Source organism: Esox lucius, chromosome 14 (assembly GCF_011004845.1).
Source record: "Esox lucius isolate fEsoLuc1 chromosome 14, fEsoLuc1.pri, whole genome shotgun sequence".
Lineage (NCBI taxonomy): Eukaryota > Metazoa > Chordata > Actinopteri > Esociformes > Esocidae > Esox > Esox lucius.
Genome location: NC_047582.1, coordinates 9,413,566 through 9,980,000, shown reverse-complemented (window position 1 = coordinate 9,980,000; position 566,435 = coordinate 9,413,566). Strand labels below are relative to the sequence as shown.

The following is a 566,435-nucleotide window of genomic DNA, read 5'->3' as shown; positions in this document are numbered from 1 at the left end:
TTCCAGATTTCTCACATCATCAGAGAGATCCGTCAGTTTCAGGGGGCACCCTACAAGATAGAGCACCAGCCCAAGGTACCCCCCTTCGGTCAAATCAGTGGACTTGTTCATAGCTTCAACTTCTTTAACCACCTAGTTTACCACAGCGTGCTTTCTGTCTGTCTCTGTCTACCAGGTAACTCAGTTCCTGATGGATAAGACTCTGGTGATGGATGAAGACACTTTGTATGAACTGTCCTTGAAAATCGAACCTCGCATCCCTTCTGTCTAAACACGCCATACAGTTGGTCTCCTTCCAGCTGCGTCAGACTCTTAGTGATTAGCATTCATGTTATTATCCGCTTGGTAACCGTGGTAACCGTGGTAACCATGGAACCGATGGACGAGAGGGCCTTGGTAAAATGGGAGAGTTGCGCGCTTAAAGCCGGAATCCCTAATGGTGAAACTGCCACGGCCGTTTGCAATGTAACGACCACAAAGACATTTCTGCCAACAAGAATTTCTTCTTTCTCCCCCTCACACGCATGCTAGAAATGTTTTTCCTTGATCAACAAAACAATAAAAATACCAACATATGCTTGGCTGACAGTGGCACTGTTTCTCCCTCCTGCAGATTCCAACATTAAGGGTTCTCGTTACTTTATCAGCATTGCCAATGATTATGCGTAGGAACTCAGGTGAAGATGTGCCTTGCTTGTAAATATGTACATATCAGTGGACAGTTAAAAACTGGGTTAGCGCAGTAATCACTGTTAGAAAGGTTTTCCGCATGATCTTACATTCCAATGTTAAACCCTGATAGACTGAGGTCTGGCTGTGCCTAGGATGGAAAAGGCTATCTATAGGAATAGAAAATGATCCAGATGAATCTAGACGGAAGAAGACTAGTCAAGAAGACTTGAGGGAATTAATTTGCTAGCGATAGCAAAAACCTGAACCCCGGTCAGTGTCAGAAGAAATAAATAAAGGATAAAATGTTTCACTGGTTTTCTGTGGCTGTGGGTTTGGATGTACTGTCATGCTTGTGGTCATAGAAAGAACTGGGAATGAGAAAAGCAAAAAGAAAAGCACAATGTCTGTGATGATCTCTACCACTTACTGGCAGCTGTGAGGAGAGAGCAGTGTGAGGAGAGAGCAGTGTGAGGAGAGAACAGTGGGCGAGGCACAGTCTCACTGCATTTCCCTCTATTGGTAAACCAGTGGGTCAGCCTTATATTCAATACAGAAACCTTCCTCAGAGGGTTAGGCATTTCTACCTTTAAGATCTGTCTATTCCCCACTTCATGCGCTCTGTCTCTATCTCAGAGAGCATGAAGTGGTGAATATGTGGTTGTGAAACAGTAACCAGATTGATTCCTGCCTCGTTCCTGTTGACGCACAATGATGATGTAAGCATGGACTACATCCTTTAGCATTTTTACTAACTTATTGAGCTTCTTTCTGCTGTGCTACTCCTGTAATATTGTTCTGTTCTGTGTATAAAGGTTTTTAAACATTGTATGAAGAGGGGAACTCATGAACCAACATCTTTTTCAAACCTAAAATATTGCACAATGTAATGACGTGTAGATTAGTTTCTCCCCTCCAGAGCCAAACTTCATAGCAACTTCCCCCACAGATCCATAGTATAGAATAACAAATATGAATTGACCTTTCCCAGTCCTCACCCAAATTGCGGTTTAAAAAATATTGTCAATTTAAGGCTCTGTTTAGAGAATGATCACATTCAAATAAAGGGATTTGACCCAGAGGTTTCGCACAGCTAGAAGTACAGTCATTAAAAGTTTGTTAACATCTTTTGTCTGAATATATATCGATAGTGCTGTAGTTCTCTGCATGTGTTTATTTAATGATATTACTTTGATTTTAATCAGATTACATTTTAAACAGTGTTATTGACAAATCTGCACTATTGATTTTTAAAATATGTCAATAGATTTTTAAATTATTGGAACGTTTTGATTGTTAAAGAGGTAGAGCATGTTTCTTCTTTTTTACTGTTGTTTTTCTTGTGAAGCTGATTGGCTGAGCACTGTAGCAGAACCACCTATCAGACTGCTTCCATTTTTACAGTCTTAATTGGCAAAAAGTCTGTCTCACGCCCTGATAATATCTACATCACTGCTTTTATATATGGCCATGTATATGTTATGAAAACCTGCTCTTTTACCATTGTATTTTTCCATGCACTTCTTTAGAGAATGTACATATTTACACTCCTGGCATGTAAATAAAATAAACATTTTCAATGTCAGTTTTATAGTGAATGACGTCTCAGTCAAGAGTTGGAAGAGAGAGGGTGTGTGTGTGTGTGATTACATGTGTATGTGTGTGTGTTTGGGGGGGGTGGAGTAAAGATCAAGCAATGAACAAGGTCAAAACGGTAGCATAGCCTGCACGGTCTTGTACCAGGAATACATACGATTGGTCAGCAGCACAAATTCTTATCTTGGCATTGGTCTACAGAGTAAATGCTGAACTTTTCATTGGTCTAAGGCACAGGTCCTAATCCCACGTTAGTGGGTGGAGTGGAGGATAAGAAAGAGAGGAAGAGGATCCTGACAGAGAGATACTTTAGCAGAGGGATACCGGCAGTGAAAAAGGTAATGTACTTTCTCTCTGATTTTCTGTTTTCTCTCTAAAGCTTTATGTCACATTCAGTATGTTATTAACAATTTCAATATTAACCCTGTGAAGTCACTGCTGCAGCAGGGGGATTCAGTTCTAAATGGATTGGCTGAGACGTTCGAAAAAGTTAGAAATTTAAGTTGAATCACATTTTAAGGTGACTATTCTGGTTGAGTGACAGAACAGTGGTCTTTGTGTTGGAATGTTTGTGAAGGACAACCAGTCGTGGTCACAGGAATGGTTTGTTCTCATATGCATTATTAACTGTCACGATGAAATGCATCCTTTTCAAGAGCTTCACAAATACGTAGTCATGTGTCTTAATGCAGTCGCCATTTGTTCATACTAAATCAGTGTGGAATTGTTAACACTACTAATCATATGGTCTGTGGCATCAAGCTGCTTTCCCAACACCCATCTAAGCTCAGTTTCACGTCTCTTCCCCAGATGGTTTAGATCATTATTGGGGAAGGTTACGATGATCCTGGGTCTGTGGCCCCCAGAGCTGGTTAGGATGTAATCCTGGCTTTAATGCTTCTAACACAGAGAGACTGATGGAGGAGCTCAAACCACTTGATTACTAACCTTGACCACCATCGTTTCCTGCGTAACCTTATCACTGATCCAGTGGGGTCTCACATTAGAGCTGTCATGGTTCTCTTGCCTCTGTGTGTCTCCCCCTCTCTCCCCTCTTGTTGTGCCCCCCACCCCCCTTGACCGGTTTAGAATGTCAGAACAGAGCACGAGGCCGGCGGTGGTTTTATTACAGAGGTCTTGGCATTAGACGTGTCCGGCACCATGTCTATAAATAATCATGTGTGCAGTGCTAACAGCCTCCCTCTCTGAGCCGCATGCTGGGCAGGGATCTACTGTAATTCACCTTGGGGAAAAACAAGGCCACAGTGTGAAGGTCAAAGGGGTCGGCCTGACGAACAGGCACTAACCTTCAGGCGCGTTGGCTTCCTTCACGCGGAGTGACTGCGGACGTTCCGACGCCTGCTGAGGATCTGACGAGCAGGCCGAATTGTGCTGCGAAGATCAGTCCTGGTTTACTAAGTAAAGAAAACCCATAATGGAACTGAGTCGGCCGCCCACTGCAGTTAATCATCCAGAGTAGCTTAGCGGGCTGAGCATGGTGTTTGCAATGCCAGCGTTGGGTTTGATTCTCATGGGAGGCGAGTACAAAAGAATGGGGATACATGCGCCCGCTACCATGGAGAAGAGCGCCTACAAAATGACTGGCACATAACATGTAGGCTGATAGGTGTGTAGAATGATTGTTGAGACAGTAAGTCAATCCCTTGTGCTTCGGCTCTGACAAGGATTAGCGACTAGACTTCTACAGATCTATATAGACCTCTCTGAATTAAGCCAGCTTTCTCTGTCCTTCGCTCTCTCCGGTGAAGGACAAAGTCAGCGGCATATACCTCTGAAGCAATCAGTGGTCCTCAAACCTTTCCTGGGGACCACCATATGTTTCACAGTTTTGTTGTTTCCCTGAAGTAGCTCACCTGAATTAACAAGTCAATCTTGTTAACAATCTGATCTGTTGATACATCTCTCTCATAATACATTTAGCCTCAACAATCTACACTAAGGCAGGAAAACAAAGAATTGACTTAATATGAAACAATAAAATACAGCACTGTCAAGAAACTGGATGTGAAATATGACTCAACATTAGCATAAATTGCGGAGTCCAGAATCTATATTTTGTTGGCAGTAGTTAGTGGCTGCAAGGCTGCCAGGTTGATTACGACGTTCTGCAACGAGGTACCAGTAAAAGCATAAAGGTGCCAGTGGTCTTTTACCTCCTCTGTTTTTCTCTCTATTCCCTAGCACAAGTTAATCCTGATTTTGACCTCAGTCCAAAATGACAACCTCCTTTACCAAAATGCTGTCCGGCCGTAACACAGCCATGCTGTTGGCCAGTCTGGGAGCTGGCACCATGGCAACTGCCTACCTGATGACTGACAGCAACACTGTGTCTGCTGAGCAGAGGAGGAAGCTGTACCCACCCAGGTAGGACTACAATCAACATGGCCTCCCAGTAAAAAATGGACGACAAACATTAGCAATAACCATATACAAACAACTTGCGAAGTTCAGAGAAAGACATTTAAATACAGGTTATGAACATGGGATATCTGCACCTTTTGAATACAAATACATCGATGAGACACTGTTAGTTCAGTACTCAGCCTCTTACATTACATTACATTTGTGCTGTCTTGGTTGGCCAGTCTCCTCTTCTATTATTTCATTCTACTACTGAAGACCCACATCACATTCATGAGCTGCCCTTTGGGCCGGGACTGTGTCCATAATCACCTCGAAATGGAAGTCGCCTTGACAGCTCTCTGGTGCAAATGAAAACTACTTTTCCCATTCATCTCCAGCGCTGACTTCCCTGACTTGAGGAAGCACAACAACTGCATGGCGCACGCCCTGACACCTGCTATCTATGCCAAGCTGAGAGACAAAGTGACTCCTAACAACTGGACCCTGGACCAGTGCATCCAGACCGGAGTGGACAACCCTGGTCACCCCTTCATCAAGACCGTTGGCATGGTGGCTGGGGACGAGGAGAGCTATGAGGTGAGTGTGTGCGTGTGTGTGTTTTTACAGCTCCGGAATAAATTACGAATTTGGAAAGGAAAGAAAAAGGTGCAGTAGTCGCTTCATTTTTTCCAGAGCTGTATTTGTCCTCCATTTTGAATATTTACCTGGTAACTATCCTATTCGTGCGGTCCTCTCAAGGTGTTCGCTGATATCTTTGACCCCGTCATCAAAGACCGACACAACGGCTATGACCCCAGGACAATGAAACACCCCACTGACCTGGACGCGTCCAAGGTAACACACGCCTCCACTAACCCCACACGTGTCATTGTTCTTCAACGCATACCAGACGACCGTCCGTCTTCCTCCTCAGATCACCAACGGGGTGTTTGACGAGAAATACGTCCTGTCATCTCGCGTGCGTACAGGCCGTAGTATCCGTGGGCTGAGTCTGCCTCCGTGCTGCTCCCGCTCTGAGCGCCGTGAGGTGGAGCGGGTGGCCGTCCAGGCCCTGGCCGGTCTGAAGGGTGACCTGGCTGGACGCTACTACAGCCTGGGAGACATGACTGAGAAGGAACAGCAGCAGCTCATTGATGTGAGACACAGGACATTTGTCTGTCAGTCCTCTGTCAGGTGTCTGTCTTTCCTCTGTCTGTGTTTCCATTGGTTTCTGTATCCCATTCTATCTTTGCTTTTGTCTTTCTCCCACTACAATCGAAAACATACACAAAGTCAATTCATTAGCACAATGGAACAAAATGTTGTTACCAAGTTCATCCATTCAGCCCAGACGCACAATGACATCACATTGTGTTGAATTCTAATGCCTATGATAAAGATTAGAATTATAGAAAATACTGTATTTGGTAACTAGCTGGCTGTTGAGAGAGTTTAGAATAGTCTTGACCTTTAACCTTCAGCCTTATTGACCTGTGTCCTCTGACCCTCATGCTGTATCAGGAGCATTTCCTGTTCGACAAGCCTGTGTCTCCTCTACTGACCTCTGCCTTCATGGCCCGAGACTGGCCTGATGCCAGGGGCATCTGGTAAGACCAGAGCAGTAGAGTCCAGCCCTGTCCTCAAAACTACAATTAGAGTCATAGTACTGTCATTCTGGTAAGACCAGGGCAGTTGAGTCCAACCCTGTACCCAAAACTACAAGTAGAGTCATAGTATCAAACTGGTAAGACCAGAGTGGTGGCGAGTTCTGTAGCTTTAAAAGACCGTAGCACTATCTTTGTGTGTTGGTGTCTTTGTGACCATATCTGTAGGGCTCTCTGTGAGTAGGGTATCTTGTTAGACATGTGGAGTAGAAAGCAGACTCAGGTTCCCATAGCATTAAGAGGAGAAGATACATTCCTCCTCCCTTCCACAGAGGGTCCTGACATCTCTATCCTTGTGAACCTGTCCTTCCCTATTCCTTGAACACTACCACCTCCTCCTCCCTCTCCCCTCCTCTGCCTGTAGGACCACTTCCTGTTTGACAAGCCCGTCTCCCCCTTGTTGACGTGTGCTTTCATGGCTCGTGATTGGCCCGATGGCAGGGGCATCTGGTAGGGTCTAAATGGCTCTCATTAGAAAACCCCTCTCACCAGCATGCGTGTGCTGTGATACACCATTTACATGATGAATGTTTACATCATTGGGGCAACCAATACATTTTTCTGCGTTCCATAGAATGTTCTCTCTCTCCAGGCACAACAATGAGAAGACCTTCCTGATCTGGATCAACGAGGAAGACCACACCAGGGTCATCTCCATGGAGAAGGGAGGCAACATGAAGAGAGTCTTCGAGAGGTTCTGTAGAGGACTCCAGCAGGTACTTTCCATATTTTCCATTAACTGATTCTCTTCTACACTCTGCTTAACTGGGACGTTCCGTGTGAAACTGTGTGTTTTCGTGCAACTGACATGCATCTGTTGGATATAATTGTGACTTTAATGGGTCCTCCATCCTCTAGGTGGAGAAACTGATCAAGGAGAGGGGCTGGGAATTCATGTGGAACGAGCACCTGGGTTACATCCTGACGTGCCCCTCCAACCTGGGGACCGGACTCAGGGCGGGAGTGCACGTCAAACTGCCCAACCTCAGCAGGGTAACATAGTCACACAAAACTGTGAATCTGAAACTCAAGGCCTCTGAATGACACAGCTGTAAATTCACTACCTCATTAGCTTTGTCACAGCAAGATCAGGGTTTTGGGGTTTAGTTATTACATATGGTTGACATGTAGTGCTCTAGCAACTCTTCGTGTCTGCTTGGGCGTCTGTGAGCTCAATGAAGGTAGATGAACAGAGGGTGCGTTAGCTCCAGTGCATAAGGATTATGGTAAACACTTCCTGGTTGAGCAAGAAGGGTGATAAGAACCAGAACAGCATCAGATGTGCTTTGGAGGATTAATCTCTTGGCTTCCCCGAGGCCACTGCGAGTTGTGGCACCTTAATCACAAATTGGATATCTGGACATTTGGAACAGGATGTAAGTAAATAATGAAAACAAATATGTAAGAATGTCAGAACAATCCTTTTCCCCTAGCTCCGAAAGTTCTTAATTGTCACATGTTTCAGAAAAATATTAAAGGGTAACTTCCAGTGAATGGTTGGTAAATCAATAAACCCATTAACTTTGAGACACAGTCATGACTTGAAAGTTGCTAGCCTGAAAATTCCAATATCTAATTAAATACATAATAAGGCCTCACTCCGTCGAAAACATTCATTCCCTCAGCTTTGGGACACAAGTGGCGTAGGCGTTTGCCAATGAGCAGTGGAGGGCAGAGGGAAAGGGTGGTTATTTTCCACAGATAATGAGCCCATCTCTTCCCTAATGGTTTCACTTGGGTGGTCCCTGTTCACTGACCCACATTCTCGAGGCAGAACATTGATTAAGGTGACTAATCCTGCAGGACAATCGCTTTGGGAAGATCCTGGAAAACCTGCGTCTGCAGAAAAGAGGAACAGGTGGAGTCGACACGGCCGCAACTGGAGATACCTTCGATATCTCCAACAATGACCGTTTGGGGAAATCTGAGGTACAAATACAACCACTGTTCCATGAATGAATGACTGAATAGGATTGGAGCCTGTTTTAAATTATTAAGAGAATTTGCCCTGACCCCTGATAAATGTGTAAATTCAAACGTGTACAGGTTGAGTTGGTCCAGTTGGTGATTGATGGAGTGAACTATCTGATCGAATGTGAGAAGAAGCTGGAAAGGGGCCAAGACATCAAGGTCCCCGCCCCTATCGGCCAGTTCAGGAAGTAAAACACCTGAATCACAACCCTGACAGGAAGTGACCCGGGGTTAGAGAGGCCAAGAAGTTATGTACCAGGGATGAAGAACTATGCATGTTCTCTCCACTTTTCCCCAAACTGAGCCATTTGGAGTTAAGTAGAAGTAGAATGTCTTTCCATTGGTCCAGCAGCTGATAGTGGTTGTATCCCCTGATGGTTAAGGTTAGGAGTATCCAATTCTGGACCTAGACCTGTGGTTAGGAGTCTTCTACCTGGAACAAATGTCTTACCTGTAACAATAACCTCAATAAAGTCACTGATCTCTGATTTATCAAATATTTCACTCTGCATGATTTCTAAGCCTACATTACACCTTGTGTCTTTTTTCTTCAACTCTTCTCAGAGGAAATACCTTTTAAATAAATAACTGACTTGGACTTTACATGGCTGAAGTGAAAATGTTATACATATAGTAGGGATTATTGTCAAGTTTCTATGTTTGAAAGTTCTGATTTCCATTGCACATGCTCCTTAGATACTTATCTGATAGTTGGCTGATAGTGTTACTATCTATTGCTTGATAAATTAAGGTTATGATAAAGGTTAAGGTTGGGGTTAGTAGATAGTTCAAGTGTTACCGATAGCCTGTACAGTATCTATTAATAGACTTTTTGGACTCTCCAAATAGTGTTCTCATTTCTTATGCTTTATTGGCAGAGGAGTGTTCTTTATTTGCAGTAGGCTGCAACCTGCTACAGAGAAATATATTGTGCATGCACCGGAGGGCTACTGTCATCCAGCAGATGATCTGCAATAATAGGTTTACTGCAGTAACAGAGTTTAACGCACAGGTAAGCACTTTTAGAGGTCAGTGAGAGTGGAGAAGACAAGCATGCAGTAATCCCAATTCCACCAATGGAAAACTACCAGCAGACTTCACACAGACGTCTCTTATTTAACCTCTATTCAGCCAGGTTAAGTCTCAGTGAGATACAGATCCCAATGCTGGTGTGGATGAGGAAGAAGGCATACATACAACCTAATCAGTATTAACCTTAACCCTAACATTTTATAATCAAGAGATCGGACTCAGTGCCAAAAACATCTGACAGTCTCTGGGTCAACACTATCTCCTAGGGTCAACCCTGTCTGCCTTATAAAGTCAATTCTGTCTGTCTAGAGGATAAAAGGACTGTTTAGAGCTTAGTGACGTTTAGCTAATCAGGTAATCAGCTAATCACTCCCTGCTGGAGTGTCTGCCTGCTATATTTACACTCCTGAGAGGGTTAGTGAGTGCAGTGCCAGGGGACCACAGATCGAACATGCTTCTTCTGTGTGGGAAAGACCAGCAGAATGATCTGCTCTAGAGGTCCGGTTCCTGTGCTTTGGCCATCAGACTGTGTGTGGCTGTGTGTACAGGTGTGACCACTAATCAAATTTGGTCTGTGTATTTTTAAATGTGGCATGTACGAGTTGATCACCGGTCTTCCGTCTAATGCCAAAAAAGACAGACAGGAGAGAAGACTTTGTAGGTTTGTCTCACAGGAGTAAATGGGATTTGGTACAATTTAGACAAGCAACAGGATAGACTTTACATGCAACGTCACATACTCATCAACTCTAGGCCTTGATTTCCCTAAAGAGTTAAATAAATTATTTTAATCATATCAGAACAGCCATTTGCCCTTCGGAAAATGTGTATATTTCACTAAACACTCACTAAGATAACATCAGTAAAGACAATGTTTTGCTGTTTTTAAGGAATATACTTTTCTCCAACCACATTACGGGTCACAGAAGCCAGTTACGGTCAGCAACAGGAATGAGGAGGTACCTCACTGATCACCCTCTAAGTCACTAACCTCTGTGCTCCAGCTCCTACCAGACCTATTAGAAAGGTGTAAACAACCCTGAGAACTAAGTCATACTCACTGCAAAGCCACATCCAATGCTACATAGTTTCTAGTGAACGTGTATTAGGAAGTGGGCCTGAGCAAGGCCCTGCGCAGAACTACTGATCTCCAAATCTTCTTGGATTCCAACTATCCGCAGGCCGCTTCCGACTCGTTCTGAACAGTATCCTCCGGTCAGTCTGGGTCAATCGGAACCCAATAAATCATGCCACAAGAATCAGCAACAGGCGATCCGTCTGACAGAGACCAGTAAGACTACTCACAATATCAAGACACTTTCAAAATGCTCACTACATGGCTGTACTAAAAGTGCACTCCCACTCTGGCCAGATACTGTCATGTGAAAAGCTAAGTTCACCCACTGGAAACCAGACTCACTGAAAAAGGTTACCTTATTTACCAAATCACACACCAAAAACAATTTTAAAATACACTGCTCAAAAGAATTAAGGGAACACGTATATGTCACAGTATAACACCAAATTCAATTGAATTTCATGGGATGTCAATCTGTCCAGTTAGGAATCAAAACCAATTGTGAATCAATGTCACACATTGGGTCTCAAAGAAGGAAATATGTTAAAGGTCAAAATCTTTAATGTACATTGTGTAATTCGTTGTGAACAAAATTATGTAACAACGGTCAATGGAAAACAAAATCACCAACCGATTGAGGGCTGGATTCAAATTCACACTGAAAAAATAAAGTAAACAATTCACTGGCTGTTCCAACTCATAATGTGACTCAGTAGTGTGTATGGCCCCCACATACCTGTATGTACTCCTGACAACATCTGGGCATGCTCCTGATGAGACGGCAGATCAAAATCCAACACTACTGTTGTTCGCTCCTTTAAGGCCGGGTGTCTCTGTAAAGCACTTTGTGACAACTGCTGTTCTATAAAGGGCTTTATAAAGAAATTTGATTGATTGAAATAAATTTGATTGATGTCCTGGGGGATCTCCTCCCAGACCTGGATCAGGGCATCAGTGAGCTCCTGGACAGTCTGTGGTGCTACCTGGCGACATCGGATGCACCGATACATAACATCCCAGAGGTTCTCAATTGGATTCAGGTCTGGGGAACGTGAGGGCCAGTCAATGGCATCAATGCCTTCATCATCCTGGAACTGCCTAGACACTCTGGCCACATGAGGCCGGTTGCCAAACCGGTCATGGTGGATGATGTTGCAGGCAGCATAACGTTCACCACGGGGTCTCCAGACTCTTTCACGTCCGTCATGTGCTCAGTGTGAACATGCTCTATAAAGAGAACAGTGAGCCAATGGCGGACCTGCCAATTCTGGTGTTCTCTGGTGAATGCCAGTCGATCTGCACGGTGCTGGGCTGTGAGCACAGGTCCCACTAGAGGATGTCCCTCATGGTGTCTGTTTCTGACAATTTGGTCAGAAACATGCACACCAGTAGCCCGCTGGAGATCATTTTGTAGGACTCTGGCAGTGCTCCTCCTGTTCCTCTTTGTACAAAGGAGAAGAAACTGGTCCTGCTGCTGGATTGATGGCCATCTATGGCCCTGTCCAGCTCTTCTCTTGTAACGGCCCATCTCCTGGTATCTCCTCCATGCTCTTGAGACTGTACTGGGAGACAGCAAACCTTCTTGTGACGATATGCATGGATGTGCCATCCTGGAGGAGCTGGACTACCTGTGTAACCTGAATGGGCTGCAGTCTTTTCTAAACTCCCATGTGGGCATGTTTTGTGCAGTCTCTTTTTGACAGTTGGGTCATGCACATAGACATGTAGATCCCTCAATGTTACTCTGGGGTTCTTTGAGACTTCTAAGAGCATCTTTCGATTACCTCTTGGCCTAAATATGGAGGGACTTGTCCTACGTAGAATGCTAGTGGTCTGAATTTTTCTCCATTTGGAGATGACTCGCCTGAATGATGTACTTCATATTGCTTGGAATTGACTTTGTAACCCCTCCCAGATTCATGGGCATTAACACTATTTCCTTGGATAGGTGTGCCTAGGATAGGTGTTTTGATTTTGGCAAGTTCTACCACACAAACATGTCTCAGAGAAAACCAGACCACATTTAGAAATCTTTATGGAAGGCTGGAAAGTTATTCTGTATTGATTTTGCCATCATTTGCAATTGTTTTGGTGCACCTGATTCAAATTTTTCCCATTTTACGTGAAAGGTAGGAGTGTACTAACATTTTCTACATAAGGAAATTCAATTGCATTTCTGTTTTTTATAATTGCATCACTGGTTTTATAGGTAAAAAAAAACCCATCTTATTTGGAAATTCTGTAATATAAACAGAATCAAACTCTGGCAAAGACCCAAAACCCTTTTAGATAAGGACTTCCATTTCTTTTGTAGAGAAGTATCACCCTCTTGTGGTGCAAAAGTGACTCACATTGAAACTCATTGGTCCTGACACTTCCATAGACTGTTCTGGTACCTGCCACTTTCCTCTAACACCACGTTTCCATTGGTGCTTTGGATCTTTTTTAATTTCATTCATTTGGCAGACACTCTTACACAGAGCATTAGTTACAACATACATCTTAGAATAGCTACATGGGACAATGACACAACCCTTTACCCCAGTGTTAGTACGCAAAACAGTTGGCCCTCTGAAGTAACATGTTCATGCATTTCACACTTCTTGTTTCTAAAGTTATCCTGCATAAGGGTTTTCCATCTCCACTATTGGCCAGGTCTCTCACTGGTCCCGAAATGGTCACTGGTAAAAGTGATAACTCTTAAACATATATTTCAGTCTAATACATTTAAGATCAATATAAATGCCTCACAAGTTAGAACTTTCATAGCCCATGTCAACCGAAAAACGCAAGCATGTTCTAAATACTTATAAACAAGCCAAATGTAAGCAAAAACTGTTTAGCTGTAAAATATGGCAAAAAAACGTGTTGGCAGGCAGTCCTTGTCTATATAATTGAGTGGTTACATTTCTCCAGCCCAACCATAAGGTCTTACCAAATCAGGTTGATCAATTCCTTATGGTTTAATAACTAGTGTTAACTTACATTTACATAAATGGACCACTTAAAAGTAGTATTCACATTAGAGTGCAATGTCGTCACAACACGCCCACTGGCTGCTATTGTTCTTATACTGGAACTGGGCATTGTGGCTGAAGTGGCATGCATTTGTAAGTGACTAAACTTCTACAATCTTATTCTTAAATGACCCTAACCTTTCTATTCCAAAGAACTACTCATGTGATTAAGATGAAGTACTTTGTACAGAGGCTTGATAGAGCTGCCCCCCTCAATGCCCCTGAAAGATTTGAAGTGGAAACAATCCTTACAGTCACAAAGGAAGACTGTCTCCAGGGCAACGAAATCTTACGAAAGCTGGTTATATGAGAATTTGGCTTTTTGACAGAGGCATGCTGGCAATTCCAGTGGTACTTCCTGTACAAACATGTACAGGAAGTGCCATATATTCACTTAATCAGAGATGTTAGCCAGTGAGATGTGGCCAGTGCCCTCACTCAGATCAAACAATAAGGTTGTCTCAGGTTTGGGGTTTTTTTTTTTTTATACCGTCTCCACCAGAGTAACAAATACCCAGACTGTTCATCGGATGTTTCAAATCTGAAACGTCTCCAAATCACTTCTAACAATCGTGATGAGAGGAAACCCGGTAACACCCAGTATAAGACGAAGCGAGACTAGACACACCATGTTCCTATAACTACAATTTGTGACAAAGTGGACTGCATTTTGTAGACAAGTTCCCACCCAGAAAATGCATAATGTCAGAGTGCATAGGCAAAGTTATTGCACATACCATTTGAGAGTAGTAACTCCCTAACAGTAAAAAAAAAATACGTGCTAGAACACATTTTCACTTAGCTCTGCCCAATCAAACTCACTAGTCTCCTAAAGGCTCTGGTGTGTGTGGGGCAAATAATACAAACATTCAACAAAACTTTAAGATTATCAAAGATATTAAAAGCAAGTTAGATCGCACACACATTTTTTTCTACTTTTTATAACATCTGGAACATTGTATTGGTGACAAACTGAAATTGTATGGTGAACTTAAAAGCCAGTTCCACAGATTAAAGTGCAACTAATGCAAAAAAAAAAAAAAAAAAAGAAATATAAAAGAAATATTTCGCCATATGCCTCCTGAACCTTGATGCTTTAAGTGTTTTGTCATTTTGTTCCTTTGGGGTTTGTTGTTTTTTCAGTTACATATTTTAGTGAGAGGGAAGAATTAGAAGGAAAGGGTTAACAATCAGACCACAAGATGAGCATTAGCAAATAGGTTTCAAAACAGTTGACAATCTTTATACAGAGGTCTACACCAGCAATCAAATCACTTCTGTGAACAAATCATGAATGAGTTGAGCAAAAACAACATTTTTATCACATCTTTCTTTCAGTTGTCTTTTTTTCTTCCCTTTTGCTCTCTTGTGCCCAATTCCGGCATTTTTATAATTTAAGAAATCAGTAGAAAGTTAGTAACAGCCACAAGCTGACACCCAAGAGTGAACAACCTGCCTGATTCACAACACAGTCCTGTAGCCAGGGCAAAGTGGAGCTGAGATATACTTCCCCAGTAGGAGAGGGGGGGGGGGGCCTAGAAGGATGTGTGTACATGTTGGGGGGGGGGCATTTTTCAGGAGAGGGGGAAAGAGCAGAGGGGGGTGTACAGGAAAATTGGAAAGGGAGAAAAAGGAAGAAGGCCCTTGGGGAAGGAGGGAGTCACACTCAGGTGTTCTCAGTCCACAGGCCGTTTTTCTCCATGTTTCTTTGTAAACTCTTCTGCGTTCTTAAAGAATTTTTTACGGTCCTTAGAGTATTCCTCTGCTAGGTCTGCCCTCAGGGGATGCTCCGGCTGGGGGTCATTGACCAGGGCAATCAGGGACTGGATCACTGCAGGGAAACAAGCATGACAACACCATTGAAACCCATAACCTGGCAGAGGCCACAGGATGACAACCTTTCCAGGGAAATAAGTAGGGAGGAGTCCCGAGAAAGGGTCAGAGAATTTCAATTTAGAATTAAGAAGTGCAAAATCTACTACTTAAAATAACTGCTACCTGAAATGATAAGTCAGAGATATCTCTTCCCTTGGTGTGTAGGCCTGTCTGGCTTACCTTGGTCAGTTTTAGTGGCTGGTTTCCAGTTCTCCGCACTGATCACAGGCAGACACACCTGTCCCTTCTCGTCGATGTTGGGGTGGTAGATCTTGGTCTTGAATGTGATCTTGGGGGGCTTAAATGGGTACTCCGCTGGGAAGATTATCTCAATTCTGAATGCACCTTTATCGTACGGAGGGTTATCCTTTCACAATGGAGAAAGACATATTGAGGTTCGATTAAAAGTCCTGCTGTTGTCCTACTGAACATGCCACAGTGTCAAAAACAATGTAATGCAACAGGGGAACATTGCAGATCTCTGTGTTATTCCGGTCACGTTCATGTTGCCCAGAGAAGAGAGTATTAAGGTAGTGTATGCTACTTACTGGAACAATGAGGCCTTGCCAAGTCAAAATATTTGATTCATCCACTTGAATGTTACGGAAGTTTTTCATTCCAGACTTGCGGATTTCATCAAGTTCCTATAAAAATACAAATAAATGTAAAACAACAACAACAGAAGAGAGAATTCACCATAATCAGGTTTTCCTGTACAGGTCATTGTTAAATATGAGGCACACAGGTGTATGGCAAAGGACTAATAAAAAAGTTCCTGTGTTGGCGGAATCCTAGTAACCACCAAACAAGATCTGTCCTGAATAACAGCAGACACGCAAAAACACAGACCGGGTGAGGAAAAGTACTAGGGATTAGCTTGTCTGATACTTCAACTGGGTCTCATCCCTGTGCAGACACACCCCTTCATAACCAGGAAGTACATTCTCCTACTCACTATAAAACACTTCTCTCTGCCAAATCAAAATAATCCCCAGGTTGTTCACTAAAATCTGGTGAGACTGGGGTTAATGTTAGGCTCTATTTATAGTGACAGTTACACTACACACCCAAAACAATAAAATGGGCACACTGCTTCCTGGTTTCATTTCTTACAAACTGGAGCTTGAAACATTATTCTATGTTCATCTGGATAAGCCATACAAATGGAATGTGTGAAGTTAAAGACGTTATCCTTATTGTTGACTTGATAGGAGGCTGTTTACTATGAATGGTGCCTGACAAATGCAATGGAAAAATGAAAATGCCAGCAGTTGGTTTGAACAAATGGGTTTCAAAGCCAATGTAGGCTAATAAGTGTCACAAATAAACAAGAAGGTTTATCAGATGAAGAAACAAGGGCCATTAATAGTGCTTACTAACTTTAAGATAGTAATTCAAATCCAAGCTAATAATTATGACAGGGTCAAGTTGCTCATTGTTAGAAACATGATTGTTTACACACAGTGTTGGTCAGTAAATGTCAAATAATTTATTGTGGCCGAGTTTATGAAATGTAACTTAGTTTACGTTAATTGGCAGAGAGAATTTCGCTTTCGATTTACTCGATGACTATACCAAACAATTGAAAGCCGAGAAAGCAAATTATATAGAAGACACTGACTGGCTATCTCGGATTTTAAGTACTATGTAAGGTTAGTAGGCAATATTAATTTGACTAACCTATCAACTTCCTTGGTTCCACGTTAGTAAATTCACTAGATAGCGCAAACTCTGTTAACTAGCTAGCTGACGTTAACTGCTAAGTACATATAACTACCTAGCTTCAGTAGCTAGCACAATTAACTGCCTACTACGCTAGCTACGCAGCTAGCCAGTGTAGCTAAGTTTTCCTGAGACGATGTTCAATCATTCATGTTGAATCGCAGTCATCACCCAGCTGATGGCAATAGTGTATTCAAACTCAATGAATGTATCATGCCACGCATAACTAGTTTGTGTCCAACAAAACGTTTAATTCAAATATTGCCAAAACGTAAGCCGGTAACATACTAGCTGGCGACCAGAAAACAAACGCTTGCTGGTTAACTTAGCATGCTAACGCAACGTTTAGTTAGCTAACGCTAGCTAGCTTCATTTTCGCACACTGTACCGTACTGACTTTCGTAAGGTTTTTAATGTAACGATAAATGAAACCAGTGTTACACTACTTTTCATGTTTGACAGACATCTGTTATTCGGAATGTTTTATTTTCAGTAATCTAACAAACGAAACCCCTAATTGATTCATCAGGAAATGTACCTTGTGCAGCCTCCTGCTCGCCGCCATCGTGGAATAACTGTTCGTACCCAGAATACACAGCGATATCGAATTGGTCCACTCTCACTCCGTGTAATAGTACGCAAGTGCATGACAGAGAGCATGGATGTACCAAATCTTTGACAACACTAGGCCTGCTGAGTATTCAAACTCCGTCACTTTCTACACGTTGTTTTATAGACTTAATTTATAACTGATTTCACGTTCTTTCTCCATAAATCTTCAGACAATACCCCCATAACGACAATTCGAAAAACATTATGAAAATAAAACAGAAATATTGGATGTGTGTAGGTTTTCACACCCTTGATTCAGTACTTGGTCATAGCTGCAAGTTCTCTTGTGTGTCCCTCTACCAACTTTGCACACCTGAATTTGAGCAGTTTCTCCCTTTCTTTCTCTCCCACTCTAGATCAGGGGTACTCAACTCTCACTCTGCTAGGTCCGGAGCCTTCTGGTTTTATGTTCTCATCATTAACCCACATGGTATCCCTAATTAAGTCAATGATTAGAGGGTTGCAATGAAAAAATGGAGTGGAACTGGCTTCAAGGTCCAGAGTTAAGTTTAAGGTCTCTAGATCCTCTCGAGCGCCGTCATATTGGATCGGATGTCGGTAAACAATGATATTCAGCTCACCCCACAAATATTAATGGGGTTTCAGTTGACTACATAAAAATGGAAGACACTATTACATTTTTTCTCCCAGTTATGTCCTCTAAACCAGGGGTATTCAAATCTTACCCTATAATGGCCGGAGCCTTTGGGTTTTCTGTACTACCTCATCATTAATTGCCCCATTCTGGTGTCCCATGTTTAAATAAGTCCTTGTTTAGGGGGATTCAATGAAAGGATAGTGGAACTGGCTTTGAGAGCCAGATTTGAATACCACTGCTCTGAACCATCCCAATAATGATTTACTGCAGTATATGGTAATTTGCATTTTTCTGTAATTCACTGTAATATCCCTCCTGATGCAATCATGCTTCCTTAACCAATAGGATGTTCCACCATTACACCACTTGAAAATAGATTGTGTCTGACACAGAAGGCCCGTATCTATCTCTGTGTAGAACATTACACTTTCTGCAAGGTTTAAAAAACAAATAGATCTGTAAGAAATAACTTCATAATCACAAAAGATTAAAATATCCATTATTTGGGTGTTAGTTTGATGCTATCAAGGGTGTGCGATGTAGCCTCTGAGTACCCAAGGGTGTAGGCAAAATGGAGTACCCATGGGAGTAGGCAGAATGGAGAACCCATGGGAATAGGCAGAATGGAGAACCCATGGGAGTAGGCAGAATGGAGAACCCATGGGAATAGGCAGAATGGAGAACCCATGGGAGTAGGCAGAATGGAGAACCCATGGGAGTAGGCAGAATGGAGAACCCATGGGAATAGGCAGAATGGAGAACCCATGGGAATAGGCAGAATGGAGAACCCATGGGAATAGGCAGAATGGAGAACCCATGGGAGTAGGCAGAATGGAGAACCCATGGGAATAGGCAGAATGGAGAACCCATGGGAATAGGCAGAATGGAGAAGCCATGGGAATAGGCAGAATGGAGAACCCATGGGAGTAGGCAGAATGGAGAACCCATGGGAATAGGCAGAATGGAGAACCCATGGGAATAGGCAGAATGGAGAAGCCATGGGAATAGGCAGAATGGAGAACCCATGGGAGTAGGCAGAATGGAGAACCCATGGGAGTAGGCAAAATACTGCCTTGGGTTCTTGAGAGGAATTCATCTGTATGCCATTTGATACAGAGAGCATATAAGAAGCCTTTAAACCAGGGAGTTCACTGAGTATAAAATGAAGCCCACTTTTAAACAGCTCAAACAGATCAAAAGTATGTACACATGATAACAGACCTATACATGTTTTAATAGCAGCATTTCTCTGGCTCGCAGATCAAATGTTAGTATTTTAAAGAAAATTTTCAAGCATTTTATGCTTTATTTGGATAGAAAAGTGGTTGAAAGGAAAGAAAAAGTTGTAGAGTTTTTTTTTCTGAAAGGGCGGTAAGCTGGATTTGAGCCCGCATGTCAGCAGTATATGTGTATCAAAGTTAGCAGCTAGACCCCTGGACACACTAGGCCAAAGCAAATTAACTTTGACCAACAATTCTAAATGTTTCGAACAACTAAGATTTATAAAACAACATTGCTGCCTTCTGTTGAATCCTAAGATCTTTCTCATTCCAAACAATTGCCCATCACTCTAAAAAATACAAACACACAGTACATTACATTAGTAAAAGATTAGGTGGCACCATCTCTTTTCACATTACCTGTATGTGACCCACTGTGGAATCCACTCCAAGTTTAGTTGATCAACCTGCCTTTAAACACAGAACAGAACATTCACGTATATATTTAATCTGTTATTAGCCATTACTTAAAAATTCTATATTATTTGTATCTATTTCCGTTTATTGTCACTTAAGAGTTTAAACCATTTAACTCAAAGGTTAAATGTATTGTTTGCAGTGGCTTTAAAGGTATTTACATGCATTTCCAAGGTTTTCCATGTTTAAGTGATCCACTAGCTATTTACTGAAGTTATCTTTACAGGGCCGGCACCACGGGGCGGGGGTGGGGGGGTCATTAGGTGGTATTGCCCCCTCAGATTGAAACCCGTGCCCCCCCGGTTTTGGTTCCTCATATACACAGCTGATGGTATATGAATTATATACCATTATAGCCTATTCCTGGGAGCGCTCTGAAAGCAGTTGAAGTTGCAATACATATGTGGGTTTTGCCCAATTGGTTGAATATTCAGTATTTCAAGGCTGCAATAATAATACAAATTGGGGGGGGGGGGGGGCACATCCCCCGAATATTCAGCTATGCTCAAAATGTCCCCCGAATACTGTTGAAATAAAAAATATAAATAAAATGTGCTGCTACGTGCTAGGCAACTGTCCGAAATAATCATTATGAAATGTAATCATAATCATAAATGAACTTAAATTACCATTATTATATCTACTGGTTCTAGTATTACGGTGTACGGGAATTCTGCGTGTGGTTTGTCCAAGTGGTGACGCTGTTCCCCAGGTGCAGCCGTAGCTCAACCAATGTCAAACACTGTAATGTCTCTACGTTCAAATGTATTAAAAAGTGGAAAACTAGAATGTAATATAAGTGTTAAGTAAATTTTGATTAAATGTCAGTAACTGCATGGATTGGAAACAAGCCAGTTCTGATCTATCAACCATCACAAGTACTGTTGTGTTACCTGGAAAGTTAGTTAAATACATTCAGGCAGTGACCAACAATGGTGTTCACAGGCGTATTCAACTAATGTTAATGTGTTTATTACGTTACATTTGTCAGAAAGCCCACGTGAAGTCTGAGTAAACTGTCAATCATTTAAGTTGCGCTGCTTGTGCAATTTGTGTAGACAGTAGTATATTTTAACTATTGCATATTTGTGTACTGTATAGCTGTACTTCCTTATGATAAATAGCACTATTAGTGTTTGTTTAATTAAAGTTCTAGCAGTTTTATTACAGTCAGCTTTCATTCACATTCAGTGTCATCATGAGCAAGAGAAAGGTTGGCAGTGACATTTGTATGTTTTTTGGGCAGCCTGAGAATATAACAAAATAAGTTGAGAGCAGCTTGTAAATGAGTACCAGTCAGATTATGGAAGTATAAAGTAGTACAAGAGATGAGTAAATGTTCTTTGACAGAATAATCATTGCCATTCAGATAAAAAATGGTTAGTAATGCATTCCTGAACATTGTGGCAAGAAACACCACTTGTTTACTGATTCTAGTTCTTTTATGTTGACTCTGGTGCGTTCGGAGTACCGACAGAGCAGTGAGAGCAAGTGACATGCAGGTGAGTGAGAAAAGGAGCAAACATTGGTGGGTAACAGTTAATAGTCTAATCCTAATGTTAACGCTGGTCCTATATTCTAATCACCTCTCCAGCCCTCTCTCTTCCTGTCCTCTGGTCCTCTATTCTCCTCACTTCTCCACCCTCTCCAAGGTCCACAAATGCAAAAGAAAATGTTGAAGCTGATGGGCAATACAATCGTCAAAGAAATTGGGTCGGAAATAACATCAGTGCCAGTGGTCCAGTTCGCATATATCATTGATGGCACTCTAGATATATCAGGAGGTGAGGAGGATTCAATATGTTTGCGCTATGTAGATGCAGATCTACAACCAAAGGAAGAATTCCTGAGACTCTACAAAGTGTTATCAACGACAAGGCAAAATATGGCCTGTGATGTGATGATGCGGCTAGGTCTCCCAACTTCTGGGATGAACCTATGACAGTGCCACAAACATGGCTGGACGGTATCAAGGGGTGAAAGCCATTAAGGAAAGAACAGCCATTGTGGTCCACCCTGTGTGAACATAGTTACGCAGGCTGCCTGGTAGCCTCTCCACTAGTAAGAGATTCAATGGGTCTGGTGCATGAATTGGGAGGCTTCTTTAATCAATCTGGCAAGTTCAAAGTGATTTTCCAGGAAATCGCAAATTCAAAGCGTGGTTTCACCTCGTTGAAACCTCTGTCCCACCAGGTGGACTGTCTGCTCCCCTGCCATCCACGTAATACTCAGCCAGTATGAGTTCTGACAGCCCTTGAAGAAATGGCATCATGCAGCTCATCTGACACATCAACTAAGGCTAATGGTCTTCATGGAACATTTTTAAAAGGGAACACTGTGCAAGGCCTTGTAATGGCTGAACACTGTGTAAGGCCTTGTAATGGCTGAACACTGTGCAAGGCCTTGTAATGGCTGAACACTGTGCAAGGCCTTGTAATGGCTGAACACTGTGCAAGGCCTTGTAATGGCTGAACACTGTGCTTGGACTTGTAATGGCTAAACACTGTGCTAGGCCTTGTAATGGCTAAACACTGTGCTAGGCCTTGTAATGGCTGAACACTGTGTAAGGCCTTGTAATGGCTGAACACTGTGCTAGGCGTTGTAATGGCTGAACACTGTGCTAGGCCTTGTAATTGCTGAACACTGTGCTAGGCCTTGTAATGGCTGAACACTGTGCTAAGCGTTGTAATGGCTGAACACTGTGCTAGACCTGGTAATGGCTGAATACCTGATGGGGAGTTGGAGTGCCTGAACACCTCCCTGCAGCTTAGCAAACAGACTGTTTCAGGCATGTTGGAGGCTGCCAAAACAGGCATGCAGGTAAAAAAACTTTTGACCTACAATCTATTCAGACACCTCATATCCGCAAACCTACAAGGCGTTACACTGGTCAGGTTGCAGCCCATATCCATCCAGATTCCCAGTCTTTCTAAAGATCCCAAATCTACAACGCCTTGGACACAGTCAACACCCAATTCATAGAGAGGTTTGGTCAAGCTTAAACTGAAACAAGTTGCAACAGCTTGAAAATGTGCTGCTACCTGGGTTGGGTAAGTTACTTTTTAAATGTAATCAGTTACAGTAAAAAGTTACCTGTCCACATTTTTTATCAGTAATGTTACTTTTTGATCACTCAGTAACATAATCCGATTACTTTGAATTACTTTCAGATTACTTTAATATTAAGAGGCATTAGAAAACAAATAGGAAGAGCCTATAACCAAGTGACCACATTTTGCGGCATCAATCAATGTTAGAGTTACATAGCTGGCCAAAAACAGAATTTGCATTTTACCTTATGGGTTATATACAGTGCATTTGGAAAGGGTTTCTAAACCATTGCTTACTATTTCAATATGATTAGGCTACATCTCTGCATACGCTAAAGGTCTGTTAAATATTCGGTCATTACAATTAATCCAGTAACCCACGATCTTCCAGAATCTGGCTGTTTATCTAAACATAACCCAAAATCAAAGGATGTTAGCCTATTCTGTTTTTGTTTTATTCATGTTTTTAATTGCATCAAAACATTAACTGTCAATTTATCAAACAAGGTATTGACATTATGGTATTTATAAATTAAGATATCCATAGCTTTTCGCGCGTACACTAAATCTGCTGTAATCTGATGTTTTGCTACACAACCACCAAGTTGTCAAAACGTTGCAAAAGCCCCAGGCACGTGAATGCACGTTTGCAAACGTGAACACCCGCACACAAATACATTTTACCTGCGTAAACGTAACCTGTGATGGATTTTCAAAAACGCAAATGAAAGAAATAAACTGTGATTGTACACCTGCACTCTTAGCTTAAATTAAATGCGGTCAGCAGCCAATGTTAACCAAAGAACACCATTTTCTGAGATGCAAAGCAAAAGCAGGATCACATGGCCGACCTTGTATGGACGGAGTTGAGGTGCCTGCGGCAAATCATCATCCTTTAGCAGAGTGCTTCCCAACACCTTTTCTCCTCAAATATCTTGATCAATTCCATATAATGTGTTTTCTTGAAGGTAGCGCCACGTTACAGCTATCTTACAAATAGTTGTCTAATCTTCTAAACAATTCCTGTCTGAGTTGTTCAGTGCAACTCTTCCTGGCTTTGTTGTTCGGGTGCATTTGAAAAATAAACCTTGAAACTTGAAAAATATATAACACCAGGTAGGCATATCGCCTATCATTGAGAAAGATGCATCGAGTCGATAACTAAATCACATATATGGGTAGGCTTCTATTTTCATAGATACACTTTGTTTTTACCAATTAAAGAGAGGAGAATAGAGGACCAGAGGACAGGAAGAGAGTGTGCTGGAGAGGTGAGGAGAATATAGGACCAGAGGAGAGGGTGGAGAAGTGAGGAGAATAGAGGACCAAAGAACAGGAAGAGAGAGGGCTGGAGAGGTGAGGAGAATATAGGACCAGAGGAGAGGAAGCGCAGATGCTCCTGCTGCCCACCCAAGTGTACTTGTAAATATGTAAATTAAAACAACAATTTGCTATTCCGTTAGTTGTTTTGTTTTTGCTTGTGTTCTTTTCCGTAGCCTGTCCTTATTGTTTGTACCAGTGTCTTGTTTGTCCTTGTTAGCTCCCTATTTAGTTTGTCCTCTTCTGTTAGCCCTTTGTTAGTCATTGTGTTATTGTGTTATACATCGTTTGTCAGTCCCAGCCACCAGCCCGTTTTCCTGCGATATTCCTGTTTGTTCCTGCCCCTGTTTTCCCAATTAAAAGCAACTTTTTGTTGCACTTAGTATCAACGCTTGGATCCTGCTTCAGCGCTAATCGTGACAGGATGACTTACCTTACCTTGGACTGTTACAAACCCTGTGGCTCTAGCAGTCCAGGGTGGATGGTACAGAGACCCGTAACATAAAACTAATGCAAAGTGGTGTAGTGTACATGAACAGTGGGAACAAACGACACAGACAACCAAAGCTACCGTCAAACATAAAACATTTATTATAAACACACGGTAAAGGGGTTAGGGAAAAGGGGCTGAGCTGGACCCAAGAAATGACATAATATAGTCCAAACACGCTTAAACTGAACCTGCCTGCCTCAAGAACCGCTTGGCTGACTACTAACCAATACAAAAATACAGAGGTTGGTCCGCTCAGTTCTAATTAGTGTTTTTAGACAAAGTTTTCCTACGGGTTGTGTATGCCCAAGGGTGACTTGCTGAAAAACCCTTTTCCCAGGGACACTGGGACAAACAAAAACACACAGGTTGAACAAGGACTAAACAGCAAACAATTGACTAGACAACACCAAACAAAACGTCACAGCAATACATACTCATATGTAACAGGACAAAGTAAGATGTACAGTATCTCACAAAGTGAGTACACCCTCACACTTTTGTATATATTTGAGTATATCTTTTCATGTGACAACACTGAAGAAATTACACTTTGCTACAATGTAAAGTTGTGTGTGTACAGCAGTTGTATAACAGTGTAAATTTGCTGTCCCCTCAAAGTAACACAACACACAGACATTCATGTCTAAACCGCTAGCAACAAAAGTGAGTACACCACTGCCATTTCCCCTCCCCAGTGTCATGTGACTCGTTAGTGTTACAAGTCTCAGGTGTGAATGGGGAGCAGGTGTGTTAAATTTGGTGTCATCGCTCTCACACTCCCTCATACTGGTCACTGGAATTCAACATGGCACCTCATGGCAAAGAACTCTCTGAGGATCTGAAAAAAAGAATTGTTGCTCTATATAAAGATGGCCTAGGCTATAAGAAGATTGCCAAGACCCTGAAACTGAGCTGCAGCAGGGTGGCCAAGACCATACAGCGGTTTAACAGGACAGGTTCCACTCAGAACAGGCCTCGTTATGGTCGACCAAAGAAGTTGAGTGCATATGCTCAGTGTCATATCCAGAGGTTGCCTTTGGGAAATAGACATATGAGTGCTACCAGCATTGCTGCAGAGGTTGAAGGGGTGAGGGGTCAGCCTGTCAGTGCTCAGACCATACGCCGCACACTGCATCAAATTGGTCTGCATGGTTGTCGTCCCAGAAGGAAGCCTCTTCTAAAGATGATGCACAAGAAAGCCCGCAAACAGTTTGCTGAAGACATGCAAACTAAGAACATGGATTATTGGAACCAAGTCCTGTGGTCTGATGAAACCAAGATAAATGTATTTGGTTCAGATGGTGTCAATCGTGTGTGGCGGCAACCAGGTGAGGAATACAAAGACAAGTTTGTTTTGCCTACAGTCAAGCATGGTGGTGGGAGTGTCATTGTCTGGGGCTGCATGAGTGCTGCCAGCACTGGGGAGCTACAGTTAATTGAGGGAACCATGAATGCCAACATGTACTGTGACATACTGAAGCAGAGCATGATCCCCTCCCTTCGGAGACTGGGCCACAGGGCAGTATTCCAACATGGTAACGACCCCAAACACACCTCCAAGACAACCACTGCCTTGCAAAAGAAGCTGAGGGTAAGGTGATGGAATGGCTTAGCATGTCTCCAGACCTAAACCCTATTGAGCATCTGTGGGGCATCCTCAAATGGAAGTTGGAGGAGCGCAGGGTCTCTAACATCCACCAGCTCTGTGATGTCATGGAGGAGTGAAAGAGGACTCCAGTGGCAACCTATGAAGTTCTAGTGAACTCCATACCCAATAAGGTTAAGGCAGTGCAGGAATATTATGGTGGCCACACAAAATATTGACACTTTGGGCCCAATTTGGACATTTTCACTTAGGTGTGTACTCACTTTTGTTGCCAGCGGTTTAGACATGATGGCTGTCTGTTGTGTTATTTTGAGGGGACAGCAGATTTACACTGTTATACAAGCTGTACACTCACTACTTTCCATTGTAGCAAAGTGTCATTTCTTCAGTGTTGTCGCATGAAAAGATCTAATCAAATATTTACAAAAATGTGAGGGGTGTACTCACCTTTGTGAGATACTGTATGTGCTAAACTAAGTGATGTATGAATGAACAAAGTGTCTGTCTATCAAAAGGGTATGTATCTCAAGAGTGTCCATGTCCATGTGGGGGAAAGCAAAAGTCTCTCTATGTCCATGTGGGGGAATGCAAAACAGTCTCTCTGGGAGAACCAACTGACTGGTTTTTTAAACTAGGGATGTGTGATGTGATTGGGTAAAGGATAAAAGGAACAGGTGGTGCAATTAGGAGGAGTGTCCACTGATTGGTCCACCTCAGCAGTCAGGCGATGCATTCATGACTGCCAGGTGGGAATCATCAACGAGCACAATCAAGAACATAAAGGACACCTGGGGAAACAGCAGGAGGGGAAAAACACAAACGCACATACTGCATGCTGTTAGAAATCAGCGGCTACGTATAGTGGTGAAATAATGTAGAACCTGTATCAAATCCAGGGAGAAGTTCATTGGAAAATTGCAGCACAGATGTCATTTGGTGAACGTTCCATTATCTTCTCACTGTAAAGATAGTTGCCAGCTAGCCTATACATTAAGAGCATTTTTCAACCTAGCACAGATCATGTTTCCAGTAGTCAACCCGCATGCCAGATGGTCAATGTAAACATTCCTGTGGTTATCAGAGTGCAACCTACAGAGAGATAAACTAAACAGAAAGGTTTCTGTTGTTCTCATTATCTAGGCACATTCACTTCAAATGAAACGTACATTCACATTGTAATTGTTAATGCTCAGATTCCACACTCTATCCTATCAAAAAGAAAAACATTACATGTTTGATAAAACATTACAAGTACAATTGAATTCCTACTGAAAAGAAAAGGCCCATACACTTGTATTACAAATGACTAAGATGAAACAACAGAAGGAGTATCTGACCAATCAGGTCTCATTGTTCCTCTAATGAAAATGAATGTAAACAAGAGAATTGACACACCACACTCCGACACACAACTCAATGTATGACAGTCATCAATCCCGTCCCCACCTGAGATTATAAGGGTCGAGAAAACATTTTGACACCAACAGGCCATTATCAGTGTCTATTATCAGCAGAAAACCAGCAGAAAACATGACATCATGATGAAACGTTCCCCCAAGTCCACTGAACAATCAAACCCCCCCTTGTCCGTATCATGATCCATGCTACAATATCATACAAAAGACTTATGCATATACTGTTGCACCTGTGAAAGATTCTAACTTTAAAATATGGAAAACATGTACCTTTGACAGGAACCACCTATAATTGGGATCAATTCACTGTCCAAACATACCATGATAGCCGTCATAATGTATATCATTAAGCATCATCAAAAAATATGCAGAAGTCCAATACTGGGAGTTTCCCACCTGTCTTGCAATAAACAAATCTTCATACATATGAAATCACCATATCAGTTGATTTTGGAACATTTTAGATTGTAAGTAAAGAAGTTTCCAATCAAGTGTCCTTTAGTTCTTGTCTTCATTTTTATTTGTCTTGCAACAGTAATGAAAGTTCCAGTATCAGTTAATGCAGTCAGTGTGATGTGGACCCAGCAAATTGCCTAGTTGTCCTAACAAGTCAGTGTAGGTGTATAATGGAACAGTGAGTTTCCAACACTTCACTAATTCAAGACTAACACCACAAGAGTGTCTTCCACTGTGTTGGGACCATGTGACCTTTCCAGTCAACTGGCCCGTGGTAGTCTGACCTGTCGTATGTGGAGCCCTTTAGGACTCATGTGGATCCTCCACTAATCTTGCTAATCTCGCTGTGAAGCCAAGTGATCTGACCCTGGCATCGTTCTGCCATGTGAGTGGTCAGGAAGATTTGAAAGAGATTCAACCAGAAAAGGGGTTGTGATGTCCTGATTTGTTGAAATTATAACTGCAAAACAACGATTAATGGGTCCATCGGACTTTCATCCACTGGGTATGGTTCCGTCAACTCCCAACAATGAAGACAATAGATCATTCTTGAAATCCTGTGGATCTCAGAAGTTCCATTATCAGAGTGAAGCGTACACACTGTTCAGACAAGTTTCCAAAAAAGTCTATGTCAAAGTTCCTTTTCCATCCAGAACTGGCTTGGTTGTTGTTTGACTCCTTGTAAAATGTCCCTTTCATCATAGCTACTGCATGTTGTGAAAGTTTTTGAAGCAGTACTTTCCCAGTATTTCTCTGTGCTTTGTAAAATGGTGCAGTGCTTCCTTTTATATTTGGCAATTGTGTGCTGGATGGTGGTGCTCACCGTGAATGGGGAACTTGTAATGGTTGTGAGGTAGCTTTGGGACCCAAAGACATTCACAATTTTATTACGCTCTTACAGATACTGACATTTTTTCCAGTATTCAATTTTCTTGTGAATTATTTTACAGTGGGTTGAAATACATTGTGACCTAACCATTTCTGTAGGTTCTGTGGTTGAAACTATTTTTTTAATTGAGCTAGTGTTATATGTATCAAATCTCATCTGATTTGCTCACAGTACTGAATGATGTCATCAATACTGTAGTGTCATATTTAAAATCTAAAGGATAATGGTTGCTAAATGTTTTTTAAAGTCATGTATTTTAAAATGAACCAGTCATAAGTGTAAACATTAAATCACCTCAACTATTAAGTACAGCTGACTTACTGCTGAAGAATTTGGAATCCATCCAGCTTATTCCTGAACCACTTCCCTGCAGGGTGACACCCAGTGGAGAACTGTGGCAACTACAGAGAAAGTTCCTGAAGACACTGGAGTTCTAAGTGGGAGAACATAAAAGCTGTGACACTCCCACTGAAGAGACAGACAACAACACAACCAACACTGAACACAGCAGTGTCATCTCAGAGCAAGACTAATCAACACTCAACATTGAATGAAGGTGCTGTGCTCCCCAGGATTCCAATCTTCCATCAACCCATTGATGGACTTCTACTGTCCCGTTCACAGTCTCTGTCCGGAGGTACGACCTCTTCTCTGGCAGCAGGGTCTACTTGAGAGAAACATTAAGGAGATCAAGAGCAGTCTGGCACTGATGGAGAAACTTCAGCAGTGTATCTCTGAGGAGATGGACCATGTTCCTGCCTCTGTGGACTTCCAACCATTTTCTTACAAGCTGGAGAAAGAGGGAGAGGGCTTTGCCATGACACTGAACACTAAGGACTTCTCCCCAGAGGAGATCTGTGTCAGACAGGTGGGCAGGAAGCTAAGAGTCAGTGGGAAGACGGAGAAGAAGCAGGGTGATGGGAAAGGCTCCTACTCTTACAGATGCCAGGAGTTCAGACAAGAGATTGATCTTCCTGAAGGGTTGAACCCTGAGACAGTCACCTGCTCCATGACTCCTGACGGGAAGCTCCACATCGAGGCACCTAATACTTCATTATCTTCTGAGAGAGTGGTTTCCATCAACTGTAGTCTGGATGTGAGGACGCCGCAATCCCTCAGCTCACAGACAGAGGGCACCACTATGGACTCCCAGAAGCAACATCAGAACACGGGTTCACATGTAGAGTGATCCTTTGTATTATGAAATGTTTACTTTTGATGAATGTTTTGTTTTACATGTTTTTTCTCTGGAAATGTTATACATTGAAATGTCACATCTTAGAACAATTAATCTAAGATGCAATTTGAGTAAATTAATATAATGTAATCTATTACCTAACACTGTAGCTATGTACCCTTCAAGAAGAATAAACACAATACCTTCATTACTTGCCTATATTTGGTGTATTTTTTTCAGTGCTTACTATTTGAAACTGCAATATATAAAGCTCCAGAACAAATACTCATCATGTTTCTGAAAATCACCTATGAAAATAATTACAAAGTAGACGTCATCTGACTGGGTCGAATTCAGCATTATATGTTTGACCGTCGGATCCCGAGTGGGATCAAGGGCCACGGATCTCGGATCAGTGTGATGAGAGTAGTTTAGATTCAACTTTATTGTCATTGAACACTACGACGAAATGCAGCAAGCATATAACCAGAATGTGATAATGTGGGAAATACAGACCACATCCGAAAATATATTAAAATAACAAAATTAAAATAATAAAATAAATGTCATAACATTTTTAAATGCTATGCTTTGTAGTTGGTAAATTACAGGTTAACTGAATTTTCATCGCTCTTCTGCGCAGGGCTTCTCTGCTTTGACATTCTACTAACGTTGTAAAAAAAAAATGTAGCCTAGTGGGCTATATTCTGCGGTTCAATAGCCTCTTTTATAACGATTTGAAAGAAGATAAGCTATTAGGTAGGGTACTGTAAACTAGGAGGTTTGGTGTCAAACGGGACTGATTTTCTTTGTGAAAGGTGACGGCAGCTCTGGAGGACAATTCGTGTAGTTAAATCTTTTACAGACCTAGGCACGTGCCATGTAACGCATGTGCCCAAGCAGTCTATTAAACTACCGAAAGTGCAGAATTTAGCGGAAGGAGACATCGTATTTTGGAGAGAGATGCAAAGTGCGTTCTAACAACAGACCACTTCACTACGTTTTACATTTGAGACAACTTCCTAAAAACACAAATCTTTATAAGATGAGTAATGTATTTGACACGCTGAACTATGACAAAACCATGTGGAAAGTTTACGTTCACTGCCAGACAAATACACACAATTGGGCAGGCCTGGGTGGGAACAGCTGGCATTTTCTTCCGGATACGGCCGGCCTCGGATATAACTCGGACTGGGTTGATATAACAAATAATGTCGGTGTCAGATAAGAATTTCAATGAAACAGTTCGCTCAAAATACATTTCGGTTCCAATGAAGACCTATAAGAGCTTGAGGAGGCATACATAACGAAATTAAATGTTATTGGGGCAAGGCACTGAGACAACTGACAACTGTTAAACATTAGTGATGAAAGAGTTTTCATTCCGGCTTCACAGCAGCTTAAATCTCCATGATTTTTCTCTGGTGCAAAAGTTATTCACTTGGACGAATCCTCGAGCGGAGATTCAGTAGGAATAGCTCAATATTTTTCACGGTTACTCATAAAATATTCTGTATACAATTAAACTGTATTACTGCTTGTAGTAGTTGCCAAATATCATTTTAACCTGTCGAAATCAGAAATTGCCTACATAATATGTTTGTAGCGTGGTGTTTCTGGACAGCTGGGGGTGAAATGTATTGTTGCGTCATAATGATCGAATAGTCATCGCATACTGACACGTGCATTTAAGAACTCACGCTGGGACGCCCTTACACATATTTGAAACGTAGCCTACAGAACGTGTGAAAAGGTTAAAGAAACAATCCGCTTAATGTTGTTATCTTCAGACTGACAACATTTCTCCTGGGTTATAGAACAACGATGTATATGACAACAGTATTCTTGTGCACTTGTAAGAATCTTTGACAGTGACTGAAAACAAAGGTTAGACAGCACTGGCGCAATGGTAAGTGAATTGTTCATGTTCAGAATGGTTAGCAGTTGTATTTTGTAAGTTGTGTTAAACAGTAATGTTCTGAGTTGGTTGAGCTTGATAAGGTGGAGTTATGTCAAAAAAATTGATTAGTTCTGCTCCTACATGGATTTGTTTTTATGGTGTTCATTCATCATTCTTAATAGCTGTTATTTTGATGATTAGGATGTGTTAATAGGTGTGCTTATTGTCTATAGTATACATACATAAGTATGATGTATGATCAGTTCATCTAAATCACTGACTACCATGATCCATTATGAGCCAAAGTTATACAAATATTTTCTATTAAAATTATTTATTACCTATATTATAATCAGATAAAAATATTAGTGCATAATAGTGATGCGTGGGTTAGTTATTTTACAATTCACAGCCACCCAAATACAAAACAATGACGCTGCTACCACCTTCCCAGTCATCAAAATAATCTCAGAACATGTACTTCATTGTTAACATGCTACAAAAAGAAAAATGAAAATAAGTCAATAGGATGTCCACAGAACATGGTGGCTATCGATTCATTAAAAAATGTGTTTATGTAATGTTTTTTGCTCCTGCTAGAAATATCCCACTCTCACCTTTTATGAAATAAATATAAGAATAATGACGGCTTGGTATATTTGCACAAGATTGATTATCATTTTATTTTGGTAGAGGCTGTTTTTTTTTATTTTTACCTTCAAACAGCTAATCTCCACCTACCCAACCCGATTTGAAATATAGTACAGTATTTCCTGACCTGTGCATCAATAGAGCCCAGTCAAGGAACACATTGGAGACTAATCAAATTGTTTTCATTTATAGAATACATTCATAATGAGAAGTCATTTGGACAGGGAGAAGGTGGAGATCATGTTTTTAAAGGAGAGAGTTTGGATTGAGGAGCGAATGCATAAACTTCAGGCCCTTGTGATGACAGAACTTGATCGAAGGGTCTGTAGATTTGAAAAGCAATGGCTTAAGAAAGAGACTGGACAGACTAAAACCGAACAGAGTAACAAACAAACTCAAACAGAGGGAGATATATTCAAGGATTATGGGCGAGAGAAAGAGAGGAGAATTCCTGTGAGTCAGGAAAGAATCTTTGAAAGAAAGAGTGATTTTCCTCTGATAAAGATGAATCTAGAGACAAAGAGTAAGAACATGAATATTGGACCAAGATTGACAAAGCAGGAATTGCGTGAGTGGGAGAGAGAGATGGAAGAATACATTAAAATGATTCAAATGAAAAGAAAGATGGGAATAGACCTGAAAGGTGTTCTGGAAACGGACAAGGAAAACCTGAGGGAGAAAAGTGAGAGGATTCAAATGGAGATGCCAAGAAATGTGTTAAGTGACATTGAAGATCAGAAAGGGGAGACAAAAGTCATGGATGAAGGGACAGGATGGAGTGCAATGGAAAAGGATGAGGTACGATTTTTGAGAAAAGTGAAGGTTCAGACTGAAGTGGAGAGAGAGAGGAGGAGAAATGAACAGAACATCAGAGAAGACATCCTTGAAGAGGGACAGAGAGAGATGGAGGCAGAGAGGAGGAGAATTCAGAATGAACAGAGAAAGAGAGAAAGGTGCCTTAAAGAGAGGCAGAGTGAGATGGAGGCAGACCGGATGCAAATGGAGAGTGAACAGAAAAGCAGACAAGACAGGCTTGAAAAGAGGCAGAGAGACATGGAGGCAGAGAGAACGAAAATGGAGAGTGATCTGAGAAAGAGAGAAGAGATGCTTCAAGAAAGGCAAAGAGAGATGGAGGCAGAGAGAAGGAAAAGGGAGAATGAACAGAGAAAGACAGAAGAGATGCTTGAAGAAAGACAGAGGGAGTTGGAGGCAGAGAGGATGCAAATGGAGAGTGAACAGAAAAGCAGACAAGACAGGCTTGAAAAGTGGCAGAGAGAAATGGAGGCAGACAGGATGCAAATGGAGAGTGATCTGAGAAAGAGAGAAGACATCCTTGAAGAAAGGCAGAGAGAGGTGGAGGCAGAGAGATGGAAAAGGGAGAATGAACAGAGAAAGACAGAAGAGATGCTTGAAGAAAGGCAGAGAGAGATGGAGGCAGAGAGGATGCAAATTGAGAGTGAACTGAAAAGCGGACAAGACAGGCTTGAAAAGAGGCAGAGAGAAATGGAGGCAGTTAGAAGGAAAATAGAGAGTGATCTGAGAAAGAGAGAAGACATGCTTGAAGAAAGGCAGAATGAGATGGAGGCAGAGAGAAGGAAAAGTGAGATTAAACAGAGAAAGAAAGAACACATCAATGGTGACACTGACCATCTGAGGGAATTGAGGAGGGGGAGAGTTAAAATGGATAAAGGTCAAACGGAAATCAAAGAAGTACGTCCAAAGCAACAACATCCCAAAGATCACATTAAAAAGGAAGACCCACAAGTCAAAGAAAAGAATGACATGGACATTCAAGGGCCTGAGCTACTGGGAAGTGGAATGGATGGAGGAACGAAGAAAGAAAGAGTTGTTAAAACAAGATATAAACTCAAAGTTATGAAAGAAGGTCCCAAGGAAAACGATTCTAAAAAGCCAGACACAAGAGTGAAACCAACTGAAGTGATTGTTTTAATGCAAGACGTAGTGGGCCGGGCAACTGACACAGATGTGGAAATTAAGCAAGAGAGAGTAGATAAATTAGGCATTGTCCCAAATGAAAAAAATGCCAAAGGACATGTTGAATATGTAAAGAAACAAGTTCAAGAAGAGACTGACATGGATTTCTTTGTTGAAGAACTAGAGCAATTGGAAAATGACTTGGATGTGGGAAGAACAAACAGGACAACAAATCCCAAAAAGGAAGACAAACTGAAAGTCATGAAAAAAAGTTCAAACGTACAACATGCTACAGATAATGACAAACAAAGAAAAGTAATAAAAGGAAGTCCAAATGAACAAAATACCAATAGAGATGTTAAAATTGTAACGAAACAAGTTCAAGAAGAGATTGACATGGATTTTTTTCTTGCAGAGTTAGAGCAACTGGAAAATGACTTGGATGTGGGAATAAAGAACAGGACAACAAATCCCAAAAAGGAAGACAAACTGAAAGTCATGGAAAAAAGTTCAAACGTACAACATGCTACAGATAATGACAAACAAAGAAAAGTAATAAAAGGAAGTCCAAATGAACAAAATGCCAAAGGACATGTTAAAATTGTAAGGAAACATGTTCAAGAAGAGACTGACATGGATTTTTTTCTTGCAGAATTAGAGCAACTGGAAAATAACTTGGATGTGGGAATAAAGAACAGAACAACAAATCCCAAAAAGGAAGACAAACTGAAAGTCATGAAAAAAAGTTCAAACGTGCAAAATGCTACAGATAATGACAAACAAAGAAAAGTAATAAAAGGAAGTCCAAATGAACAAAATGCCAAAGGACATGTTAAAATTGTAAGTAAACAAGTTCAAGAAGATACTGACATGGATTTTTTTCTTGCAGAATTAGAGCAACTGGAAAATGACTTGGATGTGGGAGTAATGCACAGAACATCAAATCCAAAACATCAAATCCAAATCCAAAACGAAGACAAACTAAAATTTGTGGATGAAAGTCATAAGGAACAACATGCTACAGAGGATGACAAACAGAGCAAAGTTGTCAAAGGAAATGCAAAGCAACAACATGATATGAAGTTAGAGAAACAAGCAAAAGACGAAACCGAAGGGAATTTGTCAAGTGCCTGGGGATCAAATTCCAAAAAGGTAGACACACTTAAAGATGCAAAAGAAAGTTCCAAGGACAAACATGCTAGAGAGGATGACAAAAAAAGAAAAGAAAATGAACTAATTCAAGATGAAAAAACTGCCAAAGAACATGTGAACAATATAGGCAAACAAGTTGAAGAGACTACCATGGATTTGGTAATTGAAGACCTTGAACTGCTGGAAAGTGGGAATGATGGGGGATTGAAGCTCAAGAGATCAAATACTAAAATGGAAGACAAACTTAAAGTGACAAAAGAAAGACCAAATGAAGAACAGGCTAAAAGATTCGAGACACAAGTAAAAAAAGAAACCAAAGTGAATTTGTCTATTGAAAAGGTAGCACTAATGGAAAAAGGCACCGATGGAGGAATGAAGAACATGAGATCAAATCCCAAAAAGGAAGACAAACAAAGAAAAGCACTGAAAGAAAGACAAATAGAACAAAATGCCAAAGGAAGTAACAACGGAAAGACAAAGGACACACAAGTCATAGAAGAGACCGACGCAACCTACAAGAAAGAAATCCAAACAGAGATGCCGAAGTCAATTCTTGACAAAATACGCAATAAAATCGACCAACACAGAATCCAAAAGAAGGAAAAACAGAAACAAAAAAATCTTAAATTCCTTCAAGAAGCATTGACCACTCATGAAGTATTAGATGTGGCATTAAACATACATGCCAAAAAGAAGCCTAGAAAATGGGTCAAATGCCAGGGTGAGTACAGGAGGAATGTGGAGAGAGGGTGAGGGTACACAACTAAGAAAAACTTGAATAATTGACTGTGTAGAACTGACAGTTCCTCTGGTGCAACAATATATATATACTATGTTTACACTCAGCTGATTATAGTGGGTTAAGCTACGACTGCACAGGTATGCACATAGGTGTTGTTGAGCTAGATTTAGGGTACAAATCTTTTTTCCATTTTCAATATTTTCTCTTTCAGATTTTTCAATATTTCAGTGTAAATGAACTGCACCGTAGATTCCCTGGATGCTGAAATCAACTGAAACGTGCCATGTGGTTCTGGAACATGATTTTCTTCATTTGTATTCAAGATCAAATAAACTAGTGTGTTGTCCACAAGCATTACTACAAGGATTCAGGACTCTATTTTGTTTGAATGGTGAGCATCTTTTCATTCATTCATTACACAAGAACAAATTCAAAATCACCTTTGTTGTATTAAATTCAAATGTTTTACCTGTAATTTAATGATATTGTCACATTCCTATCGATAAAAATTAGCAATGGTAAAGTCACTGCCAGGCAGTTAGCTGTGAGACCAGGGTTGGAGTATCAAGCTCACAGATTAGCCCAGTGGTCCCACAGAGGGCGGGACAATTGACCTGCACAGTTCAGGTTTGCTGGGTTAGTAAATGAACAGGATCACCTTGTCTCATTGCGCTCTAGTGACTCCTTGTGGTGCCTTGCTTCATCTCTTGTCATGTTTTGCAGCACTTTGGTCCACATTTGGGAAGCGTGATTTAATTTTCAGTTTCTTCTTGTCTGCTCATCATTTACATCAACATTTTATTCATTTAGGAGATGCTCTTATTATTCAGAGCATCTTTCTGTCATTGAAAGATTCATTTATGACAGTTCATCTTTTAATGAGTACTTTTATGTAGACAATTCTGGGGAAAATACTTATTTTCTAGAAAAATGCCTAATCAGTTTTCAGAAGGCACCAACTAATCATAAGCAAATTGCAAAGTTGTTGCAATCTATTTCTGTTTAGCATGACTAATACTTGTTTAAATAGGAATCTAGACTTAAGAAGAACATTTGAAATTGAACTTGGGATGTGATCTGTAGGAATTCATAATTTCCATGACTACTCTTGGCAGTAGTTAAGAACAGACACCATTAGTGAATGCTTGAGAAAATGTGGGGAATTGTCTGCAAACTATTTACATATTTTTTGGTATTATATTCTTTGCAGTGAACAACAATCCACTGGATAATAAATGTAATGGCAAAAATGTTGATTTCCATCTAAATTGACATTAAGAAATAACGTCTATTCGGGTGTAATTACATCATTATGACATAACAAAATGTGGTTATGTAAGTCATGTTTTTTAATATGAACCAGTCATAAGTGTAAACATTACATCACCTCAACTATTATGTACAGCTGACTTACTGCTGAAGAATTTGGAATCCATCCAGCTTATTCCTGAACCACTTCCCTGCAGGGTGACACCCAGTGGAGAACTGTGGCAACGACAGGGAAGTTCCTGAAGACACTGGAGTTCTAAGTGGGAGAATATAATAGCAACACTGCACTGAATTTTAGCCTATTTCTCAGCATTTTCTTCCTATAATAACTCAACATAAAATCTTATTACACTTGTGAAATTTAATATAAACGGTAAGAAACCCTTTGAAAGCTTAGCCTATTAAGAAATACAACAGTTTTTACCTTTTAAGATATTTCTTTGTTTGTTATAAAAAAGAATATGCTGGGAGGGTTCTTTTCCATTGCAAATGTTGAAAACTACATTTCCCTTCTAAAATCCTGCTCTTTGTATAATCCCATCCTCTGTCTCCACAATCCTTTGCTGCCTCTCCTCTTCTATGTCCTTTTCTCCTCCTTCCCTCGGCTCCTCCCTCCACTCATCCTCCCTCCACTACTCCCCCCTCTACACATCCTCCCTACACTCCTCCACCCTCCACTCCTTCCTTTCTTCCACCTCCCTCCAGGCCTCCTCCACTCCTCCCATCCAGGAGAGTCGAAGTGAGGGGAAAGTGGGACTGACTACCCAGGGCCCCAATGGGAGGAGGGCCCACAAAAATCTTGGAATGAAAATGTGTATTTGTTTGACATTTTTTTATTTCTAAGTTATTAGTGTCATAAATACATTTACATTTGCTGAATAAATCGGTTGATTGACTGTATTTTTTATCCCAAAAATATAGTGGAGGCTCTGAGGTCACTCTCAGCCCTTACAAAAGGCTCAAATTGGTTTAGTCAACCCGGGACCAGAATAAATCTCTAAATGCAGCTAATCGAGCAGTGTCTGCTACTATTATAGACTCATGCCTTTCCGCAAGAAAAGGGAAATGGGGTACCAAAAAGAAAAGAAAGAGTGCAAACTGAGGGAAAACAACTGCTAATTAATTTCTTTGAAAAGAAAGGTGAGCACAACTGACACAGTTTAAGAATGTTTTAAGCTAATATCAGCAGTTGTTTAGATTGAAGGCAGTCAGCCAGGTATCTAGCTTGGTGCATCTTTGCATTGTTTAACATTAATCAATCAGTATTATAAATGAATCAGCATGAATACAATGTCATATGCAGGGCTGGAAATTAAGTTTGCTCTCTCTTCGCTCACCTAATGCGAGTAGTTCACATTTCGGGCGAGTAGTAAAGTCAGTTCCAATGATGTTTTGTTCACTTTAGTTATGTGCTTTCACTGTAGTTATGTGTTACAATCTAAATGTTTGCATTATACATTGCTTATTTACACTTATTCTTGGGTTACTTTCAGTTCACAAAAGAGTTGTCATTCTAGTGGATTTATAACATTGTGCACAGACTAACTTAACATGAATACTGGGAAAATATATAGAGAAAACATTTGTTTATAAATTACTTGCCCAGTTCCTCTGTAAATACAGTTGCAAAGAGGGCTGGTAACATTTTAGCCGTTCTGGTGGAAATGTTGGTATACTAGTCTGGCTCATTAGTGCCACAAATCTTTAGGATCTGTGGTAGAAATGTTGCTATTCCTTAGTACAATGAAATCATATTGCTTATTCTAAGTATAATCCAGTCATTTAGTAAGGCCTTTGTATTTGAGTGATTTCCACGACAATTTGGCGTTGAGGATGGGATCAGAGGCGTTAGAATGAGCCTGACACTTGCACACAGAAATGGAGTCTGGTAGTAGGATAGTGTCCAGTAGATTAGCAACTAACAACAGATTGTCTTACCAGATGCTGTTAAGAACCCGCGTTGGTGCCACAGAGTACCAAAGTCATGCACGACCCTAAAGGGGTGAGGGGAGAGGTAGACCGAGAGTGTTTGAGACAATCCAGTAAATGAATGAAATCAGACAAAAGCTGTGTAATTTCAGCAAAGTCTGGAAGCCAGGCTCTGTAGTAGCCGGCCATACCCAAAAGGCTCATCATTTGGGCTTTGGTTATTGGCTTGGGGAGTCCCAGCACTGCTTTAAAGCTCTGAAGCTTTGGGTTGGTCCTAATGACCTCCCTGTTCTTCCTCGCTCCTGTTACCCCTATGTTGCTAAGTTGGCACATGGCCATAACCATGTTTCCAAGGGTGGGGTTGTGAATATTGTCCATTACTTTTGGTTTACTCTAGGATTTTCCCTATATGCTGAACATTTCTCTGCAAAATATGTGATTTGTATGACTAACAATGTGGGTAGGGGCACACTGATGCCAATGTCGGCCCACCCAAGGCCTGACAGGCCATTTGAGCACTTAATGATGGACCTCATTACATTGACTCCATTCCAGGGATACAAATATTGCCTGGTAATGGTGGATGCATTCTCCAAGTGGGTAGAAGCATTTCCATGTAAACATGTCACAGCCATTGTTGCTATTGCAAAACAAAATGGATGCAGGAAATTATTCCCAGATGGGGCCTACCATCAAAATGGACATCAGACAATGGCTCTCATTTTGTAAAAAGTGTAATTGAATGCATCTCTGCTAGTCTCCACCCTTTTTAAAGAAAACATGAGTGAGCAGGCAAAACACATCATTTATTTCTTATAGGATTCACATTCAACTGTAGGTCATTACAGAACGGCATATTCATAAAACAAAACATGGCAACAAGGAAAAATGTATCCCTGTTCAAAAGTCTGCATACCCTTAGTTCTTAATATTATGTATTTCCCCCTTTAGCATCAATGAAAGCATGCAGTCTTTTGTAATAGTTGTCTATGAGGCCCTGAATTCTTGCAGGTGGTATGCTGCCCATTCATCTTGGCAAAATGCCTCCAGGTCATGCAAAGTCTTTGGTCGTCTTGCATGAACCGCACGTTTGCGATCTCCCCAGAGTGGCTCAATGATATTGAGGTCAGGAGACTGTGATGGCCACTCTAGAACCTTTACCTTTTCCTGCTGTAACCACTGGAGGGTCAACTTGGCCTTGTGCTTAGAGTCACTGTCGTGCTGGAAAGTCCAGCTTTTGTGCAAAAGAATGCAAATTGTCTGCCAGTATTTTCTGATAACATGCTGCATTCATCTTGCCATAAATTTTCACAAGATTCCCTGTGCCTTTAGAGCTCACACACCCCCAAAACATCAGTAAGCCACCACCATTGTTCACAGTGGGGATGGTATTCTGTTCACTATAGGCCTTGTTGACCCCTCTCCAAACATAGCGCTTATGTTTGTGACCAAAAAGCTCTATTTTGGTCTTGTCACTCTGAATTACAGTGTGCCAGATGCTGTGAGGCATGTCTTGGTGTTGTCCGGCATATTGTAACCGGGCTGTTTTGTGGCATTGGCGAGGTAAAGCCTTCTTTCTGGCAACTCGACAATGCAGTTCATTATTGTTCAAAAATCGTCATATTGTGCTCCTTGAAACAACCACGCAGTCTTTTTCCAGAGCAGCCTGTAATTCTCCTGAGGTTATCTGTGGGTTTTTCTTTGTATCCCGAACAATTCTTCTGGAGGTTTTGGCTGAAATTTGTCATGGACTACATGACCTTGGCTTGGTATCAAGAGATCCCTGAATTTTCCACTTCTTAATAAGTGATTGAACAGTACTGACTGGCATTTGCAAGGCTTTGAAAATCTTTTTGTATTCTTTTCCACCTTTATAAAGTTCCATTACCTTGTTACGCAGGTCATTTTACAGTTCTTTTCTGCTCCCCATGGCTCAGTCTCTAGCCTGCTAAGTGCATCCACGTGAAAGCTAACAAACTCATTGACTATTTCTACACAGACACTAACTGCAATTTAAAGGTGTGGGAAAATTCACCTTTAATTGCCATTTTCACCTGTGTGTGTCACCTTGTGTGTCTGTAAAAAGGCCAAACATTCAAGGGTATGTAAACTATTGATCAGGGCCATTTGGGTGATTTCTGTTATCATTATGATTTAAACAGGAGCCAAAAAACTATGTGATAATACATGGCTTTATATGATCACTATCCTCCAAAAAAAGATTGTCTTTTTGCATGATCAGTCATATTTTCAAAAACAATGCCAAAAACTTCACAAACCTATGAGCACAACTGTATGTGTGTAAAACTAGGCCATGGACCTAGCAGAAACCACTAGAAGTCTGTCTCCTTTTTGGGGGTATGTCTTAATAGTAGAAGGGGGGCTCCATGCTCCTTGTATTGTAAAGGTGAACAGGACTCTATTCCTTATTGGAAGAGCTGAGTTAAGTAAACCACCAATAGTAACATGCCCCAGCTGTCATGTGTGAGCTTTCGCCAAGTTGTCTGGGCAACCAAGATTCTATGATTACGTTATGTCTCCTGGATCAATGTCTCTATGCAACCTTGCATTCCCTAGGTTACATCATGGCAACAACTATTCCTTGTATGTACATTCTGCAAGTGCTGATGTCGTCACCTGTACAGTTGGGAAGGAATATACACCCATCAGCCATAACATTATGACCACTGATAGGTGAAGTGAATAATACTGATATACTCGTTATCATGGCACCTGTCAGTGGGTGGGATATATTAGGCAGCAAGTGAACATTCTGTTGTCAAAGTTGATGTGGTAGAAACAGGAAAATTGGCCAAGCGTAAGGATCTGAGCGACTCTGACTCTAGACGACTGGGTCAGAGAATCTCCAAAACTGCATCCCTCGTGGGGTGTTCCCGGTCTGCAGTGGTCAGTATCTATCAAAAGTGGTCTAAAGAAGGAAAAGCGGTGAGCTGGCGGCAGGGGAGCAAATGATGGCCCCTGTTGTCCGAATCAACAGACGTGCAACTGTAGCTCAAATTGCTGAAAAAGCTAATGCTGTAACTGATAGAAAGGTGTCAGAAAACATAGTAAATCACAGTTTTTTGCGTATGGGGCTGCGTAGCTGCAGACCAGTCAGGGTGCCCATGCTGACCCCTGTCCACTGCCGAAAGGGCCTACAATGGGAACTTGAGCATCTGAACTGGACTACGGAGCAATGGAAGAAGGTGGCTTGATGAAGGTGGCCTGATGAATCACGTTTCCTTTTACAACAAGTGGAAGGCCGGGTGCGTGTGCATCACTTACCTGAAGAATGCATGGCACAGGATGCACTATGGGAAGTAGGCAAGCCGGCAGAGGCAGTGTGACTCTTTGGGAAATGTTCTGCTGGGACACCTTGGGTCCTGCCATTCATGTGGATGTTACTTTACTGAACCACTTCCCTGCAGGGTGACACCCAGTGGAGAACTGTGGCAACGACAGGAAAGTTCCTGAAGACACTGGAGTTCTAAGTGGGAGAACATAAAAGCTGTGACACTCCCACTGAAGAGACAGACAACAACACAATCAACACTGAACACAGTAATGTCATCTCAGAGCAAGACTAATCAACACTCAACATTGAATGAAGATGCTGTGCTCCCCAGGATTCCAATCTTCCATCAACCCATTGATGGACTTCTACTGTCCCGTTCACAGTCTCTGTCCGGAGGTACGACCTCTTCTCTGGCAGCAGGGTCTACTTGAGAGAAACATTAAGGAGATCAAGAGCAGTCTGGCACTGATGGAGAAACTTCAGCAGTGTATCTCTGAGGAGATGGACCATGTTCCTGCCTCTGTGGACTTCCAACCATTTTCTTACAAGCTGGAGAAAGAGGGAGAGGGCTTTGCCATGACACTGGACACTAAGGACTTCTCCCCAGAGGAGATCTGTGTCAGACAGGTGGGCAGGAAGCTAAGAGTCAGTGGGAAGACGGAGAAGAAGCAGGGTGATGGGAAAGGCTCCTACTCTTACAGATGCCAAGAGTTCAGACAAGAGATTGGTCTTCCTGAAGGGTTGAACCCTGAGACAGTCACCTGCTCCATGACTCCTGACGGGAAGCTCCACATCGAGGCACCTAATACTTTATTATCTTCTGAGAGAGTGGTTCCCATCAACTGTAGTCTGGATGTGAGGACGCCGCAATCCCTCAGCTCACAGACAGAGGGCACCACTATGGACTCCCAGAAGCAACATCAGAACACGGGTTCACATGTAGAGTGATCCTTTGTATTATGAAATGTTTACTTTTGATGAATGTTTTGTTTTACATGTTTTTTCTCTGGAAATGTTATACATTGAAATGTCACATCTTAGAACAATTAATCTAAGATGCAATTTGAGTAAATTAATATAATGTAACCTATTACCTAACACTGTAGCTATGTACCCATCAAGAAAAATAAACACAATGCCTTCATTACTTGCCTACATTTGGTGGATCTTTTTCAGTGCTTACTATTTGTAACTGCAATATTAAAAGCTCCAGAACAAATACTCATTATTTGTTGTTTGTGAAAATCACATAATTAAAAATTAGACGTCATCTGACTGGGTCGAATTCAGCATTATATGTTTGACCGTCGGATCCCGAGTGGGATCAAGGGCCACGGATCTCGGATCGGTGTGATGAGATTAGTTTAGATTAAACGTTGTAATTGAACAGTACGACGAAATGCAGCAAGCATTTAACCAGAATGTGATAATGTGGGAAATACAGACCACATCCGAAAATAAATAAAAAGAATATTTCGTGAACATTAAAATAAATGTCATAACATAACATTGCTATGCTTTGCAGTTGGTAAAGTACTGGTTAATTGAGCTCTTCTGCACAGGGCTTCTCTGCTTTGACATTCTACTCAGAACAATATGTAGCCTAATGGGCTATATTCTGCGGTTCAATTCTCTTTTATAACGATTTGAAAGAAGATAAGCTATTAGGTAGGTTACTGTAAACTAGGAGGCTTGGTGTCAAACGGGACTGATTTTCTTTGTGAAAGGTGACCGCAGCTCTGGAGGACAATTCGTGTAATTATTATTTTACAGACCTAGGCACGTGCCATGTAACGCATGTGCCCAAGCAGTCTATTAAACTACCCGAAGTGCAGAATTTAGCGGAAGGAGACATCGCATTTTGGAGAGAGATGCAACTGACCACTTCACTACGTTTTACATTTGAGACAACTTCCTAAAAACACGAATTTTTATAAGATGAGTAATGTATTTGACACGCCGAACTATGACAAAAGCATGTGGAAAGTTTACGTTCACTGCCAGACAAATACACACAATTGGGCAGGCCTGGGTGGGAACAGAGCTGGCATTTTCTTCCGGATACGGCCTGCCTCGGATATAACTCGGACTGGGTTTATATTACAAGTACTTTCAGACCTTGTGGGTGTCAGATAAGAATTTCAATGAAACAGTTCGCTCAAAATACATTTCGGTTCTAAGGAAGACCTATAAGAGCTTGAGGAGGCATACATAACGAAATTAAATGTTATTGGGGCAAGGCACTGAGACAACTGGCAACTGTTAAACATTAGTGAGGAAAGAGTTTTCATTCCGGCTTAATTCACAGCAGCTTAAATCTCCATGATTTTTCTCTGGTGCAAAAGTTATTCACTTGGACGAATCCTCGAGCGGAGATTCAGTATACTTAGGAATAGCTCAATATTTTTCACGGTTATCATAAAATATTCTGTATACAATTAAACTGTATTACTGCTTGTAGTAGTTGCCAAATATCATTTTAACCTGTCGAAATCAGAAATTGCCTACATAATACGTTTGTAGCGTGGTGTTTCTGGACAGCTGGGGGTGAAATGCATTGTTGCGTCATAATGATCGAATTGTCATCGCATACTGACACGTGCATTTAAGAACTCACGCTGGGACGCCCTTACACATATTTGAAACGTAGCCTACAGAACGTGTGAAAAGGTTAAAGAAACAATCCGCTTAATGTTGTTATCTTCAGACTGACAACATTTCTCCTGGGTTATAGAACAACGATGTATATGACAACAGTATTCTTGTGCACTTGTAAGAATCTTTGACAGTGACTGAAAACAAAGGTTAGACAGCACTGGCGCAATGGTAAGTGAATTGTTCATGTTCAGAATGGTTAGCAGTTGTATTTTGTAAGTTGTGTTAAACAGTAATGTTCTGTGTTGGTTGAGCTTGATAAGGTGGAGTTATGTCAAGAAAATTGATTAGTTCTGCTCCTACATGGATTTATTTATTTTTATGGTGTTCATTCATCATTCTTAATAGCTGTTATTTTGATGATTAGGATGTGTTAATAGGTATGCTTATTGTCTATAGTCACATACATAAGTATGATGTATGATCAGTTCATCTAAATCACTGACTACCATAATCCATTATGAGCCAAAGTTATTAAAATATTTTCTATTAAAATTATTTATTACCTAGATTACAATCAGATAAAATTATTAGTGCATAATAGTGATGCGTGGGTTAGTTATTTTACAATTCACAGCCACCCAAATATAAAAGAATTACGCTGCTACCACCTTCCCAGTCATCAAAATAATCTCAGAACATGTACTTCATTGTTAACATGCTACAAAAAGAAAAATGAAAATAAGTCAATAGGATGTCCACAGAACATGGTGGCTATCGATTCATGAAAAATGTGTTTATGTAATGTTTTTTGCTCCTGCTAGAAATATCCCACTCTCACCTTTTATGAAATAAATATAAGAATAATGAAGGCTTGGTATATTTGCACAAGATTGATTATCGTTTTATTTGGGTAGAGGCTGTTTTTTTTAATTTTTACCTTCAAACAGCTAATCTCCACCTACCCAACCCGATTTGAAATATAGTACAGTATTTCCTGACCTGTGCATCAATAGAGCCCAGTCAATGAACACATTGGAGACTAATCAAATTGTTTTCATTTATAGAATACATTCATAATGAGAAGTCATTTGGACAGGGAGAAGGTGGAGATCATGTTTTTAAAGGAGAGAGTTTGGATTGAGGAGCGAATGCATAAACTTCAGGCCCTTGTGATGACAGAACTTGATCGAAGGGTCTGTAGATTTGAAAAGCAATGGCTCAAGAACGAGACAAGACGGACTAAAACCGAACAGAGTAACAAACAAACTCAAACAGAGGGAGATATATTCAAGGATTATGGGCGAGAGAAAGAGAGGAGAATTCCTGTGAGTCAGGAAAGAATCTTTGAAAGAAAGAGTGATTTTCCTCTGATAAAGAGGAATCTAGAGACAAAGAGTAAGAACATGGATATTGGACCAAGATTGACAAAGCAGGAATTGCGTGAGTGGGAGAGAGAGATGGAAGAATACATTAAAATGATTCAAATGAAAAGAAAGATGGGAATAGACCTGAAAGGTGTTCTGGAAACGGACAAGGAAAATCTGAAGGAGAAAAGTGATAGGATTCAAATGGAGATGCCAAGAAATGTGTTAAGTGACATTGAAGATCAGAAAGGGGAGACAAAAGTCATGGATGAAGGGATAGGATGGAGTGCAATGGAAAAGGATGAGGTACGATTTTTGAGAAAAGAGAAGGTTCAGACTGAAGTGGAGAGAGAGAAGAGGAGAAATGAACAGAACATCAGAGAAGACATCCTTGAAGAGGGACAGAGAGAGATGGAGGCAGAGAGGAGGAGAATTGAGAATGAACAGAGAAAGAGAGAAAGGTGCCTTGGAGAAAGTCAAGAATTAATGGAAGCAGACATGAGGAAAATGGATACGGACCATAGAAAGAGAGAAGAGAGCCTTAAAGAGAGGCAGAGTGAGATGGAGGCAGACCGGATGCAAATGGAGAGTGAACAGAAAAGCAGACAAGACAGGCTTGAAAAGAGGCAGAGAGACATGGAGGCAGAGAGAACGAAAATGGAGAGTGATCTGAGAAAGAGAGAAGAGATGCTTCAAGAAAGGCAAAGAGAGATGGAGGCAGAGAGAAGGAAAAGGGAGAATGAACAGAGAAAGACAGAAGAGAGGCTTGAAGAAAGACAGAGAGAGTTGGAGGCAGAGAGGATGCAAATGGAGAGTGAACAGAAAAGCAGACAAGACAGGCTTGAAAAGGGACAGAGAGAAATGGAGGCAGACAGGATGCAAATGCAGAGTGATCTGAGAAAGAGAGAAGAGATGCTTGAAGAAAGGCAGAATGAGATGGAGGCAGAGAGAAGGAAAAGGGAGAATGAACAGAGAAAGACAGAAGAGATGCTTCAAGAAAGGCAGAGAGAGGTGGAGGCAGAGAGAAGGAAAAGGGAGAATGAACAGAGAAAGACAGAAGAGATGCTTGAAGAAAGGCAGAGAGAGATGGAGGCAGAGAGGATGCAAATTGAGAGTGAACTGAAAAGCGGACAAGACAGGCTTGAAAAGAGGCAGAGAGAAATGGAGGCAGTTAGAAGGAAAATAGAGAGTGATCTGAGAAAGAAAGAAGACATGCTTGAAGAAAGGCAGAATGAGATGGAGGCAGAGAGAAGGAAAAGGGAGATTAAACAGAGAAAGAAAGAACACATCAATGGTGACACTGACCATCTGAGGGAATTGAGGAGGGGGAGAGTTAAAATGGATAAAGGTCAAACGGAAATCAAAGAAGTACGTCCAAAGCAACAACATCCCAAAGATCACATTAAAAAGGAAGACCCACAAGTCAAAGAAAAGAATGACATGGACATTCAAGGGCCTGAGCTACTGGCAAGTGGAATGGATGGAGGAATGAAGAAACAAAGAGTTGTTAAAACAAGATATAAACTCAAAGTTATGAAAGAAGGTCCCAAGGAAAACGATTCTAAAAAGCCAGACACAAGAGTGAAACCAACTGAAGTGATTGTTTTAATGCAAGACGTAGTGGGCCGGGCAACTGACACAGATGTGGAAATTAAGCAAGAGAGAGTAGGTAAATTAGGCATTGTCCCAAATGAAAAAAATGCCAAAGGACATGTTGAATATGTAAAGAAACAAGTTCAAGAAGAGACTGACATGGATTTCTTTGTTGAAGAACTAGAGCAACTGGAAAATGACTTGGATGTGGGAAGAACAAACAGGACAACAAATCCCAAAAAGGAAGACAAACTGAAAGTCATGAAAAAAAGTTCAAACGTACAACATGCTACAGATAATGACAAACAAAGAAAAGTAATAAAAGGAAGTCCAAATGAACAAAATACCAATAGACATGTTGAATATGTAAAGAAACAAGTTCAAGAAGAGACTGACATGGATTTCTTTGTTGAAGAACTAGAGCAACTGGAAAATGACTTGGATGTGGGAAGAACAAACAGGACAACAAATCCCAAAAAGGAAGACAAACTGAAAGTCATGAAAAAAAGTTCAAACGTACAACATGCTACAGATAATGACAAACAAAGAAAAGTAATAAAAGGAAGTCCAAATGAACAAAATACCAATAGACATGTTAAAATTGTAACGAAACAAGTTCAAGAAGAGACTGACATGGATTTTTTTCTTGCAGAGTTAGAGCAACTGGAAAATGACTTGGATGTGGGAATAAAGAACAGGACAACAAATCCCAAAAAGGAAGACAAACTGAAAGTCATGAAAAAAAGTTCAAACGTACAACATGCTACAGATAATGACAAACAAAGAAAAGTAATAAAAGGAAGTCCAAATGAACAAAATACCAATAGACATGTTAAAATTGTAACGAAACAAGTTCAAGAAGAGACTGACATGGATTTTTTTCTTGCAGAGTTAGAGCAACTGGAAAATGACTTGGATGTGGGAATAAAGAACAGGACAACAAATCCCAAAAAGGAAGACAAACTGAAAGTCATGAAAAAAAGTTCAAACGTACAACATGCTACAGATAATGACAAACAAAGAAAAGTAATAAAAGGAAGTCCAAATGAACAAAATGCCAAAGGACATGTTAAAATTGTAAGGAAACATGTTCAAGAAGAGACTGACATGGATTTTTTTCTTGCAGAGTTAGAGCAACTGGAAAATGACTTGGATGTGGGAGTAATGCACAGAACATCAAGTCCAAAACATCAAATCCAAATCCAAAACGAAGACAAACTAAAATTTGTGGATGAAAGTCATAAGGAACAACATGCTACAGAGGATGATAAACAGAGCAAAGTTGTCAAAGGAAATGCAAAGCAACAACATGATATGAAGTTAGAGAAACAAGCAAAAGACGAAACCGAAGGGAATTTGTCAAGTGCCTGGGGATCAAATTCCAAAAAGGTAGACACACTTAAAGATGCAAAAGAAAGTTCCAAGGACAAACATGCTAGAGAGGATGACAAAAAAAGAAAAGAAAATGAACTCATTCAAGATGAAAAAACTGCCAAAGAACATGTGAAAAATATAGGCAAACAAGTTGAAGAGACTACCATGGATTTGGTAATTGAAGACCTTGAACTGCTGGAAAGTGGGAATGATGGGGGATTGAAGCTCAAGAGATCAAATACTAAAATGGAAGACAAACTTAAAGTGACAAAAGAAAGTCCAAATGAAGAACAGGCTAAAAGATTCGAGACACAAGTAAAAAAAGAAACCAAAGTGAATTTGTCTATTGAAAAGCTAGCACTAATGGAAAAAGGCACCGATGGAGGAATGAAGAACATGAGATCAAATCCCAAAAAGGAAAACAAACAAAGAAAAGCACTGAAAGAAAGACAAATAGAACAAAATGCCAAAGGAAGTAACAACGGAAAGACAAAGGACACACAAGTCATAGAAGAGACCGACGCAACCTACAAGAAAGAAATCCAAACAGAGATGCCGAAGTCAATTCTTGACAAGATACGCAATAAAATCGACCAACACAGAATCCAAAAGAAGGAAAAACAGAAACAAAAAAATCTTAAATTCCTTCAAGAAGCATTGACCACTCATGAAGTATTAGATGTGGCATTAAACATACATGCCAAAAAGAAGCCTAGAAAATGGGTCAAATGCCAGGGTGAGTACAGGAGGAATGTGGAGAGAGGGTGAGGGTACACAACTAAGAAAAACTTGAATAATTGACTGTGTAGAACTGACAGTTCATCTGGTGCAACAATATATATATATACTATGTTTACACTCCGCTGATTATAGTGGGTTAAGCTACGACTGCACAGGTATGCACATAGGTGTTGTTGAGCTAGATTTAGGGTACAAATCTTTTTTCCATTTTCAATATTTTCTCTTTCAGATTTTTCAATATTTCAGTGTAAATGAACTGCACCGTAGATTCCCTGGATGCTGCAATCAACTGAAACGTGCCATGTGGTTCTGGAACATGATTTTCTTCATTTGTATTCAAGATCAAATAAACTAGTGTGTTGTCCACAAGCATTACTACAAGGATTCAGGACTCTATTTTGTTTGAATGGTGAGCATCTTGTCATTCATTCATTACACAAGAACAAATTCAAAACCACCTTTGTTGTATTAAATTCAAATGTTTTACCTGTAATTTAATGATATTGTCACATTCCTATCGATAAAAATTAGCAATGGTAAAGTCACTGCCAGGCAGTTAGCTGTGAGACCAGGGTTGGAGTATCAAGCTCACAGATTAGCCCAGTGGTCCCACAGAGGGCGGGACAATTGACCTGCACAGTTCAGGTTTGCTGGGTTAGTAAATGAATAGGATCACCTTGTCTCATTGCGCTCTACTGACTCCTTGTGGTGCCTTGCTTCATCTCTTGTCACGTTTTGCAGCACTTTGGTCCACATTTGGGAAGCGTGATTCAATTTTCAGTTTCTTCTTGTCTGCTCATCATTTACATCAACATTTTATTCATTTAGGAGATGCTCTTATTATTCAGAGCATCTTTCTGTCATTGAAAGATTCATTTATGACAGTTCATCTTTTAATGAGTACTTTTATGTAGACAATTCTGGGGAAAATACTTATTTTCTAGAAAAATGCCTAATCAGTTTTCAGAAGGCACCAACTAATCATAAGCAAATTGCAAAGTTGTTGCAATCTATTTCTGTTTAGCATGACTAATACTTGTTTAAATAGGAATCTAGACTTAAGAAGAACATTTGAAATTGAACTTGGGATGTGATCTGTACGAATTCATCATTTCCATGACTACTCTTGGCTGTAGTTAAGAACAGACACCATTAGTGAATGCTTGAGAAAATGTGGGGAATTGTCTGCAAACTATTTACATATTTTTTGGTATTATATTCTTTGCAGTGAACAACAATCCACTGGATAATAAATGTAATGGCAAAAATGTTGATTTCCATCTAAATTGACATTAAGAAATAACGGCGATTCGGGTGTAAATACATCATTATGACATAACAAAATGTGGTTATGTAAGTCATGTTTTTTAATATGAACCAGTCATAAGTGTAAACATTAAATCACCTCAACTATTAAGTACAGCTGACTTACTGCTGAAGAATTTGGAATCCATCCAGCTTATTCCTGAACCACTTCCCTGCAGGGTGACACCCAGTGGAGAACTGTGGCAACGACAGGAAAGTACCTGAAGACACTGGAGTTCTAAGTGGGAGAATATAATAGCAACCCAGCACTGATATTTTAGCCTATTTCTCAGCATTTTCTTCCTATAATAACTCAACATAAAATATTATTACACTTGTGAAATTTAAAATAAACGGTAAGAAACCCTTTGACAGCTTAGCCTATTAAGAAATACAACAGTTTTTACCTTTTAAGATATTTCTTTGTTTGTTATAAAAAAGAATATGCTGGGAGGGTTCTTTTCCATTGCAAATGTTGAAAACTACATTTCCCTTCTAAAATCCTGCTCTTTGTATAATCCCATCCTCTGTCTCCATAATCCTTTGCTGCCTCTCCTCTTCTATGTCCTTTTCTCCTCCTTCCCTCGGCTCCTCCCTCCACTCATCCTCCCTCCACTACTCCCCCCTCTACACATCCTCCCTACACTCCTCCACCCTCCACTCCTTCCTTTCTTCCACCTCCCTCCAGGCCTCCTCCACTCCTCCCATCCAGGAGAGTCGAAGTGAGGGGAAAGTGGGACTGACTACCCAGGGCCCCAATGGGAGGAGGGCCCACGAAAATCTTGGAATGAAAATGTGTATTTGTTTGCACATTTTTTATTTCTAAGTTATTCGTGTCATAAATACATTTACATTTGCTGAATAAATCGGTTGATTGACTGGATTGTTTATCCCAAAAATATAGTGGAGGCTCTGAGGTCACTCTCAGCCCTTACAAAAGGTTCAAATTGGTTTAGTCAACCCGGCACCAGAATAAATCTCTAAATGCAGCTAATCGAGCAGAGTGTCTGCTACTATTATAGACTCATGCCTTTCCGCAAGAAAGGGAAATGGGGTACCAAAAAGAAAAGAAAGTGCAAACTGAGGGAAAACAACTGCTAATTAATTTCTTTGTAAAGAAAGGTGAGCACAACTGACACATTTTAAGAATGTTTTAAGCTAATATCAGCAGTTGTTTAGATTGAAGGCAGTCAGCCAGGTATCTAGCTTGGTGCACATTTGCATTGTATAACATGAATCAATCAGTATCATAAATGAATCAGCATCTTAGGTACAATGTCATATGCAGGGCTGGAAATTAAGTTTGCTCCCTCTTCGCTCACCTAATGCGAGTAGTTTACATTTCGGGCGAGTAGTGAAGTCAGCTCCAATTATGTTTTGTTCACTTTAGTTATGTGTTTTTTTTTTTGCATGCACTGTTATTATATATATATATATTCTTTTTTAATAAATAAATAAATGTTTGCATTATACATTGCTTATTTACACTTATTCTTGGGTTACTTTCAGTTCACAAAAGAGTTGTCATTCTAGTGGATTTATAACATTGTGCACAGACTAACTTAACATGAATACTGGGAAAATATATAGAGAAAACATTTGTTTATAAATTACTTGCCCAGTTCCTCTGTAAATACAGTTGCAAAGAGGGCTGGTAACATTTTAGCTGTTCTGGTGGAAATGTTGGTATACTAGTCTGGCTCGTTAGTGCCACAAATCTTTAGGATCTGTGGTAGAAATGTTGCTATTCCTTAGTACAATGAAATCATATTGCTTATTCTAAGTATAATCCAGTCATTTAGTAAGGCCTTTGTATTTGAGTGATTTCCACGACAATTTGGCGTTGAGGATGGGATCAGAGGCGTTAGAATGAGCCTGACACTTGCACACAGAAATGGAGTCTGGTAGTAGGATAGTGTCCAGTAGATTAGCAACTAACAACAGATTGTCTTACCAGATGCTGTTAAGAACCCGCGTTGGTGCCACAGAGTACCAAAGTCATGCACGACCCTAAAGGGGTGAGGGGAGAGGTAGACCGAGAGTGTTTGAGACAATCCAGTAAATGAATGAAATCAGACAAAAGCTGTGTAATTTCAGCAAAGTCTGGAAGCCAGGCTCTGTAGTAGCCGGCCATACCCAAAAGGCTCATCATTTGGGCTTTGGTTATTGGCTTGGGGAGTCCCAGCACTGCTTTAAAGCTCTGAAGCTTTGGGTTGGTCCTAATGACCTCCCTGTTCTTCCTCGCTCCTGTTACCCCTATGTTGCTAAGTTGGCACATGGCCATAACCATGTTTCCAAGGGTGGGGTTGTGAATATTGTCCATTACTTTTGGTTTACTCTAGGATTTTCCCTATATGCTGAACATTTCTCTGCAAAATATGTGATTTGTATGACTAACAATGTGGGTAGGGGCACACTGATGCCAATGTCGGCCCACCCAAGGCCTGACAGGCCATTTGAGCACTTAATGATGGACCTCATTACATTGACTCCATTCCAGGGATACAAATATTGCCTGGTAATGGTGGATGCATTCTCCAAGTGGGTAGAAGCATTTCCATGTAAACATGACACAGCCATTGTTGCTATTGCAAAACAAAATGGATGCAGGAAATTATTCCCAGATGGGGCCTACCATCAAAATGGACATCAGACAATGGCTCTCATTTTGTAAAAAGTGTAATTGAATGCATCTCTGCTAGTCTCCACCCTTTTTAAAGATAACATGAGTGAGCAGGCAAAACACGTCATTTATTTCTTATGGGATTCACATTCAACTGTAGGTCATTACAGAACGGCATACTCATAAAACAAAACATAGCAAAAAGGAAAAATGGATCCCTGTTCAAAAGTCTGCATACACTTAGTTCTTAATATTATGTATTCCCCCTTTAGCATCAATGAAAGCATGCATTCTTTTGTAATAGTTGTCGATGAGGCCCTGAATTCTTGCAGGTGGTATGCTGCCCATTCATCTTGGCAAAATGCCTCCAGGTCATGCAAAGTCTTTGGTCGTCTTGCATGAACCGCACGTTTGCGATCTCCCCAGAGTGGCTCAATGATATTGAGGTCAGGAGACTGTGATGGCCACTCCAGAACCTTCACCTTTTCCTGCTGTAACCACTGGAGGGTCAACTTGGCCTTGTGCTTAGAGTCACTGTCGTGCTGGAGCTTTTGTGCAAAAGAATGCAAATTGTCTGCCAGTACTTTCTGATAACATGCTGAATTCACCTTGCCATCAATTTTCACAAGATTCCCTGTGCCTTTAGAGCTCACACCCCCCAAAACATCAGTAAGCCACCACCATTGTTCAAAGTGGGGATGGTAGTCTGTTTACTATAGGCCTTGTTGACCCCTCTCCAAACATAGCGCTTATGTTTGTGACCATAAAGCTCTATTTTGGTCTTGTCACTCTGAATTACAGTGTGCCAGATGCTGTGAGGCATGTCTTGGTGTTGTCGGGCATATTGTAACCAGGCTTTATTGTGGCATTGGCGAGGTAAAGCCTTCTTTCTGGCAACTCGACCATGCAGTTCATTATTGTTCAAGTATCGTCGTATTGTGCTCCTTGAAACAACCACGCTGTCTTTTTCCAGAGCAGCCTGTATTTCTCCTGAGGTTATCTGTAGGTTTTTCTTTGTATCCCGAACAATTCTTCTGGAGGTTTTGGCTGAAATTTGTCAAGATCTACATGACCTTGGCTTGGTATCAAGAGATCCCCAATTTTTCCGCTTCTTAATAAGTGATTGAACAGTACTGACTGGCATTTGCAAGGGTTTGAAAATCTTTTTGCATTCTTTTCCACCTTTATAAAGTTCCATTACCTTGTTACGTAGGTCATTTTACAGTTCTTTTCTGCTCCCCATGGTTCAGTCTCTAGCCTGCTAAGTGCATCCACGTGAAAGCTAACAAACTCATTGACTATTTCTACACAGACACTAACTGCAATTTAAAGGTGTGGGAAAATTCACCTTTAATTGCCATTTTCACCTGTGTGTGTCACCTTGTGTGTCTGTAAAAAGGCCAAACATTCAAGGGTATGTAAACTATTGATCAGGGCCATTTGGGTGATTTCTGTTATTATTATGATTTAAACAGGAGCCAAAAAACTATGTGATAATACATGGCTTTATGTGATCACTATCCTCCAAAAAAAGATTGTCTTTTTGCATGATCAGTCATATTTTCAAAAACAATGCCAAAAACTTCACAAACTTATGAGCACAACTGTATGTGTGGAAAACTAGGCCTTGGGCCTAGCAGAAACCACTAGAAGTCGTCTCCTTTTTGGGGGTACGTCTTAATAGCAGGAGGAGGGCTCCAGCTCCTTGTACTGTAAAGGTGAACAGGACTCTATTCCTTATTGGGAGAGCTGAGTTAGTAAACCACCAATAGTAACATGCCCCAGCTGTCATGTGTTAGCTTTCGCCAAGTTGTCTGGGCAACCAAAATTATATGATTACGTATGTCTCCTGGATCAATGTCTCTATGCAACCTTGCATTCCCTAGGTTACATCATGGCAACAACTATTCCTTGTATGTACATTCTGCAAGTGCTGATGTCGTCACCTGTACAGTTGGAAAGGAATATACACCCATCAGCCATAACATTATGACCACTGACAGGTGAATTGAATGACACTGATAATCTCGTTATCATGGCACCTGTCAGTGGGTGGGATATAATAGGCAGCAAGTGAACATTCTGTTGTCAAAGTTGATGTGGTAGAAACAGGAAAATTGGCCAAGCATAAGGATCTGAGCGACTTTGACTCTAGACGACTGGGTCAGAGAATCTCCAAAACTGCATCCCTCGTGGGGTGTTCCCGGTCTGCAGTGGTCAGTATCTATCAAAAGTGGTCTAAAGAAGGAAAAGCGGTGAGCTGGCGGCAGGGGAGCAAATGATGGTCTCTGTTGTCCGAATCAACAGACGTGCAACTGTAGCTCAAATTGCTGAAAAAGCTAATGCTGTTACTGATAGAAAGGTGTCAGAACACATAGTAAATCACAGTTTGTTGCGTATGCGGCTGCGTAGCTGCAGACCAGTCAGGGTGCCCATGCTGACCCCTGTCCACTGCCTACAATGGGAACTGTGTTGGTCTCTGTACTGGTACTTTTTTTGTCAGGATACTTGTTCCCGTATATACGATTAGGCCTGAAATAATAAACTGTAATGCTAACGACTGAAGAGTGTTTTCTTGATAAATTGCTAACATTATCCATTGTCCTCACCTAGAAAAGCTAAACATCATGAAACACATGATCCTTAGTCTCAGAAACAGTCACAGAGTGGAGCAGCATCAGGTACTTCAGTAGCTCCTGATGGTGTTACTAAAGACGTGAGACAAGGTGAGCTCATATAGCAACAACTAAAAGATATTCCAAGCAATCATTTGTAGAAGTTTCAACTGAAAGCAGCTTAGCCACATTAACATCAACTTGCCTGTTGTATTGTATGTTAGGCTATAAGCAGGTTAAATGGTTTATTTTAATTTAGGGTTGACAATACTTTATGCTTCATGCTTGCAGAGGGATCAGTCCTTGTAGCAGGGAGTGAGTGAAAATATGTGATAGAGGCTGATGAAAGGTAAAAGAGCAAAAACTATTTAATCTGTGCAGATTTAAGCACATATCACAGATAAATATGACTTGTTTGAATGAGGTGTGAATGAGGCCCGGCCCTGCTCCCACATCGAAAAAATTCTTAGCGGCGACCCTGCTCCCACCTCTCCTCTTCCCTCCCCCTCTTCCTCCTCCCTCACCCCTCTTCTCCTCCTCCCTCCCCCTCACCTATGTGATGGCAATTCCATCGATCGACACTCTTAAAGGAGTAACAAAAAGAGACGAAATTCTTTTGACACAATATTACAGTTTATTAATTATTTGCAAATAAGAGAGACGCGTCAAATTCTTACAAACATAATCGTCCGAGGAGTCTCTAACTCGATACAGGTCATTCAGCAGTATATATAACATAGAAAAGGGGTGTGGTAAGTTGTTGCCCATCTGTCTTGTGTCACATAGGTTTTACCCAAAGGGCGGGCTGTCCCCCCACCTTATCCTTCCTGCCATAATGTTTACTGTTGTGTTTACCACAAGGGGCCAACTGACCTTACTTCCCCCCAAGGACCACATTCCTGAGGAACATAAAGACTGACACCCTTCTTTGTCTAGGCAGGAGGACATGGCCCAAATACCCAATAATCCTCTGATATTATACAGACGTGTGTCACAATCAAAGTAAAGATTTACATACCAGCCAATGGAAAGACAGACATTTCTCAAATGCACTCTTGATACCATGTCAAACCTTGGTATCAAACCTTAAACAGTTCACTCATTAGGATGTAGACTGCAACCAAACAGTACTCTTAAACAACATGACCCAGTCAATATTATTACCCCAAGGATTAGAGAACGGAACCAATCTGAAATGTCTGGATCCTCCTTTACATTCTTCTAGACGATTACCTTCGTATAAACTCCAAGATCACACATTGTCATTATACAGAATCTTAACATAGTACAGCAAAACCTTTTATGTTAAAATCATCATAAACACCCATCACTGAATGCATCCTTCAATTCATCACTGTTACAAAGTCCTCTCATGCCAATTAGATGTACTTCCAAAGTCATCACAAATGTTCTGCTCCTGGACCATTCCCTGTTCTGATTCTATCCTCCTTAGTGCGACAGTCTGTCTGCACCAGAGTCATTTGTATCCTTACAATTAAGCCACCTTTTCCTATTTGCTCAGTGTAGGTTAACCTAAATAATTTGGATATGTTTATCCCCATAGGACGACGGTGGTTATTACATTCTACTATCACCATATAGACCAAATCCATGTTAGCCCCACTCTGCCGGTCAGGAATGGCTGACGGGGAATAACAGTCCTTATCTGGCAGCATCATTTGTGCTGCCACATCTTCCCAACCATGTGCCTGCCAGTCTGCTACTGAAAATGGGATAGGGGTTAACATAGGAGAACGTGAAGATGTTGGTATGTGTTGGCAAGTCCAACAATTAGTCATGTTCTTGTGTTTTGCATAGTCAACCATTATCCTAAGGGCTATGTTGTCTGGCTCTAACAGTGCTCTCCTTACCCTACCTGGTTCAGAACGACGTGGTGCAGGAGTAGGAGCTACAGTAGTACGTGCAACTGTTAAGGGACATTTCATAGCGGGTCTACCTTTAGGGAAGTCGGGTGATCTGCAAGGGGTGGTACCCTCATTGGTACTGAAACATCAGTTATCCTGGATTACTCCTAGAGGTTTGGACATGTTGACAGTACAATAAACATTATCATAACATCTCCACCTATTCACATGGTTGGGAAAATGGTGTGAGGGGAACATAGAGTTCCCTCCTGTATTCAGGTGAGTCCAATACCACTCATTATCCTTCAACACTGGGCTTGTCAGCACATAGCAATCCCCATCCGGGGGGCAGCTCATCATGTCACAAGAGATTAACATCAATCAGACCCTGTCTGTATCTGTGGTTCAGGCCTCTTCTCATGGTGTACAAATGTCTCTTTCCTTGCTTCATTAGGTGTCATATTTCCGATCTGTCCATAATCATCACAGTGCGGTTTAGAAATCCACATTATCGGTATGACGATGATAATACTTAAAAATCAGCAGGCACCCAATCAATCAATCAATCAAAATGTATTTGTATAGCGCTTTACAACAACCAGCAGGTATCCAAAGTGCTTCACATTAGGAACCAAGAATAAATCAACATATATTGCAATAAGACGTAGAAAACAGTAAAATCATAAAAGGTTACATAGAAACAGGAAGAGGAAATTGTCACACCACTACTGCATATTAAAAGCCATTCTAAACAGGTTTTGAGTTTAGACCTGAAAAGAGCAACATCTGTAGTTGTGCGAATATCAGGGGGTAACTTATTCCAGAGTCTCGGGGCAGCAACCGCAAAAGCCTGATCACCCCATCGTTTGTACCTGGACCTTGGGACTTCTAAAACCAGTTGGTTAGAAGACCGCAAAGACAGGCTGTGCTCACGCAAGGTTAAAATCTCAGATAAGTACTCTGGGGCCAGGCCATTTAGGGCCTTAAAAACAAACAATAAAATCTTAAAATCTATTCTAAAACGCACAGGGAGCCAATGTAGGGTGTAAAGAACGGGAGTGATGTGTGCACGTCTAGATGTGTTTGTTAAAAACCGAGCAGCAGCATTTTGCACAAGTTGAAGGCGTGAGATGGAGGTTTGATTCAAACCAACATAGAGAGCATTACAGTAATCCAACCTTATAAACTAATAAAAGCATGGATCGCCTTTTCTAGATCATGCCTGTTAAGGAATGGCTTAACTTTAGCTAGGAGACGGAGCTGGAAAAAGCTCATTCTAACAACATTGCTAATTTGCTTATCAAATTTCATATTGCATTCAAAAGTAACCCCCAAATTTCTGACAGCTGGCTTTAAGTATGAAGCCAGTGCTCCCAAACTCAAAGATTGACTGTTTGTCGTGGCTGAAGTACTGAAGATGATATACTCTGTTTTATCTTTGTTCAAGTTAAGAAAGTTTTGTGACAGCCACATCTTAATATCATTACTACAATTAAGCAAGGAGTGTAGTGCGACACTGTCATTTGGTTTCATAGGCAAATCAATTTGCAAATCATCAGCATAACAGTGAAAAGACAAGTTGTGCTTTCCTATAATAGCCCCTAAAGGCAACATGTATAAAGAAAACACCCAATGGTGCATCTCATTCCTCCAGACCTCCTGAAGGAGTTCCATGGTCCTTGTCTCTCTGGCTCCATGGTCACAGGATGTGTTGGAGTTGTTAGTTACTAGCACCACAACCCATGCCACCCTTAGGTAACTTCAATTTACCTATTCTTTCGCCGTATCTTCTAATCATGGAGCCTTATTACAGTGTGTGGTGTTCAGCAACTTTGACCGCAGACTGAGTGACCAGTTGAACTTGGTATGGACCCAACCAACGTGGCTTGCTCCAGTGCTTTCTCTTGCAGTCCTTGATGACTACCCAGTCTCCAGACTTGATGTCGTACAGCGGGCCTTCAATGGGAGTTGGTAGAGCAGCTTTCACACTCCTGTGGTGTGTGTTGTCGACCCCAGGTTCCTCTCTCAGCTACCTGGACAGCAGATGAGATGTTACCTTCGCCTCCATCCCCTCGGCCGGAGGTTGCCTTCTCCATCACATTGCAGAATCGTCAGGACTTGAATCAGTCCAGCTCACAGGAACCCAGCATCCTGTAGACGTGAGTAGACTCCTCTCTCAGCTGTAGGACAGTCTGTCTGTGTGTCTGTGAGATCCATGTCATCTCAGCCACCTCACAGTTGTACTTTTAAGCCAAGCTCAGTCTCTCTCTGGGCTCCAACAAGTCCTCTATTGCCGAATCGCTTTCAAGTGTCCTGTACCTGTCTGTGAATCTTGAGAAGATTAGTTGCAACTGCACAGTACATCATCACAAATATGTCCATTACGTTAGCTTGTTGCATCTTGCTGATACATTGGAATCACACACTATCAAACACTCAAACCCTATATTTCCAATGTCTTTCTTTCACCTTATCAATAAGGGACACTGTTGTTATCTTGAGAAACAACCCAGGCCAAACAATAGTGAAACAAACCTTTTTTTCTTTTCATCATTCACCTCAAAGAAACCTCTGTTAACCATTAACTTTCCAATGATTGCCTACTAGGGCAGAAATTAAATTCAGAATACCCAATTTTGATAATGTCTGTTTCTCTTCTAAGGAGTCCAAACAAGTTAAAACCCATCTCAAACTTTTTTTTTGTGTCAGTGAGTGGAGTGCTCCAAGGGGTCTGTACCTCTCAGAATTACTTTCTCAGTATCAATTAAAACATGGCAAAATTTAGCAAACATGTAAGAAATAACAAAATGTGCTCCCTGCACGTTTTTACCCACTTATTCCATAATGCATGAGATTAAAAGGATTACTTCTAATCAAATATCAAATAAACTGAACAGTAAAACTCCCATCAAATTAGTTATTTCTTATCCAAACCATTTCAAAATGGTAAGATGTATTCCACTCAACCATGATCATGTTAGATTTTGCATGAAACAAACTTTTCAAAAACCCAATTAGACAAACTAGATTATTCACGTAACTTCTTTAAGTACCTATTATGCAACCAAAATAAATTAAAATGATAAAAACATCCACAAAGGAAATCAAAAAACAATTGTACCACACTCGTGTGAAGGAACTCCCAAAGTTAGCATATCAAAATTAGCATTTCCACAGGCAACGGCCAAACTACGTTGATACCAAACAAACATCATGACTCAATTTACCTCCTAAAGTCTAGAGAATTTTCTCAATTTTAGATGGAAGTCTATGTCATTCAAAATAGTGGCGATCTGCCAAAATCATGTATATGTCATGCAAAGACATCAAATTTGTTCTAGCAATTAAATATATTGGATGACTTAAGGTCTCCACCCTTACTACAATTTGATTCAAAATCATAAATATAAACATTAAAGCTATTGAGAGGAACATGCATTTCGCCTTCACTTAATGTTTTGATCATCCCAAAACTAAACATACTAATGTAGGGGAAATTACCACGGGTGAGGACAGTCTGAACACTCAAATTGAACCCTTAGTAATAGGCTACTCTGATGTAATGGGAAAGGTTGCTACTCTGAGCACCACCCATTTATGGTATGCCATTAAAAAGGCCAAATGTTTGTTTATGGTCCTCAGACTATCCTATTAATTTAGCCAACATCCTTTGTTAACTGGAGATTTTAGATTTAGTGTCCAACCCATCTAATATTTTCGCAGTTTGTAAAAATGTGCTTATCAATATCTATACAACAACTCCACATTAGGGTGGAAATTAAGAAACTCATAAGAATGGCAATCCAGACAGAAAACAGATGTATGACGTCACTATAATTAAGGTACAATAAGTAATCCAAAGGAAACTCAATGTAGGCCTTAAACACTGTTACATCAATACCCTATTTGTTCACTAGTCAATATACCATTCCAGAATTTAAATTCCATGAACGAGTATCAGGCGTTGGTTTTAAAAACACAAGTATTATCCCAGTTATCGTTGGTAAATACATATAAGAGAAACTATATTATTTAATCAAACTCAATTTAGCATTTAAAATAGGATGTCTAATTTTACGGGTTTATTTAAACAGGGAATAAACAGGCTTTGGCTATTTGGGGAATAAACGGGCCGTAGTGATTTTACCCTCTTTTGCAGGCTATGACTACATTGGCTGAATCCAGTCTTCATTGGAAACAGCGTGTTATCTTAATACTAAAAAGTTTCGCTATGGTCTGCATCCCACTCCATACAAGGAGAGAGAAAACACTATTTTTACCCCTCATTACGAAACCAAGAGACCATACTTCACCAAATCAGAGAATCCTCATTATACCAATAACCAAGCTATCCCTCTAATTAAATTTAGGACAATATTGTCTTAAACAGGCTAACACTCAAGTTAACACTCAAGTTATCAGGCTAACACTCCCACGTGTGCCAGCCATCAGCACAACACTAGAAGGCAAATTCAATTTCACAATTCAATTTTCGGCAAAAGCCGAAAGAGTAGGCCTCCCCAAAGAACCACAAAAACGACGCAATGAATGCGTTCACCCAAATGTACACCAAACAAGACAAAACATTGCGATTACAAAACTTCCAAGTTAACACCAACCTTGGTAAACCAGATCAAATATTCTATCAAGGAATACTCAATGCAGCCAATCGGATCCCTCGTGCACAGGGAATACCAAAATGTACAAATGCATTTATTAGATGTCGACCACAACCAGACATGTTCAAAATTCAACATCCAAAACCATTATATACAGGAGCATGCTATACTCCATCACGCAGTCCAACTGCCGCAGTCCAACTGCTTATAATCCAGCACTAATCGCAACGCAATAGGTTAGCTGCACAGGAATGGGAGTCAGGACACGGAAAACAAAAACAACATGTTTTTAACTACAGTCTCTATAACTAAAATACACCAAAGACAACTTCTAGTTATCAAACTTTCTCAAATCCATCTATCAACTTCCACAAAACCATCAAATCCGACATACAAAAACCAACCACATAGTTTAGTAAAGCATATGAAAACTGTATTAAGGAATGATCTCACCGGTCGATTCTCCCCCTGGTCCGTCTCCTGTCTGACCATCCGCACCCCCCCCCCTCAGGCGGTACAGCGTTCCTGCGTGTTCCCGTGGGATCACTCACAGCGAGGTCAAAGAGAAGCCGAAACTGTCTCTATTCTTGCGGGAACAATACGTCTGTACAGCCGTTGTCTTGATTCGCACAGGCATCTTCCCAAATCCAATGTCCAGTTGAATGTCTAGTGGTAGCTTCATAACGTTTTAACGTAGCGGTTAGCACAGTCTCTTCCTCAACAACCCTGGGTCTGTAATCTTCTTTGTTCTCAGTCGCTGCAAACACCTCACTTCTAGAACCTTTCTTGACCTGCGTAGACTCAACACTTCCAAAGCAGAGCAAGCACCACCACGGTCACGACGAAAAGGTCCATAGAGCGAAACCAAACGGGGGAAATCTCGGCCTCCAGAAGGGTTGTCTACGTCAACTGTACGACTCCAACGATGCAGTGTCCCGAGCGGGCCTCCAAGGAGACCCACCGATCGGCCCAGCTGAACTCCGTGGGGTGGGGTGACGGGAGGTCAGAGGAGAACAAGCCATCTAACCTGAGCAAAAAACTACAACACAGATCAATAAACTCCACACAACTTTCCCAAAGCTTCCATCACTCCACACTTTCTACACCCCGTAGCCTACGCCTTCCAAACTACTTCGCATTATGCCTACTGCAACTTCCATACGTTACCACGTCCATCTACCTCCAATCACCCCGGCTGACCGCGCATCCATCACCGAACGAAAATGCCAGTCGCCGGAAAAACCTAATAACACTCAAAGAAGCAAAAGTTCACATGTCCAAACACCATAAACGTCAGAGATAATTTTTGCCGGTCCAGCGTAAACACGAGAGACCGGCAAAGATTTACTGTCGCACTTACCCATAATTAAACCCAGCAAACCCCAAGCGTGGCGAAAACCCCGGATCCAGAGCGAACACAATGGTGAGGTCGTCAAACCTCCACCAGTCACCCTGGTACCTCGATCAACGTGCCTAGCGTGCGTTAATAAGCTCGTCAGCCTTTTGGAGATATACCTTACACTAGTCTTTAACACAGTGGTCCAACCACCGTACTGTTAACAGTTTTTCTTTAAGCGCTGACTGTAATGTGCACGTACTTCCTGAAGACGAAATTTAAGCCCGGGTATACCTGTACTGATCAGGCACGAGTCACAGCTCCAGTCAGACACTCTTTCTCAGCCCGTCAAAGGATAAGCCTCTTCTGGACGATACTAGAGTCCCAGAGATTGTTCACTGGGCGTGTACGGTTAACCTGTTTGGAAAAGGACCCGAACCGAGCAGGATTAGGATCCCGGACGAGCCCCCAAATTGTGACGGTAATTATATCGATCAGAACTCTTTTAGAAGGAAGTACAGAGACGAAATACTCTTGGCACAAAGTAACAGTTCATTTATTATTTGCAAATAAGAGAGACGCGTCAAACGCTTACATACATAATCATCCGAGGAGTCTCTAAAGCATTGGGAAATACATTCAATACTTATAGAGAAATGGGTGGGGTTAGGAATCCACATGGTCGCACCATAAAACCACCTATGTTCCTTATCCTTCCTACCCCCTGTTGTGTATCTTCCCCTATCCTGTCCTAAAACCCATTGATCTGCATCTACCCCCGTCCTGCTGGAGCTTTATGTTTACCTCAACACCTCATACTTCCTTTCTCACAGCACAACCAACATTCCTTTTCTCATCTAAACAGTTGCTCAGTCGTTTAATCAGTTAGAATACATCAGGCTTCAGAATTTCCACAACACATCCCAGTGGATCTGCCCACCCCTCCTGAAGCTCTGAGCTTCACACATTTATGGTGAGCCAGTAAAAAGGCCAAATGTTCGTTTATGGTTCTCAGACTAAACTATCAAGGTAGCCTACATTGTTCGTTAACTGAAGATTTAGATTTAGTGTCCAACCCATCTTATATTATTGCAGTCATTATAAAAAAAATTGCATATCATTATCTACCCCATTTGTCAGTTAACCAGGCTAGAATTTATAACGGCAGTAACGAGCATTACGCGTAGGTCTAAAAAACAAGTATTATCCCAGGTATAATTGGAAAGACAAACTAAGTGAAACTACATTAATTAACCAAACCCAATTGAAAATGTAAATAGGACGTCTAATATTACGGGTTTATTTATACGGGGAACAAACTGGCTGTAGCGATTTTACCCTCTTTTGCAGGCTATGACTATATTGGCTGCAAATTCAGTCTTTATGGAAAACAGCGTGTTAACTTAATATGAAAGACTTTGGACATTCTACTCCATACAAGGAGAGAGAAAACACTATTTTAACCCCTCATTACGAAACCACGAGACCATATTTTACCAAATTAGAGAAGCATCATTATAACAATTTCCAATCTATCCCTCTAATTAAATATAGGAAATTATTGTCACATACAATCCTAAGTTAGCAGGCTAACACCTCCACGTGTGCCAGCCCCCAGCACAACACTAGAAGTCAAATTTCAATTTTGCAGATTCGGCACTAAGGCAAAAGTAGGCCTCGCCAAAGAACCACATTACCAAAGCAATGAATGCGCTCACCCAAATTTACACCAAACAAGACAAAACATTGCGATTACAAAACTTCCAAGTTAACACCAACCTCGGTAAATGAGATCAAATAGTCTATCAAGGAATACACAATGCAGCCAATCAGATCCCTCATGCTCAAGGAATATCAAAATGGACAAATGCATTTACTAGGTCGACCACAACCAGACATATTCACAATTCAACATCCAAAACCATTATATACAGGAGCACGCTATACTCCATCTCGCAGACCAACTGCTTATTATCCAGCACTAATCGCAACGCAATAAGTTAGCTGCATGGGAATGGGTGTCAGGACATGGAACAAAACAACATTCTTCTAACTACAGGCGCTATAACTAAAACACCTCAAAAATAACTTCTAGTTACCATATTTTCTCAAATCCATCTACCAACTTCCACAAAACCATCAAATCTGACATACAAAACCCAACCACATAGTTTACTAAAGCATATGAAAGCTGTATTAAGGAATGATCTCACCGGTCGATACACCCTCTGGTCCGTCTCTCCTCTGACCGTCAGCACCACCCCCAGGCGGTTCAGCGTTCCTGTATGTTCCAGTTGGATCGCCCGCGGTGAGGCCAAAGAGGCAGCCGAAACTGTCTCTATTCTTGCGGGAACAATATGTCTAAACAGCCGTTGTCTTGATTCCCACTGGTATCTTCCCAAATCCAATGTCCAGTCGAATGTCTAGTGGTAGCTTCATTAATTCAAACGTAGCAGTTAGCAAAGTCTCTTCCTCAACCCTGGGTCTGTTGCCTCCTTTGTTCTCAGTCGCTGCAAACACCGGAGATTACAGATCTGGTGTGTATTACTCCCCACTTTTGGAACTTTTCTTGACCCGCGTAGACACGCTCAACACTTCCAAAGTGGAGAAAAACGGCCTCCAGTGGGGTTGGCTACGCCGAGTGGGAAGTCAGAGCGAACGGCCCAGAGGAACTCCGCGGGAGGGTGAGGGCAGTCAGAGGGAAACGAGCCAGCTAACCTGAACGAAAAGGACTACAACACAGATCAATAAACCCCACACAAACTTTCACAAAGATTCCACCAGTAACCACTGTCTATGTACTGTAGCCTATACCTCCCAAACAACTTTAGTCATCGTCCGCAACTTCCATACGTTACCACGACCATCTTCCCAGCAGGCCACGCATCCGTCACCGAATGAAAACGCCAGTCACCTGGAAAACCTAGTAACACTCAAAGAAACATTTGTACACATGTCCAAACACCATAAACTTCAGACATAATTTTTGCCGGTCCAGCGTAAACATGAGACACCAGCAAAGATTTACTGCCGCACTTACCCATAATTAAACCCAGCAAAACCAAGAGTGGCGAAAACGCCAGATCCAGAGCAAACACAATGGTGCGGCCGTCAAGCCGCCACCAGTCACCCTGGTACCTCAGCCCTTTCGCGAGATATAACCTACACCAGTGTTTAACACAGTGGTCTAACCACTGTACTGTTAACAGTTTCCTTTAAAGCGCTGACTGTAATGTTCACGTACCTCCAGAGTTAGAAATTTAAGCCCGGGTACCTGTACAGAGGAATCCCAAAAATCATTGAAGCTGGGCGCCCTAACTCTCAGTCTTTTCGCAGCCCACGAGCGGGGGAGGAATTGGGCTCCGGGACCTAGTCAACAGCCGTGCATGGATAGCCCACCATATTTTAAGTAGGAGACCCCAGGATCAGTAACCGAGGACGAGCTCCCAAATTGTGATGGCAATTCCATCGATCGACACTCTTAAAGGAGTAAGAAACAGAGACGAAATTCTCTTGGCACAATTTAACAGTTTATTAATTATTTGCAAATAAGAGAGACGCGTCTAACGCTTACTAACATAATCATCCGAAGAGTCTCTAACTCGATACAGGTCATTCAACAGTATATATTGCATAGAAAAGGGGTGTGGTAAGTTGTTGCCCATTTGTCTTGTGTCACATGGGTTTTACCCAAAGGGCAGGCTGTCCCCCCACCTTATCCTTCCTGCCATAATGTTCAATCAATCAATCAATCAAATGTATTTATAAAGCCCTTTTTACAACAGCAGTTGTCACAAAGTGCTTTACAGAGACACCCGGCCTTAAACCCCAAGGAGCAAACAACAGTAGTGTTGAATTTCAGTGGCTAGGAAAAAAACCCTAAGAAGGCCGATTTTAGGAAGAAACCTAGAGAGGACCCAGGCTCAGAGGGGTGACCAGTCCTCTTGTGGCTGTGCTGGGTGAGATATTAAGAGTCCAATTGGAATAATTAATAAATTTTTCTGGGCTAAATCCAGAGTCTATTTGATTTTAGACTAGGTCAGAAGTATGACCAGGTGGACAAGGACAGGTACAGCAACAGGCCTCCCAAACCAGGTAATCCGCAGGTGTGGACCAGGACCTCATCTCCTCCTAAAATTTAAAACTGGAGGAAACTGAGAAAAGTTAGAAGGGCATTCCTCATATCCCCCAGCACAATAATATAGCAGCGTAACACCATGGAACTGAGACGGAGGGTCCGGCGACACTGTAGCCCTACCCAGGGGAGGCCCCGGACAGGGCCCAACAGGCAGGAAATCAATCCACCCACATTGCCAGGCATCAACCAAAGGGACACCCACCAACCGCAACCCCCCTGAATGAGGGCCGAGTATTGCCAGCAGCGTACAGCCCAATTGCACAAGTGCGCAACAGAGAGTCAACAACAAGCCAGTGACTCTTCCCCCGAAAGGCATTGGAGGGAGGGCATCCCAGTGGCAACGAGAGCCCACCAGACAAGACAGCAAGGGTGGACAGTATCAAGCCTACTGGGCACCTTCACGCCCCCGGGCCAGGCTACACCTAATTATAAACTGTGCTGTAGAGATGAGTTTTTAGTAGACACTTGAAAGTTTCCACTGAGTTGACATTTCTAACCTTAATTGGCAGATCATTCCACAGTAGTGGAGCTCTATGAGAAAAGGCCCTTTTATTTTTTTGTTCTAGTTAGGATTCTAGCAGCCGTGTGCAGCACTAATTGAAGTTTATTTATTAATTTGTCTGGATAACCAGAAAGAAGAGCATTGCAGTAATCTAGTCTAGAAGTAACGAAAGCATGGATACATTTTTCTGCATCAGTTTTTGATAGAAAGTTTCTAATTTTTGCAATGTTTCGAAGATGAAAATAAGCAACTCTTGAGACATATTTTATATGTTCTTCAAAGGAGAGGTCAGGGTCAAGGGTAACGCCAAGGTTTTTTACAGTTTTTTGGGATACGACCATGCACCCATCGAGGTTCACAGTGAGATCTGCTCTTTGTTTTTTGGGTCCTAAAACGAGCATTTCTGTTTTCCTTGAGTTTAAGAGCAAGAATATCTCTGTCTTCCACTTCCTAATATCTGAAATGCATGCTTCCAAAGTAGCTAATTTAGGGGCTTCACCATGCTTCATTGAAATATATAACTGTGTTTCATCAGCATTACAATGAAAGTTTACGTAGTGATTTCGGATTACATCGCCTAGAGGGAGCATATATAGTGAGAACAATAATGGGCCAAGAACCGAGCCTTGAGGAGCACCAAAGCATACCTTTGACTTGACACTAACAAACTGATATCTTTCAGATAAATAAGATTTAAACCAGGCTAGAACATGTCCACATAGCCCAATATGGGTTTCCAGTCTCTCTAAGAGAAGGGAGTGATCAATAGCGTCAAAAGCAGCACTAAGATCAAGAAGCAACAGGACGGATGCGGAACCTTTGTCTGAGGCCATTAGAAGGTCATTTGTTGCCTTCATGAGTGCAGTCTCAGTACTATGATGGGATCTGAAACCGGACTGGAGTATTTCATAAATGTTATTTGTATTTAGGAAGGCATTCAATTGTTGGGAAACACATTTTTCTAAGATTTTTGTGAGGATCGGGAGGTTCGATATTGGCCTATAATTGTTTAATATGTCAGGATCCAGATTAGATTTTTTTAGAAAAGGCTTAATTCCACAATTTGGTACACATCCGGAGGAAAGGGAGCAATTTATTATGTTCAGCATTGGCTGACCTAGCACAGGAAATAGCTCCTTAAGTAATTCTGTTGGAATCGGGTCTAGCTGAAAGTTTATGGGTTTAGAACTCATTACAAACGTAGTAAATGTGTTGAGCGATACGGTATCAAAAAATTCAAGTGTCCCCATTGACACCTGGTAAGGGAGGTTCAGGAAATGTTTAGGACAACTGAGATTTTGAGGACCATAACTATATAAGGAGGAGTCAGTTATTTGTTTTCTAATGGTGATGATCTTTTCATCAAAGTAGTTCATGTATTCATTACAACTAGAGTGAAGACCCACTTCACTTGCTAAGCTTAGCTTTTTTGTTAACTTTGCAACTGTCATCATGATCATCATCATCATCTTCCGCTTATCCGGGGCCAGGTCACGGGGGCAGCAGTCTAAGCAGAGATGCCCAGACTTCCCTCTCCCAAGACACTTCCTCCAGCTCTTCCGGGGGGACACCGAGGCGTTCCCAGGCCAGCCGGGAGACATAGTCCCTCCAGCGTGTCCTAGGTCTTCCCCGGGGTCTCCTCCCGGTGGGACGGGACCGGAACACCTTTCCAGGAAGGCGTTCCGGAGGCATCCCAAACAGATGCCCAAGCCACCTCAGCGGACCCCTCTCGATGTGGAGGAGCAGCGGCTCTACTCTGAGCTCCTCCCGGGTGACCGAGCTTCTCACCCTATATCTAAGGAATCGCCCAGCCACCCTGCGGAGAAAGCTCATAGGAGCTTTAGGTGAGAGTAGGAACGTAGATTGACCGGTAAATCGACCACGACAGACTTCTTCACCACTTCTTCACCACGACAGACCGATACATCGACCGCATTACTACAGAAGCTGCACCGATCCGTCTGTCAATCTCCCGTTACATCCTTCCCTCACTCGTGAACAAGACCCCTAGATACTTAAACTCCTCCACTTGAGGCAGGCACTCTCCACCAACCTGAAGTGGGCAAGCCACCCTTTTCCGATTGAGGACCATGGCCTCGGAATTGGAGGTACTGATTCTCATCCCCACTGCTTCACACTCGGCTGAAAACCGTCCCAGTGCATGCTGAAGCTCCTGGTTTGAAGGGGCCAACACGACAAAATCATCCGCAAAGAGCAGTGATTAAATTGTGTGGTCCCCAAACCTGACACCCTCCGGCCCCTGGCTGCGCCTAGAAATTCTGTCCATAAAAATTACGAACAGAACCGGCGACAAAGGGCAGCCCTGCCGGAGTCCAACATGCACTCGGAACAAGTTTGACTGCCGGCAATGCGGACCAAGCTCCTGCTTCGGTCGTACAGGGACCTGACAGCCCTTAGCAAAGGACCCAGGACCCCATATTCCCGAAGCACTCTCCACAGGATGCCGCGAGGGACACAGTCCAATGCCTTTTCCAAATCCACAAAACACATGTGGATTGGTTTTGCAAACTCCCATGAACCCGTAGAGGGTATAGAGCTGGTCCAGTGTTCCACGGCCCGGACGAAAACCACACTGTTCCTCCTGAATCCGAAGTTCTACTATCAAGCGTATTCTCCTCTCCAGAACCCTGGCATAGACTTTCCCGGGGAGGCTGAGAAGTGTGATCCCCCTATAGCTGGAACACACCCTCCTGTCTGCCATCCCAGAGGCACTGTCCCCGACCGCCACGCAATGTTGCACAGGCGTGTCAACCAAGACAGCCCCACAACATCCAGAGACTTGAGGTACTCAGGGTGGATCTCATCCTCTGCTTCCTCAATGGAAGACGTGACGGCGGGATTGAGGAGATCCTCGAAGTACTCCTTCCAACGCCCGACGACATCCCCAGTTGAGGTCAACAGCTGCCCACCTCTACTGTAAACAGCGTTGGTAGGGGACTGTTTCCCTCTCCTGAGGCGCCGGACAGTTTACCAGAATCTCTTCGAGGCCAGCCGATAGTCCTTCTCCATGGCCTCACCAAACTCCTCTCATGCCTGAGTTTTTGCCTCCACAACCACCCGTCAGCTGCCTCAGGAGTCCCACAAGCCAACCAGGCCTGATAGGAATACTTCTTCAGCTTGACGGCATCCCTTACTTCAGGTGTCCACCACCGGGTTCGGGGATTGCCGCCTCGACAGGCACCGGAGACATTACGGCCACAGCTCCGAGCGGCCGCTTCGACAATGGCGGTGGAGAACATGGTCCACTCGGACTCAATATCTCCAGCCTCCCTCGGGATCCAGTCGAAGCTCTGCCGGAGGTGGGAGTTAAAGATCTCTCTGACAGGAGACTCGGCCAGACGTTCCCAGCAGACCCTTACAGTATGCTTGGGCCTGCTGAGTCGGTCCAGCTTCCTCCCCCGCCATCGGATCCAACTCACCACCAGGTGGTGATCAGTTGACAGCTCCGCCCCTCTCTTCACCCGAGTGTCCAAGACATACGGCCGCAGGTCAGATGAAACGACCACAAAGTCGATCATCGACCTGCGGCCTAGGGTGTCCTGGTGCCACGTGCACTGATGGACACCCTTATGCTTGAACATGGTGTTCGTTATGGACAAACTGTGACTAGCACAGAAGTCCAGTAACTGAACACCGCTAGGGTTCAGATCAGGGGGGCCGTTCCTTCCAATCACGCCCCTCCAGGTGTCACTGTTGTTGCCCACGTGGGCGTTGAAGTCCCCCAATAGAACGATAGAGTCCCCAGTCGGAGCACGTTCCAGCACCCTTCCCAGAGACTCCAAGAAGCTTGGGTACTCTGCACTGCCGTTCGGCCCGTTGGCACAAACAACAGTGAGAGACCTACCCCGACCCGTTGGCGCAGGGAAACAACCCTCTCGTTCCCCGAGGTCAACTCCAACACATGGTGGCAGAGCTGGGGAGCTATAAGCAAACCCACACCAGCCCGCCGCCTCTCACCATGGGCAACTCCAGAGTGGTGAAGAGTCCATCCTCCCTCAAGGAGTGTGGTTCCAGAGCCCAAGCCATGCATAGAGGTGATCCCGACTACCTCTAGTCGGAACCTCTCAACCTCACGCACGATCTCAGGCTCCTTCCCCGCCAGCGAGGTGACGTTCCACGTCCCTAGAGCTAGTTTCCGTGTCCAGGGATTGGGTTGTCTAGGCCCCCGCCTTCGACTGCCGCCCGATCCTCTCCGCACCGGCCCCTTATGGTCCCTCCTGTGGGTGGTGAGTCCACGGGAAGGTGGCCCCGCGTCGCTCCTTCGGGCTGAGCCCGTGGGGAATTTTTCTCATCATTAAGGGGTTTTGAAGCCTCCTTAAAAAAACTCAAAACCCCCCTTTGCAACTGTATCAAAGAGACCTTTTGTATTGTTTTTGTTCACCTCAATCAAGTTGGAGAAATAAGCTGATCGAGCAGACTTGAGTGATTTTCGGTATTGTAGTGTACTGTCTATCCAGGCTAGTCTAAATACTTCCAACTTGGTGGAGTGCCACTTTCGCTCCAATTTTCTGGAGGGTTGCTTAAGTGCTCTAGTATTGTCTGTGTACCAGGGAGCGAGTTTCTTGTTGTGTATTTCTTTTGTTTTTAGTGGTGTAACTGTGTTTAATGTAGTGTAATGCAGTATTGAGTTTAGATCCTCGATTTGATAGTTTACAGATTTATTTACTCTGTCGTTAATGAGCAAACTTGTAAGAATATCAAGGAATTTAGTTGTAGTCCGAGAATTTATAGTACGGCTTTTGAAACTCATTATTTGCGGAGCAAGTGGATTTATTGTTTTAACGGTAAATGTAATAAGACAGTGATCCGATAATCCAGGATTTTGGGGGGAAATTATTAGATCTACAATATCTATTTCTCGTGACAGGACTAAATCTAAGGTGTGATTGTGGCAATATGTTGGACCTGAGACATGTTGGATGAAACCCATTGAGTCAGTTATGGCTTCAAAGGCTTTTTGAAGAGGATCATTGGACTTTTCCATATGAATATTGAAATTGCCAAAAATTTGAATACTATCTGCCATTACTACAAGGTTAGACAAGAATTCTGGAAACTCATTGAGGAACATTGTGTATGACCCAGGGGGCCTATAAATAGTAGCTATGTAAAACGATTTATTGGCCTGGTTAACTTTCATGAGTAAAACTTCAAAAGAATGAAACTCAGTGATATGTTTCAGAGTAAATTTATATTTACTGTCATAAATATTAGCAACACCCCCTCCTTTTCGGGATGCTCGAGGAATATGATCACTAGTATAACCAGGAGGAGAGGCCTCATTTAAGGCAGTGAATTCATTAGGCTTTAGCCACGTTTCACATAAACCAATAACATCTAGTTTATGATCAGAGAATAATTCATTTACTGCAACTGCCTTTGGAGCAAGGGATCTAACATTTAGGAGTCCCATTTTGAGATGCGAAGTGATACAGTCATTTTTATTTTTATTTGTGACCGAGGTGGACAAAGGCTTTATCTTAATAAGGTTGTCTTTGTTAGCACTACCTTGTTTAACTTTTCTCAACCTGGAACGAGTCACAGTGGCAATAGGTAAAGCTGTTGTGATGGAAATTCCATGCATCGACACTCGGAGTAAGGGACACAGAGACAACATTTATCTTTGCACATACTAACAGTTTTATTAACTATTATGCAAAATATGAGAGACGCGTCAAACGCTTACAGACATAATCATCCGAGGAGTCTCTAACTCCATACATGAACAATCCGTATTTATTACATAGAAAAAGGGGTGTGGTAAATTGTTGCCCATCGGTCTCAAGTCAATCAAACACATGCCCTTTGTTCTATCACATGTCCTGGGCTTAACACAAGGGACATGGTGTCTTCTCTCATGTGGTTAACATTCTCAACCCTTAAGGGAAACTTAAAGCATCTAGACAACCTCCAGGTCGGCAGATGATTAACCCCACAACCCATTGTGACCAATCAAGAATGACCCCTAAGACATATACCAGATCCCTCTCTCCTACGATCCTAAAGAACAGAAAGGACTGACACCCTTCTTTGTCTAGGCAGGAGGACATGGCCCAAATACCTAATAATCCTCTGATATTATACAGACATGTGTGTCACAATCAAAGTAAAGATTTACATACCAGCCAATGGAAAGACAGATTTTTCTCAAATGCACCTTAGTTGAACATTTCCATAACACCTACACGAAAATTGACTAAAATGCAAATTATTTCCAAAGCAATCCCACACCCCAGCAGGACCAAAAACATGCTTCTTTCACTGTTTAGTTATATTCCCACACCCTACCAGGACCAAAACGTGCTTCTTGCACTGTTTACTTCTACTCCCTCACCCCACCAGGACCAAAAACATGTGGAAATATAGCAAGAGAGAGTAGAAAAATGAGGCATTGTCCCAAATGAAGAAAATGCCAAAGGACATAAAAAATGTAAGGAAACTGTTAAATTTCATTTTTGGATAACGCTCTTATCAATACATTATGGTAATAGTGTTGGTTGCTATGTTTGAGGTATTACCTTCTCTCATACCTGTGTGTATGCAATGTATGCCCAGTGTTGCCAACTTAGCGACTTTGTTGCTAGATTTAGTGACTTTTTGTGGTGTTATTGACTTGTTCTTACTCTTCTCAACGAGCAGCGGGTGCCGCCGTGGGCCCCTCCCCCATCTGAAAGGCGGCCCAGTCCTCGCACAGCAGTTCCTCCGAGCTGCAGTCAGAGCAGGAGATGTTAACTCCTCCGCGTCCAGACTGAAAATGAATCGCGCATGCGCATGTGGGAAGCCCCCGCTGGCTTTTCCCGCCTGTAATGTAAAATGTAAATGTTCTTTGTCTAAAATAAATCACTGCACTAAAATAAATCACTGTCTGCATGATTCGACTCACACAGCCTCAGTCACTTACTCACCTCGGCTCGTCCACTGTGTGTGTGCCTCTCTGTGATAAACCTCTAGCTGGCTAGCTCATGATTGATAAATAGATAGATAGATCGATAGATAAGATAGATAAGACATAGATTAGATAGATAGGATATTGTGTGTCGCTCTAAATGCACGCATGCAGAATCACTATGTACGAAAAGGGGGGGACAAGATGGTGTCAGAAAAGTTGCTTAGGAACAAGATGGCAACCGAGACCACCTCTTCAAGACCAAGTACGTCAAAAGTGGAAGACCACCGGATAACGTGAAAATGAAAGGCATCATGGTGGACGCAGGGGCAACTTCCCACATTGTGAATGATATCAAAGTATAGAACTTCGACAGCTTGTTCCAGCCAGAGACCCACTCAGTGGAATTAGCTGATGGAAGCAAGTGCAGTGGAATGGCGCAACGGAGAGGAACGGCGGTGATACATCTTCTAGACAATGCTGGACGACAACAAACAGCCCAGATACGAGATACGCTCTACATGCCATCTTACCCACACAACATCTTCTCAGTGGCAAGAGCAACAAATGGAGGAGCAACAATCACCTTCAAAAAGGGGGAAAGTCACATGGTCACCAAGGATGGTAGCAGGTTTGACATTCATGAGAATGAAAATGTGTATTACTTGCCAACTGTTGAAACAAATGTTGATCAATGTAAAGTCATGATATGCAGACGTGGCATGAAATATTGAGTCATTGTAATTATGAAGATGTGAAAATGTTGCAAGGTGTTGTGAAGGACATGGAAATTAAAGGAGGTGTAGTAGTCCATTATGTGAGGTGTGTACACAGGAAAAGTTCACTCAGACAAGAAATAAGGAGCTAGATAGGAAGGCAAAGAAGCCTCTAGAACTAGTCCACACTGATTTAGACGGTCCCATGCCAATACCGAGCATGGAATGACACAGATATGCGCAGTCATTTACAGATGACTACTCTGGTACTATGTTTGTATACTTTCTTAAGTCCAAGAGTGATACAGTGCAGGCCACAGAAAGATTCTTAGCAGATATTGCACCTTATGGAGAAATCAAGTGTATCCGCTCAGATAACGGCACTGAGTTTACAAGTTGGGATTTCCAGGCACTGTTAACAAAAGATAGGATTAGACATGAAACATCTGCGCCTTATTCACCCCACCAAAATGGCACCGCAGAGGTTGGAGAACACTATGATATGAGCACTTGCCTACTGATAGAGAGCGGGTTACCAGATAAGCTATGGAACTACGCTATGCAGATCTCATATTATGTGAGGAAAAGGTGCTACAGCAGACGCACAAAGCAAAACGCCATACAAGTTTTTCACAGGCAAGGTACCAAACATATCCAAATTACAAAAATGTGGATCAGTGTGTTTTGCTTACAAGCAAGAGAAAGGCAAATTGGATTCTAGATGTGAGCAAGGTGTTTTCATTGGCTATGAAAAGAACAGCCCAGCCAATCTAGTTTATTATCCAGACACAGAGGGTCCAAAAACACAGGCTGGTAAAATTCACCACTAAAACAACCAAAGAAAGGGAAACACAAAGATCTGAGTCACACATAGAATACGAGGTTGTACATCCTAGGGTTGACAACAGTGAAGAGAATGTTGTTGATGAAAATGTGGAAAATTTACCAGGTCAGGGTGTTAAAAGTGATGCTACTGAGACTTTACCTGAAAAGACTGAGTACACACAGCCAGGTGAAGCCACAGAGACTGTGATCAGAAGAAACCCACAGAGAACTAAAAAGAGACCAGCTCATCTACAGGATTTTGAGACAGAGGATACGAAGGACAAACTGCACATATGCATGGACTCTTGTTACAGAGCAGTGTGTGATATTCCTCAAACTTACCAGGACGCCATTGCATCAACCAAAGCAACATAGTGGAGGAATGCCATGAAAGAGGAGATGCGATCTCTGGAGGAGAATGAGACCTTCACCCATACTCAGTTACCACCAGGCAAACAGACAGTGAGGGGCAGATGGGTTTATGCACTTAAGACAGAAATTGATGGATCTGACAAATACAAGGCGAGATTCGTAGCAAAAGGCTACAACCAGAAACCAGGGACTGATTATGAGGAGACTCTCTCACCCACAGCTGATATGACAAGTGTGAGAGTAGTCATGCAATAGGCAGTGCAGGATAACCTAGTCTTACACCAGATGGATGTTTAAACTGCTTATTTGCATGCTCCAATAGACTGTGAGATTTACATGGAGCAACCTGAGGGTCATGAGAAAAAGTCAAACACAGGAGAAAAACTAGTGTGCAAGTTACACAAATCTCTCTATGGTCTAAAACAATCAGGGAGGAATTGGAACACTATGTTGCATACATGCTTAATTGAGAATGATCTTGTACAGAACCCAGCTGATACCTGTGTGTATACAAAAGAAAAGCATAACGAGAAAGTAATCCTAATAATATGGGTTGATGATCTGATCATTGCAGTTAATAAAGAGAGTGTTATGAAAAATGTGAAGAGGATGCTTACTGAAAGGTTCAAAATGAAAGGCATGGGAAAGCTGAGACATTTCTTGGGGATAGATGTTGAACAAGCAGATGGTGTAGTCAAAATGTCTCAGGAGAGATATGTGAGAAAAATTCGAGATCGATTTGAAATGCAGGATTGCAGGTCTAGAGAAACTCCATGTGTACCAAAACTCGAATACACAGAAGATGCTGAAAAAATGAATGTTCCAAGAAAGTGCAGGGAGGCAGTAGGAAGTTTAATTTACTTGTCCACATGGACCCGACCAGACATAAGTTTTGTGGTCAGTAAACTCTCCCAGCACTTTGCTGAACCAACAGTAGAACACTGGAACACAGTAAAACATGTGTTCAGGTACCTCAAAGGTACAACAGAACAGGGGTTATTCTTCAGGAGAAATGACACAGAAAAACTAGGTCTAAGGGTCTACAGCGATGCTTAATGGGCATCAGATGCAGCAGATAGAAGTGTACATCAGGGTTTTGTGCCAGTCTAAATAGAGGAAGCTCTTTGATATCCTGGAAAACAAGAAAACAACTGACAGCAGCACTGTCAACTTGTGAGGCTGAGTACATGTCCTTAGCATCAGCCATACAGGAATGCATTTACTTAGAACAACTGCTCAGGGGTATGGACACATACCAATATGCACAAACAAAGGTGTATGAAGACAACCAAGGTGCCATAGCACTAGCCAAAAACCCAGTTCACAGACAGCGATGCAAACACATTGATATCAAATATCACTTTATTAGGGAAAATGTGAACAATGGAAAGTTTATTTTGGAATATTGCCCTACCGAGAAAATGATTGCTGATGTTCTGACAAAACCAGCTACTAAGCTGAGATTTACACGAGATATGTTTGGCACTTAGTGGTGCAAAAAGTGTTTATTGCTTTAAGATAATGAGGGAGCCTCATTCTGTTATTTTGTTTTCATGTAACCCAAGGGGATAAGAGCAAGTGGGTGTATTAAATATCATTTTTGGATAACGCTCTTATCAATACATTAAGGTAATAGTGTTGCTTGCGATATTTGAGGTATTACGTTCTCTCATACCTGTGTGTATGCAATGTATGCCAGTTCAGTTCACTTGTAATACAATGATGAGGACGGATGAACAGAGCCGTGTACATGTATGGAATAAATAACTATATAGAAAATATACTTTGTTTATACTTTCACATCAAGTTAAGCCTGCCTAAGTCAGCTAACTTAACAGAAATAATTTCAAAAGACTGACAGGGATTTTTGTCTTGAAGAATTAGAGCAACTGGAAAAGGAATTGGATGAGGGAGTGAAGCACAGAACATCAAATCCAAAAAACAAAGGCAAGCTAAAGGTTGTGAATGAAAGTCTTAAGGAACAACATACTAGAGAGGATGACAAACAAAGCAAAGATGTAGAAAAAAGTCCAAAGCAACAATATGATAAGAAGTTAGAGAAACAAGCAAAAGACCAAACCAAAGGGAATTTGTCAAGTGCCTGGGGAATGAAGCACTGGGGATCAAATTCCAAAAAGGTAGAAAGTTCCAAGGACAAACATGCTAGAGAGGATGTCAAACAAAGAAAATAAACCAATTCAAGATGAAAACACTGCCAAAGGACATGGGAATAATATAGGCAAACAAGTTGAAGAGACTACCATGGATTTGGTAATTGAAGACCTTGAACTGCTGGAAAGTGGGAATGATGGAGGATTGAAGCTCAAGAGATCCAATACTAAAATGGAAGACAAACTTAAAATGACAAAAGAAACTCCAAATGAAGAACAGGTTAAAAGATTCGAGACACAAGTAAAAAAAGAAACCAAAGTGAATTTGTTTACTGAAAAGCTAGCACTAATGGAAAAAGACACAGATGGGGGAATGAAGAACATGAGATGCAATCCCAAAAAGGAAGACAAACAAAGAAAAGCACTGAAAGAAAGAATAAAAGAACAAAATGCCAAAGGAAGTAACAACGGAAAGACAAAGGACACACAACTCATAGAAGAGACCGACGCAACCTACAATAAAGAAATCCAAACAGAGATGCCGAAGTCAATTCCTGACAAGATACGCAATAAAATCGACCAACACAGAACCCAAAAGAAGGAAAAACAGAAACAAAAAAATCTTCAATTCCTTCAAGAAGCATTGACCACTCATGAAGTATTAGATGTGGCATTAAACATACATGCCAAAAAGAAGCCTAGAAAATGGGTCAAATGCCAGGGTGAGTACAGGAGGAATGTGGAGAGAGGGTGAGGGTACACAACTAAGAAAAACTTGAATAATTGACTGTGTACAACTGAAAGTTCATCTGGTGCAACAATATATATATACTATGTTTACACTCCGCTGATTATAGTGGGTTAAGCTACGACTGCACAGGTATGCACATAGGTGTTGTTGAGCTAGATTTAGGGTACAATTCTTTTCTCCATTTTCAATCTTTTTTCTTTATTTCAGTGTAAATGAACTGCACCGTAGATTCTCTGGACGCTGATAACAACAGAAACGTGCCATGTGGTTCTGAAACAAGATTTTCTTAATTTGTGTTCAAGATCGAAGAAACTAGGGTGTTGTCCACAAGCATTAAAACAAGGATTCAGGACTCTACTTTGTTTGAAAGGTGAGCATCTTGTCATTCATTCATTACACAAGAATATATTCAAATTTAAATCTTTGTGGTATTAAATTCAAATGTTTTACCTGTAATTTAATTAAATTGTCACATCTAGATTCCTATCCATAACAATAAGCAATAGTAAAGTCACTGCCAGGCAGTTAGCTGTGAGACCAGGGTTGGAGTATCAAGCTCACAGATTAGCCAAGTGGTCCCACGGAAGGTGAGAGAATTGGCCTGCACAGTTCAGGTTTGCTGGGTTAGAAAATGAACAGGATCACCTTGTCTCATTGGGCTCTAGTGACTCCTTGTGGTGCCTTGCTTCATCTCTTGTCACGTTTTGCAGCACTTTGGTCCACATTGGGGAAGTGTGATTCAATTTTCAGCTTCTTCTTGTCTGCTCATCATTTACATTTTATTCATTTAAGAGATGCTCTTATTATTAGGAGCGTCTTTCTGTCATTGAAAGATTCATTTATGACAGTTAATCTGTGAATGAGTACTTTTTTGTAGACAATTCTGAAAAAATATCTTTATTTCTGGGTAACTCTCTGCAAACTATTGACATATTTTTTGGTATTATCTTCTTTGCAGTGAACAACAATCCACTGGATAATAAATTTAATGGCAAAAATGTTGATTTCCATCTATATTGACACAAAGAAATAACAGCTATTCAGGTGTAATTAAATCATTATGACATAACAAAACGTAGTTTCATTGGAAAGAAGACACCGGGGTGATTATGAATAAATGATCCACAGATAGACAGGAATTCCACAGTTTAGAAAACACAAGATCAAGCACACAAAATAACCAGTTATTTTGCCTTTAATAGACAAGCTATCAGTCAAATAAGCCTGATTATTGCTGGAAACACATAAGATGGCCTCCACAAATTTCAACAATATCAGAAATATAACTGGGATTGATAAACAAAAGGTGCAAATTGTCAGGTGTGGTCAAGGGACAAATATTTAATATTTATATAATAATAGTCCCTCAATCTCTACAAAGTGCCACAAGTCTGTATAAGACATTTGAAATGCCTAAATTCTATTTGCTGATGAAAATAGAAAATGTCTACCATATCAACATTTCTCAAACATTAGGTTGATGTATGGAGACATACAGGGGACATCTAGATATTGTTTCAACCTGTCCAAATTACTAGTGACATTGGTGTTTGTGGGGTCAAATCACAATAAAAAAGGAAAATTGGCTGAAATATTTAGAATGGCATTCGTGTACATTTTACATCCAAAGTGTATGTTTTTAAATTTCACTTTCATCATAGCTACTGCATGTTGTGAATGTTTTTGAAGCAGTACTTTCCCAGTATTTCTCTGTGCTTTGTAAAATGGCATGTGTGCTGGATGGTGGTGCTCACCGTGAATGGGGAACTTGTAATGGTTGTGAGGTAGCTTTAGGCCCCAAAGACATTCACAATTTTATTACGCTCTTACAGATACTGACATTTTTTCCAGCATTCATTTTTCTTGTGAATTATTTTACAGTGGGTTGAAATACATTGTGACCTAACCGTTTCTGTTGGTTCTGTGGTTGAAACTATTTTTTTAATTGAGCTAGTGTTATTGATATCAAATCTCATCTGATTTGCTCACAGTACTTAACGGCACAGTAAAATTGTTGATGATGTCATCAATACTGTAGTGTCATATTTAAAATCTAAAGGATAATGGTTGCAAAAACATTTTTAAAGTAATGTATTTTAAAATGAAGAAGTCATAAGTGTAAACATTAAATCACCTCAACTATTAAGTACAGCTGACTTACTGCTGAAGAATTTGGAATCCATCCAGCTCATTCCTGAACCACTTCCCTGCAGGGTGACACCCAGTGGAGAACTGTGGCAACGACAGGAAAGTTCCTGAAGACACTGGAGTTCTAAGTGGGAGAACATAAAAGCTGTGACACTCCCACTGAAGAGACAGTCAACAACACAACCAACACTGAACACAGTAGTGTCATCTCAGAGCAAGACTAATCAACACTCAACATTGAATGAAGATGCTGTGCTCCCCAGAATTCCAATCTTCCATCAACCCATTGATGGACTTCTACTGTCCCGTTCACAGTCTCTGTCCGGAGGTACGACCTCTTCTCTGGCAGCAGGGTCTACTTGAGAGAAACATTAAGGAGATCAAGAGCAGTCTGGCACTGATGGAGAAACTTCAGCAGTGTATCTCTGAAGAGATGGACCATGTTCCTGCCTCTGTGGACATCCAACCATTTTCTTACAAGCTGGAGAAAGAGGGAGAGGGCTTTGCCATGACACTGGACACTAAGGACTTCTCCCCAGAGGAGATCTGTGTCAGACAGGTGGGCAGGAAGCTAAGAGTCAGTGGGAAGACGGAGAAGAAGCAGGGTGATGGGAAAGGCTCCTACTCTTACAGATGCCAGGAGTTCAGACAAGAGATTGATCTTCCTGAAGGCGTGAACCCTGAGACAGTCACCTGCTCCATGACTCCTGACGGGAAGCTCCACATCGAGGCACCTAATACTTTATTATCTTCTGAGAGAGTGGTTCCCATCAACTGTAGTCTGGATGTGAGGACGCCGCAATCCCTCAGCTCACAGACAGAGGGCACCACTATGGACTCCCAGAAGCAACATCAGAACACGGGTTCACATGTAGAGTGATCCTTTGTATTATGAAATGTTTACTTTTGATGAATGTTTAGTTTTACATGTTTTTTCTCTTGAAATGTTATACATTGAAATGTCACATCTTAGAACAATTAATCTAACAATTAATCAATTTGAGTAAATTAATATAATGTAACCTATTACCTAACACTGTAGCTATGTACCCTTCAAGAAGAATAAACACAATACCTTCATTACTTGCCTATATTTGGTGTATTTTTTTCAGTGCTTACTATTTGAAACTGCAATATATAAAGCTCCAGAACAAATACTCATCATATGTTGTTTCTGAAAATCACAATAATTAAAAAGTAGACGTCATCTGACTGAATTCAGCATTATATGTTTGACCGTCGGATCCCGAGTGGGATCAAGGGCCACGGATCTCGGAACGGTGTGATGAGAGTAGTTTAGATTCAACTTTATTGTCATTGAACACTACGACGAAATGCAGCAAGCATCTAACCAGAATGTGATAGTGTGGGAAATACAGACCACATCCGAAAATATATTAAAATAACAAAATTAAAAAAATAAAATAAATGTCATGACATTTTTAATGCTATGCTTTGTAGTTGGTAAAATACAGGTTATCTGAACTTTCATCGCTCTTCTGCGCAGGGCTTCTCTGCTTTGACATTCTACTCACGTTGTAAAAAAAATGTAGCCTAGTGGGCTATATTCTGCGGTTCAATAGCCTCTTTTATAACGATTTGAAAGAAGATAAGCTATTAGGTAGGTTACTGTAAACTAGGAGGCTTGGTGTCAAACGGGACTGATTTTCTTTGTGAAAGGTGACGGCAGCTCTGGAGGACAATTCGTGTAATTATTCTTTTACAGACCTAGGCACGTGCCATGTAACGCATGTGCCCAAGCAGTCTATTAAACTACCCGAAGTGCAGAATTTAGCGGAAGGAGACATCGCGTTTTGGAGAGAGATGCAAAGTGCGTTCTAACAACAGACCACTACGTTTTACATTTGAGACAACTTCCTAAAAACACGAATCTTTATAAGATGAGTAATGTATTTGACACGCAGAACTATGACAAAAGCATGTGAAAGGTTTACGTTCACTGCCAGACAAATACACACAATTGGGCAGGCCTGGGTGGGAACAGAGCTGGCATTTTCTTCCGGATACGGCCGGCCTCGGATATAACTCGGACTGGGTTGATATTACAAATAATGTCAGATCTTGTGGGTGTCAGATAAGAATTTAACGGAAACAGTTCGCTCAAAATACATTTCACAGCAGCTTAAATCTCCATGATTTTTCTCTGGTGCAAAAGTTATTCACTTGGACGAATCCTCGAGCGGAGATTCAGTATACTTAGGAATAGCTCAATATTTTTCACGGTTGTTCATAAAATATTATGTATACAATTAAACTGTATTACTGCTTGTAGTAGTTGCCAAATGTCATTTTAACCTGTCGAAATCAGAAATTGCCTACATAATATGTTTGTAGCGTGGTTTTTCTGGACAGCTGGGGGTGAAATGTATTGTTGCGTCATAATGATCGAATAGTCATCGCATACTGACACGTGCATTTCAGCTTAAATCTCCATGATTTTTCTCTGGTGCAAAAGTTATTCACTTGGACGAATCCTCGAGCGGAGATTCAGTATACTTAGGAATAGCTCAATATTTTTCACGGTTGCTCATAAAATATTATGTATACAATTAAACTGTATTACTGCTTGTAGTAGTTGCCAAATATCATTTTAACCTGTCGAAATCAGAAATTGCCTACATAATATGTTTGTAGCGTGCTGTTTCTGGACAGCTGGGGGTGAAATGTATTGTTGCGTCATAATGATCGAATAGTCATCGCATACTGACACGTGCATTTAAGAACTCACGCTGGGACGCCCTTACACATATTTGAAACGTAGCCTACAGAACGTGTGAAAAGGTTAAAGAAACAATCCGCTTAATTTTGTTATCTTCAGACTGACAACATTTCTCCTGGGTTATAGAACAACGATGTATATGACAACAGTATTCTTGTGCACTTGTAAGAAAGATGACAGTGACTGAAAACAAAGGTTAGACAGCACTGGCGCAATGGTAAGTGAATTGTTCATGTTCAGAATGGTTAGCAGTTGTATTTTGTAAGTTGTGTTAAACAGTAATGTTCTGAGTTGGTTGAGCTTGATAAGGTGGAGTTATGTCAAAAATATGGATTAGTTCTGCTCCTACATGGATTTGTTTTTATGGTGTTCATTCATCATTCTTAATAGCTGTTATTTTGATGATTAGGATGTGTTAATAGGTGTGCTTATTGTCTATAGTATACATACATAAGTATGATGTATGATCAGTTCATCTAAATCACTGACTACCATAATCCATTATGAGCCAAAGTTATAAAAAGATTTTCTATGAAAAAAATGTATTACCTAGATTACAATCAGATAAAAATATTAGTGCATAATAGTGATGCGTGGGTTAGTTATTTTACAATTCACAGCCACCCAAATACAAAACAATGACGCTGCTACCACCTTCCCAGTCATCAAAATAATCTCAGAACATGTACTTCATTGTTAACATGCTACAAAAAGAAAAATGAAAATAAGTCAATAAGATGTCCACAGAGCGTGGTGGCTGATCGATTGATGAAAAATGTGTTTATGTAATGTTTTTTGCTCCTGCTAGAAATATCCCACTCTCACCTTTTATGAAATACATATAAGAATAATGAAGGCTTGGTATATTTGCACAAGATTGATTATCGTTTTATTTGGGTAGTGGCTGTTTTTCTTTATTTTTACCTTCAAACAGCTAATCTCCACCTACCCATCCCGATTTGAAATATAGTACAGTATTTCCTGACCTGTGCATCAATAGAGCCCAGTCAATGAACACATTGGAGACTAATCAAATTGTTTTCATTTATAGAATACATTCATAATGAGAAGTCATTTGGACAGGGAGAAGGTGGAGATCATGTTTTTAAAGGAGAGAGTTTGGATTGAGGAGCGAATGCATAAACTTCAGGCCCTTGTGATGACAGAACTTGATCGAAGGGTCTGTAGATTTGAAAAGGAATGGCTCAAGAAAGAGACTGGACGGACTAAAACCGAACAGAGTAACAAACAAACTCAAACAGAGGGAGATATATTCAAGGATTATGGGCGAGAGAAAGAGAGGAGAATTCCTGTGAGTCAGGAGAGAATCTTTGAAAGAAAGAGTGATTTTCCTCTGATAAAGATGAATCTAGAGACAAAGAGTAAGAACATGAATATTGGACCAAGACTGACAAAGCAGGAATTGCGTGAGTGGGAGAGAGAGATGGAAGAATACATTAAAATGATTCAAATGAAAAGAAAGATGGGAATAGACCTGAAAGGTATTCTGGAAACGGACAAGGAAAACCTGAGGGAGAAAAGTGAGAGGATTCAAATGGAGATGCCAAGAAATGTGTTAAGTGACATTGAAGATCAGAAAGGGGAGACAAAAGTCATGGATGAAGGGACAGGATGGAGTGCAATGGAAAAGGATGAGGTACGATTTTTGAGAAAAGAGAAGGTTCAGACTGAAGTGGAGAGAGAGAGGAGGAGAAATGAACAGAACATCAGAGAAGACATCCTTGAAGAGGGACAGAGAGAGATTGAGGCAGAGAGGAGGAGAATTCAGAATGAACAGAGAAAGAGAGAAAGGTGCCTTAAAGAGAGGCAGAGTGAGATGGAGGCAGACCGGATGCAAATGGAGAGTGAACAGAAAAGCAGACAAGACAGGCTTGAAAAGAGGCAGAGAGACATGGAGGCAGAGAGAACGAAAATGGAGAGTGACCTGAGAAAGAGAGAAGAGATGCTTCAAGAAAGGCAGAGAGAGATGGAGGCAGAGAAAAGGAAAAGGGAGAATGAGCAGAGAAAGACAGAAGAGACGCTTCAAGAAAGACAGAGAGAGGTGGAGGCAGAGAGGATGCAAATGGAGAGTGTACAGAAAAGCAGACAAGACAGGCTTGAAAAGGGACAGAGAGAAATGGAGGCAGACAGGATGCAAATGGAGAGTGATCTGAGAAAGAGAGAAGAGATGCTTGAAGAAAGGCAGAGAGAAATGGAGGCAGAGAGAAGGAAAATGGAGAGTGATCTGAGAAAGAGAGAAGAGATGCTTCAAGAAAGACAGAGAGAGGTGGAGGCAGAGAGAAGGAAAAGGGAGAATGAACAGGGAAAGACAGAAGAGATGCTTGAAGAAAGGCAGAGAGAGATGGAGGCAGAGAGGATGCAAATGGAGAGTGAACTGAAAAGCAGACAAGACAGGCTTGAAAAGAGGCAGAGAGAAATGGAGGCAGTGGGAAAGAAAATGGAGAGTGATCTGAGAAAGAGAGAAGACATGCTTGAAGAAAGGCAGAATGAGATGGAGGCAGAGAGAAGGAAAAGGGAGATTAAACGGAGAAAGAAAGAACACATCAATGGTGACACTGACCATCTGAGGGAATTGAGGAGGGGGAGAGTTAAAATGGATAAAGGTCAAACGGAAATCAAAGAAGTACGTCCAAAGCAACAACATCCCAAAGATCACATTAAAAAGGAAGACCCACAAGTCAAAGAAAAGAATGACATGGACATTCAAGGGCCTGAGCTACTGGGAAGTGGAATGGATGGAGGAATGAAGAAAGAAAGAGTTGTTAAAACAAGATGTAAACTCAAATTTATGAAAGAAGGTCCCAAGGAAAACGATTCTAAAAAGCCAGACACAAGAGTGAAACCAACTGAAGTGATTGTTTTAATGCAAGACGTAGTGTGCCGGGCAATTGACACAGATGTGGAAATGAAGCAAGAGAGAGTAGATATATTAGGCATTGTCCCAAATGAAGAAAATACCAAAGGACATGTTGAATATGTAAAGAAACAAGTTCAAGAAGAGACTGACATGGATTTCTTTGTTGAAGAACTAGATCAACTGCAAAATGACTTGGATGTGGGAATAAAGCACAGGACAACAAATCCCAAAAAGGAAGACAAACTGAAAGTCATGAAAAAAAGTTCAAACGTACAACATGCTACAGATAATGACAAACAAAGAAAAGTAATAAAAGGAAGTCCAAATGAACAAAATTCCAAAAGACATGTTAAAATTGTAAGGAAACATGTTCAAGAAGAGACTGACATGGATTTTTTTCTTGCAGAATTAGAGCAACTGGAAAATGACTTGGATGTGGGAATAAAGAACAGGACAACAAATCCCAAAAAGGAAGACAAACTGAAAGTCATGAAAAAAAGTTCAAACGTACAACATGCTACAGATAATGACAAACAAAGAAAAGTAATAAAAGGAAGTCCAAATGAACAAAATGCCAAAGGACATGTTAAAATTGTAAGGAAACATGTTCAAGAAGAGACTGACATGGATTTTTTTCTTGCAGAATTAGAGCAACTGGAAAATGACTTGGATGTGGGAATAAAGAACAGGACAACAAATCCCAAAAAGGAAGACAAACTGAAAGTCATGAAAAAAAGTTCAAACGTACAACATGCTACAGATAATGACAAACAAATAAAAGTAATAAAAGGAAGTCCAAATGAACAAAATGCCAAAGGACATGTTGTAAATGTAAAGAAACAAGTTCAAGAAGAGACTGACATGGATTTTTTTCTAGAAGAATTGGAGCAACTGGAAAAGGAATTGGATGTGGGCGTAAAGCACAGAACATCAAATCCAAAAAACGCAGACAAGCTAAGATTTATGGATGAAAGTCTTAATGAACAACATTCTACAGAGGATGACAAACAAAGCAAAGTTGTCAAAGAAAATGCAAAGCAACAACATGATATGAAGTTAGAGAAACAAGCAGAAGACGAAACCGAAGGGAATTTGTCAAGTGCCTGGGGAATGAAGCACTGGGGATCAAATTCCAAAAAGGTAGATGCACTTAAAGATGCAAAAGAAAGTTCCATGGACAAACATGCTAGAGAGGATGACAAAAAAAGAAAAGAAAATGAACTAATTCAAGATGAAAAAACTGCCAAAGAACATGTGAAAAATATAGGCAAACAAGTTGAAGAGACTACCATGGATTTGGTAATTGAAGACCTTGAACTGCTGGAAAGTGGGAATGATGGGGGATTGAAGCTCAAGAGATCAAATACTAAAATGGAAGACAAACTTAATGTGACAAAAGAAAGTCCAAATGAAGAACAGGCTAAAAGATTCGAGACACAAGTAAAAAAAGAAACCAAAGTGAATTATTCTATTGAAAAGGTAGCACTAATGGAAAAAGACACAGATGGAGGAATGAAGAACATGAGATCAAATCCCAAAAAGGAAGACAAACAAAGAAAAGCACTAAAAGAAAGACAAATTGAACAAAATGCCAAAGGAAGTAACAACGGAAAGACAAAGGACACACAAGTCATAGAAGAGACCGACGCAACCTACAAGAAAGAAATCCAAACCGAGATGCCAAAGTCAATTCTTGACAAGATACGCAATAAAATCGACCAACACAGAACCCAAAAGAAGGAAAAACAGAAACAAAAAAATCTTCAATTCCTTCAAGAAGCATTGACCACTCATGAAGTATTAGATGTGGCATTAAACATACATGCCAAAAAGAAGCCTAGAAAATGGGTCAAATGCCAGGGTGAGTACAGGAGGAATGTGGAGAGAGGGTGAGGGTACACAACTAAGAAAAAATTGAATAATTGACTGTGTAGAACTGACAGTTCATCTGTTGCAACAATATATATATACTATGTTTACACTCAGCTGATTATAGTGAGTTAAGCTACGACTGCACAGGTATGCACATAGGTGTTGTTGAGCTAGATTTAGGGTACAAATCTTATATCCATTTTCAATATTTTCTCTTTCAGATTTTTCAATATTTCAGTGTAAATGAACTGCACCGTAGATTCCCTGGATGCTGAAATCAACTGAAAGGTGCCATGTGGTTCTGGAACATGATTTTCTTAATTTGTATTCAAGATCAAATAAACTAGTGTGTTGTCCACAAGCATTACTACAAGGATTCAGGACTCTATTTTGTTTGAATGGTGAGCATGTTGTCATTCATTCATTACACAAGAACAAATTCAAAATCACCTTTGTTGTATTAAATTCAAATGTTTTACCTGTAATTTAATGATATTGTCACATTCCTATCGATAAAAATTAGCAATGGTAAAGTCACTGCCAGGCAGTTAGCTGTGAGACCAGGGTTGGAGTATCAAGCTCACAGATTAGCCCAGTGGTCCCACAGAGGGCGGGACAATTGGCCTGCACAGTTCAGGTTTGCTGGGTTAGTAAATGAATAGGATCACCTTGTCTCATTGTGCTCTAGTGACTCCTTGTGGTGCCTTGCTTCATCTCTTGTCACGTTTTGCAGCACTTTGGTCCACATTGGGGAAGCGTGATTTAATTTTCAGTTTCTTCTTGTCTGCTCATCATTTACATCAACATTTTATTCATTTAGGAGATGCTCTTATTATTCAGAGCATCTTTCTGTCATTGAAAGATTCATTTATGACAGTTCATCTTTTAATGAGTACTTTTATGTAGACAATTCTGGGAAAAATACTTATTTTTTTCTAGAAAAATGCCTAATCAGTTTTCAGATCTGTAGGAATTCATAATTTCCATGACTACTCTTGGCAGTAGTTAAGAACAGACACCATTACTGAATGCTTGAGAAAATGTGGGGAATTGTCTGGAAACTATTTACATATTTTTGGTATTATATTCTTTGCAGTGAACAACAATCCACTGGATAATAAATGTAATGGCAAAAATGTTGATTTCCATCTAAATTGACATTAAGAAACAGAGATGGGGACAAGTCACACAAGTCCAAGCAAGTCTCAAGTCTTAACCATCAAGTCTCGAGTCAAGTCTCAAGTCACAGTTCAGATAAATCAAGCAAGTCAAGTCGAGTCGAGTCCTTATAAGTTTCAAGTCAAGTCAAGTCACAGTACTAAAGAGATGAACACACACACACACTATCCTCTGTTTCTGACGTGCGCTAGGTGCGAAGCTCGATTTCAAAATCAAATATTTTTCTCCTCCGCGGAACAATTTTTTGGGGGGACGAAGCGGAGGGATATTGAATCAGCCTGAAGGTTTGTATTCGCTATAACAACCGCCTCGCTATACCTTTTTCCGCTTATTACATGGCTACCTACCAAATAAATCAATAATTTGACACAAAATATTGATTTCAAAAGGAATTTATTGATTTAAAAACGATTGTATTGCTTCCTCTAAAGAAAATAGTCCGTTCCGTCTCTGGTTAGAATCCTGCTGCGTCCATAGCAACGCGCTGTTTTTCATGGCAACGGTCTGTTATCAAGAAATAACACGCATTCTGCACTGGAATTCAGCCAATCGACGTAATAAGGGCTAATAATAACAACCTTATGAACTAATTATTGTGACTGAAAAACTGCCTATGTAATTACGCTGTAATTATTCTTGTCTGTATGAGTAAAAAAAAAACTCTTCGAAATGTTTAGGTGCTAGTAATCACATCGGCGCCTCCATGTTAGCCTTTCATGCAGTAAAGTTAACTGTTATGGTGTAAGCACAATGCTTTTTAGTTTCCACGCGCAGTCCACAAACACTTGAAAATGCGCACATTTAATACAGACATTATAGCCTACGTGTAATAATATACATGCCCGCTCATTTTAAGATGCCCATCAACATTAAAATTCAGGCTATGCCACTGTTATAGTCAAATTCCCTTACATCTATTTACCAGACGTATTCAGTTATGATAATGGTCACATTTCTAACAAGAAAAAAAAAACATAATATGCAACCAAGGCCAAATTATGACAAACAAAAGATTAATTCATTACATTAGTAACTTAATCGTTATAGATCTTAATGAAACTGAATATAAAGAGATTACTTTCTTACCTTTCCTTGTGGTTCTTAAAATGACGAATGAAATTTGACGTTGTTGCATATTTTGCATCGGGCAAATATTTTTTTTATTCACATGGTCCAGTTCAAAGTCCTTGTATCCAAACGATACTATTTGTGGAGCTCGACTAACGTTACTGTTTGCCATGTTTGGCGCGGTTTGAATTGAGCAGCGTTAAAGGAACATACGCTGATTAGTGGTGCTGATGTCACAACATATAAAATAATGTTATTGCTGTTTGTTTATTATAAGTTCAAGTCATTGTCGAGTCTTCCACTTCAAGTCAAGTCAAGTCTCAAGTAACTTGTTCTTAAGTCAAAGTCAAGTCAAGTAATTTTCATACTTTAATCAAGCAAGTCACAAGTCCTGAAAATTGTGACTCGAGTCAGACTCGAGTCAAGTCATGTGACTCGAGTCCCCCACCTCTGTTAAGAAATAACGGCTATTCGGGTGTAATTACATCATTATGACATAACAAAATGTGGTTATGTAAGTCATGTTTTTTAATATGAACCAGTCATAAGTGTAAACATTACATCACCTCAACTATTAAGTACAGATGACTTACTGCTGAAGAATTTGGAATCCATCCAGCTTATTCCTGAACCACTTCCCTGCAGGGTGACACCCAGTGGAGAACTGTGGCAACGACAGGAAAGTACCTGAAGACACTGGAGTTCTAAGTGGGAGAATATAATAGCAACACTGCACTGATATTTTAGCCTATTTTTTCAGCATTTTCTTCCTATTAAAACTCAACATAAAATCTTATTACACTTGTGAAATTTAATATAAACGGTAAGAAACCCTTTGACAGCTTAGCCTATTGAGAAATACAACAGTTTTTACCTTTTAAGATATTTCTTTGTTTGTTATAAAAAAGAATATGCTGGGAGGGTTCTTTTCCATTGCAAATGTTGAAAACTACATTTCCCTTCTAAAATCCTGCTCTTTGTATAATCCCATCCTCTGTCTCCACAATCCTTTGCTGCCTCTCCTCTTCTATGTCTTTTTCTCCTCCTTCCCTCGGCTCCTCCCTCCACTCATCCTCCCTCCACTACTCCCCCCTCTACACATCCTCCCTACACTCCTCCACCCTCCACTCCTTCCTTTCTTCCACCTCCCTCCAGGCCTCCTCCACTCCTCCCATCCAGGAGAGTCGAAGTGAGGGGAAAGTGGGACTGACTACCCAGGGCCCCAATGGGAGGAGGGCCCACGAAAATCTTGGAATGAAAATGTGTATTTGTTTGACATTTTTTTATTTCTAAGTTATTAGTGTCATAAATACATTTACATTTGCTGAATAAATCGGTTGATTGACTGTATTTTTTATCCCAAAAATATAGTGGAGGCTCTGAGGTCACTCTCAACCCGGCACCAGAATAAATCTCTAAATGCAGCTAATCGAGCAGAGTGTCTGCTACTATTATAGACTCATGCCTTTCCGCAAGAAAAGGGAAATGGGGTACCAAAAAGAAAAGAAAGAGTGCAAACTGAGGGAAAACAACTGCTAATTAATTTCTTTGAAAAGAAAGGTGAGCACAACTGACACAGTTTAAGAATGTTTTAAGCTAATATCAGCAGTTGTTTAGATTGAAGGCAGTCAGCCAGGTATCTAGCTTGGTGCATCTTTGCATTGTTTAACATTAATCAATCAGTATTATAAATGAATCAGCATGAATACAATGTCATATGCAGGGCTGGAAATTAAGTTTGCTCTCTCTTCGCTCACCTAATGCGAGTAGTTCACATTTCGGGCGAGTAGTAAAGTCAGCTCCAATGATGTTTTGTTCACTTTAGTTATGTGCTTTCACTGTAGTTATGTGTTACAATCTAAATGTTTGCATTATACATTGCCTATTTACACTTATTCTTGGGTTACTTTCAGTTCACAAAATAGTTGTCATTCTAGTGGATATATAATATTGTGATCAGACTACCTTAACATGAATACTGGGAAAATATATAGAGAAAACATTTGTTTATAAATTACTAGCCCAGTTCCTCTGTAAATACAGTTGCAAAGAGGGCTGGTAACATTTTAGCCGTTCTGGTGGAAATGTTGGTATACTAGTCTGGCTCATTAGTGCCAAAAATCTTTAGGATCTGTGGTAGAAATGTTGCTATTCCTTAGTACAATGAAATCATATTGCTTATTCTAAGTATAATCCAGTCATTTAGTAAGGCCTTTGTAGTTGAGGGATTTCCACGACAATTTGGCGTTGAGGATGGGATCAGAGGCGTTAGAATGAGCCTGACACTTGCACACAGAAATGGAGTCTGGTAGTAGGATAGTGTCCAGTAGATTAGCAACTAACAACAGATTGTCTTACCAGATGCTGTTAAGAACCTGCGTTGGTGCCAAAGAGTACCAAAGTACCCCTCTCCAAAAATAGCGCTTATGTTTTTGACCATAATGCTCTATTTTGGTTTGATCAGGGCCGTTTGGGTGATTTCTGTTATCATTATGACTTCATAAGGAACCAAAAACTGTGATAATAAATGGCTTCATATGATCACTATCCTCCAAGAAAATATTGTTTTTATTGCATGATCAGTCATTTTCAATATCAATGCCAAAATATCACAATTTCTGCCAGGGTATGCAAACTTATGAGCACAACTGTATGTGTGGAAAACTAGGCCTTGGGCCTAGCAGAAACCATTAGAAGTCGTCTCCTTTTTGGGGGTACGTCTTAATAGCAGGAGGAGGGCTCCAGCTCCTTGTACTGTAAAGGTGAACAGGACTCTATTCCTTATTGGGAGAGCTGAGTAAGTAAACCACCAATAGTAACATGCCCCAGCTGTCATGTGTGAGCTTTCGCCAAGTTGTCTGGGCAACCAAGATTCTATGCTTACGTATGTCTCCTGGATCAATGTCTCAATGCAACCTTGCATTTCCTAGGTTACATCATGGCAACAACTATTCCTTGTATGTACATTCTGCAAGTGCTGATGTCGTCACCTGTACAGTTGGAAAGGAATATACACCCATCAGCCATAACATTATGACCACTGACAGGTGAATTGAATGACACTGATAATCTCGTTATCATGGCACCTGTCAGTGGGTGGGATATATTAGGCAGCAAGTGAACATTCTGTCGTCACAGTTTGATGTGGTAGAAACAAGAAAAATGACCAAGTGTAAGGATCTGAGCGACTTTGACTCTAGACAACTGGGTCAGAGAATCTCCAAAACTGCAGCCCTTGTGGGGTGTTCCCGGTCTGCAGTGGTCAGTATCTATCAAAAGTGGTCTAAAGAAGGAAAAGTGGTGAGCCGGCGGCAGGGGAGCGAATGATGGCCCCTGTTGTCCGAATCAACAGACGTGCAACTGTAGCTCAAATTGCTGAAAAAGCTAATGCTGGTCCTGATAGAAAGGTGTCAGAACACACAGTGAATCACAGTTTTTTGCGTATGGGGCTGCGTTGCACCAGACCAGTCAGGGTGCCCATGCTGACCCCTGTACACTGCCGAAAGTGCCTACAATGGGAACTTGAGCATCTGAACTGGACTACAGAGCAATGGAAGAAGGTGGCATGATAAAGGTGGCCTGATGAATCACGTTTCCTTTTACACCGTGTGCATCGCTTACCTGAAGAACGCATGGCACAGGATGCACTATGGGAAGTAGGCAAGCCGGCGGAGGCAGTGTGACTCTTTGGGAAATGTTCTGCTGGGACACCTTGGGTCCTGCCATTCATGTGGATGTTACTTTACACGTACCACCTACCTAAGCATTGTTGCAGACCAAGTGCATCCTTTCATGGCAACGGTATTCCCTGATGGCACTGGCCTCTTTCAGCAGGACAATGCGCCCTGCCACAAAGCAAAAATGTTTCAGGAATGGTTTGAGGAACACAAATATTAGTTCAAGTGTTAAGTTGCCATCCAAATTCCCCAGATCTCAGTCCAATCGAGCATCTGTGGGATGTGCTGGACAAAAAAGTCTGATCCATGGAGGCCCCACCTTGCAACTTAAAGTATCTGCTGCTAACGTCTTGGTGCCTGATACCACAGCACACCTTCAGAGGTCTAGTGGAGTCCATGCCTCAATGGGTTTGGGCTGTTATGGCGGTAAAAGGGGGACCTACACAATATTAGGCAGGTGGTCATCATGTTGTGGCTGATCGGTTTAAAAATATTGACAAAAATGCAAATTATTTCCAAAGCAATCCCACACCCCAGCAGGACCAAAAACATGCTTCTTTAACTGTTTAGTTATATTCACACACCCTACCAGGACCACAAACGTGCTCCTTTCACTGTTTAGTTCTACTCACACACCCCACAAGGACTAAAAACATGTGGAAATGAAGCAAGAGAGAGTAGATAAATGAGGCATTGTCCCAAATGAAGAAAATGCCATAAGGACATAAAAAATGTAAGGAAACTGTTAAATCTCTTTTTTGGATAACGCTTTTATCAATACATTATGGTAATAGTGTTGGTTGCTATATTTGAGGTATTACGTTCTCTCATACCAGTGTGTATACAATGTATGCCAATTGAGTTCACTTGGATGCAATAATGAGGACAGATGATCAGAGCTGTGTACATGTATGGAATAAATAACTATATAGAAAAGTCAGCTAACTTAACAGGTTATGGGCCCAGGGTTGAAGATAAGCGAGCGTGAATAAGTTTGAGACGACGTATTACGCGGTAATTAGCTAGCAGAAGAAGAAGCTAGGAAAATCGGCGGAATGACAAGATGGCCCACCGAGCAACAGGAGTTCCAGCACCGCAGCTTTTATTCTACGGGTCTGGGGAGAAATATGACCTTTGGGAAACGCGGTTCCTAGGCTGCCTACACACTCTGAAGTTAAAGGACACTATCTAAAGAGAGCCCACTTATGCAAACGAAGATCAGCTAGCTGAAGACAGATGGAAAAATGCTGACTGCTATGCCGAGCTGGTAAGGCTAATATAAGAGCCTATCACTAATTAGACATGAATCTGCTGATGATGGCAGGAAAGCCCTGCGTAAACTTAAAGAACATTATTCGGGAAAAATCAAGCCGTACACTTCATTGACAAAGTTGCGCTTGGCAGACAACGAGACGGTTACAGACTACTTAATAAGTGCAGAGAACATCATTACAGCATTAAGAGATGCAGGAGAGAACAGTGGAATGGCACAATGGAGAGGAACAGCGGTGATACATCTTCTAGACAATGCTGGACGACAACAAACAGCGCAGCTACGAGATACGCTCTACATGCCATCTTACCCACACACATCTTCTCAGTGGCAAGAGCAACAAATGGAGGAGCAACAATCACCTTCAAAAGGGGGAAAGTCACATGGTCACCAAGGATGGTAGCAGGTTTGACATTCATGAGAATGAAAATGTGTATTACTTGCCAACTGTTGAAACAAATGTTGATCAATGTAAAGCATGTCATGATATGCAGACGTGGCATGAAATATTGAGTCATTGTAATTATGAAGATGTGAAAATGTTGCAAGGTGTTGTGAAGACATGGAAATTAAAGGAGGTGTAGTTGGGTTGGATCGATTGTGTGAGGTGTGTACACAGGAAAAGTTCACTCAGACAAGAAATAAGGAGCTAGATAGGAAGGCAAAGAAGCCTCTAGAACTAGTCCACACTGATTTAGACGGTCCCATGCCAATACCGAGCATGGAATGACACAGATATGCGCAGTCATTTACAGATGACTACTCTGGTACTATGTTTGTATACTTTCTTAAGTCCAAGAGTGATACAGTGCGGGCCACAGAAAGCTTCTTAGCAGATATAGCACCTTATGGAGAAATCAAGTGTATCCGCTCAGATAATGGCACTGAGTTTACAAGTTGGGATTTCCAGGCACTGTTAACAAAAGATAGGATTAGACATGAAACATCTTATTCACCCCACCAAAATGGCACAGCGGAGGGAGGTTGGAGAACACTATGATATGAGCAGATGCCTACTGATAGAGAGCGGGTTACCAGATAAGCTATGGAACTACGCTATGCAGATCTCATTTTATGTGAGGAAAAGGTGCTACAGCAGACGCACAAAGCAAAACGCCATACAAGTTTTTCACAGGCAAGGTACCAAACATATCCAAATTACAAAAATGTGGATCAGTGTGTTTTGCTTACAAGCAAGAGAAAGGCAAATTGGATTCTAGATGTGAGCAAGGTGTTTTCATTGGCTATGAAAATAACAGCCCAGCCAATCTAATTTATTATCCAGACACAGAGGGTCCATAAACACAGGCTGGTAAAATTCACCACTAAAACAACCAAAGAAAGGGAAACACAAAGATCTGAGTCACACATAGAATACGAGGATGTACATCCTAGGGTTGACAACAGTGAAGAGAATGTTGTTGATGAAAATGTGTAAAATTTACCAGGTCAGGGTGTTCAAAGTGATGCTACTGAGACTTTACCTGAAAAGACACACAGCCAGGTGAAGCCACAGAGACTTTGATCAGAAGAAACCCACAGAGAACTTAAAAGAGACCAGCTCATTTTGAGACAGAGGATACGAAGGACAAACTGCACATATGCATGGACTCTTGTTACAGAGCAGTGTGTGATATTCCTCAAATTTACCAGGACGCCATTGCATCAACCAAAGCAACATAGTGGAGGAATGCCATGAAAGAGGAGATGCGATCTCTGGAGGAGAATGAGACCTTCACCCTTACTCAGTTACCACCAGGCAAACAGACAGTGGGGGGCAGATGGGTTTATGCACTTAAGACAGAAATTGATGGATCTGACAAATACAAGGCGAGATTCGTAGCAAAAGGCTACAACCAGAAACCAGGCACTGATTATGAGGAGACTTTCTCACCCACAGCTGATATGACAAGTGTGAGAGTAGTCATGCAATAGGCAGTGCAGGATAACCTAGTCTTACACCAGATGGAAGTTTAAACTGCTTATTTGCATGCTCCAATAGACTGTGAGATTTACATGGAGCAACCTGAGGGTCATGAGAAAAAGTCAAACACAGGTGAAAAACTTGTGTGCAAGTTACACAAATCTCTCTATGGTCTAAAACAATCAGGGAGAAATTGGAACACTATGTTGCATACATGCTTAATTGAGAATGATTTTGTACAGAACCCAGCTGATACCTGTGTGTATACAAGAGAAAAGCATAACGAGAAAGTAATCCTAATAATATGGGTTGATGATCTGATCATTGCAGTTAATAAAGAGAGTGTTATGAAAAATGTGAAGAGGATGCTTACTGAAAGGTTCAAAATGAAAGGCATGGGAAAGCTGAGACATTTCTTGGGGATAGATGTTGAACAAGCAGATGGTGTAGTCAAAATGTCTCAGGAGAGATATGTGAGAAAAATTCTAGATCGATTTGAAATGCAGGATTGCAGGTCTAGAGAAACTCCATGTGTACCAAAACTCGAATACACAGAAGATGCTGAAAAAATGAATGTGCCAAGAAAGTGCAGGGAGGCAGTAGGAAGTTTAATTTACTTGTCCACATGGACCCGACCAGACATAAGTTTTGTGGTCAGTAAACTCTCCCAGCACTTTGCTGAACCAACAGTAGAACACTGGAACACAGTAAAACATGTGTTCAGGTACCTCAAAGGTACAACAGAACAGGGGTTATTCTTCAGGAGAAATGACACAGAAAAACTAGGTCTAAGGGTCTACAGCGATGCTAAATGGGCATCAGATGCAGCGGATAGAAGACGTACATCAGGGTTTTGTGCCAGTCTAAATAGAGGAAGCTCTTTGATATCCTGGAAAACAAGAAAACAACTGACAGCAGCACTGTCAACTTGTGAGGCTGAGTACATGTCCTAAGCATCAGCCATACAGGAATGCATTTACTTAGAACAACTGCTCAGGGGTATAGACAAATACCAATACGCACAAACAAAGGTGTATGAAGACAACCAAGGTGCCATAGCACTAGCCAAAAACCCAGTTCACAGACAGCGATGCAAACACATTGATATCAAATATCACTTTATTAGGGAAAATGTGAACAATGGAAAGTTTATTTTGGAATATTGCCCTACCAAGAAAATGATTGCTGATGTTCTGACCAGCTACTAAGCTGAGATTTGCACGAGATATGTTTGGCAAAAAGTGTTTACTGCTTTAAGATAATGAGGGAGCCTCATTCTGTTATTTTGTTTTCATGTAACCCAAGGGGATAAGAGCAAGTGGGGGTATTAAATATCATTTTTGGATAACGCTCTTATCAATACATTACGGTAATAGTGTTGGTTGTTATATTTGAGGTATTACGTTCTGTCATACCTGTGTGTATGCAATGTATGCCAGTTGAGTTCACTTGTATGCAATGATGAGGACGGATGAACAGAGCCGTGTACATGTATGGAATAAATAACTATATAGAAAATATACTTTGTTTATACTTTCACATCAAGTTAAGCCTGCCTAAGTCAGCTAACTTAACAGAAACAATTTCAAAAGACTGACAGGGATTTTTGTCTTGAAGAATTGGAGCAACTGGAAAATGAATTGGATGTGGGAGTGAAGCACAGAACATCAAATCCAAAAAACAAAGGCAAGCTAAAGGTTGTGAAGGAAAGTCTTAAAGAACAACATGCTAGAGAGGATGACAAACAACGCAAACTAAGATGTAAAAAAAAAAGTCCAAAGCAACAACTTGATAAGAAGTTAAGAGAAACAAGCAAAAGACAAAACCAAAGGGAATTTGTCAAGTGCCTTGGGAATGAAGCACTGGAGATCAAATTCCAAAAAGGTAGACACACTTAAAGTTGCAAAAGAAAGTTCCAAGGACAAACATGCTAGAGAGGATGACAAACGAAGAAAAGAAACCAATTCAAGAAGAAAATACTGCCAAAGGACATGGGAAAAATATCGGCAAACAAGTTGAAGAGACTAACATGGATTTGGTAATTGAAGACCTTGAACTGCTGGAAAGTGGGAATGATGGAGGCTTGAAGCTCAAGAGATCAAATACTAAAATGGAAGACAAACTTAAAGTGAAAAAAGAAAGTCCAAATGAAGAACAAGCTAAAAGGTTCGAGACACAAGTAAAAAAAGAAACCAAAGTGAATTTTGTCTATTGAAAAGCTAGCACTAATGGAAAAAGACACAGATGGGGGAATGAAGAACATGAGATCAAATCCCAAAAAGGAAGACAAACAAAGAAAAGCACTAAAAGAAAGACAAAAAGAACAAAATGCCAAAGGAAGTAACAACAGAAAGACAAAGGACACACAAGTCATAGAAGAGACCGCCGCAACCTACAAGAAAGAAATCCAAACAGAGATGCCGAAGTCAATTCTTGACAAGATACGCAATAAAATCGACCAACACAGAATCCAAAAGAAGGAAAAACAGAAACAAAAAAATCTTTAATTCCTTCAAGAAGCATTGACCACTCATGAGGTATTAGATGTGGCATTAAACATACATGCCAAAAAGAAGCCTACAAAACGGGTCAAATGCCAGGGTGAGTACAGGAGGAATGTGGAGAGAGGGTGAGGGTACACAACTAAGAAAAACTTGAATAATTGACTGTGTAGAATTGACAGTTCATCTGGTGCAACAATATATATATATACACTATGTTTACACTCAGCTGATTATAGTGGGTTAAGCTACGACTGCACAGGTATGCACATAGGTGTTGTTGAGCTAGATTTAGGGTTTTGGAGAGAGATGCAAAGTGCGTTCTAACAACAGACCACTTCACTACGTTTTACATTTGAGACAACTTCCTAAAAACACGAATCTTTATAAGATGAGTAATGTATTTGACACGCCGAACTATGACAAAACCATGTGGAAAGTTTACGTTCACTGCCAGACAAATACACACAATTGGGCAGGCTTGGGTGGGAACAGAGCTGGCATTTTCTTCCGGATACGGCCGGCCTCGGATATAACTCGGACTGGGTTGATATTACAAATAATGTCAGACCTTGTGGGTGTCAGATAAGAATTTCACGGAAACAGTTCGCTCAAAATACATTTCGGTTCCAATGAAGATCTCTATAAGAGCTTAAGATGAGGCATACATAGCGAAATTAAATGTTATTCAGGGGAAAGGCATTGAACAAACTGACAACTGTTAAACATTAGTGATGAAAGAGTTTTCATTCCGGCTTAATTCACAGCAGCTTAAATCTCCATGATTTTTCTCTGGTGCAAAAGTTATTCACTTGGACGAATCCTCGAGCGGAGATTCGGTATACTTAGGAATAGCTCAATATTTTTCACGGTTGCTCATAAAATATTCTGTATACAATTAAACTGTATTACTGCTTGTAGTAGTTGCCAAATATCATTTTAACCTGTCGAAATCAGAAATTGCCTACATAATACGTTTGTAGCGTGGTGTTTCTGGACAGCTGGGGGTGAAATGCATTGTTGCGTCATAATGATCGAATTGTCATCGCATACTGACACGTGCATTTAAGAACTCACGCTGGGACGCCCTTACACATATTTGAAACGTAGCCTACAGAACGTGTGAAAAGGTTAAAGAAACAATCCGCTTAATGTTGTTATCTTCAGACTGACAACATTTCTCCTGGGTAATAGAACAACGATGTATATGACAACAGTATTCTTGTAAGAATCTTTGACAGTGACTGAAAACAAAGGTTAGACAGCACTGGCGCAATGGTAAGTGAATTGTTCATGTTCAGAATGGTTAGCAGTTGTATTTTGTAAGTTGTGTTAAACAGTAATGTTCTGAGTTGGTTGAGCTTGATAAGGTGGAGTTATGTCAAAAATATGGATTAGTTCTGCTCCTACATGGATTTGTTTTTATGGGGTTCATTCATCATTCTTAATAGCTGTTATTTTGATGATTAGGATGTGTTAATAGGTGTGCTTATTGTCTATAGTATACATACATAAGTATGATGTATGATCAGTTCATCTAAATCACTGACTACCATAATCCATTATGAGCCAAAGTTATAAAAAGATTTTCTATGAAAAAAATGTATTACCTAGATTACAATCAGATAAAAATATTAGTGCATAATAGTGATGCGTGGGTTAGTTATTTTACAATTCACAGCCACCCAAATACAAAAGAATTACGCTGCTACCACCTTCCCAGTCATCAAAATAATCTCAGAACATGTACTTCATTGTTAACATGCTACAAAAAGAAAAATGAAAATAAGTCAATAAGATGTCCACAGAGCGTGGTGGCTGATCGATTGATGAAAAATGTGTTTATGTAATGTTTTTTGCTCCTGCTAGAAATATCCCACTCTCACCTTTTATGAAATACATATAAGAATAATGAAGGCTTGGTATATTTGCACAAGATTGATTATCGTTTTATTTGGGTAGTGGCTGTTTTTCTTTATTTTTACCTTCAAACAGCTAATCTCCACCTACCCATCCCGATTTGAAATATAGTACAGTATTTCCTGACCTGTGCATCAATAGAGCCCAGTCAATGAACACATTGGAGACTAATCAAATTGTTTTCATTTATAGAATACATTCATAATGAGAAGTCATTTGGACAGGGAGAAGGTGGAGATCATGTTTTTAAAGGAGAGAGTTTGGATTGAGGAGCGAATGCATAAACTTCAGGCCCTTGTGATGACAGAACTTGATCGAAGGGTCTGTAGATTTGAAAAGGAATGGCTCAAGAAAGAGACTGGACGGACTAAAACCGAACAGAGTAACAAACAAACTCAAACAGAGGGAGATATATTCAAGGATTATGGGCGAGAGAAAGAGAGGAGAATTCCTGTGAGTCAGGAAAGAATCTTTGAAAGAAAGAGTGATTTTCCTCTGATAAAGATGAATTTAGAGACAAAGAGTAAGAACATGAATATTGGACCAAGATTGACAAAGCAGGAATTGCGTGAGTGGGAGAGAGAGATGGAAGAATACATTAAAATGATTCAAATGAAAAGAAAGATGGGAATAGACCTGAAAGGTGTTCTGGAAACGGACAAGGAAAACCTGAGGGAGAAAAGTGAGAGGATTAAAATGGAGATGCCAAGAAATGTGTTAAGTGACATTGAAGATCAGAAAGGGGAGACAAAAGTCGTGGATGAAGGGACAGGATGGAGTGCAATGGAAAAGGATGAGGTACGATTTTTGAGAAAAGAGAAGGTTCAGACTGAAGTGGAGAGAGAGAAGAGGAGAAATGAACAGAACATCAGAGAAGACATCCTTGAAGAGGGACAGAGAGAGATGGAGGCAGAGATGAGGAGAATTGAGAATGAACAGAGAAAGAGAGAAAGGTGCTTTAAAGAGAGGCAGAGTGAGATGGAGGCAGACCAGATGCAAATGGAGAGTGAACAGAAAAGCAGACAAGACAGGCTTGAAAAGAGGCAGAGAGACATGGAGGCAGAGAGAACGAAAATGGAGAGTGACCTGAGAAAGAGAGAAGAGATGCTTCAAGAAAGGCAGAGAGAGATGGAGGCAGAGAAAAGGAAAAGGGAGAATGAGCAGAGAAAGACAGAAGAGACGCTTCAAGAAAGACAGAGAGAGGTGGAGGCAGAGAGGATGCAAATGGAGAGTGTACAGAAAAGCAGACAAGACAGGCTTGAAAAGGGACAGAGAGAAATGGAGGCAGACAGGATGCAAATGGAGAGTGAACAGAAAAGCAGACAAGACAGGCTTGAAAAGAGGCAGAGAGACATGGAGGCAGAGAGAACGAAAATGGAGAGTGACCTGAGAAAGAGAGAAGAGATGCTTGAAGAAAGGCAGAGAGAAATGGAGGCAGAGAGAAGGAAAATGGAGAGTGATCTGAGAAAGAGAGAAGAGATGCTTCAAGAAAGACAGAGAGAGGTGGAGGCAGAGAGAAGGAAAAGGGAGAATGAACAGGGAAAGACAGAAGAGATGCTTGAAGAAAGGCAGAGAGAGATGGAGGCAGAGAGGATGCAAATGGAGAGTGAACTGAAAAGCAGACAAGACAGGCTTGAAAAGAGGCAGAGAGAAATGGAGGCAGTGGGAAAGAAAATGGAGAGTGATCTGAGAAAGAGAGAAGACATGCTTGAAGAAAGGCAGAATGAGATGGAGGCAGAGAGAAGGAAAAGGGAGATTAAACGGAGAAAGAAAGAACACATCAATGGTGACACTGACCATCTGAGGGAATTGAGGAGGGGGAGAGTTAAAATGGATAAAGGTCAAACGGAAATCAAAGAAGTACGTCCAAAGCAACAACATCCCAAAGATCACATTAAAAAGGAAGACCCACAAGTCAAAGAAAAGAATGACATGGACATTCAAGGGCCTGAGCTACTGGGAAGTGGAATGGATGGAGGAATGAAGAAAGAAAGAGTTGTTAAAACAAGATGTAAACTCAAAGTTATGAAAGAAGGTCCCAAGGAAAACGATTCTAAAAAGCCAGACACAAGAGTGAAACCAACTGAAGTGATTGTTTTAATGCAAGACGTAGTGTGCCGGGCAATTGACACAGATGTGGAAATGAAGCAAGAGAGAGTAGATATATTAGGCATTGTCCCAAATGAAGAAAATACCAAAGGACATGTTGAATATGTAAAGAAACAAGTTCAAGAAGAGACTGACATGGATTTCTTTGTTGAAGAACTAGATCAACTGCAAAATGACTTGGATGTGGGAATAAAGCACAGGACAACAAATCCCAAAAAGGAAGACAAACTGAAAGTCATGAAAAAAAGTTCAAACGTACAACATGCTACAGATAATGACAAACAAAGAAAAGTAATAAAAGGAAGTCCAAATGAACAAAATTCCAAAAGACATGTTAAAATTGTAAGGAAACATGTTCAAGAAGAGACTGACATGGATTTTTTTCTTGCAGAATTAGAGCAACTGGAAAATGACTTGGATGTGGGAATAAAGAACAGGACAACAAATCCCAAAAAGGAAGACAAACTGAAAGTCATGAAAAAAAGTTCAAACGTACAACATGCTACAGATAATGACAAACAAATAAAAGTAATAAAAGGAAGTCCAAATGAACAAAATGCCAAAGGACATGTTAAAATTGTAAGGAAACATGTTCAAGAAGAGACTGACATGGATTTTTTTCTTGCAGAATTAGAGCAACTGGAAAATGACTTGGATGTGGGAATAAAGAACAGGACAACAAATCCCAAAAAGGAAGACAAACTGAAAGTCATGAAAAAAAGTTCAAACGTACAACATGCTACAGATAATGACAAACAAATAAAAGTAATAAAAGGAAGTCCAAATGAACAAAATGCCAAAGGACATGTTGTAAATGTAAAGAAACAAGTTCAAGAAGAGACTGACATGGATTTTTTTCTAGAAGAATTGGAGCAACTGGAAAAGGAATTGGATGTGGGCGTAAAGCACAGAACATCAAATCCAAAAAACGCAGACAAGCTAAGATTTATGGATGAAAGTCTTAATGAACAACATTCTACAGAGGATGACAAACAAAGCAAAGTTGTCAAAGAAAATGCAAAGCAACAACATGATATGAAGTTAGAGAAACAAGCAGAAGACGAAACCGAAGGGAATTTGTCAAGTGCCTGGGGAATGAAGCACTGGGGATCAAATTCCAAAAAGGTAGATGCACTTAAAGATGCAAAAGAAAGTTCCATGGACAAACATGCTAGAGAGGATGACAAAAAAAGAAAAGAAAATGAACTCATTCAAGATGAAAAAACTGCCAAAGAACATGTGAAAAATATAGGCAAACAAGTTGAAGAGACTACCATGGATTTGGTAATTGAAGACCTTGAACTGCTGGAAAGTGGGAATGATGGGGGATTGAAGCTCAAGAGATCAAATACTAAAATGGAAGACAAACTTAATGTGACAAAAGAAAGTCCAAATGAAGAACAGGCTAAAAGATTCGAGACACAAGTAAAAAAAGAAACCAAAGTGAATTATTCTATTGAAAAGGTAGCACTAATGGAAAAAGACACAGATGGAGGAATGAAGAACATGAGATCAAATCCCAAAAAGGAAGACAAACAAAGAAAAGCACTAAAAGAAAGACAAATTGAACAAAATGCCAAAGGAAGTAACAACAGAAAGACAAAGGACACACAAGTCATAGAAGAGACCGACGCAACCTACAAGAAAGAAATCCAAACCGAGATGCCAAAGTCAATTCTTGACAAGATACGCAATAAAATCGACCAACACAGAACCCAAAAGAAGGAAAAACAGAAACAAAAAAATCTTCAATTCCTTCAAGAAGCATTGACCACTCATGAAGTATTAGATGTGGCATTAAACATACATGCCAAAAAGAAGCCTAGAAAATGGGTCAAATGCCAGGGTGAGTACAGGAGGAATGTGGAGAGAGGGTGAGGGTACACAACTAAGAAAAAATTGAATAATTGACTGTGTAGAACTGACAGTTCATCTGTTGCAACAATATATATATACTATGTTTACACTCAGCTGATTATAGTGAGTTAAGCTACGACTGCACAGGTATGCACATAGGTGTTGTTGAGCTAGATTTAGGGTACAAATCTTATATCCATTTTCAATATTTTCTCTTTCAGATTTTTCAATATTTCAGTGTAAATGAACTGCACCGTAGATTCCCTGGATGCTGAAATCAACTGAAAGGTGCCATGTGGTTCTGGAACATGATTTTCTTAATTTGTATTCAAGATCAAATAAACTAGTGTGTTGTCCACAAGCATTACTACAAGGATTCAGGACTCTATTTTGTTTGAATGGTGAGCATGTTGTCATTCATTCATTACACAAGAACAAATTCAAAATCACCTTTGTTGTATCAAATTCAAATGTTTTACCTGTAATTTAATGATATTGTCACATTCCTATCGATAAAAATTAGCAATGGTAAAGTCACTGCCAGGCAGTTAGCTGTGAGACCAGGGTTGGAGTATCAAGCTCACAGATTAGCCCAGTGGTCCCACAGAGGGCGGGACAATTGGCCTGCACAGTTCAGGTTTGCTGGGTTAGTAAATGAATAGGATCACCTTGTCTCATTGTGCTCTAGTGACTCCTTGTGGTGCCTTGCTTCATCTCTTGTCACGTTTTGCAGCACTTTGGTCCACATTGGGGAAGCGTGATTTAATTTTCAGTTTCTTCTTGTCTGCTCATCATTTACATCAACATTTTATTCATTTAGGAGATGCTCTTATTATTCAGAGCATCTTTCTGTCATTGAAAGATTCATTTATGACAGTTCATCTTTTAATGAGTACTTTTATGTAGACAATTCTGGGAAAAATACTTATTTTTTTCTAGAAAAATGCCTAATCAGTTTTCAGATCTGTAGGAATTCATCATTTCCATGACTACTCTTGGCAGTAGTTAAGAACAGACACCATTACTGAATGCTTGAGAAAATGTGGGGAATTGTCTGGAAACTATTTACATATTTTTTGGTATTATATTCTTTGCAGTGAACAACAATCCACTGGATAATAAATGTAATGGCAAAAATGTTGATTTCCATCTAAATTGACATTAAGAAACAGAGATGGGGACAAGTCACACAAGTCCAAGCAAGTCTCAAGTCTTAACCATCAAGTCTCGAGTCAAGTCTCAAGTCACAGTTCAGATAAATCAAGCAAGTCAAGTCGAGTCGAGTCCTTATAAGTTTCAAGTCAAGTCAAGTCACAGTACTAAAGAGATGAACACACACACACACTATCCTCTGTTTCTGACGTGCGCTAGGTGCGAAGCTCGATTTCAAAATCAAATATTTTTCTCCTCCGCGGAACAATTTTTTGGGGGGACGAAGCGGAGGGATATTGAATCAGCCTGAAGGTTTGTATTCGCTATAACAACCGCCTCGCTATACCTTTTTCCGCTTATTACATGGCTACCTACCAAATAAATCAATAATTTGACACAAAATATTGATTTCAAAAGGAATTTATTGATTTAAAAACGATTGTATTGCTTCCTCTAAAGAAAATAGTCCGTTCCGTCTCTGGTTAGAATCCTGCTGCGTCCATAGCAACGCGCTGTTTTTCATGGCAACGGTCTGTTATCAAGAAATAACACGCATTCTGCACTGGAATTCAGCCAATCGACGTAATAAGGGCTAATAATAACAACCTTATGAACTAATTATTGTGACTGAAAAACTGCCTATGTAATTACGCTGTAATTATTCTTGTCTGTATGAGTAAAAAAAAAACTCTTCGAAATGTTTAGGTGCTAGTAATCACATCGGCGCCTCCATGTTAGCCTTTCATGCAGTAAAGTTAACTGTTATGGTGTAAGCACAATGCTTTTTAGTTTCCACGCGCAGTCCACAAACACTTGAAAATGCGCACATTTAATACAGACATTATAGCCTACGTGTAATAATATACATGCCCGCTCATTTTAAGATGCCCATCAACATTAAAATTCAGGCTATGCCACTGTTATAGTCAAATTCCCTTACATCTATTTACCAGACGTATTCAGTTATGATAATGGTCACATTTCTAACAAGAAAAAAAAAACATAATATGCAACCAAGGCCAAATTATGACAAACAAAAGATTAATTCATTACATTAGTAACTTAATCGTTATAGATCTTAATGAAACTGAATATAAAGAGATTACTTTCTTACCTTTCCTTGTGGTTCTTAAAATGACGAATGAAATTTGACGTTGTTGCATATTTTGCATCGGGCAAATATTTTTTTTATTCACATGGTCCAGTTCAAAGTCCTTGTATCCAAACGATACTATTTGTGGAGCTCGACTAACGTTACTGTTTGCCATGTTTGGCGCGGTTTGAATTGAGCAGCGTTAAAGGAACATACGCTGATTAGTGGTGCTGATGTCACAACATATAAAATAATGTTATTGCTGTTTGTTTATTATAAGTTCAAGTCATTGTCGAGTCTTCCACTTCAAGTCAAGTCAAGTCTCAAGTAACTTGTTCTTAAGTCAAAGTCAAGTCAAGTAATTTTCATACTTTAATCAAGCAAGTCACAAGTCCTGAAAATTGTGACTCGAGTCAGACTCGAGTCAAGTCATGTGACTCGAGTCCCCCACCTCTGTTAAGAAATAACGGCTATTCGGGTGTAATTACATCATTATGACATAACAAAATGTGGTTATGTAAGTCATGTTTTTTAATATGAACCAGTCATAAGTGTAAACATTACATCACCTCAACTATTAAGTACAGATGACTTACTGCTGAAGAATTTGGAATCCATCCAGCTTATTCCTGAACCACTTCCCTGCAGGGTGACACCCAGTGGAGAACTGTGGCAACGACAGGAAAGTACCTGAAGACACTGGAGTTCTAAGTGGGAGAATATAATAGCAACACTGCACTGATATTTTAGCCTATTTTTTCAGCATTTTCTTCCTATAATAACTCAACATAAAATCTTATTACACCTGTGAAATTTAATATAAACGGTAAGAAACCCTTTGACAGCTTAGCCTATTGAGAAATACAACAGTTTTTACCTTTTAAGATATTTCTTTGTTTGTTATAAAAAAGAATATGCTGGGAGGGTTCTTTTCCATTGCAAATGTTGAAAACTACATTTCCCTTCTAAAATCCTGCTCTTTGTATAATCCCATCCTCTGTCTCCACAATCCTTTGCTGCCTCTCCTCTTCTATGTCTTTTTCTCCTCCTTCCCTCGGCTCCTCCCTCCACTCATCCTCCCTCCACTACTCCCCCCTCTACACATCCTCCCTACACTCCTCCACCCTCCACTCCTTCCTTTCTTCCACCTCCCTCCAGGCCTCCTCCACTCCTCCCATCCAGGAGAGTCGAAGTGAGGGGAAAGTGGGACTGACTACCCAGGGCCCCAATGGGAGGAGGGCCCACGAAAATCTTGGAATGAAAATGTGTATTTGTTTGACATTTTTTTATTTCTAAGTTATTAGTGTCATAAATACATTTACATTTGCTGAATAAATCGGTTGATTGACTGGATTTGTTATCCCAAAAATATAGTGGAGGCTCTGAGGTCACTCTCAGCCCTTACAAAAGGCTCAAATTGGTTTAGTCAACCCGGCACCAGAATAAATCTCTAAATGCAGCTAATCGAGCAGAGTGTCTGCTACTATTATAGACTCATGCCTTTCCGCAAGAAAAGGGAAATGGGGTACCAAAAAGAAAAGAAAGAGTGCAAACTGAGGGAAAACAACTGCTAATTAATTTCTTTGAAAAGAAAGGTGAGCACAACTGACACAGTTTAAGAATGTTTTAAGCTAATATCAGCAGTTGTTTAGATTGAAGGCAGTCAGCCAGGTATCTAGCTTGGTGCATCTTTGCATTGTTTAACATTAATTAATCAGTATTATAAATGAATCAGCATGAATACAATGTCATATGCAGGGCTGGAAATTAAGTTTGCTCTCTCTTCGCTCACCTAATGCGAGTAGTTCACATTTCGGGCGAGTAGTGAAGTCAGCTCCAATGATGTTTTGTTCACTTTAGTTATGTGCTTTCACTGTAGTTATGTGTTACAATCTAAATGTTTGCATTATACATTGCCTATTTACACTTATTCTTGGGTTACTTTCAGTTCACAAAATAGTTGTCATTCTAGTGGATTTATAACATTGTGATCAGACTACCTTAACATGAATACTGGGAAAATATATAGAGAAAACATTTGTTTATGAATTACTAGCCCTGTTCCTCTGTAAATACAGTTGCAAAGAGGGCTGGCAACATTTTAGCCATTCTGGTGGAAATGTTGGTATACTAGTCTGGCTCGTTAGTGCCAAAAACCTTTAAGATCTGTTGTAGAAATGTTGCTATTCCTTAGTACAATGACATCATATTGCTTATTCTAAGTATAATCCAGTCATTTAGTAAGGCCTTTGTATGTGAGTGATTTCCACTACAATTTGGAGTCGAGGATGGGATCAGAGGCGTTAGAATGAGCCTGACACTTGCACACAGAAATGGAGTCTGGTAGTAGGATAGTGTCCAGTAGATTAGCAACTAACAACAGATTGTCTTACCAGATGCTGTTAAGAACCTGTGTTGGTGCCACAGAGTACCAAAGTACCCCTCTCCAAAAATAGCGCTTATGTTTTTGACCATAATGCTCTATTTTGGTTTGATCAGGGCCGTTTGGGTGATTTCTGTTATCATTATGACTTCATAAGGAACCAAAAACTGTGATAATAAATGGCTTCATATGATCACTATCCTCCAATAAAATATTGTTTTTGTTGCATGATCAGTCATATTTTCAATATCAATGCCAAAATGTCACAATTTCTGCCAGGGTATGAAAACTTATGAGCACAACTGTATGTGTGAAAAACTAGGCCTTGGGCCTAGCAGAAACCATTAGAAGTCGTCTCCTTTTTGGGGGTACGTCTTAATAGCAGGAGGAGAGCTCCAGCTCCTTGTACTGTAAAGGTGAACAGGACTCTATTCCTTATTGGGAGAGCTGAGTTAGTAAACCACCAATAGTAACATGCCCCAGCTGTCATGTGTTAGCTTTTGCCAAGTTGTCTGGGCAACCAAGATTCTATGATTATGTATGTCTCCTGGATCAATGTCTCTATGCAACCTTGAATTCCCTAGGTTACATCATGGCAACAACTATTCCTTGTATGTACATTCTGCAAGTGCTGATGTCGTCACCTGTACAGTTGGGAAGGAATATACACCCATCAGCCATAACATTATGACCACTGACAGGTGAAGAGAATTACACTGATAATCTCGTTATCATGGCACCTGTCAGTGGGTGGGATATATTAGGCAGCAAGTTAATATTCTGTTGTCAAAGTTGATGTGGTAGAAACAGGAAAAATGGCCAAGTGTAAGGATCTGAGCGACTTTGACTCTAGAAGACTGGGTCAGAGAATCTCCAAAACTGCATCCCTCGTGGGGTGTTCCCGGTCTGCAGTGGTCAAAAGTGGTCTGAAGAAGGAAAAGCGTTGATCCGGCGACAGGGTCATGGGCGGTCCAAGCTCACTGATGCACGGGGGAGCGAATGATGGCCTGTGTGGTCGGAATCAACAGACGAGCTACTGTAGCTCAAATTGCTGAAAAAGCTAATGCTGGTCCTGATAGAAAGATGTCAGAACACACAGTGAATCACAGTTTGTTGCGTATTGGGCAGCGTAGCCGCAGACCAGTCAGGGGTGCCCATACTGACCCCTGTCCACTGCAGAAAGTGCCTACAATAGAAACGTGACCATCAGAACTGGACCATTGAGCAATGGAAGAAGGTGGCCTGGTCTGATGAATCACGTTTCCTTTTACATCACGTGGAAGGCCGGGTGCGTGTGCATAGCTTAGCTGGAGAACACATGGCACCAGGATGCACTATGGGAAGTAGGCATGTCGGTGGAGGCAGTGTGACTCTTTGGGAAATGTTCTGCTGGGACACATTGGGTCCTGCCATTCATGTGGATGTTACTTTACACGTACCACCTACCTAAGCATTGTTGCAGACCATGTGCACACTTTCATGGCAACGGTATTCCCTGATGGCATTGGCCTCTTTAAGCAGGACAATGCGCCCTGCCACAAAGCTAAAATGTTTCAGGAATGGTTTGAGGAACTCAAAAATGAGTTAAAGTGTTGACTTGGCATCCAAATTCCCCAGATATCAGTCCAATCTGTGGGATGTGCTGGACAAAAAAGTCTGATCCATGGAGGCCCCACCTCGCAACTTACAGGACTTAAAGGATCTGCTGCTAACGCCTTGGTGCCAGACACCACAGCACACCTTCAGAGGTCTAGTGGAGTCCATGCCTCAATGGGTTAGGGCCGTTATGGTGGTAAAAGGGGGACATACACAATATTAGGCAGGTGGTCATCATGTTGTGGCAGATTGGTTTAAGTTTGAAACTTAGCCATGTAAAATGAAAACAACTGTCATGACACTACTCTGTGTTAGCCTCTGTACTGGTACTTTTTTTGTCAGGATACTTGTTCCCGTATATACGATTAGGCCTGAAATAATAAACTGTTATGCTAACGACTGAAGAGTGTTTTCTTGATAAATTGCTAACATTTTCCATTTTCCACACCTAGAAAAGCTAAACATCATGAAACACATGATCCTTAGTCTCAGAAACAGTCAGAGGGAGTGGAGCAGCATCAGGTACTTCAGTAGCTCCTGATGGTGTTACTAAAGACGTGAGACAAGGTGAGCTCATGTAGCAACAACTAAAAGTTATTCCAAGCAATCATTTGTAGAAGTTTCAACTGAAAGCAGCTTAGTAACACTAACATCAACTTGCCTGTTGTATTGTATGTTAGGCTATAAGCAGGTTAAATGGTTTATTTTAATCTACGATTGACAGTACTTTATGCTTCATGCTTGTAAAGGGTAGTGAGCGAAAAGATGTGATAGAGGCTGATGAAAGGTAAAAGAGCAAAGACAATTTCATCTGTGCAGATTTAAGCACATATCAGATAAATCTTACCTGTTTGACTGAGGTGTGAAGAGATCGTTAGTGACAACCCGGCCCTGCTCCTACCTCAAAAGAATTATTAGCGGCGACCCTGCTCCCACCTCTCCTCTTCCCTCCTCTTCTTCCTCTTCCCTCACCCCTCCTCTCTCCTCCTCCCTCCCCCTCACCTACTCAAAAATGGACTAAAATGTGAATTATTTCCAAAGCAATCCCACATCCAACCAGGACCAGAAACATGCTTCTTTCACTGTTTAGTTCTACTCCCTCACACCACCAGGACCAGAAACCTACTTATTTCACTTTTTTGTTACATTCCCAAACCCCACAAGGACCAAAAACATGCTTCTTTCCCTGTTTTTAAGTACCAGGACACTAGCAGACAGGCCTGTACCTTAGGAGAGCAACGCCAGTTTGTACTAAAGGCGTACTACAGTCATTACCTGTCCTGGTGGCCTCTGAATACAGGATGTGTTCTATACAACCCACTTAGACCACTACAAAACTTCAAGCGGTTTTAAATCACATTTAGGAGCTGCACAACAGTGAGCACACATTCACTTTCTTATCCTGTCTTAATCTAGTTCCTCTAACCATCTTGGTCCTTCTAAGATCAAGTACCAAATAAGGAACAGGAGACAATTCCTTCAAGTGAGTCAAGTCAGACAAAAAGGCAGATGAGATTGTTGGAAAATCACTGGATTTAATAAGCACATTTGTAACAGGGGTGGAAACACTACTCAAAGCAACAATCCAATTCATTAACAATACAGTAATTTAAAACCCACAATCAACTATTAATGACTTTAAAATGGTTGCATGACCTAAAAATAAAGAGCTGTATAGGATAAAAACTAAGACGGTGATGATCAGAGGGGAGGACTTCTTCATGCGGTTGAGAATCTTGGGCCCCGACTTCTCCTGTAGACACAGACAAGGAACAGTTACAGGAAGTAGTGGGACCGAGGATCAATCGGATTGGAGGAGATGCTTACGGTCCAGCTGAACTACAAATCCACAAAAACACGACGCTTCCCTTCAGCATGCCATCTCTTTCCCATTTGAATGCCACAGTTACTGCAACAGAGAACACAGCGTTATAATATGTTTGGGTGTCTAAACTGTTAGATGTGTGTGTGTGTGAGAGAGAGTGTGTACAGTGTCTCTCACCTAAATAGTTTGTGTGGCAGGCGGTCCAGCACAATGGCTTTCTGTCCACAGGGACATTTGAAGAAGTACAAAAACAGCTCACGCGTCTCCTCAACACGGCCATCAGCAGGCTTGAAGTAGGTGTACTTACACTGGAGACATGGTCAACAGCGTCCACTTAGCAACCACGTCAGAGCAACGAAAAATAGTCTGATCAAATCTGTCTACTACTGCAGCTCAGCAGTTATGGAAATGTGAACGTTGGCCCTTGAAATCCCGGGTGGTTAGACAGAGATGGGAGTCGGTGGTATGTTGACTCATGCTAATTTACAGCAAAGACAAAAGTAACTGACCCCCTTTAAAGAGGGAAATGACTGTATAAAACAGAGAAAAAAAACAGAAAAATATCTTAAGCTCAAGTGGACAGTATTTACTATTACACTAATGTATCATAGTACAATGAAAGTCAGCATAAGCACTGAACGCAATTGGGAAGACAATGTTTCCCATCTGCTTAATGGTGTCGCTAAGAAATAACATAAGCTTTAATCTCCACTCAAGACTCACTCCATCTGTAATGAACTGGTGTATTGTAAATGCCGATTTAATAAAATAATAACTCCACTCAAGAACCAGGGGGTTAACTGACCTTTTTACAGGTGACCGCTCGACACTTCTGCTCTCAGAATTTCCGCATCTTCTCCTCCATCGCCTCCTTCTTCACCAGGGGATCAAAGTAGCGCTTCTGCAAATGGTACTCCGCCAGGAATTATTCTAAAACTGGGGTAGGAGTCAGGAGGACCATTACAATGAAATGAAGAATGGTGGTCAGTTTCACTAGGCTGTCATGGTTACAACGGTGGTAGCAATAGTAATAGTAGTGGTGTTAGTAGTAGTAATAGTTGTGGTGGTAGTGGTGTTAATAGTAGTAATAGTAGTAGTAATAGTGGTGTTAGTAAAACTAATAGTAGTGGTAGTAGTGGAGTTAGTTGTAGTAGTAGTGGTGTTAGCAGTAGTAATGGTAGTGGTGTTAGTAGTAGTAATTGTAGTAGTAGCAGTGGTGTTAGTCGTAGTAGTAATAGTAGTGGTAATAGTGGTGTTAGCAGTAGTAATAGTTGTGGTGTTAGTAGTAGTAATTGTAGTGGTAGTAGTAGTCATTGTAGTGGTAGTAGTGGTGTTAGGAGGATAAATAATAGTGGGAGTAGTGGTGTTAGTAGTAGTAGTAGTAATGGTTGTGGTAGTAGTGGTGTTAGCAGTAGTAATGGTAGTGGTGTTAGTAGTAGTAATTGTAGTAGTAGCAGTGGTGTTAGTAGTAGTAGTAATAGTAGTGGTAATAGTGGTGTTAGCAGTAGTAATAGTAGTAGTGTTAGTAGTAGTAATATTAGGGGTAGTAGTGGTGTTAGTAGTAGTAATATTAAGGGTAGTAGTGGTGTTAGTAGTAATAGTAGTAATACTAGTAGTGGTGTTAGTAGTAGTAGTAGTAATAGTAGTGCTGTTAGTAGTGGTTGTAGTAATACTAGTAGTATTAGTAGTGGTGTTAGTAGTAGTAGTAATAGCAGTGGCAGTAGTGGTGTCAGTAGTAGTAATTGTAGTGGTAGTAGTGGTGTCAGTAGTAATAATTGTAGTGGTAGTAGTAGTGGTGTCAGTAGTAGTAATTGTAGTGGTAGTAGTGGTGTCAGTAGTAGTAGTAATAGTAGTGGCAGTAGTGGTGTCAGTAGTAGTAGTAATTGTAGTGGTAGTAGTGGTGTCAGTAGTAGTAATTGTAGTGGTAGTAGTGGTGTCAGTAGTAGTAGTAATAGTAGTGGCAGTAGTGGTGTCAGTAGTAGTAATTGTAGTGGTATTAGTGGTGTCAGTAGTAGTAGTAATAGTAGTGGCAGTAGTGGTGTCAGTAGTAATAATTGTAGTGGTAGTAGTAGTGGTGTCAGTAGTAGTAGTAAAAGTAGTGACAGTAGTGGTGTCAGTAGTAGTAATTGTAGTGGTAGTAGTAGTGGTGTCAGTAGTAGTAGTAATAATAGTAGTGGCAGTAGTGGTGCCAGTAGTAATAATTGTAGTGGTAGTAGTAGTGGTGTCAGTAGTAGTAGTAAAAGTAGTGACAGTAGTGGTGTCAGTAGTAGTAATTGTAGTGTTAGTAGTGGTGTCAGTAGTAGTAGTAATAGTAGTGTTAGTAGTGGTGTCAGTAGTAGTAGTAATAGTAGTGGCAGTAGTGGTGTCAGTAGTAGTAATTGTAGTGGTAGTAGTGGTGTCAGTAGTAGTAGTAGTAATTGTAGTGGCGGTAGTGGTGTCAGTAGTAGTAGTAATAGTAGTGGCAGTAGTGGTGTCAGTAGTAGTAATTGTAGTGGTAGTAGTGGTGTCAGTAGTAGTAGTAATAGTAGTGGCAGTAGTGGTGTCAGTAGTAGTAATTGTAGTGGTAGTAGTGGTGTCAGTAGTAGTAGTAGTAATAGTAGTGGCAGTAGTGGTGTCAGTAGTAATAATTGTAGTGGTAGTAGTAGTGGTGTCAGTAGTAGTAGTAAAAGTAGTGACAGTAGTGGTGTCAGTAGTAGTAATTGTAGTGGTAGTAGTAGTGGTGTCAGTAGTAGTAGTAATAGTAGTGGCAGTAGTGGTGTTAGTAGTAGTAATTGTAGTGGTAATAGTAGTAGTAGTGGTGTTAGTAGTAGTAATTGTAGTGGTAGTAGTAGTAGTATTAGTATTTTTTAGTAGACTGGTCTTACTAAGAACTCTCAGGGCGTCTGCTATGGATAATGCAAGGCTGGCTTACCACCTGAAGTCCGGCCCCATGGCGGGACTTAGCATTGAGGATCTTCTGGCACTCCTCTGATAGGACGTAGTCCATTTGTTCCCGCCTCATTTTCTGGGCGTGCGCTTCTTCCCTGACTGCAGGCTGTTCAACTGTACGCAGGCAGAGGAAAGGGTATAAGTATGGATGCTGCTTCTGGGTCTGTGTGTGTGTGTTGGTATGGGTCAGTGTGATTGGTGTGTACCATTAGATGAGGACAGAATCTTCTGCACTCTGACGATGATGGCGGAACTGTTGCTCCTCTTCCTCTTCACAGAGTTGGGGTCATCCCCGACCCCTTCCTTCTCAGCTCCTTCAGAGTAGCCAACTAAAAAGTGAGGGACAGCTTCACCTTTAACCTCTACCCTCTTGACAATACCGCATTTTAAAAGTGTGAAGTGCAACAATGATAGGATAACCACCACCTACTTTGGCGGCTGATAGGCTTAGTGCTGCTGGGGGAGAGAGAAGTGTGTCATCAAAAAACAAGATATCCTCCCCCTCGTTGAAGGCCCTCCAGTGTGGGGGTGTTGGGGGAAGCAGGGCTCTAGGTGGCCCTGGGGACCACTGAGGCGGCTTTCGGGGACAGTAGGGCTGGAGGACGGGCCCCGGGGACCCCCGCCCTAACAGAGTTCTGGAGTACTCTGCGCCTGATCTCCGCTCTACACCGACGGTTCTCCAGTAGCCGCTTCTGCTGCTGTCTCTGCCTTATCAGGAGGCCGATATAGACTGGACCCCTGCAGCGGACGAGCCTATGGAACCAGGGGGAGTAAGGGAGGGAAGACCAGGTGGAAGACAAGGTGGGAGAGAGAGAGAGACAGAGGTTAAATTAAGAGAGAAAAAGGTACAGTGTGATGACTTTCCATCTCGTTCAGACAGGCAGTTTGAGTTGTGCCCATGTCAGAGGCACAGGACAGCTGGTACAACCAGAACATGGCGGTCCCAAAAGGGTGAGAAACACTGACACCTAATCTAGACTTCCAGAGCTGTAAATGGGTATCTCCCACACCGTAGGACGGTCACAGTCGGCCAGCAACTACGGTCAACATGGTCCCAACCGACCTGCTGGTATTGGAGTCGTGGGAACTAGCAGATCCCAAACCTCAGTTCACCTCTCGTACGTTTAATCTCTCGATTTCTGAATGTACAAGGAAGCTGCCTGACGCCACCTCAGCAAATTCAGATTTTTCATCAAGAATAAAAATGTACCTCTTTGCCATTGAAGGTGATATTCATGAACTGAACTTTTTAAATCACATTCCAGTGTGTCTGGTCGGTCTTAAGGGTCTTTCTGCTGAGTGTTTGACATTGTCACACCGACCCGGTCATTCCTGGATCTGTGTAAACCAGTGTGAGTTAGTGAACCTGTTAGCTACCTGAGGGTTTGGTGAGGTGTTTCTTCAGCTGAAGGGCTCTGGGGTCGGCAAGGACAACAGGTCCTTGAAGTCTTCTGAGCAGCCAGTCACATCGTCAGACACCGAGGCTGAAACGCCAAGGAACACATTAATAGAGGAAGAGCAGTGGTGTTAACCCTCATCATCCCCTCCAAGATATCCTCCTTCCCCAGTCTTACCCAGTCTACTGGCCTGGGCCCTTCACAAACAGGTTCACAAGGGTGGTCAGGGTGGGCTTCTTGGAGCCAGATGAAGACCTAGACATGAGAGGCAGAGAATGTAAGTTAACACAACCCAGACAGCATCACACGTCTAATACACAAACACACAGGGGTTTATAAACCAACACACAGTATACGCAAACACAGACACACACACACACTCACAGTGCAGCAGTGCAGGCTGGCGAGGAGAGGCCGCCACAGTGCAAACCTGTCTGACAGAGTCGTTCATTCAGGCTGTTGGTCTTCCCCTTGACCTTCCCAGAGAAAGATAACTGCAGCTCGGCATGCTGGGAACTCATCTTCTACTGGGCCTTGACATGGTACTGGCAGTACTGGCACTTATACTGAAGAGGGTGAGAGATGGAGGGTGAGAGAGTTTGAAACAGATATTAACTGCATTTTGAATTAGAATTCACATGGCAGCGAACAGCCTTCAAGCTCGTTCAGAAGTTAAGTGTGGGTTTCAGAGTGGGTAGAGGCTGTATCAATTTAAGGTTCTGAATGTTGACCAAAACACACCAGGTGCTCTCCATTCATCTTGGTTGCCTTACATGTGCCAAAGTCCTGAGCTTCCCCAGGGAGATCTGAGAAACAAAAAAAAAAGATGTTGGAGAACGGGAGAAGAGACAGAGAGAGATGGTAAGAAGGCCTTGGTTGGTGAGAAGGACCTACACCAACTGACACACACTAGTGAAAGCAGACAGAGGCCCCTCACCCCGTCATATCCATCTTTAGGCTTCATGAGGTTGGGGTTAAGGATTCCCATCACAGTGCCAGGCTCAGTCTTCCAGTGCCCCTTATACACTTCACCAAACAGGAAGAGAGATACATATACTTCCAGGTCATGAAGGTCAGACAGCTTCCAGATGCTGAACGTCTTCCCGTACTCAATGATATTAAGGTCCGGAGCCTGTGATGGAAACTCTAGAACCTTCACCTTTTCCTGCTGTAACCACATAACTGTCAACTTGGCCTTGTACTTAGGGTCACTGGCGTGCTGGAAAGTCCAAGAGCATCCCAAGGTTGTGACCATAAAGCTCTATTTTGGTCTGGTTACTTCAAATTACAGTGTGCCACAAGATGTGAAGCGTGACAGGGTTTTGCCGGGCATATTGTAACCAGGCTACTTTGTGGTATTGGCACAGTAATAGCTTCTTTCTGACAACTCGAACATGCAGCTCATTCGTATCATCGTCGTATTGTGCTCCTTGAAACAACCACATCGTCTTTTCCAGAGCAGCCTGTATTTCGCCTGAGGTTACCTGCAGGTTTTTCTTTGTATCCCAAACAATTATTCTGGCAGTCTTGACTGAAATCTTTCTTGGTCTACATGACCTTGGCTTGGTATCAAGAGATCTCCGAATTTTCCACTTCTTAATAAGTGATTGAACAGTACTGACTGGCATTTGCAAGGCTTGGGATATCATTTTATATCCTTTCCCATCATTATAAAGTTCCATTACCTTGTTACGCAGGTCTTTCGACAGTTCTTTTTTGCTCCCCATGGCTCAGTATCTTGCTCTGTGCATCCATGTGAGAGCTAACAAACTCATTCACTATTTATACACCAACACTAATTGCAATTTAAAAAGCCAAAGGTATGGGAAATTCCACTTTGTCATTTTCACCAGTGTGTGTAACCTTCCATTTCTGTAACAAGGCCAAACAAGGGTGTGTAAACTTTTGATCAGGGTCATTTGGGTGATTCCTGTTATCATTATGACTTCAAAAGGAGCCAAACAACTGTGTGATAATAAATCACACAGTTGTTTCATATGATCACAATCCTTAAATAAAAGGATATCAGTGAATGATCAGTCATTATTTTCAAAATCAATGCAAAATGTCACAATTTCTGCCAGGGTATGCAAACATATGAGCAACTGCATATATGAAAAAAAAAAATTTAAGGATAACTGAATGGACAACAAAAAGTAAATATGGCTACATTTGTAGTGAGTAGTTTCAGATGAAGGTTAAAGAGTTTGTGCTGTTCTTACACTGCTGTTGCTCAGATGAATGGCCATGCTGACCAGCACGGTAAGGTGATCCAGTTGCTCCATTACAGCTTCTCCCTGCACAGGCGCTCAGGCAACTCAGAGCCGCATGACCCTGCGGTCGGCCATCTTACGATCCATCTCCGTGGAGGACCCCCGTGGCCGTCTGAAACAACCATCAGTACAGACCTGAGACTCAGGGAAGATGGCTCTGTGTGTATGGCTCCTGAAAGGGTGTGCAAGAGGGAAGTGAACGCATTCTGACCTCAGCCGGAGTCCAGAGTACTTCTCAATGGCGACATCTTTAGGCAGGGATGGAAGGGGGTTCACCTGTCGGAGGGCGGCTAGGCCAGCAGCGGTCTTGCTCTGGGAAGCAGGTGAGGAACGTCCAGTACCGTTGGTCTTCCTGCTGCTGGCAACTGGCAGGCATGATCTGAGTCCTAATCTCCACCAGCGGGCTTCTTTTCTCTGGGGCACCTGTAGAGCTGCAGGGTTTGACCTGGTGAGCTGCTCTTTGAACTTCGTGTTTGAACAGATCAGCGCTGCTTAGCTGGGCAGTGAAGTCGGAAGATGCCTGTAGCTTGCCAGGCCACACGTGTCTCGGCCAGCCGAAGGCTTTCCCTCTGTGGAAAACAAAAGTCAAAATGACGGCCTTAAACATCTCTCTTTGACCTTATAGACATGCATACACACACACACTTCTTACATCACATTAGGACTGACACCAGTCAACCAGTCATTGTTTGGTCCAAGTTTGTTTTAGCAGAGCAGTCAAATATGCACCTAATGTTTTTCCATGGCACAGCAGACAGTTATTTGTATCTTTTATAAATGTGGCAAAATCCAAACATGCTTCATTATAGCAAAATATCACCAAACTGTTTAAAAGAATGGGACTTCCTGTGATTTGGCAAACATCAATAAATAAATGATCGTCATTGTGGCACAGAAATAGACAACAGTTAGTTTTTAGATAGCTTGACAGGGACTCTCCCTGCCTCACACACACACCCTACTCCCTCGGCCTTAAACAGCCAACAAAAAGAGTTGATTTGAATACAGCTTAGAATTACAATGATTAGACATACTACATACACCCACCATTATTGAACATATTTCGTTGTCTGCTGAGTGATCCCTTGTCTGATCTTTCTGTTTCATCCAAATGTGAACATAGCCTACTGCACTGCATTTAACTATTATTGCAATTACTACAATTCTGTGACTTTTAGCTTAACAGGCAGTACGAATCAAATTAATTGTTGGTCATCAAATTAATTAAAAAAACTAGAAATATTGTTATTACATAAAATATGTCCGAAAGTAGCTCTAGTTCAATTTAGGGGAAGTTGTATGAAGATATGTTGTTTTTCATCTATGACATTGAAGAGTTATGCAACAGCAAATAACAAAAAGCAGTGAATATAACAGAAAAGTGAGAGTTCAACCTTTTGGACACTCCACATGGCTCATCCCATCCCTCATAAATTGACTGGAATGCAAATTATTTGCAGAGCAATCTCAGGAAATGAAGAAACGGAAAGCAGCATTCAGTGGTGTTAGATTCTGTCCAAGTTTGATCCATGAACAAAATAAATGCAACCAGAAGTCAGGGGAGAGCCTTTATTCAGCATGAGGTTTACGATGATAACCTTCCATAGTTCTTTCATTGTTCTCTCCAAATGCTTACAACGTAAACACAGTCATTTATACCAGGACACATAGGAGGTGGTCAGTGTTCATAGCCAACCATTACACAGACTATTATAAGTCCTACAAAATACCCTTGTATGGCGTATTCCAACCTATGACCCAAGGGTCTATTCAGAGAGTCCTATGACAGTCACATACACAGTTCCTAACAGGTGGTATGGACAGGGTTTTTGGGACCCATCAGTAATGGGACATCACATTTCCTACCTAGTGTCCTCCATACAGAGATAGTTAGTACTCTCATACATTGTGTCAAGCTTAATTCAATTACTTTCATGCTCAATATCTATCAGTGGTCATGTCCTCCTTTTTGTCAGCAGTGTGGCCCTTCTTCCTCTTGAAGGAGCACTGCAAACATTTCCAGAGGGAGTTTTTGGCGTGTTTGTCCTCAATATCCCAGGACAGCTCATCGATCAACTCCTGGAGGGTCTCCTCAGTGATGCTGACGAGGGCCTGTTTTGAGGCATTTGAAGCTCTAGATCGGGCCCAGATCTTTCCGGAGACTTCTCTCTCCATGACCACTTCCTGGGCTGGACAGGGGAGTACCGTGATAAGGCGGGTGCATCCTGGCCCGTCCCTGAGGGTCACGCAAGGGTTACTGGCCGCTGGGAGATCCACGATGGGGCTCTCCGGAGATGGGAGCACATCCACCTTGTTGTGCCTCTTTTTGTTTATGTAGGTCTTAAGCCTTTGGAAGAGGGACTTCTTAGTCCTCTTGGGTGCAGCATCCCCTCCCAGCTCATGATTCAGCTTTTGGAGAGATTCCACCTCTTGTATGGTCTCCTCAAGGAGGCGGGCGAGAGCCTGTGCCGAGGACCTACCGGAGGACACTGATCGGGCCAACCTGGTCCGGGGATAATCGGACTGGGTTCTCCACACCTCCAGAGATGGTACCCTCCTGTAGCGGGTAACTGGATGATCAGACCTTGGTTGAGCAGATCGCTGTCCTGCCCCTGGAAGTTGAGGTCCGGGCTGATCGGCAACGTCCGTGCATAATCTCAGTTAAATAGCAAGATAGAGTAATTGCTGGTTATCAAGGAAAGCATTGGTTGTATGGTTGAGTGATAAAAATTATAGACAAAACAGTTTTCCAGCCTTTTAACAGTCCAGCCCATTATGATGCAATAATCCATGTTTTGAACCAAGTGCTTAGTTCTACTCCCTCACCCCACCAGGACCAAAAACATGCTTCTTTCACTGTTTAGTTCTACTCCCACAGCCCCACCAGGACCAAAAACATGCTTCTTTCACAGTTTAGTTCTACTCCCACAGCCCCACCAGGACCAAAAACATGCTTCTTTCACTGTTTAGTTCTACTCCCACAGCCCAACCAGGACCAAAAACATGCTTCTTTCACTGTTTACTTCTACTCCCTCACCCCACCAGGACCAAAAACATGCTTCTTTCATTGTTTTAAAATAAGTACCAAGCTTGGAATTTCGTTATTTTAGGGGCAAGGCCATTTGGCCTTTGGTGTCACAAAATTGTTTAGGGCACAAAGCCCATATGCCAGGGCACAATGGCCATTTAGTGAAATAGCTACTGTAGGAGGATTTGGAGCTTACAAATAATCAGCTTGAACTGCTGATAAGAAAAAAAGCATGCATGACATTAAAACATACATTATTCACTTTTTTAACATCATACTTTGAATAACAACCTTTAACTATACTTATAACTCATTGTGTTTCATTTGAGAAGTTTTAGTTGAGAGCATTCACATGATGACAACAAACAGGCAAATGTACTGACAGTTAACTAACATTAAGGCTAGCTTGCCCGAAGGTTAACATTACTTCAGTTACACAAAAGTAAACCGCGAAGTAACCTTTAACATCACAATCACCTGCGCACATGAGCACGACCTTAATAAACAAATGTAGTGACTTATTTGTGTGTGAAGAAAGCAACATTCGTTTTTAAAAAGTTCACTACAAACGCTGCCATGTCTAGTGATATCAAACCTAACGTTAATTCTCTGAGCTTTCAAAAAGCAGTATTCTCTCACACAAGGTCGGAACTCCCACTTCCCATTTGCTGAAGAACGCACCTTCCAAAGCAGAGGTATGATTCAGTTAAGCACTGTCAGCTATTTATTGATCGATAACTAGCTAGCTTGCTTACCTGCATGTAGTCCGTTCTTGTGGTTGTTCTCAGTTGCGAACTACAAACTAACAAACCGACTGCTGACCGCGAGGTTTTGACAGTAGTACGTGCAAAAAAGGCCATGGTGGCCGTAGGGCGTACAATGATTTTCGGGGCATCATGGCCAGATTGAAGGGTAACGACGGCCATGAAATTCATACGGTGAAGTACATTAGTCATCCATGTTCACTTACTTACTCCCCAACATTGTAATCCCAGTTATCCCTTGCCTGTTCTTCCTGTCTGTTTCAGTGACTCTTGGTTTTACCAGGTAGCACGAATAAACCTTGCTTGTTACCAAATTAATTTAAGAGACCGGGCATGCTGTTTCATTACATGTGTGGATATACATGACAGGGACCTGGCTACATGGTGCCAGGACAACAATCTCTCTTTCAACGTCTGCAAGACTAAGCAGATGGTCATGGACTTCAGGAAGTGGCAGAGGGGGGGATCACGCCCCCATACATATCGATGGAGGTGAAGTAGAAAGAGTCTCCGACTTCAAGCTCCTCGGTGTGTTCATCAAAGATGACCTCACCTGGTCCAGGCAAGCAGACTCAGCGTAAAAGCTGCCCAAAAGTAACTATACTTCCTGAGGAGTCTCAATAAGTTTGGCATGTCTGCAAACACTCTCATCAACTTTTACAGGTGCACCACTGAGAGCATCCTTGCTTTATATATTTCTTAATGCTTACTGCGTAGGTGTTGTGTGCCATGTCACAAGAATTTCATTGTTCATAATGATGCTATGTTATTCGGTGCATTTGATAAATATAAGACTTTGACTTGACTTTAAAAGTAGCTCTAGTTCAATTCAGAGGAATGTGTATGAAGATGTGTTGTTCTTCCTTTAGGTCGTTAGGTCAGGAATTCCGCAAGAGGAAAGTGTATAAAAAAGCGTTATAAAAGCAGTGAATATCTCAGAAAAGTAAGAAGTCAATATTTTGGAACACAGCACTGATATTTAAGCCTATTTCTGAGCATTTTCCTTCTATAATAACCCAACATAAAATGTTACAACACTTGTGAAATTTAATATTAGGTTTAAGAAAACCTTTGACAGCTTAGCCTATTAGGAAATACAACAGTTTCTACCTATTAAGATATTTATTTGTTACAAAAAATAATATGCTGGGAGGGTTCCCTGCAATATGCAAATGTAGTAAACTACATTTCCCTTCTAAAATCCTTCTCTTTGTTTAATCCCATCCTCTGTCTCCACAATCCTTTGCTGTCTCTCCTCTTCTATGTCCTTTTCTCCTCCTTCCCTCGACTCCTCCCTCCACTCATCCTCCCTCCACTACTCCCCCCTCCTCCACTCCTCCCATCCAGGTGAGGGGAAAGTGGGACTGACTACCCAGGGCCCCAATGGGAGGAGGGCCCACGAAAATCTTGGAATGAAAATGTGTATTTGTTTGGCAAATTTTTTATTTCTAAGTTATTCGTGTCATAAATACATTTACATTTGCTGAATAAATCGGTTGATTGACTGGATTGTTTATCCCAAAAATATAGTGGAGGCTCTGAGGTCACTCTCAGCCCTTACAAAAGGCTCAAATTGGTTTAGTCAACCCGGCACCAGAATACATCTCTAAATGCAGCTAATCGAGCCGAGTGTCTGCTACTATGATAGACTCATGCCTTTCTGCAAGAAAAGGGAAATGGGGTACCAAAAAGAAAAGAAAGAATGCAAACTGAGGGAAAACAACTGCTAATTAATTTCTTTGAAAAGAAAGGTGAGCACAACTGACACAGTTTAAGAATGTTTTAATAACACAATATCAGCAGTTGTTTAGATTGAAGGCAGTCAGCCAGGTATCTAGCTTGGTGCATATTTGCATTGTATAACATGAATCAATCAGTATCATAAATGAATCAGCATCTTAGGTAAAATGTCATATGCAGGGCTGGAAATTAAGTTTGCTCCCTCTTCACTCACCTAATGCGAGTAGTTTACATTTCGGACGAGTAGTGAAGTCAGCTCCAATGATGTTTTGTTCACTGTAGTTATGTGTTTTCATTGTAGTTATGTGTTACAAAATAAATATTAGCATTATACATTGCCTTTTTACACTTATTCTTGGATTACTTTCAGTTCACAAAATAGTTGTCATTCTAGTGGATATATAATTTTGTGAACAGACTACATTAACATGAATACTGTGAAAATATATAGAGAAAACATTTGTTTATAAATTACTAGCCCTGTTCCTTACTCTGTAAAGGCAGTTGCAAAGAGGGCTGGTAACATTTTAGCCGTTCTGGTGGAAATGTTGATATACTAGTCTGGCTCATTAGTGCCAAAAATCTTTAAGATCTGTTGGAGAAATGTTGCTATTCCTTAGTACAATGAAATCATATTGCTTATTCTAAGTATAATCCAGTCATTTAGTAAGGCCTTTGTATTTGAGTGATTTCCACAACAATTTGGAGTCGAGGATGGGATCAGAGGCGTTAGAATGAGCCTGACACTTGCACACAGAAATGGAGTCTGGTAGTAGGATAGTGTCCAGTAGATTAGCAACTAACAACAGATTGTCTTACCAGATGCTGTTAAGAACCCGCGTTGGTGCCACAGAGTACCAAAGTCATGCACGACCCTAAAGGGGTGAGGGGAGAGGTAGACAGAGAGTGTTTGAGACAATCCAGTAAATGAATGAAATCAGACAAAAGCTGTGTAATTTCAGTAAAGTCTGGAAGCCAGGCTCTGTAGTAGCCGGCCATACCCAAAAGGCTCATCATTTGGGCTTTGGTTATTGGCTTGGGGAGTCCCAGCACTGCCTTAACGCTCTGAAGCTTTGGGTTGGTCCTAATGACCTCCCTCTTCTTCCACGCGCCTGTTACCCCTACGTTGCTAAGTTGGCCATAACCATGTTTCCAATGGGGGTGGTTGTGAATATTGTACATTACTTTTGGTTTACTCTATATGCTGAACATTTCTCTGCAAAATGTGTGATTTGTATGACTAACAATGTGGGTAGGGGCACACCAATGCCAATGTCGGCCCACCCAAGGCCTGACAGGCCATTTGAGCACTTAATGATGGACCTCATTACATTGACTCCATTCCAGGGATACAAATATTGCCTGGTAATGGTGGATGCATTCTCCAAGTGGGTAGAAGCATTTCCATGCAAACATAACACAGCCATCGCTGTTGCAAAAAATAATTGGATGCAGGAAATTATTCCCAGATGGGGCCTACCATCAAAATGGACATCAGACAATGGCTCTCATTTTGTAAAAAGTGTAATTGAGTGCATGTCCGCTAGTCTCCACCCTTTGTAAAGAGAACATGAGTGAGCAGGCAAAACATGTCTTTTATTTCTTATGGGATTAACAGTCAACTGTAGGTCATAACAGAATGACACACTCATATAACAAAACATGGCAACAAAGAAATATTTACCCCTATTCAAAAGTCTGCATGCCCTTAGGTCTTAATACTGTGTATTGCCCCCTTTAGCATCAATGACAGCATGCAGTCTTTTGTAATAGTTGTCTATGAGGCCCTGAATTCTTGCAGGTGGTATGCTGCCCATTCATCTTGGCAAAATGTCTCCAGGTCATGCAAAGTCTTTGGTCGTCTTGCATTAACAGCACGTTTGAGATCTTCCCAGAGTGGCTCAATGATATTAAGGTCAGCAGACTGTGATGGCCACTCCAGAACCTTTACCTTTTCCTGCTGTAACCACTGGAGGGTCAACTTGGCCTTGTGCTTAGAATCACTGTCATGCTGGAAAGTCCAGCTTTTGTGCAGAAGAATGCAAATTGTCTGCCAGTATTTTCTGATAACATGCTGCATTCATCTTGCCATCAGTTTTCACAAGATTCCCTGTGCCTTTAGAGCTCACACCCCCCAAAACATTAGTGAGCCACCACCATTGTTCACAGTGGGGATAGTATTCTAATACCTATAGGCCTTGTTGACCACTCTCCAAACATAGCGCTTATGTTTGTGACCATATAGCTCTATTTTGGTTTGATCAGGACCATTTGGGTGATTTCTGTAATCATAATATCATTATGACTTCATAAGGAACCAAAAACTGTGATAATAAATGGCTTCATATGATCACTATCCTCCAAGAAAATATTGTTTTTATTGCATGATCAGTCATTTTCAATATCAATGCCAAAATATCACAATTTCTGCCAGGGTATGCAAACTTATGAGCACAACTGTATGTGTGGAAAACTAGGCCTTGGGCCTAGCAGAAACCATTAGAAGTCGTCTCCTTTTTGGGGGTACGTCTTAATAGCAGGAGGAGGGCTCCAGCTCCTTGTACTGTAAAGGTGAACAGGACTCTATTCCTTATTGGGAGAGCTGAGTAAGTAAACCACCAATAGTAACATGCCCCAGCTGTCATGTGTGAGCTTTCGCCAAGTTGTCTGGGCAACCAAGATTCTATGCTTATGTATGTCTCCTGGATCAATGTCTCAATGCAACCTTGCATTTCCTAGGTTACATCATGGCAACAACTATTCCTTGTATGTACATTCTGCAAGTGCTGATGTCGTCACCTGTACAGTTGGAAAGGAATATACACCCATCAGCCATAACATTATGACCACTGACAGGTGAATTGAATGACACTGATAATCTCGTTATCATGGCACCTGTCAGTGGGTGGGATATATTAGGCAGCAAGTGAACATTCTGTCGTCACAGTTTGATGTGGTAGAAACAAGAAAAATAACCAAGTGTAAGGATCTGAGCGACTTTGACACTAGACAACTGGGTCAGAGAATCTCCAAAACTGCAGCCCTCGTGGGGTGTTCCCGGTCTGCAGTGGTCAGTATCTATCAAAAGTGGTCTAAAGAAGGAAAAGTGGTGAGCCGGCGGCAGGGGAGCGAATGATGGCCCCTGTTGTCCGAATCAACAGACGTGCAACTGTAGCTCAAATTGCTGAAAAAGCTAATGCTGGTCCTGATAGAAAGGTGTCAGAACACACAGTGAATCAGTTTTTTGCGTATGGGGCTGCGTAGCACTAGACCGGTCAGGGTGCCCATGCTGACGCCTGTACACTGCCGAAAGTGCCTACAATGGGAACTTGAGCATCTGAATTGGACTACGGAGCAATGGAAGAAGGTGGCATGATAAAGGTGGCCTGATGAATCACGTTTCCTTTTACAACAAGTGGAAGGCCGGGTGCGTGTGCATCGCTTACCTGAAGAACGCATGGCACAGGATGCACTATGGGAAGTAGGCAAGCCGGCGGAGGCAGTGTGACTCTTTGGGAAATGCTCTGCTGGGACACCTTGGGTCCTGCCATTCATGTGGATGTTACTTTACACGTACCACCTACCTAAGCATTGTTGCAGACCATGTGCATCCTTTCATGGCAACGGTATTCCCTGATGGCACTGGCCTCTTTCAGCAGGACAATGCGCCCTGCCACAAAGCAAAAATGTTTCAGGAATGGTTTGAGGAACACAAATATTAGTTCAAGTGTTAAGTTGGCATACAAATTCCCCAGATCTCAGTCCAATCGAGCATCTGTGGGATGTGCTGGACAAAGAAGTCTGATCCATGGAGGCCCCACCTTGCAACTTAAAGGATCTGCTGCTAACGTCTTGGTGCCTGATACCACAGCACACCTTCAGAGGTCTAGTGGAGTCCATGCCTCAATGGGTTTGGGCTGTTATGGCGGTAAAAGGGGGACCTACACAATATTAGGCAGGTGGTCATCATGTTGTGGCTGATCGGTTTAAAAATATCCAAAGCAATCCCACACCCCAGCAGGACCAAAAACATGCTTCTTTAACTGTTTAGTTATATTCCCACACCCTACCAGGACCACAAACGTGCTCCTTTCACTGTTTAGTTCTACTCACACACCCCACAAGGACTAAAAACATGTGGAAATGAAGCAAGAGAGAGTAGATAAATGAGGCATTGTCCCAAATGAAGAAAATGCCAAAGGACATTAAAAATGTAAGGAAACTGTTAAATCTCTTTTTTGGATAACGCTTTTATCAATACATTATGGTAATAGTGTTGGTTGCTATATTTGAGGTATTACGTTCTCTCACACCTGTGTGTATGCAATGTATGCCAGTTGAGTTCACTTGGATGCAATAATGAGGACAGATGATCAGAGCCGTGTACATGTATGGAATAAATAACTACAGGGATGGAAATTAGCACCCGCAACCAGCCAAATGCGGGTGGTTTTGTGTTGTGGCGGGTAAACTCGCTTCACCTACCGGCCACCGTGGCGGGTAAATAAAAATAGCATACTGTTTCACCCGGACACTTTTACGGAAGAGGATTAGTGCCAAGCAATAATAAAAATAATAAAACCATCTCGACATTAAAGTCATTATAATGCGAGATTAAACTCGTTAAATTTAGAGAAAAAAGTCGAAATACAATCTTGAGAATAAACTCATTAAATATCAAGAATAAAGTTGAATAAAGAATAACGAAACCTCGATGAATCGCGCGTAGGTGAAGCCAGCAATAACCTTGCATTTGTCCACTGGTTGTCAATTCATGTTGGACAAAAGCGAGTACATCACGCAAATTGGACAGATTTTTTCTTCTAAAAGGACCTAGCCGCTTGCAAATTCTCTTTTAAATTCGTATGCTAATTATAATTCTGTTATAATTAGCTAATAGTTGATAGTATTTCTTTGTTACTGAAAGAAAGTCTATAATATAGCTTGACTAATTGATCCAACTCTGCCATCAGTAGGCTATGCAATGCACACTGATCGAATGCGTTATTCTACATTTAATTTCGACTTTTATTCTCGATATTTCATGAGTTTATTCTCAAGATTGTATTTCGACTTTTTTCTCGAAATATAACGAGTTTTTTCTCGAAACACAACGACTCTTTCTCGATATTTAATGAGTTTATTCTCAAGATTGTATTTTGACTTTTTTTCTCGCATTATAATGACTTTATTGTCGAGATGGTTTTATTTTTTTTATTATTGCTTGGCACTAATCCTCTTATGTACACTTTAGAGGCGGCGCACATTAAAACAAAGTGGCGTTACATCGCAGGCGTTAAGATGTCCGCTGAGAAAACATCTCAGGAGGAGCCAGTGGACAAAGAGGCGAAAGTCAAAAAACTTTTTTTTAAAGAACGATGGAGAAAAGCAGACAATGGGGAGTCCCGCGATTGGTTAGTTTACGACGAGACAAATCTGATAATGTACTGCTCTGTATGTCGTCAACACGCTTCACGTTGTTGGTTAAAAACAAGAAAGTGGCTGGTAAAAACATTGAGTGGCTGGTAGATTTTGAAATCCACCAGCCACAGTGGCCGGTGGACAAAAAATTTAATTTCCATCCCTGTAACTATATAGAAAAGTCAGCTAACGTAACAGGTTATGGGCCCAGGGTTGAAGATAAGCGAGCGTGAATAAGTTCGAGACGACGTATTACGCGGTAGTTAGCTAGCAGAAGAAGAAGCTAGGACAATCGGCGGAATGACAAGATGGCCCACCGAGCAACAGGAGTTCCAGCACCGCAGCTTTTATTCGACGGGTCTGAGGAGAAATATGACCTTTGGGAAACGCGGTTCCTAGGCTGCCTACACACTCTGAAGTTAAAGGACACTATCTAAAGAGAGCCCACTGATGCAAATGAAGATCAGCTAGCTGAAGACAGATGGAAAAATGCTGACTGCTATGCCGAGCTGGTAAGGCTAATATAAGAGCCTATCACTAATTAGACATGAATCTGCTGATGATGGCAGGAAAGCCCTGCGTAAACTTAAAGAACATTATTCGGGGAAAATCAAGCCGTACACTTCATTGACAAAGTTGCGCTTGGCAGACAACGAGACGGTTACCGACTACTTAATAAGTGCAGAGAACATCATTACAGCATTAAGAGATGCAGGAGAGACCAGTGGAATGGCACAATGGAGAGGAACAGCGGTGATACATCTTCTAGACAATGCTGGACGACAACAAACAGCCCAGATACAAGATACGCTCTACATGCCATCTTACCCACACGACATCTTCTCAGTGGCAAGAGCAACAAATGGAGGAGCAACAATCACCTTCAAAAGGGGGAAAGTCACATGGTCACCAAGGATGGTAGCAGGTTTGACATTCATGAGAATGAAAATGTGTATTACTTGCCAACTGTTGAAACAAATGTTGATCAATGTAAAGCATGTCATGATATGCAGACGTGGCATGAAATATTGAGTCATTGTAATTATGAAGATGTGAAAATGTTGCAAGGTGTTGTGAAAGACATGGAAATTAAAGGAGGTGTAGTTGGGTTGGATCGATTGTGTGAGGTGTGTACACAGGAAAAGTTCACTCAGACAAGAAATAAGGAGCTAGATAGGAAGGCAAAGAACCCTCTAGAACTAGTCCACACTGATTTAGACGGTCCCATGCCAATACCGAGCATGGAATGACACAGATATGCGCAGTCATTTACAGATGACTACTCTGGTACTATGTTTGTATACTTTCTTAAGTCCAAGAGTGATACAGTGCGGGCCACAGAAAGATTCTTAGCAGATATTGCACCTTATGGAGAAATCAAGTGTATCCGCTCAGATAATGGCACTGAGTTTACAAGTTGGGATTTCCAGGCACCGTTAACAAAAGATAGGATTAGACATGAAACATCTTATTCACCCCACCAAAATGGCACAGCGGAGGGAGGTTGGAGAACACTATGATATGAGCAGATGCCTACTGATAGAGAGCGGGTTACCAGATAAGCTATGGAACTACGCTATGCAGATCTCATTTTATGTGAGGAAAAGGTGCTACAGCAGACGCACAAAGCAAAACGCCATACAAGTTTTTCACAGGCAAGGTACCAAACATATCCAAATTACAAAAATGTGGATCAGTGTGTTTTGCTTACAAGCAAGAGAAAGGCAAATTGGATTCTAGATGTGAGCAAGGTGTTTTCATTGGCTATGAAAAGAACAGCCCAGCCAATCTAGTTTATTATCCAGACACAGAGGGTCCAAAAACACAGGCTGGTAAAATTCACCACTAAAACAACCAAAGAAAGGGAAACACAAAGATCTGAGTCACACATAGAATACGAGGTTGTACATCCTAGGGTTGACAACAGTGAAGAGAATGTTGTTGATGAAAATGTGGAAAATTTACCAGGTCAGGGTGTTCAAAGTGATGCTACTGAGACTTTACCTGAAAAGACTGAGTACACACAGCCAGGTGAAGCCACAGAGACTGTGATCAGAAGAAACCCACAGAGAACTAAAAAGAGACCAGCTCATCTACAGGATTTTGAGACAGAGGATACGAAGGACAAACTGCACATATGCATGGACTCTTGTTACAGAGCAGTGTGTGATATTCCTCAAACTTACCAGGACACCATTGCATCAACCAAAGCAACATAGTGGAGGAATGCCATGAAAGAGGAGATGCGATCTCTGGAGGAGAATGAGACCTTCACCCATACTCAGTTACCACCAGGCAAACAGACAGTGGGGGGCAGATGGGTTTATGCACTTAAGACAGAAATTGATGGATCTGACAAATACAAGGCGAGATTCGTAGCAAAAGGCTACAACCAGAAACCAGGGACTGATTATGAGGAGACTCTCTCACCCACAGCTGATATGACAAGTGTGAGAGTAGTCATGCAATAGGCAGTGCAGGATAACCTAGTCTTACACCAGATGGATGTTTAAACTGCTTATTTGCATGCTCCAATAGACTGTGAGATTTACATGGAGCAACCTGAGGGTCATGAGAAAAAGTCAAACACTTTTTCTCATGACCCTCAGGAGAGATATGTGAGAAAAATTCTAGATCGATTTGAAATGCAGGATTGCAGGTCTAGAGAAACTCCATTTGTACCAAAACTCGAATACACAGAAGATGCTGAAAAAATGAATGTTCCAAGAAAGTGCAGGGAGGCAGTAGGAAGTTTAATTTACTTGTCCACATGGACCCGACCAGACATAAGTTTTGTGGTCAGTAAACTCTCCCAGCACTTTGCTGAACCAACAGTAGAACACTGGAACACAGTAAAACATGTGTTCAGGTACCTCAAAGGTACAACAGAACAGGGGTTATTCTTCAGGAGAAATGACACAGAAAAACTAGGTCTAAGGGTCTACAGCGATGCTAAATGGGCATCAGATGCAGCGGATAGATGACGTACATCAGGGTTTTGTGCCAGTCTAAATAGAGGAAGCTCTTTGATATCCTGGAAAACAAGAAAACAACTGACAGCAGCACTGTCAACTTGTGAGGCTGAGTACATGTCCTAAGCATCAGCCATACAGGAATGCATTTACTTAGAACAACTGCTCAGGGGTATGGACACATACCAATACGCACAAACAAAGGTGTATGAAGACAACCAAGGTGCCATAGCACTAGCCAAAAACCCAGTTCACAGACAGCGATGCAAACACATTGATATCAAATATCACTTTATTAGGGAAAATGTGAACAATGGAAAGTTTATTTTGGAATATTGCCCTACCGAGAAAATTATTGCTGATGTTCTGACCAGCTACTAAGCTGAGATTTGCACGAGATATGTTTGGCACATAGTGGTGCAAAAAGTGTTTATTGCTTTAAGATAATGAGGGAGCCTCATTCTGTTATTTTGTTTTCATGTAACTCAAGGGGATAAGAGCGAGTGGGGGTGTTAAATATCATTTCTGGATAACGCTCTTATCAATACATTACGGTAATAGTGTTGGTTGCTATATTTGAGGTATTACGTTCTCTCATACCTGTGTGTATGCAATGTATGCCAGTTGAGTTCACTTGTATGCAATGATGAGGACGGATGAACAGAGCCGTGTACATGTATGGAATAAATAACTATATAGAAAATATACTTTGTTTATACTTTCACATCAAGTTAAGCCTGCCTAAGTCAGCTAACTTAACAGAAACAATTTCAAAAGACTGACATGGATTTTTGTCTTGAAGAATTAGAGCAACTGGAAAATGAATTGGATGTGGGAGTGAAGCACAGAACATCCAATCCAAAAAACAAAGGCAAGCTAAAGGTTGTGAATGAAAGTCTTAAGGAACAACATGCTAGAGAGGATGACAAACAAAGCAAAGATGTGGAAAAAAAGTCCAAAGCAACAACTTGATAAGAAGTTAGAGAAACAAGCAAACGACAAAACCAAAGGGAATTTGTCAAGTGCCTTGGGAATGAAGCACTGGAGATCAAATTCCAAAAAGGTAGACACACTTAAAGTTGCAAAAGAAAGTTCCAAGGACAAACATGCTAGAGAGGATGTCAAACAAAGAAAATAAACCAATTCAAGAAGAAAATACTGCCAAAGGACATGGGAAAAATATCGGCAAACAAGTTGAAGAGACTAACATGGATTTGGTAATTGAAGACCTTGAACTGCTGGAAATTGGGAATGATGGAGGATTGAAGCTCAAGAGATCAAATACTAAAATGGAAAAAGTATAAAAAGAAACCAAAGTGAATTTGTCTATTGAAAAGCTAGCACTAATGGAAAAAGACACAGATGGGGGAATGAAGAACATGAGATTAAATCCCAAAAAGGAAGACAAACAAAGAAAAGCACTGACAAAAAAACTAAATGCCAAAGGAAGTAACAAGGGAAAGACAAAGGACACACAAGTCAAAGAAGAAATGGACACAACCTACAAGAAAGAAATCCAAACGGAGATGCCGAAGTCAATTCTTGACAAGATACGCAATAAAATCGACCAACACAGAACCCAAAAGAAGGAAAAACAGAAACAAAAAAATCTTAAATTCCTTCAAGAAGCATTGACCACTCATGAAGCATTAGATGTGGCATTAAACATACATGCCAAAAAGAAGCCTACAAAATGGGTCAAATGCCAGGGTGAGTACAGGAGGAATGTGGAGAGAGGGTGAGGGTACACAACTAAGAAAAACTTGAATAATTGACTGTGTAGAACTGACAGTCCATCTGTTGCAACAATAGATATATACTATGATTACACTCAGCTGATTATAGTGGGTTAAGCTACGACTGCACAGGTATGCACATAGGTGTTGTTGAGCTAGATTTAGGGTACAAATCTTTTCTCCATTTTCAATATTTTTTCAATATTTCAGTGTAAATGAACTGCACTGTAGATTCTCTGGACGCTGATAACAACTGAATCGTGCCATGTGGTTCTGGAACATGATTTTCTTAATTTGTGTTCAAGATCGAAGAAACTAGGGTGTTGTCCACAAGCATTACGACAAGGATTCAAGACTCTACTTGTTGTGGTGAGCATGTTGTCATTCATTCATTACACAAGAATATATTCAAAATTAAATCTTTGTGGTATTAAATTCAAATGTTTTACCTGTAATTTAATTAAATTGTCACATCTAGATTCCTATCCATAACAATAAGCAATAGTAAAGTCACTGCCAGGCAGTTAGCTGTGAGACCAGGGTTGGAGTATCAAGCTCACAGATTAGCCCAGTGGTCCCACGGAAGGTGAGAAAATTGGCCTGCACAGTTCAGGTTTGCTGGGTTAGTAAATGAACAGGATCACCTTGTCTCATTGGGCTCTAGTGACTTCTTGTGGTGCCTTGCTTCACCTCTTGTCACGTTTTGCAGCACTTTGGTCCACATTGGGGAGGCGTGATTACATTTTCAGCCTCTTCTTGTCTGCTCATCATTTAAATAAACATTTTATTCATTTAAGAGATGCTCTTATTATTAGGAGCGTCTTTCTGTTATTGAAAGATTCATTTATGACAGTTCATCTGTGAATGAGTACTTTTATGTAGACAATTGTGGGAAAAATATATTTATTTCTGGTTAACTGTCTGCAAACTATTTACATATTTTTTGGTATAATCTTCTTTGCAGTGAACAACAATCCACTGGATAATAAATGTAATGGCAAAAATGTTGATTTCCATCTATATTGACACGAAGAAATAACAGCTATTCAGGTGTAATTAAATCATTATGACATAACAAAACGTGGTTTCATTGGAAAGAAGACACCAGGGTGATTATGAATAAATGATCAACTGATAGACAGGAATTCCACAGTTTAGAAAACACACAATCAAGCACACAAAATAACCAGTTATTTTGCCTTTAATAGACAAGCTATCAGTCAACTAAGCCTGATTATTGCTGGAAACACATAAGATGGCCTCCACAAATTTCAACAATATCAGAAATATAACTGGGATTGATAAACAAAAGGTGCAAATTGTCAGGTGTGGTCAAGGGACAAATATATAATATTTATATAATAACAGTCCCTCAATCTCTACAAAGTGCCACAAGTCTGTATATGACATTTGAAATGTCTAAATTCTATTTGCTGAGAAAAATAGAAAATGTCTACCATATCAACCTTTCTCAAACATTAGGTTGATGTATGGAGACATACAGGGGACATCTAGATGTTGTTTCAACCTGTCCAAACTACTAGTGACATTGGTGTTTGTGGGGTCAAATCACAATAAAAAAGGAAAATTGGCTGAAATATTTAGAATGGCATTTGTGTACATTTTACATCCAAAGTGTATGTTTTTAAATTTCACTTTCATCATAGCTACTGCATGTTGTGAATGTTTTTGAAGCAGTACTTTCCCAGTATTTCTCTGTGCTTTGTAAAATGGTGCAGTACTTCCTTTTATATTTGGCATGTGTGCTGGATGGTGGTGCTCACCGTGAATGGGGAACTTGTAATGGTTGTGAGGTAGCTTTGGGACCCAAAGACATTCACAATTTTATTATGCTCTTACAGATACTGACATTTTTTCCAGCATTCAATTTTCTTGTGAATTATTTTACAGTGGGTTGGAATACATTGTGACCTAACCGTTTCTGTAGGTTCTGTGGTTGAAACTATTTCTTTAATTGAGCTAGTGTTATTGATATCAAATCTCATCTGATTTGCTCACAGTACTGAACGGCACGGTAGAGTTGCTGATGTCATCAATACTGTAGTGTCATATTTAAAATCTAACGGATATTGTTTGCAATTTTTTTTTTTAAAGTCATGTATTTTAATATGAACCAGTCGTTAGTGTAAACATTAAATCACCTCAACTATTAAGTACAGCTGACTTACTGCTGAAGAATTTGGAATCCATCCAGCTTATTCCTGAACCACTTCCCTGCAGGGTGACACCCAGTGGAGAACTGTGGCAACGACAGGAAAGTTCCTGAAGACACTGGAGTTCTAAGTGGGAGAACATAAAAGCTGTGACACTCCCACTGAAGAGACAGACAACTACACAACCAACACTGAACACAGTAGTGTCATCTCAGAGCAAGACTAATCAACACTCAACATTGAATGAAGATGCTGTGCTCCCCAGGATTCCAATCTTCCATCAACCCATTGATGGACATCTACTGTCCCGTTCACAGTCTCTGTCCGGAGGTACGACCTCTTCTCTGGCAGCAGGGTCTACTTGAGAGAAACATTAAGGAGATCAAGAGCAGTCTGGCACTGATGGAGAAACTTCAGCAGTGTATCTCTGAGGAGATGGACCATGTTCCTGCCTCTGTGGACATCCAACCATTTTCTTACAAGCTGGAGAAAGAGGGAGAGGGCTTTGCCATGACACTGAACACTAAGGACTTCTCCCCAGAGGAGATCTGTGTCAGACAGGTGGGCAGGAAGCTAAGAGTCAGTGGGAAGACGGAGAAGAAGCAGGGTGATGGGAAAGGCTCCTACTCTTACAGATGCCAGGAGTTCAGACAAGAGATTGATCTTCCTGAAGGGTTGAACCCTGAGACAGTCACCTGCTCCATGACTCCTGACGGGAAGCTCCACATCGAGGCACCTAATACTTTATTATCTTCTGAGAGAGTGGTTCCCATCAACTGTAGTCTGGATGTGAGGACGCCGCAATCCCTCAGCTCACAGACAGAGGGCACCACTATGGACTCCCAGAAGCAACATCAGAACACGGGTTCACATGTAGAGTGATCCTTTGTATTATGAAATGTTTACTTTTGATGAATGTTTTGTTTTACATGTTTTTTCTCTGGAAATGTTATACATTGAAATGTCACATCTTAGAACAATTAATCTAAGATGCAATTTGAGTAAATTAATATAATGTAACCTATTACCTAACACTGTAGCTATGTACCCATCAAGAAAAATAAACACAATGCCTTCATTACTTGCCTACATTTGGTGGATCTTTTTCAGTGCTTACTATTTGTAACTGCAATATTAAAAGCTCCAGAACAAATACTCATTATTTGTTGTTTGTGAAAATCACATAATTAAAAATTAGACGTCATCTGACTGGGTCGAATTCAGCATTATATGTTTGACCGTCGGATCCCGAGTGGGATCAAGGGCCACGGATCGGTGTGATGAGATTAGTTTAGATTAAACGTTGTAATTGAACAGTACGACGAAATGCAGCAAGCATTTAACCAGAATGTGATAATGTGGGAAATACAGACCACATCCGAAAATAAATAAAAATAATATTTCGTGAACATTAAAATAAATGTCATAACATAACATTGCTATGCTTTGCAGTTGGTAAAGTACTGGTTAATTGAGCTTTCATTGCTCTTCTGCGCAGGGCTTCTCTGCTTTGACATTCTACTCAGAACAATATGTAGCCTAATGGGCTATATTCTGCGGTTCAATTCTCTTTTATAACGATTTGAAAGAATATAAGCTATTAGGTAGGTTACTGTAAACTAGGAGGCTTGGTGTCAAACGGGACTGATTTTCTTTGTGAAAGGTGACCGCAGCTCTGGAGGACAATTCGTGTAATTATTATTTTAGAGACCTAGGCACGTGCCATGTAACGCATGTGCCCAAGCAGTCTATTAAACTACCCGAAGTGCAGAATTTAGCGGAAGGAGACATCGCATTTTGGAGAGAGATGCAAAGGCGTTCTAACAACAGACCACTACGTTTTACATTTGAGACAACTTCCTAAAAACACGAATTTTTATAAGATGAGTAATGTATTTGACACGCCGAACTATGACAAAAGCATGTGGAAAGTTTACGTTCACTGCCAGACAAATACACACAATTGGGCAGGCCTGGGTGGGAACAGAGCTGGCATTTTCTTCCGGATACGGCCTGCCTCGGATATAACTCGGACTGGGTTGATATTACAAGTACTTTCAGACCTTGTGGGTGTCAGATAAGAATTTCAATGAAACAGTTCGCTCAAAATACATTTCGGTTCTAAGGAAGACCTATAAGAGCTTGAGGAGGCATACATAACGAAATTAAACTTTATTGGGGCAAGGCACTGAGACAACTGACAACTGTTAAACATTAGTGATGAAAGAGTTTTCATTCCGGCTTAATTCACAGCAGCTTAAATCTCCATGATTTTTCTCTGGTGCAAAAGTTATTCACTTGGACGAATCCTCGAGCGGAGATTCAGTAGGAATAGCTCAATATTTTTCACGGTTACTCATAAAATATTCTGTATACAATTAAACTGTATTACTGCTTGTAGTAGTTGCCAAATATCATTTTAACCTGTCGAAATCAGAAATTGCCTACATAATATGTTTGTAGCGTGGTGTTTCTGGACAGCTGGGGGTGAAATGTATTGTTGCGTCATAATGATCGAATAGTCATCGCATACTGACACGTGCATTTAAGAACTCACGCTGGGACGCCCTTACACATATTTGAAACGTAGCCTACAGAACGTGTGAAAAGGTTAAAGAAACAATCCGCTTAATGTTGTTATCTTCAGACTGACAACATTTCTCCTGGGTTATAGAACAACGATGTATATGACAACAGTATTCTTGTGCACTTGTAAGAATCTTTGACAGTGACTGAAAACAAAGGTTAGACAGCACTGGCGCAATGGTAAGTGAATTGTTCATGTTCAGAATGGTTAGCAGTTGTATTTTGTAAGTTGTGTTAAACAGTAATGTTCTGAGTTGGTTGAGCTTGATAAGGTGGAGTTATGTCAAGAAAATGGATTAGTTCTGCTCCTACATGGATTTATTTATTTTTATGGTGTTCATTCATCATTCTTAATAGCTGTTATTTTGATGATTAGGATGTGTTAATAGGTATGCTTATTGTCTATAGTCACATACATAAGTATGATGTATGATCAGTTCATCTAAATCACTGACTACCATAATCCATTATGAGCCAAAGTTATTAAAATATTTTCTATTAAAATTATTTATAACCTAGATTACAATCAGATAAAATTATTAGTGCATAATAGTGATGCGTGGGTTAGTTATTTTACAATTCACAGCCACCCAAATACAAAAGAATTACGCTGCTACCACCTTCCCAGTCATCAAAATAATCTCAGAACATGTACTTCATTGTTAACATGCTACAAAAAGAAAAATGAAAATAAGTCAATAGGATGTCCACAGAACATGGTGGCTATCGATTCATGAAAAATGTGTTTATGTAATGTTTTTTGCTCCTGCTAGAAATATCCCACTCTCACCTTTTATGAAATAAATATAAGAATAATGAAGGCTTGGTATATTTGCACAAGATTGATTATCGTTTTATTTAGGTAGAGGCTGTTTTTTTTAATTTTTTTTATTTACCAGCTAATCTCCACCTACCCAACCCGATATGAAATACAGTACAGTATTTCCTGACCTGTGCATCAATAGAGCCCAGTCAATGAACACATTGGAGACTAATCAAATTGTTTTCATTTATAGAATACATTCATAATGAGAAGTCATTTGGACAGGGAGGAAGTGGAGATCATGTTTTTAAAGGAGAGAGTTTGGATTGAGGAGCGAATGCATAAACTTCAGGCCCTTGTGATGACAGAACTTGATCGAAGGGTCTGTAGATTTGAAAAGCAATGGCTCAAGAACGAGACAAGACGGACTAAAACCGAACAGAGTAACAAACAAACTCAAACAGAGGGAGATATATTCAAGGATTATGGGCGAGAGAAAGAGAGGAGAATTCCTGTGAGTCAGGAAAGAATCTTTGAAAGAAAGAGTGATTTTCCTCTGATAAAGAGGAATCTAGAGACAAAGAGTAAGAACATGGATATTGGACCAAGATTGACAAAGCAGGAATTGCGTGAGTGGGAGAGAGAGATGGAAGAATACATTAAAATGATTCAAATGAAAAGAAAGATGGGAATAGACCTGAAAGGTGTTCTGGAAACGGGCAAGGAAAATCTGAAGGAGAAAAGTGATAGGATTCAAATGGAGATGCCAAGAAATGTGTTAAGTGACATTGAAGATCAGAAAGGGGAGACAAAAGTCATGGATGAAGGGATAGGATGGAGTGCAATGGAAAAGGATGAGGTACGATTTTTGAGAAAAGAGAAGGTTCAGACTGAAGTGGAGAGAGAGAAGAGGAGAAATGAACAGAACATCAGAGAAGACATCCTTGAAGAGGGACAGAGAGAGATGGAGGCAGAGAGGAGGAGAATTCAGAATGAACAGAGAAAGAGAGAAAGGTGCCTTGGAGAAAGTCAAGAATTAATGGAAGCAGACATGAGGAAAATGGATACAGAACATAGAAAGAGAGAAGAGAGCCTTAAAGAGAGGCAGAGTGAGATGGAGGCAGACCGGATGCAAATGGAGAGTGAACAGAAAAGCAGACAAGACAGGCTTGAAAAGAGGCAGAGAGACATGGAGGCAGAGAGAACGAAAATGGAGAGTGATCTGAGAAAGAGAGAAGAGATGCTTCAAGAAAGGCAAAGAGAGATGGAGGCAGAGAGAAGGAAAAGGGAGAATGAACAGAGAAAGACAGAAGAGAGGCTTGAAGAAAGACAGAGAGAGTTGGAGGCAGAGAGGATGCAAATGGAGAGTGAACAGAAAAGCAGACAAGACAGGCTTGAAAAGGGACAGAGAGAAATGGAGGCAGACAGGATGCAAATGCAGAGTGATCTGAGAAAGAGAGAAGAGATGCTTGAAGAAAGGCAGAATGAGATGGAGGCAGAGAGAAGGAAAAGGGAGAATGAACAGAGAAAGACAGAAGAGATGCTTCAAGAAAGGCAGAGAGAGGTGGAGGCAGAGAGAAGGAAAAGGGAGAATGAACAGAGAAAGACAGAAGAGATGCTTGAAGAAAGGCAGAGAGAGATGGAGGCAGAGAGGATGCAAATTGAGAGTGAACTGAAAAGCGGACAAGACAGGCTTGAAAAGAGGCAGAGAGAAATGGAGGCAGTTAGAAGGAAAATAGAGAGTGATCTGAGAAAGAAAGAAGACATGCTTGAAGAAAGGCAGAATGAGATGGAGGCAGAGAGAAGGAAAAGGGAGATTAAACAGAGAAAGAAAGAACACATCAATGGTGACACTGACCATCTGAGGGAATTGAGGAGGGGGAGAGTTAAAATGGATAAAGGTCAAACGGAAATCAAAGAAGTACGTCCAAAGCAACAACATCCCAAAGATCACATTAAAAAGGAAGACCCACAAGTCAAAGAAAAGAATGACATGGACATTCAAGGGCCTGAGCTACTGGCAAGTGGAATGGATGGAGGAATGAAGAAACAAAGAGTTGTTAAAACAAGATATAAACTCAAAGTTATGAAAGAAGGTCCCAAGGAAAACGATTCTAAAAAGCCAGACACAAGAGTGAAACCAACTGAAGTGATTGTTTTAATGCAAGACGTAGTGGGCCGGGCAACTGACACAGATGTGGAAATTAAGCAAGAGAGAGTAGATAAATTAGGCATTGTCCCAAATGAAAAAAATGCCAAAGGACATGTTGAATATGTAAAGAAACAAGTTCAAGAAGAGACTGACATGGATTTCTTTGTTGAAGATCTTGAGCAACTGGAAAATGACTTGGATGTGGGAAGAACAAACAGGACAACAAATCCCAAAAAGGAAGACAAACTGAAAGTCATGAAAAAAAGTTCAAACGTACAACATGCTACAGATAATGACAAACAAAGAAAAGTAATAAAAGGATGTCCAAATGAACAAAATACCAATAGACATGTTAAAATTGTAACGAAACAAGTTCAAGAAGAGACTGAAATGGATTTTTTTCTTGCAGAGTTAGAGCAACTGGAAAATGACTTGGATGTGGGAATAAAGAACAGGACAACAAATCCCAAAAAGGAAGACAAACTGAAAGTCATGAAAAAAAGTTCAAACGTACAACATGCTACAGATAATGACAAACAAAGAAAAGTAATAAAAGGAAGTCCAAATGAACAAAATGCCAAAGGACATGTTAAAATTGTAAGGAAACATGTTCAAGAAGATACTGACATGGATTTTTTTCTTGCAGAATTAGAGCAACTGGAAAATGACTTGGATGTGGGAGTAATGCACAGAACATCAAATCCAAAACATCAAATCCAAATCCAAAACGAAGACAAACAAAAATTTGTGGATGAAAGTCATAAGGAACAACATGCTACAGAGGATGATAAACAGAGCAAAGTTGTCAAAGGAAATGCAAAGCAACAACATGATATGAAGTTAGAGAAACAAGCAAAAGACGAAACCGAAGGGAATTTGTCAAGTGCCTGGGGATCAAATTCCAAAAAGGTAGACACACTTAAAGATGCAAAAGAAAGTTCCAAGGACAAACATGCTAGAGAGGATGACAAAAAAAGAAAAGAAAATGAACTCATTCAAGATGAAAAAACTGCCAAAGAACATGTGAAAAATATAGGCAAACAAGTTGAAGAGACTACCATGGATTTGGTAATTGAAGACCTTGAACTGCTGGAAAGTGGGAATGATGGGGGATTGAAGCTCAAGAGATCAAATACTAAAATGGAAGACAAACTTAAAGTGACAAAAGAAAGTCCAAATGAAGAACAGGCTAAAAGATTCGAGACACAAGTAAAAAAAGAAACCAAAGTGAATTTGTCTATTGAAAAGCTAGCACTAATGGAAAAAGACACCGATGGAGGAATGAAGAACATGAGATCAAATCCCAAAAAGGAAAACAAACAAAGAAAAGCACTGAAAGAAAGACAAATAGAACAAAATGCCAAAGGAAGTAACAACGGAAAGACAAAGGACACACAAGTCATAGAAGAGACCGACGCAACCTACAAGAAAGAAATCCAAACAGAGATGCCGAAGTCAATTCTTGACAAGATACGCAATAAAATCGACCAACACAGAATCCAAAAGAAGGAAAAACAGAAACAAAAAAATCTTAAATTCCTTCAAGAAGCATTGACCACTCATGAAGTATTAGATGTGGCATTAAACATACATGCCAAAAAGAAGCCTAGAAAATGGGTCAAATGCCAGGGTGAGTACAGGAGGAATGTGGAGAGAGGGTGAGGGTACACAACTAAGAAAAACTTGAATAATTGACTGTGTAGAACTGACAGTTCATCTGGTGCAACAATATATATATATATACTATGTTTACACTCCGCTGATTATAGTGGGTTAAGCTACGACTGCACAGGTATGCACATAGGTGTTGTTGAGCTAGATTTAGGGTACAAATCTTTTTTCCATTTTCAATATTTTCTCTTTCAGATTTTTCAATATTTCAGTGTAAATGAACTGCACCGTAGATTCCCTGGATGCTGCAATCAACTGAAACGTGCCATGTGGTTCTGGAACATGATTTTCTTAATTTGTATTCAAGATCAAATAAACTAGTGTGTTGTCCACAAGCATTACTACAAGGATTCAGGACTCTATTTTGTTTGAATGGTGAGCATCTTTTCATTCATTCATTACACAAGAACAAATTCAAAATCACCTTTGTTGTATTAAATTCAAATGTTTTACCTGTAATTTAATGATATTGTCACATTCCTATCGATAAAAATTAGCAATGGTAAAGTCACTGCCAGGCAGTTAGCTGTGAGACCAGGGTTGGAGTATCAAGCTCACAGATTAGCCCAGTGGTCCCACAGAGGGCGGGACAATTGACCTGCACAGTTCAGGTTTGCTGGGTTTGTAAATGAACAGGATCACCTTGTCTCATTGCGCTCTAGTGACTCCTTGTGGTGCCTTGCTTCATCTCTTGTCACGTTTTGCAGCACTTTGGTCCACATTTGGGAAGCGTGATTCAATTTTCAGTTTCTTCTTGTCTGCTCATCATTTACATCAACATTTTATTCATTTAGGAGATGCTCTTATTATTCAGAGCATCTTTCTGTCATTGAAAGATTCATTTATGACAGTTCATCTTTTAATGAGTACTTTTATGTAGACAATTCTGGGGAAAATACTTATTTTCTAGAAAAATGCCTAATCAGTTTTCAGAAGGCACCAACTAATCATAAGCAAATTGCAAAGTTGTTGCAATCTATTTCTGTTTAGCATGACTAATACTTGTTTAAATAGGAATCTAGACTTAAGAAGAACATTTGAAATTGAACTTGGGATGTGATCTGTAGGAATTCATCATTTCCATGACTACTCTTGGCTGTAGTTAAGAACAGACACCATTAGTGAATGCTTGAGAAAATGTGGGGAATTGTCTGCAAACTATTTACATATTTTTTGGTATTATATTCTTTGCAGTGAACAACAATCCACTGGATAATAAATGTAATGGCAAAAATGTTGATTTCCATCTAAATTGACATTAAGAAATAACGGCGATTCGGGTGTAAATACATCATTATGACATAACAAAATGTGGTTATGTAAGACATGTTTTTTTAATATGAACCAGTCATAAGTGTAAACATTAAATCACCTCAACTATTAAGTACAGATGACTTACTGCTGAAGAATTTGGAATCCATCCAGCTTATTCCTGAACCACTTCCCTGCAGGGTGACACCCAGTGGAGAACTGTGGCAACGACAGGAAAGTTCCTGAAGACACTGGAGTTCTAAGTGGGAGAATATAATAGCAACACTGCACTGATATTTTAGCCTATTTCTCAGCATTTTCTTCCTATAATAACTCAACATAAAATATTATTACACTTGTGAAATTTAAAATAAACGGTAAGAAACCCTTTGACAGCTTAGCCTATTAAGAAATACAACAGTTTTTACCTTTTAAGATATTTCTTTGTTTGTTATAAAAAAATAATATGCTGGGAGGGTTCTTTTCCATTGCAAATGTTGAAAACTACATTTCCCTTCTAAAATCCTGCTCTTTGTATAATCCCATCCTCTGTCTCCATAATCCTTTGCTGCCTCTCCTCTTCTATGTCTTTTTCTCCTCCTTCCCTCGGCTCCTCCCTCCACTCATCCTCCCTCCACTACTCCCCCCTCTACACATCCTCCCTACACTCCTCCACCCTCCACTCCTTCCTTTCTTCCACCTCCCTCCAGGCCTCCTCCACTCCTCCCATCCAGGAGAGTCGAAGTGAGGGGAAAGTGGGACTGACTACCCAGGGCCCCAATGGGAGGAGGGCCCACGAAAATCTTGGAATGAAAATGTGTATTTGTTTGACATTTTTTTTATTTCTAAGTTATTAGTGTCATAAATACATTTACATTTGCTGAATAAATCGGTTGATTGACTGTATTTTTTATCCCAAAAATATAGTGGAGGCTCTGAGGTCACTCTCAACCCGGCACCAGAATAAATCTCTAAATGCAGCTAATCGAGCAGAGTGTCTGCTACTATTATAGACTCATGCCTTTCCGCAAGAAAAGGGAAATGGGGTACCAAAAAGAAAAGAAAGAGTGCAAACTGAGGGAAAACAACTGCTAATTAATTTCTTTGAAAAGAAAGGTGAGCACAACTGACACAGTTTAAGAATGTTTTAAGCTAATATCAGCAGTTGTTTAGATTGAAGGCAGTCAGCCAGGTATCTAGCTTGGTGCATCTTTGCATTGTTTAACATTAATCAATCAGTATTATAAATGAATCAGCATGAATACAATGTCATATGCAGGGCTGGAAATTAAGTTTGCTCTCTCTTCGCTCACCTAATGCGAGTAGTTCACATTTCGGGCGAGTAGTGAAGTCAGCTCCAATGATGTTTTGTTCACTTTAGTTATGTGCTTTCACTGTAGTTATGTGTTACAATCTAAATGTTTGCATTATACATTGCCTATTTACACTTATTCTTGGGTTACTTTCAGTTCACAAAATAGTTGTCATTCTAGTGGATATATAATATTGTGATCAGACTACCTTAACATGAATACTGGGAAAATATATAGAGAAAACATTTGTTTATGAATTACTAGCCCTGTTCCTCTGTAAATACAGTTGCAAAGAGGGCTGGCAACATTTTAGCCGTTCTGGTGGAAATGTTGGTATACTAGTCTGGCTCATTAGTGCCAAAAATCTTTAAGATCTGTTGGAGAAATGTTGCTATTCCTTAGTACAATGACATCATATTGCTTACTCTAAGTATAATCCAGTCATTTAGTAAGGCCTTTGTATTTGAGTGATTTCCACGACAATTTGGAGTCGAGGATGGGATCAGAGGCGTTAGAATGAGCCTGACACTTGCACACAGAAATGGAGTCTGGTAGTAGGATAGTGTCCAGTAGATTAGCAACTAACAACAGATTGTCTTACCAGATGCTGTTAAGAACCTGTGTTGGTGCCACAGAGTACCAAAGTACCCCTCTCCAAAAATAGCGCTTATGTTTTTGACCATAATGCTCTATTTTGGTTTGATCAGGGCCGTTTGGGTGATTTCTGTTATCATTATGACTTCATAAGGAACCAAAAACTGTGATAATAAATGGCTTCATATGATCACTATCCTCCAAGAAAATATTGTTTTTATTGCATGATCAGTCATTTTCAATATCAATGCCAAAATATCACAATTTCTGCCAGGGTATGCAAACTTATGAGCACAACTGTATGTGTGGAAAACTAGGCCTTGGGCCTAGCAGAAACCATTAGAAGTCGTCTCCTTTTTGGGGGTACGTCTTAATAGCAGGAGGAGGGCTCCAGCTCCTTGTACTGTAAAGGTGAACAGGACTCTATTCCTTATTGGGAGAGCTGAGTAAGTAAACCACCAATAGTAACATGCCCCAGCTGTCATGTGTGAGCTTTCGCCAAGTTGTCTGGGCAACCAAGATTCTATGCTTACGTATGTCTCCTGGATCAATGTCTCAATGCAACCTTGCATTTCCTAGGTTACATCATGGCAACAACTATTCCTTGTATGTACATTCTGCAAGTGCTGATGTCGTCACCTGTACAGTTGGAAAGGAATATACACCCATCAGCCATAACATTATGACCACTGACAGGTGAATTGAATGACACTGATAATCTCGTTATCATGGCACCTGTCAGTGGGTGGGATATATTAGGCAGCAAGTGAACATTCTGTCGTCACAGTTTGATGTGGTAGAAACAAGAAAAATGACCAAGTGTAAGGATCTGAGCGACTTTGACACTAGACAACTGGGTCAGAGAATCTCCAAAACTGCAGCCCTTGTGGGGTGTTCCCGGTCTGCAGTGGTCAGTATCTATCAAAAGTGGTCTAAAGAAGGAAAAGTGGTGAGCCGGCGGCAGGGGAGCGAATGATGGCCCCTGTTGTCCGAATCAACAGACGTGCAACTGTAGCTCAAATTGCTGAAAAAGCTAATGCTGGTCCTGATAGAAAGGTGTCAGAACACACAGTGAATCACAGTTTTTTGCGTATGGGGCTGCGTTGCACCAGACCAGTCAGGGTGCCCATGCTGACCCCTGTACACTGCCGAAAGTGCCTACAATGGGAACTTGAGCATCTGAACTGGACTACAGAGCAATGGAAGAAGGTGGCATGATAAAGGTGGCCTGATGAATCACGTTTCCTTTTACACCGTGTGCATCGCTTACCTGAAGAACGCATGGCACAGGATGCACTATGGGAAGTAGGCAAGCCGGCGGAGGCAGTGTGACTCTTTGGGAAATGTTCTGCTGGGACACCTTGGGTCCTGCCATTCATGTGGATGTTACTTTACACGTACCACCTACTTAAGCATTGTTGCAGACCAAGTGCATCCTTTCATGGCAACGGTATTCCCTGATGGCACTGGCCTCTTTCAGCAGGACAATGCGCCCTGCCACAAAGCAAAAATGTTTCAGGAATGGTTTGAGGAACACAAATATTAGTTCAAGTGTTAAGTTGGCATCCAAATTCCCCAGATCTCAGTCCAATCGAGCATCTGTGGGATGTGCTGGACAAAAAAGTCTGATCCATGGAGGCCCCACCTTGCAACTTAAAGTATCTGCTGCTAACGTCTTGGTGCCTGATACCACAGCACACCTTCAGAGGTCTAGTGGAGTCCATGCCTCAATGGGTTTGGGCTGTTATGGCGGTAAAAGGGGGACCTACACAATATTAGGCAGGTGGTCATCATGTTGTGGCTGATCGGTTTAAAAATATTGACAAAAATGCAAATTATTTCCAAAGCAATCCCACACCCCAGCAGGACCAAAAACATGCTTCTTTAACTGTTTAGTTATATTCACACACCCTACCAGGACCACAAACGTGCTCCTTTCACTGTTTAGTTCTACTCACACACCCCACAAGGACTAAAAACATGTGGAAATGAAGCAAGAGAGAGTAGATAAATGAGGCATTGTCCCAAATGAAGAAAATGCCATAAGGACATAAAAAATGTAAGGAAACTGTTAAATCTCTTTTTTGGATAACGCTTTTATCAATACATTATGGTAATAGTGTTGGTTGCTATATTTGAGGTATTACGTTCTCTCATACCAGTGTGTATACAATGTATGCCAATTGAGTTCACTTGGATGCAATAATGAGGACAGATGATCAGAGCTGTGTACATGTATGGAATAAATAACTATATAGAAAAGTCAGCTAACTTAACAGGTTATGGGCCCAGGGTTGAAGATAAGCGAGCGTGAATAAGTTTGAGACGACGTATTACGCGGTAATTAGCTAGCAGAAGAAGAAGCTAGGAAAATCGGCGGAATGACAAGATGGCCCACCGAGCAACAGGAGTTCCAGCACCGCAGCTTTTATTCTACGGGTCTGGGGAGAAATATGACCTTTGGGAAACGCGGTTCCTAGGCTGCCTACACACTCTGAAGTTAAAGGACACTATCTAAAGAGAGCCCACTTATGCAAACGAAGATCAGCTAGCTGAAGACAGATGGAAAAATGCTGACTGCTATGCCGAGCTGGTAAGGCTAATATAAGAGCCTATCACTAATTAGACATGAATCTGCTGATGATGGCAGGAAAGCCCTGCGTAAACTTAAAGAACATTATTCGGGAAAAATCAAGCCGTACACTTCATTGACAAAGTTGCGCTTGGCAGACAACGAGACGGTTACAGACTACTTAATAAGTGCAGAGAACATCATTACAGCATTAAGAGATGCAGGAGAGACCAGTGGAATGGCACAATGGAGAGGAACAGCGGTGATACATCTTCTAGACAATGCTGGACGACAACAAACAGCGCAGCTACGAGATACGCTCTACATGCCATCTTACCCACACACATCTTCTCAGTGGCAAGAGCAACAAATGGAGGAGCAACAATCACCTTCAAAAGGGGGAAAGTCACATGGTCACCAAGGATGGTAGCAGGTTTGACATTCATGAGAATGAAAATGTGTATTACTTGCCAACTGTTGAAACAAATGTTGATCAATGTAAAGCATGTCATGATATGCAGACGTGGCATGAAATATTGAGTCATTGTAATTATGAAGATGTGAAAATGTTGCAAGGTGTTGTGAAGACATGGAAATTAAAGGAGGTGTAGTTGGGTTGGATCGATTGTGTGAGGTGTGTACACAGGAAAAGTTCACTCAGACAAGAAATAAGGAGCTAGATAGGAAGGCAAAGAAGCCTCTAGAACTAGTCCACACTGATTTAGACGGTCCCATGCCAATACCGAGCATGGAATGACACAGATATGCGCAGTCATTTACAGATGACTACTCTGGTACTATGTTTGTATACTTTCTTAAGTCCAAGAGTGATACAGTGCGGGCCACAGAAAGATTCTTAGCAGATATAGCACCTTATGGAGAAATCAAGTGTATCCGCTCAGATAATGGCACTGAGTTTACAAGTTGGGATTTCCAGGCACTGTTAACAAAAGATAGGATTAGACATGAAACATCTTATTCACCCCACCAAAATGGCACAGCGGAGGGAGGTTGGAGAACACTATGATATGAGCAGATGCCTACTGATAGAGAGCGGGTTACCAGATAAGCTATGGAACTACGCTATGCAGATCTCATTTTATGTGAGGAAAAGGTGCTACAGCAGACGCACAAAGCAAAACGCCATACAAGTTTTTCACAGGCAAGGTACCAAACATATCCAAATTACAAAAATGTGGATCAGTGTGTTTTGCTTACAAGCAAGAGAAAGGCAAATTGGATTAAAAAAACTGTTGTAAAAGGTAAAAACTGTTGTCCATAAACACAGGCTGGTAAAATTCACCACTAAAACAACCAAAGAAAGGGAAACACAAAGATCTGAGTCACACATAGAATACGAGGTTGTACATCCTAGGGTTGACAACAGTGAAGAGAATGTTGTTGATGAAAATGTGTAAAATTTACCAGGTCAGGGTGTTCAAAGTGATGCTACTGAGACTTTACCTGAAAAGACACACAGCCAGGTGAAGCCACAGAGACTTTGATCAGAAGAAACCCACAGAGAACTTAAAAGAGACCAGCTCATTTTGAGACAGAGGATACGAAGGACAAACTGCACATATGCATGGACTCTTGTTACAGAGCAGTGTGTGATATTCCTCAAATTTACCAGGACGCCATTGCATCAACCAAAGCAACATAGTGGAGGAATGCCATGAAAGAGGAGATGCGATCTCTGGAGGAGAATGAGACCTTCACCCATACTCAGTTACCACCAGGCAAACAGACAGTGGGGGGCAGATGGGTTTATGCACTTAAGACAGAAATTGATGGATCTGACAAATACAAGGCGAGATTCGTAGCAAAAGGCTACAACCAGAAACCAGGCACTGATTATGAGGAGACTTTCTCACCCACAGCTGATATGACAAGTGTGAGAGTAGTCATGCAATAGGCAGTGCAGGATAACCTAGTCTTACACCAGATGGATGTTTAAACTGCTTATTTGCATGCTCCAATAGACTGTGAGATTTACATGGAGCAACCTGAGGGTCAGGAGAAAAAGTCAAACACAGGAGAAAAACTAGTGTGCAAGTTACACAAACCTCTCTATGGTCTAAAACAATCAGGGAGGAATTGGAACACTATGTTGCATACATGCTTAATTGAGAATGATTTTGTACAGAACCCAGCTGATACCTGTGTGTATACAAGAGAAAAGCATAACGAGAAAGTAATCCTAATAGTATGGGTTGATGATCTGATCATTGCAGTTAATAAAGAGAGTGTTATGAAAAATGTGAAGAGGATGCTTACTGAAAGGTTCAAAATGAAAGGCATGGGAAAGCTGAGACATTTCTTGGGGATAGATGTTGAACAAGCAGATGGTGTAGTCAAAATGTCTCAGGAGAGATATGTGAGAAAAATTCGAGATCGATTTGAAATGCAGGATTGCAGGTCTAGAGAAACTCCATGTGTACCAAAACTCGAATACACAGAAGATGCTGAAAAAATGAATGTGCCAAGAAAGTGCAGGGAGGCAGTAGGAAGTTTAATTTACTTGTCCACATGGACCCGACCAGACATAAGTTTTGTGGTCAGTAAACTCTCCCAGCACTTTGCTGAACCAACAGTAGAACACTGGAACACAGTAAAACATGTGTTCAGGTACCTCAAAGGTACAACAGAACAGGGGTTATTCTTCAGGAGAAATGACACAGAAAAACTAGGTCTAAGGGTCTACAGCGATGCTAAATGGGCATCAGATGCAGCGGATAGAAGACGTACATCAGGGTTTTGTGCCAGTCTAAATAGAGGAAGCTCTTTGATATCCTGGAAAACAAGAAAACAACTGACAGCAGCACTGTCAACTTGTGAGGCTGAGTACATGTCCTTAGCATCAGCCATACAGGAATGCATTTACTTAGAACAACTGCTCAGGGGTATGGACACATACCAATACGCACAAACAAAGGTGTATGAAGACAACCAAGGTGCCATAGCACTAGCCAAAAACCCAGTTCACAGACAGCGATGCAAACTCATTGATATCAAATATCACTTTATTAGGGAAAATGTGAACAATGGAAAGTTTATTTTGGAATATTGCCCTACCAAGAAAATGATTGCTGATGTTCTGACCAGCTACTAAGCTGAGATTTGCACGAGATATGTTTGGCACTTAGTGGTGCAAAAAGTGTTTACTGCTTTAAGATAATGAGGGAGCCTCATTCTGTTATTTTGTTTTCATGTAACCCAAGGGGATAAGAGCAAGTGGGGGTATTAAATATCTTTTTTGGATAACGCTCTTATCAATACATTACGGTAATAGTGTTGGTTGTTATATTTGAGGTATTACGTTCTGTCATACCTGTGTGTATGCAATGTATGCCAGTTGAGTTCACTTGTATGCAATGATGAGGACGGATGAACAGAGCTGTGTACATGTATGGAATAAATAACTATATAGAAAATATACTTTGTTTATACTTTCACATCAAGTTAAGCCTGCCTAAGTCAGCTAACTTAACAGAAACAATTTCAAAAGACTGACATGGATTTTTGTCTTGAAGAATTGGAGCAACTGGAAAATGAATTGGATGTGGGAGTGAAGCACAGAACATCAAATCCAAAAAACAAAGGCAAGCTAAAGGTTGTGAAGGAAAGTCTTAAGGAACAACATGCTAGAGAGGATGACAAACAACGCAAACAAAGATGTAAAAAAAAAAGTCCAAAGCAACAACTTGATAAGAAGTTAAGAGAAACAAGCAAAAGACAAAACCAAAGGGAATTTGTCAAGTGCCTTGGGAATGAAGCACTGGAGATCAAATTCCAAAAAGGTAGACACACTTAAAGTTGCAAAAGAAAATTCCAAGGACAAACATGCTAGAGAGGATGACAAACGAAGAAAAGAAACCAATTCAAGAAGAAAATACTGCCAAAGGACATGGGAAAAATATCGGCAAACAAGTTGAAGAGACTAACATGGATTTGGTAATTGAAGACCTTGAACTGCTGGAAAGTGGGAATGATGGAGGCTTGAAGCTCAAGAGGTCAAATACTAAAATGGAAGACAAACTTAAAGTGAAAAAAGAAAGTCCAAATGAAGAACACGCTAAAAGGTTCGAGACACAAGTAAAAAAAGAAACCAAAGTGAATTTTGTCTATTGAAAAGCTAGCACTAATGGAAAAAGACACAGATGGGGGAATGAAGAACATGAGATCAAATCCCAAAAAGGAAGACAAACAAAGAAAAGCACTAAAAGAAAGACAAAAAGAACAAAATGCCAAAGGAAGTAACAACAGAAAGACAAAGGACACACAAGTCATAGAAGAGACCGCCGCAACCTACAAGAAAGAAATCCAAACAGAGATGCCGAAGTCAATTCTTGACAAGATACGCAATAAAATCGACCAACACAGAATCCAAAAGAAGGAAAAACAGAAACAAAAAAATCTTTAATTCCTTCAAGAAGCATTGACCACTCATGAGGTATTAGATGTGGCATTAAACATACATGCCAAAAAGAAGCCTACAAAACGGGTCAGGGTACACAACTAAGAAAAACTTGAATAATTGACTGTGTAGAACTGACAGTTCATCTGGTGCAACAATATATATATATACTATGTTTACACTCCGCTGATTATAGTGGGTTAAGCTACGACTGCACAGGTATGCACATAGGTGTTGTTGAGCTAGATTTAGGGTACAAATCTTTTCTCCATTTTCAATATGTTTTCTTAATTTCAGTGTAAATGAACTGCACTGTAGATTCTCTGGACGCTGATAACAACTGAAACGTGCCATGTGCTTCTGGAACATGATTTTCTTAATTTGTGTTCAAGATTGAAGAAACTAGGGTGTTGTCCACAAGCATTACGACAAGGATTCAGGACTCTATTTTGTTTGAAAGGTGAGCATCTTGTCATTCATTCATTACACAAGAATATATTCAAATTTAAATCTTTGTGGTATTAAATTCAAATGTTTTACCTGTAATTTAATTACATTGTCACATCTAGATTCCTATCCATAACAATAAGCAATAGTAAAGTCACTGCCAGGCAGTTAGCTGTGAGACCAGGGTTGGAGTATCAAGCTCACAGATTAGCCCAGTGGTCCCACAGAGGGCGGGACAATTGGCCTGCACAGTTCAGGTTTGCTGGGTTAGAAAATGAACAGGATCACCTTGTCTCATTGGGCTCTAGTGACTCCTTGTGGTGCCTTGCTTCATCTCTTGTCACGTTTTGCAGCACTTTGGTCCACATTGGGGAAGTGTGATTACATTTTCAGCCTCTTCTTGTCTGCTCATCATTGAAATAAACATTTTATTCATTTAAGAGATGCTCTTATTATTAGGAGTGTCTTTCTGTCATTGAAAGATTCATTTATGACAGTTCATCTGTGAATGAGTACTTTTATGTAGACAATTCTGGGAAAAATATCTTTATTTCTGGGTAACTGTCTGCAAACTATTGACATATTTTTTGGTATTATCTTCTTTGCAGTGAACAACAATCCACTGGATAATAAATGTAATGGCAAAAATTTTGATTTCTATCAATATTGACACAAAGAAATAACAGCTATTCAGGTGTAATTAAATCATTATGACATAACAAAACATGGTTTCATTGGAAAGAAGACACCGGGGTGATTATGAATAAATGATCCACAGATAGACAGGAATTCCACAGTTTAGAAAACACACAATCAAGCACACAAAATAACCAGTTATTTTGCCTTTAATAGACAAGCTATCAGTCAACTAAGCCTGATTATTGCTGGAAACACATAAGATGGCCTCCACAAATTTCAACAATATCAGAAATATAACTGGGATTGATAAACAAAAGGTGCAAATTGTCAGGTGTGGTCAACGGACAAATATATGATATGTATATAACAACAGTCCCTCAATCTCTACAAAGTGCCACAAGTCTATATATGACATTTGAAATGCCTAAATTCTATTTGCTTAGAAAAATAGAAAATGTCTACCATATCAACCTTTCTCAAACATTAGGTTGATGTATGGAGACATACAGGGGACATCTAGATGTTGTTTCAACCTGTCCAAACTACTAGTGACATTGTTGTTTGTGGGGTCAAATCACAATAAAAAAGAAAAATTGGCTGAAATATTTAGAAATGGCATTCGTGTACATTTTACATCCAAAGTGTATGTCTTTTATCATAGCTACTGCATGTTGTGAATGTTTTTGAAGCAGTACTTTCCCAGTATTTCTCCGTGCTTTGTAAAATGGTGCAGTGCTTCCTTTTATATTTGGCATGTGTGCTGGATGGTGGTGCTCACCGTGAATGGGGAACTTGTAATGGTTGTGAGGTAGCTTTGGGACCCAAAGACGTTCACAATTTTATTACACTCTTAAAGATACTGAAATTTTTTCCAGCATTCAATTTTCTTGTGAATTATTTTACAGTGGGTTGAAATACATTGTGACCTAACCGTTTCTGTTGGTTCTGTGGTTGAAACTATTTTTTTAATTGAGCTAGTGTTATTGATATCAAATCTCATCTGATTTGCTCACAGTACTGAACGGCATAGTACAATTGTTGCTGATGTCATCAATACTGTAGTGTCATATTTAAAATCTAAAGGATAATGTTTGCAAAAATATTTTTAAAGTCATGCATTTTAAAATGAACCAGTCATAAGTGTAAACATTAAATCACCTCAACTATTAAGTACAGCTGACTTACTGCTGAAGAATTTGGAATCCATCCAGCTTATTCCTGAACCACTTCCCTGCAGGGTGACACCCAGTGGAGAACTGTGGCAACGACAGGAAAGTTCCTGAAGACACTGGAGTTCTAAGTGGGAGAACATAAAAGCTGTGACACTCCCACTGGAGAGACAGACAACAACACAACCAACACTGAACACATAGTGTCATCTCAGAGCAAGACTAATCAACACTCAACATTGAATGAAGATGCTGTGCTCCCCAGGATTCCAATCTTCCATCAACCCATTGATGGACATCTACTGTCCCGTTCACAGTCTCTGTCCGGAGGTACGACCTCTTCTCTGGCAGCAGGGTCTACTTGAGAGAAACATTAAGGAGATCAAGAGCAGTCTGGCACTGATGGAGAAACTTCAGCAGTGTATATCTGAGGAGATGGACCATGTTCCTGCCTCTGTGGACATCCAACCATTTTCTTACAAGCTGGAGAAAGAGGGAGAGGGCTTTGCCATGACACTGGACACTAAGGACTTCTCCCCAGAGGAGATCTGTGTCAGACAGGTGGGCAGGAAGCTAAGAGTCAGTGGGAAGACGGAGAAGAAGCAGGGTGATGGGAAAGGCTCCTACTCTTACAGATGCCAGGAGTTCAGACAAGAGATTGATCTTCCTGAAGGGTTGAACCCTGAGACAGTCACCTGCTCCATGACTCCTGACGGGAAGCTCCACATCGAGGCACCTAATACTTTATTATCTTCTGAGAGAGTGGTTCCCATCAACTGTAGTCTGGATGTGAGGACGCCGCAATCCCTCAGCTCACAGACAGAGGGCACCACTATGGACTCCCAGAAGCAACATCAGAACACGGGTTCACATGTAGAGTGATCCTTTGTATTATGAAATGTTTACTTTTGATGAATGTTTAGTTTTACATGTTTTTTCTCTTGAAATGTTATACATTGAAATGTCACATCTTAGAACAATTAATCTAACAATTAATCAATTTGAGTAAATTAATATAATGTAACCTATTACCTAACACTGTAGCTATGTACCCTTCAAGAAGAATAAACACAATACCTTCATTACTTGCCTATATTTGGTGTATTTTTTTCAGTGCTTACTATTTGAAACTGCAATATATAAAGCTCCAGAATAAATACTCATCATATGTTGTTTCTGAAAATCACTTATGAAAATAATTAAAAAGTAGACGTCATCTGACTGAATTCAGCATTATATGTTTGACCGTCGGATCCCGAGTGGGATCAAGGGCCACGGATCTCGGATCGGTGTGATGAGAGTAGTTTAGATTAGGGCTGTCAAAAATAGCGCGTTAACGACGTTAATTAGTTGTTTGTTGTTAATTACATCAATTTTTTAACGCATTTCACGCATGCGCAGTGTGACAAATTATTCAGGTCAGGAAAGTCAGGAAAGTGCCATGTACCATGTATTGTTCCAGAGACAACAAATAAAGATATAAAGAATATATGGTACTGGCGTCTTTATTCCATGTGGAACACAATGCATGTCTCCATTACAACCTCTTCCTCTAGGGAATGCACTTCATCTTATACAACACATTACTGCCACCTGCAGGCATAAATCAGTACTCATCACAATAGAACCTCATTACAGTTGGGAGCTAGAGGCGAGATGGAGCAAGGTGAGCGAAGTGGGCCTATTGACGGATTCAAATATAAAAAGAATGATGATGGTACAAGGTTATTTGCAAGATTTGTAACAAGGAGTTTCAATTTCACCGGAGCTGTTCAAGCTTGAGGTACCATGTCAACGCCAAACGTGTTTGCTGGGCCGTCAGGTTATGCAAGTCGTTTGCGTCAGACCACGCTGAATGTTCGCAGGCCATTAACAAAATCAACCTCAGATAATTTGACCAACACAATAGCAAAATGGATTGCAAAGGATTGTAGACCCATTATCATTGTAGAAGACTCAGGTTTCCTTGATGTTTTGCAAGTGGCGTCTCAAGACTCATCCTATAAGCCACCGTCAAGAGCCACAGTTATGACGAAAATCCACCAGCTCTATGAAAACGAAAAAGAAAAAAGGAAAGAGCTCAAGTCTTGGCTCAAGTAAATCATATCGCCCTGACAGGAGACCATTGGACATCAGTGAGTAACAACAATTACCTCGGAGTAACTGCACATTTCATCAGTGACACGTGGGAACTGAAGTCTTTTGCGCTGACTATATTAAAAACTGAGGAGCGTCATTTAGGCTTGTAAAGAACAGTTCCTGTCTGTTGCACGTAAGTGGGACATCGAGGGCAAGACGACAACCATTGGGACTGACAGTGCACGTAACATGGTTGCCGCAATTCGACTTACACGCTATGAACACATGAAGTGTGTCGCTCACATGGTGCAGAGAAGTGTCACAGAGAGTCTTGCTGACAGCGGTTTTGTAAATGCTTTGGCCAAGGCTTGCAAAGTTTTCGGTCATTTTAAGCACAGCCCAGCAAATGCTGCGGAGCTTCAAGCATAACAAGTCAGCCTGGGTAAGAAGCAAGAGCCATTGATCCAGGATGTTCCAACACGTTGGAATTCGACGCTGGAAATGGTCAAGCGCGTGAGCAGAAATAAAGAGGTTGTCATCGCAGCCCTGGACAATCAGGAGCACAAACTTGTTTCGCCGATCGCAGCAGAGTGGGATAAACTGCAGAGGCTGGAGACACTTCTAGAGCCATGCAGGTAAATCAGTCTGTAACTTATCAAATAACATTGCTTTGATTATTTTCTGGAATTAATTAAACCAAGTCAAATATCAATAACATGTACGTATGTAATACATTATTATTATCATTATTAATAATATGTTGATAACCACTGTTCTAATAATACACTGTCTCTGTGTGCATGTGTGTGTTTGTGTGCGTAGGTATGTAACTGAGCTCCTGGGTGGAGAGGCCCATGTCTCCTGTTCTGTGGTACTACCTTCTCTCTGCCACTTGCGTCTCAAGATGGAAGCCTGTGATGAGGACCCTGCATATGTGGTGAGATTCAAGACCAAGTTCAAGGAGGACCTAGCATCCCGTCAAGAACAGCTCAACAATGCATGGCTCCAGATTGCTACAGTTTTGGATCCTTGTTTCAAAGACTTGAAATGCCTGCCCGAGACAGACAGGGAAGAGGTGTGGACCACACTTGAAGGGATGCTGCAACAAAGAATCACCCAGAAGGTCTTCACAGACACATGATGATGGGCCACCCAGCCTTCTGCAAATGGGCTCAGATTCAGAATCAGAAGAGGAAGAGGTCCAACCTGCCATACAGAGGTACAGAGCAGAGCCCACCATTAAATTGGAGGATTGCCCCTTGAGGTGGTGGGCATCTCATTCAGGAGCCCATGAGAAGCTGGCCTCACTAGCTCACAAATATCTAGCAACTCCTGCAACCACTGTTCCCTGTGAACGACTTTTCTCAGTTGCAGGTCACATTGTGAACAAGAAAAGGTCAGCTTTACTTTCAAAAAATGTGAACAAGTTAGTTTGCCTCAGCAACTGCCTGAAAGATGATGAAGCTCAGTAGATTTGAAAGGTGACGTTCAAACAAAAAGACCAGTTTCAGTGCAACATGTTATAGTAGTTAGCAACTGGATTTTTGAGCAACTGGATTAAAGAATGGAGGAAAAGGTAAAAGATTGTTCTTTGGTTTGATTTAAAAGTTTTATTGAAAATGTTTTTTTCCACATAAAAACTCAACAGATGACTCAAATTGTGCAAAAATGTGGTAGGCCACTGTTATGATTTGACTACATTTATTGCTTTCTGTTCAATTGAATACTATAAATTGTACGTCCTGGTTAAGAGGAATGCCAAAGAGGAAGCGATGGGACATCACAAAGACAAATATTATGGTGTGTAGTATGTTTCAGCTTGATTTAAACCACCATTATTTGGCTGTGTTAATAAACAGACATAATATGAAAATTATGTATCTGTGTCCTGTTATTTATCTTTTGGTATGCATTTCAGAAAGAAAGAAATGTTAGGATTCAGGTGTAATTGCAAATAGTGATTAATCCTGATTAATCCACTGAAAATTCTGATTAATTTGAGTAAAAATTTTAATCATTTGACTGCCCTAGTTTAGATTCAACTTTATTGTCATTGAACACTACGACGAAATGCAGCAAGCATCTAACCAGAATGTGATAGTGTGGGAAATACAGACCACATCCGAAAATATATTAAAATAACAAAATTAAAATAATAAAATAAATGTCATAACATTTTTAATGCTATGCTTTGTAGTTGGTAAAATACAGGTTAACTGAACTTTCATCGCTCTTCTGCGCAGGGCTTCTCTGCTTTGACATTCTACTCACGTTGTAAAAAAAAAAAAGTAGCCTAGTGGGCTATATTCTGCGGTTCAATAGCCTCTTTTATAACGATTTGAAAGAAGATAAGCTATTAGGTAGGTTACTGTAAACTAGGAGGCTTGGTGTCAAACGGGACTGATTTTCTTTGTGAAAGGTGACGGCAGCTCTGGAGGACAATTCGTGTAATTATTCTTTTACAGACCTAGGCACGTGCCATGTAACGCATGTGCCCAAGCAGTCTATTAAACTACCGAAAGTGCAGAATTTAGCGGAAGGAGACATCGCGTTTTGGAGAGAGATGCAAAGTGCGTTCTAACAACAGACCACTACGTTTTACTTCCTAAAAACACGAATCTTTATAAGATGAGTAATGTATTTGACACGCAGAACTATGACAAAAGCATGTGAAAGGTTTACGTTCACTGCCAGACAAATACACACAATTGGGCAGGCCTGGGTGGGAACAGAGCTGGCATTTTCTTCCGGATACGGCCGGCCTCGGATATAACTCGGACTGGGTTGATATTACAAATAATGTCAGATCTTGTGGGTGTCAGATAAGAATTTAACGGAAACAGTTCGCTCAAAATACATTTCACAGCAGCTTAAATCTCCATGATTTTTCTCTGGTGCAAAAGTTATTCACTTGGACGAATCCTCGAGCGGAGATTCAGTATACTTAGGAATAGCTCAATATTTTTCACGGTTGTTCATAAAATATTATGTATACAATTAAACTGTATTACTGCTTGTAGTAGTTGCCAAATGTCATTTTAACCTGTCGAAATCAGAAATTGCCTACATAATATGTTTGTAGCGTGGTTTTTCTGGACAGCTGGGGGTGAAATGTATTGTTGCGTCATAATGATCGAATAGTCATCGCATACTGACACGTGCATTTCAGCTTAAATCTCCATGATTTTTCTCTGGTGCAAAAGTTATTCACTTGGACGAATCCTCGAGCGGAGATTCAGTATACTTAGGAATAGCTCAATATTTTTCACGGTTGCTCATAAAATATTATGTATACAATTAAACTGTATTACTGCTTGTAGTAGTTGCCAAATATCATTTTAACCTGTCGAAATCAGAAATTGCCTACATAATATGTTTGTAGCGTGCTGTTTCTGGACAGCTGGGGGTGAAATGTATTGTTGCGTCATAATGATCGAATAGTCATCGCATACTGACACGTGCATTTAAGAACTCACGCTGGGACGCCCTTACACATATTTGAAACGTAGCCTACAGAACGTGTGAAAAGGTTAAAGAAACAATCCGCTTAATTTTGTTATCTTCAGACTGACAACATTTCTCCTGGGTTATAGAACAACGATGTATATGACAACAGTATTCTTGTGCACTTGTAAGAAAGATGACAGTGACTGAAAACAAAGGTTAGACAGCACTGGCGCAATGGTAAGTGAATTGTTCATGTTCAGAATGGTTAGCAGTTGTATTTTGTAAGTTGTGTTAAACAGTAATGTTCTGAGTTGGTTGAGCTTGATAAGGTGGAGTTATGTCAAAAATATGGATTAGTTCTGCTCCTACATGGATTTGTTTTTATGGTGTTCATTCATCATTCTTAATAGCTGTTATTTTGATGATTAGGATGTGTTAATAGGTGTGCTTATTGTCTATAGTATACATACATAAGTATGATGTATGATCAGTTCATCTAAATCACTGACTACCATAATCCATTATGAGCCAAAGTTATAAAAAGATTTTCTATGAAAAAAATGTATTACCTAGATTACAATCAGATAAAAATATTAGTGCATAATAGTGATGCGTGGGTTAGTTATTTTACAATTCACAGCCACCCAAATACAAAAGAATTACGCTGCTACCACCTTCCCAGTCATCAAAATAATCTCAGAACATGTACTTCATTGTTAACATGCTACAAAAAGAAAAATGAAAATAAGTCAATAAGATGTCCACAGAGCGTGGTGGCTGATCGATTGATGAAAAATGTGTTTATGTAATGTTTTTTGCTCCTGCTAGAAATATCCCACTCTCACCTTTTATGAAATACATATAAGAATAATGAAGGCTTGGTATATTTGCACAAGATTGATTATCGTTTTATTTGGGTAGTGGCTGTTTTTCTTTATTTTTACCTTCAAACAGCTAATCTCCACCTACCCATCCCGATTTGAAATATAGTACAGTATTTCCTGACCTGTGCATCAATAGAGCCCAGTCAATGAACACATTGGAGACTAATCAAATTGTTTTCATTTATAGAATACATTCATAATGAGAAGTCATTTGGACAGGGAGAAGGTGGAGATCATGTTTTTAAAGGAGAGAGTTTGGATTGAGGAGCGAATGCATAAACTTCAGGCCCTTGTGATGACAGAACTTGATCGAAGGGTCTGTAGATTTGAAAAGGAATGGCTCAAGAAAGAGACTGGACGGACTAAAACCGAACAGAGTAACAAACAAACTCAAACAGAGGGAGATATATTCAAGGATTATGGGCGAGAGAAAGAGAGGAGAATTCCTGTGAGTCAGGAGAGAATCTTTGAAAGAAAGAGTGATTTTCCTCTGATAAAGATGAATCTAGAGACAAAGAGTAAGAACATGAATATTGGACCAAGACTGACAAAGCAGGAATTGCGTGAGTGGGAGAGAGAGATGGAAGAATACATTAAAATGATTCAAATGAAAAGAAAGATGGGAATAGACCTGAAAGGTATTCTGGAAACGGACAAGGAAAACCTGAGGGAGAAAAGTGAGAGGATTCAAATGGAGATGCCAAGAAATGTGTTAAGTGACATTGAAGATCAGAAAGGGGAGACAAAAGTCATGGATGAAGGGACAGGATGGAGTGCAATGGAAAAGGATGAGGTACGATTTTTGAGAAAAGAGAAGGTTCAGACTGAAGTGGAGAGAGAGAGGAGGAGAAATGAACAGAACATCAGAGAAGACATCCTTGAAGAGGGACAGAGAGAGATTGAGGCAGAGAGGAGGAGAATTCAGAATGAACAGAGAAAGAGAGAAAGGTGCCTTAAAGAGAGGCAGAGTGAGATGGAGGCAGACCGGATGCAAATGGAGAGTGAACAGAAAAGCAGACAAGACAGGCTTGAAAAGAGGCAGAGAGACATGGAGGCAGAGAGAACGAAAATGGAGAGTGATCTGAGAAAGAGAGAAGAGATGCTTCAAGAAAGGCAAAGAGAGATGGAGGCAGAGAGAAGGGAAAGGGAGAATGAACAGAGAAAGACAGAAGAGATGCTTGAAGAAAGACAGAGGGAGTTGGAGGCAGAGAGGATGCAAATGGAGAGTGAACAGAAAAGCAGACAAGACAGGCTTGAAAAGGGACAGAGAGAAATGGAGGCAGACAGGATGCAAATGGAGAGTGATCTGAGAAAGAGAGAAGAGATGCTTGAAGAAAGGCAGAGAGAGGTGGAGGCAGAGAGAAGGAAAAGGGAGAATGAACAGAGAAAGACAGAAGAGATGCTTGAAGAAAGGCAGAGAGAGGTGGAGGCAGAGAGAAGGAAAAGGGAGAATGAACAGAGAAAGACAGAAGAGATGCTTGAAGAAAGGCAGAGAGAGATGGAGGCAGAGAGGATGCAAATTGAGAGTGAACTGAAAAGCGGACAAGACAGGCTTGAAAAGAGGCAGAGAGAAATGGAGGCAGTTAGAAGGAAAATAGAGAGTGATCTGAGAAAGAGAGAAGACATGCTTGAAGAAAGGCAGAATGAGATGGAGGCAGAGAGAAGGAAAAGGGAGATTAAACGGAGAAAGAAAGAACACATCAATGGTGACACTGACCATCTGAGGGAATTGAGGGGTGGGAGAGTTAAAATGGATAAATATCAAACGGAAATCAAAGAAGTACGTCCAAAGCAACAACATCACATTAAAAAGGAAGACCCACAAGTCAAAGAAAAGAATGACATGGACATTCAAGGGCCTGAGCTACTGGCAAGTGGAATGGATGGAGGAATGAAGAAAGAAAGAGTTGTTAAAACAAGATGTAAACTCAAAGTTATGAAAGAAGGTCCCAAGGAAAACGATTCTAAAAAGCCAGACACAAGAGTGAAACCAACTGAAGTGATTGTTTTAATGCAAGACGTAGTGTGCCGGGCAACTGACACAGATGTGGAAATGAAGCAAGAGAGAGTAGATAAATTAGGCATTGTCCCAAATGAAGAAAATGCCAAAGGACATGTTGAATATGTAAAGAAACAAGTTCAAGAAGAGACTGACATGGATTTCTTTGTTGAAGAACTAGAGCAACTGGAAAATGACTTGGATGTGGGAAGAACAAACAGGACAACAAATCCCAAAAAGGAAGACAAACTGAAAGTCATGAAAAAAAGTTCAAACGTACAACATGCTACAGATAATGACAAACAAAGAAAAGTAATAAAGGGAAGTCCAAATGAACAAAATACCAAAAGACATGTTAAAATTGTAACGAAACAAGTTCAAGAAGAGACTGACATGGATTCTTTTCTTGCAGAGTTAGAGCAACTGGAAAATGACTTGGATGTGGGAATAAAGAACAGGACAACAAATCCCAAAAAGGAAGACAAACTGAAAGTCATGAAAAAAAGTTCAAACGTACAACATGCTACAGATAATGACAAACAAAGAAAAGTAATAAAAGGAAGTCCAAATGAACAAAATGCCAAAGGACATGTTAAAATTGTAAGGAAACATGTTCAAGAAGAGACTGACATGGATTTTTTTCTTGCAGAGTTAGAGCAACTGGAAAATGACTTGGATGTGGGAATAAAGAACAGGACAACAAATCCCAAAAAGGAAGACAAACTGAAAGTCATGAAAAAAAGTTCAAACGTACAACATGCTACAGATAATGACAAACAAAGAAAAGTAATAAAAGGAAGTCCAAATGAACAAAATGCCAAAGGACATGTTATAAATGTAAAGAAACAAGTTCAAGAAGAGACTGACATGGATTTTTTTCTTGAAGAATTGGAGCAACTAGAAAAGGAATTGGATGTGGGAGTAAAGCACAGAACATCAAATCCAAAAAACGCAGACAAGCTAAGATTTATGGATGAAAGTCTTAATGAACAACATGCTACAGAGGATGACAAACAAAGCAAAGTTGTCAAAGAAAATGCAAAGCAACAACATGATATGAAGATAGAGAAACAAGCAAAAGACGAAACCGAAGGGAATTTGTCAAGTGCTTGGGGAATGAAGCACTGGGGATCAAATTCGAAAAAGGTAGACACACTTAAAGATGCAAAAGAAAGTTCCAAGGTCAAACATGCTAGAGAGGAAGACAAACAAAGAAAAGAAAAGAAACCAATTCAAGATGAAAAAACTGCCAAAGAACATGTGAAAAATATAGGCAAACAAGTTGAAGAGACTACCATGGATTTGATAATTGAAGACCTTGAACTGCTGGAAAGTGGGAATGATGGGGGATTGAAGCTCAAGAGATCCAATAATAAAATGGAAGACAAACTTAAAGTGACAAAAGAAAGTCCAAATGATGAACAGGTTAAAAGATTCGAGACACAAGTAAAAAAAGAAACCAAAGTGAATTTGTCTATAGAAAAGGTAGCACTAATGGAAAAAGACACAGATGGAGGAATGAAGAACATGAGATCAAATCCCAAAAAGGAAGACAAACAAAGAAAAGCACTGAAAGAAAGACAAATAGAACAAAATGCCAAAGGAAGTAACAACGGAAAGACAAAGGACACACAAGTCATAGAAGAGACCGACGCAACCTACAAGAAAGAAATCCAAACAGAGATGCCGAAGTCAATTCTTGACAAAATACGCAATAAAATCGACCAACGCAGAACCCAAAAGAAGGAAAAACAGAAACAAAAAAATCTTAAATTCCTTCAAGAAGCATTGACCACTCATGAAGTATTAGATGTGGCATTAAACATACATGCCAAAAAGAAGCCTACAAAATGGGTCAAATGCCAGGGTGAGTACAGGAGGAATGTGGAGAGAGGGTGAGGGTACACAACTAAGAAAAACTTGAATAATTGACTGTGTAGAACTGACAGTTCATCTGGTGCAACAATATATATATATATACTATGTTTACACTCCGCTGATTATAGTGGGTTAAGCTACGACTGCACAGGTATGCACATAGGTGTTGTTGAGCTAGATTTAGGGTACAAATCTTTTTTCCATTTTCAATATTTTCTCTTTCAGATTTTTCAATATTTCAGTGTAAATGAACTGCACCGTAGATTCCCTGGATGCTGAAATCAACTGAAACGTGCCATGTGGTTCTGGAACATGATTTTCTTCATTTGTATTCAAGATCAAATAAACTAGTGTGTTGTCCACAAGCATTACTACAAGGATTCAGGACTCTATTTTGTTTGAATGGTGAGCATCTTGTCATTCATTCATTACACAAGAACAAATTCAAAATCACCTTTGTTGTATTAAATTCAAATGTTTTACCTGTAATTTAATGATATTGTCACATTGCTATTGATAAAAATTAGCAATGGTAAAGTCACTGCCAGGCAGTTAGCTCACAGATTAGCCCAGTGGTCCCACAGTGAACAACAATCCACTGGATAATAAATGTAATGGCAAAATGTTGATTTCCATCTAAATTGACATTAAGAAATAACGGCGATTCGGGTGTAATTACATCATTATGACATAACAAAATGTGGTTATGTAAGACATGTTTTTTAATATGAACCAGTCATAAGTGTAAACATTAAATCACCTCAACTATTAAGTACAGATGACTTACTGCTGAAGAATTTGGAATCCATCCAGCTTATTCCTGAACCACTTCCCTGCAGGGTGACACCCAGTGGAGAACTGTGGCAACGACAGGAAAGTTCCTGAAGACACTGGAGTTCTAAGTGGGAGAATATAATAGCAACACTGCACTGATATTTTAGCCTATTTCTCAGCATTTTCTTCCTATGATAAAATAAAATCTTATTACACTTGTGAAATTTAATATAAACGGTAAGAAACCCTTTGACAGCTTAGCCTATTAAGAAATACAACAGTTTTTACCTTTTAAGATATTTCTTTGTTTGTTATAAAAAAGAATATGCTGGGAGGGTTCTTTTCCATATGCAAATGTAGAAAACTACATTTCCCTTCTAAAATCCTGCTCTTTGTATAATCCCATCCTCTGTCTCCACAATCCTTTGCCGCCTCTTCTCTTCTATGTCCTTTTCTCCTCCTTCCCTCGGCTCCTCCCTCCACTCATCCTCCCTCCACTACTCCCCCCTCTACACATCCTCCCTACACTCCTCCACCCTCCACTCCTTCCTTTCTTCCACCTCCCTCCAGGCCTCCTCCACTCCTCCCATCCAGGAGAGTCGAAGTGAGGGGAAAGTGGGACTGACTACCCAGGGCCCCAATGGGAGGAGGGCCCACGAAAATCTTGGAATGAAAATGTGTATTTGTTTGACATTTTTTTATTTCTAAGTTATTAGTGTCATAAATACATTTACATTTGCTGAATAAATCGGTTGATTGACTGTATTTTTAATCCCAAAAATATAGTGGAGGCTCTGAGGTCACTCTCAGCCCTTACAAATGGCTCAAATTGGTTTAGTCAACCCGGCACCAGAATAAATCTCTAAATGCAGCTAATCGAGCCGAGTGTCTGCTACTATGATAGGCTCATGCCTTTCCGCAAGAAAGGGAAATGGGGTACCAAAAAGAAAAGAGAGTGCAAACTGAGGGAAAACAACTGCTAATTAATTTCTTTGAAAAGAAAGGTGAGCACAACTGACAGTTTAAGAATGTTTTAAGCTAATATCAGCAGTTGTTTAGATTGAAGGCAGTCAGTCAGGTATCTAGCTTGGTGCATATTTGCATTGTTTAACATGAATCCATCAGTATCATAAATGAATCAGCATCTTAGGTACAATGTCATATGCAGGGCTGGAAATTAAGTTTGCTCCCTCTTCACTCACCTAATGCGAGTAGTTTACATTTTGGGCGAGTAGTGAAGTCAGCTCCAATGATGTTTTGTTCACTGTAGTTATGTGTTTTTTTTTTTGCATGCACTGTCATTATATATATATATATATATTCTTTTTTAATAAATAAATGTTTGCATTATACATTGCCTATTTACACTTATTCTTGGGTTACTTTCAGTTCACAAAAGAGTTGTCATTCTAGTGGATATATAACATTGTGCACAGACTAACTTAACATGAATACTGTGAAAATATGTAGAGAAAACATTTGTTTATAAATTACTAGCCCTGTTCCTCTGTAAAGACAATTGCAAAGAGGGCTGGTAACATTTTAGCAGTTCTGGTGAAAATGTTGGTATACTAGTCTGGCTCGTTAGTGCCAAAAATCTTTAAGATCTGTTGGAGAAATGTTGCTATTCCTTAGTACAATGAAATCATATTGCTTACTCTAAGTATAATCCAGTCATTTAGTAAGGCCTTTGTATTTGAGTGATTTCCACGACAATTTGGCGTTGAGGATGGGATCAGAGGCGTTAGAATGAGCCTGACACTTGCACACAGAAATGGAGTCTGGTAGTAGGATAGTGTCCAGTAGATTAGCAACTAACAACAGATTGTCTTACCAGATGCTGTTAAGAACCTGTGTTGGTGCCACAGAGTACCAAAGTCATGCACGACCCTAAAGGGGTGAGGGGAGAGGTAGACAGAGAGTGTTTGAGACAATCCAGTAAATGAATGAAATCAGACAAAAGCTGTGTAATTTCATCAAAATCAGGAAGCCAGGCTCTGTAGTAGCCAGCCATACACAAAAGGCTCATCATTTGGGCTTTGGTTATTGGCTTGGGAGTCCCAGCACTGCTTTAACGCTCTGAAGCTTTGGGTTGGTCCTAATGACCTCCCTGTTCTTCCTCACTCCTGTTACCCCTATGTTGCTAAGTTGGCACATGTCCATAACCATGTTTCCAAGGGTGGGGTTGTGAATATTATACATAACTTTTGGTTTACTCCAGGATTTTCCCTATATGCTGAACATTTCTCTGCAAAATATGTGATTTGTATGACTAACAATGTGGGTAGGGGCACAATGATGCCAATGTCGGCCCACCCAAGGCCTGACAGGCCATTTGAGCACTTAATGATGGACCTCATTACATTGACTCCATTCCAGGGATACAAATATTGCCTGGTAATGGTGGATGCATTCTCCAAGTGGGTAGAAGCATTTCCATGTAAACATGACACAGCATTTCCTGCATCCAACAAAATGGATGCAGGAAATTATTCCCAGATGGGGCCTACCATCAAAATGGACATCAGACAATGGCTCTCATTTTGTAAAAAGTGTAATTGAATGCATCTCTGCTAGTCTCCACCCTTTTTAAAGAAAACATGAGTGAGCAGGCAAAACACGTCATTTATTTCTTATAGGATTCACATTCAACTGTAGGTCATTACAGAACGGCATATTCATAAAACAAAACATGGCAACAAGGAAAAATGTATCCCGGTTCAAAAGTCTGCATACCCTTAGTTCTTAATATTATGTATTTCCCCCTTTAGCATCAATGAAAGCATGCAGTCTTTTGTAATAGTTGTCTATGAGGCCCTGAATTCTTGCAGGTGGTTTAGCTGCCCATTCATCTTGGCAAAATGCCTCCAGGTCATGCAAAGTCTTTGGTCGTCTTGCATGAACCGCACGTTTGCGATCTCCCCAGAGTGGCTCAATGATATTGAGGTCAGGAGACTGTGATGGCCACTCTAGAACCTTTACCTTTTCGTGCTGTAACCACTGGAGGGTCAACTTGGCCTTGTGCTTAGAGTCACTGTCGTGCTGGAAAGTCCAGCTTTTGTGCAAAAGAATGCAAATTGTCTGCCAGTATTTTCTGATAACATGCTGCATTCATCTTGCCATCAATTTTCACAAGATTCCCTGTGCCTTTAGAGCTCACACACCCCCAAAACATCAGTAAGCCACCACCATTGTTCACAGTGGGGATGGTATTCTGTTCACTATAGGCCTTGTTGACCCCTCTCCAAACATAGCGCTTATGTTTGTGACCATAAAGCTCTATTTTGGTCTTGTCACTCTGAATTACAGTGTGCCAGATGCTGTGAGGCATGTCTTGGTGTTGTCCGGCATATTGTAACCGGGCTGTTTTGTGGCATTGGCGAGGTAAAGCCTTCTTTCTGGCAACTCGACAATGCAGTTCATTATTGTTCAAGTATCGTCATATTGTGCTCCTTGAAACAACCACGCAGTCTTTTTCCAGAGCAGCCTGTAATTCTCCTGAGGTTATCTGTGGGTTTTTCTTTGTATCCCGAACAATTCTTCTGGAGGTTTTGGCTGAAATTTGTCATGGACTACATGACCTTGGCTTGGTATCAAGAGATCCCTGAATTTTCCACTTCTTAATAAGTGATTGAACAGTACTGACTGGCATTTGCAAGGCTTTGAAAATCTTTTTGTATTCTTTTCCACCTTTATAAATGTGACGACTACGACCTCTGCTGGTTCACCTCCCCCTGCAGCGGGCGGGCCCCGGCGGTCGACGTCACCGGCTTTCTGACACCACCGTCTCATCATGCATTTCACCTGTGTCTCGTTTAGTGCATCTGTTCATCATCGCTGTTTCCCCCGGTATATATGTTCCCTCTGCTCCCCCTGTCTTTGTGTGTGATTGTTCTCTGCCACTGTCAGAAGCTGTATGCGTTTATGAAAGACGCTCGTTCTGTTTATTTTGTTCTATTCATATATAAAAACCTTCATCCGCCACGCCTTCTCCGGTTCCTCCTTGCTTCCTCAACCTAAGCCGTGACAGAATCACACACCTCTTCAAGAAAACAGCAAGGATATGGAGCCCGAAGGAGCTACAGGCGAGGTCGGTGTTGCGGAGGCGGTCCAGGTGCATTCAACAATGCTGGCCAGCCTAGGCGCCGCGATGGACAATGTTCTGAAAGCGGTACAGCGCCTAGAGCTGAGCCAGCAGCACCCCGCAACACCGGCCGTCTCTCCGCCGGCCCCAGCCTCGCCACCAGCCATGGGGCCGTTGCATCTCCCTTTGCCTAGGGATTACAACGGGGCGGCGGACCGCTGCCAGGGATTCCTATTGCAACTGGACATCGCGCTCCAGGCGATGCACCCTGCGCCGACCGAGGCACAGAAGATCACCTCGCTCGTCTCCTGCCTTTCCGGAAAAGCCCTGGAGTGGGCCACCGCCGTCTGGAACACCGAGCAGCCCACCCAGGGCAGCTACGCCGAGTTCACCCGCCGCTTCCGAGCCGTGTTTGACCACCCGCACGAAGGAAGAGAGGCGGGTGAACGGCTGTTCCACCTTCGGCAGGGGACGAGGTCGGCGCAGGAGTTCGCACTGGAGTTCCGGACCCTGGCAGCGGGATCGGGGTGGAACGAACGGGCTCTGATCGACCACTACCGCTGTAGCCTTCGCGAGGACGTCCGGAGGGAGCTAGCTTGTCGAGACGTGTCCCTCTCCCTCGACCAGCTGGTAGACATGTCCATCCGTCTCGACAACCTGCTGGCTGCCCGAGGACGTCCCGGAAGAGGCCCGTCCGTTCCACCCTACCAACCCTACCAACCCGACACCGCCGTCCCCATGGAATTGGGAGCGGCTGCACTGCCGGGCAGACGTCGGGGAGGACAGGTGCGGAGTGCCTCCAGGGGGCAACGAGGCCATATTACTGCACCACACCGCACCTCCCTCCCTGAGTCAAGAGGCGACAGGCAGGGCACTTCCGCATCACCCCAGGTAGCACATGCACATTCGCCACTAACCTCTTCCCTCTCTATGTGCACTGTCCCTGTTAGGTTCCCCGGATTTCCGCTGCTTGCCCGGTGTAAGGCGCTGGTAGACTCAGGCGCAGCCGGGAATTTCATGGATAGGTCTTTTGCCCTACGGTCACACATACCCCTCCAGGCCCTCGACACCCCCCTGCCCGTGAGAGCTCTAGACAGCCGGCCACTAGGGTCAGGGCTGGTCACTAGTTGCACTGTTCCTCTCCTCCTTGTTACCGACAACCGACACAGTGAAACCATTTCATTTCACGTGATCGACTCACCCACGTTCCCCGTCGTTTTAGGTTTCCCCTGGTTGTCCCTACATGACCCTGTCATCTCTTGGTCTAGTCGACGTCTGTCGGGGTGGTCGCGGAAGTGTCAGGGTAGGTGTTTGGGTGTTTCCGTTGGCTCGACCTCGGTGGAGAGTCCAGACAGTGCGCCTGCCGTGCCCATTCCCCCCGAATACAGGGACTTGGCTACGGTTTTCTCCAAGGCCAAGGCTGCTGTGTTGCCACCACACCGGCTGGGGGATTGTGCGATAGACCTCATTGATGGAGCCGCACTCCCGAAGGGTCACGTGTATCCACTGTCCCGCACCGAAACGGAGACTATGAACGCCTACGTTACGGAAGCGTTGGAACAGGGATACATTAGGCCCTCCAAGTCACAGGTCTCCTCAAGTTTCTTTTTTGTGAAAAAGAAGGACGGTGGTTTGCGCCCGTGCATCGATTACCGGGCGCTGAACAAAATCACCATTCCGTTCCGCTACCCTCTCCCTTTGATCTCTGCGGAGGTGGAGAGGATGCACGGGGCCCGCTTTTTCACTAAATTAGACCTCAGGAGTGCCTATAACCTGGTGCGTATCCGGGAAGGAGACGAGTGGAAAACTGCTTTTAGTACCACGTCTGGCCATTACGAGTATTTAGTGATGCCGTACGGGTTGATGAATGCTCCTTCAGTCTTCCAGTCCTTCGTTAACGACGTATTCCGGGACTTGTTGTGCGAGGGAGTGGTAGTGTATATTGATGACATCTTGATATTCACTGCCACCCGCGCTAAACATGTCTCGTTAGTGCGCAGAGTGCTGGCTCGACTGCTGGAGCATGACCTGTACGTGAAAGCCGAGAAGTGTCTGTTTTTCCAGTCGTCTGTGTCCTTCCTGGGATATCACTTTTCCAGCGCAGGTGTGGCTATGGAGGAGCCTCACATTGATGCCGTGCGTAATTGGCCGTCCCCAACCACGGTTAAGGACGTGCAACGTTTCTTAGGCTTCTCTAACTATTACAGGAGGTTTATCCGGGGCTTTAGCCAGGTCGCGGCTCCGATCACCTCCCTTCTGAAGGGGGGGGCGACCCGGTTGCGGTGGACCGTGGACGCGGAGCGGGCGTTTGTGGAACTGAAACACCGTTTCACCACCGCTCCGGTCCTGGCCCATCCCGACCCGTCGCTCCAGTTCATTGTGGAGGTGGACGCGTCCGATTGTGGGCTCGGTGCCATCCTCTCCCAACGGACGGGGTGTCGTAATAAGCTCCGTCCCTGTGCCTTCTTCTCCCAGAAGCTCAGTGCGGCGGAGCGGAACTACGACATAGGTGATCGTGAGCTGCTGGCCGTGGTTCGAGCTCTGTCGGCGTGGAGGCACTGGTTAGAGGGGGCTAAACACCCTTTCCTCGTCTGGACTGACCACCGGAACCTGGAGTACATGCGGGCAGCGAGGAGGCTGACCCCTCGCCAGGCAAGGTGGGCTATGTTCTTCACCCGGTTTGTGTTTACTCTCACCTACAGGCCGGGGAGTAAGAACGTCGGGGCTGACGCGCTGTCCCGCCAGCATGACACGGAGGAGAGGCCAGTGGATGATGCTCCCGTGCTCCCGGAGTCATGCATCGTGGCACCGGTGGTATGGGAACTGGACGCGGACATCGCCGGAGCGCAGCGCGACGAGCCCTCTCCGCCCACATGCCCTGAGGGCCGTACGTATGTGCCGGCGTCTGTCCGCGACCGCCTCATCTACTGGGCGCATACATCTCCCTCCTCCGGTCATCCTGGCATCGGGCCAACAGTGCGCGCCCTGGCCGGTAAGTACTGGTGGCCCACTTTAGCCAAGGACGTGAGGGTATACGTCTCTTCCTGCTCGGTGTGCGCCCAGAGTAAGGCACCCCGGCACCTACCTGTGGGCAAGTTGCACCCCTTGCCCATTCCACAACGACCATGGTCCCACATTTCTGTTGATTTTTTGACGGATCTCCCCCCTTCCCAGGGCCATACCACCATCCTGGTCGTTGTGGATCGGTTCTCGAAGTCCTGCCGCCTCTTGCCTCTGCCCGGCCTTCCTACTGCCCTACAGACCGCGGAGGCCCTGTTTACACACGTCTTCCGGCACTATGGGGTGCCCGAGGACATCGTGTCTGACCGGGGTCCCCAATTCACGTCTAGGGTGTGGAAAGCATTTATGCAGCACCTGGGGATCTCGGTCAGCCTGACCTCGGGCTACCATCCCCAGTCCAACGGGCAGGTGGAACGGGTAAACCAAGAAGTGGGTAGGTTCCTCCGGTCCTACTGCCAGGACCGGCCGGGGGAGTGGGCAGAGTTTCTGCCGTGGGCAGAATATGCACTGAATTCTCTGCACCACTCCTCCACGGGCGTGACGCCTTTCCAGTGCGTCCTGGGCTACCAGCCGGTCCTGGCGCCCTGGACGCCGAGCCAGACCGGTACCCCTGCGGTGGACGACTGGTTCCGGCGGGCAGCGGGCACATGGGAGGCAGTACAATCCCGTCTCCGGCTCGCTGTCCACCGCCAAAAGACCTCTGCGGACCGCCACCGCGGGGAGGCCCCGGTGTATCGGCCGGGCGACCGGGTCTGGCTCTCGTCCAGGGACCTGCCCCTCCGCCTGCCCTGCCGGAAGCTGGCCCCGCGGTTCGTGGGGCCCTTTAAAGTCCTGAGGAGAGTCAACGAGGTAACATATCGGTTACGCCTTCCCCCCGACTACCGTATTAACCCCTCGTTCCATGTGTCTCTCCTCAGGCCGGTGGTGGATGGTCCCCTTCAGGGGTGTGAGGTGCGGGAGGTTCCCCCTCCCCCTCTGGACATCGAGGGGGCCCCGGCGTACTCGGTCCGCTCCATCATCGACTCGAGGCGCCGGGCGGGGGGCCTCCAGTACCTCGTGGAGTGGGAGGGGTACGGCCCGGAGGAGCGGAGCTGGGTTCCGGTGAAGGACGTCCTGGCTCCCGTCCTTGTCCGCGAATTCCACCAGCGTCGGCCAGATCGCCCTGCTCCGCGCCCCCCGGGTCGGCCCCGAGGCCGGTGCCGTCGCGCGGCTGGGGCCGCGCGTCGGGGGGGGGTACTGTGACGACTACGACCTCTGCTGGTTCACCTCCCCCTGCAGCGGGCGGGCCCCGGCGGTCGACGTCACCGGCTTTCTGACACCACCGTCTCATCATGCATTTCACCTGTGTCTCGTTTAGTGCACCTGTTCATCATCGCTGTTTCCCCCGGTATATATGTTCCCTCTGCTCCCCCTGTCTTTGTGTGTGATTGTTCTCTGCCACTGTCAGAAGCTGTATGCGTTTATGAAAGACGCTCGTTCTGTTTATTTTGTTCTATTCATATATAAAAACCTTCATCCGCCACGCCTTCTCCGGTTCCTCCTTGCTTCCTCAACCTAAGCCGTGACAATAAAGTTCCATTACCTTGTTACGCAGGTCATTTTACAGTTCTTTTCTGCTCCCCATGGCTCAGTCTCTAGCCTGCTAAGTGCATCCACGTGAAAGCTAACAAACTCATTGACTATTTCTACACAGACACTAACTGCAATTTAAAGGTGTGGGAAAATTCACCTTTAATTGCAATTTTCACCTGTGTGTGTCACCTTGTGTGTCTGTAAAAAGGCCAAACATTCAAGGGTATGTAAACTATTGATCAGGGCCATTTGGGTGATTTCTGTTATCATTATGATTTAAACAGGAGCCAAAAAACTATGTGATAATACATGGCTTTATATGATCACTATCCTCCAAAAAAAGATTGTCTTTTTGCATGATCAGTCATATTTTCAAAAACAATGCCAAAAATGTCACAAACCTATGAGCACAACTGTATGTGTGTAAAACTAGGCCATGGACCTAGCAGAAACCACTAGAAGCTGTCTCCTTTTTGGGGGTATGTCTTAATAGTAGAAGGGGGGCTCCTGCTCCTTGTATTGTAAAGGTGAACAGGACTCTATTCCTTATTGGAAGAGCTGAGTTAATAAACCACCAATAGTAACATGCCCCAGCTGTCGTGTGAGCTTTCGCCAAGTTGTCTGGGCAACCAAGATTCTATGATTACGTTTGTCTCCTGGATCAATGTCTCTATGCAACCTTGCATTCCCTAGGTTACATCATGGCAACAACTATTCCTTGTATGTACATTCTGCAAGTGCTGATGTCGTCACCTGTACAGTTGGGAAGGAATATACACCCATCAGCCATAACATTATGACCACTGATAGGTGAAGTGAATAATACTGATATACTCGTTATCATGGCACCTGTCAGTGGGTGGGATATATTAGGCAGCAAGTGAACATTCTGTTGTCAAAGTTGATGTGGTAGAAACAGGAAAATTGGCCAAGCGTAAGGATCTGAGCGACTTTGACTCTAGACGACTGGGTCAGAGAATCTCCAAAACTGCAGCCCTTGTGGGGTGTTCCCGGTCTGCAGTGGTCAGTATCTATCAAAAGTGGTCTAAAGAAGGAAAAGCGGTGAGCTGGCGGCAGGGGAGCAAATGATGGCCCCTGTTGTCCGAATCAACAGATGTGCAACTGTAGCTCAAATTGCTGAAAAAGCTAATGCTGTTACTGATAGAAAGGTGTCAGAACACATAGTAAATCACAGTTTTTTGCGTATGGGGCTGCAGACCAGTCAGGGTGCCCATGCTGACCCCTGTCCACTGCCGAAAGGGCCTACAATGGGAACTTGAGCATCTGAACTGGACTACGGAGCAATGGAAGAAGGTGGCTTGATGAAGGTGGCCTGATGAATCACGTTTCCTTTTACAACAAGTGGAAGGCCGGGTGCGTGTGCATCACTTACCTGAAGAATGCATGGCACAGGATGCACTATGGGAAGTAGGCAAGCCGGCAGAGGCAGTGTGACTCTTTGGGAAATGTTCTGCTGGGACACCTTGGGTCCTGCCATTCATGTGGATGTTACTTTACTGAACCACTTCCCTGCAGGGTGACACCCAGTGGAGAACTGTGGCAACGACAGGAAAGTTCCTGAAGACACTGGAGTTCTAAGTGGGAGAACATAAAAGCTGTGACACTCCCACTGAAGAGACAGACAACAACACAATCAACACTGAACACAGTAGTGTCATCTCAGAGCAAGACTAATCAACACTCAACATTGAATGAAGATGCTGTGCTCCCCAGAATTCCAATCTTCCATCAACCCATTGATGGACTTCTACTGTCCCGTTCACAGTCTCTGTCCGGAGGTACGACCTCTTCTCTGGCAGCAGGGTCTACTTGAGAGAAACATTAAGGAGATCAAGAGCAGTCTGGCACTGATGGAGAAACTTCAGCAGTGTATATCTGAGGAGATGGACCATGTTCCTGCCTCTGTGGACATCCAACCATTTTCTTACAAGCTGGAGAAAGAGGGAGAGGGCTTTGCCATGACACTGGACACTAAGGACTTCTCCCCAGAGGAGATCTGTGTCAGACAGGTGGGCAGGAAGCTAAGAGTCAGTGGGAAGACGGAGAAGAAGCAGGGTGATGGGAAAGGCTCCTACTCTTACAGATGCCAGGAGTTCAGACAAGAGATTGATCTTCCTGAAGGGTTGAACCCTGAGACAGTCACCTGCTCCATGACTCCTGACGGGAAGCTCCACATCGAGGCACCTAATACTTTATTATCTTCTGAGAGAGTGGTTCCCATCAACTGTAGTCTGGATGTGAGGACGCCGCAATCCCTCAGCTCACAGACAGAGGGCACCACTATGGACTCCCAGAAGCAACATCAGAACACGGGTTCACATGTAGAGTGATCCTTTGTATTATGAAATGTTTACTTTTGATGAATGTTTTGTTTTACATGTTTTTTCTCTGGAAATGTTATAGATTGAAATGTCACATCTTAGAACAATTAATCTAACAATTAATCAATTTGAGTAAATTAATATAATGTAACCTATTACCTAACACTGTAGCTATGTACCCTTCAAGAAGAATAAACACAATACCTTCATTACTTGCCTATATTTGGTGTATTTTTTTCAGTGCTTACTATTTGAAACTGCAATATATAAAGCTCCAGAACAAATACTCATCATATGTTGTTTCTGAAAATCACTTATGAAAATAATTAAAAAGTAGACGTCATCTGACTGAATTCAGCATTATATGTTTGACCGTCGGATCCCGAGTGGGATCATGGGCCACGGATCTCGGATCGGTGTGATGAGAATAGTTTAGATTCAACTTTATTGTCATTGAACACTACGACGAAATGCAGCAAGCATCTAACCAGAATGTGATAGTGTGGGAAATACAGACCACATCCGAAAATATATTAAAATAACAAAATTAAAATAATAAAATAAATGTCATAACATTTTTAATGCTATGCTTTGTAATTGGTAAAATACAGGTTAACTGAACTTTCATCGCTCTTCTGCGCAGGGCTTCTCTGCTTTGACATTCTACTCACGTTGTAAAAAAATAATGTAGCCTAGTGGGCTATATTCTGCGGTTCAATAGCCTCTTTTATAACGATTTGAAAGAAGATAAGCTATTAGGTAGGTTACTGTAAACTAGGAGGCTTGGTGTCAAACGGGACTGATTTTCTTTGTGAAAGGTGACGGCAGCTCTGGAGGACAATTCGTGTTATTATTCTTTTACAGACCTAGGCACGTGCCATGTAACGCATGTGCCCAAGCAGTCTATTAAACTACCGAAAGTGCAGAATTTAGCGGAAGGAGACATCGCGTTTTGGAGAGAGATGCAAAGTGCGTTCTAACAACAGACCACTTCACTACGTTTTACATTTGAGACAACTTCCTAAAAACACGAATCTTTATAAGATGAGTAATGTATTTGACACGCCGAACTATGACAAAACCATGTGGAAAGTTTACGTTCACTGCCAGACAAATACACACAATTGGGCAGGCTTGGGTGGGAACAGAGCTGGCATTTTCTTCCGGATACGGCCGGCCTCGGATATAACTCGGACTGGGTTGATATTACAAATAATGTCAGACCTTGTGGGTGTCAGATAAGAATTTCACGGAAACAGTTCGCTCAAAATACATTTCGGTTCCAATGAAGATCTCTATAAGAGCTTAAGATGAGGCATACATAGCGAAATTAAATGTTATTCAGGGGAAAGGCATTGAACAAACTGACAACTGTTAAACATTAGTGATGAAATAGTTTTCATTCCGGCTTAATTCACAGCAGCTTAAATCTCCATGATTTTTCTCTGGTGCAAAAGTTATTCACTTGGACGAATCCTCGAGCGGAGATTCGGTATACTTAGGAATAGCTCAATATTTTTCACGGTTGCTCATAAAATATTCTGTATACAATTAAACAGTATTACTGCTTGTAGTAGTTGCCAAATATCATTTTAACCTGTCGAAATCAGAAATTGCCTACATAATACGTTTGTAGCGTGGTGTTTCTGGACAGCTGGGGGTGAAATGCATTGTTGCGTCATAATGATCGAATTGTCATCGCATACTGACACGTGCATTTAAGAACTCACGCTGGGACGCCCTTACACATATTTGAAACGTAGCCTACAGAACGTGTGAAAAGGTTAAAGAAACAATCCGCTTAATGTTGTTATCTTCAGACTGACAACATTTCTCCTGGGTAATAGAACAACGATGTATATGACAACAGTATTCTTGTAAGAATCTTTGACAGTGACTGAAAACAAAGGTTAGACAGCACTGGCGCAATGGTAAGTGAATTGTTCATGTTCAGAATGGTTAGCAGTTGTATTTTGTAAGTTGTGTTAAACAGTAATGTTCTGAGTTGGTTGAGCTTGATAAGGTGGAGTTATGTCAAAAATATGGATTAGTTCTGCTCCTACATGGATTTGTTTTTATGGTGTTCATTCATCATTCTTAATAGCTGTTATTTTGATGATTAGGATGTGTTAATAGGTGTGCTTATTGTCTATAGTATACATACATAAGTATGATGTATGATCAGTTCATCTAAATCACTGACTACCATAATCCATTATGAGCCAAAGTTATAAAAAGATTTTCTATGAAAAAAATGTATTACCTAGATTACAATCAGATAAAAATATTAGTGCATAATAGTGATGCGTGGGTTAGTTATTTTACAATTCACAGCCACCCAAATACAAAACAATGACGCTGCTACCACCTTCCCAGTCATCAAAATAATCTCAGAACATGTACTTCATTGTTAACATGCTACAAAAAGAAAAATGAAAATAAGTCAATAAGATGTCCACAGAGCGTGGTGGCTGATCGATTGATGAAAAATTTGTTTATGTAATGTTTTTTGCTCCTGCTAGAAATATCCCACTCTCACCTTTTATGAAATAAATATAAGAATAATGAAGGCTTGGTATATTTGCACAAGATTGATTATCGTTTTATTTGGGTAGTGGCTGTTTTTCTTTATTTTTACCTTCAAACAGCTAATCTCCACCTACCCAACCCGATTTGAAATATAGTACAGTATTTCCTGACCTGTGCATCAATAGAGCCCAGTCAATGAACACATTGGAGACTAATCAAATTGTTTTCATTTATAGAATACATTCATAATGAGAAGTCATTTGGACAGGGAGAAGGTGGAGATCATGTTTTTAAAGGAGAGAGTTTGGATTGAGGAGCGAATGCATAAACTTCAGGCCCTTGTGATGACAGAACTTGATCGAAGGGTCTGTAGATTTGAAAAGGAATGGCTCAAGAAAGAGACTGGACGGACTAAAACCGAACAGAGTAACAAACAAACTCAAACAGAGGGAGATATATTCAAGGATTATGGGCGAGAGAAAGAGAGGAGAATTCCCGTGAGTCAGGAAAGAATCTTTGAAAGAAAGAGTGATTTTCCTCTGATAAAGATGAATCTAGAGACAAAGAGTAAGAACATGAATATTGGACCAAGATTGACAAAGCAGGAATTGCGTGAGTGGGAGAGAGAGATGGAAGAATACATTAAAATGATTCAAATGAAAAGAAAGATGGGAATAGACCTGAAAGGTGTTCTGGAAACAGACAAGGAAAACCTGAGGGAGAAAAGTGAGAGGATTCAAATGGAGATGCCAAGAAATGTGTTAAGTGACATTGAAGATCAGAAAGGGGAGACAAAAGTCATGGATGAAGGGACAGGATGGAGTGCAATGGAAAAGGATGAGGTACGATTTTTGAGAAAAGAGAAGGTTCAGACTGAAGTGGAGAGAGAGAGGAGGAGAAATGAACAGAACATCAGAGAAGACATCCTTGAAGAGGGACAGAGAGAGATGGAGGCAGAGAGGAGGAGAATTCAGAATGAACAGAGAAAGAGAGAAAGGTGCCTTAAAGAGAGGCAGAGTGAGATGGAGGCAGACCGGATGCAAATGGAGAGTGAACAGAAAAGCAGACAAGACAGGCTTGAAAAGAGGCAGAGAGACATGGAGGCAGAGAGAACGAAAATGGAGAGTGATCTGAGAAAGAGAGAAGAGATGCTTCAAGAAAGGCAAAGAGAGATGGAGGCAGAGAGAAGGGAAAGGGAGAATGAACAGAGAAAGACAGAAGAGATGCTTGAAGAAAGACAGAGAGAGTTGGAGGCAGAGAGGATGCAAATGGAGATTGAACAGAAAAGCAGACAAGACAGGCTTGAAAAGGGACAGAGAGAAATGGAGGCAGACAGGATGCAAATGGAGAGTGATCTGAGAAAGAGAGAAGAGATGCTTGAAGAAAGGCAGAGAGAAATGGAGGCAGAGAGAAGGAAAATGGAGAATGAACAGAGAAAGACAGAAGAGATGCTTGAAGAAAGGCAGAGAGAGATGGAGGCAGAGAGAAGGAAAAGGGAGAATGAACAGAGAAAGACAGAAGAGATGCTTGAAGAAAGGCAGAGAGAGATGGAGGCAGAGAGAAGGAAAAGGGAGAATGAACAGAGAAAGACAGAAGAGATGCTTGAAGAAAGGCAGAGAGAGATGGAGGCAGAGAGGATGCAAATGGAGAGTGAACTGAAAAGCGGACAAGACAGGCTTGAAAAGAGGCAGAGAGAAATGGAGGCAGTGAGAAGGAAATTGGAGAGTGATCTGAGAAAGAGAGAAGACATGCTTGAAGAAAGGCAGAATGAGATGGAGGCAGAGAGAAGGAAAAGGGAGATTAAACGGAGAAAGAAAGAACACATCAATGGTGACACTGACCATCTGAGGGAATTGAGGAGGGGGAGAGTTAAAATGGATAAAGGTCAAACGGAAATCAAAGAAGTACGTCCAAAGCAACAACATCCCAAAGATCACATTAAAAAGGAAGACCCACAAGTCAAAGAAAAGAATGACATGGACATTCAAGGGCCTGAGCTACTGGCAAGTGGAATGGATGGAGGAATGAAGAAAGAAAGAGTTGTTAAAACAAGATGTAAACTCAAAGTTATGAAAGAAGGTCCCAAGGAAAACGATTCTAAAAAGCCAGACACAAGAGTGAAACCAACTGAAGTGATTGTTTTAATGCAAGACGTAGTGTGCCGGGCAACTGACACAGATGTGGAAATGAAGCAAGAGAGAGTAGATAAATTAGGCATTGTCCCAAATGAAGAAAATGCCAAAGGACATGTTGAATATGTAAAGAAACAAGTTCAAGAAGAGACTGACATGGATTTCTTTGTTGAAGAACTAGAGCAACTGGAAAATGACTTGGATGTTGGAATAATGAACAGAACAACAAATCCCAAAAAGGAAGAGAAACTGAAAGTCATGAAAAAAAGTTTGAACGTACAACATGCTACAGATAATGACAAACAAAGAAAAGTAATAAAAGGAAGTCCAAATGAACAAAATGCCAAAAGGCATGTTAAAATTGTAAGGAAACATGTTCAAGAAGAGACTGACATGGATTTTTTTTTTTCAGAATTAGAGCAACTGGAAAATGACTTGGATGTGGGAATAAAGAACAGAACAACAAATCCCAAAAAGGAAGACAAACTGAAAGACATGAAAAAAAGTTCAAACGTACAACATGCTACAGATAATGACAAACAAAGAAAAGTAATAAAAGGAAGTCCAAATGAACAAAATGCCAAAAGGCATGTTAAAATTGTAAGGAAACATGTTCAAGAAGAGACTGACATGGATTTTTTCCTTGCAGAATTAGAGCAACTGGAAAATGACTTGGATGTGGGAATAAAGAACAGAACAACAAATCCCAAAAAGGAAGACAAACTGAAAGTCATGAAAAAAAGTTCAAACGTACAACATGCTACAGATAATGACAAACAAAGAAAAGTAATAAAAGGAAGTCCAAATGAACAAAATGCCAAAAGGCATGTTAAAATTGTAAGGAAACATGTTCAAGAAGAGACTGACATGGATTTTTTTCTTGCAGAATTAGAGCAACTGGAAAATGACTTGGATGTGGGAGTAATGCACAGAACATCAAATCCAAAACATCAAATCCAAATCCAAAACGAAGACAAGCTAAAAGTTGTGGATGATAGTCATAAGGAACAACATGCTACAGAGGATGACAAACAGAGCAAAGTTGTCAAAGAAAATGCAAAGCAACAACATGATATGAAGTTAGAGAAACAAACAAAAGACGAAACCGAAGGGAATTTGTCAATTGCCTTGGGAATGAAGCACTGGGGATCAAATTCCAAAAAGGTAGACACACTTAAAGATGCAAAAGAAAGTTCCAAGGACAAACATGCTAGAGAGGATGACAAACAAAGAAACAAAACCAAACCAATTCAAGATGAAAAACCTGCCAAAGAACATGTGAAAAATATAGGCAAACAAGTTGAAGAGACTACCATGGATTTTGTAATTGAAGACCTTGAACTGCTGGAATGTGGGAATGATGGAGGCTTGAAGCTCAAGAGATCCAATACTAAAATGGAAGACAAACTTAAAGTGACTAAAGAAAGTCCAAATGAAGAACAGGCTAAAAGATTCGAGACACAAGTAAAAAAAGAAACCAAAGTGAATTTGTCTATTGAAAAGGTAGCACTAATGGAAAAAGACACAGATGGAGGAATGAAGAACATGAGATCAAATCCCAAAAAGGAAGACAAACAAAGAAAAGCACTGAAAGAAAAACAACAAAATGCCAAAGGAAGTAACAACGGAAAGACAAAGGACACACAAGTCAAAGAAGAGACCGACGCAACCTACAAGAAAGAAATCCAAACAGAGATGCCGAAGTCAATTCTTGACAAGATACGCAATAAAATCGACCAACACAGAACCCAAAAGAAGGAAAAACAGAAACAAAAAAATCTTAAATTCCTTCAAGAAGTATTGACCACTCATGAAGTATTAGATGTGGCATTAAACATACATGCCAAAAAGAAGCCTACAAAACGGGTCAAATGCCAGGGTGAGTACAGGAGGAATGTGGAGAGAGGGTGAGGGTACACAACTAAGAAAAACTTGAATAATTGACTGATTAGAACTGACAGTTCATCTGTTGCAACAATATATATATACTATGTTTACACTCCGCTGATTATAGTGGGTTAAGCTACGACTGCACAGGTATGCACATAGGTGTTGTTGAGCTAGATTTAGGGTACAATTCTTTTCTCCATTTTCAATCTTTTCTCTTTCAGATTTTTCAATATTTCAGTGTAAATGAACTGCACCGTAGATTCCCTGGATGCTGAAATCAACTGAAACGTGCCATGTGGTTCTTGAACATGATTTTCTTAATTTGTATTCAAGATCAAATAAACTAGTGTGTTGTCCACAAGCATTACTACAAGGATTCAGGACTCTATTTTGTTTGAATGGTGAGGATGTTGTCATTCATTCATTACACAAGAACAAATTCAAAATCACCTTTGTTGTATTAAATTCAAATGTTTTACCGGTAATTTAATGATATTGTCACATTCCTATCGATAAAAATTAGCAATAGTAAAGTCACTGCCAGGCAGTTAGCTGTGAGACCAGGGTTGGAGTATCAAGCTCACAGATTAGCCCAGTGGTCCCACAGAGGGCGGGACAATTGGCCTGCACAGTTCAGGTTTGCTGGGTTAGTAAATGAACAGGATCACCTTGTCTCATTGCGCTCTAGTGACTCCTTGTTGTGCCTTGCTTCATCTCTTGTCACGTTTTGCAGCACTTTGGTCCACATTGGGGAAGCGTGATTTAATGTTCAGTTTCTTCTTGTCTGCTCATCATTTACATCAACATTTTATTCATTTAGGAGATGCTCTTATTATTTGGAGCGTCTTTCTGTCATTGAAAGATTCATTCATGACAGTTCATCTGTGAATTTTTTTTTCACAGATGAACTAGAAATAATGTCTATTCGGGTGTAATTACATCATTATGACATAACAAAACGTGGTTTCATTGGAAAGAAGACACCGGGGTGATTATGAATAAATGATGAAGTGATAGACAGGAATTCCATAGTTAAAATACACAAAATCAAGCACACAAAATAACCAGTCTATAAGTCAACTATGGCTGTTTATTACAGGAAACACATCTGATGGCTTCCACAAATTTCAACAATATCAGAAAAATATCTAGGATTAATACACAGAAGGTGCATATTTTCAGGTGTGGTCATGAGACATATATAATATTTATATAATAACAGTCCCTCAATCTCTATAAAGTCGGTATATGAGATAATTCTTCTTTATACTCATTTCAAATGGCTAAATTCTATTTACTAAAATATTAAATGTCTGCTATAATATACAATATCATCAAAAAGTTGATTTATTTCAGCAATTCCATTCAAAAAGTGAAACTTGTATAATGTATACATTCATTCCACACAGACTGATATAAGTGTTTTTTTCTTTTAATTTTGATGATTATAACTGACAACTAATGAAAACCCCAAATTCAGTATCTCAGAAAATTTGAATATTGTGTAAAGGTTCAATATTGAAGACCTGGTGCCACACTCTAATCAGGTAATTAACCCAAAACACCTGCAAAGGCCTTTAAATGGTCTCTCAGTCTTGTTCTGTAGGCAACACAATCATGGGGAAGACTGCTGACTTGACATGTCCACAAGACGACCATTGACACCTTGCACAAGGAGGGCAAGATGCAAAAGGTCATGGCTAAAGAGGCTGGTTGTTCACAGAGCTCTGTGTCCAAGCACATTAATAGAGAGGCGAAGGGAAGGAAAAGATGTGGTAGAAAAAAGTGTACAAGCAATAGGGATAACCGCACCCTGGAGAGGATTGTGAAACAAAACCCATTCAAAAATGTGGGGGAGATTCACAAAGAGTGGACTGCAGCTGGAGTCAGTGCTTCAAGAACCACCACGCACAGACGTATGCAAGACATGGATTTCAACTGTCGCATTCCTTGTGTCAAGCCACTCTTGAACAAGACACAGCATCAGAAGCATCTCGCCTGGGCTAAAGACAAAAAGGACTGGACTGCTGCTGAGTTATGTTCTCTGATGAAAGTAAATTTAGCATTTCCTTTGGAAATCAAGGTCCCAGAGTCTGGAGGAAGAGAGGAGAGGCACAGAATCCACATTGCTTGAAGTTCAGTGTAAAATGTCCACACTCAGAGATGGTTTGGGGTGCCATGTCATCTGCTGGTGTTGGTCCACTGTGGGTCCAAGGTCAATGCAGCCATCTACCAGGAAGTTTTAGAGCACTTCATGCTTCCTGCTGCTGACCAACTTTATGGAGATGCAGATTTCATTTTCCAACAGGACTTGGCACCTGCACACAGTGCCAAAACTACCAGTACCTGGTTTAAGGACCATGGTATCCCTGTTCTTAATTGGCAAGCAAACTCGCCTGACCTTAACCCTATAGAAAATCTATGGGGTATTGTGAAGAGGAAGATGCGATACGCCAGACCCAACAATGCAGAAGAGCTGAAGGCCACTATCAGAGCAACCTGGGCTCTTATAACACCTGAGCAGTGCCACAGACTGATCGACTCAATGCCACACCGCATTGCTGCAGTAATTCAGGCAAAAGGAGCCCCAACTAAATATTGAGTGCTGTACATGCTCATACTTTTCATGTTCATACTTTTCAGTTGGCCAACATTTCTAAAAATCATTTTTTTGTATTGGTCTTAAGTAATATTTTAATTTTCGGAGATACTGAATTTGGGATTTTCATTAGTTGTCAGTTATAATCGTCACAATTAAAAGAAATATACATTTGAAATATATCAGACTGTGTGAAATGAATGAATATAATATACAAGTTTCACTTTTTGAATGGAATTACTGAAATAAATCAACTTTTTGATGATATTCTAATTTTATTACCAGCACCTGTAGTTTATTATCTTCTGAGAGAGTGGTTCCCATCAACTGTAGTCTGGATGTGAGGACGCCGCAATCCCTCAGCTCACAGACAGAGGGCACCACTATGGACTCCCAGAAGCAACATCAGAACACGGGTCCACATGTAGATTGATCCTTTGTATTATGAAATGTTTACTTTTGATGAATGTTTTGTTTTACATGTTTTTTCTCTGGAAATGTTATAGACTGAAATGTCACATCTTAGAACAATTAATCTAAGATGCATTGGAATAATTTGCTCAAATTGCAAGACCATAATCATAATATACATTTGTGCTCATAAGTATGCATACCCTGGCAGACAATGTGAAATTTTGGTTATCATTTTGAAAAAATGATTGATCATGCAAAAAACAGTCTTTAATTTAAGGATAGTGATCATATGAAGCCATTTATTATCACATAGTTGTTTGGCTCCATTTTTTAATCATATAGTACAGGGAAGCTAATATAATGGAAAGTGTTGGAACAACCGAAGGTGTTACGATGTCATTGACCAGAAAAGAAAGCAGGCGAGCCTAGTTCAGCCAGCCTGCAGCTGAAAGTGATGAATGTTGTTGCCCACACTGGATTTGAACCAGGGTTGCCCACATGAGAGACTAATATCTTTAGCCACTACACCACGGAACTGCAATCTAGGGTCAGTCTACTGTCTCGACATTAGATAATATGGTCACCCATTAACATTTTTACATTAACAGTTTGAGTATTTTACTAGATACCATTAAGCATTGTGTTAAACTGATTAACATTTCGTATTAGGTTTACCTCCACCACAAATAGCACCTTTGAACTGTATGGCTTTTGCCACTTGACGTTTTAACAGCTTATTAGCCATTCATGAATGACATTGATATAATAACTATCAATATAGGTTACGGAGCGCTGAGACCGAGACATTGCCTGCAGAAACTATAACAAAGATTTACCTCAGAATTCCCAAATCTTTCTATTAAAGATACTTTTGACAAAAACGTATTAAACTAAATAATGAATACCCTGGCTTACAATAAGGTGACTAGAAACAGGTTTCCAGTTTGCCGGTCAATGTATCATTAAAGTATCTGATATTATTATTTATGAAATAAAAAGGGGGACAATTGTTTCTTGTATTTAGTCTAACGGGCACATTGTGATAGACAACTATATTACAGAAACACCACAGACAATTATCAACTGTCCAATCTGAAAAACCATTCAGTGGTCCTGGTAGTCTGTGCAGAATAAGAGCACAAAAAAACATGAGCAAAATTTTCGAACCGAGACAATAGACTTTTTCTTCTACTACAATCTTTCTCCTCTTTTGTTCCCTCGTCTTTCTTCAGTTTCCTTCTCTTTACCTTTCCACTTCATTGTCTACACTCTCTTCACTTTTTACTCCCTTAATTTTTCCTTCTCACTCTCTTCTTCTTCCTCTCCAATCTTTAATAATAAATAGTACGCTCTTAGATAAAATTCTTTGGTTAACAGATTCCCACTGCTTGCCTATATTCACAGTACTTATTGTCAAATTAAAATTGTAATCTACAATATTATGCAACTAGGTTATTGTAAGGTATTTATTTTTCATTTTCCCCCTCAAAGATTTCAGTTTGTTTTCTATTGAATTGTTCACATTACAGGTCACATTAAAAGTGGGAAAAGTTCTGACATGATTTATCTTGGTCTCATTCTTTTACATCACAAAAACCTGCCATTTTAACAGGGGTGTGTAGACATTTTATATCCACTGTATATATATATATGCTTGATAATTTGTTAAAAGTCTAGTTGAGGCTCTTAGTTCAAGTTCAAAGTATATTTATCAAATGCACCGAATAGTACAGCGTCATCATGCACAATGAAATTCTTGTGATATGGCACACAACAATGTAATGTAGAACATACTGATGCGAGTTGGCAATAATAAAATAACATATGTAAATGCTATTTCAAAAGGAATCTTTAAAATATTAGCAAAAAATCGATACTTGTTATTTTGTTAAAATTCTAAGTTGAGGCTCTTAGATAATTTCATGAAGAATATAGTGATGAGATTTGAGATCAATATTTGATATTTTGAAAAAGGTAATTCAAAAGGAAACTTTAAAATATTACAAAGAAATATATGCTTGAGGCAGTTGAGGCAGTTAGGTAATATCATGTAGAATATATTGTAGTGATTTCTGATGAATAACTCCTTTTGAAAATATATTTTTCAAGTAATAAGCAGTATCATAACAAGAAACCAGGCAAGCCTAGTTCAGCAGGCCTGCAATAGAAAGTGTTGCCACCTCGAGATTCAAACCCCCGCTGCTCACGTGAAAGGCTGTGCCATTAACCACAGGTGGTGGGTGTCAGTATAGCCTCTTGTCTCTATCCTTAACAAATCGTCTTTTGGCCGTTTTAATAGTTAATTGGCCATTCGTTAATGACATTGATACAGTTAAACTGACTAACGTTTCTTACTATGCATTGCGTTTGCCCCTGGCCGTTTGAACAGCGTATTAGCCAGTAATAAGCTTTACCGGTATCTACTAACTTACTGGAATAGTCATAAGAATTGAGCAATTGCTAGGGAGTCTGCCAAAGTTATTTCATGTCATGGCATAAGAACATCTTTTTTATTTCATGGCAAAACAACATACTTTTCATTAGTGAATGACATTTATACAATAACTATCAATAAAGGCGACGATAACTAACTTTTTCATCAATTGAAAAGAAGAGAGAATCATGGAATTTACCAGAAATATTTAATGTCGTTGCTCTCAATAGATTTGAGCGTAGGTCTTCCACATGAGAGACACTGCCACGGCATCACAAGTTTCAGCAGTCGCTAGACTCCATTGAGGATTGTGTTAAATAGACTTACTAGTATCTACTAACTTCCTAGGAACAATCATAAGAATTGAACAACTTCTAGTGAGACTAAAGATGAACTATTCCATGCCAGAAACAGTTGCAATATAACCATATACTGTTTCAGCCAGCAATGTTTTCGCCAATATGTAATAATTCACAATGTGTACTTTGCTTCACCTGCGAGAAGATACGAACTCAGGACCTATAGTTTACAAGTTCACTTCTCTAACAACTACGCTATTTAACAAGGGGTAGTCACTCAGTCAGGCACTCAGTTAGTAAGTCAGTCAGTAAGAGACATTCCCTCTTCTTACCTGGCTCCGCTTACGCGGTCCGGCAAAAATACATCATTCTGAGGACTGCACTTTTACCCCAGTCCCTAATTTGGCCATTCACTGGCACATAATAGATATAAAATTCTCTGGGACTGTGTACTCAGTGGTGGGTAGACCAAAGACAGTTTTATCCGGACTTGGTTGTAGACAAATGTGTGAATCTGATATTATCTTTCCTGCAGTGCTGAACCGTAGCCCAAGTGGTTGGCACAACTCTAATACTCACACCCAGGGCCGGCTCCATAAGCAACATAAGCGGTTGCTTAGGGGCCCCGACCGCTAAGGGGCCTCCAACTTCTAGGGAGCTCCCGACTCATAGGGGAGACTGGGCCCCAACTGAAATTTTGCTTAGGGATCCCAAAAGTCTAGAGCCGGCACTGCTCACACCACACCACTGAGTTACGACTTCTAAATGCCTTTAATATCAATGTAAAAAACCGTATTGCATTGTAGGTCCTAATGCAGTTGCTCTTTTTCCTATGATAAACTAAATGCACTGGTCTTGGGTGGTTCATAAAAGCTTCAGGTCGACCTCAGGTATGCTTTCAATTTACTTAACTGTATTTGCACGGGATGAATGCTAATTGATTGGGTAGCCTTGTATCTATTTTTATATGTAAAATCGTTTTTGAAAATCGATTTCTAATATTTTAAAGTTATCGTTCACTTGATAGCTTCTACTTATTCGTTGTCACGAATGACCATAACCAGTAGCTACTTGCTACGTTTTTGAAATGTCTACGCTACAAAACCATAGGCACGTGACATCCATGAACCAGTTTTTGAGAAACGAGGGGGCGTGCTCGTAGCAACTCGATAAGCCTGTGTCCACAGAGTTCTGCTGCTGTCATTGGGCAATTAAGTATATTTCAAGATGTAGATATGGAATGCCATTAGATATCATCTATTAAATTAAATAAATAATTAGAAGTCTAATATTGGGCTGGGATAGTCTATTTCATGGGCTCCCCGGGTTCGATAATATTTGTACCAGAATGCCAGCGTGCGGGGGGTACATATTGGATACATTTGTGGATACTGGGGTGTAGTTTTTTTAGTCAGTCACAAAAATCCAAAACGTTTTAGTTCGAAGACGTTTCGTTCGACAGAACCAAACGGGGAGGGTTCTACCTGCATTTGTCCAATAGTAACTCTTGCAAAACGTTTTGTTTGATCGAATGAAGACACCCTAAGGTAAACTGATCTGGCTTGTATCTCATGTTGAACTGAGCCAACTTATTCCCACGGGCATTTCTTTTCCGCGGCACGTCTGGCAAGGCTCCTACTCCTCTCCCCTTTCAGTTTGATTTTATTTAAATTTGGGTCAGGGGTTAGGGTTCCTAGCGTCATATGGGCAAGATGGCGAACCGACAATTGTGAGGTGGGAGAGAGGATGCCAAATGTAAACTGTATTCATCGATGAATTAAGGTAAATGTTTATCATTTTCTCAGATCTTCGCATGTTTTTTAGTCAGTTATCGTGTATAGTTGTTTTTAGGAGTTTGCACTCTCCGTCATTTGAATAAATGTTAGAAGCACCTTACGTTTGGCACATTTCCCAAGCCCAGAGGGGTCTCCCCGTGCGTAGCCTAATGCCAGACTAGTATTACCAGCTTGGCAACCACCTCTAGTCATACCTGCGCTCATTTTAATCCACATTTCTTGCTTCGGATTTCCCCCTCCACAGCTTTCGAATTAGATGGATAACTTTTTACAAATTAAAATTAAGAAATGTAATGTATGAGTGGTTTGCGCTGCGATGTAAGCTAAATTAGTAAAATGCATTGGTGGACTGGACCCCTTCACACCACCCACCCTTAGTGCTAGGGCATTATCTCCTTTGTGGTAGACGAGTTTCGCCCATTTTATGTTTTTTCCTCAAAATAATAAAAACCACAAACTGCTAATCGTAAATCAATCTATTTTAAATCATAGGAGACAAATACTGTTTTCGAATCGCTTGACCAATCGAATCAACCGAATATGTGGGAAACATCTATGAAACATTGTAACCAGTAGGTTTAATGATTGGGCGTTTCGATGCGTAGAATAGACAAACATCCAGCAAAAAAAAAGGTCCGGACAATTTTGTAAATGCGACGATTACAGACTTTATTGAAGAAAATGTATACTGCCTGAATGTTCAGGTATCCATATACCCTTGTTTACGTCCAGAAGTCTTCATTAACATTTCATAACGATAAATAATACTGTGAGTGGTTAATCAAGCTCCGTGAGCCATTTCTAAAACCCCATGAAATACGTCTAAAAAGCCTACTATGAGACAAAATATATGCAGTTACTACTTAAACGTTTAAAATCAAGTCTGTACATAATTTAGACCTTCGTGGGATATTATGATAGTTTTGCACATTAAAACGTATTTTTCTGGATTTAAAAAACTTATCTATTTCTGTATTTTAGTCTTATGCTTACTTTTTCTTTGTAAGTGTTCTGTTCTAGAGGTAGCCAAATGTTGATATTGACATACATGTGTAGTCCCTTGAAGGGACATGTTTTGTCCCTTTCCATGAAATGACCCAAAAATCTGGGTTATGTCATAATTTTAAGATAGCTGTTACCCTGCTGTTCAACTCTAGTTAGATCTAACCAAATTAATTTATACCAGCCATTGATTATTGAGGAATATATCAGAAAAGGATAATGAAATGATTGCATCATCTTGTTTACATTAACCGGTCATTAAAAAATAATTAGAGATTTCTTACACTGATGTTTGTTTTAGGGCCATTTCAGTGTTGGAACAAATCCTGTGTGGCAGTATTTATGAAGCTGTGGAGGTCAAAACAGTCACTGCTTTCTATTAGCTTTTTATACGAGTTCTAGAGTCAGCATTTCATCAGCCACAGCCCTATGTCAGTTGGAAAGCTGCGGTTTGTTTAACAAACTCATGATTGTGGCATTTTTGGTAAACATTAGTAAACACAAACCTGTCATCAATTTTAAAACAAGTTGTCTTTTGTCTAAAAGTAGTAAGAGCCAGACAAATCTTGAGTCTTGGCCTGTGTATGCTAATTCTGTTAGCTAGTTAGAAGTAATCATAATGTTTAAGCAGAACTTGAGGGAACTTTCCGGAACACCTTGCTTGAACCAGGCTCAGTAAGAGTCACAATGGGGACAGCTTTGAGCCAGGTTAATAACTCCTGCTAACAGTGTTCTCCTCTAATCTGTGACCTGATCTGCTCTGCTCCAAGTCCACTCTCCTCCTCTGAATACATTTTGAGTCATCATGAATGCATCTGAATCTTTGACAGTAAGACGCTAGTCATGTTGAGAAAATTTGAAGAATGTAATGCCCTAAATGTCTTTCTCAATTCATCAAATAAAGGCACATTTTCTGATTTAGAAGTGTGTGGAGTATTCCACCCCAGCACCCATTTTCTTTTGACCTCACTATCTTGGACAAAGTCTCTCTGCCTTAGACTTCATCTCAATAAAACTAACCTGAATAAAGTGAAGTTTAAGCGATGGGATAGGTACTGGATTGGGATTGGGCCCCTGTAACCTGTAGGAGCAACGTGGATGACCTCCGGTTTAAATTAATCTTGTTTAGGTAACAGTTCATTTGAGTTAGAGCCTTAAGTAGAGTATAAAGTGGACTGGCTCAGATTATCAGTATTTTTCAGGTCTTACCACAGGATCAAACTGCTTGATGTAGCAGGCCTAATGCCTAATGCCCAGGTAGATTACCAGTTCATGTGAATTACTGCTAGTGATCTCTACCTGGACTGAATTCAAACTAGGCCCTTGTACTGCCGCAACATGGCTTTAATTCTGCCTACTAATATTGAAGCACTCGCTCTCCACATTCTTTCTCACTTTATCAATAAAAAATGGCAAATATTAATTTTAACCAAGAAATGCTGGACTTAAAACATTTAACCAAATACAGAATAAGACACTCGGTCTAGAAGGGGACTGAGTAAGACAGAATACTGGTTAAATACATGTAGAGGATGGAACAGAAACGGTTAACCCAAACTGAAATGTGACCGTCTACGAACAGGAGTGTTTATCAGTACCATGCAGGGCTAACTCATTGATCCTGTTAGCCAGACCAGACCACCTGGTCATATGGCCTTCTCTCTGTTCTGTCCTCCCTCCAGACACCCTGGTTAGGGCCTGTCTATAATAAGTCTGTAATTCTCTCGCCTGATGTGAGTCGGTTGTTTTTGAGCCGGCATTGGCGAAGGAAGGGCATGTTAGCGCTTAAGTTGCGCACACCTATCTTTATTTTGTGTTTTGCAGAGTTTTGTCAGATTACTCTAATGCCTTTTTGTTTGTGTGTGTGTGTGTGTGTGTGTGTTTTTCGTGGGTTGTTTAAAGAGGCAGTAGCAAGGCTGGTGGGATTCTTTGTTATCAGCAGTAGTATTTTTAACTTTTAATTCTGTGGTGCAAATGCTGGCTGCCATGTCTTGGTAGTTGTGCTTGGTAAAAAGGATTACTATATTTATTTTAAATCAAGTTATGAACATTTATTTTATGCTGTTTTAATACTAATGCTATGATATTAGTTGTAGGCGTATGTTCACACAGTAGGCAGAAGCTTAGTGTAGCTGCTGCTGTTGGCAGTAGCCAAATGTGATTGTAAGAAGTAAAATACATTGAAAATAGCTTAGTGGCAGATTAGCTCTAATCACGGAGTTAAGTTCTGACAAGTCATCATTTTGGCATGTTTCTTCCCCCTTTCTGTGTAACTTTCCTCTCAGAATGATATTTTTCCAGCTCCTTCACAACCTTTCTACACTGTCTATAAGTGGTTTCTTATTTTCTCAATGTTTTAAAATGTTACTAAACCATAGAGCAATCTTACCTGGTTGGGTTCTTTTTTTGCACTATTTCAATTTTGTACTTTTGCCATTTTGTTCTGTTTCTTAGCTTTTGTATTTCCTAGCTTTTTTTTTTAATTGTTATTTTTTAGAGTTATATAGAGAAAGGGTTAGGGTTGCACATGGTAGGAGTGTAGCTGTTCTTCAAAAGTATATACATCTATCTATAGCTGTTCAGTTTCATTCAGACCACTCAAGACGCCAGACTGTGACCACATTTGACTTAGCGCTGCAAATTAAAAAATCAAATGGCAGATTAGGATTCAAACCCAATCTTGGAGCTGTTGGTGTGGCCGTGACTTTACCGCTGTGTCATTCAGGGCCCCCTACAAACAGCATAATTCTGCTTAGAATTTTCTGGTCACTAATAAGGACGGGTGCTATCAACCAACCAGCTTTCCCCGACTCACATGTTTACATGCTTTCAGTAGCTCCTACTCCCCTCCATACTGCTGGACTGAATGTACTGTTAATCTTGGATGACTGGACTGTTATTGAGCTTCCTCAGGGAATGTGTGGACGCTGCACTGTGAGTGTTTTCGAGATAACGGCCACTGCCTCTTATCTCATTGGTTCTTTATGGGGTAATGTCCACACCACAGGGTCCTGTGTCTGGTCGCATGGAGGTGCCCTGGTCCTTCAGCCAGTCTGAGGATCCCATTGGCCCCTTGCAACTAGGTCAGCCCAACCCGCAGTGAAAGGCTGGATGTGGTGGCCAACTGTCCTTACTTTGGGTATAACCAACAACGATTCAATCTCTCAGGAGCTAGGACACAGGCACCCATATGACTCTCACTTAAACAGCGTTTCTCCTGGCTCCTGTGAACACCTTAACGCCCCCGCTTATAAGCATTGAGATCGATGGCTGAGGAAGTGGGTGCGTCCCGGAAGCCAAACCTTTTGAACCAACTGTGCTTTCCTCTAAGCACATTAACTACGTGGTAGCAATGGGGGCAAACCTTCCTCCATCTGGCGAGGAGGGGAAAACGTGCTTTCCCCGTGTCACATATTATGAGAGCAGCTCATATGGGTAGCGAAGCCCTCTCGTTGGCAAGTCAGTGAACTCACGCCTTGAGGTGATAACCCTGGAAAGGGTTTCTGCGTCTGACGTGCCGGACGCGTGGACCTTGTCATGTATGTTGGCCAGGCACTCCAGTCAGAGTTGGGAGCCCTGTTCCACAGTGCTTCACCAGTTCTCTGCAGCATACCAACGTCAGCCACAGTAAAGAGTCACTTATCATGAAACGCATTCCAAGTTCCAGTATGTAAATGGCTATGGATATGAGACAGAAGAATGACTGTATTGCAGGCATACCGGTTGAGAAAAGTAGATTTTGTTAAGGGTTAAGTTGTTTATAGATTGAAACATACATTGGTAAACACACTGATGCTGTGCATAATTCATCTTTCAGTGGTCATAGTTTACAGTTGGGAGGATGGATGAGATGTTGTGGATAATTGCAGCAAGTCTGTTTGAATGTAAAAATGAATAAAACAAATTAAGTGAATGATAAATGTCATGTTAGTAGGCTTGGATAAGCCTTTGTTTATTTAAACATGCATTGGATTGATCCTAAGACGGGCGCAAATCCGACAGATGTCATTTGCACCATGGAGGAAAAAGTGTATATATAAAAAAAAATCGAATCAGGGTCCAACTAAATGAGGTCAGACGTAACTTTTGTAAAACAAATTGTCATAATTTGACTTGCTTTTTTGTTGAAGTAAATGGCCATATTAAGCTATATTTGACTTCTCGCTCACTGTAGATTAAAAAGGACCCATAAATATTTCACTGTTATTCTACTCTTGTTGAAAACCGAGCTCTTCCTGCATACAGAACCCTTTTGGTCAAATCTTCACAATGCTTTTGTTCTGCACTTACGGACTGCCCTGTTCATTGGAATTCTAGTCCAGAGACTAAGAGGTCACCATGAGTTCAATTGTTGTCATGGGAGAAACCTCAGGATGGACCAACCACATTCTGGTGACTCTACAATATGTGAATAACAGAGTGAATAAAAGAACACAAATATACAAAATGCATATATTACAAAACCCACAACTTACACAGCACGTCGCTGAGAAACTGCCTCTATTTCAATGCATGGTGTTCGCTGCATTACAGTATGGGTATGCTAGACATCATTTCTTTTTTTCTTTTCTTTAAAATGTTGTGCTAGGTGTTTACAAATACATTTACAGATCTATTTCAGTCACACTTTGTTTTGCAAGAAAATGATGAAAACCTCTAACCGAGGTAAATTCCTCTGAAATCCACTGTCTTTGTCCCTGTTGTTTGGGCCTACAGTGTGAAGCAACCAGTGGGATGGTTACTGGGAGGTGGGGTGTTTTGGCCATAATTGATCCTGGGCGTTTAAAGAATTTCAGGAGCATGTTGAGGCCTGTTTTAAATGAGTCTATGAACATTAGCGGTGGGTTCCGTTAGCCTTCCCAGAACTGACCTCTCCGTCCCCTCCCAGGTGTGTTAACCAAAGCCTGTGTGAGAAATGGAGCAACAGAACCATTCCAAGCAGCTGCTGCTGCAGCTCAACCAGCAGCGATCCAAGGGGTACCTGTGTGACGTCATCATCGTGGTGGAGAACGCACTGTTCCGCGCCCACAAGAACGTCCTGGCGGCCAGCAGCGTCTACTTCAAGTCGCTGGTCCCCCACGACAACCTGATCAACCTGGACACGGACATGGTCAGTCCCTCCGTCTTCAGACAGGTGGGTCACCTGACAGGCAGCGCCTCACTGACGGGAGTCCTGTTTTCCATTGGACTCTGTCGCTCAGGGATTTAAGTCGACGTGAAAGGTTCTTTATGTTGACGCTGTTTTATATGACCAATATTTCCCTCTGTTCTGTAGGTATTGGACTTCATCTATACCGGCCGCCTATCCAGCTTTGACCCCGTCAACGACCACAGTGTCTCATCCCTTTTGACCGCGGCGTGCTATCTCCAGCTGACCGAACTGGCCGCTCTCTGCCGCAGGAAGCTCAAACGCAATGACCACACCCCCTCCAGCTCCAACAAGCTGACCCCTGTCTCGTCCACTTCCCCGACCCCCAATGCACACCCCTCTGGCCCCCTCCGCCTTTCCTCCACCCACCTCAGAGCCGTCCACCAAAATCGCAACAACCACTCTGGGTCCAGGGGAGCCAACCAGAGAGCGGGCCAGGAGGAGAAGTTGAGAGAGGACCTCTCCGAGGAAGAGGTGTTTACGTCTGGGACGCGATGTGCCTCCCTCAGCCCGTCCGGAGGCGGTAGGGTCAACGGGCTGGGTCTAGGACTGGACCTGTCCAAGAGGAGTCCATCAGGTAGCACCACCACAGATGAGGTCTCCCCCAGTAGTCTCACGCAGAGCTCCTCCCCCCACTCGTCCTCTCACTCTCCCACTCTCCCCACCACGGCTATCGCCAAGCCAGAGCCCAGGGAGAACCAGGGACAACCTGCAAACCCTTCCACAGACACTCAGCCCAGGACCCCTTGCAAGAGGCCCCGACCCCACAGGGAGGCATTCAACCTGGGGGCCGTGAGAAAAGAGCTGCCCAACGGCTTGGCGAAGGGACAAGGGGAGCCGGGGGGAGACAAGCTGGTCCGAGACAACAGTGTGACCCCAAAGCTGGAGGACGGGGAGGTGGACGGGGAAGAGTTTGGCCTGGACCAGAGCGAAGACAGCAGTCACAGTGGCAGTGAGGGAGGAGGGCGAGGAGGAAAAGGAAGGAGAAACGGCAACGCCAACTACATCTACCGCCAGCCCCAGCCGGGCTTCGAACCCGGCGTTGGGGACAACCTATATGTCTGCATCCCCTGTGGCAAAGGCTTCCCCAGCTCAGAGCAACTCAACGCCCATGTCGACACTCACGCCCAGGATGAAGTCCACCCCGACGACGAGGAGGAAGACGAAGAGGCCGGCATATACCCGAAAGAGGAGGACCTCGACCCGGACGACCCCGCCGACGAACCTCAGCATCTCTGCACGGCCTGTGGTAAGAGCTGCCGGGACGCGGCGGCGCTGCGGCAGCATGAGAAGAGCCACTGGCTGAACCGGACGTTCCCCTGTAACATCTGCGGCAAGCCGTTCACCCAGCGGGGCACCATGACGCGCCATATGAGGAGCCACCTGGGCCTGAAGCCCTTCGCCTGCGAGGAGTGCGGCATGCGTTTCACTCGCCAGTACCGGCTCGTGGAGCACATGCGCGTCCACTCGGGTGAGAAGCCGTACGCGTGCCAGCTGTGCGGCGTCAAGTTCACCCAGCAGCGCAACCTTCTCAGCCACCTGAAGATGCACGCGTCACCCTCGTAGAGGTGGCCGAACACGCCTGGGTTCCACCTCCATGCTGGGACACCCGCGTCGGAATGAACAACGTCTGGCGCTGCTCGTCTTTTGGAAATTTCACCCGTCGTTCGACCTTTTTTCTCCACCATCCCAAATGCCCCCTCCATTATCAGGGCAGCTGATGCCAATTACCGTTTTGTCAGAACCAGTCGTCCACATGAAGCCAGCCAGCTCAGGGTAAGCACACGCCAGTCCATCTGACTAAACCAAAGACTCCTTCCTCACCTTCCTAGGTGGCTCAAACTTATGATGATGATAACAAAGATGACGAGAATGATGTTACCTTTCAGCATCCAACCAAACCAGTCTTGTGCTGTTGTTGCTTTAGGCTGTTGTAGCCGTCCTGCTGGTCAATGCCTCTCCTACCTCATTCAAAGACACCCAGGGCCTGAGACTTGATATTCTCCAGCTAGATGGAACATATTAGTGGGCTTTGCCACTGTGCAGTAACTTATCACCTCCACAAACACTGCCTGTTGGCATTTTAAAGAAACTGGTCTTGGGGGTTTTCAAGGGGGTGTAAACACTTATTTACTCATAGATCAGACTTTGTAGTTTCTTATCTGAAGTCTTATGAAAAAGCCAATCTTGGGGGGGGGGGTCGTCTTTTTTTTTTTATTTTAAGTAACGTATTGTTACAATTGTGAATGTTTAAACTGGGAATTTCTACATGAAGGGGGTTTGGATCAGGGAGGGGTTGTACTCTGTTGGACTTTGGCAGAGTTTACCCTAAAAACAGTAACCTGAGGGTTCATTTCGGGTTTTGTCCAGCTACCACTTACCGACATGAAAGTTCCTCGCCCAAAGCATTCCAAAGTTAAAGCTAATCTTTTTGGGGTGGAAAAAAAGGACCCTTTTAAGGTTAACCTGGTTTACTGAAACTAGATCTGTTCTGTTACACTGCTACCTCGTTCCTCTAGAGAACCATCCCACACTCGTTTTTCAGTCTGGTGTGCTTTGTTTTCAACAAGTTCCAGACATTTCCTAATGCTATGGGCTGAGGAGGGTAGTCTCCTGGATAAGTTTAGTTCCATTATTACTAATGTATTGCAGAGCTGAAACTGCTAGTAGATTCTGTGGTGGAATCCAAAGAAAGGAGGAATGCAAACCATCAAAAAATAACAACCAGTTAAATAACAAGTTGTTCATTGTCCAGGTGAGGTTTTACCAATGTAATGATCTAACTGTTAAGTCCTCAACTATCCTGGTTTCCAGGCTGTTTAGCTAACATTCCACTCCTTGATCTGTGTCATGTGCCAAAACGTCAGGGTCTAACATTCATGTAGTACATCTCAGCACTTGGTTGTTTGGTTACAGGCATTAAGAATGTCTACAGATAAACAAAGGGCGAGAGAATCTGTTCCATTCATCTCCTATACCTTCAGGGATGGTTCCTCGCATTTCCATTGAAGACCCCTAAGCTGTGTTATCAAACTGTTGGAAAAAATGTCTATGCTGAAAGCAGAAACACTAGTTTCCTACATAAGAGTTTTATTAGAGGGGAAAGGATGTGATTTTATAACCTCTTGTTTAAAAAAAAATTCAATATAGATTTTACTATTTTAGTTCTTAAATGTTATATCAGCATGCATTGAATAATAGATACAAGCTCATTCCAAATTAATGTACTATTTTCTAAACCAAAGCACATAGGCGACTGACTGTGTGCGTGTGTGTGTGTATGCGTGTTACTATGCGCGCGTGTGTGTGTGTGTGTGTGTGTGTGCGCGCGCGCGCGTGCACGCGTGTGTGCGCGAATGTCATTGTTTACATAAACCTAACAGCCAGACCTCAGGCAAGGAGTATATTTCCACTTCAAAAACAAAGGAAAGAACAGGATTGTTCAATTGCATGTATTAAACCTGTAAAGTATCTGCATGTTATATGTTTTGTAATGAATGTCTTGTTTGTGGTCAGCCAATAATGTACAAAGGATAGAAACGAGATGTATTCAGGGGGTAGCCAAGCTGGAATGTAATCACTCATTATTTTCAAGTATAGGAAAAGGTACACATCTGGGCTTTAGTCACAAACCCATACCAGTTAGCTTTTCTCTGTTGCTGTCTGTGTTATTTAGAAAGTTGTTGCAGACACTGTTGATTGTCTATTGACAAATGTTTTTCCCTGGTTTTAAACCAGTCTTTCTTACAACTTTGTGGATAAGAGATGGGCTTTGTTGCTGCTCATACAAAACCAAGACACTAAATAGTCGCACCTTCAACTTTTATTCTGCTGAGCATGAGCACATTCCTCAGCATGGAAACACGCGTTGCAGGGGCCTGGCTGATTCGGGGGCGTTGCAGGGGCCCGGCTGATTGATTCGGGGCATTGCAGTACTGTCCACTAATACTGTCCTTAAAATCAAGCAATTTTAGACTTAATTAGTCTGCCTATGTTAATTATTCAGTTCTTGACCTGTCCCCTTGATAGCAGCAGTAAGCTTAGTGGGGTACTGAAGGTATTAGAACCTAGTGTCAGTTGACTAATGGAAGAACGATGGATTCAGTCGGGGATGGAGATGTGAAAAACACAGACCTATTTCAGTTGTTTCACCATTATTCCAGATACACAAAACTAGGTGTAGCTTATGATTTTATTAGTGGAAATGTATTAAAATCTGTCCAAGACACTTAAGGCCTAGAGGTATTTCACAAATGCTAGATGTTCCAACTTCCATGGGGTCACCTCTCCCCTACCTGATCCTGGGCCTGGTTCAGCTGTCACAACGTTTTAGGGAGAACCGGATTGTCCATTGAAATTATTTCTAGTTCCTGAAGAGGAGCAATAGATTTCCGACACATCCCTTGGTGCCATGAAATAATCCTAAAGCACAGGTCTCTTTGAAAAGCCACCTCCCGTTAAAACAAAGTAGCCATAAACCGCGTGAAGCTCCCAGCCCAGCACACTGGAGACAGCGGGAATGTAAAGGAGTGTCCTTCTGGCAGTTTGATGTTGTGTACCAGTTTTACCCTTAAGTGTGTAGAAAACAAATAGGTTATTGTCTTTGCTGTGCTGTGTTGTTTCATGTGGGGTTATTGTTTTCTGAGAATGTGAAATGTTTTCTGGGATACTACGTGCTGTCTCATCCATTGCCATGGGACTCTTGCCTTTGGGTAAAGATACAGTGTGCATGGAATCATATGGAATGCAAACATTGACTCTTACAGAGATTCTTTTCAAATCTTTATCAGAAAACCAAAGGTGTCCATCACAGCATCCATTTTTCCATAGACTCACATGCTACTAATCCACACCAAGACACTAAAGAACCAAACAGACAGCAGGTGGTCTTCTATAATTCCTAAGATGACTGGTTGTTAAGCCGTGTCTCGTCTCCATCTGTTTTTATACACAAACTTTCTCTGTGTTACCAAATGGTTGAAATTTGCTTTTGTTCATGCTTACTGACCAACCCAAAGTGTTTCAGTCCCTCAGAGTTTGTGATCTGATATTTCAGTCTCCGGCATGAGTTCACACAATGATGCATAGAGATGCAGAGTCCTCGGCCCCTTGGTCAGTCTACAGTCTTAATGTACAGAAATGAGAATGTCATCTTATAATGGTCTTTTATTAAACTTGATTGTAAAGAAAATTGTGGTGTTTTTTCTTCTTTGGTCATTGGTGGTTAATGGTGTGCTGTGGGGGGTTAGACTGGGGCCCTGGTTTCAGTTAGGCATGGTTGGGGGAGGGGGGCTGGGGGCAACATCTATGTGCATGATGGTCTTTTGTGCCCAAGTCAAATAGGCTTTCCTTCTGGCCTCTGTCTCTCCGATTGCTTGCCTTTTGGCCATTGCTTGCTTGGTTTGTGTTTCTGTGTATACCCTATGCATTAACTCCCTGACACAAACCCCCTTGCCCCTGTGAAAGCAGAGTGGTGGAAAGTGTGAGGCCCATGTTAAGGCCCCCTCCCCACCCCTCCTGGTGTCACATGCCAGTTGACCCTTGAAAGGGTCAAGGTTCAACACAATAGGCTGCATTTTAAGTCCAGCCCCTCCCTTCCAGTCCCTACGGCACGCCTGGGTTTAGCAGCCGGCAGGGATACGTCATCAGATGCATTTCAGTCTTGACGGGCGACCTGATGGGAGGGGCATGCTGCAGGTCGGAGGAGGTTTGGCGAATCAGAGGTTTGGCGAATAACTGCCTGAGCTGGTTTTCTGTTTTAGTTTTTTTCCTTTTTGGGGTGGTTGGGATCTTGCTGGTTGAAACTGTTGAACTACTTAGAGTATACGATTTATTTTGGTTTATGCAGACGTGACGACAGCTCAAGTCATAGTGGGCACGAAAATAATGTGTTGGGGGGAGGGTCTCTTAGCTTCACAGCTGGCCGTGGACTGAAAGGGGCCCTCTGCTCCCAGCCACCCCTCACCTCGGCACCCAGACCCACCACCACCGGCAGGACAAAGAGGGGCATCTGGAGTTGGGGTGGGTGGAGGGCCCGGGTGGGCAACAAAAGGATGGAGAGAGCGGGCGATGGAAACTCATAACATCTGCTGCTTTCTTTCTCTGTATGCAAATGGTTCGGTGGTGGTTGAGGTGTAGACAAAGTCAAGCCCGTTGAGAGGATTGTGTTAATGCCTCAGATATGCCCTGGTTACCCTGTTCTGGCTGAAGGTAGTCTGTTCAAAGTAAAAGTAGGTTGAGCATGTGTTGAGGTGATCAGTAGTTTTTACATGGAATTTTGATAAACAGGCTTTTATCTGCAATTTTAGTGAAAATGTGTTTGATTCTAAGGAAAACAAGTATGTACTGTTCCGGGCCTAAACGTTTGTCTCCTTCCTGAAAGAAAATGCGATTGTACCCTTACACTCAATGACAGCAGTTGAACGTTTCCTGATGTAATTGGACAGGTCTCCCTTGAATCTGCGCTCCAGTAACGACTTTAGGTAGGTTGGTGCCTTCTAGTTCAAATGTGGTTGTTGACCAGGGAATGCGTTTACCTCCAGCACGTGTGGCACCTTAAATAGACATTTTGGGTAAGCGTTGTTGCATAAGGACCTGGACAACTTGGAACCATACATTCTACTATGTATCAGAGAATAGTCAAATAACTCAAATATTCCTGTGAGTTGACTCTGAAGTACACCTGGGTCTTTCAGCAAGCCAACAATCCAGAACACACAAATTAACAGAATAAGTGAAAAGGAATACATTAATATATAGAAAATGCCTAGTCAATGATCATATCTAAATCTGGTTGAGATGTTTTGGCAGGACTGTCACGGTCAATTGTCTGATCACTCAGGATTTGCTTGAAGAGGGGAAAACATAGGCACAAAAATATGCACAAACCTTTTTTTACAAAAAGAAATGTACATGTATATCGCTCTGGATGAGTAATGACATGCGTCCTAGCATTGAGGGCTCCTCTCATGCACATCACAGGCCATATACCAGTGCACTGTGGCTCTATTTAACCCAACATCTTCAATGTCAACAAAATGCCTTTGATTGCCTTCGCTCTACGGACTTCATCTGTCGAACACATGACTCTGAATTAAAGAATTAACAAGAAATCTGATTAGCTGACAGGCAATGAGAGGTCAGAGCCTTAAAGTTAGATCCTGCCCCGGGTTGGGTCTCACCAGGACTGGGTTGTACCAACACACCTCCCCACCTGGCTCAGATCAAGACAAGCCGACTGGCAGCAAGATTATAGGTTTGTTTTGAGGCATGAGGTCCTGACCTTCTGTTTCCTAGAGCCAGGCCTGTATGTCTGGGTGACATACAGTAAGTTTTCCTCCGATCGCTGTCAGAAACACCATTTCCTCAAGTAAGCCCACAATCCCCGCGCCCCCAGCCATACCATGCACAGTTGTGATCAAAAGTCCCCTGTGGTGAGTCGCAGATGCCTGCAGTATGAAAATTATCTGAGGTCAGATACAAGATTGTAGTTAAACATGAACCATCTCAAGGCTACACATCCATCTACAGAGACCTTAATGTACCTGTTTCCACAGTGTGTAATGTTATCAAGGCCCAAGCCACATTAACCAACCTCTCTGGACATGGCTGCCAGAGAAAACCTGAAGGAAGATCGCAGCAAAGGATTGGTCAAATGGTGGAGGAAGTACCTAAATTGTCTGCCACACAGATTCAACCTGATTCAACTTAAAATGGGGATGTATGGTAGGAGACTGTGCTGAGTGATAGGTGCAAGAAAGCCTGAAGGCAATTTGCCAAAACATACTTGGACATGCCGCAATCCTTCTGGGATAATATCCGGTGGACAGATGAGACCAACTTGTTTACAGAAAAAAAGGGAAGCCTTCAAAGAAATGAACACCTTCCCCTCAGTCAAGCATGGAGAAGGTTTAGTGATGTTTTGGGGTTGCTTTGCTGCCTCTGGTACTGGTTGCCTTGAAGGTGTGTATGACATCCTGCAATCAGGAGAATACCAAGGCATTTTGAAACGCAATGTGAAACCCAGTGCAAGACAGACTGTTTTCAGAAAGAATTGAGTAAAATATTGAGTCTGGGTATCAATAATTTATTATATATGCATTTGATTAAAATGCATTTTTTAGGTTCTGAATCAAAAATTAAGGTTTTATAATGTTAACAGTGTAATAAATAATTTTGGAGAGATTGTGAGTTATTTGAAGAAAGCGCAAGGGTGCCAACACCTTTCCGGAAATAGCACACCTGACCCATTGCACCTAAATGAACCTTTGCATACGTTACTGGCTGTTTATACCCAGTCGCTAAACCACCATCTTCTTCCTTGTTTATACAAATCTCGTGTTCCATTAAAATATAATTTTTATACTGTGAATATAACACACTATATAATATTTATAATAATTATACTTTATCTTAAGAGTAATCCCTTCTATCTCAAATGGATACATCACACAAAATATTATAGTAGTTCATTTTTCCACTAACAAAAAGGTCAACGAAATATGTGCATGTCAACTGTCAAGTTGTCAAGATAGTGTTTCAGTAAATTTTTTTATGACACAGTATGACACATCACGATTACCTTTCTCCCTGTAACAAAAAGGGTTTTACATTTGAACTTTGACTAATTACAATCAGAATACTAAACAAATTGTTTTAAGTATCCATTTAAGGATATAATTATGATCCTGGATTTTGTTAAGACATTTCAGGACCAGACTTTTACAGAGCAGATTATTAGTTCTTTCATTTTTTCTTGTCCAGCAATTTGTTTATAGGGCTTTCATTGCTTTGAAACTGTCTTGTGACCAGAGTTTGACAGTATGAGAAATGGGTTACAAATAATGGGGGGACAGACATGTGAGTCAATAATTATTGTTATATGTTTTTAATAGGACAGTACCTGGATCCCATGTCCCTTTGGTCTGAGAAAACCCCTCTTATTGGAAGAGGCTCAACCCAGCAAAAGGGTACATCCAAAGGACTTCTAGTGGGTGAAGACACAAGCTCCTGGCTTTCCGGAAACATGCTAGTATCTGTTATCGGAGCAGACTGATTGGGCCTTAGCCTTGCTCTACCCTGTCTCAGGTTTAAGACGCTTGTGGCACTAATCCGGTGGATCTGAGACCAACTGATTCCTCAAAGGGCATAGACCATTGTAATCCAATTCACCCACCTTATTTGACACAGCATGGGGGGCAAAAGGGCATAATCTAGAGCCAAATATATAAGGTACTATAAGGTAGCATGCCTTATATATACACTACAAGACAGACGGGAGAGCTCTATCGGAGCTAGTGACCAGCCATCTTTGCACTTCTCCAGTTACAAATATGTTTCATATTAAAAACGTACTGTCTTGGTTTGTTTCATCCAAGGTAGACTCAATGTAATGTTGTTGCCATTAGCAGCACTGCAGACATTGAGAAGAGTGAGATGATATTCAGTGAGTGAGACTTCTCATAGTGTGGTCCACAGGACCAAAGAGTCCATGTTGTGGAGGCCTCAGATCAACGCTCTTAAATCAGTGGATTTTAAACCTCTCCTGTTGACCTCCAGCCAGTGGCGTCGTTAGCCCAGGGCGTCCGAGGCTAGAGCCCCGGATTTCAAATTGCCCCCCAAAAAAAAACTATAATAAAAAAATAGCTCTGACAACTCTGATCGCACATTATGAGATTGTAGTCGTGTAGGTCGCTAGCGTGTACATCGAAATTTTCCGCATGTACATTCAAAACCCTGTAATTTCTGTCCCGGGCGGGGCGGGATAAGCCCCGACTGTATTGTGATCCTAGCGACGCCTCTGCCAAGTGTTACTGTCCCCACCACAACAAAAAATATATAGGTATGTCATTTTGGCCTTGAATCTCCATTCCTATTGGAGGGAGTCCCAGTGGCTTCAAAGCCTCAAAAAGTATCAGCCATCCAGGGTTTCATATTCACCTCCAAAATGACTGGTACTGAGGTATCTAAAGATGATTAAACTTTTTATGACTTTCCAACATTTGGAACATATAGTAATGTATTATGATTAAAAGGAATTAACCAAAATTACACATTTACTAAAATGTGTTTCCCAAACAAATTAATAATATACACAGCATATGGTGTATTAGAGTGGAAAACACATTAGAAGGGATTTAATTTACCATTCTTTGACAAAAGTTCTGTTCTTTTTTAAATTGTATTTATGTATTTTCTCCACAATTTGGTGATTAAGGCCCAGCCTCATGGCAGACACTCTCAGCAGACTGAGGACAGTTGATTTCAATGTGTCATTTGGACTGCCCTCTGCTGGACACCTGGGTTAATCCACTAGCACTGTTCTGAACCTCCTGCAATGCCACATGACTTCAAGGCAGTGACATTTCCATGCCATCCTAAAACGTATTAGAGGGGATGGGGATCCACAAATAACGGACAAGGGCGCAGATGTTTTTAGAAAACAATATTTGTTAAACGTGTAATTTTGTTTGATCCTCTTTGATCATTAATGAACTACCAAATATTCCACATTTGATAATTGAAAATGATCTTTAAGCCTACTGCCAGCATTTCTTTTAAACAGCCTCTCATGCCTACCTTTGTTAAGGGTGCCAATCAGTCTGGAAGTGACACTAGACTTAACCACTATTCTAAAATAGGTGAACGATTTTCAGGACAGGCTCTATTTATAACACTACAGGACAAGCTAGCTTAACATGTCGTGTGGCTGTCTCACAGAGATATTCTAAGACAGGACTGCCCAACCCTGTTCCTGGAGATCTACTGTCCTGTAGGTTCTCTCCAACTCGTATTTAGCACACCAGATTCTAATAATTAGCAAGATGAAAAGCTAAAACATGTTAGTCACAAATGGGGTTGGAGAGAAAACCCCCAGGACAGTAGATCTCCTGGAACAGCGTTGGGCGGCCCTGTTCTAAGATGAATGAACTCAAATTAAGTGATTAAAACGTGAATGACATGAATTCAAAAAAGTTACATATGCCAGCAGATTCTTAGGAAAACAAGAGACGATGCCTGAAAATTGTTCGGGCAAATGCACATTTTGTGTATGTGTCCTGGCAAGCATAATCCCTTAGGTGTGTGTTAATGAGGACACTTTGAACCAGATGACAAACAGAAACACACATCAGGTGTTTGTGGCTGCATCAGAGGTTTATGTTTCAGCATGTTATCACAATTTCACATCAGGAGCCTGGTAACACACAAACACGTGCAGGCGCACACACACACACACACACACACACACACACACAATTGATTTTATATTGTAGGGACCTGATGGCCACAAAGGTGCAGAAAGTGTCTGACTACAGTGACGGTATAAAACAGACATTAAATCAAACAGTCAAATTTAAATACTAAGGCTTGTACAACCAAACTTCAAAATGTAACAGTTGTTTCTCCTCTTCTGTTGTGAAATACATGTCTTTATTAGCCAATATCAATCTACAGTACATACTGTACTTTAATATTCTATATATTAAAACAGTAATACATAGGGTATTTCTTATAATACATAATTGATAACAACATATCCACCCACAACAAAAATAACACATTAAATGGTAGACAGATGCAATATTCTGTAAGACTCTTAAATAACACATCTTCATAAAGTCCAAAATGGTGTGGGTGTATATATACCGTCGATAGAGTATGACGACAGTGGGGTAGTTAAAGGGTTGATGAGAGCATATGCTGACACATTAAGACGGTAACATCTTGCATAACATCAGGAGTGTAGTTGTCTTGTGACACCGCACTACTGTTTGTGCCAATGTGTAAAGAAATGGCTTTTTGGGTCTTCCTAGTCATCATCGTCATCCCAAACATCGCAACGCGGAACCCAAATCCTGGAGATTCAAGTACTGGGTTGATGTTGGTTTTTTTGTGCAGAAAGAGGAATGTCTCCAGATAGAAATCACACACACCTGCATGCGCACACACGCACACACACAAACACACCTAAGACTGCTTTAAAATCCATAAGACATTAATACGAGTAAATGTCTAGTGTTGAGACATGCAGTGTTAGTGGGTTAGTCAGTACACAAACACTGGCTCATCCTGGACAGGACCCAACCACCTAGAGCTGATACAGACATGCACACTCACACAAACACTATTAACTCTGGACAGATATAGTCACTGGCACCACCATTAGAAATGTCCCCCGAGAGAAGATCCACTCATCGCTTATGACTAGTAAAGACTTGTGGACACACACACACACACACACACACACACACACACACACACACACACAGACACAGACACAGACACAGACACAGACACAGACACAGACACAGACACACACACAGACACACACACACACACACACACACACACACACACACACACACACACAGACACACACAGACACACACAGACACACACACACACACACACACACAATTAGAATGTAACTGATTGAAGACACCCTTGACTGATGTATGGCTTTGCTGATTGCAAATGGAGTTCAGCAATAGCTCACATGACTGAAGGAATCAACTGGTTGGTTGATAGGCTAGGCCATATCAAGTTGATCTACTGTGGAAAAAATGCCCCTCTTGCTATTTCTCACAAAATTAAATGACAAAAAGCAGCCAAAAGAATATTATCAAAGACTTCTTTAGTTCTCCTTTGGAAACAAGCTGTGCCTCAGACCGATCAGGACAGATGTTCTTAACAATGCTATCCCACTTCAAACCCCAATGAGGCCTTGAAGAGGATACTAGCTGTTGAACTAAGGCTGAAATAGTATTTTTACAAGCCTGTCCAATGCATTGTTGGTTTTTTGCTTGCTTGCCTAACTTAAAAATAAATAATCATCATCATTTCATCCAGTTAGTATGCCGATTTCTCTTGTCGTGTGTAACAGCTCTTGATCAGGGTCCAATCAGGCGGGTAAAATACAATGATCTATAAAGTGCACAAGATGCTTGACGCTAGCTAGCAAGCGGAGGACAACCTCTGACCTTCTGACAGGATAAAACTGAGGACACTGCCTACAGAGGGAATAAGGTGTTGAATCAGACAGGATAAAGCAGGCGCTCAGTACGGGCTAATATTGCAGGTCTTCAGTATGGGATCTGGTTCTGGTAATACTGTAGCATATCATAGGTCTTGCTCCTGAACGAAGACAGAGAAACAGATAGCACCTTGAGTTTGTGTAACAGTGTAGTACAGTGTATACAGACAGGTAGCATGTGTAGATTGGCACCATGACACATGGTGGGGGCGCTGTAGGTGGGGGCGCTCTAGGTGGGGGCGCTGTAGGTGGGGGTGCTCTAGGTGGGGGCGCTCTAGGTGGGGGCGCTCTAGGCGCTCAAGGGGTGATGAAGGGAGCTAGAGCAGAGCCAGCAACCCCTTGAAGGCATTTATTTATATATTTAATGTTTTACTTTTGTTTTAACGTTTGGTCGTTTATCACCACATCCCTCCTGTTGAGGACTTTATTCTCCCTGAAGCCCCCAGCCAGCCACTGTGTCCAGTTCTCTGTAACCTCAACCTTAGATTTAATGCTATCTGTAGTACTGAATAACACATAGCGGCGCTATTTCATTGAAAAAGGGAAATCATCTTAAATGGAATTTTAAAGGCTTTCTACTTTTATTTTAGTTTTATAAAGAAGTCTGACCTCTGAATTAGGCCAACTGCTGAGCTAGCTGAAAGGGGATTGGGCTATGCAGTAAGGAAAGGAGCTAGGTGCTGAAATGGAACGGGGCCAATGGCATTACCTGCTGCTGAGGAAGCAGCTCTGGATCACTTTGATGATGAAAGCAGCCGCCTCCTTCTCACTCATACTGGGGTTGAACCGCTGCCTGTAGACGCACACGCACACACAGGTTCAGAAACAGTCAAGAGGCTCTCTGCTAGATGTAATGTGCAGGTTTATTGATGTACTGACTTGAGCAGCTTGATGGTCTGTCCTCTGAAACATGGCAGTCCGGTATCCAGCATCAGAGTGACCAGAGACACCACCGCATCCATGTATGGCCTTGGCAGGGACAGGAGAAACAAAGATCAGTAAAACCCATAGAAAGACAGTTCATTGTGGATATCTTAAAATTTTGTATTGTGCATGTCTTAAATCATGTTCCTGTGTGAATTAAACTATTCAATTAATAATTCAATTTAAAAAATATTATAGGTTCTATAGTAATACATTACATTTGTAAAGGACTTTTGTTCATTAAATAAAAATAATCTTTAAATCAAGTCATTAGAGGATTTTGACAAGCCAAATTCATTCCATTGCTCTGGTAAACTGTCTCAGTTTAAAGTGAGTTACATGTTTAAACTCTCCGAAAGATTTGTATTCCCCATTTATAACCTTTTTCTGAATCACCATATTGAGAGATCAATTGGGAGAATATATCATGGAAATGTCTTTGACAGGACACTAATTATTAGTAATATCCACCCACATTTATAACAAAAATACAGATAGATTTATAATAACATGGATGAATACAGTCAAGCTCTAGGACAGAAACACTCCGACAGATACATTCATACCTGACAGCCAGGTATCCCCTAACGCACATCTCCATGAACCATTTGAAAGGCGTGGCCTCCATCTTGCCTCCCATAATCATCACCATCTCATCAGTCAGCTTGATATCTGGCTCCCAGCCCAGGTTACCACCAGGGGAACTCTCAAACATGAAGCCAAAGTCTGAAAGTAGAGGCTTTTTAGAACACTCATACAGATGAAATGTAGAACTTGACTGAACCAAAAGAGAAATAAAAGGCAGTTCCACACCAACTGATCAAATTAATACAAAATGGGGACGTATTCATTCAGTAGGTCTTCACACCCCAGAGTAATTAATACATTCAATGCATTCACATACATTCAATTCATCATGAGTATAATTTTTGATTTTGCTTATACATCACCTTCCATTGTCGCCAGACCTTTATAACAAAATATTTACTGTGCTGTCATAGTGTAGAGTTTAAGGCTTGATTTGTTTGGGATGATGTTGTACCTAAGCAGATGAGGTGACCCTTGATATATTAATACGTGGATGACGATTTGGATGATGTTGCACCTATGTGAAAGAGATGACCCTTGCTGTATTAAGTGAACGCATGGATGATGCTGTACCTATGTGGATAAGGTGTCCCTTGCTGTCCAGCATGATGTTCCCATTGTGTCGATCTTTGATCTGCAGCAGGAAGAGCAGCAAGCTGTATGCTGCCATGCTACGGATGAAGTTGTACCTCGCCTAGAAAGTGTGGGAGATGGAGATAGAGAACACAATGTCAGTGAGATTTACAGTCCATGGTACCTGTATTAAAGGCAACGGAGTCTATTGATCTGAACGTATGACGGGCAAGGAAAAGTAGCACAGACGAGTCTCGGGTCAGGAATCGGCCGGGGGGTCGTAGGAACGCCTGTTCATCTCACCTTCTGGAAGGCCAGAGTGGACTCGTCTCCGTACTGGTTCCTGAAGTAGTCGTACATCCCAAAGTCCGTCTGTCTGCCCAGCTGGTCACGGGACTTGCAGTCAGGGATGCACTCGATCACGCCACACTGAATCCAGACAGAGGGGAGGAGTTACTGGCCTGACCCGCTGCCCCCCTGCCTCGCTCACTGTCCCGCTGCCCTGCTGCCTCACTGCCCTGCTGCCTCACAGCCCTGCTGCCCCCCTGCCTCGCTCACTGTCCTGCTGCCACACTGCCCTGCTGCCTCGCTCACTGTCCTGCTGCCTCACTGCCCTGCTCACTGCCCTGCTGCCTCACTGCCCTGCTGCCCCCTTGCCTCGCTCACTGTCCTGCTGCCTCGCTCACTGTCCTGCTGCCTCGCTGCCTCGCTCACTGCCCTGCTGCCTCACTGCCCTGCTGCCTCACTGCCCTGCTGCCTCACTGCCCTGCTGCCTCAAGGGGATGGAGGCTCTACTTACCCCGGGGGCTGTAGCCACCACTCTGTAGGGAAACACAAACAGGTCCAGTCCCACCAGCTGGAAGATGTTCTTAAACAGACCGATTATCTGTAGAGCCAGCATGTCCTGAAGATGGAGAGGGAAAAAAGAAATGGAGAGAATAATTTAAAACAAAGAATTACTAATCATTTTTTAAGTGCTGGGTTTGTACAATATACTTGTGTGTGTTGATTTATCCACCTCACCTGTCTACAGTCATCTCCGACTTTAAAGATGGCTGCTTGCCAGACGATGCGGCGGGCAACATCTTCGCTGTCCTCTCCGTCCTGAGAGTCTGAGTGACAACGCAGGCCCTCCTTCTCCAGCTCGCTGACTCCACAGCGCTTCACCTTGAACTTGGCCAGGTAGGGGGCCTTGGCGGCGCTGGGGGAGACAGGCGGAAATTACACATCCTGATTCCATCCGGAAACAGCATAAGAACGGCCAGATATCCACACCCCACTGAATGCTTCCGTATATTCCACGGCCTAATATCTTCTGGAGGGTCTGTGTGAGGTATGAACAGTGACGGCTCTAGCCCTTTGGTGGCCCTAAATGACATTTTATTCGGGGCCCCCTCCTCGCTGAAGGTTGGTGGCCATAGTGTTTGGGGGCCACCTGGTGGTCGGTGGCCCTAAGCGACCGCTTATGTCGCTTATGCCTGGAACCAGCCCTGGGTATGAAAAACATCACTGAATATCAATAGATAACACAACGTGTACCTTTGCATGGGTGTTCCAGACTTGTAGTCGATGTCTAGTACGATGGCCTCTGGGTTACTGGGCAGGTAGCAGCCTGCATGTTAACCACCAGGGGGAGGCAGAGATACAGTTAAATAAAACCCACACACACCTGCTTCCACTTAGCACAGCCACTGATATATTACTGATTAAAGAGACCAAAACCCCAGGGACACAACCACTCCCATGTTTAGTAAAAGCTCACTGCAACCAGACAAGCACGCACAGACAAAACAGACTCAGTCTTCTACAAAAGGTTACCTGGCTGGACTTTGATGTCGGACAGGGCTTTAAGACACGCCCTCTTTCTCTCGTCACCCTTGGGGGTTGGTCTGAAAAACAGCAACACTTCAGGGATCCACCATCTCATTGGTTAACAGTAGCGGACTAGGGAGCAGGATGTGAGGTCATCAGGTTAGATTTGCCCCAGTGGATGTTAGCCTTACTTGATGATGGCGGAAACGTTAGTGATTTTGTCAAAGAAGTCAAACTCTCTCTGGAAAAAGTCTTTAGCTGCACCGGACTGAGAGCCGATTATCTCCTCAACCATCTCCTCCAACAGGTCTCCGATGTCAGCTAGAGAGAGAGAGACAATGAGAGTGTGTGTGTGCGCGTCTCTCTTCAAAATTGTCATTTGCTTTAGATGTGGGCATCTGCTAAATGACTAAAATGTCAAGGTAAAAGTGTGTGTTTCCAAGTACAGTGTGTGCAGGTGAGTATGTACATGTGTTTGTATTTACAGTATATGAGGGATAAAGTACTGTTGGATCCCTATAGTGCAGAGAATTGCTGATAAGCTTCAGGACTTCCATAAATTCAGGGAAAACCCACACTAACACAGTTATAAACAGCTCTATATAGCCTCATTTAAGCCAGCTAATCGCGTAATCACTGATCAAGGAACACGATAGACTAAACGTTCAAATCCTGTTGCTGCAGGATTCAATTGGGTATGGCAATATCAACCTAATCCATATCCTGTGTGTGTGTGTGTGTGTGTGTGTGTGTGTGTTTCTCTCTCTCTTACGGTCTTTGTGGTGTCCCTCCTCATCCAGGTAGATGTTAGTCTTCATGTTCCAGATGAACTGGTGGGCCAACAGCTGAGACTTCTGGGCCGCCCAGAGTATGTACTCCCTCACATAGCCCATCTGTGCAACACACACACAGTATGCAATCTCTCTCACACCGACACACAGCAAAAACATGGCAGCAAGTTTGACGTAGTGCGACTTTACCTTGTCATAGCGAAGGGCCTGAACGATCTGAGGGATATAAAACAGGATGGCATCCTAGAGGAACAAATCGGTTCGTAGAGATTAGTGACACTACAACATGTCTGTCAGTCTGCGTGCGAGTTGGTGTGTTTGGGTTTCGTACCGGAGGAAACGAGCGCAGTACTTTAACCCCGTACTGAGCAGTCAGGGGGTGTGGGGGGTACATGGATGAGAAGTACGACAGGCCGGTCGGGGGGTCGGCCGGAGCCCAACACAGGATGTGGCTCAGCTCGGGGGAGTCGGCATCGATGGTGTGCCAAGTCACCAGGAACTGGAGAAACACACACACACACACACACACACACACAAAACCCAGGACTAAATAAAACCTGTCTGGACAAGCCTCTACGAGGTGTGGTAAGAGCTGGTCAGTCCTGCGTAGCCAATGAGCAGTGGCTCACCTTGACGGCCTCGGGGACGTCGCTGACCGCTCCGGGGTCGAGTCTCACCAGCCGGGTCACCTCGGCCACTATCGAATCGTTCTTAAACCTGAACACACGGTGGGCGTGTCACAGCACAGTTCAAAGTTCACACGCAGAAAAGCTCATATGTAACCCAGACAGGCATGCTTGTTGGATTGTGAAAGCAGGTGTGGGCTGGCTGAGCTACTCCCCTGCATTCTTGGGCACTGAGAGATTGTGTTCATAAGTTACAGTCGCATTATTCTTAAACCCGAAAGACATACAAGAATGAAGACTTACAATGGAATCTCGCAGATGTGTGTGTGTGTGTGTGTGTGTACCTGGCAGGTAGCTGCATGGCCAGGTAAGGCGCTATACTCCAGGCCAGGTTGACATTGTCTTTCCACTGTTTCTCACTCAGGCTGATGTACTTGGACCTCCAGTTGGCGATGCTGGTCTCCACTGACTGCTCTGTGGCGATGGCCAGCTCCTGTGTGCACAGGGGGTTGTACCACGTAGTCAACCGCTCAATCTCACTGGCCTAGAGAGAGGAAGACCGGGACCAATTGACAGGAGAGACAGACACAGAGACAGACACAGAGACAGACACAGAGACAGACACAGAGACAGACACAGAGACAGACACAGAGACAGACACAGAGACAGACACAGAGTGAGGGGGTGTCGGCAGGTAAACAGTAATTCAAATGAAATGAGTGACAGTCACAGGAAGTGTCTGTGTCCTGGTTTTCACCGAGTGTGAAGTCCTCTCCAGACAGGGCTTACCAGTAGGGCCAGCAGAAGTGTCCGGCGCTTCATGTAGTACTTATGGAGCTGGGTCCCCCTGTTACTCTTCTTAGACAGGCCTGGGGACAGTAGAGACATGATCACATTCATCTGGAGTCAACTATGGTGACCCCATTTAGACAGATGGCTCAGTAACATGATTCCATACGTGTTATTGCATAGTTTTGATGTCTTCACTATCATTCTACAATGTAGAAAAACTTTAAACTAAAGAAATACCCTTAAATGAGTAGGTGAGTCCGAACGTTTGACTGGTACTGTACGTGTGTGTGTTACCTGACTTCTTGGATGCTGTGGACATGCCAGAAGACAAGGGGTAGGTGTTGATCCAGCCACTCTGACCACTCTGCTGGGAGCGGGAGCTGGAGTCATGGGATGCTGTTGACCTGGGGTCCTGGGCTGTCATCACCGACAGACTGTTCAACGAGGGGTCCTGGTTGTCTACACACACACACACACAGACACACACACGGACACACACACGGACACACACACACACACACACGGACACACACACGGACACACACACGGACCCTCAGAAGACTGACCAACGCAGACACTTTTCTATCCCTTATGCAAACTTACCCGTTGGTGTGTTTTTCAGATCTCTTCACAAACTCAACTGTCTCCTGTCTCTTCCTGGATTGTTCCCTGTCCATTAAACTCCTTCAGCTTTTCCTCTCCCTCTCTAGCTTTTCCTTAATCTCCATCCGTCAGTGTATATTTGTATAGAATAACATGCATCCATGATATCGTTTCCCTCCCTCATCCATTATTTATCAACACAGCCACACACCATCACCAATATGAACCGAACATTGTGAGCCACAGGGAAATACCATATAGATGAGATAGTAAGCATTATACCAGCATTCAATGGGGAGGAAGGTGTTTACCAAGCGCGGTATGATGAGTTGTACAGTGATAGACCTGTTTTGAATGAGATGGCCATGCGTGGATTCCACAGGCGGTGGTAAAATATAGCGCTAACCACTGACTGGTCAGAAGTTATTTTATCCACCTAACCACAAAGGGTTAGGGCTAGCCTTCTGATCCCAGAACCCAGGTCAGTTAGGGTTCTGATCCCAGAACCCAGGTCAGTTAGTTCTAGCCTCCTGATCCCAGAACCCAGGTCAGATAGGCTTCTGATCCCAGAACCCAGGTCAGTTAGGGCTAGGCTTCTGATCCAAGAACCCCAGTTAGGGATCTGATTCCAGAACCCAGGTCAGTTAGGGTTCTGATCCCAGAACCCACATCAGTTAGGGTTCTGATCCCAGAACCCAGGTCAGTTAGGGCTAGATTAAACTTGGAGACATATCTGATGTGTTATGACTGAGGTCAGGTTTCTCTCAGGGTCGCTGGGGAAAGGGAGGAGCAGTGTGGGTGGTGGAGAAGAAAAACAACCTCTCAAATTTCTCAATTTGTTTTGTTTTTGTGTTTGACAAATTGACAAATCGAGCAGAGGGGCGGATCGGCATGATATGTACAGAATAGCAATAATAATAGAGAATCATGCATTTTATCACAGGTGGCAAATCTGTGCCTGACTTCACAGAAGATAAATAGACAGATAGGTACAGTACGAGACGGAAGGAGAGACCAAGGAGATCGATACCGAGAAGAGAAATATAAAGTTGTACAGAGAGAAAGAGAGACCTATGAACAAAGAAAGAAAGACAGAGGAAGCGAAAGGAGACTGACAGAGAAGAAGAGGAGAGATCGAAAAGAAATACAGGCAGAGCGATAGCGAGGCAAAAAGGTCTGGCCAACGTTTTTACGAAGAGATGTTACCAGCTGCACAGACCAGGCGCCAGATTTGACCTGTGTAAAACATGCTCCAGTTGTCTTGCCGTGCTGCTGTAAATCAGCCGGGGTCCCCACCGCTGTAGGCTTACTTAGCATCGATATTGGAGTAGTGCTGGACACGATTAGCGATCCAAATATCCCGGCAGAGAGGGTGCTGGGGGTGGGCACGGCGCCTAGCTCACCAGGAGGGACCAGCTGGCACGCTGCCAGGTACTTCTTGTCCGACAGGATGCTGGCGTAGAAGCGGATCATGAAGCTGATGTCCTCGCGCAGGCGCTTGTCGCCCTGGGTGGGGAACTTAGGAGGGGCGCTGGAAGGGGTGGAGAGTGGGAGGCGGGGAGAGACGATTCAGATATTGACCGATGCTGATTGTAAAGAGAAACGTATTTCTTATGTCCGTAGTGAGTCAGGTGTACTGAAGGGCTGTCTTACTGTGTGTGTGTGTGTGTGTTTACCTGAAGTAGTCGAAAGCGGTGGAGTAGATCTTCTCTCGAAGGACATTTCTGATGGTGGCGTTGGTGACTACATCGGAATGGAGTAATGCTAGACCCAGAGTTAGGAGCCTAAACACACACACACACACACACACACAAACAGCCAAACACACACACACACACACACACACAAACACAGTCATTGCATCAAAGAGTTGTGTTAATCATGATAATGAAAAAGCTGGATCTCGTGTACGTTTGAGTGTTTATAGTGATGTATTTGTGTGTTTATAGCATACATGTGTGTTTATAGTATATATAATATATATATGTATGTGTGTGTGTTTATTGTATATGTTAGTGTGTTATATGTATGTTAGTTAGTGTGTTATATGTAGTATATATATATATGTTACTGTGTGGACCTGAAGCGGGGTCCGATTGCAGCTACGTGGCGGTTGAGGCTGCCATTGGCCCCGCCCACGTTGAGGGAGAGTGAACGTTGTAATAGGCAGCCGAAAATCTCCACCTGGTCTTCACTGGAATACTTAGCTATCTCAAACCTCTGGACCAGGAACTGGAGAGAGACGGAAAATAAAAACATCTGGACGCAACAGCACCCATAGGACAGCTCAATACTGCCGTGTATTAACCAAGCAGACACCCACCTCTATCCAGATGCAGTGAGGGGTGACGTCGGGGGGACACGGGGCAGGCTGGCTCTCCTCTGAGGCAGCCAGGGGGTCCGCCTCCACTTGAGCATCAGAGAACAAGCCCATCTTCAGCTCCACGGTCATCTGCCAAGCCCCGGCCATCTCACGCATGAACTACAGGGTGAGACGGAGACAGATGTTAAATGTGAATGCTGCTTCATACATTCACACACGACGGTCCTTGAGCAGCAGGTCCGTTCGGACGCTCACCGGGACCTCCACTCCGGTCCGAGCAGCCAGCAGCCACTCCCAGCAGGCGATGGCCGTCTCCATGCCGTGCTCCGTGAACATCTTCAGAGGAGACCAACACAGGTGGTGAAGAAGCTGAGGATCACAATCTAAAGACGGGGAGAGACACAGGCAGAGAGAGTGAGGGAGAGACAAAGCGAGAGAATGAAAAAGAGACAGACAGAGGGGAGCATTATAAACAGGTTTTGATTGAATTTGCCCGTCTGGCTCTAAGGACCACATCAATTCAAAGATGCCTCCCGGTGGACTGTTTGGAAAATGTCTGGTAACTTGTCAGCCCACCTTTAGTGCTGATGAGCAGTGCAGCCAGTTTGAACATGTGTTCAGTGAAGGCCCCGTGGTTCTGGTTGTCCAGAGCTTCGGTCATCTGTCTAACCATCAGCCTGGGCAGATCTGACTGGCTACGCACCGCCTCACTGAAATGGATCATACCTGCCACCTGGTGTTAGGAACAGACACACGCACCATGTCAGTGACAGTGACTGACTGAAAAGAAGGAAGCTGGTTAGAACTCCCTGTTTGTCGCTCGGTACCTCTCCAGCATAGCGGTTCCTCAGGTTGAGTGAAGCCATGAAGTTGGAGTAGTCTTTCTTCACACAGGCTGGTCTCTCTGTCAGCTGGGTGATCTGGGGGAGAGGAAGGGACTGAGTGACTCCGAAACCTAACCCTTAATGCTAAACCTAACCCTTAATGCTAAACCTAACCCTTAATGCTAAACCTAACCCTTAATGCTAAACCTAACCCTTAATGCTAAACCTAACCCTTAATGCTAAACCTAACCCTTAATGCTAAACCTAACCCTTAATGCTAAACCTAACCCTTAATGCTAAACCTTAACCCTCAACCTGATTAGAACCCTAACTTTAACCCCATGCCTAAAAGGGCATTTAATAAATGTGAGGACTGTCAAAATGTCTTCATTTGTCATATTTGCCATTGGTTACTATACTATTGAGGACATCTGGCCCTTACAGGCACAATAACACTCATGCACGTGTACCACGAGCATACACACAGGGTAGGATTTAGATTTTTTTTGGGTGGGCAGTTTTGTGTTGAATGAGCAAACAGGATTGTTAATAGAAATATTTTGGTTACAAACCCAAGTATAGCAAAACAAGTCAGTGTGTGTGTGTGTGTGTGTGACTCACCTATGGTGTGGTGTATGTGTATCTCTCACCCCCAGCGTAGTGTGTGTGTGTGTGTGTGTGTGTCTCTCACCCCCAGCGTAGAGTGTGTGTGTGTGTGTGTCTCTCACCCCCAGCGTAGTGTGTGTGTGTGTGTGTGTCTCTCACCCCCAGCGTAGTGTGTGTGTGTGTGTGTGTCTCTCACCCCCAGCGTAGAGTGTGTGTGTGTGTGTGTATCTCTCACCCCCAGCGTAGTGTGTGTGTGTGTGTGTCTCTCACCCCCAGCGTAGAGTGTGTGTGTGTGTGTGTATCTCTCACCCCCAGCGTAGTGTGTGTGTGTGTGTGTGTGTCTCTCACCCCCAGCGTAGAGTGTGTGTGTGTGTGTCTCTCACCCCCAGCGTAGAGTGTGTGTGTGTGTGTGTGTGTGTCTCTCATCCCCAGCGTAGAGTGTGTGTGTGTGTGTGTGTCTCTCACCCCCAGCGTAGAGTGTGTGTGAGTGTGTCTCTCACCCCCAGCGTAGAGTGTGTGTGTGTGTCTCTCACCCCCAGCGTAGAGTGTGTGTGTGTGTCTCTCACCCCCAGCGTAGAGTGTGTGTGTGTGTGTGTGTCTCTCACCCCCAGCGTAGAGTGTGTGTGTGTGTGTGTGTGTCTCTCACCCCCAGCGTAGAGAGTGTGTGTGTGTGTGTGTCTCTCACCCCCAGCGTAGAGTGTGTGTGTGTGTGTGTCTCTCACCCCCAGCGTAGAGTGTGTGTGTGTGTGTGTCTCTCACCCCCAGCGTAGAGTGTGTGTGAGTGTGTCTCTCACCCCCAGCGTAGTGTGTGTGTGTGTGTCTCTCACCCCCAGCGTAGAGTGTGTGTGTGTGTGTCTCTCACCCCCAGCGTAGAGTGTGTGTGTGTGTCTCTCACCCCCAGCGTAGAGTGTGTGTGTGTGTGTGTCTCTCACCCCCAGCGTAGAGTGTGTGTGTGTGTGTCTCTCACCCCCAGCGTAGAGTGTGTGTGTGTGTGTGTCTCACCCCCAGCGTAGAGTGTGTGTGTGTGTCTCACCCCCAGCGTGGAGTGTGTCTCACCCCCAGCGTGGAGTGTGTCTCACCCCCAGCGTGGAGTGTGTCTCACCCCCAGCGTGGAGTGTGTGTGTGTGTCACCCCCAGCGTAGTGTGTGTGTCTCACCCCCAGCGTAGTGTGTGTGTGTGTCTCTCACCCCCAATGTAGTGCTCTGTCTGTTGTAGCCAGCGAAGTGCAGTATGCTCTCTGTAGCCATGGCCAGGCCGGTGTGTTGGGACAGACCAGACACCCAGTTCTGGTGCTTGTTCAGGTACTCCTGGAGTTCAGGGAGAACACAGCAAAAACACAGAATAAGATAAGACTCATCGGAAACCCGAGAAAAGGGAACCTTGGGAAACTGTCCCTTACAAAGCCATACAGAAGCTCTTGATAGCAGCTTTCTTTAATAATAATAATGTTTCCATTTGCTTAGCCTTTATACATTTGTGTCTCTCACCTGCAGATGTGACTTGGTAACAGAAGGGGCCCACTTCATGGCTTCTTTAAGGATCTCCCCACAGCGAGCAGCAAAGTCCTTCACTATGCTCTATCATCAGAGAGACATGACATCAAAGCATTTATTGATGGGGAAGAACATTAATATTTTCACATTTACATTAATTTATTATTGATCTTGTTAGTATTAGCAAGCGCTAGTCGGCCGCACCAAAACCTGAGTGTTTTTTTATCATATAGCTTGTTGTCTTTTTAAATAGTGAGATAACTTATCATAAGGACTTTTATTTCCATAATGATTAAAACCCGTTCTCATGTCCTCTTTATGGCAGACACACTGAGCGAGATGTTTGGAACATCAACATAAAATCATGACTGAATCCCAATACAGAATCATACATTACTGCTAATATCTTGTAGTGATGTCCAAGCCAATCCCCAGGCCTAGCATCATTCGTGACACCCACACGTGCCTACCTCTCTGGCCTCGTAGGTGTCTGGAACGGTGATCCTGTAGGGGGTGTCGGGGATGTCGTAGTACGGCTGGTCCTTATGGATGTCCTGCCAACGACAACACAATCCAACGATGAAGCACAGGAAACAAAACTGACCCTGGGTCAGAGGGTGCGTTTCCGTACCGCGCTGAGGGAGAGCGACAGGGTCTGCAGGATGTCCAGCATGGTCTTCAGAACCCGGCCACTCCAGAGAAGATGGGGGAAGGTCTCAGCCAGACCGGACAGGTATTTGTCGGCCACCCTGCGAATTCTCTTGTGGATGTGGTTGAAGTTGACCAATAGGAACTGAGCGTGTCGCTCTAGCTCTTCCTCATGAGCTTTAGTCTTCGGCTGGGGAGAAATAGGCAGAGAGCGAAGTTGAATGGTTAGACGCAATATTGTAACGATCCTCAAATGTTCACTATGATTTGTTAGCTGGTGTTCATTGTTACACATTCACTGTTACGCATTAAGCATACCCCATTAAGTGTTACACGTTCAGTGTTTCCTGATGATCTTACCTTCTCAGCCATCATCTGTAGGAACACTTCGAACACCTTGTCACCCACTGCGATCACACACTGCATCATACCTGGACGGAGAACGACACACTCATCATCTGTCTAAAGGTATTCACTTGCAAGAGAGTACACTGAAAAAAGAAACAACATATGCAAAACAGAAAAGGAACAAATAAACATTATAACTATTAAAATTACTGTAAATACAGAGAGACACCTATAGGTGTAGAGCAGTGTTTACCAATCCGGTCCTCGGGACCCAAAGGGGTGCACATTTATGTTTTTGCCCTCACACACCTGATTCACTGTCTAACGCGTGTGTACTGACTGTCTAACGCGTGTGTACTGACTGTCTAACGCGTGTGTACTGACTGTCTAACGCGTGTGTACTGACTGTCTAACGCGTGTGTACTGACTGTCTAACGCGTGTGTACTGACTGTCTAACGCGTGTGTACTGACTGTCTAACGCGTGTGTACTGACTGTCTAACGCGTGTGTACTGACTGTCTAACGCGTGTGTACTGACTGTCTAACGCGTGTGTACTGACTGTCTAACGCGTGTGTACTGACTGTCTAACGCGTGTGTACTGACTGTCTAACGCGTGTGTACTGACTGTCTAACGCGTGTGTACTGACTGTCTAACGCGTGTGTACTGACTGTCTAACGCGTGTGTACTGACTGTCTAACGCGTGTGTACTGACTGTCTAACCCGTGTGTACTGACTGTCTAACGCGTGTGTACTGACTGTCTAACGCGTGTGTACTGACTGTCTAACGCGTGTGTACTGACTGTCTAACGCGTGTGTACTGACTGTCTAACGCGTGTGTACTGACTGTCTAACACGTGTGTACTAGGGCTGCACGATATACCGTTTCAGCATTGACATTGCGATGTACGCATCCGCAATAGTCACATTGCAGAACGTGCGATTTAGTAAGGGAAACATATCAGTCTACAATATATAGTTTTTTCAAAACCAGCATTATATCTGTCTGATATAAGGTCATTTACTCTGATTTATGGGTTACTGAATACACAGTTTATTATTATTTTAAACACGGTTCGTTGCTGCGGCATACTGAGTGTCTAACACACATACTGAGTGTCTAACACACATACTGAGTGTCTAACACACATATTGACTGTCTAACACACATATTGACTGTCTAACACACATATTGACTGTGAAATACATGTGTATCTGTCTAATACATGTTTAATGCTGCTCACCAGATTTGTCCTTTTGAATGGCTCGGTCCTCAAAATAGCGGAACATCACCTGGAAACGGTCAGAGTCCAGGGAGCGCAGCATCCTAGTGAGAGGGGAGAAATGGATTGGAAAGTAGGCTAGGTTTTTCTTCGTACCTACCACACAAAAACCAGCTATAAGCGCCTTGCTATTCCTTCCTCACCTCATGTATTCCAGCCTGTAGACTGACAGTAGATAGGTAGACATGGCAAAGTCAAGTTTGTTGATGAGAGCAGCCACCTCAGGAGGAGGATCCAGCAGGTTTATAATGGTACTCCTCAGGTCATTAAGCTCCGCCTGAAACACACACAGATACAGAATGTGTACAGGCATAAACACACGTCCTACTGAAGCTGATGTTCCCTGTGTGTGTGTGTGTGTGTGTTTTAGGTCTAACTATACTCATGGGGACCAAATTTCCCCATGAGTATAGTAAAACCAAAAAAAATTGACTCATGGGGACCTTTTGCCGGTCTCCTTCAGGCAAAAATCAATTTCCGGCTGAGGGTTTAGGTTTATGGTCAAACTTACAATTCATTTTTGAGTTAGAATTGGGGTTTCTTTAAGGTCCAGGCATTGTTGGTTAAGTTTAGGGTTAAGGTTAGCCATCACATCTAGGTACATTTTAGGCATAAATGTTACTTTATTGAGGTTAAGGTAAGGTTTAAATTAGGGTTAGGTTAAGGTAAGAGTTAGGTTTAGGGTTAAGATTAGGGCAAGGGAGCATGCAATTTCTATTTTACAAACTTACATACAAACTTTGTATGTGTGTGTGTGTGCACGTTTGGTGGTGTGTGTGTGTGGTGATGTGTGTGTGGTGGTGATGTGTGTGTGTGTGGTGATGTGTGTGTGTGTGGTGACGTGTATGTGAGTGTGGTGAAGTGTGTGTGTGTGTGTGTGGTGACGTGTATGTGAGTGTGGTGAAGTGTGTGTGTGCACATGTGGTGATGTGCACGTTTGGTGGTGTGTGTGTGTGTGGTGATGTGTGTGGTGGTGGTGTGACATGTGGTGACGTGTGTTGACATGTGTGTGGTGATGTGTGGTGGTGTGACAGGTGTGTGTGTGTGTGTGTGGTGAAGTGTGTGTGTGTGTGTGTGGTGAAGTGTATGTGTGTGTGGTGAAGTGTGTGTGTGTGTGTGTGGTGACGTATATGTGAGTGTGGTGAAGTGTGTGTTGAAGTGTGTGTGTTTGTGTGTTTGTGTGGTGAAGTGTGTGTGTGTGTGTGTAGTGACGTGTATGTGTGTGTGGTGAAGTGTGTGTGTGTGTGTAGTGACGTGTATGTGGTGAAGTGTGTGTGTGTGTGTGTGTGTGTAGTGACGTGTATATGTGTGTGTGTGTGTGTAGTGACGTGTATGTGTGTGTGGTGAAGTGTGTGTGTGTGTGGTGACGTGTATGTGGTGACGTGTGTGTGTGTGATGGTGTGACGTGTGTGTGTGTGATGGTGTGACGTGTGTGTGTGTCTGTGTGGTGGTGTGACGTGTGTATGTGTGGTGATGTGTGTGTGTGTGTGTGGTGATGTGTGTGTGTGTGTGGTGAAGTGTGGTGGTGTGACGTGTGTGTGTGTGTGTGTTGACGTGTGTGTGGTGGTGTGATGTTTGTGTGGTGGTGTGATGTGTGTACCGCTGTGACAGTGTCATTCTTCAGGGCGGAATTGTACTGCAGTTCTGAGCGTAGCGGTTCTCCGCTGGGGAAGGTGAGGAGAGGAGACTTGGTGGCGATCTCACACACTCCTTCATACCACTCTTCTGGCCACAGCCCTACAAAACACACAACGCTCATAATGGTAAACCTACGGGTACTGAAACAGTATGAAGACACAAAGACCTTCCTCTGTAGTCAGTCATACTGTGGGATTGGTATAAGGCCAACATTATAACAATGTTTATTTGTTATAATGTTAGAACTATTTAAAGTAAACCAATCTAGTTGGTACAGTTGGTTTCAACTCTGGATGCTAACTACCATGGTATATCAGATACAGAATGTATGAGAGTAAAAATACTTAAAGTTTAAAGGTAACCTTTGTGTGTATGCGAACGATTGTGCAATTGTGCACCAAAGGGGAGTTATATGGCCAATATAGCACAGCTAACATGCTTAATCAGGCTACTCTGCTTCAGGTATACTGGCCATATACCACATTCCCCTTTGGTGCTTAATTGCTTTTATAAAGACGTTACCAAAACCATTACCAAAAACCACCTAAATGATTTAAAACAAAGAAATTGTCAGGTATTCTCATACACGTGTTATCTGATCTCCAATCAGCAATTAGGGTTGGAACCACCAAGTTAATAATGCTCTATTTTTTATTTTAAATCTCAACACTGACCTGATATCTCAACAGTATGTTATTATAAACCCCAACACTGACCTGATCCCTCAACAGTATGTTATAAACCCCAGCACTGACCTGATCCCTCAACAGTATTTTATTATAAACCTCAATACTCACCTGATCCCTCAACAGTATTTTATTATAAACCTCAATACTCACCTGATCCCTCAACAGTATGTTATTATAAACCTCAATACTCACCTGATCCCTCAACAGTATTTTATTATAAACCTCAATACTCACCTGATCCCTCAACAGTATTTTATTATAAACCTCAATACTCACCTGATCCCGCAACAGTATGTTATTATAAACCTCAATACTCACCTGATCCCTCAACAGTATTTTATTATAAACCTCAATACTCACCTGATCCCTCAACAGTATTTTATTATAAACCTCAATACTCACCTGATCCCTCAACAGTATTTTATTATAAACCTCAATACTCACCTGATCCCTCAACAGTATTTTATTATAAACCCCAACACTGACATGATCCCTCAACAGTATGTTATTATAAACCTCAATACTCACCTGATCCCTCTACAGTATGTTATTATAAACCTCAATACTCACCTGATCCCTCAACAGTATGTTATTATAAACCTCAATACTCACCTGATCCCTCTACAGTGTGTTATTATAAACCTCAATACTCACCTGATCCCTCTACAGTATGTTATTATAAACCTCAATACTCACCTGATCCCTCAACAGTATGTTATTATAAACCTCAATACTCACCTGATCCCTCTACAGTGTGTTATTATAAACCTCAATACTCACCTGATCCCTCTACAGTATGTTATTATAAACCTCAACACTGACCTGATCCCTCAACAGCAAATCCCATCACAACAGAATAAAGCCAGAAGTCTCTGAACAGCTTCTGCAGACGTGGCTTCGCTTCCTTGATGGGCGGCAGACGCTTTGTCAGCTACACAGAAAAGACGACACCTCATCAATAACAATATGACCATACCGTTATGTAAGTACCGCAAAGACGCTCTGTGCTTTGAGTCAATACTGGGAGAAGTGTTAAAAAAGATATACCACATACCACAGCAATGACAGGAATGAGCACCCCAAGGTTGCCAGCACTGCTTGACGCCTGTTGAAGAACAAAAATGAGACCATCTCTAACATAAGCTTGTTTTCCCTGAACCCGGTGGTCACGGCTAGTGTTAAAGCGGCGGCATACCTTCAGGGCAGGGCCCTTGTCTGGAGCCCTCTCGCTGGCCCTCTTGCCCTCAAGTCCCAACTGGACAAAGAGCTCCAGTAGATTGACCAGCAGCTCATCTACCATCTGCTCTGCCGCCAGGTTAGCTGCAATGTTCGCTAGGGCGTTGATCACTGCCAGGGAACAGTGTCTGAAACACACAGCAGACGAACATAGTCTTTAGGGGAGTGGGTCATCAAGTTGCCTCTGTGTTGAGAGGAGGGATTAGAGGGCGGGAAAGGAGCTACAATTTGAGGGGCCAAAGACACCTGTATCCATGGTCTTTGTAGTCCTTAGTAGAGTAAACCATCGACGACGCCTTCACACTGATCTGCTGGAACAGGTTCCACACCTCCTGGTAGATGTATAGCTGTGGAGAAAGACAAGGACACGTTTACTGAGAGACCAGAGGGAGAGAGGAGGAATTACTTTAAAAGACTTCAAAGTCCTTTAAGACTTAAACAAAGCTACATGTATTGATGTGTTGAAGGGCTTTGTGTGTGGTCTTTAGGTCCCTGGGTTAAACGAGCACAACTGCTATATACTGAACAGTGTACATTTTGTTATGACAAAACACACATATCTGTAGGAAAAATTGCGTAACTATTTCAAAACTAGATGTCTGATGTACATAATCCACCAGAGTGGTATGTCACGGATGCTCTGATTGTACATGACTTGTATGTCAACCTCGAGAGTACTACATGATTTGTATTTTCAGAGGTATTACATGTATTTGTGAGATATATATAGTGGATATAAAAAGTCAACACACCACTCTTAAAATGACAGGTTCTTGTGATGTAAAAGAATGAAAGAAAAATAAATCATGTCAGAACTTTTGCCACCTTTAATGTGACCTATAACGTGAACAATTAAATTGAAAAACAAACTGAAATCATTGAGGGAAAAAAAAAAAAAAAACTCATAAGGGTGCACACCCTTAAACTAATACTTTGTTTGAAGAACCTTTTGATTTTATTACAGCACTCAGTCTTTTTGGGTAGGAATCTATATAAGCATGGCACATCTTGACATGGCAATATTTGCCCACTCTTCTTTGCAAAAGCGCTCCAAATCTGTCAGATTGTGAGGACATCTCCTGTGCCCAGCCCTCTTCAGATCACCCCACAGATGTTCAATTGAATTCAGGTCTGGGCTCTGGCTGGGCCATTCCAAAATGTTAATCTTCTTCTGGTGAAGCCATGCTTTTGTAGATTTGGATGTGTACTTTGGGTCATTGTCGTGCTGAAAGGTGAACTTCCTCTTCATCTTCAGCTTTCTAACAGATGCCTGAAGGTTTTGTGCTAAAAACTGTTCATAATTCCCTCCACCCTGACTAAGGCCCCGGTTCCAGCTGAAGATAAACAGCCCCAAAGCATGATGCTGCCACCACCATGCTTCACTGTGGGTATGGTGTTCTTTGGGTGATATGCAGTGTTGTTTCTGCGCCAAACAAACATTGGAATTATGGCCAAGAAGTTCAACCTTGGTTTGATCAGACCATAACACATTTTCCCACAAGCTTTTGGGAGACTTGATGTTTGTTTTTGCAAACTTCAGCCTGGCTTGGATATTTTTCTTTGTAAGAAAAGGCTTCAGTCTTGCCACCCTACCCCATAGCCCATTCATATGAAGAATACGGGAGATTGTTGTCACATGTAGCACACAGCCAGTAATTGCCAGAAATTGGCAATTACTCTTCCAAGAGGCTGTAGGCCTCTTGGAAGCCTCCCTGACCAGTTCTCTTCTCGTCTTTTCATCAGTATTGGAGGGATATCCAGTTCTTGGTAATGTCTCTGTTGTGCCATATTTTCTTCACAGTGTTCCATGGTTTATCTATTGCATTGGAAATTCTTTTGTACCCTTCTCCTGACTGATATCTTTCAACAATGGGTTCCCTCTGATGCTTTGGAAGCACTCTGCGGACCATGGCTTTTGCTCTGAGATGCAACTAAGAAAATGTCAGTAAAATCCTACTAGAACAGCTGAACTTTATTTGTGATTAATCAGAGTCACTTTAAATGATGGCAGGTGTGTAATGACTTCTATTTAACATGAGTTTGAATGTGATTGGTTAATTCTGAACACAGCCACATCCCCAGTTATAAGAGGGTGTGTACACTTATGCAACCAGGTTATTGTAAGGTTTTAATTTTTAATTTTTCCCCCTCAAAGATTTCAGTTTGTTATTCAAATGACTTGTTAAAGGTCACATTAAAAGTGGAAAAAGTTCTGACATGTGTTGTGGAAATTATTGAACTGATGTATACTTGGTCCTATACATGTATGAATGGGTTACTAGTTAAAAGTACTGAGTCCCCATGTTTGGATAAGAAAAGGAATGTAGGAGAGAGGGATCTGGTGTTTAGGGTCATTATTGACTGGTATCAGCAGATTATAGGGTTACTCGTAAATCGGTAAATCTGTATAACCCATCAGTGTCTATCTGTTGTTTGTCCAGATGCTGTAAATGTCTTCTCCTAGAGTTGAAGAGGTTACCCATGTGGGGGAGGATAGCTTGCCCCTTGTGTGAAGCCTAGGTAGTAATAGAACAAAGGGAATGTGTTCTGTTGAGTTAAGACAGCTTCTTACCACACCCCTTTTTCCTCTATAAATACAAACTGTTCATGTATTAAGTTAGAGAATCCTCGGATGATTATGTTTGTAAGCATTTGATGCGTCTCTCTATTTGCAAATAAACTATTAAATTGTGCAAGAGAATTTTGTCTCTGTCCTTACTCCTTTAAAAGTTCTGATCGATGAAATTGCCATCACACATGATTTATCTTTGTCTCATTCTTTTACATAAAGAAATCTGGCATTTTAACAGGGGTGTGTAGATTTTTATATCCACTGTGTGTGTGTGTGTGTATATATATATATATATATACTGTATGTGTCAACATGTATACACAGGCCCCAGCGGTAAAAGAGACCTTGGTCTCAGTCTGTGTTCCTTGTTGAAATAAAGGTTTAATAATAAAAAAAACTGATGGGACTCACATTCCCAGTGATGACCATGCATCCCAGCTGATCTATAATGAGTACATCTAGCTGCGATGGCGGCTGGCAGAACTTCTGCTGTAGGATCTGTAGGATGGGCTCCATGACGCGGGGCGTGTCCCTCAGAGCCACCGCAATGTGACCCAGCGCTCTGATGGTGTGGTCAGGGATCAGGTGGGCCTCTCTGGGGGAGGGACAGAGACACACGGTTTGTCAATGGTGTAGTCAGTCACAGCTTGTGACATGGGGATTGGTAAGAGCTGCTGTCAATTGTTCTAGCCAATAGGATCACTTGAAGTTTCATAAGCTAACAGTGACAGTAATTTCAAGTGATTCAGTCGGTTAATAAAAACAGCGAAAGCTAATGTTGGAAGGGTCAGATATGAGACTTACTTGTCATTCTCCTGGGAAATATAGAGACGATTGGACAGGCTGGCAAGGAAAGCTTCCACTATAACACTGTCCATAGTCAGACCTGCCTTCAGACACCTTAGAAAGAAGAGAAAGAGAGAGAGAGAAGAAGGAAGGAGGGACGAGATGAGGAAGAGTGATGTCCTGTTTTTACACAGGAAGTTACATCCAACACCCTTGTATGTTCTCACCTGCAGATGTTATCTATGGAGATGTCCCGGAGCTGTTCGTACATGGACGGCTGGCTTTTCTTATTGGCGTGAGCGCTGAATGTGGACTGGGAATGCTCATTGGTCACATGGATCTTGATCTCACCCGTCCCGGTGGCCGACTGGCTGTGGTACTTGTAGAGCTTCACCAGGACAGGAGATGGCACCACCAGGAAGTCTCGGAGGGACATGGTGACCGAGTGGGCCACCACTGGGAACCGCTCGCACAGACGACCCAGACCCTAAAACCACACGGACACGTCGCGCATTACGGCGTCTTTATCAACCCGGTAGAAGACGGAGAGAGGCGTCAAGACGGAGGACGTGAACAGACAATTCAGTTCCTACCTGCAGACAGCAGATGAGCAGAGGCATGTGAGCGATGATCACTTTACTGGAAGTCTTGGACTGCAGCTTCTCTGACAACTTGGTGCAGAGGTTCTCAGCTCCTGGTCAAAACGTCAATGCCAGTTGGGATTTAGTCTAATCGAAATCCATAACCTGGGCAATTATTTCAATAAATGCCCACATGCATGGACACGTAAACACACAAGTCTGAACAAACACAAACACACACACACACACACACACACTCTCTCTCTCTCTCACCCTGCTCCTCAGTGACAGCCCAGACCATGAGGTCCACGCAGGCGGCGTTGGCCTGGCAGCGGAGCTTCAGAGGACTCAGTTCACTGTGCAGGTACTCCACATCGTGGAGGATCCTCTGCAGCTCTGACTGGCTGCTGCTGAACTGCTCCAGAACAAAGTCATGCACCTCCTTCACGTAGCCCGTCTGCAGGTCTGGGAACAGGAGCATACCCACGTTCAAAACACGCCAGCAGGACAGTAAGCAGCAACGTGGAATGAACGGTCCGCAGAAGTGCTTCAGAGCGAACAGCGAGCAGGTCATATCGGAGGATTTCGGTATATTAGACATGGTACGAGTGAGGGTCAAGTTTAGGGTGAGGGTCAAGTTTAGGGTGAGGGTCAAGTTTAGGGTGAGAGGTCAAGTTTAGGGTGAGAGGTCAAGTTTAGGGTGAGAGGTCATTGTTAGGGACCCAGCGGGTTTTGTTACCTTTCAAGTTGTACAGCGTGTCCCTCAGCATTTTAAAGATGGCAACATACAGCGGATCACTGAAAGTCTTGTAGTACAGGTGCACACCTGGGTTTAACTAGAGGGGGAACACAGCAAACCTGGAAACATGTCGAGGACTAAACTGGAACAGTGCTTGGATTGAAATTCATTCAAATGCACCTACCTCTAGAAACTCCTGCAGTGTGTCATCCAGTTTTTTCAGAAAGGACTCTGAGACAAACTGCTCAACCTACAAAAAGGCATATGGGACACTCAGAAAATAATTCTGAAAAACTTTGAGCTGTTTTCATTGTACAGTTTTATAGCAGCCACCCACCATACTGAGGAGCTGGCGCAGAATATCCAGAGGAACGTCAAACTCTCCCTGGGCACTGCCCGTAAACAGAGGAGACACAGAGAAACTAGAACTGATAGTGGAGAAGTAATAGTCTGGGTCCACAGCACTACCGTCAGGGAGATACGAGCCTGGACGAAGGGGGGACACTCAGTAAGCTATCTGCCAAAAAGTGACACACAAATGCCTGAATAGCTAACTGAAATATCCAAGAAATGCATCTCTGCCTGTCTGTGTGCTTACCCTCAAAGTACTGTGCTGAAGGGTCAGCTGGGGACCTGGGGGTCAGTCCTGCTCTCTCTGGACTGGCCTAATGACAACACATCGGTTCACAAATTTCAATACGAGGGCAATGTATTAGTAATACAAGGTAAATGTAGTATTTATACGAGGTAACTGTAGTAGAAATACAAGGTAAATGTGTTAGTAATTTAAGGTAAATGTGTTGGTAATTTAAGGTAAATGTGTTGGTAATTTAAGGTAAATGTGTTAGTAATTTAAGGTAAATGTGTTAGTAATTTAAGGTAAATGTGTTAGTAATTTAAGGTAAATTTGTTAGTAATTTAAGGTAAATGTGTTAGTAATTTAAGGTAAATGCATTAGTAATATAAGGTAAATGTGTTAGTTATATAAGGTAAATGTGTTAGTTATATAAGATAAATGTGTTTGTTATATAAGGTAAATGCAGTAGAAATATTGTGAAGCTTAAATGTAGTAATGTTATTGACACACTGAAGCAGTAGTAGCAGAGGTAGTAGTAACACTGTACTAGTAGGAATGGTACAGTACTGTAACAGTACCTGTTGTGACACACTGGAAACAGAGCTTCCTTTACGCTTGACCGTGTTTCCATGACAGACAGTAAGCAGGGAGGTTGGCATGATGGAGCGGAAATCGTTGAAAGAACATCGTCGCGACGGGTCGGCGTCCTCTGTGCCGGGCACGGGCGGGGCTGCTGCCCGCGGAAAAAGCTTGGACAGCAGGGGCTCCTCAGTGTTGCTATAGCGACCAAAGGCCCGGGCCACGCCCAACAGACAAGGCACAGTGTACCGGCACAGGTATTCTAAAGAAGAAGAGGAGGAGAAATAAATAAATTTTATAGTCCCTCTAGTCGTTTCACCACACTACTAAATTTAACTAAACAGGACCCATCCTTAATTCTAGAATGAAGTGCATGCTGGGACCTTGATCATGGCCCTCTGGCTTCAGGCAGATGTCCAGCAGGACCTGCATTAGGTCCATGATGGCCTCCAGGATGCGTCCTCGTGAGGTGCCATCGCGCTGCGCCACGTCGGCAAGCAGAGTGACCAGACAGAAGCAGAAGTTCTCTGCTACAGGTAGGATGTCTGTAGGACAAGAACATACATAACCATTCAGCTGGAAGCTAAGCTTGACCTCATATTGACCTGTGTGAGACGGACAAATGCCGTGGTCTCCTTTACCTCGTCCTTTGCTTCCACAGCTGTCTTCAATCCATTGCACTTTGGGAAGTCCCTTCAGCAGGCCCAGCAGATAGGGGACGATGGCGTCTTTGTGCTGCAATGAGAACACGATTCACAAACCGTTACAGCAAAAAAAAAAAAAAGCCCCTGAACAGATTTGGGGAGGCAGGCCCAGGTTGCAGTAGATAGGAGGTGGTTAGTGGCTGGAGAAGGTCAGGGATTCGGGGAACATCTGTCACATTATTTAAATGCAACGTTTAATCAATCAATCAAACGTATTTATAAAGCCCTTTTTACAACAGCAGTTGTCACAAAGTGCTTTACAGAGACACCCGGCCTTAAACCCCAAGGAGCAAACAACAGTAGCGTTGGAACTCCCTAAGAAGGCCGAATTTTAGGAAGAAACCTAGAGAGGACCCAGGCTCAGAGGGGTGACCAGTCCTCTTCTGGCTGTGCCAGGTGAGATATTAAGAGTCCAATTAGAATAATAAATACATTTCTCTGGGCTAAATCCAGAGTCTATTTGATTCTAGACTAGGTCAAAAGTATGACCAGGTGGACAAGGACAGGGACAGCAATGGGCCCCCCAAACCAGGTACTCCACAGGTGTGGACCAGGACCTCATCTCCTCCTAAAATGTTAAACTGGAGGAAACTGAGGAAAGTTAGAAGGGCATTCCTCATATTCCCCAGCACAATAATATAGCAGCGTAACACCATGGAACTGAGACGGGGGGGTCCGGCGACAGGGTGGCCCCAACCGGGGGAGGCCCCGCACAGGGCCCAACATGCAGGAAATCAATCCACCCACATTGCCAGGCATCAACCAAAGGGACACCCACCAACCGCAACCCCCCTGAATGAGGGCCGAGTATTGCCAGCAGCGTACAGCCCAATTGCACAAGTGCGCAACAGAGAGACAACAACAAGCCAGTGACTCTTCCCCCGAAAGGCATTGGAGGGAGGGCATCCCAGTGGCGACAAGAGCCCACCTGGCAAGACAGCAAGGGTGGACAGTATCAAGACTACTGGTCACCTTCATGCCCCTGGGCCAGGCTACACCTAATTATAAAGCGTGCTGTAGAGATGAGTTTTTAGTAGACACTTGAAAGTTTGCACTGAGTTTGCATTTCTAACCTTAATTGGCAGATCATTCCACAGTAGTGGAGCTCCATGAGAAAAGGCCCTGCCGCCAGCTGTTTGTTTAGAAATTCTAGGTACCATTAAAAGGCCTGCATCTTGCGATCATAGGTTACTGGGTAAGTATGTATGGCTGGATCATTTCAGCAAGGTAAGTAGGAGCAAGTCCATGTATTGATTTAAAGGTTAAGAGTAAAACCTTAAAATCAGCCCTAACCCTAACAGGCAGCCAGTGTAAGGTTGCTAGGACAGGAGTAATGTGTTCAAATTTTTCTGTTCTAGTTAGGATTCTAGCAGCTGTGTGCAGCACTAATTGAAGTTTATTTATTAATTTGTCTGGATAACCAGAGAGAAGAGCATTGCAGTAATCTAGTCTAGAAGTAACGAAAGCATGGATGAATTTTTCTGCATCAGTTTGACAGAAAGTTTCTTTTTTTTTTTTTCTAATTTTTGCAATGTTTCGAAGATGAAAATAAGCAACTCTTGAGACATATTATTTTATATGTTCTTCAAAGGAGAGGTCAGGGTCAAGGGTAACTGTAACTGTTAATGCTGTCGGAGATTAGGCCCAGCGGTTCCAGTTCAACATACCTGTAGATCAGATTCAACCAGGAAGATGCCCAGAGCTATGACCGCATCTCTCCTCCTCTCATCCAGCTGGAACACCCCTCTGAAATCTACTGGACACATGCACTGCAGCTTCTGGACCTGAAACAGAAAACCAACAGCAAACTAGTGACTTGCATTTTGCGTTTGACTAATCAGACCATTAACCTAGCCTTCACCATTAGGGGAATTAACTGAGGATCTGGATCTATAGGAGCAGTACAAATTCTATAGACTGAGTCGCTTGGCTCTGTCATATCCTTACAAGGTCCTTCCTGTGATTGTTACGGAAGACACTACATTTTCATCTTTGCCACCCTCTGACTCGCAGTGTGAGAGGTTGACATTTCGGCATTTTCAGCACACCACCTCAAGATCAATCTTGGTATGACCCTGGATGACACACTGTCGATCTCCGCAAACGTCAAGTTGGTGACACAGTTGCCTATTGGGAACCAATGCTTGCCATTTTCATTCATATTGTGTAAAGCATCGTCACTATCACTGGGTAGTGTGGAAGCTCCATCCAGCTGTTATGACATGAATGCTCTAACTGTATGTTGCTCTGGATATGGGTTTTTCAAGAATTACTAAACAATTTATATTTAGAAATGTTACCGAAAGCACCCAGAAAATGTCCTTGTGGCAAAAGAATGAGCTGCTACTGAACATAGAACATACTTTGTCAAAGAGGAGAACAACAGTTCTTAACAACTAAGGAAAAGTAGCCTTTTAAATATATAATGTTCTCTCCAACTCATGGCATAATTGGCTGCATTTGTTTAAGAGGAAACTATGAACTTCCCTTTTATTCTGTGGTATTGTTAGCATGACTGCGTTCCAGGCACAGAGCCAAGCAACAGAGGACCCCATCATTAATTACTTAACGGGGATCAGCATTTAAGCTCAGTGGGTGGGATTACAGGCAACTGTCTACTCACCACTCACCGAGAGCAGAAGTCAGAGAGATAATCCATGTGCAAAACAAAAAATCACACAGTCATACACAGAGCAGTGCTGCATGTAAATATCAAATCTTCTATCAAGAGGTTTGGATCACCATGACCCAGGAGTGTCAAGCTAAGAGTGCACTTCCCCTGGGCGCAATAGCAAGGTTGTTTTGTAATGCAATACAGTGCAAACAACTTTCATGCTTTAACACAATTTAAAACGACACTAGTTTGGCCAACAACTTCTCTCACCCACTGAATCAACACCAAAACCACAGGTGTCACAACCCCACAGTCATGTTGTTGGTTTTATAGAACTGTGATACAATATAATGTGATATTATTCAAAACTAAACTGTGTTTAAATCACAGAAGATTGTATGACAATGAAGAGAATACAGCACATTCAAGTTAACAATGAATCATCCAATGATAAATGTTGACACATGAATGGGGGCGTTCCCTTGTTATAATAATAATTTGTATGCTAACTAACTTCCTCATTCTCTGACGGAATGAAAACCCACCATCGTAGAAAGACAGCTACATGCGTAGTTAACAAGTGATTATCTACAATTAATAAACTAGCCAGCTATGTTGTAAACATGTACAAAACAGTCTTTTAGCATGGTCGTGTTCTGCATTTTGTGAGACTGAAGCCAAAGTCAAGGGCCTGCGCTACTTGATTTAGAATGAATGACTAGCGGTCTGGGCTATATCGTTACTGGGCTAGCAGTTTTCCGGCAACAACAGCTGTCTTGCAAAACTATTAACGAGCTAGTCTCGCTAGCATAAACAAATAATACCACTGTATAATCTAGCAAAATAGCGATAACATAGGCTTGTTTACATAATTCCTCGTATTACTAAGGTAATTGCCAATTTAAATAGCATTAGCTCACATCCGAGGCATTGCAAATAATCCTCACCTTTTCTATCGGCGCTGGTCGGTGTGCAGCCAACGAGCGCGCCAGGGACAAGACAGTATTAAAATAAAATCCTCTCGTTCCTGCAACTTTCACAGACATCATTGTAATTCAAAACAAACACTTAGTAAAAACATTTTACAGCACAAATTGCTGTGAAGGGGACAAGCTAGCTAGCTAGCAAATATTAGCGATGGTCGTCTCCTAGCGGAGACAACAACTACGGTGAGCACTAGAGTTCATGCAGCGCAGTACAAGGTCATCAGAAAAATGCGTTGTTAGTTTTACTTAATGTAGCAGTGATTAGGGTTTAAACTAAATATGTGACTGAATAATGAATAATGTCTGTTGAGAATAAGACATTTAATAATTATAAAGTAATACATTGTGTTGTCCTATTTTAGAGGCTATTAGAGATTCATTGTGCGATTGTTGGCCATTGGTTGTAAAAGTGTCAGCAAAAGGGGGTTCCCGAAAAAAATGAATGAAGTCTCGTATGTGCCAGTTAGTGCCACGTCAAAATGTCTCACTTGGAAACTTGGAATTGCATGATTAACTAAAGTGTGATTGTGATTCTTCTTATAGATTATGCACATATAAACGTATTACACATCCAGTCCACACCAAAATGGTAGGTCCTTTTTTGTTATGAACAAAAATAGTTTAAGACCGATGTTTCAAACAAAATATAAAATGGAAGACAAATCTAGAATTACTGGTAGAACAACACTGTCAGAACCTACGGCACACCTCAGTTATATGGTACAAACACACTTTTAACCTTTTACAAATACATGTACATACAATACCTCTAACAAAAACATCCGTTACAAATAATTACACATATTTTTATGAACCTGGTGCTTTGAATCCTGAATGCTAATCTAGTAACAGCTGAAGGCACAAAGGCTATGATGTATGGCCAAAATACTACATCTAAGAGCTGTTTTTATGCTAAATACATCTTTTATTTCTTATGGGATTCACATTCAACTGTAGGTTATAACAGAATGGCACAATCATAAAACAAAACATGGCAACAAAGAAAAAAAATTACTGGCCCCTGTTCAAATGTCTGCATACCCTTAGTTCTTAATACTGTGTATTGTCCCCTTTAGCATCAATGACAGTGTGCAGGCTTTTGTAATAGTTGTCTATGAGGCCCCAAATTCTTGCAGGTGGTATAGCTGCCCATTCATCTTGGCAAAATGCCTCCAGGTCATGCAAAGTCTTTGGTCGTCTTGCATGAACCGCACGTTTGAGATCTCCCCAGAGCAGCTCGATGATATTAAGGTCAGGAGACTGTGATGGCCGCTCCAGAACTTTTACCTTTTTCTGCTGTAACCACTGGAGGTTCTACTTGGCCTTGTGCTTAGGGTCATTGTCGTGCTGGAAAGTCCAAGAGAGTCCCATGCACAGCTTTCATGCAGAAAAATACAAATTGTCTGCCAGTTTTTTTTGATAACGTGTTGCATTCATTTTGCCATCAATTTTCACAAGATTCCCTGTGCCTTTAAAGCTCACACACCACCAAAACATCAGCGAGCCACCACCATGCTTCACTATGGGGATGGTATTCTGTTCACTATAGGCCTTGTTGACCGCTCTCCAAACATAGCAGTTATGGGTGTGACCATAAAGCTGTATTTTGGTCTCATCAATCCAAATTACAGTGTGCCAGAAGTTGTGAGGCGTGTCAAGGTGTTGTTCGGCATATTGTAACCAGGATTTTTTGTGGCATTGGTGCAGTATAGTCTTCTTTCTAGCAACTCGACCATGCAGTTCATTTTGGTTCAAGTATCGTCGTATTGTGCTCCTTGAAACAACCACACTGTCTTTTTCCAGAGCAGCCTATATTTCTGCTGAGGTTACTTGTAGGTTTTTCTTGGTATCCCGATTAATTCTTCTGCCAGTTTTGGCTGAAATTCACCTTTAATTGCCATTTTCACCTGTGTTTGTCTGTAATAAGGCCCAACATTCAAGGGTATTTACATTTTTGATCAGGGCCATTTGGGTGATTTCTGTTATCATTATGATTTAAAAAGGAGCCAAACAACTATGTGATAATAAATGGCTTCATATGATCACTATCCTTAAATATATATATTTTTTTTTTGCATGATCAGTCATATTTTCTAAATAAATGTCAAATATTCACTACAAACTCAGAATTGTATTTGGTATAATGGTGCTGCTGGTGGTATACAACATATAGGAGCAGAATACACTAAACCAATGTCAATAAACTAAACCTATGTAAATAAAGTTGACATACAATATACAATAGGTGGTACGCATAAAAGATCATAACTTAAATTTTTTTAAATAAAGCAGGTGCAGATATACTTTACAAATGATGCATAAATCCACACCAGAATAGACAAATGGAATCATTTTTTGTGGAAAATCTCCCAGTGTCATCTTGGTGATCACTGTGATGTTCTCATCTGAGATTGTGGGATGATGGCGCTTGGAATTGGGATGATTCAATTGAACTAAGAGCTGAGCTCTCAATCTCAAAGGGGACAGGTGTGGGGGTTCCTAAATTAATTTTTTTTGTCTGTTAAGTTCTTGGTTAATTTGACTGAACATGGCCACCAGCTAGTCAACTTCATGGACTTACTGCCATCAGTAATGAGGTCAACCAGTGGTTTCATCTCTACAAACGTGACTTATATCATATTTTTTAAATGAACTGGGTGTGTTTTTCTAAATTAAATAAAATTGCTCTCCCCAAAAATTGCTCTCCTCAAAAAAAAAACCCAGCCCTGAATCTCCTGAACAAAGTGCAGGAAGTAAATTACTCAAAACCTACTGACATTGAAAAAAGTGTCATTGCATGGACAATTCATTAGGGTCCTAAATACTGAAATTGTCCTAACATATACCAGTGATGGCAAGAGGAAAGTGTTGAGAGAAAAAATGGCATACCACCATTTGGTAGCATCTGAACGGACAAGATGTTTCTGTACACAGCAGTGACGTAATCAACAAAGACAAGTGGGACAGTTCCAAAATGTAACAGCATCCTGTGATATAAAAAGGGCTTTATAAATACATTTGATTGATTGATTACGTCACTGCTGTGTACAGAAACATCTTGTCCATTCAGATGCCACCAAATGCTTGTCAACTCATTTGAGGGCACTTCATAAATCAGGAAAATGAACCTTTACACACTGATATAGGTACTAAGCAGTTCCAAAATGTAGAAACATCTTGACTGGCAATTCAATTGCCCTGAGGAAGACTGAAAGGAAAAAGACAAACAGACACTTAAAATTAAAACTATGCAGTTACACAAAACAATTTGTTTAGTGGCATATTTTTTTTGGTACTATATATGTAGTAAAAGGACTGTCATATGAGGCAACACACACAATGTACATACTTGTGTATACTCTTTAATGCACACATGGCATATTTAAAATTCCAAGGGCAAATTTTACAAATGTGTCTCTTCAGCAGTACAACCTGCAATGGATGTACTGTGTGCATGTTTCTATAAAACATGTTTACATAAGATATTGTCTAATGGCCAGGCCAAAACAGTGCAAAACATCCATAAGGCTTTGCAAAACAGAAATGTACAAAGTAGAAATCATCCCCACAACTACCAAGAAAATATGTACTCATAAATTGTACATCAATGGCATGTATAGATATTCTATAGCAACCATGGAACCTTACCAGGCAACACCTCATCACATTAAATTAAATAAGGCTGCATTAGAATAGTATTTGGTAAGCTATACTGCCAACAAGTAAGATTAGGTCCCTCTTATATTGGCCAATAAAAACATCTCGGCAAGGCCTCAATGCTCTGTTACATTCTATATATAAAATGCTCCCCTTAAAACCAGTGATTAAGTATCATTGTATGGTACTGTATGTCATCAAGGAATAATTAACCCAGCATGATATACAACATTAAACATTGTTGTTTCATACCATATTTCTAAAACAATCATAAAATAAATGTGCAGTCACTTTGAAACATTCAAAGTACATAATCGTTATGTAAATAGATTGATGGACGTATACAGAAATCTATCTTAATCTCAATCTTGGTCAATGTTTTCTTGGAATCAACTTAAAGATAGTTGGTGCATTCTGCAGAAGATTTTAGTATATTGTCTCTGAACGACACCAACACTAGGGTCAGCACCAAACAATTAAAATCACAAGTAATTACTGACTGAATTGTAATTCTATGGTCACAAAAATCATAATTAGATTTGTACATTTTAGCCATTTAGCACACAATCTTAAAACTCTTGCAGATGCGACATGAGTAATTAGGGTTTAGATCACAGATTGACAGATTTTCCTCTTAACTGCATAAGGATTTGACACAGAAGCCTCTGCTTACTACATATTATACTGTAGTTCTCTACCATAAAGATAGCATGGAATATAATTATTTATAAGGCATTGTGTTATAATTGCACTCAGGTTTGTAAAACAGCGAGAACATTTCAGAACTACATTAAACCTTGAAAATAACACCCATATGACAAATGAATGAGCAAATATGTCTGTTGTACTGCTATCAAGGGTAAAACCAATGGGCAGAATGACTTCACCAGACCCATTTTACTTGTTCACCTGTTATATATAGAATCAGGCGTTCAAAGCCCCTGTCATCCTCTCATTTCAAGTATTTCCTGATGATCTACATCACATTATATTGGGTTTCAGAATATTATTTTTTTCATCTTGGATTATGTCAAGTAAGTTAACACAGAAAATAACATGTTAATAATAGCCATTAGTGAACTGAAGCACCGTTGGTCTAAGACACTTCTCTGGAATGACACAGTGTTCCCTTAGTTCCCTCCCCCCACCCCGTTCCACCACTAGAACCCCTGTGTGGATGTGAAGAACACAGTAAGTATACACAATACGTCCACAACCGGACCCCATTGAATCCTGGGCCAAGTGCACTGAACACCCCATATCATTTACATTTATCATGGCTGAATTTCATTCCAACTACCAAAGTAAACTAAGACAGGGGACAGAACAACTGTGTGGAATGAAATGCACCCAGTCATGCAGGAGGTAGCTGGTCATGGAGAACCTACAGATTGGGCAGAAGTCTCCGTGCCTTGGTTGTGAATCCAGAGAGCCAGCCCTACCATCCTGACTGCCCTCTGTTCCCCACCGGTCGTCAAGCAACCTCTGTCTCAGTCCGTCTTCCAGAATTTGTTGAGGACCTTCACCACCTCCTCATAGATGATGAAGACGATGGCTACGTCCATACACACCCTGCCCAGCCGGGGGACTGTACCCTTATAAAACCTGGGGGTCGAAAGGCAAGCACAGGGTCAATGCTACGATCTGCCTATTAAAAACAGAGGCAAATGAGATGTGGGGGACAGAAACACTTACGCTTTAGGTCCCTCATACTTCATGATCTTCACAGCACAGTCCAGAGTACTTTTATACTTCTGAGCTTCCAGACCCTGACAGTGAATACGGACACGGTAATTAAAAATACGATACAATGCACACACACATACACACACACATATACATACATACACACACACACACACACAATGCACACACACACACTCACACACACACACACACACACACACATACATACATACACACACACACACACACACACACACACACGTGTACATACACACCATACACGTCAAACAGACACTCAGTGAATGCCACCAGGTCATTAATCACAGCGGTGTGTACCTGCATCCTGGTTTTGATGACATCGAGAGGAGTGTTACCAAACACACTGACAGCTCCAGCAATAGCTCCGAATGCACCAGTGACCAAAGGGTTGATAGACTTGTTTGGGTTATCACCTAAAGAGCGGACAGAGTCAGACTCCATCTACACACACACACAGGCGAACAACACAGATACAGTATGTCAGGTGCCCAGACACACACACACATAGACGAACAACACAGATACAGTATGTCAGGTGCCCACACACACACACACAGGCAAACAACACATACACAGTATGTCAGGTGCCCACACACACACACACAGGCAAACAACACATACACAGTATGTCAGGTGCCCACACACACACACACAGGCAAACAACACATACACAGTAAGTCAGGTGCCCAGACACACAGACCGGTCAGATGGTCACACAAACCTTTATACCAGTTCCGGAGGGAGGTCATGACGTAAAAGCGGATGGCCTGGTTGGATCCCTGTTTCAGTACCGTGGCTGTCAGACCTTGGTAAGTCCCCCTCAGGCCTGCAGGAGACAATGCCATAACACACTGACACACAGCCAATAACAACCGCAAAAAATCCTCTATCGTACCCTCCAATTACCAGAATATAACTGATTCAACAGTTACAGAGACCATGACTGTCCAGCAGATGGCAGTAACTACACTCTGTAGACTTCCTCTGCTCTTCTCTTCCTGTGTCTCTACAACACTCCCCTCTTCCTGTCTCTACAACGCTCTCCTCTTCCTGTGTCTCTACAACACTCTCCTCTTCCTGTGTCTCTACAACACTCTCCTCTTCCTGTGTCTCTACAACGCTCTTCTCTTCCTGAGTCTCTAAACAAGTCTCCTTTTTCTGAGTCTCTAAATAAATCTCCTCTTCCTGAGTCTCTAAATAAATTTCCTCTTCCTGAGTCTCTAAATAAATCTCCTCTTCCTGAGTCTCTAAACAAATCTCCTCTTCCTGAGTCTCTAAACCCTTTCCTCTTCCTGCAGTTGAAGTGTGGAAAACACACAGTGTCAATCAGTCCCCTTCTTACCTTCGGTTCTAACAATCTCCCTAACCCCGTGAAAGAATCCCCGATACTTCGGCTTTGCCGACGACTGGTCGTGGATGAACTTCACCTGAAATGACACGGATTCAAATGAAGTCATGGTGCCGATGGAAACGGCTTGAGGACCAACGACACCAACACATTAAATGGCTTAAGATCTGCTAACGCATTTTAAGAGAAAGCTACCTTGACCGTCTCCATTGGGCAGACCACCACCACAGCCTCAGCCACCCCGGCCCCGAGGCCACAGAGCAGGCCTCGCGTACCGTCCAGCCTCCCACTCTCATCGCGCATCTTATTACTCAGGAACTCAAACACACCAAACCTGATGGAGGGAAAGAGAGAGGTCATCAGGAACGCTCTAAAAACGGACAGAGACCAATAGACGGCGTGGTGCGTGCGTACCTGACCGCTGCTTTGGGTATGGAGCCGTACAGCAGCGAGCTGAGTCCTCTGTAAAGGCCCCTGACCCCATGACCGTCCACGGTCTGCTTCACACAGTCCACTACAGGGACGAGAGACAATCAGGTGGACAGGCGACACCAACGTCACAGTCAAGGGCAGATATTTCAAGCCACTTCAGGGTGTTTTCTAAAAACATATTTTCTGGTGTTTTCACTTTTAGTCAGACAATGAAAAACAAAGGGGGAGACAGCCATGGGGAGGAGCAGTAAGAAGGGGACTGAATCCCAGTTCAATCCTGGGGGAGGTGGTGGCGACACATGGGAATGTTGGCATTGCACTGGTGGTATTTTAACCAAAAAAGCTGTGCATTTCTCACAATCTGCTACAGATAAATGGGATCTATCGAAAATGTATAGCAAACACAAACAGAGTCACATGAGGTTAGATGACTGGATGTAATTCTGGTACAATGACTTGAGTGGGATGGATTCAACAAATGCCAAAAAATCATGGTACTGACATTATCTAAGCCATATTCCAATTGTCTATAAGTGGCTTTGTTGAGTTTCACAATGAGTCCTAGATACTTTTGGATGATTTGGACATGATACAGGAGAAGTGCACGTACTAGGAAAAAGATGTGATCGGTGCCTCAAATGGACATCATTCAGAAATGGTGCCAGGGAAATAAAATCAAAGAATGGACTGCTGTCATGCATACTTACAGAATAAAGACACCAATGTGTTATTTCATAATGTTGTTTGAACTATCCCTTTAACAGTCCATGAGCGTGAAATACGGCCTGACAAACATGTTGTTTCAGAGAGACTCCAGGCCAAAGTCTACAGACTCTGACAGCAGATAACAATGCTAGGCTGAACACACACACACACAGGAAGGTCTGTAATTCTCCATTAATCAGCCACAGGCCATCTTGGTTGCAATGAATGGGCTGTTACAGATATGACTGGTAACAATGCAGCAATTAATGTCAAGTAAATCCCCCATGTTTTGGAGCCACTGCTGAAACAATTACCCACCAATGCCTTTATATCTGGGAGGGTTGGCCTTCTCATCCAGTTGTAGCTGAGTCTTCACATACTCTGTAGGAAATGTAATACAGATCTCTATTCCTCCAGCAATACCACCTAGAGACAGACAGAGAGAGAGAGAGAGAGAGAGTTCTGGTTAGACTGATCTCTATAGGCTAGGCTGTCTGACTCTCGATTTGGTAGTTTTCAGTACATGGGTCTTTTCTGCTGGTCGAATGGATGTCATAATTTTATGTTTATTAATTCCACAGATAAATACGGTGACAAAAAATAATTTGAAAAAAGCTAAAAGGTATCATTGAGGTGTCAATTACTGAAAAACTTTGAAATATCAACATGTAAGAGGGTCTGTAGTAACCTCCTGGTTCCACCTTAACAAGGCCAAGCTACACATCTGCAGTTGAACAGCAAACAGAAAGAATGGATCTGATTGGCTGAGCAGAATCCGATTCTGCCCATAGAATACTCCCCTGGGTGGGACTCCACTAACACAGAAAAAAAGAGGTACAAGCTTGCACACACGCACACACACACCCACACACACACACACACACACAGAGCTATAGCTAAACAAATTTACACACACTCATTGACTGACTTACTGACATCATTAAAAACATACAGATTATTCCAAGTAACAAACAAGAACTTAGAATCAAGGGGCAACTGCATAAAACATTCTCCCAAATTCACACAAAATCACAGATCTAAACTAGTTCTAAATGACCACTCTCCATGGATAAAACTGTTAGAATTGGAAAAACTGACCCTAAACCTTTGTGGGGAACGTCCTTTTTGAACTATGCTGTTCTGAAAGAGACATTTGTTGAGTCTGGACTCCAGCATGCCTTTCACCTCAACCCACAGTCCAGACAGGAATGGACATGGAATGCAACACTTTCATTGAGTTTTGGATTTGACATTTATACTGTTTGCAATCTTTTACAAAAAAAGGATTAAACATTAATGAATATTATGGTATGATCATTAGAAATAATGAATTAAACTTTTTTGGTCTCATCACAAATCAACAAATCCAGACAGCCTGTTTTTCAGAAATAATAAGCCACATCAATATAAATATTTTTCATCACAAATCAGCAAATCACCAAAATACATACAGTCTGTTAACATCCATATACATTAGTATTTTTTGGAGATGAAGTGAAGCATATTTTTATCAAGTAACAAGTGACGGTTAGGATGAGGGATAATATGCACCTCTAAGGTACAAAACATTTTGTGGCCCCTGGAAAATTGTGTGGAGTGTCTAGAGACAAGCCCACCAGGCCATGTCTGAATCCCTGACCATCCTGTAATATGACACCCTCATGACAGAGCTGAACCTAAAACAGTGGCTGACCAATCTGATGGTATTCAGAAACTGCATGTTGCACTCATGTAGGAATTCAAGATGGCTATTGCTGGACCAAATGCTAAAATATAAACCGTCACCACTATGTCTACCTAGCATTGCCAGCAAATCACAGACTTCAAAGTGATGTAGTAATCTCCAGTGAATCCCAGTCTTGTATCCCAATTATACTCTAATTGGTCATTTGGTTAAGTATCTTCTCAGGGTGTAGAATACATTTGAATCGGACAATTTTAATAATCCCATAAAAATAAACAAATGAAGGGTCATTTGGACCCTAAGCCAATGTAATTCCTGCTCTAACTAGCGAGTAACCCCTCCTCCATCCCCTCTAACCATGATAACTTTGACTGCAGGGCCTGGGGATGTACAAACACTACACCTATGTTTGACGGGTGCCTCAAAGTGCCCCACCAAAAGCCAATGTATATTTTATCTGTATCCACAACAGAACCCATCAATGGAAAATGTGAGGCAGAACTAAGCAGTGAAATGTCCATAGCAGATTGGGGGGATAGTTTGGAGGAAATTCATACCAGTTTAATCAACTGATATAGTTTATTCAAGCCCATCTAATCTAAAAAGGGTAAAGATCAAGAAAAAGGAAGGCAGTTATTTTATAATCACATATTTCCTGTAGTACGGTTCTTCTTATCAAAGATCAAAATAATTTGGTCAATATTCTTCATGATCTTACAGTCAAGGTAAAGAGATAAAACAGCATATCCTCTGCTTTTGCAAGTATTATTCTCCCTTTTACAGAGAAATCTCTTTTTAGCAGCTGATTAAGTTGTCTTTGTCTTTTCAATGATAGGGTTAAAGTTCACAAAACATCTACAGTACATTGTGGGTCTTTTGCAATATCAACCCCTAGATTAGTCACTTGCTCTTTATCAGGAATACCACAAATGAAAGGCATCCAAAAGTATCAGAGTCTGTCACTGTAACCAGAACCTAGTCACTGCTACCAAGGCTCAAGTTTTCAACATTACCACACAACGGTAGTCTCTATAGTTCACTATCTTGTAATTACATGGTGCCTGGTTCCTGTCATTCAGCAAGATGTATAATGATGACTGGCCAGTTAGGAGGAAATAATTAGACACCTAGTGTCACAAGCCAGTCATTCTTTCTTTAATTTACTATCCTAACCAGGAATCAGTGAAAGATGAAGATGTTAGCAGAACTATAAAAGTAATGTCATGTGAACACTGAATGGAAAAAAATATAGTCACTTCTGTTTCCTCACACACACCAACAACAGATCTGTTTGTTAAGGCCTCACAAAAAACGGTCTTAAGGGAAACAATTCAGTTTTACTGCATTTAACATAAAATATACAACAAAAAAACAGGTCACTTAGGAATGCTCCATTAAATTTGATCAGATAAGTATGTTAAGAACCAATTACAGCAACAACCTGGGAGCCGTTAACGTCAACTGTCCTGCTCAGCAAGAGAACTACAAGGTTTTTCACCTTCTCGGCTCTGGGATTAGTACTAGTGACTTGACCACTAGGTTACATTACCACCACAGGTCCTATTCTTTGGTCTGTGGTCAACGTCTCAAACAGATGATATGAGAAAGGCTAACCTCTGCGAAAAGAGACTTATGGGTGAAAAAGACAAGCAGTTGGTCTAGTCTGACTACAGACACGTTAATCTTCTTTGGGCTGCCTGCTTTGCTGACCTGTCACCGATAAGCCATCTTGAATATGAGTTGACTTCTGAAATGACCTATAACTCTTGTATGTTGATAAAGAAGGGCCTGCAGATACAGATAAGGAAGAAGCCTTTAAGTACAATTTGATCTGGGTAGATGAGGGCGTGCCATAATAATGCTCTAACGAGATATTGCCAGGTTCACTGGGTCTAAGAGTGCTTTGCGTTCTATAGAGCAATCAGGGGAAAAGGTGCCATGAAAAGTGAACATTTAAGAAAGCTGCCTTCTGAATGTGTCCCTGGTCTGGTCTGGTCTAAACTGGTCTGGTGAAAAGGCATGGTAGTCCTGCTGCACACGTGCTGTGTGTGAAACTGTGCAGGAGGGCAAGCGTACAGCGTGTGCAGAGTGTTTGAGCAGAGGGAGTGTGCTCTCTGAACTGCAGAAGTGTGTGGACTTTCTGCCGTGTCATCATGGCTCATGGATTCAGACACGCGGCACTCTGCTTTGCCGCATTCACTGCAGGCTCCAGCCCCAAGTCAAGCCTTCTCACTGTTGAGAAAATCTTGCTGGTTTTGTAGAGACTTCTCCCTATCATCTCCTTTCCTTTGTCTGGTTTGATTGCAAAAGCACTTCCTGGTAGTTAGTCATATTCCTCTCATCTGTGGTGTGACTTAAAAAGAGTGGGCTCCAACAATTCACTGTTTACTGTCGTTGAATTGCAATGATGGACCGATAAACCTGAAAAACAGGCTTGAAAATGCACCAGAGACCTGAGAGACAGACCGTTTTTTATTATTTTTATCACCTGAAGATAGTGCTGGTGATTTTTTGTGATAAACATCAGTGTTCCCTAGGTACTCCGGCAAGAAACCACTAACAGAAGCACTTTAAGCACACACACAAATATGCTGATTGATGAAGTAGCATATTGTCCTAAACAGCCAAACTAGTGGTACAACTGCATTCAGGGGTTCCTTTCTTTAGGCAGAGGCACGTCTACAGCAATGTTTTCATCCAATTATCTTCCTCATCAAGTGGCATGCGACACTGACGGGCTTACTATGACTACAAACGAATAAACATAGGCCACAGCCAGGGTTATCCTGAGATAGAGATGGATCAGCCAGCCATGTTTTTACAAAATGTTCCATAACATACCCATTATTACTGATTCTGTAGCTCTAACCCAACTTACGCTGTGCCCCACTTAGCCCCTGTCCTGTGGGAAGAGTCAGCCAAACTCCCTGAAACCCTGCATGTGTAACACCCATTCATAAGCCATGTTAACCCCGCTCTGCTGGTTAACATGGGGTCAGTGGTTATCACTGAAAAGGACCATGACACATATTTCATTTAACTCCATACACCCTGGAACCGATGACCAGAGCAGAGAATGTTTCCTTCATTAAAACAGACTGTTGCTTAGTCCTACTCACACACACAAAAAGACATGAGCGTGAATGCACATACACACACAGACAGTCTTTGAAGCCAAGGCTTGAAGAGCAAATTGCCAGTAGTTCATGGTGAAAAGTGCACTTCAAATGTTATTAGGTACAGTTGGAATACAGTAGCTTTAGCGATGCCACTAAAGCTATTTGTTTCCCAAACTTTTTTAATATGGTCTTGTATTCTTAAAGTCGACTACAATAATAATTTTGCCACTCACACACCAGGCAGGAAGGAAAGTGATGCCAAACATCAAGTTCCACAGTGCATTAATACAGGACATTGCCCTTGAGCTCGGTGTGACTAGTTACTTATTTGTGACCACATTCCCCACCCCACCCCCATCCTCCCTCACATGTCAGTCACAAAAACAAAGTGGTAGGATGATATACAACATTTTATTTCAAACCGTTTTAGAGGCAGATTTAACACCCTGTCAAAAACAGAGATGGGCAATATTTATGTTAAATGTATTTGAAATATGTATTAAATACTTTTTGGAATATTTTGTAATTTGTATAACTCCAACCGGAAATGTAATCCAATGCATTTTGCATTAATATATTTTAGAGGGATTTATCATGTATTTAAACAAGAAACCAGGCAAGCCTAGTTCAGCTGGCCCGCAATGGAAATGTTTGCTACCTCACGATTCGAACCCGGGTCGCCCACGTGAATGTCGTTAAACCACTAAAACATGGCAGAAATGGTCTCAGCAGTGGTCTAAATCAAGGCCTCACAGTACAGCTGCACCCATGAGTTTAATTCTTTGTTGCGGCAAACCGACAGCGCCCACTCTTTGTGATGTTAGTCGCCTGCAAGCTCAATTGAAGAGAATGCGTCTCTCCTCCATGCGTGTATGTACTGGCGGAAACTTCCCGGCAATGGGATTAGAATTTAAAAAGCTTTGTGAGATGTAGCCTATAGGACATGAGGAAACTACCAAAATCATTCAGAGAGTTGAATTAAGCAAGGCCAAAATCGCAAAATAAACATCATAAAATTGGCAAATGGAAAAAATATATGACCTAATTTGAGGAGTGAGCTCAGTAAAATAATGATACCCAGAATTAATTAGTCATAATGTTTTAAACATAGAACAGTAGCTTTTTGGTCATTCGCTGTCCAGTGACTTTGTCATTCGCTGTCCAGTGACTAAATCAATGCCTGATTTAGTCAGATTTAGGCTGACTAAATCAGCCTATATCTGAATGAATCAATGAACTCTCAACTCACTACATTAGAAAGCTTACGTTATCCCACCAATTGCAAGCACAGGTGTGCTAAAATATTTTGATCCCAATATAACAGACTGACAATACAAAAGTAACATGTATTCTTCATTGTTAATGACAATAATGAAAAGTTTTACAAATTAACAAGGCCCTAGAATGAACACGATCTGAATTGTGACACAATGCATCAGCAGCCTCCTTAACGAAAGATGACTTGAATGTATGCTTACCTGCCAGAATAGCCTTGCCAGGGTGGGTTAGTTTAGCTTTTCCTGCTGGTGCAGCGGCTGCCAGGCAGTGGGGTCTGTGGAATGGACTTACAAATGTGGGATTCCCGGACATTTTGGCAATAATTATACGAACCAAAACAATGTAAAACTTGTTCAGTTCTACGAACGCAGGTTATCACTCCGGATCGTCAACCTCCTTACACCCCAGCGCTTTGTGCACGAACAGATGTGCGAACACGTTCAAGCGCGGTGTTGATCATTGGACTCAGTTCAGCTTATGTTGCATCTGTACTTTTGACAGGCGAAGTTTCCTCACTCAACCGTCCATAGTGTATCGGCCCATAGTGGGCCGTGTTTTCCGGGCGGGGCGCGGGGTTTTCATTCTTCCACGTAAAAGCGCCATATTTTTTTTACAAACTAAGTACTTTTAAGGTGGAACGGGAAATCAAATCACCAAATTCACACTTGAATGACTAATTCATATCAATCAGCCAGACAGAATAAAATACTCCGAGAAAGAACTGTAGTGTCTTAAACTTAAACTGCAGTACTGTACTCAGCTGTTAAACGGTGCAATATACCTGCAGTATTAAATATCGATTTTCTTTTTCAACAGCACAGGAACAAAAAAGGAATAGTCAAATACAAGAAACCATACGAACATTTTACAAAGCCAGATGTCTTATACAAACATCATATTGATTAATATTAATACTACAAGCTTGTATTGCATTTTGTTTATCATTTCAGTCAACGTAATGCCGTATTATTATAGTCATTCATTAAATTGAGAACATTTGGTTTTGAATCAGACTATTTACATTTATGAATATGGCATTTACCTAAAAGTATTAAAAATGTAATTATGTATATTACATCTTTGTCCATATAATAATTTGTAAAATAAATCATTACATCAAACCCAATCAGGTGCACCAGATATCCTGTTTTCTTTGTGGGAAAGTTCCATAGAATTCTACTCCAAATGCAGGAAAATTAGTCAAATATAGCTTCCTTCTCCATTCCACAGAAATCACACATGTAGTCAAAATGTAGCTTGAATCTTTCAAAAACTTTTTTGATTGTCATGTAAATATACACTACCATTTAAATGTTTGGGGTCACTTAGAAGTGTCCCTGTTCTTGAAAGAAAAGCAAATCTTTTGTCTATTAAAATAACATCAAATTGATCAGAAGTACTGTGTAGACACTGTTAATCTTGTAAATGACTATTGTACCTGGAAATGGCTGATCTACGTGTGTACAAAGGCCCATTATCAACAACCATCAGTATTGTGTTCCAATGGCACATTGTGTTTGCTAATCCAAGTTTAATATTTTAAACTGGTTAAATTATCATTAGAAAACCCTTTTGCAATTACGTTAGTACAGCTGAAAAGTAAAGAAGCAATAAAACTTGCCTTTAGACTAGTTCTGTATCCGGTTTTGATTACAGGCTCAAAATGGTGAGAAACAAAGAACTAATCCGTTAATCTTATGAGAAATAAAAGCTATCCCATTCAAGAAATTGCCAAGCGACTGAAGATCTCGTACAATGCTGTGTACTACTCCCTTCACAGAACATCGCAAACCAGAATAGAAAGAGGAGTGGGAGGCCCTGGTGCACAACTGAGCAAGAGGACAAATATATTAGTGTCTAGTTTGAGAAATAGACAGGTCCTCAACTGGCAACTTCATTAAATAGTTCCCACAAAACACCAGTATCAACAGTGAAGAGGCAACTCCTGGATGCTGGCTTTCTGGGTTGAAAGAAAGAGAAAAGGAAAAGCCATATTTCAGATTGGCCACTAAAAAGAAAAGATTAAGATGGGCAAAAGAACATAGACACTAGACAGAGAAAGATTGGGAAAAATGTGTTATGGACAGAAAGTTTGGATTGCAAAGAAGAACATTTGTCAGATGCAGACCAAATGAAAAGATGCTGTTGGAGTGCTTGATGCTATCTGTCCAGCATGGTGGAGGCAATGTGATGGTTGGGGGTGATTTGGTCGTGGTAAAGTGGAGAATTGTGGGTAAAATATCTTGGAGAAGGAAGTCTATCATTCCATATTGCAACACCATGCCATACCCTGTGGATGGTTCTTGATTGGAGCTAATTTCCTCCCACAACAGGACAATATCCTAAAGCACAGCTCCAAACAATGAAAGAACTACACTGCTCAAAGACTATAACAAAGTACAACACCAAGTCAATTAGGGATTATCAATCTGTCCGGATAAAAAGCATAAGCGATTGTTAATCAATGTCACCTGTTTTGGTGCAAATGAAAGTGAAAAAAGGTGCACTGGAGAGGCAACAGCAAGACAACCCCAAAAAAGGGAATGATTTTGCAGGTGGTGGCCACAGACAATTGCTCTCTCCTTATCCTTTCTGACTGATTCTTCTCTAGTTTTGTGTTTTTCCCTTGTCATTACTGATAGCATGAGGCGGTACCTGCAGCCAATTCAGGTTGCACAGGCAGTCCTGCTCCTCCAGGATGGCACATCCATATGTGCCGTCGCATGGAGGTTTGTTGTGTCTCCTAGTACAGTCTCAAGAGCATGGAGGAGATTACCAGGAGACGGGCCGTTACACGAGGAGAGCTGGACAGGGCCATAAAAGGGCATCAACCCAGCAGCAGGACCAGTATTCTTTATGCGAGGAGGAGCACTGCCAGAGCCTGTTTCTGACCAAACTGTCAGAAACAGATTTCATGAGGATGGCCCGACGTCCTCTAGTGGGACCTGTGCACACAGCCCAGCACTGTGCAGCTTGACCCACCACCAAACCTGTCATGGTGGATGATGTTGCAGGCAGCATAACATTCACCACAGTGTCTCCAGACTCTTTCACGTCTATCACGTGCTCAGTGTGAACCTGCTCTCATCTGTGAAGAGAACCTGGGCACCAATGGTGGACCTGCCAATTCTAGTGTTCTCCAATATATCACATATTGACTGCGGTTAATGCTCTTTTACTCCAGTGTAAAACTGTCCTTTTTGTAAAGGCTTTGGTCAGTTGCCCTATTCTTAACCCCAACCACCAAACACTTTGTACTTTGCACAAACTGGCAGCATTGTTGGACTTGGCAGAAAGCTTGAGGTACTTCGACAGACATGTCCTGGAAAAGCATGCATCATTTTCTTACTTTCTTATCCTGTAATTTGTGAATTGAAATTCATTTTTATTCGAACTACTGAAACTCACTATCACACTCTGACCCATATTAATGCGCACATTTAAATCACGATGCACTGCGAACAATGTGATCTCTGGTCACTTCTTTTCATCATTAATTACTTAGTATTTTGAACAGTGCTTGTCTGATACGCGAAGAATACAATTTGGATAATCGATTATACAGTTGTTATCAACTCTTTATGTTGTTAGAACTGAGGCCTTCTGTATTTAGAAGATTGCTTAGGAGCGTTACACAAGCATTGCTTCACCCTTATCTGAACTGAAGCCATTCAACAATTGCGGAATAGTCGTCTGGCTCTAGAGAGACTAATAGCTACGATTGATACTAAGCTGTATGAATACAACAGTTAAACTAAAATTGCATTTCTGCTTTACATTATATTAAAACCAAAGAGCCAACCCAAGCCTGCTGCATTTAAAGATTCAGTTGGACTTAAAAATTGAACTGGATCACAATGATTTATAGAAAAACACGTTCATCTGCATTCCATTCATGGCCTCGCCCTATTCAATTGCGCATGCTCCTTGCGTATCCTTCAATGTGCCCTATCTTGACAGCAGACGTTAGCTTGTGGTTTGAGAGCGCTAACCCATGATAGCTTTGACGGGGTGAAGAAACTAGAACAGTGCCCAGATCGTATACACCGCTTTCCTCGCTTCACGGCATAAAATTGGTATGAACAATCTCCTGCTGATGTAGTTAGTATAAATCGTGCATGTTTATTTCATATAATTCTGTTACTTCATTGATAAATCGTACAATTGTCATTTCATTAACAAGCGCGTTTGGCCAAGGTTAGTTACTACACCAGATGGGCAGTTAGCTTATGCTCGCTAACCCGCTACATGGGCCTATTACACTCCATCTCCGTTGAAGCCAACAATACAATAGCTAGCAAGCTAACGAACGTTAGTTATCTGGCAGTTCTGCCTGGCTGGATGTCACTGGCTATCAGTTATGTAGTATCCGTGGTTGTCAAACGTCTCATTGCTGACCCTGAGCGTCTCGCAGTTTTGTTGTAGTCCTGAACTAGTTCACCTAAATCGACCAGTCAAGGCAAGGGTTTAATAATTAGTAGATAATTTGATTAAGATGTGCTACTACTAGCTTAGTTTAGGATACATGGGACTCGGCTGGGGGGGTGGGGTCCCCTGCTCAGGAGAGGATTGAAACTCCCCACAAATGTTACATAATGTAGTCGTACTGTCTAATCCCAAGTATATGTTTGATTGCAACTCACAAAATAAACAATTTTACATTATAATGGTTTAATTTAATAATTTAAAAAACATTACAGCACTGAGACACTCCAGTAATAGGGTTGTGTGTGCGTGTAAATTTTTCTTGACAACTAACGTTAGCCACGGCTAGTTTACTTAGCCGGCAAGTATATTGGGTGAAGCTAACTAACTAGTCAATTTACTGCTTAATGTATGCGATGTCGTGGGATTACGAATATTTGCTGTCTCCTGTTAGAAATATTTTCACTTACGTTTTAGCAAGTTAGTTAACTTAACCGTACTGATATCAACCCACCCAACGCATCCTATAGTTGTAACGACGTCGTTAGCTATATCAGCTATTAACGCTAGCTAGCTAACTAGTCAACTGTCCTAGCTAGTAACGTCCATAAAATAATCAGGGGGCTAATCCCTCTTCCAGAATGAAAAGTAACAATGTACCCGGTCTTTCAAGCTGTGCACAAAAGTGCAAGACTATAAAGATATTACTTTGTGTCCTATGTCGCTTTCAACTTCAATATTGAATACAGTACTTTGGGGTTAGATACGTTGGCGAGTTTGCTAGTACAGAGTAATTAACATATATTTTCCGTATTTAATTAAGTTACTAAGGTGGTAAATAAATGTAACAAATGAAAGTGGCAAGGTTGGCTCATAATCTGTTTTGTGATTTCTAAAATACAATGTGTGTTTTACAAGGCCTAGTTTACAAATACTGCATCCAGTTCATGAAGCTGCTGAGCTTGTCCCCAGTCAGGAAAATGCACATCAAATTTGACGTCAGTTTATTAATGAGATGACAGGTGTCTAGAATGGGATGTGAAGCATCCCTATGCTTCTAGGTCAAACAAAGCAAACTAATTCAGAGCTCCAGCTTTGTGTACAAGGAGGTGTCCTGTGGCCTGCTTTGAGTGTGATAGTGTTGTAGGCCCAGTTAGCAGCCCAGCTAGCATCCTGGCCAAGGAGAAACAATCTGTTCTCTAGCTTAGCTCACTCACTGGGATAATAGTCACATGACCTATCTACCTAGCCTACCAGCATGCCGGTTGCCATACATGAAGGTGCATCACTAGGGAAAAAGTGGCTACCTATTGCAGGAAAGACGCTGGCACATCACAGTCATGCCGGAATCCTGTCAGCTGTTTGCAATATTCTGCAAAATCACACTCTTAAAAAGCATCTGATCTTTATTAATTATACAAATCAAGCATTGCAATGGAGAACAGGTCTGCATATGTTTACCGGCTTGTCTTCGCTGATCCTCCAGGTGTGATGTCTGTCCCTCCGTCATACTCAGACCTAGGCAAGGCTGCCAAAGACATCTTCAGCAAGGGTTATGGTAAGTTAATTAACTTTATGGACACCTGAACTGTTATGCTGTGTTGGAGAAGCCAAGGTGTCACTTTACAAACGAGCCAGGGGAGTTTGCTGGAGCAGGAAAGAACAGATCAAGTTATGGTGTGAACACCTGGAGATCTGCCAGTGGGATTTGTTAATTGCACTCATCTGACTGTTATGGGTTGTTAGAGAAAAAAATGTGTACATTAAGGCGTCATAAACCAATTGTCATTCTTTCTAACAAGTCTTAAACTATCACTACCATGTATGTTTTATGCCTGCGAGTCTCCCTCCAGGCTTCGGTGTTGTAAAGCTGGACCTGAAGACCAAGTCCCAGAGTGGAGTGGTGAGTCTGCTTTTTCTGTCCTTTCACCCCTCTATCTCCCTCTCACCTCTGTCCCACTTACTCTGGCTTCGTGGCTCATATTTCTCACGCTCACTCTCTGTCTTCCAGGCTGTGGTTCTGCAATTACTTTTTTGTCTGTAATTCTGAGCTCTTAGTGATCACAGGTTGCTAGGTGATGCCGCTGGCTTTGCTTGGCTCTATGCTTCAGGATAGAGGTGTATGACAGGCCGGTGTGTGTGCCACCACGTGTGTATGACTGCGTGTGGGGGCCTGTCTGTCTCTATCTCCCTGTCCTAACCCCTGATCTGTCCCACTGCCTTCCTGCCGCCTCATGGACTGCTTCCTATGGTAGATGGTAAGACTCTTTATCCCACGATGCACTGGTGTCTGTTTGTGCAGCATGATATGTGATGTGTGCTGGAAGATGAGGAGACCCTGGTGTTTTCCCCACAGTACTGGTGGCCAGTTTGTCTTGTTGCTGCCTAGTGATTATGACTGACTAGATGTCTCTGGACCAACCATTTTCAGTTCATTTCACATCCGTTTCTTTGTCCAACTGGATTCAGCGTTGGGTGTCAGTGATCTACATTTTGTTAGTTTTTCCCTTGTTAAGTGTCTTGAACTAATTTCATTTTGTCCTCCATTTCTTTGTTTGGGACCATACTGCCAGTGTTTCTGTCCACCTGTTTATACATATAATTTCAGTCTCGCTGCCATTAATTCAGTCCTCCTCGCTTTGTTGACCTTTGTGTTCATCCTCTCATTTTCTTTTTTCCACAGTTCCTTCATCATTCATCTACTGCAGTCGCAGCAAAACTGCCTTTTCAATACAAATTGTCTCATCCAGATGTGTATCTCTTTTCCCTTCTCTCACTCCATCCATTCTATGCAAACTCCTTGACCCCCTAACTCTCCCTCTCCCACACCATCATCCCTAGCCTGCCTTTCTCTGAATCTCATTTGTTCCTCTTCCCCCTCAGGAGTTCAACACTTCAGGTTCTAGTAACACTGACACGGGGAAGGCGTCTGGTAACCTGGAGACCAAGTACAAGATGAAGGAGCTGGGCTTGAGCTTCAACCAGAAGTGGAACACCGACAACACCCTGTCTACTGAGGTCACTGTGGAGGACCAGCTGGCTCAGGGCCTGAAAGTTGCTCTGGACACATCCTTCGTACCAAACACAGGGTGAGACGGTCATTACATTTGGTTCATTCATTTATAAGCAGACACTCTTGTTCAGGCTGCTTAAAGTAGTGAATGCATACCGTTTCATCCTTTCATATTTTTTCTTTTCACATTGCTGACTTGATCTGGAAATATTTCTGTTACTACAGATTCTTTAAACACTAGGCTGTATTCTGCCCTAATCTGGTTTCTATCGGTGTAAATAGCCTGCCTCCTCTCAATTTGTTTTTGTCAGCAAGAAGAGTGGCAAGCTGAAGACTGGCTACAAGTGTGATTTCCTCAACGTGGGCTGTGACGTTGATTTTGAGGGACCCATCATCCACGCATCAGCCGTGGTGGGCTATGAGGGTTGGCTGGCCGGGTACCAGATGGCGTTCGATACAGCCAAGTCTAAACTGGCCCAGAATAACTTTGCCCTGGGCTACAAGGCTGGAGACTTCCAGCTCCACACCAATGTGTGAGTATCTCGATACAGTGAGTCATGGCTGGAAAACAATTGACCACTTCCCTATGAACCTCACCTGTGGAATGAACTTGGCATTTTGATCTATCCTAGAGCATAATTTCAGTAATGCATCTGCGTCATTGTTCAAGTCCACTGTGCTCTAACAGTTAGATTTGCATCATGAGAAGGTAATTTGTATAATTTTACTAAAGGCAAATGTATCATTGTACTACACTCTCTGTCGTACAAACAGGGCATGGCTTTATGTTCCATAGGCTTGTCTTCACAATGCAGGAATCCACATCTCAGCACTAAACTGTTGAAAAGTCAAATATATTACTGTAACAACTTAATTTCATTTCTATCTCAGGTTTGCAGGACACTTAGTGATACACACATTAATAATCATTAGGAAGAAAACCAAATGAAATGAACTTCAATTACTCTATAATAAAAGGAAGATTAGTTAAGTCTGCATCAAGTGATGAGTTACAATCTTTAGTAATGGGGGCTAATTTTTTGTGACTCATTTATCATCCTTTCCATCAGTGTGTCGTGGTCAAGAAAAAAAGTTGAGAACGTCAGAAGTAAAGGGTTGATTTGAGCTTGTTTGTCACTGTTGATCTCTCTGCTGTCATAGTAACGATGGGACGGAGTTTGGGGGTTCTATCTACCAGAAGGTGGATGACCAGCTGGAGACGGCGGTCACCCTGGCCTGGACAGCCGGCAGCAACAACACACGTTTCGGAATCGCAGCCAAATACGCTCTAGACAAAGACGCTTCCTTGTCTGTGAGTAACGCACACAAACACGCTGCCCTGGGTCAATACAAGAATTTAGGTTACGGGTTTATTGTCAACACAGCCTCTTCTCATAGATCCTTCTCATAGCCCTCTAAAATGAGTTTAGATAGACGCACCTACACACATTTTGTCTCTCTCTCCCTGCAGGCCAAAGTGAACAACGCCAGCCATGATTGGAGTGGGGTACACCCAGAGCCTCAGACCAGGTGGGAAATGTTTCCATCAGTCATCTAATGATTGATTAGACTTCACCATGTTCTTGGAGGCTGGTTCTCTGAGCACAACCGTTGTTAGGTCCCGCTAGTGTTTTGGTGATGCTCATCTCTTTCTCTCTCTGTAGGTGTGAAGGTGACACTGTCAGCACTGATCGATGGGAAGAACTTCAATACTGGAGGGCATAAAGTGGGGCTGGGCTTTGAACTGGAGGCATAGAGTGGCACTAAGACCCACCAACAAAGAAAACAGCCCAGAGCCCACCAAATGTGTCCTCTTCCCAACCACACACCTCCACACACCCCACCCATAGTCCTTACCTGACAACATAATCATGTCTCCTCTCCTTCACCCCCATCCCCTTACACCAACAGTGTTTTGGCAGTAATAGTCAAATCTGTGGTAGCTGTGTCCATCTTGACTAAAGTGGCTAAATTACCTGAACAAATAAGGGGAGGGAGAGAGAAACGAGAGGGGGCAATCTTTTGTCTTGGCTGGTTAATGCTAGTTCTTCGGTTTAGGTAGATAGCACTTTTTGTCATCTAGTTTTAAAGGCAGCGTTTCAGAGTGGGTATGGTCGGGCACTAAACATACCTCCCTTAAATGACTGTACGGAAACGCTCTGACTAGGTTTTATATTCTGATTACTGAAGCGGCACTATTGGTTTCCCGGCCGGAGGGGTTTGGCTGAGGTAATCAGTAAATGAGTAGCTCATGTATGTTTCCGTATGAGTGTATAGATTCCCGTTGGTCTTTAACTATTAACCATATCTGAATGACTATCTGGTGTAGCGCACAAGTAGGATGGAAGCTAGACATTTTTATACCTAGCATTCTCTTAGTTTAAAAAAACAAGGTAGTCTGTTTGTGTATTGATTTAAGTATGAAATGTTGATCTAGTTTTGCTCTTGCTGTGGTTGGCCACATAAGCGGCAGGTTGGAGAAAGTTAAGCTATACATATTGCCATCCTAGTAAAGCTAATTTAATTTGCAACTGAATTGAGCCCAACCTTCTGAAAGAACCATTTCACCACCTCTATGTCGCTGCTATTGAATAAGAGTCTAAATAATGTCTAATTGACAATGTGGAAGATGCCACATTCTGCTCTAGAACGTGAAGGACCAGAGGGGAGTATTGTTGACTTAATCCAGTTATATATTCTAGGATTTAAAACTCAAATGTCTTCCTCTCTGTCTCATTTTCTCTGTGGCCATTAATTAGGATTGTCGGTAGGTGAAAACAATATGGTGGAATCTTCTGTAGTTTAGCATTGGTGGCATTTCCACAGTATTGTTTTAATCTATCTAGTCTAATTATGATTAGTGATTGCATGATGAATAAGGACATGATGAGGATTTTAAGTGACTATAGAGTTTTAATTTCTGTTTGGGCATCCTGTAAGTCTATTCTACAATATTCTAGATGCTCAAACAGAAATGAAACATTCTAGAATGCTTGTGCTCACCCTGCTTTGGACCCACACCTGTTACAGGTTGTCATTGGTCCAGTCAGGAGCCAATCAACACTCCCAAGTCAGTCCAATCTGTACATAGTATACACATTTATTGTCTTGAGTTTCAAACTTGTATGGTCAGAACACTAAGGGACCACGTCAGAGGCTGTTGTGAAGGCTCTGTCCCTCCTCCTTATCTCAAGTCATTACCAAGCATACATTTTCTTTTTTCATTTGTTGTCATAATTACGTATCTTTGATTTTGTGTGTTCAGACATTGTACCTCTTCTTTTTTCCCCCCCAAACAATTAAATTCTAATAAAGTGAAACCACACTTTATTTTGGTGTTGTGTGTTATTATGGATATCGTCACTGTCAAGATAAATCCGTAATTCTCGTTTATGTCGAGGGCAGTGCCACTGTTTCCCACTATTACTCTACCTGTAACACTGAAGTGAGAATAGTGAAATTCATACCATGGGAAGGATAGTGGGAGAATCTGACAGTGAGCCAAGGTGTGGGCCTAGTCGGAGACATTTCCATATGGATTTTGAATTTCAAATTCCTTCTGAAGAAGTTGGTTCTGTAGCCAGTTGATCTGAAACCCTGGTCCTTAAGAAAGCATGATACAGTTTAGTCAATACATTATTTTTACTGTCAACAGTATACAATACATCAAATACTGCCTGGCAATGTACTGCCTAACTTAGGGTGACCACAATCTTTATTGTGCGGGACATTTGACATTTGGTGTATTTTCCTGTGTTCCTCAATGAAACTATATCCCCCTGCATTTTATCAACACATTTAATAAACACCAATATTTTACAAAGATTTTCTTCAGTCCAACTAGTATGTGCTGTCATGTTGCACTTAATGACAGCCCATACAGTACAAATAATGGTACTGGAGATGTTTAAGGGAGCATATGTCAAATGTATGTATTGTTTCCATAATATCCATAATTTATCCGTAGTGATAGAGGGAGCTGCACTCTCTCCATCAGCCAATATGAATAGTGGCCGACAGGAAACCAAACCCCTAGACAATTTCCTGGTTTTTATTTTTTATTTCCTGGTTTTTAAAATTCTACACAGTTCACAACATTTCTGTTCAAGTGAGTAAACATGCCCTGAATAGTGTAGTGATCACTGTGCCATCTAATTCATTGTCATTATTTATTTTTCACACTGACCAAATGTGAAAGTAACTTTCCAGCGTTAGTGCGCTGCAGTTGGTTTGAATCGGTTTGACTGCCAACTATTATTGCTGTAATTCAGCAATATTCCGCAAGAAGGGAGAAAATTAAGGATATGTCCTTCACGTGCTGAAAACGGATTCCTCGCCCAAGATCAAACGTAGGCCAATATTGGTAATTTCAAGGTATACGTACATTTTTGACCGCCTAATTTGTAAGATATGTGACGCTTGGTTAGGGCACAGTCTCTGCTAGGGGAAGCTGTGAGCTCATGTAGTCAGGATAGCTTTTTGGAAGTGTTGTGGTCAAGGATGGTGAGTAGACAGAAACATCTCCAACCATATCAGTGGCTGCAAATTCAAATCCATGGACATTTTATTAATCTTAAACCCTTTACTGTGATACCTTAACCCTAATTAGTAGCGTATTGGAATGTAGGCGACCCTAACAATGTAAATGTCATGCAAATTTAAGAACACTAATTACATATTCCGCTGAGATCAAGTTGGTCATGTCATATTGTCAATTACAAAAACATTTGAATTATCATTTAGGATGAATTCCAGCTGTACATGGAAAAGGAGGCAAATCTAAATATCAGTAACATATACTATGTGGTTTCTCGTTTCGACATCACAAAAAGTTGCACAAGGCAGAGGGAGTTATGTGCGATTCAATTAGCTCCTTCAGTGTAGGAGTGTTTGTGTGTGTATTCACGTCATTATACTTGTGAGAACCTGAAGTCCTCTCAAACATGGTAATCCATGGTAAATCAGGCTAAGTAAATACATATTGCCAGACTTAACATGGCAGTTTCTCACTGGTATGCTTGATTTACGGTTAGAATTCAGGTTTGTGGTTTGGTTTAGGATTAAGTAAGAAAGGGTTTTTAAAAGGTCCCTTCAAAGGACTTACAAGTATAATCCGTTTTTTCTATATATATTGGGACCTAAATGTTCCAAACTATAGTTAAAGCAGAAACATGACCAATGGGGACTTTACTTCCACATCAGGATGATTGAAATGTGGTCACCCTAGTGTTATCCCTACTCCTGCAGTTGTCATTGTCACAACCAGACTGTCTTGGTCTAATCCCTAATCTGTCCCCCTGTGCATCACTGTCAGTCAACATTTGATTAACAGCGTAGTGGTAGAATGGGCACAGCGGTATTACACCATTACAACAACTCAGAATTATAAGCCTTCATCATGGAGATACTCCTCAATCCCAGTTTACAACAATGTTTTTCCCATCCCCCAAGGTGGGCTGTGACTGGGAACGTTGGAATTGTTTGCATGGTGGTGGTGGATCACAAGAAACACTAAAAATACTTTAGGCTCCGAAATGTTGTGGGCCAAACCAGTTTTTTGAGCACCACAGAAACTGACCAATTTTTTTTTCTGAAACGTAACTCTCCATACGTATCATCCCACAGTGGGTTTCATAGCAGGTTGACTCTAGCCACTACTTGTTTACATCCTGTCACAGCATACTCCAGCTCCCCTACCGCTGGGTAGTACTCTATCTCCCCCGCCAGCCTTTCAATGTTGGTATGGTCTGGGTAGAACCCCTCCCTCGTCATCTCGTCCAGGAAGCACTCCACCACGTGGCTTTTCTCCAGGAGGGTCAGGGGTAAAAGTTCAGCTTCTGCCCACAGCGGGTGGACATTCTCCAGAGTGTTTCGCAACAGCGGGGTCAGCTCCTTGACCAGATTGCCGTAGGTCCCTGACGCGGACATCATGAAGTTACTGGATGAGTTGTAGAGCAGGTGCTTTGTTATGTGGGTGTGCCCGTGGTTGCTAAGGAACAGGTAGACAGCATTCATGTATTCGCTGGAGCGTTTGGAGTGCACCAGGTCCCTCAGCACATCAAGAAGTTCTGGGTAAAGATGCTCTGACTCGTCAAAGATGAACACCGGAATCTTCTCCTCCTCCTCCGCTTGCAGCACCATCTCCGACACTAAGATCGACAGTGCTCGGGAACAGCGCCACACGTCCTCCTCCAGGGGGCAGTGGTGCAACACATAATACTGGAGAACCAGGGCCTCCCCCACCACAGAACGGAAGTGTCCAGCCAGGAGTCGCCCTAAGTGACTCTTCCCCACGCCACTGGGCCCGTGTAAGGAAAGGACTAGCGGCTTACTGTGAACATAGGTAGAGAGGTAGTCTCTAAGCTGGGCTAACAGAGCATCCATCGCCCCCTGCTGCCCAAAGACCTCCCTACGCAGGGTCTTCTCTAATCCCTCGAGGTCGTACTTCAGGACGTGGTCATCGAGGTTCTCTATGGCATTATACACCTGGGTAGAGAGTGGAGGGAAAGAACACGATGACACATACTGACAGATGACGTGACAAAGTTGAACTTCTGTCAAACAAACCCACACATTAACTCCTTACCTGGAGGAAGAGGATGGTGCAGAGGAAGAAGAGGCAGTGCCTGGCTCGGCTGTGTTCCTTTATGACAGGGGCCCTGTACCCCCCTCCACTGGGAAACATGACCCGCCGTGACCTCTTCTTCTTTTTTTGCATGAGTGAGGAGGAGAAGGCCAAGGAGGAACTGGATGGGGTCAGACCCTCAAAGGTGAAGATTTTGGGGCTTGTACGAACAGGAGCCCCTGTTAGGGAACCAGCCCCAAACCCCAGTCCTCCTACTTCCAGTCCGGCCAATTCCAGCCGCCGTTTCTTCATGGCCTGGTACTTCTGTCTAATGCGATGCACAGCGCGCAAAGAAGTCGAAAACTGGGAGAAACTCTGAGCACATGACCCAGACGCCCTGGGTTCAACCTCTCCTTCACTTTTTTCTTCTTTCTCTTCTACCGTCTCCCCATCCGCCTGGGACCCCAAGAGTCTGTCATAAACATCCTGGTCCTCCATCTGAGGAACAGATTATTCATTCAATTCAGGATTGTTTTTTTCTTTTTGTTGAAAGAAAAATATATTCTGCCAAGATGAACTAGCAAGAATAAATGTTAATGATTGACTAGCTTCTCTTAGATTCTTTGTTAAGATGCATTCAATATGCTTTCAATGGATGCTAATGTTTTACGTTATGGTTGTAGATACACTGTCGTTGTAAAATTAGATGGGGAAAATCAGGGGTGCAACTTCCTTCTTTGACATTATCTCAAAAACCAACTGTCTCTCCTTGAGCATATAATATCCAATCCTGCACATTGTCAGATATCTTCCTGTATGGAAGTACATAATACCATGGGAATGTATAGTAATTGTGTAAATATCTTTGGATAATATTGTTTTCCAAAGATCAGAGATTGCAGTTAGCTGTGTAATAATTTCAGGCGGCAAACAGACGTATCTTGGTGGGTGTATGTGTTTGCTACCATTGAGCCATTTCCTCTAGTCAGATTGGGTCAGATTGACAGATAAAGATTAGAGGAATTAGATATGTTTATAAACTTTGCAGTTGAGGCATGCATTGTGACTTTGTAGTGGTATTAAATGTTTTGTCACAATTTATTAATGAATATGAACAAATAACAAATTATAATGTTTTTGTAGTTTCTCAAAGACACTAAACAACCTTTTGCACGACATGTTATTTTTCAGTTTAGGCTTAAATATTCACCCTCAGCTCTGTAGCAAACGGTTAGTCTATGACTCAAAATTAGTCATCATTAGTCTGTTTTGACATTTTTTAAGTATGTTGTGATGTTAGACAAACAGAGCTTAAGAGAGAGAGCAAGAAGGAGGTCATTCAACTAATTGGCTCACCGACAGTAATGAAGTAACTGCGTCTTTCTGACACTTGTTTCTTCAGAAGATTATACTGCGTATATTCAAATATCTTTCCCAGGTGAGACTGAGTGGAAATGTATTGCAATTACAATCTGGCCTTTCCCAGGTGAAGCTTTGCTATCAACAGCCTGTTATCAACATGTTAAGACTCTACTCCATCAAACATATTGTTGACAGTTATGGACGGCTTGGGTCACGTTCTAAAAATAGGTCTAACACCACTACATTACCAATATCGATAACTGATAAAAATGTAACTCATTACTGCACATGAAGTGGACGCACAGTTTGTGTGACACGTCAGTTGGTTGTGGTGAACTTAATGTAGTAAATCATGTGAGCTAACTGTGCAGTCACAATACATTGTGTGTGTGTAATAGGGTACGTGTGTTTCGTCACCTAACCATCTGAATTATTTGCAGCATTGCTAGCAGCCAGAGGAAACGTCTGGTTACATAGTTTTGTCTCAACATTTTCTGTATCTGATAACTTCAAGAGCCTAGCTGGAGATAGGGTTAATGGATCACTAACGATCTGATCAAAATGACGAGAACATTTCAGACTCTTTATCGCTCAGCAATGGAACTCCACAGATTAGAACTCTCACGCCCACCCCTTCTCTACTCACCCTACACTAATGACTATATCTATTCCTCATTTGTAGATTTGCCCGATGAATTGACTTGGGCACAATTTCTCTGTTCCTCAAATCATAGTGTTGTGGCGGCCTTTGTGGTTGTCTTGACCAATCAGAGTACTGGATATTTCAGGACGGGCATAAGGCACACAGATCAAGCAGGGCTTTCCCCTTTCCTCCAGTAGAATAAGTAATGTGATGGTAACAACTCAAACACGACATGCCCAAGCAAAACATACAATGTAGCAGTCAGCCTTCTGTACACCTGAACACTAGCAATCTGAAATGCTGCATTGGATGGAAAACATTTGGTTCTTCAGACTGATTCTCTTGGCTACTACAGCAGCTTCAGCAATGGGTCTGGGAGAAAATGTGAATGGGATGAAATTTGTTTATTCAAACTTGGGATCTGGATAACATTGTATGCTTAATGATCACCATGTAAATGTAAAAACAAATACCCGAAAAGCAAGCTGGGTATCTTTCCAGTGAAATCCACCCCATGTCAGACTGGACCAATTTTGACCAAAAATAAGGGTCTTCATTTGGGCCAAATGTAGGCTGATCCAAACCGGACAATGGTGGATGTTCCCAAAAAGGTTGAAACAAGGGGTAGAAAAATATGAACCACAGAAAAATTATTTCCTAAAATACCCAGTCTTTTTACATTTTGTTATATCTACTCTTCAGGCTTGAGCTAATTGTAGTATCAAACTATACTTGAAAACAGAAATATTATTTCCAGCCTGTTGGGCCCTGTCTGGGGCCTTTCCTGGATAGGGCCACAGTGTCACTGGACCCCCCTGTCTCAGACCCAAGGTTTTACGCTGCTATATTAATGTGCCGGAGTAGGGTCAGTTCTCCTTCTCCACAGTAAATCCTTGTAAACCTAAGGAATGCACTCTCTAAATGTTCTTGTCTCCTGCTCTGTTCCAACCTAGGAGGACATCAGGTCTTGGCCCACAGCTCCCGAGTACCAGGCACCAAAGACTCGTTGCTGCCACTGTCCAAAGTTCTCCTGGCTGTGTTGCAGATCAAGACGATACCTGATGATTCCAGCTGCCAGTTTGTTAACCTTTTTTTTTAAAGCTATCTTAATGAACTGAAAAGCAAGTTGTTGGAGTCAATTGGAGTGAAACAAATCTAGCCGGCTAACTGACTGATCTCGCTTTGTAGTATACCCTTCAGTGCTTTCCCACTAAAGACAGCAAATCAAACATGAACGTATTAACCCATTTCCCGATAAACATCCCTAGCCTGACCTATGCCGGGAACTGTTGGTGAGAATAGTGACTGTACGTAGGCCTCGGGAACAATGGAATTACACACATTAGACATCCCACAGGAGCTGGACCATATGCAAATAAAACAATTAACCACAGTCTGCTACCAAAAGTCTCCACCAAGTATAACTAATCCGGCCAGGTAATTTACGTCAGAACTACCTCAGAACCTATTTTGAATAACTTCACTTCAGTGTGCCCTGCAGCTAAATGAGGTGATATAATCTTAACTTCACAAGTAGTGGCCTGAGAGAGCCACACATTCCACACATTCTAGAGCCTTTTTAATAATTTTTTCCCTGGTTGCTTTCTGTACGTCTTCTATTCCACTCTCTCAGACCGCAGCTTTCTACTGACATTTCCTTACGGGAAGGGTCCTGGCTGCTGTGTGCTAGATACACATGTGTGCACTTGTGCTGCGTGCATGAGCGCGCGCACGCGCGCGCACAGAAATATAAACCCGTTGAATATTTTCTCTAACTTGGGTAACGCAACAACAGAACTGAAGTTTGAGGCACGTATCTCAAACATACTAGATCTCCCTTCACATACCCTGCTTCCATTGTTATACACATCTACAATACCTTGCACTGTTGAAGTATTGAGTGTTTTCCAAACTTTTCTAACTGAGTGAAAGAATTAAGCGATAGTGTGAATTTGGCCAAACACCCAGAGACAGCTGCAAATACCTCCTCAGAAAACTGTAAGTAATGAAAGGAGAAAGAGTAGAGGGAGAGGAAGGACAAAGTATTCATAAAAGTTAAATGAAGAATACACATAAACTGTGCTTACCTTGAACGTATAGGTAATATTAAGCCTCCTACAGACTGATATTTTTTACCAGGCTCGCTCCATGAGTTCTACGGTTCAGAGCAATTGAGTAATAAGAACTCAAATACTGGATAGTGACTTCTAAAACTAGTTTTCTCTCTAACCCTACCCATCTCCAATTTTGTCCTTTGTTGACTCCTCCCCCTCCTTCCTCTTTACAAATTCTTTCCCCTCTTCCGGTTTTACATATCCTTTTATGTTGTTGAGATAAGAGTGAAAATCAGGAGAATAAGAGTGAAAGGAGAGGCCATGAGGAATGTTTTATAAGTCACGCACATAACTCTTGGCCTGTAGTCATGGATTACTTTGTTTAATTCATCTTTTTGTTGCTAGAGGACTTCTACTAGGCAGTGTGATAAATGTTTGCATATTTTGTCATTTGACTCACAGCAAATATGAGAGGAAACCCACAGTGGTGAAACTGATAAGGTTCTTTCACATAAGAACTATGTGAAGGTAATTATAGGGGCCTTTTTAACACAAGAGGTATTGGGTCTGAATGTGACGAGTGAGCCTTTCTAATTTTACATACATGTTAACATAAAGATTAAGGCATTTTGAAACAAGATCCGTGTGAACATGATGATTGGTAGTCAGGAAAAAACTACAAACATGATGAATTATATGAACTAGACAGCAGAAGCGGAGAGATGGAGAGAAGTTGGACATTTTACCTGTTGTTGTTTTGCATTTTTAAACCATGAGTATCAGTGGGTTTTTGTGAACTGCATTCACTATTGTTTACAAGGACAACATTTAACACATTTTGGTCTCTCCCTTCAGGTTTTTTCCACAACTGTTATTCAATGAGATGTAAAAGAATACAATAACTAAACATAATTTTACTTTCCTTATCCTGTAATTGTATTAATATTGCACTAGCTCCAGGTAACCCACCAGGATGTGGGTTACCAGGATGTGACTGTTTATGATTAACATTGACAAGTAAGACAATTTATGTCATGAATGAGTTATGTGTTTTTTTCTATTAATGAGTTTAGGCTTGGAGGGGACTTCTTGAAACAGGAAGAGGGTCAGTGTGTTGCGTCAATATTTCTGATATTGCACATCATTGTTGCAAGTAACCACTGAGCTAACATTTCTCATACTTTCATTTTCAGCAGTATTAATCGTAAGGATGAGACGTTATCTTCCCCTCTATCTTCTAAGCAAGTTGTATTTCTACTGTATCATTGTTCTCTTACAAACTTCCTATGACATACGGTACCAAAGGTCAAAGGTTTGGATGCAAATACCAATTCAAGTGAACTGATGTGGCCAGAGTCTTGACTGGTATTATACATAGACAAATAATGCTAACATAATATTTTTCTGCATTTCATAGTTATAGTAACTTACTAATCAACATGTGAAATTAGTAGAAGAAATCTGTTGAGACATAAATAAAAATAAATACAACCCATTCTGTTGTTATATAAGTGCAGACCTTGACAAACTAAATCACCAGTTCACATTTTCTTAAAATAGAAGTGTGGGTGATATAAATGTCACTTTAGAAGAGGCATTTCTAGTAAGTTTCCATTTTGACTATCAACAACACTATCCCTGAGTACAAATGGTAACAATTTATTTAGTGCTTTAACCAACAAGAAACTTAAAGTATTGCATTGCAAAAAACAGGCAGACACATGGTTGAACTTTCAGATGTGTACTGTATAGAGGGAAGGCCCTGGGGGTTGTTCTTCCCATGCACAAACTGGTATGTGGATGGAAACAGCAGTGAAACTCGGATTTGGAAAATGATAGTATGCTTAAATAACAATGGGCATGAATAAAACCCATACTGCAGCAGTACATGTGCACCAGAGACAGCAGCTTTGACAAGTACACCACCCTAAAAAAAAACACAAGTTTTTTTTAAACTAGTCTTCACACAGAAGTGTTGGAGAAAAAAAGGCGTGGGTGATAAAGTGTCGTTTTCAAAGAGGACTTTTTTTTAATACAAAGAATTCCAGTATGGAACACACTTAACTTGGCCGACTATACATAATGAGGTCAAACCTGAAAATTTAGTTTAAGGCTCTCTGAAATAATTAGCAGTTCAGTTGTTCTCATTTTAATGATAAAATATAATCAGGCTCAACTCGCTAAACAGCAAAATCCCAAACATAACGTTGATGCCAATCTCTGGTATTCCATTTTTTTTTGTATTGGTGGACCTCTCATCCAAAACATCAGCCAAAGAACCACGTTCAATTAGGTAACCGTACAGCTCTGATTCTGGTCAGTTTGAAATGAAACCTTTTAAGAACTTGACTTAAGTGATCTTCAGATGTCTGCGACATGTTAAATGATAATATAGGAAATGCAGAAACCAGATGATCACTGAGAATGACCGTTTTGACATTTGTGGTAAACTGATCAGACGTTTAATAAAACAGAGATGACTGAATGCTGGGAAACCAGCTCTAAGGTACCTCACAACGATCAAACATTGGCTTCATAACCACCATTTACCACAGTACATACACCGTACATACAAAAAGTAACTTATTTGAATTAGGAAATACCAGCAAATTTAAACAGGAGAGGTCTTTTTTTCCTTTTTGTGTTTAACTTGACCAACCAGTATGCTGCCCAGCCCCTCAATTTCTTGTTTCAATGAATCTCTCCTTTCAAGAAGTAAACAAGCAGGTTAACAAAAAGAAAGACTCTGGAGATTATCCATTTCATAGGAAATGGATAACATCTCTTCATTACTCAACAAAGAGGGGGCCCTGCATCTAAAGGACAAGAAGTTACTTTGCAAAGCACTAACACAGGCAGACATTCAATATTCACACGCACTCCAACACACACGCGCTTCAATAATGTCATTTTGGTGGGTCATTTCCGCCGGCATCCAACTTTACGTTCTGTCCTCACTTGCCCCTTTTCGAGCGGCCCCTACGCCCTCGGCCTGTGGTGGCGGAAGGCCCTGGGGCTGCTGCGCCGATGTTGATTTGACCTTCCTGTATCTCAGTCCTGGTCTCCGGAGGAAGACCTTCGATCTGCTGCTGGGTCTCTAAATAAAACATGACATCTCTCAGCTGTTCCTGGAGCTCCGCAATCACACCATCCTTCCGCTCGCCTGGAAGAGATAAGGCTTTCCACCGTCAAGGACATACAACAGGAGAATCTCACTTGTATCTTTAATGATTTGTTACAGGAGGCTCCTTTTTTTTATTGCTAAATGGTGAAATGTAAAGTGCACTTAACTCCCAAATAGAGGAAATACACTCACCTAAAGGATTATTAGGAACACCATACTAATACTGTGTTTGACCCCCTTTTGCCTTCAGAACTGCCTTAATTCTACGTGGCATTGATTCAACAAGGAGCTGAAAGCATTCTTTAGAAATGTTGGCCCATATTGATAGGATAGCATCTTGCAGTTGATGGAGATGTGTGGGATGCACATCCAGGGCACGAAGCTCCCGTTCCACCACATCCCAAAGATGCTCTATTGGGTTGAGATCTGGTGACTGTGGGGGCCATTTCAGTACAGGGAACTCATTGTCATGTTCAAGAAACCAATTTGAAATGATTCGAGCTTTGTGACATGGTGCATTATCCTGCTGGAAGTAGCCATCAGAGGATGGGTACATGGTGGTCATAAAGGGACGGACATAGTCAGAAACAATGCTCAGGTAGGCCGTGGCATTTAAACAATGCCCAATTGGCACTAAGGGGCATAAAGTGTGCCAAGAAAACATCCCCCACACCATTACACCACCACCACTAGCTTCCACAGTGGTAACAAGGCATGATGGATCCATGTTCTCATTCTGTTTACGCCAAATTCTGACTCTACCATCTGAATGTCTCAACAGATATCGAGACACATCAGACCAGGCAACATTCTTCGTCTTCAACTGTCCAATTTTGGGGAGCTTGTGCAAATTGTAGCCTCTTTTTCCGATTTGTAGTGGAGATGAGTGGTACCCGGTGGGGTCTTCTGCTGTTGTAGCCCATCCGCCTCAAGGTTGTGCGTGTTGTGGCTTCACAAATGCTTTGCTGCATACCTAGGTTGTAACGAGTGGTTATTTCAGTCAAAGTTGCTCTTCTATCAGCTTGAATCAGTCGGCCCATTCTCCTCTGACCTCTAGCATCAACAAGGCATTTTCGCCCACAGGACTGCCGCATACTGGATGTTTTTCCCTTTTCACACCATTCTTTGTAAACGCTAGAAATGGTTGTGCGTGAGAATCCCAGTAACTGAGCAGATTGTGAAATACTCAGACCGGCCCGTCTGGCACCAACAACCATGCCACGCTCAAAATTGCTTAAATCACCTTTCTTTCCCATTCATTCAATTTGGAGTTCAGGAGATTGTCTTGACCAGGACCACACCCCTAAATGCATTGAAGCAACTACCATGTGATTGGTTGATTAGATAATTGCATTAATGAGAAATTGAACAGGTGTTCCTAATAATCCTTTAGGTGAGTGTATGTTTCTGAATCCTCGTCTCACCTAAATATGGGTTTGAGTCCCTTTCTCCAACTTACCCATATCTCTCGCCTTACGCTCCTCTTCGGCCAGCTGGGCCTGTAGCTGAACCTGATTGGCTCTCAGGCAGCGGTTCATTTCCTGTTCCTCTTTCAGCTCCTGACCTAGTTTCATCACACGGGTGGACAACTGACCACACCTGCCGGGGGGGACAGGCACAGAGAAAAATATGAATGTAAACACATTACTACACCCACAGACAGATGGTGCCACGGACACACAGGCCCTCAATGACCAATATCCACCCCTCTCCCTCTTGATCCAGCAGATTCAACACACTCCACCGTGTCAGGCCGAGAGCAGTGCAAGAAGCTCCACTCACTTCTTGTCCGTGCTCTGTTTGTCCTTGGCCAGCTCTCCTAGCCGACGCTCCAGGTTATCACACCGCTCGATGGTCTCCTTAAACTTGGCTTTCATGTTGTTGATCTGAAGCACACAGAGCATGAGTGTACACACACCAAACGGATGTAAATGAGACAGTTGATGATAGACATATGATATTTCTATGGCAACTACAGACTCCTTTTCGAAAAAGGTGGGATGCTGTGTAAAATATGATAGAAAAACAGAATGAAACGATATGCAAATCATTTAAACCCTATATTCAATAGAAAATAATACAAAGGAAACATATCAAATGTTGAAACTGAGAAATGTTATTGTTTCTTTAAAAATATATGCCCACTTTGAATTTGATGCCAGCAACACATTTCAAAAAATTATCAGAAGCAACAAAAGACTGGAAAAGTAGTGTAATGCTAAAACAAAAACATCTCACACCTAATTAGGTTAATTGGCAACAGGTCAGTAACATGATTGGGTATTAAAAGAGCTTCCCAGTGAGGATGAGTCTTTCAGGTGTAAAGATGGGGTTCATCACTCTGAAAACTGTGCAGGCAAATAGTGCAACGATTTAAGAATCACGTTTCACAATGTAAAATTGCAAATACTTTGGGGATCTCATCATCTACAGTACATAATATCATTAAAAGATTCAGAGACTTCAGAGAAATCTCTGTATGTAAGGGACAAGGCCGAAAACCAATATTGGATGGCCGTGATCTTTGGACCCCAAGGCGACACTGCATTGAAAACAGACACGATTCTGTAGTGGAAATCACTGCATGGTCTCAGGAACACTTTAGAAAACCATTGTCTATGAACACAGTATGGCGCTGCATCCACAAATGCAAGTTAAATCTCTACCATGCAAAGAAGAAACAATACATAAACAAGATGCAGAAATGCAGCTGCCTTCTCTGGGCCCAAGCTCATTTAGACAGACTGAGGTGAAAACTGTCCTGTGGTCTGACAAATCAAAATCAGAAATTCTGTTTGTGAATCATGGACGCTGCTTCCTCTGGGCTCAAAAGGAGAGGGACCATCGTGCTTGTTATCAGCACACAGTTCAAAAGCCAGCATCTGTGATGGTATTGGGGGTACATTAGTGCACATGGCATGGGTGACTTGCACATCTGTGAAGGCACCATTAATGCTGAACAATATATACAGGTTTTGGAGCAACATATGCTGCCATCCAGACAACAATCTTTTTCAGGGAAAGTCTTGCTCATTACAGCAAGACAAGGCCAAACCACATTCTGCACATACTACAACAGCATGGCTCTGTAGTAAGAGTCCAGGTGCTAAACTGGCCTGCCTGCAGTCCGGACCTGTCACCATTGAAAACATTTGGTGCATTATGAAAGGAAAAATACGACAAAGACCCCAAACTGTTTAGCAGTTGAAATCCTATATCAAGCAACAATGGTAAATTATTTCACTTTCAGAACTACAGCAATTGGTCTCCTCAGTTCCCAAACGCTCACAGAGTATTGTTAAAAGAGGTGATGCAACACAGTTCCGTTTTTATTTGATTTTACGCAGCGTCCCAACTTTTTTAAAATGGGGTTATAGTTTTTTGTCATGAGATTTACCTGTGTAGCAAATCGAATTACTTTAATTCAAATGAAGTGGTCTTGCAAAGCTAGTATCTACTGATACAGCGCCACCATCTGGTCAATCTGACTAGTTAGGTAAATTACAGATCTAATTTAAATGGAAGTCATTTAGCGGACACTTATCCTTACAAACTTGCTGTAGTAACTGCAAAAGTTTTTATGTTGTTTCGCACTGGATCTCTATGAAAGACATGTAATTCACCCAAATTTCTTCTAAGTATTAATCCACCCCAAACCATACCTTGTGGTGTTGCAATCTGGATTAAAAATGTATTAAATGTACTAACACCACATGCCCAGCTGTTGAAGGTGCTAAACCTTTATTTTCAAATGTAGTAACACAAGGTTTATTCTATATCGGTAATTAATTGTTGAGATATTCTTTTTCTAACATCAGTGTTGTAATACATTTTGTTGGTCAGCGACTGAAAATCCCAATTAGATCTATTTTAGTTCCAGACAGACCTAGGAGGGTAGAAAAAAGCTACTTTGTTGAAAAGGCTAGACTTCCTGTTATCTTGCTTCTGTTTGCTCTTAATGTCCTTAATGTCCAAGCAGCTACCAAGTCACTGAGTCAGTGGTGCTGGGCAGCAGCTCAGAGACTCTGAAGGGAAAGGTGCTGGTATCATTAGCTACAAAAATGTGAGATTCCAGAAAATATACACTGCACAATTTTACGTGTCTTCTGGTCTATCAATGATTTATTTGTCATGCTTTCTGTGGACCTCAGGAAGAATAACTGCTGCTTCAGGAAAAAACGAATGTAGATTCAAATACACATAATAAATGCATATCAGTCTTTTTTGCGTAATAGACAATAGACAAGCGGTTCCTAGATTCCTAGCCTCTACCTCCTCAGCAGTGTCCTTCTCCAGGTGAACTATCTTGTTCTCCCAGTAAATGCGCTGGGACTCCAGTTGGCTTGTTAGCAGGTAAGAGTACTGAAAGAACAGAAAATGAATAATTAATAATGTCATCGTTCTTAGTGAGACAAATGTTGTTACATCTCTACATGCCCCACAAAGGAAAACGCTGTTAAAATTATTTGGTTTGTAGTAATTGCCAGGTATATTATCTGAATAACGTGGTATTTAGTTTCCTAACACATTCACAAGCCAGTTTATCAGAATATATCATGGAGTATCAGAATGGGCTGTCCGCTATTTTCATTATTTACATAGATTTGCTTTTGTAAGGCAGACCTATTCAACATAAGGTGTCACATCTTTCAACTTATTATAACACTTTAAACGTTAAGGTCAAATTATTACATTGGAATTAAAAACACACCAAACCAAACACATGGAGGTTAGGTTAGGACAGGGTGGAGCTTAGTGTTCAACAAGGAAATCATTCTAACATCTAATTTTAATTGTAAAATGGTTAAGGTTAGGGTAAAGGACAAGCACTAACCATGGTCAAATAGAACCTCCTCTGTTGACTCACCCAATCGTATGAATTCCTGCCTTCAGGGCAGAACTGCCTCCAAGACAAAGCCTGAGGAAGATAACTCCAATGTGTCACCCACACATACCTCTAGTTGCAGAGCATCTATCTTCTCCTCATGGCAGGTTTCTCCTTCACATCCATACTGCACCATCTTTCCATCAGTCTTACTGGCGACCAGCCTATGGACATAGTTATCTGTGGCAAAAACACACACACAAAAATCAGCCAAGCATCTTTGCAGATTTACACACAGGACTTTCTACAGTTCATATATACAGTCATGTAAAAAAGTACACTTCTTGTAAAGTTGTCATACACACACATATAGATACACACACACATATAGATACACACACACACACCTACTCATTCAAAGGTATTTATTTATTTTTTCCACAATGTAGAATAATAGTGAACATAAAAACTATGAAATAACACATGGAATCATCTAGGAACCAAAAAAGTGACAATACTACCAATGGTCAAGCATGGAGGTGACTGCATTTTGGGTTGTGGTTGTTTTGTTGCAACAGGGTTAACTTAGCCATCATTGAGTCAACAGTGAATTTCATATTTAACCAGAACATTACTGTGGACAATGTGAGCCCATCTGTCAGAAAGCTGAAACGAACATGCATCTTGTAACTGGATAATGATCCAAAAACAAACAAGCAAAGCTACAACAGAATGGCTCAAAAAGTAGAAATGGAGCATTATGGAATGACTGAGTCAAAGACCTAGTTTTATCAAAATGCTTTGTGGGGACTTGAAGAGGGCCATATATGCAAGAAAGCCCTTGAACATTACCCTGTTGAAACAGTACCATAAAGTAGAGTGGGAACAAATGTCTCCCAGTCGTGTGTAAGAGAATGATAGACAGTTACAGGAAACGGCTAACTGAAGTTATTTTAGCCAATTTAATCTAGGGATGTACTTTTTTCAAGCATAATGAAAATGCATGTCTGTTGATTTTCGATAAATAAATGATTGCATTTCTTAAAATTAGTTTACCTTTATCTGTCAGTTGTACTGAAATAAAGATTTCACATCCATACGTCCAAAGACCTACCTCCAGCATAGTCCCAGACACGATGGTTGGTCAGCTGCATGGCGTATGTGTGTTGGGTCTCTTCAAAGTGTTTGTAGGCATGCCGGCTGACATAGCGCCCACAGCCGATATGACCACAGATCAAACAGATCCACAGGTTCTGAGGGGAGACATTATGACCATTGTTATTAATGACAGCTGTACCTGTAGCTATGTTCGCATGTACGACGGTTTTGTTGTGCAAGTGATGGGGTTTACCTCCTGTACTCCGCATTCAAAGCACTTGTTCTCCTCAACGGGTTCTGGCGTCTGACAGTAGCGGCACACAGGACATCTGAGACAGAAGGATCAATACACTCTAGTCAACACGGTCACGCACGCATGCACGCAAACCCCGACCCTACCTACTGTCCCAGAACAATTGTTCAAATGTGTCACAAAAGGAAGAAAGAGTGGCATGTGATGGTCATTCACTGGTCAGGGAGAGGAAGGATAGAGAAAGAGACATGTGGTCTAGTTGTCCAATCAGGTACGAAGTGTTTTGGGTTTCAGAATTCCCATTTGGAAAATGCGGTCATTCGGCCGGCAGGATTTTCATTCAACGGACATTTCAGAATCGAACTCCGCGTTCATACACATCGGGGCGTGTGGGCGATTAGGGAGTCCACCAGTGGTGCTCAGAACGATAGCCCACATTTTAATTCTAAAAGACCTACTGAGCAGAAATAGAGCAGACCTGTGATGTAGTGATACAATGAAGAACTATGTTCACCACTGTGTCTCCTCTGGCTCCATCCGCTGACTCACACCACTAATGTCACTGTCGTGCAGAGAAATAGGTCGACGGGGAAGGATGTTGGGCCACAGCATACGAAACTTCTGCCGACTTCACCAAACATTTCCTTGACACATCCCCGTTGCACCATTTAATGTAAACAGATGACAACAGTATTTACATTTACCAACTGCCAGCTAATGGAACCCCTGTTACTGAGCGTGTGTGTGCTGGGGTATACTCACGAGGCGTCCTCCCAGCGCTGCAGACATAGGCTGTGGAAGCTGTGGTTACAAAGTGTAGTAAGAACGCCGTTGACTGACTCATCCATCCTCTCCAGACACACGGTACACTTAGGAAGCTCCGTCAGCTCCATCACAGGGAGACTGGCGCCCTGGGGTTGGGGGAGGGGATCTGTTAAATGTTAATGCCTTTCCCAGAATGCCTGTGTCCCGAACCCTCTCCCTGGGCATACCAAACATGTAGGCTTTAACCCTAACCTGACACACCTGATTCAATTCATTGAAGGTTTGATGATAACTTGACTTATCCAATCAGGTGGGCTAGTGTGGGGTTGCAATTAAAATATGTGACGCCTGTAGGAGCCCGATGAGAGGTTATGGAAACTGCGGCCTGCTGCGGCTCAGACAGCTATTAGAGATACTGCAGGATTACAGCCTGTACACACCTGCTCAGACTTGATGACCTCGGCTCTTTCCACATAGACCAGCTGACAGACCGCATCCTCTATGGAGTTGAAAGTACGTCCGTTACACGCTGTATAGAAACTATCAGCATCAGCCTGGAGAAAAAAAGAAGAAAGGGAGAACAATAAAGGGAGAGAGAAAGAACGTGAGGTAGAACGAGAGATCCTGCCAATAATGTAGCAGCGGGCCTCTTACTCATCTTACCTGGCTGCTGAACTTGATAAGCACCATGTACTGGTTAGGGGTTGAGTCGCGTATGATCTTCATGTGCTCCATGACATCATAAAAAGGGGCCACAAACTTCATGAGGTCATGGCTGGTCATGGTGGAGGGAACGGTCAGGATGCACAACATGGCGCTACGACGCACATCCTCCGTCAATGATGTCATCTTGCTGCGACAGGGACAGCCAGGGAAAACCAAGTTGCCTCATTATGCCAGAGATATACCCACGTCTAGCCCTATGACTGAAACATCACCTAATGAAGAAGCCTGTGGGGTTCAGGCTCAGTGTTGCGCAAGGAAGTGGACACTCACTTGGTCTTGTACAGGTGCATGATTCCATGGACGATCTCCACTGAGGGGTTACCACTGAAGAAGGAGATCTGGTCTGGAAGCTGCTTGGAGGGCGAGTCCGGAGCCGTCTCTGTGCCTTCGGCGACGCCCACTGTACCGCACTCCTTAGCAGGCCCCTCATTGTTAGTGTCTTCAGTAGAGCTCCTCCTGCCTGGCTGACCCTCTGAAGGCTGGGCTCCTCCACCTTCCACCCCCTCCGCCCCCATCTGCTCAGCCTCTCCGTCTACGGGTGACAGGCACATCTTTGACTAGACGTTTCGATCCCTACAGTCTGACACCGATTCTATTTTCTTTAGTCAGTCATTAACGAATCTCAGTGGAATATGTAATAACAGGGGGCGGACTGATCCATAGGGATTGGGCGGTGCGGATGCGCGGTGACAGACTCCAGCGATTGAGTGTCAAGGTCAAATGTAATAAAACATTGGTTTTGACATTGTAATATCCTTCCGGTCATTGAGGGCTGCCAACCATTGTTTGCAGATGACGGTAATGTCCTATGTCTCACTCTCTTTTGCTAAGTGTGGTGTTGCAGATCTATGCTTCCGTAATAAACTAAAACAGTTGTGTGCTCTTAAATTGGTCACAAGCTGCCGCAACCTATAGTGATAGACAAACATAGCGACACAAAACTCACAGGGTCTCTATCTATACACCCTACACAACGCAATTCTTACCAAGGTGGTGTGTCTGTCTACACACCCTATATCTTACCAGGGTTGGGTGTCAAGGTCTCAATGACCATGTCTCCCATTGCTCTGCTTCCGATGTGCTGGTGTAGGACTGCTGCTCTCTCCAGCTCTGTCTTTCCTGTTAAAGAGAGCCTGGCAAAGCCCAGAGCTTTTTCCTGCAAGTCCTCTTCTGACATATTCTCAGCTACCACACAGAATGAAAGAAAAAGGTAGAGTGAGAGAGAAAGAGGGAGAATAGGCCAACACAATGTATCAACTTATGGACCAAAACAATACCTATAACCAACATCAGCCCCCTGTGAATGTGTGCTTATTATTCGCCTTCAATGCTGAGTCACTGAAGTTAGTTCCAGCAATCACCTGAGCAGGTCTCAGCTGCCCAGAGATGGTAGTGACATGCACTGATGTTGAAACTCAGGGAATAAGATTTTTTCTAGGCTTGCTGGCTGTCTATGTTATTATACGGTACTCCCGTGATGGGTGCGCAAACAGATAACACGTTACTCTTGACTAGTTTACTATTATCGTAACGTCTGACGTTCCGTAACTGCTGCTAGCAGAAGTAGCTAGTCAACTAGCAAGTTAATAACCCTGTAGTAATACAGAAATAAATACTCACCGGCCGTGTATTGGAAATCCCGTGGAGAGAGAGAGTGGTCTGCGAGCTCCAGACGGATAACTACCAGTGATACACTCATGTGTTATGAAAGAATGAAGATTCTTCTCGTCGAGAAAACAAAACAAAGACGGGTTGACAGCTTGATGATAGCAAACAAGCTGCTACTAACGTTAGCATTCACTGGAACTAGCTAAGTGCATGCAGAGGGACAAATGATGACGTTGAACGAAAAACAAAAATAAAGACATTCTAACTACTCCACACATGCAACATTTTTATATCACAACACCACATATCCATATGTCCATCAACTTATATAGAGTTGTTTCCAGAGTTCACCAGTTATCGATCAAACCCTTTGCAAATCTCTTCCGGGTTGCTAACGCTGACGTCATGGTGGAAAAATAAATGTGCCTAGGTCAGCTCGTAGCTTCATAAATTTGTATTTTTAAACAAAAACCTCGTTTTCTTATTTTCCAATTTAACTTTTTTTTTTTTGAAAAATCAAATACTCAACCAACAAAGAAGCACTTAAGATCATGAATATGTGTTTGTCCCTTAAGGTGTCAGTGTGTCAATGTATAGTCTACCAATTACGTATACTGTAATTGAAGTCTACTGTTGTACAGTGTTATATGTATTTTGCTAAAATTATATTTTTTACTTGTGCCTTTTATATCGCAATGCTATGTTACCTTTCTCAATAAATGAGAAATTATAGGAAAGACTTTTCTATTTTTCTTTATTTTCTCACTGTCCATTCAATTAGTCGTTCTCACCTAGCGCTGGCAGCTGTTATATGTTGTATGTCCCACTCAATTCTCACCTTGACGTTGACGGAAGAGGATTTATAAAAGGTATATTTAAAGTGGTCTGGCATAGATGGTCCAGACATCATAAACTCTAGAGGAATAATTATATTGTGATTATTTTTACATGGGCCATTTAAAATTCTAAACATATTAAAATTCCTGAAACATGTGTGAAACAGTTGAGTCAGAAGCTTGTGTGTAAGACGGTGCCTGACCCCTAAGCTAGTTTTACCGATAAACACAAATCGGGTTTCATAATTAATATCCGTATTTAAGAATCCACGATCCGTGGACCACACAATCTGTGATCATTTTAACATACCTATATAGGTAATTTGCATTGCCATACTGAATTTAGACTTTTAAAATATGTATTTAGGTTATAATGTTTTAATCTTGTGAGTTGATAAAAAATTCATAATCCTACTCAAGTCCGAGGGAAATCCTACTGCCCCTTTTAATTCCTGCCGGTTTGACGCGACTGCGCTTGCTCAGACATATACCTGGAAACCTCCAACATGGCGGCGAGAGGCCATGTGCAAGATCCTAATGACCGAAGACTCAGACCCATTTACGGTAACAATTAGCAGGGAAACAGCACATCTGTGCCTGATTAAATGTGTTTTAAATGTGTATCAATGTATCGGAGCGGTCGTCTGTCCAGTACATTGTGTCCGTGTCTCTGTGTGGGTAGTACCGCGGCCCCCGACTTTCCAGCCCAGGCTTGACTAGTATAATATTCGCCTGCAGCGCCGAATGACAGTGCACCTTGAGTGATTGTCAGCACAATTTTGACAACACACAGCTCTATACATTGCCCATTGTTTTAAATATTTACTGAGACCATTTTGCTTTAAAGGAACCCGAAAAAGAGCTTCAGCAATCAGTGTTTTTCACTCACAAAGTTCAGGTCTCTTTTTATTTGACAGCTAACGCTAGCTAGCTAATCGTAGCCGTGTTACCAGCAAGCTAACAGTAGTTAGCATTAACTGTGGTCGATCTGAGTTGTGTATAATACAGTAAATGAAATATTAGTAGTTTCGGTACATGGAACTAACTTACCGGTTACTCGGATGTATCTGGCAGGTTATAGTTATCATTACATTATGTAACTATTTACTGCACACTGAACGGATACATTTTACCTGGCTGCAGCTGTCTAGCGAAGTTGTCTGCTCTACTGTACCTAGCTAAGTTCGCTAGGTCACTAGAATGTGATTGTTTGGTTGGCTAGCTAAATCACGTTGACGTTACAGAGTCAAAACAGTGTTAATGTAGCCATTGATCGAGCATTCAATTGATGTTAGGCGATGAACTGTGAGCTAGTTTATTACTGTACAGTAGTTGGGTAGTTTTCTTAGTAGGGGTGTTTTTTATATCACGTATCTCTGAATCTTATGTCAAGTATGTTATCTGATTTGATTTAAAGTATAGAAATCAGTGATCATAGTTAACTAGCAAGCTTTCGCGTTATGTTTTCGGAGATGTGGATGGCCATAAGGATTAAGACAGGTTGGCAAGCTAGCTAGCTTAATGTCTGGTTGTGTTGATGCTTTACGCGTTAGCCTTTCGTTTTTGGCCATTCGTTTACATTCTGGTCATTTGTTGTATACTAATAGTTAAATCCATTTCGATTTTTAATGACTGCTCGAAACGTAAACCCTTGTTGATACTTACTTATTGTCTCAGCATTTTCTCATTTCATCTAGTCAAAACTAATCTATGTTGATTGTGATCACGTGACCGATCAAATCAACGAGTGGCTGTGGACACAATTCACATTTTAACCCTGCTTTTGTAAGTCAGAGAACTAGCTGCTGTATGGGTTAATTTGTTTGTTTGTGTTTCCTTATTAGATTTTGATACACATGCTGTCCATTTGGCACTATTGTAGAAGCATGTGGTTTATTAAGAGTGGGGAAACCATTCCGACACCATTATGTAGGCCTAGCTGTCATTTGTGCTGCTGACTTAGTGTAGGGCACTGTCTGTCTGTCTGGATGAGTTAATTTTGGCAGCCAGCTGTCCTGGAGCCTAAACCCCAAGCTTGCCTTGGGAAACAGACTGTATTTTGTTTTCAGCAGTCGTGAACCACACAAGAATGGCAGAGGTCAAAGGCACAACACACTCATAAGTTCAGTCGATCGGTTGTCGGTCACACTCAAACCCCCTCTCAAGACGAGACACACTCCATGTTGTGTATACATGTTTAGTCAGTTAGGTGGTAGCAGAATGCATTAGTCTCAGCTGGTGGGCGGACCTCTCGCTTGGTTTTGTCTTCACTTGTGAATATCCGGGCCAGGACATACACTTACTGTGCATCATGTTATCTTATGCCCTTCATACTGTGAAAGTGTCATTGTGGAAACAGCTGTTAGCGTATGAGAATTTGGATGTTTAAATTATTGAAATCTTTGTGCTGGTCTTAAGAAAACAGTTTGCTTGTTCGCTACTTTGCCTTATTACTCAATGAATTGTTTTTGTACAGAAAAAGACAAGCTCTCGTCTGTCCGTTATATCTGAAGCTGTTTGGTGTAGCTTATTTGATTCTGTGTTGTCATCTCCTCTCAGACTACCTGGACAATGGCAACAACAAGATGGCAATCCAGCAGGCTGACAAACTGCTGAAGAAACACAAGGACCTGCACTGTGCCAAGGTGGGCGGACCTCTCACTGTATGCAGGGCCCCGGGTGGGCGGACCTCTCACTGTATGCAGGGCCCCGGGTGGGCGGACCTCTCACTGTATGCAGGGCCCCGGGTGGGCGGACCTCTCACTGTATGCAGGGCCCCGGGTGGGCGGACCTCTCACTGTATGCAGGGCCCCGGGTGGGCGGACCTCTCACTGTATGCAGGGCCCCGGGTGGGCGGACCTCTCACTGTATTCAGGGCCCAAGGTGGTCAATTTTACTTGTCCAGTCTTATGGTCGGGAAGAACTTCCTAGCTGACGAGATTAGCACTTATTGCCCAGTTCTGACCCCGTAGTCTCTGATGCCCTCCCCCAACGAGGACGATGGTGATGGTGGTATGTTACTTACTTACTTAAACCTACTTGTCCTTAGGTGTTGAAGGCGATAGGTATGCAGCGAACAGGGAAGCAAGATGAGGCGTTTAACCTGGCCCAGGAGGTGGCCACCCTGGAGCCTACTGATGACAACTCTCTACAGGCTCTAACTATTCTGTACCGAGAGATGCACCGCCGTGAGTACACACACACACACACACACACACACTTTCAGTAGGATGGTGTCGATGCTTTGACACTGTTGACACCCCCCTCTTTCCCCTGAAGCTGAGTTGGTGACTAAGCTGTATGAAGCTGCCGTCAGGAAGGTTCCTCTCAGTGAGGAGTATCACTCTCATCTGTTCATGGCCTACGCCCGTGTTGGAGATTACAAGAAGATGCAGCAGGTCAGAAGACACGGTGTATTAACATGTCTACAGATGAGGTGTCGTGTGTGTTGTGCTAACCCAAGTCTCTGTCTCCAGGCAGGGATGGCGTTGTATAAGATCGTTCCTAAAAACCCCTACTACTTCTGGTCTGTCATGAGTCTGGTCATGCAGGTAGGGATGCATTCTTACTAGACGGGTCTGACTGCAGTCTGTCTTTGTATCCGTCTGTCTCTATAGGAAGTCTGTCTCGTGTCTGTCTGACTGCAACGGTGTCTGTCTGTGTATCGGTCTGTCTTGTGTCTGACCGCCACGGTCTCTGTCCGTCCGACCGCCACGGCCTCTGTCCGTCCGTCCGACCGCCACGGCCTCTGTCCGTCCGACCGACCGCCACGGCCTCTGTCCGTCCGACCGACCGCCACGGCCTCTGTCCGTCCGACCGACCGCCACGGCCTCTGTCCGTCCGACCGACCGCCACGGCCTCTGTCCGTCCGACCGACCGCCACGGCCTCTGTCCGTCCGACCGACCGCCACGGCCTCTGTCCGTCCGTCCGACCGCCACGGCCTCTGTCCGTCCGTCCGACCGCCACGGCCTCTGTCCGTCCGTCCGACCGCCACGGCCTCTGTCCGTCCGTCCGACCGCCACGGCCTCTGTCCGTCCGTCTGTCTGTCTGACTGACTGCCACGGCCTCTGTCTGTTTCAGGCCATCTCGGCACAGGATGAGAAGCTTGCCCAGACCATGTTCCTGCCCCTGGCTGAACGCATGGTGGAAAAGATGGTCAAGGAGGAGAAAATTGAGGCGGAGGCTGAGGTGCAGCTGTATTTTATGATCCTGGAAAGACTGGGGAAGTGTGTTGAGGCTCTCAACATGGTCCGTGGTCCTCTGGGAGGTAAAAGTGGTGTGTGTGTGTGTAATGCATATACACATTATGTAGACTGTGTTGGTTTGAGAGACTAAAGATGTGTGTGTGTGTGTGTGTGTGCTCCCATAGAGAAGTTGACCAGTGAGTTGCAGAGCAGGGAGAACAAGTGTATGATGATGTACCAACGATTACAGCTATGGCCTGAATGCAACGCTCTGTCTTACAAGCTTCTGCTCAAAAAGTGAGTGCACAGTATTCATGTACTTCACGTTTACCGTCATAGAGCTGTGGCCAAAAGTTTTGGCCCCCTTGCACTTTATTCAAATAACTCAGTTTCTGAAAAATTCTTTGAAGCTGCCATAAGTGTTTGACTTCCACAATTCTTTATTTCATTCTTCAGCCTTAAAGCTTCTATTCATCATTGCAGTGAAGCCTGAATGTTGATGTCGGTCCTGGAAAAAAATTCAAAAAATGTCCAAAGTTTGGAATCATTTCCTCCTAAAAGCTCCAACTTAGTTGTCTGCCAAGACTGCAAGAGGCATCAGACTAGTGATGGCTAAACGAGACTTCAATACCGTTATTTTAGCAGCAGGATATTATGTGGGCAGCACTCAGATATTCTTAATCACAATAAAAGCCATAATTGAAATTTATAAGACAATATAGTTAACCCTTGTGCACCCCTCAAATTGACTACCCTTTGGACACATTCGTGGACAAAAATGTACACGTAAAATAAACTGACAAAATATTTATTTCTTTCAGCTTTTTTTTCCATAAATCTCTTAAACAACTTAACCTGCTCAAAACAACCAAACATTCAATAGTTTTCTGGATTTTAACCCTTTAAATGCCAGCTTGGTTGTTTGAATTACCTCATTATTTATTACAAAGAATCATTACAAAAATTATATTTTCCATATAATAAATAGTAGAGGCATGGGGCTTTGGTGGTGATTAGAGTCTTGGATATGTCAAAGATAAGCAACAAAATTTATTTGATTGCATTAGTATATTTTATGTAGTGCCAGATACTCCCTCTGGACACCTTCGTGGAAAAAGATGTCCCACTGACTTCCATTAAAAACAATTTTTTTAATAAAATACAAGAATTTCATCCATTGGCCTTCAATGGGAAAATGGTTGAATCTGGTAGAAGAGTTTTTGCGCGTGTGTGTGCGTGTGGTGGAATACAGTAAAAATGTCAAATATCACTACTTTTCTGCAAAATGAAATGCTTACATTACAGAATGCATGGTTTTATACTCTAATAGCAGTGAGATAAAAACATATTTTTTTTAATGGAAGTCAATGAAAGACATTGGATTTAAAAAATTTACCAAAAAATAAGTTCTGCCAAAAAAAATCATGCCCCTAGCTGCAACACAGACAAAATGATCCCCAAATATTTATTTTTTTTGAAAAATTTACAAAAATGCATTAGGGTTAAGTCTTTAAAAAAGAACAGACAAGAACAACATTGGATTGGACATTAAACATAAAATTCCAGACTAGATTGTTAGCTATGTTGCCATACAGTCTACAGATCCGGGAAAATGGAAGGTTTTGAGTGAGGAACAGAAGGATTAAAATTAAGAGACCTCTGTAAATTCAACGCTCCTGCCTTCTCAACTTTTTGGAAAGGAAAGAAAAAGGTGCAGTGGTCTCAATTTTTTCCGGAGCTTTATATTTCAATGATGACTTTTATTTTGAAAAAGAAAATCTGCCTTAGGGCTGCTAGCATAATTTCCTGCTGCTAGAAGAACTGTATGGCCATTACTATGGCAAGGTGAGGTTTCGGTTGATGTCAGCCATGCGAGTTTAGCCGCCTTGGTGATGCATTCTCCCTTCAGAAAGGACAAGGGTATGTAACTTCAGCTCATGGAGGACTATATAACAACAGATTTTATTTATTACATTTTGTGAATAATGGTCAATGTTTTTATTGGGAAAAAATGTCTGCATCTAGTATCTATAAAAGATGCAATTAAGTTTTAAAACAACATTGCCTGACCTGGATAGGTGACTCGCACACTCATAATCTACAAATGCCCTCACTTCAGCATTGAGGGTCCTATTTAATACCAAGGAGCAGTGTTCTTAGCTAAATATTAAAAGAATAAACTGAAATGTATTCAATTATTTTATATTGCATAAGAAGTGTAGACTTAAAAAATTTTTTTTAATGAAGGTATGTAACATAATGAAAGTAAATATCTTTACAGTAAGGTAACTGATGCAATGTAAATTGAATGTTTGTTTTTGTGATGATGATTCAGGTTTTTAATCATGGTAGTAACAGATCATGAGATGAGTGTAATGCAGTTCATCTATAGAGCTGAGCCATGTTGACCTCAGCAAGCACAGATTCAGGTTCAAAAGATAATTGGGTGTTTATTTTGGAAAAAAAATTGGTTTGCATATCAGTTTCAGGTAAAGTACTTGGGTACCAATACTTTTGGCCTCAGCTGTATTATGGAACACATTAGCATTTCTCTTAAGGAGTGGGCCTTCACTCTTTTAAACCCCCAGCCCTCCTCTCGCTCTCGCTCTCTGCCTCTAATCTCTTCTCTCTCCCCATCTCTCCCTCTAGTCCTGATGATTGGCAGTTCTATCTTTCCTATTTTGACTCTCTCTTCCATCTGATGGACATGTCCTGGAGCCCATCAGAGGAAGGACAGCAGTGAGTACTCCGTGTCTGAGGGAGAGCAGCTGATAACGGCTTACTATGAACAGATTATTCCCCTTTTGTTGGTCTGCTCTTAGAAGGTAGATGTTTTAACTCCTGTAACAGCAGACCAGGTGGGTGAATCCCTCTGCTCCACTCTCTAGCTGTGTGGAGGGTCATGTGACAACCACAGTGGCGGAGGCGGTGAAGTTTGTAGTGGACAGGATGGCGGAGGAGGACAAGAAGGACTCTCGTCCGCTTAGAGGACCGTACATGGCTTGTCTAGAACTCATCCACAGACTCCGACAGAGAGGCTGCCCTGATGACAAAGAGCTAGGTACTCTCTCGCGCACGCACGCCCGCACTCAGCCAGTTTCCTTCACTGTTGAATATGTTAACTGTTTATATTGGTTGATGTCTTCAGGTGATCCATTGGAACTGATGGTTCAGTTCTTCGGGAAGTTCGGTGACAAACCGTGTTGCATTACTGACCTGAAGATATATCTACACCTGTTGCCCCCTGAGCAACACACACAGGTACACACACAACCTCCCTACTGGCTCTCACACACACACAACCTCCCTACTGACTAACACACACACACACACACAACCTCCCTACTGACTAACACACACACACACACACACACACACACAACCTCCCTACTGACTAACACACACACACACACACACACACACACAACCTCCCTACTGACTAACACACACACACACACACACACACACACACAACCTCCCTACTGACTAACACACACACACACACACACACACACACACAACCTCCCTACTGACTAACACACACACACACACACACACACACACACAACCTCCCTACTGACTAACACACACACACACACACACACACACACAACCTCCCTACTGACTAACACACACACACACACACACACACACAACCTCCCTACTGACTAACACACACACACACACACACACACACACACAACCTCCCTACTGACTAACACACACACACACACACACACACACAACCTCCCTACTGACTAACACACACACACACACACACACACACACACAACCTCCCTACTGACTAACACACACACACACACACACACACACACAACCTCCCTACTGACTAACACACACACACACACACACACACACACACAACCTCCCTACTGACTAACACACACACACACACACAACCTCCCTACTGACTAACACACACACACACACACAACCTCCCTACTGACTAACACACACACACACACACAACCTCCCTACTGACTAACACACACACACACACACAACCTCCCTACTGACTAACACACACACACACACACAACCTCCCTACTGACTAACACACACACACACACACACAACCTCCCTACTGACTAACACACACACACACACACACAACCTCCCTACTGACTAACACACACACACACACACACAACCTCCCTACTGACTAACACACACACACACACACACACACAACCTCCCTACTGACTAACACACACACACACACACACACACAACCTCCCTACTGACTAACACACACACACACACACACAACCTCCCTACTGACTAACACACACACACACACACACAACCTCCCTACTGACTAACACACACACACACACACACACAACCTCCCTACTGACTAACACACACACACACACACACAACCTCCCTACTGACTAACACACACACACACACACACACACACACAACCTCCCTACTGACTAACACACACACACACACACACACACACACAACCTCCCTACTGACTAACACACACACACACACACACACACACACACAACCTCCCTACTGACTAACACACACACACACACACACACACACACAACCTCCCTACTGACTAACACACACACACACACACACACACACAACCTCCCTACTGACTAACACACACACACACACACACACACACAACCTCCCTACTGACTAACACACACACACACACACACACACACACAACCTCCCTACTGACTAACACACACACACACACACACACACACACACAACCTCCCTACTGACTAACACACACACACACACACACAACCTCCCTACTGACTAACACACACACACACACACACACAACCTCCCTACTGACTAACGCACACACACGCACACACACAACCTCCCTACTGACTAACGCACACACACACACACACAACCTCCCTACTGACTAACACACACGGCTGCAGAACACTATCAGCTGTATGAGTGGATCACCAACCAAGCCCTTGAGTTAGATATGTCTGTTTAGCTCCTGTTTTCCATGTCTCATGTCACGGCAGTTCAGAAACCGTCTCGAGGAGTTGGTTCCGTTGGGGGAAGCGGGGGAGGACGGCTTCCGGTTTCCCGGGGACACCAAGGCATTGCAGAGACACCTGTGTGTGTGTCAGCTGAGCCGGGCACTGGGGCTGCAGCACGCCCTGGACACCGAAGGCAAACTGAGCCTCATCGCCCAACTCAAAGCCCACTACCACCACGGACTGCGCTTTCGTAAGGACACCTGCACCCTCGCCACATCCACCCTTCTATGTCTCAGAAGCACTTCCACTGGCACATTCACACCGCCACGACAGCGCTGTCAGCGAACAGCTGGTCGGTAGGCAGCGTTTGTCCGGTTGGCGCACGGGCTGTGCTCCATGGCGTTATGATACCCTAGCTAGCACAGCACCCAACCGGAAAATAACAACAGTCCTCTGCTGTCACAGCCCTAGTGTGACGTGTTTGTTTGTGTGTGTAACAGGAAAGTCGTGTCTAAAAACAGAGCTCCAGTTCTCTGATATGTACTGTCTCATGGCTGCTCACGTCTACATTGACCTCTGGACGGAAAATGGTGAGTCATTTTCTTCAGCTTCCATCTCTTCTCTTTTTCTTCTGTTTTGTTTTTCTTTCACTCCTCAATTTCAAATCTGTTCAAAAGGCTGTGTGTGTGTGTGTGTGTGTGTGTGGTAGGTGATGAGAACATGCTCTGGCAGTGTCTAGGATTATTAGAGGAGGGTTTGTCCTTCAGTCCCTCCAACGCCCAGTTCAAACTGCTCCTGCTGCTGCTCTTCTGCCGCCTGGGAGCCTTCCAGCCTGTGGTGGACCTGTACTCCAGCCTGGATGCCAAGCATGTCCAGCACGACACCATTGGGTGGGTGTGTCCGCCTGTGTCAATGTTTCTGGTCATCAGTTAGTTATGTGTACGTATTTGAAAAAAAAGTCTCACCAGAATCATTGATTTGGTTCGTCTTGGTTACCATATCACCAACTGAATTTCGTTCTGCCCCAGTACCCCTGCATTTGATCCTAAGCCCATTCCCATTAGTCTTCTCCAGTTCCCCCTGTAGATTGCAAGCTACCTGCAGGGGTCCTAGTTCCCCTGTCTGGTAATCAGCGTGTTGATCCTGGTGTTGTCCTCCCAGGTATCTGTTAACTCGTTACGCCGGCTCGTTGGGCCAGTTTGCTGCAGCCTCCCAGTCCTGCAACTTCTCCCTCAGGTTTTTCCACTCCAACCAGAAAGATGTGAGTTCCTCTTTAAATATGTTATAAATGTCTTCTATCCCTTGTGGTTTGAATCCTGAATGCTGAATGGCTGACAGCGGTGGTCAGGATCAATATGGTGTCTGATGGGTGTGTGTATTTGGGTAATGTATCATGGTGTAGTGCTGTGTCCCCTGTTGAGGAAATTCTTGAACTGAGGTATACTTGGTCCTATACATGTATGAATGGGATACTAGTTAAAAGTACTGAGTCCCCATGTTTGGATAAGATAGGGAATGTAGGAGAGGGGGATCTGGTGTTTAGGATCATTATTGACTGGTATCAGCAGATTATATGGTTACTCGTAAATCGATAAATCTGTATAACCCATCAGTGTCTATCTGTTGTTTGTCCAGATGCTGTGAGTCTTCTAGAGTTGAAGAGGTTACCCATGTGGGGGAGGGTAGCTTGCCCCTTGTGTGAAGCCTAGGTAGTAATAGAACAAAGGGAATATGTTCTGTTGAGTTAGGACAGCATTTTACCACACCCCTTTTTCCTCTAAATAATTCGAACTGTTCATTTATTTCAATTAGAGACTCCTCGGATGATTATATTTGTAAGCGTTTGACGTGTCTCTCTATTTGCAAATAAACTATTAAATTGTGCAAGAGAATTTTGTCTCTGTACTTCCTCCTTTAAGAGTTCTGATTGATGAAATTGCCATCACACCCCTTGTGCCTTATTGGTCTTGATATTTTCTTGATGATGTTCCCCTTTCTCACCTCTGATGTGTTTTCTCTCCAGACCTCAGAGTACATCATCCAGGCCTATAAGTATGGTGCTTTTGAGAAGATCCCAGAATTCATAGCGTTTAGGACCCGGCTTAACCAGTCGCTGCACTTTGCTCAGGTCCGCACAGAAAGGATGTTACTGGACCTGTACACCGAAGCTGACATGTTAGTACACACACACACACACACACACACACACACACAATGTATTCATTTGAGTGAACATATGTTTTAAAAAGGATTTAACATTGAGGAGGTCTCTGTAGGCCAGTACACATGGGACAAATGGCATCACCTCTTCCACAAACATGTAGCCTAGCCTTAAAGGGGCTGTATGTGTACACTATCAGTCAAAGGGTATTTCTTTATTTTCATGATTTTCAACATTGTAGAATAATAACAAAGATATCAATATGTCAAATAACACACATGGAATTATGTCCAAACATTTATGAAAACAAAATACATTTATAGCTGATGAGGCTGGTTGAGAGAATGCAGAGAGCGTGCATAGCTGTCATCAAGGTAAAGGCTAGCTTTGAAGAATCTACAAAGTGAAATCTGTTTTGATCTATATGATTCCATATGTGTTACTCAATAGTTTGGATGTCTTCTCTATTCTACAGCATAGAAAATTGTAAATATAAAGAAATACCCTTGAAAGGGTTGGTGTCCAAACATTTGACAGGTACTGTATATATGCATATAAGATGTTTACTGTACCACTAAAATTAATGCAAGCGCAATTGACCAGACATTTGCAGTTATTGTTTGAAGATAATGTTTCAAAAAAACCTACAAAATTGTAATGAAGTGCCTGGGATATTCACCTGTTCAACTTTCTCACTCATCGATCACATTGTATTGATGTGAGTCTCCTCAGACTGGCTTTAAACACTCGCAGTACTATCGCCCCATCCTAAACCACTCTGGACTAGCTAATACTTTTCCGGTCTCATTTGGTAATGGAAGCAGAGGAGGAGATGTCATGGTATTGTTTAAATGCAGTCTTGTAAAAAATGAGCAGTCGTCTGGCACATGGAATGAGAGAGACTGTGTTCAGCATAGTCTGGAGTTGAGACTTACAACATAAGCCTGAGACCACCTGATACCAAAGAGTCTTGGAGGACCTGTTCCAACAAGACTGGTATCTCCCTGTTGAACTTTCCACCTCTGTAATTCCAGTAAGAGGGAGGTTCTGGCCAACCACTAACCTCTCCAAGAAGATAACGCCACCTATGTTTAAGGTTTGCCACTTTGTAGCCATTAGGTTTTGTCATTCATTTCCCTCAGAGCCCTTTAGTGTGGATATGCACCTTGCCAAACAGGTTGAATCGTTTCTTGACTACTGGCTGAGTGGGCTCAGTCGTATCGAGGTGTCATTCTGATCTTAGGCCTCTTCAAAAATATTCTGGGTTCATCAGTTGTAGACTTGCACTAGTGTGCTTCACTTTCGTCTTGCATGAAGAACTGCATTGTTTGTGTTTCTCACTTCTGGTGCAGACCGTTTCAAAAAGCAGTCTGGGAGACAGCATGTTTGGATGATGAGCTCCTCCTTCTGGAAGACATCTGAATGTCATCTCCAAACGCCTGTTCTTCTTTTGACCTTACATGGGTTGTGGTGCACAGGCTTTGTCCAACATGGGCTAATAGCGCTTGATGTTAATTGACTACACTCCAGGGATACCCTGCTTTTATATTAACCCTGAGCCCGTAGTATCTTAAGTCCTAATACTTTGTAAACTCATTCCTAGTCCTCAATTCTGTTTTTATGGGAAAAAATATATCCTAGCTGCACTTTGATCCATTTCGCTGTTGGCTCTGTAATCCTCGTGTATAGGGCACTTACTGTGCCGCGTGGATTTATCATGGGAGTGAGGATTCAATGTGTTTGTGTTGAGGATAACTTTGTGCAGCTTGTTTCAGTAGTGGGCCGTCAAATAATTCCCCCTCCTAAAGTTTTGCTGAAATGACACGTTTTCTGGAAAGCTCCAGAATAAGTCACTCGTCCATTTCTCTGCATCTAAAACTTTCTCTGTGAGTAGTTTAGTGTCTTAAACATGGAATCGTTTCCATTCACATTTTGACGGATAACGTTCCAACTCTAAATCTGACTAACCGTCCCCGGTCCTTCAGCTGAACTGGGTCCATGTCATGTGCTCTGTGGACTCTGTCGCAGCAAGATGTATATCTGTCCAAAACATAATCAGACCATAACTTAAGGTTGTCAGTTACAACAGGCCTGTAAGCCCACACACACCCCAGCTTGTAACATGCTACTGTGTTGTTCCAGTACATTGAGCCTGGAGGAGAGTGTGAAGGCCATGGGTGTGTGTGCTGAGGAGGAGGACATTCCCTGGGACAACATGAGGGATAACCGAGACCTGACTGTCCTCGTCAGCTGGGACCCCAAGGATAGGTACACACACACACACACACACACATTCCCACACCTTGGTCATGACAGTCTGTAAAAAAGCGTGTGTGTTTGTTCCAGGGAGCTGACGGAGGAGCATCGTCGCCTATCTCTAGAAGAAGAGTCGGTCTGGTTGAAGGTTCGATCTCTGACGCTCCGCCTCCTCGCTTCATTGGCTCTGCTCGGACACGCTCCCTCACCACGAAACTCAGATAAGACCAATGAGAATGGTGTGACGACCAAAAGCTCCACCCTCCAGAACCTCCTGTCCCAGCTAGACCAAACGCTACAGACGGCAGCCCGGATTACAGAGAAACAGACAAAGGTACCCACACAGCCTACACAGTAATATGTCCTGTTATATTTACCATATAGAAGCTTATCTATTTACATTCTTCATCCATTTGCACTCATCCATGTGTTTTCATACGGCGGTCCCGGGGCATCAAATCAGCGACCCTGAGTCGCGCACGACCACTAACTGTTGCTGTGTTGTTTCAGTACCCGTTCCTGGGCCCTCCCTCGTCCCGCCTGGCCTCCGCTCTGTCTAGTGGCAGCTGTCACTGTCAGGCCTCTGCTCTGCGTCTGTCACTGACTCTACAAGAACTAGAGACCGCTGGACTGGGTAAGACGGGATCACCGGAGGAGGAGGAGGGAGGGATGCTGGGGTCCCCTGCCGTTGGCCTCCAAGCGTCTGTCCATCAACAGGAGCAGCAGGACTGGGAATGAGCGGGAGGGAGGGAGGAGAAGGTTCGGGGACAAAGGACATGCTTGTCATTTGTCGTTTTTTGGTTTTCCTCTCCAGATGACTCGTCGGAACTCCAAAGCCAGATCTGTAACACCTTTAAATCCATAGTAGTACAACTGCAGGGTAAGACACGTCTTCCAGATAACATCTGATGGCTGCCCTGGATGATTCCTGACGCCTGTCCTCTCCCTCCCCATCCAGAGATGCTGTCTCGATGTAAAGGGGAAGTGTTGGAGATGAAAGACAGGCGACTGAAGACCCAACCCTCCTTACTAGAAACGCTAGTCTTTTTCCTTGAGGTCTGTTTGTACTTTTCTGGTGGTCAATGATACATCATCACCATGGAAACGATAGACCAGAAAATATTTGAAGCTGTGCGTGCGTAATACTGTGTGTGTGTGTGTGTATAATACTGTGTTTCTCCTGATCAGACGGTGTGTGTGGTACTCTGGGTGGCCAGTTACTCAGCCAACGTCTTGCGGCCACTCAAGTCCAGCCTACAGAAGAAGAAGAAAAAGAAGAAAGACACCTGCACGGCTATGGTACCTCCTCTCCTCCCTTCTCACCGCCACACCACCCTGGGCTGTGTTCATTATGGCTTTATTGTTACAAATCATGTCGTCTTTACAGTGTGCGCTCTGAGTTCATTTTTAAATGCCCTGCAAACAGGCCTTTACCAGCCATTTACCAAAGTAGGACACAATAAAATGTGTGCCGCCGAGGACATGGAAGTAATCACTATATTTTGTAACTGAAATGTCATTTAACAATATTCAGTAAGTAGCCAATGCATGCCTGGTAGAATGAGATTTCCATGTCTATGGTTATTTATTTAGTGCTGCCATTACGTTCAGTACAGCCACACCATTAGGCACAGATATTAAACCAGTTTTCTAGGGCATCACTTAAGTCAGACTTTGTCATCAGTTTTCTTGGCAATTCAAGTTGTTTGGCCATTTACTTGTTTTTTTTTTCAATGTGAGTTTTAGTTGCAACTGCTTGTAAAGTGAAGAGAGACCTTTTAAAGAAGCAGTAGATTTGTCTCCTCTATATATATAGTATCTCACAAAAGTGAGTACACCCCTAACATTTTAGCGCAAATTTGATTATATCTTTTCATGTGACAACACGTCAGAAATGACACTTTGCTACAATGTAAAGTACTGAGTGTACAGCTTGTATAACAGTGTACATTTGCTGTCCCCTCAAAATAACTCCACACAGCCATAAATATCTAAACCGCTGGCAACAAAAGTGAGTACACCACTAAGTGAAGATGTCCAAATTGGGCCCAATTAGCCATTTCCTCTCCCCAGTGTCATGTGACTCGTTAGTGTTACAAGGTCTCAGGTGTGAATGGGGAGCAGGTGTGTTAAATTTGGTGTTATCGCTCTCAAACTTCCTCATACTGGTCACTGGAAGTTCAATATGGCACCTCATGGCAAAGAGCTCTCTGGGAAAATTTTTTTTCTCTACATAACGATGGCCTAGACTATAAGAAGATTTCCAAGATCCTGAAACTGAGCTGTAGCACGGTGGCCAAGACCATACAGCAGTTTAACAAGACAGGTTCCACTCAACAGGCCTTGCCATGGTCAACCAATTAATTTGAGTGCACAGGTTGAGTGCTCAGCGTCATATCCAGAGGTTGTCTTTGGGAAATAGACGTATGAGTGCTGCCAGCATTGTTGCAGAGTTTGAAGGGGTGCTCAAGAAAGCCTGCAAACAGTTTGCTGAAGACAAGCAGACTTAGGACATGGATTACTGGAACCATGTCCTGTGGATAAATGTATTTGGTTCAGATGGTGTCAAACGTGTGTGGCGGCAACCAGGTGAGGAGTACAAAGACAAGTGTGTCTTGCCTACAGTCAAGAATGGTAGTGGGAGTGTCATGGTCTGGGGCTGCATGAGTGCTTCCGGCAGTGGGGAGCTACAGTTTATTGAGGGAACCATGAATGCCAACATGTACTGTCACATACTGAAGCAGAGCATGATCCCCTCCCTTCGGAGACTGGGCTGCAGGGCAGTCTTCCAACATGATAACGACCCCAAACACATCTCCAAGACGACCACTGCCTTGCTAAAGAAGCTGAGGTTAAACATGATGGACTGGCCAAGCATATATCCAGACCTAAACCCTATTGAGCATCTGTGGGGCATCCTCAAATGGAAGGTGGAGGAGCGCAAGTTCTCTAACACCCACCAGCTCTGTGATGTCGTCATGGAGGAATGGAAGAGGACTCCAGTGGCAACCTGTGAAGCTATGGTGAACTCCATGCCCAAGAGGGTGAAAGCAGTGCTGGAAAATAATGGTGGCCACACAAAATATTGACACTTTTGGACATTTTCACATAGGGGTGTACTCACTTTAGTTGTGAGTGGTTTAGACATTAATGGCTGTGTGTTGTTATTTTGAGGGGACAGCAAATGTACACTTATACAAGCTGTACACTCACTACTTTACATTGTAGCAAAGTGTCATTTCTTTAGTGTTGTCACATAAAAAGATATAATCAAATATTTACAAAAATATGAGGGGTGTACTAAATTTTGAGATACTGTATATATTTTATATTTACATAAATACTTAGTTGCATACAGTGGATTGAAAAAGGTCTACACACACCTGTTAACATGCCAGGTTCTTGTGACGTAAAAGAATTAGACAAAGACAAATAATGTCAGACTTTTTTCCATCTTTAATGTGACCTATAACGTGGACAAATCAATTGAAAAACAAACTGAAATCTTTGAGGGGGTAACATTTGAAATAATAAACTCACAATATTATGTTTACCTAAGTGTGCACACCCTTAAACTAATAATTTTTTGAAGCACCTTTTGCTTTTATTACAGCACTCAGTCTTTTTGGGTAGGAGTCTATTAGCATGACGTGGCAATATTTGCCCACTCTTCTATGCAAAAGCGCTCCTGTAGACAGCCCTCTTCAGATCACCCCATATATGTTCAATTGGATTCAGGTCAGGGCTCTGGCTGGGCCATTCCAAAATGTTAATCTTCTTCTGGTGAAGCCATGCTTTTGTGGATTTGTATGTGTGCTTTGGGTCATTGTCGTGCTGAAATGTGAACTTTATCTTCAGCTTTCTAACGGACTCTTGAAGGTTTTGTGCCAAAATTGCCTGGTATTTGGAACTGTTCATAATTCCCTCCACCCTGACTAAGGCCCCGGTTCCAGCTGAAGATAAACAGCCCCAACGCATGATGCTGCCACCAACATGCTTCACTCTGGGTATGGGGTTCTTTGGGTGGTTTGCAGTGTTCTTTTCGCACCAAACATACTGTTTGGAATTATGGCCAAAAAGTTCAACCTTGGTTTCATCAGACCATAACACATTTTCCCACGTAGTTTTGGGGGACTTGATGTTTGTTTTTCCAAATTTCAGCCTGGCTTGGATGTTTTTCTTTGTAAGAAAAGGCTTCCGTCTTGCCACCCTACCCCATAGCCCATTCATATGAAGAATACGGGAGAGTTGTTACATTTAGCACACAGCCATTACTTGCCAGAAATTCCTGCAGTTCCTTTATTGTAGCTGTAGGCCTCTCGGAAGCCTCCCTGACCAGTTTTCTTCTTGTCTTTTCATACATTTTGGAGGGATGTCCAGTTCTTGGTAATGTCTCTGTTGTGCCATATTTTCTCCACTTGATGATGACTGTCTTCACTGTGTTCTATGGTATATGTAATGCTTTGGAAGGGTCTTTTGTACCCTTCTCCTGACTGATATCTTTCAACAATGAGATCCCTCTGATGCTTTGGAATCTCTCTGCAGACCATGGCTTTTGCTCTGCGATGCAACTGAAATGTCAGGAAAATCCTAGAACGGCTTAACTTTTTTGTGATTAATCAGAGTCACTTTAAATGATGGCAGGTGTGTAATGACTTCTATTTAACATGAGTTTGAATGTGATTGGTTAATTCTGATAACAGCCACATCCCCAGTTATAAGAGGGTGCACACTTATACAACCAGGTTATTGTAAGATTTTTATTTTTCATGTTCCCCTTAAGATTTAAATTTGTTTTTCAATTGAATTGTTCACATTATAGGTCACATTAAAGGTGGAAACATTTCTGACATGATTTATCTTTGTCTCATGTCTCACTTTTACATCACAAAAACTTGGCATTTTAACAGGGGTGTGTAGATTTTATGTCCTATGTGTATATATAAATAAAATTACCACAATAAGGGTTTCTGATAGTTATATGTATTATTGTAGAAACAATGCATAGCATGTTCATCTGTTATTTCAGTTTATATTTTAATATAATTAGGATTTTTGTATCTACCTGCCAGTGGCAGACAAACCATACAGTTCTTGCAGACCTTGACCCCATCAGAATTCGCTTCCAGTTTACCTCTATACCTCTGTCCCCACAGCCAGTGGTTCTGTGTGGCTTCCAGGAATGGACTAGCGGTCTGCAGGGTGTTGTGACCCAGGCTCTGGACCACGTGAAGGCCCAGGAAGCACAGCTGACAACCCTCAAACTAGCAGCCCTCACCTTAGAGGAAGGAGACCAGCAGACACAGGTGTGTGCGTGTGTGTGCGCGCGCGCGTGTGCGTGTGTGTGTGCGCGCGCGCGTGTGCGTGTGTGTGCGCGCGCGCGTGTGCGTGTGTGTGCGCGCGCGCGTGTGCGCGTACATGCATGCGTGCGCGCGCGCGTGTGTGCGTACATGCGTGCGTGCGAGAGACTGTTTCTTAACATGTGATCTAATTTCTCTCAGGAGGAGTGTGGGTTCACCCGGGTTGCCATGGACAAGGTTCAGAGTAGTTACCTTGGCTCGCTGCAGGAGCTGGGAGACCTACTAAGGAAGAGAGCAGATTCGCTGAAGAGCCTCAAGATATGACCCGTAACACTCGGCCATCGTCATGCCTGACCACCACCATTATACTGTCAATCATCTTATTTCACGCCCACCTCAAGCCTCCCCCATTCCACTTGAAGGAGAGTTGCCTGCCACCAACACACCCTTGCTTTTACATCTTTCCCTTCTCTCTCCCATTTCTCTCTCCCTTACTTTTCCTGGGTTTCTCTTTCTATAATAACACAGGATTCTCTGTCTCCCATTTTTCACCCTGTGAAGCATTATTACTCTCAATGCAGAACCACACATCTCCATCATATTGTGATAACATCACAGGAAAGCTCCAACATACTAGAGCCATAAGCAATTTTAGATGAACTACTCCAATAAATGATTGTACATAGTCTGAAGACAACAGAATATCAAATATCACATCAACTCCTTGACGGATCCTGAATGAGCCACTTTTCCCCATTAGTTACCAATGGACTCCTCACTTCCCCAAACTGATCGCGAAGCCCAAGTCTGGACACTGCGAATATGCCTCACTTACTGTATTAAAGTTAGGACTGCTGGACTGAGATGGTTAGCTGTTCCAACATGCAAGGAACGCCTGAAACCATGTCAACGGTTTGTTTCAAGAATGCACAACGCTGTAATGCTGAAGAAGGCTGCTGTAAGTTCAGACCTTTCCGTCAGCTACCCAAGAAACCATGTGACTGCGCTCCTCTCTGAGCAGCCAATGGCTGAAGGAGTCAATGAAGAGTTGGGGAGAACGGAAGACTGCCTGGATGGTCCTCCTCGTTGATCTGCCCTCGGGCGTGGTGAACCCATCACGCAACTCCCCCCATCCCATGCCTGCTTGATTTCAGCCCTCAATCCCAGACTCTGTTTTTACTTGTTCCTTTTTCTTTATAATTTCTCAGTTTGTCTTTCTGTTCATTAGTTTGAAACCCTGTCTGTAGTTACTGGAAAGTACAAACTCAAAAACAATAACATTAGAATACCTGAAAATCTGAAAATGCATACAATACTTGAATGTATTTCTAGATTTTTTTTTTTCTGGATCTTTGTAAAGTATGGGTGTCTCTGTGGTGTGCCTGGTGTAGTTACTGAGACAGTCAGTGGATGGATGGTTTTACCTTGGTAAGAAACCTGAGAAATCTACAACCTACTGTTAGTGTTGTAGCAGACAATGGCTAAAATCCAAAGATTTCTAAATTGTGATGTAGACAAAACAACGAAGTTGTCAGGTTCCAAGGAGAATGGGATGGGTGATTAAGAAGTAATTTGTTCTGGGAGAGACCTAGTAGCTCTGTCTTGTCTATTCGGGGTGTCTGTATTCTTTGGTCCTGTCTTGTCAACAGTTAAGGGAGCTGCTCTGAGTGCCCCATAATTCATTTCACTATCACAATGTCTTAACTAATCCAGTCACATGTGTATAATTATATACCAAAAACATGGACCAGTTGCCATGTCATTTTACATCTGATAACATACAGGGAAGGGAGGCTAGTATCAGACAGCAATGTACATTTAGTAGCATTGTGGAAAGTTCCAGTAGACATGCTTGTCTAATGTACAGCAGGGTTAACTGACTCAACTAGAACTATTTCAGCCATCCAGAAGTGTTCATCCTCTTTCTAATAATGGACAAATTCAGATCTGGGAAACCAGGTGTGATGTTTACCACCAGGTACAAAAAGTCTCAGACCTCCAGGAACAGAGTTGAATGGCACTGATGTGAAGTGATATGAATTGTGTGTTCTGTTCAAGACATTTCTATCTGCAGTGTGTTGCAGTGTTTTTAGTTCATGACCATGAACAAGTCTGCAGGGGCTGGTTTAAATATTTTATGGCCAAATTGTTGACTTAAAATCAGGGCTCATGGTATATAAATATTTCTATACAATGTGTCTTAACCCAGGTAGCAAACTAGAATAAGCTACCCCTAAAGGCACCGAATGGGCACGCAGAGGTTTAAGGTCACAGCCACCAGAGGGCACAAGAATACCATTCACTGCATGCTGAACAATACAAATTGTTTTTTTCAGGTTGTAAGTTTAGTTTGTTTAGCTTTCCCTTTTCAGGCAAGACATGGGCAAGAGGGGAGGAGCAGTTTGATGATCCTCCCACAGACACACACAACGCACCCCTCTAAAGATGACCTATGGACCAGCCCAAACCCCTGGGAAGAGCGGTGGACGGACCCATCTACAAGTCATGTCCTTGTTCAGAGAAGAAAGTGGTTGACAATCTGGAGTGTCATCTCAACCAGTCTCATTCTTTTGGTAGAAAATGGAAAACAAAACACTGGAATGTCAAAGGAGTTTTTCTAAATAAAATATATCAAGGTTTCTGTTTGTCTTTTATAAAGGCTTTTAAACTGTGAAGCAACACCAGGTCAACTGCAGGGTTGAGTTTTGTGTTCAGTTTTATTAGATATTTTGTTAAATTCCATTGTCTATAGACCTTGTCACAGCTTAGAAGCTGTGAAACGATAAAACAAAATGTTTTACATTCACTATTAAATTCCCCTGAATTTCACCTTAGAGACATTAAGCATCATGAATCTTTTTCTTTTAAAGAAAATCAAACAGTAGATTTAGCAAGTGCTTCATCATGATGTCAAGAGCAAAAGTATGACAGTCCCTAATGCCAGTGTTTCAATCCATATGGTTGGGGAGGGGGGGATCCACAGAGGGATACTCATTTGTTCCAGCACAACAGTAGCACATTATTCATGAAATCAGTGGCTTGGTGAGAAGTATTTGAATATGATGTATTAGTGCTGGGCCAGAACAAAGCAAACCCACGGGGAGCCGTCCCCAGGAATGACTAAACCACACCTGTGACAGTTATGAGTCAAACCACCTGCTGCAGCTCTCCCACTCAATACACAATGACACACAGATCCAAAAGGAATGGCTAAAACCTAAGACAAAACATTAAAAACATGAAAATAAAATGACAAGAAAAACAAAAAAAGAAATAATTTTTCCATATCACTTTTAACAGTGTCTCACTAGAAGGGTTCATCTAGAATAGTATAATGGGAGTACACTGTATGAACATTTTCAGATAGTGTAGATATAGACACCTCAAATTTCCTTATCTGTTAATACTGCTGCCAATAACAGTGGAGAACGTTTCACTGTAAATGTAAAATATTTTCTTTGCTTACTTAAAAACATGCATTATCCCACAGAGACACTGTACATTCACAGGGGCAGAAAAATGAGTGCTGATGAAAGCCATTATTAGTGGGGAAGCTAATCCTAGCGATCCCCGGAAAAATAGATTAAATATGGACGAAGGCCCCTGGACAGCACAATGCTCTGACTGAGCTTTACAAGAGCATCACAACCAATATACCTTAATACACACCCTATGTACTACACAGTACTGCCAGGAGCAGTTGGCCACATAGTGAACAGGGACTTCCTTTATAGGAGTACAGTAGTAGAGACAGGTTGTCACAACCTGACCATGCTTCCTAACCATCAATAAGAAATAACAGGAAGGTCAACCGTAGAGTAGTGCAACTAACCTAGTAATAGCTTCCATAGGATATCTAGACTTAGGTCACCAGGGCCGTGTCTTTCTGTCCCCCCTCAGAATAGGGACTCGGATGTTTCTCAAACATGTCAAAGTATTTTAAAAAAGGTGCCAAAATCCAGCTGTCGCCTCGATGTGGTTAACATGCAGAGGGGCACCAAGGAGGGATTCGTTCTCTACCTGTTCTAGACCATCGGAGTACAATGGATACCTGAATTACAGGTACTTGATACAGCCCATCTAGCAGCTCTGAAATAAAGGGACTCTTCTAACACTGAGGGCCAAAAATAAAAAGATAATGTTTAAAAGCGTAAACCATTCGCATAGAAATGACAACATGATCAGAGTAATGCAATAACACAGCAACAAATCACTCGACAACAGGAATCATATATGTATGCCAAACCACTCAAATCACAATTTCTCAGTTAAAAGAACAGATTTTCGCTTTCTTGGACAGAACAATTGCCCAGGGGGGATATACCAAAACGTTTACTGTATTACACACTCTACATGATCCTCAGTATAATCAGTATAGCAAAATAGAAGCTTGTTTGCCCACGGACAGCCCAGCCCAGCCCTTTAGTTAAAACCAGTTGAGGTCAAGTCCATTTCGATTCTGTCTATTCAGGAAATGCATTAAAAGGCCAACTGACGTTGAATCGGAATTTCGGTTGGAGGTCTTGAAAGGACTGAGTTAAAGTAGGGCCAGTTGCAGCCACAACACTAGGCTAGTTTACAACAGGCTGGATCAGGTAGCAGCGAGACCACCAAAACAAAACACTCACACCGTAGCCATGTTTACAGACCCCCCCCACCCCCCAACTTCTCGCTGCAGCACTCACCTTAAGTGGAAGTACGGAGGTGCCTGCACATGCAGTGTGAGTGTGTGTGGGAACCCGGCCTAAGCTAGCAACAAATAATCAAGTCATGCAGAAGCATTACACATTTCACAAGATAGCGACAGGCATGGACGAGCCTGGGTCAAATCAAACAACCAGCCACCCCCCAGCCACCAGCCAGACAGAAAGGACAGTGACAGGGGGCTGAAGCGCTTCATCTACACCCAAACACCACATTCAGATGCAGCACTCTGGACACAAGCAGTGCACTACATGGAATATGGTACCATTCTGGAATTGAGCTGACCACTACAACTACAAGGGTTTATATACAGACCGGAGTTTCAGAGGGAAACGAGCATATTAATCAACTAAAACCATGGCAGGATAACAAACAATGAACAAAACACACAGGGGGGGAAAAAGAGACATTGAAAAAAATATTAAACAAAAACATTGGTCCAATATCTGCTTGATAAATTGTTTTCCAATTTGGGGGGGCGGGGGGTGGGGTTATTACATACAAGAACTGTAAAATAACATTCTAGTCTGTTCGAAAGGCTTGGCTTTCTGTGTCACCGGACACAAATAAAGTCTTGTAGTCAACTACCAATTCAATTTACAGGCAATTTAAATTTACCTTCTGTGCAAAGTTTTTATTTCTTTTTTATTTAATGCAAAACCGCTGTTCTTTTTCTGTGTGAATAGGAGGCGTGTGATTGGGGATCGATACAGTACTGTAGACCAATCAGGACAAACCCCCCTATGAATCAGGGGAGACAGGAAATAAAGCGGCTGACTTCATCTTCTCTGTGGGCATGGTGACGTCATCATCATAGAAGGGTTTGGTTGGTCAACCTCACTGCTCGTGAGCCGCACTCATGCCTCGAACCTGACCTGACTTACGCAGCTGTGGGAGGAAAGAGGGGGGAGGAACCAGAGACGAGAGGAAAAGGAAGCAGAGATTAAAATCCTGCGTGTGTCACAGTAGCCCCTGAAGAACAAGAGTCTCTGTGATTAAAATCCTGTGTGTCACAGTAGCCCCTGAAGAACAAGAGTCTCTGTGATGGAGAGACTAAGACAATTTCTTCCAACCTAAACCTAATGACCTATAAACTAACAGCCCTCTTCAGCTGATGTAATACAGAAGAGGATTTCCCCTCTGAATGGCTGTCACTTCAAGCCAACTCCATCACAGTGGAAACTCTTATGCTCTTCCTCTTTCCACATTACACAGATTTAGAGCATGCAATCTTCAGGCAACATGAATCGCAAAAAGATAACACACACACGCACATTAGTAAAACAGGAAGATGACAAAACAAATGAAAGTTGAAGAGGTAAAGATGTCATGCAGAGTTGCCTCTCCAGACAGAACTGCAGAGAGAGACTTGACTGAAAGAACCAGAGAAACTGAACACAGATCCAACCAAACAGAAACGATTGATTAGACAGGCAACATGCAGCTGGAAAAGAGGAAAGAATGGGTGATGAGCAACAAATAAATGTGTGGGAACAAAAAAACAGGCACAGTACGAGTCCACCACACCGCGATGATGTCATTTCCTGTGTCCTGCCGAGGAACTTACTCAGCCCGCCTCTGACCTTTGACCTACAGGGGCGAGGTTACTCTTCTGTTGCAGAGGTTCCTCTCACGTTTCCCTTCTCACGCATCTAAAGGCGGCAGAGCAGAACTGTCAGCCGGACCAATCAGAGAGCTCCAGAGGAGGGTTAAAGGTTGGGCCCTCAGAGGTTAGTGGGAGTTAGTCCTAGTGAGACTATATTTTTGTTTGTCTTCCCTGACGCTTCCATGCCTCTGGAATCAGGTGTTCGGGACCTCATCATCATGTAAATAAGGATAATTGTCTATGAACCAAAATTAACAAACACTTTCTAAATCTAAGGCACGCATCTAAAACATCCATGGCACGCCTCTAATGGCAGACATTCATGAATGTGTTACCTCTTCCAGCTCTTTCTTGGTCTCCTCTTCCATCCGTCGGATGTCGGCCATGGTCAGTTCCACCCAGTTGTCAATCCAACAGAACAACTGGCGATGGAAGTTAGTGAAGATACGCTTCTCTTGCTGAAGGAGAGGGACCAGAGAATCACGATATTGGCCAGAAAAGTCAATGCTAACATCAGCATGCTAGCTGTTCCTATTAGACTATATAGTGCTATGCTACTTATTTTCTGATGAAGCTACCTAACATCCTTCATATGTAAGGCAGATGCATAGAATGGTTTCTACAAGTTTATAGAAGGTGAAAAATATAAGAAAGAGATGAAAGAAGACAGAGACCTTGTGGATGAAGTTCTCTACTTTGGTCTGGAGGCCCCACCATTTGAACTTGACAGTGACTAGTTTGTAGGCACACATCTTAGGACAGTCCGGCTTATTCATAAGATCATTCTGGAAAAAGACAAAAGCAGAACAGAGGTTCAAGACAAAACTACCACTGTTTTTCCACAATACTGATTTTGGGGTAGCGCAGAGATGAACAGAGCCTGTAGTTACATGTTAGTGTCCGCATGACCAACCATCACAATGACAACATGGGGAAGGAAGTACATGGTTGATGTCCGGTACCTTCCAATCTGGTGAGAGAGGCCCTCTGCCCGTCTTCGTGGATTTGAACAGAGCTGGGTCTTCCTCGGGTTTATAGTCCTGCAGGACAGAGATACCTTACAAAACACACTGACTGACAACACTGAACCATAATACATCCCATATCATTACAGACCTGTAGTGCAAACACACTGACTGACAATACTGAACCATAATACATACTATATCATTACAGTCCTGTAGAAAAAAACAAACACACAAAAAGCACTGAAACAGAGCTGTATGCTTTTTAATGAATTATTTATTTTACCATTGCACGGAAAGTTGACTGAGAACACTGACATACCGCATACTGGGGAATAGTTACAGAGTGAGGCAAGGGAATGAATCAGAGAAAATCAGTAGCAGCGTATTGGTAGGAGGGCCAGACTGGACATTCAGCCAGGACACCGAGGTTAACACCCCCATTCTTAAAATCAGTGCGTGAAGCAGATGGCCCCTCAGATTAGGCTGTGGCCCTAACACTGATCCACTTATTTCATTATAGCACAGGAGCCACTAGTCCTGTTCCCATCATCCTCAATGGTCAGTCCTGCACTGTTTCTGGCAGACCAGTCGTTTGGTTCTAGTTATTGCCATGTCGAATCAGATGAGTGCTGCCCCGCCGGGAAGGCAACCCTCTGAAAACCAACCATGCTACTGCCACTGGTCCAGGACAAACCAACAGAGTGAATGTGGCACTGCCCGTTGGGTTAACAAACAGAGCAAATGTGGCACTGCCCGTTGGGTTAACAAACAGAGCAAATGTGGCACTGCCCGTTGGGTTAACAAACAGAGCAAATGTGGCACTGCCCGTTGGGTTAACAAACAGAGCAAATGTGGCACTGCCCGTTGGGTTAACAAACAGAGCAAATGTGTCACTGCCCGTTGGGTTAACAAACAGAGCAAATGTGTCACTGCCCGTTGGGTTTACAAACAGAGCAAATGTGTCACTGCCCGTTGGGTTTACAAACAGAGCAAATGTGTCACTGCCCGTTGGGTTTACAAACAGAGCAAATGTGTCACTGCCCGTTGGGTTTACAAACAGAGCAAATGTGTCACTGCCCGTTGGGTTTACAAACAGAGCAAATGTGTCACTGCCCGTTGGGTTTACAAACAGAGCAAATGTGGCATTGCCCATTTTGTTCAGAGCCTTTGGAGAAAGCCAACTGTGGCAGGACCCCTTACAGACCTCAGGCTAAGCACTGACAGATCAGATGTGGATTCGTTGGAAGGCAGGCTCCCATTTCCTCTCCACCTGCAGATGTCCCCCGGTGAGACATGTCATGGCCCAGAACAGGGCAACATTATAGGACATACCAGTATTAGATCTGTTCCATCGTTGCCATTTAAAACATTTTTTAAGTATCTTTTAGTTTGTCACTAAGCCCCAACTTCACAGTCTGGTTGAGACCACGCTGATGTTTACTAGTCTGCTGGACCCCCCTCCTCAGAGTTCAGACTGCGCAGTTTGAGGTGACCCTCCTATCTAGGTTGCTCCAACTCTAGCCCTGCTGGAAGTTGTGACCCTTGAAGGGCACCTAGTCCTCTGCTGCCAGCAAAGAGTTCAGACCCAGCACACAAACTCTGGAGACCGGTCAACACAGATGATGGTGACTGCCACTGGAAGCCACAAACAACATCCCCCGCTGGTTTGTTTTCCCCTGACCTGCGTGGCTCCTGCCATTCTGAGGTCGGTAACTTAGTTCCATTCTACCACTCGGTTCGACACCCTCGGTGGACAGACAAACGGCACGCCAACCTCTGCAGCGCCTGCCGCAAAAAACTTTAAATAGCATTAGTTCCCCCGACAGCACTGCCTGGTCGGCGCCCAACTGAAGGACCTTCACCCTATCGCGGTTGCTCACCAACAACCCTCAGATTGGACCCCCCTGCTTTGTCTGATGGGGTGGACCGTGCAGGCAGTGGACCGGTGTCCTGGTGCAAGAGTGCATTCAACCAAGCTTCTTCCGTTGGCTCTTGGATTGGGTGGACCAAATGGGTAGCGTTGTTGGGCGCTCTGTAATCATTTCCCACCAGTTCCCCAGTCCTGTGTTGTGTCTGGATTGACAGCCAAACAGCACCAGATATTCTTCTCTCCAGTGAACAGACTAACATACCATAAATGTTAATAGAGTCTGTCGACACGACGCTGGAAGCCGTGACGGGTGAGGAACTGTCGTCTCGCGTGGCGATTTGATTTCCCTGACATAATTTGGTTGTCTGGAGTCAGTTTCTGATGACCTAAACATCATTGGTAATGAGACAGATACTGTGCTGGAACAGAACCGTTTAGTTTGACGCGTGCCACTCACCCCGTGGGCTACAGCTTCTTTGTCTGCGATGTCAATGGGGACCACCTCAACGGTCTTCCACGTAGGACCATCCAAGTCATGGACATTTTCTAGGGTTCCCATGTCAGGTTTGTGCCACGTCTCAATCTTTATCAGGAAGTCGTCTTTCATATACTCGTTCTGGAGGAAGAGGAACAGTAAACAAAGATGGGAGAGAAATCTAATCTTGGTTTGTTTAATTGAGACTTAAGTGTAGCTGAATCCTAGATGATCAAGGTTGGGCAGTGGCCATAGTGGATGTACCCCATTGCAAATGTTTGCTTAGTTGATTCTTATCAGACTTCTGGTTGTATGAAGTTTGTGACAAGCTTAAAACAAATTTAGAAAGCTTTAGGTTTTCACTTCCTAGCACGTTACATCCCTACAATCCTGAATAGAGAACCAACGGGAATCTCTTGATATGAAGAAAACCTCATTCTTAGAATGCTTTAGTGTTCCCTTCCTCTGAACGGAAGCCTTGAAACATCAATCAATGGCAAGCTCGAGAATACGCAGAATGAAGAATCAATGGAGAGAATTAATGGGAATTTCTTGATACTGAGAAAGCCTTGAATGAAGCTGGGAAGCTTAGGCCAATTTAAACCCCACAGCTAAGCTAATTAACCGATTAACTGTTTGGACTAAAACAACATGTCTGGTTAGGACACTGCGGTTGAGGACTGACTAGCTAACAGTGGTGTGGTATCACTGGCAAAACAGGTAACTACACAAATCAACGGTCTATCAACGGAATGACTGTCCAACACTTTTGGCACAGCTGTTGCAGTTAGTCTGTGGCTAAATATTTAGATGATGCCTTTCCCTGCTATAATTGAAGTTGTTCTTCTGGGGCTAAAGGAAGAGCTCATAATTGAGGTGGTCTAAACATCTGACTGGTAGATGGAGCCTTTACTGACAAGATTCTCAATAATCTCCCACTCTTTGGGTCTTAACAGCCTCAGCTGTCAGTGGAAGTAGTACTGATGTCTTGATTGTTTACAGGCTTCAGATAGCAGGCCTACATAAGTCAGGGCTAATCAGCTGCCAAGTTACTGTTTTGTTGTCAGCAGTCATTGGCAGGTTTGTTGAATAGAGAAGCTATGTTTCCATAAGAATCCTGTGTTTAATTAATATAATGTGTGTGGTTGTCAGATCACTACTTACCGTTATAACTGAAGGGGATGGAGAAAACAAGCCAAAGAAGAAGGAAACAACATTATTTTACTTTGAATTAACAATCAAAGCGACAATGTAGACTGGTCCCAAATGATATGGGCCCATTAGGGTGTTTGAAGTAGATTTCCTGGACTCACCGGTGCGACAGTATGGATAGGCATTCCAGGCTTTTTCGTGAAAGACTAACGCTCCCTCTGGTGCAATATACCTCAGCCAGCCCGGGACTTTACTGGAAGGTGAAAGAGGCAGCAGTAAATCATGAGTATGTATGGATGCGCTTATACCGCTGGTCCAATTTGGAGCGGTGTCCCCAGGAATGTGTCCTTTGACTAGTCAGATATTAGAAGATTTATAAAGCCCTTTTTACATCAGCAGTTGTCACAAAGTGCTTTTACAAAACATGCAGCCTGATTAATCAATTCAACTTGTGCGTGTACTCCATCCCTCCTATTAATTGGATGAATATCCATCCATCCATCCATCTTCTTCCGCTTATGCGGGGCCGGGTCGCGGGGGCAGCAGTCTAAGCAGGGATGCCCAGACTTCCCTCTCCCCAGACACTTCCTCTAGCTCTTCCGGGGGGACACCGAGGCGTTCCCAGGCCAGCCGGGAGACATAGTCCCTCCAGCATGTCCTAGGTTGGTGGAGAGTGCCTGCCTCAAGTGGAGGAGTTTAAGTATCTAGGGGTCTTGTTCACGAGTGAGGGAAGGATGGAACGGGAGATTGACAGACGGATCGGTGCAGCTTCTGCAGTAATGCAGTCGATGTATCGGTCTGTCGTGGTGAAGAAAGAGCTGAGCCGTAAGGCGAAGCTCTCGATTTACCAGTCAATCTACGTTCCTACTCTCACCTATGGTCATGAGCTTTGGGTCATGACCGAAAGGACAAGATCCCGGATACAGGCGGCCGAAATGAGCTTTCTCCGCAGGGTGGCCGGGCGATCCCTTAGAGATAGGGTGAGAAGCTCGGTCACCCGGGAGGAGCTCAGAGTAGAGCCGCTGCTCCTCCACATCGAGAGGGGTCAGCTGAGGTGGCTTGGGCATCTTTTTCGGATGCCTCCGGAACGCCTTCCTGGGAAGGTGTTCCGGTCCCGTCCCACCGGGAGGAGACCCCGGGGAAGACCTAGGACACGCTGGATGAATATCAAGTGATTTTTCTATTCTTCCACTGACATTATCATATTAAGAAAACATGACCTTTACAGCCAAAATTATCATGTTCTATCAATCGCCAGTACATACAGTGGGGAGAACAAGTATTTGATAACCTGCAAAATCGGCAGTGTTTCCCACTTACAAAGCATGTAGACATTTTTATCATAGGTACTCTTCAACTGTGAGTGACGGAATCTAAAAATCCAGTAAATCACATTGTATGATTTTTAAGTAATTAATTAGCATTTTATTGCATGACATAAGTACTTGATACATCTGAAAAGCAGAACTTAATATTTGGTAAAGAAACCTTTGTTTGCAATTACAGAGATCATACGTTTCCTGTAGTTCTTGACCAGGTTTGCACACACTGCAGCAGGGATTTTGGCCACCTCCTCCATACAGGCCTTCTCCAGATCCTTCAGGTTTCGGGGCTGTCGCTGGGCAATACGGACTTTCAGCTCCCTCCAAAGATTTTCTATTGGGTTCAGGTCTGGAGACTGGCTAGGCCACTCAAGGTCCTAGAGATGCTTCTTACGGAGCCACTCCTTAGTTGCCCTGGCTGTGTGTTTCGGGTCGTTGTCATGCTGGAAGACCCAGCCACGACCCATCTTCAATGCTCTTACTGAGGGAAGGAGGTTATTGGCCAAGATCTCGCGATACATGGCCCCATCCACCCTCCCCTCAATACGGTGCAGTCGTCTTGTCCCCTTTGCAGAAAAGCATCCCCAAAGAATGATGTCTCCACCTCCATGCTGCACGGTTGGGATGGTGTTCTTGGGGTTGTACTCATCCTTCTTCCTCCAAACACAGCGAGTGCAGTTTAGACCAAAAAGCTCTATTTTTGTCTCATCAGACCACATGACCTTCTCCAATTCCTCCTCTGGATCATCCAGATGGTCATTGGCAAACTTTAGACGGGCCTGGACATGCGCTGGCTTGAGCAGGGGGACCTTGCGTGTGCTGCAGGATTTTAATCCATGACGGCGTAGTGTGTTACTAATGGTTTTCTTTGAGACTGTGGTCCCAGCTCTCTTCAGGTCATTGACCAGGTCCTGCCGTGTAGTTCTGGGCTGGTCCCTCACCTTCCTCATGATCATTGATGCACCACGAGGTGAGATCTTGCATGGAGCCCCAGACCGAGGGAGATTGACCGTCATCTTGAACGTCTTCCATTTTCTAATAATTGTGCCAACAGTTGTTGCCTTATCACCAAGCTGCTTGCTTGGTGGGATTGACCAATCATAAGGATTTACTAAGATGTGACAATGCACTGTCTGACATCCACCTGGCAGCACTGAACCTCTTTGTACAGCCCTCTTCAGGACATCCAACCACGGTTGGTTTATAGGAACCAGGATTCAAATTCCTAGCCGCAAACACACAGCTTTGCAGTGGGGCAGTGACTTAGACCAGAGGTAGTCAAACATCTCCAGGGGACCTAAAGCCGGTCCACGAATTGGATGTATTCCAGCGCATTTAAAACCACATGACAGCTAATCGCAAAAAAAAATATGTATCTGCTTCATTCAGTTGAGCTAGTTCAGTACTACAACCAAATGACGACATGGCTGGTGGTCCCCCAGGAGAGGGTTGAGAACCACGGACTTGGACCTCTGTGCCACAACATTTGGAAAGCTGACCAACAAATTAGCCTTCTCTCCCCCTTAGACCAGCGGTTTTAATCCTGTGTACTTTCCTCACAGAAAAAGGCTGGACGGAAACGTTGTTTACCTCTTTAGATGGTAGACTTTGTGTGTATACTGGCCCTTCTCCCCCTCCTCCTCGTAGGGTTCGTTTATTAGCACCTCAATGCCTTCTCCTCCCCCCGTCTCATTCTTACTGGCCTCTGCTACAGTGAACAACTGGCCAACTTGGTACTGCAACACAGAGAAACGTATAAGGTCAGATAAAATTAAGCCTTACTGGTGTGGGATATTGGCGGCTAATGAAATGTCAAACACATACATGCCGTCATAACATCAGGACAGGGGTGGTGAATTAATGGGCTTGGACAAGGACAAATCAAAGCTCTGCATTGTGTGTGTGGAAAAGGAGGGTGAGTGAGACAGAGACAAAATTGTTGATGAGTCAGAGAGGGAACAATAGAGACACAGGCCCAATTCTGACCCGCAACATGTTCTTCCCCAACAAGGGACCTATTGTTCCCCTGTAGCATTGCATGCACACGCGCTGAAGACAAGAGGAAAGGAGATTGTCAAACTAAAATCCTGGGCCCCAAAGTACATGTATTAGGCTTGATTTGGAAATGGGAAAGAGCCTTCTGCACCACCTCATAACCTTTGACCTGCAGTACTACGTACATTCGAGTTGTAAATCCTCACAAGTCCGAGGTCATACTGCCATAAGCAGCTACACAATTCGCAGACAAAAACGTTACCACCTCGTGCCTAGAATTAATTTAAATCATGTTTCTCCCTTGACACCCAGCCTTGAAGGACACTTGGTAAGACCAAGCAAACATCTTAAGAGGTTAAAACTAATGTATTTAACAGCTAAAATAGTTATAATTCGCAGACATAACTAGCCTCCAGAGCTGCAGTCTGTTATGAGGTAAATATCTGAATGGAAGAGAAGGACTCAGTCTTTGAACGTGTCACAGGAGAACGGCCTTCACTAAAAGGATATACAGTCGCCTTACAGATGGCACATTGTGTACCTGAACTAAGACCTTCATGTGGTTACATCACATGCTTCAGGAGCGTCACATCTCTTAAGGCTACAGAAAGCAACATGGCCCAGTCAAATGAGGGGACAGAACGCAGTGGAGAGAAATTTATGTTGGAGACAAATGGGTTAAAATAATTTATTAACAAAAATTATCACAGCCATCAGCATTGATGCATTAGAATGCATGAAACCGGGAGGAAAGTAAAGTAACGCAGGAAATGTTGGTCTTGTGCATCTTGTCACTCACCTCTTGCACAGAAATCGGAAGGATCACACGGCTGGAAGACAGAAAAAAGAAGGGCGATCAAATGATTAATGAAAATCAACATTTAGAATTTACTTAAATGAAAGAGTCATCATGAATTGTACATAAATTAAAAAAGTCACTTGGAACCTAACAATTTTTTTTTTTAAATACAGAAATATCTTGAGTTTGTCTAACAACTGTTACCAATTTTGTTAATTGAAAAAACAAGTTTCTACCAAGACAGTTTGTATTTACATGACATTACGGACATGACCCTGTAGGGATTATGCAAAAGATGCAAGATGTTTCACATGCATTTCATAAGCTTTCAGTGGTTAATCACAATTACCAAAAGCTCGGTTCCATGCTTGTTTCCTGACTTGATTAAAAACCGAGTGAACTGTGAAGAATTTTAACAACCAGGAAATGTTTGTTATAAATGGCCAAGTGACTTTGCTTGTCGGTCAGATGAAAACTGCAAGCCTTAGTGACGTCAATGAGGGAGAGGGAAGATGCCACTTTTACTGCCAAAAGACGCTGGTGTAAACCAATAGAAGTTCAGCATGTTAGGCCGTGCTTTGCTATGCACCCAAAATTAATACTGGAGAGTCTCCGAAATGTTGCGAAACTAAGACCATCTTAGAAAACATCCCAGTAATGAATCATGACCCCCTACATGGCAGTGCTGGTTAGAATGACGACTTCAACTATCTGCGACTAGGTGTCACATCACAGTCCTCGTAAATACAACTCAATATTCCACAAAACCGGAATCTAGACTACATGGTCCCATTTTTATATTCTGTTTGAACAGCCTATTCTAAAAGTTTTTACATTCAACATTTGAGGTTCATTTTTATTTGACATAAAATAGACCAAATATTGGGAAAAAAAACCACTATGTTAAACTGTAATTAAATGAATTCATAAAGTACAAGGCTATGGCTTCAGTGGGCCCTTCTAAAGACTCCAAAAATGAAAAATTTGTACAAAATTTGATCATTAAAAGACTCCATGTCTCATTTAAACAACATCATGGCTGTGGGTGAAATACCACTAAATATATCCTCTATGAAGAAGGAACAAAACAATAATAAAATAGGAACACAAAGAACAGGCTATACATTAATGCAATGTAATAAAACACAAATTAGAAAGAGCAGGCCGTAACAGGGTGTGGGTGGGTGGGGTTAATGAGTCCAGCTTTCATGCGATTATATTAAGTCTTAAGGCTACAGCTTAAAAGCTGTCCAGGGTCTTGTTCCTGACAGACCTGATGCACCAGTACCTATTGTTGTGTGGTTACACTGAGAACAGGCCATGTCTCGTGTGACTGGAGTGGATGATCTTTAGGGCCTTCCTCTGACAACTCCTGGTGTAGAGGTCCTGGACAGCAGGGGACCGCCTAACAGCACGCATAAGTTTCCACCTCTTTAACCATCAATACTTGTATATAGACCTAGTAGGTTCACACTGAACTCCCTGACAGCAAGTTATATATATACACAATCCATAGAATGGGATCCACCCACAGAAGGACATAGAGAGCCTCCTATACTAACCTAGGATCCAATCTAGGAGACGCTTTAGAGCGTTTTCACACAGAAATATTTGTATTTAGATGTATGAGATTTGTGGAGAATTTTTTAAATGTAAATTGTTGCATGTCAACATTTGTTCCGAGGTAACGGGGCACACTTTTCCAAACGATACCCTCGCCACAAGGGAGGTCTAAAGATGCCTCGCGCCTTTAGTAGGGGAGTGGAATGTTGTTGGACGTCCGGTTCAGTACAGAATCAGAAAAATGTATTTGTCATTGGGAAGCAACTAAAAACATCTCACACTGACACCGAAACAATTCTAACATCAGCACTTGTTCGATGGAAAACGCCACGTTAGATCCCAGGTAAACATTGTGAATGAGTTTATACTCCTTGCAGGTAAGTGGCCTTGCAAAAGCAATGCCGGCAAATGTGTTGCGGCTCACAGCGCAGCAAGGGTTTCCCATCACTAGCGTGAATCACTTATTGGATATACATATTATTGGAATGCTAATTAAATTGCTTTCACAATAATTGTTACTAATTTTATTGTGAGAAAAAGGCACATTTTATACCAATTGTAAGCACAGTTTCCACAATTTCCCCAAATACTGCAGGACCACAGCAGCCTGTGGCTCAGTCCTCCTGATGGAAGCCATGGCGAAGCCGATTGCCAGGCCATAGTGAACAGGAAGGCTCCGATTCAGATATGGAAAATCCAGTCATTGCCTAGAAACACAACAAGAAGTTGCCACCCTTCACATCCCCAGCATAGTGATCCGGGCAACCCCTGGGTCACAACCACAAGGTGAAGCAGCCCTGTGGTTGCCACTGACACCTCCTTCGGACACAGAGACAATGAGATGTCTACAGACAGCAACCACTCCCTAAACCCAAGTGTCTGTCCAGATGGGATTGCTTGCTGTGCATTTTGCATTGTGGCCCTGTGTGCTGGACTGAAACACATCCTCATCAACCTTTCCAGCTTCTGAAGAAACCAGCCTATTCCAGGGCTGGTGCTTAGCTCATCTAAGAGAGAACAGCTACAGAGCTGCCAAAAAACAATATGAACAAGCCTTGTGCTTAGTCAGAGGCCGACAGAATGCATCCACTGTGTGCCATTCACCTATTGGTGTGTTACAGGTAGTTCCTTAGCAGTTCTATACTGAGCGGCTGGTACTCTAAAAGTAGCCCCAACCAAACACTATCTGAAAGCAGTCGAACCACTTGGTTCATTTTTGGATTACCTCACAATTCTGTACTCAATGACAATCCTCTACAAAGTTCAAAGTTTATTTGAAGTTAGTTGAGTCAGTACAGCTGCCCTCTCCGCAATGACTAAAATATGAGAAACGGAGACATGTTAACTGTAGTTTGCGCCGTCTTCAAACACCAGGACAATTTGTCAAAATAACTAGTTCTACATATACTGTACAAGCTATTGTGACTGGCTTTGCACAGACACAATGGAAAGATCAGAGCCATTGAAAGATATGTGGTTGGTACTGTCATTCCTATGTCACCTGAGGAATATCAGCTGACCATTCCTTCCCCAGCACACAGACAGTATATGGAATAGGCAGTGCTACAGTTGCCTGGACAACTGATAGGGGATATGTTCTGTGACACCCTGAGCAAAACCACAGTACAAACAATTTGAGCCTGGGGCAGAAGGGGCCTGAAGCTATTCCATTCTAGTCAGCCCTAAATCAAATATGGATGATGACACTATTGGGACAGCCATTGTACACTTGCCAAGCAGGTCAATTACATGGCCAACTAGAGATGCACATAAAAATGTTGACATAGCATTGAGCAATGTAGTCATTGAAATACTTTGCTTGCGTGATAAAGATTGATATCAGTATCAAGTAAGCAGAAGAAGTGGTGGGCGGATGTTTTGGCATTAGAAATACAGTAGCTTAAGTCGTGATGATGCAGCCAAACAGTGTAAGTGAAATTGTGGCTGGTCGTTAAATATATTTGGTTGTATCAAAGCCCCTGCTTTATTTATTACAAACTTGTTACGGTCTTAAGTAACAAGCTTTGCTTAGCCGTTTTATTTAGCAAAGAATAAAACGGACACCCGGTAAATCTGATTCAACTAAGCCTAGGGAAGTTACATGTTTCGTTAGGAAATAGTAGACTGAGTGAGAGGCTAAACAACACGGTCTAAAAATAAAGGGCTAGCTAGCTGGCTAGCTAGCGAAGTGTAATTAGCTTAAGTGTCATGGTGACTGGTAATACTCACCCAGGCTAAACTAGCTAAAGCAGAGACAGTTAGTGAAAGATTAACTAGCTACGTGCTAACGACGTTACAGTAGAAGCCAGTTTGTGTCCCGTATTCTGTCATTTGTATTGTCTTTTGCTTTGAGATGAAACATTTCACTGAATGTGCCGGGCAATGTCTATTACAGTTTTGCCTAAAACCAGCCCCCCGAAGAGGAATCTTAATAATCCATCACTCAGGAGACCTACGCTATTGGAACTGTGTTGGCTAGCTAGATGGGTCGAGTGGTAACTCCTAAGTAACTTCTAGTTATACTAACTTGACAGGTGTAATATATATTTGTTGTAAGTTTCTTCGATTCAGATTCATTCAAAGCTAACATACTAGCAACCTTGTTCACTGGATAGCTATCGCTGCTGACTGTGTAGGCCTAAACACCGGTACAGTAGCTTAGCTACGATGAAACCACATCCATCCCTGATCGACCCCCAGCGTTTACATTAACCTTCCAACTGGGAAAACACCGACATGAGCCAACAATTACATTGTTATTTCGAAAGATAGTCACATTAAGCCAATACAATCCTGCGAAAATAAAACATTTTATTTTAAATACTTCTACTCACTATTCCTTGATAAGCACCATCTTCTCCTCCCGGGCTGCGGCTGCGCAAAGCTGTCGACGTCATCCTAAATTATCAACAAGTTGTTTCCGCCCACAGGAGTCGCTGATTGGTCAGAAACTGTTGGTAAACTGGGCACAAGATGAGGTAGGATGAAGAATGTCTTCTTCAATTTGTAGTGAGGTGCTATTGTGTTTCCAAAATCATAGTTTTTTTTTTTTAAATCTGTGCATTACCTATAAATATTGTCTACAGCCTACAAATAGAGGGCTCTCTTTTCTCTATTGACAATGCAGTTATTTGATTTACATAACCAACATTTGTGAGGACTTGGCATCCTCACCCAAGTCCTCACCAAAAATATTAATTAGAAAAGGATAACCCATTCCACTTCTCAGTATTATGGCAAACTATATCAGTAGCTCATTCTCATACAGCAGATGTATATATTCTGAGTAGCTGAAACGCATCATAAGATATTCTAAAAAAAAATCCATAAATGTAATAAAGTTATCTGTAATGACAGCACTAGTAAGAAAATATATATAAAGAAGAAACTGAGACTGAAATGGGCTAAATAACTGTTTTCCTGTTCCCTTGGGTAACTATTCAGAAATGTTCACTGGGTCAATATTCCCCACTTGAGATTGTGCAACATCCTGTCAACATGTAGCCATAAAATGGAGCAGATATATTACACCAATCTGTCACTAGAAACAAAAATAATTCATTAAACATTTATACCGGTAATAAAACCAGCTGGTGGGACCACTGGGGGCCCTGTTTTTCTTTATAGGTTTCTAGAGACATATTGGTGTAAGAAATCTGCTCCATTTTTGGATACATGTTGACAAGATGTTAAGAAATCACTAGAGGGGTCCATTGACCCATTAAGCATTTCTGAATAGTTGCCACTCCATGTGACACAGCCCAAAACAGCAACAGGTGAACATCTATAAAGAGGATCATGAGAAATGTTGTGGTTTAAGTTTCCGTTTAGATGACAAAGTCTAGAGTTTTGTCCAAGCAGGTAATAACATCCCTCGTTATAATCCTTACAACGAGTCAACAGATCAAACTTTATTTATTTCAATCAATTTTACTGAGAAACCACAGATGCATTTTTAAACGAGAGTCCACTGGGGCAAAACGTGTGTTAAAAATACATTGACACATTGAATGGAAAAAAGATGTCATGCTTTCTTAGACAAACACTCGATTTACATTGAAGTCTTCTCACATGCTTTTTCAGCATTTCAATAAAAATATGAAAATGTTTTTCTTTTTGTGCGCTGTTTGCTTATTAATATATAAAACATGTATTGCTGATTATAAAAAACAGATTTATTTACAAAACAATAACAGTTGTGATCCATAATAGTAACAATGTAACAACCATATTCAAATGAATCAGAATTAAAACAATTACATAGACTTACACAAACAGCGCGCGTTTTAGTTAGAAAGTATGAACATATTGGTATTTTCACTGTAACAGTCTCCGGGCCTAAGACAGTCTCTATGTAACAATGCATCCTAACAGTGTAATATGAGGAATAGGAAATATATGATCTGCTTTCAGTTAGGAACCATATGCAGATTTCAAACAATTTATGATTCCCCTGCCCCATCTGATCCCCTCCGTCCGTTAGAGGGACTGCCCTCTAAACTGCCCCGGGGACTGCTCTGACCGTCCGTTAGAGGGACTGCCCTCTAAACTGCCCCGGGGACTGCTCTGAACGTCCGTTAGAGGGACTGCCCTCTAAACTGCCCCGGGGACTGCTCTGAACGTCCGTTAGAGGGACTGCCCTCTAAACTGCCCCGGGGACTGCTCTGAACGTCCATTAGAGGGACTGCCCTCTAAACTGCCCCGGGGACTGCTCTGACCGTCCGTTAGAGGGACTGCCCTCTAAACTGCCCCGGGGACTGCTCTGACCGTCCGTTAGAGGGACTGCCCTCTAAACTGCCCCGGGGACTGCTCTGAACGTCCTTTCCCCATGATTGGTTGGTTGAGTTGTCTGTATATAGTTGGCTGTCTGAAACACTTAAAAAAAGTAAACGGAATCCGACCTCCGCCCCAGTCTTTGTGCCATTAATGCCTAGCTAATGACACTCCAAGAACTGGCATATCCAAGACTCCTTTGTGTGTTAGTATCATTCACCAGAGGAGTCTCAGAGTTGAAAGAGATCTCTAACCATGAGGACTCTCCGTCCTTCTCAGCATTTAGAAGAGGGGAAAAACTTCCCAGGCGAGGGGAATTTAAAGCCATTCCCTGAGGGCAATCTGACAGGGTGTGGTGGGGCTCCAGGATAATCGGCAACAGTCTGAGGGAGCGGTGCCACGGCAGGTTGTGAACCCAGTTTTCTGAGTCCATTTGGCGGGCTGGTGGGGGTCTGGCCCTTTTCAGCGTCCTGGTCCTGTTTGGTGGATCCACGTCTTGGAGAGAGGTGGAGGAGCCCGAGGACGTCTTTCTGGACCCTACTCATCTTCTTCCCCCCACCCTGGAGCACTCTGCCTGGCCCAGGAACTTCCTGCCTCTGGGTGGCGTTGGACCAGAGGGTCTTCAAGTTGTGGATAGCTTGAACCCTCTCATCCACCACGCCAGCCTGCTTCAATCGTCCCATGTCTGCGGTTTCGACCGGGCTGGAGCTGGCTGAGGTGGACCCTGTGGAGGAGTAAGAGAGGGCAGGAGAGGGGACCAGAGAGAGGACCGGGGATGCAGCCGGGGACCGGAGGCTCCCAGCTGGGGAAGGGTGTCCTGAGCTGGGCGAGATCGACATGCTACTGGGGGAGTGTGAGATGTGAGGAGTGTAAGGGGAACTGGGGTATTTAAGTCTGAGCTGCCCCTGGATGTAGGGGTCTGGAGTTCGGTAGGGCGAGGGATGGGGGTGAGACAGGGTCAGGGAGGGAGAACGGGAGGACAGGGCCGGACTGTTGTAGCCGGAGCTGACTTTCTGTAAGGATGAGGAGCGAGACGGCGGTTTGGGCTTGGTGGAGAGCGGCGAGAGGGGCGCGGGGAGGTGGGAGTGGGGGCTGGGCGGGGGTAGGGGTGAACCCTGGGCTTTCAGACTGGCTCTACTACTGGGTCTGCTGAAAGCACTGGTCTCGGATGAACGGAAGCCCAAAGACCCGCCCACTGGGGTCAACGTTGGCGTCAGGGGAGCCGAGGCGGATGAAGGTCTACGCTCCGGTCCTCTTAACCCCTCCTCCCCACCCCCGTCGCCCGCCCTTCCTGTCCTCCCCCTCTGGAGGCTCTCCACTGCCTGCATGTGGCTCTGGGTCTCAGCCAGGATGCGGCTGGCCAGCTCCTGGGGATCCAGAGGCGCGGACGGAGGCTTGTCCTCCTGGGACTTGACCGTGCTGTCCGTCTCGGTGCTGGACTGGTCTGACTCAGAAAGGACCGCCTCGGTACTGACCACATGACCTTTAGAAACGCTCTGAGGGCTGGACAGGAGGGAGGGGGGGTTAACTTAATGTAAAACATGGTTAAATTGTGAGCAGCTGAAGAAAACATGTTACTTGTTTTTGCCAGTTTAAAAAGCCACAACTTACCCCTTGGTGTTAGTGTGTGTGTTCGGGCTGGGGGGCGCAACAAGGGGTGGAGGGGGGACTTTAAGCGGTGAGGTGGGAGTGCTGACGCTCCCTTTGGAGGACATGGAGACGGGATACCCTCTCCCCGCTGCGCCTCCTCTCCCTGATCCTCTAAGGTGTCTGTGTCCCGCAGGGAGGGGCAAGGTCTCACACTCCCGCCCCTCTCCTCCTAGAGGTTCACTGCTGATAATAGAGAATCCTTTATACTCCTCCTCTTCCTCCCCCTCGGCCCCTCCTCCTACTCTCTGATTCGTCGATCGGTTTCGCGGCACGCCGCCAGCGTGTCGGTGTGAGGCAAACAACCCCGCTCCCCCGCGGTGGCGCTCCAGCTCCTGCTGCCGCGAGCGCTGGCTAATGACATCACTGCCGGCGGGTTCGGGGCGGGACAGGAAGCTGAGGGAGGAGGCAAGGGAACTGAGGCTGTAGAGGGAGATGGCATCGCAGGAGAGGCTGTCTGGGCCACCAAGCGGGGAGGAGAACGGAGGCTGGGGCAGGTTGAGGGGGAGGGAGAGAGGGAGGGAGTGGGAAGCACACTGGGAGGAGGAGAGAGACTCTAGAGAAGAAGAGCTGTCCAGGCTCAGACGTTTGGGGAGCTCAGTGGAGTCTGGAAGGCAGAGAGATGGACATGGACAAGTTAGACAGACAGGGCTTAGTTGAAGACAAAGGGTTGTTGCAGTTGCAGTCTGAACGCCAGACTTTGTGACCTAAATGCATTGAGTGAAGACAGGGCTTGCAGACTCTTACCAAACAGGGCCAACAGTGACTGTAAAGCAAAGTGCATGGTCCGTCTGCTAGCCTGTTTACCAGTCTTCAGCAGCACCTCCTCCTGTCCAGCCTCACACAGGTCAAAACCTGGAGGGAAAGGAGACACGCGTACACACAGGATACCTGGGCTTTAGCTCAAGTGGCCAGCACAGCCTTGTGATATACATGAGTGCCACACTAGCTCACTACACAGTGGTGATGTTATATATACAGAACTCTCAGCATGACTGACTCACCCAATGCAGCCAGGAACTCATGACAACCAGGGAGTCTCCACAGTTGGACACTAATAGACACTTGGATGGGAGCCAATGAAAACTCCTGGTCCTTGTCACATGACTGCTGTTCAACCAATACCTGATGAAGCTAGAGACAGAGAGAGGTAAAGTTAGGTTACAGGACAAAAAACAGGGGATTGTGATCCGAAAAACTGGAGAAAAAAAAATTCTTGGCACTTTGAACAGGAGTATTAAAGTGTTGTTCAACAAATGGCTCTAACAAAATACCATGACCCCATTCCTGATAAGACTCTCAGGAACATTGTGTACAGTATGTTCTATCACAACCCTTTTGAACAGAGTGGACAAGACCAGGTAGTAAATCAGACTGGGGGAAAATAACATCTTTAATCATCAATTATCTTTTCTTCATCACTGAAAATCATAAAGAGAGAGTTGCGGGGGCAGAGGGATCTGCCCTCCCTGAGGGATGGGACGGCCAAGAGACCAGAAATGGTAGAAGGAAGAGCTCCGAAAAGGATGTAGGGATTGAGCATGACGTGAAGATAAAGAATAACTTACCGTTCCCACCATGTATCTAACAGCCTTCGCGTGGTGGGTAAGAGGACGAAAGAGAAGGATAGAGGACTTAAACTGTTAGGAGTACAGGTAAAGGCTAACCGTGTGGGGAACTTTTTTGTGTGTGTGTGTGTGTGTGTGCGCACTAAGGCCTACCTTGTTGATGAGCTGTTCTCCAGTCTCTGCTGCCGTTACCAGTTTACAGAGGGCCTGAAATGCTGCATGTGGCAGACCTGGATGACAGAGAGGATAGACAGGCTGACTGACTCATTCCCACCTAATGTCTCGTGTACTGACTGATTTGTTGACTAATTCATTGTATTGTAGAGTGTCAGGCCACTGAGGTCAAAGGTCATTTTAGGAGTTTGCTGCTCTCGCTGCCACTGGGTGTAACAAAAGCTTAAACCTACAGGTTGGGTCATAGTTGTTTGCAATATCAATATACATGCCAATAGACCACAATTGAAATTAATTATGTCCTGGTGAGAAATTAAGTCTTAAATCTTAATGACAGAGTATTATCCTAAAGTCAAGCGAGGCCTGCTGAACATTCCTGCTTTATAAGCACCTCTGTATCTATGGCAATGTTTCTTAATCCTGGTCCTCGGGCCACAAAGGGGTGCACGTTTTTGTTTTTGCCCTAGCACTTACACCTGTTTTAAATGTTGCCCTAGCACTTACACCTGTTTTAAATGTTGCCCTAGCACTTACACCTGTTTTAAATGTTGCCCTAGCACTTACACCTGTTTTAAATGTTGCCCTAGCACTTACACACTTGATGGACGTTATCAACCTATCATCAGGTCTTTAATCTGAATCAGGTGTGTGAGTGCTTGAGCAAAAACATGCACCCCTTTGGGTCCAGAGGACCAAGATTAAGAAACACTGATCTATAGTAATGGTGCATTAATTTTGGAATTTTGGCCAAATATGCTGTGTCAGTCTTTTATAACTCCACACTGAAACTGTTGAAATAAATTAGTTTAAATTGTTCTGAACAATTGCGTCAAGATCCACTAGGTTGCAAAAGCATGGGTTTGCAAAAATGAGAGAAGCACACTAAGCACCTGTCTGCTTGCTTTGGCATCGTACCTCTGCTCTCAACTTGGTCAATAAAGCTCTGGAAGTCAATCTGACATTTCATCCTTGCTGACCTTTAACCTTTCAATGTGTTACCTAGCAGTGACTGCAGGGTGGCGCTGCAGAGCTGCATCCGGTCTCCCGGGTCAGCTGTAGGGAAGAACACCGCAGCCGGCATACCGCCGCCGGTACCAGAACAATCCAACCGGAACCCGACAGCCGACAGCAGGGCCTGCCAGCCCGGGACGCCACCAACCTGAGAGGTTAAAGCATAAATAAACATTGAGATTACACACAATAACTAGGTCATGAGGTTCACCAAAGACCTCACATATCTCACATGGAAACTGCACACACGCACCTTATTCTCCACACTTTGCTGTGAGGTATACATTGCGTTAGTCTGTCCACTCTGAATACGCTGGAGAGACTTCTCAACCTGACAGATGGGGACAGAACACATTGTTTGTGGCGTTTCTCGGACAGACTGAGGCGTTGTGGCAGAGGTTGGGAGTTGTGTGTTACCAGGTGCAGTAGAACTCTTAGGGCATCTCTGGCTCTCTCAGGGTACTGGAGGATCTCTGCCAGGGCCTGGCCAATCAGGGACGAGGGGCTGTTCAGCTTCACGTCACAGCCAATCAGCATGAAGCCTGAGAGAAAACGTAAAGCGTGATGTGGACTTACCTTTACAGGAGCGACACATTTAGGCGTTTAGGCTTATGGGTTAGGTTCAGGGTTAGAGGTTTGGAGAAATTGCTTTCTGAAAGAAGAAGTTAATCCTGAACACATGGCGTATATGTACTGACCAGCCCAGTTGGAGGGATGTGAGAAATGTGCGCTGCTCTGCAGGGTCTTCATGGCCTCAGTGAGAGCTGCGCTAGCCTTGGCCCCGTTCAGCAGCGCTGAGTAGAACGTGTGTGTAAACACTTTGGAGGCTGCCACGGGAATGGGCCACAAGGACACACACACACAATGCACCCCCGCCGAAAGGAAGGCCCGGGTCAGACCCACCAGCCCGTCGGCTGTCACTCTGCTTCCACTCTCCTGGTATGACCTGACAGAGGACAAGGTTAGAAACATGGACAAACCGTTTTAAACAGACTTACAATGGCTTGACCGATAATCTGGAATTTGTGTGTGTGTGTGTATTAAATTTAGGGAAAATAGGAGTACCGAATAGGAGATCAAATGTCAATAATGTTCTTGCGTGTGTGTGCGTGTATCTCACCCCAGCACCACCAGTTTGACAGGCAGTCTCAGTTCTAATATGTCGGCGGCGGTGAGCAGAAACTCCTGTAACGGTGGACCGTCGCACAAACTCTCCGCATCACACACGCTTCCCCCGTCCTCACTCCCATCCTCCCGTCGCTCAGACCTCGCTCCGGCATCCCCGGTCTCGCTTGCTAGCGATCCCCCACGAGGTGTGCTCTCCTTGGGCCGTGTCTCTGAGTTCAAGCCTGGATCCTGGCTTGGTGAAAGAACCAGGGCCGCCAGCTTCCAGGAGACATGAGTGGCGAAGTGGACACATTCTGCTTGGCTCATGGCGGTCAGCACGCGCTCCTACGCAAGAGGAGAGCGGTCACAATGGGAGCAGAACGCACACACAGACACACACTTTATTCATTCAAAAGAAACTGTTGTCCAGAGTGACTTATAAGGAGTAATACGTCTTGCTTAAGGGCAACAGAACTAATTTGTCACATTGCTTGCTATGGGTTTTTAACCAATGGTATTTTGATACCAACACTCTTGTCTATCTGAAATGGTCCTGTCACCAACATTTACATAACGGTCACAAGACACAGGCCTCCTTAACGTATCTAGAATATCAATAAAAAAAAACGCTAGAGGCAGGGCTTTCTTCTATATCTTCTATAGATCCATGTGAGAGACACAGACTCCGTCTCAACCTTTAAGCCTTTACTAAAGTCTGTTCAGTAGTGCCTGTGATTAAGTGTAGTATGTGCTCTAGCTCAAACCTGCAGGAGAATGCCTCCTGGTTACTGTAGTAGAATTGTATCCTGCACAACCACAATAAGACAGGCCGCAGTGTAAAATTCCACTCTAGATTTCTTTCTAGGTTCTACCATTACAATGTCTTGCTCTTTGTGGTTTCTGTGCTGGGTTTCTGTATAAGCACCTTGTGAAAACTGCTCATGTAAAATTAAATTCATAAAATGAATTGGATCGTTAAAATTAGTTTTCTATCATCTGCATTCTTTAATTAACAGGGAAGGCTGCCATCATCGGTCAGTAAAAGTTTATACCCATAACTCTACCACATGTTTCTTTTGTCAAACGTTTAAACACACGCACCCGCACTCTTTGGTTCTGTTTTCAGTACCTTGGTGGCGTGTGTCCCAGTGAGGGGCTGGCAGCCTAGCAGTTCCCCCAGGCGATGGGCCTCGTCGTGGGCAGAGGGCAGCGGTCCCCAAAGCCAACGCTCCATCACCCTGGAGGGCAGGCTTGGAGCACCCACTACTGCAGTCACAGAACCCCCGCCGCCACAGAGGAATGGAGCCCCGCGACGAGGGTGTGACTGGGTGGAGGTCCCGCGTTCAAAGGATTAGTCAGGCAGCCACAGACACTCATTATAAAGTCAGCATTGTTGCTGATATATCTCAAGTATCCAGTAAGGACAGTGAATTATGCAGCTTGTACTGCTGTCTAATGTAGTGCGTGTTATTGGATACACACACCTTGGCTGCCACCCCCAGGCTCCCTAAAGACGGGACGGCTAGAATGTTGAACCTCTCGTACAGATACTCGTTGGAGGAGCTTCCTTTGAGCAGAGCAAAGGGAACCAGGTACAGATCTCCCTCCAACACCAGAACCAACTGTCTGTGTCTGCCCACTGCACCACTGCTGGGCATTAGCACCTTGGGAGGGAGGGACGCAGGGAGGGAGGGACGCAGGGAGGGAGGGACAGGGGGAGGGAGGGACAGAGGGAGGGAGGGACGCAGGGAGGGAGGGACAGGGGGAGGGAGGGACAGAGGGAGGGAGGGACGCAGGGAGGAAGGGACAGAGGGAGGGAAGGACGCAGGGAGGGAGGGTGAGTACAGACAAATCAATCTCTATCAAATGGTAAAATATAGTGTTGTTATGGTGAACCCACACACACACACACACACACACACACTTACCTCCTCCATCGGCGCAATGAGAAGGTGGTGAAGGGCACGTAGGGGGGGTTTGGTGAGGGGGCTGGGTGGAGCTCTACTGGGAGATGAGGGGGTCTCTCTCCCTGGAGACACTGTAGAACTGACCAAACTGGACAAACTCTGACTACTCCTGGACAAACAGACAACAGACGTGCGTTTTGTGAAGGGACAGCTGCCGTGGACGGTCACAAGTTAACCCCAACGGTTGCTAGAAGAAAGGGAAGTTAGACTGAAGAACCGTACAGGATTCGTTGGACACGGCTAAGGGTGTCAACAAGTAGACTTGCATAGGAATGTAAGGCAGGACACTCCATATAAACCACCTGACTTTACTTGAATTATGGTGACATTTCAGACGTTCTGCAGGACACACAGACACACACACAGACCTTTTGAAGATGTTGTTTCTGGATACCATGCGGAGGTAGCCGGTAGGATCGGTGGTGGAGGTCAATCGCTCCTCAAACTGATGTTCTGACAGATCACCAGCCTCACTCTCTGTCTCGCTGCTGGGTGCACACACACACATGCGCACACACACGGGCACACACGCGCACGCGCACACAGCAAGGCACTGTCAGGGGTGGAGAACAATGAGGCGGAACAATTGCTGACACAACACATGGAGTCCCACTACAAAGCAACCAACAGTGCTGGCGCCGCTGAACGCTGTGTGCCATATTAAACTTGATTACTCTCCAAGGTGTGATGGACTCTCTCTGCCTTATTAAAAGATCAGTTAGCCTCTCTGACGGTCTGCAAAGGGAGGGTATACTACTGGAAAAGTTGTACCAGTAAATCACCAGAATTAAGGATTTAATGTAATCTAACATCGAGATTCTCAAAGCTTCTTAGGACCAGGAACTGGCAAAGCATGGCTTTATAATCTGAGAGATTTAAGTACATGGTTTGTATTTACAATCAAAATGGTATTGGAAAGTTCATGAAAATGTCAGGAAAGATCATCAAGTGATTGAATAATAATGGAAAGACATAAATTGCTTTAAATTGCAATATTACCACAGTCCTTTTAAAAATGTCCTACATATCTTGTGGGCGCTCAAACCGTTCCAAAGCTCAAATTCATAGGAGTTCAATAGAAAGCACATGTATGTCCTAACCGCTAAACAGAAAAAATTGCTGTTGCGTAATTCTGGTTCACTGAAGGAAGCAACAATGCATCAAAAGGCCTTATTCTGGAGGTTTACAGCCAAGGACCAGCAGCAGCATTGAGAAACGCTGATCTAACACATTTACTGACGCTTTTGGGTTTCACTGGTGTCTCAAATAATCTTTGACTGATATAAACTATCAATTTGGTGTTTTAGCTAATGCCAGTGTTGACTTAATGATTTTCATGAGTTTCCAGAAGACAGCCTGTCTTCTGGAAACTCATGGACAAGATGGACACAACTATAAAAAGTGAATATGATATTCTAGATTGCAAATGACCAAAGATATAGTACTAAAATCTCAGACAGAAAGAGCATCCAGCCAGGTGAAAAAGAGCGGTCTCTCAGTGAAGCAAATAGGAATCTTTCAATAAAACAGATATCATGGCAAGGGTAACACACACACACACACACACACACACACACCTGCAGTAGTAGTTGTCCACTCCCAGAGCCTCTCTTGCTGCAGTAATGTGCTGCTCCAGAGTCTGCCAGCCACTAGCTCCTCCCCCCTGGATGTCTGAGGCCTGCAGCTCAGATCCTCCCTCCCCCAGGTACACCTCGTGAAACTTCACTATACCTGCACACAAGGTCGACACTTGTGAGAGAGCTACAGTAGGTCTGTGTTTGTGTTGTGAGTAGAGTGAGTGTTGTGTGTGTGTGTTGTGTTGTATGTATTTGTTATACGTTATGTGTTGTGTTGTATGTATGTATGTATGTATGTGTTGTGTGTGTGTATGCCTACCAGTTCCGGGGGCCAGCAGCCAGCTGTACAGATATCCTGCGGCCAGAGAGAAGTACAGCACTAGTGACTTTTGGCTGTTGACCGTATCCAGGATGTGCTCAATGGTAACTGGGGAGTAAGGGTCAGGGGTCGGGTTATAGGGGTCAGATGTAGGGGCTTGATGACCCTGCTGTCGCTCCACCAGGAGGTCAGCGAAAGCCCGGGTCCGAGCCCGCTCCGCCACCGCCAGGGCCTCGTCATGGTGGCCTGGGGATGAGAGGAGCGAGTGATGAGAGGAGCGAGGAATGAGAGGAGCGAGGGATAAAAGGAGCAAGAGAGGAAAGAAAATAAAGTGGTCAAGTAAAGGGTGACAGAAACTGATAAAAGAGAGACAGAAAGGGGGAGAGCTGGATAGAAGGGAGAAAAGAGAAGGACAGAAAAAAGACAGCAAGTAAAGAAAGAGTGTTACCCAGGCTGACGAGGACCCTCTGGAGAGCCTGGTAGGAGGAGGTTTGCAGGTCGAACAGAGACAGCCTGTAGTCTGAGCTGAGCTGCGCCTCATGGCGAATTGACTCAAACAACGCGGACGCTCTGTACAACTGGAGACAGAAAAAACACAATCCTCAACATGATCACACACTAATTCACACCTGACTACACACCCATTACTGTCAGTATAGGGAACAAAGAAACCCCTCAGGTTTGAATCCCAGTTCCACAGTGCACCAGCAGGTGTCACCAGGACCCAGGAGAACGTAGCTTCTGAAACAGGTTGGTACCTGGTGCTGGGCTTCTTCTAGGTTGCTGCTGGCCCATAGTGACAGGCCCAGCCGGTGACGGATCTTAGCTTCCTCCTCTCTTCTCCCACACTGCTCTGCCAAACGTAGACCTGGGAGAGGGAGACAGTGAGAGAGACAGAGAGTGAGAGAGACAGAGAGTGAGAGGCAGTCAGAGAGACAACGAGAGAGAGAGCGATACAGATAGTGAGATGAAAGGAGAATGGGACAAACATCACTGATTGGCCCTTTCCATCGCTCCCTCTACAACCCTTCCCTCTGTCGGTCCTCCCACCTTCCTGCAGGTACATGACAGCCTGTGTGTAGTTCTTCAGTGCGTGGTGTGTCCTCCCCAGGCTGCCGTACGCAAGTGTCTTGGCTGCGAGGTCGTTGTTCTGTGCGGCCACGCTCAGGTGCTGCTCCTGTTGACATGGCGACAGACACAAAGTTCAAGTCCCGCGTTGTTCAGTGGACGGAACACGATAGCCTACCGGTCGCGTGTGTTTACCTGACAGACCACTGCCCTTTCGTAATTTCCCAGCGCCTCGTAGGTCAAGCCCAGGTTCCCGTAGGCCTTGCCCTGACTCCTCCCACACTGCATCTCCTCCGCAATCTCTAAAGCCTTCTGGTGCCACTGGAGGGGAGGGAGGGGGAGGGAGAGCGAGAGAGAAAAATGGTTAGAAACACAAACAGATGGACAGTAGACAACTGTACAAGGAATATAAAAAGACTACAGTTAGAAAGCCACCTACCTGCAGAGCGGACTCGTTCTCTCCCATCAGTTGGTAGACACCACCCAGGGCCCCGCTCGCAGCGCCCTCTAGTGCCCGATCCTGGGACAAATAGATTTATAGTCAACAATGTACTTGACTAACGTAAAGAGTCCATATAACAGAAGCGATTGGCCCTGCCTTCCCTCCCAGAGGTGGCAGTATTACCCCCGCGCTGCACGCCATGTCCAGCTGATGCTCCAGGCAGGACAGAGCTTGTTCATAGTTCCCCAGGTGGCTGTGGAGGTCTCCCAGTTCCCCGTAGGCCTGGGCCTTTCCTCCCCCGGCCTCTCCACCCAACTCGTGGGCCACCACCAGACGCTTCTCGAAACACACCAACGCCTGCTGCAGACTACCCAGAGATCTGAAAGGGAGAGAGACAGACAGAGAAACAAAAGGAGCCTGTTTAGCTTGCAGAAGATGAGAATGTGCCCAATCAATTACTCAATAAATGCATTTCATGTTAAGCAAACAAAGTACTCGTAATGAGACATTAAAAACACTCAAATGGCCTCCCTATCTCCAAACATAAAAGCTTCTTGTTGTCCACAGGGAGCTATATAGAAAACAAAGGAGTTTATAATTCCAAATGTTGATTTTGCTAGTATGCGACCAAAATAACCGGATCTATCCTTGGGGTAGTGAATGTAAAAGAGGGTGCGTCGGGGATTGAGCTGCAGCTTTTATCAGGGCAATTACACAACTAGTTCTGTCATTACTCTGTCCTTCCCTTACCAGGAAAGAGAGAGAGAGCGAGTACAGGGAGTACGAGAGAGACAAAGAGAGAGAGTACAGAGAGATGAGAGAGCACAGACAGGTATAGAGGGATAAACGGAATGTGTCTTACCTGTGTGCATTGCCCAGTCCCCTGTAGGCTCTCTCCTGGTCCTGAACATGCTTGAGGCTCTGAGCCACAGTCAGAGACATCTCATAGTACTTTATTGCTTCCTCAAAGTCTCCCAGCGAGTCGTAGCAGTCGGCTAGGTTCCCGTAGGCCCTGCCTCGGTCCAGAACACACTCAGCCCCGCTCAGCTGCTCCAACATGGCCAACTGCTGCTCGAAGTAGCCGATGGCCTCCTCCAGGACGCCCATGTTCATCTTGGTGATGCCCATGTTGCCCTGGACCTGTGCCTCCACACTGGCGTCTCTGAGACCCTGCGCCAGGGCGAGCTGAGCCTGGTAGCATTGGAAGGCCGTGGGATAGTCCATTAGGGCCATGTGGACAGCTGCCAGGCGACCCAGAGCACCACACTGCCCCCGCTGGTCGTCTAGAGATGTGCGGACAGACAGCTCCTCCTCGTGGAAGTTGAGCGCCAGGTCGTACTGACGGAGGAGTCTGGAGTAGGGGAAATAGCACCTAGTCATTAATTACTTTAAAACACTAGAATGATAAATAACTCATAACAGTCAATAAGGCAACACTGTTTGATGTTCATGTTAAGTGAACACATCTCATGTGAACTCATCTCATGTGAATGGTGCATAACTGAATTCGGAAGCTACCTGTGTGCGGAGCCTAGCGCAGAGTAGGCATCAGCCTCCATCTTGTGTCCCTTGATCTCCTGAGCCAAGGTGAGCTGCTGCTGGTAGAACCTCACTGCCCCAGCCACATCACCCCGACACACACACACATCCCCTAAGTTCCCCAGAGCGCGGAACACTGCCTGCACACAAACACATAAACAGCTTTGTCTTGGTGACTGCGTCTTCCTGTGTGTTGTCTTGGTGACTGCGTCTACCTGTGTGTTGTCTTGGTGACTGCGTCTTCCTGTGTGTTGTCTTGGTGACTGCGTCTTCCTGTGTGTTGTCTTGGTGACTGCGTCTTCCTGTGTGTTGTCTTGGTGACTGCATCTACCTGTGTGTTGTCTTGGTGACTGCGTCTACCTGTGTGTTGTCTTGGTGACTGCGTCTACCTGTGTGTTGTCTTGGTGACTGCGTCTACCTGTGTGTTGTCTTGGTGACTGCGTCTACCTGTGTGTTGTCTTGGTGACTGTGTCTATAGTGGATATAAAAAGTCTACACACACATACTTTGTTGAAGCACCTTTTGATGTGCCCACTCTTCAATGCAAAAGCGCTCTAAATCTGTCAGATTGCGAGGACATCTCCTGTGGACAGCCCTCTTCAGATCACCCCACAGATGTTCAATTGGATTCAGGTCTGGACTTCGGCTGGGCCATTCCAAAATGTTAATCTTCTTCTGGTGAAGCCAGGATTTGGATGTGTGCTTTGGGTTGTGCTGAAAGGTTAACCTCCTCTTCATCATCAGCTTTCTAACGGACGCCTGAAGGTTTTGTGCCAAAATCGCCTGGTATTTGGAACTGTTCATAATTCCATCCACCCTGACTAAGGCCCCGGTTCCAGCTGAAGAAAAACAGCCCCAAAGCATGATGCTGCCACCACCATGCTTCACTGTGGGTATGGTGTTCTCTGGGTGATGTGTAGTGTTGTTTTTGTGCCAAACAAGTTCAACCTTGGTTTCATCAGACCATAACATTTTCCCACAAGCTTTTAGGGGACCTGATGTTTGTTTTTGCAAACTTCAGCTGGGCTTGGATGTTTTTCTTTGTAAGAAAAGGCTTCTGTCTTGCCACCAAACCCATAGCCCATTCATATGAAGAATACGGGAGATTGTTGTCACATGTAGCACACATCCAGAAATTCCTGCAGTTCCTTTAATGTTGCTGTAGGCCTCTTGGAAACCTCTTCTTCTTGTCTATTCATACATTTTGGAGGAACGTCCAGTTCTTGGTAATGTCTCTGTTGTGCCATATTTTCTTCACTTGATGATGAATGTCTTCACTGTCTTCCATGGTATATCTAATGCTTTAGAAATTATTTTGTAGCCTTCTACTGACTGATATCTTTTAACAATGAGATCCCTCTGATGCTTTGGAAGCTCTCTGCGGACCATGCTCTCTGCACCCTCTTTTACAACTAAGAAAATGTCAGGAAAATCCTACTAGAACAGCTGGACTTTATTTGGTATTGATCAGAGTCAATTTAAATGATGTCAGGTGTGTAATGACTTCTACTTAACGTGAGTGATTGGTTAATTCTGAACAAAGCTACATCCCCAGTTATAAGAGGTTGTGCACACTTATGCAACCAGGTTATTGTAAGGTTTTTATTTTTCATTTTTCCCCCTCGAAGATTTCAGTTTGTTTTTTAATTGAATTGTTCACATTATAGGTCAAATTAAAAGTGGAAAAAGTTATGACATTAATTTATCTTTGTCTCATTCTTTTACATCACAAAAACCTGGAATTTTAAGAGGGGTGTGTAGACTTTTAATATCCACTGTACCTGTGTGTTGTTCAGAGTCTGAGCCAGGGCCAGCAGGCACCTCTGACAGTCCTCAGCCTTGCTGTATTCCCCCAGGGCCTTGTAAGCCAGACCAAGGTTACAATAGGCTTTGGCCTGGGACAACTTATCCCCCAGGTCTTTAGCCAGGGCCAGATCCTGCTCATAATACCTGTTTGAAGGAGGACAAAAAGGACCTGTTTACATTTGAAAGGGCACACTTGTATTTATGTGTATTTATTTGGAAAAGGTCAAAACAATGCTCAGAGTGTGTGCGCGTGCGTGTGTGTTCCCCACCTGACGGCCTCCTTGTACTGTCCCAGGCAGTAGTGTGTGTAGGCCAGGTTGTGGCAGACTTTGCCCTCCCCCTCCATGTCCTGTAGCTGAGGTGACAGGGTGAGGTACTGCTGGTAGTAGGGGACGGCCTGGACGTACTCCCCTCGGCAGCAGTGGAAGTTCCCAAGGTTACCTGAACACAAGGACACAACTCACCATTTGGTATCAACCAGGGTATGAACAGAAAGCACGTCCTTTGTTAGCCCGCACGCCCGTCCGCTACCTAGCGCTCTGGCCGTGCTCTGAGTGTCGCGTAGCTCATGGGCGATGGTCAGGTGGTGCAGGTAGTGCTGGAGAGCCTGGTCGTGAGCGCCCAGGGCCTGATAGGCTACAGCCAGGTTGCCGTGGGTGGAGGCCTGCGAGGGACGGTCATTTACCTGGGAGGAGAGAGAACAGTCAACGTTGGTGGGTCCGACATCCTAGGAAACATCCCCCTGGTTACGAATCCCTGAAACACTCTGTTGTGCGTGTTCGGGCCTCCTCACCTCCAGAGAGATGTGCAGCTCCTGCCGGTGATAGCGAACAGCCTGGTCGTACATCCCCAGGGAGTTGTAGGCGTTGCCCATATTCCCGTAGGCCCTGCCCTCCGCAGCGTAGTCCCCGAGCTCCTGCACCAGACACAGGTGGGCCTTGTGGTACTTCAACGCCGTCTCATATTCCCCCTTCATCTGGTGGATTATACCTGCGGACAGAGACGTGGAACGCTCAGCCATTTTAACAGCCCTGAACGCCCCGGGGAGCAGCAGCGTTACGGAGGTTTTAATGCCTGAGACAGGAGGGGAGGAAGCACAGGTGGAGGACAGAGAGACATCTAGCAGGACCAGCTACAAAAAGCCAGCAGGCACGCATCAAAGCACGGAGCACGACCAAACCTTGGGAAGGGCAAGACGTGTGTCCCGGTACGATCTGCGTTGCGAGGCACTCTGAAACCCACCTTACTGGGCTGTTATGACATGACAGTTTTTAAGAGTTCCACTCAGTTTGTTCACTGCAAGCCCCTCAACAGGGACTGATTTAGACCTGGGACACCAGGTGGTCACAATTCATTATGGGGTGGAACAGAGGAACAACAGGCCCCTGAACACGTAAGGTAGATTAAATACCCCTGGTGTAAGGTAGATTAAATACCCCTGGTGTAAGGTAGATTAAATACCCCTGGTGTAAGGTAGATTAAATACCCCTGGTGTAAGGTAGATTAAATACCCCTGGTGTAAGGTAGATTAAATACCCCTGGTGTAAGGTAGATTAAATACCCCTGGTGTAAGGTAGATTTAAATACCCCTGGTGTAAGGTAGATTTAAATACCCCTGGTGTAAGGTAGATTAAATACCCCTGGTGTAAGGTAGATTAAATACCCCTGGTGTAAGGTAGATTAAATACCCCTGGTGTAAGGTAGATTAAATACCCCTGGTGTAAGGTAGATTAAATACCCCTGGTGTAAGGTAGATTAAATACCCCTGGTGTAAGGTAGATTAAATACCCCTGGTGTAAGGTAGATTTAAATACCCCTGGTGTAAGGTAGATTTAAATACCCCTGGTGTAAGGTAGATTAAATACCCCTGGTGTAAGGTAGATTAAATACCCCTGGTGTAAGGTAGATTAAATACCCCTGGTGTAAGGTAGATTTAAATACCCCTGGTGTAAGGTAGATTTAAATACCCCTGGTGTAAGGTAGATTTAAATACTCCTGGTGTAAGGTTTACAGAGAACGCTGTGACAAACAAAAACATCTGTTCACCAGCAGTCTTGTGTTTAAAAATGGCTTGTTGTTGAGAGAGGTCAAAGGGGAACGACAACAATAGTAAACTGCAGGAGCCCGGACCAATATCCTTGTGGAACCTTTCCAAATCCATGTTGAATCCATGTCCAAATAATTCAGGCTGTTCTGGAAGCCAAAGGGTTCAAACCCAGTACCAGAATGGCGTATACAATAACCTAAAAACTGGATCTATATATTGCCGTATATAACTTTAACGTTCAGCTAGTGTGTTCTGGCTGATACAAATCTGTGGTGTGTGTGTGTGAACCGCGGAGAGAGAGGAGCCTGATTCAGTAGGCTAAAGCGTGAAATGGAATTCCTGTAAATGAACACCCACAGCACACTCACTCACTGTGTCTCTCGACTACGCTGACAAAGACACACAGTCTCACACACTATCTATCGCCATCCAAGGACAAACACGGCATCCAGAGAGGACTGTAGCAGGACCTCGCCTAAAAAGTGCTAAAATGCTGAAACACATTAGACTAGGGTGTTGTGGATGAAGAAGCGCTTTCCGGTGGGGTAAAGGGTCAGGGAGAGGGAGAGTGACCCTTTCATGGGTTTCAAAGTAAGAGGATTACGGAGCAACCCGCACAGTCGAATGAAAAACTACCACGCGCCAACACCCAGCCCCCTCCTCCCCGGGATTAGACCCACCCCCACCCACCCACTCACCTGAGGGTTGCCATGGGGGCATGTCAGTGGGGTGGCGACGGGGCGACGGAAGGCTTAGGTATTCATGAGGAGCAGCTCTAAACAGCCAGCAGAGTTAGCAGAATATAAATAATGTAATGTCGCTCGGGGTCCTATGATAGGGTATTTGGCTGAGGCAGCACTGAGAGCTTACTGAGGAAATCACTCACCGGCCTCATTCTCCCTGATGGGATGGTAGTGTATACCGGCCTCTGTGTCTGTGTACTTTGTAGTGATTCAGTTGTGAGTTATCTAGGTGTCGGGCAAGCCTTCAGACATGTCCGACTCCCCTGGCAGCGTTAGCCTGCTAACACCAACATTATGTAAATGAAGCTTTAAATGGTCCAGTCACAAACCACTAAGGAGTTCTACAATGTTCCTTCAGCCAATGACCTACTTAAGCTCTTAATGAAATGCCAGATGGATGCATGAAAAAAAATGTAATAGATAAGCTAAGGTTGAACTGGAAATGGTGAAGGCTCACCATTTACACCATGAAGGTATACTTTGGAGGATTTATAGAGGTCTGAAGAGTTTTTACACTGTTCATTATTAGTTTATGGATCAATCAGGAATAATCTGTTTTAACAATGAAAGAAATATGTTTTTTAGAACGAAGATTTGGTAAAAAAAAACGAAGTCAGCAGTTCTGCACAAGCATAGATTATACACTGAGATTACACAAAAAGACCACACACACACACAGACACACAAAGGTAGTCAACTGTCCACTCAGCAGTCGGGTCAGATTCAGCCGGTTTCAGATATCGCCATGGTCGCAATATCCCTGAATCTTGTAAATAAAACATGAGTGTTGATTGGCCAGAGGGCACCAGTGGAGTCATGTGACAGCACCCAGCTCTGGTTTCCTGCTGTCATACCTGGGCTTGAGAGCAGATCAGGGGTGTGTGTAGGGGAACGAAACAATGCCAAATAAACACAAAACTTTTCTTACTGGCTGAGATCGACTGAGAGTGATGGGTTCTACTGCTGTTCTTTGTTTTACAGCCCTGGCATCTCTCCAGCTCGCATTTAAGCCGCTGGTCGATAGAGTATTGAACTGGTCAGGTCAGCTCTTGTATCTGTTGTGTTTCCCAATGCACAACCTTCTGGTCCCGAGGGGGATCCCAGAAGACATGTGATCATGTCTTCTCAAGGTTGGGAGAGCCAGAGCCAGTGACTATAGGATGCTGTGATCATCTCTTACCCAGGTTAAGAAAGCCAGAGCCAGTGTCTATAGGATGCTGTGATCATCTCTTAGCCAGGTTGAGACAGCCAGTGTCTATAGGATGCTGTGATCATCTCTTACCCATGTTGAGAGAGCCAGAGCCAGAGTCTATAGGAAACTGTGATCATCTCTTACCCCGGTTGAGAGAGCCAGAGCCAGTGTCTATAGGAAGCTGTGGTCATCTCTTACCCAGGTTGGATGAAGCCCTTCCCTGTGCAGCCTTGTCCTGTAGCTCCTCTGCTATGTCCAGTTGCTTCTGGTGGTACTGTCCTGCCCTCTCCAAGTCCTGGACAACAGACGGCACGAACAAGTATGAAAATCACTCACTAGTCCGGATAACACTCTCTGCTGGACAACACAGATTTAAAAACATGTTTGAAATATATTCATAACGTGAAACGATGCTGTGTGTGGGACCTGGTGTATGAACAGCATACACACACACACACATTTCATACACCAAACCATTCATATGTTTCTCAAAAGGTGCGTCAGCATGTATGTACATCTCTGTGTGTGTGTCCTACTACCTGCATGCAACGAGCAGCGTGTCCCAGGCCAGCGTAAGCCCTCATCTGTATGGTCCGGTCGTCCAGCTCCTGGGCCAGCCGCAGCACCAGGGTGTGGTAGGAGACAGCCTTGTCGAAGTCTCTCTGGCTGTGGTGGGCACTGCCCAGGTTACTGTACGCCCGTGCCTCCTCCCGACCATTACCCAGAGTCTGCGCATCGTGTCAGATGACAACAGCAACGTTTGGTTAGCTCAGCGCTTTAACACGGTACACTGACAACAGACACCCAAGAAGTGCAAGCTCTTAAAATAAACATAAAAAACGCCTCAGAAAGACTTCTAGGAATTCTAGTTCACTTCCTGAACGGACTGAATTGCTCTAGAACTCAACTCAACACTGGCTCATCCACAGTGTTGGACGGGTCTATTTGATCGGCACCTTAGCAAGTTCCAGATGATGCTGGTGGCACTGCACAGCGTTGGTGAAGTCTCCCAGCGCTGTGTAGACTGCTCCCATGTTGCCCAGTTGGCGAGCCTCAGACAGTGGGCACTGGGTCTGCCGTGCCAACAGCACACACTGCTTATGGCTGGCCAGGGCGTTCGGGTAGTCCGCTATCGCCGTGTAAACGTGGCCCAGGCTGCTCAGTGCATTGGACGCCGCCTAGAGACACACGTGCAAACATGTTAGATTTCTCCACTCAGGCCTGACATTTGAATTGGCTACTCCAACCTTGAGGCTGCTATCGGGCCACATAGAAACTGACATGAGGAGGCCACAGGAGGCATCTTAGAAAGACACACTGCACAAAACACTGTCTAAACAATAAGAAACGTGTGGGAGAGATGAGCCGCAGTGTAATATGTAACACACTGAAAGGCATCGCTACTACAATAAACGCAAAAAAGATAGATAATAATACACAGTCACACAAGAACCACACAAAATCACCAATCAGCAACACTCGACCGTTTGGCAACACAGCTGTACTGACACTCACATGCTGCTAGGGTAAATAACTAGATCTGCTAAGTGTACAGTCTAGTTAAATAACTACCACTGTCAAATCTGCTAGGTGTACAGTCTAGTTAAATAACTACCACTGTCAAATCTGCTAGGTGTACAGTCTAGTTAAATAATGAATACTGTCAAATCTGCAAGGTGCACAGTCTAGTTAAATAACTACCACTGTCAAATCTGCTAGGTGTACAGTCTAGTTAAATAATGAATACTGTCAAATCTTCTAGGTGTACAGTCCAGTTAAATAATGAATACTGTCAAATCTTCTAGGTGTACAGTCTAGTTAAATAACGAATACTGTCAAATCTGCTAGGTGTACAGTCTAGTTAAATAACGAACACTGTCGGATGTGCTAAGTGTACAGTCTAGTTAAATAACTACCACTGTCAAATCTTCTAGGCGTACAGTCTAGTTAAATAATGAATACTGTAAATCTGCTAGGTGTAGAGTCTAGTTAAATAACTACCACTGTCAAATCTGCTAGGTGTACAGTCTAGTTAAATAACGAACACTGTCAAATCTTCTAGGTGTACAGTCTAGTTAAATAACGAACACTGTCGGATCTTCTAGGTGTACAGTCTAGTTAAATAACGAACACTGTCAGATCTTCCAGGTGTAGAGTCGAGTTATATAACTAACACTGTCGGATGTGCTAAGTGTACAGTCAGATTAAATAACTTACATTTTGCTTTCACCATAGTATAAAGTCTTGCTTTTTATTCCTTCACATTGTATTCCAGTCATGAACAGAAAGAGAGGTGCAGCTCAAGGGCAGACATTGTTATATTGTCACAATGCTCTGACTGAGAGAAAGTCAGCATTGTTCCTGAATAGAAAGGGGTGGATTAAGAGTAGATGTGCAATGAAAAATGAAGTGACTACACACACACACACACACACACAAAATACACAGCCACATAGACATAAGAACAAGTGTGATCGTGCAAACACACATACGCACAAGCTCACTAAAACAAGCACACACATAGGTACCTCTCTGTCCTTGAGTTTCATTGCGAGGACCAACTGATGTCTGTGATTTGTCAAAGCCTCCCTGTAGTTACCCTTGGAGAAGAAGGCGGCTCCTAAGTTCCCATGAGCCCGACACTCGCCTGATTGGTCACCTGAGACGGGTGGGTTTGGTCATAAGAAATTGTATTCAAATGTTCACCCCGTCTTTCACACACCCACACATTTTGTAATGATAATGGCGTTGCCTCATCTCGACAACTTCCAAGCTGTTTGAGAGATTCAAAGGTCGAGACTCGACCTCTGATGCTCTGATACTAATCACCTTGCTCGTTCAGCCAGGAACACATAAATGCCATAAGGAGAGCTCATTCCCCGACCAACAACCGTAATTGAGTTTGTGGTCACCTGAACCTATCACGAGGAGTCACTACATGGGAGAGACATGTCAGCTCTTCCCGACATCCCACCCATTCACCTGGATGAGGCTGAGCCCTTGTGTACCGAACTCTGCCCCTGCAACCTAGAACCATGCCGCAACCTGTCAGACCCTCCACTTCCTCACCAGACCCTAAAGTGAGAGTTCCATAGTGCGGCAAACATTTATGTCCATCAGGGATATACATTTTGTCACCCATAGGAGTAACATATTTATGTCCATTAGGGATATACATTTTGTCACCCATAGGAGTAACATATTTATGTCCATTAGGGATATACATTTTGTCACCCATAGGAGTAACATATTTACTTGCCATTAATGATGAAGACACTTGGGTTAGATAAAATCTAAAACTACATTTTTCATTGTCTGTCTTAAAATAGGGACTAGGCTACATTGAAACCACTTTATTTTCTGGCCTCCAATGATTTACTAAACCGAATTTTGGCCATTCCAGAGTTTTCCAAACTACAATGACATTTGAGAGACATGAGGTTAGGATTGATGACTTGTATGTGTACATTTGCTATTATTTAACTCAATGCTCAAAAAGTGAATTTTTCTGGGATTGGACAACATACTTTCTGTAGTGAAGGAGATTCACAAACATGAGCCCCTTGGTTTGGGACCTGATGACAGCGCCTATTGTAAATGCCATTTACCAGTTAGTGCAATTATTGTGGTGTAGAGTCAAATGTACAATGGCATTTATCTCCACCATAACATATATGTATCTGTGTGTACATACTGTACCATTGTGTGCGTGTGTATGTGTGGGTGTACCTAGCGTCTTGGCGACCTCCAGGTCCTGCTGCATGTATCCTGTGCTCTTCTCTGTGTTGCCTAGCGACCAGTAGGCAGAGCTGAGAGCAGAAAACACTGAACCTCGGAGCTTCAGAAGACAAAGAGGAGAACCTCGGTGATTATCTCACAAACACACATAATATCAGACACATAATAGAAACACACACACACTTCCTTGCCTTCAGAGAGCATGTGCCGATCTTTAGCCCCGCCTCCAGGACCACAACTGAGGCGCCGTGGTAACCAGCGGTCAGTAGCTCCTGACCAATCACACACACCACCACGAACGGACTCTTGTCGAGCTTCATCTTCTGAAGCTGCTGGTAAGTGGGTCCCAGTGAGTCTACGACAAAAACACACAACAGCCCTTTGACAGGTAACCAAATGAACTCCCTGTTATAAGTATAGTATTTTATAGTATAGGACTACACTGTCAGCGAAATTGGCAAATAGATTATAGTGATACAGTGCCCTCCATAAGTGCCCATTTCATGTAGGCATTAGTATTAGGACAAATCAACGTAAAGCAAATGTAAGGAGTATAAAAGCTAATATTTAGTGGCAAATCCTTTGCATGCAATCACTCTTGAAAAGATCAGCCAAGCCTTTACTGCACCCATTTTGAGCTGTAGTTTGTTTTGGAGAGTTTCTGACTTCAATCATCTCTTCAGCAAGTGAAATGCATGTTAAATCAGGTTTAAATCAGGACACTGACTTCACCAGTCGAAAACATTCCACTTTTGTGCCCTGATGAAATCCTTGTTTGGTTTGGCAGTGTGTTTTATGTCATCTTGCATTGTGAAGCGCTGCCCATTTACCTGTACATTGGGAGCCAAGATGCTTCTGTACACTCCTGAATTCATTCTGCTGCTGCCATCATTCATTACATCAATACAGATGAGTCTTCAAGTTGGATAATGCCTACTGACACCAAATGCAGACTCCAAAGGGTAAAAGCAAAGGATGAAACTGAGACTACACTTCTCTGTGACAACAATCAATGCAACAGGAAACCCCCGATCAATAAGAAATACCTGTGAGCCAAATGTCTCAATACCTCTACTCTTATAAAATGGGTGGAAGGAACTCTGACAGTGCTGATATTCTTAGTTAAAACAGGTCAAATATACAATATGTTGAAACAGACAGAAATAAAAGGTGACACTGTACTTTTGCCTCATATTAATCTTTTAATAATATTTTCACATGCCTTGTGTGTACAGCAAAAATAGCCATTTTATTGTACCAATACCTAAAGAGGGCACTTCTTGTGTGTGTGTGTGTGTGTGTGTGTGTGCGTGCGGCAGATCAACTACAGAGAGAACAAGGGATCTAATTAGGATAACTACTCTATCCCTCTCTGTTGCTATTGTCTCGTCAGTCAACTCACTTTTCCTCCTCTTTCTGACATGTTTACCTCACACATCCTCAGTTCTACCTCTCACTTCCTTTCTAATACACCTCTTTCTGTTTTTGTTCTGACATCTCTCCTTAATGTCTTTCCTCTCTGTGTGTTTGCCACCCCCACATCTCAACCTTGGGCATTCTAGGAAGATAAAGAAGTACTAGATTGTTGATAAATGAAAGGGTGAAACAAATAAAGGAATGATCATTCAAACTGATGGAACCTCCATCTTACTAAGTTTATCTGGGAAATGTTCTTAAACATCCATACAGTATCTCTGGTTTTAAACCCACACATCATCTCTGGGTTTAAACCCACACAGCATCTCTGGTTTTAAACCCACACAGCATCTCTGGTTTTAAACCCACACAGCATCTCTGGTTTTAAACCCACACAGCATCTCTGGGTTTAAACCCACACAGCATCTCTGGTTATAAACCCACACAGCATCTCTGGTTATAAACCCACACAGCATCTCTGGTTTTAAACCCACACAGCATCTCTGGTTTTAAACCCACACAGCATCTCTGGTTTTAAACCCACACAGCATCTCTGGTTTTAAACCCACACAGCATCTCTGGTTTTAAACCCACACAGCATCTCTGGTTTTAAACCCACACAGCATCTCTGGTTTTAAACCCACACAGCATCTCTGGTTTTAAACCCACACAGCATCTCTGGTTTTCTCACTAACAGGAGTGAAGCTGACTGATTCAATATGGATAATGTCATTAGAAGCTTTGAGTTACACTGGTAAACTTTTTCTTCTTTGAACGTTTGAGTAAAAAACATCTAAACTTTTTCTTCTTTGAACGTTTGTGTTGAAAACAAACCACAAGTTTTTCTTCTTCTAGCGTTTGTTTAAATCTTTTTCCTCAAAGGTTTGACTTAAACAATATCTCAAGTTTATCTTCCTCAAACGTTTGAGTTAGAAGATATCTCTACTTCTTTCTTCCAATCACTTTTGAGTTCCACCGTATCTTAGCAGAAAGCTCGTAAGTCAATCCCAGTGGTTACCTCTCAGCGGTGACTTCATGGCAGCTTCCACCATGCCCACCAGCAGTTGCAGGCTCTTGGGGTCCTGCGCCAGACCAGAGGCGAACGCTGCCAGGGCGTCGGCATGCCGACCAAGGTACTGTAGGGCCACACCCTGACGGAAGTATGCCTGAAAAAGAGAGAGGGATATTTAACAGTTATTCATGATCTTCCTTGATGGTCTCTCATTTTGCTCTCATCATATTTGGTGAAACAGAATGTATTTAACTATTTTCGTATGAATGAATAAAAATTGAAATAATGTCTATTAAAACTAAGAATATTCTAAGAATTAGAGTCACACTGTTAAAAGAAAGAGAGGAGATCAGAGGAAACTTTAATAGCTAAATCAGCAATTAGTGCTGCTGGAATACTGTGCGTGCGTGCGTGCGTGCGTATGCCGGCATCAGTCTATACTCAAAGCCCCCCCACCAGTACTATAGTGATGCCAAATCAGACACTGACAGCACATAGTCAGCCCCCTCCCCCCACCAATCTTTCACCCTGTCTGTTAGCACATGTCTGGCAGCTCCCACAGAACCTCTGCTACCTTATGTGGTGTAGTATGAACACCACCTCTACACCACCTCCACCCACAGGCCACCTGCTGGAGGGATGGTTCAGGCAGAAGTCAGACTGATGCCAGAGTTGAGCTGATACATAGCAAACATGAAATAAGAGGTGTGTGTGTGTGCTCGCGTGTGTGGGGCAGATGATGGGCGCTGGATGAACAGATGCTTCAATTACTGCTTCATACTTCCATTAATCAGGAACAGATGGCAATGCAACAGAGAGAGAGGGGCGAGGAGGTGAGAAAAAAGGAGAGGTAGTGAGAGAGGGGTTGTGAGAGAAAAGGAGAGATGTAGAGTCAGGGAAGTAGAGAGCGAAAAGGAGAGATGTAGAGTCAGGGAAGTAGAGAGAGAAAAGGAGAGATGTAGCGTCAGGGAAGTAGAGAGAGAAAAGGAGAGATATAGAGTCAGGGAAGTAGAGAGAGAAAAGGAGTGATGTAGAGTCAGGGAAGTAGAGAGAGAAAAGGAGAGATGTAGAGTCAGGGAAGTAGAGAGAGAAAAGGAGTGATGTAGAGTCAGGGAAGTAGAGAGAGAAAAGGAGTGATGTAGAGTCAGGGAAGTAGAGAGAGAAAAGGAGTGATGTAGAGTCAGGGAAGTAGAGAGAGAAAAGGAGAGATGTAGAGTCAGGGAAGTAGATAGAGAAAAGGAGAGATGTAGAGTCAGGGAAGTAGAGAGAGAAAAGGAGAGATGTAGAGTCAGGGAAGTAGAGAGAGAAAAGGAGAGATGTAGAGTCAGGGAAGTAGAGAGAGAAAAGGAGAGATGTAGAGTCAGGGAAGTAGAGAGAGAAAAGGAGTGATGTAGAGTCAGGGAAGTAGAGAGAGAAAAGGAGAGCGAGTGCTGGGGGAAGGGGATGATGGAGGGACAAGACCGAAAGAGATGAGAAAAGACACGCAGAGCCGAAGACAGATCCACTGTGTGTGTCTGCCAGTGACTGTGTCAGCCGAGAGACACAGGGTGTTGAAAAGCTTAATTACTACCACAACTCAACTCCCCTCTGCTTCGCCACACCAGTACAGCTCTCCATTAGCGTAGTGCAGTCAAACCACAAAGTGAATTAAACTGACCTGGAGTTCCTCACGGTCTGAGAATGAATAAATGTGTGTACAGTATCTGCACCAGAGGCAGAACAACAACAAAACCTTTAGTGATTCACATAATTAAATGGGAATATATTTTTGCAGAAGGCGAATCAGAACAAGTCTCCAAGGTTAAGGCTGTCCTGGCGGTAGCTCGCTCCCCAGGGCCCTAACAACTGACGGCTTGTCTTGCTAAGTGGAGAAATTAACACTAATTAAGAAGTGTATTAGTGAGAGGGTGAACCCAGGAATACAGCGGGAGAGACAGAAACAGATTAGTAACCCATTTTCCTGTAGGCTGTGAGTTGGGAGGTAGTCTGGAGCGAAGGGGAAAAATAGGAATAGATTTATCAGTATTTAAAGCGCTCGCTCTCTCCTCTGGGAATGGGGTCATTAGCGCTTTCTTTCCTGGTCTGCTTCGTACAGATCCACATTGGGAGAGGGGAACGAAGGGGCAAAACAACAACTAATTGCACATTGAAAATCCGGCCCTGACAACCCCTCCCCTCATTCCAAAGTGTCATTGCTGTGACCTCTCACCATTAGAATCAAAAACCAAAATCTACTGCAACTTCTCTCGTAGTGCGGGTTTGTGTTCCCCCATTAACCTACAGGTCACACACACACACAAACACAAAACAAAGTACCAATACACACACACACACTTTGATTGACAGTCTAATTACTTGTGTAAAAAAGCCAGGCTGGCCTCTAACAGGATGAGTACGCTGAGCGTGTGCTGTTGTGTAGATGTGTTATTGTGTGTGTGTGTGTGTGTTTGTGTGTCAGGGGAGTAAGGAACGCCAATAGTGTATTTACGAGTCTGAGAGAAGTAGGGGAATGAGTCCGAAGATCAGGAGGAGGATAAAAAGAAGGGAATTGGTTTGGGCCACATGGGGAATAAACGAGCCAGTGTCAAAGAAGAAGCGTCGACTCTGACTACTCAAGTGAAGGAGGACACTAGTGTGTGTGTGAGTGATTGACTGAGCCAATTTCAGCTCTTTTTTGTTTTGTTTGTTTGTGTAATTCAGCATGGGATGAGCACAGCATCTATCCCCCCACTCCATGGGCTGTGGTCTCTCTATCCCCCCACTCCATGGGCCGTGGTCTCTCCATCCCCCCCACTCCATGGGCCGTGGTCTCTCTATCCCCCCACTCCATGGGCTGTGGTCTCTCTATCCCCCCACTCCATGGGCCGTGGTCTCTCTATCCCCCCACTCCATGGGCCGTGGTCTCTCTATCCCCAAACTCCATGGGCCGTGGTCTCTCCATCCCCCTCACTCCATGGGCCGTGGTCTCTCCATCCCCCTCACTCCATGGGCCGTGGTCTCTCCATCCCCCTCACTCCATGGGCCGTGGTCTCTCCATCCCCCTCACTCCATGGGCCGTGGTCTCTCCACCCCCCCCACTCCATGGGCCGTGGTCTCTCTATCCCCCCACTCCATGGGCCGTGGTCTCTCCATCCCCCCCACTCCATGGGCCGTGGTCTCTCCATCCCCCTCACTCCATGGGCCGTGGTCTCTCCATCCCCCCCACTCCATGGGCCGTGGTCTCTCCATCCCACCCACTCCATGGGCCGTGGTCTCTCCACCCCCCCCACTCCATGGGCTGTGGTCTCTCCACCCCCCCACTCCATGGGCTGTGGTCTCTCCATCCCCCCCACTCCATGGGCCGTGGTCTCTCTATCCCCCCACACCATGGGCCGTGGTCTCTCCATCCCCCCCACTTCATGGGCTGTGGTCTCTTCCAAACAGCCTTCCGCTGTACTGTGTTCTCACATTGTGCTTGTCAGCACTGCGCAGAAAAACAGGTGCTACGGGCACGCACCTCTATCCTTCTCTCTGTCTCTCAATTCTGCTCATCGGTAACAGCTCCAGCTGTAATTCAATTGTTGATCGGGTGTGTGAGTGTGTGTGTTGGAGAACCAGCTAGCACGTGATAATTTCACGCTCACCGTCGGCCAATTACCCTTCGATACAATGTTCAGTTCAGCACCACGCGATGCTGCAATGAGATTATGAGGAGAGAAGAGGAACACATCCCACACACTCATCTGGATCTATGTCCCTCTCTCTCCCTCTAGCCCTCCATCTCTCTCTCTCTCTACAGATATTCTCCTATATTGCTCCTGGCCTTCTCAGTTACAGTGACATTTGGTTTCCCTACCTCTGAAACCATGTTATGAACAACACTGGCTGTTTCAAAGAAAACACACACCTCTCTCTCACATACTCAAGACTGTCTCTCTCTCACATACTCAGACTGTCTCTCTCTCACATACTCAGACTGTCTCTCTCTCACATACTCAGACTGTCTCTCTCTCACATACTCAGACTGTCTCTCTCTCACATACTCAGACTGTCTCTCTCTCACATACTCAGACTGTCTCTCTCTCACATACTCAGACTGTCTCTCTCTCACATTCTCTCTCCCTCAATCTCTCTCTTTCGCCTGGTTATTATAGCTTTCTCTGCCCTCTCACAAGCAGTGCAGTACTATTGAATATTTAATGTAATGTCCACACACCAGTCTATTTTAGATGCATTTTACAGCGTGCTTAAGCCGTATGTGTGCGTCTCTCTCTCTCGCTCTCTCTCTCTCTCTGTGTTTGTGTGTGTGTGTGTGTGTGTGTGGGCCTAACATGTTTCTCTGAATTATTTAACATTACAAATGACTGTGTCACATCAAGCCTAATGGTGCTAGACCACGTGCTGAGAGCTAATAGAGTCTAACTTTTTGTGCGTGTATGTGTGTCTATACTGTAAACCATGAAAATCTGTCACACACACAAACACACCCACACACAGCACCACCTCTGTGTCTTGGCACAGGTAAAATGTAGCCCCCCCCCCCCCGCCATTCTGTCATCCTCATCAGTGCATTGGCCCTCTGAAGAAAGGAAGGATGCTTATCTGGAGATCTGTCCTTAATAATTGTCCCAGAGTGAGTGTTAGAGGAGAGTGGATGACTGGAGACTACAGCTCACACAGGCTACTCAAATCGCTTACACATTGACTAATGAAGCAGGTGTATACACACACACACACACACACACACGAGAGAGATAGAAGCAGATGAGGAGTTCATCAGGATGACGAGCCAACACACTAACGAGTGCCAGAGATCAATGTCAGCCACAGAGCTAATTTCAATAATACATCTAAACTGGAACTTCTCATTCGTCTGCCGCTTGCTGTCAGATAGCCGTATCCTTTTCCTTGCGTACGTACGCACGCACGCACGCACGCACATGCACACACGCGCGCGCACGCACACTTTCTTTAACGGCTGGGGTGAGCAACTGTACATCACAACTCTGTATCTACGCTCGGGTTGACATGAAAGAAAAACTATTTCATTTCTGCCCCTCCTCAGAGAAAACGGCAGAGGGGAGGAGCAGCAGCAGGGAGGCAGAGGAGTCGGAGAGAGGAGAATATCATGTCCCGGATAGATTACATTACATAACACAGAGATCTCTCCGACTGACTGACAGTATCTCCCCAGAGGATCTACATGGCTGATTGGCATGAAATGAAACAGCCAAGAGGAAAGAGAGAGACAGAACTGAGAGAAATACCCACAGATTTAACATGCAGACTTAACATGCAGACTGCTACACTGTATGAAGTGTCTGCAACATTTGCCACGAGAACTAGCCCGCTGTCAAGTTATTGTAGCTAAAGGATTAATCTGTCATATGTTAGTGCCTGAAATAAAGTTATTATGTTGAAATACTAGGGGGGTGATTCCAAGCAAAGATCAACCTCAGCATTGCCTTTAAACATACAATTGCAGCGCGAGTTTACATGGGCTATTTTTGATACTTTCTCGGTAAAACCAACCATTCACAAAGTTTTGCATGTTTTTTAATAGGTCTGTTAATTCATTACTGACATCCTGCATCTGTAATGGATGTAATCAGCACCGCATAACTAACGTAGGTGTGATGGATAACATCTTTCACTTCAGATGTTTGCACATTTACCACATTTTGTGTGTACAGGGATGTATTCAATACTTTCCCTAAAGCCCTTTTTATACCTTGAAAATAATATTTTAGTTAAGATTCTCTAGGCAAATATATTCTGAAATAAATTTAACATGCACAGCTGTACAATCTTCAGATAGAAAGATGAGATATTAATTATCAGTGAATAGTAATTGTGTGATTTCTTTCAAATGAACCCACTGTAAAATACTGTCTTAAATTTTCGTCCCCAAAACTGGATTGACAAAACAGACACATTTATTGTCTCATTTGCATAATCTTATTACTACATTTTAGAAAAAAAAAAATACTAGATTATTAGTATAATGTGTTAACATTCAACAGTTAAAGGTGAATTTGGATATATACACCTATCAGCCATAACATGATGACCTCCTGCCTAATATTGTGTAGGTCCCCATTTAATGCCAAAACAGCCCTGACCCATCGAGGCATGGACCAAGACGTTAACCAGCAGACCATTTAAGTCCTGTAAGTTGTGAGGTGGGCCCTCCATGGATCGGACATCCCACAGATGCTCGATTAGATTGAGATCTGGGGAATTTGGAGGGTAAGTCAACACCTTGAACTCGTTGTTGTATTCCTCAAACCATTCCTGAACCATTTTTGCTGTGTGACAGGGCGCATAATCTTGCTGAAAGAGGCCAATGCCATCAGGGAATACCGTTGCCATGAAAGGATGCACATGGTCTGCAACAATGCTTAGGTAGGTGGTACGTGTCAAGTAACATCCACATGGTTGGCAGGACCCAAGGTTTCCCAGCAGAACACTTCTCAAAGCATCATACTGCCTCCGCTGGCTTGCCTTCTTCCCACAGTTCATCCTGGTGCCATGTGTTCGTCATGTGATGTAAAATGAAACGTGATTCATCAGGCCATCTTCTTCCATTGTTCTGTAGGCCAGTTCTGATGCTCACATGTCCATTGTAGGTGCTTTCGGCAGTGGACAGGGGTCAGCATGGGTACCCTGACTGGTCCGCGGCTACGCAGCCCAATACGCAACAAACTGTGATGCACTGTGTGTTCTGACACCTTTTCTTTTTCAGCAATTTGAGCTACAGTAGCTCGTCTGTTGATTCGGACCACAAAGGCCAGCCTTCACTCCCCACGTGCATCAATGAGCCTTGGACCCCATGACCCTGTCGCCGGTTCACCGCTTTTCCTTCCTTGGACCACTTTTGATAGGTACTGACCACTGCAGACCGGGAACACCCCACGAGGGCTGCAGTTTTGGAGATGCTCTGACCCAGTCGTCTAGCCATCACAATTTGGCCCTTGTCAAAGACACTCAGATCCTTACACTCGCCCATTGTTTTCCAGCTTCTAACACATCAACTTTGAGGACAGAATGTTCACTTGCTGCCAATATATCCCACCCACTGACAGGTGCCATGATAACGAGATTATCACTATTATTCACTTCACCTGTTAGTGGTCATAATTTTATGGCTGATCGGTGTATGCATGTATGTATGTATGTATTTATGTATGTATGTATGTATGTATGTGCGTGTATATACACACACACACACATCCAAAGTGAAATATGAAATGTGTTAGGCTATAGTCTCTACTTATGCAATCTGAATTTACCATGCTTTTTGCTGCTATTCTAAATCACATAAAATGTGCCATAATTTATGAAAAGAATATTTTCATCCATTTGCGACTCTGTAACATCCATACCAGTCAACTGTCTTCTCTGAAGTAATAATGGGATGTACTTTAACAGTCCACTGCCTTGGGTAAAAAGTCCCAGCCAAGGGTTACCACAGACATGCATAGTTGGTGCTTTTTCTGTGTGACATCAAAGTTGTCATTTTGCATACAAAGGTAAAGTCACCACACTGGAATTGGTCACACAATGGGACTTACAAAGGTCTTGTGCTAAGGGGAGGGGGATGGGGGTGAGTCAGAAGTATGGTTTTAAAGGGTTTAGCTGCATTGTAAGTAAATACAATATACTGAAGGCATTGTGGAGAACAAGAACACAGAAACTTCTGAGTCACACAAACCCTACTGGGCAATCCCTGGAGCACCTCCTTCAGGGTACGAGAGGGGCGTGGGTGAGGGGGGGATTAAGGGCCGGTCCAAAAACCAAAACTGTCAATCAAACACTGTTGAATCAATGAGATCTCCCTTTTCTCTCACAAACACACACACACACACACACACACACAACTGATGAAATGAGACATCCACACACACGGCTGCACAGGACACATATGAGGTAGGAGCATCGTTAGTCAGGTGTAACGAGGACAAGCTGGGAGCCATTGATACAGCATCACATCCTGCACCCAGTCATCACAGACACCATTATGCTGGATGTCAAAACACTCACTCCACTTCAAAAGACGAACTCGCCTCCCTTCAGTCCTCTCCTTTCCTCTCCCCATATCTCCTCTCGTTCTTTTGATATACTGTAAATCCAGAAGTCATTGTTATCTGAGGATTATGGGGGATTACACAGTTCTCACTCCCCCCCCTCTCTCTCTCGCTCGTGTTGGCTTGTGCCGTGGGTGTAAACTTTGCTAGTACAGCATGGTATGATTCTGCCAGCCCCCTGTGTGTATGTATTGGAAGTGCTCTGGGTATTCTTGGCTAGTAGGACCTATAGAATTATGTGAATGAGAGACAGGCCTCCATGCATGGACTGGCTGCTCAACTTCGCAATAACAACACAACCCCTATGCCATTAACAAACATTTTGTTATAAAATGCACTGCAAGGCTAATTGAAGACTATTTGAGAATCCAGAAAAGAAACACTAACCTTTTTCCGGGGCTGCCATTTCATCATATTTGTAAACCATAAAAGTCCAGCATCAAAGTGTAACTCAGCCTGCGGAAGGGGACTGAAAGTCTGTCATCACGCTGCCCATGTGCCTTGGGGCTCTGTGATGCCACCTTCCCTCCCTGTCCTGCTGCGGACTGCTGGGGAGTGATAGCCACCTGGGGATCTCCAGTAAAGCCCAACTCGGCTGAAACAGCCTGTTGTCTACCTTGGACATGGGACACTGGCGTACAATCGCTTTTGGGAGTAGGGGTTAAGAAAAAATGCAGGCTATCCCAAAAAAGTTTGATGTGCCATAAATATTTTCATGAATAAGCCAACATTTCAGATTAAGATGGGTGATAGCCTTGCTATCAATCCAAATAGTTTCTATAGTTCAATAATAACTAGTGTGTATAGATAATGTCGTTAGGCTATGTTATCTTTGAAATACATTTTATGAGTACCACAGGCTTGTAATAATGCCATAGGTTTTGCAGTCAATGTCACATCTCCCTGGCTGCAAAACTTACGATGCAAAATTCCAACAGAAGGATGTAATTCCCCCAAAGAACGCCGGAAAACAACGTGAGAGCCTAAATAAAAAAATGGTGAGAAAAGAGCACGTCGGTGAATGAGTAAAAAAAACTGTGAAAAAACGATTTATCTTCTCGAAAAGACTATCGGTTACTGGAATATAGGTCAAAACTGTCCATCCACTGTGCAAGGGACTGAAGTGTAATGTAAGAAAGAATTCCGTCCCCGGTGCGCGCTCTCCACACTCTCCGCCCAGCTCTTCACTCCAGTGTGTGTGCGTGCGTGCGTGTGCGCTAAACTGCGAGTAGAGGCAGCTCGAGCTCCTACTCCACTGGGTCATAGAGCCGTCGTCACTTATGAAAGGAGTGTAAACTTAAAATGTACTCAGGTGCCCGCAGTCAACTTTAAATTTTTCGTTGTCGTGTTCCCATTTATGTCCTTTTCCCATTTTTTCTCCTGCTTTTAAAACGGTTCTCTCCACTCGTCATTGACATAACGTTGCCTATAATTTAAGTCATGACCAGGGAAAATCACTTACAATTCATATACTATTAATCCAATAATGGATAACTAAATAGGTAATGTTGACTTCACCTAATCGTATTTATGGCCAAACCTTTAAATTGAGATCAAACAGATGTTTACATTTTTAGGATGAGTTTGAAGTTGAACTGGACAATTAGCAGTCTAGAACGTTTGTCCGACATTTTTTGTGCCAGGGACGGGCTAAGCATGGCCTTATTCATCTGGGGACTGCTTGCATAGCCTAAATCATTAAGCATTTTCTATTTCAGGACACAGTCGGGCTAATGGAAACAATTATGTGATTAAATCAAAGCATATTTGGCCTTTAAGATACTCCGATAATAATTTATCAAATCAAATGTACTTTATAAAGCCCTTTTTACATTAGCACTGGTCAAAAACTGCTTTCACAGATAGCCTACTCAAACCCCAAAGAGCAAACAACAATAAGATATTGATGAACAGTGGCCAAGAAAAACGTCCAAGTAGTGTCGAACCTAGAATTTATAATAACCACACCTAAATAACACATTTTTTAAGTAGGTGAAAATTGAAATCTTAGGAATTTAGAGATATGTTATGAAGTCACTGAATTGCATCCAAATTGTAGGCTGTTGTGAAGTTCCTGAAAACGATCAGGAAGATCATCAGGTAATCACTGTGTGCATCCCTTGCTTTCATGGCGTTTTTGCCATAGGAATTGCTTTCAGTGGCGTCATAGGAAGCATGTGTCATGAAGAGAAAACAATGTAGAGGTTAAAACTTCGAGTTGATGGTTCAAACCATTCAAAGCCGAATGAATTTGGGAAACAGAATGCACTCCGATTGTGCCAATCACTAAATAGCGGACATTGCGGTGATAACGCACCTAACTCAGGTTCTATGAAGCGTCAATGCAACCAATTTGACTTTTTCATGAGGGAAATATGCTAAGGACCGACAGGCATTCCCCCACAGAATACCTCAGGGGTTTGAGAATTTTTTTTCTACAAGGATGCGAGCTATTCAATCAGCCATATATGCGATCTTAACACGATCTGCCTCCTCTATGGTTCGCAAGTCAAAGACAACACATTTTTTCCATACACATTGAATCCCTTTCTGGGGAACATTTTAACAAGTTTACATGCTTTATAAAAGTGATTGCTAAGCTTAAAATCGTTGCCACAATTGTATGTAGCCTACCTATTCAAGTTTATAAGCACTATGCTTTAACAATTTGTCTAGGTGCATGGGGAATAGTGTTGGCATTTGAAATATAATCTTGGGACAGAGAGCAGGCACCTGTACAGATAAACCCAAGGGGGGCTTGAGCCCCTACCCGTTTTGCAGTTCTAGCTTGCATGGCTCCCTGGGCGAGCCCCGATTCAGCGACCTCAAAGGTTAACAAGGTTAACCAAGTCAATAATGTTAGGTTGTAATCGTTTTGCTGCAGGCTACACACATTATCATGATGAAACTGCGTGAAATTATATCCAATGTTATGTAAGCTAGTTGGACAGAAAACTGAATAGTGTCGGCCTATGTGTAATAGCGCAGCAAGCAACATAGGCTAACAAACAATAGTGTTATACTAGCCTGTTTCATTACCTGCATAATATCATACTCATAAAGAGATGACATAGCTGCATACCTATATCTTTTGAGTGTTTCTCCTCTTCTTTCCTCTTTTTCCTAAACTGGGCACCTGATGGCATAAACCTTTTCTTATCCATGTGTTAATTTGGCACTCAAGCATCAATATATTACCCATCCCCCAGCACTGTCAACAAAGTGTCAAGACTAAACCAATTCACCTTGGTGGTGTGCAGACTGGTTTTCTATTTTTTCTTAACAATTTTGCACATACCAGAAAAAAAAATGCAACTATGAAACTATATAGTCACAGTATTATGAATGAATTGTGGTTTATTGGGTAGCATTTTGTAGTGTGACTGATTTTACTAATTGTGTTAGTACTGTACAAAGCTTGGTGCCCTATTTGATAGATACCCACATTCCCCCTACCTCAGACCTCCAGTGGGGCCACCTTCCCATCAGGTACTTCTGATTGGCAGTAACCTGCCAAGCTAACAAACTAGAATAAGGCCCCCTACACCGACAAGGTTAACTGACCCACAGTCTCACACGGTGACATGATATCATTTACGTGATGTGCAAACGAGCGATAGAAAACCGATCACACAAATGTCACTATTCTGACTTTTTTTTGTGCAGGTGCCTTGTGCCGCTCCGACAAGATGCCGCCTCAGGCAGCTGCATATGTCACCTATTGCTAAAACCGCCACTGCCCTTAAGACCCAACAAGAGCCCTTTTGCGCGATGCGTGTCACTCGAGAAAACAGGCATGCTTCGTCTGTCGGCGTAATCTTGACAGTCATGAGGAAGCCAACCGGCGCATTGCACACAACATCCATTCCGCTGCCCATGACCCTCAAAAGGTCTTTGCACAACCCTGACAGAGAAGGTGGATTATGTAAGACCTATACACATCACTCTGACATATTTGAATTTAACAACAAACTTGGTATTATTGTAAGTAATTTATAGAAATCCGGAAACTCTACTGTTCCTTAATATTTGGGTCGGTTTAATTTTCATAGTCTGTCAAAGAGAATCTGAATGGCTCCTCAAAAACTGTTATTCACTGGCATTAGCTCTTGCTCAAATATAAGAAACTCTGTCTGTCATTCTGTGTCCAGTTGTCCAGAGAAAATGGCAGCACTGCTTATCTCTCCCCCATTCAGGATGAAATGTCCTATGTCCTATCAGCAGATGAGATCTTTACAGAGCCTGCCCTACTCCTTCAGGGCCTGCCTGGAGACCACCTAGAAACACAGAAGGGCTAACAACTGCCCTGTCTGCAGACACCGCCCAGGGAAAACCTATCCCACCGTAACGCCTGTGAGAAATGAGGAAGGCATAGCAGCCCAGGCTACAGAGTTGCAGGGCTGGGTGTCTGAAATTAAATGTTGTCCCATCAACTTATCCAAACAATGGCTATTTCTTTGGAGGGAGGATGATAAGCAGAGAGGTCTATTTGAGGGAATAATGCAATGGAACGAGCAGTAGTTACACACATTACTTTAGTTAATTGTTACAGCATGAAGGAAGCTATGGCTTTTGTTCTCCAATGGGTTTTAAGAAAGAGATAACAAGGGGAAAGGAAACACCAATAAAATAAGACAAAACGTTGTAGACCTTATAAATTAAGTAATGGCAACTGCAAACCAGCTACACGTCAGAACTACCCCTCCATCATTAGGGCAATACTTATACTAATACTTTAAATCCAATAAAGCTGTAATGAACCTGCCATGATGATGACATTTGTGTTTTGCAACCATGGCGAGGAGGATGGTTTGACAATTAAACTATGAATAATCAAGTGATCACAGTTGGAGAAAGACAAAAGTTAGTTTAATGTTGAGAGTCACCAAGTCTCCAAAACTACAGCTGGACATGATCTCAATGCCAACAAGCTATTTGGATGGCTTGGCAGAAGAAAGCCTCTACCCTTATAAGACAAATGTCAGTGCCTAGAGGTTCCTCAACTAGAGTATGAATGTTGCCCCACTTTCATTCCAGAGGCACTAGTCAAGTTCAAATATAATAAAACATTATTTTTGATATTGTGATGTCATCACCATTGAGTATGGCTGTCTATAACCGTTGACAGTTGAAGTTATAGCTAACGTCCCCCTATTATTGGAGAAGTAAATCCTCCCAAGTTCTAAATTAAAATGCACTAGAAAACAACAGTACATTTTGCTATTAAATATACCTTTTCTGCTACACCACCATTTTTTATAGCGATGTACGGAGGTTAAATACTTTTTGGGGGATTTAAAAATGTTGTGTATGGAAATTGATGCAAATAGTGAAATTCTATTGAGCAAAATAGGAAGGTGGCCGTTAAGAGGGGTTCATATTTTTTTGTCACGTCGCTAACCAACTAGCTGAAAATATTAATATTTCCACTGACATTTTCAGAAATGCTAATTAACATATGTATGTCACTAATAATCACTAAACATTGACAACTTGATCAAATGGTTACTCAGTACAAGAAGATATACAGCTCTGGAAAAAATTAAGAGACCACTGTAAAAGAATCAGTTCCTCTGGTTTTACTATTCATAGGTATGTATTTCAGTAAAATGAACACTTTTGTTTTATTCTATAAACTACTGACAACATTACTCCCATGTTGATAAAAATATTACCATTTAGAGAATTTATTTGCAGAAAATAACAACTGGTCAAAATAACCAAGAAAATATGCATTGTTTTCAGATCTCAAATAATGCCAAGAAAACAAATTCATATACATTTTTTAACAACAAAATACTAATGTTTTAACTTAGGAAGAGTTCAGAAATCAATATTTGGTGGAATAACCCTGATTTTTTATCACAGCTTTCATGCGTCTTGGCATGCTCTCCACCAGTCTGTCACATTGCTGTTGGGTGACTTTATGCCACTCCTGGCACAAAAATTCCAGTAGGTTAATTTTGTTTGATGGCTTGTGACCATCCATCTTCCTCTTGATCAAATTCCAGAGGTTTTCAATGGGGTTCAGTTCTGAAGATTGGGCTAGCCATGACAGGGTCTTGATCTGGTGGACCTCCATCCACACCTTGATTGACCTGGCTGTGGGGCATGGAGCATTGTCCTACCGGATAAACCAATTCTAAGTTGGGGAACATTGTCAGAGCAGAAGGAAGCAGGTGTTGTTCCAGGATATCCTTGTACTTGGCTTGATTCATGCGTCCTTCACAGAGACAAATCTGCCTGATTCCAGCCTTGCTTCCTCAGATCATCACCAATCCTCCACCAAATTTCACAGTGGGTGCGAGACACTGTGGCTTGTAGGCCTCTCCAGGTCTCTGTCTAACCATTAGATAACCAGGTGTTGGGCAAAGCAGAAAATTTGACAAGATGACCTTACTCCATTCCTCTATGGTCCAATTCTTATGGTCTTTTGCAAACTTCAGCCTGGCGCCTCTTTGCTTCTTATTGATGAAGGGCTTTTTTCTAGCTTTGGACAACTTCAGCCCTGTCCCTAGGAGATGACGGTCATCTCGGTCAGTGGACAGTCGTTGTTGCCCTCTGCCAGTCTGTAGCTTTGTTGTCTGTTGCTTGACCTTGTTCTTATGAACTGCCGTCTTTGGAGAGGATAGAGAGCTGTAGGGACAACCTGTAGCCCCTGTGGTGTAGTGGGGACATCCCTGTTCTGCAATATTCTGACCCGGGTTCAATTCCCCTCAGAGATGTTCCAAATATTGTATTTCAGAAATGTATATCCACTTGGTACTTTTCACCCTTCACACAACAATATATATCCCCTCTGTAATACCATGATTCTAATATGTTTAGGAGAAGAGTTGTTTTACGTGACCCTTATATACTGTTATTGTATCACTGTATCCCTCTGCCAGTAAATCCAGAATTGAACCCTTCTTTTGCTCACTCAAAGCTTTTCTTTTCAACTCTTTTGTCATGCTGAATAGTTTTTTTGTTTTTTTAATTACCTTTGAGGTACTACCTGCCCTGTTTTTACCATCCAGCTGGTCCTATTGCACGAGGATAGTGATGACCACAGCAGTGGATTTTATACTTGTCCTCGTTAAATTAGATTTGGTTCAGTTAATCACCTAATTAGTACCTCATTAAGTAAAATGAGGTGTGCCAGTGTTGGAATTTAACAGACACTGGAATGGAATGGCCATACATACATACAGATACTGATTTAGGAAAAATTAAGAGTGGTATCTTTATTTTTTCCAGAGCTGTATTTCAAAACTACTGTTGGCTAGGCCGATAATAGCGGGTTCAACACTAGTAGTGTCTACCAACCCAACTACAGAGGACACCTCTTATTGTGAACCCATCACAGGCCCCAACATACTCCAAGGACCCACATACTGTTTGACCACCACTCTTATGGCTCTTTTCCACTGCATGGTACTGGCTCAACTTTTCTCACCTTGCCTCGATTCTACTTGCCTTGGGAGCTTTTCCACTGCTATGTACCAGCTCGACTCGGCTCTACTCACCCGCCTTTTCTGCTTTTCCATTGGGCAAAAGTTAGGATAGTACATGGTACCAGATACTTTTTTAGTACCTGCTCCGTCGAGGTTCCAAGCAACTGAGGTGATACCAAAAGGTTATGTGAAAACACGGAATACTTCTGATTGGAGTGACTCTTCACTCACTGCGACACAGGACATCCTGCATAAACCCAGCTTGCAGAATGGTTTTATGAGACGAGAACGGCTTGTCTTTGCAGGTATGTCCCAGGAGTCCTTGCATTGAAATGGGTTAATTTCAGTGCCAGTGCATAGGACCGGACTCGTAAAATAAAGTATTTTCCCAAAACTGCTCTTGGTTTGGACCTATGCACTGACGTTGAAATCAACTCATTATTCTCATCAGAACCCTCGTGAGAGACCCGCAAAGACGGGTCGTTTTTGTAGCCTATTCACTTGGACAAACTGACCTCGTTTTGTCCCTCCTGTGGGTTTTTCTATAGGCTAACTGGCATACATTTGCACTGGTCAAAGACGTATCCACTCTCAAATATCAACAATCCATCACACAACCTTGCGGATGGTCTTTATCTAAAGGGGAGACCTAAACTAATCTTCCAAGATTTCTGTGGTGTGATTTGGATCCAACAAATACAGATCTACATATTCAGGGTTTGCCCTAACTTCATGCCTGTCTCACACAACCTTGTGTTCTTCTGCAGTTTGGCTGAGGTCTCTTCATAGTTTTGTACTTTGTCATGGCTTCTAAGCTGTTAGACACTAGCTCAGCACCAATATTAAAAACAAGTTATTTTTAATGTCAAGTCAAACAGAAGCAGCCTACCAAACTTTCTAAACTTTTAGCAGTCTGCAATGTAAACAAAAGTTACTGCTCACGCGTGCTTCCTCGCTACTCCGGGTAAACGCTGCCATGTGTACAGTAGGCTACAATTGAGTCAGTCCGCGTGGTATTATAGGTAATTATTTACACCTTTTAATTGGGATGGAGGGATTATGAAGGATTATGTAGGTTGTTTTAAATGTGTGGTTGTTGAGTTAAGTGTATACACTTAAATGTAGTAGAACATTGCACAGTAATGTCATCTTTTATACTGCAGGGCGATACATTCTTATACTTTTTCACTGTTTTCAAACAGGGTCTGTGACCATGTTATCCAGATTTAGTAAACTTTTGATTTGCCAGTTTACATTCAAAGCTTGTCAATTTAAAAGGAAGTTGATGGAGTTCATTCAGTAGATTTTTCTGTTCACTGCAGGGTTCACGTTAGTCGGCAAACGTCGGCTTTTCGCCGGTATCAGGTGTAGTTGTACAATCCTCCATTTTTGTTCCAGTGTGTGTCATGTTGAAGTTGGTGTCATTGCAGTTTTCCTGTTATGTCACTACGAACAGGTAAAGGGGACTATCTGCAGTGGGAAACGACCCGAGACGAGTACAGCCAAGTTGAGCCGGTGACATTCAGTGGAAAAGAGCCATTAGAAGCGTGGCTTGTTCTGCCTGGAGTGTGTGCGCGTGTGCGCGTGTGTGTGAGCATGCAGGCCACATATTCTGCTCCATGGAGTAGGCTGCTACTCAGAGGAGGGAGGAGCTCAGGATCCCATAGACAACCCCACAGGAACAGTTGTTGGTCTGTCAAATTCACCTTGATAAAAATAGTGTCACATCAGGGGAGCGGGCATGGAAAACTACCTTCCTGATAGGTGACAGGGCAGATAGGCAAGGTGAGAAAGAAAGAGAACCGTAAAAGCATGAAGAAGATGAGAAATGTCATCTCTATCTAACAAAATCAGAGAGGTAAAGCAGAAGCTATAAGCTGATGACATTGTGTTTGTGCTTCAGGATCCTCAATAAGAGAGCTGAAACCTTCTGATTTTCCACTCAAGTCTTGACGGACATTCTTCATCTGCCAGACGTCAAAGCAGTGGTTGCCCTTTGACCTTGTAATTTTTTGTTGCAGAAAAGATCGTAAATACCAACACAAATGACAATTATGTAATTTTGTAATGCTTATGGACTTTGAACCTTTTCATTTCTCCACTTGAATGTTTCTTTATTTCACTACGCAGCTGCTGAGCTGCAGAACCTTATATTTTCATTGTTAGAAAGAGTACTGATGATTGTGTCGCTGGTTACTTAAGGGGAATTGGATACAGTCCTACAGTTCTTTAAAACTTTCAAAAAGGATATCATCTGATATAACTTTAAAATCGAGCACCAAAGTGAATCTTGAATTGTTGTGGATAACATATCAAGTTCCAATTAAAGCTGTGAGCAGCGTTTCAGGGGGCCAAGCGAATAGGATAGGAATAGGGCATAGGAAGCATCTCACTGCATGCTCTCACTAGAGAAATGTCTTGCTATTTAAAAATGCCCAATGCCGCTAGTAGTCAGGATGTCCAATCGAAGGAGAGGAAATCAAAACAAAACAAAAAGACCTTGAAACCAGAAAAGGAACCAGGCAATCCTAATTAAGGCGATTGTCGCTGGCAGGTTTCAATCCCTGGTTTTCTTTGTGGCAGACTGTCTTTAATCATTATACTATTTAAACAGCTGAATGCAACTTTTACCTCAGCCATTACATTTTTGCTGAAATAATTGTATTAACGGAACTAAAGAGTAGTCTTGCACAAAGACTATATAGCTAATAGCTATACATCCTACTTATAACGAAAACAGTGACTCCAATCACTTCATGGCTGATTTTTGTCTTTGGAAAACAATAACAGTATATAAGCGTCACGTAAAACAACTCTTCTCCTAAACATATTAGAATCATGGTATTACAGAGGGGATATATATTGTTGTGTGAAGGGTGAAAAGTACCAAGTGGATATACATTTCTGAAATACAATATTTGGAACATCACTGAGGGGAATTGAACCCGGGTCAGAATATTGCAGTATTCCTCCAGCATTTATCTCAGACAGTATTCTACTCAACACTGTTGTTTAGCGAGCAGTATAGTTATTCGGTTTCATCACAGACATCCCAGTTGCAACACTGTATGCATATACTATGACGAGATTTCCTGGTGAGTGGGTTCATTTTGGTTTTCTTTTTGGGTACAGTTTTCCTTGAAACTAGTGAATGTCTGGAAACCTAAGTCTATGCCCTTTTATCGGTTATTGGTCGACTGTGATGGCAGTGACGTGACTTTCTTCCTCCCAATTAAGCCATACTGTAAATACACTACCGTTCAGAAGTTTGGGGTCACAGATTTCATTGTTTTTGAAAAGAAATTGATCAGAACTACAGCGTAGACATTGTTAATGTTGTAAATGACTACAGCAGTTGGAAATGGCAGATTTTTTGTGGAATATGTGTACAGAGGCCCATTATCAGCAACCCTCACATCTGTGTTCCAATAGCACGTTCTGTTGGTTAATCCAAGTTTATCATTTTAAAAGTGTAATTGGTCATCAGAAAACCCTTTTGCGATTATGTTAGCACTGCTGAAAACTGTTGTGCTGTTTAAAGAAGCTATACAACTTTCCTTCTTTAGATTAGTTTAGTATCTTCAGCATCAGCGTTTTGTGGGTTCCACTACAGGCTCAAAATGGACAGAAACAAAGACCTTTCTCCTGAAACTAGTCAGTCTACGCTTGTTCTGAGAAATTAAGGCTAGTTTAAGAAACAGATGCCTCACAGGTCCTCAACTGGCAGCTTCATTAAATATTACATGCAAAACACCAGTCTCAAAGTCAACAGTAAAGAGGCGATATATGACTGATGCATTTCTTTGCCTATATTTACAGATTAAATTATACTTAAAATCTAAATGACACAAGATATTTAAAAACGCCTCTGAATAAGTCTGGCTGTAAGACCTAAGAACCTGTGAATATTGTGAATGTACCTCCTTTGAGAAGACGGATAAAAATGTATTAGCACATGGAAAACATATAATTTTGAAAAAGATTTCAGACAGAAATAGGCTAATGCAGTTTGAATGTACTTTCCAGAAATAAGAATGATGCATCTTTCAGCACAAAACACAACCTCTACAAAGGATATAGACATGTATGGACTAGCTACCAAATGATATATGATTCAGTTTTAAAAATAGTGGTTGAATGTCTACATGAAACATGCTAACAATAACGACATTTATGATAGGTGTAGTTGATGGATACAATTATATAAATATAGTATTTATATCAATTATTTGTCGAATAATTTGTACATTTTATGAAAGTATGGAAGTTATAGTTGCAAAATATCCCCAAATCTGAAAATTGACAGATGGATGCAAAATCCCTATATTTAACTGTGGTTGCTGGCCTTAAGATGTTGATAAAATGTGGGACATGATTGCTTGTTTCAAAGGCTCAAAATGCGGGAACCATCCCGCACAATCCAGGACATGTGGCCACCATACATGAAAACATTTTGATCTCACAGATGGAGAGTCCTAGACTCACACAAATCATCCGTAACGTATCATCCTTAGCTCACTGTTTGGCAGAAAAAAAAAGAGAAAGTGAAGCAGAATGTGAGATAAGGATAGGTTCGGTTCATAATTGACAACCGCATGAGATGTGTGACAGACAAGAGGTTAGATGTCAGGGGTCGGCTCAGTGCTAATTTAATTAAAGGGGTATTCAGAGGGAACGGGATGTGTATAATTCCCCTACACATGTCAATGTCTGTGGGAAATTATTTGTGGGGCAGGTGGTTTCACACACACTCAGATGGGCTACATGTGCGAGGCCAAAAAGTTGTGAAGGGTGAATCGTCACTTTAACATTATCTGTCCTACAAGGTCAGTGTATTTGACCTCTCACAACCCCGAAGCGTCCATTTGGTTGGACCCAGAGGGGGGTACTTGCATTGGATCAAGAAAATCCATTTTGATAATGTGGGAGAAAAGCAGCTGTTTCGTTTTTCTCATTAACACCCAGATGACTTGTCCCCTCTTCAGATAGTGTGACAGTGAGTGTGTCAGTGCTGCATGTGTGTGACCTGCTGTCTACAGATAGTGGCTCTGTGTTTCACAGATAAGTCACACACATACATTAAAGGACAAGTGCATTCAAAATGAAGTATTTTTAATTCCTAACACTGTATGGTCGAAATAACACTCGGAAATTGTGAGAATTATGAGTGTGTCCTTTATGTGCAAAAGCTGTTTTTTAATATAACTGGAAATCCAGGCTATTTGGGTGGGATGGTATTTTGGGCAACTTAGTGATGTCACAAGGTTGATTTGATTAATAGACCAATGGCTGCTGTTCTTGGTAAGAGTGGCTTACCATCCTACTAGCAAATCTGACCTGGGTACTGAAATATTGTCAGAATGTCATTATAAGGCCTGCATGGGGACAGCTCTAATTTTACCCCAATGGGCTCCTAGCACCCTGTCAACCATTACACCACTACAAACATCATCACACATTTCATCACACACTGACACACACTGTCTCGCACGCAACACAAGTAGCTACTATCTTTCCCTCTTCTTTTCTCTTCTCCTCTCTCTCCAAATTTTTCTTCTTTCCTCCAGACACCGTGCAATACTCAGTGAAAAGACACCTGTCTCTCAGGCTCTCTCAACATACACACACCATTTTTATTTTGAGGTTATGGATCTTAAGTTCCGTCCTGAACAACGTCTGGGCCTGGCTAACTGCCCTGATCCCCAGTAATATTGTCATAATATTATCCTCAGCTCCCATTTCAAACAGTGTGACAGGCCACCTCCTGTGCTGACAGACAGGGGTGTAGAGTTCTCCTCAAATCCCACAAACCTTCCAGCCCCTCTCCTCTCCTAGTCTTTGGCTATCAACCACATGGATAATTCACTGTGTTCTTTTTCTGTGTGATTGTATTACACTTTTCCTCCACAGCTTGTGTTCAAAAGGTCTTTGATCACACATTCTCTCTCTCTCTCTCTCACACACACACACACACACACACACACACATACACACGCACATTCTTTCTCTCCAGTGTGTGGTGTGTCCTTGGCTTAACAGTGGGAGACACAGAGACAGGGACCCTGTAGGGCTGGAAAGAGATTGATGTGAAGAGAAAATGGCACATTAAGGTGAACATGGGGGGCAAACATTCACACACACACACACACACACACACACACACACACACGTGGTGTAGAGCCATGGTCTGATTGGAGCTGTCAGTGCGCAAACAGCAGCCCTGGGAGGGATGGACAGAACATGACAGCCCAAAATATAATCATAGAAAAATAAAGGAAGAATGAAGAAGATTTAACAAGAAGTTGGCTGTAGATCTGGATATAAAATATGCTGCCTCTCAGCAACGCCATAACAGCTACTAATAGGTTAGATTTTATCTCTGTGTCTCCCCAATGGCAGAGATAAAATAACTTGTATTGCTGCAGCTTTCTCTATCTGCTGTTAACTCTGCAATCATTAGGAACATTGAATGCCAGTGCTGTTTATAAAGCTAATGGTTTATGTTACGTTACACCCTTTTCAGCTTGTAGGTCAGTAAGCTAGTGGTAGAACTGGGCATGAGTTAAGCATGTATTAATACACAGGTGTTAGCTAGCTACCTACAGTATGAGCTGTCTTGAGGAATACTTCTACAGGTTTGAGTTCTGCTGGTGCATAGTCTTACCATTTGTAATGGTTTGGTGTATTCATTATTTATTTTATTATTTCATCGAGAGAAAAAATAATCTTATAAAAATGATATTGTATTGTTTTGCTGAAAACATTTTAATTTTGGAACTTGAGCATCACCTGATGTCTCATGAGCACTACTAATAGGTATTGCTGCAGCTCTCTCTATCTGTTGTTAGCTATAGAAACATTAGGAACATTGATGCCAGTGCACTGTTCATAAAGCTAATGGTTTATGTAACTTTACAGCCTTGTTGGTCAGTTAACCTTTCTAGCTAGCTACAGGCTAATGGTAATGGACTAGCTAATTGGTGTGGTAGTTCCGGGATTGAGTTAACCATGTATTATGAGATGTTAGCTAGCTATGCATTTTGGGAGTAAACATGAGGAATACATTTACAAGTTTAAATTCTGCCGGTGCACAGTCTTACTATTTTCAATGGTTTAGTTTATTCATGATTTATTTTAATATTTCATCAAACTTAAAAAATCATGTAAGCGGAGCCGGCCAAGAAGAGCGAATATCACTGACTGGCTGATTGACCGACCTACTGCTTGTTAAATACCGTAGTGGTTAGAGAAGCGTTCCTGCAAAAGGTCCAGTGTTCGAATCTCGCCACAGTCAACATAAATGATGCATTTGTTCTGGATAGACAACCACTTTGCTGGTTACAACATTCAGTATCTACATTGAAGTAGGCCTAAAATAAAACTGTATACAGTTATATTGCAAGCATTTCCATGCGTGCATTTTGGATCATGATAGACAAAAAATGTGCTGGCTACAACCTTCAGTAGCTATGTTATAGTAAGCCTAAACTAAAACTGTTTACGGATATACAATATTGAAACTATTTCTGGTGGTGGATTTTAGAAGTATGCAGTCGTGCATGCTTTTTGGGGTAATATTGGCTTTATCAAAACCTCTTGGGCAGTAAAATAGTAGGGGTTTCCACAATTCTCTTGTTTTTTCACTTGACAAAAAAGTCAGTTATTGTCACTTAAATTGATAGTTATTGTATCAATGTCATTCACGAATGAAAGAAAAACAAATGCAGTGCAATCTTCAGTCTTGCTAGAAATTGCTCAATTCTTATGACTATTCCAAGTAGTAAGTTAGTAGATACTAGTAAGGCTATTATTTACTAATAAGGTGTTAAAACGGCCAGTGTCCAAAACCATACAGTTCATAGATGCTGTTTGTGGTGGAAGTAAATGTAATAAAAAAACAGTCAGTTTAACACAATGGTTTTAAACTGACTAAATGGTTTTAAACTGACTATTTCACTAATAAAACCTTATTAGCGAAATATTCAAACTTGGCATGATGTTAATGTGTGACAATGTCAAGATGCTAAACCAACATATGTAAACATATAGCTTTGTAGCATAGTGGTCAAAGAAACAGCCTCTCATGTGGGAGACCCAGGTTTGAATCCAGTGAACACTCCACCCCACCCCAATCCATGTGACTTTGGTCAGGACTGCATGGATGAGGAAGTAAATTTATGTTTCCCATTGTAAACAATGTGTTGGCAAGACGCCTTTGAGCCAGACGCCTTATCAACGTGTTATAGGTTATACAGCTCCAGAAAAACTTTTTTCTTTCCCTTTCAAAAAAGTCGAAAAGGAAGGTTTTGAGTGAGGAACAGAGGGGTTAAAATTAAGAGACCACTGCAAATTGAACGTTTCTGTTCCTCACTCAAAACTTTCCTTTTCAACTTTTTTGGAACGGAAAGAAAAAGGTGCAGTGGTCTATTGTTTTGTTCCGGAGCTGTATGTATAAAGGTATATTTCTGCTAAAAAATAATACATTTTGCTCTCCCTTTGGACAACAATTGGTCAAAATTACACCGGTAAGGGAAAGTGTCCTACCCTTATTCTTAAAGGTTTGCTCAAATTAAGGATGGGTGAGTGTAATGGTTTTGTTTATTTATTATTTAGTTTTATATTTCATCAAACTTAAGAAAGATAAGGGTACCTAATAAGCACACATACCATTTACCCAATAAGCACACATACCTATTAAACACACATTTTTGTTTTATTCAGCTGTATAACTTATAACATCCAAGTGAAAGATATAATGCCAACTAGTCAGAAAATAAAAATTACAATTAAAAAAACAGAATCACTGATTTGGAAAAAGAATCACCCCCTCCTGAAAGTGACTTGTAAACGCAACCAGGTGTAGTTAATCACCTTCTCAATAGCACACAAAGCCAATTGACTTTCAACCGTGATCAGCTGTGGTCATTTTGATTAGCTCAGCAATCAGCATGAAACAAGCTTTTCCTGAAGCATTTCAGTCCTTGGTAGTGCAACTGAAGAAAACAATCAACTACGGGTGGCAAGGCATTGTCAAAAGATCTCCGGGATAAAGTTGTGGACAGGCACAAGTCAGGAGATGGATAAAAAAAAAATGATAAGGCTTTATCAATGCCTAGAAGCACAGTGAAGTCTATTATTTAGAAGTGGAAGGTATTTGGTACAACACAGACCCTCCCTGGGTCAGGACGTCGCTCCAAACTGGATGAAAGAGCCAGGAGGAAACTGGTCAGAGAGGCTACCAAGAGGCCTACAGCAACTCGTGAATTCATGACAAAGAGTGGTTATTGTGTGCATGTGACAACAATATCACAAATTCTCCACAAATGTGGCTTGTATGGGAGGGTTGCAAGAAAAAAGCCACTCCTCAAGAAAGCTTTGCCAAAACGCACCTTGAAGATTCTAAGGCCACATGGAAAAAGGTGTTTTGGTCAGATGAGACTAAAATTTTATTATTTGGCCTCTACGCCAAACAATATGTCTGGTGAAAATCCATTACAGCTCACCATCCAAATAACACCATTCCTACAGTAAAGCATGGAGGTGGTAATATCATGTTATGGGGTTGTCTCTCTGCAGCAGGAAAAATGGATGGGGCAAAATACTGTCAAATTCTTGAGGAGAATCTGCTGTTCCTTGCCAGAAAGTTGACAATGGGAAGAACATGACAATGATGACATGACAATGACCCAAAGCACACAGCAAAACTGACCACACAGTGGTTGAAGTAGAAAAAGGTGAATGTCCTTGCATGGCCTAGTCAGAGCCCGGACTTAATCCACATTGAAAATCTGTGGAATGACTTGAAGACAGCAGTCCACAAACGGTCACCATAAAATTTAACTGAACTTGAGCAGTTCTGCAAAGAAGAGTGGTCAAATATTGCTTACGTCTAGATGTGCAAAGTTAGTAGAGACATATCCCAACAGACTAAAGGCTGTAATTAAAGCAAAAGGTGGTTCAACAAAATACTGACATGTATTTTTTTCTGACATGTTGGTGTTTAACTTGGATGTTATAAGTTGCACTGAGTAAATACAGCTGAATGAAACAAAAACTGTGTTCGTCTTCATTTCAGGCTGCAAAGCAACAAAATGTGATTATTTTAAAGGGGGGTGATTCTTTTCTATATCCACTGTATATGTTTGTAACATCCATGTAACACTTTATCTTAAGCCAATCACATTTGCCAGTATTATGTGGTTATCCAAGTGCTACTACTTCCTGCAGGTCAGTTTAGAAGTAGCAGAAAAACTTTGAGATGAAAAAGAAAATCTAATGTTGTATATATAAACTTTGAGACCCCCAGAAAATCTAATGTTGTATATATTGTCTGGGCTAATAGTTAATGTTTAAGAGACTAATGTTTTTATTCATGCATATGTTATCATTTTACTTGAATGTTTAATATCATTTGTCACAGAATGAAAAGATGGGTTTTAAGCTCTAGAGTCAAAACTTTACTTCAGTTCATCTAATTTCTGTTGTCCACGTTGGGTTTTGTAGACCAAAAAATGGAAGAGGTAAAAGATGCATTTACATGCTACATCAAATTGAATGACATCATCAGATGAGGAAGGGTTTCATTTTTATTGGCACTGAAGATGCCAATTCAGTTTGACCTCCTTTTCATGTACCGGGACATACACTACATGAAAAAATGCTGCATGTGAAACGATGGCAGACATTGTTTGCGATATCTTATGCAATTAATTAACATTACCTTGAAGACTTCAAAGACAACAGAACATGCTCCCTTCATATGAATGTGCTTTGTTCAAGAGATCAAACCCAACTGAACATGCTGACAAATTAACATGCAACCTTTACACTCTTAATTTGAACTGGAATAATTGAATGTAGCGGACTGCATTTTTGTACCAACACACCCTGAAGCTTTCCATTTGCAGCAAGCGAGGCGTCTCATGTCAATCTGCAGCTTGATAGCTCTTGATAATATATCTTCATACTTCACCCTCTTTTTTTCTGACTGAGAGCAAAATATCCCAAATTGGCGCGTTCATGTAGCTTCACACAGCCCAGTGATGCTGAATTATGGGTAATGTAGTTCAAACCTTTTGTGCACCTGTTATGTATGGTCTGCATAGTCCAGAGTTAATAACGTGTTCACTTGATGTCCTGCAATGTATTTTATTTGGAAGACAAGCAGTTGATATTACTAAACGCATTTTATTAATAGAAACTTTGCTATATAGATTATCTCCTAGTGTTAGGAAAGAGTGAGCAAGAAACACTTGCAAACTATTCAGTATCCCCCATGACTGGGATTTGTGACGAAGCAATGCTTGTGTGTCAGAGTTTTACTATGCTTGTAAGAACCAAAAATCCTCTCGAGGATAGACAAACAAGGAGAATTCTACCTCATGGGAACATTAAGCTGATTATCATTATCAAAACCATTCCTGGCTTTGGGGTTAAGGATAGGGTTAAAGTTTCAATTGGAGTTTGGGTTAGAATCAGAGGTAGGTTAAGCACTAGGGAAGAATCTCAGAGAACTGAGACACACACACAACAACTCAGATAAAATGGTCAGTATATCTAGCCAATGAAATCAATCCTAGTTTTAGAACATTTATAAAGTGACCCTCAAAGCTGCATTCAAGAAACGGTCATTAATAAATGCACCACACAGCTGCTACTCCCACAGAAGGTGCGTTCACAACCACTATGAATGAGGTGCTGCTGTAAGTGGTGTTCAAAAGCGTTAAATGAGGCATAAAATAAATCAGCGTTTGCTGGAACAGAAAAGGGACCTGTGATAGCACACGCCCCATTCTAGAGGGGAGAAGGAGGAGGAGGAGAATAAGACAGGGTGAGAGGGAAAGGAAAAAAAATATTAGGTAACCATGGTAATGGCCAAGCAACGGCAGCCCCGTGGGCTCAGAGATGAGAGAGAAGAGGGAGAAAGAGAAGTGAAGAAGAGGCAGGTGAGACAGAGATGCTGGTTTTGTCAAAGTGAGATCTCCACATAGTGAGGCCACAGAGTGGAATGTTGAGACAGTGTAGAACCAACAAACAACAACATACACACGCACACACACACAAACACACACACACACACACACACACACACACACATCCCTAGTGTGTCTCAAGGCTGTCTGTTAGTATGTAACATGGAAATGAGCAGCTCAGGGAATGAAACATCTCATTTGGAACATGCTGTTGACAATGTCAATGATTTGTTTAGGAGACATTGTTAGATGGGTGAAAGGTAATGGCTGAGAGAATGAGGGATGCCTCCTGTTCATTGAAAACATACATATATAACATAAAACAAACACAGGGATTTTGAGGGAAGTGGAACACAAAAGGATCAAATCCATTTTTTTACATCTAGTTGTGAGTGTGATGATCCTTGAAATAATCTGATTGAGAAAAACAACTATTTCCAAAACCAGGTTAAACTACTGAACTAAAGCCTTGTATTCAACTCTGGAAGCTAACACAAGGCAGGAAGCTAAGTTGTGTCATCACACGATCACATACATAGCCACCTCCATTATACATTCAACACTGTAACCAGAAAACTCTCATCTTCTACAACAGGTGTCTACTTAGCTGGCTGATAATGATGTATTCCATTGGGCAGAGAGAACTGCAACCCCTGTGTATTGGGGGGGTACACTACATTAGTTAAACAACAACTGTTAGGCAATAAGGTAGAGAGAGGTAGAGAGAGACAGAGAGAGATAGAGAGAGAGACAGAGAGAGATAGAGAGAGAGAAAGAGAGAGAGATAGAGGGCTAAGGCCACAACACCTGGCTTCTCTTGGCTGCCAATTGCTCTCTCTTACCCTCTCTCTCCCTCTCTCCCTCACACACACACACACACGCACACACACGCACACACACGCACACGCACACACACACACACACACACACACACCACCTCGGACGCCTGGGCTTGATCTTAAATCACGCCCTTGTCTAAGCCTAATCAATAATGCAGTGTGTGTGTATGTGTGTGATTTGTTTATGCTTGTGGCAAATGCCAACCTCATGGTTTTTTCATGAATACTGTTTACTGTATGGAACTTTACCAAGAAAATGTGCACACACACACACACACACACACACACACACACACACACACACACACACACACAGAGAGGCGTGTTAAAATGTAAATTTGTTGAACACACCTCGAGCCACTCAATCAGTCTCTGCCAAAGTGTGTGTTCACCATGTAGTAGTGCCGGCTGGAGTGAGGGCTGCAACAGCTTGACTGGAAGTGCTTGATTCTAGGCATTACTGCTTCAGACAGAGTGTGTGTGGGTGTGTGTGTTGTTGGGGGGGGAATCATGGCAAAGATGAATGATCTCGTTTGGGATCAGAGCCGTGGGGTGAAGACGAAGACAAAGCGACGCAGAAAATGTTGAATCTCTCGCACACATAAACAACTATACACATGCACACAAAGTGGAAGTGCGCAAGCATGTCATTAGATCCTGACAGACAGACTACACACTATCTCTGCACCAAACAGCAAACACAATTACAGTGGCTCATCTGTTGGCCACAAACCTCAATCTAACCTGGAACTTAGCCTGGCAACCCGCTGTGCCATCGCCATGAGTCACCAACAGGCTGTCAATGCAGGGGGGGAATGAGAAGAGATAGACAGACAGAGCAATCAGAAAGAAATCAAAGCTTCAGCATGTTTCTGATCAGATATAGTCAATGTTATGCTTTTCAGCTTATCTCAGAGTCAGAGATATTATTTTTAATTAATTAATTATTACCAGATTTAAAGGGAACTTGAAAGATTTCCCCCACAATACATTTTTTATTTCAGATGGCTCATGTATCTGATTTATTTTTGATATATGTATATATATATATATATATATATATATATATATATATATATATATATATATATTCTGGCATTTTTCTTCTAAAATGGAGAGTTTTACAAAAAGCACAGTGGGGTGGCTACACAATGTTCCCAGGAAAGAAATGCTTAGAACTTCTGGACCACATTCAGCCAAGCCAATGACATCTTATGAGACAATATTCCTGTTACACCCTTTCAATATAAAGGTAGAAGAAACGCACACCTTAGTTGACGAGGTGCTGGCTAAAGGGTACGAATTAGAAACAAAATGAATGAAAAAGCTGCACACTCTAAACTCAAATGCATGTAAAAAAAAAGTTTTAATAAGACCAACGTTTCGACAGACACGCTGACTTCATCAGAGTACAATGACACCATTTCAATATCCCTGTTACACCAGTTCAATATTCCTGTTACACCAGTTCAATATCCCTGTTACACCAGTTCAATATTCCTGTTACACCAGTTCAATATTCCTGTTACACCAATTCAATGTTCCCATTAAACCAATTCAATGTTCCTGTTAAACCAATTCAATACTCCTGTTATACCATTTCAATATTCCTGTTACACCAGTTCAATATTCCTGTTACACCAGTTCAATATTCCTGTTACACCAATTCAATATTCCCATTAAACCAATTCAATATTCCTGTTAAACCAATTCAATATTCCTGTTACACCAGTTCAATATTCCTGTTACACCAGTTCAATATTCCTGTTACACCAATTCAATATTCCCATTAAACCAATTCAATATTCCTGTTAAACCAATTCAATATTCCTGTTACACCAGTTCAATATCCCTGTTACACCAGTTCAATATTCCTGTTACACCAGTTCAATATTCCTGTTACACCAATTCAATATTCCCATTAAACAAATTCAATATTCCCGTTAAACCAATTCAATACTCCTGTTATACCATTTCAATATTCCTATTAAACCAGTTCAATATTTTAATTAAAACAATTACATGCTTCCCCAAATGGTTACTTCTAACTGAGAAGACCAGCGCCAATATGCACGACTACTACAGTCTTGGATTTTCTCTGACACACTTTCCGCTGCTACTGTGATATTAGAGAAAGGGATATACTGTGTGTGTGTCTCTTTCTCTATCTGTGTGTGTGTCTCTTTCTCTGTGTGTGTGTGTGTGTGTGTGTGTGGTATTTGATAGCCAAACCTGACCTTCAGAAGATCCCCAAGGAACCAGGGCTTTACTTCAATAATATGACTGTCAGGCACACTCCGGTAAAACACTGGACGAGGTGTGTGTGACGTGTGTGTATGTGTTAGTGCACGTGCTAAAGAAGATATGCACTATTTTATATAACCTTGCCATAAGGCACAGTCATATTAAATGATCAATTTTCAAGAGTAGTGGATGCTTGACTCGCCAAATAGATACAGTATTTCTTAATCCATTATTTCTTTTCTGTTATTTGGCCAGATATGATCCTTCCTAGCGCTGCTGCCTCGACACCCATCCCTTCTATCCCCCTTGTCACTCTTCACCCTGTCTTTCTTGCCTGACGATTCAAACATTAGTCTCATGCTGTCGTGTCTGTCACTAAATATTTCAGTCTGAGAACAATGCAGGGGCCCAGGTGACATCAAAATGAGTGGTAAAGTCAACAGTGACATGCTGAAATACAACCAATCAGAGAATCGAAGCCACACTTACACTGTTGCTGTACACACAGAACCCTTGGGGGTCCTCAGATCCAGACCACTGAACTTACGTCCATGGGTTTGGCGAAGCGTTTGGCCAGAGTAATGGGTTTTAGTAGCCAGGCAACTTTCTTTCTCTCTGTTTAAAGCCCACCAAATCTCTCTGTTTAAAGCCCCCATCTCTCTGTTTAAAGCCCACCAAATCTCTCTGTTTAAAGCCCCCATCTCTCTGTTTAAAGCCCACCAAATCTCTCTGTTTAAAGCCCCCATCTCTCTGTTTAAAGCCCACCAAATCTCTCTGTTTAAAGCCCACCAAATCTCTCTGTTTAAAGCCCCCCCATCAATTTTTTTAAAGCCTCCCCCAGGCTGTTTGTTTAAATCTCCCCATCTCTGTTTAAAGCCCCCCTCATCTTTCTGTTTAACCACCCACCATCTCTCTGTTTAAACCCCCCCCACACACACATCTGTCTGTTTAAAGCCCCCCCCACACACATCTGTCTGTTTAAAGCCCCCCCATCTCACTGTTTAACCCCCCCAAGCCAATGCGGCGGGGACCTCAACCCACCACGTCTGCTTCCCCGTCCCAATCCCACTGCCTTTGCATCATCTCTCTCAACCTTCCGATTCACCACTGATGAAGAAAAACATGAAGAAAAGCATACAGCTTCATTCCTGTACACAAGTACCTTGTGTGTTCACCCAGTGTGTGTGTGTGTGTGTGTTTGTGCATGTTAGCCCTTGGGGGAGAGTGTTGAGACAGTCATATATTCAATAAGTATCAGCTACCAACAGCTGATGTCTGATTTGACGAAGAAATGGGCTGATGGATGTGTGTGTCAGGCCCTGGAGACACTGGGGATCAATACCAGTGTAGAAGATAACACGGATGGTGTCAATGACTTCGGATTGACCCTAAAGCTAGACCAGAACACCGATAGTCACATATATACACCTACACACACAAACACACACACACACACACCACAGGGCCCCTCATACTCCTTCCCTGTAATTACCCATCATATGTGATTGTTCATTAACTTTAACCCTCGTCTGGAAATAGACTCACACACCCCGTTATTAGTGGCTACATACAGATCTCTCTCTCCCTCGCGTTCTCCCCTCTCTTTCAATCTCCCCTCCCCCACCCCCCACAGCAGTGTGTGTATTAGTCTGTAACGGCCAGCTCCACAGCTCCTGGAACGGACTCAGAGGAGCACTAATTCTTATTCCAGAAGCTTCAAGGAAACGGCTGAAGTTCTGTGGACATTCACAAATCTAGCACAGGTAACAGAATTCCCAAAACCTCTGGGAGAACATGGGACACTGGTTTCATTCCTCAGGGCTGCTGTTTGCAATGGGAATACTGGTCTTATGGACTGGTCTTATGGTCAGGATTAAAACTCAAGCCCAAACACTTTCCAGCTGACTATACATTCAGAACACTCTGAAACGCTCTGTGACCACTGCAGAATCAGCCAACACAACACAACGTAACCACTCTGCCTATATTAACAGCTTGCAATCATTTGATTCAGCCTTCCCTTCTCCAAGCCCCCACCCCCATCTCTTTATCCATCTCTCTCTGCAACTCACTGCCCCTGAATGGCCTATCCATCCGACTGTCCGAATAGCCCCTTTCTCCTTGCTGCACTTCACCTAGCAATCGGAGGAAGAGGGGAAAAGAGGGATAGAGGAAGAGAAGGAGAGAGGGAAAGGGGGAGTGGGAGAGAGAAAGAAGGGAAAGGAGATGAGGGATTGGGAGTCTGTCTGTTCTTCGCTGAGACAGCAGAGTTGGTGGGCTCTGACTGTGGGTGAGCAGCTGTCTGTCTGTGTGTGTGTGCCCACGTTTGTGTGCGTGTGTATGTGTGAACATCTCCCAATTAATACCAGCAAACGTAGCCCACTGTAGTGCCAGCTCGCACCGAAGCTCATTAGAGAGTCTGTCTGTATGTGTGTGGATGTGTGTGTGTGTGTGTGTGTGTGTGTGTGCGTGTGCATGTGTTTGTGTGCGACGGCGGAAAATAGAGGCTGATGACGCGTTCTTTTCTTAACGTGCGTTATCACACCCTCACGGATGAGAGGCTGCAGACTCCTCATCCGGTGTTAGCCTTTTAACAGCAGAGAAGCAGGGGAGGATGACAATAATTAAGGGAGAAGAGAGGACAAGAAAGGCGAGGAGAAAGGAGAGGAGTGGAAGAGCAGAGCAGAGGAGTGGAGGAGGTTCTATTCTCAATACATTCATTAAGGATTCTGTTGGATGTGGAACCAAATGTTTAGGGGTGCATAAATTAAACCCCACAAAACTACCCTCCACTGTCATGTCACTCAGGACACCGCTACGATGCTAACAACTGTTTCATTCAAAGCCTGGGTGCTTAACCAAGCTGAAATAGCGGAATGGGCTTCATAATAATTTGGACGAATGGTGCATTATGCGGTATTACAGCATATAAAAGATTATCTTTTAGTGTTCGCCATGTGGGAAAGGTACAGGTAACCCCCCAAAATAAAGACATGAATAGGCAGGATGAATGTTTTCCTTAAATAAATACAATAATCTTTTCAACACTGAATATTGTGTTCTTGCGTTCCACTCGGCTTATATTACATTTATACAATGACCTGACACCATTCAGTGTGAAAAATATGCAATTACAGTGGAAAGAGGGCAAATGCTTTTTCACTGCCCTGTATATCATTATATCTTGGTTACTGTAACTCCTGCCAAAATGCCAACATGTCTACTGGAGAATACTGGATACTACGGAAGTAGCAGATGTTGGGGAGTGAACTGAAGTACAGGGGGGAATTGCCTAAAAGTGACTTGTGAATGGGTTGTTATCAGTGAGATTGACGGGTAGCCAGGGCCAAAATGTAACCAGAGGGTAAAGTTCACAGCGATGGGGGTAGACGATTACATCACCTTTACTTAGAATCTTTTTAGTGTCAAGCCAATACTCTACACCGCCACAGTACAGAAATGACAGGAAACTAAATATTACAAGAGTATATTTGCTAGCAGCAAGGGTGAAGGATGCCTGACAAAAAGGGTACTTGAATTAAATCGAACCCATTCAGGGTCAGGATGATTTGTGGTGCAGGCAGGTGGAGGTGGGCTCTAACTGATTTGTTTTAATCTATTAAGAAGTTTTGGAGGTCAAATGCCTGTTGGATTTCTACATGAGCTTAACCATGATGGGTGCCAGGAACCAGAGCTGATTTCAATATACAGTTTGTTGTGTCCCCCATTAACTCAAGTGTTTCATTTCTGTTTTGGCAGTTAACTGAATTTCAGTGCATGATTTACTACTGCCCTCTGGTGTTTAGGATGCAACATTGCTACCTAACCAAGAGTTGTTTTCTCTTTCGGTTCAAGTAGGGGTTCTGATGTTTGTGGGGTTGAAAGCTGCTTCAATAGTGAAAGCCACATGGGAACATGGCCAACCACACATGCTCCCAGAGTTTTTGTCTCAAGAGGCAGGCCTTTCAGAGTCCATACGGGCCCTTATGCAAATCTATAGTGACAGACTGACCACTTGAAACCCTTTCAGACAGAGAATATAACTGACTTAAAGTGCTGAACATGGTATAGTCTGGAGAGCTGAACACCTCACACAGAGAACCAGGCTTCCTGATCAGAGTCAATGTAAAAGTCCAGTGTATACAAGAAACTGTTAGCAATCCATCCAAGCAGTTCCTGAAACCACACAGCCTTTCTAAACATCATCCATCTGTCAATTGCATAGAGATGTCAGAGGTGGACGTTACTCTCACCACTGGGTAGTCAATGCACCTGTAAGTCAAAAGGCCTCTTTCAATATGTCAATCTGCCTAGCAACAACTATACAGAAACCATTGAATGCTGAAAGAGCAGAGGGCTACTCCCAAACAGCAGAGAGTTCCAGAGAGAATACAGGGAGGTTGTATGAGGGAAAAGCACTCCAAAGAACGTCTTTTAAACTCATGTGACTCTGCTCCATCTGAATGACAAAGACACAAAGGGCAGTCATAGCAGAGTACCAAACACACCGACAAAAGGAGAGAGGAAAAAAACTGAAAAACAAAAACACACACACATACCCATTTTCACACAGCCACACACACACTCACACAGTGTGGCTGTTGTCCCAACCTAAATGTTGACCGGGTGCAGCGGATGGGCGAGGAAGCGAGGGAGGGAACTTGACAGCAAGAGAGGAGGGAGGAGGGAGGAAGCGAGGAAGCAAGGGAGGGAACTTGACAGCAAGAGAGGAGTGCAGAAAGGAGAGAGGAAGGGAGGCCAGGCAGAAGTAAGTCGTTTTCAGAGTGGTAGTTCATTATGCCTGACCTTCACACTGACCCACAGAGAATACAGGCGCAGAATACAGCCGCAAGACACCCCCACTGGGCCAGCACACACACACACACACAGTCCCATCGTTGCAGGAATCCCAAAAATTATAACCATTCCAAATGAGATTTTCCCTAAACCTAACCCTAATTCAAACCCTAAACCCAATTGTGTCTTTCCACCTTTAACACTGAGGCTAAAACAGCATTCTTCTTAATGGCAAAATGTCCACACAGGGTCAAACCTTTTCTAGTTTTACTATTCCGGCTGGGATTTGTGGTCACCAAAATGATAGTCGCACACGCAAACATTTAAGATACTTAATTTGAGCATACAAATCAAATGTACAACTCAAAAACAATATATTATAACAATATATTGTACAATATATTTTAACAGTCTCTGTGAGAACACCTTGAGGTACAGATAATACCTTCCGCGTGCACACAAGCGCACACATGCACGCACACACTCATGCAAACACGCACACACACTCGCACACACACGCACGCACACACGCACACACGCACGCACACACACACACGCACATACACACATACACACGCACACACACACACACACACATACACACACACACACACATACACACAGCTTCCGTCAATTCTGCTCAGTATGGAGAGGGGAAGTGGAGAGGAGCTGGCCCAGACCCAGAGAGATACAAAGCCAGCCTGGAAAAACCTTTCTTGGGTCTTACTCTTTACAATGACCCCTGTGCCTTGAAACATCTCTCTGTTTCTCCTATTGAATGTATTTGTACCTCTCTCTCTGGGCTTGTGTACATTAAGCTACATTTTCAGACATATCGAAGAAGACTGACAACGCTACATTAGTTTCTTGTGTGAACTTGCAGATTTCAAAAGCTTGAGACACCACCTTCCAAGGTAACAAGACCCACATTTTCTATACAGCCCCCCTGGAGGTTTACAAGTGTGGAGACAATTGTGTTGGAGCCACATCAAGAGTTTCTGTATAGTGCGCACGTATGTCGCTCAATTTCCCATCAATTGGCACGCACAATCCTGCATAGGTCATCTCAAACATGCCAGTGTAAATTAAAATGCTATGGAAATTATTGTGCAAAAAAGCATTTTATTCTTTCTGTTTTCTATCTCATTGTCTTGTAGCTGTATGTTCTGGCCATTAACTCTACAGTTGAACTCAAGCAGGACCTTCGGGCTGAGAGCCTTCAATCCTCTCGGAATGCTCTAGAGAGTTGTTGGTTCACACAACCATTATAGCCGTCTCTTACATGATTGTCCCAATCAGCAGTCCAAAACATGTAATGGAAAGTTTGTCCTACCTTGGGCCATTTGGGGTTTAAGAGGCGGGCTTTGAGGGCGTCGTCCAGGGCTGTCTGGTACTGCCCGAGGCGGAGGTAGGCCGCAGAGCGGTTGCTGTACAGGATGCAGTTCTGAGGGTCTGCGGACAGGGCCTCCCCGTAAAGCTGAACAGCCAAGCTGTACTGCCCCCTCTGGCAGGCCTGGTTACTGCGGCGAACCGCCTCCAGAAAATCTGCCTTAGAAAGGATAGCAGGCCCGGGAGGAACGGAGGGACAAGGTTCTGCCTGATGGAGAGGGGGCAGGATAGAAGGTGCAGATGTAGAGGACGAGGGGGGGGGGAGGGGTAGGGTTGGTTGTTCGGCTAGAAGAGCGAGTGCCGAAGAGAGAGAACTGAGGTGGACAGGGGAGATGGGAGGAGTGTGGGAGTGTGGGAAAGAAAGGAGTGTGGGAATAAAAGCTCAGATATGTTTTCCAATTCAATAACATTTTCTCAACATTTCAATGATTTTACAGTCGTTATGTGTTTACCATTCCCAGAAGAGGACCAATGTCGATGTACATGACTTTCTAATACATTCCACCAAAACATCAAAGCAACGGTTTATCCAAATCTGATATGGAGCTTGTGCGTGTGTGTGTTTGTGTGTGTTTAATGTATACGTTGAGGTTAGCTCTTGGCTCTTTGTTGCCTTAACTTAGAAATGCTGCTTCCCTTCCTGATCTGCTGTTCCCAAATTTGTCCTTTGAGAATGACTTACACCAAGGCTGTCATTATCTCTCTCTCTCCCTCCCTCACACACAGTGGCTTGCTCTGTCCCAACAACTGACTGGGGCTCTAACTCACACAGTAGGAAGTTTCCACTGAGAAGAGAAAGCAGAAGAAAGTGAGAGTATGTATGTAGGTGTGTGTGTGTGTGTGTATATATATATATATATATATATATATATATATATATATATATATGCACACATATTAAACAGCAAATAAAAGACATGCTTGTACCATCTCTCTCACACACAGCTTGTATCTTCCACTTTCTGTCTTTATATGTATGTCTTTATATGTATTTCTCTCTGCCACTTTCAGACACACAAGCCCAGACAGCCAGACAGACAGACGTGGGGGCTTGTGCAGGAAAGAGGGCCATTGTGAAAATGGTGCAGCAGTTGCATTGGAACAGTAAAGCCAGAACAATCTCCACACACAAGTATACACACAGCATTTCCATGCCCCTTCCCACCCCTCCCAGCTCAGCCCAGGTCAGCAGGGAGGAACACATTCCTGAGAGAATGAAACTGGGGACCTCCTCTGACAGAGGACAGGGAAAAGTAGATGACAGAGAAAGTGAGAAAGAGCTGATGAGAAACACGAGCATGCAATGCATCATACACACACACGCGCGGGCGCGGGCGCGCAACCACAAAGGTTTTTAAACACCACTGTGCATGTTGTCACCCAAGGACCCAACTGTAAATGAGAAGGCTGTCTTATTTAATCTCATAAGCAATGTACCAATGTAACATGGTATCTCTTTTCTTCCACTGAATTGCTAGGAAATACAATGTGCTAGTATTAGCTCGATATGGGCTACTACTGAATAGCTGCGAAACTTGGACACAACATCAAACGATTCATCAAGCGCTTTGGCCGATATTGATACCGTAGGTTACTCAGCCTACATTGCAGCTATATCAATACTCTATTATACTCGTTCAGAAATAAACTTAAATTCTCTTTGATCGGGATATTGTTATATTTACCCTTTCTTTCTTAGGTCGATGCTTCTCCATTCTGGACTAGATTTAAACACAGGGGCAGCTTAAAACTTCCATCCCATGGCTGCTCACTTCCCAAACTGGACATAGAAACTCTGCGCTCGTGCACAACAATGCAGTAGGAACTCCAATCATCCGCTCTAATGTGTTCATGGACCTGAGAAAAGTGAACAGTCAAGCAATATTCCACTCAACCCGCCGCGAACCAGCTCAAGTTATTTCCCAGAAAGTGCGCCATGTTGTCAATCCGTTTTTTCCGGAGTAGGCTAACGGAATTTGTGGCCGGTGGAGGCGGGTCTCGTAGGCTGGGGCTCCACGGATGCAGCTCCAGTCGTCTCCAGGTCTCAATTACCCGTGGTGACATCAGAGAGGGGTTGAGTTACCTACCCAGCTTTTAATTTCACTGGGGAGTTGACGAAAGACATATGGTTTTCACAGTATTTTTGTAATAGATAATCAACAAATTTTCTGTATAAAAAACCTTGAAGTTCCGATTGCTTACAAGTAGGTAACTTGTGGGTGATTCAAATGTTGTTGTTTTTAAATCGAACTAAAGTAGGGCCTTATGCAATACAAATATTATTAGGTCTACTAGACAAATAAAAACAATAAACTCGTATAAATGTGAGGTGCTTTAGTGTTGAAGTAGGCCTATTTACTGATGTTATGCTACTCGTAGTAGTACTGGCGGATGTAATGGTAGGGCATATTACAGTAGATTAGGAGTAGTAATTGTAGAGTCACCATTAATTAAACCCAGAAGGATTTTTAGAATTGCTTCAAATAAGGTATGTTATTTAGGTTTTATGGGGATTATGACTCATAGTATTTCAGTTCAGTGTTGATTACCATTTACTAAATTAATCTACCAGTAAAACTGCTTGGTTTACATGAAACAACACTTTTCTTGGTTTTTGGCCAGAGAATGCATTTTCCTCAAAGCGCATTATTACTGTAGGCTACTGGCGACTTTTTCCTGGTTGTGCGAGCAGTGTGATTAGAAGCCGCATGGCTTTACAAGATGTGGAAGGGATGACAGGTTTCGACCTTCAACTATCAAGCCTGCTATGAATTGCGGCAATGAGGCAAGGCCATAACAGCAAATTTGATTTGAAAAATAAGTAATTTTTTTGTCATTTGGTCAGGCTACTTTTAAATTTAAAATATTAAGTTAGCAAGTTTTATTATAGTTTCCTGAACGTTGTTAAGCGTGATCTTCATTTAATTAATAACTTAGAAAATAAGAGAGGAAATGAATGTACATTGTGAACTATTCATTTATTTAATGTAATGCAAAACAATATGCCCAATGTTTTCCCAGTGGTTCATTTTGGGAGGAAAATTCTAATCATTCACACTTATCTTAATCTAATCCTCCGTCCGGGTCTGGTTTCATAGTGCCTCGGAATGGAACTTGTCTGGTTGGCTATGGCTGAAAAAACACCGCTGGTTTTAATTGGATGATCACTAAGTTCATCCCAGAATCATTGGAACGTCCCTCACACTGTGAACTTTAAAGTGCAAAGACTTTGTAAGGTGAGATCTAATAAGCTTTAAATATGAATCTGTCTACCTAAAGGATTCCAAGCTTTCTGTTCGCTACTGGAGTCTGACTGCAGACATACAAAAAACGCTATTTTCACGGGTTCACAAACAATCGCAGTTGCGAGTGGATTGTTAAAATAAACTGGGCTATCAGTGTATTTAAGGTAAGCTACCTTTATTGTTAGCATTTTAGTTTGTCCAGCTACATAGCTAGTTAGCTTGGCTAACTGCCTATCATTTACTGAAGCGATATTCAATCTAAAATAACTTTTAAAAAGGCGAATAGATGTTCAGAAATTTAATTTAATACAAGTATGAAATATATCATATAAAGTTGGCCTATTTAATGTGGTCACAGAAAACTCCCATACACTGTATGCTCAATACACTTTGCTGGGACCAGCGGGACATAGACCCTGAGAGGTGTAACAAAGTCATGCTACTGTGTAAACTAACAATTAGTGTGTGCAAGAAGCAAGTAAAAAGGTGCATTGGGGGCCTCTAGTGGCCAGCACAAATAATGCCCCATATAGTAACACCATTATAATAAAAGACCCACTGAGGTCAATTTACTGCTTCTTGTTTTCAGTTGATAGGACTGGAACCAGGTGTGGTTTGCTACAATATCCCATTCTATGAGTTGTGCATGCTAAGATTATGTTCTGCACAGTCATGTACCCTGCGATTCTTGACAATTTCTTTTGACCTCTCATTAAAAGCAGTTTTTGCTCACAGGACTATTATTGACTGGATGTTTTTATTTGTTCTGCCATTTTATCCCAGTTTTATTTCACATGGCTTGGCATTTGGCAAAACCAAGACGAGACAAAATGTTGTCTGTCACTACTGCCTTCTGCCATGGAAGCGTCAGTTGTTGCATTGAAGTTGCGTAGGTGACAGACACCCAGTTGACATTGAGGGAGTTGCTACTATGGTAACTGTCATTTTGTGGCTCGGCTTTCTGCTACTCAGGCTGTGAACCTCGTGTAACTTCTTTGATGAGCAGTCCAACAGTCAGTGCTGGTGCCAACAATATTGACTCCACCAAGGTGCTCCATCAGAATTTCATGTCCTTCTTGAATTGACAGCAGGTGAAAAAGTTTGCATTGAGGTTTCAGTGTCTTTGAAAGTGGGTTGCTCGACCACACAGAACGGCTGTTGACCCTCACAGATTAAATGAATGACAAGCTGGTCATTGGTCGCTTCTGAGACATGTCTGTCCCCTGCCCTGGGCATCTTGTCGGTTACCCTAGCTTGCTGAAGGGGTTTTCGATTGTCCCTGGGTCTGCTGATTATTACTACTTATTATTATTGCGTGCAGGGGTGAGGTGATTGCACTCCATCTCTTTGATGGAATTTTCTTCTGTAAACCAAAATTCCATCAAAACGTGCAAAATGAACGTCACAACCTCATGATGAAAACAGTTTGAACCGACCGATCACGTTACACATACATAGCACACATACACTAACATTTGCATGATATGTACAAGAAACGTTACTTGTGACACACTGATTCCAATCAAGTCATTGTTTTTCTTTTTTTTGTACCCGTTTTTTCTCCCCTCCCAGTTCTGTTGATGTCCACGCCCGGCGCCACGAGTCAGGGGGGGGGGGGGGCAAAGGGAGCATTGCCCGCTTAGATAGAAACTCGTGCCCCCTCAGTTTTGTTTCCCCATATACACAGCCGATGTTATATTGAAATACACCGGGTCCGGTCATCACAGTCACACGTTACGATCGACTTTACAAGCGTTAATGCAGTGTTTAGACATGCTCCATCATTTATTATAAAATGCACCCTCGGTCATCTCATCCTGGCGCCGGACCTGTTGATGTCCCAATCCTTGATTATGGGCTGGCCTCCTCACAGGAACTCCACAGGAGGTTCGGCAGAGTCGAAAATTGATACTAATTGATGTATGTTATGCACGTCTTACCAAGCTGTTATGCTTCTTATCACTGCTGGCTCAACCAGAGGGTATTTGCCAGGAGGCCTACGTACATCCTGGTGGTGGACAACCACAATTCGGCTTGCAGTCTGACCTACAACAAGGAGTTTTTAGATTGCCACCCCATCTGACATTCACCAATCCACCCACGGAGCTAAGCCAATTTGCGCCAATTACACTTCTTTCTGCGGCACCCTGGTGCACTGTCCGTACATGATAATGATGTGTCAGGCCATAGAGCCACAGAATTCAATGTCTGACTTATGTCTTACTGGCAAGATGGTGGAGCTATAACAAGCTTATATACAAGCTTATAACAAGCCTTATCCCATTTGACCTAAAGAAATGAAATTCAGTACCTAGGTTCCTCTAAAAGGAAATGTGGCCTCCATGGCCTATGAACTCTGCCATGATGAATTCTCTGCAATTTAGATGTTTAAAAAAAACTCTACATTAGTCACATCCCCAATTTTCATGTGATATGGAAAAAGTATGCACCTTGTCACAGAGATCCAAAATTACACTAATTGGCCAAAAAGGGGGTGTTGCATAATTTATGGGTGACACCTTTTTTACCGCTGTTTTGTTTGCAATATTTTTTTCTAAACTTATTTTTAAAAGCATGAAAATCCAATAATGCAGTTGTACACTTTGAATTAGCTTAATAATATAACACGTTTTAAATTAAAGTAATCAAACTGAAATACAACCACGACTTATGTTTGCAGGCTATTTCAGCCTGTTTATTGAACAGTTAACAAGTAATACATAAAATGAGTCCATTGACAATGATATGGCATCAATTTATTTACAGACAAAATATTGGGCGAATGTTGAGCAAAGACAGTGGGTAAAAAACAATAATCTTACACTATGTACATTCAACTTACATATTTACAGCAGGAAGCCCCAATACAACAACTATTTACAACTTGTATCAGAACTGTTTGTTAGTAGTCATATTTCTATATATGAGGAAAGGGAATGCCTTATCAAATCAGGGAACATTACATGACATTAGGGCTGCACCCCCTACACTTTTTGTGCTTCCTGGTCTTGTGTACATTGGGTTGTGTCATCCTCAGGCACAGCTTGTGTAGTCGGACCAAGTGGTATTTACGTTTGGCTCGTCTAGATATGGGCCCCCTGCTGTTCCGCCCAAGGTCTTCACCAGTCCTCTGCAGCCTCTCCAGCTGGGTAGGAGAGGGTTGGACCAGAGCAGCTGAACAGCTGTAGGCAAAGGAAACAGACGGTTACAAGCCCTGGTGTGTGTACATGAGACAGACAGAGAGAGAGCGAGAGAGAGCTTGAGTGTGTGTGTGCCTGCGAGTGTGGAGTTTAGTGACCTTGTAGTCCGTTGTGTACAGTCCTGTGGTTGTAATGTGAAACAGGATGGAGAGACGTACTCCAGCAGGATCCTAGACAAAGGCTTCTGCTGAACTAGACCGTCAAACAATCTAGAAGAGAGGTGGATTTATTTGGGTGAGGTCCAGACTTTTCCACTGTTGCCCAACTACATTTCCACTGTGTTTCGTCAAACATTTAGCAACAACTGCTTTCCTTTTCTGTCTGGCGCTAGACAGACAATCAATTCAGCAATAGGACAAATACAGTATTTCCATAATCCATTATTTCATTTATCCACAACGTTGCATACAGACAGCTGTGTGTTACTGTCACTGCCCCTCTCTGGCTATTCCCTGAGTCTCTTCATACTGTGTTACTCTGTAATAGTGACCTGAGTCTCTTCATACTGTGTTACTCTGTAATAGTGACATGAGTCTCTTCATACTGTGTTATTCTGTAATAGTGACCTGAGTCTCTTCATACTGTTATTCTGTAATTGTGACCTGAGTCTCTTCATACTGTGTTATTCTGTAATAGTGACCTGAGTATCTTCATACTGTGTTATTCAGTAATAGTGACCTGAGTCTCTTCATACTGTGTTATTCAGTAATAGTGACCTGAGTCTCTTCATACTGTGTAATTCAGTAATAGTGACCTGAGTCTCTTCATACTGTGTTATTCAGTAATAGTGACCTGGGTCTCTTCATACAGTTATTCTGTAATAGTGACCTGAGTCTCTTCATACTGTGTTATTCAGTAATAGTGACATGAGTCTCTTCATACTGTGTTATTCAGTAATAGTGACCTGAGTCTCTTCATACTGTGTTATTCAGTAATAGTGACCTGAGTCTCTTCATACTGTGTTATTCTGTAATAGTGACCTGGGTCTCTTCATACAGTTATTTTGTAATAGTGACCTGAGTCTCTTCCTACTGTGTTACTCTGTAAAAGTGACCTGAGTCACTTCATACTGTGTAATTCAGTAATAGTGACCTGAGTCTCTTCATACTGTGTTATTCAGTAATAGTGACCTGGGTCTCTTCATACAGTTATTCTGTAATAGTGACCTGAGTCTCTTCATACTGTGTAATTCAGTAATAGTGACCTGAGTCTCTTCATACTGTGTTATTCAGTAATAGTGACCTGGGTCTCTTCATACAGTTATTCTGTAATAGTGACCTGAGTCTCTTCATACTGTGTTATTCAGTAATAGTGACCTGAGTCTCTTCATACTGTGTTATTCAGTAATAGTGACCTGAGTCTCTTCATACTGTGTTACTCTGTAATAGTGACCTGAGTCTCTTCATACTGTGTTACTCTGTAATAGTGACCTGAGTCTCTTCATACAGTTATTCTGTAATTGTGACCTGAGTCTCTTCATACTGTGTGACTCTAATAGTGACCTGAGTCTCTTCATACTGTGTTATTCTGTAACAGAGACCGGAGTCTCTTCATACTGTGTTATTCAGTAATAGTTACCTGCTGATACAGGTGCAGTGGTAGAGGCTCCTGGGTTCTGGGTTGAACAGACCGTATCTCTTCTGATGAGGGGGGATCTTAAATGGGCAGTCATCCAGGTCTCTGTACACATTGCACACATGCACACTCTGGCCCCCTACACAGAGACGACACAGGGAAATCACAATGTAATGTAGTGCAGCTTGGTCAAGTACACTTAAAAGTACACCTTGAGACAGACACGTTAGACAGACTGGCAGGCAGACCGACAAAGTTCCCTTTCACTTGCCTGTGGTGGCTTTGTCCTGCTCAGACTGAGGCTGAGTGGCCTCATTGGGTTGGGTGGGTTTAGCCGGTGACGCTAATCCCGGGCGCGAGGCCGAGCTTAATGTGACTGGTGTTGAGATGCTACCCTGGGCACCTGTAGCAGCGATGGTGCCAGTGGTAGAGTTGGGCGAGGCGGAGCCCGTCGTGGCGGAGGTAAGAGCGAATGGACGGGCCTCCCCAGAGACAGGGTGGGCGACAGGGGAGCCAGTGGCTGATGTTGACCTCCGACCCCCCGCGGTGAGGTCTGCTGGGCGAGCACTGGACGGATTGACGGAGGGGGAATGGGTGGGGGACTGAGTGGTGGTGGGGGACTGAGAGGTGGTGGGGGACTGAGTGGTGGTGGGGGACTGAGAGGTGGTGGGGGACTGAGTGGTGGTGGGGGACTGAGAGGTGGTGGGGGACTGAGTGGTGGTGGGGGACTGAGTGGTGGTGGGGGACTGAGTGGTGGTGGGGGACTGAGTGGTGGTGGGGGAGGGTAAGATGGAGGGAGAGGAGGAGGGGAATGGAGAGGTGGAGGTATCGGAGGAGGTGGGGGTGGAGATGGCACGGGTTGTGTGGTCAACTTGCTGGTCCTCCGGGTGTAGATCAGATTCCAGTTGGGTGGAGTTGTAGGGGGTGGCCGGATGTACCTCAGCGTACAAAGACATGGCGTACTCTTGACACCTGCCATAGACAGCAACTATGTAGGATCAGGCTCTGTTGACAACGTTGTTACATAATCCACTTGGTGAACAAACATAGGTGAGGTGTTGGAGGTCATCACTCACATGCCAAACCAGCTCCTCTGAGAGCACTGTAGTCTTTGGGAGAACTCGAAGCAGGACATCTGTAGCAGGTTGAAAAAGGTGTATCCCACGACGTCCGAAATACGCTCCTCTGCCCCCAGTAGACACGCACGAAACCTATGCAACACATTGTTAACGCATTAATAACACTAACAAGGAATTTATGTAATGGATCAACTTGAGAAATGTCACACCTAGTCTTTATCTTATGTTTCATTACAGGGACCAATGATATTTTGTTCATTTTGAAGCTGTTTTGTAAAAAACTAATAAAACATATTTCTCTAAAGTTACACCGCTACCAAATGTTTACTTGTAAAACCATAAACCATTACTTTTTATGAAACCATAATTGAATGATATACTCTTTTCCAGGTGGCGATTAGATGAACAGATAGCAACAGTCACACTGGACGTATAATATTACTTCCCAAGCAAAGTCCAATTCTTTTGAGTCTTAGACATTGTGACTGTGAATCTCAAGAAGAAGCATCAGACTTTTTCTTCTCTTTATCTCATCTCCACCTCTTCCTTGACTTCCTCCTCCATCACCCATTCCATCTGCACCCCCACACTATCACTCCCTCCATTTACCTCCTCCATCACCCATTCCATCTGCACCCCCACACTATCACTCCCTCCATCTACCTCCTCCATCACCCATTCCATCTGCACCCCAACATTATCACTCCCTCCATCTACCTCCTCCATCACCCATTCCATCTGCACCCCCACACTATCACTCCCTCCATCTCCCTCCTCCATCACCCATTCCATCTGCACCCCCACACTATCACTCCCTCCATCACCCATTCCATCAGCACCCCAACACTATCACTCCCTCCATCTACCTCCTCCATCACCCATTCCATCTGCAACCCCCACACTATCACTCCCTCCATCTACCTCCTCCATCACTGCCCCAGTAGATCTCACCACGGGGGTAAGATTCAAACATTCAGGTTCTGAACATAATAACGGCAACCCGATACCAAGTTCATCAGAGTCGTGTCTCCGTCTGGCATTTCACAGCTTGAAAAAGTACATCATTTTCAGAATGTTTTTGAGAGGCTGAAGTTCCCTCGTGAGATTCAGTCACAGAGTCACTTGTAAGATGAAGCCTACCTGCTGTCACAGTCACAGTGGGACAGGGTAAAGATGTTTTTGTTGAAGATTCCATAGTTGGCTTCAAACGACAGGATGGTATCCTGACAATGGTCGTGCTCCCTGCAGCAGCTGTCTGTCTGCTCAAACACACCTACCCCGGGAAAATGAACAGGAAAGAGTGAGCACCAAAAACAACAGCAGCAACAACAAATGATCCAGGTTCGGCCAATCTGAAATATTATGAAAAAAACTGTATAACTACTGGGCACATTAACTATTTTCATCACATTATTCTGGAAAGCCCACAATTACAAGTTATATTAAAAGGGGACCTTGGTACTGGCCCCTTGGGTTGGTGGGATAGGTACTTGTATAGGTACTTTTGTATTCAAAACAAGACCCTCCCTTGTTGTCCTCCCACAATTTCAAATCTGTCAAGCAAACATGCTAACATTGAGTATCTTAATAAAGGAAACCAGATCTGATTAGTTATCACAGATACAAAAGTAACCACATACCTAAATCATCATACGTCTCTGCTTTATTTCCTGCACCGCACCAAAGCGTACCGGGGACGATGAAACCTCTTTTTACGCGCCTGTGTGCGTGCGTCAACATCTTAGAACTGTCCCCACGATTGTGATTTTGAATCGCTGATGACCTGACAAATTCCTCAGCAACACTCCGTCCCTGCCTCCTATTACTATTTGTCTCTTTGGGTTTCTCGTATGCTACTCCACTGGCTGGACGTTTGATGACGATTGGAGAACTAAGGTAAGCGCACGGTGTTTCCGGCCCAAACAGCAGACTGAAATCAAACCGTTTCCCGTGACTGCCAGAGAAGTCTCCGGTGATGCCCTTCTCCCGACACAAAAACTCGTAGTTGTCTGTAACGGCTGTGTCCTCGCTCACAACGCAGTTTAGCAATGTATTTTCCACTGACCACACACTGTGGTATAGATTAAGTGATGTGGAGGCGGAATAGGGATCGGTGGCATGCCGGAGGAAGTTTACGTGTGTCTCGCCGTTCAACGTGACTTTAATCCAGAAACAGAAATCCCGTGTATCTTCTGCAGAGGTCAAACTTGGAGAAGCACCTGTTATTAATAAGCCGAAAGTAGAAAACAATAAGAAGATGATGTGCATTTTTCATGCACCAATAAAAGCACGTTCCTTTTGGTTAATGAATATTGACAATTAAATGCACAGTCATTGTTAATAATTAGTAGAAACACCTCGGCATAGGCTGTTAATTAGAATTATCGCATAATTATTTAAGATTAATTATTGCTGCAATCTGAAGTTGCATTTGAACAACTTCACTAAGCAGCAAATTAACAACAGCTCACACTGTGGATGTCTGAGAGACATGCCGCTTTTAAACTGGTGTAGTAGCCGGGGCTTTACCACCGTTCTGGCATGACGTAATGCCATGCGTTTGAAGTGACCGTGTGGTGAATTTGTATTCATGATTGATGCAAATTAAGGTAGCCTACCTCTTACAACACACACACACACACACATCCATATAAACCTGATAATTGTCAATAAATGAATATGATGTATTATATTATTTATACTGGATGATGATCATAATAATAAAAAACAAATATTAAAATAAATTGCCATCCTTATCATCTTCGGAAATAAAAAGATAACCATTTCAATATTATCGATGTCTTCTCATTGGTGCAAAATATGAGGTGTTTGAAGAAGGTTTTTATGTCATCCAATAATATTGCAGAAAGTACAGTTACAGTTCTATTCTTATATTTATTTTAGGTTGGCTTTTTATCTGTATATATATATATATATATATATATATATATATATATATATATATATATATATATATATATATATATATATATCTGATACACAGATATACATATATATGTATATATATATATGTATATATATGTGTATATTTATATATATATATATATATATATATATATATATATATGTATGTATAACTGTGTATCAGATATATATATATATACACACAGATAAAAAGCCAACCTTTTTATCTGCCAACATAAAACCCAACATAAAATAAATATAAGAATAGAACTGTAACTGTACTTTCTGAAATATTATTGGATTACATAAAAACCTTCTTCAAACACCTCACATTTTGCACTTAAATAAATATACATATTTATAGATATACTTATAAAATGTTTGCCAGTATCCATAGTAGCTCTGAATGTCTCATTGAATGTTTAGGTTTGTTAGAGGAAATGGTGCTCTATGGACACAGAAAGGCTCATGTGGCCTTCTTCTTAAAGAGTTCTGATGTATGTTGATGTAGAACCTAAATCACAGGTGGTATACCAGAGAGAGAACATCAAGTCTGTTCAATTACTTAAATGTAAAGTCTAAAGTGAAAGGTGGCTGATTCTTCACAGGCCAAAAAGTCTGTGAACTTTTACCTAGTTGGAGAAGAAAAGAGGTTCAATATGATGTTGATCAAGAGATACAAAGTTCACCTGTGCGCCTGCCCATTGCTTAAACCTCACCTGATTCACACAAAGGTCCTGCCATGTCACAGATGCTGCTATTGGTTAACTCAAACAGGGGATTTCACAGATTGTAACATTAAAAATGTGCATGCTCTCTCCTGAGGTCATTATGACAATGACAAAAGGGAGATACTGTATTTATAGTCATATGCATGTATCCAATACAGCCAGAAATCATCTGCTTCATACTGTAGTTGGAAATAAAAGTAATATTCCAGTCAATGTCAACACATCTTTACAGTTACATTTTTTATTTTACTCTATATCCCATTATTGTTTAACATATCACAGATCATTTTACATTTGAGAATGTTAAGTAATTAACCCTACAGCAGGTCAATGAATACATCATATAATCTAGACAGGGCAGACCGCACTCAGCATATATTTTGTGCACATTAGTTTTCTGTTTGTCTCAGTAAGAAGCAGTGCAGTGCATTATGCCCTTGTCTACCACGCCGTTTAAATAGTATTTCGTCAGGCTTGAAATAATTGATTTGTTCTATGACAGAGAGACAGAAAGAGAGGGACAGAGAGTGAGAGATAGGAAAGGAGAAAGAGAGAAACATCTAAGTCCGTGCATTCCAGGTTTCTATATTCCATGGTTCTTAGATGAGCTAATGCGTCTATAACACCTGACATGTTATCAACATAAACTGCTAACACTATGTAAACATGTTCATACATCAATAACATCCACATATATGCTCTTTTGAACACATTGTTGGTATACAGTAACACAACTGAAGATCATATGCTTTGGCAAAGCATTCACTAGTACCAAGCAGTCACAGTGTAAAAGTATAATACTATAGAAGTATATGACCATGTCATAACACTGTACAGCACAGTCCAGGTTAGTAGTCAGGGATAAAGTTATCAGTTATATAATGTCATGTATATAATATCATCTACACGATATAATCTATATTATGTCATCTACATAATATCTATATAATGCAATCTCTATAATGTAATCCATATCTTCTCATCTATATATTGTCATGTATAAATCATCTATATAATGTCATCCATATCATGTCATCTATGTCATGTCATCCATATCATATCATCTATGTCATGTCATCTATATAATGCATCCATATCATGTAATCTATGTCATATCATTTATGTCTGTGGTGGGAGAGGAAGTGGGGAGTCCTTGAGTTGAGACTGAGGTAGGGAAGGAGAGTGTAGCAGCACATTGTTGCCTGAAGTCAGCCTTTTTGAAATCATAATATTGCACCCTATTCATTCAAATCTGGTTTCCAGGATTTAGGGATCAGTGAAACAGACCACTTTCATCCAGAAGAATTAGAGCATGCTGTAAGTACAGAAGAGAGACAGTTCCTTTTTCTTTCATTGTAAATACTTTACTGAAAGTAGGATAACCTAGATTGGAAGACAAAATCATATATTTGATATGAAGATTGTAATGGCTTTGGGTGGATAAATCTAGGAGGGAGAAATTGGCGAAGGGAAAGGGAGGAGCCATGAGAAGGAGGAGACATGAGGAGGACGGAAGTAAAAAAGTTCACATCTCAGTCATCTGTGTCCTTGATAGTGCTGTCGTTGAGGAGGACATGCCAGCGCTCAATCTTCTTATCCTTGTTCTTCAGACACTCGTACCAGTGCTTCAGACATTCCCCTTTGGCTGTGATGCCCAGCTGACATCCACCTGAAGGGGTTTAAAAGGTAGTATTTTGAATTAGTCTTGAAAACTAAACAATTTACAGTAGTTTGTCAAACCTTAAATCAGGAATAATCAGCCACCCCACACACCAATGCAAATGATGGATTTAACTATATCATAGTTCCAACTCACCAATGAAATCATTAGATGTTCCCAGGTCATAATCCCAGACAGTAAGGTCCAGGGTTTTCTTGGCTAGCTCACCATGTTTGATCTCATAGCTGAACTCCTGCAACACAACCCCAGCTGTAATACTCCATTCTCGGTGCGTAGACACAGAATGGACGTTTATTTACTGATGGGGCAACTTGAGGTGACATTTTTACATGACCCTCCCATTGTATTGTAACAAATCAAACTCCACATTGATATCCGAAAACACTGTTCATTAGGAGAGACCAAAGATTTTGGATGTAATTATGGCCAGCATTTTGCCTGATTTAACCAAAACTGAATCAATAGATGTAGAGTTTATTGTGACTTGCACTTTCCTGTAAGAGACAGCAACAAAAATGTACCAGTCAGTATTCTGCAAAGATACATCAGACCTTTGTCAGTAATGCTTACTGCGTTGTTGGCACTGAAACATGAATTTACATTTGGGGCATTAAGGCCTACGGCAGAAAGTCCTTAAGATGCAGTATATGTTACATAAACGAAAAGCCCAGCTGGCATTTGAGACCTAACAAGTAGATTTAGCCTAGGAGGGAAATGGGATCAGAAACTTCTTGTAAGGTTCAAACAGCAGCGAGGAAGCAGCAACTCATCTAAATGGTAAAACCTCTAGGCTTCCATGTCCTAGCCACTGTATCAGAATTATGGATTCATTGGTTTTACCCCTGGTTGAGCCTACAGTAGTTTGGCAGGTTGTTAAAATGAACTGTATATAGTTTAGACCTTTGCTTTTCACTTTAATGCATTCTTAATGTCATTGATTTATTTTGTAGGTCTCACTGCTAGTATATAGGTCGAGATGTACATCTTTGATAAATATGGGAATAGTGAATGACCATTATGAAACCTATTAACTGTGAGGTGAGCCTTGGTACTGTATTATTCCTATGGTACTGACTGGCTGGACCTTCTGTCTATGGTCCTGATGATGAATATGGTTTCTGCCGTTTTAATAACCATATCTAATTTTTGGGGTATTATACAAATACCCAGCCTAAAACCCAAAAAAGCTAGTAAAAATATATTGTGTGACTGTGGCATAGGACAAAACTTCCCAAAGCAACAAAAACAGATAAAGGTTTGTAAACCATATCCTATTTTAGGCCTGCCCCCCTGAAAATGAATTTTAAAATCTTCCTTAAGACTTGGTACTAACAAAATATGGGTATTTATTCCAAATATTGTGTTATATTGTGAATCAAACCTCATTGAACTCAGGGTTCAGAGTCTTCTTCTTAATCTGAGTCTTGTTTTTGGCTTTCTTCCCCATGTCTGGTTTCAGACAGCTGCCGGCACAATCACAGGAAATAATCAATAAATTTGTTCAACCATCAATCAACCATCAATATTGTACTGCTGTAGGACAAGAATATATGAGAATCTAGTGAGCTCAATCATGTCTGTTGTGAGGCATGTTATAACATTTCAGGTGTCCGTGAATATATATAAAGATATATATGCAGACACTGATGCAGTGTAGATATAACATTGTCAAATACAGTGCCTTCAGAAAGTATGCCTTCACTTGTCAAAATGTCTTGGTATTATTTACTTAATTTATAATGAATCTACACACAAAACCACATAATAAAAATTAAAGGTAAAAAATTGCCTATTCATTAATAATAAAATATTGAAATATCTCATGTACGTAAGTTTTCAGACCCCTTGCCATGACACTCCCCATTGAGCTCAGATTCATCCATGTCTCTAGAAACTGATTCCAGTCCATCTGTGGAAAATTCAATTGTTTGGACTTGCTTTAAAAAGGCACACACCTGTCTACATACGGTCCCATATGACACAGAGAAGGTTATAAAAAATTGCTGAATCACTGAAAGTTCAGAGAAGCATAGTGGGCTCTATCATTGTGAAATAGAAGAAGTTTAGAATCACCAAAATTCTTTATAGAGCTCGCTGTCTGGCCAAACTAAGTAACGTGCAATAAAAATTGTGACAAAGAATCTGACAGCCTGGACAACCATCTCTGCAGCACTCCATCAATCAGGCCTTTATGGTAGAGTGGTAAGACAGAAGTCACTCTTGAGTAAAAGGCATGCGATATGCCATGTGATGTACTCTGAAATCATGAAGAAAAAGATTCCTGAAGATCACATTTCACCAACACTCCCCATCCAATCTGACAGGGCTTGAGAGGATCTACAAGGAATAATGGGAGGAACAGCCCAAATCCAGGCATGCTAAGGTGGTAGAGGCATACCCTGGAAGGTTGAAAGCATTGTCAAAAGAACTTCTTCAAAGTACTGAATAATGGGTCTGAATGATAGATAATAAATAAGTAAATTATAAATACACTGGCACAGATTTATTTAAAAAAAAAATTCACTTAGTCATTTGTCATATTGTGTATAGATTGATAGCAAAAAAGGCATTAAACAAATAGTATATAACACAACTTTCTGAAGCCACTGTATGCATTCTGTAAATGTTATACACAGATATACTTCAGATGCTCAGCATAGATATAAATGCTGTACATACACCTTAACGAAGGGGTCTGAGTAACCATTAGAGTCCATGGCTGCCAGGTGGGCACAGCGAACCACTCCCACGATCAGACGCCCCTGCTGAGTGCTGTAGGTCAGAGAGACCAGGATACGACCCCTCTCCTCTGCTTCATCCTCCTTCACCTGAAGGGCGCACACACACACACACACACACAGATTTAGACAGCAAACTGGATAGAAATCCACTAGGATAAGACAGATGTTTATAGCATGCACTGAATGACATGAACTGTAAGTCTTGCTGGATAACAGATTGTGCTAAATGACTAAAATGTGAAAAAGTCGGGTATATATGTAATCTTTTCATGTCTGTATGTAATCTCTCCATTACTGATCCTCACAACAGATCGGTCTATAATCCTACAAAAGGTATTTATCTTTTGAAGACAACAACAAACAGCAAAGCAAATAAATCTAATGGCTGCAGAAACATACTCCCTCTCTTCAACTTTAGATGTACACACTACCCGTCAAATCTTTTAGAACACCCCCTTTTTCCATTATTTAGACATTTAAGCAGTTCAACTCCAGTGAGTAATCTGAAATGGAAGGTACGTGGTTAGAAAAAAGTTTAGGTTACCAAAATCTGAAAGATAATTGACATTTCAGAGTTATATAAAAGGCCTTTCTCAGGGAACACTTAATGGGTTAACAACTTAGAGCTGTTCTGCAGCAGTGGAAACAAATTAAGCTTGGAACACTGATGCAAACAATTCTGACATGTGTCCCAACTTTTGTTGATTACTTACAAACCCTCTGTCTGTATAAAAGCAGTATTGGAACAGACTGTGTTACTACACCCTCTTAAGAATTATTTGGACAGTATTGTACTGCAGGAAGTTGTATATTGCTATCATAATGGCAAGAAAAATTAACAAAAGAAGACAGACACACAGACCATTATGACCCTTAAAAGTGAAGGTCTTTCCTTTACAGAAATTGCAAAGAAAGCCAAGGTGTTAGTGAGTACAGTTTCCTAAACCATGAAAAGTAACTTGGAAACTGGAGGAAACTCTTGACAGGAAGATGTCTGGCAGACCAAAAGTTACAACAGAAACAAAAGACATGTTTCTGAAAGTCAACAGCTTGCATAATAGGCATTTCACAGGACAACAGCTTCAAGCACAGTTTAATACTGGTAGAAGTAAGCAAGTCTCAGTTTCAACTGTGAAGAGAAGACGGCAGGTCTACCATCCCAAGATGGCAAAATAAGAAAAAAAGACTTCTGGGGAGGATTCACCGCCAATGGACTACTGAAGACTGGAAGGAGGTCTTATGGACCGATGCATCAATTGAAATCTTCGGTTCATCACGTAGGGTTTTTGTACGCCGTCGAGTAGGCGAAATAATGGTTCCTCAGCGTGTGACACCAACTGTTAAACATGGAGGAGGAAACGTGATGGGTCTGTTTTCCTGGATCTGGAGTCTACAACTTGCACAGAGTGGCACCCTTAACCAAAACGGCTACCACAGCATTTTGCAGCACCCTGCAAAACTCTCTGGTGTACATTTACTTGGTCATGGGTTCATCCCGCTGCAAGACAATGACCAAAAACATACCTCCAGGCTGTCAGAACTACCTTAGAAGAAGATGGTAGGCTTCAAATCATGGAATGGCCAGCATAGTCTCCAGAAATAAACCCCATCAAAATGGTTTGGGATGAACTGGGCAGGAGGGTGAAAGCAAGGCAACCTTTTGTGGGAACTTCTGAAACGATGTTGGGAATAACTTTCCAAACAATTCTATTTCCATTTTAGAAAGAATGCCACAAGGCGATCTGCAAAATGGGGCTACTTTAATGAGTCAAAAATGTTGATTCAGTTTTATTAAAAAAAAGATTCCTCTCCTTGAACTGCCACCTTAACGTGGTGGAGGGGTTTGAGTACCCGAGTGACCCTAGGAGCTATGTTGTCTGGGGCTATATGCCCCTGGTAGGGTCTCCCAAGGCAAACAGGTCCTAGGCGATGGGTCAGACTAAGAGCGGTTCAAAAACCCCTTAATGAAGAAGAAAATTGTGTGTCCTGTGACGTCGCCCGGCATGGCGCAGCCGGGGCCCCACCCTGGAGCCAGGCCCGGGGTTGGGGCTCGTTCGCGAGCGCCTGGTGGCCGGGCCTTTCCCCATGGGGCCCGGCCGGGCCAAGCCCGAACGAGCGACATGGGGCCGCCCTCCCGTGGGCTCACCACCCACAGGAGGGACCATAAGGGGCCGGTGCAGAGAGGATCGGGCGGCAGTCGAAGGCGGGGGCCTAGACAACCCGATCCCCGGACACGGAAACTAGCTCTAGGGACGTGGAATGTCACCTCGCTGGCGGGGAAGGAGCCTGAGATGGTGCGTGAGGTTGAGAGGTTCCGACTAGAGGTAGTCGGGATCACCTCTACGCACGGCTTGGGCTCTGGAACCACACTCCTTGAGAGAGGATCTACTCTTCACCACTCTGGAGTTGCCCATGGTGAGAGGCGGCGGGCTGGTGTGGGTTTGCTTATAGCTCCCCAGCTCTGCCGCCATGTGTTGGAGTTTACCCCGGTGAACGAGAGGGTCGTTTCCCTGCGCCTACGGGTCGGGGATAGGTCTCTCACTGTTGTTTGTGCCTACGGGCCGAACGGCAGTGCAGAGTACCCGACCTTCTTGGAGTCTCTGGGAGGGGTGCTGGAAAGTGCTCCGACTGGGGACTCTATCGTTCTACTGGGGGACTTCAACGCCCACGTGGGCAACGACAGTGACACCTGGAGGGGCGTGATTGGGAGGAACGGCCCCCCTGATCTGAACCCGAGCGGTGTTCAGTTATTGGACTTCTGTGCTAGTCACAGTTTGTCCATAACGAACACCATGTTCAAGCATAAGGGTGTCCATCAGTGCACGTGGCACCAGGACACCCTAGGCCGCAGGTCGATGATCGACTTTGTTGTCGTTTCATCTGACCTGCGGCCATATGTCTTGGACACTCGGGTGAAGAGAGGGGCGGAGCTGTCAACTGATCACCACCTGGTTGTGAGTTGGATCCGATGGCGGGGGAGGAAGCTGGACAGACTCTCCGAGTCTCCTGTCAGAGAGATCTTTAACTCCCACCTCCGGCAGAGCTTTGACTGGATCCTGAGGGAGGTTGGAGATATTGAGTCCGAGTGGACCATGTTCTCCACCGCCATTGTTGAAGCGGCCGCTCGGAGCTGTGGCCGTAAGGTCTCCGGTGCCTGTCGAGGCGGCAATCCCCGAACCCGGTGGTGGACACCGGAAGTAAGGGATGCTGTCAAGCTGAAGAAGGAGTCCTATCAGGCCTGGTTGGCTTGTGGGACTCCAGAGGCAGCTGACGGGTACCGACAGGCCAAGCGGACTGCAGCCTGGGTGGTTGTGGAGGCAAAAACTCGGGCCTGGGAGGAGTTCGGTGAGGCCATGGAGAAGGACTATCGGCTGGCCTCGAAGAGATTCTGGCAAACCATCCGGCGCCTCAGGAGAGGGAAACAGTGCCCTACCAACGCTGTTTACAGTAGAGGTGGGCAGCTGTTGACCTCAACTGGGGATGTCGTCGGGCGGTGGAAGGAGTACTTCGAGGATCTCCTCAATCCCGCCGTCACGTCTTCCATTGAGGAAGCAGAGGATGAGGGCTCAGAGGTGGACTCGTCCATCACCCGGGCTGAAGTCACCGAGGTGGTTAAGAAACTCCTCGGTGGCAAGGCACCGGGGGTGGATGAGATCCGCCCTGAGTACCTCAAGTCTCTGGATGTTGTGGGGCTGTCTTGGCTGACACGCCTCTGCAACATCGCGTGGCAGTCGGGGACAGTGCCTCTGGGATGGCAGACCGGGGTGGTGGTCCCTCTTTATAAGAAGGGGGACCGGAGGGTGTGTTCCAACTATAGGGGGATCACACTTCTCAGCCTCCCCGGGAAAGTCTATGCCAGGGTTCTGGAGAAGAGAATACGGCCGATAGTAGAACCTCGGATTCAGGAGGAACAGTGTGGTTTTCGTCCAGGCCGTGGAACACTGGACCAGCTCTATACCCTCTACAGGGTGATGGAGGGTTCATGGGAGTTTGCCCAACCAGTCCACATGTGTTTTGTGGATTTGGAGAAGGCATTCGACTGTGTCCCTCGCGGCATCCTGTGGAGAGTGCTTCGGGAATATGGGGTCCTGGGTCCTTTGCTATGGGCTGTCAGGTCCCTGTACGACCGAAGCAGGAGCTTGGTCCGCATTGCCGGCAGTAAGTCAGACTTGTTCCCAGTGCATGTTGGACTCCGGCAGGACTGCCCTTTGTCACCGGTTCTGTTCGTAATTTTTATGGACAGAATTTCTAGGCGCAGCCAGGGGCCGGAGGGTGTCAGGTTTGGGGACCACACGATTTCGTCTCTGCTCTTTGCGGATGATGTTGTCGTGTTGGCCCCTTCAAGCCAGGACCTTCAGGATGCACTTGGACGGTTTGCAGCCGAGTGTGAAGCGGTGGGGATGAAAATCAGTACCTCCAAATCCGAGGCCATGGTCCTCAGTCGGAAAAGGGTGGCTTGCCCACTTCAGGTTGGTGGAGAGTGCCTGCCTCAAGTGGAGGAGTTTAAGTATCTAGGGGTCCTGTTCACGAGTGAGGGAAGGATGGAACGGGAGATTGACAGACGGATCGGTGCAGCTTCTGCAGTAATGCGGTCGATGTATCGGTCTGTCGTGGTGAAGAAAGAGCTGAGCCGCAAGGCGAAGCTCTCGATTTACCGGTCAATCTACGTTCCTACTCTCACCTATGGTCATGAGCTTTGGGTCATGACCGAAAGGACAAGATCCCGGATACAGGCGGCCGAAATGAGCTTTCTCCGCAGGGTGGCTGGGCGATCCCTTAGAGATAGGGTGAGAAGCTCGGTCACCCGGGAGGAGCTCAGAGTAGAGCCGCTGCTCCTCCACATCGAGAGGGGTCAGCTGAGGTGGCTTGGGCATCTGTTTCGGATGCCTCCGGAACGCCTTCCTGGGAAGGTGTTCCGGTCCCGTCCCACCGGGAAGAGACCCCGGGGAAGACCTAGGACACACTGGAGGGACTATGTCTCCCGGCTGGCCTGGGAACGCCTCGGTGTCCCCCCGGAAGAGCTGGAGGAAGTGTCTGGGGAGAGGGAAGTCTGGGCATCCCTGCTTAGACTGCTGCCCCCGCGACCCGGCCCCGGATAAGCGGAAGATGATGCAATGCAATGCAAAAAAAAAAAAAAAAAGATTCCATGATTTATTTTTTATCTCCAATTGTTTATTTGTTCTATGCCTTAATTCACAGGTGTCAAACCGGTTCCATGGAGGGCCGAGTGTCTGCAGGTTTTCGCTCTCACCTTGTACCTGATTGATTAATTAGTTCACTAATTGGTTAATTTCTACCCCCACCTGGTTGTTCAGGTCTGACCTGGGAACCAATTTAAAGGAAAACCCAAAGACCTGCAGACACTCGGCCCTCCGTGGAACCGGTTTGACACCCCTGCCTTAATTGCAGAGTACATTAAGATATTAAACTGTGTGAATTTCAATAAAAACAGGAAAAATGTAAGTGTTCTAAAAATTTTGACACTGAGTATTTGATCACCTACCAACAAGTAAGAATTACGGCTCTCACAGGTTTTCTTTAAGAAGCCTTCCTGTTCTCCAAATATTAAGTTCTGCTTTTCTGATGTATCAAATACTTATGTCATGCAATAAAATGCGAATTAATTACTTAGAAATCATACAATGTGATTTTCTGGATTTTTGTTTTAGATTCCGTCACTCACAGTTGAAGAGTACCTATGATAAAAATTACAGACCACATGCTTTGTAAGTGGGTAAACCTGCAAAATCGGCAGTGTATCAAATACTTGTTCTCCACACTGTGTATATATATATATATATATCTTTCAATGTAAAGAAATAAGACAGATGCCTTCAGCATTCAGCTACTATGTAATCCCCCTGAGAGGCCTGTGTAACTAAATGGTGACGTGTACACCCTGTCAGGCCTTGTCTTAGGAGTTACCTCCTCTTCGTAGAGAGCCATGCCGCGGGCTGAGCCTCCCGTGCCAGTCTTCTTCACCTAGGGGGGGTTAACACATCAGGATCCACAGTGAACATGTGGTTCAGTATAACAGCCTTCCCCCGGCAGTCAAATACTTCATGGACAAACCCTGTTGTAGTTCTTACCGGGATCACCCTCTCTAGACACACACTGTAGTTCTTCTTCTGGTTGGCTTTGAGCTTCTTCAGAGCCACGCGAGTCTCTCCTATGAACTCATTGTGTCCGAACTTGTCCATGTCACTCACTGACAGCCTGAGAGCAACGGAAGGAGTTTTTACTCTCTTTCTCTCGGGACATTTAAAAAATAAAAAGATACTTTCCGTTGAGCTCTGGGAAATATTACCAACGTAAATATAGAGCGACTCTCAAAACTAGGCCAATGTCAACATAACCGTTTATTGTTGAAATGCAATCATTTTAAGGTAATTTCCGATTACTGAATTTCCAGTGGGTCACAGTCAGGGTTAGTTGCTGTGGTTGGGCCTGTATTTACCGGAGGGTTTTGCGCTGCATGTCATCGTCAGTGATACCATGGTACACCAGAGTTTCATTCCATACTGGATTCAGAGTCCCCTTCAGGGTCTTAGTACGCAGCTTGTTGGACTGGAGGAGACAGGGAGGGGAGAGAGGAGGTGAGAGGGGTGGGAGGACCGGTGAAGTTGGGGGAGAAGTGGAGCAGAAGACAGAGGGAGACAGATGGAGGAGACAAAGAAAGAAAAAGAAAAATATTCTTGTTAACTTTCTGCAGGATGATGACGTCACCATGGGAACATCTGTGTCAGAAGGCTGCAGAGACACAGGGCTGATGTGTGTCCCAGCTGTTAAAGTCACAGGCCTTGGCACATATGTGTAGCTTTGGGAAACTCTTCTACCGTCCTTTCATCTTCCTCAGAATCAAAATGGGACAGATGGCTGTAAGACCGGCTATAAAATGTTATTTGGGGCCCTCTCCCCGAAGGGTCCCTAGTAGTCTGAGGCCCCCTAGTGGTCAGGTGCCCTAAGTTACCTATTATGTCGCTTATACCTAGAACCAACCCCGGATGGTCGAATGCTGAGGGCCAACGAAAGGGGGGGGTGGAGACTCAAGTGGCAGGAGGTTTTGGTCACAACTAACCTGCACTGCCTGCGTGCCCTTCAATGCTTTCTACCCATAGTCTTGTACATGGCCCCTGGAAGTAGGGGTGTTAGGGTTACTGCAGCCCCCCTCCCCCAAGATGAACCCTCAGACACTGTTAACTTTTTGTCCACTATTCTCGCTATTGAGATATCTGTGCTGATATCTGCACTTTTTAGATTCCCACCACCCAGTGATGGAGGACTTGGAAATGGACTCTACAATCGATGGGTAAAGACAGATCAGGATTAATTGGAAAATTTAGTTTTCATCAGCTGCTGCAAATGGTATATCCCCTGGTGAACCTTCTTGTTGGTTGTCATCCACACCTGAGATTGCAGGAAATGATGGACCACAGGAATTGTGATTGGGGCAAACTAACAGCTGAGACATCAATCTTAAGGTGGAGAAGTGGGGAGCATTTCCTGTCCCATCACAAAAAACATACAGAAAACCAGTAAGGTTTCATTTAAAAAACAAGTGGGCGGACCTACGACAAACTGACAACATTACAGAACAGCAGAAGGGTTGAAGTTACCTTACTGGCCCCTGGGAGGAGGTGCAGCTTGACGTAGGGGTCTGCAAGACCATTAGAGTCCATGGGCTTCAGACCCTGACAGGAAGAGGAGCAGAGGAGAGAGAATATCCACCTTCAGATGACCCTTTCATGGCATTAGAGGCGGCAGTGTAAGAGGTTTATGTGAATCTGGGGGCACAGCGTGCCGTGTGTGCAGAGTGCCAATTACACCGTGACATTCCGGGGGGGGGGGGGGGGGGGGGGTAACCCTAGTGATATTCCAGGGGGGGGTAACCCTAGTGATATTCCAGGGGGGGGTAACCCTAGTGATATTCTAGGGGTGTAACCGTAGTGCGCATGCACTTGCTTGCGCAGTCATTCATTGTATGGGCATTTTAGCGCAGACATGTCGCACAATGCGGCCTGAACTCAACCAACAGAACGGCAGCGTCTTAAGGGACAGATCCCAGGGCACGGAGAGAGAACACAACATGCCTGTTCCCAGACTCCAAAACGCAAACGATTTGTTCTTTTTAAATCAATTCAGTGACTAGTTTTCCCGAGTGATTCATTCAATTTAGTAGTTCGCTTGACCTGCTGACCGCAATTAATTCTAAGGCAGGATTAATACGTGTTCCTCTGGCTCAGTAGTAGTAGGAAATGCTATATGAGGCAGCATTTGAGAAGAAACTGTTTAAAAATGATAACGATCATGTAGAACTATTATAAATCCTTTATTTTTTATATTTTTGAGGGACACAGCTTTGTAGAACCAAAACAATGGCTACATGACCAACCTCTGCTGAACATTAGAACAACTGGCTACTGTAGTTCCTGACTGATACTGTGCTTATCAACCTTGCTTCACAGCAGTCAAGCAGTGTGCATTTTGTTACATATGTATCATTCAGGGTGCCCTCCATCACATAGTTAGTACCTTGTGTGTGTGTGTTTGTGTATATGTGCGTGTGTTTGTGTGCATGTGTGTGTGTATACCTTAGCTTTTATTATGTTGCAGTGTAGAGCGCTGTTGTCCTGTTCATAAAGCAGAGTGAACTCCAGGAGCCCAAGGGTGGCTGATGAACAGAACACAAGAACGACGAGAGAGAGAAATAGATGGGACGACAGATTAACAGCAACATAGAGAGATGGGGGGAATGATAGATTACCAGTGAGAGAGAGTGGAAATGACAGATTAACAATGAGAAAGAGACAGAGGGAATGACAGATTAACAGGGAGAGAGAGGGGGAACGACAGATTACCAGAGAGCAGAGAGACCATACAAAACTGTATGTTTTATGTTGTTGTTGTTTTTATCTTCCCAGAGGGCAGATAAAGATTGATTGTTATGTGCACAATATGCGGACGGTCATGTTTAGGGAGAGGGAAGTCATTTAAATATTTGAAGTGATTGAAATCAATAAGAAGGAATCTATATTATTAGGTACGAACACACTTACTGGATTCGTCGGAGTCATACTCGTTGTCGTCGTTGTCGACAGGCGTGGGAACGGGGGGTGGGGCCGGGGCAGGTTTGGGGGCAAGCGAGGGTTTCTCATCCCTGCCTGGCACCTGTGATCTGTCTTCCCTCGGCTGACGGTATCGGCTTTCCACCGGTACAGGGGCTGGGAACGAAAACACAGCTATTTAGTCATTCTCAGACTCAAAATAGAAGGGATTACAAATCCCTTCGGTGAGCAAAACTAAAGCTGCGTCTCCTCCCCCGTGCAGTGCTGTCAGGCTGAGTAAACACGTGGCCTTGTAGTTTGGGTGAGGTGTCCCTTCAGTCGTACCCTGTGGCAGGGCCGCGTCAGCGAAGCCTGGTGAGTTCTCTCTTCCCCTGGCTGTGGGAGGTCTGGAGCCTAGAATAGACTGTCTCTCCATCCTCACCCCCACCTCCTCGTCCGTGGCAGGGATGGCCTGGGTTTCAGGAACGCCCCCTAGTGTCTGTCCAGCCTTACAGCTCTCTGGGTCCTGGGGCTCAGGTTTGGAGTACTGGGGTTCATCGGTGGGTTCTGAGGCAAGACGGGAGAAAGGAACATGAAAGACTTGACATTTTATTCACGTAGCAATCTCCGTTACACTGACACACTTACAGTTAGATGCTTGGTTGTTTTGAGATGTCAGTGTTGTCCCTGACGCTAAACATTTAACCGTATGCTAACACGTTGGCTCACACCATCCGTAGATGAAATTCTAGTTCCTCAGTATTTGTTTACCGCGTGTCCACTCATCACCTTTGTTTTGTGTGTTGTTATTACAACTATCAGACAGCCTCTGCTGATTTGCGTGCTCCTGGGTACTGGGCTCTGGCTGGGAATGGGCCTGTGGAGGGGGCTGAATAGGGGGTCGCTCAGAAGCCGTCCCTCTGGGCCTGCTGATAGGTAGCGGGGTGGGGAGGACCTGTTGGGGTTGGCCCTTAAAGAACCACGCTCCAGAACGCTTCAACATCTACACATGGAGAAACGGATACAGAGAACAAACGAAGAGAGAGAGAGAGAGAGATGTAATGTAATTAGATGGAGGGAAAACAAATGAGATGGAGAGAGGGTGGGGATTGGGGGAAGAGAACTTAACAGATTAGTTATCTGACCGTCCATTTCCTGAAAGGTTCCCCGAGGGAGAGGTCTCACCAAACATGGGTCAGCAATACATGTCAGCAATACATGCTGTAGTGACCAAGACAATAAAAAACATGTGGAGTCTGAATCCATCACCCTTCTGTTTTCCCATCCTACCCTTTCTTCTCCTCACCTCTTTATCTTTCACTTCTTCATCTCCTCCATTCTTTTTTTCTCTCTACATTTACATTCTCATGGTAAAAAAACACAATCTTTTCTCGTTTTCATTTATGTCATATATCATATATATCATATATATGATATGGAGATTGAAAAATAAAAATGTGTGTGTGTGAATGTGTGCATGTACAAATGACAATAAAAGGATAATGTTTTTTCTTCAAACCCCCAGTGTGTCTCAACCCCCTCACCTCTTTGTGTTCACTGCAGATCCTACAGATCCACACTGGACATGATGAACGGCTGTTGTTCTGAATACCACACTTACTGCACATGTGCTATGGGCAGAAACACACACACACAGGGCTCAGACATCATGTCGCTACACCGAACCACTGATAGCGATCTGTGCTCAAAACAACACGAAATAGCAAGTAGAACGCAAGGCAACAAGGCCCAGCCGAAAGCCCCACAGGGCCCTATGATAGCTGTTGTTACCTTCTTGCAGTGGGAACAGAGCACAGATGTGACTCCCTGCTGGCCAAAAGTCTCTCCACAAAGCAGACAGCGAGACTGACCGTCTCCACACGCTGTCTTCCTCATACTGTCCAACCTAGTGGCAAAACGCCTGGGCGACACACACACACAGTAAATACACACTAAAAACAGACAGACTGACTGTGTGTCCATGCTGTCTTCTTTCCAGTTCACCCCCCGCCTAGACAGGAGAAATCACACACAGTATGCCCACAAACACACACACACATATTTCAAGTTGTATCACTTGGTCTCACCCGATCCTCTCCTGCTCCATGGCCTCCATAGTCTCGGCCCGGGCCAGGACACTGTTGATGATTTCCTTCTCCTCGTCTGTTAGCTCCACCTCCTGCGGACCCCCTGCGTGACCTCCGCTCCTCTGCTGGTACATTGTGGTGACTGACCTGAAATACACAGAGGGGACATAATACACCCCTCAGAGGACACACCTCACGTGTTGTACCAAATGAACGACTTAACACAAAAAAAAACACATAGATGGGTCTGTGTGTCTGCTTTTCAAAACTTCTGGCTGAAATGATACACAACAGAGCATCAATTTATTTAACAAACACATGTCAGAAGACTTATTTTTGGAGTGTTGTTTTGCTTTACATTATATCCCCATGCATGACACACAACAGAACCCACACTGTAGTAGTACATGTGCACCGAAGGCCGCGGCCAAGACCCCGGGACCTTCCCAGGCCAGGAGAAACACACACAAGACCCCGGGACCTTCCCAGGCCAGGAGAAACACACACAAGACCCCGGGACCTTCCCAGGCCAGGAGAAACACACACAAGACCCCGGGACCATCCCAGGCCAGGAGAAACACACACAAGACCCCTGGACCATCCCAGGCCAGGAGAAACACACACAAGACCCCTGGACCATCCCAGGCCAGGAGAAACACGCACAAGACCCCTGGACCATCCCAGGCCAGGAGAAACACACACAAGACCCCTGGACCATCCCAGGCCAGGAGAAACACACACACTTGAAATACAAGGATGAATGAGCACTAAAAGACACAAAACGCTCAGAATTTGAAATGTCAGCTGTCGCCTCTGGAGTGATCTGTACTCTAGGTTCAATATGATTGTTCAATATTCAAGGTTCAATTCCCTGCTTGTAGGAACTGAACATGCCTCTGGATATTTTTACTGAACAAGGAACGGAGGCACTCATCATTATAATGGCCAGCTTAGAAAACAGTCAAAGAGAACATCCAGAGTAGTGTCCTTTACATCAGCAGGTTTTCAGTGTTTGCTGGGACTTCTCTGGACCGAGGTTTACAAACAGCCTTTTAGATGCCGGATGGTTTCATGATTTTGAATGAAACGACTAGAAAATGAGTGGGCACTTAGATAGACACATACTTCTTGTAATACTGTGTTTAGGGAACAGTCTGTATATATATATATATATATATATATATATATATATATATATATATATATATATATATATATATATACAGTTATGTATACTTTGGTTTGGGGGGGTGTATTCAAGGTAAAGTACAGCAGCATATACTGTAGGTATCCAGTGAACTGAAACTGAAGCATCATTACTCAGTCAAGCTGTTTCCTTGTGTTTTTATCACGTTGTTAGCTCTCTCTCTCGTCTGTTTGGCCCATCCTATCCCCTCATAAATGTTTTCTCCCCACTGATTGGAAATGTCAGGGGTTGCTGTGACAGCAGGCGGCATGGCAACCTGACTGATTGCTGTCAACGCACGAAAGAGTGTGACATTAGTGGGTTGAAGGCAGAGCAGGGGGGATGGGCCGAGGAGTAAAGGACCGTTCTTCAATGGTGTGACATCCTGACACCATGTGTCTTCCCTTATCTCATAGACATTGTATACTTTCACTCACTGTATCACCAAGGTTCTAGAACAGCTGTGTATACCATCACTCACTGTATCACCAAGGTTCTAGAACAGCTGTGTATACCATCACTCACTGTATCACCAAGGTTCTAGAACAGCTGTGTATACCATCACTCACTGTATCACCAAGCTTCTAGAACAGCTGTGTATACCATCACTCACTGTATCACCAGCGTTCTAGAACAGCTGTGTATAACATCTCTCACCATATCACCAGCGTTCTAGAACAGCTGTGTATAACATCTCTCACCATATCACCAGCGTTCTAGAACAGCTGTGTATAACATCTCTCACCATATCACCAGCGTTCTAGGACAGCTGTGTATAACATCTCTCACCATATCACCAGCGTTCTAGAACAGCTATGTATAACACCCTCACTGTATCACCAAGAACAGCTGTGTATAACCAGCTTACCGTGTCACAGAGTCTTGAACAAGTTGAAGAGCTGTGTATAAAATGATAGAAGGAAGCACAGGGAGAGATGAGAAAGAGTGGAGGAAGAGGGGATTACATTTTGTAATATATGCGGGAACCACCTTCAAATGGATTAATGTATCATGAACAAAATGACAAGGTCCCCTTGACTTGGTTACAAGGATTACAGATGATGTCTTAATGAGGTGAAACCTGCTCACAGAAGTTTCAACGGTATAAAAAGCATGGAGGGGATGCAGAACATATACCATATATCTTCAGAAATGCTTTTTTAATTGAAATATCATATGAAATAGATTGGTACATTTTTCCTATCTAACAATGGCATTGAGTTATTAAATGACAGACATGTATTAGGTTGAAACGTGTTACTGGTGAATTTAATTTGAGGAGAGACAAACAACCACATCTTGTTAGGATACACAACATATTCACCTAACAAATAAAAACCAGCACTGCAAGGTTCAAATATGACAGATTGTTTTTCACTCCCCACAATTTGTTGATGTCCGGTCGTCACTGAGACGATTTGTGCAGCCCTGTGTGGAACCCCCGGCACTGTCAGTATGCCACAAACAGGATTTAAACTCTGGGCTGCAATGACGCAGCTGCAATGCGGGTGAGTGACTTCGACCACTTTGCCTCTCAGTGGCCCATAATCACATTATACATTTCTGACATCAGTATTTAAAAAGAAATACATATATCTATATTTAAATACAAATCAAGAAATACATATATCTATATTTAAATACAAATCAAGAAATACATATATCTATATTTAAATACAAATCAAGAAATACATATATCTATATTTAAATACAAATCAAGAGTGGTCCAGAAGTCTAAGTCGATGCCTCTGGTCTAGCAAGGGTTCAAATCCAGCCCACTGCTCTTTCAGCAAAACTCTCTCCTATTTCTTTCACTACTTTCCTGTCCAGTGAAGCATATAAATGTATACATTTTCATCAGATTTTTTTAGGAATTAATCCTAATATATGTGAAATCTATAATGTGAAACGTTTACCATTTGGCTACTGGCCTAACTGTAACAAAACACTATAGCAGGCTAGATTTATGGTGAGCTGAATGTACCATAATTTAGAAATACATGACATTAACATACCATTTAAGATAGATTATTATATTGTTTGACCAACTGCATAACACATCTAAAGACTAAACGGTAAAGGCAGTTATAAACACATGCTTTTGTATTTATATCCTTGTGGGGACAAGAAAACCCTCCAACCCTGACCTTAACTCTAAAGTCTAAACTTAACATAGCACTAATTCTAACACTAACCCCAACTGTATGTTTTAATATAAATCTAAAACTAAATTAGCTGGAAATAAATGTTTCCTTCAATATCTGATTACACCTGTTGTAATATATGGTCTGTAATAAACTATGTGGTTAAAATTCAGAATGCTGATTGGCTGATAGCCATTGTATATGAGATTCTAGGTATGACATCACATTTCTTTTTACTGCTGTAATTGTGTTCATAAGCACAATAAGGTATCTCAGGGTTTGTGATATATTGTCAATATTCCACAGCTAAGCAATATTTCCAGGCATTCCGCGTTGCATTTTGCCTAAGAACAGCTGGGGTATAATGGCAATATACCAGAGCCCAGTATGCCTTATTGCTTACATACAGTACAGCGTTCCAACATGTTTCCAATACTCAATAAACCATTTTGTCACACACAACCATGTACAGTAGCACACAAACATATGCACACACCCAAAAACACACACCCATGCACACAAACACACAAACACAACTGGGTAGGTAGGTTTGAGGTGGTAGTGTAAATGAATGGTCAAAGTCAATGTGAAGGCATGTGGACATGACAATTAACTGATTCTGAATGTCATCCAATAAAACATGAGGCATTTAGATATGATCCACTTCCACACACACCTTCAAACACACATACACACACCCGCACAGCTTGACATTACATCATATCAATATCAGCCCTGTTGACACCCTCCTTCCCTGAACGACTCCCACCTAAAGCTAAATACACATACACACCCATGTGAGATTTGTTTGCATTGAACATACAGTCTGTGGGTCTAACAGGGATAAGATCAAAATGGGTTGTGACTAAAGCGAGTTGGGAGGACGCGCTACAAAACATTGTGTTAAAATCACAACGACTTAAAATCTTTGTGAAAATGTCCTGGGGGTTGATGGAAATCTTTTCAATCTCCACAAGGACATAAGTCACTGGAAAGACTACAGCTTCATTTCCATTGGACTGATAACGAGGCTGGATAAAACAGTGGTTGGTGTGTGTGCTCAAGCATATCTGGTGCAGTTGTGTGTTCACATGCTGTGTGTGTGTGTGTGTGTGTGTGTGTGTAAGGTCATCTAAATCAGAAACTGAAGTACCTGCAGGGGAATTAAATTTCACAGGAAAATAAATCCCTGTTAACACCTTGAGAGAACAGTTCAGGAATGAGAATGTTCTAACTGAATAAGCGTTATAAAAACACGGCACTCCTGTGCTCAGGTCCCTCCAACACACACACACGTGCAGACACAAATATGGATTTCAAAAGCATCGATACCTCTTTCAACATCCAGCTGTCTGACTGACTAGCTGACAACCTAAATAGATAGAAAATTGTTAGAGCGGAAGAGTCTTTCATCTAGGGAAAAGGTGAGCACATTTTTTTTTAATTACAAAAGAAAAACTGTTTCAGGTTAAAACTGGTTGGAGTCTGATTAGGAATATAAAGAGCCAGTGTGCTGCATGTGTGTGTGGCCTTTGCCACTGCAGTCAGAAAAGCCCACTTATCAGTGCACAAACAGACACACAACTCCCTTTGCACAAACCACACTAGTGACACATAATGGATACACAACATCCACACACAGAACCAGTAACATAGGACACAAACACACACACACATACAGATCTGTGAGAGAGGACCTGTCAATGTGCATCTATCAACTAACATTGTCCTAGGGAAACACACACACACACACACACATACATTAACCCACACACACATACCCAATGACCCCAGGGATTTGCAGTCCAACTACAAATTGAAGTGAAGTAAAATGAAACAGAGGCATTTTAGCTCCACAAGACAGTGAGTAAGGAAAGGACAGTTCCTCTGCTGGGCTGTGTGTGTGTGTGTATGTGTGTGGGTTGGTGTGTGTGTGTGTGTCATGCATGGGGATAACTAAGTCTGACAGGACATAACTACCCTCCTGTTATGCAGAAAGTCATTTCCTTCTCATGTTTTTTAGATCTCATGCTAGAAATACTGTATAACATGAATTAAATGTAATGAATTCATTGATGCATGAGATGAAAATAGGACACAAACAGCGGCAGTTATTCATTATAGTCTTCTTAATTGGGAGTGGTACTGCATGTCATTCTGCACAGACCAAGACACAAAAACTATTTTCTGTCTTTCAGTTACTTAAAAAATATTTGGAAGTATTTGGATATTTTTATTTGCAACCACAAGTAGTAATTATACTGTACACTAAAGAAAAATATATATGCTAAAATGAATGATACCAGAATATTTTCTTACGAAAAAGTATGCCTGTCAATGCACTACAACCCTAACCATAACATTTGCAAGCAGTTGTTCATCAACAGATAGTAATACAATAAACAAACTTTCCAGAAACTATCTATAGAACATCTACAGATGGAAATTGGGAATCAAAATTAATTGTAACACAGTTTTTTCTGTTTACCTGACAGTTGCAGCATATCAAATAGCTGACTGAACAGAACTGTTTTGCTACCCCACACAAAGGACCTTGTTAAATATTTGAGATGCTCTGGCCTGAAGTGATCTGTGACCTACAGGTACATACAGTATCTCACAAAAGTGAGTACACCCCTCATATTTTTGCAAATATTTGATTATATCTTTTCATGTGACAACACTGAGGAAATGACCCTTTGCTACAATGTTAAGTAGTGAGTGTACAGCTTATATAACAGTGTACATTTGCTGTCCCCTTAAAATAACTCAACACACAGCCATTAATGTCGAAACCGCTGGCAACAAAAGTGATTACACCCCTAAGTGAAAATGTCCAAATTGGGCCCAATTAGCCATTTTCCCTCCCTGGTTTCATGTGACTCATTAGTGTTACAAGGTCTCAGGTGTGAATGGGGAGCAGGTGTGTTAAATTTGGTGTTATTGCTTTCACACTACCTCATACTGGTTCCTGGAAGTTCAACATGGCAACTCGTGGCAAAGAACTCTCGGAGGATCTGAAAAAAAGAATTGTTGCTCTACATAAAGATGGCCTAGGCTATAAGGAGATTACCAAGACCCTGAAACTGAGCTGCGGCATGATGGCCAAGACCATACAGCGGTTTAACAGGACAGGTTCCACTCAGAACAGGCCTTGCCATGGTCGACCACAGAAGTTGAGTGCATGTGCTCAGCGTCATATCCAAAGGTTGTCTTTGGGAAATAGACATATGAATGCTGCCAGCATTGCTGCAGAGTTTGAAGGGGTGGGGGGTCAGCCTGTCAGTGCTCAGACCATACACAGCACACTGCATCAAATTGGTCTGCATGGCTGTCGTCCCAGAAGGAAGCCTCTTCTAAAGATGATGCACAATATAGCCCGCAAACAGTTTGCTGAAGACAAGCAGACTAAGAACATGGATTACTGGAACCATGTCCTGTGGTCTGATGAGACCAAGATAAACGTATTTGGTTCAGATGGTGTCAAGTGTGTGTGGCGGCAACCAGGTGAGGAGTACAAAGACAAATATGTCTTGCCTACAGTCAAGCATGGTGGTGGGAGTGTCATGGTCTGGGGCTGCATGAGTGCTGCCGGCACTGGGGAGCTACAATTCATTGAGGGAACCATGAATGCCAACATGTACTGTGATATACTGAAGCAGAGCATGATCCCCTCCCTTCGGAGACTGGCCCGCAGGGCAGTATTCCAACATGATAACGACCCCAAACACACCTCCAAGACGACCACTGCCTTGCTAAAGAAGTTGAGGGTAAAGGTGATGGACTGGCCAAGCATGTCTCCAGACCTAAAGCCTATTGAGCATCTGGGAAGCATCCTCAAAACGTAAGGTGGAGGAGCGCAAGGTCTCTAACATCCACCAGCTCCGTGATGTTGTCATGGAGGAATGGAAGAGGACTCCAGTGGCAACCTGTGAAGCTCTGGTGCACTCCATGCCCAAAAGGTTTGGCAGTGCTGGAAAATAATGATGGCCATATAAAATATTGACACTTTGGGCACAATTTGGACATTTTCACTTAGGGGTGTACTCACTTTTTTTGCCAGCGGTTTAGACATTAATGGCTGTGTGTTGTGTTATTTTGAGGGGACAGCAAATGTACACTGTTATACAAGTTGTACACTCCCTACTTTACATTGTAGCAAAGTGTCATTTCTTCAGCGTTGTCACATGAAAAGATATAATCAAATATTTACAAAAATGTGAGGGGTGTATTCACGTTTGTGAGATACTGTATCTGCATTACCAGACATGTGAGATCCATAGATGAAGCCCTAATGAATGTATTTCAATTAATCACTTTCCTTACATGAACTGTCATTCAGAAACATCTTTAAAATAGTTACATGCCCATTGTTCATGAGCTTAACTCAAAGATCTAAGACTTGCTCTATGTACACAAAAGGCCTATTTCTCTCAAATATTGTTCACAAATCTGTCTAAATCTGTGTTAGTGAGCACTTCTCCTTTAGATAATCCATCCACCTCACTTGTGTGGCATATGAAGATGGGGATAAGACTGCATGATTATTGCACAGGTGTGCCTTAGGCTGGCCACAATAAAACGCCACTCTAAAATGTGTAGTTTCACTGTATTGGGGGGGTACGGGGGGTCCGAAAACCAGTCAGTATCTGGTGTGACCACCATTTGCCTCCCAACACATCTCCTTCGCATAGAGTTAATCAGGTTGTTGATTGTGCCCTGTGGAATGTCAGTCCTCTCCTCTTCAATGGCTGTGCGAAGTTGCTGGATATTGGCAGGACCTGGAACACACTGTGGTATACGCCGATCCAGAGCATCCCAAACATGCTCAATGGGTGACATGTCTGGAGAGTATGCTGGCAATGCAAGAACTGGGATGTTTCAGCTTCCAGGAATTGGCCCACTCGGCCACTCAATCCACAACGTTGACATCAGCAAACCACTCACCCACTTCTGCCCTGTACAGTGTAAACCGGGATTCATCCGTGAAGAGAACACATCTCCAAAGTGCAAGAAGCCATCGAATGTGAGCATTTGCCCACTCAAGTCGGTTACGATGACGAACTGCAGTCAGGTCGAGACCCAGATGAAGATGGCGAGAATGCAGATGAGCTTCCCTGAGACGGTTTCTGATAGTTTGTACAGAAATTCTTTGGTCCTGCAAACTGATTGTTACAGCAGCTGTCCAGGTGGCTGGTGTCTGACGATCTTGGAGATGAAGATGCTGGATGTGAATGTCCTGGGCTGGTATGGTTACATGTGGTCTGCAGTTGTGAGGCCGGTTGGATGTACTGCCAAATTCTCTGAAATGCCTTTGGAGGCGGCTTATGGTAGAGAAATTAACATTCAATTCACGGACAACATTCCTGCAGTCAGCATGCCAATTTCACGCTCCCTCAAAACATGCGACATCTGTGGCATTGTGCTGTGTGATGGAACTGTACATTTTAGAGTGGCATTTTATTGTGGCCAGCCTAAGGCACACCTCTGCAATATTCATGCAGTCTAATCCCCATCTCAATATGCCACACCTGTGAGGTGGATGAATTCTCTCGGCAAAGGAGAAGTGCTCACTAACACAGATTTAAACTGATTTGTGAACAATATTTGAAAGAAATAGGCCTTTTGTGTACATAAAGTCTTAGATCTTTGAGTTCAGCTCATGATAAATGGGGTCAAAAACAAAAGTGTTGCATTTATAATTTTGTTCAGTGTACATACAGCAGTACTGAATAGTGCTGTAGTACATACTGCAGTAACACAGTGCAGCATTATATAGTGCAGTGTTATATAGTGCAGTATAACATTGTGCAGTAGTACATAGGGTAGACTGCTGAATCAACATGGGAGGATAGGAGCTTGACTGTGCCTGCTCTTTGTCTGTCTCTCTGTGTGTGGTCGTGGTATAGGAATGGGGTTGTGGGCCATGGGAGTTCATAGCTCTCTTCAGTAGCAGAGAAAAAGCTACAAGGCTAATATGCTGAGAGAGTGAAATTGTGTGTGGGGGAATGTGTGTGTGTGTGTGTGTTCCTGCAAGTGAGCGATACATCAGACCGCCACAACAACATCATCACAGGCCTTAGGCTAATTAAAGAGAACCTCATTTCCTGGTAGTTGATGGTTCACCAAAAGACTGTGCTATCCAGGAAGAATGAAAATTATCAACGGGGCCACAATATCAAAGCACATAAAGATGATTCCAAGCGAAGAAATCCCCAAATAACAAAAATAACTTAAACCATTTTCCTAATTATTACCTTAAGGTTTATATTTTGGAGTGCAGACTTTCTTTTACCAGTGAATGACCTTTAGTCAAGGAATTTCTGTCAAGCATCTTTCTTGGCTTTTAGTAAGTTCATAGGCCTTGTTTTATCAATCCTAGCTTTCCCCCAAGTGTTAGTTATGCAGATGAGAAGTTAGTGCAACAAAATAGACCAACAAATTAAAGTGCCTTTCATTTTGGGTATATGTTCTACAATCTGGGTCTGACTGGGACAGGATTATTTATTTTAATACTTGTAATATACAATTCTGAGGTAATATGACATCTTCTGACCTTTTTGAATGATTCCAACTGACTGGAAAAAAAATAATGTATTGTAATCAGGAAATCTGCAATATTTGAAAACATCCATAACAGACAATTGACCTCTATGAATTTGATGGAAAATTGCAATCTTAACTAAATTAAAGTTTGTTTTCCACTTAAGACTTTCACTCAACAGCGTAAATCTCTGACTTAGAACATATAAATCACCCTCACAGACAGAGAATCAGCAGTGCTGCAGTCATTCTGTGCAGATTCCTATGCAGCACACTCAATGAGCCTGCTGGCATTTTCTTGCACAATGGAAGCCTAGGTGCTTCTGTACAGTTCTGAATTCATTCTGCTGCGGCCAGCATTTGTTAAATTATCCATAAAGATAAGTCAACCAAGAATGCCCATGCCAACACACTACCTCCACCAAGCTTCAGAGATGAGGTGGTACGCTTTGGATAATCTTCAGCTCCATTTTTTATCCACACTTTTTTGCCTTTCCATCACTTTAATAAAGCTGCATCTTCATCTAATCTCTCCATAAAACTCTATTCCAAAACTGTACTGGCTGAATGTACGTACTTTTTAGCTAATTCTAATCTGACCTTTTTTGGTGCTGATCAGATGTTTGCAGCTTGCAGTGCAGCCTTTGTAATTCTGCTGCCAGTCTTCTGTGAACAGTGGATTGCGACACTTTCCCCTCAGCATTCTTGAGGTTGATGGTAATTTCACTGACACTTATTTTAGGGTAGTTTTTCAGAGCTCTGGTCATTTTTCTTTCATCGTCTGCTTTTATTTTCCTTTGCTGATCTGAGCATTGCTTATGGCTGAAGACCCCTAGTGGTTTCTTTCTTTTTCAGGACATTCAAAAGTTTTGATTTGGCTATTCCCAAATTTAGTGCTATAGTTCTACTTTAGTTAATGTTTTTTAGTTAATGTATTCAAATTGATTGCTTTTCCCCCGATAACACCTACTGAAACCAAACGCAGACTCCAAATGAGAAGGAAGAGATAGAACTGAGACTACACATTCAAAACTCTTATATGAGTGAACAATCAATGCAACAGGAAACCCTTGATCAATCAGTAACACCTGTGAGCCAAATATCCCAATACTTATACTCACATTAAATGGGGGGATGGAACTCTGACAGTGCTAATAGTTTTAGTCTTAGTTGGTAAAACATACAAGTGTTCAAACAGACAGAATTAAAAGGTGACATTCTGTAATTTTGCTTCATATTCATCCTTTAATTGTATTTTCATATGCTTTGAGCGTACAGCAAAGTTAGCCAATTTGACTTTACTGTCCCAATACTTGTGTAGGGCTCTGTGTGTCATACCTTGAGATGGAGGCAATAAAGAGGTGACACAGGTAGGAGGTAGATGGAGAGAAGGATGAGGAATACATCAGAGATTAGAGAGACGGATAGGTCAGACGTAGGTGGAGAGAGGGATGGGGAGGTCAGAGGTTAGAGAGAGGAGGAAAGGTCGGAAGTGGGCGGATATAAGGATTGTGATGAGGTCAAAGCTGGGTTGACAGGAGTAGAGGTCAGAGGTGGGTCAATAGAGGCACGTAGAGGGAGAACAGAGGCAAGAGTTGAGACCACAGTAAGTCCACAGTCCCCAGTAAGTCCACAGTGACTCCACAGTTCACAGTAAGTCCACAGTCCACAGTAAGTCCACAGTGACTCCACAGTTCACAGTAAGTCCACAGTTCACAGTAAGTCCACAGTTCACAGTAAGTCCACAGTCCACAGTAAGTCCACAGTGACTCACCATCACGCAGGTTTTAATCTTCACACTTTTATGAAACCTCTTCTCTGCCACTACCCTCACCACCACAGAGATCAATAACCCAACTCACGGGAGCACAAGTCTAGCACTTTCCTACATACCAAGTAGCTCTCCAGCAAATGTGTTCTCAGAACCAATGGGGTGACTGTAAGAAATGGACTGTCCAGTACTTGGAATAATTTTTCTAAAATTTACGGTCTAGCGTTCGTTAGATTGCCATAAATCTATCCAGCTCCTTTCGATAGTAACTCAATCCTCTCTTTTAGATTCATCTGTGCGGCCGTTCAGCATCAAGATTCAGCTCAAGTTCGAGTCACAATGGATCTCCAGTAATGTTCCCTTCATTCGTTCTCCCCGCCAGGGCATTACCAACATAAAACATGTTAACAAGACGATCCGCAGTGGAAATGGAACTCTCGAATATTCACTAAGGAGATGAAACGCCCGATTCAGCATTAAATGCAGGCTAGCCCATCTGTTAACCTCTTTCACGCACGCAAGCTGTCACACACGTGAGCACACACATACACACCACCAACACTTTTCACAGCTGTACACACCCCGAACGAACTCATGGCGCATTGAAAATCAATCAGCTCTGGTCACACTTGTGCTTTTCAGATCGTCAGAGACAGCACCCAGGGGAGTGGTTGACAACACGGGTTCACCAGCAGATTTCAGGCAGGAGGTAAATTACTGAAGGCTCCAACCATGTCAAACAGAGGGAAATACATTCAAACCTCTACGATCAGGGCCTGTTCCAGGCATAAGCAACATAAACGGTCACTTAAGACCCCAGGCCACTAAGGGGCCCCCATCTGCAAGGGATCCCTTGACTGCTAGGGTAAAGGAGGCCCCAAATAAAATGTTGCTTAGGGCCCCCAAAAGGCTAGAGCCGGCACTGTCTACGATGAACTGAAGTGGAAAATCCTAATTGAAAGCAATGGGAAAACGTCCAATTCAGGAAGTGGATTGGTTAAATGAATTTGGAATTGAGTTGACCTCAACCCTGACCTCCTTTTATTATCCTGCACACCATTTCACTACTTAATGTATGAAATCATATATAGTGTGTGTGTCAGTAGCGTACTCATGCATACGTGTGTAACTACAAACTACACCATTAAGCTTTTCACACTTCCCTAGTTCTACTGAACGGGAGAAGAAACCGTGATGCTCTGTAACTGCTGTGTGAGAATACAGTGGCAATGACAGCAGTATGACAGTAATAGTGGTAGTAATAGTACTTGCAGCTAGCAGCAGCAAAGTAGTAGCAGACACAGTAGTAGAATAGCGGTTGAACTGGTAATGTTTTAGTATTATTAGTAATAATATAGTAGTCATAGAAGTAGCAGCCTACTGCATTGCAGTAGTAATGGATTGGGGACTGATAGCATGCTTAGAATGACAACGTGGCGGAGTCCTCCATCCTTCACCACCATTCCTCATCTACAGATGTGAAAGTCAAAGTAGACTCTTGCATCATTCTCTCATTAACAATTACAGCAGCCATCCACATATATCTCTCCATCCCAATTATTTTCAAGGGTGATAAATGTCCACAGCAAAATGTAATTAAGAACAGCAGCGCTGTCTTGTGTGACCACTGAGAAACTATGACTAACTCCCTTCAGCCTTTTTCTGCGGTAGAGTAATGGATCACAAAACCTTTACTGCTTTTCAAGGAACATTATATTGCTGGCTGAAGCAATGCCATTACACCAGTTAAATGCTACAGGAACTCTTTATTGCAGCCAGGTGTTCAAATGCAAAGACAACACAGAGATGGCAGAGTTTGTGACAATACAATGTCTTAAAAACCTTCTGTCTAGAACTATATGTCTTAGTAGGTGGTCCCAGAAGATAACTACTCACCGTGTCTTTGCTCTATTGTAGTGCAGGGAGTTTATTGTCTCTACTTGATTTCACTTGCGATTACACAACCATCTGCCCCGTCCAGCACTTTTCTCCGATAGATCTGCCCACTAACAGAGTAAAACCAGCAGTGAATATCTTACTAGTGAATATTTCCCCTGACTTCATCAGCAGTATGGAAGTGGAGTGAGTGATGTAGAAGTGATGTAAGCAAGGTCTTGGCACCTAAATCACCCCCCCCCCCCCCCACACACACATACACGCACCAGGCCCTTTTTCAGACCCAGAGCCCAAGTCAAAAAGCCTGATTGATTATCAATATTACCTATCACAGGGGATTGAAGAGCATGGGAAAATAAGAGGTGATCAATAAACTGCAGCTATATGTATAGGTAATCAGAACCTTATCACTGACCTCTGGACAAGCGTGCACACACAAACACACACACACAGGCACATTCACTCTGGCACACTTAAAGACTTTGTAGCATGAAATTGTTTTATTCTGACTCAATTCTCTCCTCTCTCCGGACTCTCTCACAAGGCTCTGTAGCTTGACCTTTGTCGGATGTCATTATGTGTTCCGGTTTGCAGCTGAAGGCACGCACATCCCAATCACGGACTGGCAAATTAAGATATGGATAAGAATGTTTTCTAATGAGCAAATTTGATTAACTTATATTTACCTGTGTAAATAAAGCTACAGATACATAATAATAGGAAAGCAAAAAAGCACATAAAATGCATTGCTGAATACAACAGTTGGGTTTAGATGCCATGAAGTCCTGTAAGTAGTATCTAAAAGTAGGAAATATGTAGAAGTGGGTAGTATCTAAATAGGGAAACCATTATTTAGTATTTTACACCCTTCCATTCGGCTTATTCCCATCCATCCGGATGAATGCAATCACCATTAGGTTCAGTTGCAGGCTAATGTCACAGAGAAACGTTGAGGCAACACTGAAGGGGCAAGATATTGCCTAAAGACGTCAAAACGGGGAAAGATCTGCTTAGCATATTGCCCATTGGGAACGTTGCTCTGCTCTTTGTATCCCCAGAACACAAGTCCAAGGCTTTCCTGTCAATATTCCCACATGAGCCTGGAGGCTGAGGATACAGAGACATCAACCTCTCCTGTCATTAGGATTACAGCTCTTGGATATCACTGTAATAAATTGTATTCTGTAGTAGTGGTGACACTGCTTATTCTATTAGGGAAGAAGAAAGGCATCAATACAATTTGAATAGAAGTCATTTTCTAAATCAAATTAATGTCAACCTTTTCTTTGACCAAAAATAACACTAATAGTGCAACACACGGAATGAAAAATTCCTGCGATCTATTTAGGCGAAGTAATCAGGCAAGTCCTTCTGAGACAGCGTCATCTTTTTCCCCCCAATCAACCAGGCACAATCAATATGCGCTCTCTTCTTACCTGGCACTTCTTCAACCGGAGAGTTTACACTGTTGTTCTTGGCTCCGACGGAGAGGTTGAAGATGTGATGGCCTATTGAGAAAGAAAATGTGGAGAGAGGAATATAAAATAAAGAGCATTGGCTCTGTGCGACTGTCACATTTCTATAGAGACCGTCCTTCCACTACGCTACTCTACACTCACCCCTTCCACTCGCACGCAACCGAGTACTCCGACCTCCTGATTCAAAGCCGCGAGTCTTGCACCCCGCCCCCGCACGCTCAGTCGCGCGCTGAACGCAGAAAGGGCAGAGAGAGAAAATAGAGAGATGCGCTCCTTGGGAATGGAAAACAATGGAACATCAAGTCCACACCACACAGACAGGCTACCCACAGGAGGGAACCCCTCCCACACTGGAAATGAAGGGTTCTTCTGTGAGGAGTGATGATGATGTGAACCATGAGGAGGATCGGCGAAGTCCTTATCACACGTAAACCTCATTGACACATGGTCAGCCACCACCAATCAGTTGTATTTTACTGTGCTAAACGTTTCCAGGGGTTTTGTCCATTATACCACATGGGACCGCTGCTTTCTATTTACTAGTAATCTATTTATAACCCTATTCTCTATTTCCCTCTGAGCTATAAGGCTACATGCATCACTCCGTCCCATACAATCTGAATACAATGGCCCACAAAATCGAACGCACATCCCTATTCTGGGTTTAGAATTTCGAATTAAAATAGAGGATAGAGATTAAAATATGAGTGGTTGGAAATATTCCAACTGACCCTCCTGGCCTCCAGCTGAGGCTGCTCATTCAATCTTAATAAAGAATGCTTTGCTACAGAATGTGTGTGTCGTTAGGCTGGTTGTACGTGCCCTTCAGATATGCGCTCAAATGACTGCCAAATGTCTTGTCGGTAAAATAAAGCGATTTGCACACCTGTAAATCACAATCCATACGACGGGTTTGCTTTTCGTAGTTGTATTTAAAATCTGTGAATGCGCGATCAATGACTTGCAAGAGCTAACAATTTGCATCTGTACAAATGAAGTATTCAAAAAATATTTACACATACACGACTTTAGAATTACACATACAACTTATGCAGACAAATCACCAAATACAAAGACAACTCGATTTACAGATACAACCCCTTTCACTTGAGATCTCGTTCATTTCTGATAGGGGGGTCAAAGCAAATTACTGCCATAAAGATTTTTAAGTGCGTTAGATTTGCATAATTGTATTTCCTGAGGTGTGAATATGAAAATAAATAAATAATCTGTACTTTTAGCAAATCGCTGTATACGGATACAAATCAGTGTCTACGGATACAAATCGTTGTCTATGGATACAAATCGCGTTCTACGGATATAAATCACAGTCTACGGATTCGAAAGTTTGTACGTGTTCGCAAATCTACTGTGGCATAAAATTAGTGCCAAATGTCAGCTGACTACAAGTGACCAATGGGAATTTGGGGAGGGGTATTCGTTTAGCTAATAGCTAGACTTCCATGCAAAGTTTCAGAACATCCTATGTTGCACATCCATTTGATTCAGGTAAAGTTGCTTTGTAAAGTGAAAATCATTACTGTTGTATTATATGCATGTTAGCTATCTAGATGTTTGTTTCATGTAAACCAAAGGAACCTGACAAGACTGTGTGGACACGAGTGAGGGAAAAATGTTAGATACAGTTGCTAGCTACAGTCCTAATGTAGCTACTTGTGTGTTGTTAGCATATTGTTTTTGCTAAATAACAGCACAGTAACCTCATGTTAGCTAAATTAGTATCATGCCTAACCGGTAGTAATAATAAATGCTACCAGTAACGTGTGTCTTGTTAGTTAATACCCATGTGCAACCCTAGCTACCAATTAATAATGTATTTATTAAATTCAGTCCATACAGTAGTTGTAGTACTGATATAGCCTAAATTGACTAATTTGCCATGATTCTTGGTTAGCCAATTGCTTGAATACTGACTACATTACAGATTATTCTGTTTTCTATGTACACCACTAGGAGATAGATGGATCAGGATAAGAAGCATGAAGAACAGGTGCCCACTAACTGTCCTGTAGCTGGTCTACGGACACTGTTGGAGGTGTGACAGGCAATAATGTCCAGCAGAGCAGGTAGTGATTACATGAATACTTGTGAGAATGATAAAAATGGTATCCTGAAGTTCTGTCTTTTAGGGATGTCACAAGAACTGATACTTCAGTACCAAGTTGATGTCACAATTCTGAAAACATGACGGCACTGGTTTTTGTACAGTACCGTAGGATCCAACACGTGACAGGTGGCAGTAAGTGCTGCTGGTGTGTGTGTGGCCGGCTTCTGCTTTTTTTCTTAGTTATTGAGCTGAACTGAAATCAAAATTTTCCTTTCACAGTATCAGCCAGAGGCTACTTGACACTTGTTTTTTGTGATGTTCAAATGTTTCTATTAAAGTAGTGTATGTTGAAGTACATGGGATTTGTTTTGTTTTAGTTTTTTATCGTGGTATCAAATTGATTATCGAGAATCATGGAATTTCACTGGTATTGGTATCGACTACAACATTTCTGGTATCATGACATTCCTACTGTCTATAGAAGTTCTCTGTATCCCATTGCTCGCTTGCCTCTCGAGCTCAGCAGGGTAGGGCCTTGTTCTGGAGACCAGACGTTGCTCTAAGTGTCCTGAACATCGTGCTGTCTTTTGGATGGGATGTTAAACAGGGATCCTGACTGGTCACTACAGATCCTGTGGCACTGATAGCATGAGTATGTGTTTTAAACCATGTCATGGCAAACTATACAAAATGGGCCTCAAAACATTGGTACCCAATTATCCCCAGTCTCCAATGGGAACATTCATCCCCTCCTCCCATTGTAACCCCCCCCCCCCCCCCCAGGATATTGTTCTGAATGAGAATGTTCTCAGTCAACTTACCAGGTAAAATAACAGGGTTCAGCAACAATCTACTTGGCAAATGAGAATCTTCTATTCATGTGTATTAATTAGTCAATAACTGTACTGTTCCTGTCCATCCTATCAGTGACTATATGTCTGTTTATTCAGAGCTCTGATGCTGCAGACTACAGGTACTGGGTCTAAAAGGAGTTCATATCTGTGGGGTGGTGGAAACTACGGATACATCTACCTGTGAAGCGAGATCTCTTCTCAAATCATCCAGTCATGTAGGGTAACTGAGCAGTAGCCTTTCATTTAGTGTTGGGCTGGTAACTGAAATATTGCCGTTTCAAATTCCCCAGCTGAAAGTTCTTGGTATACCCTTAAGTATGTAAACATTCAGGGAGGGAGAGGTGATTGGAAGATGTTTGACAACTAGCTGCTTGAGGAAAATGTTTGTTAAAGCCCTGACCTAACCAATTTACAATTCAATGACTAGACATTTTTAACTGCACATTTGTGATTGTTGATTTCTTTCTTTGGCCAGTAAATCTACATTATATTATCTCTTATAGTAGCTACACTGACTTCTGTTAAGACTGAACATTTTATTTCTTGCTGACTTTCTTTTAGTCCTAGACACATGAAGGTGCAGAGAGAAACATGCTATATAACTTGAGGGAATGGAGGACCAGACCACTTTCAGGGCATGTTCTCCTGAGTCAGTTTACTGCTTCCTGTGCCTCTATAGTTCCAACCAATCTCAAACAATCTGAAAAACAACCCATTGGTTTGACACCAATCTTCACTGGCTTCCATAATAGCTAATCTTGGCATTTGTTATCCTCTTTATGGAACAAGAACTGTTTCTCCAGTCTGGATGTATGCTATCCTGTGGTTGGATACAGTTTTAACATATCCACTCAGTCATTACCAGTGGTGTCGTTAGCCCTGTACCAGATCTTATAAATCAACATTAACATAGTTTATATGTATACACTACTGAGGTGATCGTGTAAACAACATTAAGCTCTTAATTTCATCACTAATATGAATAAGACAATTCACACTAAGTACTAGTGTTGAATATATTTTATTTCAGACTGAGGCAGGATTCGAATTGGGGATTTTAATTGTTCTGCCACAGTCTAACAATGTTACGGATGTTGGATTCTAAGGAAAAACCATTACCTCAAAATGACTGTGTGGTGTACAGGTCCAGGCATTCATTTGATTGACATATAAACAAACTGGACTAGAACATAAAGCATTTTCCTGGTTCAGGGTCAGGCTGGTCCTCAGTTTCATCAGAAATTCTGGCAGGCTGTCCAACACATCAATAGCTGGTAGGTTGTATTCATCTGCTGCTTTTAAGGTTGTCAGCACTCATTTCAAATTGAACACTGATTTTGCTGTAGTTTCAGTGTGTATTATTAATAGAGGCTCTTCTTTGTCATCTGTAAATATCCTTGCTGAAAGTTTGTCTCAGTGTTCAATACATATCAGACCAAGAGGATTTATTACTGTAAAGCATAAAAACAAAGGACTGGGGTGGGTGGGGGGGGGGGGACTATTGGAGACTATTTGGTATGTAGTATCCAAGTAATATTATGGAATATTTGAATACACAGATGCATGTTTGGTATTAGTAGAAGGATAAGTGGGAAATGTCTTTGATGTTTAGCCCAGAAGTGTTCTCAGCAGTCAGGGCCCATGGTGGAACAACGTGATTAGAACACTGATGGCCAGAATTGGGGACAGAGTGTAGGGCTCCAGGCAGTTAACCTGGAAAGAGGTTGAGATGAAGAATGGCAAACTATGACAGGTGAGGGACAACAAAACTGAAATAAATACTGTAGTTTGTCTGGTTATTAATTGTTCATCTGGTTATTACCCAGTTTATTTAAGCAGAAAATACATTTATTTGGCATTCATTGTCCCACCCACTGTCAGTCTGTACACATTAATATATTTGAGTAATTTATCAGACACTATTTTACAGAGCAACTTACAGTAGTATTTAAGATTATATGTTACCTGGGGAATTTTAACTAGCAAAAAACTCTAAAAACCAACCTACTCTCCAGTTCCCCCCAATTACAGGGTGATGTGAGCAGAGATCTTGTTTTGTTAACATCAGTCCCAGAATCGTTGCAATGGGCCTTGTCTGTCCTTTGGTAGTCTGCAATGTCAGAGCTCTGAAAAAACAAGAGATAAGAGTCATAGTGACTGATGGGGTGGACAGAAACAGTTCAGAGAAATAGAGCAATTAAGACAGATGAATTCAAGATGTTTGGATAAGTAGGTGAGATGTTATTATTTTACTAGGTACGTTACCTGAGATTTAGAGCATCAACCTTACAAATAGTTACAGGAGAAGGAGTGAAAATTAGCCATTTGGAAGCTGGGTATGGTTAGGTAGTCATGGTGTTATGAAATGAAATGTTGCCATCACACAGGTAAACACCCCTTCTCTTACAATAAGTGCCATGGGACCTATGGTGACCACAAACAGTCTGGCCACCCATTTAACATCTGATCCAAATCAGAGCACGGTGTGCAAAATACTTAAATAATAGCAACATGTAGTCTCCCATCCCAGGGATGCACCAAACCTCAATAGACATACAACTTCCTCCGATTGCCATGCTTGTCATTCTCACTAATATTCACGTAATCAAATATTCTACAGTTATAGGTAAAAAAGATTTCAAAACAATGCACCTTTTTGCCTTACAAACTCACCTGTAGTAAGAGAAATTGAAGTCTGGCCTGACATCCTGATCTCTCCCAAAGCAACAATTATAACAAAAGCAGTACATACATTTTGTGTAAACCAAGCTTACACAGCCTCTATACCTTATATAGAAGGGTTGGTGGTTAGGCTACCTGCTTTTATGGACATTTTTGTGTGTCACACCTCGATAGGTAGCTGTTGACAAGCTACAGAATGATCAACAGTTAGTGGGCACCTGTTCTTCATGCTTCTTATCCTGGTCCATTTATCTCCTAGTGGTGTACATAGAAAACAGTAATCTAATGTATCTGTATTCAAGCAATTGGCTAACCAAGAATCATGGCAAATTAGTCAATTTAGGCTATATCAGTACTACAACTACTGTATGGACTGAATTTAATAAATACATTATTAATTGGTAGCTAGGGTTGCACATGGGTATTAACTAACAAGACACACGTTACTGGTAGCATTTATTATTACTACTGGTTAGGCATGATACTAATTTAGCTAACATGAGGTTACTGTGCTGTTATTTAGCAAAAACAATATGCTAACACACACAAGTAACTACATTAGGACTATAGCTAGCTAAAGTATCTAACATTTTGCCACACAAAGTCCTGTCATGTTCATTAGGTTAACATGAAACACATATCTAGATAGCTAACATGCATAGAATACGACAGTAATTACTTTGATTTTACAAAGCAGCTTTACCTAAAGGTCTTACCTGAATTAGTTGGATTTGCAAGCCAGGACGTCCTCCACGATAGCTGCATGGAAGTCTAGCTATTAGCTAAACGTGTACCCCTCCACTAAATTCCCATTTGTCACTTGTAGTCAGCTGACATTTGGAACTACATTTACGCCACAGAAGATTTGCAAACCCGTAGAAACTGTTTTGTATCATCCGTAGACAGCGATTTGCTAAAAATATTTCACAAGGACAGATTATTTATAACATTTTCACACCTCAGGAAATACAAGTATGCAAATCTAACGCTTTTGCAAATCTTTATGGCAGTAATTTGCTTTGACCCCTATCAGAAATGAACAAGTGAAAGGGGTTGTATCTGTAAATCGAGTTGTCTTTGTATTTGGTGATTTGTCTGCGTAAAGGAGTTGTGTGTGTAATTCTAAAGTCGTGTATGTAAATATATTTTGAATACTTCATTTGTACAGATGCAAATTGCTAGCTCTTGCCAGTCTTTAATCACGCATTCACAGATCTTTAAATACAACTACAAAAAGCAAAACCGTCGTGTGGATTGTGATTTACAGGTGTGCAAATCGCTTTATTTACCCAAAAGACATTTGGCAGTCATTTGAGCCCATAAATGTGCTCTTCGTGTCCTTCAGGGTTGACAAACATGACAACATGCCGTTTCATTCTTAGTTAACAGCTGATTTCATTTGTGGAATCAAATAAAATGTTACAAAAATTCCTGCAAGGAAGGTAGAAAGAGAAATATTTAATCTCGTATGGACATTTCCCCAGTCCTCGTGAAAAAGGAAGCCTAATTTTGGGCCATATAGGATTTTGAGTTAGGTGCAGAGTGAAAACTACAGGGGCGTTTCGGTGCCCCATGAAAACTACAGGGGAGTTAGGGTTTTGAATGGAAATAATATTTTGGGTCCCTACAAGGATAGTGAAAGTAAAATGTGTGTGCTTCTGCGTGTGTGTTTGGGTGGGATCTCTCTGCGGCCCTCTTGTGGTTGGTCATGGTCAATCAGTGTGGTTAAAACACTGAGCTGGCCCAACCGGTCTACACCGATCTTAATCGGTCCGCAGAACATTGTCTTCTTAATTAATGCATATTTTTGCTGGCTACTGGAATTAAACCGTGCGACCTTCAAAATCCTACTGAAAACGCAAGCACACAATATACCCATGCCTTCCAGAGACACACGCATGCACACACACAAGCCTATGTAATGGATTACTCAATTTACAGTCTGCTTATTCAGTAAAACTGTGACAGCCTGGGAATGAGATACGGGACACACCAGAGACAGAATGAAGCTTTAGATGTGGATAACCTGCAATTTGTTATGAAAAAAACATATGAACGTAAACCAAGCGGATTTCCTATGGAATAGCTGTCATATAAAAACAGACATCTCACAATGATGTACAGTTTACACGTTAGTCATTTAACGGACGTGTGACCCAGGGCGACACACATTATTAATTTCATACATTTAGTCGCTACAGGACATTTTATTTGTGTTTCATTCTTTAACCGCGGGGAGGATGATCATGGCAATGCCACATGATGTGTAATCGCTGCATAGTTAGTGTTTCTAATCTCCCAGTCTCTCATTGCGTGCTTATAAAACTCTACTTATTAGTGGTTTACGCCTGTCTTGGCACGTTCCTACTGTAACTAACAACAGTAGAAAGTAATAATGTAACGTCAGTTACACAAACACAGTATTAATTTGACCAAACCTCAGGTTCCTGTAGATTCCCTCAGCATTCCCATTTCTATCTGGAGAAAAGGATGTCCGTTCCTGACACTGTAACAGAGTAACAAACTAGGCTTATTAGGTTTGCACCACACCTTTGGCTGGTTTCTAAGGGTCTCTTCTCGCCTCCTCTCATTCATCTGCACTTAAGTGATTGATAGAGCTGGTGGCTATGTTGTCAGATGCTATTCATTATTACGAGATGTATCAGCAGACAAACCCAGCCTTCACAAATTGCCCGCTAAGGGAGTGTGAGAGAGGAAAAGACAAGCGGGACAGAGAGATGATAGAAAGAATAACAGAGAGGGAGGGGAGAAGTGAGGGAGAGATGAAAGTTAATGATAGCTGAAGGATGAATGTACAATTATGGATGTTAAGAGCAGTGTGTGTGTGCGGTCGCCCATGTTTACTTCTTGTACAAATTGGATCTGGTAGTGGCGTATGGGATACCCCCGGCGAGGCGATGATGGCAGGATCTCCTGGCTAGTGGCCATCATAAGGCATGCTGAGCCTGGTCTCAAGATATATATTCTTTCCATCCCCTGGAACCCCGTCAATCACTGTCTAATAGGCTGAGGAATGAGTCATACAGAAAGAAGGCCGTTGTCTCTTTTAGAATGGTTATTCCACCTTCGTGATAGAGTTAATTAACAGTTGGCAGTGAAGACAAACATATCTTTTTTAAAACGTAGTCTACTTCATCTCTCCAACAGTGAGGCCGCTGAATCTGGCCCAGAGCTTCAAAGAATATCGGGCCAGCCTCGGAGCCAAGAAATTATTCCCATTCCATTTCACCCCGTAATCACCTGGAAAAATAAATTAGGGTAGCTAATGTTAATATACCTAGAACGTCAAAGCCAACCTTAATTTTACCTACAGAGTGGGAGTAGGTTAGCTGGAACATATTTAAGGTCGAAATTAAATCGCTTAACCATTTATTGTGGAGACCTTAAAAACGGATTTTCGCACACGATCGGAGGCATACACAGGCAGGCGCACATGAGAACAAGTCAGATCCCACCATAACAGCTGCTCAACAGTGCTGGCAGACTTCCACGGCTGAAGAGCTATTAAGTATACTCAGCAGCTATGAGAAGAATCAGCGAAAAACGCTTCTTTATCACGTCAACAGGCTTTAGCGTCAAGGTGCTGCTTCTTTCGTTAATGCAACCCGATCAGACTTGGTGTTTACATTACGTAGCTGCTGACCAGGGGTCTTCGTCAACCTGTCTGAGTGATTCTGTACGAACACTTGACGACCTAGTGCCAACCTGGTAAATGCTCAGTAAAGCTTGGGGTCTTAAACCGGCTTAAACTTTTTAATCGCTGTCTAACTCACTGCTTATCAGTATCAGGTGACGTCATTCAACCCACCGGAGTGGCAAAAACGACAGGAAGGCGAGGGTGTGAGGCACGAGCTTGCCGTTTATTATTGTGATCAGGGCAGTTACCATGGTTACCTGCATTGAAATACAATACGATAAACCTCTTAAGCTTTATGAGAAGCTCTAACTCCATGACACGGAGTAAGGAGCTAATGGATTACACAGACAGTATATCTTATTGGCAATTAGATATGTTTAGTAAGTACATTCTCCTCTACAAGATATTCATGTACAATATACAAGTTAAAAAATATAGTTTGTTTGCATTGAGTTCAACATTTTTCCTTTTTGTATGCCGTCAGGTTGACAGAGTTCACATTAAAGTGTTTACCGGTTGTACTTAAGTATGAAGGTGAGAGTGAAGAGTTTTTCAACAAACCACATAATGCATATGAATAGGGAGGCACATTGAAGCATGTTTATGCTTTACGTGACAGACATAGGAAACAAGATAAGAAGCCGTTTCACCATGATTGGAGGAAAACAACAACAGAATTAAGAGAAGACCAGGCATCAAAGAGCAGGTAGCTGAAACAGCAGTATTCTCTGGATGCACGCACACGCATGCACGCGCACACACACACACACATCCTTGCTTCCTTTCAATCAATACACACATCTTAACAGACCATGACACATAACACACCGTAAGCACACCACAGGCTAGTGTTCAACACACACGCACGCACGCCTCACTGTACAGTACAATGACCTGACACACTACACACAATATATTGGATCCTATGGACCCTTAACTCAGTCAGTGGAGGGTCTCCAGCCGGCAGAGAAACAAACAACAACTGCTCTGATACACTCACAACCCAGAAAAGGATGAAATTGCCCTTCCACACTAATCTGAAGTCAGTTTTAAAAAGTTTCTCTCAAATGGTTACAGTCAGGTCATGGAGCGGCAAAGCTGATCCTAGATCAGTGCTTTTTAGGGTAACTTGTACCTGGAGCCCCAGAGAATAGCAATGACCTCCCTTGTTGCTAGGACAGGAAACTTACACAGACCAATTTAATACTTTAAATCCAAAAGAGAGAATTAATAAAGTTGCTCACATTGGGGAAAAGGAGGGAGAGAGAAAGCATCATCTGGACATACAGATGAAGGGGACGACCTCCGAACAACCTCTGAACCCTCTGTGCATTAACCAAAGAGATGATTAGAACTGGCATCCTATCCCCCTTACAGGCCAATACTGTTAGCCTCAAGTCTCTGCACAGAAACAGTGCCCTGCAATACATAGGAAACAAGGTGCAATGCCAAACAAAGACTTGTAAAGAGTAGCTAAGTGTGTAGAAGGGTGTTGGCAAAAAAGCTAACGTTATGCTACACATTTGAAATGAAGTGGGTAGATACATTATTGCCATGATAAAGTACATACAAAACATCATATATTCAATTAAAATGTATACACCTGGGAACAATCCTTTCCCAAATACTGTAATTGACAATAAGCACTTCCATAAGGGAGAACAGGTGGAGAAAGTAATATGGTTTAGTGTGATGCTCCTTACAAAAACACTGGGACACTGAAAACTACATGTCCATCCAGGAAATAAATTGCGAACAAAGGCATTGCACCTGACGTGTGCGTGTGTGTGTGTGTGTGTGTGTGACCTTTACGGCTGGGCACTCCTTTTAACATATCAAGTCAAATCCAGCAAGTCAACAGTGGGCCTGTAGTTTGCATGACAACCACGACAATGAATACTAAAATTGCCAGAGATCAGAAATGTGCGGTAGCTTCTCAAAAGACAAAATTAAGTTCATGTGGTGCTTGAAAAGTACACAATAGGCATTCATAAAAAATAAAAAAAAACATTTCAATACGATGTTAAAAAAAGTGAAAAACGTTTTTGTTTGCCAGACTTGCTTCAGTTGAGAAGCCTGTTGCTAGGTGGACTGTCATAAATCACAAGTTACCCCAGAAACTCTGACAGTTTCCATAGTACCGGCAACTTTAACACAGTGAAACCTGTGAGGCAAGCTCTAGCATCATCCGCTACGGCCTGTGCTGTAGACAACTCTTATTACAGTTGTCAACATAACTGTACTTATAGACAGTATTGGATGAAGCTACCCCAACTACCCATCAGAAACGATTGACTGATCAACAACCCTCGGACCCCACTTTAGTGCTTAGTGGGACCACAAGGCACCCTGGGTAACAGAGTTCCAACCGCCATCTCCACCCAGGGTACAAGGCTTGGGCTGTAGCCGTTACGTTACTGTTGGAACGTTAAGGACATCGGGTATGAATCTGGGAATGGTAACCATGGGAGTCGGACTATCACATAGTGAGGCAAAAAAAAACAAAAGAAAAATTGGAACAAATACATAAAAGAAACATGTATTTAAAAAGGCAAAACAAATAAACCCCCCAACTTCCTGAATAGTAATTCTTGAGACCATTTTGCAAAGGTGAGGATAAAAACAAACAACAACAACAAAAAAACTCTTCACTACAATACCCAAAAATCTTCCTTCAGTAACAGAATACATCATACAAAACATGATACTCCACATTAGACCTGGAAATATCCCTTTTTTTTTTCTCTGCAAACAGGTTCCCCCCATCTTCCTGTGAAAAGATGGTTTAACCAGGCAGAGGAAAGCACTGATTGGCTGAGATGTTGAGTGAAACCATTTTGTTTTTTGGCACATGCCATCTTTCTCAACTCAGAGAAGGGCTAACTCATCTTAGTACTTTTCCATAAACAAACTATCTACACGTTTCTTTACTTTGGTTAATAAGAAATAAGAGAGAAGGATTTATGGCAAAAAAAGAAGTGGAACAAAGACAAACAACTGGTTAGCTAGGTTGTTCTCCCTCTGCTGAGCAGGGAGCATAGTGCTGCTAGTCTCAGCCTGGGTCTGGTCAAAACTCAGGCTGAGGTTTAGTTTAGGGTTTTAAGCTTGATATTAAGTTCTGTCATTAAGCTTGTTAGGGCTCTCCAGATGATCACAGTGGTTTAGAAGGAGTCTAGGGTAACTGTTCCTGGAGAGAGATCAGGGGAGGAGGAGAGAAAGAGGAATAGAACAAAAAACCCTCCATTAGTCTTGGTTCTCCCATAGAACTCTCTCCAACATTTTATTTTTCCTTATTTGATTTGTTTTTCTTCTTTTCCATGTAGTAATGGTGATCAGGTCTTAGGCGTTCAGGTGCAGGTGGGCAAAAAAAAAAAAAGAAGTAGATTCCTATGAAGAGCAAAAGATGAGTCATTAATTCAAACAACATCCATCCTTATTAAGAGCAGACAATGTGTCAGTTTTACAAACAACGTAGAATCCTATGAAGAGCAAAATAACCGCCATTAATCAAAAACAAATATTCAAATAAGCAGTAAGAGAGATGCAACCAAAGCACAGGGTGAGAGACAGTTCCGGTAGTGACCTCGGACTGGAGCGGCGTGGAGGGGGCGCATGAGTGGATCTCATCTGTAGCTCTTCTGCTGTTGCATCAGACCCACGTTCTCATACACTCTGGAGCTGTCGTCTCTCATCCTACACACACACACACACACACACACACACACACACACACACACACACACACACACACACACACACACACACACACACACACACACACACACACACACACACACACACACACACACACACACACACACACACACACACACACACACACACACACACACACACACACACACACACACACACACACACACACACACACACACACACACACACACACACACACACACACACACACACACACACCAGTCAAGGCATTTTACAGATGCACTGGCTAATGCCTCAGGTGCCCGGGGTACTCACTCTGTGCAGGTGGGGGTGGGTATGGGAGTGCAGGGAGGTAGAGGGCTCTGCAGCTGGTCTCCACCAGTTAGATCAGACAGAGAGTACTTAATGTTGGTATACTCCCTCCCCTTTATCTTACTCTTCTGTTAAAGACAGGCAGAGGGGAGGAGGTTAGATCATGACAGGTCTTATTGACAAACAAACACAACACACAAAAACCAGACATAACACCCGCCCGGACACGGCACAGGCACGCACCTGCTCTTCCTCTATACGTCTCTGCAATGTCTCTATGTAGTGCTGGACAGCCATGTAGATGAACCTGTACTGGGCCTCTGTCTGCACCATCCCAGACCGCTGGGATCGGACCATCTGAATGGTCTTGGGGACGTCGATATCACAGTCCACTCCTAAAGACAATGAACCGGTTATACAGCAGAAAGACATCCTCCGGGGTCCAAACCAAGCATAGGCGTTCTTTATGGAGAGGTCTCACAGGCTCGAGACGTACAAGCCCTCACCTTTCTCCCTGATGACATCAATGAGGATGTCTATCACTATGAACGTTCCTGTCCGCCCAATGCCAGCGCTGGAGAGAGACCAAATTAGTTACAAACAAAACAAATACCTGTACTTGCGTGTGTGTGTGATGCGGGCATGCGTGTACCTGCAGTGTACCACTATGGGTCCAGCCTCTAGAATGCTCTCTTGTTTGATGTTGACCTCTTCCAGGAAGTCCAGGACACCGCCAGGGTCTGTAGGGACGCCATGGTCCGGCCACGCTCTGAAATGGTACTGCCACACTGTCCTCTCTGTGTTACCCTGAAACGCATCCAAATGGTTAACATGCCCACACAGACCTGCCCGTTAAGACCCACTACCACGAAAGAAAGTCCCCTCCTCATACCTGTCCGACCTTGGACAGTTTCAGTTCCCGTAGGATGTAGTCGTGAGCGGACGTCTCTTTGACGTTGCGGACACGCATGGCTCCGTATTCCTTGAGAGCGGACATGTCAGGCCAGTACTTCACACACTTACTCTGTCGGGGGACACACAGAGGTGTAGTTCCATAAATTCTGAATAAAAACACAGTCACAGAAAACAGACCAAAGTCCTTCTGCTCCAGAACAACAACAGAAATCCGCATTGATAAACCGAAGGAGTACCTCTCCTAGGTTTCAGTGGACGTAAACACAGCCGGGTTACCTTTCCCCTCTCCACCTCCTTGGTAGTCATGACGATGACCCGGGAGTTCTCCTGGAAGACCATCCTCCAGAAGTCGCTGATGGTGTTCTGTAGACAGCCCTGTGTGGCGATGTATGACTTCTTCAGCTTGGTGCTGTTACACTTGGACTCCAACTCCGGCTGGAAAGAGATACGACACAGAAGAGCTGAAGGGAAGGTGGTGCGTAGGAGGATATGGTGACGGAGGGAAGCAGACTTCAGTGGTCCCATCCACAGCCCAAACAAATAAGACAAGGTGCCGTACAAACTGGCACCGTGAGATAGCCTTCACATCCATTATTTTTTTTAAGCTGACACCTACAGGAAATATGGGCTGCCTTTTAAATATAGCCGAGTGTGTGTGTGTGTGTGTGTGTGTGTGTATAGAGTTCACCACAAGGTCATGTACTATGATAACGTCAGGCAGGTGTGTGGGTGTCCTGAGGATGAAGTGAGTTTACCATAATGTCAGTTACTACCATGATGAGATTGGCATTGATATAGTCAGAACCAGCCTCCGATCCGTCCCCATCGTTCAACACCACGCGGGTGTGGTCAACTAGAGAAGAGTTGGGAGAGAGGGAGGAGGGTGAGAGGGAGGGGGGTGAGAGGGAGGAGGGTGAGAGGGTGAGAGGGAGGAGGGTGAGAGGGAGGAGGGTGAGAGGCAGGAGGGTGAGAGGCAGGAGGGTGAGAGGCAGGAGGGTGAGAGGGAGGAGGGTGAGAGGGTGAGAGGGAGGAGGGTGAGAGGGAGGAGGATCAGGGTGCCAGGATTTAATCAGACATTCTGCAACAACAGAAAAAAGGTACTGGCGATATATGATAGGGAAGGGCGATTGTGTGTTCTTACAGGGCAGGATGTTTTTGTATCGGTTCTTGTTCTTGTTCTCAGCTCTCTGTCCCTCTTTGCGGCTGTAGAGCAGCTTACACTCCTGTTGCTGCAGAGTCTGGGGGAAGATGGATGTTGTTAAAAAATGAATATTTTACATTTGACTCATTTAGAAAACACAGAGTGACTTAAATAACTAATCTTAGGTGCCTTGCTCAAGGACAAGATATGAGACATGAACCTTTCCCCTTCTCTGCTAGGCAATTAGAAGCAGCCATATTTTCAGTTACTGTTATAATGCTCTAACTACTGGCCTACCTCCCGCTCTGGATAAGTCAGATGTGGAATGTGGCTATGTTTTCAGGAAACTGACAGAGGATATGTGCAGATGATGAAGAACAACAACATGCTTCTGACATGATAGCCATATTCAATACTTTGTTCAGAAACCCAATGACGCGTGTCTTACCTCAAACTCCTCCCAGAAGCCTTGCTTGACCTTGTCCGTGGCCTCGGCCAGTTTACTGAGTTCTCTTACTCTACTCTCAATCTCCGCTGCGTTGATACGAGTAGTGTTCAGGGGCTGGAGGAAGACAACAAACGTGTTTACACATACAGACACAGTCTTGGTGGGAACGTGGCTGAACCAACACAGACGCCAGCTACCTGTTTGAGCTGCAGCACCGTGCCGAGGGTCTCCACCATGGGGTTCTTTTTGTAGTGCTCCACCAGGTCCGTCAGGGAGTCAAACTTCTCTCCTCCGCCTACGTCGTACTTCAGGTCATGCTGAGGAAGACCGACAACACCAACACAGTTTACAGGCAGGAATGCGAGTTCATCAGAGTCTGACGTCCAACGAGGCGAAGGTCACACCGTTGCTTCGGCCACAGACACCAGAGAGGTTCTTTGACTATAATGAACACAGCGCGGTTTGGTATCTGCCGGCTCACGCGCCATTTTGACAGACACGTTACAGCTCCTTTGCGCTCTTCTTTCAGTAAACTCAAAGCCAGTGACATCCCTTATCTGTGTTAATGTCAGTGCCACCAACCTTATCCGGGCCACTTATCACAACGTCTGTTCACTGCCACGAGGGCTTTCATTATGTAACAAACAGTGACACTCAATACCGTAGACATTTGCAACGGTCCAAGGAAGCAGCTCAGCTTGAGGGGAGGATGGACAGATTGAGAAAAGGACAAAAAGAGTGAATGATATTACACCTGGCAGCGGATCATGACGTGTGTGACCTTGGGCTTGCTGTCGCTGCTGTCCGTCTTGTCGTCGCCGGTGCGGACCGACAGAACAAAGTCTCCGGGGTGGCTCTGGCTCTCTCGGACCAGGAAGCTACCGTTTTTCCCCTTCTCTGTCAGCAGCTTCTCAGCTTCCCGGCCTGACAGGTGACCATGGAACCACCTGGGGAGACACCCCGGAGACACATCAGCATCAGATACGTTCATTGGCGGCTGATGCAGAGACTAACTGACACTCAGGCTAGCGTCTAAAATGTGCAAAGTGGAAGAGAGACAAGGTCGCAACCCACGAAAGCTCACCTCTCAGAGGTTGGGTCAGCGCAGTTAAGGGGGTACTTGAGCTCGATGACGTCTCCGTTCTTCTCCTTGAGTTGGCCGTGGTGCTCCATGTAGTACTGAACCAGCTCAGCCAGGGTGGCAAATTTCTCCCCACCGTACAGGTCATAGTAGTCCCCCGTGTTCTGGATCTTAATGTGGGTCACCGCCCCGTTACGCCTGTCCAAGGGAACCAAGGAATGAGAGGCAAGGAAACACCCCCATCATAAACTGAAAGAGTTGGGTACCCAGGTGATGGTGAAGGTAAGACTCAGCTGGCATAAGCCTTCAATTGAATATAGTTGGAATGGAATGCTAATGTTTACTTGTATGTTGGAGGCGTAACAGACGTAGCGAAGCTCCATATTTCTTTTTAGATGTGACGCGATTAGATAGTGTCAACCCAGGCAAAAGTGCCTCTACTGTCTTGGGATGCTACAGTAACTTACCTAACAGACAGGGTAAAGTCTCCGGGATTGCTTTTGCTTGGTCGGGCCAGGAAGCTCCCATCTACCCCTCGGGTCAGAAGCAAGTTCTCAGCCTCCACCCCTGTGATGTTGGGGTGGAACCACCTAAACACAACATCATCACAGGTAAACTAGCAATTTACAATAGAAAAATCCTAAACATTTATTAATTCTACATGACATCTCACTCACAATTTACAGAAGCATTAAGCACAACCAAAAATTAAAAAGCTAATATACACCAATGTAAAAACCCAGAGATTTACACATTTTTATCATCAACATGTAAGATGGTACAACGCTGAACAAGCGAATGCCTCTAAACTCAAACAGTTTGAGTTATTTGGTGAAAAACAAGTCTGTGGTTTACTATGAGCACAGATAGCAATAGAGCCCACCGCACACATACACCCGAGGCATCACAGACACTGAGACTGACCGTAGCACTTTAAAGATGCTTGGTCCAGATTGGACCAAATCAGTACCAATCAAACAGATCCAAAGATCTAAGCTTTCTAACTTTGAGTTCAGTACAGTAAAGAAAAATGTATTATTGTTCAGTACAGTAAATAAACATTCATTATTGTTCAGTTATACAGCAGTTTAAAGTATAGTTGAGTACACTAGAGTGTAGTTCAGAAGAGTTTAGGAAAGAAAAGTTCAACTTTACTTCAGTACAGTACAGTGTATTTGGCCACACTATAATACAGGGGGTTAAAACAATTGATTGGCTGAATGTCTTTATATGAAATGGCATACCACAGTACTCTACTTTTCTCTAAGGCACTCTGTTGTATTATACTGTGATCTACTGCTACAGTACTCTGATATCACATTGTGGCCTTTTCAACTGCAATTCCTATTACACATTTGGTTAAACAAAAGTACACATAATAATTGCTTAATTAATCTTAAAAAAGTATATCTGTAAAAATACTAATTGGTAGGTCTACCTCCTCGTGATGGAGAGAAATCTAAAAATATCTAAAGTATGCGTTTCCTAAAACGTAGAGATGGCAAATAATTTTGGCTGAAACAAATACAAATCTTGATATTAGTCTTTTGATTAAAAAAGGATACAACATTTTTTAAACAATTTTGTAACTTCACCCATGGAATTGTGAAAACTCATAGAATACATTTGGTGTAACAATACCAGAGTCAAATGGTGTAACAAATTGTTTGTTATATTACATAATTTCATTGAGTTAAGAAAACAATCATTTTGAAACACTATACATAAATACAGGCTTGCCTGTACACAATTCATAAATGTTACCTCGGTGCATCAACTGTACAGCCTACATCGCAAACATAAACAGAGTTCAAACTTAATTTGGATCCATTTGTTATCTGCTTAAAAGAGCAGGAGCAGGAGTAGACTCAATTTATCAAACACCAAACATTCCTCTTCTGCTAGAAAATTCCAGATTCACTAAAGGATGATTACAATGAACAAATATAATTTTCCAGACCTACATTTATTTTTATCTGATGTAAATCAATCACTGAAATGGACAGCCATTTGTAATATTTGTAGACAAGAACCCTAAAAAGAACCCTTTACCAGAAAAAAATCTAAGAAAAAATATATAATTTGGGAAAATGGAAAACAATTTGTAGGGCCTCCTTTAGAGTAATGGATATACCTATACACTTATGCAAGAAAATGTATTGCAGTACTTTATCTAGTAAAGACCCAAGGAAAACTTGATTAGGAGTACTTAATTGAAAGCAGAAAGTCTCACAACATTCAATCTTTAAAAGTAGCTCTCATACCTGTTGGAGACCCCAGCAAATGTTAGGGTGGTCCTTAGTGGCATGCAAAAAAAGATTCCTTCGAATTTGAAATAAGGCACCCTTGCATTTCACCAATTTTGGTATAAAAGTAATATAAAAATGTTGTGGAGTCTCAATTAGTTTTACAGATTGCTATCAGACGTAGCGTATATCAAAAAGGCAGAAAGCTACAGAAATACTATTTTTCAACAACATTTCTTGTTGTTTAATCCATTTATCTCAAACACACAATCACACACAGGTCCTGGTCAACCCGAAAATGTTTAGTTACAGTTTAATGTGTTACTGCATAAGTCCCATAGGCTTACATTCTCCCATGTGTTAGCAAACCCTTGTCACATAATCTTGGGGGGGAAAATTCATAAGTAGGAACAAAAGAAAAGGGTGCCCCACTGTGAAATCAGACTTTCACAAATCAGGACTGCCCTAATGTATGTATAATATCTTTTTTGCTCTCTTTTTGTCCATGATTGTTATGGTTAATTGTCAGCAATAGAGACAAAACTGTACCCCAACAATTGAACTATGCGCCTAAATGTATTTGCATGCGCATGGATTTGGCAGCTTATGGGAATATATGTGCGTCATGTAAAACGCCAGTGTAGAGCTCTACATCTACACTGAATGTAAAAAAAAATATGTTATTTTATTAATGAAGGATGTAAACATTCTTGGTACATAAGATGTGTGGCAATATATATAAAAATAATAATATACAGCATTAATTTCCATTAATTCATTTTAGTGTATTTCCATTTTAAAACGAATTCTTCATTGACCCATATTGGTTAGGTGTATAAAAATCATAAATACAAATATTAAATTCCAACAACAACAGATTAATGGACACCACCACATACATGATAAGCTTTCACAAGGTGGCTGTCCTTGTTCTGTCTAGACTTTATTTAGATTTCATCATAATTCTATTGTAAATTCAAGTGAGTCATCTTCCCGGCTAAGTTCAGGGCCCTTGACTTAGCTCTAGGGACATAAAAAGGAGTCCTAAATCAGAGATCATTGGTAGCCCAGATGTGTGACCTGAATATATGGTGTGTTATCAGTGGAAATAAAATACATTGTTTGGGGAGGTTACATTTCAGTGATATATGAAGAGAGGATGATGTGACAATGTTCATTAAATCCTAATTATGGGGAAACATTTTGTTTACCGTCTCTGTGAATAACAAGCCTTTCCTCCAAACTGAATCCGATGCACTAAACCGGCTTCACAACTCAGCTGGCCAGCTGGAACTGACAGCTAGCTAGCTCCCTTCCCCATCAGGGTAACGTTTGTTAGCTAGTTAAATTTACTGGTTAGCAGTGGTTACCTTGGCGTTAGGTATTATTGATAACATGTCTCTAAAATTCGAAAACGGCGTATACTATAACTACGTGCACACATAGCATTAATTTGTAGTTGATATGTGGTCTTCAATTTCACGGATGTCTCCCATTGCCCAATAAACAATCTGTATAGCTAGTTAGCTAGCTAAGTTGAAGTATCTAAATTATACTGCTCATTTGTAACGGTGGCTCCCGCAAGGAATGTTCTTGTCAAATACAGCTAGTTAAGTTAATAAATGGATAATCATATGTAGCAGTGACTAGGACAATACTGAAAATATTAACAGATATATGCTAATGTTAGCAGAAAGGCTACTTAGCTAGACAGCTAGCTACCTGACTAGTAGGAACGTTGACATCAGCTTGTTTTCCATGATCAGTTCTTACCTCCGAGATGTCATCTTTTGTAATGTTTGTTTCCTCGCGTTGGCGTAAGTAACTATTACTAATAACTGTCTTTTCCAACTGTTGTGCTTTTCTTCTGCTGTCTACCCCCAGCGAAAATACCTCATATGGTCTAGACCCCGCTCAAAACGGGCACAAAAACATGGACATTGGGTGGAAATTTTAATAGCAACAAAAAGTCCATAGGCCTCGGCCCTGGAGACTTCAGAGCGAGTCGAGTGTTGAAACGTCACCAGACATGCGACACAACATACATTTCCTTCAACGCATGCGCTCTGGGCAATTGGTATCCATTTTTTAAACGCTTGGTTTTGACAAAATTTTGACTCCTGCTTCTTTCCGTTTATATCCTTACGTGGCAGTGTCTCGCTCAATCTAGCCTGTTAGCTAGGAAGTGGACAATCGATTCTACAATTTGTACTTGTTCTGAGTCTTCTGCTTCGATACATGTACAGTCTTAAGGAATATTTAAAAGTACGAGTAGAGGGATAAACCACAACTGCCACGTAACGCTAGCTAAAATATAAAAATGTTCACGGCTTCAGAGATCGTTGTTCTCCTTGGGTTCTTGTCTGCCACAGCGTCCGGCTACTTCGTTAGCATAGATGCTCATGCCGATGAGTGTTTCCATGAGCGTGTCAACTCAGGAACCAAGATGGGCCTGATGTTTGAAGTGGCAGAGGGAGGCTTTTTGGATATTGACGTTGAGGTACCATTACTTCTATGATTTTTAAAGCGTTTGGGTTTACTGGAGTGTAGTTGTAGCTAGCTAGCTAGCTTCCTAACTGACGGAAGCTAATATAGCTAATTAGCCTAATTACTAATCAAAACAAGCAGGTTGATAATTTTTTAATTACCAGTTTGTGTAGCGTAACTTTCACCCACTCCTTATTATGTTTGGTTACGTTATTGTTAGGTAGTTAGCTGGTCAAGTATTACATAGAAAGTGTACCATGTGTACTGGTCGGTACTAGCTGTCATTCCAAACAGCTGTCAGTGTCAGCAACACAGAACTTGAGAAACAGGTAATACCTATTTCTTCGACAGCTACTGGTCGAGCTTCTGCTGTCCCATACGTGTATGTACCTAGCAGGCAAAATGTCAAGTTTTAGCTTCCATTTGTTGCACATTATTCTACTTCTCAACGGAGTGAGAACGGTTGCAATTTGGTGTTTAGTATTTAACATTGTCATGTGTAGATAACAGGACCTGATGGCAAGCAGATCTATAAAGGGGACCGAGAGTCCAGTGGGAAGTACTCAGTGGCAGCTCATATGGATGGGACTTACAAGTTCTGCTTCAGCAACAAGATGTCCACCATGACACCCAAGATTGTCATGTTCACCATTGACATTGGAGAGGCCCCTAAGGGACAGGACATGGAGACAGAAGGTATGCTTCCTCTGTGTGAGTCTGTGTACATGCGATTGTTAATCTCAATTATTCATATTGGCGGTGATGGCTTTTCTATTTCTGTATTTACATACTATTTCTCTCTCTATATCGTGATATTGGTCACAGTTTCGCTCCATCTTCTTGACTGTTTTGGTCTGTTTTTCCCTCCCCCAGATGGAGAGAGTTGGAATGGTAGGGTTTGTGCCTCACCACAAACTGATTGACTATATGCATTTGGTTTCCTTTAAACTGAGTTGAATGAGTTTTCCTGTGCAATCTAATGTTCACAAATCACCGCTTACATCAGTTACCTTAGTACTTGTTGCCTGGGAATGATGTGAGGGAATGTTCAGACTACATTGTTCCTGGAATATATTCTGTGCATGATTTGAGACAATCGAGAGAGACAATTTGTGTTTTTTATGACATATATCTCTATTGTTCACTCTAATGGACATGTCATTTTGTCTCATGTTGTTGATTCTATGCTATTCCTGATTCACTGGTTGTGTGTTCTGTTCCAGCTCACCAGAACAAGCTAGAGGAGATGATCAATGAGCTGGCGGTAGCCATGACAGCAGTCAAGCACGAGCAGGAGTACATGGAGGTCCGGGAAAGGATACACAGAGCCAGTGAGTTATAGATATAATTTAAAATATCACATGAAAGCTAATGGGATCATAATGTACTATAGTAAAAAAACCCTATTCTTATGTTGTGGGTGTCCTTCCGTGTCAGTGTGTGACAGCTAGTCTTGACCTTATAAGTCATAGTTTTATGTTTTTTTTTACATCCAGTCAATGACAACACAAACAGCAGGGTGGTTCTATGGTCGTTCTTCGAAGCCCTGGTCCTGGTGGCCATGACACTAGGACAGATCTACTACCTGAAGAGATTCTTCGAGGTGCGGCGAGTGGTGTAACACCTCAAACCTTCCCCCTGAGACTTCCTGTTCCACTGTTGTCTCCAGCACAGAGACAGCGAATCAGTCACAGATTGGAAAAAAGACTCTTGCATAATTCAGTAAAAGTCTGGGTACAAATTGGATCTTTTAAGTTTTTATTTCTGTTTTATTTTGACCCCTTTTGTTGTTACCATCTGTATCAATGTGCTTCTTACTGTCTGTCCTATGCAATTTGAACTCAAGGCCTTTCAGAGATCTTAGGGTCGATGATGTCAAGTCAGAACTATTTTCTCATCATTGAGGAAGCAAATTATTTGTTAGGTTTACCCCTCAGAGCTTGGTCAACTGCAACTATCAGCCATATACTAGCCTGGCAGTATGTCTGTCTGTCTGTCGGTTGTCAGCAGATTGGCTGTATCAAGTAAGAAAACTGGGACTTGCATTCAAAGATACACACTAATGGTTAAGAAATTATTGCAGTACCAGTGAAGAATGTAACCCATATTTTACCTGTTGTTTGGACCCTTTTTCAAATAATATGTAGTTTAACATAAAATATGCAGAATGCATTGGTTCCAGGTGAAACACCTAGGGTTTGTTCAGGAGAGTGAAATATTGCAGGATACTCAAGTAGAAATGTGTTCGGCAGAACTGACATTCTTTTATGTTGAATAAAAAATTGTCTGCTCTATAGATCTTAGTTCTATCTGCAACTTTCAGAAAGTTGTATCCTCCTAAGTATCTGAGTGATTTGCATTATCTGGATGGCAGATGTTTTTGTTCTTATTGCTATTATCATAAATCCATGGCACATAATGTTTCTGAATGTTTGTGTACACAGACAGTGCAGGGAAATCCTTTCTACCCCAGTCGTACAATATATGGGTTAAAGTAGGTCAGTATTCCTCAAACTTGTCCCTGGGGATACACTGCTGAGAGCAGGGTTTTGTGCTCAAGCACCTTGCTAAAACATCGGATGCCATCCTAATCAGTCATGAAACCCTTGATTGGTTTTGATGTTAGAACTGGGCCAAAACAAAACCATTGACCCCTGCAGATGCCCAGAATCTGGTCTGAAGAACACTGTAATAGATTATGAATGTGGGTTGTGGGGCTGGACCATGTTATCATTGTTGAAGTGGCTGTGCTGTTACATCTACTTTTTTAGAATGGTTGTAAATTTGGTTTTGGGGAAGGGCTCAAATTTTTCTGGCATTGGTTTCATACTTCACATTTTCTGGTGAATATTCAGTAGGATGCAACCTTAAGAATATAATTGTTTGTGTATAGAATGGACATTGCTTTCCATTCCATGTTTCGGGCCTATCCTTCCAATCTATACACGCTGTATGTACAATACCGTAGATTTAGCATCTTACTGAGTATGCCCAATTCATTTTTGTACCTTACATTAGTGATTGCCAAACGAGGCTTCATTAGCGTTATTTAAGCAGCAGGATATTGTGCTTTCTTTATCACAATAAAAGCCATCGTTGAAATGTATAAGGCAAATTTAGTTAATCTAGTCTGTAAAAAAGGACACGAATAATATTAGAACGGATATTAAACATTAAATGTACAGACTAGATTACTAACTGTATTGCCTTATGTATTTTAATGATGGCTTTTAATTTGAAAAATAAATTCTCAGCGCTGCTAGCATAATATCCTGCTGCTAGAAGAACGGTAATGAAGCCTCGTATGGCCATCACTACCTTATATGATCTGATGAGCTCAGGCATGACTGCCACCGCGAGGGTGGAGCGATTACTAAGAAGGTATTAGGCCAAGGGACACCAGTACGCCAACAACTCACTACTAAGTGGATCTGTGAAAACAATGAAATATACTTGTCAGTGGATTTGAGTTTAATAATACAAAAAATAAATATTCTTTAAAAAATGCTGCTTGTGTTTTATTTTAATTAAATAGTTACGGTATGTTTTATTAGGTAGCATGAAAACAAACATGTATTTAAATAAAATGGACACAGAACGAAAAGGGAAAACATTACCAAATAGTATCGTTCCCCACCTTCCTGTAATCCCTTGTCTTTTCTTTTTATTTGCAAAAAGAGACATATTTAGGGTCTAAAGATACACTACCTAACGTTATTCTGAATGACGATTTGTTTCCATTGGGAACTTCACGCGGTCCATCCTGATTCTAGACGGACTGTAAATATCGATGTACAGGAACTTTGTACAGCGTGGATTGCTGTTTCAATTCCGAAATCATAGGTTCCAGCATGGAAAACACAACTGAAGGGAAATGGGATAGTTTACCCGTTAAACTTCACGACAGTATTATGCAAACCCTCGATGAGCTTGGATTTACGCACATGACACCAGTTCAGGTATTAACAATCCTCGTTTGATGTTTTACTCAAATGCCCTAGTTAGCTAAATAAGCTAACTAGCTAGGTAACCACTAATAAAAATCTCCATATTTTCTTTTAGTCCGCCTGTATTCCACTGTTTATGAGAAACAAAGATGTAGCTGCCGAGGCCGTAAGTATTAATTTAGTATTTAGTATTATTTTTTACATTATTAACCACTTAAAATGTGCTATTTTGGTACTATGCTTCCCGAGTACTTGGATCATATGGAAAGCTGGCTATTGGCGGAACTTGGACTCTCAAACATGTCTTCTAATTGCTGATGTAGGTGACTGGCAGTGGAAAAACACTTGCATTCGTGATTCCCATCATAGAAATACTTCTAAAGCGAGAGGACAAACTAAAGAAAATGCAGGTATTGAAATTGTTTTTACTTTCACCTGGCTATTTTAAGATGGATGCACATGAAGTAGTGTTGGATAAATGAATATGTAGAGTTGTGCTCAAAAGTGTGCATACCCTTGGATAATTGGTAATATATAATACACCATTTGTAAAGAAAACATGAATGAGCAGGCAAAACATGTCTTATTTCTTATGGGATTCACATTCAACAGTAGGTCATAACAGAATGGCACAATCATAAAACAAAACATGGCAACAAAGAAAAAAATGAACTGACTCCTGTTCAAAAGTCTGCATACCCTCAGTTCTTAATACTGTGTATTTCCCCCTTTAGCATCAATGACAGCGTGCAGTCTTTTGTAATCGTTGTCTGAGGCCCCGAATTCTTGCAAGTGTTATAGTCTGGGCAAATTGCTTCCAAGTCATGCAAAGCATTTGGTCGTCTTGTAGGAACTGCACGTTTGAGATCTCCCCAGAGTGGCTCAATGATATTAAGGTCAGGAGACTGTGATGGCCACTCCAGAACCTTTACCTTTTTCTGCTATAACCACTGGAGGGTCAACTTGGCCTTGTGCTTAGGGTCACTGTCGTGCTGGAAAGTCCAAGAGTGTCCCATGCACAGCTTTTGTGCAGCAGAATGCGAATTGTCTGCCAGTATTTTCATTCATCTTGCCATCAATTTTCACAAGATTCCCTGTGCCTTTATAGCTCACACACCCACGAAACATCAGTGAGCCACCACCATGCTTCACAGTGGGGATGGTATTCTGTTCAACACAGGCCTTGTTGACCCCTCTCCAAACATAGCACTTGTGGTTGTGACCATAAAGCTCTATTTTGGTCTCGTCCCTCCAAATTACAGTGTGCCAGAGGCTGTGAGGCGTGTCAAGGTGTTGTCGGGCGTATTGTTACCGGCTTTTGTGGCATTGGCGCAGTAAAGGCTTCTTTCTGGCACCTCAACCATGCAGCACTGACTGACATTTGCAAGGCTTTGGCTATCTTTATATCCTTTTCCATCTTTATGAAGTTCCATTACTTTGTTACACAGGTATTTTAACAGCTCTTTTCTGCTCCCCATGGCTCAGTATCTAGCCTGCTCAGTGCATCCACGTGAGAGCTAACAAACTCATTGACTGTTTATACAGACACTATTGCAATTTAAAAAGCCACAGGTGTGGGAAATTCACTTTGAATTGCCATTTTCACCTGTGTGTCACCTTGTGTGTCTGTAACAAGGCCAAACATTCAAGGGTATGTAACCTTTTGATCAGGGCCATTTGGGTGATTTCTGTTATCCTTATGATTTAAAAAGGAGCCCAACAACTATGATGATAAATGGCTTCATATGATAATTTTTTTTGCATGATCAGTCATACTTTCAAGATCAATGCCAACATTTCACAATTTCTGCCAGGGTATGCAATTTTATGAAAACAACTGTATAGTATGTTATTAGCTTAAAGTGTAAGATATTTCACAGGTTGGAGCTCTAATCGTCACACCGACCAGAGAACTGGCCCTGCAGATCAGTGAGGTGATGGGTCAGTTCCTCAAGAAGTTCCCTCAGTTCAGGTAAGGGAACCAGGAGCTTTTTCAGAGATGGCACCCAAACCATGAACACACATTATTTTGACCTAAACCCCTCTTTCAGACAGATTCTGTTGATCGGAGGAAGCAACCCCATTGAGGATGTGGAGAAGTTCAAGGAGCAGGGGTAACTGTGTTTTCACTGTGATCTCTAAAAAAGATGGGAGCTTTTTTGGAGAGAACAACATGCGCTCTTTATGCTTATGTCACAGAGTTAATTTGTTCTTTTTGAACAAATTAACTTAATCTTCAAGGGCTGATTTAGTAGAATGCAGTAATTTTACTCTTTCCCAGAGCCAACATATTGATTGCAACGCCTGGACGTTTGGAAGACATGTTCAGGAGGAAAGCTGACGGTCTGGACTTGACCCTGTCAGTCAAGCACCTGGAAGTCCTGGTGCTGGATGAGGCTGATCGCCTGCTTGACATGGGCTTCGAGGCCAGGTATACAAGCATGTATTACAAGACTACAGCACAACCATACAGTCTAAACAATTGGGGTCCTATGTAGCTCAGCTGGTAGTGCTTGATGTTTGTGACACCAGTATTGTGGGTTTGATTCATATAGGGGGCCAGGATGTGTATTCTGAGTTGCTTGTGATAACTGTTGCAAATGCAACATTTACATGTAGAATGATTAAGTAGAATACAATTACTAGGCTGTTGAACATGGGCTTTAAAGTGACATCGCTCTCTCTCCAGTCTGAATGTCATCCTGGGGTATCTCCCTAAGCAGCGCCGTACAGGTCTGTTTTCAGCCACTCAGACTCAGGAGCTGGAGAAGCTGGTGAGAGCTGGCCTCAGGAACCCTGTACGCATCACAGTCAAGGAGAAGGGTGTGGCGGCCAGCTGTATGCAGAAAACACCAGCCAGGCTCTGCAACTACTACATAGTGAGTAACACACACATACTGTCACTCAGGAAAAAACATGTCATGACTCACTACATAATTTTATTTCAATATTTCACAGATCTGTCGAGCAGAGGACAAGTTTAACAGTCTGGTGGCATTTCTCAGACATCACAAACATGAGAAACAGCTAGTGTTTTTCAGGTATGTATCCTGCCTGTCAGTTCAACGGTTTCACACTGACTCTTACAGCAGACCGTTGCCTTGTCAGTTTGTGTGCAGTAATGTGCCGTGTTTCTTTCTCTCAGTACGTGTGCATGTGTGGAGTACTTTGGCCGAGCTTTGGAGGTGTTGATTAAGAACGTTTCCATCCACTGTATCCATGGCAAAATGAAACACAAGCGCAACAAGATCTTCTCAGAGTTCAGGAGTCTGAAGAGGTAAAATGTGGCCAAGAGTCTTGAAACATCATCCGTCGGTGTGACTGTCTGTACATTGTTCTGTTTCAATGCTGTGTTGTAGTGGTGTCCTGGTGTGTACTGACGTAATGGCCAGAGGCATCGATATCCCAGAAGTCCACTGGGTATTGCAGTACGACCCCCCTAGCTCTGCCAGTGCCTTTGTCCATCGGTGTGGACGGACAGCACGCATCGGTAATCAAGGCAACGCCCTGGTATTCTTGCTGCCAATGGAGGAAAGCTACGTCACATTCCTGTCCATCAACCAGAAGGTGTCTGTCACATTCCTTAATTCTCATGTCTTCCATCCAGAGTTTGTTTTTATTAGTCATGTTTTAATCAGAATTCCTCAGATATGTAGATGTTGAGCAACTCAACTGCTAACGCTCTACGCCTAACCTGTTCATGTGGAAACATACAAAATGTTATTTACAATGTTGCTTCCCTGTCTCCATACCTTCTCCAAAGAATGTCCTCCTCCATCCATATCTCTTGCCTTCCATCATCCCTCTTTCTCCTGAAACCAACCTGCCACTTCTTATCTCTGACAGTGTCCTTTGGAGCAGATGGCCCCAGTGAGTGATGTGGTGGACGTACTGCCCAAGGTGAAGGCCCTGGCACTGGCAGACCGGGCCATGTTCGACAGGGGCATGAGGGCCTTTGTCTCCACCATACAGGCCTACGCCAAACATGAGTGCAGCCTCATCTTCAGGGTCAAAGGTCAGAGTCAATTCCTTTCACTTTCTCTGCATGCTGACCACAAAGTGTGGCAACGATTGATTTTGTTGTGAAATTAGTTACGCCGTTTTCTGAGGAGAATGACAATGTTTTCCCCTCATCCTCCTGTCATTGTTCAGATCTGGACTTTGTTGCGCTGGCTCGTGGATTTGCCCTCCTCCGCATGCCCAGGATGCCAGAGCTGAAGGGGAAAAACTTCCCTGAGTTTGAAGAGATGGCCATAGACACAGACAGCATCCGCTACAAGGACAAGCAGAGGGAGAAGTTGAGGCAGAAGCTGCTGATTGAGCTGAAGATGAAGAGAGAGGAGAGGGCTGCGGCACCAAAGAGGCACAACGATAAGAATAAGGCCTGGTCCAAACAGAAGAATAGAAAAGAGCGCAGGAGGAAAACCGCTGCCAAGAGGAACCGGGATGAGGTATTCAGTTGTGCTACACTATCATTATACAACTTTTCTTTATACTGTCTGATGCTAGTTCAGTCACTATATTAATTCTTTAAAACATTACAGTGCTTCTAGAACATCCTATAAGAATGGAACCGGACCCATACAGAAAAAGGAATGACTGTTAAACATTTGTGTGTGCTCTCTGTAGGGCTCAGATATGGATGATGAGGACATGAAGGAGCTGTTGAAAGACACTCGGCTCTTGAAGAGGCTGAAAAAAGGGCAGATCAGCGAGGAGGACTTTGAGGAACAGCTGACAGGTGGACAGAAAAACCAGAGGAAGACAGCAGGACCCTCAGAGGACCCACACAGCTCAGCTGGAGAGGACGTCTGAAACAACCTTTGAGACACCTGTCATGAGACAACACCAGTCGTTTTCATCCTTGCCTTTGTTTCAGCAAGGCGGGTCTTACCACCTAGCTCTGTTGGTCTTATGAACTTGGCTGCTGTGAATGGAACAATTTCTACCAGAGACCCTGAACAGTGTTTCAGGGGGGCCTTTGCCCTGACTAGAGAACCAGTCAACCAGGCTTACACAGCCTATTACATCTAGAGCAGGTCCAGCCATGGAACTTGACACTTTAAATAAACAGCCTTCAGCTTTAGGACTTGTGACCCAGAGATACATAACATTTTCTGAATACGTTAATGTATACAATGTGATCCTGCATTGCCTGTTTTGTAACTAACAATCTATAAAGATCTTAAGACACAATGCTCCCGTTAAGTGTTTTGTTTTATTGAAGTATTTTCTTTAAAGCTCTATTATAAATAAAGTTTGATAAGTTCATCACTGACAGCAGAAGGGGTGAGGACCCCCAGGTCTGTGAAGAGGAGTGTGATGAGGGATGGGGGGGTGTAGTCGATCACAGGGTGTTCTTTGGACAGTTCAGAAACATTGTTCAGGGTGTCGGCCTTGTACTGCACAGAGAGGAGAGAGACGGTGGCATGCCAGTCACACAACATCGTTGAGAAAGACGTAATGGGAGAATGGCACAATCAACCTGAGGACCTGGCCTTCCTGGCCTTTGTCGTAGTCACCCGGTATTGCCACTGGGAGCGTTTACACAATTTAGAATGATATGTGCTTATCTTTAAACAGCTCATGGCAAAACATTTCATTACACATTCCTGCTCTAAAGTGTTTCCAGGCTTGTGATGTGATGAATTTTCACCTTAAATCGGTCTGGTACGTCCTGCTGGTTGAGAGGGTATAGACGGACAAATTTGAAGCTCTCCGCTACCACATAGAAGGGCTTGTTGTGGGCTTTGGAACACACTGCCATCTGATATGTTCCAATCTGGGAAAAACAATAATTAGCACACTGCTACATAATACAAAATGGGTTTGACATTACTGTTTACCGTTCCCAAAATGGACCTTGTTTATGATGCCTCCACTCTCAACAACTCCCTCTGCTCCTACAATAACCAGGTCCACCTTCTCCAGGACATACCTGTGGAAGGAACAATACCAGGAAATATGTCTAATCGTTATTAAGCCAGGTAAGCCATGGTAGCATTTAGTACGATTAGCATTTACCCCACAGCAGCATCCAGGACCACGGTGACAGGAACGCCGAGTCTCCTCAGAGCTTCAGCCATCTGTCTCCTGGTGGGAATAGAAAACATCAGATTAAGAGGTGCAACACTCACACACAGCTAAAAAACATGATCCAATGTCATGTGTTCCTACATTACTAGCGCTGCAAATTAATATTTTTTTTATTGATCAATCCGTCAATCCAAAGGTGTGCATAGATCACGCCACTACTATTTTCAATCACTTTTTTTGGTCCCACATAGACAACTAAACGACAATGAAATGTGTTGCTAATTATTTTTCATAATCAACGAAGTCCATTAGCTGTTGCAGTCCTACACATACTTTCGAAACGTATTTTCTCACCCTGCTGTGTCTGGCTGGGACTCTGTGACATATACTGTAAAGCGTTTCTTCTCGGCTGCTGCTTTCTCCAGGACCCTAAGCACCACTCTTGAGTAGGAATGGGTCAGGATTTTCTGTGAGAGGAAACGAAGGAGAAAGACATTTTCTTCAATAGAACAAAAAATCAAAAATAAAGAACTGCTAACTTAAGGTTCTACTGAATGGAGATGTTTCATTAATCTAGCCCAATGTCTTCCATAGTGACTCACCGCCCCGTCTTTGATAAAGGTGTGACAGAGTTTGGCCACCTTGGTTCTGGAGAGAGAGATTTTTTCCAGGAACAGTTCTCCTCTCTCCTCCATCACCTTCTTACAGCGTGCTAGGTCCTGACACAAACAACATGGCGGAGGAGTGGGCTTCAGAGAACTGTGAGCTCTGCCGAGTTGAGGGTTTGTAGCTGCATGCGTAAATAAACCGTCACTGAAATCTTTGTGGAATGACAAAGAGGATAAAATAGAGAATGCCTGTTTTATTTAAATGACAGATATACCTGGGTGTGTATGTGCGTGCCTGTCTAGCCAGACTCTGACCTGGTGCTCCAGTGATGTGAGACTGATGAAGCGAAGAAATAGCTCCCCACCTGAGGAAACGGCAACAGAGGAGTCTACCCGAGTGAGACAGTCTGTGGCCCACTTCAGGCTCTCCCTCAGACCCAGGATAGTCTCACCTGGTCGGGGCGGGAACAGAATGTGTATGGATATGAAATTACTCTGCCCTCCCAAGACATTACAGGGAATTGCATTGCCATTTAAAACATAGACATGCATAACAGACTTTTGCCATGGCAATTATTTTTTTATTGAATGTTTCACCCTCTTTACTCCTGGCTGTAAAACTGACTTTACCTCGGTGGCATTCAGGAGCCCCAGCTGCATAATTCTGACATTGCTGTATTAACCTGTACATGTTGGGTTTGAGTATACACCGATCAGCCATAACATTATGACCACTGACAGGTGAAGTGAATAACACTGATAATCTCGTTATCATGGCACCTGTCAGTGGGTGGGATATATTAAGAAGCAAGTGATGTGTTCGAAGCGGGAATGTGTTAGAACATTGATGTGTTCGAAGCGGGAATGTGTTAGAACATTGATGTGTTCGAAGCAGGAATGTGTTAGAACGTTCATGTGTTAGATCCTTACTCTTGTCCATTTTTCCTGCTTCTGAGTGACTTTGACAAGGGCCAAATTGGGATGGCTAGACGACTGGGTCAGCCCTTGTGGGGTGTTCCCGGTCTGCAGTGGTCATGGGCGGCCAAGGCTCATTGATGCACGTGCGGAGCAAAGGCTGGCCCGTGTGGTCTGATGTGACAGATGAGCTACTGTAGCTCAAATTGCTGAAATAGTTAATGCTGGTACTGACAGAAAGGTGTTGGAACATACAGTGCATCGCAGTTTGTTGGATATGGGGCTGTGTAACGACAGACCAGTCAAGGTGCCCATGCTGACCCCTGTCCACTGCCTACAGTGCCGACAATGGGCACGTAAGCATCAGAACTGGACCCCGGATCGATGGAAAAAGGTGGCCAGGTCTGATGAATCATGTTTTCTTTTACATCACATGGATGGCCAGGTGCATCGCTTACCTGGAGAACACATGGCACCACGATGCACTATGGGAAGGAGGCAAGCCAGCAGCGGGAGTTTGATGCTTTGGGCAATGTTCTGCTGGGAAACCTTGGGTCCTGCCATTCATGTGGATCTTACTTTGACACGTACCATTGTTGCAGACCATGTGCATCCTTTCATGGCAACGCTATCCCTGAATGGCATTGGCCTCTTTCAGCAGGATAATGTGCCCTGCCACATTAAAAATTATTCAAGAATGGTTTTAGGAACACAACGAGATCAAGGTGTTGACTTGGCCTCCAAATTCCCCAGATCTCAATCCAATCGAGCATCTGTGGGATGTGCTGGACAAACAAGTCAGATCCATGGAGGCCCCACCTCACAACATACAGGATTTAAAGGATTGGTGCCAGATACCACAGAACACCTTCAGAGGACTAGTGGAGTCCATGCCTCGACAGGTCAGGGCTGTTTTGATGGCAAAGTGGTCATAGTGTTATGGTGATTTCCTTCATCGAGAACTGTTTTTGAGCAGTATATTATCGGTAAAATCATAAAGATACATTTATAAAATGACATCCCCCTTAAGTATTATACCTGCAATATTTTAGTAAGTACTTACATTCGTTTTGGTAATGGGTTTAGCTTAACTAAGAACTTTTTTTCAGTGCAGAGTCAATATACCAGGGAAACAGGTCAGGGCTGGTTTGGCAGCAAAAGGGGGACCTGCACAATATTAGGCAGGTGGTCATAATGTTATGGCTGATCGGGGTATACAGGTGCTGGTCATAAAATTAGAATATCATCAAAAAGTTGATTTATTTCAGTAATTCCATTCAAAAAGTGAACCTTGTATAATGTATACATTCATTCCACACAGACTGATACATTTCAAGTGTTTATTTCTTTTCATTTTGATAATCACCGACAACTAATGAAAATCCCAAATTCAGTATCTCAGAAAATTTGAAGATTATTTTTAGAAATGTTGGCCAACTGAAAAGTATGAACATGAAAAGTATGAGCATGTACAGCACTCAATACTTAGTTGGGGCTCCTTTTGCCTGAATTACTGCAGCAATGTGGCGTGGCATGGAGTCGATCAGTCTGTGGTGTTATGAGAGCCCAGGTTGCTCTGATAGTGGCTTTCAGCTCTTCTGCATTGTTGGGTCTGGCGTATTGCATCTTCCTCTTCACAATACTCCATAGATTTTCTGTAGGGTTAAGGTCAGGCGAGTTTGCTGGTAGACGGCTGCGTTGACCTTGGACCTCAGAAAACACAGTGGACCAACACCAGCAGAAGACATGGCACCCCAAACCATCACTGACTGTGGAAACTTTACACTGGACTTCAAGCAACGTGGATTCTGTGCCTCTCCTCTCTTCCTCCAGACTCTGGGACCTTCATTTCCAAAGGAAATGCAAAATTTACTTTCATCAGAGAACATAACTTTGGACAACTCAGAAGCAGTCCAGTCCTCTCCCAGGTGAGACACTTCTGACGCTGTGTCTTGTTCAAGAGTGGCTTGATACAAGGAATACGAAAGCTGAAACCCATGTCTTGCATGTCTGTGCGTGGTGGTTCTTGAAGCACTGACTCCAGCTGCAGTCCACTCTTTGTGAATCTCCCCCACATTTTTGAATGGGTTTTGTTTCACAATCCTCTCCAGGGTGCGGTTATCCCTATTGCTTGTACACTTTTTTCTACCACATCTTTTCCTTCGCTTTGCCTCTCTATTAATGTGCTTGGACACAGAGCTCTGTGAACAGCCAGTCTCTTTAGCTATGAACTTTTGTGTCTTGCCCTCCTTGTGCAAGGTGTCAATGGTCGTCTTTTGGACAGCTGTCAAGTCAGCAGTCTTCCCCATGATTGTGTAGCCTACAGAACTAGACTGAGAGACCATTTAAAGGCCTTTGCAGGGATTTTGAGTTAATTAGCAGATTAGAGTGTGGCACCAGGTGTCTTCAATATTGAACCTTTTCACAATATTCTAATTTTCTGAGATACTGAATTTGGGGTTTTCATTAGTTGTCAGTTATAATCATCAAAATTAAAAGAAATAAACACTTGAAATGTATCAGTATGTGTTGAATGAATGTATACATTATACAAGTTTCACTTTTTGAATGGAATTACTGAAATTAATCAACTTTTTGATGATATTCAAATTTTATGACCAGCACCTGTATATGGTAGGCAGAAAATTAAAAAAAGGACCTACCTTTGTCTCGTCTGAGGAACTCCAGCAGGGTGCGGATGGCTGCTACTGCAGATGCCATGTCAGGGTCTGTCCTCATCTGAGTTCTGAAGTACTCTACCAATTCTGTCAAGACACAAACATGGAGCAGTCTTGGGGCACTTCTCACAAATGTTCAATCAGCAGAATATCAGCATGAATTCTGTATTCAAAACAATATAGGTATTTGTCTGTTTATTGGATACATTTTTGTTTACACTTCCTATAGAGCAGCGAAACCAGTACCTGAGCAGACTATGCCTCATCAAAAAGTGTCATCGATTTACTTGTTAACATAACTTGTTTGTTAAAATGTTAAATACCCGTCCAGCTTTCTAAGAGTACTGACGGCCGAGGAACTCCGCCATTGTACATTCAAGTACTAGTTCACCACAGGCTGCGTTTACACCGGGATTCTTTATGTTTTTTCAATTAATTGGTCTTTTGACCAATCAGATTAACTCTTAAAAACATATGATGTGACTGGTCAAAACAATTGAGAGACCATATTCGCCTACCTGTCTAAACGTTACCAGAGTAGCTAGCTTCCTTAACTCAAATGTATATGCTTTAGGAGCATGCCGTATATTTAAAGCCACATAGTTACCTTGTTCGTTCATTTTCGGGACCTGTTGTATTTGCATCTGAACTATATACCGTAATCTTGTATTATAATATTCTGGAACTAGACTATAGTCAACACAGCCAGCACCTGGACGTAGCGGCAAAACTGAAAGTTGTTCTTGTCTTGTTTCACGTTTCAAAATAATGTTTCACGTTTTTTCAAAGTACTTCTTACGATTAAGTAGCTTTACTAAACCATAGCTATATTATATATGATTGTCCTGGTTGTTGTTAATGCTTTTTTGTTCTGTTTGTTTTTTATCTTCTACAAGCATTTAATTTAAAAAAAATTATGATTGTCCTGTCGCAGTGTAATGACGAAGTTTTGAAGGAGTGGTATAGTCCATCTATGGAGATACATCCATAGACATAATAAAGATATTATTATGATAAATATTCTGACACTGACACAATTTTCATAACATTGGCTCTGTACGCGTGGACATCACCAAACGCTGGGTTTCCTCCTTTGTGATTCTTTGCCAGGCATTTACTGCAGCTGTCTTCAGTTGTTGTTTGTTCGTGGGTCTTTCTGCCTTAGTTTTGTCCTGCCAGTGGTCCATATGATGATGGGTCAATGTAAGGTCTAAACATCAAGATTCCATTGTTAAGCTAATAGAAGCCACTGTGTGCTGGTGAGGTACTTTGCAACGTAACAAAACAGAATAATAATATAGTGTCAATCTGCATAACAAATTTAAATTGCATAAGGCTGAAAATGACAGCCTCTGTACATGATTTGTATACATAGGAGTAGTGGGAATTAAAGATGCCTTAAATACATTCAGCCAACATTACATTAGTCTCCACAGCAACTCTTCCGCGATTCTCGCGCTCCTTCGTGAAGTACGCTACTCCAGGTAGAGACAACCATAGACATAATAAAGAGTAGACGCCGCATCGACCGCTACTGCCTACTGGCGCTGACGAGCCGTGGGACCGCCATCTTGGACCGGTCCGCCACTCCACTCAATGTAATCTGTATTAGCAGGTGAAACGAGCTGTCAGCGCATTTAATTAATCGCTGTAAGTAAGTGAATACCTTACTGATTTTCACGCGGGTTTTTTTGCTGCAAAGGTCATACATGTAGCTATGATACAGGACACATGGTTCGGCGTATTTTATTATTCATAGTTTTATATTCATCAAAACTGTGAACATAATCCCCAAAAAGGGAGAAAAACAGGAACATTTCCAGTTTGACTATCTTTCTTTTTGAAACACCTAATGTGTAAATAGTGGCAGTAAAGTCAGAAATATATATTTCTCTCTCTCTCTCATTTCACAGCCCCCATCCCAACATACACACATGGGTCCCAGTCTAAAATAGCAGGATGAAATGAAAAGTGACAGTTTTTATTTAAACTGCACATTTACTTTGTTGAAACTCCCTTGAAAAGTCTGCAAACTTAATTAATGTAGCAATTTTCAAAACACAGTTACAAGTGCTTTTCAGAACCCAGAGGGAAAGAGATCAGGGCTAAGACAATCACAAACACAAGGACATAATGTAAAGATAAACTTCATTATACACAAGCTCACAAACCCAGTGTAAGGCAAAAGAGACCAACATTTGGATTCCTGGAGACACACACCATGAGGCTAGAGTTCATGAAAAACAAACAAACAGAGGTATTTACAGACCCACCAACACTTACAGCAGTATTCACATATAATGTGACAGACCACTGTTTTCAGGCAGTTTTAAGCCATTGCTTTCAGTTTCAGTGTTAATCTTGTCAGAATGATGACAGATATGACATAAAGATACTATGTGTGATGAGTAAGGTTAAAGTACAGATATAAAGCTTAGAATTCGTTTTGGGGTACTGGATTTTAGGATTAAAGTCTTGAATTGTCGTGGAACCACACACATGCACACCCTCTAAAACCCCTGAAAGAGGACAGTTCTTCCTCGTGCTCCCTTTCTGCAGTTCAAGAGAGGTGAGTTTGGTAATGTGGTGCAGCCTTATTTTGAGAAACACAGACACAACCAATGACAACAAATAAGTTTATCTTGGTCTCATCAGACCACAGGACATGGTTCCAGTAATCCATGTCGTCAGTCTGCTTGTCAGCAAACTGTTTGCAGGCTTTCTTGTGCTACATCTTTAGAAGAGGCTCCCTTATGGGATGACAGCCATGCAGACCAATTTGATGCAGTGTGCGGCATATGGTCTGAGCACTGACAGGCTGACCCCCCACCCCTTCAACCTCTGCAGCAATGCTGACAGCACTCATACATCTATTTCCCAAAGACAACCTCTGGATATGACACAGAGCATGTGCACTCAACTTCTTTGGTCGACCATGGCGAGGCCTGTTCTGAGTGGAACCTTTCCTGTAAAACTGCTGTATGGTCTTAGCCACTGTGCTCCAGCTCAGTTTCAGGGTCTTGGCAATCATATAGCCTAGGCCAGTGCTTCTCAATCTTTTTTCAATGAAGTACCCCCTATCAAATTTTCTCTCTGCCAATTACCCCCTGACCGGCCCCAACCATTTGAGAAATAAATAAAAGCTATGACTACGATATAGTGACTTGCCATCATTATGAGATTTATTAAACATTGTAAATGAAAAACATTTGCAATATTCAACTTTTTCAATAATAAATATTTGCAAAAATAGAAATTTGCAATAATAGTGCACCTCCGCCCGTAGTTCCAACAGCCTGTTCAGTATCCTCCCTCGAGATAGCCAGCGCACTTCAGTGTGTAGCAGCAGTTGTGTGTGTTTAGCTCCCATGTCCTCACAAAGGCGGTGAAACAGTCGTGCATTGAGTGGCCTTGACTTAATGAAGTTAATCACTTTAATGCTGTCATTCAAAACGTCATGCAACACAGGACTTATATTTTTGGATGCCAGTGCTTCCCTGTGTATGACAGTGATTCCACTGCACTTCTGGATGTTTATTTCTAATGCACGCCATGAGCCCTTTAACACGGCCTGTGATTGACGCAGATCCGTCAGTGCAGACACTCTTGCAGTTTCTCCAGTCTAGCTCATTTTCAATGAAGAAATTATCCACAACATTAAAAAGGTCCCCTCTTGCAGAAAAGTACATTTTCATAAATGTCGTTGATATCCACATACCTCACAAAAGCAATGAGCTGTGCCTTGCCACTGACATCGGTCAAATCATCAAGCTGGAGTGAAAATGCTTCGCCAAGTTTTCCCACAACTTGTTCAACAATATCCGCTCCCATTCTTTCTATTCTGCGGGAAACGGTTTCGTTAGACAAAGGCACCGTTTTTAATTTATCCGCGGCATTTTTGTCCAGCATTGTCTCAGCTAATACAACAGCGGCTGGGAGTAATAGGTCCTCAGCGATCGTGGACGGCTTTTTTGCTTTAGCCACGAGCAGTGACACCGGGTATGACGCCTGTAGGGCTTTGGCCGATGTTGTGGAGACTTTTTGCATTGTTTCCTGCGATTATCTAAACTCAGCAAGTTTTCTCTTGAAAAAACACTGATGTTTGGTGCTGAGATCTCTCTGGAGGTGCGCCGGTTTCATCGCGCTATTAGCTAGTTTCTCCCCACAGAAAAAACACAACGCCTGGGGAGGGTTGCCGTTTGTTGCCGTGAATCCCATCAAAACATACCCCTCCTGATATTGACGGTATTTTGTTGGCTCCACTTTGGCTTTCTTTTTTTCTTCATCCTCCCTGTTCTCCGCTGTATTATTACTACGTTTTAACCAAGATTTCATTTAAATGTCTGTTTGTTTCCAGTAGAGTAACTGGCTTCCCGCTAGGCGTGATTCAAATTCTTCTTCTCTGATTTAGGTAGTTTACAATCATTTTATATAAAAATTTGTTTTACATAAACATTTTATTAAACCTATTTTCGTATGATATTTTTAGTAATCATGGATGATTTTGTATATCTTTTAAATTAATTAATAATTTAAATGAATTAATCTTTTTATAAATCTCACATACCCCCTACAGTACCGCAACGTACCCCTAGGGGTATGCGTTCCCCCCATTTGAGAATCACTGGCCTAGGCCATCTTTATGTAGAGCAACAATTCTTTTTTTCTGATCCTCAAAGAGGTCTTTGCCATGAGGTGCAATGTTGAATTTCCAGTGACCAGTATGAGGGAGTGTGAGAGCGATAACACCAAATCTAACACACCTGCTCCCCATTCACACCTGAGTAACACTAACAAGTCACATGACACGGGGAGGGAAAATGGCTAATTGGGCCCAATTTGGACATTTTCACTTAGGGGTGTACTCACTTTTGTTGCCAGCGGTTTAGACATTAATGGTTGTGTGTTGAGTTATTTTGAGGGGACAGCAAATGTACACTGTTATACAAGCTGTACACTCACTACTTAACATTGTAGCATTGTAGCAAAGTGTCATTTCTTCAGTGTTGTCACATGAAAAGATATAATCAAATATTTGCAAAAATGTGAGGGGTGTACTCACTTTTGTGAGATACTGTAGGTCTTGTCCAGGGGGCATGTCGTTGGCACAAGGTCCCATCTCCCTGCCCATTGAATGTCCTCGTTGATGTCTCAGGAGACATACCAGGCGTCAGGGTGAACTGGAAGTGCTCAAAGAAGAGCGTCCATCAAGCCTGGCGGGGGTTGAGGCGCCACGCTGCCGGGCACCCTCAAGCCAGTGTCTCCACTCCAATACCAATACCGCCAGTAGCTCCCGATCACCCAAATTGTAGTTCCTCTCCATAGCAGACAGTTTCTTTGAGTATTAGGCACGGGTGGAGCCAAAGTTTTCTGTGCTGCTGGGAGCAGACCGCCCCCACCCGGACCTTGGACGCATCTACCTTGATGGCCTTCTCTGGGGTCCAGCGGAGGTCTTGAGGTTGGCCTTTCAATAACGACGTGAGTGGCGATGTGATGGTACTGAAGCCTTTGAGGAACCAGCTTTGTAGCTCCTTGATTGTTTTCAGAACTGGCCATGACCTCACTGCGTCCACCTTCATCTCCTTCATCTTCAGACCCTCCGGAACGATGTGGTCTCCTAGGAAGGAGACAGTGGACGTGTGAAAAGTGAATTTTTCCCCATGGAGGTCCAACTTCATAAAGAGGCATGCCCCCTTCAGCCATTCTATGGGTCCACTGTAGTCAATATACAGCCTTAGCCTCATGGGGAGGTGGAATGGCAGATCTGCCCCTGCTTCAGCGTCTCCTTGATTTAGATCTCCATTGCGTCTGTTTCGGCCATAGAGAGCGGGTAGATCTTGTTCCTGGGGTGCACATCCTCTGACAGGAGATCAATGGCGCAGTCCCAGCAGCGATGAGGAGGGAGACACCTTGACTTCAGTGCAAATAACCCTGCTTATATCTGCGTATTTCGAAGGAATGTTTGCTGGGAGGGTGTCTGTGGAGCTCTCCACAGATGTGGTTCCACGCGTGACTGTCAGGCATGTTTTCCTGTAGCCTGTTGACCATCCCAGGATCTTCTGTTTGCTCCAGGCAATGGTGGGGTCATGCTGTTGGAGCCATGGATGACCCAGGAGAACAGGGTGTATGGACTTAACCAGCAGTTCCAGGCTCTCTTGATGGCAGCCATTGATGGTGAGCATGAGAGGGCGAGTCACATGGGTAATTGTCCACAGGACGACCATCCAAAGCCTGAATGGGCATTGACGACCACGAACGGCACAACAATAGCCAGAGATGAGAGATGGGGATGTTACGCCAGGCGGTCACAGTCCCAGAGCTGCCTATCAATGGCAATCACCTGGGCGACGAAGGCATCCAGCGACATGGAACCACTCACACAAGCCAGCTCCATCTGTCCGCAAGCCCCGGCGGAAAGCGGTCCTCATTGCCAGTTCGTTCCAGATGCTGGAGGCCGCCACTGTCCGGAACAACAGGGCATACTCTGAGGCCGTGCTATTCCCCTGCCTCAAGCACATAAGCCACTTGCCCCCACCCTGACACTCTGCTGGACGGTCAAAGAGAGCTCAGAATTGTGCAATGAAATTGAGAAATTAACTCAGGTCCCCAGAGCGGCTGTTCCATAGCGCCGTTACCCATTAGAGGGCGCCGCCCAGTTTAGAGAGTAATTTTCGTGGTCACGTTCTTGTAATCAGTAAGTGGTTTATCCCCAAAATACAATTCACACTGGAGAAGGAAACCACGACAACCCTCCAGATTGCCGTTGTACAGAATTGGTAATATATGTACCATTTGTAAAGAAAACATGATAGCAGGCAAAATATATCTAATTTCTTATGGGATTCATATTTACTGTAGGTTATAACAGAATGGCACAATCATAAAACAAAACATGGCAACTAAGAAAGAAATGAACTGACCCCTGTTCAAAAGTCTACATACCCTTAGTTCTTTATACTGTGTATTACCCCCTTAGTATCAATGATAGTGTGCAGTCTTTTGTAATAATTATCTATGAGGCCCTGAATTCTTGGAGGTGGTATAGCTGCCCATTCGACTTGGCAAAATGCCTCCAGGTCATGCAAAGTCTTTGGTCGTCTTGCATGAACCGCTTGTGTGAGATCTCCCCAGATTGGCTCGATGATATTAAGGTCAGGAGACTGTGATGGCCACTCAAATGTATTCAGGGATTCAGAGGGATGTGCTCTGTGCTCTTGGTGCTGGTTAACATTCTAGCAGCAGCATTCTGAATGAGCTGCAGCTGTTTTACAGTCTTTTTGGGGAGTCCAGTTAAGAGGCCATTACAGTAGTCATCCCTACTAGAGATAAAAGCATGGATGAGCTTCTCTTGGTCTTTTTGGGATACCAAGCCTTTGATTCTGGATATATTTTTATGATGATAGAATTTTGTTTTGGTGATTGTTTTGATATGAATGTTAAATGTGAGGTCTATTAGAATACCATGATTACGCACACATTTTTGTGTGGGAAATTAACCTATAATTGCCATTTTCACCTGTGTGTGTCACCTTGTGTGTCTGTAAAAAGGCCAAACATTCAAGGGTATGTAAACTTTGGCTCAGGGCCATTTGTGTAATTTCTGTTATCATTATGCTTTAAAAAGGAGCCAAACAACTACGTGATATATGATCACTATCCTTAAATAAGAATACGTTTTAGCATGATCATTCATATTTTCAAAATCAATGCGATCATTTCACAATTTCTGCCAGGGTATGCAAACTTATGAGCACAAGTGTACTTCTCAGGCAGAGCACTCTGGAGTTCTTTCACCTGGGCACGGCTAGACTCCACACAGACGATTAGGCAAGGTGCCGCTACCCTGGCCGGATCATCCAGGATGAGTTTTGTGGAGGAAAAAACAAACGGAAAAAGCTAAAAAAAACAATGCAAAGAAAAAGTGCCCTGGGGTGGACTGATTATTCTGTGACAGTGCAAGTGTAGGAGATAAAACAAAAATAACTATAATGATTTAACTTCTTTATATATGTTCAGGATCAAGAAATAACGACAGCACCTCACTGTAAGCAAACGTGACAAACATTCTGTGAGGTGCAGAAGGTGAACAAAGGAATTTAAACAGAACTAAACAGTGATTGGGAAAAGGTGTGTCCTCGAGATGCACTGCTGCCATCACTCTCCTGCCGGTGGTTAGTATACCGGTGAGGTGGAGCCCCGGAGAGGAAGGGGAGCTGCAGTGCCACGCGGAGCAGACGCTACAGTTTCAGAAGAAAGTTATTTGTATCTGGCCATTTTGAGCCTGTATTTAAACTCACAAATTCTAATGTTCCGGTTACCCAAGTATTCTAAAAAAGTCCAGGTTTATTGCTTCTTTAGCAGCACAACTGTTTTCTGCTGTGCTAACACACTTGCAAAATGGTTTCTAATGATCAATTAGCCTTTTAAAATGATAAACTTGGATTAGCAAACACAAAGTGCCATTGGAACACAGGACTGATGGTTGCTGATAAAGGGCCTTTGTACGCTTAAGTAGATATTCCATTAAAACATCATCAGTTTCGAGCTACAATAATAATTTACAATATTAACAATGTCTAAGTGTATGCTTTATTTCACATAGTAATTAAAAATGTATTTGTTAGAATTCAGTACAGTGTCAACATTTGTTTCCTCAAGCCAGATGGTTATGATGTTTCCTACTCTTCAAGCCAGATGGTTATGATGTTTCCTACTCTTTAAGCCAGATGGTTATGATGTTTCCTACTCTTTAAGTCATATCTGATGGTTATGATGTTACCTACTCTTCAAGCCAGATGGTTATGATGTTTCCTACTCTTCAAGCCAGATGGTTATGATGTTTCCTACTCTTCAAGCCAGATGGTTATGATGTTTTTTACTCTTCAAGTCATATCTGATGGTTATGATGTTTCCTACTCTTTAAGTCATATCTGATGGTTATGATGTTTCCTACTCTTTAAGTCATATCTGATGGTTATGATGTTTCCTACTCTTTAAGTCATATCTGATGGTTATGATGTTTCCTCTTTAAGGCGTATCTGATGATTATGATGTTCCAGATATTACCAGTGGTCCAACCATAGGATGATGGGTCCAAATAAGGTCCAAACATTGAGTTTCCATTGGTAGGCTATGTGATGGTTCAGGTGGAATGCACGGTCCTTGGACACACTCTCCTGGGAGGTAGGCCCAAGGATACCCGAGATACCTGATTAGGTAACGAGTGGGAGTGAACAAGTGTAATGAATGACCTTGATTAGGATTCCCTGAAAAAATGAGGTATGGGTGAAAATGAGAAACCTAAATAGACATCATAATTGCTAACTGAAAATGTGTGTGGGTGTGAAGTGTGTGCTGCTGCCATCTGCTCCAGTCAGCGGTTAGAACACTGGCGAGGAGGAGCACGGCAGAGCTACGCGGAGTAGCCGTCACACCTTAATACATTTATAGAATTAAGAATATATCAGTTCAAAAAATTCCACAACAGCTGCAAAATATATTTGTGATTTAGGTCAGGATATTACTTTAAATATTACAGTCTGGCAAGTGCTATTTCATGGCTGTGTTCTGTCCATATTTTATTTTGGCTGTGTGTAGCCTGTAATGATTGCATAACATTTAGTTTTTCAGTATTTTTTTCAGTCCTCATGTTACAGCAACAAAAAGGATCTGTAAGACAACGCTTTCCTTGAGTATTTGGGAGTACAACAACTGAGCAGGCCTACACAATAATACATTTTCTATAAGTTTAAGTGATTGTTTTATTACACTTGAAACTTATGGCAGGTGTACCTAATAAAGTGACTGATGACTATATATTGTTCATCAGCATAGCTAGGGTTCTTAATGTTGGTGAGTTGATCACAAAATGTCCCATTTTCCTATTACCCACCCTAAAGATAATTTTCTAGAATGCAATTAAACTATTAAATCAACTGCCAATACTCTATTAACTAAAACCCAGCTAGTCTAATACTCATATTACAACTGGTCTGGTATATTTCTGTACACAAGAGTGTACATTTAAGAAAAAAACACTTACATTTCAAACAGATGGTTTAAAAAATGCTAGAGTGTTATGTAACATTCCTGAGAAGGATTGTACTGCCCAGTCAGCAGTGATAGGAAATGGGCATGAGAAACATAAAACAACACAGATGTGCTGACTAACTCTGAACCTAGGACAATGCATAGGACATGAGGCCTGTTACTGATGGGCCCCCACATCCTGTCCATACCCCCTGATAGGAGTTGCCCATGTGACTGTCATAGGCTCTATGTATAGGCCAATTGACCATAGGTTGGAACATACCATACAAGGGTCTTTTGTAGGATTAACCTTTCTTATTGGAGGATATTGGACTATGTGATTGTTGGTTATGACCATTGTTTTCGTAACCTCTTGCTGAATAAAGATGTCTCTCCCCTGACCTATGGTTGCATTTATTTTTTTCTTGGATCAAACTTGGACAGAATCTAACAGCAGCCTAAAGAAGGATATGCTACAAGGTCTTCTTATGACTAGTTAACCACTATGCTATTCTGTTGCTGTACCCATCCCAATCACAGAAAATATGCTTTTTAACTAAAATACTTTGAAAGGAACACAATTACACTCATATTGTAAGTAATCAAAGGTAATATTTATTAAAAATCTGAAAATACTTGGAATGTATTGATAATATAAGTAGTATGCGAAATCACAGTAATGCAAGATAATCAAAAACATCTCATCAAAATTGCCTGTGACAACTGATTATGAAACCACTTCTGAAAATAAAATGTTAACATGATATCATAACACTAACACAGATCAAATAGGCAAATAATTTAAAACAGGGTGGTTTGAATCCTGAATGCTGATGGGTTGAAAGCCGTGTTACAACGCTGTATACCACTGGTATGACATCACTTTTTACTTCTCTAATTATATTGGTAATTATACCGTTTTATACTAGTAACAGCAGCAGTTTGTTGGATGTTGCCAATATAAGAAGTGCCACCACAATGCCTAAGAACTGGTTTTAGGTAAGGTATATCGATCATATAACACATCCCCTATAGTGCCTTATTACTTAATTATAAACTGGGTGGTTAGAATCTTGAATGCTAAATGGATGATAGCCTTGTTAAAAAGGGTGACCAGATTTCCTGTTTTTCCCGGGACAGTTCCGTAGTTCTGTTTTCAGTTCTCCTGACTTATTTAGAAAAAATCATGTTTTGTACCATATTTTCCCTTGGTCCTGTTTTTTTATTTTATTCTTCCAACCTACTGCCCATTCAAATGTGACTAGTTTTTGTGATTTACCACTGCTGTCATTCTTAAAAATAAAAAATAATCCAATCACATTTTAGTTCTCACGAGCTGCCAAGCCCAAGCACCTGTGTGCGCAAAATCCCACGTCGCTGTAACAACCATCCATGAAGGCAATGTTATTTTTCGAGTAGGCCTACATTTTCATGAAAGTGCACAGCTTTCAATGACAAACTCAATAAAGACAAGCAGACTCTGAGAATGTTTGGCTCATGCGAAAATTACGACAGGCCACAGAACTCGATCCTCACCCCCAGAATGAAATTAGCAAAAGTAAGTAATTCTGTTACGTTATTACAGTTGTTGCTGTGTACACCTGACACGTCAGAAGACGAATATAGTATCATTGTGGACTCTCATAAACAGCAATCTGCATGCTAAATACTATACTGTCAAAAGGGTCTGTAGATTTATCACTACTCAATAAATCAATGGAAACACGTTTAGGTCGATATTTCATCAATATCTTTTTCAATCATTGTCATAGGAACTTCAAACCTAATGTATTTTATTCTACACATAGTTGGCCTACTTGTTCAATCTTTGTTTTGGTGAAAAATGTAAGATCTTCAGGTTAGAAATTGAAAAAAAAATGCTTCCATTGATTTATTGATTAGTTATGAATCAATAAAGATATCTTTGACAATATGAAATGTGGTATAGTATTAAGCATGTGGATGGATGTTGATGAGAGTCCATAATGATATTATATTCTTCTTCTGACATTTCAGCAGTTACCTGGTTTACTGTTTTACCTCAGTCTCTAAATGTGGAAGTGAGCCTGAACGAACAAATGTGAATCTGTTGAATCTCAAATATAAAACTGATTTCACACCGTCTGTAGTAAAAATACTCTTGTTGTTGTTTCAATCCAATTAATTAATTTGTCACATATGCAATATTTTGTTATACAGTAGTACACTCACCAAAAGGATTATTAGGAACACCTGTTCAATTTCTCATTAATGCAATTATCTAATCAACCAATCACGTGGCAGTTGCTTCAATGCATTTAGGGGTGTGGTCCTGGTCAAGACAATCTCCTGAACTCCAAACTGAATGTCAGAATGGGAAAGAAAGGTGATTTAAGCAATTTTGACCGTGGCATGGTTGTTGGTGCCAGGCGGGCCGGTCTGAGAATTTCACAATCTGCTTAGTTACTGGGATTTTCACACACAACCATTTCTAGGGTTTACAAAGAATGGTGTGAAAAGGGAAAAACATCCAGTATGCGGCAGTCCTGTGGGAAAAAATGTCTTGTTGATGCTAGCGGTCAGAGGAGAATGGGCCGACTGATTCATGCTCATAGAAGAGCAACGTTGACTGAAATAACCACTGGTTACAACCGAGGTATGCAGCAAAGCATTTGTGAAGCCACAACACGCACAACCTTGAGGCGGATGGGCTACAACAGTAGAAGACCCCACCGGGTACCACTCATCTCCACTACAAATAGGAAAAAGAGGCTACAATTTGCACAAGCTCACCAAAATTAGACAGTTGAAGACGAAGAATGTTGCCTGGTCTGATGAGTCTCGATTTCTGTTTAGACATTCAGATGGTAGAGTCAGAATTTGGCTTAAACAGAATGAGAATGTGGATCCATCATGCCTTGTTACCACTGTGCAGGCTGGTGGTGGTGGTGTAATGGTGTGGGGGATGTTTTCTTGGCACACTTTAGGCCCCTTAGTGCCAATTGGGCATCCTTTAAATGCCATGGCCTACCTGAGCATTGTTTCTGACCATGTCCATCCCTTTATGACCACCATGTACCCATCCTCTGATGGCTACTTCCAGCAGGATAGTCACAAAGCTCGAATAATTTCAAATTGGTTTCTTGAACATGACAATGAGTTTACTGTACTGAAATGGACCCCACAGTCACCAGATCTCAACCCAAAAGAGCAACTTTGGGATGTGGTTGAACAGGAGCTTCGTGCCCTGGATGTGCATCCCACAAATCTCCATCAACTGCAAGATGCTATCCTATCAATATGGGCCAACATTTCTAAAGAATGCTTTCAGCACCTTGTTGAATCAATGCCACGTAGAAGTTCTGAAGGCGAAAAGGGGTCAAACACAGTATTAGTATGGTGTTCCTAATAATCCTTTAGGTGAGTGTATAGCCAGATAGATGCAACGTGGTGTTGAAATGCTCTTTTGTTGCTTCAGTCAAATTCATTCGGTACAAACACAATAGAATGAATTTGTGTATTTGATAATGTACAGTAAAATAGTAGTCCCTACTTTGTTGTGCATTAGGTGGTGGGTGTGTGTGCATGGGGGGGGGTCTGTGAAATGACTGTCCCATGTTTCATCCTATTGAATCTGATTACCCATTTGTTAAATGAGATCGAATACCATAGGTATGATATCAAAAGCACTTTCTACTGCTCTAACTGCATTTGTCACTGGTTTACAATATGTAGTGCATAAAAACTGTTGGCCGTATACCACACCCCCTTGTGCCATATTGCTCTATTAGATACTAATAGTATGAATACCATGCCATAAGTAATTACATTGAAAAATACCGTCCTGTACATAAATGTTAATGAATGAATCAAACAATCAATCTACTGTAAAGAACCTAGTGTTCATTTAGCAAGCTTATATTTCACGCAACTTGCTGATATGTTACTCTATTTTAAAAAGATGATAAAATCTCTTTCTTTTGAAAGGTAGGTAGTCTATGAAAGTAATAATCTAATAATAACGTAAATTATTTTAGAGTACCTATATGCAGGGGCGGAAATCTGATACCATCTTTGGAGGGAACAATTACATGACATTTTCTCAAGAGCATTTATTGAGGGGGACACCAAAAGTAGTAATGTAATACTGTTTTAGTTTGCACCATCAGTTGGCTCACTACAGTAGCTCTGCAAATTTAGCTATTGTGTTTGAACCCTAGCAACACAAAACGAATTTACTGGAATTAACCTCACAATAGCTACATGCATTGAGTGCCATTCAGACGGTAGACACGAACACGATCACCAGCTAAGGAACACTACATTGCACTGTAAATGTAAATTGACTCGAATTCAAACTGCATACACTGGTTGATTATACTGTATTGTAGCTAGCAAAGTCAGCTAACTGCTATAGCTAACAAAATGTGACCTGTAATTCGCTGTAGTTAACATGAAGGCCGGTGATGGTCGTGTGATTTAGAAGTAAAGAAATGTATATCATATCCTTTGTTTGACCTACTTACTGAAAGTCAGCCACCAGCTACTGACTCTGTCAGATTCCCACCCATGCACGTAGCGTACCTGCAAATCACCTTCAAATCGCCCCCCCCCTTCCCCCCCGGGATTTCCGCCTATGCCTATATGAATTCAGGATAGAAATTAGATTTTAGTAATTTACCAATATCCTCTTGTATACACGTGTATAAGAAGAAAATAAAATGAACATTTTCCTATGGAAGGTTTTTACATTCAATGGCTTTAAGTACATCAGTGTACTCAGGGGTATTCAGGTCCAGGTATTTGTCATCAGCCACCCAGGACTTCAGCCCCTCCAGCTGATTCTGATCTATGATTCCCTTTTCATTGTGTTGATTCAGCATCTGATTGAAGCCAGCTTTGTAGTAGGACACTGTACCTTCAGTAGACATGAAGTTGGCATTAGAGCCCAGGGAAAGAGGATTTCCTAGAAGAATATAGAATATGTTGGGTGAATATTCAAAACTATTTTTTAGATTAATACAGGTAAGAAGAAATTATTTAATTGTATTACTGACTCATGGTTTTATAAACCGCAAAAAGGTGAAGAGAAAAATAATGACCTGCATTGTGTCTGAGCTGGTTGGAAGCCACAGGATGAGCCATGATGAAAGAGAGCTTAAGTGATTTCTCTGCATCTCCATTTACAAGTGTGTCTGCCAGCAGTTTCCTACAGCCAGTGTGGGAGCTCAGTGTTAGAGAACATAGTAAGTAGCATGTTGTACTTAAATGGAATAGAATATTCACCTGCAGTTGTCAGACTCCTTACTGCTTCCGGTGGTCAGAGCATCTCTGTGATGCTGTTTGAGGACTCGCATTGCAAGCAGGTTCATTCCATTTGGATCAGATTCAATGCTGTTTATCATATCATAAAGCTTCGGATTCTTCTGTTTGAGATTTTCTATCTGTGGATGGTCTCTAGCCAACTTTAGCGAATCCTTGGGTGGGATATGGTCTGCCTCAACAATACCTCGGTTATCCATGTCATGAGAGAACAGGCGAGTGGTTTTGACACTGATGGGTGAATAAAAGTTGAAAGTTGTATTATAAAAGTGCAATTATAAGGTAAAAAACAAATCTGTGTACGTCAATGATTTCGGAATTGTTTCTATTTCTCAATAATGATTTCAAGTGTAAAATAGAGCAGGCTTATTATAACTACATTGGTATAAATGAACATAATGTACATAAAATATGCACAGAATTACCTTTTGTAAGGACCAACTAATGCAAGGTGGTAGTTTTTGGCAATTTTATACTCAGTTAGCCCGGTGGAACCATAACAAGCCTTCTTCATTGGGCTTACATCCTTCTCATATTCCACATTCTTCTCTCTATCTGTCTTGGATCCTCCAACTATAGTATATTTTCCATAATTGTTTTCAAGTGCATCATAGGCCTTCTGGGTTTGAACCATTTGATAATGAGCAGGAAGGTTGTTTTTTATCTGTGGAAAGACATCACATTTCAGTAGAACCAAATATAGTTTTCATTCATTTGCATTTAACAGATTCTATTTATTTTAATTGAACAGTTAATATTTAGGAATGGCCTTCCTTTCTTAGTACTCCTTAATTCAATTTGATTAAAACAATATATATAAATATCTGGAAATAAATATAAGGATATAATAAACTACAAAAGACATGTGTACACTACCTGGTCTTTAACATTGTTTCGTAGATTCACAGCTTCATTATTGATTTCATCACTTGTCTTGTTTGACATTGTTGCTTGTGCCATGGCAGTGTAGAAGCTGTTCTGGTTCTTTGAGTGGACAGTAATAACTTTTCCATCTTGGATGAGGTCAAAGTGACCACTGTATAGATTTTGCACTCCTTTGATTCTGTCTTTTACTTTGGAGATTATTCCTTTCTCACTGAAATAACAGATATAGAAGAATATCATTTGTTGTCTTAAATAAAGTTATAAGTGGAAAGATCCTCATATTGGAAAATCTTATTTTATTAGTATTGCAGCCTTGCATGGTGTTCCATACCTGATCCTGCAACCACACATTCCGTCAATGTTGTCTGCATGGAAAACTTGCAGGATCAGCCTACTGACTAGGTTTATTATTTATAAAGGTCAACCAAATAATTTAGGACACATGCTTACCTGTCTGTTTTCTGAGGCTCTTTGGTCAGCCTTAGAGTGATTTGACCAGCTGACCTGTTTGTTCCTGGATAGGACTCCTCTGAGAGTGTTTTTCCATGTTGATCCACCACTGTCAAATGGACGCCTTTACCCTGAAGGAGGTCACTATTTGTGAGGACATAAATGTCCAGGACTGAGGCTGGACGATTCACATCACCAATCTTTTCTGCATAGTCCAGAAGTTCTTTTGTTTCAGTCTCAGATGAAGCTTTCCCTGTCGTCTGACTGGCTGTTTTCATATCATGTTTGTGTTGTAGATCCTTGAAAAAGGCCTCTGTTTTGTACCTGCCAATTACATTGTTGACTACTTTTCCTGTGGCTCCATTGAACTTCTTCTTGACATATCCATTCACAAAGGAAGACATATGACCAGAACATGCATGTAAGAATGCTTCGGAGACACTTTCTGAGATGGAGAAGAGGAACTCATTCTTTAAGCGAATAACGTCTGGTAAGCCATGTCTGCCATCTTGGTCATACTTCCCCAGATATTGTTGCTGGTCTTCAATGGTATTTATTAAATTAATTACAAATATGTCATTGATAACATGCTCTGTAGGAATAGACTGAACCATTTTGGCCAGGTTTGTGGAGTGTTCTGCTATTAGTAAACTGATTTTTATTCCTTTTACCAGTTTATTTTTCCCACTGTTTTCTACAAGCTCCAATCCTTTTTTGGACACCTCAGAGAGTCTGCTGATAACTTCACTTACTTTGGATGTGGTGTCATCATTCATGAGCTCAGGAATTAGATCCTTGGTCATTATCTGAACTAAATCTTTCATTTGTTGTTCAAGCTTTGAGTCAATCTTATAGTTGCTACTGTTTTGCAATGCTCCTTTTGGTACTGCAGAGGCAATGTACTCAGTGAGACAATTACCCAGTTTGGCATTCTGGTTGACGGTTGATGAGACAGAGATCTTGAATCCATCTTTCAATATCTCTTTGAAGACAGCTTGGATTCCAGTATCAATGGCGTAGTTTAGTGCCGTTTCAATGCCCTGCTTTGCTGCCTCCTGAACTGCATACTTGGTTGCATGTTTTAGAGCAGTTTTTATATTTGCTGTAGAAGACTTTAATACTCCTGTAGACACAGATTTCACTGCACCCTTTATGGACTTGAATACATGTTTTCCTGCACCAATGACATCTTTTGCAACAGATGAAAGAGTCTTTGTACCATTGAGGAGTCCCTTCGCGGCATGATACACTGACTTGACCACTTTTTTAAGGACACTGAATCCTGCTGAGAGCAGAGACATTCCGATGCTAATACTCTTGGATATAGCCCACGACACCCAATCGAATGTGCCTGTTATCATTCCCGTTATCCCTTCTATCATGTCACTGACACCTTCAGAGATGAAACTAAAGCCAATATTGGTTGCAGCCCCAAACGACAGGGCACAAATCAGAATTCCAATGATGACCTGACACATTCCAATAAAGAAACAGATCAAAGCATCAAAACAGAACTCAGGTTTCTTTTTCACTTCAAACACAATAAACAGGCCATTCTCATACAAGGCTGTGAGTTCATTCGCAGTGATGTAGTCTTTATTTTCTGAGAGGCTGAATACTGAAGATTCCTCTGTTATGGCCGTGCCTTTATCCTGAAGCTCTTTCAGTTTATTCACTGCCAGGGTAATGTTATGGATCCAAGCTTTGTAGATGCTCATCCTGGAATCTATCTGCTTTAGAAAGTTCCGTTCCCCCTCATGATGTGGTTCAAAGTTACCTCTCGTGGCCATCTGAAAGGAAACCATAGTGTTTGTTGTTTCTGAAAGGTAAACATCAATCTTTGTCTTTGCCTTCTCCAGTAAGTCACGTGCCTCTGCTTTGTAGTCCCCCTTGGCCAGGTTGATGGTGATGAAGGCTTGGTTGTACAGTGCCACAGCACCATAAAAAGGGTCACAGTCTTGAACATCTTTCCAGTAGGATTTTGCTCCATAGTCACAATTATTTTTGTTGCGGCAATGCAGATCTGTTCTGCCAATAGCCTGCTTGATGTGGTCATAGAAGTTGAGACTTTTTCCATTCAATAGCATGTTGCTCCTGTTTGTGATATGCTCAAGAAGGTCTGCTTTAAGAACATTAATATCTTCATGTCTATTGATGTGCTCCTCATGAAGGGTGAGCCACAATGACCATGTTTCTTTCAAAGCATTGAGTGCTGGCTGGTAATCAAACTTAGTGCTTCTGTCTTCAAAACATTTAGGGACATTATTCCTATTCATTCCTGACAGTTCTCCTTTCTCATCTTTTGTGAAGTTGCTGTCAAACCTTTCCAGAAATGTGCAAAACGTTTCAAACAGTTCCTCTTTTATGTTGATTTCAAGAAGCTCATCTGTCTCCATATCCTTGATGCGTTCAACTTCGTAATCCTCTCTTAGTTGCCTCATGATCTCCACAGGCTGGCCTTGGTATGCTGGGGCAAGTTTATCCTCACAGACAATCATCTGGACCATGCCTGGGTTTCCCTTCCTACCAGTTCGTCCGAACACCTGTTTCTCCACCCTGCGGCTGCCAGGGTAATGTGTCAGGAGGACAAATAGTCCACCACAGAGATTGACATCCTTATCAACTTTGATATCTGTTCCACGGCCTCCTAGATTTGTGGCTATAATAATATGCCCTCCTTGGAATTTGGTGGTCTCAATGTTGTGCTTCTCACTAATTGTATATAATGTGATGGGGGGATGTGGATTGTCTCTCAACATTTTGTTCTGAAGTTCATTTGCTGTCTTGACATCCTCACATACGACCAAGACAACCTGACCACCATCTGCTACTCTCCAGGCTGTCTTACAGAGGATCTCCATCCACTGGGCTTTCCCACTAACCTGAATTGCTGGAAGCTCCACAACCTTCTTATGGCGGTGAGCTGGTATTGTGTAGCTATTTGTTTCATAATGCCTTGCCAGGAAATCCTTATCTGCATCGCCCCCTAATGTCCCAGAAACACCAAACAGCCCATTCCCTTTCAGGTATCTTTTGAAGTAATGGAAGTTTGATAGGTAATTTGTCACATTGGACAAAGGAGTAATTGCTAACTGGTGTTTCATCTCCAGAAACTGCTGCAGGCCGTCCCCCCAGCGTTTGTTCTTCTCCAACACTCCACTAGCCTGGAAATCAACTGGGATGATGGCATGGTAGAGATGCTTGTCACTGACATCTTCCAATACCTGATCAATCATGTATTCTCTGCCTTGTGTCATCATGATGCCTTTTAGCGCATTTTGAACAAAGACTGGTAACCGATCCTCAAGGTATTTCTCAAGGAAAGAGGGGATAACAAGAAAATCTGAATTTAGTTCAGAGTTGTCCGAATATTTAATTTTAGACTTCAGCTCAGAGACTGTTGCTTTAATAAGTTTGTCTTGAGGCATAATCTCACTGGCTCTGCCATTTTCAAGGAGAAGCATTTTGATATCCAGGATATCGGGGTTGTGGTCCAATGTTTTCTTCTCAACAAGTGTTGCTTTATTGTTTGTTACAGTGTAGCAGTCAATGGCTACAGTATTTTCTAGTGCGCTTTCCAGGATGGTGAGCAAATCACACTGTTGAGCAACTCCAACTTTGGCCATGAATGTATCAACAATTTCTCTATTCTCCGTTGTGTTGTCTTTCTCGGTTTTCTCTAGGACTTCCATGAACGTGTTAAATTCTTCACCTGAAAAAATACCCAACTGCACTCCGGTGGCCAAAATATCAAATTCGGAGAACTTTTCTGAAGTCTCTGAACCAATCACAGCTACCTTTGCAGCCTTGTGAAAATGCTGGATTCCAGTTGCCCACTCAATCTCTCCAGTATCTTCCATCTCAATTGGCTGACACATAGATACCATGGACCATATGCTTGCAAGGACTTGGTCAAGATGCCTCAGTCCACTTGCCTCATGGGAAAGAAATGTCACCTGAACTCCATTGTCCAAAGTCATGTAGTCTACTTCATCCACAATCACCATGTCAAACGTCCTCTCCCCACGAGTGGTGTCCTTCTCAAATTCCTGCCTCAGTGCATCTGCTGCAAAGGTACCAACGGTTCCATAAACTAATTGTTTCTTGTAAGCCTCCTGTAGCTTACTATCCCTGCTTTCAGGGGAGCTTCCTTGGATCTGTGGTGGCGGTACAACGGAAGACGTGACACTAAACATGTCGTACAATTTCTTCCACTCTTCCTGGTCTCGGCGAGCAAGGACAGGAGAACTGGTCACAATGTCAATGTTAATACCACGGATGGCCTGGATGGTGGCAAACATGGCCAGGATGCAAGACTTTCCTTCACCTGTTCCAATTTCAAGAAGGATACCTTTTTCCCCTGTTAACTGTGGTAGAAGGAGCATGAGAAGTGATGCCAGCTGAGTGAGTCGAGGAAAGTAGCCTTCTATTTTCTCCGCAGTTAGCAGTGATTCCTGTGGATTAATACAAGGAAAATAGCCTTCTATATTTTTACCCTCTTGAAAGTAAATGGTTGAGCAGTCTTGCACTGCAATAGACATCCTTAATAATATCACCTTCAGAACTGCAAGGTCAGGGTTAGTCAAATCCAGTGACTTGATCATCTGCTTTGTTTCATCTATAGTTACCGGATTCAAGTCCTCTTTTGCATGTTTTGGAAGTTCCTCAGTCATAAACCCTAGAATTTCCTCCATAATAGACAGTAATTTATCTGGGTACTTTTCATTTCGCATTTCATTTACAATGGTGTTGGCATCCTTGTCCCGTTCTGTCTCAGCATACAACTGTAAATATTTGACAGGCTCATTTTCTTTCAGGGCAGATAAAGTAGTGAGAAGATCCAATTTGTTTGTCCTCACTGTGTGAAGGATTGAGGTTACCAGTTCTTGGTCTTTGCCTAAAACACCTTGTAAAAAGAGCAGAATTTCTGAGGGTGCCCAGATCATGTTGAAGAGAATTTGACTAAGGAGCCACTTGTTTTTCTCTGACACCTCTGGGAACATTGTAAGAATGCTCAGAACAAGTTGTTGAGCCATTGTGGGATTTGTGTTGTACAGATGTTCAAGAAGACTCATGAGAAAGTCATACTTCTGGTCCAAGTCTGGTTGGTAAACATTGTTGGTCAACGTTAGCTCTGCCACAGCTGTGAGGATGCTAAACCTCTCAGTGAGTGAATGCTCACCTTCACTGATTGCATGATCAATTGTCAACTGACACCAGAGGGCTTGTTGTGGTTCTCCAAAGTATTTAAGGGTTAGTTCATTCTGAAGACTCTTCATCCGGTTTTCAAGCTTGTCTTCTTGCTTGTTGTCTTGTTTGTCTTCTGTGATGTCATATTTTTTCAGAAGTTCTTCAAACTTGTTTTTCAAATCCGCTGGCTAGAATGTGATGGTTCGAACACAAAAAAGTGCAAAGGATTTTTTAAGTACAACTGAAAGCACTAAAATGTCATAATATATATTTTTTATGTTAACATGGTCGCAGTTCACTTATCATTTCTCATCCTCTGCCTCCTGAACACAGCGTACTTCCTGTTCACAATGAACGCAGCTCACTCCCCAGTTTCCAATCAGCCAAAATGTGTAATGTTTATCAGCTTGACCTTACACTCAATGAAACTATAAGCAAAGTTTTTTTGAGGTAACTTTTTATTGAGTTATGGTTGTTCTCAGAGAATTTGTTTTTCCGAAAAACAAGAATATCTAATAAAAATATGATATAATTGATACAGATTGTTTTAAAGTTTATCTCATATAGAGTCATTAGGAACTTTGTAGTGGTCATCCATGACTTCCTGTGTTGTAATAATGAGGTTATATGGTCCTTATCCTGCTGCTTATCGTGGTCCTTATATATTCCAGTTTATATTGGAATCCTGCGCCAGAGATATTCTACGGTCTTCAACTTCAATTGAGTGGCTAAGATGCCAGAAGGAGTCAACCATATTTGATTGCTAAACCCTGGACCCGGATGATTCTGACCAATTGCTTCAATCTCTGCAGAACCAATGGAGCAATCTGCACGTAGGATTCAAATTCTGGTCTTGCAAATAACGCAGCTAACTTCAGCTAACTTCTGCATTTAAGCAATTTTATATTTATTTTTGATTATGAAATAGATTTTACATTTAACCTTGACCTAAATTAAATGTAAAGTAAATGTCTCTCATATTTTCAAGGTAAAATCAAACTGATAAATATCCATTACATTTCCCTAGCCACATTTGCTCATCTGTATTTCTATACAATGGCTACAACAAGCCGTCATTATCCTTGAAAGGAGTGATTAAATGGTAAGTCTAGGTGTGTATCAGAGTGTCTATCCCCTGGTGATACACTGGAAGGAAAATACACTTTTTTTCCCATTATTCCTTACCTCATCCCTCTGGATGGCTGCAGCGTCATCTTCTATCGTCTGGTGTAGAACTTGTGTCCGCTGGTGATTGAACTGCTGTGCTTTTAGACTCAGCTTCTGTCTCAACTTCTCTTGTCCCTTTGACACCTTCTTACCAGAAAGTTCACTCTCCCTTTCAATTTCCTGCTGAATCCTTCTCTCCCTTTCCAGTTGCTCCTGGCGCCTCCTCTCCTCCTGCTGTTGTCTTTGTTGCTCCTCCTGCCTTCGCCGCTCCATCTCCTCTTGCTGCTGACGGATGCGGTCCTCCTCTTGCTTTCCTGGTGGATGTGATAGAAATTTTACACTGAGAAGCAATATTTGATGTTTTGATGTTATTATTTTATATTTCATTGGCAGATATGAGTTTATATTCATTTCTATGGTGGTTTCATTTCAACTTGGATTACCAAACAACATGCCAATGGATTGATGTTTACTGAAAAGGGGAAAAGCCAGGGGCGATATGCAACAGATCAGGGGGCGTATTCATGAAACATTTTATCGTTACACTTAGAAGGACCCCTAAACAGCTTCTCTGTCCCTGTCCCTCCTTTCAAGTTCAGTATTAACTTGTAAAGTCAGCAATATTGCCATTGGAAATTTTATTATTAGAAATGTAAAGTAAATCTGAACACTATTTTTCATGTATTTCATGTCATGATTCATGTTGTTTACTTAGATCACACCAAGAAACCAGGCAAGCCTAGTTCAGCCGGCCTGCAATAGAAAGTGTTGCAATTGCAAGATCCAAACCCGGGGCGCCCACGTGAAAGGCTGTGTCTGTAACCACTACACCACAGGTGTCAGTATAGCCTCTTGTCTCTATCTTGAACAAATCCTCTTTTGCCACTGGCCATTTTAATAGTTAATTGGCCATTTGTGAATGACATTGATACAGTTAAACTGATTAACGTTTCTTACTAAGTTTACCTCCACCACAAATAGCGGCTATGTATTGCATTTGCCACTGGCCGTTTTAACAGCGTATTAGCCAGTAATAAGCTTTACAGGTATATACTAACTTACTGGAATAGTCATAAGAATTGCCAAAGCTATTTAATTTCATGGCATAGGAAAGTTTGTTTTTTTTCACGGCAAAACAACATACTTTTTTCTTTCATTCATGAATTACATTTATATAATAACTATAAATAAAGGCATCGATAACTAACTTTTCATCAAGTGAAAAGACGAGAAAATCGTGGAATCTACCAGAAATAATTCATAAATGTTGTTGCTCTCAATAGATTCAAACTTAGGTCTTCCACATGAGAAGCACTGTCTTTAACCACTACGCCACAGCATTACACATTTCAGCAATCCCTAGACTCCATTGAGGATTGTGTTAAACTCACTAACATTTCTTATTAAGTTTACCTCCACCATAGTGTCGATGAACTGTATTGCATTTGCCACTGGTCATTTTAACAGATTATTAGCCAATAATAAGCTTACTAGTATCTACTAACCCCCTCCATGAACTGCCACCTTAACGTGGTGGAGGGGTTTGAGTACCCGAGTGACCCTAGGAGCTATGTTGTCTGGGGCTATATGCCCCTGGTAGGGTCTCCCAAGGCAAACAAGTCCTAGGCGAGGGGTCAGACTAAGGGCGGTTCAAAACCCCCTTAATGAGGAAAAGAAATTATGAGTTCTGTGACGTCGCCCGGTATGGCGCAGCCGGGGCCCCACCCTGGAGCCAGGCCCGGGGTTGGGGCATCGTACGCGAGCGCCTGGTGGCCGGGCCTTTCCCCATGGGGCCCGGCCGGGCTCAGCCCGAAGGAGCGACGTGGGGCCGCCTACCTGTGGGCTCACCACCCACAGGATGGACCATAAGGGGCCGGTGCGGAGAAGATCGGGCGGCAGTCGAAGGCGGGGGCCTAGACAACACAATCCCTGGACACGGAAACTAGCTCTAGGGACGTGGAACGTCACCTCGCTGGCAGGGAAGGAGCCTGAGATCGTGCGTGAGGTTGAGAGGTTCCGACTAGAGGTAGTCGGGATCACCTCTACGCATGGCTTGGGCTCTGGAACCACACTCCTTGAGAGAGAATGGACTCTTCACCAGTGGCGGGCTGGTGTGGGTTTGCTTATAGCTCCCCAGCTCTGCATCCATGTGTTGGAGTTTACCCTGGTGAACGAGTGGGTCGTTTCCCTGCGCCTACGGGTCGGAGATAGGTCTCTCACTGTTGTTTGTGCCTATGGGCCGAATGGCAGTGCAGAGTACCCAACCTTCTTGGAGTCTCTGGGAGGGGTGCTGGAAAGTGCTCCGTTCTACTGGGGGACTTCAACGCCCACGTGGGCAACTACAGTGACACCTGGAGGGGCGTGAATGGGAGGAACGGCCCCCCTGATCTGAACCCGAGCGGTGTTCAGTTATTGGACTTCTGTGCTAGTCACAGTTTGTCCATAACGAACACCATGTTCAAGCATAAGGGTGTCCATCAGTGCACGTGGCACCAGGACAACCTAGGCTGCAGGTCGATGATTGACTTTGTTGTCGTTTCATCTGACCTGCGGCCGTATGTCTTGGACACTCGGTGAAGAGAGGGGCGGAGCTGTCAACTGATCACCACCTGGTGGTGAGTTGGATCCGATGGCGGGGCAGGAAGCTGGACAGACTCGGCAGGCCCAAGCGTACTGTAAAGGTCTGCTGGGAACGTCTGGCCGAGTCTCCTGTCAGAGAAATCTTTAACTCCCACCTCTGGCAGAGCTTCGACTGGATCCCGAGGGAGGCTGGAGATATTGAGTCCGAGTGGACCATGTTCTCCACCGCCATTGTCGAAGCGGCCGCTCGGAGCTGTGGCCGTAAGGTCTCCGGTGCCTGTCGATGCGGCAATCCCCGATCCCGGTGGTGGACACCGGAAGTAAGGGATGCCGTCAAGCTGAAGAATGAGTCCTATCAGGCCTGGTTGGCTTGTGGGACTCCTAAGGCAGCTGACGGGTATCTGCAGGCCAAGCGGACTGCGGCCCGGGTGGTTGTGGAGGCAAAAACTCGGGCCTGGGAGGAGTTCGGTGAGGCCATGGAGAAGGACTATCGGCTGGCCTCGAAGAGATTCTGGCAAACCGTCCGGCAACTCAGGAGAGGGAAACAGTGCCTTACCAACGCTGTTTACAGTAAAGGTGGGCAGCTGTTGACCTCAACTGGGGATGTTGTCGGGCGGTGGAAGGAGTACTTTGAGGACCTCCTCAATCCCTCCGTCACGTCTTCCATTGAGGAAGCAAAGGATGAGGGCTCAGAGGTGGACTCGTCCATCACCCGGGCTGAAGTCACAAAGGTGGTCAAGAAACTCCTCGGTGGCAAGGCACCGGGGGTGGATGAGATCCGCCCTGAGTACCTCAAGTCTCTGGATGTTGTGGGGCTGTCTTGGTTGACATGCCTGTGCAACATCGCGTGGCGGTCGGGGACAGTGCCTCTGGAATGGCAGACCGGGGTGGTGGTCCCTCTTTTTAAGAAGGGGGACCGGAGGGTGTGTTCCAACTATAGGGGGATCACACTTCTCAGCCTCTCCGGGAAAGTCTATTCCAGGGTTCTGGAGAGGAAAATACGGCCGATAGTAGAACCTCGGATTCAGGAGGAACAGTGTGGTTTTTGTCCGGGCCGTGGAACACTGGACCAGCTCTATACCCTCTACGGGATGTTGGAGGGTTCATGGGAGTTTGCCAAACCAGTCCACATGTGTTTTGTGGATTTGGAGATGCATTCGACTGTGTCCCTTGCGGCATCCTGTGGAATGTGCTTCGGGAATATGGGGTCCTGGGTCCTTTGCTAAGGGCTGTCAGGTCCCTGTACGACCGAAGCAGGAGCTTGGTCCGCATTGCCGGCAGTCAGTCAGACTTGTTCCCAGTGCATGTTGGACTCCGGCAGGGCTGCCCTTTGTCGCCGGTTCTGTTCGTAATTTTTATGGACAGAATTTCTAGGCGCAGCCAGGGGCCGGAGGGTGTCAGGTTTGGGGACCACACGATTTCGTCTCTGCTTTTTACGGATTATGTTGTCGTGTTGGCCCCTTCAAACCAGGACCTTCAGCATGCACTGGGACGGTTTGCAGCCGAGTGTGAAGCGGTGGGGATGAGAATCAGTACCTCCAAATCCGAGGCCATGGTCCTCAGTCGGAAAAGGGTGGCTTGCCCACTTCAGGTTGGTGGAGAGTACCTGCCTCAAGTGGAGGAGTTTAAGTATCTAGGAGTCTTGTTCACGAGTGAGGGAAGGATGGAACGGGAGATTGACAGACGGATTGGTCCAGCTTCTGCAGTAATGCGGTCGATGTATCGGTCTGTCGTGGTGAAGAAAGAGCTGAGCCGCAAGGCGAAGCTCTCGATTTACTGGTCAATCTACGTTCCTGCTCTCACCTATGGTCATGAGCTTTGGGTCATGACCGAAAGGACAAGATCCCGGATACAGGCGGCCGAAATGAGCTTTCTCCGCAGGGTGACTGGGCGATCCCTTAGAGATAGGGTGAGAAGCTCGGTCACCTGGGAGGAGCTCAGAGTAGAGCCGCTGCTCCTCCACATCGAGAGGGGTCAGCTGAGGTGGCTTGGGCATCTGTTTCGGATGCCTCCGGAACGCCTTCCTGGGAAGGTGTTCCGGTCCCGTCCCACCGAAAGGAGACTGCGGGGAAGACCTAGGACACACTGGAGGGACTATGTCTCCCGGCTGGCCAAGGGGGAGTCGGTCAGTCACTCAGTCACTCAGTAAGAGACATTCGCTCTTCTTAGTCGGCTCTGCTTACGTGGTCCGGCAACAAATAAGAAAATAAAATAGTGTTTCAAATATTTTTAAATTGATTTTAGAAAACATAGTTCAAGTAGATTTTTAATAGATATATAAATACTAGTGTCCTGAATAGACCTCAGTGGGTTAAAGATATATTATGTATTTCCAAATTGAGCATGATCAAGATAAAGTAGCTCAGCAGGTGTGTACAGATTAATTGGATTTACCATAGTTTGGACATGTTGGACAGTTGTCTTCTGTGCTGCACAGTAGCTGAATAAATGAACGGTCACTGGTCTCTATAATTGTGAATGTTTGATTCCCGTCCCCCTTGTGACTGTTGAATTCATATGAGAAAGAGTTCCAACTGTGAGTATCATATCTCAAATTCACGTAGTTATGGAACCATCTAACGGTCAGGTATCTTTGTGCACTGTTCCAGGCCTGCAAGGTACCACCTCCACCTCCCTGGAAAACAAAAAAGTATAGTACAACTCAGTTTCCAAAATAGTTGGGACGCTGTGTAAAATGTAAATAAAAACAGAATGCAATGATGTGCAAATCATTTAAACTCTATATTCAAAGGAAAATAGTACAAGACAAGAAATCAAATGTTGAAACACAGTGTCACGGTACGATGATGTCCAGCGCCATCTTGCCGTGCACTCCCGGTTCCCGTCACTCCACAAACTCACCCCGGACTCATTCATTGTCTTGTCTCCCATAAATCATGCACACTAGGTTCCAATCTTCTCATCACTATGTGTTTAAATGTTTCTCTTCTGCTTCCCTCACTTGCCAATTTTGGCTGGTCGTTTGCTAAAAATCTCAACAGTGGAAAATTACGTAACAAAACAATAAAATGGAAGGTTGATATGTCTGCCACTCAGAGGAAAGAAAAGCAATATATCATAAAAATGTAATGTAATGATATGTGCCCTTGAGAAACGTCTTTAGTAACGTTGTTAAGCAGCAGAAGCATGAGAAAATGGATAGATATGTCGTTACAATGACAGGAGCAGCATCGCGGCTTATAGTGAAAGAGAATTACAGTTATGATCCAGGTCCAAAAGCAGCTAGCAGCGAAGTTTTGTAACTGCAGGTATGTTTTGTTGTAGCCTGGTGGGGGGGGGGGGCTCCGCAGCTAAGGTTCGCACCCATGGGAGAGAACGCTAAGCTCCGCCACTTGTCAGAAGTGAGGTTGGGTGAAAGACTGTGTGGGCAAATAGTGCAACAATTTAAGAATAATGTTTTTTTAATGTAAAATGGCGAAGAGTTTGTGGACCTCATCATTTACGATACATAAAGTAATTAAAAGATTCAGAGAATCTGGAGAAATCTTTGTATGCAAGGGACAAGGCCGAAAACCAATATTGGATGGCCATGATCTTCAGGCCCTCAGGTGACACTGCATTAAAACCAGACACGATTCTGTCTTGGAAATCACTGCATGGTCTCAGGAACACTTCTGAAAACCACAGCATGGCTCCATAGTGAAAGAGTCTGGGCTGAACTGGCCTGCCAATATCAAGCAAGAATGGGAATACATTTCACTTTCTAAACTATGGCAATTGGTCTCCTCAGTTCCCAAACGCTTACAGAGTATTGTTAAAGAAGAGGTGATGCAACACAGTGGTAAACATGCCCCTGTCTGACTTTTTTTAAATGTGTTCCTGGCATCAAATCTCAGAATGGGCATGTATTTTTTCAGTTTGAAGATTTGATATGTTACATTGTGCTTTTTTCAATTACATATTGGAATGAATGATTTTCACATCATTGCGTTCTGTTTTTAATTGCACTTTACGCAGCATCCCAACCTTTTTGGAAACAGGGTTGTATAATATTAGAACTAAACTTCAAATCTCAAATTGTTTAATATTCAAATTATTCAACTAATAAAAAAAAATCAAGATTGAGCTCATACTATTTGGAAATTAATCCTTCATATTAACAATATCAACAGATATTAAATGCCCCAAAAGGAGCATCTTTGTTACATCTTTGTATGAGATTTATAACTATCAGCAATCTGATGGTGTCAGATACTTACCTCACCAACAACTTCATAGTGCCAAGTGTAGGGGGTTTGGTTCCTCACACTTACATTTGCCCCCATGATTGGGCTCTGCTATGGGGGGAAACAGATGGTGTGGATAAAATCTCATCAGTTACTCTATCATGTAAAATCTCATCAGTTACTCTATCATGTAAAATCTCATCCGTTACTCTATCATGTAAAATCTCATCAGTTACTCTATCATGTAAAATCTCACCAGTTACTCTAACCACCAACAATCACATGACCATCTGCCATCCACACACACTATAAAACAATTCTAGTTTCAGTTTGTTCTTCTACCCCAGGCTTTATAAATGAACCAGGCAATGTCAAATACAATAATAATGTAAGCCTCTGTTTGTCCTGATTGTCAGGTTAACAGTAAAACGTTTGCAAAAAAAAGAACATCTTATAATTATATATTAAATCTTTATAATTCATGTCTGTTCCAATGATGGCCTTTGCTGCTCTGGTCTGGGATCCGAAAGTTGTAATATTTGAAACAAGGTCCCAAACAGAGCAATCCGATGCTTTCTTGGTGTGCACAAACTGATTCCAAAACTGGCTATTTGTGGCGATATGATCTGGGAACTTTGTGTGGTCAGGCAGAAAGGTGCAGTGGTGTAGCTAAAAATTCTGGGCCCTGTACATACCTTAGGTGGTCTCTGAGGGTCCCTCCCCACTTTAAGATTCAAACATTTTCGAGGGCCCCTCTACACGTTAGGGCCCTATGTACTTAGTACCCCTTTTCCCCACGGTCCGAAACGACTGGAAATTGATATGGTACAGCAATTGAGTAGACTTATAAATATTCCAGAAGTAGCTTTTTTGTAAGTACCCATGGACTAGAAACGTATCTAACTTTTGTGAAGTTGATTTGCAGTATGTATTCAGGAATAGCGGTAGAATAAACTTCCACAGAGTTCTATATCTCTGGTTCTTCGACTTCTTCCACGTAGCACACTACAGTATGTACAGGGCCCAGAATTTTGAGCTACACCACTGCACCTTTCTGCCTGACCACACAAAGTTCCCAGATCATATCGCCACAAATAGCCAGTTTTGGAATCAGTTTGTGCTGTGACGGTAATTTTAACTCTTTTAGAAGGAAGTACAGAGACGAAATTCTCTTGGCACAATTTCACGTTTATTAATCATTTGCAAATGAGAGAGACGCGTCAAACGCTTACAGACATAATCATCCGAGGAGTCTCTGACTCCATACATACATATTGGACTCTTAATATCTCACCCGGCACAGCCAGAAGAGGACTGGTCACCCCTCTGAGCCTGGGTCCTCTCTAGGTTTCTTCCTAAAATTCGACCTTCTTAGGGAGTTTTTCCTAGCCACTGAAATTCAACACTGCTGTTGTTTGCTCCTTGGGGTTTAAGGCCGGGTGTCTCTGTAAAGCACTTTGTGACAACTGCTGTTGTAAAAAGCGCTTTATAAATAAATTTTGATTGATTGATACATGCACTATCCGTATTTATTACAGTGAAAAGGGGTGTGGTAAGATGCTGTCCTATGTCAATAAAACACATTCCCTTTGTTATGTTACTACCTAAGCTTCACACAAAGGACAGCTCTCCTTCCTGCCATAAGTTTATTGAACTACTATTCTCTTACAGCTAACATTTTGTTATTAACCTTCTGCAGTCTTAAATTATGTTTCTAGAGAAATAATGTATAATAATGAAACTACATACCCATGGCATTACATTTCACAAAAATACACAATGACATTTTGTTTTCCCAACACTATAAGTAGTCTGTAGACATGGTTAGGCAACAAGAAATGTTTTTTTGTTTTCTTACCTGGCCACTTAAGATTTAATCTGGAACTTTGAAGGATTGCTGTGTCAATACAAGGTATCTTAAACACATCACGATGTTGCGCTACAGCACGTATTCACCAAGCTTTTATAATGTCACCTTACACCCCATTGGTGGGCCTAAATCCACCCATACCTTGGACTTTTTGCCAAAATAGCAGGTTACTTACAGGAGATGACAGACTGATGTATACAGAGAACGTGTTCTGACTAGTAAACTCCTTCCACATTGGTTGTTATGCAGATTCCCCAACCCTGCTTCTGGAGAGCTACTGTCCTGGTTGTTTTTTTCACTCCAACCCCATGAATATGGTGCCTAATTCAGTAATGAACTGTTAGAATCAAGTGTGCTAAATTAGGGTTGGAGTGAAAACATATCATTTTCATCAATCTATACATAATACCCCTTATTGATAAAACACTTTTTTCTGCAATTTATTGAAAATGGATAACTGAAATAAAAAATTATTGCCATTATACCCATAATTGAGCTCAGATGCATCATGTGTCCTCTGATAATTCTTGATATGTCTCTATGTGATTAGAGACCACATGTGGCAAATGCAATTGATTGGACATGATTTAAAAAGGCACACACATGTATGTATAAGGTCTTACACTTCAAAATGCAAGTCATAGCAAAGAGATTTAGCCATGAAGTCCAAGGAACTCTGTAGACCTCCAAGAACTGGTGACCTCCAATAAGTTTTGAATGACTCAGATTAGTAGTTATACATTATCAGTATTATAATGGATATCAAAGTTAATCATTACTTGCATTTTCCCTAACTGCCGTGCTCAAACTTCCTAGGTTCCAAACCTGCTGGAAAGTGTAACCTAGTCCCTTTGCTTCATTCACTTGTTGTTGCTGGCTTCTTAGGGTTTTAGGTTTGGTGTGTGTATAAGCACTTCTTGTAAAAGGGCTTTATAAAATACATGTCAGTGACTGATACTGACAAGTTAAAAGGAGTAATCATTGTAAGTACACTTCTGAAAGCAAAGTCTTACATACTCCTGAATATTACAGCAGCACCTTCAGGTAAGAACTCAATAAAACATCCTCTGGATTTTTCAGACCATTTTCTTTCTTCATTACAATGCATTACAAACATACAAAGGTGATACATACAACTTCAGGAGAACACAAATATGCATTAACTGTATACAAAGAACATTTGAGCTAGGAGGTTCATAGACACATTACATTAAGAACATATTCGATAAACACATTTGTAAGTGGTTGTTGTATTAAATTGTTTATATATTGTAAAAAAAAAAGTATTGTTTATTTAGTGTAATATTGTTAATTGTCCATTTTTAAAATAAGTAAAATATTTTTGTTTGCAAATGTATACTTATGAATATGAATATTGTCCAAAAAATTAAGAGACCACTGCAAAATTATCAGTTTCTCTGGTTTTACTATTAATAGGTATGTGTTTGAGTAACAGTTTTGTTTAATTCTATAAACTACTGACAACATTACGTCCAAATTACAAATAAAAATATTGCCATTTAGAGTATTTATTTGTAGAAAATAACAACTGGTCAAAATAACCAAAAAAAATGCATTGTGCCATTGGAACACTTGAGTGGTGGTTGCTAATAATGAGCCTCTATATGCCTATGTAGATATTACATTGAAAATCTGCCATTTCCAGCTACAATAGTCATTTACAACATTAGCAATGTCTACACTGTATTTCTGATCAATTTAATGTTATTTTTATATACAAAAAAATAGCTTTTCTTTAAAAGACAAGGTTATTTCTTAATCACTCCAAACCTTTGAATGGTAGTGTACATCAATATTTGGAAAATAATTTGGCCGTGTTGGCAATAGCCCGAATAGAGGGGCTATTGCGAATCTTGTGAATCTTGTGATAGGAGTACAAGGACAGATAGGACATGAGGAAAGCATTGGGTTAATTTGTAATTAGCATTGATAAATTAGACAAGATTTACAGTAGACCCATCCCTCTTCATTCTCAGATAATAACTTCCAGTGTAAGGCTAGGCTGTGGCAGGAATTCAGGGCAATGGAATTATAAGTGCATGTTGAGAACTGATTTTTGCCTAACACAGCAGAATGGAAGTGCATAGCATAAGTACTGAAGGCCATTGGAAAAAGGAACAGATTTAAATACACTAATTGTTTCTTTCCTGATCTATCATGTTTTCTAAGTTCTTGTTGTTTCTCACTAGCAACTGCCTGGAAACCTGACAAAGAACTCAAACTGTTAAGATCCAAATTCTGTGGAGAACTTCTGAAGAGAGGCCCAATGGATGACATCACCTCGAAATGGACTTGCACTACACACACAACATAGACATAGATAATAATATTATAGTGACAATAGCATTTTTCTACTATTTGATTAATAATGTTGATCCTTATCCATAGATCAGTATATACATTGTTCTATGGAATTGTTATGACAAGGATAATCAGTAGAGCTCAGGAGAGTAAACAGCTATATTTCATGGGTAAGGGTAGTAGGCAACTAGTTGTAACTGAGTAATAAGCCTCCCTATTCTGGACAGGCCAGAATAGAGGAGTTACATACAACAGACAGGCATAATTCACAGACAACTGTCTGGCGTGTTGTAAAACATCAAACATGAACACAACCATGCAATCATAAATGATAAAGTAATCTGACATGTTACATCATTCCGGAAGTTCCGCCTTAACACGTCATACAGGAAGTCCCATCCAGCAATCTGGAAGTCTCGCCTACCAAACTGGAAGTCCTGACCACCTGTCAAATCAAACAGGAAGACCCAACCACCAGGGTCATAAATCACCAACGTGACAAAAGACACCCTATATTTACTACTGACATGCTAAACCTGTACTGTAATGTTAGGCCTCTCAGATCAGCTGAAAAAGGACTTCTGGCTGTTCTGGAGTCTGAACATGATTCATCAGACCAGGCCACCTTCTTCCATTGCTTCGTGGTCCAGTTCTGAAGCACACATACCCATTGTAGGCGCTTTGGGGAGTGGACAGGGGTCAGCATGGGCACCCTGACTGGTCTGTGGCTACACAGCCCCATACGCAACAAACTGCGATGCACTGTGTGTTCTGACACCTTTCTATCAGTACCAGCATGAACTTTTCAGCAATATGAGCTACAGTAGCTCATCTGTTGGACCAGAACACACAGGCCAGCCTTCACTACCCACGTGCATCAATGAGCCTTGGCCACCAGTTCACTGCTTTTCCTTCCTTGGACCACTTTTGATAGGTACTGACCACTGCAGACCGGGAACACCCCACAAGGACAGCAGTTTTGGAAATGCTTTGACCCAGTCCTCTAGCCTTCATAATTTGGCACTTGTCAATGTCACTCAGATCCTTACGCTTGCCAATTCTTCCTGCTTCTTACACATCAGCTTTGAAGACAAAATGTTCACTTGCTGCATAATATATCTCACCCACTGACAGGTGCCATGGTAATGAGATTATCAGTGTTATTTACTTCACCTGTCAGTGGTCATAATCTTATGGTTGATCGGTGTATATTAAAGATCAAAATCTTTACAGTACATTGTGCAATTTGTTGAGAACAAAATGACATAACGGTCAATGGTAACCAAACTCACCAACCGATAAAGGGGTGGATTCAAACTCACAACAAATATCAAAGTGAACAATTGAAATCACAAGCTGTTCTAACTTGCGGGGAAATCATCCCGGGAACTCATAAAGTGACTCAGTAGTGTGTATGGCCCTGTGATGGTAATTCCATGTATCGACACTCTTAAAGGAGTAAGAAACAGAGACAAAGTTCTCTTGGCACATTCTAACAGTTTTATTAACTATTATGCAAATATGAGAGACGCGTCAACCGCTTACCAGCATAATCGTCTGAGGAGTCTCTAACTCAATATAGCTAATTCAACCGTATATATCACATAGATAAGGGGTGTGGTAAGTTGTTAGCCATATGTCTTGTCAATGAAACACACTCCCCCTATTCTTCAAAGAAGTCACATGTTGTCCTCCCCCATCTGGTTAACTTTCTCAACCCTTGAGGGGGACCTTAAGCATCTGGACAAACAACAGAGACACTAAAGGGTTATACAGATGGGCAGATTTACGATTACCCTATAAACTGCTGGTGCCGGTCAAGGATGCCCCCTTAAACAAATACCAAATCCCTGTCAGCATCTCTAACTAGTAACTCATTCATTCTCACATCCAAACAATGGGACTCAGTCCTGTAAACAGTAAGAATGCATCAGGTTTCAGAATTACCACAACAGGCCCCCATGTGCCTGTACGTGCCTGTACTCCCAAAAGCGTCTGGGCATCCTCCTTGATGTGACGGCATCCTGGGGGACCTTCTCCCACTAGCACATGGAGGTTTGTGCGACCCTCCAAGGATATGCCTCCCCAGTCCATCACTGACCCACCACCAAACCAGTCATGCTGGTTTGATGTTGCAGGCAGCATAATGTTCACCGTGGTCTCCAGAGTCTCAGTGTGAACTGTTCTCATCTGTGAAGAGAACGGGGCTCCAATGGCGGACCTACCAATTCTGGTGTTCTCTGGTGAGTGCCAATCGACCTGCACGGTGCTGGGCTGTGAGCACAGGTCCCACTACAAATTCCCATAACAGTGTAAAGAGGCCCATTATCAGCAACCATCAGCCTTGTGTTCCAGTAACACATTGTGTTTGCTAATTCAATAAATATCATTTTAAAAGGCTGTTATTATTAGAAAACCCTTTAGCAATTATATTGCACAGCTGAAAACTGTTGTGTTGATAAAAAATGCAATCAAACTGACCTTAACTGGAATAGTTGAGTATCTGCAGCATCAGCAATTGTAGGTTTGATTACAGGCTCAAAATGACCAGAAACAAAGAATTTTCTTCTGAAAACTGTCTATTCTTGTTCTGAGAAATGAAGGGTATTCCATGCAAGAAATTGCCAAGAAACTAAAGTTGTTAACTAATCCCTTCCTAGAACAGTGCAAATTGGCTCTTATCTGAATAGAAAGAGGAGTGGGAGGCCCTGGTGCACAACTGAGCAAGAGGACAAATACATTAGTGTTTACTTTGAGAAACAGATTCCGCACAGGTCCTCAATTGGCAGCTTCCTTAAATAGTACCCAAAAAACACCAGCCTCAACATCAACAGTGAAGAGGCAACTCTGGGATAAACGATAGCCTAAAGCAATGTTTCCCAATCCTGGTCCTCGGGACCTAAAGGGGTGCACGTTTTTATTTTTGTCCTAGCACTCACATACCTGTTTTAAATGTTGCCCTACCACTTACACACTTGATTGACGTAATCAACTTATCATCAGGTCTTGAATCAGGTGTGTGAGTGCTAGGGCAAACATTACTTTTCTGGTGTAGGGGAACGTTACATTACTTTTCAAAATAACTAAATACAGTTACTAGTTAGTTCCCATAAAGTAAGGTGTTAAGTTATTTAGTTACTTTAAGATAAGTCCTTTGATTCTATATTTATGTGTTGGTCACTTATGCCCAAAAGGCACAGATTGAATGGGATGTTGTATAATTACATAGTCAGGTATTGCGTAGTCAGTGTCACTCAACGGCATACAACATTAGCCTATCAAACATTATACAGCAATAGTGACCAATCCTATTATCTCAAGTAATCATATACCATAATGTCAAATAATATTTGCATTTAGTTATTTAATCAAGAATCTCTTTTGTATTGCAAGTGCCTCCACATTTTCAGGCCAGGCTTTTTATAAAGCCTATATGTGCAGACTTCAATACTAGATAGATCCATTGTGGTGAACAATGAGGAACAAAAAAAAAAACAACTGTAGCAATGTACATAGATAAACTTACCTTCTCAAAAAGAAAACAGCAATTGGAAATCTCTTTGCAATAATGGGCATAATCCATTAAATGTTTCATGACTTTATTCAGAGGTCAATAATTGATAAATCTGTTTTTGAAATGATTCAGAAAAATCCTGTTTAGAAACAGAACGTGTATTTAGATGTTAATTTACTATGTCTCTCTGCTTATATAAACGACCACTATTCCATTAACAACTCCCATAAACAAATAGATTCTGGGCTACATAACGTTTATTAATGGAATGAAAGCATACTCTGGTGAATCCCAAACAATTACTTTTATTTAAGTGCTCTCCTTAATCATTTGTTTTTAACATAGCTCTGAAGTGGTATCTACGTGCTCATTCGGATTAAACAATCGTTTGCCTGGAAATAATGGGATATTTTGGGATCAACTTCGGTTGTCCAACAGAGGATGATTTCTAATCGAACTTTAGTTGTCCAACAGGCAAGTCAATCCCAGCAAAACATAACCGCAACCGCGGTGATTGGTTAGATGCGAGGGTACGATGTAGCCGAAATAGTAAACTGCTTCCCAAGCCAGAATCATGAAGCTCGCCCTCGCTCAGCCTTCCGCTGCACAAATCGCTAGTTGACGCTACATATCGTTTTGAAATGAATAGGAGCTGGGCGAGTTGTTTTGGAATGTGTATCATGACCAGTATTTGGCAGAGCTGGTGCTGCCATCTTTGTGTCATTTGTTGCCACTTGCTACTAGAGTTAAACTTTGTAGGTTGCAATGAGGGAAATTGAGTAAAGCGTTATTTGAAAAAACTACTTGTAAGGGATTACTTCAATAACTATTGCTTAAGTTACTCGTTACCTTTAAAAAGTCTGACTACTGTAACACATTACCCCCAACACTGGTCCAGAGTCTAATCCAGGTCTGAAGCATGACCAAATGGACAAGGACGGGGTGTCAGCAGATTGGCAGCTGGAATTGTCAGGTATTGTTTTGATCTGCAACACATCCAGGAGGACTTTGGACAGGTGCAGCAACAAGTCTTTAGAGCCTGGTACTTGGGAGGTTTGGGCCAAGACCTCATAAGTATAAATGGAGCAGGAGACGAGGAACATTTTGAGAGTGCATTCCTTAGGTTTACAATGATTTACCGTGGAGAAGGAGAACTGACACTACTACTACAAATATACCAGCATAAAACTTTGGGGCTGAGACAGGGGAGTCCAGTGACACTGTGGCCCTATCCGGGGGAGGCCCCGGACAGAACCCAACAGGCAGGAAGTCAATCCACTCACATCAACAGTTGAGAACGCCTGTACAGGTGGTTGTGAGCCAGTCTAGACAAGTCGAATTATGAATGGAACTTACGTAATGTAATAGCATAGGAATCAGATATAAAATTAATGCCAAACACTGAACAGCATCAACAGTTGAGAATGCCTGTGCAGGTGGTTGTGAGCCAGTCTAGGCAAGTCTATTTATGAATGGAACTTACCTTAGGGAATAGCATGGAAATCAGATATAATTCCGTTAGGGCTAGTGGATAAAGACAAAAAACTGTCAAATGACATGAAGATGATGTGTCTACTCAATGAACATTATTTTCTTTATGCTTCAACTGAAGTCGATGACAAGACCATTCAGATCTCATTTGAAGTGGATATTAATAAGTGGTCAATAAATGTAAAACATTTTGTTGTAGCAATTGACCATGTGAAAAATGCAATGGAACCCATTGTCAAAGTGGAAGGCTTATTTCCTGCTGCAGCTGACTTCCATGGCACAATGGACTTGATTGACCATGTGGTTCTATAAGACAACAACATCCAATGGGGATGGAGACTTCAGTTATCTCAGTAGCTTAAACAACTGAAAACAATGTTGTGTTGCAACACTGTGACAAACGCACCCCCGGGGGTGACATCAGTGCAACGTTTGACCTAAATGAACAATCACCATGGGGGAGGGAAACACTATGACTTTGAATTGTAAGTAATAGGAAAATAAAAGGAAACTGAATAAAAATACAAGCCCCTAGTTTTTTAATCAGAATTGTTCCATACATGAAGGTGATGGAGAGAGAAGCTGCACATTCTATACCAAAAGCAAGATCTAAACCGAACAAAAACCGATAAAAACAGTACATCAGTGTACTCAGGGGTATCCAGGTCCAGGTATTTGTCATCAGCCACCCAGGACTTCAGCCTCTCCAGCTGATTCTGATCTATGATTCCCTTTTCATTGTGTTGATTCAGCATCTGATTGAAGCCAGCTTTGTAGTAGGACACTGTACCTTCAGTAGACATGAAGTTGGCATCAGTGCCCAAGGAAAGTGTATTACCAAGAAGAACATAAAATATTATTGTTTTCCTGATATCACTGTATTTTTTAAAACATAATTTTAAAAAAAATGCAGAGAGTTTGTGCAGAGAAATACATAGTAAATGTTGTCAAACCATCATGAATAGGAACATGTATAAAAAAACAAGAATAATAGTAATAAAATCCTATAATAATAGCATAATAATATTGTGTAAATTATGTTAAAATTAGGTTTCATGCCATGAAAGCGTATTAACTTGAATTCAAATGTAGAATAGCACACAGCAAACATGATCCCATGCACAAACACCCACTGTCTTTCATTCACACACACACTTGCACAGACACACACACACATCACAAAAAAAACATTATTTAATGATAGTGATCATATGAAGCCATTTATTATCACATAGTTGTTTGGTACCTTTTTTAATCATAATGATAACCGAAATCACCCAAATGGCCCTGATCAAAAGTTTAGATACCCTTGAATGTTTGGCCTTGTTACAGACACACAAGGTGACACACAGGTGAAAATGGCAATTCAAGGTGAATTTTAAAATAAAAGAAAACACCTGTGGCTTTTTAAATTGCAATTACTGTAAATAATCAATGAGTTTGTTAGCTCTCACGTGGATGCACTGAGCAGGTTAGATACTGAGCCAAGGGGAGCAGAAAAGAACTGTCAAAAGACCTGCATAACAAGACAATGGAACTTTATAAATATGGAAAAGCATATATAAAGAGATCCAAAGCCTTGCAAATGCCAGTCAGTACTGTTCAATCACTTTTAGTGGGAAATTCAGGGATCCCTTGATACCAAGCCAAAGTCACGTAGACCGATAAAGATTTCAGCCAAAACTGCCAAAAGAATTGTTCAGGATACAAAGAAAAACCCACAGGTAACCTCAGGAGAAATACAGGCTGCTCTGGGAAAAGGTGTTGTTTCAAGGAGCACAATACGACGATACTTGAACCAAAATGAGCTGCATGGTCAAGTTGCCTGAATGAAGCCTGTGCCACAAAATGGCCTGGTTACAATACGCCCGACAACACATTGACACGCCTCAGCTTCTGGCACACTGTAATTTGGAGTGATGAGACCAAAATAGAGCTTTATGGTCACAACCATAAGCGCTCTGTTTGGAGAGGGGGCAAAAAGGCTTATAATGAACAGAATACCATCCCCACTGTGAAACATGGTGGTGGCTCACTGTTGTTTTAGGGGTTTGTGAGTTTTAAAGGCACAGGGGAATCTTGTGAAAATTGATGGCAAGATGAATGCAGCTTGTTATCAGAAAATACTGCCAGACAATTTGCATTCTTTTGCACGAAAGCTGCGCATGGGACTTTCCAGCACGACAATGACCCTAAGCACAAGGCCAAGTTGACCCTCCAGTGGTTACAGCAGAAAAAGGTGAAGGTTCTGGAGTGGCCATCACAGTCTCCTGACCTTAATATCATTGAGCCACTCTGGGGAGATCTCAAACATGCGGTTCACACAAGACAACCAAAGACTTTGCATGTCCTGGAGGCATTTTGCCAAGACGAATGGGCAGCTATATCACCTGCAAGAATTCAGGGCCTCATAGACAACTATTACAAAAGACTGCACGCTGTCATTGATACTAAAGGGGGCAATACACAGTATTAAGACCCAAGGGTATGCAGACTTTTGAACAGGGGTCAGTTCATTTTTTCTTTGTTGCCATGTTTTGTTTTATGATTATGCCATTCTGTTATGACCTACAGTTGAATGTGAATCCCATAAGAAATAAAAGACGTGTTTTACCTGCTCAGTCATGTTTTCTTTATAAACGATACATATATTACCACTCTCCAAGAATATGCAAACTTTTGAGCACAATTGTACACTTGCAAACGAATAACAGCAAGGTGGACATTGGTCGTCTTTTACAACATCTTGGGTGTTTTTTCTTCCAATGCGTTAGTAGTGTAGAATGATATTAATCCAGGGTGGAACTCTGCAAAACAATACAAAAGGAGGCTCTTTCTGGAGGAAATAGGAAGATCTCTGATGAGCCCTCATTTTGAACAACAGCGATGTACAACCTGAACCCCTGCCAATGTGTTGATATAGTTTCAAATTAAGGATGCAACCATACCAATTCATCAAGCTGTGCCTACTGGAAACAAGAGGAAGAGATATTAGGGCTGCCCTCACAAGAAGGACAGCTTCATTTGCCATAAATGTAAAAAATAAATTTGCAAGGCACACACCCAAACATTCACATGCTGCCAGTCATGCATATTAACATGAATACATAAATACATAAATACACACACACACACACACACACACACCAACCTTGCCAGAGATGACACTTGTTCATGTATCGTATTGTGTGGTTGACCACAATAAATTGTTGTTTTAGGAAATTCTATTTACATTTCTCCTTTTTTCGTTTTGCCTATTGTAAACTTAATCAAAGTAAGTATACATACAGTAGATATAAAAAGTGTACACACCCCTGTTAAAATGCCAGGTTTTTATGATGTAAAAGAATGAGACAGAGATAAATCATGTCAGAACGTATTCCACTTATAATGTGTCCTATAATGTGAACAATTCAATTGAAAAACAAACTGAAATTTTCGAAGGGGGAAAAATCAAAACCTTACAATAACGCCATTGGCCTCTGAGTAAGGGTGGAGGTCCCTGGCCAAAGGGGTAGAAACATCCCCATGTGCTGCTGTCAGTCAGCAGGGGTTAGTCCATCGTCATGTCACACCTGGCCCTTACGACACAGCACTCCTTCTATTGGTCCTTAAGCATTCAGAAAAAAATATTATCCTTGTTGTTGTGCTAGCTAATTGCTCAGTACCTGTGACTGTGGACTTGGTTTAGTTTCAGTCCAATTTGCAGTATCATACCCAATGTATCCAAGTATCACTAGTGGTATGGCCTTAACTGCCTCCCTGGCTATACCTCTTGCAAATCTGTGGGCAGTGCCTTTGGTTTATCAGCAGTAGCGACCATCGTGTAAGCAGCTGTGTTGTACCTAAAACGAAGAACTGCTGAAACAAAGACATTCTGCCAAGTTGTAGTGATGGGCAGAAAGACGCTTTCTGAAACACTGAGACAACTGAAACCATTTGTGTGGAGGCTTTACGAAATGCTTGAAACTTTTACTTGACCGTGACATCTGCCGATGAGAAATAATCAGATCAATGTTCATACAGACGTATTTTCCAATATTGCCAGAACATATTTTGTGGCTCAACAATTGGTGCTTGTGCCAACTGAAAAGTGAAAAAAGGGTTTGTATCCTGCTTGCTCAGTAGTCGGCAACATTACGCACTTCACCACAAGTGAAATCATTTTAAATTTAAACGTGCTCCGTGTTTGAAAGTGTCGTCACAGATCAGGCACTGGAGAACTTTAGAAACCTTTGCTTTGCAACAAGCACTTTAAAGCATGTTTTTACTAACCAGGCTTATATCACACTCACAATCTCTCCTTAATCTGACAAATTTTTCTCTTGCAACAAATTGACACAATTCATTCAAAGTTGTTGATATTGCCACCTCAATTATCAAAGACTTAGGCAGTCAGACACTCAATCGACACTAGTGGTTTCCTTAAATATCACAAGACAGTGTTTCGACACCCGCTGTCATGTGACCAGAAATGTTCTATATCGTGAAGCTTTGCCCACAGGGGCTTTGATCCTTGGTTTATTGGTTTTCCCTCTCTGCCAATTGGCAGTCACTGAAAATTTAAATATGCAAATAGCATTGCTCTAGGCCATCTGCCCCATGGCTATAAAAGCAGTGCTCACACCCCAATCTGCCTCCCTTCTTTCTTCTTTAGTATATGCATTTTTTGATTCTCAACAAAAGTCTAGGATGAGTTCACCTTCTTCCGCCGCTGGAGCGGCTTCTTCGACCGTGGCAACCCGGCAGCTGGCTTCCTTGTCCTGACGTTCCCCTGTACGGTCAGGTCAGCTTTGCTCAGATGCGCCGCCTGCTGCAGCCTCTGTCTCTGATGGCTCGACACAGGCGACGCACGCGTCGTCCTCTCCCTTTCGGGGTGGACCCGCCTTGGGCGGGTTGGCTGTTCATGAGCAGCCCTCCCGTGGAGGTCGGGGCAGAGGACGCGTACAATCAGTGGCTGACCACGGCCCCTCAGCTGCGTGCTTGCCCGCTCTCTCTGTTCTACTCAGAGTGGCGTCGGTTATGCACTCTGTCGGGATGGCTAGACATGACGCTGAGGAAGGGCTACGCGCTGCAGTTTCGCTGTCAGCCTCCCCCATTATCGGGGGTCATGGAGACCGTCATGACGTCTCCTGTGAAGGTCGTTGCCCTACAGGGCGAGATTGCGGAGCTTCTGGAAAAAGGGTCTGTGTCCCTAGTCCCGTTGGGGCAGAGGGAGAAGGGGCTGTATTCCCCTTACTTCCTGGTGCCCAAAAAGACGGGGGGCGTGCGGCCGATTTTGGACTTGCGCGTTCTAAACAAATGCGTGTCGAAGCGGCCGTTTTGCATGCTCACGACGGGATGTCTCCTGGAGTGTGTGCATATCGGGGATTTTTGCATCAGCATTGATCTGAAGGATGCTTACTTTCATGTTCCTGTTTTGCTGTGCCACAGGAAGTTCCTGCGGTTTGCCTTTCAGGGTCAGGCATACGAGTACACGAGGATTCCATTCGGGTACGCGTTGGCCCCCCGCACTTTCACCAAGTGCATGGAGGCAGCGTTGGGACCACTGAGGGGCCAGGGGGTCAGGGTTCTGGCTTACCTGGACGACTTGTTGGTTCTGGCGCATTCGGCAGAACAGGCAAGGGTTCACACATTCCGGTTAGTGACTCAGCTCATGCGCCTGGGTTTTGCCGTGAACTGGAAAAAGAGTGCCCCTCAGCCCAGTCGACTAGTGGTTTTTCTGGGGCACCAGTTATCCACAGTCTCTATGAGGGCTCGGATATCCGATGTGCGGAGAGAGGCCACTCTACGAGCCTTGGCTCCCAGAGACTTGCTGTCTCTGGGAGGTCCCCGGGACGACGAGTGGCGTCTTCACCCCGACATTGTGGCCGAGGTCTGCAGACGCTTCGGGAGGGCGCAGGTGGTTCTATTCGTGTCCCGGGAGGACGCGCACTGCCCCCTGTGGTATTTTCTTCAAGCGTAAGACAGGCCCCCGTTGGGCGTGGACGCGTTGGCTCACCAGCCGTGGCCTAGAGTCCTGTTGTACGCGTTTCCCCCACTGCAGTGCATTCTCCCTGTCATGTCTCGGGTGCGGTCGGAAGGGCTGTCGCTCATCCTGATCGCCCCTTTTCGCCCGGGTGCCCTGTGGTTTGCGGAGGCGGCCCAGATGGCGGTGGGGACGCCGTGGCCGATCCCTTACCACCACAGGGGCGTTGTCGCAGGCGAATGGCTCAATAGGGGCGTTCCCTGTGCTGGGCCAGCCGCTGCAGGCTTGGCTCCTGAAAGGGCCAGACTGCGGCATCAGGGACTGACTGTGGAAGTGGTTGTGACCATTCAGGGCGCGAGAGCAGCCTCAACGTTGGCTAGTTACTCTAGCAGCTGGGGTATCTTTGCCCGCTGGTGTGAGGGCAGGGGTGTTGACCCCCACTGTTGTGACATCGGCAGTGTCCTGTCGTTCCTGCAGAGTCTCTTTGAGCAGCAAAGGTCCCCTGGCACGCTGAAGGTGTACGCTTGTGCCATTTCGGCGTGTCATGAGGGTTTCAATAGTGTGTCTGTGTTTAGTCAACCCTTGGTTAAACGGTTTCTGGCCGGGTCCCGCCATCTCCGACCGGTGGCCCGGCGGATGTTGCCCCAGTGGGATTTGGCGTTGGTTCTGGAGGCGCTGTGTGACGCGCCATTCGAACCTATTGAACAGATACCGTTGAAGGTGCTGTCCCTTAAGACAGCCCTTTTTTTGGCCCTGACCTCTGCTAAGAGGGTCAGTGATCTTTGTGCGGTGTCGACGAAGCCTGGCTGTCTCACCATTAATGGTGATGGCAGCAGGGCGGTGTTGCTCCCTAACCCGGCATTTCCATGAAGATGGTGTTGTGGGCGTTTTCTCCCCCTCCCCATGCGGGTGCGAGGGAGGAGAGGTTGCACCGTCTGTGCCCGGTCCGCGCTTTGGCACAGTATGTGAAGCCCCAACTCTTTGTGTGTCACGGTGGCCCCAAGGTGGGCCAGCCGTTGTCGAAACAGCGTCTGTCTCATTGGTTGTGTGAGGCGATTGATCTTGCCTACACGTCACGTGGTTTTCGTACACCTAGTGGGTTCGGGGCCCACTCCACGCGTGGGGTGGCGGCCTCGGCCGCATTGTTTAGGGCGTGAGGGTGGAGGACATCTGTGCTGCCGCGTCCTGGGGGACGCCATCGCCGTTTGTCCAATTCTACTTGCGTGACATGGCCACAGGCACGTTGGCCCACTCTGTGCTCAGCGTGGCTGAGTCTGGGGTGTGAGTTGGGTCCGTTGAGCTACTGGGACGGCTCATTGACATGGGTCCGTTCGCAGCTCCGGTATGCATGTGCACTTGTGTGTGGGACATTCGCCTTTGATGTGCTTGAGCGTCTATTTGGGCGCCGAGTCCGGGTCTCGGCGTGTTCTCTGGGCTGGCCTCGGATGCTCCGATTCAGTCGAGACTGATTGATGAGGTACCGGATGGGTTGGTGTTGTGGGTACTAGGGGTGTGCAAAGCAGCCTGTATTTGTATCTGTATTTGTTAAGGGGGGAAATGTATTTGTATTTGTATTCAAGTAAAATTCAAAATAGGTGTAAAATTCCCGGGGTTTTTTTGCGTGACACTTCTAATTTACGTTATAGTGTAAGTATTCTTTAATTAAATCTATTATAATTATGGATATGGAAATATTGGTTGATATTTTTCCATAAATCCAGCAATGAACATGTAACAAGGAACGTCATTGAAAAGAAAATAACATAACAGCCATTACCTCATCCATGGTTAAACCAACAACTAATAAATACCATTTGTGAACATTATGAACCCCACCACCACCCGTCCTTGTTGGAGGACGCTGAACCGACAGAATGAACATGGAACAAGGAACGTCATTGAAAAGAAAATAACATAACAGCCAACTCATCCATGGTTAACCAACAACTAATAAAATACAGAGCGCTCTCTGTTGCTGTGTGGAGAATGGAGATGTGTGGAGCAGCCTGTGTCAGTTACCGCTTTTATTCTTTTCCCCTCCCCCGACTGAACGTCACTCACTCACTCATCCGGGCATGTACTGCGGTCTCATGAGAAAACACAGCTTTTTGATATAACGGTTTTCTTGTTCCCGAATACAAATATTTTTTTAAGTATTTGTTTGAAATAAGTATTTGTAAAAAACACGTTATTTGTGCCTTTCCGAATACCGTATTCGGGTTCGGCTCCACCCCTAGTGGGTACATTCGTTTGGGGGCTGTGGTCAGCGCGCAACCGGATGTGCCTGGTGTGAGCCGGATGGAAGCGGCTGGGTGGTATGGTTATTCCACGCCTGAGCCGTCCTGTGGGCACTTATCTCTTTTGTGAGGTGGGTGACAGGCAGGGAGTACATCTTGGGCTCCCTCGCTTTCCCCTAAATCAATAGGGTCAAAGTCCCCATGGGCAAAGCTTCACGATATAGAACGATGGTTACTTTCGTAACCCCAGTTCTATGCATGGAGCGTCGCCTATAGGGTTCATGCCCTGACCTGTCACCGACTGCTTTTCTTGTGAAGAAAGGTATGTCGGGAGGCAGATTGGGGTGTGAGCACTGCTTTTATAGCCATGGGACAGATGGCCTAGAGCAATGCTATTTGCATTGTGACGTCATGAGAGGCTACACAGCTCTTAGCGGGACTGTTCAATTAGTGCGAGGACACGAAGCTCAAGTATGAACAAGGATTTTATTATGGTTCTAAGGGATTAACAGAAACAGCGTGTCAAATTCAAAAAGGTAACTCAGGGTCAGGTCTACCTTCAACAGAAAACTTAAATGACGCCTCTTCTTGGCGGTAATCCTGATTTCCTCAGGTAAGAAAACAGTCTTTTCAACCTTACTTTACTGGGTGTCCTAGCCCAAGGCTATTCCAGTTGTAAGTCCTTCTAATGTCTGGTGGTGTTTCCAGCCTTCCGTTCTCCTCACTGGATACGATACTGGAGCGGTCGGGTCCTTCCCAGAACGCACAACCCGTAGCTTGTCTCCCAACAAAACCTCTCTTTCACTAACAGTGTCTCTAGTCCTTAAAACCCTTCAGGTCATCAAACCCTGATCAGTCTCAGGTGTGCGGGAATGCCACGTTTTGACGGGTGGAGTTCCCGACTCCACCAGCAGATAGAGCCATAGCTGCTCATGGTTGCAGCCATCTCAGGGGGATGTAGCACCCTTCCAGGACACGACCTCTCGTGACATCACACATCCTTCCCCTCGAGACCGACGCCCTTGTCGGGGCGAAGGAGACGAGAAAGGCGTCCCGCCTGGAGAGGGCGTCCGCATTGCCGTGGCGCTTGCCCGCTCTGTGGAGAACAGAAAAGTTAAATGCCTGTAAGCTCAAAAACCACCTGGTAACTCTGCTGTTGGTTTCCCTGTTCCTGGCCATCCACTGCAGAGGGGCATGATCCGACACCACCGTAAAACGCCGGCCCAGGAGGTAGAACCGCAGGGATTCCAGTGCCCAGGTAACAGCAAGGCATTCCTTTTCCACAGTGGAATAGTTCTTCTCTCTTGGGAGTAGCTTCCTGCTTATATAGAGAACTGGATGTTCCTCCCCATCATGTTCCTGGGCGAGTACCGCCCCCAGACCCACCTCTGAAGCATCTGCCTGGACAATGAATTCTTTCTTGAAGTCTGGCGCCACCAGGACCGGACTGGAGCACAGAGCCCGCTTCAAGTTGACGAATGCCGCCTCCGCCGCCGGGCTCCACCTCACCATCCGTGAGTGGCGTTTGGTTGTCAGCTCTGTCAAAGGTGTAGCTATGGCAGCAAAATCCGTAATAAAACGTCTGTAGTAGCCAGCTAGGCCTAAAAATGACCTCACCTGTTTCTTGGTGATGGGCTGTGGCCAGTCCTGTATGGCCCGCAACTTGGCTTCCTGAGGCTTGACCAACCCTCGTCCAATGGTGTATCCCAGGTAGTTCGTCCCGCTGAAGGCCAGCCTGCACTTTTTTGGATTCGCGGTGAGCCCCGCTTCCCTGAGCGAATCAATCACAGCTTGCACTCGTGGTATGTGGCTGGCCCAATCCGGACTGTGTATGACCACATCATCCAAATAGGCTGCTGCGTACCTCTTGTGTGGAGCAAGGACTCGATCCATCAAACGTTGGAACGTGGCAGGGGCTCCGTGGAGACCAAATGGGAGCCGGGTATACTGGTAGAGCCCCTCCGGTGTAGCAAAGGCAGTCTTCTCCTTCGACGCCGGGGTCAGGGGCACCTGCCAGTAGCCTTTAGTGAGGTCAAGAGTGGTTAGGAAGCGAGCCTGCCCTAAGGAGTCTATCAAATCATCTACCCGAGGCATTGGGTATGCATCAAATTCCGACACTTCATTCAACTTCCGAAAATCATTACAAAACCGTACAGACCCGTCTGGTTTGGGGGCCAGCACAATGGGACTTGCCCAGGCGCTTTGGGACTCTTCGATCACTGCCAGCTCCAGCATCTTCCTTACCTCCTCCTGAATAGCCACTTTACGAGCCTCCGGCACACGGTACGGGCGCTGGTTTACCAATTTGCCAGGCACGGTGCGGATCTCGTGTTGGATTACCTCCGTGTGCCCGGGGAGGGAGGAGAAAACATCTCGGTTACAGTCCACCAGTTCCAGGGCCATCTGTCGTTGATGAGGGGACAGGCTTGGACCCACTTGAACCTCTTCTCGCACCGGTTCCTTGGACTCTGTGGGGGTTGGACAACTGAACAGCGCCTCCCTGGCGTGCCACTTCTTTAAGAGGTTAACGTGATAAATCTGCTCAGGTTTTCTTTTATCCGGTTGCCTCACCTTGTAGTTTACCTCTCCCACCCGTTCGACGACCTCATATGGTCCTTGCCAGGTTGCCAGGAATTTACACTCCACGGTTGGCACCAGGACCAGCACTCTGTCCCCCGGCTTAAACTCTCTGGGTTGAGCAGATCGGTTGTAGGAGGCTTGCTGTTGCCGCTGAGTGGTCTCCATGTGTTCCCGCATCATGGGATAGATGGTCTTCATTCTCTCCCTCATGGCCCCGATATGCTCGATCAGGGTCCGCTGTTGGCACGGCTGCTCTTCCCAGGCCTCCTTGGAGATGTCCAGCAGTCCTCTGGGTCTGTAGGAAAGCAGGAGCTCAAAGGGTGAAAAACCAGTAGAAGTCTGAGGTACCTCTCTTACCGCGAAAAGTAGGTATGGTAGAAGCTGATCCCAGTTGCGCCCATCTTCTCCAACGGCCTTCCGCAGCATGGATTTTAGTGTTTTGTTGAAACGTTCGACTAACCCATCCGTCTGGGGGTGGTAGACTGAGGTTCTCAGCTGTTTGATCTTCAGTAAAGCACAAAGTTCTTTCATCACCCTGGACATAAATGGAGTCCCTTGGTCCGTCAATATCTCCTTTGGGATTCCCAGACTAGTTGAGAGAAGGAACAGCTCTTTGGCGATTTGTCTGGATGTGGCCTTCCTCAGCGGGATTGCCTCAGGGTATCGGGAGGCATAGTCCAGGATGACCAGAATATACTGATGCCCCCTGGCACTTTTCGGTAAGGGTCCAACTATGTCCAATCCGATCCTCTCAAAAGGAGTTCCGATAATTGGCAAGGGAATGAGCGGGTTTCTATACGTGGGCTTTGGCGCCACCTGCTGACATTCCGGGCAACTACGACAGTAATTCTCTATCTCTCGGTGTACGCCTGGCCAAAAGAAGCGTTGCAGGGTTCTTTCCTTAGTCTTCTCAACCCCTAGGTGGGCCCCCAGGGGGTGCGAGTGTGCTAGGTTAAGTACGGTGGCCCGATAGGGCTGTGGTACAAGGAGCTGTTCATGCACTTCATCATTTTTCTTTACCATCTGATACCCCAGCCCCCGGCTCACTGCGAAATGGGGGTAAGTAGGGCTTGTCCTATCCCCTAGCACCACTCCCTCTAACACCTGTACATTTCTTAAAGCATTTGTGAGAGTGGGGTCTTGTAACTGGGCCGTACCATACTGGCCTGTGAGAGGGGGTAGTCCTCTGGTGCCTTGGAGGTCTTCCTCACTGGAGATCGGACCACTTTCTTGGGCCTGGTTCTCTCCTCCCGTGTCTGAACCAGTCTCTGTGTCAGCCTGGGCACCTGTCATCCCTGCAAGAGCACAGGCGGGAGTGCGTGATTCTGAGGGTTGCACTTGAGTATTCTCAGGATGTGTCCTACCTCTCCGCTTCCGGGGTACTCGGCCTAGCCTCTCCTGAGTCTCCCTCCAGAGCGGGTGAAAGGCTGGGAAGTCTCGTCCAATTAGGACAGGGACGGGTAAGGAATCCACCACACCCGCCTCCGTGAGTATGGTTCCCCGGGTAGTGGTCATTGTGAGTTCAGTGATGGGGTAGTCTCTGGTGTCTCCATGGACACAGGACACTGGGAGCGTTTTACCTGGGGTCAGACACAAGGGATCCACCAGGTCCTTGCGCACCAGGGTGGCCCGGCTACCTGAATCCAGCAAGGCCTCCACATCATGGTGGTTCACCGTCACCGGGCAGGTGGGAGGTCGATCGGGGTTGCCCTCTATGAGTCCCATGAGCGAGGCAAAACGCTGGGCGGGTGGTGAGTTGGAGGACTCAGCAGTGGGCATAGGCTCATCCGCCGGTTTCCCACACTGCCAGGAGATGTGTCCCATCTCCCCACACCGGTAACACACCCGGGTTTCGCTTTCCCGGTGTAGTTTCCCCAGACCCGACTGGTTTCTGGCTCCCCCTGGAGCCCGGAAAGCTCCTGAAGTGGCTGGGTTGGACACGTTGGGGTTCTTGGGAAGGGTTCCTCCTGTCGGTGGCGGGAACGGACTCCTGGGTTCTTTTCGGGAAGCCCGCAGCATCTCTGTGGTGGCTTGGTACTTTTCCACCGCTTCCACGGTTAGATCGGCCGTGGTCAAGGCCTGTTGACTGATGAACCGTTTCGCCTCATAAGGCAGGGCCCGTAGGTAACGATCCACCACAATGGCCTCCACTACCGCAGGCGCCGGGTTCTTCTCTGGTTCCAGCCATTTCCGCGTGATCCGGACCAGTTTGTGCATCTGGGCACGGGGAGGATGGCCTGGTTGGAAGGTCCAGCTGTGGAAGCGCTGGGCCATACCGAACTTGGTGAGCCCACTTCTGCTGAGGACCTCCGTCTTCAGGACATCATAGTCAGTCACCTGGTCAGGGCCCAGGTCCCGAACAGCATTCAGCGATTCCCCCGTTAGGAAAGGGGCTAACAGTCCCACCCACTGTTCCCTGGGCCAGGCTTCCCTAGTGGCCGTAGCTTCAAAGGCATGCAGGTACGCCTCAACGTCATCCGTGGCCCCCATCTTGGATATAAAGTCACTCGCCTGTATTGGGCGGACCTTCCGGGCGGCCATCTGTTTCTGCAGCTGTAATTCCTCTGCCTTCAGAAGGTTGGCTTTCTTTTGCTCCTCCAAGAGAGCCGCATTCGCTTGCATCTGGGCTTGCTGGCCCGCAATAAGGTTTTTCAGAATCTCCTCCATGTCGTTATGTAAGGGGTCTATGGCCAATTTGGAAAAGCGGATAATCAACGTTTCAGTATCCTCCTCCGACATGCACTATGTAACGCTTGAGCAGTGCCCGCATCCTCCACCATATGTGACGTCATGAGAGGCTACACAGCTCTTAGCGGGACTGTTCAATTAGTGCGAGGACACGAAGCTCAAGTATGAACAAGGATTTTATTATGGTTCTAAGGGATTAACAGAAACAGTGTGTCAAATTCAAAAAGGTAACTCAGGGTCAGGTCTACCTTCAACAGAAAACTTAAATGACGCCTCTTCTTGGCGGTAATCCTGATTTCCTCAGGTAAGTAAACAGTCTTTTCAACCTTACTTTACTGGGTGTCCTAGCCCAAGGCTATTCCAGTTGTAAGTCCTTCTAATGTCTGGTGGTGTTTCCAGCCTTCCGTTCTCCTCACTGGATACGATACTGGAGCGGTCGGGTCCTTCCCAGAACGCACAACCCGTAGCTTGTCTCCCAACAAAACCTCTCTTTCACTAACAGTGTCTCTAGTCCTTAAAACCCTTCAGGTCTTCAAACCCTGATCAGTCTCAGGTGTGCGGGAATGCCACGTTTTGACGGGTGGAGTTCCCGACTCCACCAGCAGATAGAGCCATAGCTGCTCATGGTTGCAGCCATCTCAGGGGGATGTAGCACCCTTCCAGGACACGGCCTCTCGTGACATCACAGCATATTAAAATTTTCAGTGACTGCCGATTGGCAGAGAGGGTAAACCAATAGGAGCGAAGCCCCTATGGGCGACGCTCCACTCATAGAACTGGGGTTACGAAAGTAACCATCGTTTCAGTACATTGCTCAGATGAAATGAGTGTCGGAATGATGTCGAAAAACTCGGAATAGTGTTGAACGGCATGTGTGCATAGCAGCCCATCACTACTCGAGACAACATTCCGATGCAGTGAGTGTCGATTAGTGATGTGCAGTTTGTGAACGGTTGAATATTTAGTATGTCAAGGTACATTAATGCAATAAACATTTCTGAATATTTAGTGTTGATACATATCACTGTATGACTATCACCGAATGGAGTAATCAGCATTTAAATATATAATGAATCTCTAGGGAGATGTTAATGGTGCTACACTTTAAAGCTACATTGCAGGCACAATTCCTATAATTTGTTAATTTATCCACTTGATTTCTGTTAAGGAAGGTCTTCTTTATACATACACCACATAGAGAGTATTTCTTCGGTAGCATCTTTGAGAAATTCGCATTTAAATGTATAGAGCATCTCTATGGAGACATGGATGCTGTCACACTTAAAGCTACATTACAGGCTCAATTCCCCTAATTAGTTAATGATTCCACTACATTATAAGGTAGGTACCCTCTATATGTACACTAAATATATAGACATTTTCCTGTGAGATTGTGTAGGCACTCTGGTGGGACATTGGTTTTATCTGCAAGGATCAGTGATGTTGGCCTTCACATGCATTACATTAGAAAGAAAACACTGGGAAATCTGAAGGTAAAACAAAGTCAGATGACTAAACATTTATTGGAGTTGTACTCTTTGCCATCTCATAACATTTCTTACATATCTATAAACCATTAGGCAATAGTTATTTTGATAAACAGGAACTAGATAAAAAGTTAACTGTTTACATTTGGTACTATGTTTTGACTAATATCTTTAAATAATGTTTACTGTAATATAAAGTGTAATTACTAGTATAAATATTAACATAAATCTAATTTTACTATCTTGTGGTAACCATAAAGTATTCTGCAAAACCTAAAGGGCTGACTTCAGCAGCAAAAATGAATGTACTCAGCGGTATAAGGTACTTACAATTAACAGCACCACACACGACAGCAAACAAGACAACAACATTGATCCACAAATGCGGGGAGCAGAGGGGAAACATTTAAACACTTACAAATGGTGTGAGAGGGACCTGTGGTGCATGATTAAATAAAACAAGTCCGGGATGTGTTCGTAAGTGATGGGAACTGAGGGTGTACGGAATGGTGGCGCTGCTGCTCACCGTACCATGACATTCATCAAAGAAGCATTATTTTGTGTTGGTTTTTAGGATGGATGATGCTAGAATAAATACACACATACTGTACATACAGATCCTTTGGAAAATATTCAGACCCCTTCTCATTTGTTGTGTAATGGACTGAATTTGTAATTGACTTGTTGAAGGTTATAACAATGTTCCCAGGATCCCAGATGGATCCATAATTGTGAAGTGGAGTAACAAAGTAACAGGGCAAGAAGAGCCTTAGTCAGGGAGGTGACAAATTGGAATGATGAATACAGCAAAACACATAGGTCTTCTCATAATACCTGATCCAGAGCCCACAGCCAAAAACCTCAACACAACAATGAACCAAAGCACAGCCAAGACAATGGTGACGTGGCTTTTAGAAAAGTCTATAAATATCCCTGGGTGTTCCAGTCAAAGACCACACTTAAATCTCATGGAACATCTGTCAGGAGACCTGAACATCGCAATTTAATGAAGCTCTTCATCCAATCTTCAGCTGGACAAATTTTCAGAATCTACAAGGAAAAATTTGAGAAACTGCCATAATCCACCTGTGCAAGCTGGTAGAGGCATAGTCAAGCAGAGTACAAGTTTTTATTGCTGCCAAACTGCATAGTACTTCTATATGAAGCACCAAAATACTTGTGCATTTGATATGTGCATTTGATATTTCAATTATTTATTTTAAATAAATTGGTAACTTCTAAAAATATGTTTTTGGCCTTCTGATTAAGGAGGAATTTGGGTAGGTTAATGGCTGAAAATAACACTTTAATAAATCATATTACATCCATTACTCAACAAAATGTCCAGAAAGAGAAGGGGTCTGAATACTTTACAAATGTACTGTATGCACACACATATAGCTCCGGAAAAAAATTAAGAGACCTGATAGGAAATGGGCATGAGAAACTTAACACAACACAGATGTGCTGACTAACTCTAAAAGAAGGACCATAGACAGGACGTGTTGCCTGTTACTGATGGGCCCCACACATCCTGTCCATACATTCTGTCCATACCTCCTGCTAGGAGTTGCCCATGTGACTGACATAGGCTATATGGATAGGTCCATTGACCATAGGTTGGAACATACCATATAAGGGTCTGTTGTAGGATAAACCTTTCTTATTGGAGGGTATTGGAATGTGTAATGGTTGGTTATGATCACTGGCCACCTCCTATGTATTCTGGCATAAAAACAGTGTTGCCTCTGTAATTATGGAAGAGATAGAAATGAGAAATGGAAGGACAACATCATAGACTCATGCTGAATAAAGATGGCTCTCCCCTGACTTCTGGTTGCATTTATTTTGTTCATGGATCAAACTTGGATAGAATCTAACAGCATGGTGCCATGACCCGGATAGATGGATTTGCACTCTGAATGGTGAGTCAAACCACTCTAAAAGAACAAGTCAGTTAAATCAGCATGAGTATCCAGATGAACACATCTGGAACAATAAGAAGACCTAGAAATGTTATGGGAAGTACTTACTAGACTGAGTAGTAAGTGACACATGTGTAAAGTCCTAATATAGGCCACTGTTTAGTGCAAAGCTTCAGTATTCATCTAGAAGTCCTTGTTATTTGGATTGCAGGTTGACGCGTATGTAGTAATAATTTAAATCTTGTACAAGTAAGGGGAAGAAAAAGACGTCTTTAAACAACGTGGTAAATACAGGGACTGCAGCCCTCCCGTTGTAATTTAGAAAATGGTGAAATCCTTGGCCTAGGAGATCAAAAAGAGTTTGAAAATAGATGACTGTCACCAAGAGATCATTAAAAAATATGCCATTGTTCCAGAAGAAGATTTTTGGAGTTTTTTTGATTTACCGAAAATATGGGAAGAATTTCAAAGAATGCCTGATGAATTACAAAAAACACATTGGTCGTTGATTGTGTTATCAGAAATTGAAAATTGGAATGATAAATTGCTCAAAGATAGAATGAGAAAGAATGTGTTCGGGCGTCGGCTGAACAAATGGCTGAACTGGATAAGTTGGAAAAGGAACTGAAAACGTTGAAAGCAGGAACAACATCTAAAGACACTCAAAGCCCATTGAAAAAGAAACCAGGATCATGTCACTATTGTGGAATCATTGGACATTGGCAGGATGAGTGAAGAAGAACCAAAGGAAAAAGACAGGATGCACAGACAGTTGGAACATGAGACATTCTACCCACATTCCGATCAGCAGCAAGGAAAGATCTCCCATGTATGGAATTCAGGAATCAAAGACAGAGGATTTTCTGGCAATACCGGGAACTGACGTGAGCTTATAATCATTGATTAAGAGTTTTAAATGTGTTTCCAAAAATGTATCGTACCTAAATATTGAGTAGAGCTGGAACTTATCAAGGAAATCTGATCACTTCCCTTTGATAATGACCATGCTTATTCAAGTGAATATTAATTCGAAAGCACTTTGATGGTATATAGCATGTTTTAATAAAGATTTGAAATAGCCTGTTTTGTTCTGTCATGCTTGAACATGTTTTAATAGGTATTCAAGAAATAACCTATTTTGTTGTGCTTTGTCATGTTCACTATGTAAATTTAAATCAAACGTATTTATTGCATTGATGATAATGTTTAAAACCGTAAGGTCTCAAGGAGGGTCTCATTACAGGCTTTAACACGTGGGTACATCTAACCCTAGTGATAAATTAGAAATTGGTACAATGATGATTTTGTAATCTGGTAAAACAGTCTCATGGTTCATGGATCAAACTTGGACAGCATCTAACAGACCACTGCACCTTTTTCTTTCCTTTCCACAAATTTGGAAAAGGAAGGTTTTGAGTGAGGAACAGAACGGTTAAAATTAAGAGACCACTGCAAATTGAACGCTTCTGTTCCTCACTCAAAGTTTTCCTTTCCAGCTTTTTTGGAAAGGAAAGAAAAAGGTGCAGTGGTCTCTTAATGTTTTCCGGAGCTGGATATATAAGAACAAACCATATACCATAATTACAACTAGAAATTCAGTTGTAATAATAAATATTCTGCATTTTAATGCAAAATGTATATTACTTAATTGCATTTGGTCTATTTATTTGTTTATTCTTGAATCTTACCTCCTACTCATTCAAATTAGAGTATGACTGGATTCAATCTAATCTATTTTACCTCTAATGGAATGCTTTACTTTTTGTCTTTTGGTTTAGGCTCCCTGGTCGGCCTTGTGTCCTTCAATGATGTAAATGCAGTTTCCAGTTGCCCTGTTATAGTACATTGGGATAGAAGTCAACAGATCTCATTTAGATTTGAACATTTCACTAAACTTTGCAACCAGTCACATTCATGGGTACACCTTCAGTAAAAAAAAATCTAATTGTTTGCTTTTATTGGTGACCACAAAGCCACAACCTTTCCCTGACATAACATAACATATATTTGGTATATGCTGGAAATAGGAACAAGGCTACTGTAGTCCTCCTGTAATGGAGCAAACTGTGGCTTTATAGAATCTGAGCATTGTGAAAACACTACAACGATATGTTAAGAAATTATTTAAATGAAATGTTGTACTAATAACTATATGTTATTAGTACAACATACAGCGCAGCTGAAGTATATTTCCTGAAATGCCTGCAATATCATTATTTGTGGTTTACACCAAACAAACCTTGGAAGAGCCAGTACAAATTTCTTCTCCCTCCTCATGTCTCAAAAGTAGCTCATCAATTGTGCATGGAGATGTAAGGATGGACTTTTCCTGAGTGCTCTGTTTTATCATATAATTAAATGTCAGATGCTTAGAGTAGATTAGAACAATGTTTCTTAAAGGTGAAACATTTAAGCGTATAAACGATTACATAACAAAAAGTGAGCACCAGCTTTTTCTAGAGCTGATACTAATTTGTCAGTACATGTTTTACATGGTAAAACTCTTTACCTTTGATACTTTCTTTTTGAAAATGAGTGGCTTTGCAATAGGAGACGCATAGACAGCCCTCTTTTTTTGTTGCCTTTCTTTCCACTTTTCAACCTCCACTCGATGTGCCTGACAAATAATATATGACAATAAATAAAACATGGATCATAGCATAATTTTTGGTTTTTAAAAGATATTTCCTGATTCCATTAAGAAATCTGTATCATGCATTCAATTTAGGTACATTTGGTGTATTTAAGAAATTGAGTAGCCTTAATAACACAACAACTTCAAATATCAATTAAGATTTTATAACACCATACATGAACACCAACCTTGGTTTTCCTTGTCCGTACAGTGTCACTGAATTCCCTCAGCAGTGAATTGTGGCTCTTTTGATAAACTTCCACAAAATCATCAAGTCTAGTGATTTTGCGTCTTTGGAATAATAAATCTTTGGAATGCGCTTGAGGTCCCACTGGCTTTTCTCCATTATTCCCTGGGTTTTGTTGTCACATGTAAAGTTCTGTTAGTAAACATTGACCACATGTTAATTTTGCTTGCAATGCTATACTGTTGATTACATTCTCGACTAATCTAAATGAATTTGATATTATTCATATTACGTGGCTGCATATATAAACTGACCTATTTATGTAAATAGCTCACTCCCTTGTACCATACCTGTGATTTTTTTTTGGCTGACTTCAGTGAACATCTTTGAATATTTCTTATACGAAGAATCTGTCCCATGCCTTCCAAGGTCACCTTCAAATTGGAAAGAAAAGGTTTACAACTTTAAATTCCAAATACAGGAGGTTGTGTGAAGAACATTACCTCGGAGCTGCAAACATACAAACTGCAATGTTTCCATTGTTACTATTTTTTATGTATAACCTACCCAGCATTAGGCTGGTCCATAGGGCAGACTGTGGCAAGAAATATCTTGCCAGTGAAGGGATGAATATCTCTGAAAAGTAAACATTAGGGTCACCATTATGGTCCAGAGGTGCCCTGTTGATGATTCCTTGGAAATGTGTCTGGAATGGGCTGAGTGGAACATCATTCTGAAAGAGATAATATGCATGTTATACTGTGGTCAGTTATTTTAATGGGCATTTCTGCTACCTGAAACTACCTGAAAGTCCTTAGGCACAATGTGTACATCCGCTGAATCCCCAACTCTAGTCAGCATTGTTTGGAGATTGTTGAAGTATTTTTCAACATTTCCATCACTCTGAGGGCTGGAGAACACCACTGTAGCACTCAGGATAACTTCCTCCAGTTCAGGCAGTGTGCTAGCATTGGTCATCAAGCCAAACACATGCATAGCAAAGCGATAATGTTTTGGGGCACTGTGGGTAAAAACAGCTATTGTGAACACTTTTCTTATACAGTGACATCTCTGTACACTTCAAATATACAATGGTAGAACAATTTAAAGACAATGTAAACTACTAACTGTTTTTTGTATAAATCTTTTGCATTCTTCATCACATGGCTGAGACATCCATGAAGAATTGGCATCTCAAAGTGGGCAGTGGTCCCTTGTCCAGTCACTATGTCAAAATATTTGCTCAGGAGGTTGTCCAGATTTGTCTTTGTGCTATTGATTGCATTATTACAATTGAGCCATCACAAATGATCATAATTGGATTTATTTTTCCCATACATTTTAATGTGGTCTGTTTGAAATGCTCCGAGAAAGTATGAAATTGAAGCAGTGGTGTGGTCACAGGTCACAAATGTGGCAACTGGAAGACGGGAGGATCCTTTATAAGGATTTCTCAACACCATCTCATAGACATAAAAAGGTACAACTTTTCCTTTTGGGATGATGCTCCCTGTGGCATCAAGGTATACAATGTCTTCTCTGCATCTGCTATGGAATATTTTAATGGTCCTTTGAGACCACATCATCACACCTTTTGGATGCAGAAAAACCTTTTGAAGAACTTCTTCTAAATCCATCTGTAACGAGGACGCGCGTGGAGGACGCGTGCCATCCCCCCCGACGTGGTATACGGCGCGCGTCGTCGGCGGTCTTCTAGCCACGCCGCTCCTCCTCCCACGGCACTGTCATGTCTTGTTATTGCACACACCTGGTGTCCATTCCCTCATTAGGTTGCCTATATTAGTTCCTGTGTTTCTGGGTGTCTTTGTGTGGTATTGTTCTATGTCTTTATATTGTGGAGAGAGGCACGTTCGTTTGAGCGTTTTATTTCGCCGTGTGATAGCGTGCCTTTGTTGTTGGATTGTTCTTTTTGAGAATACAGTTTTGTTTATCGCCTCCCTGCGTTTGGCTCCAAGTTCTTTCGATACACTCCACTACACCCAGCCGTGACAGAATACCACACCACCATGGAGTCAGCGGGGAGTGACCTGCTCCACCACCATGGCAGCATGATTGCGTCCCTGGGGGAGGCCATGACCGAGATGGTCCAGGCTATGCGGCGGTTGGAGGCGAGGCTGCCACTTGAGCAGCAACCACCCATACTCAACCCGGCCGAAGTGCCCCTGCCATCGTCTCCACCGTCGCAGAGGAGGACCATTCAGCTGAGCCTTCCTCAGGGATTCAGCGGAGACGCAGCCCAGTGCTCTGGGTTTTTGCTCCAGTTGGAGCTATATTTCGCCTCCCTCAGCCCTCACCCGGGGGATAGGGAGAAGGTCTCGGCCCTTGTCTCCTGCCTGAGGGGCAAGGCGTTAGACTGGGCCAACTCCGTTTGGTCCGCGAACGGGCCGGAGTTGGCCCATTACGGGGCGTTCGTCGGCCTCTTCCGGGCCGTGTTCGATCACCCGCCCGACGGCAGGGAGGTCGGCGAGCGTCTCGTGCACCTGAGGCAGGGGACAAGGAGCGTACAGGCCTTCGCCCTGGAGTTCAGGACCCTGGCGGCGGGGTCGGGCTGGAACGACAGGGCACTTATCGATCATTTCCGGTGCCACTTACGGTCCGACGTCCGTAGGGAGCTGGCATGCCGGGACGCCATGTTGACCTTCGACCAGCTCGTCGACATGGCGATCTGGCTGGACAATCTGCTAGCCACCCGCGGACGCACCAGGAATGATCAGCCCCCTCCGGTACGCCCCGTCGCCGGACCTGAACCCATGGAAGTGGGAGGCGCCGCACGAAGGGAGACGGTGCGGTCTAGGGAGTGTTCCTTTTGTGGGAGGAAGGGACACTCTGCCTCCCACTGTTTCCAGCGAGAGAGGGTCGAGCGGAGGAAGCCTGACACCACTACACCGAGTCAGGTGAGTAGACCACACACACTGTCAGGGCTCTCTGCGAAGCACATGACACTTTTGGTGGCCTTCCCTGATTTTCCTACTAACTCTCAGTGTAAGGCGCTCGTAGACTCAGGCGCAGCTGGGAATTTTATGGACAGCGGTTACGCACAGAAACTGCGCATTCCGCTGGTGCCATTGTCTCAACCTAGGTCCATTACGGGCTTAGACAGCAAACCACTAGGCACTGGTCTTGTTGAGCACGTCACAGTCCCTATCACGATGACCGTACAGCACGCCCATACCGAACAGATTGAGTTTCATGTTATTCACTCTCCTGCTTTCCCTGTGGTGCTGGGTCTTCCATGGTTGTCGGGACACAACCCAACTATTTCCTGGTCGCAGAGAGTGTTGACAGGGTGGTCTCAGGGGTGTCAGGAGAGGTGTCTAGGTGTTTCCGTTGGTGCGACCTCGGTGGAAAGTCCAGACAGTGTCTCCGCAGTGCACATTCCCCCGGAATATGCAGATTTAGCGCTGGTCTTTTCGAAGACCATGGCTAGTCGTTTGCCACCACATCGGTCCGGGGATTGTGCTATAAACCTAAAGGGAGATGCTGTGCCGCCTTATTGTCATGTGTATCCCCTGTCGTAGGCAGAAACCGCAGCGATGGAGACCTATGTGGCCAAATCCCTGCGGCAGGGGCAGATCCAGCTTTCCACCTCGCCCGCCTCCTCGAGTTTCTTTTTTGTGAGGAAGAAGGATGGGGGTTTGCGTCCGTGCATTGACTACAGGGCGTTAAATAAACTGACGATCCGGTACTCATATCCTATCCCCCTGATTTCCCAATATATTGAGTCAATGCATGGGGCGCGCTTCTTCACAAAACTGGACCTCCGGAGTGCGTACAATTTGGTGAGAATCCGAGAGGGAGACGAGTGGAAAACCGCCTTCAGCACCACCACGGGTCACTACGAATACCTGGTGATGCCGTATGGGTTGATGAATGCCCCGGCAGTGTTTCAGTCCTTTGTGAACGACGTGTTTAGGGACATGCTGGGGCGCGGAGTTGTGGTTTACATTGACGACATCCTTGTGTATTCCACTACGCGTGCTGAGCATGTGTCTCTCGTTCGCAGGGTGCTGAAGCGACTGTTGGAGCATGGCCTGTACGCTAAAGCAGAGAAGTGCGCGTTCTTCCAGCGAGCCGTCTCTTTCCTCGGGTTTCGGATTTCAGCCGGTGGGGTGGAAATGGAGGTCGATCGCGTGTCAGCCGTGCGTAATTGGCCCGTTCCCACCACGGTTAAGGCGGTGCAGCGATTTATTGGGTTTGCCAATTTCTACCGTAGGTTTATACGGGGCTTCGGCAAGGTGGCAGCTCCTATTACTTCCTTGTTGAAGGGTGGGCCGAGCCGGATCACCTGGACGACCGAGGCAGACGTCGCATTTCGCACCCTTAAGAGAATGTTCACCTCTGCCCCGGTTCTGGCTCACCCCGATCCGTCACTGCCGTTCATAGTGGAGGTGGATGCCTCTGAGGTAGGGATAGGTGCTGTATTGTCCCAACTGTCGGGTACCCCTCCTAAGCGTCGCCCCTGTGCTTTTTACTCGCGAAAGCTCAGTGAGGCAGAGCGCAACTATGGCGTCGGTGACAGGGAGCTGTTGGCTGTGTTTAATGCCTTGACTGTTTGGAGACATTGGCTCGAGGGAGCGAGACACCCGTTTGTAGTCTGGACCGACCACCGTAACCTGGAGTACATCCGGGCGGCGAGGAGACTGAACCCTCGCCAGGCCAGGTGGGCGTTGTTTTTTGCCCGGTTCGATTTCACGCTTTCATACGTTCCGGGTACAAAAAACACCAAGGCAGACGCGCTGTCTCGGTTGTGCGACGCGGGTGAAAGGCGGGTAGATGATACACCGATTCTGCCCGCCTCATGCATTGTGGCGCCGGTTGTGTGGGACGTGGACGCGGACATTCAGCGAGCGTTGCACAGCGATCCTGGGCCTCCTGGGTGTCCTGCGGGTCGTCAGTACGTCCCGCTGGATGTCCGTGACCGTCTCATTTACTGGGCCCACACGTCCCCTTCCACGGGTCACCCGGGAATAGACCGTACTGTGCGCTGCCTTACCGATAAGTACTGGTGGCCTGGCCTGGCTAAGGATGTGAGGGCGTACGTGTCCTCCTGTTCGGTGTGCGCTCAGTGTAAGGCACCTAGACACCTTCCGGCGGGTAAGTTACTCCCTTTGCCCGTTCCACAACGACCATGGTCTCACTTGTCCATTGATTTTCTGACCGATCTTCCCCCCTCACTAGGCAATACCACGGTCCTGGTTGTTGTGGATCGGTTTTCAAAGGCCTGCCGGTTCCTTCCCCTCCCTGGTCTCCCAACGGCGCTGCAGACCGCAAAGGCTCTATTCACCCATGTCTTCCGGCACTACGGGGTGCCGGAGGATATTGTTTCTGACCGGGGCCCTCAGTTCACGTCTCGGGTCTGGAAGGCCTTTATGGGCCGGTTGGGGGTCTCGGTCAGCCTCACCTCCGGGTTCCACCCCGAAGCTAATGGGCAGGTGGAGCGTGTGAACCAAGACCTGGGGAGGTTCCTGCGGTCCTATTGCCAGGACCGGCCGGGGGAGTGGGCGGAGTTCCTGCCCTGGGCAGAGTATGCTCAGAATTCACTCCGCCACTCCTCCACGTCCTTGACTCCCTTTCAGTGTGTCCTGGGGTACCAGCCGGTCTTGGTACCCTGGCAGAGCCAGCCCGAGTCTGGGGTTCCAGCGGTGGACGACTGGTTCCGGCGCGCCGAGGACACCTGGTCCGTGGCCCATCGACACATCCGGCGCGCCGGGGTTCGCCAGAAGTCCTGGGGACCGCTGCTGACCGCCGGCGCAATGACACCCCGGTCTACGCTGTGGGCGACCGGGTCTGGCTCTCGACCCGGAACCTCCCTCTCCGCCTGCCCTGCCGGAAGCTGGGCCCGCGGTTTGTAGGGCCGTTTAAAGTCCTGGGGAGAGTGAACGAGGTAACCTATAAATTGCAACTTCCCCCTGATTACAGGATTAATGCCTCGTTCCATGTGTCTCTCCTCAGGCCGGTGGTGGCTGGTCCCCTCCAGCAGTCTGAGGTGCGGGAGGTCCCTCCGCCCCCTCTGGACATCGAGGGGGGCCCGGCGTACTCTGTCCGTTCCATCCTCGACTCGAGGCGCCGGGGGAGGGGCCTGCAGTACCTGGTGGAGTGGGAGGGGTACGGCCCGGAGGAGCGTTGCTGGGTGCCGGTGGTGGACATACTTGATCCTGAGCTCCTCACCGACTTCCATCGTCGGCGCCCTGATCGTCCTGCGCGGCGTCCTCCGGGTCGGCCTCGGGGCCGGCGGGGGCGCGCTGCGGGAGCCGCGCGTCGAGGGGGGGGTACTGTAACGAGGACGCGCGTGGAGGACGCGCGGCATCCCCCCCGATGTGGTATTCGGCGCGCGTCGTCGCCGGTCTTCTAGCCACGCCGCTCCTCCTCCCACGGCACTGTCATGTCTTGTTATTGCACACACCTGGTGTCCATTCCCTCATTAGGTTGCCTATATTAGTTCCTGTGTTTCTGGGTGTCTTTGTGTGGTATTGTTCTATGTCTTTATATTGTGGAGAGAGGCACGTTCGTTTGAGCGTTTTATTTCGCCGTGTGATAGCGTGCCTTTGTTGTTGGATTGTTCTTTTTGAGAATACAGTTTTGTTTATCGCCTCCCTGCGTTTGGCTCCAAGTTCTTTCGATACACTCCACTACACCCAGCCGTGACACCATCTTTGTTTCAATCATCTGAAAAAGGCTTTTAATTTCGTTTTCATGTTTTCAAATTTTTTTCCTGGAGCTCCAGGACATAGTTTTAAGGACAGCTGGTGTGGGCGCCTCATCCCTGCACCCAGAATCCATGACAGAAGCATTGATTTGATTACGTTTTTCCAAATAGAATGCTCTTGGCAGTTTTGTTTCTAAATGTCTGCTGATTTTCTCCTGCTCTTCGGCTCTTACTGGACATCTTCTGCGTTCTTCCCGATTGTGCTGTACAGCATCTCCCAGAAATTTTAAGCAGGCCTTAAGGGGGGATTCATTCTCTACTGTGACCCGGACGCGTACTGGACAGTCCTCAAATAAGAAGTGTCCCTGACATTGAAAAAGAGGTGTTTTCCGTACAGAGCCTATTGTCCGGACACTGTGTCCTTTAAAAACAAAACTGCAGTAAAGGTGAACTGATCGTATCCCTTTTGAAATAATATTGGTCCACTGCAATCCATTAAATCTTCTCTGTTGTTGCGTTCTACACAATTTTGTCCAATCACTTCTTTCAATAAAAAAGAAAGTTGTGGAAGTTCGTGTAAGAAAAATTCTTGATTGCAATCTTCATCATGATCTACAATCTCTTTGGATAAAGTGGATCAAGACATAGATTGCTCCTCCTTGTTGCAACCAATACACACAAAAAACATTATTAGTTTAAAAATAAGAAACATATGTGATCACATTTGTAATATAGTCCACGTGTCCTTTATATGAATCATATATATAAACAATTATCAATACAAATTCATGCATTCTAAGGTCATCACTGACAATATTGTTAAGAGAACTACATTTATGAAACAAACCTCCTCAGGGGATTCCTCTTTTTCTAGGAGAACCAGTGGACCCTTTTTTGTTCTAAAATGTTCTCATGACTCTTTTCCTCAGCTGAACTGTCATCCTCCCAGAACAAATGGACAGATTCTGGAGAATCTTTGGTAATAGCTTCTCTCTCCAGAGCTGGTTGCCTATTAAGTGGCTGGATTGTGATGCTGGTCCTGATCCTGCAAATGATCCTATACATGTAATCATGTTGATACAGTACCACCATACCTTGCCTAAACATTCTTCAACCACTACTTACATTACTTGAGTTAATGTGTGTTCTGTGTATGTGATTATGTTATCTTCAGAATTGACTGCCATGGTTTGTCCTTATACCTTTTAGATTTTTAGTTTTTCATGCTATTGGACATGCAGTATACAAGCAATGTATGGACAATTCGCGTGTGAAACATTTTTACATACCTCATCTGAATAAGATCTGTTCATGGTTCCACCATCTACTGGTGTCTGTGCATGGCTCTTGTTTAGTTTGTTTTTAAAGAAGATTCATATAAGAAGTTATGTGCATCTTTAAAAAGCATACATTTACATATTGATTATTTTAAATGTCTTATCAATAATGATAATAATCCTATAATTATTTGCTAACAGTATGCACTCATAATTTTTTTCTACTTAATCTACCTTGATAGATTATATGCATTACAACTATGCAGGCTTGACTAATAGTAAATGATAGATACATCTTAATATGCTTGGCATAACTGCATCAAAGAGATCAAGTAATTTTTTAGACATTTTCCTTTAAATGTTTATTGTATGCATTCTTAAGTTTTAATCAATTGATTAATACATTTGGTACTCCCAAATCAATACATGCATCTCCCCAAACATCACATGCATGGTAAGGAGATTGCGTTTGGGCAAGTTCTTCGACCCGCCTTTGAATGTCTTCATCATTTTTTGTGTTCCTTCTGGACTATTAGGAGCAAAGCGAATATGGTTTATTGCACTATAAGAAGCAAACAATTCAAACATCTATTAACATTGACATTAACTTAGAATGCAAATAAATAAATCTTTGTAGTTATTGTAAATCAAATGAACATAACATATTCCTGATAAATACAGTGGGGAGAACAAGTATTTGATACACTGCCAATTTTGCAGGTTTTCCTACTTACAAAGTATGTAGAGGTCTGTCATTTTTATCATATGTACACTTCAACTGTAAGGGATGGAATAAAAAAAAAGTATCCAGAAAATCACATTGTATGATTTTTAAATAATTAATTTGCATTTTATTGCATGACATAAGTATTTGCTCACCTACCAACCAGTAAGAATTCCGGCTCTCACAGACCTGTTAGCTTTTCTTTAAGAAGCCCTCCTGTTCTTCACTCATTACTTGTATTAACTGCACCTGTTTGAACTCGTTACCTGTATAAAAGACACCTGTCCACACACTCAATCAAACAGACTCCAATCTCTCCACAATGGCCAAGACCAGAGTGCTGTGTAGGGACATCAGGGATAAAATTGTAGACCTGCACAAGGCTGGGATGGGCTACAGGACAATAGGCAAGCAGCTTGGTGAGAAGGCAACAACTTTTGCAATTATTAGAATATGGAAGAAGTTCAAGATGACGGTCAATCTCCCTCGGTCTGGGGCTCCATGCAAGATCTCACCTCGTGGTGCATCAATGATCATGAGGAAGGTGAGGGACCAGCCCAGAACTACACGGCAGGACCTGGTCAATGACCTGAAGAGAGCTGGGACCACAGTCTCAAAGAAAACCATTAGTAACACACTACGCCGTCATGGATTAAAATCCTGCAGCACACGCAAGGTCCCCCTGCTCAAGCCAGCGCATGTCCAGGCCCGTCTGAAGTTTGCCAATGACAATCTGGATGATCCAGAGGAGGAATGGGAGAAGGTCATGTGGTCTGATGAGACAAAAATAGAGCTTTTTGGTCTAAACTCCACTCGTCGTGTTTGGAGGAAGAAGAAGGATGAGTACAACCCAAGAACACCATCCCAACTGTGAAGCATGGAGGTGGAAACATCATTCTTTGGGGTGCTTTTCTGCAAAGGGGACAGGACGACTGCACCATATTGTGGGGAGGATGGATGGGGCCATGTATGGTGAGATCTTGGCCAACAACCTCCTCCTCTCAGTAAGAGCATTGAAGATGGGTCGTGGCTGGGTCTTCCAGCATGACAACGACCCAAAACACACAGCCAGGGCAACTAAGGACTGGCTCCGTAAGAAGCATCTCAAGGTCCTGGAGTGGCCTAGCCAGTCTCCAGACCTGAACCCAATAGAAGATCTTTGGACGGAGCTGAAAGTCTGTATTGAAAGTCTGTATTGCCCAGGGACAGCCCCGAAACCTGAAGGATCTGGAGAAGGTCTGTATGCAGCCAAAGGTCTGTATGCACCCAAAGGTCTCACGATACATGGCCCCATCCATCCTCCCCCATCCATCCAGAAGGTCTGCTGCATTGTGTGCAAACCTGGTCAAGAACTACAGGAAATGTATGATCTCTGTAATTGCAAACAAAGGTTTCTGTACCAAATATTAAGTTTTGCTTTTCTGATGTATCAAATACTTATGTCATGCAATAAAATGCAAATTAATTACTTAAAAATTATACAATGTGATTTTCTGGATTTTTGTTTTAGATTCCGTCACTCACAGTTGAAGAGTACCTATGGTAGAAATTACACTCCTACTCCTACATGCTTTGTAAGTGGGAAAGTCTGCAAAAATCGGCAGTGTATCAAATACTTGTTCTTCCCACTGTACATCTTATGACTTTTCAGTGCGCTTTCACAAATACTATGTTATAGCCGCGCACATAATATTTCCGAGCAAGAATTTTCAAGAGTCGGCTAGGTTGACCGCAGTCTTATACCCCGTAATGCCACTTTAACCGTGGCAGGGATGAGACAATTGAACATTAGATCACTGAGCAATAAGTCTTTCATTTTTAATGACCTTATCTCAGAGCATAATTTAGACTGTTTCTTACTGAGACATGGTTGTCGATAACTGGGCCTGCTGTCCTGATTGGAGCCTCTCCACCAACCTTTAGTTTCTGTCATTCTACAAGACAAGGTTAAAAGGGCGGAAACACTACCACAATTTTTTCAGACGATCTTAATGGCAGTTATCTCTGTCGGTGATTTCAGTTATTTTGAACATCATGTAGTGTTGTTAATGTCTGTGCTTGCTGTACCCAGGTAAAATCAGTCTTATATTCAAGATTCAACAGACATTCATGTTTGTAGCTCCATTCAGGCTCCCTTACACATTTAGGGACTGTGGTAAAAGAGTAAACCAGGTATTTTTGCCGAAATGTCAGCAGACCCATTATAGCATTATTAAAAACTCTCATCAACACCAATCCACATGCTAACTATTATAAAAAATGTTATGTCACCAAAACAAAGTTTGAACAAGTAGGCCGCCTATTATTATAATAATATGCATTAGGTCTATGAACATTATTAAAAAATGATTAAATGTTAAATGTTTCCATTGATTTATTGATTATTAATAATAATCAATCTATTGACTCCCACAACAAAAATCTTTTTGAAATAATTGCTAAAATAACACTGTCTTACCTCTAAAGACGCAGAACATTTTAGAAATCTGATACATGACCAGCAACAGCCTATTTTACCCTCATCCTCTTATGATCTTGTGCATAACTTTAATATCAAATTAAATGAAACCATTGACACTGTTGGACCACTTAAAGTAAAGAAATACAGCCGTAGATGTAAACCTCAATGGAGGAATGAGGAAACGATCCAGCTGAAATGAAACTGTAGAAAGGCTGAACAGGCAATTTTTAAAAAACAGATTGCTATTTATAATAGGTCAATTCAAAAGGCTAGACAAGTTCATTTTACAAAGCTGATCTCTGACAATCACAATTATTCAAGGGGGCTTTTCTCAACTATTGACAGCCTTATAAATCCTGCCCCTTTAATGCCAAATAATCTCTGTTCCACCTCTAAATGTAATGAGTTTTTAATGTATTTTAGAGATAAGTTGTCATCTATCAGGTTAGGGATCAGTCCTGCTAGTAAATCAAACTCTCCAGAACCAATAGTACTAGACCTGGCCCCACTATGCAGATCCAATATGCACTCTTTTTCTATAGTTCAAAGAGATATGCTAAGGATAGTAATATCAAACCTCAAGCCATCTACTTGTTTGCTTGACCCTACATCCTTTAAAAAAAAAATTATTATGTAGAAGAGGATGTACAAACAATTGTAAATGATTCCCTGTTCAAACTGATCTGGAGAAAAAACTGATCTGGATAATCAGTTTTTAAAAAAGCAAGCTAGATCCCTCACCCCTCAGTAACCATCTACCCATTTCCATTCTTTCATTTCTCAGGAAATTTCTTCAGGAAATTGCTTTAGAACAGCTTAATGAATACCTGAATGATAATGATTTTTTTGAGAAACATCAGTCTGTCTTTCGTGCAGCCCACAGCACAGAGACTGCACTAGTCAAGGTGGTAAACAATCTAAGATTGAACATCGACAAAAAAATGCTCTGTATACTTGTGCTCCTTGATTTAAGTGCAGCCTTTGACACGATGGATCATGGCTTCCTCCTTGATAGACTCCAATATTGTGTGGGCCTCTCAGGCCCAGTATTAAACTGGTTTAGAACCTATGTCACAAATAGAGAATATTTTGTTGCTCTTGGAGAACATCTATCTTCCAATATTACTGATAGGAAAACTTTTTTACACTTTCACAGCTATGCGGATTACACTCAGCTGTATATCTTTGTTTCCTCTGATGATGTTTCCCCAATTTGTACCCTGCTTGAATGTATAAATAACATTACCACATGAATGGCACAAAATTTCCTACAATTTAATAAATAAAAAACCGAGATTTTGGTCATTGGTGCAAAGCCCCAAAGAGAAGAAATTATGACACACCTAAACTCACTTGCAATAGATATTACACCTATTATAATATAATCTATTATAATTATAATCCCTGCATTGGTTGCCAATTCGTTTTAGAATAGATTTTAAAATTGACGTATTGGTTTTTAAAGCACTGAATAGACAGGCACATGAATACATATCAAGATTTACTTTTAAGGTATGTTCCTGGTCTGTCCCTCATCTTGGAAATGTTTAAGAAAGATCTTAAAACACCTTTTCATCCATTGTGTCACCAGACGTTCGTTTATACAAATTCATTTTACGTCTTACAAGCGCATTTGGAATAGTTGTAAAAAGCACGTTGAGACATGCCATGGCCTCTAAAAACACCCCCCACCCCAACGGTCTTCTATCATCAGCAATTTTATTGGTTGCTGTCACACTTTTAACAAGATCCAACAGGTAGGAGCCCCTGATTATCTCTCCTTTGAAAACTAATTCACCATTTGAATTCCATGAAGTCAAATCTTTAGACCGGTGCATTCTATTAAGAATATATTCAACATTCTTTCTACGCCTCGCAGGCACATTATCCAAAATTTAATCAACAAGGTCAACATTTCGGTCAACAGTTTGCTTAGTGTCAGTCACGTTTAATACATCAGACCCAGCTTCAGACCCGGGTAGACTTAAAGTCAGTGTGTTTGTATCAAGCTCCCCCTGTCGCACAACAGTCAAAAATCTTTGTAAAATGGCAGAGTATCTTTTAGCTTTCTCATGTAAATCCATATCGGGCTTCAACAGTATATTGCGAATCGATGAGTCCAAATCATATTCAACAGATTGTCTTACATCGGTGCAAGTCGTTTTGGATTCTCACAGTTTTTCTAACTGATGGTGTGGCACCAGAAAAAATTTCTGGGCATGATCCATGTTATTTAACCGTGTCTCGATGCAATTAGACTGGTTAGGAATGGAACGGCAACGCTTAGTAACGGCAGTAGAAAACCTCCAGATTGGTTGATGGTTTTTCTTGTCCTTGCGACTGAAGTGTTCTTTCTAGACATGTATATCATTTTGTCTCTTTACTTTTTGGAGCTGTGATTCTGTTAAGGGTATATTTCCGCACCTTAGATTAAGCGCTATTTTACAGAGTGATAGAATGAGGTCAGTGGATGCTGATTCTAAAATAACTTTTCGTTAACTTGCCGGTGCCTTAAATATCATCTTCAAAAGTGGTAAATTTCTACAAATGCGTTTAGACATGATCAAACTTTCTTAGGAACGTACATGACAGGCCAATCCCCTGAAAATAACAGTGTTCTCAGACGGTAGTCTTCTGGTGTTGTAGCTTTAAAGTCAATAAGTAAATAACCAAAAGGCGGATGTGTTGCATCTTTAAAACTCTGCATGAAGAATCGAGAAAAAACAGGGTATATCTGTCTGCCTAAAACGCTAATCTGCTGATTGTTGTGGGTGTTTTTAAACAAGATGAGGTAGTTTGTGTTCAAGTTAATAGTTCTACTAGATTTGCCTTTAACAAACATGTTTTGGACAAGGTAAATTGCTCTCAGGTTACGGTGGTGTAAATATTGTGTGAAAACTCTCTCCATCTCCAAACTCTCCGATGCACTTTTCATTAAATCGTCAATAATTAAAAGGTTGTTTTTCTGAATCGGTAGCAGATTGTCATCACACAGTGATGTTGGTAGACCTTCTATAAAAGTAATCTCCCTCACCTTCAACATTTCGTCATACAGCGGTTGCCAACATGAATAAACCCCGACGATATTTTGAATTTCTTTGGAGAAAACAACATCAGCATTATCCAGCAACATCTTCACAAAATATGTTTTACTAGAGTTACTAGGGCCACTAATGACACAGCTGAATGGGTGTTGTAGTCGTGGGTCAAAACTGGACTGTGGTTTAGTACCCGTCAGGCCTTGTGCTTTAATCAGGGAGCAGTACACGCTTGTTGTACACAAAGCTAACCCAAAGATCCACACTTTTGTGGTGCTTCAAACGTTTATGCTGGCTATAACAAAAATCCGAATAACATATCCGTTTACAGTCAGGGCAATGCTTTGTGTTACGGGGTTGGGTATGACAATCTTCATGAAGACAGACACTACAGCTATGTTTACAACCATGATCACCACGTGTGTTGAAACCGATATAGCACCAGTCACAGACATAAGACACACCCAGAAAACCCTTCAGATTCATGATGCCATAGAAATGGTTATCGTGTAAGTACATAAAGACGGTTCTAGGGTGGGTGTCCTCGCTGATTTGAAACTTGGTAAAGTGATTTTTTTTCTTGTCATCTTAAGTTATTTAATCTCTTAGGGTATAAAAAGGATGTGCACATATTTTATTACAACTCTTATAATCTGCCAAGTAGGCTATAGCACAGCGAGTGTGAGAATTAAACAAATAATAATACATAGGTTATTTAGGCTTTTCTAAACACTTTGCCCTTGTTGTTTAAATAAAGTTTAAATACGCTATCTACTTATTTAAAATCACAGAATAATTTGTCTAATGAAATATCTATTTTTCTAATCTTAACTTGGCATTACAGTTTAAATTACATTAAATAAAAGATTAATACATGCGTGTAAAAAGTATCCAATTCCGCGCATGCGTCGAACGTATTTGATTAATCAACGTCATCGCGCTACAGGCTGCAGTCGTCACTTGCCGCCTTCCTAACGGTTGTTTCTGCCTTCACAGTGGAATACTCCTGACTCTGAGACGAGTTTTAACTGTAAATTGAGTATTATCTTTAACAGTAAATATTTGCCATAGTGTGTGTGTTCTGCTATTATTGTATTTCAGTACCTATTGTTTTTTTTGTTAATCCAGACATGTTTTTGTCGAATGACAACGGAGTAACGTTAGTTAGCTTATATAGGCTAAATATGGTCCTTTTCACCCCGTTTACCATATTATGTATGTTACCACGTCAGATTGTCACAGTAAACTGCTAAAGTATAAGGAAAAAAGTTCTTAAGTTATAACTACGTTCATTTAACGGCTGTGATCGTGCACGATTAAAATGGCTCCACGATTTGCTTTTGAAGAAATATCGTAGTATCCTGCTACAGTGCATTCAGTAGTTGGTAATGTGTTGGTTATGTGATATGTCTAAAGTGAAATTAAACATTTGAGAGAAAACTACTCGGTTACTATGGTAACCTCAGTTCCCTGTGAGTAGGGAACGAGTATTGCTCCTTTTCTCGATTTACTGAAGCATATAATAATGTAAAACGCATTTTTGCAGCTGCACAGCACACAAGTGAGCTTCTGGCTCACTCATTGGCTGTGCTGCGGCAACTGCAAGTGTGCGCCAATGAGCTAGCATCACGTCATTACACGTCAGAGCCCACCAAGGGGGCGCGGCCTTAGCCTATTAGACATCCTTTCCTCTTCCCACTACAGACATTTCATGAATCTCTCAATTGCCATGTACTTGATGCTCTGTCCTGCCTTGTGTAATAATTACTGTGACTACGCTGATGCTCTAATGAAACATTTCTTAAGCAAATTTGGTGTATAATGTGCACAGTTCGACTCATTTGGCTGATGATGTTAGGAGGTATGGAGCTTTAGATGGAGTGTCAGCTTTTCCATTCAAAAACGATATGAGGAAATTGAAAAAAGCTTCCCGGAAACCACAGTTAGTTCTTAAACAAATATTTAACCAAATTACACTAGAAAGGACATTTATTACATCAAAAAAAGCAAAGCAGACAGACAGCAAGACACCTTTGCTGAAAATGAAACGCTCATGTGGTCCATCAATACCTAACCTGCCCCACTGCACCCAGTATAATAAGACAATCTTTCAACAGTTCTGCGTTGCCACAACTACTGGGGACAACTGCGTGATGGTTCAAGGGATTTTGGGACTGGTACAGAACATACAATGTGATGAAAAGACCAACACAAAGTACATAATTTTCAAGAGGTTTTCAAAGCTAGATTCCCTTTACTCCAGTCCTCTAGATTCAAAAGACATCAGTGTTTATAAAGCAAGTCATCTAGAAAGTACAGACCAAATAAACTACCTGTCAGATATACCAAGAAAATATGTTTTGATCCACACAGACACAGAATGGGCAGCCATTCCATTTCTCCACAGCTACTGAGTTTTTTTTTCTTCTTTCTTTTTTTGTATATGTAAATGTCTTCCTCCAGCGAGCCGTCTTCCACCAGCGAGCCGCCTTCCACCAGGCATATCCTTTTTCTGTGTACTACACAATTGTACAGTATTCACTTTTCCCAGTAAACTTTTATCAGTCTTGAAACTGGTTTCTAAAAAGCTCAGTGTAATACACACCAGCATTCAGCTAGACAGAAAAATAGAACAAAACAGACATTTGTGTGGTTCCATGCTGCTCGTGGTCCTCCTGTACCGGGACGTTCCTGCAACCTGCCACTCACCTGCACCTTGTTCGCCCCTGAACGCGCCCCGGCTCAAGCATTAATCCCCTCTGGTCTCCCGCACCCAGTCTTTACAGAATAACTCACCCTAACCATGGATCCAGCAGATGTGGACGCCACCTGGCTCATCATGACACCCAGCTCAGCGAGATCCTTCGGCATTTACAGTCTGCCCCCACTACTCCTGTTGTTCCATCAGCACCATTGAACGCCTCAGGTGTACAGGCCCTGCCCGGTCGTTTCGACGGGACCCCAGGCCATGTGGCTGGTTTTCTCATGCAATGCAACATATACATCATAGAAAACCCGGACTGTTTCCTTTCCGATGCCTCGAAGGTACACTTCTACATCTCGCTGCTGACAGGAAAGGCTAGAGATTGGGTCACATCGCTATGGACGACCCAGAGTGACATTTTGGCCACACCGGCTCGGTTTCTGGTGGCCATTACCGACGAGGGATCCGACCGGAGGTACAAGCTGAGATGGCCTGCAAAGGGGATATCCAGGAACTGGATCGGTACATACAGAACTCCATACATATCGATCGCCTGTGGCCACGACATACTCCATACTCCCCATACCCACCAGAGCAAAGGCCTCCTTGCAGTTCTGCATGTACTGCGGGGACACACACCATTTCGTGAGCTGCAGGTAGCTTCATTTCGTTGAGCTTAGCCCAGGAGTTGTTACTACAGCTGACCCCTGTATACCCGCCTTTGTTGATTAGGTCCGTGGATATGAGGGCCCTGGGCACGTTAGACGGAACCGGTCACGCAGTGCGAAGACCAGCACGTGGAGATCATCTGTTTTTTTTACTGGTTCTCAGTGTCCCACGAACAACTTGTGCTGGGGCATCCATGGTTGTGCGCTCATGATTCGGTCATCTCCTGGAGTACCGGCGAGATTCTCAGGTGGGGCGGGCCTTGTCAGGAACGTTGCTTACCCCTTCCATGCCTGACGACTGCCATAGAGGAACCTAGTCAGCCGAACCCATCCCACATACCTACAGATTTGAGGGATGTCTTTTGCAAGGAGGCAAAAGACGCCTGTGTGGTGGCAGTGCGGCTGCTCTTGCAGCCGCACTGCCACCTCACAGGCCGTGGGACTGTTCCATAGACCTTCTACTCGGGGTGTCACCCCCTCTGGGTAAAGTGTATCCCTTGTCGCTACCTGAGACTGCCGCCATGAACGCCTACATTGACGCAGCGCTACGACAGAGGTCCATACGCACATTTACGTCGCCAGCCATAGACATAATAAAGAGTAGACCCCGCATTGGCTGCTGGGCGCGAGAAATACGGCCGCCATCTTGGACCAGTCGTACTCCAAGTTGCGTAGCAGCAGAAGCAACGGCGCCAGAGCACTGTGCAGCATATTCCTGCTCAAATCGGCGGATCATCGAAAGCAGGGCTCGGTGGATTACTTTTCACAAGTAAGATTTAACATTACCGTACTATTGGTTGTATTTTGTGACTAGAATATAACCAGAGAGTTGAGAAGGAGCAAGGTTCTTTGATATTACTGTACTGCACCAGCTGGTGTTCACCCAGCTATGAACTGAGACTTGATTAGTCATATTCCATAACACTGGCTTAGATTACAACTGACACAAGAATGCTATTGTAGAAATAAAACAAACATTACTGGTATAACATTGGCCAACTAATTTTACACAAGTGGCACAGACTGTATCATATATAGTCGTATATATAAATAAAAGACAGTATCATCAGTGTTGGGCAATACTAGCTTAGCTAGTAACTTAGTATTTTGGTGGTAGCTTCTCTATTTCCAGAGTCAAGGAACTTTTCAGTAGTAGTAACTCCTTTATTTACAAAGTAGCTTGGCCACACTAGCTACACTTTTCTTGTCATGTGAAATTAGCGCAACTTAAAGTAGCTTCCTATGTAGTGAACTAGGCTACTGCTGTGTTTTTGTTATGTATTGTGTTCCTAAGATGCTCCTAACTGCTTCAGTTTTGTTTGTCTGAATTGTTTTGTATTCAGTGTTTTTCAGGTCCTAGATGTTTCTAAATGGTATGTATTACACAACATCAACTTTATGCAGGTGTCAGAAAGATTGGTATGTATGTTGATATGATGTTATCTTGTTTAATTGTTTTTCAATATGCAGTTTTGTTTCAGTTGGCATTATCTTGTATTCAGTGTGTTTTTCAGGTCCTAGATGTTTCTAAATGGTATGTATTACACAACATCAAGTACATGTAGGTGTCAAAAGGGTAGGTATTGCATGTGTTGTTAGCTACATGTATGACCTTTGCAGCAAAAAAAAACCGTGAGAAAATCAGTAAGGTATTCACTGAGGTATGATTAATTAAATGCGCTGACAGCTCATTTCACCTCCCAAAACAGATTACACTGAGTGGAGTGGCTGACCGGTCCAAGATGGCGGCCCCACGGCTCGTCAGCGCCAGTAGGAAGTAGCGGTCGATGCGGCGTCTACTCTTTATTATGTCTATGTCTCCAGCTGCATCAAGCTTCTTCTTTGTGTCCAAAAAGGACAGAGGGCTCCGCCCCTGCATCGACTACTGCTCCCTCAACAATCTAATCATGAAAAAACATTAGCCCCTTCCCCTCATCACCGCTGCACTGGAGCAGGTGGGAGGGGTGTCCATCTACACCAAGCTCGACCTCTGCAACGCCTACAACTTGGTGCGTATCAAGACGGGATGAATGAAAAACGGCGTTCATCACAAGCCGTGGCCATTACGAATATTTGGTAATGCCCTTCGGTCTTATGAATGCCTCCGCTGTATTCCAGGGTTTCATGTACGAAATCTTCGCCGACATGATAGGCCAATTCCTGATTGTCTACGTAGACGACATCCTCGTTTATTCCTCGACCCCGGCTGAACATGTACAACAAGTCCGTCGTGTCCTCCTCAAACTGAGGGAACACCAACTATATGTAAAGGCAAAGAGCAAATTCCATGTCAGAACCACTTTTTGGGGTTTGTGCTGTCTCCTGGAGGGGTCGGCATGGATACAGACAAGGTTGTGGCGGTGTTTAACTGGCCCCGACCTGAAACGGTGAAGGGGCTGCAGAGGTTTTTGGGCTTCGCTAACTACTATCGCCGCTTCATTCGCGATTCCAGTGCCATTGCGGGTTCCCTAATGGCGTTGACGGGTTAGAAGGCCCGTCGTTTGAGCTGGAACCCCGCTGCTCTTGCTGCTTTATGCGCCTAAAGCACCTCTTTACCACAGCACCTGTGCTTAGCCAACCGGATCCCACCTTACCATTCACAGTGGAGGTAGACGCATCGGAGACAGGGGTAGGGGCTGTTTTATCCCAGAGAACTGGAACCCCCCCCCCCCCCCCAAGATGAACCCCTGTGCTTTATTTCCCAGGAAGCTATCCTCCGCGGAGAGGATTTACGACGTGGCAACCGGGAGCTATTGCGCATGAAGCTTGCTCTGGAGGAATGGTGGCATTGGCTGGAGGGGGCTTGCAAAGCCTTTGTCATACTCACAAATCATTGCAATTTGGAGTACATCAAATCAGCCAAACGCATTAACACCCGCTAAGCCCGCTGGTCCCTGTTTTTCAGTCGGTTCGACTTCAAAGTCTCCTACATCCCAGGGAAAAAGTATGTGAAAGCGGACGCGCTCTCCCGACAACAGGACCCTGTACCCAGGGACAGGCCACCCGACTACGTACTCCCACCCGTCTGCACAGTGGAGCCCGTGCGTTGGGAGCTGCAGTCACAGATCGATGGAGCTCTGCAGACCGAAGTCGCCCCAGCGGACACGCCCGTAGGGAAGACGTATGTGCCAGTTCCTATGCGCCCAATGCGGATGTCGTGGGCGCACACCGCCCTCGCATCAGGCCACCCTGGGATTACGAAGACCATAGACCTCGTGTCTCGTTGCTATTGGTGGTCTTCCCTGTCCTCTGACATCCGGGACTACGTGCTGTCATGCCCCACCTGCGCCCATTCGAAGGTTCCCCAGCACCTCCCAGAGGGTGAGCTCTGTCATCTACCCGTACCAGTCCGGCCATGGACTCATTTATCTAGGGATTTCATCACTGACCTTCCCGCGTCAGCAGGTCACACCACCATCTTGGTCATCGTTGACAGGTTCTCCAAGATGTGCCAGTTGGTTCCGTTGCCCCAGCTGCCCTCGGTCCTGGAATTGGCTGAACTGGTTTTCCTGCACGTCTTCCCTTCGGTTCAGTCTCCCTGAAGATATCCTCTCTAACCGGGCACCCCTGTTCGTCTCGCCTTCTGTGAACGCCTGGGGATCAAGTGTCAAACAGCCAAACCGAATGGCTAATCCAGGAGATAAGGAGGTACCTCCACCAGCAGTGCAGTAAGAACGCGGCTGACTGGAGCGGTTTCCTTCTTTGGGTTGAATATGCCCAAAACTCTTTAAATGCGTCTATGGTCAGCAGCCTCCCATGTTCCCCTGGGACACGGAACCTGGACCAGTCCCCGCGGTGGAGGACTGGTTTTACCACAGCAGCCGGGTGTGGGAATCGGCGCATCACCACCTTCAGCGGTCAGCGCAAACCCAAAAATGGCAGGCAGACCATCGCCCCATTACCAACCCGGACAGAGAGTATGGCTGTCAAACAGGAACCTGCGGCTCCCATGTCGTAAGCTCTGTGCCAAATACATCGGACCGTTTAGGATAACTAGGCAGATCAACGATGTGACCTACCGACTGCAGTTGCAAAGCCATTACCATCTGCACCCGTCATTTCATATGTCCCTGCTGAAGCCTGTTAGTCTGTGTCCCTCTGCACCCTTCGGTCACCGCTTGGCCTCTGACCTCCCATGACCATCGGCGGGGAGCCCGCGTACAGTGTGGCTTGGATTCTCGTCTCCCGCCGTCTGGCCAGTGGTCTGCAGTATCTGGTCGATTGGGAGGGGTACGGGCCCAAGGAGAGGTCCTGGGTGCCCTCCAAGGACATACTGGACCCAGGCCTTCTTCGCGCATACCACGCTGAGTGTATGTCCAGGTCCCAGGCCGCGGGAGTCGGCCGCCTTGCCGGCAGCCTCGTGGCACGTGCTGATCCCCCTTGTCTGTTGCTGAGCGTCCATCTGTGTTCTACGCTAACCTGTGTTGTTTTGTTCCTCTGCCCTGTTTCAGTATGGTGCGCCCCCCGAGTGAGGGGTCGTGTCGGCCGTCGTGTCGGCGTCTGGAGGTCACCCGTGTGGGGGGGGGTCTGGTGAGGTTCCATGCTGCTCGTGGTTGACGTTCCTGCAACCTGCCACTCACCTGCACCTTATTCGCCCCTGAACGCGCCTCTGCTGACGTCTCATCAGCCACTCTCCGCTATTGTGTACATCTGTGTAACGTGAGTGAAGATATTAAGTGGGGGTTCTCGCCGGCCGTCCTTTGTGAGTTATTGTTCAAGTTGTATCCTGTGTTAGGAGCATGACATAAAGTGACAGGTGTGCATGTTATGATTGGCAGATGAGCATGATATAAAGTGACAGGTGTGCATGGGACTATGGATGGAAGGGAGGAGGGGTTCCTGAATTGAGCAGCCTTACAGCCTGAGGAAAGAAACTCTCCCGTTGCCTGTTAGTTTTGGACGAAATACTCCTGTACCTTCTGCCTGACGGCAGCTTGGTAAACAGTCCATGGCATGGGTGGCTAGGATCTGTAATGACTGAGTGAGTGTTAATGACAATAAGCCACACGTGTGGGCATTTAACAAGGTACACCATATTGTGGCATTATAATGTAATGTTGTACAAGACAGAAACGCATTATTATTTTGTGCACAACCGCCGAAAACTTTAAATACTCTGACAATAGCAAGCTAACGTTAACTGTGAGGGCTGCTACTTGGGTCAAATAGCTAGCTAGAACATTTTGTATATTGGTACACCAAAACTTAACATGGACTGTAAAAAATGTTAGCAATTTATGCTAAAAAAAAAAAAATCGATGGAAAGCTGGCTACCTACACGTTACTCACCTAGCTTGACCTTCTTCAGGTGTGGATCAATATTCTGTTCTGATCTCAACAAGTCTGGGCAATTTACTGAGTAGTGTTTTTATCATGTAGACTTCACACAAAGTATTTTATTGTACTTTAAACTACTAAATACAAAACACTAAAGTATTTCAATACAAAATCTGAAGCCATTTTCATCAATGCTATCAAATACAAATCACAAAATACTATTTTGTATTTGAAATACATGTCTCATAAATATTGCACATCCATACATGAAATTAGTTTGAATATATACTGCTGGAATAGACTCCTCTTGTGCTGTGTTAGGCAAAAAGCTGTTCTCAACATGTACATTGCCTGGTATGTGGTGTCAATATTTGAGATATTATAGCTGTAGGGAGTTCAGCTACTTACTTGTCTTAAAGACTTGTCTTAGCTCACCCAGTGCATCTAAAGAATCCCTGCTTACTGCAAATTAACCCACTCCTTTGCTCATGTCCTCTGTCCTTGTATTCCTATAGGACACTGACCCTCTATTCTAGCTATTGCAAACACTGCCAGATTGTTTTAAAATAAAATATTGATGCATGTCCTCACTTGTTTTTATTTATATTAACTTTTATATAACTGAAACTGAAATATGTATAATTAGTGTGATAGGCAATGTTAGGACATATATATAAACTGGAAACTGTCTAAGAATGACCTAGATTAAATTATACCAACGGTTTAATCTCCATAGAGCTAGTGACGGCTAGCCCACTGCTTTAAAGGGTACAGTGATAGGTTGAGAGATTTAAGGTTTATAACAAACCTCAAAGGTCCATGGTATACAGTGTGAAGCATATGTAATAGTAAAAAAGCAGACTCCAAATCTTCCAAAGCCTTGTTGAGTGTAGCTGACTAACAATCAATTATTGTATCAACAGCATAAACATTTTAACTTGCATTTGGCACATACTTAGCAACATTGTTCATAAAGATAGTGAATAACAAAAGTCCTAGTGTAAGAATACAACACAGACCCAGATGGTGGAGTGGTTCTATATGCAGAGTGTAGTTTTAATTCAGAATTCAGTCAGGCTGTCACAAAAGGTGGTGTAGTGCAGTGTTGCTTGGACAAGGAACCAGGTGCAGGCAGGGGTAGTCGGTGTGGATTCTGTAATTGATAAAAAATAAACACCGAGCACAAAACACACAAAGTAAAGGGTGTGAAGGATTGAAAACATGTGACAGTCCGGGATGTGTTCGTGAGAATATGAGAACTTGAGAAATTATGGCACAGTGGCGATGCTGCTCACCGCACCATGACACCGCCCCCCAAAGGCCTGGCCACCAGACGGGCCAAGACGAACCCCAGCCCAAGGGAGGGGGGGCGGGGTAGCACAGAACCCCCATCGGCAAAACCCGCCGAGGGGTCGGAACAGCCGAGACTAACCAGGGTGGCGGAGCCGTCGGGACAGGCTGGGGAGGCAGAACCGGCGGAAGATCAGGAGCCGGCGGAGGGTCGGGGGCCGGGAGAGCCGACGGAGGGTCGGTGGCGACGGGAGGAGGGTCGGTAGCCGGCAGAGGCGACGGGAGGAGGGTCGGTAGCCGGCAGAGGCGACGGGAGGAGGGTCGGTAGCCGGCAGAGCCGACGGGAGGAGGGTCGGTAGCCGGCAGAGCCGACGGGAGGAGGGTCGGTAGCCGGCAGAGCCGACGGGAGGAGGGTCGGTAGCCGGCAGAGCCGACGGGAGGAGGGTCGGTAGCCGGCAGAGCCGACGGGAGGAGGGTCGGTAGCCGGCAGAGCCGACGGGAGGAGGGTCGGTAGCCGGCAGAGCCGACGGAGGGGCCGGGACAGGAGAAGGCGCCGGGGCGGCCGGGACAGGAGAGGGCGGCCGGGACAGGAGAGGGCGGCCGGGACAGGAGAGGGCGGCCGGGACAGGAGAGGGCGCCGGGGCGGCCGGGACAGGAGAGGGCGCCGGGGCGGCCGGGACAGGAGAGGGCGGTGGCGGCCAAACCCCGGCAAGCTCAGGCGGTGCGGGCCACTCCTCCTCGGCCTCCGGCGGCAGAGGCCACTCCTCCTCGGCCTCCGGCGGCAGAGGCCACTCCTCCTCGGCCTCCGGCGGCAGAGGCCACTCCTCCTCGGCCTCCGGCGGCATGGGAGGCCGCTCCTGGCATGTAGGGGGTGCTGGCTGCTGCTCCAATGCAGCAGGGGGCGCTGGCTGCCGCTGCTGGCAGGTAGGAGGCGCTGGCTGCCGCTGCTGGCAGGTAGGAGGCGCTGGCTGCCGCTGCTGGCAGGTAGGAGGCGCTGGCTGCCGCTGCTGGCAGGTAGGAGGCGCTGGCTGCCGCTGCTGGCAGGTAGGAGGCGCTGGCTGCCGCTGCTGGCAGGTAGGAGGCGCTGGCTGCCGCTCCAATGCAGCAGGGGGCGCTGGCTGCCGCTGCTGGCAGGTAGGAGGCGCTGGCTGCTGCTCCAATGCAGCAGGGGGCGCTGGCTGCCGCTGCTGGCAGGTAGGAGGCGCTGGCTGCTGCTCCAATGCAGCAGGGGGCGCTCGGCACCGTGGCGTAGGGACCGGGGCGGCGGAAGGCCGCGGAGCAGGAAGCGGTGCGCGCCTAATGGCCAGCCTACAGCCTGGCCAGCCTGCACGGGGACGAGGAGGTACCGGACATAGAAGGGGCACCCACTCAGCCCCCCCCTAACATTTTCCTGGGGGGACCTCGGTCCGAGCGTTGGGCACCTCGCCCTCTTCTTCCTCCGGCCTCGCCTGCGTCCTGTCCTTCCTGCCTCCTGCAAGTCCTGCAGGAGACCCTTCACCAGCTCCCCTTGCTCTTTGGTGAGGGGCTTGACCACTCCGTACTGGTCCATGCCCCACAGCGGCACCCCGAACCCGTCTTGGGCAACCCCCAGCACTGCTCCCCAAGGGGATCCTCCTCCACTCGCTCATAGGCCGCTTCATCATCGTCCGATGAGAGGGAGTCAGACCCCCAATCGCCCCTCCAGGTATACTTCCTCTCTGGAGGGGCTGCCTGCTGGTTCCAGTTGAGGTGGCTCATTCGGTCACAAAAGGTAGTGCAGTGTTGCTTGGACAAGGAACCAGGTGCAGGCAGGGGTAGTCGGTGTGGATTCTTTAATTGATAAAAAATAAACAAACACCGAGCACAAAACACACAAAGTAAAGGGCTGACTAAAGCAGCAAAAAACGACAATATGAAATAACACAAGTACTTACAACTACGGCAACATACACGACATCCAAACATGACAAGAACAATGAGCCACAATGTGGGGAGCAGAGGGGAAACATATAAACACATACAAACGATACAAATTGGGACCTGGTGTGAAGGATTGAAAACATGTGACAGTCCGGGATGTGTTCGTGAGAATATGGGAACTTGAGAAATTATGGCACGGTGGCGCTGCTGCTCACCACACCATGACACAGGCAATAATTGATAAACAGCAGATCAGAAAGATGTATATACAAAATCAGGCAGGCTCAAAACAGGTTTGAGACTAAACAGGCAGGAAGACTGGACGGTACATGGGAAAAGATAATAATCAAAGAGCACTATAGAATGGCTGAGTATGTCGTAACTAATAAAAAACAATACCTCACAAAGAAAAAGGTGCACCAAACTGAACAAAACAGAGAACAACTAATGTAAACCAGGTGGGTGAACAGGTGTTTAATATTCAGGTGATTGGGTTCTGGAGGCAGAGGATGTCAAACAACAGGTCAACTGGGAATCAGTCTTACACTTACACTACCGCTCACATGTTTGGGGTCACTTTGAAATGTCCTTGTTTTCAATGTAGACATACATAAAATGAGTTTGAATAGGAAATATAGAAAAATTCAAAGGAAATATTGTCATTATTTTCAATTGAAATAATAATAGTGTCCTTCAAACTTTGTTTTGTCACAGAGTCCTCTATTTGCAGCATTTACAGCCGTGCAGACCTTTGGCATTCTTGTTGTCAATTTGTTGAGGTAATCTGAAGAGATTTCACCCCATGCTTACTGAAACACCTCCCACAAGTTGGATTGGCTTGATGGGCACTTCTTCCATACCACACGGTTAAGCTGCTCCCACAACAGCTCAATAGGGTTGTGATCCGGTGACTGTGTTGGCCACTCCATTGCTCCACTTCTTCAAGAGCTGTTTAACCTTGCATAAAATCTCACACTTAACCACAAAACCACCCCCAGACCATCACTGCCTCCACCATGCTTGACTGATGGCATCAATTACTCCTCCAGCATTTGGTCTGTGTCTCACTAATGTTCTTTCTGATCCAGACACCTCAACTTAGATGTGTCTGTCCAACACTTTCTTCCAATCTACCGCTGTCCAGTGTCTGTGTTCTTTTGCCCATCTTAAACTTATCTTTTCATAGACAAGTCTGAGACAAGGCTTTTTCTTTGCAACTCTGCCTAGAAGGCCAGCATCCTGGAGTCGCCTCTTCACTGCTGACATTGAGACTGGTGTTTTGCGGGTACAAATGAAGCTTCCAGTTGAGGACCTGTGAGGCATCTGTTTGCCTGCGGGGCTCTCCACTGACGTTTTCCGGCACCCCGCCAACCATCTCAGGATCTTCCGCTTGCTCCAGGTGATGTTGATGTTGGGGTCTTGCTTTTGGAGCCATGGAAGACCCAGGATGACGGGGTGTATGGACGTCATAAACAGCAGTTCCAGTCTCTCTCGATGGCAGCCATTGATGGTGAGCGTGAGAGGCGAATCGCATGAGTAATCGAGCCGGACCCCACCGGACGGCCATCCAAAGCCTGAATGGACATCGAGGACCTCAAATCGCACAACGGCAGCTGGAGTGCAGTTACCAGGGCCTGGTCTATGAAGCTTCCTGCAGCCCCAGAGTCAGTCAGTGCTGTAGTAGGGTGAGATGGAAAACCACCAGACAGTACCAACTGGACCACAGAAAGGGCTGGCAATGTTGCATAAACGTAGACCACCTTCTGTGCCTGATTGCACTGTCTGGGTACTCATCCCCTTACTGTTCTGCATCCGGGCCAAAGAACACCCATTACAGAAATTCCCCTTCTCCCCTCAGAACAGGCACAGCTCCTGACGACCCCAATGATCTTTCCTCCACAGAGAGCCTGGTGATTCCATACTTCATTGGCCCAGGCTCCGGCTCCATCCGAGAGGGTAAAAGATGGGGAAGGTGCGCCAGGCGGCCACGGTCCCGGAGCTGACCGTGGTAAAGGTAGTTTTACCTTCGATATTTGACAGATATTCAGACATTCAAAGCTCAATAGCTCACAAACATTTTAAGCTACAAACCCCGGGTTATTCTCGTTATGAAAGAAAAACGTTGGACAACACCGAACAGGCCTCGTTTTCTCAATGCCGATCGTGATTTTCAAACTGCGGGAGACATTTATGGCGACATTACAGTCAGTCTGCACATAACCAAAGTACGTCGCAAGGGAGCGTGAACAAAGTGCATCATCAACATTTTCAAATCTCAACAACTCTGACTACATAACCTATAAACCTCAAACCAAGGTTAAACTGTTCAGGAAGAAATGGAAATGGGCTGCTCTTTATGGATTGCTAAACATTTTTATGGATAATATAGATATTAATATATTGTTTATGAACCCATTAAAACAATGTGCAGTTTAGAATTTCAATAGCTCCCTGATCACATGACCTAGATGTTTTAAATCACTTTTATAATCTTGAGAGGGATGGCTCACATATTGAAAAGCCTTTGGTCTCCCAGTTAAGCACCTACACAATTTTAGGGAAGCATTTGAAAATTCTAAATTTTAATAGCTCTCTCAACATGAGACTGAGACATAATTTTGATGCTAGATTATTCCATACATCTTGCATACCCTTTAGTTCTCTCATATTATGGCCGCTTTTCTTTTTTTAAATACACAAACAGGTGCTGGTCATACATTTAGAATATCATCAAAAAGTTGATTTATTTCAGTAATTCCATTCAAAAAGTGAAACTTGTATAATGTATACATTCATTCCACACAGACTGATATATTTCAAGTATTTATTTCTTTTAATTTTGATGATTATAACTGACAACTAATGAAATCTTAGGAGGGAAGGCTCACACATTGCACAGCCTTTGGATTCCTAGTTAAGCTACACATTTTTAGGGAACCATTTCAAAATGTAAAATGTCAATAGCTTTCTCAACATGAGACTGTGACACATCATTGTGATGCGAGATTATTCTCTAAAAAGAGCAGCATCTTGCACACCCATTAGTTTTCCGAAAATATGGATCCCGATTTTTAAAGAAATACACATATATGACTAAATTCAACAGCTCCCTGATCACATGACCTAGATGCTACAAGTCCTTCTTATAATGTTCAGAGCGAAGTTTCACACATTGCACAGCCTTTGATTTTCCAGTTAAGCACCTACAGAATTTTAGGGAAACTTTAGGGAATAGCTTTCTTAACATGAGACTGAGACACATTATTTTCATGCTAGATTATTCCCTACCTTGGGCAGAATGTTGCACACCCTTTCATCTTCCAAAAATATTGATCCAGACTTTTTTTTTTTAAGTACACATATGACTACATTTTATGTAAATTCAATAGCTTTCAGAGCCATTCTGAAGATTAAAAAAGTGCTTGTAAATTAAATAGCTCCCTGGTTACATGACCTAGATGCTTCAAAGCACTGTTTTAATGTTCAGAGGGTGGGCTTACAAGGGTGGGACATGATTGAGAGACCTCATGCTGACGTTACTTAACGAATCTAGTTCCCCACTGTACAGTGCATTCTGATTACATTCCCTGTATAATCTGCCAATATACCTAAAAAACAGTTATATAGCTTAGCATATTGTGCGTGATAGATATTGAGCATGAAAGTAACTGAATTAAGCTTGACAGAATGTATGAGAGTACTAACTATCTCTGTATGGAGGATACTAGGTAGGAAAGGTGATGCCCCATTACTGATGAGTCCCAAACACCCTGTCCATACCACTTGCTAGGAACTGTGTATGTGACTGTCATAGGACTCTCTGAATAGACCCTTGGGTCATAGGTTGGAATACACCGTACAAGGGTATTTGTAGGACAAACTATTTCTTATAATAGTCTGTGTAATGGTTGGCTATGAACACTGACCTCCTCCTGTGTGTCCTGGTATATATGACTATGTTTACGTTGTAAGCATTTGGAGAGAAAAATGAAAGAACTATAGAAGGTTATCATCGTAAACCTCATGCTGAATAAAGGCTCTCCCCTGACTTTCGGTTTTATTCATTTTGTTCATTGATCACAAAGGGACAGAATCTAACAGCATGGTGCCGTGAGCCGGATAGATGGATTTGTACTCTGAATGGTGAGTCAAACCCCTCTAAAAGAACAAGTCAGTTAAATCAGCATGAGTATCCAGTTGAACAGGTCTGGAAAAACAATAAGACCTAGAAATGTTGTTTCTTAGGCAATGGAGACTTGTGGTGAGGACATGTAAGACTTACGTTGACACAAAGATGTGTTCTTAGATTAAGTCCAGAAACTCCACAGAAGATACTAAAGCTTCCTTGTTGTAATGGGAAGTACTTACTAGACTGAGTAGTAAGTGACACATGTGTAAAGTCCTAATATAGGCCACTGTTTAGTGCAAAGCTTCGGTATTCATCTAGGAGTCCTTGTTAATTGGATAACAGGTTGATGCGTGTGTAATAATTGCAATAATAATCTTGTACATGTAAGGTGGAGAAAATAAATGACGTCTTTAAGTTAAAATCAATGTGGTAAATACAGGGACTGCAGCCCTCCCATTGTAATTTAGAAAATGGCGAAATCATTGGCCTATGAGATCAAAAAGAGCTTGAAAATAGATGACTGTCGCCAAGAGATCATTCAAAAATATGCAATTTTTCCAGATTTGAGTTTTTTTTAATATACAGAAAATATGGGAAGAAAGTCAAAGAATGCCTGATGAATTAATAAAAACACGTTGGTTGTTGATTGTGTTATCAGAAGAAAAAAAATGGAATGATAAATTCCTCAAAGATGGTCTTGAAAGACCTTTGAAGGAGAAAGAATATGTTTGGGCGTCAGCTGAACAAATGGCTGAACTGGACAAGTTGAAAAAAGGACTTGAAAACTTTAAAAAGGAACTGGACACATTCAAAGCAGGAAAAACATCTAAAGACACTCAAATCCCATTGAAAAAGACACCAGGATCATGTCACTATTGTGGAATACCTGGCCACTGGCAGAATGAGTGTCGCAAGAAGAAGAAGAACCAAAAGACAAAGACAGGATGTTCAGATGGTTGGAACACAAAACATTCTGCCCACATGCCGAGCAGCGGCAAGCATAGATCTCCCATGTATGGAATTCAGGAATCAAAGACTGGTGATACCTGGAACAGACGTGAGCTTAAATAATCATTGATTAAGAGTTTTAAATGTGTTTCCAAAAATGTATCGTACCTAAAATATTGAGTAGAGCTGGAACTTATCAAGGAAATCTGATCACTTCCCTTGATAATTACCATTCTTATTCAAGTGAATATTAATTTGAAAGCACTTTGATGGTATATTACATGTTTTAATAGGTATTCAAGGAATAGCCTGTTTTGTTGTGCTTTGTCATGTTCACTATGTAATTTTAAATCAAAACGTATTTATTGCGTTGATGATAATGTTTAAAATTGTAAGGCCTCAAGGGTCTTACTACAATGTGGGTAGGCTTTAACAGGCCCTGTTCGCTAGTACATCTAACCCTAGTGATATATTAGAAATTGGTACAATTATGATTTTCTAATCTGGTAAAGTAGTCTCATGGTTTTCTTACAAAAGGTTACAATATTGTGTTTTCTCTCACTTCATAAATTGTATAAGTGTTTGAATGAAGAATCCACATGGTGATCATCTTTAAAATGAAGAAGACACGCTGTGTCCCATGAGGAGTAAATATGAATCCAAAATAGCCATAAGCCTTTACAAAGGGTTTCCACCAAGTTGGAATGTGTGTGTTCTCTCTCTCCCTCTCTGCCTCGTCACTGGACGACTGGTGAGAGGGAAACAATACACAGAGGGTAAAAATTTTTTGAACTTAAGTAAAACACATGGTTTTCCATGTGCACTCAATTGTATTCTAATGTGTTATAATTTGGTTTTAGTCAAAATATTGAGATTACAGTCTCATGTGAAATTATAACAAATAGGGTGAACACAGCCAAAATGGAGTTTAATCCCTACAATCAAATTAAATATTTTATTTTAAATGCTAAATTGGCTTGGTTAACTAAGAACATTTTAACAGTTTTTTTGTGTTTCTCTAGTTACTGAGATGACATGTGTTTTGAAGAACAAGTTAGATACTTGTCTCAGTTCTAAAAAGGTTGAATGACAAAAATAGTCACACCCTGGGTTCAAAGAGCAGCACGGGGGGAGGAGCCAAGTCCCCCACTCACTGCCCTGGGTTAGAAGAAGACAGGCTTAATTGGGTGGTCATATCTGTTTTAGTTTAGTCATAATTTTCACCAATGTTTTGGAATGTCCACCAGAATGTTAAGTTATTGTATAGATATGACAAGCATATTTTTACAAACTGCACACAAAACTAGAGATGGGTAGGACAATGAATCTGAACCTCCACTTAACAAAGGATATCGGCTAAATTGAAAGAATAACATATGTTGCTACAGACAGTCTGAGGACCATGTATGGCTTTTTAATATGTGGAAACCTAAATTTCATATGCATTTTAAATAATCCATTTGGCCTTTATTTGTGGCTAGCCATGAGTGGGTGGAGCCAAGGGCTCCAGGAAAGGGGGCAGACCCCTAGGATGACCCCAAACAACCTCTCCCATTAACTCAGGGTAGCCTATTACTGGGGGTTAAAATTTAGTGTTCAGACTGTACTCAACTGTGGTAATTTCCTCAAAATAAGCATATTCAGTTTTGGGATGATCAAATATTAAGGGCTAAATATATTTTCCACTCACTAGCTTTAACATGCTGAATAAAGGCTCTCCCCTGACTTTCGGTTGCATTCATTTTGTTCATTGATCACAAATGGACAGAATCTAACATGCGTGTGTGTTCGATTATAAGTTGCGTCTGTGTTGAGTGTGTAATGTAAGAAGTCGGTTTCAGTAATAATGTTGTCATGCAGCGCTCTTTCCTGGGAAGTTTTATCCTAGAAATCTGGGATCAGTCTATCTACACTCTTAGGAACACTATTAGGAACACCATACTAATACTGTGTTTGACCCCCTTTCGCCTTCAGAACTGCCTTAATTATATGTGGCATTGATTCAACAAGGTGCTGAAAGCATTCTTTAGAAATGTTGGCCCATATTGATAGGATTGCATCTTGCAGTTGATGGAGATTTGTGGGATGCACATCCAGGGCACGAAGCTCCCGTTCCACCACATCCCAAAGATGCTCTATTGGGTTGAGATCTGGTGACTGTGGGGGCCATTTCAATACAGTGAACTCATTGTCATGTTCAAGAAACCAATTTGAAATGATTCCATCTTTGTGACATGGTGCATTATCCTGCTGGATAATAGCCATCAGAGGATGGGTACATGGTGGTCATATAGGGATGGACATGGTCAGAAACAATGCTCAGGTAGGCCTAAAGTGTGCCAAGAAAACATCCCCCACACCATTACACCACCACCAGCAGCCTGCACAGTGGTAACAAGACATGATGGATCCATGTTCTAATTCTGTTTACGCCAAATTCTGACTCTACCATCTGAATGTCTCAACAGAAATAAAGACTCATCAGACCAGGCAACATTCTTCAAGTCTTCAACTGTCAATTTTGGTGAGCTCGTGCAAATTGTAGCCTCTTATTCCTATTTGTAGTGGAGATGAGTGGTACCCGGTGGGGTCTTCTGCTGTTGTAGCCCATCCGCCTCAAGGTTGTGCGTGTTGTGGCTTCACAAATGCTTTGCTGCATACCTCGGTTGTAACCAGTGGTTATTTCAGTCAAAGTTGCTCTTCTATCAGCTTGAATCAGTCGGCCCATTCTCCTCAGACCTCTAGCATCAACAAGGCATTTTCGCCCACAGGACTGCCGCATACTGGATGTTTTTCCCTTTTCACACCATTCTTTGTAAACCCTAGAAATGGTTGTGCGTGAAAATCCCAGTAACTGAGCAGATTGTAAAATACTCAGACCGACCCGTCTGGCACCAACAACCATGCCACGCTCAATTGCTTCAATCACCCTTCTTTCCCATTCTGACATTCAGTTTGGAGTTCAGGAGATTGTCTTGACCAGGACCACACCCCTAAATGCATTGAAGCAACTGCCATGTGATTGGTTGATTAGATAATTGCATTAATGAGAAATTGAACAGGTGTTCCTAATAATCCTTTAGGTGAGTGTATATCCAAGTAACTGTGGAGGTGCAGTGACCTGCCGAGGAACGCAGGCGGAACAGCGACCTCTACAGGGATGTAGCAGTACAGTGACTGCTGATTGCTGACAGCCAAATCCACTAACTGTTTCTCTACATAAGGCCTCTGGATGTACAGAGCGGGGCTGAGGAGCCAGATACGGGGAGAAAGTAGGGCTGCAAGACTAGGAGAGGAGAGCTGTGTTTATTTGTTATATTTAGTGTCAAGTTTGTTGGCGTGTGGTCACCAGAAGACTCTCAGTTACGTTACCGTTTATACTTAGAAAAAACCCCAAGGAAAAATACATTTATTGGAACTGTGACCACATCTCCTGTCACTAATTTCCACCTGTCCTGTTCTTTTATATGTAGGCAGAATACCCTTCACATAACCTGTAATAAACTATACTGTTTTTACTACTAAGTTGTACTTCTTCAAATACATGCAACAGATTTCAATTCCATTAAAACAAACAAATTACTCAGTCCCATTTCACTATGACTATTCAGTCAGCACACTGATTAAGTAAAAACAATGAAATACCTTCTGACAGTGAACTTGTGCACAGCTCTTCATCTACATGTTTCAGAAGCTGATCTTACTTTCAAATTTCAAATATCAGCATTTCCTTAAAAGGACACACCTTTGAATTGTGCCACAGTATGATTACAGTAATTATTTTACAATAAAGGCGGGTGAACATTTGAAAGCTGTACATTTAGGGCTGTTACCCAAATACATTTCAAGTGACATATTTAGCAATTCATTGATTCAAAATAAGGGGCAATTTCAAGGACACAGATTCAGATTTTTTTATCCAAGACTACACTTTAATTGTGTCCACAAAAACAGCAGTTTTAAAGTTGCAAACAAATTAGGTTGGTTAAAATTATATATGTTTAAATATGCTTGATTAAAGACTGTATTTTTGGGAAATGAAATTGTGGTTTTTATCCATTTGATAAAAAGAACACAATCTTGAAATACATGTAGATTTCATAATATATATCAGCAAATTTGAATCAAGTTTCCTTTGGCACTCAAATTGCCACAACTGCAAAGGGCGAGGATCCCAGTTTGGTGTTAACCACCAACTATTACAACAAATAAATTTGCCTGACTTTCTAAGATTCTTGAGTCAGGTTTGGTGAATTCAACAGCTTTTTGATAAATATACCTTCAGTAAAGGTACATGTTTGGAACTGTGATACTGTACTTGTTAGCCAATAAATAAAATTGCAGACTGATGAGTTTTGGGATGTTTTTTTATACAGTTTATTGAGATATTTCAGTAGCGGTAGTCTTTTCTGAATGCAGCCACTCCCAAGGAAAGTTTTATATTTTGGCATACTGGTATCCTCCAAAACATACACAGCCATGTTATAGGGGATCGTAACAAACTGCTCGCTCAACCAGGAAGTTAGTAGAATTAAAGCATCAGAGCAGAACGCTCCTTGAACTTTTGACCTCCGCCAGCTCTCATGCTGCTAAACTGCATCAGGAGTTACAGTAGCACAATAAAACAAGAAGAAATCCAGCCTTCCCTCCATACAACCCAAATGGAGCTGGGTCAAATTACACCTCCCTCGAGGGACTCAGTAGGGTGGCATAACCTGGGCATGGACCTAGGTCATTGATTCATCAGCACTGCAATTGTGTGGGAGAGACTCTACTGTTGAAATGTGAATTATTTTTATAGACAATCTTTTTGCACAATATTTTGATTACAAAATCATGTTTCCTATCCAGTGGCGTTTTTATATTGGTGGGGCACAAAGCATTTCAAAATATAGGATACATACCAGTAAAGCTACAAAACTTCCACTTGCTACATATGTGTTTATTTAACACCTCAACAAACAGCATGGCTCCACTAAACACTTAACGACAGAGCGGCTTGCTTCTACCAGGTGTTGTAGTACACATACTGGAGAGGGAGAGAGAGACCTTGTGTAATTGCTCTCCTTCACACACACACACACACACACACACACACACACACATTTACAAACCTAAATTAGGAATGCAACCAAGCTCAGAACCAATGGGCCATACGCAAACAGCAATGAGCATGGACACACTGACAGTTGTCACCATCTATAACAATCGATTCAGCACAAAAATGTGACCAATGCATGGACCAGCACCACAAAGGCAGGATGATAAAATATGCTTTCACTCACCAAGGCTGAGGGCTCACTTGAAGAGAAGGGTGGCATGGAAATTCTTCCTCTGGGCAAACTTTTTGATGAATGAGGTCATGTAGCTGCTGAATCAGCTGGCTTTCGATGGACAACATGGCAAATGTGTTGAGTCGCGGCTGTCCCATGGTATTGCAATTGAAGGTTTTACCCTCTTCAAGGTGGAAAAGTTCCTCTCTGACTTGGATGTGTTGTTATGATAATTTTCAGCAGAGTGACAGTCTCAGCAAAAGCCTCCTCTAGGTTGTTCTCATGGATGGATCTTAACAGAGACAGGGCCGTCTTACCAGTGTGAAGCTCAGTGTGGCGGTACAGAGTGGACTTGTCAGGCTCGAAGAGGAATGAGGAGCAGGAATCCAAAGTTATAGTGTTGAACTGTGTTTTAATAGTGGCGTAGCCTGATAATGCTCTGGGTAGGCGAGACAATAACACACAAAGACAAGGGAAGCAGAGGGAATATATATACTGGGTGAAATGATTAGAATGAGGACCAGGTGCGCCAAACAAGACAACAGGTGAAATGCATGAATGAGATGGGCGGTGGTGTCAGAAGACCGGTGACGTCGACCGCTGGAGCCTGCCTGCTGCAGGGGGAGAAGAGGCAGCAGAGGGCGCAGTCGTCACAGGTCTACTCAGAGTTCAACTTTCCTCGTTTCCTAGAGGCCATAGTTTCACTGCACAGTCAAGCTCAGATGTAGGGAATGACAGAACAAATTGTGGGAAGAGCTGTCAACCAGCTTGGCAGCGATCAGGTGGTCACTTTGTGAAAACATCTGTTTTACCTGGGAGATATGTCGCATGCCTCCTTCATCACCGGCGCTGTGTTGGTTACTCATCGGCCTGGCTCGTCTGTTCCATTGTGAACGGTGGCAGCCCATTACATACAATCTAACAGTTCATTTTGTACAGTGCCAGATGTCCCTTTGAAGATGGGCAGAGCGTCATAGTGTCTCTATTGTCTCGAAAATGCCTCTGAATATTCCAGGATTCTGGGAGTCCAACGACTCGTCGTGCCCCCAAAGTGCGTTTTCACATTTTCCACACAGTTTAATACATGTTATGATCCGACTGAGAACGTACCAGTTTTCCTCCACCCGTTTGTTATGCTGCTCATGCACTGTCAACTTGGGCTGCAACATTTACCCTTGCAAGTAAGCCCAATTTCACAGCATTGTCCAGACGACTCCCGCTGCTCTCATGTTTTGCAATCCTCTCAGAAAGATGTTTCAAATCTAACCGGTCCTCGACCAAGTACCATCTACACCAAATAGCAGACATGGAAAACAGAAGATTGCCTTCTTTTATATGCTAACCATTAGACACTTTTTCTTCAAAAACCACATTAAACCCGTGGTTACTTTTACAAGCAGTTTGAGTGATGACAAAAAAGTTGCTTTACTTTAAGTTTCCCCTCCAAATTATAGGTTTCAAACTGGTGCTCGAGTATGAAATCCACTATTCATTTTTTCAAGTTATCTGGCGTTTGTGAAGCTAACAAGCTAGCTATAACAATCTACCCTCCTCGCTCTTCTTGCCGACTAATGTTGGCGCCAGACAGACAGGCAATAAGGTCTGAAATACAAAACAACGCTGTAGTGGGGCTACCGGCTGCCAGCCCCACTAGGCATCATATTCGTGTGATCTACATTGCATTTTGAGAGAGGGACTAGCCCCACATTCACTCTTAGCCTATGGCCTACTACTGTGAACTGGAATTGGCAGAACGCAGTCTGAAGCAGCAAAGCAGGGACCAATGAACATTAAATAA

At 42.7% G+C, this 566,435-nt stretch overlaps 32 protein-coding genes, 2 long non-coding RNA genes and 1 pseudogene across 52 annotated transcripts in view; 20 read left to right on the top strand and 15 right to left on the bottom strand.

The window, feature by feature from the left end:
• Positions 1-2,254, top strand: part of LOC105014758 (ras-specific guanine nucleotide-releasing factor 2) — a 23,857-nt gene extending 21,603 nt beyond the window's left edge. For all 4 annotated transcript variants that reach the window (XM_013137049.3, XM_013137053.4, XM_013137052.3 and 1 more), the window contains 2 exons: positions 7-75; positions 176-2,254. In XM_013137049.3, coding sequence (XP_012992503.1) covers positions 7-75; positions 176-271 — 165 coding nt within the window. In that variant the 3' untranslated portion in view covers positions 272-2,254. The remainder of the gene's footprint in view (positions 1-6; positions 76-175) is intronic.
• A 217-nt stretch (positions 2,255-2,471) lies between these two features.
• Positions 2,472-8,763, top strand: LOC105014759 (creatine kinase S-type, mitochondrial). 2 transcript variants are annotated; one of them, XM_010877321.4, is made up of 10 exons: positions 2,472-2,603; positions 4,468-4,650; positions 5,028-5,226; positions 5,389-5,484; positions 5,564-5,785; positions 6,658-6,743; positions 6,886-7,009; positions 7,152-7,286; positions 8,097-8,222; positions 8,340-8,763. In XM_010877321.4, the coding sequence occupies exons 2-10, from the start codon at positions 4,502-4,504 to the stop codon at positions 8,454-8,456; spliced, it is 1,254 nt and encodes a 417-aa protein (XP_010875623.2). In that variant the 5' UTR covers positions 2,472-2,603; positions 4,468-4,501; the 3' UTR covers positions 8,457-8,763. The 2 variants fall into 2 exon arrangements, with proteins under 2 accessions (XP_010875623.2, XP_010875624.1); XM_010877322.4 differs by lacking the exon at positions 6,658-6,743 and adding an exon at positions 6,151-6,236.
• A 5,845-nt stretch (positions 8,764-14,608) lies between these two features.
• LOC105014760 (ubiquitin-conjugating enzyme E2 L3) lies at positions 14,609-18,008 on the bottom strand. 3 transcript variants are annotated; one of them, XM_013137064.3, is made up of 4 exons: positions 17,973-18,008; positions 15,815-15,910; positions 15,447-15,633; positions 14,609-15,222 (listed from the first exon to the last, which is right to left on the bottom strand). In XM_013137064.3, exons 2-4 carry the CDS (start codon positions 15,881-15,883, stop codon positions 15,068-15,070), a joined length of 411 nt encoding a protein of 136 aa, XP_012992518.1. In that variant the 5' UTR covers positions 15,884-15,910; positions 17,973-18,008; the 3' UTR covers positions 14,609-15,067. The 3 variants fall into 3 exon arrangements, with proteins under 3 accessions (XP_012992518.1, XP_012992517.1, XP_010875625.1); XM_013137063.4 differs by having other exon boundaries at positions 17,914-17,992; XM_010877323.5 differs by lacking the exon at positions 17,973-18,008 and adding an exon at positions 17,527-17,642.
• Positions 18,009-29,633: 11,625 nt separating this feature from the next.
• Positions 29,634-30,383, top strand: LOC105014761 (heat shock protein 30-like). Its single transcript, XM_010877324.5, has one exon. The coding sequence runs from the start codon at positions 29,675-29,677 to the stop codon at positions 30,311-30,313; it is 639 nt and encodes a 212-aa protein (XP_010875626.4). The 5' UTR covers positions 29,634-29,674; the 3' UTR covers positions 30,314-30,383.
• Positions 30,384-32,005: 1,622 nt separating this feature from the next.
• On the top strand, positions 32,006-36,318 carry LOC114840857 (myosin-6-like). Its single transcript, XM_034297044.1, has 3 exons — positions 32,006-32,213; positions 35,206-36,281; positions 36,313-36,318. Exons 2-3 carry the CDS (start codon positions 35,289-35,291, stop codon positions 36,316-36,318), a joined length of 999 nt encoding a protein of 332 aa, XP_034152935.1. The 5' UTR covers positions 32,006-32,213; positions 35,206-35,288.
• Positions 36,319-43,492: 7,174 nt separating this feature from the next.
• Positions 43,493-44,192, top strand: LOC117595543 (heat shock protein 30-like). The gene has a single exon (XM_034296836.1). It carries the CDS (start codon positions 43,493-43,495, stop codon positions 44,123-44,125), a length of 633 nt encoding a protein of 210 aa, XP_034152727.1. The 3' UTR covers positions 44,126-44,192.
• A 1,603-nt stretch (positions 44,193-45,795) lies between these two features.
• LOC117595563 (stress response protein NST1-like) lies at positions 45,796-48,776 on the top strand. The gene is made up of 3 exons (XM_034297043.1): positions 45,796-46,003; positions 46,840-47,840; positions 48,761-48,776. Exons 1-3 carry the CDS (start codon positions 46,001-46,003, stop codon positions 48,774-48,776), a joined length of 1,020 nt encoding a protein of 339 aa, XP_034152934.1. The 5' UTR covers positions 45,796-46,000.
• A 321-nt stretch (positions 48,777-49,097) lies between these two features.
• On the top strand, positions 49,098-51,166 carry LOC114840858 (myb-like protein X). Of its 3 annotated transcripts, none has more exons than XM_029125165.2 (3): positions 49,098-49,284; positions 49,385-50,842; positions 51,077-51,166. In XM_029125165.2, the coding sequence occupies exons 2-3, from the start codon at positions 49,468-49,470 to the stop codon at positions 51,100-51,102; spliced, it is 1,401 nt and encodes a 466-aa protein (XP_028980998.2). In that variant the 5' UTR covers positions 49,098-49,284; positions 49,385-49,467; the 3' UTR covers positions 51,103-51,166. The 3 variants fall into 3 exon arrangements, with proteins under 3 accessions (XP_028980998.2, XP_034152721.1, XP_034152720.1); XM_034296830.1 differs by having other exon boundaries at positions 49,098-49,521; positions 49,622-50,842; XM_034296829.1 differs by having other exon boundaries at positions 49,098-50,842.
• A 32,758-nt stretch (positions 51,167-83,924) lies between these two features.
• LOC114840874 (heat shock protein 30-like) lies at positions 83,925-84,696 on the top strand. The gene has a single exon (XM_029125259.2). The coding sequence runs from the start codon at positions 83,928-83,930 to the stop codon at positions 84,558-84,560; it is 633 nt and encodes a 210-aa protein (XP_028981092.2). The 5' UTR covers positions 83,925-83,927; the 3' UTR covers positions 84,561-84,696.
• Positions 84,697-88,743: 4,047 nt separating this feature from the next.
• LOC109616579 (trichohyalin-like) lies at positions 88,744-91,482 on the top strand. The gene is made up of 2 exons (XM_020053236.3): positions 88,744-91,159; positions 91,392-91,482. Exons 1-2 carry the CDS (start codon positions 88,759-88,761, stop codon positions 91,415-91,417), a joined length of 2,427 nt encoding a protein of 808 aa, XP_019908795.3. The 5' UTR covers positions 88,744-88,758; the 3' UTR covers positions 91,418-91,482.
• A 14,769-nt stretch (positions 91,483-106,251) lies between these two features.
• LOC117595541 (trichohyalin-like) lies at positions 106,252-108,990 on the top strand. Its single transcript, XM_034296825.1, has 2 exons — positions 106,252-108,667; positions 108,900-108,990. Exons 1-2 carry the CDS (start codon positions 106,267-106,269, stop codon positions 108,923-108,925), a joined length of 2,427 nt encoding a protein of 808 aa, XP_034152716.1. The 5' UTR covers positions 106,252-106,266; the 3' UTR covers positions 108,926-108,990.
• A 7,465-nt stretch (positions 108,991-116,455) lies between these two features.
• On the bottom strand, positions 116,456-123,932 carry LOC105009832 (annotated as a pseudogene).
• Positions 123,933-141,362: 17,430 nt separating this feature from the next.
• On the top strand, positions 141,363-142,109 carry LOC114835515 (heat shock protein 30-like). The gene has a single exon (XM_034296835.1). The coding sequence runs from the start codon at positions 141,404-141,406 to the stop codon at positions 142,040-142,042; it is 639 nt and encodes a 212-aa protein (XP_034152726.1). The 5' UTR covers positions 141,363-141,403; the 3' UTR covers positions 142,043-142,109.
• Positions 142,110-143,718: 1,609 nt separating this feature from the next.
• LOC114840823 (myosin-7-like) lies at positions 143,719-148,644 on the top strand. 4 transcript variants are annotated; one of them, XM_034296827.1, is made up of 3 exons: positions 143,719-143,926; positions 147,308-148,291; positions 148,528-148,644. In XM_034296827.1, the coding sequence occupies exons 2-3, from the start codon at positions 147,346-147,348 to the stop codon at positions 148,551-148,553; spliced, it is 972 nt and encodes a 323-aa protein (XP_034152718.1). In that variant the 5' UTR covers positions 143,719-143,926; positions 147,308-147,345; the 3' UTR covers positions 148,554-148,644. The 4 variants fall into 4 exon arrangements, with proteins under 4 accessions (XP_034152718.1, XP_034152717.1, XP_028980794.1 ...); XM_034296826.1 differs by having other exon boundaries at positions 147,071-148,291; XM_029124961.2 differs by lacking the exon at positions 143,719-143,926 and adding an exon at positions 146,101-146,970 and having other exon boundaries at positions 147,071-148,291.
• Positions 148,645-160,975: 12,331 nt separating this feature from the next.
• Positions 160,976-161,752, top strand: LOC106024635 (heat shock protein 30-like). The gene has a single exon (XM_013137056.4). The coding sequence runs from the start codon at positions 160,978-160,980 to the stop codon at positions 161,614-161,616; it is 639 nt and encodes a 212-aa protein (XP_012992510.3). The 5' UTR covers positions 160,976-160,977; the 3' UTR covers positions 161,617-161,752.
• A 20,435-nt stretch (positions 161,753-182,187) lies between these two features.
• On the top strand, positions 182,188-182,868 carry LOC114840870 (heat shock protein 30-like). The gene has a single exon (XM_029125244.2). It carries the CDS (start codon positions 182,191-182,193, stop codon positions 182,821-182,823), a length of 633 nt encoding a protein of 210 aa, XP_028981077.2. The 5' UTR covers positions 182,188-182,190; the 3' UTR covers positions 182,824-182,868.
• Positions 182,869-186,917: 4,049 nt separating this feature from the next.
• Positions 186,918-189,631, top strand: LOC114840868 (uncharacterized protein PF11_0207). Its single transcript, XM_029125219.2, has 2 exons — positions 186,918-189,354; positions 189,604-189,631. The coding sequence occupies exons 1-2, from the start codon at positions 186,942-186,944 to the stop codon at positions 189,606-189,608; spliced, it is 2,418 nt and encodes an 805-aa protein (XP_028981052.2). The 5' UTR covers positions 186,918-186,941; the 3' UTR covers positions 189,609-189,631.
• Positions 189,632-196,469: 6,838 nt separating this feature from the next.
• hic2 (hypermethylated in cancer 2) lies at positions 196,470-208,249 on the top strand. Its single transcript, XM_010905399.4, has 3 exons — positions 196,470-196,893; positions 202,798-203,043; positions 203,185-208,249. The coding sequence occupies exons 2-3, from the start codon at positions 202,825-202,827 to the stop codon at positions 204,622-204,624; spliced, it is 1,659 nt and encodes a 552-aa protein (XP_010903701.1). The 5' UTR covers positions 196,470-196,893; positions 202,798-202,824; the 3' UTR covers positions 204,625-208,249.
• A 7,153-nt stretch (positions 208,250-215,402) lies between these two features.
• pi4kaa (phosphatidylinositol 4-kinase, catalytic, alpha a) lies at positions 215,403-244,220 on the bottom strand. Of its 2 annotated transcripts, none has more exons than XM_010905395.4 (51): positions 243,987-244,220; positions 242,093-242,209; positions 240,363-240,456; positions 240,105-240,266; positions 239,721-239,983; positions 239,164-239,230; positions 238,903-239,051; positions 238,750-238,815; positions 238,566-238,662; positions 238,100-238,291; positions 237,839-237,939; positions 237,473-237,732; positions 237,264-237,359; positions 236,871-237,054; positions 234,134-234,234; positions 233,847-234,015; positions 233,706-233,756; positions 233,474-233,582; positions 231,925-232,061; positions 230,468-230,601; positions 230,286-230,368; positions 229,055-229,125; positions 228,678-228,884; positions 228,517-228,600; positions 228,041-228,130; positions 227,741-227,860; positions 225,951-226,043; positions 225,700-225,856; positions 225,379-225,506; positions 225,124-225,282; positions 224,881-225,032; positions 224,477-224,584; positions 224,111-224,331; positions 222,492-222,656; positions 222,195-222,274; positions 221,750-221,949; positions 221,409-221,496; positions 221,111-221,278; positions 220,969-221,022; positions 220,761-220,881; positions 220,180-220,309; positions 219,995-220,065; positions 219,716-219,788; positions 219,200-219,377; positions 218,976-219,080; positions 218,480-218,605; positions 218,177-218,297; positions 217,582-217,741; positions 216,971-217,060; positions 216,801-216,884; positions 215,403-216,192 (listed from the first exon to the last, which is right to left on the bottom strand). In XM_010905395.4, exons 1-51 carry the CDS (start codon positions 244,086-244,088, stop codon positions 216,141-216,143), a joined length of 6,390 nt encoding a protein of 2,129 aa, XP_010903697.1. In that variant the 5' UTR covers positions 244,089-244,220; the 3' UTR covers positions 215,403-216,140. The 2 variants fall into 2 exon arrangements, with proteins under 2 accessions (XP_010903697.1, XP_010903700.1); XM_010905398.4 differs by having other exon boundaries at positions 224,204-224,331.
• A 3,147-nt stretch (positions 244,221-247,367) lies between these two features.
• Positions 247,368-258,513, bottom strand: slc25a1b (slc25a1 solute carrier family 25 member 1b). Its single transcript, XM_010905394.4, has 9 exons — positions 258,174-258,513; positions 252,211-252,318; positions 251,170-251,269; positions 250,951-251,089; positions 250,750-250,834; positions 250,129-250,233; positions 249,705-249,820; positions 249,378-249,451; positions 247,368-249,287 (listed from the first exon to the last, which is right to left on the bottom strand). Exons 1-9 carry the CDS (start codon positions 258,283-258,285, stop codon positions 249,173-249,175), a joined length of 954 nt encoding a protein of 317 aa, XP_010903696.1. The 5' UTR covers positions 258,286-258,513; the 3' UTR covers positions 247,368-249,172.
• A 3,393-nt stretch (positions 258,514-261,906) lies between these two features.
• On the top strand, positions 261,907-268,741 carry zgc:56235 (porin). Its single transcript, XM_010905390.3, is given in 10 exon segments — positions 261,907-262,049; positions 263,885-263,956; positions 264,252-264,301; positions 264,654-264,656; positions 265,282-265,487; positions 265,723-265,944; positions 266,573-266,723; positions 266,883-266,903; positions 266,905-266,941; positions 267,076-268,741. Coding segments are annotated over 9 exon segments (849 nt in total). The 5' UTR covers positions 261,907-262,049; positions 263,885-263,889; the 3' UTR covers positions 267,168-268,741.
• A 293-nt stretch (positions 268,742-269,034) lies between these two features.
• On the bottom strand, positions 269,035-276,228 carry tor4aa (torsin family 4, member Aa). The gene is made up of 3 exons (XM_010905393.4): positions 276,069-276,228; positions 271,998-272,474; positions 269,035-271,897 (listed from the first exon to the last, which is right to left on the bottom strand). Exons 2-3 carry the CDS (start codon positions 272,472-272,474, stop codon positions 271,043-271,045), a joined length of 1,332 nt encoding a protein of 443 aa, XP_010903695.2. The 5' UTR covers positions 276,069-276,228; the 3' UTR covers positions 269,035-271,042.
• A 1,813-nt stretch (positions 276,229-278,041) lies between these two features.
• brap (BRCA1 associated protein) lies at positions 278,042-288,842 on the bottom strand. Its single transcript, XM_010905389.4, has 13 exons — positions 288,447-288,842; positions 287,850-288,011; positions 287,097-287,358; positions 286,764-286,953; positions 286,541-286,654; positions 286,098-286,246; positions 285,336-285,411; positions 285,099-285,237; positions 284,115-284,224; positions 283,432-283,521; positions 280,942-281,045; positions 280,619-280,758; positions 278,042-279,198 (listed from the first exon to the last, which is right to left on the bottom strand). The coding sequence occupies exons 1-13, from the start codon at positions 288,523-288,525 to the stop codon at positions 278,990-278,992; spliced, it is 1,824 nt and encodes a 607-aa protein (XP_010903691.1). The 5' UTR covers positions 288,526-288,842; the 3' UTR covers positions 278,042-278,989.
• An 884-nt stretch (positions 288,843-289,726) lies between these two features.
• Positions 289,727-310,808, top strand: naa25 (N-alpha-acetyltransferase 25, NatB auxiliary subunit). Its single transcript, XM_010905388.5, has 23 exons — positions 289,727-289,834; positions 291,830-291,915; positions 292,320-292,458; positions 292,550-292,668; positions 292,747-292,821; positions 293,352-293,538; positions 293,641-293,752; positions 296,105-296,194; positions 296,344-296,516; positions 296,604-296,716; positions 298,495-298,702; positions 298,953-299,042; positions 299,162-299,342; positions 299,614-299,713; positions 300,476-300,627; positions 302,756-302,881; positions 302,960-303,203; positions 303,380-303,503; positions 303,684-303,749; positions 303,828-303,925; positions 304,058-304,168; positions 308,026-308,175; positions 308,371-310,808. Exons 1-23 carry the CDS (start codon positions 289,777-289,779, stop codon positions 308,491-308,493), a joined length of 2,925 nt encoding a protein of 974 aa, XP_010903690.2. The 5' UTR covers positions 289,727-289,776; the 3' UTR covers positions 308,494-310,808.
• Positions 310,809-310,867: 59 nt separating this feature from the next.
• Positions 310,868-327,545, bottom strand: pitpnb (phosphatidylinositol transfer protein, beta). 2 transcript variants are annotated; one of them, NM_001304155.1, is given in 11 exon segments: positions 313,525-313,761; positions 314,441-314,525; positions 314,815-314,937; positions 315,154-315,264; positions 315,442-315,519; positions 317,775-317,933; positions 318,957-318,964; positions 319,106-319,197; positions 321,857-322,002; positions 323,061-323,091; positions 327,458-327,498. In NM_001304155.1, coding segments are annotated over 10 exon segments (816 nt in total). In that variant the 5' UTR covers positions 327,478-327,498; the 3' UTR covers positions 313,525-313,761; positions 314,441-314,477.
• Positions 327,546-328,519: 974 nt separating this feature from the next.
• ttc28 (tetratricopeptide repeat domain 28) lies at positions 328,520-391,208 on the bottom strand. The gene is made up of 38 exons (XM_034297042.1): positions 391,195-391,208; positions 390,457-390,826; positions 353,776-353,923; positions 351,533-351,696; positions 351,333-351,441; positions 350,132-350,262; positions 348,560-348,781; positions 348,143-348,331; positions 347,802-347,898; positions 344,415-344,611; positions 344,153-344,306; positions 343,891-344,062; positions 343,597-343,765; positions 341,795-341,955; positions 341,139-341,627; positions 340,460-340,655; positions 340,274-340,354; positions 340,030-340,155; positions 339,817-339,943; positions 339,525-339,634; positions 339,215-339,344; positions 338,767-339,012; positions 338,448-338,601; positions 337,239-337,358; positions 336,832-336,979; positions 336,388-336,567; positions 336,033-336,227; positions 334,917-335,248; positions 334,495-334,742; positions 334,214-334,338; positions 334,050-334,127; positions 333,785-333,944; positions 332,765-332,841; positions 332,612-332,635; positions 332,048-332,177; positions 331,791-331,898; positions 331,008-331,650; positions 328,520-330,899 (listed from the first exon to the last, which is right to left on the bottom strand). The coding sequence occupies exons 1-38, from the start codon at positions 391,206-391,208 to the stop codon at positions 329,672-329,674; spliced, it is 7,752 nt and encodes a 2,583-aa protein (XP_034152933.1). The 3' UTR covers positions 328,520-329,671.
• Positions 391,209-396,491: 5,283 nt separating this feature from the next.
• Positions 396,492-402,181, bottom strand: pla2g3 (phospholipase A2 group III). Its single transcript, XM_013137020.4, has 7 exons — positions 401,252-402,181; positions 400,752-400,884; positions 399,609-399,743; positions 398,804-399,504; positions 398,536-398,671; positions 397,056-397,166; positions 396,492-396,939 (listed from the first exon to the last, which is right to left on the bottom strand). The coding sequence occupies exons 1-7, from the start codon at positions 401,877-401,879 to the stop codon at positions 396,717-396,719; spliced, it is 2,067 nt and encodes a 688-aa protein (XP_012992474.3). The 5' UTR covers positions 401,880-402,181; the 3' UTR covers positions 396,492-396,716.
• Positions 402,182-404,350: 2,169 nt separating this feature from the next.
• Positions 404,351-434,196, bottom strand: rph3aa (rabphilin 3A homolog (mouse), a). 2 transcript variants are annotated; one of them, XM_020053154.2, is made up of 17 exons: positions 433,980-434,196; positions 433,797-433,868; positions 418,821-418,967; positions 418,525-418,654; positions 418,278-418,364; positions 417,523-417,736; positions 417,079-417,300; positions 416,746-416,910; positions 416,281-416,360; positions 415,306-415,380; positions 414,147-414,256; positions 413,779-413,905; positions 413,615-413,671; positions 407,628-407,776; positions 406,330-406,411; positions 405,084-405,180; positions 404,351-404,936 (listed from the first exon to the last, which is right to left on the bottom strand). In XM_020053154.2, exons 3-17 carry the CDS (start codon positions 418,952-418,954, stop codon positions 404,800-404,802), a joined length of 1,866 nt encoding a protein of 621 aa, XP_019908713.2. In that variant the 5' UTR covers positions 418,955-418,967; positions 433,797-433,868; positions 433,980-434,196; the 3' UTR covers positions 404,351-404,799. The 2 variants fall into 2 exon arrangements, with proteins under 2 accessions (XP_019908713.2, XP_012992473.2); XM_013137019.3 differs by lacking the exon at positions 433,980-434,196 and having other exon boundaries at positions 433,797-433,973.
• A 4,048-nt stretch (positions 434,197-438,244) lies between these two features.
• LOC105007635 lies at positions 438,245-440,290 on the bottom strand. 2 transcript variants are annotated; one of them, XR_827563.5, is made up of 3 exons: positions 440,159-440,290; positions 438,765-439,697; positions 438,245-438,473 (listed from the first exon to the last, which is right to left on the bottom strand). It is a non-coding gene; the product is annotated as an uncharacterized LOC105007635 (long non-coding RNA). The 2 variants fall into 2 exon arrangements; XR_827562.5 differs by having other exon boundaries at positions 438,769-439,697.
• Positions 440,291-443,302: 3,012 nt separating this feature from the next.
• ptpn11a (protein tyrosine phosphatase non-receptor type 11a) lies at positions 443,303-454,948 on the bottom strand. Its single transcript, XM_013137025.4, has 16 exons — positions 454,692-454,948; positions 451,140-451,262; positions 450,676-450,870; positions 450,346-450,538; positions 449,789-449,908; positions 449,592-449,705; positions 449,144-449,240; positions 448,758-448,855; positions 448,279-448,437; positions 447,980-448,111; positions 447,740-447,894; positions 447,594-447,661; positions 447,331-447,482; positions 447,091-447,215; positions 446,684-446,793; positions 443,303-446,487 (listed from the first exon to the last, which is right to left on the bottom strand). Exons 1-15 carry the CDS (start codon positions 454,703-454,705, stop codon positions 446,724-446,726), a joined length of 1,815 nt encoding a protein of 604 aa, XP_012992479.1. The 5' UTR covers positions 454,706-454,948; the 3' UTR covers positions 443,303-446,487; positions 446,684-446,723.
• Positions 454,949-455,021: 73 nt separating this feature from the next.
• tmed2 (transmembrane p24 trafficking protein 2) lies at positions 455,022-457,824 on the top strand. Of its 2 annotated transcripts, XM_020052996.3 has the most exons (5): positions 455,022-455,418; positions 455,909-456,101; positions 456,279-456,296; positions 456,629-456,736; positions 456,902-457,824. In XM_020052996.3, the coding sequence occupies exons 1-5, from the start codon at positions 455,239-455,241 to the stop codon at positions 457,024-457,026; spliced, it is 624 nt and encodes a 207-aa protein (XP_019908555.1). In that variant the 5' UTR covers positions 455,022-455,238; the 3' UTR covers positions 457,027-457,824.
• A 1,324-nt stretch (positions 457,825-459,148) lies between these two features.
• Positions 459,149-464,285, top strand: ddx55 (DEAD (Asp-Glu-Ala-Asp) box polypeptide 55). The gene is made up of 13 exons (XM_010866638.4): positions 459,149-459,364; positions 459,468-459,518; positions 459,676-459,762; positions 461,233-461,324; positions 461,404-461,466; positions 461,634-461,783; positions 462,042-462,231; positions 462,311-462,393; positions 462,498-462,629; positions 462,712-462,919; positions 463,199-463,367; positions 463,505-463,803; positions 463,982-464,285. Exons 1-13 carry the CDS (start codon positions 459,257-459,259, stop codon positions 464,165-464,167), a joined length of 1,818 nt encoding a protein of 605 aa, XP_010864940.2. The 5' UTR covers positions 459,149-459,256; the 3' UTR covers positions 464,168-464,285.
• Positions 464,286-464,531: 246 nt separating this feature from the next.
• LOC105007639 (translation initiation factor eIF-2B subunit alpha) lies at positions 464,532-470,641 on the bottom strand. The gene is given in 8 exon segments (XM_034297172.1): positions 464,532-464,754; positions 465,009-465,134; positions 465,215-465,290; positions 465,377-465,445; positions 465,743-465,855; positions 465,991-466,448; positions 469,575-469,676; positions 470,197-470,641. Coding segments are annotated over 8 exon segments (1,137 nt in total). The 5' UTR covers positions 470,234-470,641; the 3' UTR covers positions 464,532-464,598.
• A 13,112-nt stretch (positions 470,642-483,753) lies between these two features.
• Positions 483,754-501,334, bottom strand: LOC105007644. Of its 3 annotated transcripts, none has more exons than XM_010866640.5 (10): positions 501,237-501,334; positions 499,412-499,489; positions 497,586-497,826; positions 492,630-492,925; positions 486,255-491,632; positions 485,796-486,015; positions 485,345-485,583; positions 484,884-485,150; positions 484,700-484,806; positions 483,754-484,563 (listed from the first exon to the last, which is right to left on the bottom strand). In XM_010866640.5, the coding sequence occupies exons 2-10, from the start codon at positions 499,475-499,477 to the stop codon at positions 484,331-484,333; spliced, it is 7,047 nt and encodes a 2,348-aa protein (XP_010864942.5). In that variant the 5' UTR covers positions 499,478-499,489; positions 501,237-501,334; the 3' UTR covers positions 483,754-484,330. The 3 variants fall into 3 exon arrangements, with proteins under 3 accessions (XP_010864942.5, XP_034153057.1, XP_019908833.3); XM_034297166.1 differs by having other exon boundaries at positions 483,754-484,515; XM_020053274.3 differs by having other exon boundaries at positions 499,412-499,486; positions 501,237-501,319.
• A 26,066-nt stretch (positions 501,335-527,400) lies between these two features.
• On the bottom strand, positions 527,401-529,978 carry LOC105007643. The gene is made up of 6 exons (XR_004576811.1): positions 529,077-529,978; positions 528,850-528,918; positions 528,633-528,716; positions 528,284-528,447; positions 527,970-528,077; positions 527,401-527,798 (listed from the first exon to the last, which is right to left on the bottom strand). It is a non-coding gene; the product is annotated as an uncharacterized LOC105007643 (long non-coding RNA).
• Positions 529,979-566,435: the final 36,457 nt, after the last annotated feature.

What these genes read in the sequence shown, in the direction of transcription:
- LOC117595543 (XM_034296836.1), top strand. Translation starts at nt 43,493, where the DNA reads ATGCTGTGCTCCCCAGGATTCCAATCTTCCATCAACCCATTGATGGAC.
- brap (XM_010905389.4), bottom strand. Translation starts at nt 288,525, where the DNA reads ATGAGTGTATCACTGGTAGTTATCCGTCTGGAGCTCGCAGACCACTCT. An exon ending in TTATCAAGTTCAGCAGCCAG is followed by an intron (nt 286,655 to 286,763) that starts GTAAGATGAGTA and finishes TTTTTTCTCCAG; the next exon opens with GCTGATGCTGATAGTTTCTA. An exon ending in CAGCGCTGGGAGGACGCCTC is followed by an intron (nt 285,412 to 286,097) that starts GTGAGTATACCC and finishes CTTCTGTCTCAG; the next exon opens with ATGTCCTGTGTGCCGCTACT.
- LOC114840857 (XM_034297044.1), top strand. Translation starts at nt 35,289, where the DNA reads ATGGAAAAAAGTTCAAACGTACAACATGCTACAGATAATGACAAACAA.
- LOC114840870 (XM_029125244.2), top strand. Translation starts at nt 182,191, where the DNA reads ATGCTGTGCTCCCCAGAATTCCAATCTTCCATCAACCCATTGATGGAC.
- LOC105014761 (XM_010877324.5), top strand. Translation starts at nt 29,675, where the DNA reads ATGAAGGTGCTGTGCTCCCCAGGATTCCAATCTTCCATCAACCCATTG.
- LOC114835515 (XM_034296835.1), top strand. Translation starts at nt 141,404, where the DNA reads ATGAAGATGCTGTGCTCCCCAGGATTCCAATCTTCCATCAACCCATTG.
- slc25a1b (XM_010905394.4), bottom strand. Translation starts at nt 258,285, where the DNA reads ATGTCCGGGAATCCCACATTTGTAAGTCCATTCCACAGACCCCACTGC. An exon ending in GCCCAATGGAGACGGTCAAG is followed by an intron (nt 250,835 to 250,950) that starts GTAGCTTTCTCT and finishes GTGTCATTTCAG; the next exon opens with GTGAAGTTCATCCACGACCA. An exon ending in TCATCAAAACCAGGATGCAG is followed by an intron (nt 249,452 to 249,704) that starts GTACACACCGCT and finishes ATTCACTGTCAG; the next exon opens with GGTCTGGAAGCTCAGAAGTA.
- LOC114840823 (XM_029124960.2), top strand. Translation starts at nt 146,125, where the DNA reads ATGCTTGAAGAAAGGCAGAGAGAGATGGAGGCAGAGAGGATGCAAATT. An exon ending in AAAATGGGTCAAATGCCAGG is followed by an intron (nt 148,292 to 148,527) that starts GTGAGTACAGGA and finishes TTTCTCTTTCAG; the next exon opens with ATTTTTCAATATTTCAGTGT.
- LOC114840868 (XM_029125219.2), top strand. Translation starts at nt 186,942, where the DNA reads ATGCTTGAAGAAAGGCAGAGAGAGATGGAGGCAGAGAGGATGCAAATG.
- pitpnb (XM_034296735.1), bottom strand. Translation starts at nt 327,477, where the DNA reads ATGGTGCTTATCAAGGAATA. An exon ending in CTCTCTCACCAGATTGGAAG is followed by an intron (nt 315,265 to 315,441) that starts GTACCGGACATC and finishes GTCTTTTTCCAG; the next exon opens with AATGATCTTATGAATAAGCC. An exon ending in TAGAGAACTTCATCCACAAG is followed by an intron (nt 314,938 to 315,153) that starts GTCTCTGTCTTC and finishes CCTCTCCTTCAG; the next exon opens with CAAGAGAAGCGTATCTTCAC.
- tmed2 (XM_020052996.3), top strand. Translation starts at nt 455,239, where the DNA reads ATGTTCACGGCTTCAGAGATCGTTGTTCTCCTTGGGTTCTTGTCTGCC. An exon ending in TTTTGGATATTGACGTTGAG is followed by an intron (nt 455,419 to 455,908) that starts GTACCATTACTT and finishes TGTCATGTGTAG; the next exon opens with ATAACAGGACCTGATGGCAA. An exon ending in GGAAAGGATACACAGAGCCA is followed by an intron (nt 456,737 to 456,901) that starts GTGAGTTATAGA and finishes TTTTACATCCAG; the next exon opens with TCAATGACAACACAAACAGC.
- naa25 (XM_010905388.5), top strand. Translation starts at nt 289,777, where the DNA reads ATGGCGGCGAGAGGCCATGTGCAAGATCCTAATGACCGAAGACTCAGA. An exon ending in TTACAGAGAAACAGACAAAG is followed by an intron (nt 303,204 to 303,379) that starts GTACCCACACAG and finishes GTGTTGTTTCAG; the next exon opens with TACCCGTTCCTGGGCCCTCC. An exon ending in CGCTAGTCTTTTTCCTTGAG is followed by an intron (nt 303,926 to 304,057) that starts GTCTGTTTGTAC and finishes TCTCCTGATCAG; the next exon opens with ACGGTGTGTGTGGTACTCTG.
- pi4kaa (XM_010905395.4), bottom strand. Translation starts at nt 244,088, where the DNA reads ATGATGTCTGTGAAAGTTGCAGGAACGAGAGGATTTTATTTTAATACT. An exon ending in TTACCAAGTCACATCTGCAG is followed by an intron (nt 227,861 to 228,040) that starts GTGAGAGACACA and finishes CCTGAACTCCAG; the next exon opens with GAGTACCTGAACAAGCACCA. An exon ending in GACAGAGCACTACATTGGGG is followed by an intron (nt 226,044 to 227,740) that starts GTGAGAGACACA and finishes CCTCTCCCCCAG; the next exon opens with ATCACCCAGCTGACAGAGAG.
- LOC114840874 (XM_029125259.2), top strand. Translation starts at nt 83,928, where the DNA reads ATGCTGTGCTCCCCAGAATTCCAATCTTCCATCAACCCATTGATGGAC.
- rph3aa (XM_020053154.2), bottom strand. Translation starts at nt 418,954, where the DNA reads ATGTACCAGCAGAGGAGCGGAGGTCACGCAGGGGGTCCGCAGGAGGTG. An exon ending in TAACAACACACAAAACAAAG is followed by an intron (nt 417,301 to 417,522) that starts GTGATGAGTGGA and finishes GTCTTGCCTCAG; the next exon opens with AACCCACCGATGAACCCCAG. An exon ending in TGACGCGGCCCTGCCACAGG is followed by an intron (nt 416,911 to 417,078) that starts GTACGACTGAAG and finishes TTTCGTTCCCAG; the next exon opens with CCCCTGTACCGGTGGAAAGC.
- ddx55 (XM_010866638.4), top strand. Translation starts at nt 459,257, where the DNA reads ATGGAAAACACAACTGAAGGGAAATGGGATAGTTTACCCGTTAAACTT. An exon ending in GAGAAGTTCAAGGAGCAGGG is followed by an intron (nt 461,467 to 461,633) that starts GTAACTGTGTTT and finishes ACTCTTTCCCAG; the next exon opens with AGCCAACATATTGATTGCAA. An exon ending in TCCTGTCCATCAACCAGAAG is followed by an intron (nt 462,920 to 463,198) that starts GTGTCTGTCACA and finishes TATCTCTGACAG; the next exon opens with TGTCCTTTGGAGCAGATGGC.
- pla2g3 (XM_013137020.4), bottom strand. Translation starts at nt 401,879, where the DNA reads ATGCACATCATCTTCTTATTGTTTTCTACTTTCGGCTTATTAATAACA. An exon ending in AGAGACGTATGATGATTTAG is followed by an intron (nt 400,885 to 401,251) that starts GTATGTGGTTAC and finishes TTCCCGGGGTAG; the next exon opens with GTGTGTTTGAGCAGACAGAC. An exon ending in CAGAGGAGCTGGTTTGGCAT is followed by an intron (nt 399,505 to 399,608) that starts GTGAGTGATGAC and finishes TGTCTATGGCAG; the next exon opens with GTGTCAAGAGTACGCCATGT.
- ttc28 (XM_034297042.1), bottom strand. An exon ending in AGCAAAGTGTGGAGAATAAG is followed by an intron (nt 333,945 to 334,049) that starts GTGCGTGTGTGC and finishes TTAACCTCTCAG; the next exon opens with GTTGGTGGCGTCCCGGGCTG. An exon ending in GTCACTGTTGGCCCTGTTTG is followed by an intron (nt 331,651 to 331,790) that starts GTAAGAGTCTGC and finishes TCTGCCTTCCAG; the next exon opens with ACTCCACTGAGCTCCCCAAA.
- ptpn11a (XM_013137025.4), bottom strand. An exon ending in ACGTCATGATCCGCTGCCAG is followed by an intron (nt 449,909 to 450,345) that starts GTGTAATATCAT and finishes GGTCTTCCTCAG; the next exon opens with CATGACCTGAAGTACGACGT. An exon ending in AACTGTCCAAGGTCGGACAG is followed by an intron (nt 447,895 to 447,979) that starts GTATGAGGAGGG and finishes GATGCGTTTCAG; the next exon opens with GGTAACACAGAGAGGACAGT.
- LOC105014760 (XM_010877323.5), bottom strand. Translation starts at nt 17,553, where the DNA reads ATGGCGGCGAGCAGGAGGCTGCACAAG. An exon ending in CGAGCAGGAGGCTGCACAAG is followed by an intron (nt 15,911 to 17,526) that starts GTACATTTCCTG and finishes GTATTTTTATAG; the next exon opens with GAACTTGATGAAATCCGCAA. An exon ending in GGCAAGGCCTCATTGTTCCA is followed by an intron (nt 15,634 to 15,814) that starts GTAAGTAGCATA and finishes CCATTGTGAAAG; the next exon opens with GATAACCCTCCGTACGATAA.
- LOC105007644 (XM_010866640.5), bottom strand. Translation starts at nt 499,477, where the DNA reads ATGGGGGCAAATGTAAGTGTGAGGAACCAAACCCCCTACACTTGGCAC. An exon ending in GAGCCTCAGAAAACAGACAG is followed by an intron (nt 486,016 to 486,254) that starts GTAAGCATGTGT and finishes CTGTTATTTCAG; the next exon opens with TGAGAAAGGAATAATCTCCA. An exon ending in GAAACAATGTTAAAGACCAG is followed by an intron (nt 485,584 to 485,795) that starts GTAGTGTACACA and finishes GTCTTTCCACAG; the next exon opens with ATAAAAAACAACCTTCCTGC.
- LOC117595541 (XM_034296825.1), top strand. Translation starts at nt 106,267, where the DNA reads ATGCTTGAAGAAAGGCAGAGAGAGATGGAGGCAGAGAGGATGCAAATG. An exon ending in AAAATGGGTCAAATGCCAGG is followed by an intron (nt 108,668 to 108,899) that starts GTGAGTACAGGA and finishes TTTCTCTTTCAG; the next exon opens with ATTTTTCAATATTTCAGTGT.
- LOC106024635 (XM_013137056.4), top strand. Translation starts at nt 160,978, where the DNA reads ATGAAGATGCTGTGCTCCCCAGGATTCCAATCTTCCATCAACCCATTG.
- LOC114840858 (XM_034296829.1), top strand. Translation starts at nt 49,129, where the DNA reads ATGGATTTCTTTGTTGAAGAACTAGAGCAACTGGAAAATGACTTGGAT. An exon ending in AAAATGGGTCAAATGCCAGG is followed by an intron (nt 50,843 to 51,076) that starts GTGAGTACAGGA and finishes TTTCTCTTTCAG; the next exon opens with ATTTTTCAATATTTCAGTGT.
- LOC105014759 (XM_010877321.4), top strand. Translation starts at nt 4,502, where the DNA reads ATGACAACCTCCTTTACCAAAATGCTGTCCGGCCGTAACACAGCCATG. An exon ending in GGGACGAGGAGAGCTATGAG is followed by an intron (nt 5,227 to 5,388) that starts GTGAGTGTGTGC and finishes GGTCCTCTCAAG; the next exon opens with GTGTTCGCTGATATCTTTGA. An exon ending in ACCGTTTGGGGAAATCTGAG is followed by an intron (nt 8,223 to 8,339) that starts GTACAAATACAA and finishes AAACGTGTACAG; the next exon opens with GTTGAGTTGGTCCAGTTGGT.
- LOC109616579 (XM_020053236.3), top strand. Translation starts at nt 88,759, where the DNA reads ATGCTTGAAGAAAGGCAGAGAGAGATGGAGGCAGAGAGGATGCAAATG. An exon ending in AAAATGGGTCAAATGCCAGG is followed by an intron (nt 91,160 to 91,391) that starts GTGAGTACAGGA and finishes TTTCTCTTTCAG; the next exon opens with ATTTTTCAATATTTCAGTGT.
- tor4aa (XM_010905393.4), bottom strand. Translation starts at nt 272,474, where the DNA reads ATGGAGGACCAGGATGTTTATGACAGACTCTTGGGGTCCCAGGCGGAT. An exon ending in GCACCATCCTCTTCCTCCAG is followed by an intron (nt 271,898 to 271,997) that starts GTAAGGAGTTAA and finishes CTCTCTACCCAG; the next exon opens with GTGTATAATGCCATAGAGAA.
- hic2 (XM_010905399.4), top strand. Translation starts at nt 202,825, where the DNA reads ATGGAGCAACAGAACCATTCCAAGCAGCTGCTGCTGCAGCTCAACCAG. An exon ending in GTCCCTCCGTCTTCAGACAG is followed by an intron (nt 203,044 to 203,184) that starts GTGGGTCACCTG and finishes TCTGTTCTGTAG; the next exon opens with GTATTGGACTTCATCTATAC.